The sequence below is a fragment of the Oenanthe melanoleuca genome, chromosome 18, assembly GCF_029582105.1.
Source record: "Oenanthe melanoleuca isolate GR-GAL-2019-014 chromosome 18, OMel1.0, whole genome shotgun sequence".
Classification (NCBI taxonomy): Eukaryota; Metazoa; Chordata; class Aves; order Passeriformes; family Muscicapidae; genus Oenanthe; species Oenanthe melanoleuca.
This window is the reverse complement of record NC_079351.1, coordinates 6,167,786-6,698,738: the sequence shown is the minus strand read 5'-3', so window position 1 is coordinate 6,698,738 and position 530,953 is coordinate 6,167,786. Positions and strand designations below refer to the sequence as shown.

The window sequence follows — 530,953 nt, the reverse complement described above, 5'->3', positions numbered from 1 at the left end:
TACACCTTCACCCCCAGGACACAAATGGTACAGAAAATGCTACAGAGAAGCCAAACAGGCTCTAGAAGCACCCACTGAGGTCTGGGCTCTGACCCTGACCAACTCACTCACAAAAGCTGGAAAAGGGAGCAAGGTACTGACAAAATCTCCTTCCCTTAATTTACTGTATAATTAATAAAAGATATTAAATAGGCAGCTCTCTGGGCTAGGATTGCATGGATATTGCTTAGAGGACCACTCAGTTTCCTGTTCCCTGCTGAGGAACAGGAAATGTTCCTGCTGAATGCACAGGCATCCAAGGATGCCTTAGCTCAGTCCAGGTGTTCTGCCTCAAGGTTCTGTGAATTCCCTGAGCCCCACTCACCTCCTCCTGGGCAATGACAGTCTGGCTGAAGAACCACTGGAGGTGCTCATTGGCAAAGTTGATGCAGAGCTGCTCCAAGCTGTTCACTCCCAGATCCTGCAAAGACAAAAGGATCATCCCTCCCAAGGCCCAGGGAGCTGGGGCTCCCTCTAATGCAGCACAGGCTGAGCTGTGCTGAGCTGCTGGTTCTGGCTGGTGTGAGTGAGCCCAGCCAGTTCAAACCAGCCTCAGTCTCTGGTTTGCAAGCTCTCAGCTCTCAGCCTGGCTTAGTGATGAGGCTGAACAGCCAGAGGTGAGACAAGCTGTGAAGGAGCATGAAGAAAAAACCATCCACTCTTGGATGCACAAATGTGCTCCATTGTTTTCAGCACTCACTGGGACACAGAGGTCCTAAGTAAAATACTCCAATGCCCTCACTGCCCAGACCATAGCAAAAGAACATTAAAAATAACCTCAAAGCCATGGATATCCACAATGCCCACAGCACAGTCAGACTCCCAGGGAGCCAACCACTCATTGATCCTCAGCAGCAGCCACTCAAAGAGCAGGTAGTACAGAGCCTTGGCAATGGAGTCCCTGAGTGGGAGAGGGGACAAGAAGCAGTTACTGCAAAGACAGCACCTCTGGGTGCATCTCACCCACCCAGACATCAGCAGGAGTCACCTGGCATCAATGGCTCCTTCCACAGACAGAGGGGTGAAGATCTGATCATAAGATGTAACCTGGATCCATGAAGAGACAGAATTTACTCTTATTGTCTCACAAAAACACAAAAAATTTTTTTAAATCCACAAGGAAGTCAATCCAGTTAATAAATTGGATTTTTTTCTATTTGGCTGAGAATTTACCCAGATATCAAAGGAAAAACTAAACCCAGAATTCTGCTGCTGGCCAAAATGATAAACCTGAAACCACTCCTGTCAGAAAAGAGTTCTGCCATCTTTACAGAGCTGCCCTGGGGGGTTCAGCCCATCCCAACCATTTCATTCCTGCTGTTACCTCCCAGATTTTGAGCCTCCTAGGCTGGGGCAGTGGGGCAGGACATGGTGTGCTGCAGGAGGAAGGAGGAGTCCCCAGGAAGGTACTCACAGTGACACGGTGGGTGACAGCTCTCTGCAGGAGCTCTGCTGACACACACAGCAGACTGGCCACAATCTGGATCTCAGTGGCACTGGCAATGGCTGCATGCTCAAAGGATTCTTTCTAAATAACAAAATGTTCTTTATTACACATTACTATGCATATATTACTGTCTGAGTTGCAACATACTATGGATAGGAGCAATGGATGGGGTACAGGGTCCCTCTTGTATTAATATTTTCAACAGCACCTGGTGAGAGCTGGTCACAGCCTGGGCAGAGCACCAGGTTCATTTTGGCTCCTTAAAAAGCCACTCAAGCTCTAAAGACCTTTGGTTGCCTCCCATCTTCTGTCCCTAGACCAATCTGGAGCCCAACACTGAAAGGACAAAAAGGTCTCCAAAGGATGTCATCCTCAGTCAGGAACCATGTCCTAGGTCCTCCCACACGGGACAACAGCAATATTCAGTATAAATATCCCATTCCCAAGCTGTTGGGTTACTGTACCTCATAGGAGGTAAAGCAGATGTTCCCCAGCTGCAGAACAGCAGCCAGCACAGCCCAGGTGGAGCTCAGCTGATCCTCTGAGAGGCTGATTCCCTCCAGAGCTTGCACCAGGACCAGAAAATCCTGACTGTCCTCCTTCCCCAGGACTTCACATGCTCTGCCCTGGGAGAAAAGGGACAGAAAATCGAGATCAGCCCCTTTAGCCTCAGGCTGGGGTTAAGCCACCATCAGGAATCTTCAGAGAGGTAATTCAGTGTTTTAAGGGCTGGAGGAATCTCAAGAGATGAAGGACACCACCAGTGGAAACTCAGCATTGGTGAGAGGCCAGTCTCTTCACTCTGGAGTTTTAGATTAGGATCTCTCTTATCCACACTTGCCAAGTTTCTGCTGGAATTCCAGCCCAGGCTCCCCAGGATGCCCCTGCTTGGGTGGGATTTGAGAGAAGTGGAGCCTGAGCGAACCCCCAAATAAATGATAGCAGGGTTTTCTCTCAGCCGGGGTCTGTGCACCCAGGGAGCCCCCGGGGCTACAGCCCCAGCCCAGAACGTGGGCTCAGCACTGCCCTGCTTCTCTTTGTCTCCGCAGGAGGACACTCCCAGTGACCCTAAAGGTGACAGGAATCCTGGGCCAGGGGGTTCTGCAGAACCTGTTTGTGTCCAAGGGCATTTCTTCACCAGAGTTCCCAGCTCTCAGCAGATTTTGGTGGGACCAGGATGAAGTCCAGGCAGCCCTTGGGCTTCTTGCCAAGATCCAAGAGAGATTTTGTCAATCTCTGCTAACTCTTTTGTACCTAATCTGATCTTTCCCCTTTCCTTCTCTGCAGCAGGCTGGGATATTCCTGTTAATTATCACCTTGAAGACTTTGTCTTACAATGCTTTGCCAGGAGCCATTAATCACCCATTAAGGGCTGGGCCCTTAATTGCCCTCCATCCCTGAGTCATTAATGGTCGCTGTTGTCCATTCCTGGCCTGGGGGTGAGGTGATTGCAATCACTACCGAGGATTCCTCCTGACAGCAGCTGCTGGAAGAATTTGAATTTGCCACCTGGGAAAGCTGACTCACACAGAAATAGGAGAAATCTCTTGCTATTTTTGTGACCTCCTTGATTATGAAAAGCAACATTTTAAAAATTCAAACAAAACAAAACTTACACCTCCCAAAATAGAGAAAAATAAAAAAACCAAAAAGAATGAAAAAAAGGTGTTCCAAGATCGTGACTTGATGTAAGTCTGACAAACAAATTCAACTTAAATAATTGCAATCAGCAGGATATTTCAGTGGTATAAATTCAGTGGTGTATTTCAGTGGTTTAAAATCTGCATATATTGACTCAGTCAATAAAGCAAGTCTTTTGCAGAAGACAGACAGAAATCCTCCCTGCTTTTTGCAGTCCCACAATAAATGGCAATTGCAAGGAAAGGCAAAGGGATTTTACACCACACGATGGAGCCATGAGTCTACTCGAGAACTCCATTAAAGTCTGTCCTTTCAGAGCAGAAGGGGCCTGAAAGGTGAGACAATGACCACAAAAGAGATGAAGATGTTGATTCTTAGATCATGTGTGAGAAGGAGCAGAGCTGACTTTAGCCCAGTCCTGAGAGTCCCTTGCAGGGGAGCAGAGATTTGGTGCCTCTGTAGCTAAACAGGGATGGCTGGGTCCTTCCCTGCCAGCTGCTGCAGAACACCCCAGCTCACTCACCTGGTTCAGGTAAAAGTAGGACTCAGCCTCCTGCAGGTACAGCTCCTCCTTCTGCTGCATGGGCAGCCCTGCCAGCAGCTGGTAAAACACGTGGTAATTCCTCTCACCCTGGGCCTGATGGGACACATGCATGGACCTGATCACATCCAGCTCCAAAATCCCTCAGAGCACACTCACAGAGCAGGACACACATTCTGGGGGCAGCAGGACAAAGCCAGAACCACTTATTGGAAAGATTTCCAGGGTTTCACTGACACCTGAAGAATATTCCATCTGAGAGAATATTTGCCCTAATATTTGACCATTAAGAAGAACTAATTGAGGGAAGATTCACCTTTCAGTAACCCCTAATAAATGGCTTAATTTAACCTGTTTGAGACAGAGAAACCTATTTTATTCAAATAAAAGCAGTGATCACCCTGTGCTACATGGAGGGGACATAGTTCTTGCTAGTAGAAGAAATGAAAAACAATTCTTACACTAATTCCCAGCCCTGTTATTAACAGTAAATTTAAGATTAAATGTGAATAAGGGAGAAGGGGAGCACTGGTCCTCACCTGAAACACCACACGAGATTTCTCCAGCAGGTACTGGGAGATGGATGTTCCCACCACGATGCCACTGAGCATGAGACAACAGATCCTGTCAGAAGCTGGGGACAGGTTATTTCCAGACTTGGGTCTCTGCAGGTAAGAATGATCTTGGGGCCATAATGTACATGAATTTCCAAAATATTTTGACAAAACTGTGAGTCTTGGAAGCCAAGCAAGCAGAGAATAAAGAGGAAAGTCCTAACGTGGGTAGGAATAAAGGTGAATTCTCTTAACACTCTGAAAAAACCATCAGAGCTCCATAAAGTGTCTGTACCTGAGCTGGGAGTGCAACTGAGGGTTTGAGAAGTGACCTAGAAGAGGAGCTGAATAACAATGGGACAAAGCTTCCTGCTTGTATGAAATTATTCAGGCTAGGGAGGCTGAAGGCCAGTTGTGAATAAATGCAGACAGACCTGACAGTGCAGAGTGAGTGAGCAAGAAAATGGCACATGGAACCCACTGCAGATAAATGGGGAGAGATGGGTACAGACCCAGGAAATGGCACATGGAACCCACTGCAGATAAATGGGGAGAGATGGGTACAGACCCAGGAAATGGAACATGGAACCCACTGCAGATAAATGTGAGGAGATGGGTACAGACCCAGAAAATGGCACATGGAACCCACTGCAGATAAATGGGGAGAGATGGGTACAGACCCAGAAAATGGAACATGGAACCCACTGCAGATAAATGGGGAGAGATGGGTACAGACCCAGCCTCACATATAACCTGACAGGCTCCAGCTTAACCACTGCTCCTGAGGACTGAGACCTGAGGGTTTTGATAGACAGCTCCATGCAAGAATCAGCTCAGAGCTTGGCAGCAGCCAGAAAAAATCCCCAAACAAACCAACCAAACCGAGAAAGAAAGGAGGCAGGCTCAAAACAGAAAGGTGCTTTTCACAGAACTGGTTAGACCTGTGGAACACTGAAGGCTGGTGCAGAGGCATCAAGTTTGTCTGAGCCCAAGAGGAAACTGGAAAAGCTCAGGAGACTGAGAGAAGCTCCTGAGCTGCTGCAAATGTTGAAGAGCTCAGATGTGCAAGGGAAAAGCACTGAGTGGGAAAAGCTCTGTGTGTATTTGGGCTGTTCTTGCCTCAGGCAGTGCTTGATACAGCAGGGTGTGATGGTCCTTGGTATAAACCAGTTCAGCCATTCTTATGTTCTTAATGTAACACTCATCTTGAGAACTAAAATATCTTACTTTTTGGAGGAAACTAAAAAAAAAGCAAAATAGGGGTGTAAAGTCACCCTCTTCCTGCCCTGATGGTAACAAGAGTGATGGGGAGGGGGGTTATTGTGTTATTGTGTCATTGTGTGAGCTCTCAGCACTGCTCCACCTGGTCCCAAACACCCCTTGGCAGCTGGAGGGACCCGAGGAGGTTCTGGACTCACTGTCTCAGGTGGACATTCAGCAGCTTTCCAAAACGGCTGGAGTTGTCATTGAGGATGGTTCTTGCATTTCCAAAACTCTCCAGGATGGGGAGGACATTGCAGGGCTGTAAAGAAAAGAGGCAGGGAACACTTAAGAAGCAATCACAAGTTTTTAACTCAAAAGGAGTTTATGTACCTGTCAGCTTGAAAAGATTAAAAAAAAAAAAAAAAAAGCCAGGACTTCACTGATATAATTCTCACATGAGTAAAAGATGTATTTTTAAATGTATCCTGGTATCATTGTCTCTAGCCAGTGGTGAGTTCCTCTGTGAGCCCTTAACCTTTGCTGCTACAATCTTTCACCTTCCTTCTGCTCTGTTTGCTCAGATTCATCTCCTAGACTCTGCTAAAAGCTCTCCACGGCAGCTGCCAGCTCTCTGTTCAAGCACACACAGCACTTTTCACAGCATCAGATCTCCCAGGTATTCAAACACAGAACGACAAACACACCAGCAGTCCTTGAGTGTTTCTGGGAGCCTCACCTTGGGCCACAGACCCTCCCAAGTCCAGCCAAAAACCATCAGCACGTGGCCTCTGTCCCTGTCTCAGGCTCCTTTCCCTGCCCAGCCCTCGGGGCTCCACTTGCCTGTTACCTGTCTGATCCTGTGGCTGTCAGATCCCTGGTACAGCATGGTCAGGTATTGCACAATGGCTTTGGCAGCTTCTGTTTTACCTGATCCACTGTGCCCACTGCAGGAGCAAGAGGTGAAGTTGGCATCAGAACAGAGGTACCTGATCAGAGGGGCTGTGCTGATTGACAGCTGAAGATTTATCACCATTGCTTGAAAATCCCATTGCCCAAATAGGATTCCACTGGGGAATATCAGACTCCTCCTCCCCCACTTCTCTGAATTGAAGTGAAACTAAATTCAAACTGTATTTGCACAGAGTGAAACAAAAATCCACCTTATCCAGATTCTCAAAGGCAGCCTTTGTGTAAGAGCCAGAAGGATCAACTTACAGGCAGTGAAATACAAAAGTATTTTCACATAAAGAAAATTCAAGGGCATGCAACAAAGCCCTTCAGTTCCTACCTGATGAGGACACACTGCTCCTGCCCTGATGACTGGGACAGCATGTAAGCCCTCTCTGCTATGGCAAAGATGTGTCTGCATGGACAGAAAGAAATCCTCATTACATGACCCCACATTTCATCCTCACAAAGATTCCTCATCAGGGATCTATGTTAGACATGAGCTAGTGTCTTGATTAATGAAACTTGATCCAAAAATCACAGAATGGTTTGGGTTGGAGGGTCCTTAGAGACCATCTCGTTCCTCTGCCATGGGCAGGGACAATTTCCACCAGACCTGGTTTTTCCAAGCCTGGCCTTGGACACTTCCAGGGATGAACTTCAGCTCTGTAGAAGGGTCAAGCAACTACAGCTTTGCCAAACTGTTCCCTTCCTGTGACACTCTCCCTGCTCTACCAGAAAACTGGAGGAAAGTTAAATACTTTCAGGAGCACAAACAGAACAGGGTTTAGGGAGTTATTTGAGAAAGAAAAACATACGGGGCGTTCTTGGAGAGAGTCCCCTGCTGGTACTCGGTAGCCACATCTTCAGAGTAGATACTGAGGTCTTTGAAAGGATTCACAGAAATCAAAATTTGCCCAATATAAGTCTAGAACAAAAATAAGAAAGGGGGAAAAGCTGGTGGCTTCTTAGAATTTTCTGAATGAGGAATGCAGCTGAATGCAGATATTAATACAAATGCACAAATTCCCTTTAAAGGAATGTTATTTATTCTGACTATACTGCAGCTTATAGAGGACACAGCTTTTCATGGTCATTTTCAAAGCTCTGTCATTAATAATTTGGGATAAGTGGTCTGTGATCATCTTCTCTGGCCACTATCTATTCTCCAAGCTCCACATAAAATTACAGGCACAGGTTTGAACACTTGAGCCAGTAAATGGAAAAGAGAACAATTAACCATCCACAACCAGATCTGGACCACAACACTGTGAAATGTTTGCAGAAACTCTGAAGTTTCTTCTCAAGATCCACAATTTTTAACTCAGAACTTCTCTGCTAAAATAGGAGATTCCTGCTAGGAGCAGCTGAGGCTAAAAAGGAGCCCAAGTATGTTCACACGTTGGTAACAAATGCCAAAATTACAGAGAAGCTCTGGAACTTTCAGATTTTACCCTAAATATTTCTTGCTACCTGATTTCTGAGCAAAAGCTGTGTGAGTTTTTATCATTGTTCCCAGTAATGAGTGAGACACTTGGTGCATTGTTAAAGCTTGATAGTATAATATAATAAATTATTTTCTCCTAAAGCTCGTTGTTCAGGGTGAACAAGTACTAAAGAAAACCAAACCAAACCAAACCAAACCAAACCAAACCAAATCAAACCAAACCAAACCAAATCAAACATCACTCTCCATACATAAATGAGATTGTTATGGAACCTCTTCTTCAGGCACAGCAGGACTGAGCTCTCAGAGACTTCCCTACAAACAGAGGAAAGGACTCATCAGCCACAAGCTTCACTAGCTTGTGTTAATATTAAATATTAACCTTTCTGCCCTCCCAAGGACCACAGAATATTTGGAGTAGGAAGGGACCCAGAGGGATCATGGAATCCAACTCTGAAGTGAATGTGGTGATGGTTTTGTGGGGAGCTGGAACTGAAACTCTTCACTGCCTTCATGTGATTCCAGCATCTCCAGGAATAAAACACCAGAGAATGGAGCATGAAAGGCCAGAACTCCCTCAGTGTGAGCACAGCTCCCTGCACAGCCTTTCCAGGGGTTTATCTCAGCAGGATGGCAGGAGGGGAGGATGTGTGAGCAGCAGTGTCAGGGGTTTATCTTTCAGCAGCAGCAGTGAACCAAGGCCTTAACAGCTCCTAAAGATGTGGCACCTGAATTTTCACAGCTGAAGGCACCAGGAGTCACTAAATCCACAGATGCCAGTGTGAGTAGGCAAAGAACACAGAAATGTGCTTCTCATCCTCAGGCTGTCCTTTCTTACCACTCACTTCACTCAACAAGAAACCTGTGTTAAATTCCCAATTCTGCCCTTCTGCTACATCACAGAAGCCATATCAGCCTCTAAACTTAATTTCTCCCACCCTTGAAGTGTTTTGGGGTTTTTTTAGAGCCCATTTCAGGACTGGGAGCCATTTAACAGGAGAGGCAGAGCTGCAGGGGTGCAGCTGTACAGCAGTCTGTTAACCAGGATGAGCTGCTGGCTCTGGGGTGAGACTGCAGAGGTTCCATGTCCCCTCTCTGTGCACCAAGCCTGGGGACACCCTTTTGTCAGTCAGGAGTTCCCTCTGCACCTCTGCTGCTCCCCAGTGGCTCAGTGTAGGTCCATAAATTAACTACTAAAATTGAGACTTTTACTTAGCTTTTCAGCACAGCATCAGTTACTCAGCTATGATATGCATCCAATTAATTCTATTTTCTCCCATGGAGGAAAAATTTTATTTTCTGCTATCTAGCTAAGGATCTATAATGTATTTTCTATTGTTACCCTTGCATGCAGGATAACAAGCAAGCCCCTGTGACCTGAATGAGCTGCAGACACTGAGGACACCTACTGCAGTCTGGTTAGATCCTCAACCTCCTCAGCTTCTGCACAGAGCTCTTCACACAGGTACACCTGAAATGCACAGACACATGACTGAAAATCAGGGAAGTTCAGCTCCACTCCAGGACTGGGGACAGCAGCTGTACCTGTTTCTGCATGAACTCCATCTCCAGCACATCATCAGCAACATCTTCTGCCTCCCAGGGGTCCCTGCAGACCCTGACCCCACTGCTGGCCAGCTGGGGGTCCTTGCAGGTGGCCCATTTGCTCAGGTTCTCCATGGTGGCCCGTGGCAGCAGCAGCTGGGAGCTCAGCCACGCTGCAGGGTCACATCCCAGCCCCTGCTGCTGGGACCAGTGCACACCAGGAGTGACCATGGACCCTGCAGCCTGGGGGACACCTGAGCCCTCCTTGGCATCTGCCTCACTGCAATAATCTGATGTAGGAGCTGGCTCCTCTTTTTGAGGTGGGAGGAAACCCTGCTCACTCTTTCTCTGGCTTGGATCCAGCAGAGATTTGGGGAGATCACATTGAAATCTGCAGCCCTGTTGCACAGGAGTGACAGATTTTCTGTCTGATGGAGATTTCTGTAGGGAATAAGCATTGCCAGAGCCCCTGGACAGGGAGTTCCTAGCCTTAACCAGGCTGTGCACTCTGGGGAGCACCACAGCAAACTTGGCATCAGTAGCACTGCTCTTCTCCTCTGAGCATGGAAAGGAGCTGGTTCCATGAAGAGGAGAATCACCAGGAGGCAGATCAATGTGTCCCACTTCCTCCACCATCTCAGGACCTTTCCCCTCCTCTAATGAAGCAGAAGATTCTTTGTCCCTCAGCTCAGCCCTCTCCAGCTGTCCAGGTCTGCCAGTCTGACCAACCCACCCAGCAGTGCTCAGAATCCGGATTGCCATTCTGCTTCTCAATCCCAAAGGTTTGCTGCTCCTCTTCTTCTTCCCAAATTTCTTCAAGAGCCATCTGGAGATGCCAATGGCACGTGCCACACTCAGCAGTCGAGCTTTCAGCCTTGCTTTCTTGGCAGGTTTTTGGCCAAGCCAGCTGGTGACTTTTCTAAAAGCAGAACGGGTGTGCAAGTGCTTGGATCCTCCCCCACTGAGCACAGGTTCTGTTTCAGAAGGTGCCTCTGCAACTGCTTCTTCTGCTTCCTCTTTCTTTGCCTTTATAGACTGGCCTGAACTCTGTTTAACTTTTCCAATAACTTTTCCAACTTTCTTGGTCTTTCCAAGGAGCTGTTTATCAGATGATTTTTTTGTAACCGTGGAGCAGCTTGATGTATTTAATCTTTTCTCTCCAAAACTTTGAGCTCTGTTGGGTTCTTTTTGTTTACTGGGCGTTTCTAGAGTCATGGGTTTTGAACAGATGCTTCCAACATTGTTCAGGCCTGAGCTGGTTCCCAAAGCCAGCTGGGCAGGGTTTGGTTTCTGGCTTGCTGATAGTTTGGTCTCAGCACTTTTATGTTGGTTTTCCAGACTGAGGGGGGTTTGGGATTGAGAACATTTCTTTGTAAGCACCAGTGCTGGCAGGTCCTGCCTGCTGCAGTCAGAACTGTCCCTCTGTCTGTGTCCAGCCTCCTCACCTTGTTCTGGGATCTCACTCTTCCCAGGTTTCTCCTTCAATGTGCTCTGCTGCTTGGAGAGGAACGAGCCATCTTCCAGCTCTCTGTCTTCATCTTCCTTCTCCTCCTGTCCATATTTGCTGAGGTGAACATGGAGTTTTGCTTTCACAGCAGTTGGGAGTGGTTCTGGTTTCTTTTCTTTTACTTCATCAGTGTTCTCTGCAGTGCTGCTCTCCCCACTGCTGTCAGAATTCACGTGTCCATCTTTTGACATATCTTTAACTCTGTCATTTTCTAGTACATTTTCCTTGTCTACTTCAATATTTTCCCTGTTCTTAACACTCTGAACTTGGAGTCCTGAAGTGCTTAGCTGATCATCTGCCTCACTGCTCCCAGCTGGAGCACATTCTGGTTCTCTCAGCATCTTGTCTGCCTTCCTCATCTCTGCCTCCAATCCTGCAAATTCAGTGCCTTCAGCCTCAGATTCAATTTTTCCACCTGTGGTCACCTGCTCCTTTTCAGGTTCCACAGATGCTTCCTTGATTTCATAAACCAGTTCCTTGTAGCCTTTTCCTTCACTCACAGGAGGATCTTTGAGCACAGTTTCTTTCCCACTGCTGCCACCTTCCTCAGAAGAGCTGCTCCTCTCCTCAGAAGAGCTGCTCCTCTCTGCACTGCAGGCAGAGCCCCCCACAGCCTCTGCACCTGTTTTGTGGCTTCCATGGCCTTCACTGCTGGAGTTAGAGCAGGAGTTTCCTGAGGTTTCCAGAATATTTTCTTCCTCACTTTCAGTGATGACAATCCTGGTAACATTTTCAACTTTCTTTTTCCTGGTCCTCTCACCTTTCCCCTGTGCTGTGCTGCCTTGGGGTTGAGAAGCTGATTTCTGCTCAGAAGCCTCCTTGAAGTCCTGATTCCCTCTGTGCCTTCCCCTGGGGTTCTGTGCCTTCTCTGCCAAGTTCTGTTTCTGAGAAGAACCTTCAGCACCTTGCTCTGTGATCACCTTTACAGCCCCCAGCTCAGTGCCTGCTTCACAAACACCAAATCTCCTCCCACACCTCTTTTTAAAATCCTGTTTCTTTCTGTTTGTGATGGTTTTTCCTTCCTTGTCACTGCTGTCCTCACTCTCCTGCCCTGATGTCATTTCCCATTGCTTACAGACCTTTCCTTTTTTCTCCTCCAACCTGGACACTCTGCTTTTTCTCCCCAGACCAGATTCACTTTTCTCATTTCTCCTGCAGGCTCTTTTTCTCCTGAATAACTTCTTGTGCTCATTTTCTTTGCTTTCCTGAGGCCTCCCCAGCCTCTGGATTTTTGAGGGCTCCTCTCCAAGGCTGTCCCCTTGTCCAGGCAGTGACTCCTTGTCCTTCACTTGTCCCCTGCTCTTACCCCTCCTCTGCTTCCCAGAGTGGATCTTGGAGTCTCCTGCAGAGTTTTTCTCACACTTGAACTCCTTCTCTTTTCCAGCCTTTTTCTGCCAGGTCTTGGATCTGGAAGGAGGCATTTCCTCAGTGCTCAGGAATATGTGAGGGCCTGTCTTGACTCACCTGGGAAAATAAACATTGTGCATTTTGCTGTGAAAGAAGCTACAAAGAGAAGCCAGATGTCCCTAATTTCTGCACTAATTTACCTCATTTCTAAAATAAATGTTTGCAGAGCCTTGCCTATTCAGTGCCAAACTGACTGCCCTGTTCCCTGTATAATTTCTGGCTTATTTTGTCACAAATAGAATATGATGAGCTGGAAGGGACCCATCAGGATCATCCAAGTCCAGCTCCTGGGCCTGCACAGGACAACCAAGAATCCCATAATTAGTCCATGTGTCCATGATTTTCTACAGCTGGCAAAGGTTTGAACACACTGTAGTTCAAACAGAATGTTTATTTAATTTCAGTCTCTCTTTCTCCAGTATCCTTTTTTGAGCAGAAGAAGAGAGGAACATATCTAGTGATCTGTGTGAAATAAATGTCAGAGACAAACACTATTCCAGGGTGTCACATCTGCACTCAACTGCCCCTGAGTGCACTGGCAGTGTGGGAAATGTTCAGCATCCCAGGGGTTAACCTGTTTATCTTCCATCTTTCCTCTAGTCACATGCATGGAATAAAGGGAGTAAAAGTGCCCAAAGGATTGGTCCTGATCTCTCAGGCTGATGCTAAATATCACTTCTATCCTTTCCAGACCCTTTATTTTATGGGCCAACCTCAGACATCCCCCTGGGGCCCTGTGAGTGAATGAAGTGCTGGTGGCAGAGCCTGGGTCTGGGTCCCAACACCAAACCCTGCAAGGAAAGGCTCCAAACCACAAAACAGCAAGAGCACAGCTGAAAGGAAATGATGGATCAGGGAAAGGAAAACTTGGAGGTGAGTGGATGTGGAGAATGGGACTAAGGGAAAAATCTTACAGCAAGGAAAGCCATCAGAATGCAGCTTTTTCCCAAAGGAAAAAGATAAAAAGGATCTTTTGGGGCTGTTTGGGACTATCTTGGAAATTACATTACCCAGAGATGAGCAGGGAATAAGCCAGTACATGGGACAGGGAAATTCCATTATATATTTTGTCCTCTCATCTCTTTCTCTGTTAAAGTCTTCTTTCTAGTTCTCCCTTTTCTTTCACTTTGTTTTTCAGCCAATTCTGTGGATTCTCCACAGGCAGAAGAGAAACTTCCAATCATCACAGATTTACAGATTCAGTAACAGAGGATGGAGCAGTCAAGATTTGGGTACTGATTCCTCCTAACTCCACCAGGCATTCCCTTATTTAAAGGCTGAAATTCAGTATCTGGAAGCCTCCAGACACTTGCTAGACTATTATGGGATGCTGGCAGTATATTTCACTGTCTGACACTCTGACCCTGCACCCCAGTGGCCGTGGGGGCAGTGTCTGTACACAGGCTACAAGCCCAGAAGAGTTTTGGCCAAGGTTTCCTGGAACTTCCATCCACAGGCATCTCCCTGTGAGCCCCAGGGAAGGGGATGGGGGAAAGGCACACAGTCAAGATTGCAATTCAGCAAGCTCTAAAAGCTTTAAACCTTTACAGCTGCTATAAAATCTGACAAGGAATGAGAATTTTTAGCACTTAGTACCTCAAGAAAAATGGAAATCCAGCCACTCTCCATAATATCTTATGACCTGATTGCAGACTGAAACCTGCCCAAGTTATTAAAATAAATTTTGAAAAAAAGCCATTAAAAAGTACATTCCAGTGCTGTGGGAGCAATTCTGTAAGACACCACTCAGTGTCTCACCCCAGTCACTCCAAGGAGGGCAGCAAAACCACATTTGAGATTTCCACAGCTCAGGAGGGATGATGCTCTAAGAAAAGCACATTTGGTGTGTGTAAAGGGGGTTTATTGCAAATGTTGGTTCCTTTGCTGTACCACCTATTTTGTGCTGTTCTGCAGCACAGAACAATCTGCAATGGGGAAAACCAGCATCTCCCTTTCCCCCAGCTGCCACTGAAACAAAAAGCTGCTGCCCTGAAAGCAGCTACACACAATTAAGGGTTCCCAAAAATGTGTCCTTAGGATTCCCTCTAAACTTGCTTTTTTTTTGTCCTGGTCTGGATCTGGCTCTGTTCAAACCCTCCTGGACCCTGTGCACAGTGCAGAGTTCATCTCTAAACCCCAATCCTCTCCCCTCCCTCCCTTTGAGCAGCACTGTCACATGTAGGTGTCTGGTCACCCCATTTCAGCCCCCCCTCCCCACTTAATACCCCAATACTCCTGGCCTAGATCTCTAAATCCTGCAACAAGACTTTTGTTACTGAGATTAATGGCAGCTGAATTAGACCCTAAATCCTCAGTACAGAATAGTTGTTAATATTCTGCCCTCCTGGGGGCTTAAAGTTGATTCAGCTTCTCTACAGTGCCAAATACAGAGGAAAATAATAAATAAAAGTCTGTTTTTATGTGCTGTCCCCAGATAGCCATGTGTCTGCTGAACTAAAGCCTTCCACAAAGCAAAAATGCTGAAATTTTTGGATGAGGAGGAAGGTCAGGGACACTGCCACATTTGTAGGGAGCTCAGACACAGGAGTTTGGTTTGACCCACAGTAAAAACAGGACCCCAGACTGAATCTGGGTTAGAAAGTGAAAAACTGGAGTTCACAGTTCTTCAGAGACAGGGTTTTAGAGCAGATTGATTTGTAACACCACTGTTATTACTGGGGCTGGGAAGATGAATCACTGCTTATATAAACAATTCCTTTGACATCAGACCTGCTCTGATTAACTGCCCTGGACCATCTGCCTGCTGGACACTCTGCAGCAGGTGAAAGATGCTGCTCACCAGTTTTTCAGCTCCCCTCACCACACCAACTTCACCTAAACCACTACAGGAAAAAGAACAATTCCATGGCATTCTCCCTTTTTGGATGAAATGAGAATAGCTCACATCAGAGAGAGGAGATCCTCAGTGCTGTCAGGAATCACAGCATGAACCTACAGATAAAAGGAAGAGCAGAAAGCTCACGCTGCTATTTTGAGCCCAAAAGGGAATTTTCTGTCTTCCCTGAGCACAGTGGATTCTCCCAACTCATACAGAGGAAAGTACAATCATTAATATTAAAGGGACCTGCCTGGAGCTTAATTCTTAAGTTTCTATTTTCATTCACTGTACAAACTGCTCAAACCCCTTCTTTTACCACTGTGCACAGTAATTTTTGTAACACACCTACACTGGTTCCAGCGTGCTGCCCCATACCTGGATCACAGGTCACATCCATGCAGTGGAACACATCCCCTCTCCCATGCCTTGTGTCCATGCAGCCCAGGGTCTGCTCCAGAGCTCCTGCAAGCCTGCCCAGCTGGGGAGTCCAACAGGGATTCTGGCTGGGCTGTGCCCCAAGGGCAGATAATTACAGTACATGGAAGGAAAGTGGCATCAATAATTCAAGCTTTCTCATGGTACCTTTTGACCTTTTCAACCAGCAATATCAGCAGCTGGCTTGCAGAGTTGGGGATAACAGAAGAGGTGGGGTTTCACCTAGGTCAGGGTCAGATGTGGTGTGATTAGGTGCAGCCCCAAAGAAAGACAGAAAGGGTCAATTCCAACACCAAAACACATCTGCTATAAGGCAAGAGGTTACCAGATAAGGCACAGTGAAAACTACCTAAAAAAAAAATAAAGCTTAAGCCAGTGAAAATAACTAAATCATAGGTCCCTTTCTTCTGCAGCCCTGGAGTTTTATTCCAGGGAGCCAAGCACGGGCAGCTCAGCCTCTGCTCTGTCCTTGCCTGTACCAAGCTTTCTGCTGAAACAGGAAAGCAGTTTCCAGCTTGGCACTGAAAATACAGCAAAACTAGCATCATCTTTTTGCCCTCATTATGCCTAAATCCAGCCCAAATCAAGCAGAATGACTAAATCTCTTTTCAAATAAAGTTGTCCTCCTCTTGCAGCCAGGCTGAGGTTACTCACAGCCAGTGCTTATGCCCATGAAACTCTGATTAATTCAGGGATGGTTTTGCCCTGCCTGGGTTGTTCTCAAGAAATCAGGTAGCAGAGCAGGCAGAAATGCTCAGTGTGAGCTGTATGTGCAGCCTCCCCAGGCTGCAAAGGGCAGCTCAGGGAGGGAGGATTTCACTACCCCAAGGATGTCCCTGGCTCTGTAAGGTTTCCTGCCCCCTCCCAAAAAACCTTTCCAGAGGAGCTGGAGATTAAACAAAATGAACTCAGCTTTGGCCAGCCACCAGAACAAGTGACCCAAACATGAAATAAGATTTTAGATGCTTTGCAGCATTAGTTTGAGTGGGACCTGTTTGTCCTCTTTCCAAGAGCCCCTGGCTGTTACATTCTGTCCCTTGAGGACTCCTCCATTAAGGAGCAAAGATAAAAACTGGGGGTTGAGCTGAGAGCTCGAGAAACATTTTACCTGAGCTTTCTGTCTCTGCATCCTCCCTTCTCTTATTTTACAAGAATGAGGTTGTACAGCAACAACGTAGTTAATTATTTCATCACATTCTGCTATTAACTGTCCACAAATAACTCTGTATCCCTCTGTGCAGAAAAGAGAAATCTCTCCTGTAAAGCCCAGAATGACTGATGGCATCTGGATCATTTATTCCTGATCAAAACTTGGAGAAAAGCCCTGGTCTCTTAGCTCTAAGCTTCTAATGTGTGTGTGTGGCAGGGAGGAGAAGCTGCTCTGAAAATTCAGCTCTCGAGGAGGAAATGGCTCAAACTCCATCAGCATCAGCTGGAGCCTCTTCAGGGAGCCTCTCCAGGCAGCACCAGAGCTGCTGCTCTGATTTCTGTGATGTGTCAGAAGTCAGGTGTTTGGGTTTCACCTGGGATGGCTGAGATGAAGCCACTGCTCACACTCCCTTCAGATCCTGCTCTGAGCTGCCTGAGATGGGCAGGGCTGAGCTGGGATGCAGGTGCTCCCTGCCCTGGCTGGCCCAGCACCTCTAACCTGAATTCTCTGCACAGGCTGAACACATTTGTTTGCCTTTTAAAGTGCTCCTGGCAAGATGCTGGCAGTTGGTTCGTGTCTCTTAAGGGAGAGGGAGATAAGCACCAGGAAAGATGAAACCCTTCCAGATTTCAGCTCCAGATCCCTGACTAGACTGGACAGTGGAGTTTCCTAAAGATTTCTTCATTTATGCAAAATACCAGGTCCCTTCAGCCAGAATTCAGGCACTATGATTTTACAAATTTATTAGAGAGTGATAAAACATCTGAATCATCTTTTCACTGCAAATTATTGTGTCAATTACATAAAATAAAAGCTTTTGATGCTATTGCACAAAAGAGACATGAAAAGGTAACTCCATTTAAAAAAAATACTAAATTACAAAAATCAAAGACTAGGAACTGGCTCTGATTTATCAGAGAAATTAATTACATGCTGCATAAATTCCCAGCCACCTTGTTTGTTTGGTAATAGCTCAGGTAAAGAGATTGGCCAAAGCTATTCTTAGGAACATTTGTTTTTAAGATTAAACTTGCTAAATTTATAAATAGGGTCTCCTTTTGCTTTGACTCCACAGCAAGTAGAATTGACAATCCAGTCAGGACCCTGAAGCCTATAAAACCTGTTAAAAATATATCTTTTTTTATGTATCTCCCCTCCTCTCCCCAATGCCCATTGCATGAATAAAAAATATCTGCACTCTTGCTTCTATATCATATGCTGCCTCATATTGATGGAAAATATTCTCCTTTAGCCTGTACCCCAGGCTACTGAGAGAGAATTCCTGACCCCTCATTCCTGAGCTCTCACTGGTTCAGACTGGTGAGTGTTTGCTGCCTTCTTCCAACTATTTTAAGACAAGCCAAAAGGTCTCCAAGGGCCTCTTCCCCAGCCATAACCCGAGGAAGCCAAATAAAATATTCATGATTGCAAGGAGAAACCAAAACAATTAAGTTACATAGGTTTGAAAACAGCCCCTTTAAATATTTCAGGAGCACTTTGTTGCCCAATTGTCTGCAGGGCTGGATGATCCTGTTTCACTGCAAGGCAGTGTCCTGTGGCCCCAGCCCAGGGCTCACACAGCCCCAGGCTCTGGGCAGGGATGGAGCTGATCTGGGGAGCTGAAGGACTCTGCCCTCTGCTAAATCACAGCTCAGACTTCTCCCTTCTAATCCCCTGAGTGACCTTTGTGTCCTAAAGGAGCAAGGCCAGGCAAGCCTATAATAAATTCAAGCCTGTACCAAATTCAAGCCTATATTAAATTCAATCCTATACCAAATTCAAGCCTGTACTAAATTCAAGCCTATACTAAATTCAATCCTATACCAAATTCAAGCCTATACCAAATTCAAGCCTATACCAAATTCAATCCTATACTAAATTCAAGCCTATATTAAATTCAAGCCTATATTAAATTAAATCCTATACAAATTCAAGTCTATACTAAATTCAATCCTATACCAAATTCAATCCTATACCAAATTCAAGCTTATACCAAATTCAATCCTATACTAAATTCAATCCTATACAAATTCAAGTCTATACTAAATTCAAGCCTATACCAAATTCAAGCCTGTACCAAATTCAAGCTTATACCAAATTCAATCCTATACTAAATTCAATCCTATACAAATTCAAGTCTATACCAAATTCAAGCCTATACCAAATTCAAGCCTGTACTAAATTCAGTCCTGGTTTGGTAACAGCAGGGAGCTCCTGGCAGAGCAGCAGCAGCAGCAGCAGCTCTGGCATGGGCAGCAGCCAGGAGCAGCCCTATGGGTCACCCCAGCCCTGCTGCTGTGTCCTGTGCTGCTCTGGGACTCAGGATGTGATGTTTGTATTTTTTTTACTGGGCACACCAGTAAAGGAGCCTGGGTGGCCTCAGAGGAGCTGCCCTTGCTCTCTTTCCCTGCTCCTGCATAGCTGGGAGCCACGGGTTTGATGGAGAATTCCTTTGAGTCACTGAAATCCCCTGGATTTAAACTGAGTTTTAACCCAATTATACATGAAAGCAAGAGGTTTTTAATGGTGGGGATGGGCTACAGCCCCCAGGGCAGTGCTCCCGTGGGAAATGAGGGCTCTGCAGAAAGCAGCTGAGCCCCCCAAGCACAAATCAAAGGCTCTGAGTGGAATGTCAGACTGTGCAGACTGAATTGATTACACCCAGGTAGTTGAAAATGCCCAGCAGATTGTAATGAGCTTGCAGAGATAAAGGCAGAAGGAATGGTGCAGCCAAGGGTGAGGCCTCATGTTACAGCCAAAGTGACTTTATGGGGCCACTCCTTCCTTCCTTCCAGTATTTTCTGTATTCCCCAGCTGCTTCCTTGGCACCAGTGCTGCTGGTCACCCCTCAGTGCAATTTGATTTTCCAGGTAAGGTGACCCAGTCTTGAGCTTCCTCCTAAATAATGGCCTGTTTGCCTGGAATTGCTCTTGCTGGTTATTCCCATATTCCAAATTACAAGGCATTAGTTAGTTAAAAATTAAATTTAAAAGCACAAATGTGCACCAAGAGAAGAAAGGGAGCAGTAACAAGAAACAGGAGTGCAGAACAGACCTTAGCCACAAAGCTGAAATTCTTTTCACCTGAAATTCTTTTCTTCCTGAACTCTGTGAGGGAATGAAGAGGAGGGCACAGGAAGGCCCACTGTACCTGGAGGAAACTTTGATTTTGAAACTTGGACAGAGGCTCTGCAAAAGCAAATTATCCTAGAGAGGAATAACAAATTTCATGAGATATTGAGCCACACATATTTTTTTATGCCTTGTGATATTGTCTTTACAGTTTTGAGGCACAGGCACTGTTATTATTCTTTGATACTGAAGATCTGAAACAACCTGGGAGTTGTTTGCTGAGCCAGGCATTTGAAGACACTCAAAGATTCTTCTCAAGGGGATTGCTTCCAAAACTTGACATTTATTTTACAGGATGACAAACATTTTCTCTCATTTAATATTAACTACCCTATAGCTTATTCTCTGCTCCACTGCAGATATTTAACTCCCTTAATTTTCTGTAGATAGATCCCTCCTGGTTTTATGGGATGTCTCACCTCTCCCTGTGCACAGGAGAGATCCTCACATAAATCTCTCTCACCAGATATCACTGTGACAAGGAAATGTTTTTAGAATTTGAGCCACTTCCATGCAGGACACATTCCAATGGGAAGCTCTTTCTGTGCATAAGCAGATCCAGAACAAACACATCAGTGAGGAGGTTCATCTGCAGAATCAAGCCTGGTCAGTCTTATGAAACAAAAAGTGACCACAGCTACTTTTTGTTCCTTCTTCTCAAACAAAATCTACCAGGTTAATGGTACCTGCATCCCATGTTATTAATTAATGAGGCACATGGAGCTCTGATACATTAATTCATGCCTATAAATTGAGTTACTGAGAAATGAGCATTTTTCTTGTGTCTAAAAATTACTAGTTGATGATCTCACTCTCAAAAAGGATTTTTTTAATGGTTAAAAAAAAACCTGTGAGGAACAGCTGAATGGGCCCAGAGAAGTGTCAGGAGGAATCTGCCTGTGCAACATCAGTTAACAGAGATGAATGGGAGCAGGAGTGGTTTCCATCCAATCCAAGGCTTTAAAAGGGCAAAGCACTTCAGACATGACATGATATTATTCCACTTGGAAATTCTCACACATCACTTACCACAGTTTCAGAACAGGGTGTTTTAAGGATGGGCCCTGGATGCTGCACAGCAGAAATCCCAGTGCCTGGACTGACACTGATCTAAGCAAAGGAGCCTCTAGGCAGAGAGGTTGTCACCTGCTCTGGAGCTCCAGTAAGTATAAAATTAAACCAGTCTTTTTCAAAGTTTAAATCCACAGTAAGTAACTATCACTTAATGCTTAAATTTTATTATTTTCAGAAACTGTGCCTCACAGATCTACCTTGACAGAACTGCATTTCCTTGAGATGGATTTTTTTCACATCCTCATTATTGTTAATTTACATTTAAACATCTTGCTGTAATGAAAGTACAGGCAAATATGACCAGGTCTGAACTGTGAGTAAATGTCACAGCACTGACAAGATCACAGGTAATCAAACTGATTAAGGACTGTGACACCTCCCTTGGTCACAGCCTGCATTTCATCTGCTCTTATCAGTGTCAGAATAAAGTCAGGAGGATGTATTTGTCTGCACAACAATCACACCCTTGAAAAACCTCTCTCCCAAATTCTGCTCCTGTGGCTAAATTGCAATTTGAATAAAGCTCCCCCAGGTATAGCTGAAGCCAACTTTGCCTCAATATTCTGCCTAAGAAATAACACAAAGCCTTCTCCTCCTCCTGCCATATTCTCTGCTTCCTTGGACTCTTACCCCACCAGGGCTTGAGCTGCAATATCTGACTTTTGGGATGTTCAGCAGCTCAGAGATGTCCTTGTGTTGTCAATTTGGGTTTTTTAGGAGCTCAGCCTGCTTTTCAAGGGCTCAGCACAGCAATCTGACACAGACAAGTTCCCTTTAAGGAAGGAGAGTGTGAGCAGAATCCAAGCTTCATTTTTTGAAGTCCCTGCCTTAAGCATTAGCAGAGGAGATTGGCTTTAAACAAATGAACAATATGCAGAGTCTGTAGGAATAAGCAATGCACAGACCCATCTGCCAGAGGAGCAGACAGCAGGAAGAGATCCTTGTCTTTGAAGGGCAAGAGTCAGGGACAGGCTGGGCTCTGCCCTTGCAGACACAGGTCCTTCCAGCCCCAGCTGACTCTGCCTGATGCTGTCAGCATGGGCTCAGGACCTTCCATCTTAAAGAGAGCTCCCTTGCCAAAAATATCCTTTAAAATATAACTTAGCTCTCTGCATGCAGAGCTGTGCCACAAAGAGCTGCAGAGATCAGTTTCTCCTCATTTAGCTGGGGAAGAGCCTCAAAGCTTTTATGTTTTCCTCCCTGCTGAAACAGGCCACAAGTGCAAGGAGCCTTTTAGCTCTCCTGTCTTGGCTGTGTTCCCAGCAAACTCATCCCTCCCATCCCCATGGATCAGCCAACATGCACAAAAGGCACAAGAGACAATGTGGAAATGACCAAACCACAGCTTCATTACAAGAAAATTTCACCTGGGAGAGGCCATTTCTACCTGAGCAACAGCTGGGACAAATTCACCAACATCAGGATGATCTCCAGGACCATCCTGCTGCTGGGACAGCCTTTTCACACAGGGATTAGCAGAACCCAGAAAGCTCATCAGACACCCTCATCATCATCATGTTGGAGAAAGAATCTGAGAGTGCATGGAATAACCCCAGTACTTGTGGCTGTGAGTGAAAGCATTGAGCTCCCTGTGACCAAGAGCTTGTGGTAGATATTGAAAGAATTTTCCCACCTGGTTTAGCCCTGGGAATCAGCTACAGCTGCAACATAACCTTGGTGCTTGCTTGAAAAAGTCTAACGTGGCTTAGCAAGGACTGCTCGGTTTTAGAAGCAAATTTCCACTGAAGTCTGTCTCATCTTCCAGCCACACCAATTCCTTCTCCAATGAAAGACATCCCAGTCCATGAGGCCACAGAGGCAGAGGTTTGGAGGCTGAATTCAGGACCACAGCCCAGGCATGAAATTGTTTGAGCTGTCATAGGCATAAACCATATTCTAAGAAACAGACCAATTAAGCTGTAAAAAAAAAATTCATTCTCTCACTAACCAGACAGGCCTCAGGCTTCATGACCAAGATGAAAAGTAATTTTCCTTCCAACATTATGTTCTTCTAATAGAACTGTGAGACAAATTTTGCAAATACTCAATTGCTAAACATCTGAGGAAAGCTTGTATTACTATTGAAAAATAAATATTAAAAAAAAAAATGCCCCAGGCCAAGCTTTTCTAGGAGCAGAGAATTTTGGCAGCAAACACACCACCCTATAAAAGAGCTCACATTACCAGAAAGCATTTGACCTAAAACTCAGGCCACTATAAAACAGCATCCCATATTAGGGACCCAATATGTGTACTCAGATGGGGAGAATTTGTTCTTTAGTTGTGATCCAAGACTGTCCCCTCTGCAGAGCAGCAGGTCTGGGGGGGTCAGGAACTCTGTGCCAGCATTGCTGGAAGGATTTTTTCAAGTCAGTGTTAACAACAACTCTGGTCCTGCAGCCAAGGGACACTTCCCAGTGCCAGAGCCCTGTGAGGCTGCACAAAGCAGAAGGGGGAAGCTCTGCCAAAACCTGCCTGGCAATAACCTTAATGAGGGCCAAGGAGCCCTCAGTGCTTCCAAGCATTAAAGCATTAGCTTTGGAGAGGGCCAGCAAACTTCTACCAGATCCCAGACAAGGAGTCCAAGTGAAAAGTAGAGTAGGCACAGAATTGGAGGGGTTTGGCAGCAGCTGAACCCTCTGATCAGAGGCAGGCCATTATTTTTAGTGTCAGCTGAGGGGCAGGCTCAGAGTAACCACAGGGCTCAGAAGGCAGTTCCTGAAAGGGAGAGATGAAGAGGGATTTTTCCCCCCCACCACATTCAAAAGCTGTTTACACTCATTCATTGAAGGCTCCACCCTTCATGATCATCTCATCCCATCACTGATTTTACTTGCTGCTGGTTTTCTGACAGCACAATAAATACACCCTGATTCTGTCACAAGCCTTTCCATCCCCTCCTGCTCAGCTCAGAACACAACTGAAAGCACAATTCAGGAGTTCCAGTCTTGCCCTCCTTTGTCCCTTTGCAATTTCTCCCGTATTTTAGGCATAGGAGCTCAAAAATAATTTTTAATGTCTCTGCCCACAAGTCAAGGATCCCATTTCAGTGAATCTAAGTTCTGAAGCTCTGCTAGAAAAAAAAAAATCTGTCATAACAGCACATATCCTAAACTATTCAATCCTATTTGTAGTCTGGATTGTGCTTTGAGGAAAATAAGAAGCCTGGATTAATTTTTTTTTTTTTTTTTTTTTTTTTGCTGTTGGTTTTGAAACTAAATGCACTTTAGGGTTTACAAAAAATGGTGGCATTTTTGTGACTGGCTCACTCTTCCAATGCACCTACCAGATTTTTCAAGTTATGTGGGTGAAAATAGGGAGAAGATAATAAATTGCTTCTTCCCTTTCTGAGTAGGACTGTCATATCCCAAACCTGCCAACAAATAAATACTCAGAAAAGGCTTTAGAATCAGTCAGTCCATCTGTGAGGAGCAGAAAGAAGCAGCTGGGTGCACCAGGATGATGCACATGCACAGGGTCACAGCAGCTCAGAAGCTGCTGATTAAACCATAATTTCCTGTAAATTTGCAGCATCAATGCCTGGCAGAAGAGGTGGAAACAGCAGGACACCTCCCTGCCAGCTTCAGTCCTGCAGCAAGAGACAAGGAAATAATGAAGCAAACAGAAATAAGGAAGTGAAAACTCCTTTGGAAATGGAAACTGAGAAGGAATGCTCTCTAAAACCTCATCAGCAATAAAATAAGTCTCAAAGGAGGTATTAATACTTTTAGAAGGAAGGGTGCCTGAAGCACCAGTTGAGCAACTCCACAAGCATTTTTTCCTGCAGAACAGAACGTGCCATCCTAGTGCTGTAGGCAAGGAAGGATGCTTGGGAAGATCAAGACAGAGCCTGAAACAAAAGGGCTCCAAGGAGAGGTTTCCAAAGTGTGCCAAGGACAGCAACTCAGCACCATCCCAGGAGGATTTAGTTCTTCCTCACTGTCACAGTGCTACAAACAAGATACAGTAGAGAAATTCCAGAATACTTTGTTCTTTTTCTTATCTGGGAAAAAGACTGGTGTGAGGGGATAAATGAAGGAAATTTTAAAGAGGAGCAAACTGCTCTCTGCAGTGTTTCACCAGCTTCAATTTCAAATCCGCTGGCAGACAGCACAGCAGCAGTGCCAGATCAATCCTGTCTGCCTTCAGTGTTATCACCCACGTTATTTCAGGACAAACCAGCAATGACCTTCCAGGAACCATCATCTGAACCATCCCCCATCCCATATGGATTGCAGGATGCTGACACAACCACTTTGCTTCTCCCACCCACCACCCTGCTTTGCCTCCAGGAGTGCTCTTTGCCCTCCTCAGCTCAGAGGGCAGCTCCACCTTCTCCCAGGGATCTGTGGGCAATATAAAAGAAGCTGCTGAAGGACAGAATAGATATGAGAAGAGACAAGGATCATAAAAGGGAATTCAGAGTTTTATTTCCAAAAAAAAAAAGAGCAATGTAGTGTTGAAACAAAAATCAAATTCAATTAGTTTTCCTCCGATTTGAATGGCTACAAAAATAGATTCTACCCAAATCCATAAAGCCAGTTAACAGTACCATAACAAACAAACCCCAAAATTACTCATTCAGATACCACATACAGCAGTCACAGGAATCTAGCATATATTACTTAATGTTTTTTTCTTAAAGTAAATTTCTAAATGTTTCCATTAAAACTGAAATACCCATAAGATTTTTTAAAAAAGTACAAAAAATAATTGTTGGAGGTAACAGTGTGCGTTTATTAAAATCCTGCACCAAGGCAGTAAAACATTTATAATTTAAAACCCAGCCCAGTAGAAAAGAGAAATGTGCAAACATTTGAATGTTAGATGTACTCAGAGGCTTGTGGTGCATCAGACCTGGCATCCACTGCTGTCCTAAAGCAAGGCAGGCTCCAGCAGGAGAGGTCTCCAAGAGGCACTAAGGGGAGGCAGAGCACAGCACAGCAGCTGCACTGCCCAGTCTGGCTGCTGGGAGCACTGCTGCCCTCTCCCCAGGGACGGTTTGCCCATCAGTAGTGTTATGGCACTCATCCAATGCCAGCAAGTCCTCGATGAGTTCTGGTCAATCTGCTGCAGGGGGGAAGAATGCAAAAGCCATTTGAAAAGGCAGGCATTGACAGCTAATGAGAGCTAATGAGGTGATACACTCAGATTGCTGCTGGGAGCTCTGGCTGCCTCAGCAGCTCACTTTGTGATAAGAGTCAGGAGCCTTCAAAGGATTTTTAGCTCTTCCTTTACCCCTGGTGTAGCACTAGTGTAAGGGGCTGAACAGTGCCCACACACCACTCAGCCAGCAGCTTCCCACCCTGAAAATTCAGGTCAGAGTTCTGCACAAAGCACTTAAATAAGCTGAAGCTTATAAAGAAATTTCATTCTACTTTCTGCTTCCAATCTCTTGAGCCTCACTCACCTCCTCCATTACTTAGTCCACGTCCTAACGGACTTCTTGCCGAATTTCTTTCTGCATAGCTCCTGCAATGACACAAGGAGAGATTCCTTATTGCAATGCAGTCTCATGCCAGCCACTCCCAGATGCCACAGAAGACCAGGATGAGGCAGTGTCCAGAGGAAGTGCACAGAGCAGAGCATGTCAGGCAGTCACTGATCCTTCCACACCAGCAGTTACCGACCCCACCAAGCTTCCTGCATCCGTTGCAGACAGGAGTCCTTTGCCTACACTTGGTAGCCCCTGACCACTGTAGGGAGATGAGCCAAAGCCCCGCAGCCGTGGTGGTAGCTCAGCTCTACTGTACAGACAGAACGGGAGCAGAGACACTGAACACATCCAAGGGACAGTGTCAAGCCAGGATTAAAACTCCAGAGTCCCATCCTTGACCAACTAAGCCCATGTGGCCTGCCCCTAGATCAGTATGGTTGACACAAATAGAAACCTGTATGCGAACACTCAGAGTCCTGCTCCTTGGGGCTGTGGGAATGTGATCTCTCCTGCTTTTCGGAGAGAAAGAGACAAAGCATTATTCATAAAATATGCCAAGGGACAGCAAGTGAAAGAGAACCTGCCTCATTATTGCCCTTTGGTAGCTTGTGGGATGCACATGTGACCAGATTCCAGCAGAAGGATCCCTGCCATCCAGTGGGCATCCCCTGCTGTCACCTCCAGCTGCCCTCCCCTGCCAGCCCCAGCCATCAGGAAGAGAAGTTGGTTGATACTCACCCTCTGCCTCCCTCCAGAGTACTCTGGATCTCCTTCAGCACTTCTGGAAAGCAGAGGGTTAAAGCAGTGAGCCAAACCAGTGGGGATCTGCTTTCAGGCAGCTGCCTGACCACATTCCACCTCCCCCTGAACAGCCTCCAGAACCTGCCTCCCCCACAGCTCAGAGGTCACTCCTTAGATCATCACTGCCTCTCCAACCAGGTTTTTACTGGGCAGGCTGGCACACAGGACTGAGGCAGTCATTTGCCAGAGGAAATGTTGCCAATCCCTGTGTACCAGAGCCCAAAAAGAACTGTCTGTTCCAGCTGTCATCTCACACAAGTCCTACTGGAAATAAAGATCCTTCTCTTATCTCAGCAGGGAATGCAGCTCTGCAGAACAACCCCTGCCCAAGGGCATGGCTATCTGTCCATGTCCCAGCATTTCCACCAGTAATTACAGATCCCTTGGAACTGGAATCCACAAAATTCCCAGCAGATTTCTTCTTTTCCCACCCAAAAAGGCACCTTCCCTCTCAGCACCAAGACTTCATCTCACTCACTTTCATCATTGAGTAAGGCATGTTCCATCAGCCTCCCAGACTTCCTTTCTAAAAAAAAGAGTAAGAAAGAAACCTCTTACCCAACAATATTTTCTCCTTTTCTTGAAATAAGTGCAGTTTTGGAGAAATGCACAATGGAACTGGATTTTCCCCCCACATTAAGTACTTTTTGGCTTTACTGAATATTTCACAACTAATCCTTAAAGTCACTCACACACTGTAAATGTTCTTTTCAGCAATACTAGTTTGGATAATAGAAGATCTAAGTAAGTTCAGACCTTTCCTCCAGGAAAAACTCTGTTCTAGCCTTTAAGGGAATCTTCCACATGCAACTTACTTTAGAGCTATCAACTAAACACAGTCCAGGCAGGTCACAATGTTTCCCTCACATCCCTCCTTATTTTTCCCTTTCTTAGGTAGAACATATCAACTGTAGCAACAGGAAAGACATTTGAAGGTTTGCACACAGCGTGCTACCCTCAGTACACTTATTTTTTTCACTTACCATCTTCTTCTCCACAGTCACCTGGACTCTTTCCTGATCCCCTAAAAAAGGAAAGGAGGCAGAAAAAACAATTACTGATGCTGAGGAACAGGGGTGCAGGGAATTCCTGTGTGCTCTTGGCAGCTACAGGAGGCTCTGGTGCACATCAACTAAATGGTTTGCTGAGTGTAGGAAGGGCTTCACCACATGCTGATGATGCAGAGTCTGCAGGCACCACAGAACACTTCTAAACTCTTGGAATAAAATTCCTGCAGGATGGATCTCTGTGCCAGATCTACTCTCACTCACTGATGTTCCAAGAGGAGAGGAGAAATGCTGGATTTCCCTTCAGAGAGCAACAGCTCAGCCCCAGCACTTGGGAACAAGCAAAGCAAGCCAGGGCTTGCCCTAAGTTTGGACTCCAGCTTAGGGATACCAGTTCCAAGCTTCCTGCTTTGTCCTACCACATGTACCCCAAGCAGGAAAACCATCAGGGGAAGGTTACATTTCCTGATCCATCCCACTATGGATGTTAACTTCAAAGGGGTTTTCCTTCCTCCCTACTCAGACAATCAGTGTGGAAGAGTGTTACAGACATCACCTGGATTTCCTTGCAGCATTCTCTGTGCCAGACTTGTTGTGCACGTGATTGTTGCTTGTCACTTCTGGCATGTCCACGATGCACCGGGGCTCCACCAACCATTTGGTGGAGAGGGAAAACCTCTCAAACTCCGAGGGTGAGATCAGATAGAAACCTAGAGGGGATGGGGAATTTATAAGGACAATTCTCAGGAAACAGTTTCCAGAACAAAAGGTGATCCTAAAAAAGAACAGATCTAGACACGAGATATGTTTAGCTTGCTTGTCCTTCTATCTAAGCAAGGAGGGACCATTGAGGAAGGTATGACCCCAGCTCCCCTCTGGTTAGCCTAGAGACTGTGCAATTTAAGGTTATGCTGAGACATCATTCTGTTGTCTTGTGCTGACACTTGGGAAAAACAGCACAGAAAGACACAAAAAATGAACTGGAAAGCAGTGATCCATCTTCAGCAGCCATAGGATGTTGGATCCCAGTTTTGCAGTGTGAGTGCTGAGACAAAGGCATGTACAGGAACCATTTCCCAGAGCCCACTGCTTAGAGAGCCATTCCCCCCACACCAGGCAAGAGCAGGGTGGAAGTTATCTAAGGGGCACATCCAAGCTGAAAACCACTATTCACTCTTGCATTCATCAACAGTAACGGAATAAACTCTCTCCTGCTTCTTCTAACTCATGTCTTGGTACCTGTTGGCAGCTGGTACAGCCCAGAAACACACAATGAACACATTTCTGAAATAGTCTCACATGTGTGCACAGCTAAAAAGCACTAAGCTGTTTCCCACTGTCTCAAAGACCCCAAGAGGGCTGCTGTGGGAGAAGCCCAGCTCACCTTGGCCGTATTTGGTGAAGACACAGGAGGCAATGCCACTCACATCCTCCTTGCGGATGCAGGGGTAGCGGATCTGCAGCTTGAGGAAGGGCAGGGAGATGATCTGGATGTCTCCCAGATTGGTCAGCACTGCCAGGTCGTTCTCACTGTAATCATCAGTCTTGCAGCTGCCAAAGTTGGCAACTGTCACCTTCCGTACCCTGCAGCCCTCCAGGGCTGTCAGCTTGAGCTTCAGCTTGGAGCTGACCTTGGGCAACGTGAAGACCTGTCACAGAAATGAGACACTGACACCTCCTGCACAGAGCCAGCAGCAGCTCCCCAGGACATCTGCTGCTCCCTGCCTGGATAATGTTTCCATTCACAGGGAATACACACACAGGTGTAACCAGAGCCATCCCTCTGCTCATGGCATGAGAATGAATCAGCCACAGGCAGTGTGAGAACTTCTTCCTGTTCTGACATCAGTTTAACCCTTCAGGCTGTAACCAGACTTCTACCCTATGTTTTCAAAACTCTTCCCTATTTGGCTACAAATTAATACAGGGTTTGAGTTAGAGTGCAAAACAAAAAACTTCTAAGCTACTTCACAAAAATACCTACAAATTCCTGCTTCTCCACTAAAGACAGAAAAGCTCTTACCCAAAAGAAGTCTTGTCCAAAGAGTATAATATAATATAGGCATAAAATTTCTATATTCAGCATGTGCAGCACTATTCTGAACACCCAGTTTGCCAGCACACACCTGATTTATGGACTCTGCCAAAGAGAAGTGCTGTCCCAGGGCTGCTCTTCAGCACTCCCAAGAGTTCTCTCCACTGAGCAGTGCCCACTGCTTTAGCAGATTTCATGCACAGTGCATAGGTACCTCCCTCCCCCAATAGGTGACACTCACCTTAAATTGCTCTTCAGATACCACCAGCAGCTGGTGGCTGCCTTGCATATCAGGACTCTTGGAAAGGTCATGTGCTACTTCTAGAGGTTCTGGGAGGGGAGTGCTGCGTCCATCCAACACAAGTATGCCCACAACAGGAGCCCTGTGCATCAGCTGAATCTCTTTGGCTAGACAGGCAAGATAAGGAGGAAAAACAAACAGAAAAAACAAACAGGAGTCTAGTCAGAAACACTGTTTGAAACTCATTCACATCCTCTCAGTGCTGGAGACCTATATAATGTGGTTATAGAAACACTGCCTAAAAAGATTGGTAGATGAAGGGCATTAGGGCATTCTGACTGGACTGATCTGTGTTACACACAAACCATTGTTACATCAACACAACAGGCCCAGCTGTCAGAACAAGGGACGTGCAGAGAGGGTTGATGGCAAACTTCAGTGACAGCTGACACAAATTCCCATTTCTGAAGGGAACAGGAAACGAGGCTGAGGCACACCAAGCAGTGCTGCAGCTCCAGTTCAGCTGCTGCAGTGAGCATTGCTTAGCTCAGACACTGCCACACTTGGCTCCAGTCACTGATAAGCAGCACTAATTGAGCGACCCTGCTTTCCTGGCCATAACTGCTGTGAGTGATGGCTCAGACCCAGCAGAACCCTGCTTTCACAGACACTTACCCTGCTCTGCCCTCACAGGCTCATCCATCCTCCTCTCAGCTGGAGGAACACGTAAACAGAAAGCATAGACTGTCCCCCCATTGGTGCCAGCCCACAGGGACGGGCAGTGCCGGGAGCCTGCAGTGACAAAAAAGCCCATGAGCAAGGCACCAAAGATGACACAACAGCTTTCCCTGGCTATACAAAACCTCCCTCTGTTTGCCCTCTAAATTTCTTTATACTAGGAGAGACCTCCCAGGCAAACTGCAAGTTCTTAACATTCTTTTCCCAATACATGTGCACCAGCAGCCCTTAGAAAGGGCACTGCACAAGAGCAAAGGCAAAAGTACCACCAGATGAACCACCACAATTGCTGTGTCCAGTTTTCACACACTTACACTACAGATGAGCAGAGTAAACTTCTGCATGCTATAAATTTGGGCTCTGATGCACAACTAGCCACCACCTTCACCAAAATTAAAAGGCTATGCTGGAGACAGGGGTGAACTTCAGAGCAAAGAGAGAAGGAAAAGTTTATACTGAAAAGTCAGATGCCAATCCAGAACATTTGAAAATCATATATAAAGACTTGATTCAAAGATGAATGGCCACTTGCCTTGGATTAGCCAGCAGCCCAGAATGGCTAAAGAACAATTCTACATGACAACATATGCTCTTGCTCTATATTGGTTTTTCAGCACAGCACTAAGTAGGACACAGGAGGTGCCAAATTCTCCTGGCAGTAAATCCTAACACACTCCTTGGCAGAAGAAGTAAAAACCCATTTGGAAGAAGAGAGGGATGCTTTTCCTACTCACTGTCTCTCAGGAAGGTATCAGCAAAATACAAGGTTCGCACAAAGCCGGTGAAGGAATCTTCTGCTGAGCGTGCTTCGATCTTGCGCTGGACCGGAGCCAGCTCCATCTCCTGCAACGCATCCTGGTCAAACTTGGCATTTGCTTCTTGCACCTGCACAGGTGAGAAGACACTCAGTCAGGGACAGACACAGCAGGGAGACAGAGGGAGCGTGGCAGCAACAGAAAGGCACAGCAGAATCACAGCAGTGACCTTGTCCTCTGAACTGATCACTGTTTTTCTCTAGCACAGCAGCATCAGAAACTGCCATTTTCCTCTCATACCAATAGCTGTTGATTTGATAGCAGGACTGAAACCACTACCTGCTCTAGGCAGGCTCCAAGCTGCCAACAGACAGACCCCAAAAAGGTGAAACCCTCACCTCTGAGGCATTCCCAGCAGCCCCTCGCCGCTTCCTGCTGGACACACGGCTTCTTCTGATCCGCCGGAACGACTGACGGAGCGACTTCTTCAAGGACTTCACCCGAGACAAGGGACCTTCTAAGGCCAGCTGGTCACTGGGATGCAGTGTGCACCTGGAACAAAGAGAAAGTAGCCACATGGTCACTTTCTACTGGGTGGCAATCACCCCCAAGAGTCCAACAGGATACACAAAAATGTTGGAAGATACGTATATATTCTGGAAGATCTTCAAGGGTGGAGAAAAAAGAAGTTCTTGCTACAGTGACAGCTGTTGAGAAATCACTTATCACACTTTGCTTTGTTAGTAATTCCAGGTCATCATTAACATAAGGATTACCACAGACCCCCTGGAAAGATGACACTTACTTGACAAAGACCAGTCGCTTCTGCTGATGGTCAAAAAGCCCAAAGCCATGACTGGTACCGAAGGCCACAAGCTTCCACTCTGAGTGCAGGGCCAAAGAGGTGACCACAGCTGGTGGCTGACACTGGACAAGGACAAATGGCTGAAAACCAGCTTCAAATCGAACAGGCCCATCTCGAGTTTTCAGCTTCTCGTGACCCTTCCATCGATAGCCCTCTTGGTCCTGCAGGAGATCTGCTTCAGCATGGTCCACCACGTGCTCTGCATCCTCATCATTCAGTTCCATCACCAGCACCTGAAAAGAAGAAAACAACTTTTGCTGTGCAGGCAGATCTCCAAGCTGCAGCCCTTCCCTACAGATGCTAAACTACAGCATCTCTCAGGACAGATAAATAACAGCAATAATGTCTAAAATACCAACTACAGAAAGCAGAAAATCCCAGAATGGTTTGGGTTGGAAGGCAAAGATCCTTAAAGACCACCTGCTTCTAATTCCTGCCATGCACAGGGAAACCTTTTCTAGCCAGAGCTCCATCCAACCTGGCCTTAAACACTTTCAGGGACAGGGCATCCACAACTTCTCCAGGCAACCTGTTACAGTGCCTCACCATGTTTACAGCAAAGTTCTTCCTATCTAATATCTAATCTAAACCCACTCTCTTTCAGACTGAAGTTACTCCCCTTGTTCTGTCACTCTAGGACACTGTAAGTAGTCTCTATCATATTTCTTGTAGGCTCTTGTCAGGTACCAGAAGGCTGAAATTAGGTGACCCCAAACCTTCCCTTCTCCAGGCTGAACAATCCCAATTCTTTCAGCCTTTCCTCACAGCAGAGTTGTTCCATCCCTCTAATCAACTTGGAGCCCTCCTCTGGACTCACTCCACCAGCTCCATGTCCTTCCTGTGCTGGATGCAGTGCTCCAGATGGGGCTTCACCAGAGCAGGGTCTCATCAAGCATTTCCACAAAACAGATCAATTTACCATGAGAGAAATGGTAAGAGCAGATCTCCAGATTACACTGAAACCTGCACTGAAAACAATATTTATGTTGATTGTTCATATTCCAATACCTGTCCTGCTGTACCAGCTACAGCCAAGTATCCACTGTATTTACACAGGTAGATCTTCTGGATCCCAAGTCTTGGATCATCACTGTAAGGATCAAAGGTACCAACCTAGGCAAGAGAACAGAGAGGGGCTGGTCTTTAACTGGGGCAGCAATCAGAACTCCCCAGGCTTTCAGGAAGTTTCTGCAGCAGCAGCTCTCTTACCTTTCGGAGGGGAGGCCATTCATCCTCCCCCAGGGTGTTCATGTTGTCATTGGGATCAGCATCTGTCAGGAACACTCTCACTGTGCTCAGCTTATAAAGGAGGTGCAAGCAGACACCAGAGGCATCCCAAAACCTCACTGTGCCATCCTCGTGCCTGGGGGGAAAGGAGACAGGAGCACACATCACACACAGCACACGGAGGGTAAAAGAGAAAAAGAGGGGAAAATACAGAACCAAAAAAACAAACCACAAAGAGAAAGGTTTTTGGCTTCTTGTGTATTTTTGTGGGTTTTTGTTTGTTTTAGGTTGTTGGGTTCTTTAATCCAGCTGTTCTTGGTGATCTGACACATTACTCTAATTTAAGATTATGCCAAAAAGACATGGAAAAAGCAAAAAACTTAGCATATGGAAGGAAAAACTCATCCAGACAAAAATACTGTTACTGCAAGGGAAGGGAAAAAAATTAAAAAAAAAAATAAAAATCAAGATTTACTCTTAGTTCTCTAGGTGAAAATTTGCAACAGTATTCCAATGCAAGGGTAGGAGCTTCTAACATGCTCCATCAAGAAGGAAACTCAGGAACAGCCCACTGAAACTCTCAAAAGTGCTTTGAAAAGAAAATGGTACATTTTTATGCAATGAGACTCTTGCTAGCTACTTCCACCCCTTAGCTAGATCTGTTCATGCTGATCAAAGCAGACAGGAGTCCAAGCTAACCTCTATTTTAAGATTCAGAGTGTAAGGTAGAGGGGAAAATGCTTCAAAACATGAAAGATTAAGCTCCACTTTCACACTGCTGCCTTTGAACCAGGCTGGATTAGTGCCTGCACTCCTACACACTTTGGAAGTAGGGGGAATGGATAACACAACAAAACTAAAAATCAGCCACTTTCTGGGTTATCTGTGGACACCATGACCTGTTTGCTCAGAAGCAGCAAAATAAATTGGCTTTACAAAGCCAGTAGCACTGCTTTGAGAAGCTGCACTGGAAAGCTGCAGTCTCTGCCCTGAAAAATAAGACTTCAACTCCACAGGAAAACCCCAGCCAGCTGAAAAGGGGAACTGGAACTGGAAAGGGCTCCCTGCTGGCTCTGAGGTCAGCACCCACCCTGTCAGCAGCAAGTCCCTCTGCGGAGGATCCGGAGCGATGTTGGTGCCACCATCAATCGGCCACGGCTACAACACAGAGAGAGCAGAGTGTGACTGCCTGGGCATGGAGTGGGAGAGAATATAAAGCCAGCAGGAGGGCAAGAACTCCAGTGCAAGTGGCAGTGAAACAGTCCATGCTGTCAGCTTTTGTTTGGATTAGATGTTCCCATTCTGACACCAACTGTGCATTTTAGAAGGCATTCTACACATTTCCCAAGAAGCTTCATGCTTATGCATGAGAACTTTGTTACCACCAACAGCTGGGAACACTCAGACTTCCCCTCCAGCCTGTCAAAGCTAAAAAAAAAAATCACATTTTAATTCCCCAGTGTAACTGTACTGGTGGTGCTTTAGGAAAAAGCCTATCTCGACCTTGTTAAGAGGCAGGACAGTGTCTGGTGGGGCTGAACTCTGCAGATCATCAGCAACACAGACCACCCACACCCTGGGCAGTCACACTGACCTAAACACACAGAAACATGGGGGGACAGATGGGGGGACACACAGGGGGACACAGCTGCCATACCATACTGGAGTAGTGAATGTTCTGCTTGCTCCCAGCGCTGATGATCCTCTCCCAGAGCTTCAGGGGGATGTTGGAGACGTGGTGAGAGCAGGTGATGGCTGAGCAGTGCAGGGAGGCCAGGTATGGGGGGTGCACTGCTGGCCAGCCTGCACTTTTCAAGTCTATGACCACGAGCTCTTCTTCTGCCAGTGCCACCAGGGCAGAGGGGTCATCAAATTCTGCACAAACAACATTCACTGAGGCTGACAAAGCTCACTGTCCAAGGTCAGTGCAAACAAGCTTCCTATTGTAAGGCTGCTTTGAAAACTGTCATCACACAACTCCACATCAACATTTTTGTTGGAAAAAATCTCAAATGCTTCTGTGTTAACTGGGCCTGAAGACACTCACAGATTTAATGCAAATTCGTTTTTCTTTATATCACTCCTGGGACTGTGACAGCGACTTTTAATATATTCCACTACAGAGTAAAAAATTTGTTAACCACAATGACTAAATAACACAAAGTTCATACTTACTACTGTAACAGCCAGAATTCCAAAGACTTTACCTGCAGCTAATTAACAGCACTGTGTGGAAAGACATGCATACCAGCAGTGACCCATTTAGTGCTGTGTTAGGACCACAGTCCATCCAGGCTAAGCTGCTTAAACATGCTAATGCCTTGGGTTCTGCAGAATGCTTCTCTGCTTGAACTGACAAGTATTTACAATTCAGCTCTTTTACTTTTCATTTTCTCTTCTTCTCATATGCTCTGACAAATCCTCCAGACTTTCCTTTTCAAGAAGTGTACATCATCTAATAATTCTTATGTTTATTAGGAACATCTCTAAAAGAAATATGTTAATGTAACTTGACTGGTGACATCTGACACAAACAAGGATTTTTATTTCTAGTTACAATGGAAGATCTTGAGTGAAAAAAAGTTTAGTCTACAAGGACATTATTGCAGCAAGGTTCCCAAGTCAGCCACAGCAGAAAACTGGTGGGGAAAATCAAGACCACAGACCAGTTCACAGCAGTGACAATTAACACAGCTACAGAAATCTGAGAGAATATAAAGCTGGATTGGGGTTGATAAAACAGTGAGCCATTAGCAAACCACCTAACTCAGCTTTTCTCTGACCTTCCCTCCTAAACTGTACTTTTACTTCCCTCCTTTGGTTGATTACCTGGTACACACTTGCAAGAAGGCACATACCAACACTGCTCACTCAGCAAAATTAAATTCAAGTAATTAGTACTTGGCATCACTAGTTTCACCTCTGACTAGGCCCAGCCACAACACATCACTAATTAGTTCAGTCTCTGCACAGAAAAAAATAAGTTTTCTATTCAGTTTTATTTTGCTTTTCTATGTATCATTTGCAGGTGCCCACAGGACTTCACAATAAAACAAATAATATTATCCCTGTACTGTAACAGCCCTGCAGTTTGCTGTTGCCAACATTAACCAAAAGTGCTCTGTTTTAACAATGTTTTTCCCTACAAAAACACACATCTGAGCTCATTTTTTACGATAAGAACCTATTTTAAGTTGCTGAAGTAGCAGGCACAGTAGAATTTGTCATTATTGCCATACACTCACCCACCTCATTTAAAAATATAAAACAAAACCAAAACACACCCCTCCAAAAAAAAAAAAAAAAAAAAACTTAAACAAAAACAACACTACCAACATAAAAAAACAAACCAGGAAGGGCTGGCCTTTTTAAAAACTGTTTCCACAGCATATTCAGAGTAGTGGAAAGTCACCAGCTACGACCATGCTGCACTGCATTAGCTCTGTGCTTATTAAATTAAGTGGCTTTGGTATACAATTAATACCTTGGTATTGCCATTGCAGGGAAGACTGCTTAAGGGCAAACAAGGCAAGCTAGGTAGATCCACTAAGCTTAGGCAATCAGCCACAAGGAAGCTTGTCAACCACAGAAACCTCATTTTATTGTAAAAAACTTCCTCATCTGAGTACAACAGTTTCAGTTTCCTGTAGCAGCCCCAGAACCCACTGGCAGTGGTGTTAATTCAATAACACTGGATAATTCAATTCTTGGGAAGTAGAAATATAAAGCCTGTTTGTTAAATTATTTCATCTTAAAGGATTTCTAACCATATGCAGAACCTGAACCAGGCCAACTCTGATCTAAAACAACCCTCAGATTTCTTTCATCTTTAAGACTTTTGCTCCATCATCCAGAATCTCCACTCTGATAATTCCACAGAAAGTAAAAGGGTCTCCTTTGCTAACACCAAAAGACATTGAACTTGAGGTATGAAACAGTACCTCCAGTTTATGAGCACTGGGAGCTTGAAGGTTTAGACCTGTAGGTTCTGCACACTTGGATGATGTTTATAGAGGCAGTGCTGTGCAGGGAAAATCAGTGACAGGCACACACAGGCACTTCTGCTCAGCTACACTGCATTTCTCTGCTCTCCTTTCAGTGACCTGGTAAGATCTAGGAAGAGAGGCAGGAGGGAATCCAAAAGCTGTTTCTTTCAGCCTCTTCTCCCAGGATATTCCTGCCCTGGGTCCATGCTCTGCTTCCCAGAACAGGCCAAAGGGATCCAACCTGCACTGACAGACTGATGTGCAGCTGTGACTGTCACCACCCTCCCTGGCAGGACACAGGACAAATTGGTTTGGAAACCAGTCTAGCAGGTACATCAGAGACTAGAAAGCCTGAGAAGATCCAGTAACAAGAGATTTACTTACAAGCTTCTAAACAATTTGCAATTTAGTCTGATCCAGCTTCCAACACTGCACATTTTTGGAGCTTGAAACAGCATTTTATATTCAGTTACTCCAAGTTAGCCAAAAGCAAGAACTACACCAGCACTAAACAACGAGTTCTTGGGGAAAACCCTTTACAGTTTCATAAAAAGGAAAAATGTACAGTTACTGAAGAAGTAAGGGGAAGAAAGCTCTACAACAGAAGCAAGAATCTGACAAGCTCTGCTCAATTCCAGGAATGAAAACTATTCAGTTTACACTCATGCTCACCAGCAATAAGGAAATTAAGTTCTTCATATACTGACCCTTGGTTCTATGTCACCCTTTGCTGATTTATTATCAAGAGCTCCAGACACAAATCCAGGTACTAATTAAAAGAAGCAGTGTCTCAGTGGGAGTAAATTCTGGTTTTAATTATTAGCCTCCTTTGAAGTGCTATTTCCAAACAACAATATTCAGATCCCCATTTCATGACCTGGTTATGCCCAATGTCCAGCTTAAACAGATATAAGCTTAAGAGATCTTCTCATTACCAGAGTAGCCTATTTTTCTGAGGAATGTATGGCATTTGTAACTAGCCCTTTATTTACATCAGTATTTTACATTTTACTTTTAAGTGGGAATCTTTTACTGGACTCAATCTAAAAGGTCTTTGCCAAATGAAATGATTCTGTGATTCTCTGCTGAAGTCTCAGAAACTCCCCAAACAACTGACCTCCTTATCACATTTCATATGCTATTTATACCAGGCAGATTCCCACACACGTACACAGCTACCCTAATTCCTCAGTAATGCCCTTCCACCACATACCTGCAGCAGGATCTGAACTGAAGATTATAAAGAAGTCAATGACTCTTGAGGTAAAGTCAAAGGCTGTCTGCTGGCTGCCGTGGATAACAGAGATACTGTGCCGGTCCCCATAGCTAGCCCGGGGCATTCCTCCTTGGAATATTATGTAAGGAAGCCTTAAGAGAAAGAAAGAGTTAAAGTGGTCTGTGCTGCAAGAGAGGAGCAATAAAAAATTTAAAGAAATGCCCAAGAAAGTTTGACAAGTTCTTATAATGTTACTCTAAAGGGTTCATATGGCATTGCACACTGCACCCTTCCAACAGGTGAATCGAAGGGATACACCACAAACTCACCCATTTTTTGTGGTCTGCCAGTAGATCTTGGAGATGGCCTTGCAAGGAAAAGGACCTGAGAAAACAGTTATTTGCTACAATTCAAGAAGTGCATCTTTACATCAGAACTTGCCGATTCTGCTTCAGCCAGGTCACCTCACCCTCCACCCCAAGGGGAACACCTAAATTAGTAGGAGCCAGCACCACCTCCCCAGACAAATCTTCTGGGACACACTGACCACAGAACTCTGCAGCAAAACACAGCTCAGGCTCAGGGGAAGTTCTAAACCATGCTGCTGAGGGCCACTCCCTCACTTCCAGGGAGTGAAGTGCTGCTGGAGGAGCTGATTAACTGGAAAGGATTGCTACAATCACAGCCATTCCTGACACTAATATAAAGTGATAGAGCTTTAGAAGCTCCTCTGCACTAGAAAGGTGACATCATCCCCATTTGATGGTTTCCAGCAAATCAGAAGCTTCATTTAATCACTGCTCAGGTTGACAAAAAATACACTCAGCTCACTATTAATTACACAGGATCCAAGCAACTCCTGCTGAACAGGACACCAGCTAAATAAAAAGCTGAATCACCAACACCCTTCTTCACAAGGGGCAATAATATGGTCAAAACTTGCTCTCCATGTTCAGGACAGACTTCAACAATGCAAAGGAGTTTCAAATCCAAGAGAAAAACTGGTGTGAAATCCCTTAGTAAAGGCTCACAAGCTGGTCAAGAGGCACCTCTGCATTTTGCCATTAAATACTAGGGAGAATTGAACTTGAATATCCTATACAAGCTCAGAATTATTTTGAGTTTGGACAATTAGGTAACAGTTAAATCTCACATACTGACCATAAGGCACAGTGTTTTCCAGAGGCTCTGACTGCCTGGTGTCACTGGATACTGGCCACTGGGTGTAACTTCCATCGTAGTGACAACTAATGAATTTACTGCCATCCCTCAGCCAGTAGAGGTTCTCCAGTTGCTGAAAGAAAGCCATACAAATGACTGCTCTCCAGAGAGCTGTTATCTCCCCAAAACAACCCATTCTTACTAAAAAAGCAGCTTTGTCAGGCTCTCCCTGCAACTGATTTGTCTTCAGAGTGTCAGTGAGAGCCTTCCTGCCCTGCTGAACTGACTCTGGACTGAATCAATACCTGGCTGCCCAGGAAATGCTGTGTTGCTTTGTTATTCTGCAGGTCCCAGAGGACAATCAAGCCCCTGCTGTATCCAATTAGGATCTGGTCAGGGTTCTTAGGATGCTCCTGAAGGGCTTCCACCAGTTCACAGGATCTCCTGTTGCAGTTATCTTCTGGTATCCTGCAGGAGCAGAAGAGAAAACCAAGAGAAGCTAATTCCAGGTACAATCTGAAAGGACTGTAATATGAGAAATTAAGCTACAAAGTTGAAACAGGTAATTGCAATCTTCCCACAAATCCTTCAAGCAGCAGAAATATCTTATGGGAGACATCACACCAGGTCTATCACATGGACATGGACCCAGACCTGTTTTCTTCAAGGTTTACAATGAATTCCAGGAATCTACAGACAGTTTGAACCATTCATCCTATTCTCTTACAGAATAAAGGTAAGATGGAAATGTCATAGGAGATGTGAAGTAGGAGTTTTCAGCAGCACTCAGCAGAGTGATAAAAACCCCATTTGAACAAAGCAGCATCAGATGTTCAGCCAGTGGTTGAAAAAATAAATGGATAATCACAGCTAAATAATTTTTTTTTTTTTTTTCAAAACTAAACACAAGGGCTAGGGCACAAAGTTTGCAGATTGCAAAGTGAACGTGCTGTACCTCCACAGTACAGGCTGGACCAGGACAGAAACTGTTACTTAACACACACCAGGACGAAAAGTTACTTTCAGAGAGTCAGGCAGATATGGACAATGCTTAACACAACAGCGAGGCCCCGGTAGATAATCTGGGGTGACACTTTAACAAAGGATGTGTCTGCTAATGGGATTCCAGCTCTTGTTTGCTCACTCACCGCTGCAGCACAGCCTCGGGGCTGATGGTCCTGCCCTCCAGCACCCGCAGGGACGGCAGCTCCACCGCGAAGATGCTGCCACTCTCTGTGCCAAGGTACAGCACCTCCCGTGAGGAATGTGGAAGCACAGCTGTGACCTGGGTGGCACTTGGTGGAGAGCTGGGGATGCAAACAGACTCTTGTTACTGAATTTGGGAGAGTTAACAACAGAACACAGACATTTATCAGCGTCATTTGTTTTGGAGGCATGATTTTATTTTTTTTTAAGAAGGAAAACATCAACTTGAAGACAAATCATGTCAGTAATTTGACAAGTGCATGGACAAAGAACCAGACACCTTTTTTACAGAACCCTCTCTAAATGTTCCTAAAAACAACTCACCAAAAAGTGGCAAGATCAAGTGAAACTAAAACCACAACAGCATTTCAAAATCTGACTTAAGGCACGGTTAAATTTACCAAACCTTAAGATTAATAATTCCCATACTCACAGCAGTGAATGCACAATATTTTAAAAGATGTCACACTGCTTGAGCACTTTTAAAAGCTGGTCTCCCATGGCCTAGCCAGCTCCTGGTTGGTTTCCATGGATGCCCTTTCAATGGATTCAGAGGAGTGGCAGGCTGTAAGAACTGGACAGGCTCTAGCTCAAACAACAGCAGAATTTTCTGGCTTGCTTCTCCCCAGAGCAGCTCCAAGCCCTGCCTGCCTCACCCAGGTGGCCCTTTGAGGGTGAAGCGATGCTCTTCCCGCAGCTCAGATGCTCCTCCCTGCTGCTTCAGGCTCCAGAGGTGCAAGCTGTTATCATCCAGCAGTGTCACCAGCTGGCACTGCAAAAATCACACAACTTGCTTTTTTCAGAATGCCAGTATTAAATATAACACAGTAAATTTAGCAGTAGAGTTGCTGCTGTTCATAATTCCCTGCTAAAACAGGACTGGGGAGCTGGTTCAGTTTTTCATGGCAGTGGACAAACACTGCAGCAATGGGATTTGGGGGGTGGAGGGAAACAAGAAGCAGCCTAGAGGCTCAAAACCCAGGCACAGGTTATCACTGAGGGGGATGGCAAGGATTCGGGCTCCTGAAGAAGCTCAGGCTGTGCTGTAAAGCCCAGCCATGCAGCTGCAGGCTGTTTCTCACCTCCTGCAGGCTCAGCACAGGTTTGCTGAACACACCCCAGAGCTTTGGGTGGGGCTGACACACTGCTACACCACACTCCTCACATTCTTCATGTCCAACCTCATTCTGGAGGGTTGTGTCAGAATCCTTTTATGAGCCCAGCCCTGCTGGCTGGATGTTCAAATTGAAGCATTTTACCTGCTGCAGCCACACCTGGTGCAACACTCCCCATGGGAGTTTCAGTTTATACCATTAGTTAAGCAAACAGACACCCAAAACTGCCTCAGGAATTAAATCCCTCCCATAAAGAGGCCACTTGTGCTACACTGGGGGCATCAGGCAACAAAGTCTGACAGTCTGACAGTCAAGGGAAAGTGGTTAGACAGCCACCAGACATTTGGAAAATTCTGCTTTCCTATTTTTAGAGTGTGGCAATAACTGCTCAGCAATCCCCAGGAGCAAGAATCAATACTCCCAAACACAAAGGCAACAAACTTAACAGCAGATGAGGTTAGCAGTGCTGCTCTGAGCTCCTGAAAATAATTAAATCAGCTCAGCAGCAACTCCTGTTCTAACTGCTGTGCAAAGACCACCCAGTGCTGATGAAAAAATAGGGGCTGCAAAAGGAAAAGGAAGTTCTTGCTCCTGCAGCAGATTGAACTATCCTGGCCTGATTGCCATTCCCAGGATGTTGCTGGAGATAAATGAGTAACAGTTATGAACAAAAAAGCTACTCTTTAGTTTAAAGCTTCTCTTTTAGTTTTACTGAACATCTCCACAGCAACAAGCACTGCTGAGAGCACAAAATACACTGGGATAAACATTCCCAACCAAGCAGCACTTGAATATACTTGGAAATAGCCCAGATCCCTGGAATAAAACCAACACCTGTTTAGGAGAGATCTACTTATGCCACAGAGGTACTGGGAATGCACTTACCTGATCAGGTATAAAGTGAATCTGCATTACAGTGTTGTTTTCTTCATGTAAACCCATGAACTCCACCCCAGGAGCACCATATCTGATGAGTTTGTTGAGGATCTACTGTATTTAAGGTGACCCACAGCTACAATTAATTGATAAGAAGCTTGCTAGCAAGCAAGACAAAAAGAGATTAGTTTGAAACCATGTTTTACTGTTGGTGAGCTGCAAAGAATCAATGCAAATCTTTTGATTTTACATGCTTGTAAAATTTGCAGACTGTTCACTGTGGAGAACAGGGAAGTTCACTTCTTCCTTCAGTATATGCAGAAGAGGTGCCTGGACCCTGTTTTTTTCTCAAGGATGTTCAGTGGTTTCCCAGACACTACAATCCTGCTTAACTAATTTGTAACCAGGAGACAGATGGCTACTGCCTGCATGTGGAGCCCAGCCTCTGAGCACAAACACCAGCAGTGAATGATTAAGCTGGCAGAGACAGCACCAACTTTTCCTTTCTGGGCTGGGTGACATGCCTGTTTTACAGCTCATCTAACTTGTCTCTGCCATGAGAATCATTTCACACACACAAAAAATCAGACTGGACGTCATCAGCTAAAAAAAAAATAAATTACCACCTTCAATGTTTAGGTCTTTAATTCCTGGATGGTAAAAAACTCAGGAAGTAGAAGGCATTTCTGACTTCAGCTTTAACCTTTGAAATAGAATTGCTTTAGGGAAAAAAAAAGAATAAAAAGGAACCCTGCCCCAAATATTTAAACAACCCTGGAATTTACAATGTGAAGGATTGCTAAACTTAGGCCAGATCTAGTCTGACCTTCTGCATAGCAAGAGCAGAGTCTTGTTTAATATCTGCATCAGCTCAGCTTCTGTTGGAGCTGCAGCTCAGCTCTTGGAAAGATAATCCTGCCCTGATCAGACCCAAATCACTCCAAACCCTGGCGAACTGTTTCAGTGCTCCAGCAAGCCTTGCTTCCAAATTCATCCTTAATTTAACTTTTGAAGTGTCTTCAAAGCTGCACTAATTGTGCTGAGGTTAGAGAACTCTCACCCAAGTGTGGAAAGGATACAATTTGATGGCTCCTGACCGTGTCCCAATGGCCATGAGACGGAGGAAGGGGCTGTAGCCCAGGGCACTGGGCTGGTGGGGAAATCCATGTTCCACAGTCTGGGGGAGAGAAGGAAAAATCATGATCAGCAGCTTGTTCCACGGGCATTGCTGGGCAGGGAGTCAACACAGCCTGGCACTCTGAAATACAGCATTTAATGGCACATTTTCTGCTGAAAGGTGTTCAAACCTTTCTGATTTGCTGAACCTCAGCCTAATGATGAATGTGTGCCAAGAATCCTGGACTCCACAGCCAGGATATCCAGAAGTGCAACAGAAATGAAAGAGAAGTATTCTGAAAACAGCAGCCTGAGCAGCTCCTGATGTTAAGATTATAAATAACTCTGCATAAGCACAGCTTAGCCAGTCAATACAACACATTCCATCACTCCACATCAGCTGCACTTCTGTAAACCAAGTGCTCAGCACAATTGCAAAGTCTGACACAAATACTGTGAGCTGTAAGATCAGCTTTATCTGACAAATTCCACACAGGTCAGCCTTCCTGACCTCTTTTTGTGACTGACATGAAGAAATGGTGCAAAGCAATGCAGAGCTATGAGTGAACATCAGTGCTCATCAAGGAAACAAAACAGATTTCCTGTGAGCACTCAGGAAAACTCATGTAACTCATATCCATTTCCCAGAGGGAACACTGGAATTTAATGAGAGCAGGAGCCTGCCAGGCCACCTCAGAGCAATTCAAAGGCTTTTGGGACTAAAAACATGTCACTGTCACAGGGAGCAGTGTTGCCTGGCCTTGGTGTCTTCCCTAAAGTACAATTAACAACTGCTCCAGGAGGGAGATTTGGAGTGTTTGCACACACCACACTGAGCAAGCCTGATGTATTTACACAGCAGGGAATAATATCCTGCCATGCTTACAGGATGCACCAAGCTGCCTGGAAAACAGCTCAGTGAGGTTTTCAGAAGTGCTAATGCACAGCTCTCACCCTGGTTTAGGCAAAACCAGTATGCACCAACACACAGCCAGGAAAGAGGGCTGGTGTGCACAGATTAATAGGGATGATTAAGAGGGATGCTTCCTGGAAAAAGCTGATCCTTACAGGCCCAACTTCTGGAAAATATCTTCTTCTAAGGCAAGCAATAGGAATCCATTACAGTCACTATTGGAAAAAAAAAATAGAAAAAGCAGAGAACTATGCATCTACAGCACTTGCACCTCACTCCCATCCTCATTTCCATCATGTCTGGAGCAAAGCTACCACATCACTTAAATTTTATGTTTTTTTCAGCCTAAAAGTAACACCTGGACTTTATTTCCTGCACAGTGATTTCCCAACTTAATCCCCTGCACGAGAATCAAATGGAGCTGGTTTCATTTCTGTGGTCAGGCCATAGCCTGAGGTGCCCCAGCTGTGCAGAGCACTTTAATGTCCTGCTCAAAGACACAGCACAGGAGGATCCAGCTGACTCCAGAGGCTGCCAGTTTGCTTTGGTTTTACCCATTTGATCACAATTCCTAAGCTGCAAGAAAACACCTCCCTCCTCTAAATACTGGGTAGCCCAGCCTGAGGTTCTCTTAAGGGAAGATGAGCCTCTTTAGAAGATAAAACAGAAAATATTGGAGCATTTCCCAATTTTCTGCTTGCCAACTTATTATGCTTGCTCATTAGGGCAAAAGAGTAGACAGTAATTTTTTTACCTTTTGTAGCTAGTAAGCCAAGATTAGTACTACAAGCTCCAAGACCACTGAGTTTACTTCCTTTTCTGATAACTTAACCTCCAGCCTTAGATATTCATATTCTAAGAAGGTAAATTAAGTGTTAGGTTTGCATTATTAAAAACAAATTTTGAGCAGTCAGTCTTTTTATTGTCACCCTTGAAGCTGCTGCTAACCAGCCTTTGCATAGATACACATATCAAACTTCCTGGAGAAGGCTGTATGAAATTAGGAATTCATCAATGGACTCAGAATTGAAACAGAGCAGTTTTCTAATCCAGCACAAGCAAAGAAGAATTTCTCTGCATTGTGATACTGAGGCAACACAGAAAAGCTTCCTAATTGTCAAAGTGGTGGGAGTATAAAGCTATGGTGCAAAATTCTGGGAAAAAGATCCAAGGTAACATTATCTTAACAACAAATCAGACATTTAAATGAATCAGGTGTAGCACAGGCAATAAACACCATTCCACTCTCACCCAAAACAAGGTGAGGAACTTGTTAGGGAGACACCAGTGTAACTCCCCTGATAGTTTTAGTTTCAACTTGTTCACAGTCACTGCACTGTCATGTTATCAGCACAACCAGGTGCAATTTTCAGTGACACATCAATTAGAAACTGTGATTATTCTAAGATTTCATCCAGCCCAGAAGATAAAGCTTTAGCCACAACTCTCAGAAAACCATGACTTGTACAATACTGCAGTGCCTGTAAGGAAGCTGTCAACACCAGCCTTAATACTGGCCTAATTATATCTTGGGTTTGATGTGTTAATTTGTAAACACATTAGACAAGTCAATAAAAGCTTTAATTTTCAAGTATAAGACCTATGAACTTCACAAGCAAGTGTGTATTATTCAGTAATAATAAGAGGAGGGTGATTTATTTTTCACTCCAGGTTTTCATTCAACCAAAAATTAGAAGCACCCCCCATTCCACAGATAAATTTGCAAAAGAAAAGTATTAGTAACAACCACAGTGTGCTGCACAGCTGCTCATGGAGAGCAGTAAATGTACCTTCTGGGAGCTCTGAATCTTCAACCAAGATGCCCATAAAATGCAAGATAATTCTCTCTTATATCATTTGTTTCCACAGCTGGACAATAAAGGCTTCAGGGTGACTTTTGGGCTGCATTTGACACCACCAGGGCCAGGCATTCACATTCACTGTCCTGATTACCCAGATCTGTTCCCTGCACTTATTTGCACCCAGTTGTTAAATCACATCAAGGCAGCTTTGGGCTGCTCTCCTTTCCTCCCCTTTCATCAGACAATCCTTTCACCTGCCCAGCAGGTAAACGCAGCAGGGGGGAGAGGGGGGCAGGAGCAGCAGAGGTGACAAAGGAGCCTTTCAGCAGAGCTGAAATAAGAAACTGCAGTGCCCACAATGTGCCCTCCTTCTCAAAAGGGCCTTTGTTTCTATGGGGAAAGGTAGGAGCTTTTTTCACTCTCCACAGATTTGTCAGACTCAAACAAGCCTGGTGTCAGCAGCACTGATAGAAATGCTCCATGTCAGTCATATTTACTGCAGGAAAAATGTGATCAAACTGAACAGTTGCTCCCAGCCCACACTAAAGCTGTGCTGATTAAATTCATCTCTGCCTTCCTCCTTCCACTTGTCTCTGCTTTCCTCTCAGATTGTTTTATGACAGAGCAGAGACAAACCCAACCACAGGCAATACAAGCCCTGTCCTTTGTTAACTCATCTCCTGAAGAAACAATGAAACCTGTATGTGCTAACTCCACTTTGCTTAGACACTAATTCAGATTTCAGGAAAGCTCTCCATCACACCCATCAGCAAAGGGGCAGGAAGGCTGGAAACAGGGGAAAAAACATGAAGCCACAAATTAAACACAATGCTCCCAGTTGGGTAACATTCAGCTGTAAGACAGGCTGGTTCACCTGTGTGTTACCCATCATCTAGTCTGACAATGCCAGCCTGAACATGTTTCTTCTGCAGGGCTTGGACTGAGCCAAAGGCATCCAAATACTACTTCCAAAAGCAGGATAAACTCAAAGTAGACTGCCAAGTCCACATACCTTATCCCTCATTCTATCCACTGAGCTAAAAACAGATTCTTGCAACAGGTACACACAAGCATGGGAAGTTCTTACTCATACAGAGAAACAGATATGCAAAGCTAAGTGACTAGCAGAATTTAGGAAGATGTTTTTTGAAACAAACACAACTTTGAAGAGAGTCTGAAGCACCAGTCCAGTCATCAATCAGTCCTTTAGAACCATCTGGACCACCTCTTATGCAAAACAGAAATGCAAGAGAGAAGCATTAAGAAGATCACAGCCTATTTATACCTGAGAGAGTAAACAAACAAACAAAAATCCACCACTACCAATTAAATACACTTTCTAAATTAAAGTCCATTCTAGACCAGTGTGGTCAAACACATTTCACTGCACTAACACTAAATCTGTGTGGCACCATGCATTTATACTCAACTCCAGTGTAAAATGAGGGCAGGAATCCCCAGCACCTTTAAGGTACAGACCTTGCCTTTAGTCATCACACACTGAAGAGGTGCAAATCCACCGTGCAATTTCTCTGATCAGCAACTTTACAGGCCCACAAAGTATTTCCCAAGCAGGTTCTTAACCAGAAGTCTTTCAAAGACCTCAAATAACAAGTGTTTAAAAAAAAAAAACAAAACCCAAACCTGCTTACCAGCACTAATGTGCTTGCTCTAACAGCACATTAGACCAGGACAGCCTTGGCACACAAAGCACTCTGATCCTTGGCTCCTTGAAGCCACAACGTTCAACAGCTCAGAATTAAGGTCTGACTTTCCCAGATTTTCTCAGTCTACCTAGCTGTGAGTAGATGTTTATTGGATGAAAGGGTAGAAGCTTTCAAATGACCCATTATCTCTGGAAATACTGGAATGGGAGACACAAGAAAAAAACTCCTCACTTTTATGGAAGAAAAAAGTGTAAAAGATTCTGGTATAATGCTCATTCCCTTCTGATTTTTATTAGAAAATAACAAGTTACTGTGGCTTAAAGGTGCAAATGCATTTTACAAGGCCTTTAATTACCAAGCTGTTAATGAGAGTAAACCATTAGGAAGTGTCCAGAGTAGTTGTCTCTCTAGAAAGAAGATGTCATATTTACCTTCAGGACTGAATCAAATGGAGTCACAAATCCTGATGTCAGCTTCTAATACATATAGAAGTTTCCCTCTGCTGTAAAAGCCAGCTCTTTCAACTCTGTTTTGCATTATCCAAATTAGTGTGTCTCTGACAAGTAAAGCTTAGCCAAACATAAGAGAAAGGCATATTCAAGGAAGGGCCATCCCTAAAATAACAAAGTTTTTCCAAGGTATATATAATTTTAAATGCTTATAAGCAACTCTGACCCATCCCTGGGACATCTTTTCTGAAGCTGACATTACATTCAGCCAGATGCAAACAACTCAAACCTGGTCTGCATTCACTGATTTTTCTACTGCATCTGCACTAGGATTTCCTGGTGGTAACAGGCAGAAAACAGACCCAAAGCACTCTTGAGTTCCTTTGTCTCCCCAATGGCAGGAAGGTATGCATGGAATTGGTGCTGCTTAGTACCAATTACATTAAATCATTTATCTCAAATATCCACAGTTCCACTTCAAGTATCCATCTACACCACAATTCTAATGAATCAAGGAGGTTATTTCCTAGGCTGATTTCATTTATCCATTACACTTTTCAGCAAAATTCCACTCAAACCTTGGAAACACAAAACCTAGAAATGTATTTCCCCAAAGAAAGGGTAAGTAGCCATTAGCCTAGCCATGATTTAATACTAAGCATTTTCAAAGATAAAAGCACTATGCTCCTGGCCAGAGCTCAAAAGAAAAATGCCCAGAGTGTTGGATAGATAGCACAGCCATTGCCATTTCTTCTTCACAGAGGGAAGGAAAAAACCTAGAAACAGATTCAGACTGAGATAATAGTAAATTCATTATTAATGGCCATTGTGCTGCCTAGGTGCTAGCACAGCCTTTTAAATGCACATTTAAAAGCAGGGGTGCACTTGTAAATCCAAAGCATATTTAGGGACAAAGAACTCTGGCTTCAGTTGCATCACAAGCTGTGGCTTATGTGTATCTTTAGAAAAATGTTTATTTTTCTAACAAGGACTACCTATAACAGAAACAGTCCCAGCACACAGCAGGACAAATGACCACTCAGAGGGTAAAAAAGCTGCTGTGAAGATCTTTTCTTTCAGCAAGTGGCACTCAACAGCATCACAATATCCTTCCTCTCAAAAAAGGACAGGCAGAGCTGAGAACATGCCCAGGAGCTTAAAGGAAACTACACAGGCACACTGGGGGAGAAAAGGACAACTGAAAAGAGAACAAACCAGCACCTCTCCTAAATTTAACTTTTCCACCCCCACTCAAGGAGTTTATCCCATCCTTCTGCAGGATGCAGTGGCTCAGACAGATCTGAAGTCTGAGGAAAGCCCCATACCTTGTTAAACTGGAAAAGGTCCCGTTTGAGCCTCTCCCGCACTGGATCGTGGCCGGGTCTTAAGAACCTTCTCATCTTCCTTGCTGTAGTATCTTGGCAACAAATATCCTAACAAAATAGAAAAGAAAAGCCTATATAAACAAAAGCAGCCTGAGCAGAAAGCAGGCAGAAGTAGGTTATTTGTTTTAGTTTAGCAGGTAACAAATCAGCCAGAGCAGACTGAGACAACATCACTATCGAGTGACTAAAACCTGATACCAGTCTAGCACAGCTCTCTGCTGCAGCACTTCACAATTCCATTTTCACATTGATAAAGCAAACCAGCACAGATAAAACAAGAGGATTATAAAAAGGGGTTTTGCACTTGGCCATTTTTCGATCCCTTGAGTTGACCTTATCCAAAGAAAAGGCAAAACTGCAGCATTTGCATAAACATTCAGACAAACCCAAACTAAAGGCCAACTCCCAGGCTCAGGCATTATTGACTAGCATCAGTTTTCACCCCAGGTAACCCTCCAGCTATTGAGCCAAAGAGAAAGAATCCCATTTTCAGGTCTCTCCATGGGCATGGCAGAAAGGGCGCTGTGCTGCCTGCAGGGGAGCTGCATTAATTATTAACTTGCTTTTGTAAAATATCAACTCCCTGCTCGAGGTGGGGGCAGGGGAAGGGAATTTCACACCTGCAATTCACCGAGCAGCTGAAACACAAAGCAGCAAGTCCCAATGCCTGGGCTCTCACAGCCACAGAAGGATCCAAACAGGACAAATCAGACCTGACTCAAACCAGCAATCACAGGGGGAATCCCCGGCTCCAGCTGCCTACTCTCACATCTCCCCTGTGCACAGGTACTCAGTGACAATAAAACCCTGCCAACCCAAAAGCAAAGGTTTGAATCCACATCCTGACAGCTCACCCTGCTGTTAGTGCTCCTGCCTGCCCATCTCTCACAGGCTGCAGCTCACAGACACTTCCCTCAGTATTTTAATTTGCTGGACAGGGAACAATTTGCCAGCTACTCTGTACATGTGCAGTGGGGGCCAAAACTTCTGAGGGGCAATGAAGGATCAGAATGGATATTACAGATGGTCAGAAGAGGTTCATATACACCTACAGCAAGGTGGAGAGCAAGGGGATGACAAGAAAGAGGGACCAGGAGCACCAAAGGAACTGTGAACAGAGGGCCTTGAACCCTTCAAACAGTGGGGCTGGAAGTAACTGAGGGGAGGAGCTTTCACACCTGTACAGATGGGAACAGCACAGCTGGAAACAGGGTGGCTGCTACTGTGCTCCTGCCAGCTACAATGGTCATGGATAACAACCCAAAGCAGCCACTCCTGAGGAGCCCGAGTTGTTTTTCAAAGAGTTCCAGCAAGGCCTTGCACCAGCTGTGAAGGTCCAAAAGAAGGAAATGGTGTGATAAACAGGATGCTCCACAGGCATATTTTGAGAACTCCCTTTAGAAACTCCCTGAGCTTGAACTCATACCTCTTTGTTGCACTACTGTCCTTTTACCTTTCCTGCTCACACTCCAACATCTCCAGGCACCTGTGCAGCACAGCCCTGAGCTCACAGGACCAGAGGATCACTTGAGGATCATTCACCTGAGTCACTCAGTCCCTAGAATTACTAGGATCTAGGTGACTGGAATATGCCACCTACGTGTGACATTCCAGTCACCCGGAATCACTGGCAGCACCAATCAACACAGAAAAACTGGCTCTGAGCTACAGATGTCTGGGTTTGTGGGCCACCAGCACATGCAGGGGTGAAGAATGTGCACAGAAACAAATGTATGAGGGCCTCAGAAAAGAGAGCAAGAATAAAAGTGTCCTTTACTTGGAAAGTAAATAATTCTCTAACGATTTAGCACCTTAACTGAAATTTCATAGTGTCAGATCTTCTTTGTCAGACATCCCTGAGAGAAGGACGTATTTTCAAAAAGCTACATTCACTTGAAGTTAGTTACAGAGCAGTGACAAGGTGCTGTGCAATGAAAGGAGAGCACATCACACCCATGTATAACACATAACTTGCCCTTAGCCAGACGAGGAAAGGAAAGTGCCAAGGAGACGCACCCTTTCCCACTGTCAATCAATATCCTGGACCTGCTAAACGAGGCAAACCCACAGAGAAACTCTACTAATTACCCTCCCCACTTCAGAACAAAAGACCTCAGCTGTGCCAGCAGAGGCAAACTCAGTGTCAGGAACCAAGAAGAGGGGGCTTGATTTAAGAGAGACACAACTTTACATTTAAAAACTTGCTAGAATGTTTCATCCTGAAATATTAATGGCATCCTGAAGCAGTCTGTTTGAGCCTGCTTATGCAAGAGCTCCAGCATTCACACTCCAGCCCACAACAACTTGTTGAACAGGCTAAGAAGTGCAGTAGTTCTGAACTGAGCAGTAACTCACCTGAAGAACCATCACCCTGAAGGGCTGAGAGGATCAGAGAAGGCAAGCTACAGAAGTTACCTCTCATAGACTGGTATCAGAGTTTTTTCTGACCAAAGAACCTTTGAGTGTCACAGTATGGCTGAGGATGAGAGGACAAGCAGTTTTGAGCAAAGGCAAAGAAGGAATAGCATCCACTGCAGCACAGGTTGTCCAAGCAGAGTTATTATCACAAGTTTACAAAGCTCTTATCAAAGAGAAGAATTTTGGTTTTAGTACAATAAGCAAGTATCTCTTCCAATTCTAGAAATAGATTCCACAATCTGTATAATCTTATCTTCCAGATGCACATTTACATTTTAGCAGGCCAGTTTCTCCCCCACACACCTTTGGAATCTTACATAAAACTCCAGCCCCATGTGCTCTGCAGTTGTCTGCCAGTCAGCATTTACAACCATCTGGTAACAGTTGTGGCTACCAGTAGCCAGAGAAGAATTCTCCAGTAGCCTCTGAAGCTATGCCAGGTCTGCATGTATCTAATGTTCTTATTTTCCAGGGAAACAATTCTTTAGGCTTACAAAGACAAGTCTTTTACCAGAAACTATGTGCAACATTCTCTTCTTTTAAGATGCATTGAGGGCAGCTGTTTAGAGGCAACAATAGCCCAAGGCTGAGCCAACCCAAGTTTTGCTGGTACTGTGGACATGGATACCTGACAGCAGAGCTCAGAGCCCTGAAAATCAAACTCCTGCTGCTTCCTTACCTGAATACTCAGCTAAATACAGTAATGTCCCCTTTTTCACCTCATTGGGTTAGGCCCAGACACAAAGCAAAATCTCCTCACAATTCATGCACAAGGCAATCCTGTTTCCAATCAGAGACTAAGGAGCAGTTTAACATCACAACCAGATTTCATTTTGTCTTCCTTGCTCAGCTCCATTCATTTCAGATGCTGTGAGAGGTGGCATGTGAACCCATATTCAATAGAAGGACAAATGCTCCTTCCCAAGAGCAGCATTAATTGTTCCTCACTGCTGAGTGTCACCAATGCAGAGCTCCACATTTTCCTGTGGCTTCCTTGCTTCTGCACACAGCAATGTATCTTGATGCCTGTGCACAGCTTGCTGAGACACTCTCCATCATTTTCTCCATCAGCTTGGCAAAGGCTGGCAGGGAACTACCCTGTGCAGAAATTTGTTGCAATTTTTCCTTATGTCCTCCCATGAGAGTGGAATTTCCAGCCAAAATGTTGTAAGTCCCAATCACACAAGTTAATCCAGTCTTGCAAGAAGAGGAAGCCCAGGTCAGAAGTTTTTACTACGTAGACAGCATTAAGTGTGGATGCAGACTCAAATGAACCCCACAACAAAAACATGCCCATAATGAGTTTATTTTGCTCACGTAGCAGAGTTGCAAGGGTACCATCTGTGTGCTTCCTTGGCAACCTTTACTCAACTTGAACAGGTTTTCAATGGGATACAGTCCAAGAGCTTTCTTTTCAAAATGCCAGCAAGTATCTCAAGAACTCTTAAATCCTGCCTTGATTTAGGTCTCCATCTCATTCCTTCCTCGGCACTCCTTCCTGCTTACAGGTCCTTTTAAAGGGCAAATTTCTACCTATGCAGCTGATAACACTTTATCAACCCTGCTAAAATAAAGGAGGCCTTATCAAGCAGCTTTGTTTGAGCTCCAGGCAGCTGGTGCTGCTATAACAAACCGTCACCACCATGGCCTTGCCTGAACCAGCTTCTCTCCTGCACCAGGAGTTTGCCTTGTTGCTGTTACAACACAGCCAGCAGCAAGAGAACAGAGGCTGGGTCAGCTGCACAGCAAAAAGCTCTTCCTTAGCACCAGTGATTTCACACTCACAGAACTGAGCTAAGTATCAGTTAAATACCAGATTTATCACATTTATCGATTACAGGTGCCATGACTCACTGTGAAAGGGCAAGTTTAAGAACAATTTTAGCTTGAAATCAATGAAACAAGCCTGAGCTATTCTTTAACTGTTCATCTCTACCACCCAGCTTGGCTGTGACACACTGTCGAGGCAGATACTCAAGAAGAAAGCACAAGCCAAGCAGAACAGCTAAAGCAAGGGAAGAAGCAATTGCACTACACAGAGAGAAGTGTAAGACACCACCTCCTTCTCCCAGGAGAAGGAAGATGCTCTAACATTAATCTCAGTTTAATGAGATCAGGCAGAGATCTTCCTTACACAACTGCTGAGCCACTGCTACTTGCAGTTTCACAAACAGGAAAGTGTTCAGGTGCACCTTGCATACAGTAGTCAGAGAGGAAAACCAAAAGATCCTCTCAAAAGAATTTATTTAAGTGAAATGAACAACTGAACAGACTGTGGCAACACTACACGCAGGTGGCTGCCTTCCCAAAACACAAACAATATTAAATAAACATCAGACATTGATTCTCCAAGAACTCTTTGAAAATAATGGAGAACTAATCACACAACTCTGGAAAGCTCATGTACTTCCAACAGCCTTGTGCTTGGAGTTACCAGGAACCGCCCACCTACAATGAATTTGGGAATTGTGCAAACCTTGTGTGTCATTATGACTCCTATTGTGTTCTCCTTGTCATGGGGGCATGACAACATGAAGTTTCAAAATGCTACAGCAGAACAAAGTCTTTGCACTGAACGGCATTATTGCCCATGATGCAAAACCCTTTGTAGGCTTTGCTCAGATGTGTGAATCAAACAGAAAAGTGGCTTGTAACTTTGGAGCAGCACTTTACACACAGTGGGTCAATGGAGCAAAACACAAAAGAATTTGCTTCATAAAGCAACACAAAGAGATCCAGCTATGAGAACTGGAGTTTCCATAAAATTTCTGCACAGAAACCAAACCAGTGCCCCCTTTGATATTTTAAAGAAAGATGATGGTACCTAACAGTATCACATTTATTGCCATGTAGTAACTGCAAGACAAATGTTGAAAACCTCCCTTGCTCTTTGACATTTCTCAAGCCTCTGTGTCAGCCAAGACACACCTCTTCAATAAGCAATTCCCAGGAATAATTATGTTACCATACCAGAAGGACACTGGAAGATAAAGGGCTCTCAACTGGTTTAACTCCTCCAGTACTTTTCTTTGGTCAGCTGTTATAGCAGAGGAAATGAGTTCAAAACCAAATCAGAGATGCTGTTCAGCACCATTCTATGAAGATGTCTGAAAACTCTTCTCCCTTTCCAACACCATGAACTGTATAGAGTCCCTTGACAGGCTACAAGCTGCACTGAGCAGGATTAGGGACTGCTCACTACCGGCACAGATCATCCTCATCTCTTCCATGGGCCAATCCATCCCTACAAGGAACGTGCCAGGGTGCACGGAGGAGCCTTGGGACGTGCTGGCACTTTGCATTCCACTTGCCAGAAGCACCAGCTTCCCGAATCAAAGCTAAGATCACCAGGCAGCTGCTCTGGGCACACAGCTTCAGCTGGGGCTTGGTGAAGCCAGATATTCCAGTTGACTGAAGTGCTCTCAGATGACTACAAAGAGCAGCATTCCCCATCAAGTAAGACATGACAACGGACAATTTTAACTTCTACCATCTCAGTGGAGCTGTGTCCCTTGTCCTGTCACTATTCCCACACCAGCTCAAGGCTTTGTGCCTTTCTGGCTGCAGAAACACAGACCCGGGAGTCTGATTCTACTGCTCTACACCACCAGTAACACTAAACACAAAGACACAAAGCTTTCTCCAACGCCAAGGTGAAGCCTCAGCTCCAGGAGAGGAGATACCTGCAAGAGCCTGTTTCATGACACAGCGAAGGGCAACCTGAGACAAAGGCTGAACACCTTGTTCACCGTTTGATTACACCTGTTTGCTGCCTGCTGGAAGTAACGTGTTCCTTCATCCAGCAAGCTCTCACAACTTTGGGGAGGGGAAAGAAAAACCAGTAATAGTGACAAGATGAACTTAATATGGGAATAGAGAAGAGAAAAAAAAAAAAAAAAAACAGAGAGAGAGAAAATTATAACAGACTATCCCGAGGGAGTCAGAGTCACTGCTGTTCTTGTCTTCTGCAAGACCCTCTGCGGGGCCGAGCCGCGGGCAGGGGCATCTCCAGCGCAGCACGGGGCGGGAGCTCCGCACGCCGGGAGCGCCCCGGGCAGGAAGTCCCGGAGCGGCCACAGCCGCGGCTCCCCGGGGAATCCCGGGATGCGGGACGGGCACCGCGCAGCGAGCCCGGGAACGGACACACGGCGAACCAAACCCCGGAGCCCCCAGCGCCGCGGCTGCGAGTGCCACGGGGGGACACGCCGGAGCCCCCGAGTGCGCCGGGCTTCAGGTGCGCGCAGCCCCGGCACGGGCACCTGCCGGCCCCGCCGCGCAGCCCAGCACGGGCAGGCATGGCGGGGCCACCCCGGCCAGCTCTGCCGGACCCCCGCCGGGCCCCTCCCGGGAGCCCCTCCCGCCTCCCCGCGCGGCCCCAGCGAGCGGCGCTCACCTGCGGGGGCTGGGGCCGGGCCGCCCCGGCCGCGCTCCGCTCCGCGCCCGCTCCCCTCAGCTGCGCGGCGGCGGCGGCCTCGCTCCGCGGGCACCTCCGGGCGGGGCGCGGCGGGGCGGGGCCTGCGCGGGACCGCCCCGGGGGCGGGGCCTCGCTATGCGAACGGCGCGTGTGGGCGGGGCATAGCATGCAAATAAGGCCGAGCCGCGGCTCCGCCTCCCGCTGAGCCGGCGCGCTCATGAATAATTCAGCAGCGAGCTCCCTGCAGCCAATCAGGGAGCGGCGCCGCGCGGCGCGGGGAGCGCGGGCAGCCGGCACCGGGAAAAGGCCGGGAAAGGCGGCCCGGGAATGGTGGCCGGGCTCCAGGGCCCTTCCTCCCGGCTCCAGCCCCGCGAGGCAGCTCCCAGCTTTCACAGCCTTGCTTGGGGAAATTGGCAGACTTTACAAAAAGTCGAAGCCTTCGCTGGAGAGAGAAACACAAGCCTCGCGTCACAGCCCCGCAGCAGCCAGCCCGTGTCCTGCTGCAGGGGACAGCACACGGACAAGGAAGCTGTGTTTATGTGGAGGGCAATGGCAGGAGAAGGTCTGTCCACTCTGCATTCATGTAAAAGCTTGAAATTACCTCTAAGGGTCCAGTAACAGTATTTCACCCACATTTCCAAAAGTGATGTTTTTCAATTAAACATTCAGCTCTCTCATCTTCTTGCAATACTCAGTGGAACTGCATCGCAGGCCAAAATGGAGCACTGGTATCAGCCTGGATCATGCTCCTGTTCTGGGGTGGGTAAAGGCACCATCAGATGTTACAGTGCTGAGCAAGGCAGCCACAGTTTCTCAATCTTCTCTGCAGTGGTTATTAAATTGTAATTGTCTTGTGCTGAATCAGGGAGTCTGCCCCAGTGAAACTCACTGGGTGGCTCTCATAGAGTTCATCAATACAATTCCACCTTAGCATAAGGAGATGAGACTGATCAAAATCAACAGGGTGAGTTTGACCTAATTCCAGGACAAACATGAGCCCTGTGGGTCAGGCTGGAGCTCTCCTGGCTGTGCCTGTTCTTAGAAACTCCCTTCCCACTGCCTTTAATCTGTAAAACAGTCTGGGAGAACGCCGAGGTCAGCTGCGGCTGCCAACCCCGGCTTTAAGAACTGTCAGAGCCAAAGCACTGCTGGAAGGAGGAAGAGGAAGGGGAGGGTGCGGGGAGGAGCCGTCAGACCCTCACCTCAGGAGAGCTCTGCCCACTTCCAGCATCTGATAACCGGGGCGTGTGTGTGAAACGGGAGCAGGCGCCGGCAGCAGAGCCCCGGCACCCTGGGCTACGATACCTCTGACCACGCAGGAGGAAGATGAAGGAGGAAGAGGTGTCGTGTGCCGACAGGAGCTGCACGCGGATGTAGGGCCAGCTCCAGGCTCTGAGTCACGCTGCCCTCCCCGGAACAGGGCAGTGGCTGCAGCCAAGCAGAGGCGTAGGAGCAGGGTTACCAGGGTTACACGGCCACAGGGCTCTGTGACCTTGAGCAGCCATTCACCAGCTGCTGCTGCTCGGGTCCCAGTAGCCTCCAGTCTCCCTCTGCATAACATTTCTAGGGGAATTAAGAACCACACCAAGGAGTTTGCACTACTGAAAAAGGTTGTTTTTTTTTTATTGCTTACCCTTCTACACATCTCCAAAAGAAATTTTAAAAATATCAAATAAAACACATCTAAACCAGTTGCTATTACAGCTCTGAAAACTTTGATATCAAACACAGCCATGCTTAGCTCACTTCCACCCACTGAGCAGACCTGCTGGCACCTGGCACTTTTGGCATAGAGGCTAAAGCAAATCTGCTACCGAGATATCCTGGTGGAGAGAAGATTGGGAGGCTCATGAGGAATTTGTAGCTTTTTTTCTTTACTCAGGGACCTCCCACATGCAAGAGAAATAACAAGGATCCACAGCCAGGAAAGAGGATGTTGGGCTGAAAGAGAGGGGCTACAGTTCAGCCCTGGTGAAACTGTCAGATGCAGTGTGCTGATAGCGGTGGTCACATTTTAGCATGGCTTAACACTGTGTGGGCAAAATGCATCTCAGCACAGCTGCTGCAGGAGGCCAAGCTCCCATCGGCAATGCTCTGGGGCTTTCTGTGACCTCTGGCTGATGAAATTGTGTTCAAGGCACAGTTTTCTGCTCTCAAGTGTCTGGAAACTTTCCTCCAGGTGACTGAGTTTATGGCTGTGCAGTTTTTCAGATCAGACTCTGATCTGATGCTCGTTGGCACAGCTGAATGACAAGAGGCTCAGGCCACCAGCACTGATCAGCTTATTCTGTCCCTGACTGACTTCAGTGGCACTCCAACCACTCCATTGGTGTAGCACAGTGGTTCTTTACATGTGACAAAAGGATCACCAGCAAAGTGTTTTCTAATGGTCCACAGTCAGCAAAAGATGACTCGGGAAAGGCAGGCTGGTGGTCTGTGAGGTGGAAAAGCTGGAGAGCCAGTGGCTTCAAGAACAAAGTAGTGTGTTCTTCAGCCCAGAAATGCCCAGCTAAGCCAAGCACACTTGTGTGCTGTAAATTACACATTATGACTGAGCCATCTGGGTGGATGAAGTCTGGCTGTGAACAGCCAATAAAGTGGTCAACTTCCCAAGGTTCCAATTATCACAGGCTCTGTTTTCTGTAATATTTCATTGACCAGGAAAACAACTCCTGAGTAAAGCTCTTCCCTTTATCCCATTTCTGCAAGTGACAGCAACTTCAGTGATTAACATCAACAGGAAGCTTGAACTCCTTCAGTGAATAGAAGGTGATTTCTCCATGATCCACCAGTGCAAAGACCAGAGGGACGTCCCCACTCAGATACGTCACCTGCTTCAAAGCCCGCAGGGATGGGATCTGCTCATCAAAGCTACAGAGAGAAAAAAACATCCTGTTTGTTCTCCAAGCAAGAGGAACACAGAGGCAAAGCTGTCCTGGCCAGCCATCACAACAGCTCCCTTTGGCCTGAGGAGCTGGTAGTGATCCTCCTCACCCATTTCAGTCAAGCAGGAGGCTGCCAGCCCTGAGAGTGAGATCCCAGCATGCTGGGAACTGCGAGGTGTTGAATCCTTTGCCAAAAACAGGGATAACTGCACATTGCTCCCTGCTGTGCCCATTAGATGCAGCTCACAAGGATATTGGCAAATGGCCAATTCACTGCAAACTTAATACTTTTGTTCTGGGAAGATCTTTAGGTTGCTGGGATCAACATTTGACCTGCTTTTCCCTCCTTTCAATTCTGCAGAGTCTGTTTGCTCATCAATGAAAATATTTATGCAACAAAGATCATCCTACTTGCTCATGACATACCTTGGTAAAACTGCATTACCACCTTCCTTGCTCTGTCTACTACAGCTGCAGAGAGCAGAGGGACAGTTTTAGTAAAGCAAAATGAGAAAAGGCAGAAACTGAACTTTGTACCTAGCTATGGAGTTTAAATATCAGGTTCTGGATCCAGCAAGAAAGGGGACACCGACCCTCTGTTCCTAATGATCTTAACGTTGCACTTGACAAAGATCAAAATACTGAACCCATGGCTCAGAGCCTGATCTGCACTGAGGATTCAGCTCCCGTAGCACCAGGCTCTACCTGAATTTCACAACATTGCATAAAATCTGTGGCTTCTTTCTCCTGACTCGCGGTAGTACTCAGACATGAGCAGCAACCAGATGACCAAATAGTGTGGGTTGAGTGCAAGGGGGGAGGGGAAGGGGGCAAACTGTCAGCCACAGCCTCCAACACAGGAGGAGGAACTGAAAGAAAAAAAAATAAATCCTGGGTAGGACCACCCTCAAGCGAGACACTCTGATGATCTGTAAAGCTCAGAAGATGCTGGGTCATTTACAGATCATTAGCACTTCGTTTCCACAACAACAACTGCAAAGTTTCAGAAACAGCACAAGACTCAAGGTACCTCCGAACACACATCCTGACATGGGGCTTCCCAGGGTTTGTCTTCTTAAACTTGGCCACAGCGTCTGCTTGATACACGTTGAAGTCTATCCTCATGGCCTCTGGGTCCTCCTGCAGCCTGCAGGGGAACACACCCACACAGGTATGGGATCGAAACACTGCAGGGTACAGGCACAGCAGAGAAAAGAGGGAGCAAAAACTCCCTTTAGTTTGGGTCTAGTTTTGATCAGTTTGGGTCCCTTGAAAGGCTTCACTCCTCAAAGGACTGACCTTGCAACTATCTTAATCATTTTCCAGGGCTTTCCTGTAGTCAGACCACAGCAAGATCTGGCTCATATCGACCCCATGCCCTCACAAGAAGCAGCACTAATAAGACAGGAGCAAAGCACTGCAGGGACTGCACACAAGAACCACACAGACTCTGAGGCAGGAGCAGAACTCAAAGTCCCAAAGCCAAGGTTTTGTAACCACTGAGGCAGGGATGGCAGCACATTCCAGGCATGAGGCACAGGTGAAATTCAATCAAACCTCTGGAGGAGATACCTGGCTGGGGTCCAGAGAGGGAAGGGAAAGAGAAGAACCCTGCTGTTTGAATCGGCCTGGAAAGCCCTGGCTCTGTTTCTGCAGGTCCTGGTACCTCATGGAAATGTCACCCCTCACTAGAGACGCAAGGGGGACATGGAATAGAGCACTGGATTCTCTTGGCACCCTGGATGTGAGGCAGTTCCCAAACTGCTGCTGGGGGCACCTCACAGACCGCACAAGCAGGGACAGTCACAAGACACTCCCCACTCCCCAACAGCTCCAAGCTGACTGGCTGGATACTAACCGGGAGGCTCCATCCAGGATGTGGGAGGGCTGCAACACACTGATCTGCTGGAGGAGCTCAGCTGGAGGGAGAAGCAACGGGAAAGGATCAGACCAGCAATTTTCCTCCCAGGGCACTCCAAGCACTCCACACCACCCACGAGCCTTCCTCCTCTGACAATGGCTGGCAGCTCCACAGTCACCACTGGCTACTTCAAAGACCTCAACTTCCTCATCTCCTCCCAGCACACAGCCCAGACACTCTGCAGTTGCTTTGGATCTTGCTGGCCCTGATTGCACACGCCTAACAACCCAGCAGGAAGGACTGCAGGACATGGGGAATGGATTAGAAGCCCTCCCAAGGCCCTGTTTATCCTGGCACTTGAGTGGGCTATAGAAAGATTCTCCTGCTCAAAGTACTGTCCCCAAAACTGATGTTCAGCTTCCCCATGCCATCCCCTCTGCTGCTGCATACCAAGTACTCTTTCTCAGAGCTGCTGGGGAGAGAAGGGTCCCTGTCAAGTTCCCAGAGGCACTACCTGGTGAGGTCACTTCTTCTGGCCGCAGCAGTGGTGTGACAGCTTGCTCCCAGAGGTGTGATGGTCGTTTCCAGACTCTCTGCTGTCTCCTCTGCTGCAGGAGGGCTTTGTACTCCTGCCAGTTGGAGCATTGCCTCACCTCCTGGTCAGCATTGACACTGCTCTTGTACCTGCTCTCCCTCTCCCGCTGCTTCCTCTCCTTCCGTGACAGCTTCTCCTGTTTCTGGTTGATCCGTGTGCACCAGGCAGCTGCATCCAGCTCCCTGCCCAGCACGTTCTCTGGCAGGAGCCTGTTGTCAGGGGAGGGCAGGTGTGTGCATGGCTGGTCTGAGGCCACGTTGGGAAACGTGATGGTGCTAAAATCCCAGCGGGGTGCCTGGGTGCCAGTGCTGCTCTCCTTCTGGTCTCCAGCCTGCCTGCTGGAGAAGCTCAGAGAGTCCTTTTGTTCTGTATCAAGAGGAACTGGCATTGACTCTCCCTCTGCACTGCCAGCATCTGATTCCTTTGGCTGTACTGACAAGGGCTTTTCATCCACAGGAATGGAGTCTCCATAGTCATCTCCATCTTTGCGGGAGGTCCCTTCAGCTTCTGGAAGGTCCTCATATACTTTATGTCTCTTCTCATGCAACCTGAAGACAAAAGAACAGTAAAAAATTCAGGGAGAGCATGTGGTAGAACTTTTTTTCCTTTAAATCCTGCCTGCTCCCTGCTAACAGGGAGAATGCAGTCTGCCAAGCCTGTGGAAGGACAGCAAAGGTGGCATGAACCCCCAGATAGATCTGCAAACCCTTCACAACAACCTCCTTGTTTGTGAGACAAATGAGAAAAGAAAAAAGCAGGCCAAAATTAAACTTCTGAGAAGTCCTGCACAAGGTTTGACTTCAACACCCAAGAGAATGCCAGCCTTGATTTGTATAGACAATTTCCCAACTTGCCATGCCAGGTCCACACCCCAGACACTGACCCAAACACCTCCATGCAAACACTATGGACTTCTGCCAAAGAGCACAGGCCAGACAGAAACCTGCCAGCACCTCTTATTGGTGTGAGATTCAGACCCTGATTCCAGAGAAGATGGGGCAGTTCTCAGACTCCCAGTTCATACAATTCCACAACTCCTCAGGCACTGATTTACTGTCAACAGAGACTCTCCAGCCTCATCCACCCCGTTTCTGAAAGGCTGACGCCACCTCCTGGGAACTGTCAGAATTATGAGCAAAATTACTCATTGTCAGTTTGTGGTGATGTTCTGGACATGTGCAAGCCCCAGGACGTGACTCTGCTCTCTGCTGTTGAGTCTTGGCAGGTAAGTTGGACTGAGGAGGTGGATAAATGCAAGATGTGCATTGTAGTAGCTGTGCTCCTGCTAAAAAAGAGTAGGAGGAGGCACCTGACATGTTCCTTTTGCACTGACCTCTCCACCTTTCTCTTGTGGCATCTCAGAACCACAGTTGGGAGTGCTGGGGGTAGTTTGCCCCTCTTAGCCCTGGCATGAAGCACACATGTAACAAAAGGGAACACTGCAAAGTGTTCTGGAAAAGTGCTGCACTGCTTGGGGACAGCCAAGAGCAACCGTGCCAAACAAGGTCAGTCCCAGCAGGAGGGCCTGGGGACACTGCAGCAAAGCAAAGCAAAGCAGCTGTTCCTGAGCCAGTGTGGCCTGAAGGGGATGGGAGAAGGCACTGGGCCACATCCTTACCGGGGGCTGGAACTTCTCCTCCTCTTGCGATGGTGTTTCCCAGAGCTCTTGCAGTGGCTTTCCAAGTTCAGCTGCCTCTCATAGGGAGACGGGACAGTGCTGCACGGAGAGACCAACACAGAGGCTGAGAGCAGGGTTAGGTAGTGGAACTACTTACTGCTCAGACCCCAGGATACAGCAACCAAAGGCACAGAAAATGCCCAAGTGGGACCAGGATGGCCCTCAGCTCATGCCCCATTTCATGTTCCAAATCACCTCCTCAGGAGGAGGGGCAAGGAACGGTAGAGTGCCACTTTTAGCCTTTAATCACTCAGGGACAAAGCCTCTTCTCTGCCATCCCCTGGGGCCAGGCAGTGGGTACAGAGAGTCTCAGGGTCTTCACTAAGGAGAAAGCAGCACAGGAAGGAAACGTTAGTTACCTGGGGTCGAATCTCAGTACAATATAACCCAGCTGCTTCAAGTGGCTGAACACCTTAGAGCAAAGGAAAGCAAGAAGGTTAAATGACAGCCCTAAACACAAACAATTTACTTCAGTTCCACTATGACTGAGTGAACACAGTGTGTGCTGTCAGAGAAAATGCCAGGGTTAGGACCCAAAGCAAAGGTGGGGAAACATCTGGAAGAAGGCGAGTGGGAACAACTGAGGATACCTTCCCTCCCCTTCCCTCCCAGATCATCCTACCCTGCTTCCAGCCACTGGAAGGGCTTGTGTGGCAGAGGCTGGGCTTTCTGCCTTCATCCTCCTGCAACAGCTGGAGGTCCCAACACACCTGGTAATGTGACAGGCTCACTGCCTCCTGGCACAACAGGGTCTCATAGGCTTCCTGGATTGACAGGGGCACATCTCTGTAAAAGAGCTGGACAGAGCCCTGCAGGGCAGAAGCTTGGTGTGAATCACTGGAACAAATCTATGCAAGCTCACACCAGTCCTTTCCCACTGGTCCTGACAGCTGGTCCCAGCAACCTCCCTGACATGATATCCATCTCTCCCCATGTGCCACCTGGACTTCTTACAGTCCTTGTCCCATACCAGTTCCCCCATACTCTGGTTTGATCAGCCAGGTAAGAAGTTCCCACCCACAGCTCTCAGCTCCTGCATCTCTTTAGCTGGGAGCAAAATGCTTAGCTGATAAAATAATCACTGATTGGAGACATAATTTAATTTTGATGATGTGAGTGATTTAGGACACAGTACAAGAAAAGCACTTATGACCAGCATAACTGAGAACTGGAGCAGAGGAATGAATGGAAGCTTCAGGTGGCATCAATTGGTGCCTCCTCAGAAGCATTTACTTCCTTTATAGAGATCCCATAGGTAACTTCTCTAGGGAACAGCATATGACCTCCAGGAGGCTGTTTTAGGCTACACCTCTTTTTCCTCCTTTTTGTTTTTTTAATGGTGTTTACTCATAAAGAAAAGAAAACCCTAGCAACCACACCTTTTCCATGACATAGGCTGAAAACATCTCACTGGTCTTTTCTGCTTTTGAGAGGATCTTGTACTCGCCATCTGACTAAACCATTTTATTGCCACCAATTTGTTTACAAACTATTTGTCAGAATGCCAGGAGTAAAAAAGCCCCACCTTTGCTGTCAGGATTTAAGGGATGGCATCAGATGCTCACAATCTGTTTGTTTTGCTGAGGGATATAAGTTCCCTTTAGATCAATGCACCAATTCTACTGATAACAGGCTTTGGTGGAGAGACAAGAAAAAACTAACCCTTTCTACAGCAAAGAAATCCAGCTGAGCCCTAAGCAGCATTTCTGCAAGCAGAGAAGCACTGAACACAACGTGGTCTCACTACTCTGTCTGCCACATTTAAATTTCTTTCTGCCATTTATACTGGGAAGAAATTCCAAGCAGCAACTCCAAAGATCTCTGCTTAAGCTGAATGAACTAGCCATAGATCCAACTAACACTCTGTTAGTGACACACTGCTGCTTGAGAGTACAAGGTGTGAGCCCACAGCCTGGTGACAAACAGGACACACTAAAAGAGACAATTCCTTGAGAACCAGATGTTCATCAGTTGCTACAGCTCCTCCAAGCAGTGAGGACCCAGTGCCCCACCCTACTTACACACTCCAGCAGGTACAGAGCCTCCTCAGGCAGCAGACACTGTTTGCCTCGTTCCGAGAACCCCATGGTGTGCCAGAACTTCCCCTGGAACAGGAGCACAAATCCCTGATGGGCTCTGGCTGTTCCCTGCTGACAGCCAGGCTCCCTCCCTTTGCAACGAGCAAATTAAGGGATCTGTGAGGCAGCAGGAGATGATGGCACTGAACACACTCTGTAGCACTCACCGCAGGGGACTTCAGCTCCACGATGCCCTGCTCTGGCTTCCACTCAGCTTTCACCAGATTCCTCCTGAGTAGGTTAAAGATTATTTGTTACTGCTAGTGTGACCTACAATCAGCTCCTGCTGTAGAAACAAAACAAGCTCAGGAAGGTGTCAAAACGCAGGAAATTTCCAGCTGGCACTTTTAGATTTTAGATCTTTAGAAAGACATCACCCTCTGGATCTAGCAGCACCAGTTTATCATCACCAAGCAGCTAAAAGTATCTTCAGCCAGCACCACAGAGACATGTCCATAGGCTTCAGCAACTTGCTGGAGATGCATGGCCTAGGCCAGGATATGTGGATATTGAGGAACTAACACAGGTTGCCCAGAGAAGCTGTGGCTGCCACGTTCCTAGAAGTGTTCAAGACCAGGTTGGACAGGGCTCTGAGCAACCTGGTCTAGGGGATAATGTCCTTTACTATGGCAGGTGATCTTTAAGGTCTCATCCAACCCAAACCATTCTGTCTTTCTGTATCATACAATTACTCAGCTGCTGCCAAGACACCCTCAAATCACTGTACCCCACCCACGGGGACTCACAGGGAAAAATTAATAGCTGCAGGCCAAGTAAAGGAGGTGTGTGTTGAGAAGTGGGTGTGAATGTCAAGTGATAAGCACCAAAGTCTGGCAGCATGGTTGAAACCATCAAAACTGATAAAGCAGGGACACTGACACCTGGTCAAATCTGCACAAGGCCACACAGGAGCATCAACAAGACACTGGCACTCAGAATAGGCCCAGGAAGGCAGTGGGTGCTACCTGCAAAGGCTACAGGATTATACATGCCCCTGTGAAAACTAAAAGTCCTGTGAGGGACTTTCTGAAGCCACAGGTGTGCTGCATGTCCCTGTGCTCCTGCAGGGACAGCCAGGCTGTATCACACTGGTGCGGCTCCACCCGGGCACTGAGTGCAGGTGGACTGTGCCGACCGACACTTCTGCTACCACCGGGACAGCCCCGCATCCCCGAGCTGCGCTCTGCCCGCCGGCATCACCCCATTCCCAGGGACGGACTCACGGCTCCGGGCGCTCCTCGCACAGCAGCCGCCACTGCTCCTCGCAGCAGCGCCGCAGCCTCTCGGCCTGCCGGGCCGAGCCGTCGGGAAGGAAATCCTTCTGCCCGCGGGGGCTCCGCGGGGCCTGGCGACCCTCCGGCTGCTCCGCCGTGCTGCGGGGCGACAGCGGGGCGGTGAGGGACGGGACAGCGGCCGACAGCCCCGGACTGCAGCGCCCACTCGGCCTCCCGGTGCCTTCCCGCTCCTCCCGGACTGCGGTACCCCTCCGGAGCCCCGTACCAAGGGTTGCTGCGATGCCTCCCCAGGGCCCGTACCGCGGGTCACCTCCCCGGCCCCCTCAGCGGTGCTTCCCGCCGGTGCCTCCTCTTCCCCGGTACCGCAGGTTCCGGCAGTGCCTCCCAGGTCCCCCATAGCGCAGCCTCCCGTAGGTTCCCCACGGCAGCCCCTCAGCCCCCTCACCGCGGGCTCCCTCGGTGCCTCCCCGTTTGTCCCCCCAGCCCCACCTGAGGCGGCGGGACCCGCCGGGCTCCATGGGCACGTGCCGGACCAGCGTCCTTCCGCCGCCGGGCACGAGCGCCGCCAACAGCGGCGGGCGCCGCCAGCGCGCCCCCTGGCGGCTCGGAGGACTGCAAGCGGCGGGAACCGGGGACCGGGACCGGGAACGGGAACGGGAACGGGAACGGGACAGGACAGGACCGGGGACGGGACATCCCTGACCGGGCACTGCGGAGGGACGGGACCGTGCACCGGGTTTCACCCGGGATCTGACCCAGATCAGTGCTCAGCTGCCCCCGCTTAACACCCGCCGCTCCCGCACCGCAGCCGGGATGGGGAGAAGGGAGGGTAAACGAATAATGGGTTGGAATAAAGGGCAAGAAGATCACGCACCCATAAATTACCGGGTAAAACAGGCAGGGTTGAAGAAGAAGAAAAAAACCCCAACCAACCAAAAAAAAAACAAAAAAAACCCCAAACAAATAAAAAGAAAAAAACAAACCCACAACAAAAAAAACTCCAAAAAACCAAGCCCAAACAAATTTAAAAAACAAGCTTATTTGTTGCTAATTAATATTAGTCCCAGGCTTGGATATCTGCTCTGTTCGGGTTTCTGGAAAGCAAGGCAGCACCAGGACCACCTGTCCCTCCCCTCTCTCCCCCAACCATGCTGCTCACAGGACCTCCCATCATGTTTTTCCCCCTCTCTCCTCACTGTATTTTGCTCTTTCTTAAATACATTTCCCCAAAAGAAAATATGCTCTTAAATAATAAATTCGTAGTAATTACGATATAAATAATTCTGAAGTTTTCATAAATTCTTAAAATCTGATAAATTCTTCAGTACGTTTCCCCAGCATCACTGGCAGGCTCAGCTGTGCCCTGCCATGGGGCTGTGGAACCATGTGGGACGTGCCAGGAGTGTCTGCAAGTGGCTGTGGATTGTCCCTCCAGTGCTGTCACTGTTTGTCCTGGCTCTGGCTGGTGCCTGGAGTGTGCAGTGATCCAGTGGGGCTGGAAAACGTGAAACCCCCTGCAGCACAAGCTCCCACCTCTGCCAGCACGGCTGGACTGGCTGCCAGGGAAGGCATGGACACATCTGATGGGGAAACGCACCAAAAGTTCAGGTTTCACCTCAAACCCGTCTCCTGTTGCTGTGGGATATCTCACAGGAGGCACTGAGCCTCAAGTAGGAAAAACACAGCTTTTCTCCCCACCAGAGTCCCTGGTTCCAGCTGTGGTTTCCCAATAAAATCCCTCTGACAAGATGCCAACATAGGGAGATAAATGTAAAAACCATTCCCTTCCATTTTCCACTGAAATTATTTAATTTTCGCTTCCTGCCTCATTATTTCCTCCTCCTCAATTGGGCTTTCACCTTGTGAGGGGGTCAAGTGATTTTGGCCAGCAGTGGGGGGACAAGAATCTGTGGATGGGGCAGGGGGCAGAAGGCTGTGCAGGGGCAGTGCTTTTTCACCCTGATTTCCAAAAAACACAGGTAGTTTAGAGACTGCTTGCACTGCCTGATTATCACATAATCCCAGAACTCTGCATCCTGTGGCTTTCAACTTTCGGGCTGTCACCCCTTTGTTTAGCTCAGCCTTCCCTTAAAATAGCTGTGTTTAAATTGCTCAGGGAAAAGCTCTGATCCAGAATTTGCTTTTGTCACCCACTGTGATTACAAGACCCAGAAATGTCAAGACTAATCTCAGTTCATGTTTCTTTTCAATGCTGGGATTTTGGCTGTCATGTCGGGGGGGTGTCCTGCTCCTCTCAGGGGCACCAGCAGAGCCCTGTTGGGATGGGACTCCTCTTCTCCCCCCACTGAATCCTCTTATCAGCCCTAATTCCCAGTGTCATCACTGGGTGTGGGTGGTCCTGGGGCTGCCCTTCCTATTCTCCACTTACAAATGGAGGGTGAGGTGGGGCTGGTTTTCCCTCTAGATGTGCTGGGTTTATGTTAGGATTTTTAACATTAGGTTTCTGTCCAGCTGCTTTGAAACTGTAGCTGTGGTGGGATTTTTAAAATGGGTTTCTTTTTGGGATCTTTTTACCTTTGTTCATGGTGAATGCATTTTGAGTGGAGCTTGACTGTCCTGGGTTCTCTTTGTGGACAGGGTTGTGAAAAGAAGCTAAAATAAAGCTGAACATTGGTGGAACCTGGCACTGTGAGTGAACGGTCTGCTCAGGGGAGCTGGATGTGGGACTGTGAGCCTGGAGGCTCCAGGGAGGAAGAGTGTGGGTGTGTGGCACAGGGAGCAGAGCAGGATCCAGCCCCTGCTGTCTGGCTGGCAGGAGAAGCCATGGAGGAAGCTGATGGTGGAGGCCAAAGCCGCTCCTGACTTCCCTGTGGGACACTGCCCTCATCCCAAGAGAGAAAGGGCTCAACTTGACTGGAGAGACACCACACAATAAACCAGAGCAGTGCACGTGGGCTCTTGGAGCAGGTGAGTGTGGTGCATTTGCCCACTTTGCTTTGGTGGGTTTGTTTATTTTTTGGTTTTTTGTTTTTTGGGGCTTTTTTTGTGATTGGGGAAAAATGTTTATAAAGTGTAAAAGACCATTAGGATTAAAAATGGGGGCTGGCTGCCTCTTCTGAAGAGGGCAGCCTGCTCCTAGTTCTCCCTCCTGCCCTGATGCTGCTCCAGGGGTGAGCAGAGCACAGCTGTGCTTGTGAGGATGGGTTTGAGCCCTTCCATCCTTTTCTGTTGTGCTCAAGTCGTGTTTGTGCAGTCCCTGTATTCACAAGTTCCTTGTGGTTAACTCCTGGATGAACTTGGCGCAAATAGACTCGGTGTTTTTGAAAAAACAGGAGAAGGTTTGGCCTTGGGATTGTTTTTCTAGTTTCATGTAGCACAGGCAGGTGGGAATTGCATGCTCTGTGCTGGAGCAGAGCAGCTCTGCCAGGTACAGCTACCTGCTTTAATCCTTGTGTTAACAACTCCTGCAGTTCCTGGCAGAGTGTTTGGAAATATTTTAGTAATTCTGCAAAAACCAGCTGTGCCTTGGACTTCACAAATGGTAACACTTGGAAAACAGTGTCTGAGATGGATAACATAGCCCATCTTCTTGCCTTCATTGCAACCCATGGAGTATCTTCTGATACCAGGAGGATTTGTGTGCAGATGCTCTGTGTGATTTGGGACAGAAAAGGATGTTACAAATGTTCAAGACCAAGTTGGATGGAGCTTTGAGCAGCCTGGTCTAGTGGAAGGTGCCCCTGCTCAAGGCAGGGGTCTGGAAAGGGATGAGCTTTAGGGTCCCAACCCAAACCATTCTGTGATTCTTTGAAACATCCTAAAACTGGCAAGTGCCAGTTGTGTGAGTTGCAATTCCTGTGGTGTTATCACAGTTGCTCTGAGCTATGCCCACTTCATGAATGCCCAACAAACCTGTAACCACAGCTTAGCTGTAGTTCAGCAATCAATTGTCTGATTTTTATTAATTATCTCCAAGTGGAAACATCTCAATTCTGAGTTTTCAGAGCATCATTTAGACAACTTAAACTTCTTACAGTAGACCATGAGAAGGGCTGGTTTGGCAGCCACTTCCAACTGGATTTGGCAGAGCTTGAACATACACTGAAGTATTTGGGTTTGGATGCAAAGCAGGTAATGGTGTCAGGTGTTACAGCTTGTCTGGGAGGTGTGGGATCTATTTTCTAGCCTCACCTGGGAGTCTTCTGGCAAATTCCTTCTTGCTGTAGGATGCCTGTGATCATTCCCACAGCCTGTTACAGCTGGGAGTTTGGGCAGGGCAATGGAAAGAGACTTTTGTCCAAACAGGAGATTACTGAGGAGGGTTTCTGGGCTAAACCTCTGTTGTCACCCATCAGGGCTGGGTTGGAAGACAGAAGGAGATTTTTAAGAAAAAAATCCAAACAAACATGTCATTGAGAACAGGCCTTTGGGGATTAAGCAGTTAATACCTCTCCATAACCACTATGTGCTCTGGTTTGCTGACATCTACCACTGCCTCCTGATGGCTGATAAATGAAAAGAGCTTAAATTTCACTCTGTCTTCTAAATTTGTGGCAGAAATTGCCTTTGTATGACTTTCCATAGTGCAGGACAATACTTGGGGCTCTGCTCAGAGGCAGGAAAACAGAGTTAGTATCATTATTCAGGGCTGTGGGACACAACCAGCTACTAGAAACCCCAGTACTGATCTGAATCTGGGCTGTAAATGCCACTGTGTGACTTTCTGAAGCTGCTGTCTGTCAGGCATCTAAGGATTTATTTGCAATCACTTACTGGAAACTGCACTTTGTTAATTACATGTGAGAACCAAGGAACCACAGACCGAGTCCGGCAAGATTGATTGAAATAGTCAGGAGCCTTTCTTACCTCAGTGATGGGCTGGGAGAAATGCTGAGTTATTTCAGTCTGGAGAGAATGGCTGAAGCTTTCTCATTTCCCCAATTGGCCTTGGCACCTGCTCGTGGTTCAGCTGGACAGACTGACACTGGGGTGCCTGCCTGGAGTCAATGAGCCTCACTGTGCAGAGTTTGAGGCTTCAGATTATGCTCCTTGCTCGAGTTTCATAACTTCTGCAATGTATTTGTGCTCATCAGCTAGTTGGAAATGTCTTCCCTGGCTTTGGTGTCTGGAGAAGCACTCAAAATCCTGCTGCCTCTTGCTGGGTATTCCATGAGAGAAAATGCCTGGCAGGGCAATGCCTTCAGGTCAGAGACAAGCCATGAGTCAGGACACCCAGGGTGCCTTTGGCTTGTGCTGGACACTGAGAGGGAGGAAATATTGTTTAAGGCAAGGAATTGGGAGATTAAGGATCTGCTCTGCAGTGTCTCATGAGCTTGTGAAGCTTCAGGCTATTCCTTACCTGTGCATGCCAGACTTTAAAGCAAATAGAATGAACAATTCATGCTGCCTGTGTGGCTGAGTCCATGAGCAGGATGAGATGTGGAGCAGCAGGTGACTGTGTGCTCAGAAAGGGTGAAGGGCTGTTCAGGGTCTGCACCAGCAGTCCCAGCACCACTGAGCTCTCCTCTGTGTGTGTGCTTCAAGGGTCTCTGCTTAGTTTATTTGGGATGCTGGTGTGTACCTCTCTGAGCTCTTGAGTTTAATTCAAGTGCTACAGCAAGAGTTTAGAATAATAATAGTATTTCAACAGCTCCAACTAACAAATCAGCCTTGTGAACACTGGGTGCCATCTGCAGCACGATGACAGGTTGAGACAGCTTCAGTCAGACACTACAGCAGGTTGATTTGTTCTTGGTCCACAAGGATGAAGAGGATATTGCTCACTTCCCTTTCTTATGGGAAGCAAACTGCCAGCAGAGTTACTGGATGGAGTGGGAAGGGATGAGTCTGCAGCTGCTGTGAAGCAGGCAGGGAAGTCAGGCTGGCTGTAATTATGCTTTGTGCCCTTTGAAAGCTGGGCCATGATAACACTTGTGGGGTGGCATGCCCTGCTCTGAGGAGGAAGGTGGGAGGAGGCTTCATGTGCTGATTGCTGACCCCTTTGTCTGATGCTTCTGCTCTTTCTGCACCAGCTTTCACTCTTCCATGCTGGGAGAAGGTTTGCCACTATATGACACTTGAAGCCCCCTGAATATCCTCTTTGGTGTCCCTCCCTCCTGGGTGTGTGGCTTAGGAGCCAAGCTGGGGTTGATATGATGCCCAGAAGGTTTTTGATCTCAAATGTCCCACTGCTTTTGGGATCCTGCAGAGTGCTCTGTCTTTGGGGCCACTAAACAGATGTTAAAGGCTCTGACCCCTGCCCAGGGCTGGCCTTCATTGACACTTCCCACCAAGTGCTGCTTCTTGCATTTGAAGCACAACTTTCAGAGCCTGCACCAAGGCAGTTTGGTAGCTGCAACTCCCTTTTGTTTTAAACTGATAACCAGAGAATTTTCTCTCAAATGTGTACGTAGTATTTTGTGTGATTGGATTCCATCTGGAATAAAAAGACCCAGGTTTGTAGAGGTGGTGCATTTCTGCACTGAAAGAATTGTGTAAATTGAAAACCACTCAGTGCCTGAGGGCTGTTATCTTTTTGCCAGTCACGTATGGGTCTGGGTGCAGATTGCAAAGGCAGTGTCTGCTTTTTGCTCTTCAACAAGGCTTTATGCTGAAGGATAGAGTCATTTTCACCTGACACAGCAAAGGTATTTTTTCAGTCCTCTAAAGCTCCGTTGGCAGCAGATGTGTTAGATGGAGCCCTTGGGGGAGGCATGGAGTCCAGTCTGTGTGTGCAGCAGCCCTGGGACATTTGGATGAAAATTGCATGTGGCAGCTCCTGCCACACCTGCAGGGACTGTCCCATAAATCTTTAACCAATAACCAAGCTGCTTTCCCCCTCTTCTCTCATAAATTTGTTGCTAAAAATTAAACTAATTAGAAAAACCTGCATACATGCTGGGCCTGTGCTTGCCTCAGAGAAGTTGGCAGAGCTCCTGGCTGTTTTGGGGAGTATTTTATCCTGGCAGCTGCTGCTCTTGGTCATCCTGGGGGCTCTGAGCTTCCCCAGAGCAGCTGGGTGCAAGGGCTGTGCCTCACTGCAAACCTCTGCCCACTTGAGCTGTGCTTCACATGTGGCTCCAGAGCAGCTCTCATTGCTGTGCAGCTAAATTAAAGTTTTTATTTAATTTATTTCAGTTGGGAGCACAGAGAACTGGTATCAGGAATCTCTGTGTCCATCTGTGGGGTTTTAAAAGGTGTGCTCAGGCTGAGCTTGGGGAACAGGCTGGGACGCAATCTTTGTATGTACTGCTCTAAATGACTTGGAAAAGTGATTGTGATTCCACTGAACAGCAAGATCCTTTCTCCTGAAAGCCTCATTTTCCTTTTTTCAGCCATTGCTGTAGTAGCTCTAGGGATGGATAGATTTAATCAAGAAGCTGTTCCAGCAGAAATGGCTGCACAGTGTCAACTCAAGCCAGGTATAACTTTATCCTAATGCAACTGGAGAGACTTTTATTTTTCCTTGGTGCACTCCTGAAAGGAGATGGAATTTATGCTCAAACACCCTGCCCTGCATGCAGGGGACAGCATGAGGATGGAGTTTAGCTGGAATTGGTCTGTGATGTGTGTGAGCAATGATCCCACCAGCCCAGCAGGATTTGGGGTGGGAACAGGCAAGGTTTGGCTACACCTACATCCAGAGGTAACCCTGCACACAGACACACAGAAACCTTCTGTTATCAGTGTGCAAGGCTGTAACAGGATGCCTGCCCTGGCTGGTAGTACCAGAGGGCAGCACTTCAGCATTTCTGGCCCAAAGCAGGAGAAAGTCTCCTTGTCTTTTGCTGCTGGGTGGGAAGGAGGATTGGTTTCAGGGTGGGAGGTGATCTGTCCCCACTTTGGGCCAGAAATGCTAAAGTGACTCCTACAACTTTGGTATCAGGGGTTTTTAAAAGGATACTGAAAGCTTGGAAGGCATGTGGAGGGAAATGCCTTGGAGGAAAGGAATGCAAGAACTCAATCTGCTTAGTCTTATCAAATGAAGGACTGGGTGACTTAATTACACTTAAGCACTTTTCCAGATAACAAAGAGCACTTTAATAGTGAAAAAAAGGCACAATGAGAGCTTGTCTGAAGGATAAAATCAGACCAATTGCCAACTAGAAATACTGTGCAATCTGGTAATGACTTCCACCCCAAAGGGGGAAATTCTGTCTCCTGGTGGGATGGCATGAATTGGCCAGACTTGTCTTGCATATGGACTAAACCAAGCACCTAATTTGGCTGAAAAAGACAATCATTGGAGTGGTCAGGTGGGAAGGAAGGAATGAGGATGGGATGGGGACAGTGGGCTGTTTTCAGCACTGTGAGGCTGCAGGGTCCAATTTCTGGGGTTTTGGACATCTGGCCAACATCTTTGTCCTGGCTGTGACACAGCAGCTGTGCAGGTAAGTGGGATGATGGTCCTGCCTTGGTCTCAGCATCCACAAACTGGTGTCCAGAGCATGTTCAGTGAGCCAGAGGCAGACCTGGTGTTCCCTGGTGCTGAGCTTGCTGGATGCAGCAGGGGAAAGCAGCCTGTGCTCATATGAGAGCAGAGAAATTTCTTCTGCTGGCTCTGCTTTTGCACTTTTAACACTGCTGTTTGCATTAGAAGGGCATTGTACCCAGATTATTCATGCCCTGCTAATAACTCCAGAGTGCTGTGTGCTGGATCTTGTTTTCAGTTGCACCCAGCACTTCAGCTAGGTTGAAGCCAAGGGAGCTGTGCTGACAGATCTGAGAAAAGTCAGAATTTGATATTAAATAAATCTGCATCCGTTTCCAAAGCCTGGCTATAGAACAGGAACAGCATGATCCCTGCTGCTGGCATAATTCCATTTAAATGATATATCTGCAGATGGAAAAGCTGGTGGTGGATCTGCCTAGTGGTGTAGAGAGAACTGCAGCACGAGGCTTAGAACACCTGGTAATAAAAGTTTTTGTCTTTTTTTTTATGGACTGGAGATGAAAGCTTTGTGGGTCAAGGAGCTCTCCTGCTGCAAGGAAGTACCAGAGATTCCAAGGAGGATACAGGAGTGTGGAAGAGTCACCCAAAGTGCTGCTCCCTCTGTGCTTGCCCAGATCTGAGCCCTGTGTGCAGGGCTGAAACAGGATGGTGCAGCACTGAGGGATGGAAAACCCCCAGGGCAGCATTGCTCCTGATGAGATCCATTTGCAAGAAAATGGAGTGCCTTTCTCTGGAAATTCCACCTGCAAATGCAGCCCTGGGGCTGAAGGCTGCTTGGTTCCTTCTCAGCTCTAGCAAGGCTCCAGGAATCTGATGGTGCCTTTGAGGAAGGATCCTTGTTTAATTAAGCTGTAGCTGTTGGGAGGCCAGTGAGTAATTTCCTTTGTTAGCTGCTGCCTTGCTTGGGGAATGGCTCACCTTGTAATTAATGAAACCTCTCCCTTCTTACCTGCATGGAAAACTGTCTGGAGACAAATGAAAGCCCAGACCCTTCCAGAGGTGCCCTTGCTGCTTAGGGACACCAAAGATGCAATTGTTTTTTGTGGGGAACAAACCATCAGCAGCAAAGTAACCAGCTCCCAGGCAAGCAGGTAAATAAACTGGATGTGTCAGCCCAAAGGTAAATAATCCCATGGGGAGAGCAGAGATGTCTCCAAGAGGTGTTGGAGGCCCAGGAGCAGGACTGCAGGACTGGGACCTCACACGGGATCAGCTCTGAATGTTGCTGGGTCCCAGTGCTGCTCCTAGAGTCCCCAACCTACTTGTGAAAACCTGTGCAAAACTGAAAATCAGAAGGTTCCCACCCACTGCAGGTGGTGTTAAAGAGCAAGAAACCTCACAGAGAGTCCCAGGGGAAGAGCCAAAGGCTGCAGTGCTGCAAGATGAGGCTGAAACTGCCCACAGCAGGGTGGGGAGCCAGGCTGGAGCCCTGGGCACTCTCTGGTCCCCAGGGTGACAGGGCTGGAGCTCCAGCTGTGCACCCTGATGTTGATAAGGATTAAGTGCTACAGGCACATTGACTTCGGGTGTGGAGAATGGAGAGCTCCTCTCTTTCATCACTAATAATTCTCCAACCTAATTTCTCTTTCTCCATACAAACCAACACGTTTCCCAGCAGCTGCCTGCTAAATCCCAAGCAGGTTTTGTAATTGGCCCCATTTCCCCGGAAGCTTTGCCACAGCAAAGCAGATTTTGTCATCTTTTCATTCCTCAGGAAAGTTTTCTTTCTCAGTGAAGAATGAACTTTTTTCATTCTACCTTCAGTCCTTCCAGGTGTGGTTATGGGGCTTTCTGGGGCTGTAGGAACAGTTTCTCTCTGCTCCCCCAACTGTATTGTTAAATTCTTGATAATGCAGATAATCAAGAATCATAAAAATGAATTTGAACTTCCCACATTTCCTCTTTGGTTTTTGTAGGTAGAGCTGCATTTGGGGTTCTTACTGGTTTGCTGAGATTCCTTTGGGTTAAGGAGAAATTTAAACCACTGGATGCTGCCAGGGGCTGCTATAGGGTTTTGGACAAATCCTGATTCTCTGGTGGAGAGACCATGTACAGCAAATCCTCTTCCAGGAGTGTCCAGTGCATCAGGGGCCTGCTGCTGCCAAAATGCTGCATTTGGGAGCTAAAGGGAAAGAATGTGATGGAAATCCTGCAGTTGTGGGCTGCAAGGGCTGAATGTTTGCCTTATATCATCCTGGAGAAGGATCCTGGTGATCCTGGTGTGCCTCTGACTGTGTTGTCAAAGGCAGCTGTGGCTCTGTGCTTCTCTGCCTGTAAGGTCTGTCTCAGGACAGGAATTTACTGGGAAGCAGTGGAGAGTCATGGACCTAACCCTATTTCAAATTTAGACAAGTGAGGCTTGCTGGGATGGGATGTAAATGGGGGCTGAGCCAGGAAACCATGCTGCTATTTCTTGTGCATGCCATGCAGGCAGGGGTACAGCCCTGGGGGGATCTCTCCCTTGCCTGGGGGTGCTGGGGCTCCTGGTTTTCCCTGGCAGCTCTCCATGGCTCAGAGACAGGGAACACAGTGCAGGTAAGAGCATCTCCTCCTGGGAGCTCACTCTGGGTGAATTGGCCAGATCAGCCCTTGTGTTGCTGAGCAACTCTGAGGGCAGCTGGCAGTGAAGGAGGGGGCTGTGAATTAGGGAAGGATCCACATCTGCTGCCTCTAATCAAGATCCTGGATGCAAGTGCAGCCTGGTTTGGCCACTTGTCTTCACTCCAGCCCTGGGTGAGTGCTCACAGTGCTGTAGTGCTCACAGATTCCATCCAATGCTTTGATCCTGGTAATAAATCCCAGATACTTTGGCAAATTGAGTCTCACCTGGGAGTCTGTGAGAGCTGTTAACACTGATGGGCTGAGGTGCTCTGCTGTCCCCCAGCTTCCTTCAGCTCTGCAGGATGGTGCCACCCCTCCTCAGCCCATTTTGGGATCATGTCCAAGGATATGATTTCCCTCCCTCTGCCTCTTGGGCTGCCTGTGCCAGCAGTGCTGTGCTGACAGGGAGTCCTTGGGCTGCCAAGGAAGTGTCCTGGGTGGGAGTGCTGGTGCTGTGGAGGGGGAGAGATCACCTGGACATCCCACAGGTGAGCCCTGAGGGTGACAAAGTGCTCTCCAAGGCTTGAGCCCTTCTACAGTGAAAAAATAACTTCTAAACTTGCCTTCTTTCTGGTTTCTCTTGTCTTAGGAAAGATAAGACATTTGGGCTTGCTATTCTAAAGCCATTTCTAGCCTTAGGTGCCTCACAGCTTTGGACTTTAATAATTAAGCTGAAAATCTGGTTCCTCTGAAGGGCGGTTCCCAAACAGAACCAAAGCCTGGCACTGCTGGGCAGTGAAACTCCCAAAAGCAAAGGGGAGTTTCCCCATGGGTTTGTGAGAATTACACAAACTCACCTGTTACTGCTCTGCCTCTATCAGAAAGGAGCCACCTGGGGCAGCCCCTGTGGTGGCAGGAGGCTGGTTCGGACCTTCCCTGGTGAGGGGAGCAGTGTCAGTGCTCCTGGAGAGCCCAGCTGCTCCCTGCCAGGGCTGGGACTCAGCTGGGGAATCTCCTGCTTGTGCACCCCAAGGTCCCAGGGACACCCTGGGATCAGCAGGGCAATGAGATCTGATCCAAAGGATGCAGCAGGGGAAGAGCTGTCAGAGGGGAATAGCTTGGCAGGACGGGGTGAGAAGAGATGCTCCTGAAATCAGGCTTATGGCAGGCAGAGAGCTTCATGTGCTGTGACCTTCTCCCTGTGGTTTGAGGGTCAGTCACCTGGAGACCTGTCCATGCTGATTCTCACGAGCAGGGGCTCTCCTGACCACTGGCTCATCTCCCAGATCTGCTGTCCCAGCACTGCCTGACAGAAATCCCAGCAGCTTCCACCATAATTTGCCAGTCCCTGAAAATCCTGCATTGGTTTTGCCTGTTGTTCCTGAAGGCTGATTTGAATGTTTTTAAGCATTTTGGCCTCTGGTTTTGTTGCCACCCACTCCCCTGACCTGCTTTGCACTGTGACTTTCTTCTGCTGGCTGCAGCCTGCAGTTCCCCAACATCAGTCTCCATTAGGTGACAGCTCTTTACCAACATTTACATGCTCAATGTACAATCAGGTAATTGCTGTGCAATTTCTCACCCGGGTGTTTTATCACAAGCTCAACCAGTCACAGGCTATAATAATTAATCTGCAAATTGAGCCTGCCTTTAAATTAAGCCATACATTACAGCAGCAGGATGGGTAAATGCCAGCTCTTTGGATTAAGAAGGCAGTGTCACTTCTCCCACCACAACAAACCATGGTGGCTTTCATGTGTCACATCATCCCCAAGCACTGGGAAGCCAAAGTAAAGATTAATCTTGGAGCACTGAGAGCAAAGGGTGAGTTCATTCAATTTGTTGGGAGCCATCAGCACCAGAAACCAACTTGCCATGTGAAGCAGAGCAGCTCTCATGCACCAGGCTAAAAACTAATCCTAATCCCAAACTTTGCCTCTAATCCCCTGATGCTGGACTTGACTTAAAATAGCTTGAGAATAAGGGGAAAAGAAGATTTAATTTTTCCTTGTTTTGCAGCTTCCACAGGGCTGCATCTCTGTGATCCAGCTGGGAGAGTCAATAGGTCTCAAATGAGCAATGCTTGGTGTGAATTCCTCAGTAAATACCAAAAGCCTTTTTGGTTTTCTGCATCTTTTAAGGCTTGGGGAGGAAGCTACTGTCACGTGGGTGAGTCCATCATTTAAAAAGGACAAAAGCTGCTGGGAACTGAGTGGTGTCAGCAGCTGGAAATTCAGAGTTTCTGTAAAAACAGCCCTTCCTATGCCATGTGCGGTTGATCTGAACTTTAGACCCTTCCTATCTTTCCTTTTGTTTGATTTCCCCTGAAGTGAATGCTTTCAGAGGAGATTGTGAATCCATCCACGTTTGAGCAGGGGGTCCCAGGGGTGTCTGAGGTGCTGAGCACTGGCCATGCTGGTTCTCCCCACTGTGGGTGTCCCCCCTTCTCCCACCCCTTCATCCATTCATTAATCCCTTTCATTCCCTGCTCGTTTGTTCGCATCCTCAGCAGCGTGGGGAGAAAATTGCAATCCTGAAAACAAGTAGGAATTCATCTTCTCTTCAGAAATAAAAGCTGTTCATTTCAGTACTTTGTTCTCTTTGAGGCTGGCTGTGTGCAGATGAGGCTGAGGTCTCCTGTAATGGAGTGGCAGGGACAGAGCAGGGACAGGTCCCTGTTCCCTTCGTGTCCGTCCCTGCGCCGCCCGCGCTCGAGGGATGAGATGGATTTTCCAGGGCAGATAGGTCAGTTTTAATGAGATGCCTCGGTGCTGCTCTGGCCTCCGGTGCACATGATTAAAGCAAAGAGATTTGCTGATTAGTTTTTCTGAAGGTATTGTGTAGCTCTGCCCTGATGTTTGTTCCAGCCTGTGCTCAGGGGAGTGCTGGGCTTTGGGTCCATGTGATTGCAAATGTGCCTGTCAGGACAATGACCCTTTTCTGGCTGTGTGTGAGCCCTGACAGCTCTGGAGGGGCCAGGATCCAAACCAAGGAGCTGCTTTCCCTCCTAGAGGCATGGGAGAGGCTTCTTGGGTTTCTGGGAGGAGATGGCAGTGGCATCCCTGTCTGCTGCCTCATTCCATCTGATCCCTTCTCTTGGACTTGTCCTTATGGAAATCACAAGCTCTGCCTGTAACGTTGCTGGAAGAGCAGATTTAATTCCAAACAACAGAGACACTGGAGTTCAGCTGGGCTGGGTCCCAGTGTGTGTCCATGGGTCAACAGGTTTTCCTGAGCCAGGTGAGCTGCTGTGACCTGGGCAAGGATGACTGTGAGCCCAAAGCTCCTGCTCTGTGGTGAGGACATGGCTCCCTGGGGTGCAAGGGACTCTGAGTCAGGCTCCTGGTGTGGTGGGACAAGGTTTGGGAAACTTGCTTTGTTGTCTGTGTGTGATTGGAGGCTGATTTTTTTTTTTTTTTTTCTGTACAGAAAGTGGAATTATTCTGTTGCAGGAATGGAATGGAATAAGTCCTCCCAGGCTGGATGTGAACAAGCTAGTTAGCTCTTTGCAGACCATTAAGTATCCTTAAAATAAAAGTTTCCCAATTTACAGAGATGTTGAGGTGCTCTGGAAGTGGTTGCTGCCTTCTGAAGTGCCTCAATTTAAAATGAGCAGACCCTTGAATGGCTTCTCCCTGTCTCATACAAGGAATTTCTTTTCCACCTTGAATAGGCTGTTTCCTGAAAGAAAAGCTCATGAGAGTAATGAACTCTGGAAGCTGCTTATCTGCCTTTTGAAATAAAAATGCTTTTGGCCTGGAAGCCAAATGATATCTTGCACTTAGTGAAAATAACTAAGACATACTCCATCTCACATGTCATCTGCTCACAAAACTGCTCTTGATCGACCGACAAAGCTGGAATTGTTTACTGTGTGACTGACAGGGTTTAGTTAGTATCAGTTTCTGGAGGGCAATGTAGTGAATTAAATCTTGCCAAGTGAGCCCAGGAGTCTTTGCTTTGGATGAGCCCATTTTCCCCCCATCCTGTCCAAGTGAAACAGTGCTGTGACTTCCCTAGGATGCAGCTTGCCTAATAGGATAATGGATCCTGTTACCCAGTGCTGGCAGTGCTTCACTGCCTTCATCCTCCAGTGTGCTTGGAAAACTGGATCATTTTGCCTGCCAGTCTGGGAACAGTTTGTCCACCACAGTGCCAGGGAGGGAACACCTCCAGAACTGTCCCACATCACTGGAGAGTCACCAGTCCGTGGTGACAGAGCCACTGTGACCCCCAGAGGGGTCCTGAGCCACTGCCTGCCTGCCCAGCTGCTGGGAACAGCACTTCTGGCTTTTTCCTTAGCCAAAACTTCTTGGGTTTGCTTTTTGCCACTTGAGCTCTCCCTAGGCAGAGGTGGGAATCTCCAGCTCGATGTGAATAGTTAAAATGAGCAGGAGAGCAGCCAGAGCAGGTTCCTGCTGGAGGATGCAGCACAAGGGCCTGGGCTGGCCTCAGCAGCAAAGGCATCCCCAAAGCTCTGCCAAAGCTCCCCCAAGCCTCACTGCTCTGCCTGATTCATCCCTCTGGACTCTGATCTTGCTCCTGCTCCTCAGCACTGCTTAAGGCAGCAGCTCTCACAGAATTCACAGAATCACCAGGTTGGAAGAGACCTTCAAGGTCATCGAGTCCAGCCCATGCCCTAACACCTCAACTAGCCCACGGCACCAAGTGCCACATCCAGGCTTTTTTTAAACACACCCAGGGGTAGTGACTCCACCAGCTCCTCTGCAGCCATGGCCAGTAAACCAGGGGAAAGGCCATTTCTTGTTTAGAAAACCCTGGCTGCACTAACAATAGCTCTGTCCCTGTGGGCCAGGGGTGGCTGGATGGAGGAGCTGGGGGCTGTGACCCTGCATCAATGCTGCTCCATGTGCTGGGTGGCTGCTGACTCACACCTGAGTCACGAGCTGCTGCCTGCAGGGAAGCGTTTCCCCCCATTTGGAGCGTGGGGAGAGGGCTGGATTGAATAATAATTTTAAATAAATTTTAAATTTAAATTATTTTAAATCATTTGGTTGTCCTTCCGCAGAGGTCTCAGCAGGTGCTGCTGAAAAATGTCCAATATCCTCCTTGTGTGGCTGCTCAGCCAGCTAGGGACTGGCCTGGGTTGGGTTCAGCATCTGCTAATTAACATTTAGCTTTAACCACTACACAAATGCAACTCTGTTGCCCAATCTTTAATGCAGGATGACCTGGTCTTGCTCAGCTGTGAACGACTTTCCAGTTTTGCAGCTCTTTAAGGATAAAGAACATGAAAGGTTGAGCTTTAATTGTGCCTTTAAGTGAATTTAAGTCTCTTGAAAAAGCTGCAGGTTGAAGTAGAGATTTGGGAGGATGAAGTGCCTTGCTGCAGGGACAGCTGGTTTGGCAGGCTGGGGCTTGGGGTGTCTACAGAGAGATCAGAGCTTGCTGCCTTCTTGCAAGGTAAAAATTGGGTGAGGAGGTACAGCTGGGAAGGGTCTTTATTTCAGCTGGAAGGCTGAAATAGCTGCTGGGGCATCTCCCTCCTCCAGTGGTCTCCAGCAGCACTGCCAGGCTGCTCTCCTCCCCTACTTTAACTCACAAGAGAAATTAATTTCTGGAGCTGTTGCTTGCTGTTTCTTCTGAGAAGTGGAGAAATGCTAATGGGAAAATACAACATTTCCCCTCACCTGTCCTCTTAATTTTGAGTTAAAATGCATTCAGGCTCATGGGAGAAAGAGCCTCTGCTGTGGTAGTCTGTCTTGGTGTTTAATTTAATGCAATTTCATGGCCTGTCTCAAAAGGTCTCATTAACAAGGTGGGTGTGAATTCTGTGTGAAGGCACTGGAGCAGCACTGCCTCCAGCAGCAGTGTGGCTGTGTGCTCCAGTCCTGCTCTGGCTGTCTGCTTTGATTTTTAGCTGCTGCTGCCTTGTTCTTCAGAGGCAGCTTCTCTCCCAAGGTGGAGGAAATTATATGAGATCCTGGGGAGAGATTTGTCATGGCCAGCACATACCCCACCAATGCTGAACCTGTTATGGCAGAGTCAAGTTGCCAGAGGGTTAAAATCCCTTCACACCAGCACCAGGAGTCCAGGAAAAGAGCCCAAAAGGACTGGTGGCTGTAGGGTCACAGGAGAGGGACCTCACAGGCACCCTCCAGGGATATGGAGAGCTGGGAACCTGCTGACATTTATCCTTGCAGCCCCTGGAAGGCTGATTTCCTGCCCTGTGGAGCAGGAAGGATGCTGCCTGTGTTACTGGGTTGTAGTTGGTGCCAAGGCTGCTGTTCCTGCATCCTTGGGGTTTGCAGCACTGCAAGCATTAACTGGAACAAGTCATGTATTGGTACTGTAATCATGCCCAAAATGCCAGGTCAGGGGATCCAGGGTGGGAATTGCTGTGTCTGACACACCAATAAGTTATAATCATCCTCTGGGCTCCCAGCCTTTGCTGTTCAGGAAAAGGAGAGGAGGGAAAAAACAAAGCTCGAGTGTCTGTATTAAAACCAGCAAATGTGCTTCTTGGGCAGGGTGGGGGCACTGGGGTGAGCTTGCACAGCCCTTCCCAGCCAGGGAAGAAGAGCTGAGTGTGTGGATGCTCAGAGGGTGTCACAGGCTGGGGAACACTTCAGCTGTGGGCTGGAGGTGTGAGAACCAGTGTGACCAAACCCCAGCATCTCACAGCTGTGTTTGGTAAATCCAACAAACAGCCCTTTGCTGCCCTGGCTCTGTGTGAACCCCAGCTTCTGAGAAGAGCTAAAAATTGATAGCAGCATCCAAAGGGAGCTCTGTTCTCTCCTGTAATGACTCAGTGGTGCAGCCATGGGCTCGCTGTGTGCTGCTCTGCCTGAAAGGATGGTTAATATGCTCTGTGCAGGCACTACTTGTTTGCATCCCTTACCCACTTTGTTATTGCTGTAACTGCACCCAGCTGCAAATTAATTGGGACTTCATTGTCCCAGAGCAAATTGCTTGCAGATGTATCATAAATTCAAAGACAGTGAACTAAACTGGGGTGGTGCTGGGTGTGCTCTACACCACTCTGCATCAGATTGACAGTGCTGGGAGAGAGAGGGAGGTGTGTGCCAGAGAAAAGTTATCCCAGCCCTGGGTGCCTCCAGCCTTGCTCAGGGAGCCTGAGAGGGAGCAAAAATAAGGAGAGGGTGGTGCTGGCTAAGCTTTGAGATGAGCAGCTCTTTGTGGAAGTATCTTGGTGTGGTTTGTTGTCTCTTTGTGCTGCAGTGGAGTCTGTGGTGCTGGATAAGCTCTGGGAGCTGGCACTGATCCCTGTAGGACCAAGGGTCTCACTGTGCCTGGGCTGGAAGTGCCTTGACCTGCACATACAGGCTGCTCCTGGAGCTGGTTTTGTCTTCACCCAGCACAAGCACAGCATGAGTGAAGTGTTCCCTCTTTTCACAGCACCGACCACAGCACATCAACCATCTCAAATTAATGATATGTTGAAAGCTCAAGGCTAAGGCAGCAGGAATTAATATCCTTGAGACCTGTCTAGTTCTGCCTCTTCTGACACCTCCTAATTTTCCATGTAAATTGGCTTATGGATCTCTGGCTCTAAGGCTGTGCTGTGTGCTGGGGGAGACTGGCATGTCTGCTAGGAAATTATCCAGAGAGATGGTAGGGCTGTAATTGTGGTGTAGCTATTCAGATCTGCCTCCCCTGTGTGGACACCCTCTCTGTGACTATCTGAATAATCACTGCATTTAGAGTAGTTTCACATGCATTTCAGGTTTGTTAAATACTCTGTGCCAGCGTGTGATGGCTCTGTGTGTGCACAGTTGTGCTCATAATAAAACATCATGTTTAATCCTTCTCTTATATTGACCCAACTGTGCATGAACAGCAGGAGCAGTTCTTACCTTCACACCTAGAATAATAAGCCCAGGCTTCAGCTTATCCAAGCAAAGTAAATAAACCTAGAATTTTGGAGGAAGTAAATAAAGGTGTGAACACAGCTGCAGGCAAATCCATTCAAAAGGTATTGATTTGTTCCATTCTGGATCTGTTACTGTACACCAGAAGAGGCTGAAATCTGTTTCTGACTTCACAGAAAATCAAATGTAGGAGTTGATTTTTTAAACTAATGTTGCAATAGGGGCAAAAAGCTGTACAAGTCATTTGTTCAGCGGAAATTCATTCAGCTTTCAAATTAAAAAAGGTTTATTGACTGGTGTGTTTTAAGTGCTGATGATTTGAGGACTGTATAGCACAAAGAGAACTTGTCTCTCCACACAAATATGTTAAATAAAAACAAGGCATGTTTTATATGGAGAGCCAGAGTCCCTTTGTGCTATGGGTGTGCAATTGGAAAATTCCCCCAATTTGCACACTGCAGTGCTGAAGATGGGAACCATAGAAACATCAATAATAATTCCCCAGAAGAAAAGGAAGCTTTGCTGAAATAATATCCCTGCTTGACCCTGAAATGGTTATGGAAACAAACCTGGGGGGAGCTGGAGGCACAGCCAGGTGTGCCAGCCCTCAGTGCACACTCAGGGGATGCAGATGTCCCTTTCAGCTTCAGCCCAAAAAAGGCTGGCAACTGCTTGTAGGTAGATGTGTATGAGGGTAGGGGCCTTTCCAGAGTCCAGAACAGAAAAGGAAGTGTTCATTCAGCTCAGGCACCCAATTTCTGCAATATCTCAGCAGAGATACTCGAAGCACCAGCTTCACTCTGACCAGTTAAAGTGATTTTTTTTTTGTCTGTCAGGGAGGAAATGAAAATGTGCAGAGCAGAAACTCCTAGAGGCTCAGGAAGGGTGTTCCATTCCTGTGCTAGATGGTTGTGTTTTTGTTGGGGTCACTTTGCTGTGTGGGGTGTTGTGGCAACAGCATGGCCAGGGAATGCCTGGGTGGAACCCCTGTGCCTGCTGGACTGGAGAATTACAGACAGCCAAAATCAACTGTCCTGACAGAGCCACTAACAAAGCAATCAGAGTGCAATAGACTTTGGTAAAACTTGCCTCTGGTTTTAAACAGCTCAATAATTCTATTCTCAGAGTTTGCTTGGAGGGCTTGGAATTGACTGTGAAGTTTTTTTAATTTTCTTCCCTAAGACAAAGTAGCAGGAGCTAACTTCTGGAGGTGGTATATTTAAAAAGAAGAAACCAAATCCATTTTTTCCTTCATGAAGAACAAGAAGATTGTTTCCCTTTGGCTGCCCTTCCCTCAGTGCTGAAATTGTCTGAGTGTCCAGTGCCCATTGCTCCTTCTGGAGCTCAGAACAATCCTCCCAAAGGTGCTGCTCACTTCTTTTGACTATTTCCCTATTTTCTCTATTTCCACTCTCAATAGGGATAAGCAGAGGGATGGAAACAGTTATCACTGATGAGAGTTTTTAAAAGTTCTTATTGACTTAATCCCTTAGGAGCTTTTCTCTTGGAGGTGCAGCTTCACCAGAAGCCAGGTCCCTCCCACAATAAAATTGAACTAGATTATGAAAGGAGCAGACTGTTCACATCAGGGCTCCCTGTCCTCCTTCCCCTCTGCTCATGAATTAAAACTTGAATTTCAACTTGCACAAAACAGTTTGGGGACTTAGCTCCCTCACACTTTTGTTTTTCTTAAAGGTCAACTCATTGCAAGCACCTAGGCTCTAACTAGGATTTCAGCTTGGACCTTCAAGGGCTCTGGACTCTTACATCTGTCATGTTATCAACACAGAAACTATTGGAGAAGAAAAAGAAAAGAGTAAAATGTCACCTCCCAGAGTGAGAACAAGTCCTTTGCTTTCATTCAGATCCAGATATTTTTCCTCAGCCAACTGCTGCCACTGAAGAAAGCACCAGAACATTTCCTGCCAGGCTGTGCCAGCCACAGCCCCCAGTCAGTCCTGGGGCTCAGGTCTAAGAACAAACACTGGCAGCTCAATGAGAAGGGGCTCATTTGCTGTAATTAATATTTAGCCTTTCTGCAGCATGGGAAACATTGATTGTTCTGTGAGAAATAAATCATGTGTCTTTCTTGGGAGGATTTTAATGAAACCTCCCCCCTCTTTTCCTGACACTCTCAGGACCCAGGGTAAAAGGAAAAAAAAGAAAACAACATTCCAGCATCTCCCCATCAACCCTGAATTGTGTAGTGGCCCAATCAGGCTAATTAATATGTCTCCTGTGTGCTGAGGGAGGCTTTACCCAGCAAATCCAGCCCACTGTTCATTATATTGCCACAGCACAGCTAATTACTCCTGGCTTCAGTGGGAAGAGGAGCAGCCCAGCTCTGTGTGCAGCTGGGAAAGGCTGTGCTGGGTACACCCAGGTCCTGCCTTTGCTCCTGCCAGTTCTGGTGCTCTGAAGGCAACAGGAAGAAGAGGCTGAGCTGAGTTATCTGTCAGGAGAACATCACAAAGGCCTAAACACACTTTATTTTATCTCCAAACTCACCCTCAACAGCAGTTCACCAGGAAACCTGCCTTGAACATGCTCTGGGACCAAACCAGCCCTGCCAAGGTGTGGGTACCTGTTCCAGATTGGGATGGCACCCTGCATGCAGTGGCAGCACTGCCCAGGCCACAGTGGCACAAGAAATGAGCCAGGGGCACAGGCAGCCTCAGACCCATTGGCCCCATGGAAATCCAGAGCCTCCTCTCACTCACCACTGCTTCCTTAATGACACAGGATTAGAGAAAAGCCAAGCCAAACAAGGTTTGAGTCATGCCAAAAGCTTCTTCTGGCTGCCTAAGAGTGGAGTTTGACATCTCAGGGCTCTGATTTCACCACCAAAATGAGCTGCTGAGAAGGAAAGCTGACATGTTGCTGTCCTCTAGTTCCTGATTCTAAAAATTTCAGATGTTTTACAAGTATTTATGACCAAAACCTCAGATGAGGGCTGGAGACAGGAGAATAATGAGGATCATTTCATTCTTCTAAAGTGTGGGCTGTTGTCTCAGATAAAATCCACAGTACTGCTGAGAAAAGCAACTGCTAGTAGAGGGAAGGAAACCAGGAGGGAGCAGTGGGTGGCTCAAGGAAAGACAAAGCCACCAGTGACACCAAAGCTGCTGAGGAGCTGCAGCACCAGGGAGCAGGCAGAGCAGCTGAGCTTGGCATGTCAAAGACAGCACACAACTCCATTCCTCTAACCTCCCCAAATCACCTCAGGGTCCTAATTCTTTAAAATATGCTTATTTCTAAAGCTGCAAAGCTCTCAGATACATCCCATGGGCTGGGGGAGATGGCCCAGCAGTGAGTGTTGCTCCAGATGAGAACAGGACAAGGTGACACAAGCTGACACACAGGATTGCTCACAGAAAACAGATTCCAGCAGCCAGGGAGGGGCTGGGGTACCTGGGTCTGCCAGCTGTGTTTTCCAGGAGTGTTTAATCCCTTCTTTAAAGAGGAATGGGAAAACTTCTGAGGAAATCAAGTTTTAAGCAAATTCCACAGTTCCTTCAGTCTGCTCCTTCCTCACCTTGATGATGAGCTGGAAAAGGGCTGTGTCACTCAAACTGGGTCTGACTGGTAAATCCTACCCAGGAGGGATCTGGGATAGCACTGACAGCAGCAAGGGGACAAGAGTTGGGACCTGGCTGTGTCATCTGGAAAAAGTTGGAGAGTTTTCATCAAATATCAGGGAGTGAGATATCTTTAAACAAGATCCATGACCAAGGGTGATGATACAGGCAGTGGGGAGGAAAACAGATGCAGGGAAGATTGAAGAGATCAGTCAGCACTGTTACTCTGTGCCAAAATGTGCATGAAAATGTTAGAATTTGGCTTTTTGTGTTCAAGCTGCCTGGGTGAAGGGGGTGGAGGATTGGAGCCTGGAGGGGGATGTGGGTGTGAGACATCATGCTCCAGGATGAGGCAGGAGTTTTCCTTGCTGTGGCTGCTGAGCAGAGCTCTGCTCTCTCCCCTGAAGTGTCTGCTGGAGAGGGAACAGCAGCCTGGTGTTTCCAAGTTGCTGTGCTTACAGCACCTGTGCAGGAAGATAATTGTAAGAGCTCCTCCAGACTTAGCAAAGGCAACTGAATAGTAATTGAACACCAGAATAATTAAAATGATGTCACTGACTCTCAAGCTGCCTAGTCTGTGAGTGGAAACCTGCAGGGGACACAAGAGCATAGGTTGAAGGGAAGGGCTGACTCATCTGTTAATTCAGTTTTAAGTGGAGGGAATAAGGTTTAAAGGCTTAAACAGGGACTCACTCCAGTTTTGGTTTAACTGATGCTTGGAAAAATCATTGTCCCAAATGCATTTCTGTGGATCCAGACCCTGCAGGCCCTATTGCAATGCAGTGCTGGATGATGATAGAGTTGGTACCTGGGGTAGGATCTGATCCCTGATGTGCTAAACCCCCTCACTGCTGTGGTGTCAGCTCAGCCCTGCTGTGAGGGGCAGAACCTGGCTCCCATTTCCAAAGGCCTGGCCCTGTGTGGCCCTGCCTTGGGCCTCCAGGGTTGTTTGTGCTGCTGTTGAGGGGAGGCTGAGGCTGGTGCAGAGCCTTGGCTTTGGAGGAGCAGAGGAGGGAGAGCTTCCTGCAAGGACTGGGCCAGGGAGCCTGGACCTGGCTGCAGCAGTGCTTGGAGATGGTGGGAGGTACTGAGTGACACCCTGGTGGCTTTGCTGATGTGCTTGTCCCCAGCACTCCTGGAGTGCCTCTGGAAGCCCCACTCTGTGCACCACCATTCTCAAGGGTGGCTCTGCAGTTGTTGAAGCCCAGCTCTACCCTTTGGGAGGAACCAGTGCTGCTGCTCTCCCTGAGCCAGACTGGGACTGCAGGAGTGGTGCTTTCCATAGCCCAGCTGGTAGAAAGGTGTGAGAGGAACAATTATTGTGTCCTATATGACCACAGGAGCTGTTTCCCGAAGGGGATATGGATAGTGACAGAGCTGGATCCTCTCCCATGCTGTTCTGCAATTGTGGTCTACATCTCTTAGCAGATTTTTTCCCCCAGTGGTGCAGTGAGTTCCCTGTTCAAATGCTGCCCTGTGGATGCAGATTCTGGAGCCTGGAGCTCTCCTGTGAGCTGGAGGAGCCTTTCACTGGCAGATGGGAGCTGTAGATGAGACATCCTCCCCCCTTTACTTCTCTCCTGTGGTTGTTTCCTTTCTGCTGCCCCTCCCCAGCCCCACAGTGGGGATGGGGCTGTGGAAAGGCTGTGGGGGTTTGGCTGTGCTGCTTTGCTGATGGGAGGTGAGCAGGGAAGGGCACTGCTGTGTGGTCCCTGCATCTGGCAGGAGGATTTAGGAGAAGCGAGTGGGCTGGGAACAAATCCGTACCTGCCACGTGGCTGCTCTCCCACCGGTGAGTCTGGTGAATGAGATGTGTTCAATTAGCAGCCCAGGAGGGCTGAGGAAACAGGATTAGTCAGGCTCTGGCTGTGTCTCAGGGGCCAGTGAGTCACCCCACCTTTCCCTCCTCCCCACCCTGCAGCCTCCATCGTGTGCTCCATCACGGCTGAAATCCTCTCCTGGGCAGGCTCAGCTGTGCAGAATTCAGGTGGAGAAGGGTCCAGGGGAGGGTGTCAGGGAAGGGCCCCATGGCAGAGCTGTGACTGGGGGGAGGCAGGAGTTTGCTTTTCTGGGAGGTGGAGATGGAACAGAGGTGACTGAAGGGTGAGCCAGGCACTGAGTCCTGCCACGAGCAGCCAAGGATCACTTTGGCACCAGCAGGGAACGGAAGAGTAAAAGTAACTGAGCCATCTGCCCTTTTGTGGGACTTTATCAAGAGCAGAGCTGTGACATGTGGCTTCACTTGCACCTCTGAGGACAATGAGGGGAAGAGGAGGGGCTGGAGAGTGAACCCATCTGTCACCCTGCTGTCTGACAAGGCAGCCCACAAAAACATGGGATGAGTGCTGGCAAAATGAGCAGAGGAAATTTGTCTCCTCAAGCATAGTAAGCTGTTCATCTGAAGAACCAGACTGAATAGTTTTTCTTTCACCCTTTGGTTTTGGGGGTGTTTTCTCCCTGGTTTTTCAGCTGGATTTCACTTTGATTTCTCTCAAGATAGAAAATGGGGTGTGTATGGGAAGCAGGACTGCTGGGAAATGAGCTGCCTTATCTCTGAGCCCTTCTCACAGCACCTCTGGGGCAGCCCTCAGCACTCTGAGCTCTCCATCCCTGCACAGTAGCTGTGCCCTTCCCTACTTTGCAATTCCCTCTATTCAGGCTCTGCCCTTGGTAACCAAGGCACTGAGACAGGAGATCACATAATAAATACAAAGAGCAGGGAGACAAAGAGGTGAAGTTGAACACAAACCAGAATGTCAATGGAACTCTCTGACTGAATAAAGCCAGCTCTGAAAAAGTTGGAAAAGGGACAGGATGTTTGGAGGAGGTCGAACCAAGGTGCACAGAGACTTTTAGCCCTGGAAGGCCTTTCCTTATCATCTAGGTAGGGTGACACCTCTGAAGGCATTTGATCAGTAGCTTTGCTCCTAAGGCTTTTGTTCATCTTGCCCCGTGCTTTGGGGTGATTTTGGGAAGCTGACAAGAGTTTTATGCTGGCTGTGTTTTTTGCTAGTTTGCTTCCTGCCTTTGCCTCTCTTCCCAGCCTCTCAATACATACACAGGGGTCCACATCCTTGTCTTCCCAAGGAGTATTTGTCACACTTTTATGGATGTATAGGGAAAGGGAAGGACCCAACAGCCAGTATTTAAACATTTGGACTAGGAAACATGAGGGAATGGAAATCATGAGCCTTTGCAGGGTGGTGGGAAGGGGCACATGCTTCTCCTGGGACATTGGCTAAATGGAAACCTTGTCCATGGTGTTGGGACCAGGCTCTCCAGTATGGCTTTCCACCTCACACCGATGAGATCTGCAGGACTTCAAGCTGGGAAGGTGCCCGTGTTGTGGTCAGTGTTGGACTGGTGTGCTGAGATCTGGGAAAGGTCTGCCCCATAAAACCCCAAGTGCTGCACTTGGTGCTGGGGTGGCCTCCCTTCTTGGTTAGCCACTTGCCCCTGTGGTTTTTAGCACATGGCTTGGCCACACGGGTCAGATCCACTCACTTCAGATGGGAACAGACTTGTTCAACCATAAACACCTTTACTGTGTAAGCAAGATAATATCTCCAACGTTCTGCTCTCCGGAGAGCCCTGATAACTCAGTCTGTTTTCACTTCTCATACTTTCCTTATGGCTGGCACTAGAGGAAGAAACACCCACCCAGTCATTACCACCTCCTTTCCCAGAAAATGTGCCAGTTCTTCCCTTCCCTGCCTAATGGGAGAAAGGTGACACAATAGCTTCCCTTGTCCCGAGGGCAAGTCTGGCTGGCACAGCACACATCCTCCTCGACCTTCGCTCCATCATCCGAGCCCTTCAGGGAGAGTACTGACCAAAGAGCAAAGCAGCTCCATGAAAAACAGCAGGTGAAAATTCCTGGCAGTTAAAACAGAGCAAAGACTTTCGAGCCATAAAGCTTGAACGTCCTGCAGGTGTCTGGCTTTGTCGGCTGGGGAAACGCAGGCGAAAAATCCACAAGACACTCTCAGCCTGGATGTGCTGGTTGTGACAGAGCCTGGAAGAAAATACAGAGAGACCCTGTCCTGAGGTTTGTTCAGTGACTCAGAAAGCAACATGCTGCATCTGATGGTGTCAAAGGTGCTGGTGCTGCACACCTGACTGCTTTGATGGCTGGAGGTGAGCGAATGGCTGGGTGCTCTCTACAGGGTGTAGTCTGAAGTGTTGGTTTAAATGTGCTTACAAGTGTGATGTGGGTGCTTTAGGACATCCTGTGCAGGTGATACACTTGTGCTTTGGAGCTGAGTAAAGGTGAAATTCTGTTCTGGGCATATCGTGGGTGGCTGGTGGCGTGAAACCATGAGTGTGGTATGACAAATTCCTTTGGACTGTTTGATGTTTTTAATTCTTTAAATTAAATCCATCTACAGTAACCAGTCCCTCGGTGTCTGACAAAGTGTTGAACAAAGCCTGCGTGGTCCCTGTGGAGCCCAGCACAGGCTGTTGGTGTAATCCCTGCTTTGAGCTGATCTTTGCTGTCTTTTTTCTGCTTTATAATGAGCAGAGTTACTTCCTAACCTCCGACTGTTAAAGCCGCATATGCAACACACAGACATTTAATTTTCCCTCTTTTAACTTTGTGTAAAGCATTTGTTATTTTTGAGGAAGCTGCATAAGCAACTCTGCTTCCCCTGAGCTGCTTTTTCACGGCTTCTCGCTCTGCAGATCTCTGCACATTGTGATTTTTAGTTCTGCTTAAAACCCTCTGCCAGGGGTTCCCCAATGGCCCTGCAGACTGTGAGGCACAAGAGCAGCATGAAGAACTAGCACTGTGAAAATCTGCTCATTGCCATGAAAAACCACAAAGCTGGCATTAGCAGCAGTAGTTTTGAAAATTCTTTGCAGTCCCTTGAAGCAGTGTGATTATTATGTGTCTGATTTTGCTTGAAATATTTCAGATTGGCATCAAAATGAGCCAGTTCTTGAAACGTTTTGGTTGCTAAACAATACAGCCCACTGGAGGCAGATAGGGCTGGACTGAAAGGCCAAGCAACAGGTCTGGGTGAGATTTCTGTCCCCAGGATCTCTGTGCTGTGTGCTTCTAGGATATCAGCACAGCCAGCAAACTCTGCAGATTACTTATTAAAAAAAGTAAATAGATGGCATTGTGGTTCAAGGTTCAAGTTCTGAATGAAGAAGCTCTATGTTGACAAGCTGCTTAGAAACCCTGGTCGGGCCAAGAGGTGAGGAAAGGTTGGGCAGTGTTGATAGAAGTTTTCCCCCTGGAAATCCTCTTTCTGACATTTTTCTCTATTCCACTGATCCTCTTTGGGGGCCCAGTGGTGGCGGAGTCTCCTCCTGTGCAGGATGAACAGCGGCAGCACATAGCATCTCACAGGCTGGGAGCAGTGCAGGAGCAGAGAAATGGGAAAGAGAGGCACCTGCACTTTGGAGGTGGAAGTTTGTAATGCACAGGCACCTCCAAGACCTGCCTGAAGCTGCTGCTCCTCCATCAGCTCACAGATCCAGAGCTTTCTGTGCTCTAGTGAACAGCCACCGTCACCGGCAGCGAGCGTGGGGAAAAGTCCTCCAGGAACTGAGTCTGCTGGGTGGATTCTGGCGCCAGCTTCAGGCACACGCTGGCCTCTGTCATGCTGTTGTTGTTGGCAGAGCTGCTGTTGCCACAGGGCTCCTTGGCAGGGCGAATGGCCACCAGGAACTGGCGCTTGAAGGTCTCGCTGAGGGCGATGTACAGAAAGGGGTTGAGGCAGCTGTTGGCATAGCCCAAGCTGATGGCAACGTTGTAGGCGTAGAAGAAGGCCACGGATGGGGTGTCGATGCCCAGGTGAACCAGCTGCAGGATGTAGAAGGGAGCCCAGCAGATGAAGAAGGCGGAGCAGATGGCCACTGCCATGCGGGTGACCTTCTTGGTGCGCACCCGGAGGCTCCTCTGGGGCAGCGGGACCACGGTGGTGGCCATGTGCTGCAGGATCTTGAAATAAACCACACAGATGATGAGCAGGGGCACGGCGAAGGCCAGCATGAACTGGTAGAGGGTGAACCAGTAGATGTCAGTCTCTGGGTTGGGCAGCAGCAGGGCACAGCGCACGGTGCCGTCCTCCAGGGGCATGAGGCCGGCGTACATCCACACGGGGATGATGGTGAGGAAGGACAGCAGCCACACCAGGCCCACGGCCAGGGCGGCCACGCACGGCGTGCGCACGGACGTGGATCTCAGCGGGTGCACCGTGGCCAGGTACCGGTCCAGCGTCATCACGGTGAGGATGTTGGTGCTGGTGATCTGGCTGTTTGTGTCCAGGGCCGTGATGATGGTGCACAGGGGAGCTCCAAAGTACCACGAGCCGTTGCCCAAGAGCTGGTGGATGAGGAAGGGCATGCCCAGGAGGAAGAGGAGGTCCACGATGGAGAGGTTGAAGATGAAAATGTCGGGCACGGTCTGTTTGCATCTCAGCTTCTTCTTCTTGACGATAGTGTAGATCACAATGAGGTTCCCCATGATGCCCAGGAAGCAGATGATGCTGAAGAGACTGGGCATTATCACATTGGTGTGTGGTACTGGCTTCTCTGGTACTGCCAAAACAAACCAAAGCAGTGAGTGCAACCCAGAGACAACCTCTTTACCACTTGGTGTGCTTGCCTTGTCCTGCCCTGACCCATCCCCATTAAAGACATAGATTGGGATGATTTTTAATACCTTTTCCAGCACCTGGAGAGGCTTAGCTGTGGATTTGGCACTTCCCTCTCTCAGTACCTGCAGCATGCCACCCAACCCTGGCTATGTGCAGGCATCTTTCCTCAGCTCTCCTGATGTGCTTCTGTCCTGCTCTGCAACTCCCCAGCCCTTTTTTGAGGGGCTAACCTCTGGCTGGCATTCACCAGCACCTGAGAGAGTTGAGAGTAACTTTTATTCCATGGAGTGAACTGTTTTTAGCTGTTTTTGAGGGGAGTGGGTGAGGCAGCTTGTGCTTCACACTTTGAAGAAGTAAAGCATTTCTGTGGGTGCCAAAATCTGGATAAAGTCAATGCTCAAGCTGCTGTCAGAAAGCTTCAGTTCATCTGTTGGGTAGTTTATCTATTGTATGGTATGAAACAGAATTCATTGACCATGCAAGGCTCATGCTTGTCTGTATTGTGAAATCTGGGACTGTCCCCTGGCAGTGTCCCTGTCCTCTTATCAAGGTTAGGCCAGAGAACATTCTCCTTTCTGCCTTCCTTCCCTGCCTCTCTCCCTTTCTCTAGTTTCTTGCCTACAAAGAAATCCAAGTGTGTGGCCAGACAAGGACTGGGAGTGTGTTTTAGAGAGGCCCTTCAACAGGGATTGTCCTAGGAGAAGAACAGCTTAAAACTGTTGTCTTTGAGTTCTGGATGTGAGTGGATTTCCAAGGCAAAATTCTTGCCTGATAACACAGAGCTTATCCACACCAATGCTTGACTCTTGCTCTTTGGGGTGGGACCCCAAATATAATCAAATTCACATTGACCTTGTGCCTCACCTGGGTGTAAAATCACATTTTGAAGCCACAAGCTCTTGGGCACAGGAGTTGGTGTTGAAGGCAGGGATGGTGATGTTCTCTGTTCTGCAGGGTTCCTGTGTGCTGAAGTCTAAAATAGCCCTTCTTAGCTGAGGCAAATCTCATTTCATCTCATTACTCCTCTCCTATGGGACCTGGTTGGTTTTTTTTCTAGGAAATGATTTTGTGTGAGTTATTTATGTGGCTGTTACAAGGACTGTGTGTGACAGCCCCTCAGTCTAGGCTGCCTTTCATTGAATCACAGATGATTCAATGTGCTGTTAATTGGAAATGCTTTCAGTCACTGAACTGTTCCATGTCCTTATCAGCAGGAGTGGGGAAGCCTCCTCCAAAAGAACCTAGGGAAATCTTGAAAAAGAGATTAAGTGAAATAACAGATACTTACAGGTGTAGTCTTTGCCAAAGCAGTGTCTGTCTGCTGAAGGGGTATTTGCTGACTTTGACCCTGGAATTCTTGAGCACAAACTTCTCCACATTTACTTTGGTGTGAAGGAAAAGTTTGACAGAATTGGCAAGATATCTGGGGCTACACTGCTGGCCTGTGGCTGCAAACGAGTGTGCCATATTTCACTGTTCTTAGAATTGGGCCATGATGATCTGCCACTGGCTCAGTCCTCCTGGCATTAGGAAGCAGCCAGCTTAGACATGAACAAATCCAAGGCCAATGCCAGAACCCAATAAAGCAGTTCCTGCACCATTTTATTGGGAAACCTCTCTGCAGGTGTTGGAGAGCAGCCAGTGAGGCACAGGAGAGCTAGCAGGGGCATGAAGGTGGAAGCCAGGCTTGGCTGATAAACCAAAAAAGCCTTGTCCAGACAATTTGTGGTGGTTTTAGTCCCTGTTCCTCCTGGTGACCCATTAATGCAAGGAAATGTCCCCTGTTATGTGATTTTTGGAAGGTAACCTACAGCCATCAGCACCCTCTTGGAACCTGACACTCTTGAGCATCCAGAGATATCTCAAGCCTCCTGAATGCTGGAAGATGAGTGGACTAGAAACTGGAAGATGATGATTCTGGTCCTGCTGTTCTGATTGTAGCTGTTATGAGATGTGATCTCCTTTCTTTTAACCACAAGCTTTATGAGTGTGGTGGGAAAGGATTGTGAGTGAAACATAAATTCCACATGGTTAGCTGGAAATTGGGACAAAATGTCCCTTTTCCTGCTGTATAATCAATATAGTGCTCATGGTGATTGCACCATTTGGAACGAGCTCAGCCAGCCTCAAAGCAGGATGTGTGCACACCCAAGGCTTTGTGTGAGAGGTGGTCTGTGCACTGCTGTAGCCTCTGTCCTGCTGATGGTGTCTGTACAAGCAGGACTTGCACGAATTATCAGCTGCACTAATTTGAAGCTGTAGTTCATGTGTGTTTTGTAGGCTGGAGTCAGAAGAGCACATCTGTCAAATTCTCAAAAGTTCTGTCTTTTCTAAAGTCTCTTTCATCTTGAGACATCATTGAATCTGAATTTTCAGTGCTGCTTTTGAGCATATCCAAGTGAATATATTTTGTATTTAAGCAGCTACTTCAGGCATTGATTTGCTCTTGATTTGTAGGTCTGTGGCTGCCCTGATAGATTTTTTTAAAAGTCCCAAGGGGGCTGCACTATGTGAACTGAATGAGGGCTGGGCTAATTTTTTTCTTTTTCTCTAAGGTGCTGTCGTTCTAAGCCATACCCTGATGTGTAAGATACTTCATTTTCACTGCATTTCAGGAGGAAGTACCTAAGGCACATTTTTGGTTTCTAAAGCACTGTGCTGATGCAGAGAGAGTCAAAGACCATGTATAAACCACCTTCTGTTGGAGAATTTCACGAACCTGAACCATTAAGAACTGTCTTGCCTGACCCTAACCTGTTGATCTGAAAACAGGGTTGTATGGAGAAAAAGGGAGAGTGGTGAGGATCTCTGCATCCCTCTCCAGCACTGTCTCATCTCTCTGTGCTTCCCTCCCTGTCTAGCCACACTGGTTCCTCCCTTCCCAGTGGCCAGGACAGGCCAAACCCAAAGAAGAGTCCTTGCCTAGTATTTTTAAGGCAAATAGAAAACAAATAAAATCTGAGCTAGCAACAGAGCTAATTTCTGGAGCTAGGAAGCAAATGAGCTGTGGCAAGAAGCAGAATAGCAGAAAACAGCGGAGAATTAATTACAAGTGAAGTGTCTCCGGTTAGAATTGAAGTTAAGAGGCGTCAGAGGGTTAAAGCAACAGTTTTCAGTCGGTAATTCGCTTCCTTAACATCCTTCAGCCGCACTGGGGCTGTGCCTATGACTCGGGGACCTGGCAGCCAACAGGTAGCGACTGGGGCCGGGCTGTGTTTGAGCGCTGTGCGGTGCACGGGAGGGTCGGGCTGTGTCTCAGAGCTGTGTCTCAGAGCTCTGCGGTGCCCGGGAGGGTCGGGCTGTGTCTCAGGGCTGTCTCTCAGCGCTGTGCCCGGCCCGGGACGGTCCCGCACCCCCGGGGCTCGGCCGGTCCCTCCGCCCGCCCGGCGCTGTCCGGCCGCGGGTGCTGAAGGCGGCGCAGCCCGGGCGGGGTCCGGGGGGTCCCTGGTAAAACCCCCATCATCCCCAAGCCCCCGTCATCCTCAACCCCCCATCACCCGCAGCCCCGCTGAGCCCCAGCCCCGCTCACCTGAGCCGTTCCGAGGCTCCGGCGCCGAGAAGTTGCGGGAAGAGTTGCCGGGGGCCATGGCAGCTGGTGCCGGGACCCGGCTCGGAGGAAGTCGGGCGAGTTCCCTGTGCGGCTCTGCGGTGGGACGGGCTGGGGTCCGGGATCAAGGAGCCCTGGCACAGGCGGCGAGCGGCGGCTGAGGCTCGGCTGCGCTGGGTTCTGCCGCCCCGCCGAGCCCGGAGCAGGTTCTGACATCAGGGAGCAGCTGACTCGGGCAGACACACGAGCATCGCCGGGAGGGAAGGGGCTGGGCAGAGCCCCTCACATCCCGTCCCGAGGGATGCTGCGATCCGCGCCCTCCCGGGCACGGCCAGCCTGCGCTCGCCAGCGGGAGTATCAGATTTTTGCTTTTTAAACAGCTCTGAACTGCCTTCAGTGTGTATTTTTCTCTTTACAGACACATGCACTTTTCATCCTCGAGTCATAGGCACAGCCCCAGTGGGGCTGAAGGATGTCAAGGAAGCGAATTACCGACTGAAAACTGTTGCTTTGACCTCTGATGCCTCTAACTTCAATTCTAACCGGAGACACTTCACTTGTAATTAATTCTCTGCTGTTTTCTGCTGTTCTGCTTCTTGCCACAGCTCATTTGTTTCCTAGCTCCAGAAATTAGCTCTGTTGCTAGCTCAGATTTTATTTGTTTTCTATGTGCCTTAAAAAATACTAGGCAAGGACTCCCTTGGGTTTTGAGAAGCTGTTTTACTCTTTTTCTTTGCCTTGCCAGAGCAGTAGCTTGTGCTTTTCCATGGCTTTGAGCTGATGGTTGTGTTGTGCTCCTGGCCACTGTTTATACATGAGATGGATTCCTCCATTAGGGTTTGATAAATCACATGTTACCAAGGCAAACAGATCGTTCTGTACCTCGGAGCACTTCCTGCATTGAAAAAAAAAATCACGATATTATGTCAGAAGCCTGTGAGAAATCTGGCAGCAACAGGCAAGGTTTTCTCTGTGGCAGAGCAGGGTGCAGGGGATTTGGTTTGCTTCATAAAAACTACATGTGTCTGTCTGGAAATCTCCCTTGTTTCTGTCTCTTTCTTTCTATAGTTGCAAAGGCTGGCATCAACTGCAGTAGACATTTTTTGGAGCTTCATGAGTCTGTAGGAATCAATCTGTGCTGGTGAAAGGAAGGCCCAGCACACACAGAGCAGCAATCCCAGCATGGGCTGTCAGCCAGATTTGGCAGCAGCATTTTCAGTACGGGCCATTTTTGTGTAACCCAAAGGAGTTCATCATTATTAGGTTGTCCTCTAGTGGATCAGAAGCAGACAGAAACCTGGTGCACCTTTTGCCCTGGTATTGAAGCTCTTAGAAATCAGAGACAGGCTGAGGTCACTTTGTCTGCTCTGCTGTAGTTTTTGTTGAGTCTCTGGAGTTGCCTCAGTCTATGATTTGCCTGAGAGTTTTTTTCCATAGCAGGTATCTGTGGTATCTAAGTTTTGAACATGTACAACTTGTGCAAAAGTGGTGTTTCTCAGTTAATATTTTCTTTAAAAACTCTTTCCTTCACATCTTGGGTGAATATTAGTGTTCATCCGTATGGGGTTACTGCTGCAAAGCAAGCAGTGGTTAGTATGTGGGTGTTGGAGTGTTGTGAACAGAGTGCCTTCAGATAATTTAGTTTTATCCAGGCTTGAAGTATGGATTAGGAGTATTTGCATGGGAAACTAATAGGCAGTTGCTATTCCAAACATTTTCCTTCCCTGGAGAGGAATGCGCTATCTTATACTTTTCAAAGAAAAAATCTGACATTTAAATATAGCAGTTGTTCCAAAGCACAACTTTAGTTTTACTTTGCAATCTCAACTATTGCTGTTCACTTAGAAAATCCTCACATGTGAGGAAGCTGTAATTCCTTCTCAGCTGTAGAGGCATAAAAACCCACAGCAGTTCTGTCCCTGACACACAAAGCCATGCTCAGCATCTGGTATCTGCCTCGCCACCATTTCTGTGTCACTGTTTTGTTACTGAGCTTTTTTATTCAGGCTTTGACAAGGTTTGTTTTCCCCTTTTTTTTGCTCTGTCAGCAATCTGGAAGCCCTTGCCCCAGGGAGGGGCTGGTTGTACAGAGTTCTGCCGAGTTGAAGGGGTAGAGAGAAGGGAGGGATGTTATCAACTGGTGATGCACAGCCTGTCTGTGCACAGAGCTGCAGGAGCAGCCACAGTAATCGGCTCATTATCTGCCTGAACACTTGAAGACAGCAGCTCACTGAAGGACTGGTTGTGTGAGTGTTCATCTGCTGGAAACTGCAGCAGGGATGAGCTCTCAGGGGACCTCGGGATGTAGCCGATGAGTTGTGCTAACCACTGCATGTAATTACAAGGAAGATTGAGGCACTAACCCCTTGAAAAACACCTCTTAAAAGAGAGATATAGTAATTAACGTTTAGGCAGGGAACCGCCATCTCGACAGCCTAATGATGTAGATAAAAGTGAGGAAATGGAGCTCAGCCCTTGAACATAAAAGAAATAAAAATTACTTCTTCCTACAAACTTGGCATCGCCACTAGACTTAGACCATCCTGTCTGCAACATCGCTGTAATGAAGAAAGATAGTTATCATCCAAAGCTGCTGCTAGGCAAATTCTGCAACCAGGGAATGAATCTGGCTGGTCTGACAGTGGTTTAACCCTGAAAGGCTCTTGCATTTCAGTAATGAGTTATATTTCCTGTGCCTGTCCCAGCTGGAGATCCTGACTTACGCAAGGCGAGTGGAACCGCAGCATCCCGTGGGGCAGAGAGCAGAGCCAGCTCCTGTTACTGTGCTACTGAAACCATTTCCCAGCTGGTTTCACCAAATAATTTCTCATTAAATGGAGACTTTCTCATTTGCTAAATATTTATTTAGCACCTGGCTGCTGCTCTGATTTGCACTCTGGAGAGAGGAGCCCTCGCTAAGAGCCAAATTGCAAGTCCTCCCCTTGAACTCACTGCTCTCCTTACTCACAAGTCCAGACTTACAGAATTTGCCTCTGCATTTTTATTGCCCAGCTCTTTGATTGTGATTACAATTATCAAGTAGCCTAATGGGTGAAGCTTTGTCCTTGTAGTGGCCTTAGGGATAGGGATGATCTGGCTCAGGATGTGTTAGACATGGTGCATGAGCCCTCCGTGCTGGCTGGGTGCTGGCTGTGTCTGATAGCTGCACACCAGTCTCCCTTCTTTCCAGGCCAGATTGATAAAGCAGTTTCCAAGTGCTGTTCCATTTTATCTCCTTTGATTCTGGAAAGTGGGTCTTTGCCACCTAATGCTTTTCTTCCCTGTAGATGAGAAGTGATAGCAAACTTAAATTATTTCCCTAAAGCCACATGCTGAGCTTGAGGTCAAAAATTGACAGCAATTCTCTCTACAGCCCTGGCTTAGGCAGCATTTTATCCATTTTCTTGTAATGTCTGTCTCAGCACTACTTTTGTATCAGCGGGATGTGTTCTGAACGTAATGATCTGATTATGAAATACAGAAAACTCAAATGTTTGGAGGAGTAAGTTTTGGTGGTGACTCAGGTGCTGCTGTCATTGATCCAGATGTGCACAGCTGTATGTATGGTCTGGCAGGCTGGAGAGAAGCTGATGTTGTGTTGGTGACTTGGTTCAGGTCGGTGCTGCTGTGTGACCCAGTTCTGCCCCGAGCTGGCATTAATGAACAAGGAGCCTGAGCCATGAGCAAACTCCTGATTTCCCAACTCCCAGGCTCTGCTTTCTCTTAGACATGAGCATCTCTAATGAAAGCAGCAGGTGAACTCCCTTTCTCAGCTGCTCAATAGCCACATGTGGCTTTACAGGAATTCTTCAGCTAAATGGTCATCTAAGCTCTTCTGTTATCTGTGCTGGGTTTCTAATTAATTAACACAAAGTGGGCATTTATCTGAAACCAGATGATGACCTCCTCTCTCCCTGCAGGTTCCTGCCCTTGAAAGGACAGGTCAGAGCTGCCTGGCTCATTCCAGTCCCACACTGCTAATTTGAGGTTTAAGCCCTCAGCCTTTGCCCATCCCACTGCTCTCAGTGAGCCAAAGGCCAGGGCAGCACCTTCTGTGGTTTTGTTTTCATTGCTAAAGGTTAGAGGATCCCAGAGACAAAGGCACAGCCAAAAATAACACAGGGCTAAGCAGGACTTGCCCTGAGAGAGGCTGGTGGGCTCCAGGGCTGGGTCAGCTGATGTGCTGAGGTCAGGGATGTGGATGTGTGCTTGGTGAAATGGGCACATCCCATGTCCTTGTTGGGAGATAAGAAGCTGCCACCACACCTTGATGTTGGACAGGAACAGCCAGGAGCCTCAGGGAGACAAATCCTGCCTCAGGGTATGTATTTGTTCTTAGTCACTGATTCCCTTTTATGTGAAGAAGCACAAGGAGAAGGCAGCTGTAACCTGAATTCCTTGTGAGTCTGAACTGGGGGGAAAGAAGTTTTGGCTTGGATCTGTGGATAACTGTTCATTGAGCTCAAGAGGAGACAGAGCAGGAGGATTGATGTGGAGGGTTGATAACCAACAATAGGTGTCTGCCCAACCCAAAATGAGTGCTGTGCCATCCTTCTTTTCAATGAGAATTAGGTTGTTGGTAAGATTGGAAATGGAAATTACATATCCAAGATAAAGCTAAAGGGAAAATCCTGAGAGGTTCAAGTCAGGGAAAGATAAACTCCATTTGGTGTCTGGAAAGAGCTGTCACATGAAATTGCAAATCCAAGTGTAAGGATTTATGACAGAGCTAATAAAAAAAATGGTGTTTTATAACCAGAGACAATCCTGCTGCCTAGTTCTGAGAAGGGGCAGGAAGGGGAAGAAAGCAGTAATAGTTGATTTTTCAAATCTACCTCAAGTCCAGTAAAACACTTGATACAGCATGTTACAGGAAATTTTTAGTTTGCAGAAGATGTGAACAAGCACAGAATCTGTAAAATTAATAAGGAATTAAATCCCAAGTGAGCCCAAAGCCTTGTCTCGAGGGGGCTGTTAGCAGGGGTATCATGGGATGGGAAACCCTCCTGACACAAAGCTGCAGGAAAAGCTCTGCTCACCTCAGCAGCTGGGTCACTGGAGCAGCCAGATGTTCCTTTGCTCTCCATTTTACCCCAGGGGAACCAACCATATGTTCCCTGTGCTGCTGCAGGGCATGGAGGCATCTGCTGGGGTTGGAGGCAGTGGCTCAGGGCACTGGAAGAGGTGGGAACCTTTTAAAATGATAATGAAAAAGTAAAATGATGCTCACTTGTGAAAACAATAATCAGCAAAGCGCTTTGCCTCTTGGGCTGTTAAACACTGAGAGCAGAGGCAGATGCTCCAGCAACAGCAGCCAGCATTTGTTATCAGCTGGGAGTTCATTAGTTGGAAAGATGGGAGAGGAGCAAGGTGTGGGTTCAGTATGAGCTCCCTGTTTAGCATGGCTCAGAAAAAGGTAAATGTGATTCTTGGGGGGACTTGCTGTGATATTTCCCTGGCAGGAGTTACTGTTGTTGTGTAAACTGGGTCTGAGGCTTCCTCTGGAAACCTGTGTGGATTCTTCATCTTTCATGTCCAGATCTGCACAGAAAGCTGAGCTGCAGAAACACTGAGTGAGTCAGAACAGAGTTAGGGCACAGGAGGTGACCAGGGTGATGCTGGGGATGAACAGCATTGTGCCACATCCAGTTCTGCAGATCAAACTCACAGAAAAAATGCTTTCTGCAATGGTGCCTTCTTTCAGAATCAGTGCAGGTTGCAGGAGAAGGGTTAAACAAGCAGAAGCTGGCCGTTTTGCTGGCTGCCTTAAAATATTTGGAGAGAGTTCATCTGGATAAAAATCAGCCCCAAATGTTATCTATGATTGACTCAGTTCCTGGAGGGTTTTATGGCAGTGGAAGATGCAGATACATCACTGTGATGCTTTCTAAATGTCCCAGTTTGCCACTGGGTGTCTTTCTCTCCTCTCTCCCTGATTTTTCCTGCTGTGTGAGAAAGGCTGTTGGTCTAGAAGGCAACAGAGATATTTCTCTTACCTCCTGCCCTGGGTTGTTACTCTATGCAAAAGGCCCTTTCCCACATCTTGAGCCACCATAGCCCATGGTTCAGTGCACTCAGGTTGTCTTTCCTCTAGCACCATGCACAATGCTAATGCCTGGAGTTTTTTCCTTTGATCCTTATTTTCTACACTGGGGTGACAGTCAGTGTCTTTGCAAAGCCATTTTAAATGTGCTAAGTTTTGTATAATACTATGTGTGTGTGTGTGTGTGACTCTGGGCTGCTGAGGTTGCAGGTGGGGTTGTCAGCAGACCAAGAAGCCAGACCTATCTCTAGGTCCAGGATTTATTCCCATCAGAAATCATAGTTAATTAAAGCCTTCTTCTGAAAGGAATTTCTTAGCCACACTAGAGGGATAACAAAGTGAAAGCCGTGTCCTTAATCCTGCCCTTTCATCTCCTAGAAATTCCTTCCTCTCCTGTCTCTTTCTCTCTGTCCTGATTGTTAAAAGAAATGAGAAATAATTTCCACTTGGAAAAAACCCAAGACAACAAAACTCCAGCCCAGCTGATCGCAGCAGAAGCCGAGGAGATGGAGCTGAAAGGAGGGAGCTGTTAATGAAGCATCAGCAGCGAGCCAGGGGCAGGAGCTGGAGCCCATCCAGATGGCACAGCTAATTCCCTGCATCCACTTCAGGAGCGTGTGCTCCCGGGAGCAGCTCAGCCCAGCGGCCGCTCTCCGCTGCACTGGTCAGCTGCAGCCTGGCCCCACCCCCAGGAAGGGATTTGCCTGGGTTGTTCCAAGCCTCCAGATCAACACCTGAATTCCCTCTATGGATGGGGAATGGCATCTTCCCTGATGACCCATCGAGGGAAAATGGAGCCCCAGACTTTGGTTTCCATGCATTCCTGCATGGATGCATCAGCACTCCAACTGCTGCTCTCCTTCCAGCATCCCTGTTAGCATGGCTGAGGAGGGCCAGGAGGAAGGAAGAGAGGGAGCAATGGGCATGGAGGGATCAATAGGAATGGAGAGCAGAGCTGGCAGCTGGGCAGCAGAGGTGCAGCAGCATGGCCCTGAAGGCAGAGTGTGCTGTGGCTGTGCCAGCACTGCCCCGGCTGCTCCCGACTCCCACAGCTTCCCTTCACCCACAGGCACCCCAGATATTGGGATATTGGGATATTGGGATATTGGGATATTGGGATATTGGGATATTGGGATATTTGGACATTTGGATATTGGGATATTCATGTTTCCTGGCCTGGCAGATAAGGCAGCCTCGCCATTAATCAGGAGGCCTGGAGAATGGGATCAGTGCAAGGCAGGCGTGCTGCAGAGTTAATCTCCTTTACTCCCCGATGATGGATGGAGCTCATTGCAGACATTAATCAAGTCTGTGAGTGTGCACCAGGCAAATGGATTAGACACTGTGCTGTTGGCAGAGGCACGTCCTGGGTCCCTGGGCAGTCCTGGAGGAAGCCTGGCATTGTGGCAGTGCCAGTCAGGCTGCAGCACAGCCATGGGGTGTGGGTGACAGAGATTGTAGCTGCCAGAGCTACAATTGCCTGGGTGTGTCCCCACTTCTGCTCTGCTGCTGCTGGCTGTGCCTCCCCAGGGGATCAGGGCTGGGAGCTGGGTTCTGGTCACAGCTGGATTGTGCTCATCTATGGAGCTGCTCTTCTGAACAGCCTGCAGAAGGTCCTGGGATGGTTTCAGGGACATTGGAACATCTCCAGTTATGCAGCCCCCAGATCTGCTTGATACCCAGAGGAGACCCAGCTACCTGCAAAGGGAGGCTCTGGTAGGAATGGAAAAGGAGCATCAGGCAGCAGAAGCCACCTGTGAAGCTCTGGAGACTGTGGGAAAGGGCTGTTCTGGATAACCAGGAATAGGATCCCCTGTCACATCCCAGCCCTGGCCATGGCTCTGCAGAATCCTTTGTGGAAGGCTCTTCTCTGGTGTGAGATCCTGTTCCAGCTCTGAACTGTGCTGCTTTGGACATCACGGATTGGAGGAGTGCTGTCTTGGAAGCAAAGCAAGATGTTTTCAGGCAACATGAGAAAAATGTTCTTCATCTGCTTTGTACTGGTGTTGGAAGGACCAGCAGTGAGAACAACCCCAAATCCTCATCTTCCAAAGGGAGAGAAGCTCAGGCCTGAGGAATCAGAGGGAAATGCCCTGGGAAGTTATGGACTATGCCACTGCACAAATGTCAGAGCCCAGGGAGCAGGATCTGGATTTCCAGCACCTGCTTCCCCCTCGGGAATGAGCAGCCCGGGGTATTCCCCGAGCCCGGCGCTGGAGCGGTGCCGGTGGCCCACGCTGCACGGCAGCTGGAGGATGCAACATCCACTGACAGCCAGCCAGCTGTGGTCTGCTGGTGATTAATGACACCTCCCTCCCCATGGGAGCCATTCAGCCTCCACACAGCTGGATGATAACAGAGCCAGAGCGAAATTCGGGTGTTTCCAGAGAATAAGGCCCGCATGCAGGGAGTGCAGTGCTGCAGTTGTGAGTTGGTTTATTCCCCCCACATCAATCCTGGAAGGGGGGTCCTTTTCTCCAGGTAAATATGCCTGACCTTCATTTCCAGGATGGATGCAAGTGGATGGGTGGGATCCAAGAGGTTTGTTAACAGGCATTTTCCTTCCCCCCTCTGCCTTAAGTGCAAAGCCCAACTGACATCAAAGCAACAGAAAGTCTAATCCCGTTTTGAATCAGTGCAAGCACATGCAGCGAATGTTAAACAGGGAATCCGGCTGCAAAAAAAGGGAGGATTATCTTTAATTTCCTGAGTGAGGGACTAAGCAAGGGAGACGGAGAAAAGAAAGGCACAAGACCAGAAAGAAGTGGCTGTCAGCACAGGGAGGCTGGAGGAGGAGGATGAAGAGGAAGGCAGGGTGAGGACAGTGCAAGCAGCAGCTCATGTGTGCCTGGAGAGGTGAGTCTGGACTGGCACGGGGAAGGAGCCCCACAGGGATTCAGGGGAAGGGACTGGGTTTGCTGTGCCAGGGCAGGGGCTGGTAGGGGCTGTAACTCCAAGCCAGGGCTGGGGAGTTGCTTTCCAAGGGAGCTCAGAGCTGGACTGTCCTGGAATGATGTAGCAAAGGGTTGGTTTACCTGATTACTTTTGTGGGGGAAACTATTTGTTGCAAAATATACTACCAGAGCAGAGCTTCCTAAACCTCCAAGCCCTGCTGCCTGTCTGAGAGACAACTCTGGGTGGGTTTCTGTGGCCCTTTGCCACCAGCAGGTCCCACCAGCTCTGCTAAGGGCAGTCACTGCTGCATTTCATACTCAGGCTGATGTTCAGCTTCACAGCGTGTGAGTTCATGGAGCTGTGTCTGTGCTCTGGCTGGGGTCTGGGATGTGTCCTGGCATTGAAGCCCTTCTGGTGGCAGTGGCCAGCTGCAGGCAGCAGCTGTGCTGTGGCATGACAGGAGATGTTGGGGACCAAACCAGCCCAAACCTTTCTGTGGTCTCTGGGAGGGAGCAGTGATCCTCCTCCTCCTCCTTGTGGGCAGTGCATCTCTCTCTTGATCAAGCCCCCTAATTCATCTTCTTGGACTGCTTCCAGGAGCAGCTACTGCCACGAGGGTGTGAAGAGGCAATGGAGTAAATACCTATGTAAGCACCTTTGTGTCCAGATCCTCCATCCTGCTCTCACTTTGCCCTTGACTGTGCTGCCAACAAGGTGGAGTGTTGGGCAGGGTGAGAAATGCTTGGCCTGGATGTAATGTGAGGGGAGATAGATGCCACTACAGGAAAGGCTCCATGGGGACAGGACGAGGCTTCTGAGGATCAGGAATGAGACTGGCAGTTGCTGGGCTGCTTAAGGACATGAGCCAAGCCCAGCAGTGGGGCACCCATCACCCCTCAGTGCTCAGGGAGCCAGGTGATGTGTGAATCGATGTCAGGAGCTGCAGGAAGGGCTCCTGTGGGTGGCTTTAAATCTGGGCAATAACCTGCTTTCTGCTGTGGCCTGATTCAGTGCAGGAGAGGCTCTTCCTCGCCCTGCTTCATCCTCAGCCTGCACTCTCCTCCCTGCAGGACAGATCCCATGGTCCAACACAGCCTCTGCCACAGCAGTGCTGCCCTTCTTCTGCCAGACATCAGCCCTGTGCTGACCCTGAACTGGGAGTGCTGCACACCCATCCAGGGAACAAACCCTGTCTCCATGGGCATCAAACTGCCTTTGCTGCCTTGTTTGCCTGAGCCTCCTCCTGCCCAGGTGTGAGATGCAGCCCTGGGATTGCAGCAAGGCCTTGGGTCAAGCAGGGCACACTTTAAAAGCCAGCAGTGAAAGAGAAGCCTGAGCCACAGCTGAAAGGGGAGAAGTGTATTTCCATCCAGCTGGCTCAGAACATATTTAAAATGTTTTGGGTGTCTGGAATGGGGCTTTGCAGACCTCCTGCTCACTCAGTGGATGAAATGGCCATGAACTTCCAAGTTTGGTTTTCGTGGGTGAGATTTGAGAGTGGGAGTTTTGCACTCCAAAATTTGGAGCCGTGTCTGTCACAGCCTCACCTGGAGCCAGCACTGGCCATGAAGCTGCTTGGATCCACTGTGTGTATTTCTTCTGCCAGTGTGGCTGCTCCATGCTGGTCAGCAAATACATTGCTTTGAGTGTTTTACCCCATCTCAAAATAATGTCAGAGTAGAGAGGAGGGGTTTGCACAGCTGCAGGGGCTGTGAGACAAGGCAGGATGAGCTGCAGCCACGCAAGACATGAGCTAACAAAAAAAAACCTGCTTTAAAATGTTGCATTGAATTTTAAAAAACGCAACAACCTCCTTCCCAATGCTTTACAAGGAAATGATCGCTGTAGCAGGGACCTCTAGATGGCAACATCGACCTGAGGAGCTGCAAAGCTCTGAGCAGCAGAACTGAGCAGCCTGACCTGGCTGGAGCCCCCAGGCCCCTCACCAAGGTGGGAACTCAAGTCAGCACTGCCTTGGGCACCTTTCTGCAGAGGCTGAGGGCAGAGCTGGCCACACAACTGTGCCTGCACCTTGAAACCCCCTGGGCTCTTAAACATCTCGTACTGGTGCAGAGAAGGGGGGGAATTGTTAAAGGACTTTCTCTGCAGGGCAAACTCAGTCGATGCTCTCAGGGGAATAAATGTCATGGGGGTCTGTCAGCTCTGCAGGGTGGACACGGTAGAAGCCACTGGCAGCTCTTTGTGCTGGTGTCACAGCCAGCTGTCCAACCTTCAAGAGTTGCTGGAAAACTGGGATTTGTGGTGGGAAATGGGGGCTGCCTGCTCCTTCCAGCTCCACTCCCTGCAGGCAGGGCCATGGAGGGAAGGGGCTGAGCTTTGGTGCAGTGTCAGGGCTGCCAGTATATGGTAAAATGTTTGAAGGCTGCACTAGAAACTGTTGATTTCTCAAATCCCTCCAGTGGCACCCGCCATTCAAAAGGCTTGTGTGACACCAGAAATGAAGTTTGAATCACCCAGCTTTAGTCACACAAGTGCAGCTGCAGCAGCACAACTTTGGCTGGGGATGTCAGGGTGCTGTGCCTTTACTGTGATGTAACAGCATGTGCTGCAGGTCGCTGGGGTGAAAAAGTCCTTCACCTGCCTGAAATGGGACACACATTTTGTACAAAGCAGGGCCTGGGCTCCTTTTTTGCAAAGTGGGTCTCAGGGAGCTGCAAAGCTTAATTAAGATCCTTAAAAAGACCAAAGGTGCCACATAAATTCAGGGGATTATTATAAATGTCACTGCGCTTTACAAGCTCTGGAAAAACTCAGAGGAGGAATAACAAGACCTTTCACTTCACAGCCCTTTCTAGCAGGGCTACTTAGAGCTTCGTGCTTCAGCACAGCAGCCATAAAATGTTGACATTTATAATTAGATGTGCATAATAATCTCTTCGTTCTGGAGCTGAAAAGACAGGGTGTGTCTGGAGACGTCAGTCCCTCTTCCTTGCCAAGGATCCCCCTCATTGGGGTTGCTCATGAAACCATCATTTGGTGAAATGTCTCGGGGCCTGGTTTGAAGAGGTGTAGGATCTTTGCCCCAGGGAGCTGTGGGCTGGCCATTTAGTGAATAAAACCAAAGCCTCCGTGTGTTTTTAATCTGATTAGTTGATGATAATCCAGTGGTATCATGCAACAAAAACTGTCCAGCATTATTAGGCAATCTCATTTTTAAAAGAACTGTGCTCGAGGGAGCACTTGCCTCTGTTGTTTCTGCTGAAGATTGGCAGAAATGGGTAATTTTCGGTGGTTCTAGTGCTTTGTGAGAGTAAGATTAATTTGGGGCTTGGACAGCTGGGGATCGGTGGATTTTGGTCCCCTGGGCGCCATCAGTGGCATTATGCAGCGCCTATGCCAAGGGGTCTGGGAGCAGAGGGGGCAAAGGGCTGATGGGGGAGGGCTGGGGGTGAGAGTGGGGGCTGGTTCCACCGTGGAGCCCACCCTGCTGCTCCTGAACGGGTGATGGGACCTCTCTCGAGGCTGCTCCTGCAGCACTGCACCGGTTCCGGATCAAGCACATCGGCTCGGAGCTGGACTGAGGAGGATGGAGGATTCCCAAGGGAGCCGGTCCAGAACCACTGGCTCGGTCCTGGATCGAGAATGGGGAACCTCCCACCAGCTCGGTGCCGAACCCCGCCGGTCCCGGAGCATCGGGTCTGTCCTGAAACCCGCCGGTCCCGGAGCATCGGGTCGGTCTCGTACCACGCCGGTCCTGGAGCATCGGGTCCGTCCCGAACTCCGCCGGTCTTGGAGGATCGGACCAGTCCCGAACCCCGCCGGTCGCGAAGCATCGGATCAGTCCCGAACCCCGCCGGTCCTGGAGCATCGGTCGGTCTCGACCACGCCGGTCCCGCTCCCCGCCGCCGGTACCGGACGGCGCTGCGCGCTCAGCCGGAGCCCCGTGGAAGCGAGCGGATGCCCGGGAACGCGGGGCAGCCCCGCCGGGGGCGGAGCGGTGCCGGTGCGGCGGGATGGGCGGCGCGGCCCCTGCCCCGCTCGACGCCGCATCACGGTGAGTGACAGCCGCCCCGGCCCGGCCCCGCCGCACAACCCGCCGGGCTTTTCCAATCAGGCCGGGCCGGGGAGGGATTTCCTGCCGGGACGGGGCCGGCCCGAGCGGGACTTTGCCGAGTGCCGCGCCGCCTGCTCGCCGGGATCCGCGGCTCCGCTCCGGTACCGGCGCCGCTCCCGCCCCGCGCGGCTCGGGAAGTTGCGGCCGGGCCGGGCTCGGCACTGCTCGGCGCGCCGCGCTCCGGAGCGGCTCCGCACGGCTCCGCTCCGGTGCGGTGCCGTCGGTTCGCCCCGGCGCGGTTCGGTTCGCCCCTGTGCGGCGGGCTGGGAGCGCCGCCAGGTGAGTGGGGCCGGCGGAGCAGCTCGCCCCGGGAGCCGCGTTCAGCCCGGCTCGGTGGGGGCACCGATCCCCCCGGAGGAAGGAGCCGCCCCGCCCGGGGGTCTCGGGGAGGCGGAGGCGCGGCTGTTCCCCCCTCGCTGCCCGCCCGGGGGAACCGAGCTGCCCCGCCGCCCCTCGGGAGCCGGCTGGGTGCTTTCAGCTCCTTTGCATCTTTCCTCCGCCACTTACGTAACTGGTTTAGGTTTGTTTGGGGGTTTTTTCCCCTCCTCTCCCTCCTTTTTTTCCCCCGGCGCTACCGTTGGCTGCGGGAATGTTTGGGATACTTTGGTTCTCCAGGTGGATTCCTGGGCTGGAGGCTCAGCTCTGCTCGTGTGGGAGGGATGTTTTGCTGTTGCTTTTCCAGCTTTGTGCGTTTCTCGAATTTTACCTTCGCTGCTCCTCTCTGGAGAAGCTGAGGAGGTCAGGTCGGCATTCGGAGCTCTCGGTCCCTCCTGCTGCCCGCTGAGCCCCGCGTGTTCGGGGCCGTTTTCCGAGTGAGGCCGGGCAGACTTTTCAAATACAAACTCGTCTCACCGCCTCACGCTCGGCTCTTGTGAGCGCTCCGGAGGAGCAGCACAGAGTTGGGTGCAGTGCACAGGGTTAAACGAAATAGTTCTGAAGACGGTGCGACACGGGAGGTTTCGGGAGGGGATTTGTTTGCAGCGAGAGGTTAGTCTGAGTCAAGTGGCTGAAACTTTGTTGTAAGGTAGATAAGCTTGCGTAGGTGCCCCAGGACGAGGGAGGTGACAGCTGACCCCGACGGGCACCAGCTTCAGTGCCGAGGGGGGTTCATCAGCTGAATGAGCTGTGGGTGTGGGAATCACACGGCCCCTTGTCCCAGAAGCTGAGCCAGTACCTGAGGATCATTTTGTCTGCCCTGTGGTGCTGGAACACAGGGACACCAGGAGGGGTCCGTGTTTATGGGCAGCTGCAGCTCCCAGCTGAGCAATGCTGTGCCATGGGATTCTCCTGGTTTTGCCCCCAGCCCAAAGGGACCTGTCACTGTTGCCTTGTGTCCCCTGTGATTTCCATGCTCCGAACAGTGACCTCGATTGCTCGGAGGAAGCGACACCCGCTGTTACATAAACCGTGGAGGGCGAGCGCTCTGGGAAGGGAGACTCCACTGAGCCATGGCCGGGGGAACCAGAGCTGGTTCTGATCCGTCCTGGATGGGCAGAGGGGAGGTTGTGGGGTGATCTGGCCATGGCCTTGCGGCTGGCACGGTGTGTGCTCCCTGCTTTCCTGCACGCACGCTCCTCCCCAGTGTTGGAGCAGTCTGCCAGATGCGTGGCCCTGAACTAGGAGGGATTTTCTTGCCACACAGTTTGGGCAGCCCGGGTGCAGTGTGGGAGCACAGGCTGGGACATGTGAACTGCTTCTGCAAGACCCCATGCCCTTTCCAGGGTACCCTGGCTGGCCAGGATATGGCCTTGATCCTGTTCTGAGCACAGCTGTCCTGCTGAATTACACCCAGCTCCTCACTGGGGCCAGAGAGAGCTCCTGAACTGGTGAAGAAGTGTCTTGGGTCTCAGGGCATTGAACATCCCGCGAAGTTTGAATGGTGAAGGTTTATCTTTGCACAGGAGGAGAAGAGTGTGAGGCAGGCTCGAGCAGACAAGACCTACTCCTGTGGGCTGCAGAGGGCTTTGGCTAAACCTTCCCAGCTCCATCCCTTGTGTGCTGCCACCGGGAAATGAGAGGGGGAGATGTCGTGTACCCCAAGCCCCGTGTGCTGCCTTTGGGGAGAACGTGGTGTGTGTGGCCCCAGGAGGGCAGGGGAAGAGCTGTGCCCCTGAGCACCCTCAGGAGGTTTTCTCCACAGGTTCTTCCCTCTTCATTTAACATAAGGATGAGCCAAGTCCTTCCAGGACTAAATATAGTCAAAGTATTCGTTCTTCGGCACGGATACAAGAGCTGTCGCGACGGAGCCGGGAGGTAAATGGCCTTTGGGGGCTGACTCTGCTCTTCCCTTCGCAGGTCCCGGCTGCCGTGGGGGGCTTGGCCGCGCGCGGGGCTCCCCAGCGTGCCTGCAGTGCTTCACCGAGAGGAATGCCGAAACCAAGGGGCTAATGAGCACCAGAGAGGGAGGATCTATAACTTCCAGATGGCAACGAGCCCGTAATCCCTTTGGGAAGAATTAGGGACTCGTCAGCGCAGCAGAGCCTGCTGAAGGGAGTGAAGCACGACACCTCTGGCTCCAGGAGTGCTGTGAGAGGCTGAGGGCATCCCAATGCTGCCAGTGCTGGACACCCTGCCCCGAGCTGCCTGGCTTTGCCTCTCAGAGCTCAGGTGCTGCTGGGAGCCTGTCCCTGAACACTGAAGTATTTTTTGTTTTAACTGATTGCATGTTCTCCAACCAAACCCCATCTGAGTCCTGCTCCTCCCGACGCAGAAAGGGACTTCTGCGCTTAACAGAAAGACTTCTTCCTTCTGGTTTTTATGCCCTGTGGGATTGTAAAGTGTCTTTCTTCCTGGATTTCATCTCTCATCAAAGTGTGTTCTGAGGAATTAGGGGCTTTTTCCCATGGCTTTATAAACCTTTGGGATCTGAGGGTTTCTACATTGCCGCTGCTCCCACCTGCCTGCGATGGGGCGCGAGCAGGAGCTGATCCAGGCCGTGAAGAACGGGGACATACCTGGCGTGCAGAAACTGGTGGCCAAGATCAAGGCGTCCAAGAGCAGTGAGTACCTGGGCAGAGAGCTGTGGGCTCCCTGTCCCTGGCAGGGCACTCCTGCCAGTCCCGGGGTGCAAGTCTCAGTGCTCTGACCCCCGGCACAGGAGCTGTGCTGTGGCTGGAGGCGGGAGTGCAGGCACAGCCCATGCGGATGAATGGCTGGGCTGTAAGCAATCCCACAGCTGAGCTGGGGTTCCCCTTGGGCTCAGGGCCAGGGGCCCTGCAGTGTGGGCCACTGAGCAGGGATGGGTGAAGGGAAGCAGCCGTGGCAGGGGGAAGTGAACCGCTTTGGGGGGGACGCTGCTACAAAGGGTCTTTAGCGGCTGCGCTCACTCCCAGCCGTATTTATCTTGTGAAAAATTATCATCCCAGCCAGTCGACTGGAACCAATCGTCAAGCCTTGAATTTCAGTCTGGTAATGTTTAACCCTTGAGCAGGGCTGTTTTCTTGCCTGTGCTCTCAGAAAGGTCAGCAGCAAGCAGAGCTTGTGAACAGAGGGCTTGGGGGTGTCCTCAAGGGCACCGGGGTCCTGCTGCACGGCGTCTGGACGAGATGGGGAGGGTGGAAAGATCAACGAGATCGTGGCCAGTGCCATGGAGCCCTTGTATAGAGCTGAGCTCCTGATCATTTCTCCTGACAGACCAAGAGAAGGAAACTGGGAAAAGTAAATAAAAGGGCTCTCGATGCCGTGTCTGGCTGGAGGAAGGTGCACCCTGGCTGCCCGGGCTGTTGGGAGTGTGGATACCCCTGCCAAGGCTGCTCATCGTGGGGGGTCTCACGGGGGTGTGTGGGAAAGCTGAAGGGGGATAAGCTGTCTGGAGGAGGGAGAGAGGAATCTCAGGCAGGAGAAGCTTTAAGGCTTCTTAGAAGCAGCTCAGAGCGGAGAGGCTGGTGCGAAGAAACCCGAGTTAGGCTGAGGATTGTAAACGTGAGGAGGGGATCGGCTCCCCTGGGTCATCTGCTGGAAAGCTTTGACTGTGGCCAGAACTTTGGAAATCTCAAATGCTGGGCTTTCAGAAGGGCTGGGAGCCACCTCCTCCCCAGAACAAGGGCATCTGGTGCCCCTTCCCTGGGTGAAGGTACTGGGTGCCATTGCCCCTGCTGCTCAGGGACAGGGTCGCTGGGCTGAACAAGAGCAGTCTGCCCATGTGGGTGGTTGAAGGACACCCCCAAGGCAATAAATAACGTGAGTGTTCTGCTGGCTGACACAGCCCCAATCCCCTGAGCTGGTGTCCCATGGCCAGGCAGTGTGTGCAGGCTGGGGTGCCCATGTCTCTCTTCTCCCTCACCCAGAGGGGTGAAGTCACACTTGTTTTCTCCAGTACCCTCCAGTAACTCTCTCCCAGTTCAATCCCGTCTGTTTTCTCTCTGGAGTCTTGCCCTCCCTGCAGCCTTGGAGCACCCACGTGAACATGTGTGTTTAACTCCCCTGCTGCAGCTGCACCAGCAGCTCCCTCAGCATATTTTCATTTTATTCCTTTTTAAGAAGGGGCCAAAAACCCTGACCCCTCCAAGGCCACTGCTGCAAGCCCTCAGTGGACCTCCTATGCTTGACTTGCTATGGGGCTTGCCTGGTCCTGGAGGCTCATCCCCTGGAGGGCACCACTGTTCCCCATCCCTTATGGTCCCCTCTCCCTCTTCTCACCAATGCCATGTGAGCCAAGCATTTGCTGCCTTTGCTGTTCATTAAAGCGCCTTTTCCATATGACAGGCTGAGATGCTGATTTTTACTTCATTTTTTTTTATCATACATTTTTTTAAATCCCTCTAAGAGTCCTTATGCTGTCTCAGTGGATTGGGAGCTCGATCGCTGTGATCAGCCCTCTGGGGCTCTCTGTGCCTAAAAAAGTCACCGCACGTAAGCAAAATCCAAGCGCCAGTCGTGGCAGCGGGAACTTCAGGGACACGTTGTTTAATATTCTCCGTGCGCAGCCTCCTCCCCGCGCAAGCGCCGCCGCGCAAGTGGGTCACAGCACCCCTCACTCCAAGCTGGTGGGGTGGGCAGGGACAGGATTTTTGGGGGCAGGAGCCAGGAGGGAAGGGGCAGGTGAGGGCAGTTGTCCTGCCTGCGGGAAGGGGATGTCGGCCGGCGCCGTGGTCACTCCTGCAGCCAGGGAGGAGGTTCTGGTCTGGGAGAGCCAGGCTGCTCCTGCCGGGCCCGAGGTTCCCTGGCAATGGAAACATCCCGCTTTTTATTTTCCTTCTCCCTCTCCCCGCCCCTCTGCCTCGGGAGCGCTGCAGAGTTTAATTGAAATTGTTAAACGACCCATCACGGCTTTGGCCTCTCTCCCCCACGATCAATCATGTCCCTGGGCTGCTGCCCTCGCCAACAATGCACCAGTTGGCCCGGCCAGGGCCAGCACTGTGGGCTTGGGGCTCCCAGGGGAGATGAGAGGCAGAGCTCCTCTGGCCAGGGATCTCCTGCAGCTGGACAGTGCCCGGCAAAGTTTGGGTGTCCCCATCCCTGAGTGCAGGATCAAGCCACAGGGGATGGGGGGATGCCAGGGCGATGCTGGGAGAGGGGGTGTCCCTGTGATAGCCGGGGTCTGGAGGAGCTGTGGAAGGTGATGGGAGCGGGATTCACTGTTTGCCTTCCTCAAGGGAGTGGTGAAGGTTTTTGTTTAGACCTATGCGAAGTGCAAAGAAAGGGCAGCAGCTGAGCAAACTGGTGTGAAACTCTCAAGGACAGGGAGCAAAGCCCTGCTGGGGTTCAGCTGCTGCCTTGAGGAGGTTCAGTCAGCCATTTGCCCCATTTCACCAGCTATGTTGGTGCTTTCCAGACCTTAGATATTAAGGACTGTGGTGGGCTCCTGGGACATGGCTGTGTTTGGGTCATGACCTAGCAAGGTGTTAAATGCCAGTAAAGCTTGCAGAGGGGTCTTGGCTTTATCTCCATGCCTGTGTTGGAGCCTCTCACTGCTGTGTCCTGGCAGCACAAAGCATGTTAAGGTTTTCTCAAGAGCTGTGCCAGCCCTCAGATGCTGCTGCCACCATCCAGCTTGGCAGAAGGACGATGCTGCTCTGCATTCTATGAGACTGTAGCAGGCAGATGTGGGATAACTCACTTCTTCTCTCCCCCTTGAATTTTTTCCTAATCCCAAGTAGCTGTATCAGCTTAAGCCTCAAAGTATGAGGATTAATAACTCTCCTGTGATTTGTTAGCATTTGCCACTGGTGCTCTGTGTCCTTGTCCTCCTCAGAAACATCCGCCCTCCTTTCATGACCTGCTGGGATTTCTGCTTTTCCCAACAGCAGCAGGTCTGTAGTTGTTTGGGGGAGAAGTTGCTCCTTTTCCCAATTTGGGAGTTATTTTGTAATGATGTTGGATGTGCCTTTGTGCCAGGCAGCAAGCTCAGTGTGGAAGAGAACCATCCTCCTCTTCGCTGCTGCTACCAGCGAGACTTGTCCCAAACCCTCGGGTACAGCAGGTGCTATTCCTGGTCTGGCTGCAGGGCAGAGCCTTGGGCAGGATCCTTATCGTGTCAGGCTCTGTTACACCCGATGGCTTTCCCTGCTGGCAGCGTGCAGGGGTGCCTGGGCACCTTTCCTGCTCCACGCCTGCCCCGGGCAGTGCAGGCGGCTGGACCCACCTCTGCCACCGAGCACAAGTGTGGCCCTGGCCACGTCCCTTATAACCCAAGTTTAGAGGATGAGTTCCAAAGCTTCCCTGGCTGTGTCCTCCCCTCCTCTCCCCGCACGCTGTAGGTCTGACGGGCTGGACCGGCTCCACAGCCGCGCTCCGGCTTGGAAAGGCTGTGGGCACGCCTGCGGAGAGACGCTGAGAAACTCTGCCGAAACGGGCAAAACTGCCTCTTCCTCCAGCCCGAGCCAGGAGCGGGGCGAGGCACCGTGCCCGGGGAGCCGGGCTGGCCCGGCCCCGTGCCGGGACCCCAGCACCCCACAGCGTGCCCAAACCTGCTCCTGAGCCAGCCTGCGCTGGGTGGGTGGTAGGAGCGGGAGAAAAGAGGCTTCAAAGGCTCCGGAGTGCGGCAGCCACGGGGCTGGATGGCGGTGGGGCTGCAGCTCCGTGGCAAGGTGGGGTCAATCCTTTCTTCCTCCTCCTGTGGCTCCTGACCTCCCTGGAAGGGGGGGTCTCCTCTGGTAGCCGGGTGTTTGCTGGGTGGGTTTTCCCGTCCACATCCTGGCGTTCCCACCTCTATTGCTGGGAAGGAAAAGCCCCGCACAGGCAGCGGAAGGAGTGAAGGGACAGTTGGTTTTCAAAGCTGGGCTCCAGCGGGTGTTGTGTTTGGAAAGGGGCCCGGCTGCCACCGGAGCGCCCGGAGCCAGGGAAGGAGTCGCTGTGCCGAGTGCGGGAGATAAGGCACGAGCAAACAGCGTCACACGGGAGATGGAGGAGCCTGTGCTGGGCATCGGCTGGCCCAGCCCCTGGCCCTCTGCACCCCATTTCCCTGTGTTCACAGCTCCACATCTCCCTCTGTCTCGGGTCTGAATTTCTGTCCCCAGCCTTTGGACAGGGCAACCTGTGGTCCCTGCTGTCAGCCTGGGCCACTGCAGCTGACTTTTTCTTGTCTTTGTAAAAGAGTGGCGGGAAAAAACCAGGATAATTCCGGGGAAGAGGATGGAGGGACTTCTGAGCCTGTTCCAGGCCATGCTGCCATCCTTTCAAGATGGCCAGACAGCACAGGGGTATCCCAGGGAATCTGGGATCTCTTGGAAATGTGGAGGTCCCTCAGGGCCATGGATGGAGCCAGGCTGGCAGCCATCCCCAATGTCATGGGCAGGAGGCTGAGGTTTGGGACAGGAGGGGAATTTTCATCCCTTGGGCATTTCCTGGTGACTCAGCCCAGACCAGGGGGCTCAGCTGCCCCTTCCCGAGGGCTGCAGACGCTGTTTTGGCTGTCTGACCCAGAAACAAGCGACACTGCAGATGAGGACAGCTTGAAGCCAGGCAGGGAGGGCAGCCCCGAGCCCTGGGACTCCATGTACCCAGCTGCCAGCAGCACACAGGTGCAGGAACCAGGACGGTGCTCCCCAGGGCTGCAGAGAAGGGGACGTGGCAAGGACACTGCCAGCACAGGCATTCCCTCCTCTGGCTTGGCTGGTTCCAGCAGGAAGCTGGTGGACCACGACAAGGACCAGCATCACTTCTGCCACCTCTCTGTCAGGATCTCAGTGCTGCAAAGAGGTTTTTCTGGGAAGGTGGGAGGTGAATTGTTGGATCCCAGTGGCGATGGATGGTGTGTAAGATGGTTTCCTGCTGGAAATGGATGCTTCCACCAGCGTTGCTCCGGCAAGAGTTAAAAGCGGGTTGGATGCCGTGCGTGTATGTGTGCATGCACGCGCCCTGCTTTGTTTTTAAAAGCGCCTCGGCTGTCCTGGATCCCCGCCAGACCCGGGGCCCGCCGCTGGCAAAAACTCCGGCAAAGGAGTATGAAAGGGGCAAGAAACTAAATAACAATAAACCACCTTTCTTTTTTTTTTTTTTTTCTGGCTGCTCTAGCAAGCAAGAGGGTGGGGAGGAGCTGTGAGCATTCCCGCTCCCCCTAAATCCCATCCCAGCTTTCCTAAAAAATCATGCCTGGGATGGAGAGGGAGGGATCTGTTTGAACCTTGAGGCTGTAATATCACCCAAGCCTTGCCGAGGTGTCCTGGTGAGTCACAGACCTGTCTGGAGATGCCCAAACTGCTTGGAAATGGCTCTGTCGGTATGATCTCTACCCTCCCAGGGAAGGGCTGGATACTCTGGCCCATCCCTCGCTCCTGCGGGATGCTGCCCGGGGTAGGAGCTGTTTGCACCCCCAGGGAGAAGGGCCGGAGCTGGAAGCGAGCAGGCTGTGATGGTGAGATAAGGCACAGGGAGAAGCTGCGTGAGCGAGGCGGGTCTGCGGCGCCCGCAGCATCCCAGGCCTGGTGCAACACGTCCGGCCGTGCTTCCGCCAGGCGCTGCCAGCGCCGCTCCCAGCCAAGGCTGCGCAGGGAGCACGTGGGCCCGGCACTGGTGCCATGCCCAGACCCCTGCCCGTCCTCCCCAGCAGCTGGGCCTGGCTCGGCCACCCCAGGTGGGCGGCTGTGCTGGGAGGGGTGAAAACTCCTGGGGTTTCGTAATGCTGGGCATGGCTGGTTGTGTAAGGGCCTGTCTGCTTGGGAGGGGGTTGGCAAGCATGGCAAGGGCATCTGGTGCCTGTCACCGAGGTGTCCCCAGCAGCAAGGTTGGCTCAGGCGCTGACACCCACTCTGCAGGTGCCTCTTTCCCCCGTGGAACATCTATCCCAGGGGCTGCCTGCCTCACTCCCCCTTGTGAGGCATTGCCTTGTTCCTTTGCCAGGACAGGCATGGAAAAGCCTGAAGGGGGTTTCCAGCTGGAGGTGAACTGGGTGCAAATAGCAGTATGGAGACTGGGACCCCACTGATCTTCCCCTTTCGTGGGTGTGCTGTCTCCCTGGGCAGGACACTCAGCTCACAGCCTCATCCCCTCAGGGACCTGGGATGTGTCCCCACCATGGCAAGGTCACATGAGAGCCACTTGCCTCAGTGGCCTCCAAAGGGGGCCAGAGTCCTCCCTGGTGGCTAATCATTGCCTACGCAGGGGACACGGGGACACAGTGAGTGTGGCCAGCAGTGTGGGGTCCAGCACAGCCATGGCCCAGATTGCTTTGGGCTGCAACCCAAAGAGGCTGCTCTGGTTAGTCTGAAGCAGCCCTGGTTTGGTTTGTGGGGCTGACACAGATGGGAAGGGCTTCATGAGCCCTCCTGGCTTCCCTGAACCAGTACCTGCTAATCCTGCTGGCTTAAAAAGAAGGGAGACACTCCTCCTTAGAGGGAAGGAGGCTCCTGCACAGAATGACGTGCTGCCTCTGACCATGCTCTGTGTCTCCATACCTCAAGAACTACTTAAGCACTGGGAGAGTCCTCAGTTTCCTCCTCAACAGTGTTGAGGCACAGGCAACTCCCTGTCTTGGAGCATCTGTCACACTGGTTATATTTAGCAGCACATGGATATCCTTGAGCTGCTTCTCTTTTCCTTTCACCCCAAACCTGGTGTAGGTGTCCAGCTCTGAGTCCCCAAAGTCATGGCTCTACTCTGTCCCACTGCAGCCTGCTCCAAATGCCTGTGGCTTTGTGGGACTGAATTCACAGCAGGTGAGTGCTCCTGGATGAACATCTCCTCCCAGGAGCAGTGCAGTGCCTCTTCTCAGCCCCAGTGGGGCACAGCCCAGACCCTGAGACAGGGACCAGCATGTGGCTATCAGCCCCCTACCCCCATGTGTTTGCAAAAACAGTACCTTGTTTTCCAGGAAGGGGCATGAGGCTTCCAGGGCTGGTTGGCTTTCCCAGTGCTTTCCCAGAAGGGTTGCCACTGATCAGAAATCTGTTCCCTGCCAGGCCTGGGGGGTGGAGCAACCCGCCATGGCCAGGGTGGGGGCACTGGATGCCCCAGGAGGGGTAGCACAGAGCAAGAAGTGGTGCCTTTTCCTACAGAAAGGAGCAGATGGAGGCAGAGGGTCCCATTTCTCCGTGTGCTGCCCCACTTTCTCCCCACAGCCCCGGGATGCTGCGGGGCAGCAGGTGGGGGTTCCAGGGCTCGCTCCCACGTCCTGCCTGCGCCAAGTCGGGCTTGCCGGGGCCGCTCCCGACACGCACCCGCCGCGCCGGGAAGGCGTAAACAGATCGGGTTGAAACAGATCAGCTTCCAGGCAGGGGTCCAGGCAGCGGGCAGGCCTTGGCTTGTGTCCCACTGCTCCGTCGGGATGGGGTGTGGGGAGCGCCCAGGCAGCGCTGGGATGGAGGGGCTGACCTGGCAGAGGGGTCCCTGCAGGCAGTGGAGTCCCTGCGGGAAGCTGGGCACGACATTGGTTTGAGAAGGAGCCAAAGATGTTGCCTCTGCCTCTGTAACCTCTGGTGCTGAGGTGGGCCTTTTCTTTGGGGAGTGGGAGGTGTTGATGTGCTGCCTCCAAACCCATTCCTGATCCCTTTATGGGGAGCTGCTGCTCAGAGTTCAGCCTATGGACAGGGGGTCCTCAGATCCAGCTCCTTCTTTTCTGCTGGAGTTGTATTGTGATGCCTTTGACCTTGCTGTAATTCAGCCCTTCTCCCTTCCAAGGTATATGGGGGGATGGGGCTGCTCCGTGTCGCCTTTGTCCCCAGCTGGTCCCCAGGCAGCTGCTGCCCGACCCTGGTGTCCGGGCTGGGCAATGGGAGGAACCTGCTGCACTCCCTGCCGGCCCTGGAGCAGCTGGGACAAGGGGAGGGGGTCAGGAATGCAGTGCCCAGAATAACTCAGCAGTCACCAAGGGCCCCAAAGGGATGGGAAGGTGGGTGTGGGGTCCTGGGGCAGGTTCCTGCTTCCAGGACAGGGTGATGCCTCTCCCCAGGACACAGACTGTCACCAGCTGCTAAGTGATTGTTGCTTCCCTGTGGGGACATGCAGGGTGGTACAGGACATCCTGGTCATGTAGCTGTCATATCCATCTCCTGTCCACTGCATATGAAACCCTGTTGTAGACCAGGATCCCAGGAAAATCCTTCACTGCCACAGCTGCATGAAAATATCCCAATCCAGCTGAGGCAGTGGGCAAGATTTTGGCAATGGCTTCTCCCACTTTGGCATTGTCCAGTCAGAAACCCAGGTAGGCAGTCTGATTCGTCTGGAAAAGACCACTCACTCTGGGCATGGATAAACCTTTCCCCATCTTGGGAGGGAAAGGAGAGAGTGGCAGTGGGACCACCTCTCTCAGGCTGCTTGTCCCAGGCTGGAGAGAGCTTGGGCTGTGCCTGCTGGGGATGGAACCATCCCTCTTCCATTGCCACTTGCCAGCAGCATGGAGCAGCCAGTCAGTTCTCATGTGTTTTGGTAGGTGACCTTTGCACAGAGAATGAAAACAGTGAGGTGTCCTGTGCCCCCTTACCATCACTGGAGAAGGGATTTGGAGAGGGATCCCTCCTGTCCATCAGGGCTTTGGAGCTGAGCAGTCACTGCTGGGTGAGATCTTTACACTCTTTCCCAATGCAGATGTCACAAATGGCTGCAGCACCATGGAATCTGCAGGAGCAGTCACCCATCCAGCATCCCTTGAGACTGGCAGGAACCAGAGGCCACGTTTTGACTCTGTCCTGGAGGAAAGGAGACGTTTTGCTGAAGCTGCTGAAATCCAGGCTGCAGCTCAGAGGGAGCCAGACAGTGCAAGCATCGCTTGCTGGAAGGAAGCTTTAAGAAGCTGAGCCTTTCAATTTGGCAAGGAGAATACAATCAGCAGCCCCCCAGAAGTGGAAATCCTTGGTTTTTAGGAAAACCCAGTCCCCAGGCAGCAGCTGCCATGTCTCTGCACAGCCCAGGCTGTGACTGTCCAGGGGACCCCGCCGGCACATCCCCGAGCGGGGCTGGCGGCAGCACCCGCTCGAGGGTCAGAGTTGAGGAAAGGCATCTGCAAGGTATTTTTAACTGTGACTCCCAACTCTGGCCGCCAGCAGCCAGCTGAGGTTAGTCCAGGCTGCTGACAGCTGATTGCCCACGGGCTGCTAGCGAGGGGGGGAGTTTGGAGTCAAATTCAGTTCCCAGCCGTGTGGCGGCCTCGGGAAGGAGTGGCAGCACTTGAACCATCGACCTTCTGGGTGACCTCGAGCGAACAGCTTCACCTCCCGCTGCCTCCCCTCCCATCCTGCGTGTGCCTTGCCCAGATTAGCGCAGCCAGGGTGGGGACAGCCACTCCGTCCGCCCTGGCAGCGCCTGCTCCAGGTGCACGGCAGCTTCCCTGGGGCCAAAGGAGGAGGATGTCACAGGATTTCCAGCCTCCGCATCGCTGTGTGCTTTGAGTACTGGCTCCACCGGCTGGAGCAGCTCCTGGGTGCCAAGTTGCCATGTGCAGGCACGGGGCTGGCACTGATGGCAACATGGTGCCATAGGGCTGTGGCAGCCCAGTCCTCCAGCCCCAGCCTTGCCCTGCTTCCCCCGGGAGCTGCATGGTTGCTGCAGCCTTCAAGCTACAATGTAGGGGCTGGATCCTCGTTTCACTCCCTTGAGCCCACAGGGTTTTTCTGGCCAATGCTCTAATTTTTATCTGGGGCTCATTGTTAGAACCATAAAATAAATAGGTACGTGCTGCTCTGGAGCGTCAAACCCCTCCAGGTGTAGGTGGGTTGCTGGGTTGCTGCGTCCCTGCCCGCCCTCCCTAATTAACTGTTGCTCAGCTAATCCAGACTTACTGACCTGCCCTAATCTTCCCATGCAAGGCCAGCTCTTAACTGCTGGCTCCTGTCACTCACCTCTCATGTCCCCTGTGAGCCTCTCTCATGTTCACAGCCCTGGTACCCTGGGAAGCAGCATCACCCCCCCATGCAGGGCTGCCAAGGTTGCATTCCTGACCAGCAGCTGCCTCTGTGCCCACACTCACACTGCTCCTCTCACCGTCCCCCAACATCCTGCTTCCCCTCTTTCTTCCTCCTATTGACCTGCTGCCGGTTGGATTATTTCTCCCCAGATGCTGCAATCCGCATTTTTCCCAGGTTAAATCTGCCTAGGTTTGTTCTCCTAATCCCTCTAAGTCCTTTTCGTGTTATTTCTGCCCTTGTCAATCTGTAGCACATCCACCACAGATTATTTTAATGCACCATTTGCTCGGTGTGGCATTAATGACAGCACTGAGAGTGTCTGCAGGTGCAGCCCCTTTGCCAGGGTCTCTGGGATAGCCCTTCTTGGCTTCCATGGAACGGTTGGACATGAGCTAAGGTGCATTGTTCATGCTGGAGCCAATGCTCTGCTGTGTCCCACAGCCCAGGGGTGGCCCTTGTCCCCACGGGGTGCCCGCTGCAGGTTCAGGCAGTGCTCACACTTGGCTGCTGGCCCCCACCGCTATCGGCCCATCTCTTCCCGCTCGGGAGGTGTCCTGTCCTTTCGGAAGGATGGGGGAAATGGAAAAGGCTCCACCTCTTCCCTGGGCAAATACAGCTCCTCTGAGTTCATATCCTGGAGAGTGGAATAGCCAGGTCCCAGCAGGGACGGTGACTTCACCTCCCGGTAACGCGTTTCCCTGGCCAGCTGGGAAAGGAGCCCTTGTATATCTCCGAAGGAGCTGCCTGCCTTCCCCCACCCAAAGCCTTTCCCAGCTGTTTCCATCCTGGATGGGGCTGGGGGATGCAGTTTTGGCTCTGTGGGGAAGGGGTGTTACCACTTTTCCTGGCCAGGGGAGCTGGGCTGGGCTGGGCTGGGCTGGGCTGCATCACTTTGGGGTAGGCAGCCACTGCAAACCCACAAATTATTGTCGAGAAGGGGAGCAAGCACCATTCATCTCACCCCAGCTGAAATACTTCTGGAGGCCTGAAACTCAGAGCAGTAGCATGTGTTTGGCTTTTGCAAGGGGTGAATCCAGCCCCAGAGGATTCCTGTGATGCTCTTTTTCCTGCTTGGCTTTTGTCCCCTCTGTCCCCTGTGGCCATCAAACCTTGGGGTCGAGAGCTGAGAGCTGCACCTTCTTCCCAGCTGTGTGGATGGAGACAAGGTTTCCGATTCTGCTTTTCCTTTCATTGTTCTGGGAGCCTTCACTTTGAACAAACTGCCTGTTTTTTCCTGCTTTGCTTGTGAGGGGAAGCAGCAGGGGGGAATTGGGGGTTTGGATGGGGGTCCTGGAGTGGCTGGGCTGGGGGTAAGTGATCAATGTCTGTGCTGTATGAGGATGGTGCCCAATGTCTCACCTTTTGCCAGCCTCTTAAAAAAACCTTAAAATTTTGATTTCCCCGGGGAAAAATATTCCCAGCCTTTACCAAAGAAGGAAAAAGGCTCCCAGTTGACTCCATTGTCCTGTTGCCCTATCCTTCTTTGCCTTTGGTGGGCCTCCAGCCTAGCCCAGGGTGGAAGGCAGATCAAGAGTACTCAAACTTCTCTGCCTTTGCCATCACCTGCCTTCACCATCATCCACCATTATATCTGAACATGTTGCAGGACAGTATTGCTTAAAGAAGGAGATGAGAAAGGAGGCCAAGCTGCCAGAAGAGACTCAGACATGCCATCAGCAGAGACGAGTTGGTGACAGGAACAGCTTGGGCTCTGTGTGGCTGTGAGCCTTAAGATTTGGGGCTCCAGCCAGGGGTAAATGGTGACTTGTGTTGAGTTTAGAAATAAGCATTAGGTGCAGCGATACTCACAGCACAGGGGTGCTGTATCCAGCCTCAGGATGCTGTGAGGAGCTGCCCAAAGCTCAGCTCCTGGAAGATTATTGCTCCTGCTGGGGTTATTCCAGGCTGCTGAAACTGGGAGCAGGGCTTGATGTGACAGCCATCCTGCAGCTTGTGCAGTGTCAGAGCAGGCAGGGCCCTGGTCTGGTCCAGGATTTTGTAGGTTTCCCAAGGGATGAAAATGCCAATTACTCTTGAGAAGTTGCCAGATATTGGTGTAGGGACAGTGAGGGGCTCCCAGCTGCTCTCGTGTCACTGCCATTTGCCTCTGCTGATGGGAATCCACATCCTTGATTGCAGCCTCCCCATCCCTGCCAGTTAACCCAGTGGTTGCCCCAATCACCAACCTCACAGTGCCTGGCTTGGCGAGGGGCCTGTTTGTCAGCGTTGGTGGGGAGCCCATCCTCAGTGATGCTGCAGAGCCTCAAACCCAGCACAGGCTCTTTGTGGGCAGGAAGGCACCCCTGGCATTTGGACACCTGTGGCATTTGGACAGCCATGGCATTTGGGAACAGGGATGGGTGCTCAGCCAGGTATCCCAGGCAGCAGCACCTTGGCAGCCAAATTCACCAACCATCACCATGGGGGAATTAGGGGAACCCCTGTTTTGGGAGCTGGGCACAGCACTGGGCTCAGAGTTTGGGGTGCAGTGGTGGCTGCAGTAGAGAGCTGGGGTCAGGAGCCCTTGGCTCTCACCCAGCCTCTGTTCTGAGCTGGCTGGGCAGCTTTGGTTGAGTTTCTTAACATCTCTGTGGCTGAACTCCTTCCCTATCAAGGTGGGTGAATCTTGTGAACCTATTGGGAAACTGCTGCAGAGGCAGCCGGTCTGCCGGGAGCTGCGCCGGGAGGAGCCGGGTGTGGATGGCCACAGCGGACGTGCCTGTGGACAGAGAGGCGACAGGGAAGGGTGATTCCTGCAGAAGAGGGATGGACATCACCTCCTTGGGTCTTGATTTTGGCCAAGACAGTGAGTCTGTCCTGAGCCCTGGCATGAGCTCACCAATATGCCAAGGCAGGGCCACCCCAAGCCATCACAGGGCAGGTTGGGTGAAGCTGCCACCTCCTGCCACCTCCAGCTCCAGAGGGTGCCACCACCATCAGAGACGGCTGGTGCTCTGTAGAATAGCAGCTGATTAGCTCCTCCAGCTAGTTTATTGGCTTAGTGGTGACGGTCCCCAGGTGGATTTCGTTTTCCCAAGAGGGTACGTGCATGTATTTGGTGTGTTCAGTGCACACTGAACTGGATGTTCAGGGATGCTCATGGTACAGGGGATACTCAGGGTTGATGTTGTGGCTGCAGCGCAGAGATATTCATGACACTGGGATGCTGCACAGGGAGGGTCATGGCACAGGGGTACTTGCAGCCAGCCGCGTGGGGATGTCATTTCCCAGGACAAAGGGATGGGATGAGAGGCTGTGACACAGGACCAGCAGAAAGCAGTGTTTTTCCAAGGAGGTGGATTTCCAGTTATGGATCTGTGTGTCATCCTTCACAGCAACAAAGCCTTGCAGTGGTGGAGCTTTGCTGTGGCTGCCCTGGATGGACAAAACCGGCGGGGCAGTCACAGAAAAAAAAAAAAAAAAAAGCTTTCTGGAGCCCGATTCCCGTGTGAGAGCCAGGGCAGGAGTCTCCAAAGGGCAGGACCACGGGATATTTGGGCATTTCCTTCCGCAGCCAAACCCAGGCGAGCACGTGTCGCCGCTTCCCGAGGAGCGCTCGGAGGGATGGCGTGGGTCTGCAGGAGCTGGCGGTGCAGCCCAGGGCTGTCCCCGCGGGCAGGAGCGCTCCCTCGGAGGGCAGGGGCTGACTCAGGGTGCCCGCTGTGCTGGCACAGGGGCGCTGGGCCGGGCGAGGGCACGCCTGGCTCCACGCAGCCGGCACAGCCGGCGCCAGGCGAGTGCCTCGGGGGGGTAAATACGGTTCGTGCCGGGCCGGCTGCCAGCGCGGCGGGTGAGGTGCCCGAGCCGGCCGGCCGCTCCCCGCGTACCCCCCGCACCCCACGGGGAGCCCAGCCCAGCCTGGCAGTGGACCCGCGGGGAAACTGAGGCACGGGCAGAGGGGCTGCTCGGGAATGCGCCGAGCGGGGCTGTGGAGATCCGAGGGCCGCAGCCGGGCCGTGCCAGGGATGAGGGTCCCGGCCCCTCTGGCGCTGGGCGGCCGCGCTGCCTTCGCCACGGCCGGCGGCCGGCCCGACATTTGTAAGCAATTTGCCGGAGCGTTCCGGAGGTGCTTCCCGCTGCCGCTTGGCAGCCAGACGCCGCACAGAAGCTCGCTGGCTCCCTCGAGGCCGCGCTCAGGCCCGGCCCTGCGCTCGGAGCCTCGTCCTGTGCCGGCGGCGCCGCGCAGCGCGGGCCGGGCCGGGCCGGGCCGGGCAGGCCCCTCGGTGGAGTTAACCCTTGGGATGCGCTCACCTGGGGTTTCCCTGGAAATAAATAAATAACCCCTTCAGGGTGTTTTGTATTTCAGCGCTGGGTCCGTGTTCTGGGTTCATTTTTTCGGATGTGAGTGTGCTCCTGGTGGGGAATGCAGCTCGTGGGTGAGGCCTGAGAGTGCCCCCACCCCAGTGCAAACCCAACGGGGTGATGATGTGGCTGGGAAGGGTCTGGCTGCACTATCCCAGTGCTGTGTCTGCATTAACCCTGCCCAGCTCTGCAGCCCCCTGGCCAAAGCTGAACAGGCCAGCCTGGGAGGGCTGTGGGTTTGGGAACAGCTTGGCCCAGCCTCTGCTGAGCTCCAGAGCATCTGTGTGGAAAAGGATGGGTAGCCTGGGCACCAACGGGGAGAGAAGGGGCTGAAGAAATGCAGCGAAAACCTGGGGAATTGGTCAAAAGGAGCACATGGGTGGAATGAGGAAGAGGGATGCAGGGAAATGTCCATCAGCTGCCTTCCTGTCACCAGTCCCTGGAGTTTGAGGCTGTGCAGCAGGATGGCACTGGTGGAGGGGTCCCAGCTGCCTGGCTGTGCTCTGCTTCCCCCCATCCCTCTCCTTTCCCATGCCTTTATGCTGGGTATCCAAACACTTTTCCACCCACACTTCGCCTTCCAGCCTTGCTGAAAACCGTCCAGCTCTCCAAGCAGTGATTGACCCAGCTGCAAACCAGGGATGAACTACTTCCTTTCTTGCCCAAGGTGGATCCAAGAATTTAGGAAGACCCCCCAAAGGGAATGCTGCTTCTGGCTCTGCTATTTGTGACCTGCTTCTTTCTCAGCCACCTGCACCATGTCCGTGTGGTCCTGCCCTGTGTCCTGACCTGGCTGGGCTGTTGGAGCAGGGAATGAATCTGAGGAATGTTGCTCAGGGAGATGTGGATGCTGACAGCTGTCTGGAAGCAGGCAGGGACACTCACCATGTCCTGGGACATCCCAGCCCTTCTTACTGGACCCCACTGGCCAGCTCAGTCCCCTCAAAAATGGGATTGGGGATGGGATTTTGGGGTGAACTCTCCTTCAAATTGTGAGCATTGTTCAACTCCAGGACCAGCCCCCAGGGGTTGTGGAATTTTTCTGCCTCCTTTGGAGGTGCTGGCACTCACCTGGCCATCTCCATCCAGCCCCTCTCTTTTCCCAGCATTGCACTCCTAGTGGTCATCACTGAGGGTCTGCCCCTTCTGCCCTGAGTAAGGACCTTTCTTCCTCCTCCCCTTTCCAACCCTTTCCCAGTGGCATTTTTCAGCTGCAGATGATGGGAGCAATCCCAGTGGTTACAGTTCTCCAGGACTCAGATCAGAAGTGGCCAATTTACAAGTGAAATGTTATTTTTTCCTGGCTGCTGAGCTAAAGGAAAGCGACTTGTCCTTGATGAAGACCCTGGGCTCTTGGGGCTGGGAGGGGAAAGTGGGAGCTCTGCTGAGTGATGGCTTTGGGAGCCAGTTCCTTTGGGAAGGGCTGTTGGATTGGTGGCTGAGGCTCAAAGACAAACAGTCCCTGGAAGAGGTAATTAGGGTGATCCTGTCCTGATCCCCTCAGCTGTGGTGAGGAGTCATGAGTCCTTCACCAGCAGCCACTCCAAGCCCATTTTGTGTTAATTAGGCTGTTTACAAAACAGTGTAAATTGCAGTAATGAACAGCCTGGTCCTTGGTTTCCTTTAATTATCCATTTGCATGATGAATGAGCCAGCCCCTCTTCAGCTCTTCTTTTCCAGCAGAGAGGTCACACAGCCCAGTATGGCTTTATATGGGATCTGCCATGCAAGGTGGGCAGAGATCTTGGGAGAGAGGGAGAAGAGAAGGGAATTGAGGAGGAGGAGAGGAAGGAAAAGGAGAGGGATCTTCAGCCCTGGAGATCTACCTGGCTGTGAGGAAGGGGGCTCCTTCCCCAGTACCCCACCACAGTAGAGTGGGGTTTGAGCAGCTGTTTCACCCCAGGCTCAGAGCATGGCACTCAGACTTTGATTTTCTGTAGGAAAAAGCACAGAAACCGTTCACAGCATTTAATCCTGCCTGGCTTGGTGATGTGGCTGCCTGGAAAGGCAGAGGAGGAGCAGTGGCATTTCTTGGCCCCCCCACATACCTTCCCCTTTCTGTCCCTTTTGACTTGGCCGATGAATTCCAGAGATGTTAATCCGCTCTCAACCCCTCAGTGTAGAATAAAATGTCCTCTCTGTGTGGGAGGAAAGAATCCATTCGAATTAATTGTGGGAAGGAGCAAGGGGCTGGGGGTGCACTGGGGGTGCATATGCTGAGGGTGGGCTGAGCATCCTCTGCTGCCCAGTGGTCCCCAAAGGGGAGGGAGGGATGGGCAGGGGGATAGGGATATCCAAGGTGGCACAATCCTTGGGTCCCTGAAGAGGAGGGAGGGCTGGGCAGGGGGATGGGGATATCCAAGGTAGCACAATCCTTGCATTCACAGCTAAAAGCTTCAGCCTCTGCCCTGGCCATAAAAATGCCAACCATGTGGTCTGTGGGCCAGGCCTCAGTGGCAGTGGTGGGCACAGGGGCAAAATGGCCCCACTCAGCAGTTTTGGGGTGTCAGTGCCTATAAAGGGGAGGGAAGCACTCGCTGTTCTGCCAAGCTGGGGTGGCAGGAGCTGCAGGGTCCGACCCATCCCGGGGGCACACATGGATGAGGGGCAGGAGAGATGAAGGGAGGAAAGTGCTAAGCTGGAGCTGGGTCAGCCCACCGAGGGTTTGTGGAGGTGAATTGAAGGCAGAGGAGAGCAGAGGAGAGACCCCCGGGATGGGCCAGGCGCTGTTCTGCGCGCTGGGAGGTGGGTGTGGGGTTCATCTGGGGTTCATCTGGGTGCCTGCAGGCTCTGCCTCCTGCCCTGATCTTCACCTCTTGTCTCTGCAGAGCTCCTGGGATCTGCCAAGCGCCTGAACGTGAACTACCAGGATGCAGATGGGTGAGTGCTGCTCTGGAGGGTGCTGGGTGCTGCTGCCAGCCTGGGGAGGGCTCCTCTCCCCTGTATCCAGTCAGTCCTGCAGCTCAGGGTATGGTACAGCTTTCCAGGGGAGCTGGAGAGCACATCAACATCCCAGAGCCAGGACAAGCCCTGCACAGGCAGAGCCACTGCCTGCCTGGATCTAAGCTGAGGGCTTTGCTCAGTCCCTGAAAATCCTTCATAAATCATAAATCAAGTGCCCCTCTGTAGGGTTGGGGTTGAACTGGGATGGCAGTGTGTCCAGCCAGTGCCCCGTGTCCCCCTGGTTGAAGCCCAGAGGAGCACCCGGGCAGCCTCAGCGCCTGCACGTGCTCGTGCCTCTGTTTAATATCCAAAAGCAAAATCCCATTGTTTTAGGGGGAGTTAGAGAAGGAAAATATGAGGTTGCCAAGTGACCACAGCATATTTGTGTAGTTCATCACTTCCAAAATCCAAGTACTTAATAAGCTGGGTACTGAGAGTTAAAGAAACCACAAAGGCCCATAAAATAAATAAGCACATTATTCTTATTGAATTAACTCTGACCTGTCAGTCATTAGCATTGTTTTTATGTGCTGTTGTTGTACCTAATTTCTCCATGTTTTCTTTTGGAGGACTCTGTAGGAAGAGGTGTCCATGATGAGTCCTAACAGGCCAGCGGGGGGTTGGGAACGTGCAGGATGGCTCTGTCTTAAAATAATACTGTACAGATGGAGCTTAATAGAAAAAGAATTTAATAATAGAAGCAATGATCTGATTCTGATAGGGCACAGGCTTTGTGCTTGGGCAGCTCCAGGAGGGCTGATGGTGGGAACTGGGCTGCCTGAGGGTCACGGGCAGGGTTTTGCTGGAGCACAGGAAGAGGATGATGGGGAAGTGAGACACAAGCACGGGGATGGCAGTGTATGTCCTGGGAGAGCCGTGGTGCTGGCGGTGTCCTTGAAATCACCTTGTTCAGGGCTTGGAGAGGATGGGTTGGGTGAGTGGGGTTTGGACACTGCAGAGCCCATGAGAGCTCCAGGCTGGTGCTGGCAGGAGCCCCCCCATGTCCCTTGGAGTGGCTCACGGGCTAATCCCCAGTGGCACAGGGACCCCTCCTTGGCCTTGGCCTTTCACGTGATGGCTCAGGGGAGTGCCAGGCAGACAGGCCCCTTTCACAGCCCCAGCACACTGGGCTCTTTCATTACCAGCGGCCTCCCACGCTCTGCCATGGGCTCCTGGCAGCCCTGCTGGCATGGGGAGGGGGCAGCTGGAAGAGGGGGCAGGAGTGGTCACGGGGCTGATGTGTTTGCCAGATGCTGTGAGCAGCATTGGGGCTGCCTGGCTGCTCCATGGAGAGGGGAGATGCATCTCTCTCCATCCTGGTTGTTTCCCCCAACACAGGGCATGGAGTGAGGGACTCGTCTCCCTGGGGTTTCCCAAGGTACACAGTGTGCCTGCATCCATCACTGAGCTCTGGGATACAGACAACTTGGAGGGATTTATCAGTGTTTTGCTGTGGGGAACCTGAGGCACTGGGAGTGGGGAATCAGGGAGGACATAGCCGTGAACAGCCAGTGACAATCCCAGCCCTCATCCCATGTCCCCATGGTGGGGGGGCTGTGGGGACAGCACAGCGGGGCTGAGCCTTTCCTTGGGGGCTGTGGGGACAGCACAGCGGGGCTGAGGGCCGGGCTGAGCCCTCCCTTGGGGCTGTGGGGACAGCACAGCGGGGCTGAGGGCCGGGCTGAGCCCTCCCTTGTGCCACAGGTTCTCAGCACTGCACCACGCAGCCCTGGGTGGCAGCCTGGACCTCATCTCGCTGCTGCTGGAGGCACAGGCCACTGTCGACATCAAGGACAGCAATGGTAAGGGGTGACCCGCAGGCACGGCCCCCGAGGCTGCCAGCTCAGCCCCCGAGGCTGCCGGGGGCCGTGTCCGGCCCTGCTGACCCCGCTGCCCACAGGGATGCGGCCCCTGCACTACGCGGCCTGGCAGGGCCGCCTGGAGCCCGTGCGGGTGCTGCTGCGCGCCGCCGCCTCCGTCAACATGGCCTCGCTGGACGGGCAGATCCCGCTGCACCTCTCAGCGCAGTACGGCCACTACGAGGTGGTAAGTGAGAGCCCAGAGCCGCCCTGGGGCTCTCTGGGGTGCTGGGAGGGGGCACACCCTGCCCTGCAGGGTGATGCTGAGCCCCTCACCGCGTTGCTCCCCTGCAGTCGGAGATGCTGCTCCAGCACCAGTCCAACCCGTGCCTCATCAACAAGGCGAAGAAAACCCCGCTGGACTTGGCCTGCGAGTTCGGGCGGCTGAAGGTGGGTGCTGTGGGCTCTGCTCTGCACCAAGGGCTTCTCCAGGGGCAGCTCTGGAGCCCACTGACTCTGGGAGCAAAGTGCAGGGTCTGGCCACAACTGCTCTCCCTCCACCACGAGACTCAGAGCCTGGCAGGCAGCACCTGCCTCCTCCCATGGCCAGACACAGCCAGATCTGAACCTGGGAGCTGTGGGTTTTGCCCCTGACCTCACAGCAGGGCAGTAATACACTGGGAGTGAAGCCAGGAATTGTTGTTCCTGGTTCTCCACAGCCTTCCCCCACCCACCCCAGCTTTGCTCACGGTTAAGCATGGATAGGCTGAGCTGGCTAATCCAGCAAGCTCTGAGCATCCAGCCCTGCTCCAAGTCCCCAGCGCAGTTCTTGGGGACAGGGCCACACCGTGCTCTGGGAGACCCTGGCCCAGCCAGCACCACTGGATTGGGCTGGAGCATGGCCAGCCAGACTGCTCTGTGCCCCACTGGGAGGGGATCAGGGGGATGTTTCCATTTTTGGAGTATCTATAATGTCTGCAGCTATAAACAGGGCAGTAAAAATAACTCTTCTGTGCCTCTGGGTTGCCCTGAGATGTTGAGAGTTGCTCTGGGCTGGAGAGACTAGGTTTTTAGGGCTTGGTCTGAAAAGCCCGATTATGGGAAGACTGTTTCTGGCTGTTGTGACCTTTTACAGAACCTCACGACAGGGTGGCCATGCCAAGCACTGTCCAGCTCCAGCCAAGCCTGGGGCTGTGGATGGAAGGGAGTGGCAGGATGGGCAGTGGTGGGCTGGCCCCAAGGATGATCTCTTCACTGGGAGGATGCAGGTGGGGGTACCTGCACCCCATTGCTTACCAGTGTCTCATGCAGGTGGCTCAGCTGCTGCTCAACAGCCATCTGTGTGTTGCCCTGCTGGAGGGACAATCCAAGGATGCCACTGACCCCAACTACACCACTCCTCTGCACTTGGCAGCCAAGAACGGGCACAAGGAGATCATCAGGTAACTCCCTCCTTTATGCTGGAGAAACCCATCACGGCTTCAGTCCCACTTCCTCCCAAACACACTTTCCTCCTGCGAGCTTCAGCCCCTTGTCCCCAAAGCAAGTGCAAGCTGTTGTCCCCTTCCCATCATAAAGCAGCCAAGTGCGTGGCCCTGATGTTCATGTCATGCTGTTCATGCCTCTTCCTCCTTCCCACCAGGCAGCTGCTGAAGGCCGGGATCGAGATCAACAAGCAGACAAAGACAGGCACAGCCCTTCATGAGGCCGCTCTCTATGGCAAAACAGAGGTGGTGCGGCTCCTGCTGGAGGTGAGCACAGGGGAACAGGGCTGAATGGGGAGACAGCCCCTGGGGGTCACCCAGCACCCTTCCCCCTCGGTCCCTTGCCTCCTTTGACTCTGGTGGCAGGGAGGGATCTGGCCTTGACCATGTTTCCTCCTGGGCAGGGTGGTGTTGATGTGAACATCAGGAACACCTACAACCAGACAGCGCTGGACATCGTCAACCAGTTCACCACCTCACACGCCAGCAAGGACATCAAGCAGCTGTTGAGAGGTGAGGTGGGGATGGCACTGAGAGGGGTTTTTTCCCCCTGAGACCTGCCTGGGCTCCCAGTGCTCCTCCTGAATCAGTGCCAGCATCTCAGTCCCCTCTCACATGTGCCCCCATCCTATATATGGGGCAGTGTCTGGGGATTGAGTTCCTTTCCACACTATTAATGTTTTCTTCTCTCCTCTCCTTGCTTTTGCTTTCTCCTTCTGCCCTCCCTGGACTCCTCTCTTTCCTCCCTATGCTCTGGTGCCTTCTTTCTTCCTCTGTCCCTTGCCTTCAGAGGCATCAGGAATCCTGAAGGTCCGAGCTTTGAAGGATTTTTGGAACCTCCACGACCCAACTGCTCTTAACGTCCGAGCAGGAGACGTTATCACGGTGAGGCTGCTCTCTGCTCTGCATCCCCCTGGCCCACCATGGCCCTGGGTACCAGCCCCATCCATCTTGTCCCATGGCAGGTCCTGGAGCAGCATCCCGATGGCCGATGGAAGGGGCACATCCACGACGCCCAGAAAGGCACCGACCGGGTCGGGTACTTCCCGCCCTCCATTGCTGAAGTCATCAGCAAGCGGACAGGTCAGTGGCCATCCTGGGCATGCTGGGGACAGTCCCCTGTGTGAAACCTTCCCACACTTCCCAGCACCTCCTGTCAGACAGGCCCTGCAGCTCTGGCTAGCTAGGGGGGAAGGGAAGGACTCAGGGGGTGTCACCATGGTTGGGACACTACCTTAGGGACTGTGGCTCAGCTCTACCCCCCATCCCTGCCTCCTGCATGAGCTCTGACCACGTGTGTTTTGTCTTTGAATGCAGGCATGGTTGTCCCCCGTGTGGCACCCGTGCAGCAGCGCCAGGGTCCCCCCGGGGCTCTCCCAGCCCCCCCTGGGGGGCTGCAGCACCTCCCCGACGAGTGTCCACACCCGGCAGCCCCGAGTGGCCCAGCGGCCTTTGGTCACCTCACCCTAACCCGGACGGCCCCAGGTCCTGACAGCTCAGGTCAGGGGAGCACCTGGGGAGGGAGAGGGGCTGGGGACCTTCCCCTGTTCCTGGCCCTGCCTGGCCAGGGGCACAGGGGGAGACTCTCCTTCCACCTCTCCATGGGGAAGCAGACAGATGAGAGGGTGCAGATGCACAAAAAGGGAGTTTTGGGGAGCCCTTAGAGCAGCCCATTCTCTCCCTGTATCTCAGCCCTCTGTGTGTCCTGTGCCAGCCCAGGTCACCCTGTCTGTGTTGTGCATGCTGGGAGGTGGGAGGGAACTGATGCACTGTCTGTGGCTGGAGGGATCCTGTGGGAGATCAGTGGCATCAGTGTGTTGGCACACAGGTCCGTGCTGGTGACCTCTGTGCCCTGTGTCACCCCCAATCCTGGGGAGCTGCTGACAGTCTCCCTACTCATCCTAAGCAGCAGGAGACAGGAACAGTGTGGGCAGTGAGGGCAGCATTGGCAGCATCCGCAGCGCCGGCAGCGGCCAGAGCACTGAGGGCACCAACGGCCAGAGCACCAGCATCCTCATCGAGAATGCCAGGGTAGGCACCAACCCCTGCTGCCTGTGCTGCTTCCCTGTGCTGGCTCAGGCTGGAGATGGAGCCCCATCCCCTTCCATGCCCCCTCCTAGCAAAGGAGGATCTGTTGGAGTTGAGTATCCTACACCAAACAGCTACTTGCAGCCGGGACTCAGCAGGGAGATGCTCCTGGGGCATCTCAGTTGTTCACCAAAACACAGCTGGCTTTTTTGAGTGGAGCTGGAGGCTGTGGTTGGCATCACACAGCACCTCCATCATATCCTGTGTCACCTGAGATGATAATAAAAGGCCCCAAGCCAAATCCTGCCCATATCTGTAGCTGGGGGCCAGCCTGTTGCTGGGTGAAGCTGTGACCAGCAGCCCAGCATGGGGACCCCCACTCTGCTCCTGGGGGTGTGATAAAGCTGGTGTCCAGAGATGGGTCCTTCCTTCTGTCTCTCAGCCTCTACCCTCCACTGGTGACAACATCCAGCAACACCTTTTGGGATCAGAGCCACACAATGGGACCTCCCCAGCAGGTGAGGACTGTCCCAACTCCATGGGGCCTTGGGGACAGCTGTCCCCACAGTCCTAGGAGCTGTTCATTGTTCATGTGCCCCTATGACAATTCTCCTTTCTCCTTTCTGCCAGGGCCACAGGGATTCCAGACCCCAGGCAGCTGCCCCCCTGGAGACAGGGTCTTCTCCCACCAGTTCTTACGTCCTGAGCAGCTCCTTGAGGGGAAGGTAACTGGAACAGCTGGGGAATGGTGTGCTGGGTGAGCTGGCCATGTTTGGGGCACTCAGCCCAGCTCTCACTGCACCAGGGACACAGGGATCTGGGTCTTCAGGACACAAGTGTGCCCAGGGAGATCCTGTCATCTTGCCTGGAGCAGTCAGGTTCTTCCAGCCCCTGCAGCCACCATCATGGGCTGTTCTATGTCCTGTCCTCTCCCCAGGATGCAGAAGCCATTTACAACTGGCTGCGTGAGTTCCAGCTGGAGTCGTACACTGTCAACTTCCTGAACGCTGGCTACGACGTCCCCACCATCAGCCGCATGACCCCGGAGGTGAGGCAGGTCCTTCCCCTCCAGAGCTGCCAGCAGTGGCTGCACACTGCCCCAAGCTCCCTGAGCACTGCTGAGCACAGCCCCACTCTGCTCCCCTAGGATCTGACAGCCATTGGCGTGACCAAACCAGGCCACAGGAAAAAGATCTCCACAGAAATCGGGCAGCTCAGCATCGCTGAGTGGCTGCCCAACTACATCCCGGTGAGTCCCTGGCACTGAGGCTTTAGTCACTTCCTTTCTTCAGGTCTTTTCTCAGAGCTCTCTGACCCCAGGATAGACACAGAGATCTGTAAGTAAATAGCTTTGACTGCTTTAAAGCAGTCAGAGATACCCTAAAAACACAGGGAGGGGATGCTGAAGGTGCTGCCCATTCCTTGATGCTCATGGCAGTGGCTCCATACTCTTTCCAGGCTGACCTGATGGACTGGCTTAGTGCCATTGGGTTGCCCCAATACCACAAAAAGCTGGTGAACAATGGCTATGATTCCATCACCATCGTGACAGACCTGACCTGGGAGGATCTGCAAGAGATTGGCATCAACAAGCTGGGTGAGTCTCTCCTGCCATGCTGGGGTGGCCCAGGGCAGCCAAGTTTCCCACCCAGGTCCCCATGCCCCATTCTCCCTCAGGCTGGGAGGTGCAGGCATGCCTTGAGCACCCAGAAAGGGCAGTTCCTGGCTGTCCCTAAGAACTCTCTTTGGCCAGCTGGAGCTGGGCCTAGCTAGGTAGATGCCAGCAGTAGTTTGTCTCCTCCCATAGGCAGGGTTTAGATAACCCTGAGGCCTTTGCTCCAGTGTGTGACATAACTACTACTCTTCTTGGCCTGGAAACAGGCCTTGAAGGCTGGAGCTGACCCAATGTCCCTTTCCTTCCTGCAGGCCACCAGAAGAAGATCATGTTGGCTGTCAAGAAGCTCAGAGACCTCCGCAAAAGCCTCAACCAAGCAGAAGCAACTCTGGCTAGACGCAAAGTCCCCGGTTCCCTGGACATTGTCACCATTGAGTCCCTGGAGAATGGGGAGTGCCAGTCCCCACACACACCCAAAATGACAACCTTCCAGGACAGTGAGCTCAGCTATGAGCTGCAGACAGCCATGTCCAACAGCTGCCACGACACGCTCGGCATCAAGAGCAGCCAGGGAATGTCACGGAGCCAGGAGAGCATCGGGGTGCGCTCGCGGGGCTCGGGGCACTCTCAGGACAACGTGCTGTCCCGGCGCCTCTCCAGCCCCTCGCAGGAGAGCCTGGGCAGCGGCGAGAGCAGCAGCAGCAGTGGCCAGTCCTGTGCCCCTCCCCGCAGCAAGGAGAGCCCGGCCAGCCTGCCCAGCCCCGAGCCCTATGGGAAACTCGTGTCCCCCGAGGGGCTGAACGGCTTTGCCAACGGCGCTGGGGGCAGCCCTCTCAAGGAGAGGAACCTGCCCGAAGGCACGGATCAGTACACACGGCCTGTGGCTCAGAAAGGAGCCGGGACGCCAGCAGTTACTCCCTGTACTCCTCCCCAGACTCCCTGCAAGGGAACAGCCCCCTACGTCTTCATGTACCCACACGTCTCCCTGAAATCCCCAACGGCCCCGTCTGTCCTGGGAGCAGAGCAGCCCAAGGCACACCCATACCCCTCTGTCTCCCCTGGACAGAAGAGCAGCCTGCAGACATCAGCCCAAAAGGGCTTCTCCTACCTGCACAGCCAGTGCAGCCCCACGGAGCCACCCAGCACAGCCCCCACGGCCGGGGAGCAGCACAACGGGGGCGAAGGCTTGAAGCACAAGAAGCGCTCGCACAGCCTGAACCGCTACGCGCTGTCGGATGGCGAGCACGAGGAGGAGGAGGGGGCCCCCAGCAGCACCCTGGGCTCCTACGCCACGCTGACACGGCGGCCGGGCCGCAGCCAGATGCCGCGGGCCTGCGCGCAGGCGGATGCCAAGGTGACCCGCAGCCAGTCCTTCGCCATCCGGGCCAAGCGCAAGGGCCCTCCGCCGCCGCCCCCCAAGCGCCTCAGCTCCGTGTCCAGCGCCCTCGCTGCTGAGGCGGACGGCGAGCAGCCCCCCAGCCCTGAGCGCCAGCCCACAGCCACTCAGGATGTGGCTGACGCAGGTGCCACCCCCAGTGATGCCGGCCGTGGCAGGACAGTGAAGAGCCTGGCGGCTGCGCTGGAGGGAACATCCCTGAGTCCGTCCAAGCCCCTCCTGGCCCCAAAACCGCTGCACCTGACTCAGGACTGTGTCCCCCGGGCAGATGTGGGTGGGGGGTCCCACAATGGCAGTGATGCCAGCAGTGCCACAGTCTCCGATGGCAGCAGGGACCCCTTTGAGAGCAGCAAGCCACGGAGGCGGACAGTGAGTGAGCCCAGCGCTCCTATGACAGAGGTGGCTGCACAGGGTGAGCAGGAGGATGCCTGCTCAGACACAGAGGAGGAGGCCAAGCCAGGGGTCTCCTCTTCATCGTCCCAGAACAGCTCCAGTGAGTGCATCCCCTTTGCAGAAGAAGGCAATTTAACCATCAAACAGCGGCCAAAGCCCAGCGGCCATTCCAAGGCCGAGGCAGCCGTGCCGGACACGGAGCCTGGTTCCCAGCCGGCAGAGCCCCAGGGCTCCTCTGGGAAGGAGCCGGCAGCCCCCGCTGTGCCCAAGGAGCCGCCCGTGCTGGAGTTCAACCTGACCGAGTCGGACACGGTGAAGCGCCGGCCGCGCTTCAGGGAGCGGGAGCCGCTGCAGGCGGTGCTGAAGGCGTTCAGCATGGCGGGGCAGGCGGAGCCGGGGGGCAGCCCCACACCCCAGTACGCACAGGCCCAGGCTGTGAGCATCGCAGGCCCCCCCGCCCCAGCACTGGCACCGCGGCCCGCGCTGGCTGGGGATGCCTTCGACGATGACAGCGTGGAGTTCAGGATTGCCGAGATAGAGAAAAGCATCTTGTCGCTGGAGAAAGGCATGAAGAAGGCCCCAAGCCCCACCAAAGCCCCCAGCCCCACAGAGCTGGTAGGCACGGCTGTAGTGAGGACACCCACGCCAGGTATGTCCGTCTCCAAGGTGGTGGTGGGGCTCCCTCCCGTGTTGGTGTGGGAGGTGAGGAGTTCCTGTGCCACCACCTACCATGAGTCCCCTCCCTTTGCAGATGTCCCTGCCAAGCACACCTCTGTGGCATCCACCAAGCTCGTCTTCTCTGGACCCAAGACCATCTACCAGCAGGTCCTGCAGCCCTCCCGCCACACCGTTGCTCCCTGGGCGGCCACCGAGGCGGTGCCGGATGTGATTGGGTCCCTGCCCAGTCCCAGCTCTCTGATGCTGGAAACGGGCAGCAAGATCTCAGCAAAGCCTTTGGCAGCTGCCCCAGGGGCCACCCTAGCCCAGCAGCGGCAGGAGCAGAGCAGCTCCAGCCTGGCTGCCACGCTGCAGGTGGCCGAGAAGAAGATCACTGTGGAGGAGGCAGAGAGGTGAGGAAGATGCTGGGCCCCTCGAGGTGGGGTTGGGAAGGTCCCAGGAAGGGCAGGAAAAGAGCTGTGTATGGGCACATCATGCCTGCACCACACAGCTCACACACGCTCAAGCCCAGCTCTGTGCTGAGCTCCTGCTGCTGGGTAAGGTCCAGCCTGGCCAAACCTTCCCCATCAGCACCTGCAGCCTTTGAGCAGTGCTTTGACTCTCTCCCTTTCCTCTCCAGCCACCCTGGGACCATGCACTCGGCCAAGAACATCTTGGAAGACATCAGCAACATGTTTGACGACCTGGCTGACCAGCTGGATGCAATGCTGGACTGAGGCTTGCTCCCTCCTTCCCCTCCCCGCGTCCGGCCGCTCCACCAGTGCCCCTGGTGATGGGGGAGAGCGGATCCGGCACCAGCGGTGCCTGCAGGTCTCTGCAGCCGCCTCCTCCCCACGCTCTGCACTGCGGCTGGGAACAAAGCTGCTCTCCCTGCCCACCCCTGGCTCCGTGTCACATCTGACAGCGTGGCCTTGGGCCGGTTTCCGAGGGGTCAGGCATTTCCCACCAGACTGGCAGCAGGAGGAGGGCCCAGAGGGGCTGCACATACAGCCCTGGAGGCCATGGAGAAGCCCTTGCTCCCTTGCACACAGCTGAGGAGCCTCCAAAGGGACTTTTCTCTTTCCCCACTGCATTGTCGAGTCCTGCCTCTTATTATTTATCCCCTGCCAACAATGTGTCACAGGAGAGACCTCCCCGGGCAGCCAGCACCGAGCTGGCGATTCACTGTGCAGCCACAGCCCTGGCCAGGCCCGACAGCAGCTCAAAGAAGACGGGGTTGTCGCAGTTTGGCAGCTTGCAGAGCGAGGAGGAACCTTTCTGCTTTATTTGCCGCTTTTCCAAACGCCTCAGCCTCGGGCAGCGTGAAATCCGAGTGGATGGAAATCCCTGCACAGACCCCTCGAGGTGGGGCTGGCCCAGCCTGCAGAGCAGGGGATGTTCTGCCACAGCCCTGCCGGACACGGGAGCCTTCCTGCCCCTTCCCAGAGCGATCAGGATGGTGATGGCAGTGCCAAAAACCTGGGAATTTGGGCCAGTCCGTCTGGATCATGCTGCTCAATGGAGTTTGCCCTCTGCCAACACTGTGCCTGTGCAAACCCCCACCCTGCTCCTTCCAGAGTACAGCAGCAGCAGCATGATTAACAGTTTTAAAATTTTTTTTCTCCCCTCCCTTATCCCTTTTTTTGGGAGAAAACATTCCCTTTTGGCAGTGCCCCTCCCTGTGGGGAGCTGCTGGCACAAACCCCGCCGTGAGCATTGTTCAACAGTAGCAGTTTGGGAGTGATCCTCGCTCACAGCTCTGCAGCCCGGCGGGGGAGCTGACCCCGGCTGCACCGGGAATTCGGCTGGGGAGCAGCTCCTGCCTGCTGGATGCAGCCACAGCCCCTGGCTGCAGTGAGAGCTCTCTGCATCCAGGCAGGAGTAGCGGCTGCATGGCTCCCAGACAGATTTCTCTCGCAGGATCTGCTCACTAGTGCATGGCTAAATATGTCCAAGAGCCCGGAACTTGGCTCGTGTTCGGCATGCCAAGCAAATGAAAGCATCGGAGCACCAGAAGGGAACCAAAGATTGTGCTGAAGTGCCATTTGCTACGAAAATTTCAAACAAAGGGAAAGAAAATTCTGCATATTTCCCTTTAAAAAAAAAAAATTAAAATCACCAATGCAAAACCAAACTGGAGGGAGAAGGTGGCTGAGAAGGCAGCTGTTTCCCAATCCTTTGGGAGTTTGCAGCTGGGTTGGATTGTTTGCAGCCCCTGTGCTGTTGCATAGGAAGGGGAGCAAAGCCCACCTGAACATTCCTGCAGGTCTCTGCTCCTGAGGGCAGCTATGCCGTGGGCTGGGCAGGCAAGAGGTGCCAGCCTCGTTTCTGGGCTGAAAAGCAAAGACAAAAAACCCTGAAAAAACCTAAAATCCCATCATTGTCCAGGACTTGAGGTCAGTGTGAGGAGGGTAAGGACACTTCTCCCCTGGCTCTGATTTCTGTCCCACACTGAGTGTATCCACTGCCTGTGTCTGAGTGCCACATCATGGACATGATGTTTTTAAATAGCTACAACCAGTGGCACTTTACAAAGAGGTTCAGAGAAACCTTTTAAAGCTGATTTTTACTCTCACAAGTCAACCTGGGACAAGCCCAGTTATTTTTTTTCATATGTTGATAAACTGTAAATGTTTTGTTTTTTTTTAAAGGCCAATGTATATATTTAAAATGTGATTTATTCTATATATTTACTAACCAGAACTGCAAGTCTTGGGTCAGGGATAAGAGGACATTGGGGTGGAGCTGCCGCTGTCTGAGCCACCTGAGGGCAGCAGAACGCTGCTCTCATTGTCAATAAGGGAACTAAACATTTGATTTTGCAGAAGAATGCCTATTTTTTGAGCTCTAGATCTCTATTTTGAAGCTACTGTATGGTGTGTAAGTTATGTACACTGCAACTGGGACTAACTGACCCCAGCTGCACCTGCTCCGTGCAGCTAGACAGTGAGGGGAAAAAATAGCCCATGTAATCACCAGACTGACAACAGATTTTAAACCATCTGCTCTGTTTGTGTTAATCATGTGTTTTGTTTTCCACTAACATCCATTAAGACTAAGTTCTATTAAACAGTGGGGCATATTTTACCCTTTTGATAGTTTTGCCTAGTTGTGTCCTTAGTATCAAATGGCATAAGCTTGTCTCCTGCTGCTTGAAGTCCATGGAGGATCAGCTTTATCCTGTTCCCTGTGCTCCAGGCTTCCTCAGATAATCTCCCCTGGTGAGTCCCAGTCACCTCCAGTGAGGTTAATGCTCAGTGTGAGTCTCAGCACCACAGCAGTGATGTGGTGACAGAGCTGTGTCCTGGTGTCCCAGTGCCCAGCCCTGCCCATGTGGCACCTCCACTCTCCCCATGTGCCAGGCAGAGCATTCCTCCCTCCTCCTGATCCTGCCTGGGAGTGTGGCCACTGTCACCCCAGTGCCTGATTTGCTCAGGACAAGCAGCCCAGGCCTCCTTATCCCCCCACTGCTCCCAGTGCCTCTCCCAGCTCACCCCAACTCTCACCCATGCAGAGGGATTCAAACTCTGCTGCGAGCCTCGACTGAAGCAGTGCCTGGGATCCAGGCAACCACCAGGGAACCAAACCTTCCCTGTAGGAAGAGGCTTTCAGAGATGGACAGATTTGCCCAAAGCTGAGCAGAACTGGAAAAAAGGCCAGAACTGGATCCCAGGAGCATGAAGCTCTCAGGCTGTGTCCCTACAACAGGAAATTCACACCCTGTGACTCCAGCAGCCACAGACATTTTTACTTTCTTTCTTTGCTGGGTGCAAACTCGTTCCCAACTCCTGGGTGTGTTAGCCAAGACTATCATTTATTGCCATTCTTATACTGGATGCTTGTGGGTCTGGGTTTGTTTCTTTTTTTTTTCTTTTTTATACAATTTACAAGTTTTAATACAAATGAAATATTTTTACATACATCCCAAAAAATTTAATATAAAATATACAGCATTTAAAAACATCTTGATGTAGGAAATTTCCTTCTGAAGCCGTGCACTCTGACCCTTAGACACTTCAGTGGCTGAGGGAAGGGTGGCACTGGCAAGACCATCCTAAAGGCTCCATTCATACACTTTAGCTCCCTGCAAGTCTAGCTGGGGAAGGAGGATGCAGGAAAATAAACATTTGTGATCACTCAGAGGAGGAAACCTTGAAGGTGCCTCCTCCAGAGGAAGGTGTGGCCAGCAGGAATCTCTGGACTCTGCTGCCTTTTAACACCTACAACAGTTCATGGCACAGGGCAAGAGCTGGGGTGTGGCTGGGGGGAAAGCTGGGACAGCAGTGAGCAGCTGAGCTGCCTCTGACTCCAGCTCAGCTTGGCCACAGAGTAGATCACACCCCACTTGTGATCCAACCCTGGCATCTGGAAGGAAAGCTGATTTCTCAGGGGCCAGGCGTGTCAGATCTGGAGCTGGCATTTAGTGAATTGAGGCTGAGAAAGGTGCAGCTTGTTCTCCCTGAGCCTTGCAGGTGCCAGGGGAGTGAGGGCACAGTCCAGCCTGGCTGGCAAAGGTGGGCAGACACTGCTGTGGTGCAGGGGAGAGCCCTGTGCTTCCCCAGGGAGCTGCTGGCTTCCTATTCTATAAATCCTGCCAGCATGGGATTTCCACATCCACCCCCACTGCAGGAGCTGGGTCCAGGGCTTGAACCCCCCCTGCTGCCCCCCTCCAGCATCCTCAGAGTGTTCAGGGTTGGCTGTACCCAGCTCTGCTCCTCTACCAGCCCCACAGCAGGGGGAGGGTATTGCTTAGAGACACTCAGCTGTGTCCATGCTCTCTGGTTATGCTGAAAAGTGAGGAAGACAAGGTGGAGCAGCAGGGCAGAGCTTGGGGATTCCAGAAAGCTCCCTGCCTGCCCAGGAAAGAGCAGCTGCCACTTGTTAATCTTGGGTACCAAAGAAGAAGTAACAGCCAAATATTGTAGTGTTAATGTTGGAACCAAAAACAGGTCCAGGATTTACCAGCTTTAGTCAGTGTTTAGAATTAGAGTCAACATCTCCATGAGCTGCAAATATTCTGGTAGCCAAGCCTGTGTGCTCCTCTGTGGCCCTTGGCTGTCAGCCCACAACAGGACCAGTGCTCCTAGTACAGAGGGGGTCTGGTCAGAGCTCAGGAGCTTGTGTGCTGCACTGGGGCAGGTCATGGTTTGCTGCAGCCTCCAGGGGAGAGTCCCCCCAGGCAAATGTAGAGACCTCCAGAAAAACACTGAGCAGATGTTGCCCAGGGAGGTTGTGGCTGCCTCATCCCTGGAATTGTTAAAGGTCAGGTTGGACAGGGCTTGGAGCACTCTGGGATAGAGGAAGGTGTCCCTGCCCATGGCAGGGGGTGGAACAAGATAAGCTTTAAGGCCCCTTCCAACCCAAACCATTCTGTGGTTGTATGTGAAGGCATTAGCACAGAGGGGAGAGACTTCCCAGCACTATCACAGACAGACATGATTGGGCAGGGTTCCCTGTGCCTTTGGGAGCAAGAACTGGATGCAGCACAACCCTGGGATTGGGAAAAGAGCCATTCACCAGCTCTGTATTAGTCACAACTGCAAGTTGCAGATATCCTGCCTGGAAAGACATCCCCTTCCTCTAGGGTGGGATAGTCAGGGCTCAGGCTTTATCTCTGTGGTTTTCTCAAGCAGGCACATCACTGAAGCAGAACAGCAGTTTGGATGACAAACAGGAGAACAGCTGTAAAACCTCTCTGGGGGGTGTTAAAGAAGATAAAAGCTGGTTCAACAGGGCTGCAGGAAGCTGAACCATGCTGGCTCCCTGCAAGAGAAGCTGCTCTCCCTCTGCACCAGACCAGAGGATCACAGGCAGCTTTTCCCAAAGCCATGTCTCATCCCTCTTCTGACACAGCCAGTACATGGCTGTGACAACAACACTAGAAGGCAGGGCTGGCCCAGCCCAGCTGTCCAGAGACCCTTTCCACTGTCCCCTCAGGAAATTGAGCTCCCAGCACTTTTGGGACTGCAGGAGGGATGGCTCCTTTGCCCCAGGACACAGGGCAGGCAGACAGGGAGGGCATGCACAGGCACACACACACGGAGAGCAGACAGAGATGGAAAACCAAAATGAGTTTCAATAGAGATCTCCTGCTTCAGCAGCCCTACTGGCCCCAGATTCTCCTGCCAGGCCCAGGAAACCCATCTGCTCACAAAGAGGGAAGGAGCCACTTCATTTTAGCATCACCATGATACTAACAAATACCTCCAGTAATAAATAAATAAAGGAAGAGCAGCCTGAACAGGCAGCAGAGCTGGCAGGTTCCTGTGAGGGCACCTGGCAGGCTGGGAAGGGGCTGCATACCTGTGGGGGGATCCCTGCCTGGGGCCCTGGGAAGGTGCAGATGTAGTTTTGCCAGGAGGTGTCTGGTTTGCTTTTGTGATGGAAAACTCCCTGGGCCTTTGCTGCAGCCACTCTCCCAGTGGCTGTTTGGCCCTGGCTCCAGGGAACTTGAGCTGGGTGCTTTTAAAATGGTGAATTCATCCCCAGCTTGGTTTCAAACTGCAACTTCTGCCTCTTTTGGTAACGGACACGGACCCTGGAGAAGAAAGAAGAGAGTCAGTAGGCAGAGGGGTGAAAGGTAAGGCTGCCCCACTGCCATTCCTGAGCTGCTAGCCCTAAGAAGCAGGGAAGCCCCTGGCCTGGGCCCTGTGGTAGTCTGGGAGGGGAATCAAATCCAGAGAGCATTCCATGGTCTCAGTGCTACCCCATCCAGCTAAATCCCATCTCCAGGGACACCAGACATGGCACAGAAAGGTCCAGAAACCCTTCACAGGAACTGAGATGGTGTCTCTATCCCCATTAGGGCTCCCTGTAATCCCTGCCTTTCCTCCCCAGCCCATTTCCTGAATCAATGTTCATTAGTGTTGACTCCCAGCTCTGGCTGCTCCCCGTGCTGGGAAGAACAGCCAGTCACTTTGCCTGCTACTCATTCTTGGCTTCAGCCACTTCCCGTGAAAACGAGTCCCACAGTCCAGGCTCTGTGTGAAGGCACATTTCCTCTGTGATTCAATGCCTCTCTGTCCTCATGGGACAAGATGGAGAGAACAGCCCTCCCCAGTTCCATGCTGGTGTTGCATAGACCTTGGCTGTCTCCCTTTGGTTTGAGATAAGGAAATTTTGTTCTCCCTTCCTGCTCCCAATCACTGCCCCTGCCCTTCTCTGACCCTCCTTCCTCCCCTGTGCTTCCTCCCTGGGAGGTGGAACGTGAGCCTGCACACAATAGCCAGGTGATTTACACAATGCAATCAGCTTTTCCTTTCTGTTCCCCACCCTCTTCCCTGGACATCATTATTTTTTGCAGCTCAAGGCCAGGCTGGAGGGAGGCTTCAGCCCTTTCTCCTCATCCTCCCTACAACCCCCATACCTGATTTCATGCAGCTTGACAATCTCATTGATGATAACCACAAGGACCAAGGAAAGAAAACCCAGGAGCCACGAGACTGGAGAGATGGAGACGTGGTTAAAGGTCAAAGAAGAGTTGAGATTTTCCCAGAGTTTCAGGTCCAGCACAGTCTGTGCCACTTGCCCCAGCACCCTAAGATGAAAAACAAACACAGCAAATCTCAGCAGATCTGACCTCCCAGGATTTGCAGATGAACCTGTTCAGGCCCAGATGAAACGCTCACAACAGAGACCCCTCACCAGTTCAGCAGTAGAGATCAATTGCCATGCACTTAATTCTCCAAACTGCTGCTGGAGTGGGCCTGGGGCCCTCCTTGCTGCAGCACCCTGGAACACCTCCCCAGGGCCTGGGGTACTCACACAACAGCCACAGTGAGCGTCCACCAGCGGTTGGAGAGGGGGCTCTTCTTCCACAGGGGCTTGGTGCGATGGACGTGGGTGATGGATATGAACACTGCAGGGAAAAGGGATTATTTAGCACCACACACAGATACAGCACTTCACAAGGTGCATCAACACCTGTTACTCCTAAGGGATGTGGGGTTCATGTCCCTGGAGCCAGCCTACCATTCAGGGTTCTTTCAGACCAGGCTGCTCACAGTAATTCCAAGTCCCTGGAATGCAGGTGGGGGCAGTGCAGTTGTTGTACTGCACACAGTTATTCTCTCGGAGCTTGGTTCACAGCCTGGCAGCTAAAACAGAGCAGGCAAAGGCCCAGGTCTGGGGAGTGGGACAGGGGTGGGTGTGGCCTTGCTCCAGGGCTGCAACAGAGGAAAGCTCCAGCCCAGACACAGATTTAGCCAGAGACCCAGGGCTGTCTGACCAGCATTTGCTCAGCTTTCACTTGGGCTCTTCCAAACAGCTGCCAGGCAAAGCACCCCTGTCTTGCCTCAGTGGTCTGAGGGACATACAAGTACTGCAACCCACTCTCTCCAAAGCTGGGGATCAAATCAGGAAGCATTTCTGTTGGACTGGACATGTGCACATCTCAGCACACAGTGCTCTGCCCAGCACCATGGGACATACGGGACAGGGAGCTGAGATCCTTCAGTGCTGTCAGGGAGCAGCTGGACCTGCTCTGCCAGGCAATGGGTGCAGGTGATGAGGATCAGCTCAGAGCTGGCTGCACACCCCTCCAGAGGGTTTAAAAAGGCTTCCAGCTCTCAAACAGTCACAGCTGCACCAGTGCCCTTTGTGGGAAGGCAGTGGGGATATAAACACTTCTGAAGCAGGGAATACTTTTGGAGAGCTACAGGTGCTGGTGCTAACTTCCAAGAAGGCAAAAGGGATTTGGCTCTTCTGGTGAGACAGCACTTCACCAGGCTGGTAGGAAGCAGAATCAGTTCTGAGGGTGTTGCTTTTAATCTGCCAGGGTAATGTTTAGTGAGACAGGGGGATTTATGCTTGTGCTGTGAGGCCACTGCAGAGTCTGCTTTTATCAGGGAGTTTGTACTCTGGCATAGGGGGCAAAGAAAGAGACAGAAGATGCAGTTTTCCCCCAGAGCAGGGAATGGGGCTTTGGGAACAGGGACTTACCTGTGTGTAAAACAATCAGTCCAGCTGTGAGCTTCTGGGCTACCAGGAGAGCATTGGAAAATGTCCCAAACCAGTCAGGAGCACCATAAGCATTGCTAGTGAATGAGAGGACACAGGAAAGTCAACAGTGGGCACTTAACTGTCTGACCTGCTTCCACCAGAGCCATGTCCTCCTTTAACAGCTGAGGGATCTGTGTGTGAGCTCAGGCTGTGCTGGTACCAGGAGGTGACAGTGGGCAATGATGTAGCTGTCAGGGCTACAGCCCTGGTGGGTCATGGAAGAGGCTGAAGCTTGTTAGAGGACTGGAATCAGTCCTCCTTGGAAAGGGCAGGAGCAGTAGGGATGTGTGTGGCCATTTCCTCACCTGTGCAGCATGATGGAGGAGCAGGCTGTGAGGTTGAGGCTGGTGGTGTTCACCCCTCTGCAGGACTCATGCAGGGTGAACCCGAAGCAGATGAGGCAGGAGCAGATGGTCAGGCTGAATTTCAGCAGGAAGCAGAGCAGGAAGTAGTGCTGAGTCTGTGAACAAGGGAAAGCAAGGAGGATGACATGGGCATGTCATTGGTATTCAACCTCCTCCCCATGGGCCATCAGAGAATCAGTGGCTGCAAAAGACAAGCTGTAGTACAGATGAGATGCTGCACTGAGGATCTGCCCTCTGGGCATGCTGGAATAGGGGATACCTTCCCTGGCTCATGCCATGGATCAATTTACTGAGCGAGCTAGGAAGGCACAGTGCTTCAGTTACACATCAACACTGGGATAAAACTGAAGAGAAAGATGTGAGGATAATTTAAATCTGAGGAGTGACCTACCTTCTTGGGAATGGAAGTCAAGTTTTTTCCTGTTGCCATGGTCATGATGGAGCTGTGGGGAGGCTTGCCCAGCAGCGAGATACTGGAGAAAGGTAAGTGAAGTGTCTCAGTAATGTGTTCATGCACCAGAGCTATTGTGCTTTTATCTAACATTTGAACCCAAATAACCTGCTCAGACTGCTTGGAGCACTGGCACTTATCTTTACATATGCCATAAAAGGTGTTATTCATTGCAGGTGCAGACAGAGACAGAAGTGACCTCCAGATATATGAGAGAGTTAAAAAACCACCTGTGGTACCGTGGCCTCCACCTGACACCCCAGAATTTCCATCACACAAGGCAGGGGTTAACACAGAAGCACACAAATGCTCCTGTCCCTGTTTCCAAGCACCTTGTCAAAGCAGGTGCTTGGAATAATCCTTGCAGCCTTCTCAGCATGCTGTGGGTGATGTCAGCTTGCTTTTAGCACAGACACGGTGAAGCTGAGGGAGTGGGAGCAGATTCCACCCTGACAGACTCACCTGAGCAGTGGGTAGCAGAAACAGGAGAGCCACACGATGTCTGTGGTACTGAGAATGGGAGGCAGCTGCACCAGGCAGGAGAGGAACTGGACAGAAACAACCCAGAGTGAAGAGCATGAACAGTGCTAGGACAGAGAGTTACCCAAAACACTGGGATGAGCTGGTAACTGGGCTGCTACTGCAGCTAAACACCCTCCCCAGGCAGCCAGGACTCACCTGAATGACAACCAAGGTCAGCTGGCACTGCAGCAGGAAGAGGAAACACTTTCGGATCCCATAGGTTGCATGCCTGGCCTGGAAGGAAGCACAAACCTCAGAGCCCTGCTGGGAGCAGCCACCAGCACACAGGGACAGAGCATGGGGGCTGCAGGGGAAGTGGGAGGGGAGAGGATCTGCACACAGGGAAAGCAAAAAGGGAAGGTCTCTTTCCTATATGGAGAGGTTCTAAAGGAAAGGCAGGATTTAGCCAAGGGGGTTGTTTAAACTCCTGGCTTTTCTGGGGTTATGCTTCTCCTTAATACTGCATTGTTATCTGGCCAGGGATCTCTGTAAGATTACACTTCATCCAAATGAACAATATTCATGTTCTGTTGCCACAAGTCACCATTTCTAAACCATTGGACCAGGAGGGCCAGGCAGGAAGATTCTCCCTCTCGTGCTTCCTGGACAAAGGCCAGGAGAGACAAGCAAAGCTCCTGCTGCAGCATTGAGGGTACCTCAAGCAGAGTCTCGTGGGAGCTCCTGGCTCTGCTCCCCACAGAGGGGAGAGGGGCTGTTGGCTCACCTGCTCTATGAGCCTGATGATGCTGGTGCTCTCCTCCTGGCGGAAGGACATGGAGCAGGGCAGGCTGTTGAGCTGCCCTGAGAGCTGCAGGGGGGTGAGCTCCTCAGAGCCATTGCTCAGGGTGGTGCTGGTGGCATAGCCAAAGGTCTCCCAGGAGCAGCGGGATGGGTACAGAGGGTCCAGGGCTATACTGCAAGGACAACACAAGGGGTGCTGGTGAAAGGCCTCATCCCAGAAAAGGAAACTGTCTCACTGCTGGGCCATGCTCTGTGTACCTTGCTCAGGTAGAGAAGCCTGAGATGTAACATGAATTTAGGATCAATCTCCCTAGACTTTCAGTTATTCACAGAGAAATAATGAACTTAATTGGGTTTGTGGCACCTAAATTGGCTGATCCACGGGGTACTTCCACTCTTTCACCCAATGGGAAGCATCTGTAGTGGCAATTGGGGCACAACAGTCCAGCATGCAAGAGAGCATCTTCCTTTCAGACATGGAAATACCTCTGTGTATCAAGGGCCTTAAACAGACACCCCCATCCAATCCCCCCAAATCTCCCTCTTGGAGACAAATACAGCTAAAAATGGACAGAGCAATTGTGAGCACCTCCCTGCACAGTCCACAGTGTGCTGTGACCCACAGCTGGGTACTTGCTAAGATGAGGGCAAAGGCAGCTGGAGGAGGGATAGATCCTGCCCCACCTGATATCACTCTGCAGGAAGAGGCAGCTGTTCCGCAGGTTGGCAGAGCTGCCCAGACAGCAGGTCACCTCCCCGTACTCCTGCATGATCTTGATCATCTCACACATGGCTGCAGAGGGACAGAAGGAGCAATGATGTCATTATGCACACACAAAAATGCAGTTTCAAACCCTTTCCAATCTGGGTAACAAACAGATCCTTTAAAACTGCCCCATCTGATACTCACCACTTGTGTACACTGAGATCCACAGTTAGCACACAATTAGATAGTTAATTAACTGCAGACCAGGTGCTCTATATACCTGCCACTGCAATTGGTTCACAGACCTATAACCCAGAGATTTGCATCTCCAGCACACCTCTTTCAGACCAGAGCTGTGGGTATAGCCTGGGTGCATAAAACAGCTTCAGGATCAAATGGTCTTGTTAGAAAACAGCAGAAATGAAATAAACCTAAATAATTCAAACTGAAAATAAATAGTGTTTCAAACGTGCTCAGTAGCACATCACTAGTGGTGCTGTAAGTCTAAATGAAGGGAGGGAATGTAACAAACCACTCCAAAAGCAGTGCCATGTTTAGCCATACTCAGAGCCAGACCCTGCTCCTGCACTCCCACCCACCATCACCTCTACCCCTTATCAATATGTTTATTGACATTCCTGGGGCCTCTAAGTCCAAGCTGCTCTTTGATCTGATTTTAGTTCTGTAGCTCCAGGCACAGTGCCCTGTGTATACATGGATTTTCTAGAATGCTCCTGGCAAAAAAGCCCAAGCCTCCCCTCTGCAGATGCCCTTGTAAACACCTTCACTAAATGCCTGGTGCACAAAGACCTGCAGCACAGTGAGGGGCTGGGTCAAGTGGGGAGCTGCCACTTCTGTCAGAGAGAGGAAATTTGGGCACTAAGTGTGAAGGCAGACTGCACTGTGACTGACATGCTGGAAACTGTGACCAGAAGTACTAAAATGGCAGATCATTATGATGCTCCACACTCACTGGAGATTTGGCAGGTATTTGCCAGTCGAGCACTCAGCCCCTTTCTTTAAGTAACAGCCTCAGAGAGAGAAAAATTTTGTCCTTTCTGTTTCCTGCAATCAAAAACCTTCTGCAAAGCAGCAGAAGGTGTTAACAGCAACTGCCAGGGGAAAATTCTTCTGGGAAGTGATTTCCAAGTTATATAAGAGTTGTTAGCAGAGATCAAAGTCTCCTGGTATACTGATAGCACTTATTTAATGAAAGGCAGTAGCATTTTGGATCTTTGCTTTTGTTTCTCTTGAGTGCAAATTGAAAGGAGTGGTTCTCAGCCCAATTCAGCAGTTGGGCAACAGCTGCACTAAAATTCAGTTAACACCTGGCTCCCCACAGGTAGCAACAGAAGGTAATTAATATCAATATGTCCTCCTGGATTTCTGGAATTTTCTTCATCCAGGTCCACACTTGGATGAGCCAGACCAAGGAGCTGGGGAAGGAATTCATGGTCAGGAGGAGGAAAGGCCACTTACTCTCTGGGGTGCAGTCTGTGAACAGGGGCACCAACAAAGGCACATTGTCAATGTTCTGCAGGTGAGGTCTCACCTGGTGGATCCCCCGGGGGAGTTTGGCCTGAAAAAGAGAAAGGACAGATTAAGCAGGGAGTGTGAGAGAGAGGCACTGCAGAGGGAACTGCTGAAATGAGAATGATGATTCCTACAATTATGCAACTTTAAGATCAGATACAAATTCATGTTCCTGCAGATAGAATTGGCTTTCCCAAGTTTTCTGATAAAGTTTTACACTGGCCTGCCAAGCTGCCTGTGCTTGTCCTCAGGGTTTGTAAGGTCAGTGAGACAAACCAATGCTTGAGGATTTCTAAGGACTTTTTGCCTGTGTGGAGAATCTAGCAGGACACATCTGCTGTCTTCCAGCAACTATTCCAGGATCTACTTCAATGGCAGCCACATCAATGGGCTTGCCATCAAAGGGCAAGAAGGGTTCTTGCCTTATAAAACCAGGCCTAAAAGACTTTCTTAATCTGTATCTCTGATATTCCTGTAATCTCTACTGAGCACATTTGAGGTCTTTTTGAAGCAGGAAGGGCTTGTCTCACTCTGACCATTGGGCAGCACCAGTCTGTGGCTCACAGCTGGAAGAGAGTGTCTCTCTTCTGTCTGCATGGAAAGTGAGGATGTTCCCACTCCCTGCCCAGCCCATGGGACCCAGAGGAACTGAGATGCAGCTCTCAAGGTCATCCCATGCTTGGTAACCTCCATTCCTAAACTCCAAAGCAAAGAGCTGTCCAGCAAAAGTCACTAAATGAGAGAATCACAAATTTCCCAGGCTCTAGATACCAAGCTGGAAGAGAGTGAGGAAAATCAGAGGTCCCACTGTAAACCAATCTCCTTTGAAGAGGAATTTCCTCTTGGAGCAATGAGGTGACACTCCTGACCATGACAACAGCAGAAGGTGCAGGGAAAGGGGCCCTCACCCTGTTGCAGTCCTCCAGGAAGCTGGGGATATCACTGTCTGTTGGCTGAAAGCTGATGAGATCTGAGTGCCCCTCCTCTTCCATCAGCAGAAGCCCCTCCACATCATCTCGAGAAACTGGAGCAGAGAGAAGCAGCATAAACAACAATCCCAACCTGCCTCTGCCACCCCTGTGCCACCCACTGGGACACACACGTGGCGCTGCAGAAGCCAGGAAACGTGAGGCCTGCTTTTCTGGGTTAGCAACACTCAGATCTCCCACTCAGTCATCTAAAATGCAGTATTTTTAGATGACTAATCTGTTCAGAGGTAGATATGTGAGCCTAGTCTCTGCTCTTTTGAGACATGATACTTTATCTGTTCTACTGTCCTTCTATGGGAAGAGAATAAAAAAATCCCAGCTGAAGTAAGAAAAAAAAGAGCAATGCACAGGCAAGGGACCTTCAGTGGCTTGACCAGGGCCCCAGCAAGAACCATAAGTACTCCTGAGCGTATAAATTCATGGCAGCTGGTGCACAGAAGGATGTCTGCTCCCAAAAGCTGGGTACTGGCTGGCTAGAAAGGCTATAAATGTAAAGTAATGTCACCTACACACACACCTGAGACCCATCCACTTTTGTGCTCAAAGCTCTGTCAGATCAAGTGTCTGGTGTGGACACAGGAACTTATGAATAAACCACCCAGGAAATACAAGGCATTCAGAGTGGCCAAGGCCAAGTTCTCACCCTGGTGGAGGTCATCATGCAGGGAGCCAGCATGGCTGGGGCTGGAGGGGGGGATCTCTGAGCCAGGCACGTCACCATTGGGTGTTAAGGATATGTGGCAATTCCAGCCAGTCTCCAGACCCATTTTCTCAGCAAATACCTGTGGGTGAGCAGACAAGGGTTTTAGAATGGCTGCCCAGGCCAGAACACTGCAGACTGACGCCATACTGGAGCACAGGTACCTTCTGGACTCATTAGTGGGCTGAATCAGATTAACCTTAGATTGCATTGGAGCTAAACTCCCCAGTCAGACAACCAGGGGCCAGGCAAGGTCAGGGGGGTCAGCAAACACAGCTTACCTTGCTTTTGAGCTCATCTTCCAGGGAGAAGTAGACAAAGCGAATGCAGGCATTGACCAATCCATCAATGAGGCGGACAATGTCAAGGCGGGCCTGATACTGAGATGAGACCATTCCCATGAAGATCTGTCCACTCAGAGCCTGGATACAATCTTCCTTCTCCATCACTTCCCCAATCCCTTCTTCAGGCATGCAAACAACACGCAAGCACATTGAGACACCAGGGGCCACATCAGACAGAGGGCACAAGGAGGGGAGGCCACCAAGGTGACACCCAAGGACACGGTGTCCAGACAGAGAAATGTGCAGCAACACAAACACAGGAGGAAATATGAAGAGACATCCATTTGTCAAAGCATACCCAGTCACAGAAGTGGTTTCAGGACATCCCCACACAGGAGACCAAGAACACAAGTGGGAAACAGCAAGCATGGAAAGGAAAAAGATAAAACAGAAGGCAGGGATCAGTCACGTGGAATTTGGATAGAAAGGTCAAGGATGTGTGCTTCATAATGTTCACATGTGCATTTTAAACACATCCTACTGTGCCTAAACAACTTGGTGAGTCTAGCTGAGGCACAGTGGCACCAGAGCACGAGGGGCTGATGCAAAGGAACTGAATCATGTTCCCTGCAAACACTTCCAAAAAGCCTGCAAAGGCTCTTTGACAGGGTTCCTTCACCATCACCACATCAGCCTGTGGTGACTGGAGGCTGGATGCAGCATGAAGAACAAAAGAATAAAACACTTCACACAGTTGCAAGGTTTGCCACAGGTGGGACTCAAAAGTGTTTTGAAAACAGTCACAACTGCTCCTAGCTATTGGAAACTCCACTAGTCACATTTTACAGAATGGGAGACCAAGGCAGAAGGAGGTTAAAACTGGTTTTCCAAAAGAGCCTCCTGGATTTATATAATGGTATGTGCTTCTTTCTCAGTTTCCTTTGCTGTTCTGAAGGACATGTACAGTTCATCTAGTGGGAACCAGTTCCTTCAGTACAGCAACAAAATTTATCAAGGAGTAACAGCTGCACAGCACTATACATTTCAATCCTTTGAAAAGCCCACCACATGTGATTTCCCTAAAATCAGATAAAAAGCAAACCAAGTACTGAAATACCCACAAGTCTTGACTCTCTGTAGCCTGCTTTAGAAACACTTCCCACAAGGAGAAGAATTTTTCTGTAACCTTTAATAACTTAACTAGAAATCCCCCTACCAGCTGCCACATCATTACTTCCTCTGAAAACGCATCTACTCCTGAAACTCTTCCTTCCAAATTTCCACCTGCTACTGTGAATACCAGTGTTCTTACAGTTCTCCCTGGGCCAGCAGCAGCCCTGGCTGCAGGCAGGACTGCAGCCACACGTACCATCTGAGCTCCAGCTGTTCCTCCTGCTGCTCTGTTTGATGGGAGTGGTCCCGGGCAGGTCGCAGCATGTGAAGATCGCGCTCTGCCCTGGCACCTGCACCAGCTCGATGCACTTGCCATTGAGCTGGGAGGACAAGGCACAGTGCATGGGCTTGTAAGCAAAGGCAGAGCAGTATCCTGACAGGCAGGCTCGCTGGTAGAAATCCAGCACCTTCTTCCTACGTGGAAAAGAGAAAAAAAACAGGCAAAGTTAGCAAAAATGCACCTCATTTCTGACGATACAGAAATGCTGCAGTTTCATGTATTTGGAAAAACGTCTTCCATAAAAAGTGGTTAGAAAGTCTGAAAAAGACTTGCAGGCACTGCAGGGCCACAAGAACACATATTCCAACAGGGCAGTGGTGAATGTTTTTGTTTGCTCATCACATTGATTGGTATGAACACAGAGCTCTTCAAATACACTTATTATTATAATACGCTTATATGGCTGCCAGATGACTCCAAGGAAGTTCATTGCATGACAGCAGAAGCTTAATTCATCAGACATAATTTATCTGTAGGGAGATAAACACCAAAGAGGGAACTGACAACTCTGACAACAGGATCTATTGCAGAGATAGGAGCAAACTTTTCTCCAATTCCCTTTCAGAGTCTGGTTTCCAGGAGCTGTATTTAGTCAATATTCAGTCACTGAAACAAGGTAAAGTTCCTTCTCTAAGCTGAACTCACAGAGGTAACAAATTAGACTATAAATCAGATTTTTAATTTGCTTGTAACATGATCAATATTCCAAAAAGGATCAGTGGCAGTTTTTTCACACCTGAGGATAAGCAGATTTAGAACGATGTGAAAAGTCAGTGAAACTAAACATTATTTGTCTGCTGTACCAACAGGAACAGCAATTCAGCCTGTAGATGAAAATACAGCACACACTGTCAGCTTAACAAGCTTTTTAAGAAAAGAATTTTAACAGAGTCACCAGGTTCCCTCTGCATTTTATCTGCAGCTCCTGAATTCCCCAAATAAGAAAGCTGCCCACCTGTCAGAGCCAGAGAGGGGGTAGATATCAGTACCATCCCAAAAGTCAGTGCAGGCCTCAAGGATGATGTCCGCTGTCCCATGAGAAAACATCTGCTCAGTGCCTGAAGTGTAGGAGAACAATGAGTCAGCATCACATACACAGCTCCCAGGAAGGGGATATCACATCAACTGCTCCCTTATTTGTTAAAACATAAGTGTTACCACAAATGCTTTGATGCTGAAAGTCTTCAGTCTCCATCAAGAAACTGTTCAGGATTGATGATGCACCTGCAACTGCCCTTTGTATAATTGTGGGTTCAAACAAGGCTGTGATAAAATGTGAGCCCTTCCTATTCTCCCCTAACCCTGTGTCATAATCCTGCTCCTATAAAGGTGGGATAATATCTTGCTCCTGCATCCCACAGAGCAGAAGAAGAGAAATTCCTTTGTGCCTCTTATCATGAAAGTACAAGCAGCAATGATGAGCCTTTGGGGATCAAAGTCTGCCTGCACTGCAAAGTGCATTCATTTTCAGGCCAGACGTGGAACTCAAGGGTAAGAGCTATTCTTGAATACTTTCCATTCAAGTAGCAGAATGTGACAGAAAACAGCCTGTTTCACATTTTCACCCTGAACATGTGTTAAATCAGGATGGGTCAAAAGTTCAACATAAGAGACTCTAAAACATAACTCATGTTGTCTTTAGGTAAGAACTGAACATCAACAGACACTACAGCACGTCCTGTTTTCCTTTCTCCCCCTATTTTGGTTTTTAATATAGACTCAAAATCTCTTATTCCCTCTCATGGTCAGAGGTGTTAAAAAGTTTTTGTCAGAGGTGTGTGACGTCCCTGATGCAGGGCCCCAGGCACAGGACACAAGTTCAGGGATGTGGGGCTGCCTCCCCTCCTGCTCTCTCTCATTTGTATCGACTCATTAACATTTCCTGCAGAGTCTCCCTTCCCTTCTCCAGCTGCTCTGTGACTTTGCCCCCAACAGCTTCAAAGCTGAGCTAATGAAAAAAAAACCCCACAACAGCAAAACACCAAAAAACCCACTGCCAAGTAAAATGAGCCCAAAGGCTTCTCACAGGCATTGTTGCTGACTGCTAATGCTCACACTGGTGGTGAAATCCAGAGCCAAGAATATCCCCTCAACACAAACCAGGCAGGGACCTTCAGAAACACCAGAGGATTTTCCAAAACATAGCAGCTCTCTGCTTTTGCTATAAATAGTCATCACAAGCCAAGTTTTCAGCATAACAAACCCCCAAGATGAATAAGAGTTGTGTGTGAAAGAAGGAGCCTGTCTCAGGGACACAAAGGAGCACTTGTGCAGAGCTCTGGGTAATTTTATTGTATAAACACCTAATCCTTCCCACCTTGCTCCTAAGGTCAGATAGTCCTTGCTTGGAAAGAGGGAACAGGAGATGTTTATCCATGCAAAACCTACGTCCTGGACACAGAGCAAGAGCTTGCAATGACCACATGCACAGATGTACCCATGTTCCTGCCTGACAGCAACTGCAATCCATTTCCCATTCATTCCCACCAGAGTCCCACACCACAGCCCTGCTAAGGGGAAAGTGGCAGTGACTGCAGACAATATAAACTGCAAGGAGCTCACTGAGCTGTCCTTGCCAGTAAAATGAGCTCAGTCCTTTCCCTTCCCAAATCATGAACTCTCAGGCCAGGATTTTTCTGGCAAAAGGGGGAAAAAACAAATGAATAGGGCAGGGGGTATGAGCAGCCATTCATGGCTGCTGGGACTCATTGGAAAGAACCAAACTGCTCCAGCTGAGCCAACGAGACAGATCAAAGGGAATGGATGGAGCAGTGCAGCTCCAGCAAAGTGAGGCAGAGATGGTTTTACTCTGTGGAAGACAACACTGAGCTCCTCATTTCCATGTGGTTACTATGGATCTGGGATCAACACTGCCAGATGGTGAGACATGTATTTCAATGGAATAGTAAGGGAACATACAGATAAGCTGCCTCCTATTTCTGCTGCAGCTGTAGAATTTATGTATCTTGCTTTGACTGCAGCATGTCATGGGAGTGGGTGGATTCAAAGATTTATTCACAAATAATGTGTGGAGAGAGGTAAATTATGATCATCTGGTCTGAATTCTGCATAAAAGAGCCCATTTGACTTCACCCACTGCACAATCCAGTGTTTCTGGTCTAAAATGGCAGTATTTTAGAAAATTTCAAGGGACAAGACTATTGTGTGAGAGGTGTTCCAATGGTTAACTAAACCCAAATGGCAAAATTCCTCTTAGAATTTACTCTAGACAGCCTAATCCAGGTCACACCTATTCGTCTGAGCTCCAGGCTCTAACCTAAACCGTTTAAAAATGAGGATAAGGAGTTGAAATGAGGCAACATTAAAGGTTTTTTTCTCTACACTAAAAATCTCAGCATCAAAATAATTCCTACTTACAAAGGCAAGACAGCAGCAATCAGAACAAATGAAAAAGCTCCTTCCCAGATTAAGATAAAAATTTAAGAAGTGAGTGAGAGAAGACAGTAACCTGGTAAAACTCTGGCCAGCACAATGATCATATTTCAGATTCAATATTGAACATATGTCAACTCTAGAGAGCCAAGTTCAGTCAATTTAAGAAATTACAAAGAGACTTAGAGCTCTGACAGGCAAGCTGTTAAATCTTTCTGAGGTGCTTTAAGACCTCAACCAGCTGTACATCCTTTCCATCCTAGCCCATTCCTATGACAGTAGGAAGGAGGAGAAAGAGTGGAGAAGTCTGCATGGCTTCAGGTTTATATCCATGGTCACTGTGAGTTTGCATAGGAGTTTTGTGATTTCTTATTAGCATGCAGTATAGGAGTGTGTAATGTAATACACTAGACAACTCACAAATGTACTGGTTTATGGTTTATCAGAATGATGAGCATTATTAACTAAAGTCCAGAGTGATATTCAACCCTGTGCAGTATTAGTTTCACTACCATCATGAAGTCTATTACAAGCTCAATAAACCCATACCATGCTCTACACTGCCATTTGTTCCCAGAAAACAGGTCTGCTATGTGCTAAGATAGTTTTTAAAAATTATTTATGATTCTGGAGTGAGTCAAGGCCCCTCATTACAACACAGATGATCACTGAAGTTTGTCAAACAAATCTGCACTGGCCATGGGTAGAGGGGGCATCACCCCATGGGTACTCCAGGCTCTTCCAGCCTGACATTTTCTGGACTCTCTGAGGAAAAGCTCACCCTGTGCCAAATGCATGCCCAGAGAAAGAGGCAGCCTTACTGGTAGTGGTGTCCTTCACAAACAGGTTAATCATGTGGCTCAGGGGGGGTCTCCTCTTGGTGATGGATGAAAGCTTCCCCAGGATGGTTTCCTTAACCATCTCATCACTTGGCAAGCGGTACAAAGCCAAATAGTTCTCCTGCTTGAAAAGATCTTTAGCACCTGGTGTGAAACCTGAAACATGAACAAGGAGGAAAATCAGTCTCTAATCAATGCAGAAGAAAAGTCCCTTCTCCTGCTTCTGTGCCACCCACTTTGCCTGTGCTCATTCTGACACCTCCCCAGCAATTGGTAGGTAAGCTGTGCTTACTGTGCATCTATGTAAATATGTAAACATGGCTCAAGATCTAGGATGAATAACACTCAAAAGGATTAGATTAGTAATTAGTGTCCATGCTGTTGTTCACTGATGAGAGTAACTGTGACATCACAGGACAGGCAGTGAACTGAGTTCAAGTTCCAAGGTTTTAATCCTAGTGTTACCTGCAACCTCTTACCCCTATGCCTCCATTTTCCATCTGTAAAATGAGCTGAGGTACATAATTTATCCCCAAATTCCCTCTAAAGCCCTACTGTAAAGACAGGCCAGATATCTGCTCATTAGCAGGTCGTCTTTGTCTCCTGATGAGACTGGCAGACTCACACCAGAAGAATATGAAGCCTAGCCAGGGCTGGCTGGCACTATCCTTGATGACATTTGTTCCTTGGATAGCACTGACAATGTCAGAACTTGCCAAAAGCCATCTCTTTAATAAACTCTTTTGGCAAGCAAACAACAGAGTCAGCTCTGCATTTCCACCTCTTCAGCAAATACGACTGGGGAAATATTCTCGTGCTCTCTAAGGATTAAGTGTCTATTGACAGCTCTGATTTCTCCATGTCTGCTCATCCAGTTCCTCCTCACCTATCAGCCTGGCAAGCTCACAGAGGCCCCAGGGCACGTGGACAGGCAGCACAGCACTGTGGGTCTCCTGCAGGGCGATGTTGCAGAGGTGGTCGGAGAAGCGGCACAGCCGCTCGGTCACGCTGGCGTTGCACAGGTTGAGCAGCACGTTCAGGCCCAGAGGCTTGAGGGAATTCAGGTGCATGTGCCAGTTGGAGTCATCAAACTGGATGCAGGAGGGGTTCTGCTGGTCTTGGGACAGGCTGAGCATCTCCAGGTGGTAGTCACACACAAAGTCTTCAGCCTCACAAGCCAACACCTCGCTGTCCCCAACAACCTGGTCCAACAGAGAGAAACTGTATTTGATTACAATGAATACAGCTTGAGCCTAGAACCCTGCAGGGAATTCCCAGCTCAATTCCCCAGCAGTGGGGACTCTATGGGTTTGAGTTTGTGTTACAGCCCCACAAAAGCCTACTTGTGTGCCCCTCCAGTAAGTCCTACCTGAGTGTGTTCCTCCTCTCCACCCTCTGTGTCCTTGCTAAAGCTCACGTTGGATCCAGAGGGATGTTTGCTCCTGCTGTTTGGCTTTCGGTGGGCAGAGGCTTCAGGAGCCTTTGGAGCATCACCAGACCAGTTGTTCCTCTCCTGTTCATTGGCCATGTGCACTGTGTCTGCCAGTGGGCCAGACAGCAAAGCATCTCTTTCATGGGGCTGTGGGAGACCAACAGAGCAAGGGTGGTGATTCAGGGGCTGAACACAAGACACTGCTGATTCACCTGCTGCTTCAGGACTCCTGCAGAAAAGGATCCTCGCTTGCTTCTTCATCTTTAAGCAAAGAATTATGGCAGAGGACTTGCCTCAAGGTCCCTCTATAATACCACACTGCGTGTCAGTCAAACTATGATTGCAGCCAGCACACTGCACTATGGACTGAGGATCACTCACCTCATCTTCCATCTCAGGATGGCAGAAGGACCGTGTGGAGAGCTCGTCAGTCAGGTCTTCGTGGCTGTCATGAGGTGGTTCCACCTTCCCACTGAAGAACAGAACAGTCTCTGGGCTGGGGTTTGGCCAGGAAAGAATCCCCTGCTTGTCTACACAGCAGAGCACCTAGAACAGCCCACAACACCCCCAAGAAAGTAAAAGCTTAGTGAAAACATCTCAGTGTTCGTGCATAGTTATAAATATCATGACTTTAATAAAGACATGGGATGATAGACAAGCCTCTCCTTCATCAACTTTCTCTCTTAAGAAACTGCACCTAATAACACTCAAAAAAAATCCATTAATTCCTTGCTCTAACAAGATTGATGGGCTGTTTAACACCAATTTTACTTCAGAATATTACAAAAATAGGCATGAAGGAAAGAAGGGATCTGCTCAATCTATTTCACCAGTTAATACCATACCAGGACCCAAACCAGCTGGTTCTTGCACAGGAATCAAGAGGGTAAATTGACCAGAACCAGAGCTGGAAAATACAGACATTCTGTCAGATGTCACAGAATATCTCAAACCATTGTTTTAGCCTGTAAATGTGCTTGGACACGACAAGATAGCTATAAACTCTTCTACAAAGACAGGTGCCTGAAGGGCAGCAGAGTGAACTGATTGCAGTCTATGCTCAGGGAAGGATGATATGAATGATGCAAATGAAGCATCCTCACAGGGCCCCTAATTCTGACAACCCAGCAATACTCACAGTGACAGATCCCAGACTGTGGAGCAAGCTGGAAGTGAAGCTCAGAGTTGGGGATTTGCCTTTTAAAACACAGAGGAAGTGGCTCCAGATGCAGCGTATCATTTCCTGAGGAGGGAAGCAGAGGACATCAGCCAGTTAGAGACTCATCCAGTGAGAGATGAAGGGAGAGAAGGAAAAAAGGGAGTATGACATTACCTGCTTTCACCTTCCACACAGGGATACACTGTAAGATAGACATCAGTCTCTGTGGGAACCTGTTACCTGATACAGTGCTGGTGTTCTCCAGGGAAAAGCATTTCTTCCCCTTTCCACTGATTGCTAACAGTCAGTCTGATTGTTGAATTGAGAATTCACTGAAACTACCTCTTGTCTACCCAAAAACACAGAAATGAATTTTGGAGTTCATTTTGAGTGGGTCAGTTGTCACCTCTTGGTATTTTTATCCTGAAGTAACTCAAGCCCTTGGATTGAGAGGTTTGAGGTCTTTGGTTTCCTACCACCATGCTGCACATCAGGGGTCCCTGTGGGGAGGTCACTTGCCCAAGGTTACTTACTGAGGTAATGATAAAATCAGAAACAAAGCCAAAGTGCCCTGACTACTTCATCCTCACAAAGGAATTGTAATGGAACAGAAAGAAGGGGATATTTTGCAAAATTAAAATGTCCAGTTGGAACCCTTCATTTTTCCATACAAACATGTTTCAGAGGGAGTCTGGATAGCAGCAATCAATCCAAGCACCAGAGCTGTGTGTTTTCCTCTGGCAATCCTAAAGCCAGCAAAACCAGGATTGAATTACTTTGTTATTTTACTTGTTTTAAGCAGTTGTTCTGGAATATTGTGACTGCAGAGTACTTCCCCCTAAGCTCCTCAAATCATGTTCCCTGGATCCTAATGGTTACTACAGTAGTAAGCTCAAATGCAAAACAATCCAGAGCTGTCACCAAGTAAAAAAAGCTTTTTTCTAAACCAGTTTCTTTTAAGCAAAAATGTTACAAAAGGAAAGAAACAGATCTTCTTAACAAGGTAGGTCAGCTAAAATCAATCCCATTCAACATCTGAAAAACATCTCAGCAAAATGATGAACTGGCACAGAAAGGCAACAAAATATTCAGCAAAGGAAACACCATGTGCATTCCTCTGAGTGACCAGGAGCAAGGAGACAGGAATTGATTCTTAACATACCTAGGGATCTTTAATCATTCCTGGAGTCCATCTGCCTCCTTACAGAAAGGGGAATCTTAACACCAGATTAGACAGAGAAGTATCTTTCCTCTACCAACCTGTTTAATCTGGATGATGCAATTTATAGAGTGGCCAGAGCAGTTCCTTCCCCAGAAAAAGAGCTCCTGAATGTTTCATTGCCCCAGCTTTGGAAGCACCAGTAATGTGCTTAAGCCTGGTAAGAAGCCTATGGAGCAGGATCAGACTTTTTAAAAGCCTGAACATCCCTTGGTCCCCTCTGCAGTTTGGTCTGGGTGCTGACTACCATTCCCTTTGGGTTTTAGTTTTGGCTTGAACAAGGTTTTTCTGGTACAAGCAAAATACTTCCCTTCTTTCAGACACACACCATACAAAGTTTATTTTACTTGTGGAACAGGACTTAGAAGAGGTACTGTCTCCAGGATAGAAAATGTTGATTTCAAACCATTTGCAATATTCAGAAAAGCACAAGTAGTCTCAGTATCGAGGTCACCTCCATGTCTGGTCAGCACAGCAGTATTTACATGGGGAGGCAGAGGGAAGACATGCAACCTGCATGCACAGCAAATTAAAGCAACAAATGAGTGACAATGGACAACTGACACAAGTAAAAAGGGTCTAGCAACAAGCAGATCAGAGAGGAAGGGAAAGGATATCATGAAGTTCTGCAGTGAAGATGGAGGAAAACAATTCATAATAATAGTACCTGAGAAGATACCATCTCTGTGTAGCTGCTGAGAGTGTCCTCTGAAAACTTAGCAAGCTGCAGCAAGAGAAGAGACCAGTTACTATAATTGTGCTCAGAAATGTGCCATGAGGAACATCCTTCCCTCAGGATGTGCCTTCAGGGAGGAGAAGGCAGGAGTCCTGCTCCGTGGGAATCGCTGTACCAAGGCAGACCGATAACTCATCAAAGCAATTAAGTCTTTAATGGACTCTGGTTTTATCTGCTTGTGAAGCACAGGCAAAGTGCTTGGTGCTGTACATCACAGAGGAACACACAGTCATTACCTAAATGTCTACAGAGAAAATAATAGCAATTAGACCCAGAGAAGGCTCCTTTCTGGGTGGTTATTTTTAGTCAGAAAGAGACAGGATTGAATGATCTGATTTTAACTTATATGGGTCAGTTACAGGAAGGGAACTGGAAGCGGGGCTGGAAAAGCAGGTGCCTGGAACACAATGGACACAGAGGAATGAGGTGATATGAATGGGATGTGGATAGGAAATGAAAAGAAATTATAGCAGGGCACCACCACAGTGCTCTGGGAACCACACTGAGAAATTCACTAACTCAGAATTTTTGCATCCAGTACAAAGGTATTCCACACCAGATGTAATTTTGAAAAAGTTTAAATTTAGGTCTATTCACAACCATAAGTGAACATGGCAATTACATTTATATGTAAATAGAGCTATAGTCCAAATAATGCATATATCTGGCACTTGAAAAAGGATCAGTTTATAAATGCTGAAAAAAGCCAAGAGAAATCTGTCAGAAATCATTTAAACTGAGAACTATGAAGGATAATTAAGAACTGGTGAAGAAAATTTTGTTACAATTTTAAAAAGCAACAATCCCATAGTAAAAATAAGAGACCAGTTTTGAGTAAAAGTGAAAATAGAAATAAGAATAAACATAAAAAATACAGAAAAATATACCACGAGGTAATTAAAACCACTCCACTGCTTGTTAAAGACAGTGAAATTGCAAATGAACATTGTAGGCAAGGCAGACGTGTTAAATAAATATTGCTATTCCTTATTCAATGATACAATCATACCATATGATAACTATGAAATATTTTCCATTCCAACACCAGCTACTGAAAGTAAATATGTTAAATTAGCAGGCCTGGACAATGACTGTAACTGCTGATTTTGCACAAGGCTTGAACTATGGATTAAGTCCCAGTTCAATGGAAGTGGTGCCAATGCCCAAAAAGGGAAGGAGAACCATCCAAGTTACCACAGGACCCCAGACAGACTTTGATTTCAGACAGAATAAAAGAGCAGCTAATATGAGACCCAATTTAAAAAAAAAAGAAGTGGAATAATACAATCAGTGCCAAACACCACAACTGAGCAGCAAATCCCCTCAAACTATTGTGTTATTTTTTTTACAAAATTACAAATTTGACTGATAAAAGCACTGTTTTTGACATAGGCTATTTGGTAATTTGTAAATGCTTGACTAGTTTGCTAATGAAAATTCCTAAGTAATAAGGCCCATGTCAAATATATTAGAAATAGACTATCTCTAAGTGGAACAGAAACAGAAATTATTTGCAATAAAGTGTCACTAGCTCAAGCAGGGACAAATCTCAGTATTTTGTTAAATAGCCTGAGAGAAAACTAAAAACAACACATTACTGATAGAGACTGTAAAGGATACAAAGTTTAGGGCAGGGTGCAATGTAAAGAGGAGAGACCACTGTCACAGAACCATACAGATTGCTTGGGCAATAGGCAAAAACATGTATCCCAACAGGCACAAAACTAAGGCTGTGTTTAGGTGCAAAAATGAAGGCTGGATTATAGGATGAGGGTTCTCAGAAAGCAGTAACTGCAGCTGAACAAAGCCTGGCCTTTTAAAGCAGTGGCTGAAAGATCTAATGGGATCCTTTGTTGTACAAACAAGGGAACTCAGAGCAGAAAGTCCAAATCATTCTGAAATTTATCAGAAGTACTGCTGTTACTGGAATATTTTGTGGGGTTTGAGATTCATAACTCTATAATGATCCTGAAGCAGTGGAGAAAGCTAAGAGGGGCCAAGAGAAAGATTAGAGGTTTGGAAAATATGTTTATAGTGCCTCAAGGTGCTTGAACTGTTTACTTAACCAGACATGGTAAAAAGGAATGTGAGTAGTTACAACAGAGCAGAATTTTGATTGACGTGCTCTTTGCTCTTAAATCTAGGAGACAAAAGATGTAAATTTTCCAAGGGCTGGAAATCAGATACTGCAGAAATTCCCACTAACACAGAATGTCCATTTTTAGCAGTGAAGGTAAATAATTCCTATCAAAGGCAGTACAAATATTTTCAAACCAACAGCAAATTCCTTTACAAAAGGAATGTTGCTGCAGTCCAACTGTAGTAATGAAATCTGAGGCATGGGCTTGTTTAGGGGGGCACTGGTTTTTGTCCTTTCTACCAGTCACAAGGGTCACCTCTGGCCTTGAAAAATTGGGAATCAAACAGCTTGAACATGATAGGAAGGGGAAGAAGGTGGAGAAGTGGCCAAGTTGCCACCAAGTAGGCCAAGTGATTGGAGAGGAGAAAGGTCTTACCTGCTAACATTTTGAACAAAGGAGAGAGAAGGAAGGAGAGAAATAGAGAGGCCAAGTGACTGCCCTGGTCAGAGTGACTAAGGCAGATCACAGCTGCAGCAGCAAGGATGGAGGATCATGTCTGAGATGCCACAGAAAGAGTTGGCTGGACAGACAGAGTTGCCTGGACAAGAAAAAGAAGACAGGAAAGAAAAAAAGGCAGGTGCAAGTATGAGTGACAGGGCAAATGGGAACATTGAGAATGATGAAGCAAGGAAACCAAGGAGCTCCTGCTTTTCCCAGCTGAATGGTGAATTGTGAAGGGCAAGAGGGAGATTTCAAAAGTACAAACCAAGTGATGCTGAGAATGGGTAGGAAAGGTAAAGTGGCAAAAACACTGAGAAGAGATTCTAAAGGTACAAATGCTACTAAGGGATGTAACATGTCCTTCCTCCCAGGACATGAGCAGCTTAGTTGTGTTCAGCTAGAGAGAAAAGAATAGAAAACACAGACCCAGGGCCACAGAGGCCAAGGAAGGACAAGAAGGAGAGAGAAACTCTGTCCAAGTAACAGAAATCAGCACAGAAGACAAACAGAGCAGAGTGCATCTCACCAGCACTGCCACCAGGACAAAAGAACCAATGTGTAAAAGCACATCCAGCTCAGGATCACATCCCATCAGACCACCAAACTCCACTCCCCAAACCAGCACAACCACCAGAAGCTGCTCTTACTCCCTGACCTACTCAGAGGCCATGCCTGCAAACAAAGCCCCAGAGCCTCAGGAAAGGATTGCTCAGCCCACAGGGCATTGCAGAGGATATGATGTTTGTTGTTCCTTCTCATTCCTTCCTACACATTGGCAAGTTACAGCCACTACAGGGCATATATCTCCATGTTGACCCCTCTGACAAATTGTATGTATCTGACAGAAAGCACATGCCTTGAAGAGTTTTATGGAATCACCAGAGCTTCCTATCACCTTGGGAAATCTGTAGAGATGTTGAAAAAATTAAAGCATCTTTCAGGGAGAGGGCACAGCTGAGACAACCAATGATCCAACAAGGTTTTGTGTGGACACATCTGCTGAATTAAGTGTGCTCACTTCACATAGCCTTTTCATCTCCTGCCCTTGTCTCTGCAGTGGTTTGATATGGAGAGAAACCTACCAGTGAGGAGGATGAGGCCTTGCTCATCTGGGCCAACACTCTGGCTTCTCCAAAGGCAGTAGCAAGAATCCATAGGACAGGAAAGAGCAATGGAAGGATGGGTAAGACACCATTAACCTGAAAAAAACAACCTGTGATCACCAGCAAGCACAGAGACAACAAGTCAGAACCTCTCATATGACATCTTTTCCACCACAGTGAGAGGATAAGGATAAAAGGCCAGGGCAAGAAGGAAGGGAACTGGGAGCAGTGCCAAACAGTGCACACCTTAGGGGTGTTTCATGAAGGAGATAATGAATCAATCACACCAACTTGCAGCTGTTTTTCCTGCTGAATTTGGCATAAACTCTAATGAGTTTAAAGACAAAGGATACCATAGATAAATAGATATAGGTAAACACATACATGGCAAATGAGAGAGCAAAACATTTAAAGTTAAGTCTGCAAGGAATGGCCAGGGAAGTTCTGTTGTCCTCCTCCACTGAATGCCCCTGGATCCAGCATGTTTCCAGAGCCAGGAAGCACAGGATGCTGTCAGAGCATCAATTAAGTCACTGAGGGAGGGAATTCATCTCAGTGGTGCTCTGGGGAGGAGGTGTAGAGAAGCTCAGTGCCCTCCTTTACCTGCAGCTGAAGAAGAGTGTACTGCCAGGAGGCAATTCCAGGAGCATGGAAAATGAAGCGTACGGCATTGGTGATCAGGAATCCAGCCTGCAATTCAGAGATGACACTGTCACCTAACCACTGGCACTTGCAGGGAAGGTGTTTTCAGTGCCTTGTAACATTCTCAGCCCTGGGGTAAGTATGAAAAATATATTTTTGATCTGCTGCTGCAGTTCCTCCCTCCACTCTCATGGTTACGTGGCTCAGCATCTCTGAACTGCCCAGGGTAAACACAGAGTCAGCTGCATGAGAGAGCCTGGCCACAACTTCCTGTTGATGGCTGCAGATTCTTCAGATTTGTTGACAAAACATGGCTATTCTCTAGGACAAAGGCTTGGAATGAGACCTACCAGCACAACAGGGACAGCATATTTCAGCATCACTGACTGCACAGTGAACCTCTCATTATCCAGGGCTGTCACAGGCCGTGACAGAGCCATTTCCAGGCACCACCTAAAAAAACAGAAAACAGCTTGAAATTTCAGCAACCAAGATTCTAAATCTTCACTTTCCTTGGATATAAGCCTCCTAGCAGACCTGATTAGAACACTGTGCTCAGACTGTGCTATGGGGGAGGGCTGTCAATAGAGAAGCCAACACCTACAATAAGAGTGTGGCACCTGCAAGTAAATTTGCATTGTTGCCAAGCAAACTCCTCAGGTCTCCTCACCTGCTCAGCAGGAAGGCAGCACTGTGCCCTGCACTTAACCCACCTGACATTATCAATTATTGGGGTCTTCAACACACGGAAGAGACGATAGAGCTGAGGATTCTGAGGTCCCTTCTTCACTTCTCCCCTTGGGGAGGGTGGGGGTGAGAAAGGTGGGAATAGATCTCCAGGCTCCAGAACTATGTGCTCATCATCCTAGAAGAAAGGTCAGAGAGCCCAAAGGTTTGTGTTCAAGCACATCTGGTTATTTCATGAGAATTGGCATTTGGAGTGAAAGTTACAATTAAAACCACCAAAGGTAAATTTCAAGCTTTAAACTTTTCCCAACCTTCTTCAAATAGTAAAATCTTTGTATAGATCTTGTAAGTGAGTAGTTAATTTACTTCTACATCAGGTATTTTATATTACCTTGTTCTATAATAAATCAGTAGTAAGGAGAAGGTCAAAGCAGACAAACTTTATTTCTGCACATAAAAAGCAGGATAAAGGATGAGGTTTGTATGTCATATTATCCTACTGGATAGATTCACTCCACTTATATTTAGCAACACATTACATTCTCCCCTTGACCTGAGAAAGGAGGAGATATGGTGCTTTTGTATAACATTAGTATCTCCTGTCCACTGGGTTTGGGAGCTCATAGAGAAGATGCAGTCTGGCTAACTATGCACCATCCTTGACTGAACTGGAATTTCAAGCTATTTTCAAGGTCAGGAGAAACCAAACACTCCAATAATCTGTACTCTGGGAATTAGAATATTAGCAAGAAAATCCTGTGAAATATATTGTTACAGGCCAGGGAAATTAGACAAACAAGTTACCTTAATCCCTCTCAGAGAAGCAAATGACTCCTGGCCTGGCCTTAAAGCAACAACATCTCCTTCTACCAAGAGGCTCACGGGCAGGTTGACAAGATGCCCATCCCTGTAGGCCCAGTGAAGGGACCAGGATGGGGCATAAGGCATGTGCAGGTCAGGGTACATGGAGTCTGGCCATTTCACCTCTTTGCCAAGTGTATCTGAAAGCACAAAGTGGGAAAGAATGAAGTGGTAGCAATTCTGGATTTATATCTTGTAGTGGTTATAAGTCACTCAATGCTAAGCTCAGCCCACTCCTATGATCTTTTATCATCTCCCTCTTCCTCCTTGATGGCTTTTCCCTTCTCTCTCCACCCAGTACTAACAACTAAGCAGTCATTTAAAAACCTGTACAACAGAAAATCTAAAGGCTGTCCTTAAAACTGCCCACTGAAATGAACTGCCCCCCCAGGTCCCAAAGCCCCTGCTGCTCATGCACAGCAATTTATTCCCTTCTGCTCCGTGTCGTGGTACAACCCCACGTGTTCTCTCCTCATCATCTGCTGCAAGGCAGATATTTTTATAAGGATATGAGGATTTGAATTACTCCAAAGCACAGCCATAACAGACACCCACCTGCTAACACACAGCTTGGAAGCACATGGCCACATGACAGCTCAAAATAACTATTTTACAGGACAGGCATGAGGAGAACACACTTCCCACAGCCTGTTTCTGTGCAACACAGGGGAAGGTCAGCAAGCTTAATCAGGAATGCATGTGGTCAGGTCTGGGGAAAGATTCAATGGGAGGAAAACACAAGTAAAAACAGGACAGATGAAGGAGACCTCACCGTTTATCTTATCAACAATGGTCTGAAGCCTCCTCTCCACCTCTCTGCACTTCAGCCTCTCTTGACGCCCAATCATGAGAAGATCCAAGAGGAGCAGGAGGAAAAGTGCCAGTGCATTGACTATCTCAGCACCTTGGCTTCACACAGCAAAACAGGAGGAAGCAGAATGCAGATGAGGTTTGAGTAAACGAGTAGAATACACTGCCAGACACCCACGGAGATAAACATACAACTGCCTGGTTGTTTATTCCCACATCTCACAGATTTATGGCTCAAAAAGAAACACATGATCACACTTCTTCTTTAGGATAATGACACTAGAGAGGTCTGAAAAGACCCATCTCAATTAAAAAATACTTTACAAATATGGTCAAGGCATGTATAGCACATTATCTTCTCCCATGAGCTACTAATTTCTCCAGTTTCAAAACATTTCCTATGACAATGCCTTAGGAGTTTTAAAGATCTAGGAATGCTGTAGAAAAAAACCCCTCAGTCTCTCCACAGGACACTCTTTGGGTGTATTAGAAGTAGAATTAATTTGGCTGAAGTTCTATTAAAAGGGCTCATAGGAGATTACCAGTGTGAGTATGCTGATATCTAGATACCTAGACAGAATGAGGGACAACACTTAGTCAATCACACCCAGTACTAAGATGATATAAAAGCAGCACCTTGCCTCAGTTAAGCAGCACAGGTGCTTTGCTCACCTCCCCTGTGGCTGGCTCCCATAGCAGCACAGCAGCAGCAGCACAGCCAGCAGCATCAGAGATGCACCAGGCCAGTGGAAGCAGGAGCAGCGGTTACCATGGTACAGGAAACTGCTCCTCCACACCTCCTGCAAAGGGAGAGCAGCACACAGTCAGCACTCATGGAATACAGAGCCAGACATTTGGGAAAGCAGAATGAGAAAGGGTGAAGACAGCAGCTGGTGCTCCAGGAAGAACAGAACTTTGTAAAACCCCTGAACATCACACAGAGCATCCCAGATCCATTGTGTGGCTCCTTCAGCACCAATGGATACTCAGCTGGTGAGTCTGGGTGAACACTCTCTGCTTTTCTCTTGGTTGGAAAAATGAAAAGGCTTCTGTGCCAGGCTGTCCCATTGTTACTGACCAGTCAAAAACACTTTTAAGCACTGTGCATAAACACTGGCACTTTATATTCAACACACATGCCAGGAAAACACAGTGGACAAGGGGAGCCTGTTGAGCTTCACAGCTCTTTATCTCCACCTGAGATGGACCCTCTAAGCTCACTGCCCTCAGTGACTCTTGAAGTCCTGAGATCCTTCACAGGGCAAGAGGCATCTTCCCACTGAGCTCTGGCATCCAGGAGAGAAGTGCTGGCCAAAACTCACCCTCGGCTAGATTCCTTGCTTTGTTCCCAAGGACTTTAGCACTTCTACAGTTGGATACTCTGGGAGGGAATGCAGCCAACTTCTGTTTATCCCTCATCTTTACTTTGAGAAGGGGAAACCAAGTGCCCAACTCGTGCTGTTTGGTGCCTCACCTTCCATGAGGTCCCTTTTTTCCGCTCCTTCTGATGCCCCTCCAGCAGTGCTGACAATTGGTCTCTCAGGATCGTGAGGGCTTTCTTTGTGGTAAGGCCCAAACTTGAGGTCATCTCATCCTGAGGTGCCAGAAAAATAAACTGGTTAGTGCTTCCCTATTTTCCTTTTAAGCTTTTTCCTGGTGGCTGACAGAGCATGTGACTGTGAATGCCCTGCACTCACCAGCACCAGTCTGATTCTCCATTTCCCTGAAATCATCTTTCCTCCTGTGAACTTTAGACTGCTGGCTGGAATTAGAGCACTTAGATAGTATCAGGTAAACAAACTGGTCCTGACTGTGCTGATAAATACTTTATCAAAGCACAATACCAAGTCATTTCTGTGAAACAAGATCTAATCAGTAGAGGCTGAGGACAATACAAACAGAGGTTACACAGGCTTGAACTGATATCAGCTTCAAGAGACAAGAGGACACAGCTATGGTAGAATTTTAATGATACAGTATGAATTTTGCTAACAATAGTAAAAACTATGTAGTAGAATATCTGCAATTCGAAACAAGAGCAGTCCAATTTCCACAACTGCTTGCTACAGATTTTTGTTTATGAGTCCTGCTTCTGTGACTACTTTGATGCAGAAGCTCCCAGATTTAAATGCTAAGTTGTGGAACAGTTCAGGACCAAACATGACCCTGATAATTCCTCCTTTTACAAGAGTAAACACTGCAGTTTTAAGTGCTGAACTGCAAGGGAGACATCTGGATTTGCAGGAAGCACAGAGTTCACAGCAGCACTCCCTCAGTGCTCAGCAAAGGGGCAGCAGTCCCAAAGGACACATCCCAGGAGGGTGCCAGATGGAAAACACTGCCATAAGGTGCTGGTAACAAAGTGGGGTAAACACTTGCATTTCTGGGCCAGAAGCATGAGCACTTTCTATCAAATCACAGGTTGCAGTGAGGCACCAGATCACTGACAGCTAATCAACAGGGAAGAGCAGTCCATGAGAGGGCTACAGCAGGGAACTGCTAAATCAAAGTTCTCATGGGCATTTCATGTTTTAATGCAAACACATTGAGCATGTACAGCACACAGGATATCCTGCATGTTGGAAATGCTCACATATGTCATACTGTGCCCAGAGTACAGAACCATTGAACACAAACAGGCAGGAAGTTTGTCCCTCCTGTCCCCACCAGTGTGACACAGCCCAGAGCTCAGTCAGGAGCTGCAGCTCTTCCTGCTCTTGCAGCTCTTCCCAGCCCAGCCAAATCCACTGTGGTCTCAAACTGCAGCAGTTCTGCTCCTCAGGAGCTGCTTGCACACAGCCAGCTCTGCAAGTGCAGCTTGGCTCTCATCTGTTCTTCCTGTTCCTTAACTGCATGGTTTCATGATGAACATTTACTGGAAACTAATCTTGGACTTCAGACTAATTTACATTGATGGTCCAATCCAAAACTGTAATGCAGTGTTGAGGAACAAAACATAAATTCTCTTTCAAATATCATCTACTATACATACACACACACTCTCCCCTCCTATCAGGGACAATGTGCAACAGCAAATTCTGTCCAAGCAGAGTCCAGCAATGCTGCTTTAGCTGCACTTTTACAGAACTAAAAATAATCCTGCTGCAGTTTTCATTCTCTGTGTCAGTTTTAGGAATAGAGGAAGCAGTTCTGTGTTGTTCTTGGAAGCAGCCCAGGTAACATCAGCATAGGAGTGTCTCAAAGACTCCCAGAGGAGAAGATGGCAGTGGAGCTGGCACCAGCCATGCTGCTGCACCACACAGTGCTGCAAACAAGAGTGTCTGAGAGCAACACTGAGCAAGGGACAATCAGGGCTCTCTCTTGTCTGACTGCTGCCTGTCTGGGGCAGCAAGGCACCCACAGAAAAAAAACAACATGAGGAAAGCAGACAGATAAATAAAACAGAATGAAAGGCAACAAAAATAATAGGGACTTGAACTGAAAAGCAAACTCTGCTTAGACAGCAAGCTCATTCCAATGGATACATCAGGAGCTACAGAAGAAATGAGAGGAAAGCTGCACTTAATGCCAATATCTACTACAGTCACACAGTGCCTGGAAAGAGAAACTGCCACAGCTCAGCAGGCAGTGAGCACAAAAAGGCAGCAAATCCAGAGATAATAGAAAAAGGTTCCTGAAACACTTGCACACCTGCTCCAGACTTTACACAGGAGTCACCAGTTTGGCACAGAGTCAGACAAGATAAGGGCAGCCACAAAGGAACGTGGCTGTAGCAGGTGACAAAGGACAAATGCAGTGTGGCAGGGCTGGGGAAGAGGAAGGGCAGGAAGGGCAGGGATTGTTAAACACCCATCCTGACACTTAGAACATGGAGTATTTGGCAAAGGAGGCAGAGCCAATCTGGTAAACACTGTAACAGTGTGAGTGAGGGCTGCTGGGGGCTCTCAGGTAACCTGCTGTGGGTGAAGGGAAAGAGCCTGGGACCCAAATGAAAGGGACAGAAGAGCCACCCTGAGCTCCTGGCAAGGGGCAGCTCCAGGTTTACGCAACAAAAGCTGCCCTGCTAAGTCATCAACTGCTAATGAGGCATTTTTCAAATGCCCTTAAGTAAACCTTTGGCAAACCCAGGCTCTGAAGCTGTCCCAGAGGGATCTTTCCAGCCTTTCATCAGCTGCAAGTGCTCTTCCTGCCACAAAGCAGGGTGAAGAAGCCATTCACAGGAGGTGTCAGTTCATTAATAAAAAACCTCAACATTCACATCTTTGCTTTAGAAAGTTACAAAGAGAAAGCCGCTAATTTTCTGGTCCAAACAGAAACAGCAAGACACCTTCCCACCCAGCTGTCTCAGCACAGGGCTTCCTCTGAAGAACAACAAAGAAAGAGTAGACAGTGAATTCCAGGTTACAGTGAAAGCAAACCCCTGATGGGTACCAGGAGGCATTTTAAAAAGCTGTAAGTCCCTTTTGTCTGTGCCTAAAGGCAAAAAGTCCTAAGGACAAAATGAGCAGTTGCTTCCTCCTTCACCCTGGAGAGCACAGGAGGCTCTAAGTGCACTTAGGGCTCCTCTGAGCTGACCCCTGCCCTGGCCATCCCAGCCTCAGTGTGAGAGGCATGGCCTTAGCCAGGTAAAATGGGGATGATTGCATCCTGCTGCTTTGGGATGGTATCAGGCCTCTAAAGAGTTGTGATCTATGGGATGGCTGTTAGGGGAAAAACAGTGCAGGACATTTCCTTTGTGCATGTGATTTTATTTTCTAGAGGCAATGAATGTGCTGAGGTGAGGACTGCATGGGAACGTGAAAAGATGTGTGAGTTTCTCCACTGGTAGTAAATATTCTGCATGTTAAATTAGTGCTTAGCTTGCCTAGGGAAAGGGAACCTGAGATAGATCTTGCAAATGTCCAGGATTAGGAGCTGGTTTGGTTCTTCAGGAAGGAAACAAGAAGCAGCTCAGAGGCAGGAGATGAGGAGCCACAGAATCTATAAACTTTTCTTTGCCTTGTCCTTTCTATAGTTGACAGGGATAAATAAGTTGTCAAATACCCAGGAGCTTGTTTAAATCCATAGCTTTGCCTGGCTCATGGCAAATAGCTTCTCTTTGCCTTCCTCAGGGGTTGCAGGAGCAACAGAGCTGATAGGTAGGAAAAGTGTGGTTATTTTCTGATTTTTCCTCCTACAACATGAAGTTGTTCCCGAGCAACACCACCTACCCATGTCTGCTTCCTGCAGCCCACCTTCATCCTCACACAAATTCACCACTGAGCTCTCTTCCTAAAATTCACATTTTGCTCTTTTACACATAGAACTGTTTAAAATCACCTTAAAAGTTTATCAGCCATCTCACACTCTCTGCTACCTGATGAAAATGAAAGACAGAGGTCTTGCAGCTTCTTTCCAGAGGAACAAAGAAGTAGAGCCCAGAATGAAATACTAGTATATTTAAGTCCTCTTATATTTTCTCACAGCCACTACACATCCATAGTAGCATATTTGTTTGTTGTACCAGTAAATGTTGATATAATACGTGCCAGATATTTTTAATACAGGAACACAAACATATTCCTAGCTTTCCAGAGCAAAGTGGGTTGAATCATCCTCCATCCTCTGTGGATTCAGACTCCTGCAGAATAAGGAATTCTCACCAAGACTGCTGCACACTTGAGTGTAAATGCCTTTACAAAGACTGTTTAAATAAAGAAATGAACAGAATACAAAATATTTGCTGCAAGTTTCAATTCTCATAGACTGCAGATCCACCCCTCTGATTCAGACTGGTGGAAAACCCTGCAAGGCAGCTGTCAGACTCTCTCTCTCTTTCCAGGCTGCACTCACTAGGCTCCTTTTGTAACACCTCTACACAATTTCTTTTCAGATCTGAACAGCTGGAGGTGGGAAACTGGGCAGCAGAATGTTCTTACTTTTCCTGAGAGCTATTTTGCATTCCTTAGCAGAAAAATAAGACAGTTTTAATTTAACAATGACACTTTGCAGGCGATTAATCTACTTCAGGGATTACACCTCCTGAAATGTAAGCATTATTCACAGGTTCAAAAATACATGATAAGGAGTAGCTCCACCAAATATATTTGCATTTATTACTGTAAGTTGGATTCTTATATAGGATAAGTCACAATATGGCACAAAGTGGGGGTTTTGGGTCTGATTAGAGAGGATGACAGATATCAAACACATGACAGCATACAATTTCTTGGGGTAGCATTTCATACAGCAGCCTAGTGCTAGAGAGGGATTTATTCTTGCTCTAAAGCAAATCACCCATCAGGATGCTGCAGCTCCTGTACACCTGCAGCTGCTGATTTAGTGCTCAGACTGCCTGAAATGGCTCATCCCTGCTACAGAGTGACACAGGAACCAGCAGTGCAAATCCATCAGCCAGTCTGGGCAGAAACTTCCCTTTATTATCCAATCCTTGGTTGCACTCTTGCTTTCTGTCTTTCTTGGTGTTCTCCTGCCTACTTTTCCTAAGATATCAGATCCCTGAGCCCAAGCAAGAATATTTCTCTAGTGACCTAGGCTACATCAATCATCCCCCTGACACATTCCTACTCCATGTGATGAATTTTTGACTGTCAGGACTTTTGACTTTGACTGTCAGGACAGCTGGATTCTCTAATTCCTTCTGCCACTGGTTTCTGTATGACACTGGGAAAATTGGATACTCCTCTGTGCCTTAGTTTCTCATTCTGTGATGGGGCTATCAACTCCCCACCAACTGCTGTAATTGTAAAGATTATAACATTCACCAGCCCACCTGAACACTACTGGGAAGCTCAGGAAAAAGAAATGCACAATTCAGGCAGCTCCACCAAGCAGACCATGGCTCTGCGGGAACCACTGCCTTTAAACCTGGACATGCTGGGAAAAGCACCAGAAGGCATGAGGAACACAGCTATTAAACTTGGTTTGAATGCACCTTGGCAGGCTCAGCTTAGCTGTTGGTGGTCTCAAATCAAGTGAAACAAGCAGAGCCTTCAGCACAGCACTGCCCAAGTTAATGGACAGAGCAATAGGCAGCAACTGTCTCCTCCCCATGCAGCCCAGGATGAAAGGCAGCCCAAACCTCCCACTGTCCCTGCACAAAAGAACCCCCCAGCTGGGTAACTGGGTGCCTGCAGAGGCTCCAGGGGGGATGCTTTGAAGCTCACTAGCAGATTCTTCCTGCAAAAAGACAGAGCTGCAGGAGCACAGAGCTCTGAGATGTGGCCAAAGCAGCACTCACCAGCCTGAATCACTGCTGCACTTTGCTGTGCACAGGGTCCATTTTAATCCATGCAACAACATCCACGTCTTATCTCTCCATAAAGCACAGAGTAAAGATGCCAATAGGCACAATCAACCTTTCTACACAGTTAATACAAAGCCCAGCACTGCTTCTCCCCAGCAGCAAAGAGACAGCTCCCCAGGAAACAGCCCAGTTTGAACTGCACATTCCTCAGTCTGTCCCTTCAGACCTGTTTGGAGCAGCACACTCCCAACCACAGTTACCTGTCCCACCAGGCTGCTGGCAGGATGAGACAGGGTTTATGCAGCACTTTGAAGCACTACACAATTATTAAGCTTTAATTACTGTAATTTAGCCAGTTGCATTACTTCTCCAAGTTCAGAGAGCAGTTAGGGGTCTGCATTTATCCTGGCTTCAACATGCAGCAGTGCTTTATGCCAGTGCAGAGCTCCCTCCAGGGAATGCTAATCCCCTCCCAGAAGCCAGCAATGCTCAGAAATCCACACAACTTCAGTTCATCTTTCATCCCCTTGATAGTTTCCTTCCTATCCCTGCTTCTTTAGCTGAACACTTTGGGGATTAAACGGTGACCCAGTCTGGCAGGTGCACTGCCGGACAGATCCCACAGGGATGAGGAGGTTCAACAGCTACAGAAGCAACAGACAAATTTAAGCCATGAGGCAGAAGGGCAGCAAAGCAGGAGTCAGCAGCTAAAATCCTGTATGGATCTTCCTATTGGTCTTGGGGTTAAAACTGCAGTTTAAAACAGTTTCTTTTCCCATCACCACCAAAAACAAGCTATTCCCTAGCTAAAATCATCACTCTCTGTTTCATGTCCTGCCATAACCTCCTTCCCCCAAAACCTCAAAGCTCTTCATGCCCCATCACATCAGGCAGGATGCAGACTGGGGAGGGAGACAGGGAAAGCCATTTTGAAATTAAATGTTAAGGGAGAGGAACTTACTTTGCGACATTTGCCTTGGTGGGGGATCCAGAGATCAGCCTGCTTGAAGAGCATCTGGGCTAAATTCCTGCACCAGCTTCCCCAGCAACTTGCACTGCTGCTGCTGCTCTCCAAAAATGAGAGAGCAAAGAGGGAGAGGGAGCAAGACTGTGCAGAGCCCAGCGCTGCAGAGAATGAGGCAGAAGCAGCAGAGTGAAGCACCAGTGTGCTGATTAATTCAGCCTGTTCCAGTCACGCTGCAGATCCAGCAAGGAGGCGGCAGATGGGGGTGGGGGATGAGGGAGGATGAGGGACAGAAAGAGGGGGAGAAAAAAGCAGAGAGGGAAGAAAGTTTGCCCAGGATAGCACCAGATGTCTGTGAGAATGGTTCATTCATCATATGGAGCCGACACAGAGAGGATCCCTGGGCTTACTGCCTGCAGAGCTGCATATGCATGCACAGGAAGGAATGATGCTGACAGACAGGGGTCTGTGCAAAAGCAGATGGCAAATCAGGTAGGACAAAGTGCTATAAAATGTACTACAGGGGAAAGAAGACCTGAGTGGGCATGGAAAAAAAAACTAAATTGAGATCAAGAGACCCTGAAATACTAATTGGCCCACAGATGACTCCACAGCTTTGGATTCAAGCTCAATTCAAAAACAAAAGTATTTGCTATTTAAACAAGTTGAGATGGTTACAGGTCCCATCTGAAGTGTTCTCTCCCTCTTCTCTTGTTGATAAAAAATGCCCCAAAAGCCCCTCTCAGCATCCCATATTCATCCTGAGCCACACAATCTGCAAAAGGTGCACATAAATTCACCACAGCCATGCCTGGGGCTCCACATTTACTTGGGCATGGCATACACAAGGCAAAGGATAAGTGTAGACTGGGAAGGGCTGGATAGAGCAACAACAAGGGGATAAAAAGTTGAAGAAGGAAAGATCCTTCTCTCTCATTCTCATCTTTTGCAGGAATGTTTCCTTCTCACTGTTGGAGGGATGTACCTTCATAAGTGAGTTTTTATTTAGCTCCTACTTCAGTGCTGTCCTAATTCTGTCTGGGGCTTCCTAGTTCTACAGAGCAATCACTAAAACAACTGCTTTCATTTCAAACAGAAAGGGATAAAGAAGTGGCCCAGCCAAGCACCACCTCACTAGCTTGCCAAGGATTACAACTGGCTGGTACCAAACAGGACAGGCACTGCCAAGGCTTCCAGTCCCAGCACACTGTGCAGCTCTGAAGACCATGTACAGGTGTCAGGACCCACCTACCCTGCCTGGACAAGCCCTTCCTTTCCTTTCCTGAGGTTCAAATGCCTCATTAGGCACAGCCCATGTTCTGTGTCTTAAACCAGAAGGGCAGAGATTAAGTGGCCTCAATATTCACAATAAACCAAACACAGAATCTGGTTATCACCTGTGTGTTGGCACAGAGTTACACATGGGTGTGTAATTTCACAAATCTCCCACAGCCAAAGCTGAAGGGAAGCAGACACTTTGTATTAATTTAATGTAACTTCAGGAGAAAGCAGAAGAGAGAGAGGCAAAACATCCTTTATCCTTCTGCAGGGCATTTTGTTTCCTAGACAACAATTTTATACTGCAGAAAACAAGAAAATGTACTAATGGCACAATTTTTCTTTCCTGCCTGCTAAGGAACTACTCATCTACTCCTTTAAACACAAAAATAAAAAGGAGAGAAAAAAGAAAACATCAACAACAAGACTGGCTAAGAGTGGATAAACCCTCACACATCATACTTCTAAGACCCCCTTTTTATTACAGTGTTTGCTGACCTGTTTCACATGGCTTTGTACCTTTTGGAGACTCAAATGAAAGTGAATAAAACAATTTACTTGTGCAATACCAGGAACAATCCTTGTGCTTCATGCAGTTAGAGGTCTCAATCTCAAAACCTCCAGCTTTGGTCATGGACACAAATGGAATTGGATCAAAATGCCTCTTCTTGTTTACCCCACTGCTGAGAGACCTTGCTTTAAAGTGTTTTGTGTAGGGCAGTAATTTGTACAATATAGCCTCCTTCTGATATCAACTGGTATCAGAAATTGCATCTGGAGATGCATTTGTGCATTAAATAATAGAATGAAAGAGCAGAAGACAGAAGATCTGAAGTTAAAACTGGGGCTTGAAATAGAAGGCTGAGTATAAAGGCAGGGACTGACTTACACAAAACCTGCAGCATAAATGAGACGCCTGTGGAAAAAGGATCAGCTTGTGAAAAAGCCCTTGGAAGAAGAGCAGGGAATAAAAACAGAGACACAGCCACTGGCAGGATGAGAAGTGGCAAAGGACTTGGGCTACTTTTCAGTCCAAAGGTAGGACTGCAGCTCCTGTTAGGCAGCCTGGAACAAGGAGCAGCAGTGCTGGAGCCCAGCACAGGCTCCCTGAACACGTTTCCAGGCTCTGGCCAGGAGGCACAGTGCTGTATCCAGGCTGCAGCAATTACACTGGGACAATACAGCTCAGTTGTTATGGGGAACTGTGGAATGGATGATGTCAATAATTTTTATTAGTTGTGTGGCTGCAAATCCAGCCTCTGTCTAATGCAACTCAAACTCAGGAGCCTCCCACTGTCCTGTGGCAATCAGTGCTGCTCTCTCAGTATGTGCTGACTGGTCTTGGAGCAGAGATTCTGGCACCTTTCACAAGGATTGAATTCACTTCAGAAATACACAGAAAATTAAAAAGTCAGAGGAGGAGGAGAAAGAACAAGATATCAGCACATTTAATTTAAGAAGGTTTTGGCTCTGCTCCTAAAATACTCTCTGCCTTTCTCTGTGGTGTCTGGCTTCTGGCAAAAACTGGAAGGCAGCCTGCATTACACCTGACAAATTGTCATCCCCAGCCATTCCTGACAAGGCAACTTATTAGCCAAGTGGAGCCAGAGGACAAGTCTCTCATCTGAGTGACAGATGTCTGTGCTGCAGCAGTGCTCTGAGCACATCTCCTGCTCCAGGAGTGCTAACTCTCCATCACACACATACATTGAAGAGATTGCTTTCAACCAGATTTGTGATGTTTCCACACGGGTTCATTTTATTTTTAGCCTTTTAAAATAAACCTAGCACATTGAATTTACTGCTGAGGTTACAAAGCAAGTTAATTTGTTCCCTTATCAGTGTGTATGTGTCCAAGTTCTTCACTTCGGGAAGGAAGATGGATTCCACCTTAAATGGGGTGGAACCAGGAGCTGCAGCATTAAAAAAAAAAAAAAAAAAAAAAAAAAAAAAAAAAAAGAGTAAACTCCTTAGCACTAAATAATAATTACAGAATGGTTTGGATTGAAAGGAACTTTAAAGATCATCTAGTTCCAGGCCCCCTGCTTGGGGCTGCTAACAAGAATAAAATCCTGGTCTTTCCTCAGAATCCAAACAAAATAAGTTGTAAAATGCAGCTTTATGTATCTGTGGGGTTTTTTAATTCCTATTTAAAAGATTGTGGTGATCTCTTGCCTTCATTTTTAATTCCCACGCAGAAAGGAAGGAGGAAAAATTTCAGGAAGTCAGGAGAGGAGATTAGGACTTGAGAACACCATGATTCCCCCTGTAACTTCCTTGTCAGGACACTTTCCTAATAAGCCTTTTAAAGGTCTATTACAATACTGACCATGCTGCTGCATGTCCAGCAATTTGATATGATCTTCCTGCACTGTGGAGAATGTCATATGAGAAAGGTGAGCCAAAGATAGTGACCTACAGTGAAAATGTCCTGCTATGCCCTGCTCCCTTTGGTGCTCTCAGATCCTACACAGAATACACCACTCCACACAGTGGTAATTGCATCATCTCTTAAAATGATCAATACCAGATTAGCCCATGATGTTATTAACGAGAGAACAAGTAGATAATTGTCCTCATTGGAATGTTAACTCCATGGTAATAAAGCAATTTGATATAAAACAACATGGGTCAAACATGTCCTCTGAGCACTCCAGAACCAAGAGGTTGGGCAGGAGTGAGCCCAGGCTTCCTGGTCTAGCACAGCTCAGAACAGAAACCCAGCAAAGCAGCAGCTGAGTAGGCAAGTGCCACAGCCAGTGTGAAAAACTGACCTTTAAAAGTCACTTACACTGCTATGTATCTCTTAGCCTAGGTGAGTCCCTAACAGGTACTTTGCACTAATCAACAAAACCACTGCTCACTGCTGCAAACAAAGCAGCAAGGAAAGGGTGCATGGAGAAAACAGAGACAGCCAACAGACAAAAGCTCACGGTGTGGTGGGGAAAGGGACACCAGAGAGAAAAGCAGAGAGTGTTCTCTTACCAAAGCTGGCTGAGACCCCAAGTTACCATCAGCAAAACTGGACTCAGAGGATTTCATTGCCCTGGTTTATTTAGAAACTCTTTACACAAATTCAGCCTTTCAAGTAAAGCTGAGTTGAGTGTCCATGGGAATGGAGCCCCAGCTTAGAGCTCAAAAGAGAGGCACTGCAGGTGTGACAGAGAATTCCCCACCTGTACTGTTCCCCTGCACTGCCTCAGTGCCACCCTGCAAAGGATTGCCCTGCTGACACAGGGATGTAAAGGTGACAAAACTCTCAGCTTCAATACTAATCATGGATTATACCACTGCATAATAATGCCACCTGGTGAATCTTGACCCAAATATAAACACTTTAAAACGACTCAAGACTTAAGTTGAGGGTGATTGATATCAGCAAACCTACCTGACACTTCTCCTTGAGGTCCATGGCTGTGCAGTTCTGTAAGCATGTCCAGTAAAAGGGGGCTGCTCCTCAGGGGAGAATGTCTCCTAGGTAGAGAAGAGCTTGGCTACATTTACCACATCACCATCTGTAGAAACAGAAGGGGAAGCAATCAAGTCTCCCACATTGTTTCCTTTAGGATAAGAAAGTGATGAAATTCACAAAATTCAAATTATAGGATTGGTCTTTAAAAGAAAGAGACTGGGGAGATAAAAGTCCTTCTAATAATGCATCAACCCACCCTGTAACTCAGAAGTCATCTTAACTCTCCCCAAAATCTGGCATCCACAGATGATTTAAGTTCCCTGCAGTGCAGAGTAAGAGTATGATAGCAGTCCTGACAGGCTTTTGGGCAAGCCTCCAAAAACAGGCTGACAAAGCCTGGATTCCACCAGGTGCTGGAGCAAGCTGTCACCCAGAGCTATTTGTCTTGTTACCCTTATCTACCAGAGCTTTGTCCAGCTAATCTCTAATGGAGGCAGCAATAATGATTCTTCCCTTTGCTGAACATCACATCCAACCTTTGACAAGGTGTGCTGCTGGGCTGAGCATGGATCTGATCACCAGTAAGTAGGTCAGAACTCCTCAAAACATTTCCAGATGACCATGGATCTAGGCCTTTTCTCTTTTCAGCAAAAGTGGGACTCTAACAGAATTGAGGTAGGAAGCAGCTCTGGAACTCACATCCTTCTTCCAGCTCACCCTCCTCTACTTCCCATAGCACAAATTTGTTCTCCTTACACAAAATGTATTTTATGGTTGAAACAAAGGATCTGTGTACATTGCTCCAGAGGACTCTCTTACATATAAACACAACATGATACTATAAGATTATGCTGTGATTGTTTTGGGGAAGTCTTTTCTGTTGGTTAATAATTCCTGGTTCCATTTTCTAGTATCACACAGAAGCTCAGGGCTTGGACATATCCTCCTCCTAAATCCAAATAAACAAGGAAGCAGCTAGATATGCAAATCAATCCAAACCACCCACACACCTCCTAGATACAACAGGACTGGCCTTTGTCACCTGGGATTTACTGCCTTGGTTTATACAACACTGCCTTCTTCAAAGAGGGATTCTGGAGATCCCATCCTTGTGGCAGTCACCTACAGCATGGATCTGATAATGCTGCATAATTTCAAGGAAAACAAAAGGCATCCAAAAGCTTACTCAGAATGCCACTCTGTCCCACTCTGTAGTTAGATTTCAGTATTTCCTCTTCTGCAGGTAATCCTGCACCTACATTACAGAGCAGAAGGAGCAGGTATTCAACATCCAGAGTGCTGGTTATCAGAGAGCTGCCCTCAGAACCACAACCAGCACCTTCAAGTGCCATTTTCTGGATGCCAGGCTGGTTGGAATGAGCCACCAGTCTGGACTCTGCCCTACTTTTCTATTCTGTGACCCTTTCAATGTGCACACAATGAGGAAATAAAGTTATTTTCAGTCACTTCATATCCCTGCCAGGCCAATTAGCAACTGCAAAGAGAAGATCAGACAAAGTTACTGGTGTGAAGCAGACAAAAAGCTCCCAGCAAAGGGCTGGGAGTGGGAAGGAGGAAAAAGTACTTTCGTGTGTTTACACACAGGAGTTTAGAGCCTCAGTATTTTGCCTTTAATTTGAGAGTGACTTCTATATAAGGGAAGGTAAGACAAGATTATTTTAAGGAGAAAATGGTCACTAACAATAAAAGAACTAAGAAAAAGCCATGATCCTTCTTTTTAGTTGCCTCCAAGATAAGACTTATTGGTTGATCCACTGAAAGGCTTATGTACCATGCTCTCACTTGTTCAAACAAAACTAAGAGCCTGAATTTCTCTCTAGATGTGGATTTCAAAAGCATCCAGCAGGGGTGGGTGGTTATGGCTAGAGGGCAGAGGGCTGAGTTGGGCAGGATTTCTGCACTGCCCTCAGTGACATTCTGGTTCTGGCAGCGAACTGAAATGTGATCCTGAATGCAAAACACGCCATTCCCTAAAGTTCACAGCACATCATCTGCATGCTCAGAACACCACCCTGGAGTCTTTCAGTGCTAGGAAGCAGGAAACACACCAAGGGTGTTAAAAATACAAAGGATTGGTTGGAAAGAGTGAATATTCCTGTTTAGAGAAATTCAAAAGCTATTACAATAGACAACATAACAAAAGCTTGTGAAAATAATCAGTGGTGCACAAAACACTGCCTCATCATCCTACATGTTGAGGGCTTCTCCAAAATTTGAACACACTGACCAGCCCAGATGCAGTTTAGTTTTTGTCACATCCCTAATTTAAGGTACCAGCAGTGGTAGACCCCAGAAATTTCACACAGAGAAAGAAAGAAAGAAGGCAAGTCTTTCCTGTGCCAATCTGGATTCACAGAACAAGGAGAATGTTTAGTTTTCTAACTTTTAAAAAGGCTTTTAATATAGAACCAAAAATTCTAAACACAGCTAATCCCAGACAGGTTAGAATATCTTAGTATTGGGGTAACTGAAGCCAATAGCAAAGACAAGCTAGGATGAGAAACCAACCTTCCTCAATTTCTGCACCTGGACTGGCACTGGAACCATAGATGTGATTTGTGTGCTTTCTTTTAATGTAGAATCTATCAAAATAAAACTGCAATAATTTTATCATTCCAACACCTCACATGCATTACAGAGATCTTAAAACACTCAGGAAATAGCTTCACACACTGAGGCTGTAGCAATTTAATAAATTCTGGAGGCAGCCTGCAAATCTGCAGAGTTGCACATCCATTCACTCCCAACCCTGCAAGGTCCTTGTGTGCTCCCCTCCCAGATTCCTGTGTTTCAGGGTCTCCTGCAATTCCCACCTCCATCCCTGCCCTGATGCAGGGACTATCCACACTCAGGACCCATCCTAGTTTTGTGCACTGCTATTCCACACTGCAATATCTGCTTCCTTCTGTCCTCCCTGTTCTTATCTCTGTTCTGTCTGCCCAGGCAATTAGTCACGTCGACATGTTACACTCTGCAGGACAGAAATGAAGTGGGACTGCTTTGCTGGGACATGTTGGAGGGTGTCAAATACTCAGGGCAGACAACCAGAGATGCCTGCAGCTGTGGCTGCTCTAATCAGACACCACATGCTCCCAGTGCAGCCAGTTTACCCCTTCCACTTTCCCAGCACACTCCATTCTCCTCAGGATTTTCAAGCCTAGAGCAGTTTGTGAAACTTGGGAATGGATGGATGTGGTGTTCAAGTGTCATCATGTTGCATTCAGCCTGAAAAATATTTCCAAATAGTTGGGCAAGAGTGAAACCAGGATAGGGTTCACCAAATAATCCAATGCTAAGAGCAAGCCAACTGTCTGGAAGCCCTGTATGCCAAACCCAGGCAATGGTTATCCCACAGCTGTGAGGATATGTCTGCAACCCACCTTAGAATATCTCTATTTACACAACTGAGTTCTGTGCCTGGGTTGCCATGTGTGTCTGACATACTTTTTTAATTGGAAAACAAATCCACATCCCTTCCACATCTTGTTTCAGTTTGGATGTGCCCTGAGCAAAGAGCAAGTCTCGTAGCTCAATCTGAGTATCAACAAGTGTTTGAAACATCCCTCTGGACAACAGAACTCTGCAAGATCCATTCACCCTTTTCTTCACCAGATCATCTCTTGAATAACAATGCCTTATGCAGCCAGTGTATTTATATAGGTAAAAATACCATGGCTCAGATTTCCCTTTGAAATCCAAGGATTTCAGATCACTTAACCATCAGTATGAGATAGCAGTGTTGAATTTCAATAAAAAACTATACAGTATTACCTAACAAACTTATAAAACAACTAGCAAAAAGGAAGACCAGGTAATTATAGAACCTATAGACAGTTGGAAAGAGAAATGTGTTTCTGAAGCTGCTGTCTTTAGGGAGAAAAGTAAATCAATCTAATGATACTATTTTCCCTAAAGTGTTCAATCACTAATGCTTTCATGCTATTTACTGAAAATTCCCAACACAGATTAGTCTATGAAAAATGATGGGGAGTGTGAACATTTCTTGCTGCCAAAAGTGAATTCCTCAAGAACAGAAGCCTGATCTGTCACCGAGAATAGAAACACGGGGGAACAGATAATAACCAAAAAAAGCAGCTGCCTTGGAGAAAATGGCTTTGATTTGAACTGATTGTTTTGATATCAGCAGAACCATATGGTCTTCTTACTCATGAGGAGCTGATGTCTGCCTGATAATTTGCAACATGGACACATTTGCTGATATATGGCCTTCCAAAGGTGCATTAAGTGATACTGTCAACTGCTTTGAGACTCACTGAGAGCATGGAATAATTACAGCAAGGGAGCTGGCAGCCACACTTCTTGGCTTCAGTACCTGCCTGTGAAAAAAGACTTGTCAGAATTTGGGCCAGCTAAACATTCTCTGCCTCAATAACCCCAGATTGTAGATAGGAAAATGCATATCTGCTTCAGAGGGAGACTGTGAAGTCAATTTATTAGTATCTGGAAAGTGAGATCCTCTGAAATAGTGCTGTCCATGTGCTAAGTATTATCAACCCAGCAGCAGTCAAATATCTAATTTGAGCCTGGCTGTGAAGAATCAGGAGCTGATTTCACACAGTCTCTGCTTCCCTTCCTAAATTACAGGAATCACAAACAGGATTAAACTTGAAACGAACTTATTGTCATCCATTGACAATTCTTGGAGGTGAAATTACTTTTTGTTTAAACCTTACCTGCTGAGAGTTTTCCACTAAAAAATATCTGACTCTTTCCTACTTTCAGGACTTGCACATTGGACTGTTTCAAAAGAGAGTCACTGCTCAAAATGAAACCTGAGCAGCAAAGAGGAAGAAGGGGAGTAGGGAATTGCTTTGGCACACTTGTAAGAGTCAGACCTGTGGTTTACTTATGAGACTAAGATTGATAAAGCAAGATGTTCCACAAGTGAAAGAATACTTCTATTTTTGTTTAAATTTCATTTTGGTGAGCTGTGAAGCAATTATTGAAAGAAATATGATCAAAATAATTATAAAGCTAGTTTAGTCTACTTTACTGTTTTCATAGGGGCTGATACTGTTTCAAATTATTGTATCTGAAAAGTATTTGCTGCGTTCATTTTTCCTTACTTTGTTAAAAAGAAAAAAAGAGTGTTTGGGAATTAAAGGATTGCTTTAATTTTCTGCTTCAGGTAGTGCCTGCCACAAAAAGACACAGCATGTAAAGAGTATGGATCAAAGTGAAAAATGCAACAAAAGGCACAATTCTGAAAGGTGGAAGAGCCTTTCCAGCTTCTGCAGAGAGACAAGACGTCTTGAACAGAAATTTTTACAGCAAATCTATGGAAGAATTCCCTGCAAAAGTGACAGCTGTCATTCATCATCATTATATTGGTTATTATGGTAACCAGGATTGTATAACTACCTCCATTTAAAAATAAATAATACTGAAAAGTTAAAAAAAATACAGAAAGAAAATGGCTCAAAACAAAATTTAAAAATCTTGTGCTGTATTTATAGAGCCTTTTAACAAATCAATTTTTGCCAATATACATTGACTCAGAAACAAAAGTGCAGCTTTTCCTCTTAATTCTAGATTATAAACAAAGGTTTTGCATTTATAGTTGATAGGAAATCTAGGTTAAAAAACATTCTCACACCAGTCTTTGCCATTTGGAGATATTTGATAAACACTGTGCCAATGGGAAGGTGTTCTCTGGGACGTCCCCAGAGCAGACTCAGCACCTGAAGGCCATTCAAACACCCATTCCAGCACAGCACAGCCCTCACCTGGCACAGGCAGTTCACAGATTGTGTATTTTGCTGTTCTCACAAGCCTCATGAAAGTTTTATGACAGACACATGTAGGATGAGCCGTGTCTAGAAACAGGGCAGTGAGCTGCCTCACTACTGTGAAAGGATAACAGGAGCTCTCTGCAGCTCCTGAAGAATCTCCCTCCAGAGATTCTCACTCAAGAGCATTTCAGAGATGCAAAGTGCACTATTTAGTGTTCAAACACATACATTGTCACAGATGTGAACCCAACCAACCCAAAGCAAACCCTGCTCCCATACGTTTAAGAACAATGCTGCCCAAGCAGGTCACTGTCTTGGGCCAACCCAACCCAAGGATTTGCCTTTTGGCCAATACCCCACGGCCCCTGGCTACTTCTCCTGGCCAGTCCCTGCCAGCCACAGGGGGATATCAACCCTCCCAAGCCACACCTTCTCAGGGTTGTGTCTCTGGCTGGAGAAGGTTTTCTTGATGCCTTAGGTTTTAGCTTTTATTTTTTCATATTCTGTGCTGCCCAGGTTATGTAGCTCTGAGCTTCATATTAAGTGTTAGCATCTTCTCTTCACAGGGTAGGCAAACAAAACAATCCTTTTCCAGCTTGAGACCAAGGACAACCCTTACAAGCTTCAGGCCCAAAAAGCATAAACAACAGGGAACTGAAGAGAGCAAACAAGGAGGATGGGACTTCATGACCTGAGGCTGTAATTGGACAATTGATCCCAATTTGCAAATGGACCAAAACTCATAAAGGTGTAAAACTCGTGACCAGGATCCATCCTGGGTGAAGCCCTAACCAGGCTCTTGTACTGTCCAAGGTGTATCCTTTAAAGGCCTTTCAATAAATACCCACTTTATTCTTTTAGCTCAGTCTAGTCTCTGTTCCAGATCAGCCTCTCTAGGCATCACTCTGAGTGTCTGCAGTGGCTTCCAGCACCTAATTTGGGTAGGGCTCTGACAGATCAAGATGCAAACAGAGCTGTAATGAGAAGATTAGAGGACAAAGGTTTGCTTTCTTGCTTCCACCTGCAGCACCAATGTTGATTTGCTAGAAGCACTAATATCTTAATCCTCTCATCAGACAAAAAATGTTGGCAAGGTGTTTGTTTAAAAGGTCATGGTTAAGAAGAGTATTATGGAAATTTTTTTCAAGAAGCTTGAGTAAAAGATAGGAAATATAAACCACTTCTCTAAAGAACAAAACATATCTTGCACAAAACCAGCACCATGTAGCTATTTCTATGTATGCCTATATTAGGCAGGCTTCTTGGAAAATAAATTTAGTTTGCTTGCTAGGGTATTCAAATTTTACTAGATCTGAGCAAGCCCTGTAGATTAATGCAGTACAGCAGCTGTTGAGTAACTGTTTACATAGAAACCTGCATTTCCAAGTAATTTAAGTGTTCAATGTGCTACTATTCCATTGTGTGAGCTGTCTGTTCAACTAGGAAGTTTATTCTACAATTGCTGGGGGAAAGGATAGGATTTTTAAGCAGTTCTTAGTAGCTTCCTTGCCTGAGAAAGCATGAAAATATCTATGCCTTGGTAGCTGCCTCAGGAAGATGGACAGGTGCTTATGGTCTCTGCTACTGTCTCAGTAACTTTTAAGACTAGCAAGCCTAACTTAAGGAAACTCTTCTATGGCACAAGATTTCCTGTGAAAACTCAGTGTTAAATGTGTAACTAAAACACTTTCCATTCCTGCCTATGGGTTTTCCCTTCCTCTCCATCTTCTGGGTAGATTGTATCATCTAAGACAAACTTCTCGTGCTTTACGTAATGGCATTTTTAAAGGGGATTTGTTTTCCTTATCAGTAACAGCCTCTGTTATCCTGACAGGGGAAAGCTCCCAAAGGGACAAATAGAAAGGATTGTATGGATCACAACTTTTGAAAATAGAACAGATGGACATCTGGGACAAAACAACGCGTGCCACGAACTTCTGCTGATCAAAACACTGCGATGAAGGGGGTACAGGAGTGAAGCAATATGAAAGAACCGGCAGAGGGAAAGCTGCTATCCCGATTGGAAGGACTCTGGAAAACCTCCTAAAGGCCAGAGTTTGGGACCAGACACTAAACCTTTACGCGGAGTACGAAACTTCAGCTACTCCAAGTGCACCCACGGCTGATGGGCACCCCCTGGACGGCTCCGAGCCCGAGGGATGCTCCGAGCCCAGGGGATTCTCCGAGCCCGGTGAGCCCCCCGGGGATGCTCCGGGGGATGCTCCGAGCCCGGGGGATGCTCCGAGCCCGGGGATGCTCCGGGGGATGCTCCGAGCCCGGGGGATGCTCCGAGCCCGGAGGATGCTCCGTAGCGCTGCGAGCCGGAGCCCGTCCCGCAGCTGCGGGAGAAGCCCCGCCGGTGCTGAGCTGCCAACATGTGTTTGGTCTGCCTTTCGTGTGTCCTTTTCTAATTTCCTCTCCCTCCTGAGCCGCTGGCTAACGCTCCGGCGAACTGCGGGTAATGGGGCCGCAGAGCTGCGGGACCGTGGCGGACTCTGCCTCGGGCCTCCCCCTCTTGTGGCGGGCAGCCCCCAGCCGAGGTAGGCACCCACGGCCGCGCTCCCCGGCGGGCCCCAGCCCGGCCCTGCCCCGCCGCCCGGCCCGTACTCACCCGCCGCGCCGGGCGCTGCCGGCGGGCCCACTCGCCCGCCGCGCCGCAGGGGCCGCCATCTCGGTCACTGGCAGGCGGGACGCCCGGCGCCGGGGGCCCGCGGGGGCGCTTCGGGGCCGCCGCAAGAAGCCGCTCTCTGGTTGGTGCGAGCCCGCGCGGCCGCCCGCACGCCGCGCGCTGATTGGCTGGGCCGGGTGGCGCGCGAAGCCAGGCGCCCGCCCTGGCGGCGGCTCCGGGCCGGCCGTGAGGGGAGGCTGAGGGGAAGGCGGCAGCGCTGAGGGGGCGGTGGCGATGAGAGGGCGGCGGGCGGAGCGGATACCCAGGGCAAGGGTCACCCCAAGTCTGCTGGGGAGACGTCGTGGGAACGGTGGTGAGGGGCAGTGGAGTGACTGTGGGGCGAAGGGAACGCAGGAGGGCATGGAGCCTCGGACCGCTCTCGGGCCATCTCCATGCCCTCATCGATAACAGGCCGTGGTGGGTACCTCAGGGAAGGGGGAGACAAAGAAGGTGAGTCCCTTTTACGGGGCTCTGCCTCTGCAGGAGGAGGTGACACCTGCAAGAGGAGGGTGACACCTGCAGATCTCCCTCTGAAAAGCCATTTTTGCCGTAGAAAACCAGCAGACGGGCAGTCTCAGGAGCCATGAGGTGAAGGCAGACGCAGGGTGCCAGGTGCACAGGAAACCGTGGCAGAGATGAGCACACAAACCTACTCAGCCTGGTAATCTTAACATGAAATCAAAACCTCTGCAGAATCTGGAAAGGAAATCAGAGGTGTGAGACAGTGATGCCGCAATCCTGTGCCTCTGCCTGCAGACATTTGGGGCTTGACTTCTGAATTTATAGTAAATTGGGTAAATTGAGAATATGTATGTTTGTCCGTTTTAACTCCTTTCCTATTCCTGTAATTCGTTGCAGAGCTTGTATTAATTACCCTAAGTTGCGATGTGGCAGTTCCCATGTGCGATATTTTGTTACAAAACCCATCTTTATTAGTTTGCTAAACTACAAATGTCAACACCTGGTTCAGTTGTTTGAAATTTTGTACAAGGAGCTTAAGCTCTGCATTGGTTTCCCTGCAGATGCAGTGTAAGACAAGAATGTAGCATTTTGGGAGCTTTCTCCAGACTCTTTTGAAACAATTTACTTTGACAGTGTCTGGATACACACAGTGCAGGATTCTAAAGGTGGGATTTCAGTTCTTTTAAATACAATTTAAATTTTAGTGAGGAGAATCAAGGCCACAGAATTCCTGGATTTTCCGATCTTGTTACTCCGAAGAGTTCCCTAGAATCAGTTAACAAAAACCCCCACAACACCTGAGTGACGCTGGGAGTGGGTTTGGTGACTTAGAAGGAAACAAAATGGCAGATCTGGAGAATTGATGGTATCATTTAGAGATGATACAAGGAAGGGAAAGGAGATAAATGTCCTACTTCAATTGCAGTAACACAAGGTCATGAGTTGTGCTTAGTGCTGCACAAGCTCATTAGTTCCTGTTTAGATTGTTTTACCCCAATAAAATCTACTTAATTAGTTGAAGGTTTTAAGTAAAAGGTCAGAGTAAAGGTACATCCTGAACAGAGATCTGGATCTGGGTTATTTTGCCTCTGACAAGGATTCCCTGTGGGTCTTAAACAAGCCCCTAATAAACCCTGTTTTCACTCATAAGTACACTGTGTATAGAATTTCTGTCAACGAAATTTTCACTTACAGGGGCTGGCAGGCTGGACCTTTAACCTGTTGGTGCTTTTACTTCCTCCTTGGTAAACCTGATCTAACTGCTCACCTCAGGGACTTCATGCTTGCAAAGTGCTGAGAATAAATGAAAAACATCAAAATGCATTATTACAAAGGAGGTTGGAGAAGCAGAAACACCCTTGAATTGGCCAGTGTTGCTACAGATTCAGAAATAGGACAGGCATCCAGAGAGCACTTTTCCCATGTGTTTTAGGATTGGGTGACAAAGGGAAACATGAGACAAATGCTCTGAAGCACTCAAGAGGCTCTAAGCTGGTGTGATTTTTTGAACCTAAGAACTTTGCTGTAAAGACCTGGTCTTCAGGAGAGTGTTCAAGTCATCATCCTCTATTTTTTAATATTGCAGAATTGTGAATGAATGGTAAACAAGGTAAGTTAGTTCTGGATGTTTATAGCAATGTAATATTTTGGTATGGAGAAAACCACAGATCAATCATTTTTCCTGCAAATTAAGAACACTTCCCATACTTGCTTCTAAATAGCTATCAAAACTATTCCTTGAGTGCTTTTCTTCTCCACATCCTCATACACACTCCAACAGAAACCTGTGTGGGTAGCCTGCAAAAGCTTCATTTCATGCTCCCCATGTCTCAGCACAGGGATTTGCTGGCTCCTCCTGGGGCCACAACATATGGGCAGAGGCAGGGCTCAGTTTGCTGTGAGCCCCCGCCTGGAACAGCTTGTGGAGCCTGGCAGATCCACGGGAACTCTCTGACCTCCCTGCCTGTGCCTTTCAGTGAGTCCTCACCAGGGTGGCAGCTGCGGGTAGAGCAGACATGAGAATTTCAGTAGAACCACTTTAAAGCAGGTATTGTATGCAAAAAAACCCCCAAAGCTTTCTTTGCTTTTTTTTTTTTTTTTTTTTTTTTTTTTTTAGTTAAGCTCTGACAAAATGTTGAAGTTGCATTGTAATCAGTATTTGACAAATAGTTTCTGAACAGTAGTGCAAAATAATTTAAATATAATTGAATCAATGAGAAAATTTTATATTGTTTAGAACAGGTAGTTGCTGCTTGTCTTATCCCCCCCCCCCCTTTGCATATTTCATGACAGATGCTAAGAAATTACTATAATTATAATGTATGTAGTGGAAAAAGGAATTGAAAGGGGAAGATTGATACAAAGGCTGTCTGAATCTTAAAAACTAAAAGGAGTAGTTGAGTTGACCACCACCTTTAACAAAGCTGAAGGGAAGATACTATTTCATTTTAGCTCAATTACATTACTTCCCAGCTCCTGTGTATTGCTTAATAAATAAGGGACTTGCATGTAATTCAATGTCTAATTATAAAAAATGAGATATTTCTCAAAAGAGAGAGATTCTGCCTTTTCATAAGAAGCAGCATCTGCTTTGTTTTTCTCCAAACTGAGAGGTAATTGAACAGACAATTCCAGGCTGTCCTGAAAATGACAGATGACTGGATTGGGAGTAGGAAGAAAGCAGAAGTCCTTTTGTACTGAAGAAAGGGGGATGGCACATTATAGCTGGATCTGGTTCTCTTTTACAGATCTCTTTCAGAGCTTAAGCAGCTCTGGGTGACCCCAGCCAACTGATTCTATTGTTTAATTTCTTAGTATCAGTGGCAGCTATTGCAGGTCCAGGTGGAACAGCCTTTCCTACACAATCAGTTTTGTAAATCTTGTCATTTCTTCTCTGTGACCATAGAAACACAGGTGCTATGGAAAGGAATCTGCTTGAGTGTAAGACTCATGGGTGGTTTTAGTTTGGACCTTTTTTCTGCTAGTTTTGAGCCTAAGTTTTTTTGTCTTATGGTCTATAAAAGTCAGAACAGACCCTGTTTGTCTCACAAACTGCTTCAGAAGTGCTCTTGGGGTACTGTAATGAGTAAAACTGTGAAGCTGTTCTTGCAGATCAGCTGTTCTGTCTGGGTCACAAGCATCAACACTTATTGATTGCACTTGGGCAGATTAACAGAGACAGACCATTGTGATAACAGGGTTCAGGGTGTTTGTGAAGTCAGAGAATTAGGAGGGTTCCAGCTGGCTCAGAAGTTAAAAACTACCAATTCTGTTCCTAATGCTGCTGAACGCTGGTGTTCATTTATTGTATGGCTTTGGGCAAGCCTCTATGCCTCTGTTTCCCCTGTTTGCAGAATATGGATATCTATATATTTATACATGTACACATCTATTATCTGTTATCATACATCTATCCCTTTGGTATTGTTGCCTTTAGCACTAAACTAAAGCTGCAAATCAAAATGAGACCAACTCACCAATAAACAGCAAGGTAGTTACCAAATTAATTCATTATCCTGTTCTCTAAAGAGCAGACACAGAAAACACATTTGGACAGGGTTTTTTCCTTGGCTTTGCTGTCTGATTCCCTAATTAGTCCTGTCTCACAGTGTTCCATATATGGGCATGTGGGGAAATCCTATAGACCAGAAACCTAAATCTTGAAATAAGGTTTTAGAGAAACTCTAGTAATAGCAGTTAAGTCTTGTAGACTCTCCTCCTTGTGTCCATTTATATGAGCTGACAAAGAAAGTGAATTTGTTGCCCGTTCTATGTGTATGTGGTACCTGCAGTTTTGTTCCAGTCTGTGGTCTGACTTTAGACTAGAACCTCAATGTTAGGTTTTCTGAAGGTAATCAGTATCTGAAGGTAATCTGAGCAGGTCATATTTGCTTTTTGTTTGCATCACGCATGTTCGAAGCAACTTTGTTCCAAAACAGACCCAAATATGTAGTAAATGGAATAGTTTTGGATTTTATGGCTAATGTCCCTGGTTTGATTATCACACTGAGGCTAACATGGGTTGATATGGGAAGAAAAAGGCAAAAATGTAACATTAATGCAATAAATCTCAACAGCCCCATTCCCAGCATTCCCCATTCCCTCCATGCTGTGCCTGCATTCCTGTCATTCCCTCTGTGCCACACCCAGTGTATCCCTGCACATCTCAGACAGAGGTGTATATCCAGGCAGTCCCCCCACAGCTGTCAGAACAGACTTGTGGCAATAAATTTTCAGCTTGGAAGAAAATTGATCGGGCTCTGTCTACATCTATTGCATATTCCCTGTGGCAGAATGTCTGATTTTCCATGGGAGCAAGCTTTGTGTCCTGCTTCATACACCAGGCTGCTTAGATACAACCTACACACAAACTGCAGCAGTACAATGCAGAATCACAGTGAAATTTGGAGCATCTTCAGATGTGCTGAGCCAGTCAGGGGTTTGCTTTTAAAAAAAACCACTACAATTCTTTGAGAGCAGGAAATGCGTCAGAGGAAGAAAGGTGCATATTATAAATGATTTCATTACAATTAGTGTTCCAGATGCCTTTAAAAAAAAAAAAAAACATTGCAGCAAACACAAAGTTCCTTAAATTGTCAATAGTGTATTGTAGTCCATGATGATGACAGATCCTCATGTCTGAGAAGAACAGACTTAGGAACATGGTATTAATATGACTATTCCAAGCAGTAATTTTAAACCTTCAGTGGCTGCTTGACCCATTTTAACAAATATTCCTCTGATCTATTGATAGCAAAACCCATACATTTATTTCCCTAGACTGCTCTGAGAAGTTTAAAAAGAAATGTCAGACATGAGGATTTTTCTCACCTTCTTGAAATACTCAGAGCTAATCTTGGATTATATTTCATCATCATCAACTGTCATAGAAAATTCAAGCTATTCCTAGACTGCAAAAAAAAAAAAAAAATTGAAATTGAACCCTTAGCAAAACAATGTATCTGTTGCCTTTTTCACCCTTGCTCACAGCAATGTCAGGATTTTGGCTTTTGCTGTAGCAAAGCCGCACAGTATTGCACAATAAGTTGTGTGTTTCTATGAAGTATTAACTTGTTTGCAAGCTGAGGGAACATTCTGCATGGATTGGTTTGCAAGCAAGCACATCTCAGCAACTCCTCAATCAGGAGTATCTTTTTGTAATGCCCTAATCTCTGCTATTTCTGAAATTTGTTGCTTGTTTGATTTTCTAGGACTGCCCTTTTACAGTCAGGCAGCTGCAACCTCATAAAGTAGCTGTCATTCAACTGGCAGCTGTTGGCCATAGCTGGCTTTTCAAGTCCAGCTAAAAGTAGCTCCTATAACTTCTCTGAGATGTTATTTAACTTACAGAAAGTTACTACAAACTTCTGAATCCCCATCTTGAGGGCATACATGAAACCAGAGATTTTGTAGGGCTGTTCTAGGAGCAAGTACTGGGGACATGAGGGGTCTTGGAATCTAGCTCTAATTTCATCAATCTTGGTGTCACTTCTAAATGAATCATTTCTGCATTCTCAGAAAGAATGTCTGAAACATTTGCAACATCTCAACTCCTAAAGCTCCTTTTCTCCACCCTTTCCAATGTTTTGAATGAAGTATGGGAAGAACTCACATCTTTCCCCCCTACCCAAATCTGGGAATAAGTTAAAACCCCTGAAAGACAATGTTGCTAGGATGAGAAAATGAACTTGCCAAGGGTTTAAAGCACAAATTTAATCCAATTTTTGTCAAGTTGCCACTTAAGCATTTATAATGAGAATGTTAGCAGACAATGCTTGCAGAACACGATTTGTAAGCTGGACTGTCTGAGGCTGTGGTAAATATCCTGATGGTACTCTGGTCTTGGTATGGATGTAACCATAACCCCCTGGCAGAGTCCAGCTGGGGAGAGCAACCAGTATCATGGTTTATTTTATAAAAAAGGGTTTAATTGGAGGCTGAAAATGTGCATCTCTGTCATAAAACAAAATACCAGTTATCTGTGCCTAAATTGTAGACTTTGGTCATAATAATCCTAAACTTACATGAGCCCAGCTGTGAGCTCTGCAGGTAATGGATGTCTGGACACTTGTGGTTGTGCTTTGACTGCTTACTTCCAGTCTTGGTCTTTTTGGAAGTGGGGGAATGGGGAGGGATAAAAGTAACCCTGTAGTAACTATCCTTTCAGGGGGTGGGAGTACAGTCCTAGAAAGCCTCTTGTTCAGAAACAATCTTTCCTTTCTAAAGCCAGAGGTAAGTTTTTTATTTATGCCTTTATCAAAGGATTGAGGCCTGATGTTTACCTGAGCAACTGTTGTACTGTATAATTAAGAGTATTTTAAACTAAAACAATGTCAGGAAGGTTATCCATGCAAACCCTAACATTAGTTGCCTGTGCAATCTGAATTTTTGCCTCTGTGGATGCTGTAATTGCCACATGATTAAACTATTTGTTACTACAGCATGGGTGCTTTAATCACTGCTCAGGAGAGATGCAGTTGTCAAGTGATGGATCACCAGGTGTGTTCTTTGCTCTGAGCTTGGTGAGCAGCTCTGCACCCCTTGGTGTCTGCTCAAACACTGCCTGGACAAGCTGGGGTGTGCCTCTGGTAGTCAGAGAACTTCTAAATCAATTCCTCCCTGCTGGCTCCATGGTCTGGTAGATGGCCCTGTCTTACAGCCAAGTGGAGACACTGAAAAATTAGGCAAGTATTTTGCACAAAACCAGAGTGGTTTTTCCTCCAGAAAACAGTACTCAGGGTCTCCTCCCCGGTGTGTGAATAGAGCCTCGATAGCAGAATCACGAATCAATTTGGTTGGAAAAGACCTCGGAGACCAACGAGGCCAAGCTGTGATCAAACACCACGATGTCAACCAGACCGTGGCACTGAGTGCCACATTCAGTCTTTCCTTAAACACCTGAAGGAACGGTGCTTCCACCACCTCCTGGGCAGCCTGTTGCAGTGGTTAATAAACATTTCGGTGGGAAATGTCTTCCTGATGCACAACCAGAACCTCCCCTGGCGCTCTTGTCCTATGGCTAGATGCCTGGAAGAGCCCAACCCCCGCCGGGCTACACCCTCCTTTCAGGTACATGGCCCGGCCCGGGCTGCTGCGCTGCTCGAACGGGGCCTGTCACCGCCGCTCCGCGCTCGCTCCTGCACGAACCCGCGCTCCCCGGGGGCGCCCGGGACAGGGGCAGGGCAGGTCGGGCCGCACTGCGCATGCGCGGGGCGTGTCCGCGCCCCCGACAGGTCAGGGAGCGCGCAGGCGCCGCTCCCGCGGAGGGGCTGACAGGGCGGCTCTCGCGAGAGTTGCTGCGGGATCGGCGGCGCGGCGGGCGGGGGGCCGGGCCGGGGCCGGAGCGGCGGCTGAGGCGGCGCTGGAGCGGCGGCCGGGCCGGGCCGCGCGGGGCCGGGCAGGCGGCGGGAACGCCCAGCGCTGTGCGGTGAGTCCGGCCGTGTGGAGGGCCGCCGAGCCCCCTCAGCCGCCGCCCACCGCGGACCGTGCCGGGGCGGGGAGCGGGGAGGGCACACGCTGAGCCCCCGGTGCCGCGGCCTGCGCCCCGCCGTGCTCCGCGCTCCCCGCTGCGCTCCGCCTCGGCCCCGTGTCCCGCCGGGCCCCGGCCTGCCCGGGCCGCCGGGTGTGGAGGGGATATAGGCTCTGGTGGAGGGCGGGGGTGTGATTGAAATAAGCTCGGGGCTCTAGAGGCGTCATCTGCTCGGCGAGATTCCCGGCTCACGTACCAGGAACACCGGGCGGGGGTCGCTTTCCTCTCTGCCCTACAGCTGGGGAGTGCACACTGGCCGTGGTTCTTGGGGCTTATCTTTTGTATTCCCCAAAAGCAGTTCTATGACTTAAGGCCGCTTCCAAAGGTTAAAAGGCTGCGAGTACCCTGTAGGCAGGATAACATCCCTGCCGCACTGTCTTCAAACACCTTTGGGGTCCTGCTTCAAACGGGAGTTTCTGTGATAGAGAAGGACGTTTTTCTCTTGGCCTGTTCGTTCTCTTCTGAACTTCCTGCTTGAGAACCAGTGCTGGTTTTGTGGGATAAGGTTTGACTTGCCAATATAGTTTCAAATAATCTGTAGAAGACAAGGATGCAGCCTTGTTAACTCCCACAACATCTGACTCAGACCTCCTCTTTTATAACCTACAGTGAAAACTATTCTGTAGCAGTTAGTAACTGCAAGAGCAATTCACAGATACAGTGTTTAGGGAAGTTAATTCTTTGTTTCAAAAATTATCAAATGTCTGGAGTCAAGGGACAAAATCTGAAGGACCACAGATGGTTAATCAATCTTCAAACACGGTGTTCTTTGTATTCCATTTCTGTGCAAACTTTGGATATTGAGAATTTGTGCCACAAAAAGACCTTTCAGTTGTTATCGCTCTTAGGTAGGTTGTCATGCAGTATTTTGAATATTTCATAATACAGCTAAGCTTGTAACATTTAAAGCAGTTTTAGACAGTTTTAGAAAAAAAAAGAACTGCCAGTAAATAAATTCTGGCAGAGGTGAAGTTTTCTGTTACCTGATAAAATGTTTTGATCTGATAAGTGTTATCTCTGCTTTGTGCAGTAGCTTAGTTTTGTAAGTGATTGTCTGGTGCTGAAGGAAGTTGAATCACTTTAAGGTGGTAGATCAGGGGGATCATTTGTGATCCTGAATTTTCTGGGGTTTATATTTTGATAGTATAATTTATACTATACTTTGTTCCTTTATTATGTTATACTTCCTTATTTGGCTAATTTGAGTTAGTGTTCTGCTCTTATAATTACTTTCTATTGTTTTGTCTAGAGCCTGACACTTGCATTTCTGCATGTCTTCCAGATGATGTATGCACACATTTTTCTTCCTACCACCCTCAGTAATGTTTTGTCCTAAAGCAGCTGATGAAGTTTAGGATCTGATTCTTTCCAAAATCTCCCACTGAATCTCTCTCGCCTCTCTTTGGCTTTTCTAAACTGTCTGTTGTTCTGTTATTCCTGCTTGTATCACTTTCCAGAAGAGCAGTAAAACAGTAAAAAGAGAACAATGAGAAAGCTCTCTTTTGTTTAAACACCATGCTGTTTTTAGGAGTAATGTAAAAAGCCCACCTTTGCCTGTGTGCTTTTTGAAATACCTGTTGAAGTGAACATGAGAATTGTTTCCTGTTGGCCACAACAGGGAGATTTGTATTTATAATTACTTTTATTCCATCCTGAGCTGCAGCACTACTGCTAATGAGCATTTACTGTTGGCTGCATCTGCTGCCTTTTCTTCCTCTCACCCCTCCCAGCATTTTTAAGAGCAAAGGAAGTCTTACCCCAAGTCACAGTAAGGTGAGAAACATTGGTATTTTGTGAAGTCTTAGTCATTTCTCTGTCAAGATCATCTGATAATTTTTGTAACATGCAATCATTGTGTTCATATATTGACTGTTATTCATTCATACCAGTCTTACTCCATTTGCAGTCTGTGCACTGTGTTCACTGCAGTAACAAGTCCTGTTGCACTGCTCTCTGCCTGATGCAGATACAACTGTGCTTTTTTGCCCCTCATGCAGTTGGTTTGTTCATATTTTAATAACAACATGGCTGAATGTAAGAACTAATTTAATAAGGAAGCATTTGCTATTCATAATCTTAAGAGACTTTAGGGAATTATGCCTTGACTTTACCTTTCCTGACATTTGCTGCGTGAGTATCTTGATTTAATATTTTGAAAGCTTTTTCCTGTTTCATATGTAACTTTTGTGCCTAAACTTCAGCTACACTTTTTTCTAAAGTCGGGAAGGTTAAAGTTTTGTTCTACACTGCAGCTGCTGCTAACATTGTTACCTGGAAACATCACTCCTTTGTATGTTGACAGTATATCTGATGGTGATAGTAATACTAATGCATGTTTAAAGAGTATTGCATGATGAATCTCTTTCATCTGGAATTGTGCTGGAAAATTTCCCGACATTGTGCTGTTATTAAGCTCAGGGAAATGCCAGTATAGTTCTTGGAAATGCTGCATCAGTTTCTCTAAGAAAGTTGTGTATTAACACCTTCAGTTGAAAACAGTAATTCTTAACTGGTAATGCAGCATGAGTAGCAATATTTGTGTGCCCCCAAAAAAGGAATATTTATAAGTAGTTTCTTTCTTTAAATGTGTCTCAAGCTTTGTGTGTACTTTAAGGTGTGCAACTTGGTGTTATGTTCTTAGGTTTTGAACTTGGGAGTTTTCAAGCCACGCTCTCTTGGCTGAAGGTGTTTGTCTTCACCTATGTGATGGTGGTGTTAGAAACACGCAAAGATTGCTGCAAGTAGTATTTGAGAAGTACTAGAAATACATTTTTTTTACCATGAAAGATACAGGACAGGTAGAGAACAAGCGTTGAGCAGATTGCATTTTCCATTGCTTCATACAGTGTCATTCATGTTGCCCTTTAATAGTGCTATAATAGCAGAAAATTATCAGTACCATCAGTTGACAAACCCCAAGAGCCAGGTTGGAACGGTGAGGAGGCAGTGAACACAACACAGTAGAAGCAGCAAAGAGAAAATACTTCTGGTGAAGGGAAGTAATTGTTGCTGTTTGGATGGGTGTGCTGGTATGATGTGGAAGACTCACATCAGAAAGGTTTTTCATCGGCCTTGAGACTAAAATCAAAAATGTAGTTATGATGATCCACTTTATGGATTTTATTATGTGTGTCGGTCGAAGCTTGGATCCAGTAATTTATTTCCATCAGTCATGACACCACGAGGACATTGTTCTGTTGGAATCTTTGTGACAGGTGATTCTTTTCAGTCTTGCTGTCATTTCAGTAGTGCTGTGTAGGAGGACCAAAGAAATCCCAAAGATCTGTCCATGTGGGGACCCTGCTAAACTGGTCTTTTTTTGATCAAGACAAATCCTGTAAATACCTCCTCTCATTCTGCTAGATTCCTGTGATACAGTCTCAGTTCTGGTGTTTACCTCGAGCTTCATTGTTCTCTGCAGGGAGCTGAAGCTTGGGCAAACCAGGGGCTCATGGAATATAAGCATCTTAATTGCTGAACTGTATTTTTATAAGGCAGGTTTTTCTCTGAAATAAGAAATTGCTGTTGCCATCTGCTGCCTTTGCATGCAGCAGGGCTCTTTCTGGGCCACAACCATAGAGCCTGAATTAGCAGGTGCGTGGGTTCACCAGTGTTTGTCACATCTCTTCTGTCTTGAATTGTCATTGACAAGTGCCAGCTCTCTCTTAGCTCTTCAAGGGGATATTCATGGTGGGTTTTAACTTACAGACTGTCTTACTTGTGTTTTGGTGTATTTTTTTCAATTATTTAGCTTCTCTGCTATCAAGTGTAGTTGGAGTTATAGTGAATCATTCCTATTCAAACCTGAGAGCAGGATTTAAGCCTTTTCATTTGTTTCAGTGTGTATATATGACTTCCCAGGTTTGATTCAATGTCTTCTCTAGCCTGTAAGAGATACAAACTTGTCGATTTTTACAATGAATTACAAAGATTTTTTAACATGTTCTATTGCTCAAAACACTTTTCAATTTCAGGATGGTTGCTTTTACTTAGAGTCAGCCCAAACTTTTGTTTCTGTGTCATGTTATTTGAGGATACTTGCTGATAGGCTTTCCATTCCAAAAACCCAGAAGCACTCTCTGCTTTGTCTACCTTGTATTTAAATCCACATGAGCTGTGTGAATGGGCAGAACCCAAACCATCGGTGCGGGCATTTCCAGACGGGTCTTTCTCAGGGCAGCCGGTGGGGCGCGGAGCGGTCCCGTGGTGCCGAGCCCGGGGCTCGGCTGGTCACGTCCTCCCCCCGTTCCATCGCTGTAATTACCGGTGCGAGGAGCGGGAGAGACTCCCGGGAGAGGCGGGAGCGGGGAGGGCCCGCCCGGCAGGGCCGCGCCGCGGGCAGCGGGGCGCTACGAGCCCCGGGGCGAGGGCCGGCAGTGGCTCCCGGCGGGCCGGTGTCGGTGCCGCTCCCGCAGCCCCGGGGCCAGGGCCGGCAGTGGCTCCCGGCGGGCCGGTGTCGGTGCCGCTCCCGCAGCCCCGGGGCCAGGGCCGGCAGTGGCTCCCGGCGGGCCGGTGCTGGTGCCGCTCCCGCAGCCCCGGGGCGAGGGCCGGCAGTGGCTCCCGGCGGGCCGGTGCTGGTGCCGCTCCCGCCCCCGGCAGCCCCGCGGCTGTCATTGGCCGCGGCACGCGTCACTCGGGCGAGCCGGGCCCGGGCGAGCGGCTGCGGGAGGAAGCGGCGGCCGAGCCGCGCCGCGCGGAGGGAGCGGCGCTGGGCGCGGCCCCGGCCATCGATCCGTGCCACTTCCCCTAATGGCCCGTCTCTTCCTCCTCCTCCCCCTCCCCTAGGGCGGATCGTCCCCCGGCCTCCCTGTATGTGAGAGACGGGGCCGGCGCCTCGCACGGAGCCGGGAGCCGCCGCCGCGGGAGGAGCGGAGGCTTCAGGGAGCGCTTCCTGCCCACCGCCCGCACCGCCGGGCGCGGCAGCCCCAGCATGGAAGCCATCGCCAAGTACGACTTCAAAGCCACCGCGGACGACGAGCTGAGCTTCAAACGGGGCGATATCCTTAAGGTAAGTGGAGGGCTCGGGCTCGGGAGTTGTCTCTTTTCACCCCTGGGCTGTTCAGTTTCTCTCTGAGTCTCTTCCTGTCCGTCTGACCTGACCCTCATTTGGGTCCCTAGAGAATGCCATCTTCTTTAAATATGGAGCGTCAAGATCTTCTAAATCCCAGTCACACCTCTCTGAGAGCAGGAGAGGCTGTTTTGTTTCAATATTAAGCATGCATACCAAAGTCTCCCAATTCTCTATTCTGAGATTGAAATATTTGAAAACTTAGTCATAAACACGGCAGCAAATAAGCAGAAGTGCAAGAGAAAGGGGAATTCAGTGTATAGATTATGAGAGGAAGCCCCATAAAGTAATCAAGATCAATTTGGTATTCCTTTTCTTTGCCTCCTGCCAAGGATTCTAATATCAAAGAACAGTCATTTGATTATTTCTCAGTAGATAATCTTTTAGCATCAGGCTGTCAAATATCGAAGCTGAGTTTTATCTTCACTCCTGATGAACTGCAGTGATAAGCTTGTGGCTGAATATATAATGGATCTGTGCAGATGTAAGTGAATGTTGGAGTGCATAAGAGGAATTTTGGTCTATGGTTCTTTCAATATATCAAAGGCTTTTTAGGTTTCATCTTGGCTATATTACAGGAATTTGAGAAAACAGTTGAGTTTCTACAACTGTAATAAAACTGGACACACAGAACAAGCCCAAAATTTTATTTTGAGGAGGAGTAAAATGCAAAAATCCTTAGTGATTTGACCTCTGTGAAATGTAGCTCAGAGCTTTGTTGCTTCCAAGTAATAAGAGCCATATTGTAAAGCAAAATGCTTTAATGAAATTCATTCACGTAGTCACTGTTTCTCCATAAAGGTGAGCTTTACCTTCCTAGTGTGATATATTTGGTGTTAAGGTACTTTTAAACTGCTTTTTTTTATAAAATGCTTAGAGTAGAAACAGTTTGGAGGGTGCTTTTCCTGCAGATGTAAGGCTGTAACTGTGTGTGTGCTGACAAATCAAGTCCAGCAGACCTCACTGGGATTACTCATCTGCTCAACATTTTTGCCAGGGAAGGGCTTGATTTTAACTACATTTTAAAATAAGCTGGAAAAATAACCTTTATGTGTAAACCTTACATGTGTCTTTTATAACTGATATTTCAGTTGTGGAAAAGTGTGAAGCAGTAAACAGATAAAGGTTGCTAAAGCATATAATGCTTTGAGATTTTAACTTAAAAAATGACTCCATCTATGTATATCTTACACATCCCTGATGACTCATAATTGGCCTGAAAACTCCTGTTAAACCTTTACACCTCAGTGCCAATCTGTGTGTAAATTACCAGGATATTTCCTAGGGCTATTTTTGAATGTTTCAGACTGTCACCTTTAGCGATAACTTTGACTTGTTTATTTTTGTTTTGTTTTTTTTTAACCTGACCTGTATTCTTCTATTTTGGGTTACTACTAGCTGCCCTCAACTTTTCTAGTGTATTTGAAGTAGAGTATAGCTGAAGTCAGCTTGTAGAAAATGTTGAATAGGAAGGAAAAATGAAGTGTAATGAAATATAGTTTATTGTAAAGTGTATTCTCAGCTATTTTCATTTAGTTTGGGGTAAAAGTTTGCTTAAGTACATGAAGAAATATAATAAAATTTTCATTTGCTTAAAAATATGTTCTTCTCTAAGAAGTAAAGGAAGAACACGGTTTTTTAGTGCTTTTAAAGTTTAGTCTGTTGAAAGTCTTGCATCTGTGCACAGTGGCTGATAGTAAGATGTTCTTGAGTCCTGTCTACTTGATGTCATCCCATAGATAAAAATTTTGTCACAAAAATAGAAACATATGTATGCTGTTATACTGCATTAAAATTACACTTTTCCTAGAATACAAAGAAGGATTTTCCTACTTAACCCAAAACCTAGGCTGAGCATTTCCTCAAAGCATTTATGAACAGTTGTTCAGTCTGTATTTCCTTTCTTTTCCGCTCATATTCATGTGAAAATGCTCACAAATTTTACATGTTTACCTCATTGATGTATAAAGTGAGCCATAGAAATGGTAAATTGCTCAAGATTATCCTTAAAGTCAGTGTAAGCATCAGGAGTTTCAGGAGTCCTTAAGCACAGAATTGACTGAGTTCTGTGCAGTGTGATGAGATTGACTGTGTAAAGCTGGTGAATATCAGACAAATAAATCCAAACTAGTTAGAAGTGTTCCAGTTTACCCAAACTGACAAACTTCTGTGGCACTTAGTTACTTTCAAAAATCTGTTTCTCTTCAAATGTGTTTGAGGTTGTAGAAATTAATTTCCACTGAAAATACCAGATCTGTTGTTAGAGCTTTGACTGAGAAATCTTAGGGTATCGCAGTCATGTGCCCTGTGTGATGTCTCTCATTAACCAGGTCAAGCCTCCTGTCCTCAAAGGAGTTGGGAAGAGGAATAAACTTGCAACGTGTTGAATGCACCTTCATGTGTAGTGAAACCTTTTAACTGTGAGACACCTGTGGTGATGCACTCCAGAGAGCCACATCAGCCATGTGGCCATTTGAGGATGGCAGAGGATTGATTTGTAGCAAAATGTGTCATACAAGGCTAGAACAAAATCTCTAACAGTTTAATTCCCATTCCTTGCAAATCCATGTTTCACCCTGTGAGGAGAGAAGGCAGAGATGCCCAGTCTGGCTGCTGTGACCTCAGCAGATAACTTGCCTATGATGTCATGTGCCATTACTGCTGCCTACCCACTGATTCAGAACCTGATTGAATAGCACTTGAACTGGAGCCATTAAGCTGGTTGTTAGTAATCTTGTGGCTGGTTTCCAAAAGTGAGTGAAGATAGTTGACCTTTGTCTTGCAATTGTAAAACAGCTGAGTGAAGAGGAAAAGTGCTTGGCTTTTTTTCTTTTTCTTTTTCTTTTTCTTTTTCTTTTTTTTTTTTTTTTTGGTGGGCACTAGGTGGTAAAAGCTGCTTCTATGGTTTCTGTAACCCAGGCAGTTCAGTGAGTCCCCTGCCCTTCTGTCCAATGGCTCTGTAGCAGTGTGTGGTACTGCCTCTCAGGAGATGATCACTGATAGGTTTCTCTAAACTTCACATACTCTAAACACTACTTGCTGAGCCTTTTTCAAAGAAAGGCAAGATTGCTGCTTCCTTCTGTGTCTCTGAGAGTGCTGCAGCTCTCTAGCTTTGTGCATTTCCTGTTGCTTCACAGGAACTTGTTGGTGACTGGGGTCCTACTGGGAGGGATGAAGGTGGCCTGTCCTGTTACTTAAAAAAGCAAAGGAAGTTGAGGGATTCCTACTTGAAATCTTGATTTACTGTTTTCTCACTTTGAACAGTTGACAGTTGTCCTGATGTCTTTACAGTCTTCACCTTTTATTTTTTTCTGTATATATTGAAGTTGGGAGGAGTTAAATTCAGACTCTGTATTTGTTATTCAGAACTATTGGCCTTCATGCTAAGTGGCAAATACCCAGATCTAAAGTGTACTAATACTTGCTGATGGTTTGGCAGGAACCAGGGGGAGAAAAGAGAAGAAAAATCACAGTTCTTTGTCATCTCATTGTGATTTCTTTTCTCTACTCCTCTTAAATCTAATCAGAAGTGTAAAGTTAATGCCATGGTGCTCTAAGAACTGTTTCTGTATGATTAATACAGGAGCACTAAACATATTAATTAATATCTTAAGTGTTAGAATTGTTCTGTTTTTAACTTGAAATTACTCTGTTTCCTCTTTCTCTAGCTATTGGAGCATAGCTAGAAAATGTTCTTCTGAAGAAGCAAGTTCCTGTTCCCAGTAGATGTCAGCATAATTAATTAATGAGTGCTTAGATACTATTCTTATTATTCAAATTGTTCAGGTGGTAGAAGGCCACCTGAAGGTAGATGGCCTTTTAAGTAGAAGGCCATCGTCTTGAATTTTGAGATTTTCCCTTTTGTGTGATACACAAACCAAGTTCCTTATGAGCTAAAAGAAGGATTTCCTTGATAGGATTTTGATCACTTCACAGTTTTGTTAAGCAAAGTCAAGATTATTTTTCCCATTCTGATACACTTGACAGTCGCCGCTGGTTCTGTCCACATGAGTGTTTGTCACCACACTTATTTTCTTTGTCAGTCCTTAAAAGGATTGAGTGTTTGCTAACACTTGATGCTGAGGTGGCATTTTCAGTTCCTGCATGAAAACCATTTTTCTGTCAGGATAGAGTGGAACAGTTTCAAATAGAGGCAGAATGATGATAAATGAGGGGAGCACTGTCTCCCTTCTGCTCTTTCCCCTCTCTCATCTGTGACTTCACCTGCATTGGCTGTTATGTCATGGTGTCTGTCCTACAGAACAGAAATTCATGGCTTGCTGAAGAGAAGTACCAGTATTTTACCTGGTTTGAGTAAACTCTCTTCCCATTCATCCTTCTTTACACACTCCTCCATCATTTCCCATTTGTTGTAATGGGATGGACTGAGTGTAGTCTTGATGATTTTAATGTGTGCAAAACAATTTTCTGAATTAACAATTCTGCCAGATTGCAAGCACTATGTGTTTTCTAGTGAAATAGGTCAAATATTAGAATAGGTTGCCCAGAAAAGTTGTGGAATCCCTATCCTTGGAGATATCCAGACAAGTCCCTGAGCACTCTAATCTAATTAGAACTGCTTTGAGCAGGAGGGTGGATTGAGTGACCCTTCCAAGCTCCATTATTCTGTGACTTACCTGTGAGTGGCAGCTCTGCTCTGTGTGATGGTTGATTTGTAGAGGAGTGCTTAGGTCATGTTCCCTGGCTGGTGGCCTTGAAGAAGGATGATAATTGCCATCAATATGTGATCAATATTGCAGTCTAAGATGATGAAACTGTCAGAACATTACAGAGACATAAAACCAAGTACAATTATCTGAAATGTAGTTGATCTGGCAGCTGGAAATCTGTGTCACAAAGAGATGCTGCTATAAGGGGCTGCATTCTTCTGATCTGCCAAAATGTTCAAGGCCTGGTTTGAGTGCAAACTTCTCAAATATTTTTCCTCTTATGTATAAAAGTAATCTGAAGGTGGGTTATGTTCCATTAGACAATTTCTGTAGGCATCAGGGTGAAGTGTGTGGGAAGGACATAATTAATCTTAACAAAGTGTGTGTTCTGTATTTGTAAAAGAGCTTAGGCCAAGACTGTGTTGCTGAAGGTATCTCTATGCAGGAAGCATAGGTATGGATGGAGTATTCCAGTCTGAAGGTGTAAAGGGGTCTTTGCAAGCAAGGACTAAACACATTCCACCTTAAATATGGCATCTTTCTTTTTATTTAGAAGATTTTTGTGATGATTATTTAAACTTGCCCCTGAAAGTAGAGAAGGATGAGTTCTGTGAGGTGCCTGAAGGCTGCAGGAGTTCTGTATGTTGAACAAGCACTGGCTATAGCTACTGGTCAGCTCAGCTGATTTTGTGACACTCTCTTAGCATGTGTTGCATTCTGTGATAACCAGGGAGATGGTGCTAATTTGAAGCTCAGCAGCCTTTGCCAGTTTAATGGAAGAGCTGTTACAGCCTCTCTGCAAGGTCCAGCTTGTGATATGCAAGGCATGACAGACAAGTGTTAGCACAGGCATAGCAGCAAATCACATTTTGGCTTGATAAATTATTTATCTGCTTTGTTCAACCTGCTTGTCAGACTGCAACCAACCTGATGAGCTTTTGTTTTTATTCACTGGCAGCACAAAAATGCTGCCTCCCTTCTTTGGTCAGGTAACGTTTCTGTTGTATTAACTATTGTGATTAGGGATTGTCTGAGAATTTCAGATCAATAACATCTGTTATTCTTGGACATCCTGGGTGTTAATGAACTAACTTTGATTTAATTTATTGCTTTAAATTAATATGGTGAAAGCTTTATTGCAGTTTGAGGGGAGAAAAGAAGGATTATGATTTTTAGTGGCATGTATTAAGGTTTGGGAGTGTATTCATGGATTTCCAGTTTGTGTTCAGAGCCCTGCTAATTGCTGGAGGAGGGATGCTGTTTGTAGTGATATTCAGACTTTCCTGATTTCTCTCAACTATTAATGAGGATCCAACTAAGCAAGGGAAGATAAGAAATCCAGTTTTTGTGTGTAGAGCTCAGCCAAACAAGGAATAAGCTATATAACCCCTTCATAAAATCCCTTGTGCTTTAAAATTGCCAGGGGCCACATACCATAAATCAAATACTAAAGCCTGAACTTCAGGTAAAAAAAGTGCTGGGCTAAACTAATCCTGTTTTATGAAAATGTAAGAAAATGAGGCATTACTGCCCTATCAACACTGGAGCAAATAAACCTTGTAATCTCAAATTGAGCAAAAAGGGGCTTTAATTTACTAAACTTGATTAATTTTACAGTAGGAATGTAAACTAGAAGAACTACTAAAGATAATGTTCAACATTTTCACAGCTGCTGTGAGGCTGAAGTGTTGTATTGTAAGCTATTATACTGAAGATGGCAGATTTCCATACTTGTTTTTTATCCCTGAATTACAACCTTTGCTAAATTTTTAATAATTCTATTTTTATGCATTTTAAAAGGTTGGAAGCATCAAAGCTAATTTTAGAACCATAACAACAAACAGCTTCAAAAATCCAACCAACACATCTACACACACATCCTCCACCTCTCCCAAAAAAGTACATTTAAAGCCATTCACATCACAAAGAATTCAGACAGGACCTAGTGGAGATGAGTTTTGTCTTACAGCCTTAGAAAGGGAGCATTTGTGTAGTTATGTGTTTCACTGGGGCACTCATGAAAAGAGGCACCAGGTTTTTATGTTTTGCTTGCTTCATTTAGCATTTTGCTAGGAAAGCTGCCTTTGATCTCTATCATTTCCAGTTTTCTCTGAAAATTGTGCTAGATTTAAAATGCAAGTGAGTAGGTGACTTGTGTGTGTTCTGCATTTCAAGGCAGATCAGGAGGCTGATATTGCAGCAGTTTGATACAGAGTTCTTATCTGCAGCTTTATTCCCCCAGCTGTTCTTGCTCTTTCATTTCCTTTGCTGGTCCTGCAGTGGCAGTTAAGTTATCTCCCAGGCTGGGCAAGCACCAGTGACTGGAATAATTAATATACACTTGGAAAGAAATATGGTTTTTGGATGCTTTGGCTGTTGGGAAGGAAAACAGGATAGGAGAATACTTTCTATGACTTTGGGGGTGGGTTGGGTTTGTTTTCATTTTCTACATTGGGAAATGCTGGATAAAGTTGTTTCCCTCAAACAGCCAAATCTTTTTAGACAGACTAGCAGCATTGTCCATTTCAATCTGTCAGGCCTGGGGCTTGTCTTTGTTTGTCACTTTGAGGCTCCTGCCCTGTTGCTGAGTATTTAAAGCACTGTGTGAGTGGCACATGCCTTCAGCTTTGAAGACATCTTGTAACACCTCCTAGGAGTAGGTGTTCAAATGGAACAGAAAATGTTGAGAAGCAGAATGTCTGTGGTGGAGCCTGAACTTGTTCCCATGGCTTGTATGCATGATTGGTGCCACCATCTGACAACTCAAGTGAGAATTGGTTTAACAAACTTAAGAATGTGTTTTTTCATGATGACATGTGCTAAACACACAGGGTTTACAGCTGAGTTCTTATGGAGCAAAAAGTGAACTGACAGTCTCCAAAACTGCTCATGAAAATTATTTTTAGGGTATTTATTATATTCCTGAATCCCAGATGCTACTCTACAATACTTCCTGATTAGTTACTAGATGCATCTGAAATTTGCATTTTAAATAGTTGTGTTCATAATTTTCCTCAGCCTGTGTGTCTCTCTTTAAGAAAAGAATTGTGTTTTTTCTATAGATACTGACTATAAGCCCATTTTAAAAATGTTTTAAATGTCTTGAAGAGCTTAAGAGGCTTTTTATCCCCTTCAGGAATGACTGCTCACTTGAATTTCTGTACCTGATCTTGGATTCTTTTGTCTCCAACTGTTTGAGGTTGTGAAAAGCAAATACTTCTGGTACTGGGGACTCCTGAAGTCTGGTGGGTTTTGACCCTGTGGTGGCAGATCAGAACAGTGACTGGAATAAGGCAAAAGCCAGGAACAGCTATTTCTGTCTAGGAAGTAGATTGTCAGCCTCTGTAGAGTAATTAATTTAGAATGGTGATGTTCAAATGTTACTGCCCTTTATAAATAAAATATAAGAAGAGAATACTTGACAGAGTAGAATGATTCTGTTTGTACCTGCAGGATTTACTGGTTTGCATGAGTTCGTGTCAGTCTGCACGCTCTGTTGGGAGCTGCCTGTTGGCTCCACTGCAGCTGGACCTCATGCAGAGAGAGCAGAAAGCCTTTTTTTTCTCTCCAGCTGAGCTGTAATTATACAGTTAGTCTCTAAAACCTCTTATTTAAATAATTTGTCTCTGGAATTCATGCTTTCTCCATGGAGCCAACCTACTTCTTGCTCTAACTTGTACTAAAACTCTACAGGTTTACGTGGGGGGGTGGGGGGGAAGTGCTGCTGTTATGCAAAATTGTTTCCCTTGGGAGGAAAGGGGGGAATTCTTCATGAGTTATGTATGAGCCAGCAGGTTCCACTAATCATAGCAGCTCTGCTAGTGCTGAAGGCTTGTAGTGTGAGCTAGTCAGCCCTCTGGTTTGTGAGAAATGGGCACAAAATTTTAAATTCTTGTAACTCTTGCTGAGCTTGAGTAGGTTTTGCCATAAGTCCTGATGTACAGTCAAATTTGAAGTATTCTTTTGTTACCTGCACTTCTTTAGCATAAATACGAAAATGACACTTTAACCATTTGATCTAGTTTTTACTTACTGCGGTTAACAATAGATTATGGTCTGCTTGGAAGGAGCTATGCTTTGATAAATCCACTAAGACCAGTTATTTTAGAGTAGGTAGGATTTTAAGCTGCAGAAGTGTCTACCTTTTGTGAGTACCTCTGGAAAATCTGCCACTTTTGCTCAAGAGGTATTTTCCTGAGCTCCTGTGCACTTCAGGTCTTGTGCTCTAATCTTTACTACTTCTGGGGACACAACTAATCAAGGAAATTCATGGGAGGGGGAAGGGAAGCAAGGGTTTAAAATGCATCCTACAGCTGCAAAAGAAGGGAAGAACCAAATGCAAGGAGGAAGATGAGGAGAAAGTGGCAGCCAAGAACAGTGAACACTTTTAAAGATGAAATTTGGCATTTAAAATGTTCTTTTTCCCAACCTTGCCTTTGAACAATGCTTGAATTTTGGTAATGTGAACACCAGCTTGGCAGATTTGCCTTGTCCTGGCTGTATTAGGGGAACCTGTTGTGCATATATTTCACAGCTAAATTTTGTTTCTGTAATGTTCTAAATGTCCTCAAAGACCACTTGGACTAGATGTGTCCTTAATCCTGGAAGTGCTCAAGCAGGGCTGGCAGTTCAGCTCCCTGCTGATTACTGGAATGGAGGAAGCAGAAGTTGCTTCTACTTCCTCCTTGCCTTCACTTCTGTCCCTATTTCTTAAAATACATTTTGCACCAGTGCCTCTGCCCTACCTCTCCTGAAACTATATAGTTTGTCAAAAATTGTGTGGATTTGTCTGTTTTGACTGCTTGTGCCAGGGTGTTTGAACTTCTTTCCAGCATCAAGCTGTCTTGACACTTGCATTCACTTTACTAAGAGATACATTCCTCATTTTTCTTCCCTGAAAATTGCCTGTAAGGTTAAGAGTGTCACTTGCTCTCTGCCAGGATGGGCAGCTGAAGACTCTTGTGATTCACCCTAAAATCATTGAGTTTCCTAGGTTGGAAAAGATCCCTTAGATCATCATGTCCAACCTTCCTACCTAGCAAAATTCAGATTGAGGCCAACAACTGTCTCTGCAGGGTCACAAAAAATGAAGATAACCAAAGTGATTACAGTTGACCCACATTTCCTGATTTCCACCCTTCCCATTACAGCTGTTGTGTCTGGAAATCTCACAAGCTGTTACCTTTACTCTCTTTAGAGACTAATAAGGAAGGGCACAACTAAAAAGGCTTCCAGCATTTCTCTAAACTTTGAGCTTTCTTTCCTTTGAAAACTTCGTGTGTCAGTCCACCTGTCTCTGTTTGGATTACAAACACCTGCGTGATGTCGCAGTAAGATTAGAAGCACTGTTGATTCTGTTTGCATGATAAGTAATAAATTCCCCTAAAGCTTGTTTGTTGAGAAGAAAACATTATTTTTAACTTTCCAAAAAGGCTAAAGTTACTAAACATAGGGCAGTATGTTGATAAAAGAGCTGCTCTGCAGGCTGGTCAGCTACTGAAAACAATTAATGGGTGACTCAGGTGTGCTGCAGGTTGAAATTCTGTAGAAGTGGCTGAACTACCCCAAGGGTATTTTTCTGAACCCTTAGGGGCTCCCTAGTTTAAAGTCCTCACAAAGAGAATACTGTTACGCAATCTTCTAAGTTTACATTGACTCCTATCTGCATTTAGCTGTTCTTGGTCAGAATTGCAGACAAAACTGAGAAGTCTGGTCATACTTAATCAAAATCTTCTAAAAGCATCTATTTGCCCCCACTCATGGTTCCCAAAATTCCCTCTTTACTAACTGGGAGGGAGAGGCCATCATCCAAATGGGTGAAAATTAACTCTCCTGTCCTAATGGCAGGGATCAAGTAACACTCCTGGGGTGTGCTTGGGTTTGCCAAGGTTTTTCAGCCCCCACAGAAGATTTGAGCTCATTTCACATGGCCCTTGTACTGTACTGCCAGCTATCTGTATTAGTCACCTTTCTCCCACTCACTGCTGGTTGCCACAGATAATACTCATTTTATTGTACCTTTATAATGGATTATGTATTATGATTTAAACTTTCTTTGATGGAAGTAAATTCTGCTCTTCACAGTGTTCTGGGAACTGTTCCCATCTGAAGTGAATTACACAATTTTCATAATTAAAAGAAATAGAAAATTCTTTACACATAAATTTTTAATCTGTTCTTCTCACTACTCTGAATATTTGCCATTCTAGACTGGGCTGTATGGACCCCACTAGTGCTGACTGTGTTGGTCAGATATTTAGCCCCGGACATCATCTTCCTCTTAGTGTAAGGTGTTGGCTTCCTTCAGTCAGGCTGGAGTGACTCACTCAGCTGGAGGCTGTGCCTCAATATTGGTGGCCACACCTTCTGTGCATTTTCTAAACTCATTTTGAATCCATCTTTACAGCATGAAATCTTCACAATGTAAACGTGTATTAAGTGGAATAAAGTCACTTGCTTCATTTGAAGCATGATATGTAGGAGTTTTACTAATTTTCTCTTTTCTTCTCTCACCCTCCCCTTGCAAGAGACAATAGGAAAACAGCTCCCCTGTACTTCTCATGGGAAGAATTGATTTGCAAATGTCTTCTTGTCTTTGTTGCTTTTTTTTTGAGAAGGAAGTAGGGAGAGTCTGATCTCTTATAGTCCAAAACCCATTCCATACTTTGTTTTATCTAGGTTCATTTTGCAACTTCTTTTAATTCATTTTAACCAATCTCAGAAAATGCTCAATGTAAGTACTCAAAGAACGAAGGGGCTGATACAAATTTAGTGTCAGAATACTTGTTTTGTTCTTAAGAGAAACAGGTAATGTTTCTAGTTTAGTTTCAATTTGCTGCCCCCTTGATTGTGGTATAATTGCTGAGGAGTAATAGTTGAAAACCCTAAGCTTCATACATTTACAATTCTTTGGGGTTTTTGGGTTGTGTTTTTCCTCACACGTGTTATTTTGCATATTGTATTTAATCTGACATTTATCACTTGGTCTTTTAGAATTAAAAGTTGTCAGTGTAACTGATGAATTTTAGTTTGAGTACATTTCCTTACTCTCTTGATGAGCTTTGTCACTTCTCCCCTCTGTTAGTTTCTTGGATGGCTGCTGAAGCTGCAGCAAGTCCTGAGATCCTGTGGCACAGCCTGCTGCAGACACTGACCCTTTGATTTCCTTTTTAACCACCAAGGGAGGGATTCTTGTGTTGTTAATGAGCACATTCGTGGGGACGAGTAGCCAAAAGTTGAGTCGTTGGATTTTTAAATGAAACAGCTCCAATAAAGCCTGGAAAAGCCTTTTGACTATTTCCAGTTTATCACAATGAGTAATTCAGCTGTCCTGTATATGAAGTAATATTTTTGTTCTCTTCTGCCACTGATTAAGTGAAGGTCTGAGGTGAAGATTGCTTTTTGCTTTTATAGCTTTGCCAGAAGAGCCCAGCCTCCAAACAGCTGCCTGTCAAGAGTCAACTTAATTGGATATTTTCTGTACTTCCAGGGAGGTTTTATGACTGTGGCCTGGCAATATTGCTGCAAAGCAGCTGGGACCAACTAGCATCTGTCATCTCATATGTACTTTAAAATCTTTAGATAAGGCCTGGTCCTGGTTGGTGAGTACATCCCTGAGCTGGCTTTCACATACTGAGATCTTCCCAGAACTCCACTGTTGGGAATCTTTTTGGATGCATTCACACTAATGCATGGTCTGAAAATCCCATTTTGTTGTGTAGGAATGATTGACCCCTTGTCAGGACCCTGGGGGGAGTTTTTTGTGACCAAGGCATTGATCTCCTGATTGGAATCTCCCAGTAAGGGAGAGTTTTAATGCTGTAGCTTTTATTGTGACTTACAATGGAGATACTGTGCTGCTATAATGTACTTTGTAGCTTAAAATTAGTCTGTGGTCAAATAAGACACCCTGGGGTGTCAGTGACCTGCATTGTGATATCCCTTCCAGGTTATTACAATGGAGCCATAATGAGTCCTGTTCTTGTTCTAATTTGTTCTTGACCTGGAACAGTTCTTCTAATTTGAGACACTAATTAGGAGATGGTTTTATTTATCTGTTTTCTTTTCCATGAAGAATTTTGTGCCTCAGCTGTCTTGACTTTAAGATTTTCTAGGAAGTTACTGCTTTTAGCATTTCATATCTGCATTTCTGCATTATTCATATAAGGAGACTCTTGGATTATTTTTCCCCACAAGCCAAGGGAGCAACAATAGACTTTTATTGTCAATACAGCTGGTGTTTCTAATAGTATATTTTTAAAAAGGCACCTTTTATCACTTTCATATCTTCTGTTCGTCTGAGATAATGTAAGTAGTGTCTCTTTAAATTAAAAAAACTTATTCCTATATTAGGATACTCTTTTTTTTCCTGATCCTGAGTAACTGTGGACAACTGTTTCATAGCCTAATCCATGGGATAGTGAGCTACAAGAGACTAGTATAGGCTCAGTCTGTTAAGGATACAAAGTTCTACTCTAACTTTGTGTGAGTAAATGGCATTTAAATATTTTCCTTTTATGGAGAGAATGGGACATGAACAAATGCTATTTTATTAGTTCTGAAGTGAAAGAGGAACTTTACTACACAAGGGGTTTTTTTTAAGCATCACTGTGTTGCCCCCTCTTTTTTTTTTTTTTTTTTTCTCATTTTCCCCTCTCCCCTCCCTTCCAGTGTGTAATTCAGCAGTCTCCTTTCAGTAAACCCCCACAGCTGTGATTTTGGACTTTTTCTGAGGTAGAATGAAAGTTAAATTTGCTTTGGAGTTCTTGGCCGTGAACTTTCCGGTTGAAGTCAGAGTAGGAGCAGTATTTTGGCCTGAGTGGGTGTCACAGACCATCAGCAGCCATGGCTGTGTGGTCCTTGCTGTACAGTGTCATCTTCCCTCCTCCTTTCCCAAAGAGGTGTCTTTCCACTTTTTGCCATTCACAGTGACTCCTGGCACATCTTTTTGGGCTTAGACAAAGGCCATTTAGTTCTGATAGCTTTTGTTGTTTGAAGGAATGATCCTTATCCTTTACCATCTCATTCCAGGTCTGTGGTTCTGGTGGCCTTTTCTCTCCATCAGGAGTTATCTCAAAGCATGTTCTTTTTTCAGTCTCCTGAGGAGTATTTTTACAGGCTCTGGTGGGAGGGTGTTTTTCTTTTCTCTTTGAAAAAAGGCTAAGCTTTCCTGTTTGGCCAGAAATTGTTGAGTTTTTATGGTTAAATTGAGGCCACTGTGACTCCAGAAATTGTTATTCCAGATTTATGAGTACAGAATTGAGGGTGTTTCATTCTGGATCCTATTGGTTCTCCACTAATTGAACCTTCATTTAATGATGAGTTTGAAGAAGAAAGAAAAATATATTAATGTTGGAATGAATCATAACTTTTTGACTCAAGCCTGTTGTGACCCAAAAATAGGCTAAACTTAAATGTCATTAAAAGATTTTTGGGATATAATAGTTCATTATCCTGTAGCAGCCTGAAAACAATCACATGTTTCTTCTGAAAGTTGTCATGGATTGAAGAACATTGGTACTCCAGCCCTGCTCTGTTTTTAGAGAATTTGGTGTGTTTGCCCTATTGAGGTTTGCATATGCTGAAGTCACTGGAAAAGCACTGAGGAAGCTTTGTGCCAGGGAGGCTGGAATATTGGCACTCGTGTAAAAGATGGGATTGATAAGTGGATTGCCCAAGTCTTCCTCATAAAATTACTCAAGATACAATGTTAAGGATATTGACATACAAGTTGTATGTCTCATGATCAAAGACCTATGGAAACCTGGAAAAGAGATGAAGGATTTATAGCTGAAAGCAGTTGTTAGGGAAACTCTGGATTTGGAGAGATTACTGAGCATAACCAGTTGGTGCAGTTTGGTTCTACTGGCTTTTAAAACTGTTAGAATAATTGCTCAGAACAACCTGTTAAGCAAAGTTGTGATTAAATATATTTTCAGAAAGGTTATTTAACTGCAAAATCCATTTAATTAAACCCATTTTTACTGTATGTTTTTTAATATATATTTTATTTAATGTGTTTGCCGTGGTGACTGGTTTTTTTTTTTGTTTTTTTTTTTTGACATTAAGGTTTGCTTCTTGCATGCCCAGAAGTTTGAATTCCACTGTTAATCATGGCTTTGGTGAACAAAGATCTTTCAGTACATTTGTTATTTGAAATCTTTTTCTCTTAGTAGTACCTGGCCAAGTGGAAATGAGCAGAGTTGCATCTCTTAACAGCCTCCAGAGGTGGCTTGAATAGCATGTAAGAATGGGTTGTTTGAACTGTCATTTAACTTTGGGTTATTAGTGCAGCAGTAGCATAATCCTGGTTGGGTGGTTGTTGTTGTTGTTGTTTTTAAGTGAACCAGGTTCTTTGTTTTTTTTGTTGGGTGTCTTTTGAAGTGTTACTGATGACCTGCACCCATCCATTGAAACACGGCGTGCAAGAAACAGCAATGTGCCTTCTCAAGCCTTTAAAAACAAATCCCATAAAAATCTTTTTGCATTAAATGGCCTCTTTGTTATCCTTTCTTTCTCCCCTTTTCCGTGTTACACAAGCAGGGAAATCACTGGTGTTAATGTAATGTTGTACAGGAAAGGTTCATCTCTTCTCTCCTCGTTTGGTGAGGTTGGAGACATCCTGTTAAATGTTTGTGAGTTTGGTGTTCTAGAGCCAGTGGTGCAAAGTGCCCCCAGTGTGGTCTGATCTGTCACAATCAGGCTTGCAGGCTTTTGGGGTGCTTTGCATTGTGCAAATGGGGCAGGGATGAGTCAGATGATGTTGAACATTTGGATCAGAAACCATTTGCAAGTGTCTTCCTCTTGTGTGTGCATGTCCCACCAGCAGCAAGGAAGTGGGAACAGCTTTGCAGTTACAGGAAAATGAAGAGAGTTCCCTTTTCTATTAAATATTCTTACTCTGAAGATCAGCCAGACTAAATACCTGTCCCTTTCCTCTTCAATTCAAGATGTTGCTAGACATAAGTCAGTAAAAACATTAAATAAACTTAATCAAAAATGTACTGATTAAAACAGTCTCTCTGCAAGTGACAAATCTCTGGTAAGTATCATTGCACTTCCTGAGTGGTAAATTAGTGGTTTAAATCCCTTAAAAGGTGTTTTTTATATTGTAGAAAACTGAACTCTTATGTCACACTGAGCCAAAATGTTGGCTCTATGCACTGAAATTGCCTTGATTTGTACAGGGAAAATAAACTTCATTAATTTCTCTTTACTTTAGTCAAGGCTTCTTTATAAGTGAATTTCTGATCTGGTTATGAAAGTGTCTTGTTTTAAGCAAGGGTTTGATTACATGCAGTGTAAGATTCTGATAGCAAAAATTCATTTCTGCCAGGAGGGTAAAATTACACTATTGGTGCTGCTGTTCTTTTTGTGGGGATGGGATTGTTGGTGCAGCCCTGCAGAACTGATGGGATCAGGTCTCCCCTTCTGGCTTTCCCCAGGGAGCCATCCCAAAATAAAATGGGTGATAAGTGCTTCTGGCAGATGTCCACGTCTTCCTCACAAAACAGTTAAATTTAACATTTTAAATGGATAGATAAGAGGTGGGGCAGCAAGTTCTACATATGTACAAACAGAGCTGAGGCAATAAAGAGCTTTTTGTGAAGACAACCAAATTCCTACTTGTGTCTGTGTCTGTATAATACCATACAAAATCACAAGGGCTGTGAGAGTGTGAACAAGCTTTTTGTGGGCTGAATTAAGACATGTTGTAAAATCACTGGCCAAGAGCAGATGCATGGGAACGGTGCTCTGAGACTTACAGAGTAATTGGTCTGAACCGGCAGGTGAACCTGCTCAGTAAGAGATTGGATCTTGTGGCACTTTTTTTTTTCCCCTTTCTCAGGTCTTTGTATAACTCTTAAAGTGCTGCTAAATCCTCACATTGAATCTCGAAGGTGTCATGTTGCAGGATCTGATTTAAAGGGACTGAGGTTTTACTGTCCTGCAACATAGAGCTGGTTTTTTTTTTAGGAAAAAGTTAGGAGCTATTAGCTGTTTTAAATACAATTTTCCATTTATCTTACAGCCATCAGTCTGTTTTTAATTCTTTGGATGGTTTCTTGCTTAACTGTTTCCCTTAACAGTATTACTTAATCCTAAGGCATCATCCTGAGCCTATTTAGTGCTAAAATCCAGGATGCTTTTCTTTTTTTTTTTTTTTTTTTTTTTCTTTTAATCTTTTTTTCCTTAAGTTTCCCTATTGTTGATTCTTGGCCACCTTCCACCGAGGTAAGAGGACAGTAGCCACCATAACCACTCTCTTGTATTTTTGAGGCTATTTCTTACCTCCCCTCTCCCCCCTGCCAAAAAGAAGAATTAAGGGATGGTTCCATGCTGCATCTCTTTAATACTCTGTTTTAAAGGGAGGTTAAAACTGTGCCTTCCTGTGACTGCTTTCTGTCAGACTGGTCACAGATGCAAATTGCTACGTGTTTATGCACCCCATAGGAAAAATCAATGAGCAGCCTCTGGTCATGTGCAGTTTTAAGATCTTTTGTTTTTCAAATGGTTTGCTCTTTATTCCCTGCATTCCCAGCTAAAAAATCTGGATATTGATACTGGCTGCAGTCTCAGTAGATTAATCTTTAATATTCTGCAATATATTAAAATTACACTGATGTATTACAGTTTATGTGGTATAGATTTAGAGATGTCTGATTCTCCCTTCCAGTACGTTATGTTAGAATTGGTTAAATGGGTACAAATCTAGCAAAATATTGACTTACAGCAATGGTGAACCTTGCAAAGCTGGAAATTCTAGGAAATTGGCCTCCTGTTATCTCTGATTTCATGCTTTTTCCATCTGTCTCAAAATGAAGAGATTAGGGCTGATCTTAGCTATGTGTGTGAGGCAGATTATGGTAATCTTATTATTCTGATCTCATTACACTTAATCTCTAGATTTGAAAATGTCCTGGCTTTAACCCTTTCTTCAACAGCTACAAAAATGTAGTGAAAAAATGTGTTTGAGGTGTGTTCTACAAACCTCAGATTAGATGGTTTTTTATCCTGAAATAGTAAAGCACTCAAAGACACTGCTACTTGGAGTCGTACACTATGGTGGTGGTTTGTTGTTTCAGAGGGTTTTTTGGTTGGGTTTGTTGTTTTTTGTTTGGTTTTTTTTTTTTTTTTGGTTAGGGTTTTTTTGTCTTAACAGACAGTCTAAAATGATGGGTAAATCAACTCTTGAGTTACAAAGGATGCAATTCATATATGATGATGAATTAGTTGTGGATATTACAGTTCAGAAGATTGGGAAATTCTTAGTTCCTGATAGGTCAGAACTATTTTATTTACTAGCTTTTCTGAAATGAAATGGGATTTTCCGGAGCTTTGTCTCAGTCTTTGACACACAAAAATATAAAACTTCATGGAGTGTCTCCTCATCTTCTTACACAAACACAGAAGTTAATGCAAAATGCTGGAAAATATGTAGCTGGGTAGTTAAAATGCAGAAGGGACAACTCCAGTGGAGCACAGAATTTCCTGGTTTTTCCTTATCTACATCTTCACTCCAGTTACTGGCAAGTCATTTCAGTTTTAACTGACTGTAAAGGGTTAACTGTAGTTTGTGACAGAGAAGACTTCTGCACTGGGCTAACATGTTATACTGAACAAACATTGTCAGGTGGACTTGGAAGATTCCAAGAGCTCTTTGTCTGTAACCTGGGGAGGAAGCTCTGTCCTCTCTACTCTGTTTTGGGCATCAATTATGAAAACAAGTGGTATTGCTTCTTCAGGCCTGGAAATGAAAAGGAAGCAAAAAGGACAGTTGCTGGTGGGAGTTGAAAATGTGATTCTTTGTCTTTAAAAGATTGGTATTTTATTGTGCCTCCTGTTTGAACAGATTCATAGGATAATTGAGATTTTATTGTACTACACTGATGGAGTTCTAGATTAGATAGTGTAGGGAATTCTTTTAAAAGCATTTGGATACTGCTCTGAGTATTTTGCTGGTCATCTTTGAACATGGAGTGTATTGCCAGTTCCCATTCTAAAACTATATTTGGAGAAGGGGGAAAAGATGTGATAGTGCTCTGAAGCTGGATAGGAAGAAGCAAGTTCCTTCTGCTCCTGTGTTTGGTCTGTCATTTTTATAGGTCATCTAAACAGTGCCTTTCTGTACAGTGGTGGTTATTGTTACACCTGCTTTTGGGAGAATCTGCAATGCTGGAACATCACTGAAGTTGCTGCCTGGAACTCCCAACTCCTTGGAGTGTCTCACTCTGATCAGGACTTGCTGTTTTGTGCAGTACAGGCACCACTTTAGCTTCTCCTCTAGTTGTAATTCCTGTGCTCTGTGGAAACAGAATTCACCCAAGTAACCAAGCTTCACTGGGACTTAGTAATTTAGAAGTAAGTTGGAAAAAATTGAGTCCTTGAAAATGATGTTTGATTTTTTTCTTCCATTCTGTCCTATCCTAATTCCTCTAACACTTGGGCCAGCACAGCATGGGAGTGGAGAGTAAGAGGTGAGAATGAATGGCTGGAAGGAAGAAAATACAGGGAGAAGCTGACCTGAGCTCTTTCACAAACTCTGCTTGTGGAGTTGTCTTGGGGACACGCCCGAGCTTTACGGACAGGACACCCTGTGCTCAGTGTCACTGTCGTGGTACCACAGGCATTTGTAGAGTTCCACTGTGAACTGGACAAGGGTTTGGTGGGATTTGGGTTTGGGTTTTTTTGTTTTGCCTCGCTTTTTTGTACTTGTGTGGGAGTTTAATTTCTAAGGTAAGGTTGTCTTTGATTTGATATAAAGTAGTTGTGCTGGGTGCACTCCCATGCAAGTTGGCTCAGCCACCCCAAGCTGACCTGGATGGCAGTCTCCATTCCTGCCCTGGGGCTGTGCATTTAGTTAAGTCTCATGATGGCAAAGCGGCCCTTTCTTTTTGTAACTTGAGTTATTTTTCTTGCAGTTCTCAAGAACTCTTCAAACACTTGCCTTACCAAAAATGCTACTTCTATTGTGCATTCACACTGGGTGGTGATGGTTGTTTTGCTTTAAGTGCTGAGTTGCTGGCAATGTTTTAATATATTTTTAGATAACAGTGAAGTATTTGTTTTTTCAAATGAGAGGTAGGAAATTGCAAAGAATAAAGAATTGCATGAGTTGGCTCAGTGATAGCAAGCCTGTTCCATTTGGGGTAGTGGAGGAGGAAGGGGGAATAGATGGTGAGGTAAGAGCTCTTGCTGTGACACACTCCTGGTAAGGACTTCAGTGAGGAGCTGTCAAGGGTGGAAGGAAAAATAAAGATGTTGATAATTCGTTGACTTTGACATTTGATAGGAATCATATCTCCTCTGTTGTAGGGGGAGGATAATTCAAATTAACACAGTGAGCTGTTCCTGTGGCAAACACAAAGCTTTTCTTCTTTTCTCTCCTGAACTTGGTTCTTGGCAAAGCAGAGCCTAGATTGCAGTCCCTTTGAGGCAGGGGTTGGCTCTGTAAACAAGATCCATAAGACTCCTGCACAAAATTCTAGCAGGCAGAGTTGTTGGAGCCCTGGATTGATGAGGTGGTGCAAGGCAGCTGCAGTAAGCCTGGATTAATTTGTGGTGTAAGGCAGCTGCAGTAAGCCTTGCATCTGAACGCCTCATATAGCCCTGAGATTGGATGATGATTTTTCATAACACAGTAGAAAAGTAATGAGGCTTTCTAGATTACTTTAAATACTATTTTCTGCTCTAACTATCACTAGTTATTCTTTTCCATTTTGTTGTGAAGTCTGCTTAATAAAAATCTTTGTCCTTCCATCTCACAAGCATTTATATCATTTTATTCTCCATCAATAAGCCTGGGAAGTTTTATGGCCAAAGCTAAATTCTGCTTTTCCAGAGGTGCAGGTGCAACTGCTGTTGCCATCCTAAAAACAACTGGAAAATGTATTTTTATAAATTTAGTTATATATTTATTATCTTGAAATATATTATATTGAAACATATGTATTTTATAGGTATGTATTTAAAGAGGCTTCTTTGCACAGACTGATAGTAGTTTGTGGAAGGGTTTTCAGCTGTCTTGGCACTGTTGCTTTGCAGCACTTTGCTCAGAAAATTGTGTGTGGTCCTTTTTAAAAGTAATTTTCATTTTTCATCTCAAAATGAGATTTTAACACCCTTTATTTCACTCTTCTTGGTAGGATGGGGATTGAAATGCATGGATGGGGGGAGGTCAGGATGTATTTTGAAACTGGGGAAAATGCAGTTCAAATAGATGGTGATAATACTATTCTTAGATCACTGAAGCTGTAAAACCTTTTTGGTGCTAAGAGGAAATGGCAACTTGAGCTTCATTGGCCAGTGATGAGCCTTTGCAGCTGGGGCCTGACCTGGGGGCTGGTGACATTTGGGGCATCTGTCTTAGGGTAGTGGAACATGGGCTTTCCCTTCTTCTGTACTTTCAAATGCAAATTGCAGAGTATGCCCTGGGGACAGGCAGAAAACTCCACGTGGGTCTTAGGTGTGAAAAAAATTAATAAATACTGATTGTCAAATTCTGATTGTTCAGTTGCTGCAGAGAGGTTATTGCAGTTAGCAATCACTTGCTGTTCCACATCCAAAAGTTGTGAGGTTTGTACACGGGTATTAACATGTAATTTCCAACACCATAAAGCCCTGCTTTCTCCTGTGTGCAGTTTTGCAATGTGTGGTGGGAGGGAAGGGATGACTTTTGCTCTGCACCTGGGTGAGGTAACCTGTGAAGAATTAAACTTGTCAGAAGGACCAGCAGCTGTCAACTGTTGACAGTTCAGAGCACAAAAAGAGACTTGATGTATGAGCCCACCAGCATTTCTTGTGTGTCCCTGAACTTCAGAGCTGTTTCATGTGTGAAGTCTTGAGTTTTTTCTGTCTATGCTCAGAAATCTTTAGATGTGGCTTGCCAGGATCCATTAGCTTGACCTGGCTGGCTGACATGAAGGTATGGCTGACCTGACTCTCCTTTCCATCTTTATCCATTAAAGGTCCCAGCTTGTATACAGTTTGACAAAAACAGTCTTAACACTTGTGCAAATAAGCCTGTCATCAGGGAACACAAATATATCTAGGTCTCAGCTGAGTCACTCACTCCTGCTTCCCCAACTCCTTTCCTCCCACTTTCAGTCAGTGAGTTCTGAATTTTTGTTGCCCCAGAGCAGGACTACCCACGTGCTCCTTCTTGAACTCTTGTCCCTTCCTTCCCCTAATCTGCTGTGTTTAAATCTCTGAGCAAGTGGAACTGTTCTTGTGTGTGAACGTTTTGAGGTGGGTTGCTGCAAGAATTTTGAAGAAGCCTTTTGTGTCCTTTGAAACTGGAACCAAGACTGTTTCCTTCATGGCAGTGCCCACCCCAGCAGTCCTGCCCTATTCCTTTCCTTCCCATCTACTCTGATTCACTCCCAGAGCTGTGCCCTGCACTTACTGTGGAGCCAACCAGGCAGGTGGGAAATTCAGCACCTCCCTAAACTTTTCTGCACATCAGTTCTTCAGTGTGGGGAACTAAACAAGTGCCTGTTCCCACTTTGGAGAGCACAAATGGAAGGATGCAGCCATGGCAAAAACCAACTCACAGAGCTGCTGCTAAACTTGGAGCCGCCCCAAACTGAGAGTGTAGCCTCTGAGTTTGTAGCTGGGTAGGAATTCCTGCTCAGAAGTATGAATTCCCAAGTAAGGTTGTTAATTCCAAGGTCAAGATGTGTGCAGTGTCAGTATTAACAGTTTGATTGCTGGCTGTGTTGAGAGATGACTGCAGTTATCTTTATTCCTGAATAAAGTCTTAAAACAACTAGATTTTGGCTTGTAGCTTTGTGTTTAGTAGATTAAGTTTTTGTGCCTTTTGAGGCATGACTTAACTGTGGATTTTGGAGACCATCAATAAGAGATTCACAAAAGGTCAGTAGTATCAGAATAACCACAGTATTGCATAGTTTTTTCAAATACATTTCCCAATGTCCTATCGGGTGTAATTAACCTAGAAACTATCCTGTAGAATTCTTTCTGACTAAGAAATTGTAAAATTTACAATGCTATAATATATTAAGCAATCAATATTAAATAAGAATATATGCTAATAGAATCCTAAAGCTTTTAAATTTTAAAACCAGATGAAATATAGTTAAGGTTTTTTATTGCTCTGTTAACTTGTCTGCAGAGTAAAATGAATGTGTACTGAGTACTGTAATAAAACAGTTTAAACAAAACCATGCATGTAGAGAAAAAAAAACCTTAAAGGTTGTCTGTCCTGTAAATGTATGCCAATTGTGCTGAAAGCCTTTTTTTTTTTTTTTTTTTTTTTTTTTTGTTCTTTTCCTCTCTCTTACATTGCTGTTGTTAATAGCAGAAATCTGCCTAGTTTGATCTCTGGAAACATGTTGGACCCTTTGCTTGTATGTTTGCCTTTTCACTGGAAAAAACAGCAGCTGCAGCTCAAGTTAATTTGCTTCCTTTAGACACAAAACCTCAAAGTTGGTACTTTGAAGTCATGTAAGTTTTTTTTAAGGCCTTTATGGGGTTGTACCTTTTCTTGGTGTTTTAAAATGCAGCATATAATGTTTCTAATTGTACTTGCCGCAGAAATGTAGTTGGGCTTTGGACAACCTTTACTTTTTTTTTCCTTCATTTTTGCTTTATAGAAGGCAGTGTTGGTATGTGGCTTGCTCCTCACCAGATTGGTGATCAGTGCAAGGCAAATACATTTTCTCTTTAAACTTCTTTCAGGTTTTCTAAATACGTCATGTTGTTAGTTCCTCAGACTTTCCAGTGATAACCCATCCTGGATTATCAATCCTGGTTGTCATAGAATCATAGAATATCCTGAGTTGGAAGGGGCCCACAAGGTTCATCAAGTCCAGCTCCTGATCCTGCATGGGACAAGAATCATGGGAGGTCCCTGAGGGCTTCTTGAGCTGTGTCCACTGTCATTGTCAGTCTGTCTTACAAGCAGAGTGACCTCATTTAGGTGACACCTCCTGTCATGATGGTTTGGAGAAATGTGAAAACAGGAAGATGTTCAACAACAATCAATGAAGTATCAGAGCTGTAGGCAGAAATAATCAACTGCACCAATGCAGGACAGAGAATAGATCACTTGGTATCAGTTCCTCTAAAAATACCCCAAACATTACAGTGGAAAATTGGTTGAAATCAGAAGTGATGTCACCTCCTATTGAGCTGTACAGACAGGGCTGTAATACCTGCTCACCATCCAAAGTAATTCTTCCACTTGCTGCATGTAAGGCTGTAGCTTTACTCTGTAGATTGATGTCCACATGGCCGCTGCAAAACTGCCCTTTGGTCACATATCCTAAATTTCTGATCAAAGATTAAGTCCAGGTTGTCCCACTAATACTCATCATTTCTCCCACCCAGCTTTTCCAGCACTGGGATTGAGGTGCCTTATGTAGTGTGGTATTTTTACAGGATGCCAAGTATTCATAATTAGTTTATCTCCCTTAACATCCTTTTGGACTTTGCCTGCTCTTACTTGTGTACATCACAGCCCCTCTATCGTGTACAAGCATTAGAATGGTTGTAATGGAGAATGTCCTACATGAAGCAGTTGCTGGATGTCACTCCACAAATAACGATTCCTATCTGGTTAAAAGTAATAGGTAAGCTCTTGAGTTTGTGTGCTAGGGGAAGCAGTAAGTAAGAGTGAAAGTTCTGGAGTGGAGTGTTGGGTTTGGTGGTTTCTTGGGCAGTGAAGTGTAGCAGAGGTAATGATACACACCCTCCATTTAGAACAGAAAGGACGACTGTCATAATTTGAGCATTTTTTCTCTTTCATTCTTGCTGGAGGAATTTTGAGAATTTTATATCTGTAGAGGTATGGGGTACAAAGCATGAGGTGATCAAGGGCTGGTTGTTAGTGGTGCACTATCCTGTTCTTCATGCAAATCTTCCCTTGTCCTCTAGTGAATGTTTTGGTCCTTGAGTGAGTTCAAAGGCACATGTGAGAGAGCCAGCCAGGAGGCCCTGCCTCTGCTGTATAATCAGGGGCATTGTCCCTGTCCCTGGGACAGGTATCTGCTTCCTCCTGAGGTGGTGAGAAGTACATTCTCCAGCGGTGCATTTTAGTGGGGGAGAGCAGGACAAAGTAGGACACATGCAAATAGAAGTAGCAACTGCTGGGTATTCAAGTAAAATTGTTACACAAAGCAGGTTAGGGATGGATTTTGCAAGCTGTGAATGTCTGAGCTATGGGCTGTCTGGTGTGTGTATTTCCCAGGGTATTTTCAGTTTTACTGTAGTGACTAGCTTCATTCGTATTGTAAAGCTCTAAAAGGACAAGCAGTGCTATGAGTGCTTGTTCTTCATTACCTTTTTCACTTTTTGTTTGAGATACACTATCAAATCCTGGCTTACAAGGAAGCCAGCACAATGTGAGAAGTGCAGAAAGTGATGTATAATTCTGATACACTTTGCAAACTGCCACAAACCCACTGCTGATATTTCTGCTGTTTCTCTGTTAAGCTCAAAACTGATTCTGAAACACTCTCATTGGAATGTTTGATAGCTCTTTTTTATTATTTTCTGCTGGTGACTTTCTACTGTCATCCCTCAGAACTTATGCCAAGAACTCTTACAAAATCCTCACAATTTCATTAAAGGACTGAAAGGTTGTAGTTGGTTGTACTTGGATAAGTAGTCTAGAGCATGTGATAACAGATTTTTTTTTTTCTGCTTGGTGTCCATGTTGCTAAACTTGAAGTTGCTGCTTGAAACAGCCCTTGTAAGATGGCCTGGAATTTACAGCATTGGTGTTAGCAGCAGGTATAGGAATAGAAACCAGGAGACCTTACTCTGACCAGTAGGTAAAAAGACTTCTTTCAAAATTTTTCTTCTCAAAATTGAGGGTTTATTTTGGGTGTTTAAGGCAGTGTGTGCTCTGTTCCTTATGTAGACATGTGCATATATGCACTTGGGTTGTTTTAGGGTCTGGTTTTGGATTTTGAACCTTTCCCAGATAGAGCAGGTTTGTACTCAGAATTCAAGGTTGTTTTCTTTCCTCAGGGAAAAAAAGAGGGAAAATGTGTGGAGCTCTCCAGGCTTCAGCACATGACCTCTTCTTCAGTTTGTGCTTCACCAATGGTGGTTTTGCTGGGACCCTGTTTAATCCTAAATTAAGCAATGCTAAATAAAACCTCAGTAAATAACTGATTCACAAGCAAATGCCCATCCCTATTAGTACCTGAGAGGATTAATCCACACTGCACAACAGAAAACTGACCAAATGCTGTGCTCTTCAGGGCTTCCAAATTTGGTCTGGATTGGGTTTGAGATTAAGGAAGGATGTTTTGTCTTCTGTTTCCGTGATAACATCCTGAGCACTCCAGCTTGTTATAAAAGGTGGCTTGTCCTGGTCTTTAGTCACTGTAAACTAACCCTTGGTCTGTTGGGGAAAAACAACACTCCCCTTCCTCTTTTTAAGAAACTGCTCTTGTGAATCCCTGAGCATTCTGCTCTCTGCATATTTGGGCTGTGAGAAACGACGGTCACTTTTAAAACTTAAAATGTTTATTAGACTTTAACAAATACAGCAGAATGATTGAATAAGGAAAGAGAACCCAGCACTTGGGAGCATATGACTTTCTGCAAAGTGGCTGCTCCCCCTTTTATACCTCTAGGGGTTGCATTTGACAACCCTGGCCTTCCCAAAGTGTGCCAGTTAACTCTTCTTTGCTGTCCCATGGTAGGGACTATTTTCTCACATCTTGGTTGGAGGTCAGGTGTTGCCATGCTGTGCCTCCTCCAAAATGCTCCAGCTACCAACAAAAACAATAAAAGTGGACAATGGGGAGAGCAAATCACAATAACTATACAGCAATAAAACTTCTTTGAACATACACATAATATTCATCTCTTAATTGTGGGAACCAACCATTGTATTACCCATCTCTAACAGGGCCAAGTTGTGGAGCTTAAGCTGTGCTAACAAGCTTTTTACTGGTTTGCACTCCATTTTGATCAGGCACTGGAATGAGACCATGCATTCCTTGCAGCATCAAACGTTCAAGTAGTCCTTACATTATCAAGTTTGTCAGAATTAGTGTTCATTTAAGTACCATAAAAGTTGCTGAACATAAAATGAATCTCACTTCTGAGAGCCCCTGCTGTTTTGGAAACACTTGGGGGTCTTTGAGATGTGGAAAGCCTAATTGGAATGTGAGCTGTAGCTACTTCAAACTCTGTAAAGCTATTTTTATTTGAGTTGTAAAATCACTAATACTGATTTTTTTGCTTCAGGCTGCCATGCTTTCTGTTAGGGAGATTTTCCATCAATCTCTTTGAAAATAGGCTATTTGTGGTATCTACAGCTTAACCTTTTTACAGGTGGTAATAGTGGTAGGATTAATGTGAAGGGAATTCTGTAGTCACTGGGGCTGATATTTCTCTATTCACCACAAGAGCAAAGGCAGAACTCGCACATTTCTTACATTTTACCTCCATGTGTTTGTGCTAGTGAAAGCTTCCTACACAGAAGGAATGCAAGATCTGTGTCAATGTTTCTTGAACTTTATTGACTCCTTCCAGGATCTCCATTAAACATTTTGGAGCTCACTGCAGTATATTTTAATATACAGGGGTTTTTTCTTCCCATCTTTATGGCGTGTGACCCAAAAAAGGTGAGCCATAGGGAAAGAGAATTGTTGTCTAGATTGTTTCTTTTATTTCTTTTTCCTATTATCCTTAATAAATAACTCTTCACAACTGAAGACTTTTGCCAGAGGGGACGTGGTAGAATCAGACTGGCAAGGCCTAGGAGGCAGAGTGAGTCTCTGCTGAGTTCTGTCCTTGTGGCTAGACTTGACTGTCTCACATAAAGTTGTCTCAAGTATTCTTGTGTTACCAACAAAAAAATATAAAATGTGGTTTTGTGAGAGATCAAATGCTAATTCCTTGCTCCAGTCCTCTCTTTGGAGTCTTCCCTGTTACAACAGATTTTACTGTGCTTGCCAGCCACTGCAACTCTGGATTTCTTGGTGACTTTAGTTAGTTCTCCTATGGATTTCAGTTTTGCATGGTGTAATATTACATGGAATTGTAGTAACAACTTGTCTTTATGTAATGCAGTTAAAAATAACATCATTTCCTGTAATCTTACCCAGCTGCTTCTCCCTATCAACCCTTTCAGAAGTTTAAGGTAATTCTGAATTTATCTGTAAATATGGCACAAATCTGTTTATATGGCACAAACCTCCAGTGGTGAATAGTTTTGTGCAGCATATATGGAGGGCAATATTATTTAGGGTTTGGAAAGAGAAGCTTAGATCCTGGAGTGGCCTTGACCTGTGACTTTATTGTTGGCTTGTTGTCTCAATTTTGTCATATATTTTACTTTGGAGGAGTTTCCAAGTTCCTTCAAGATGAATGGAAATAACTTAGACATAAATTCTTCACAAAGAAACTAAAGACAGCAGTTGGTAACCCAGACACCAGCCTTCTGCTTTGAAAAGCTTCAAAATTTCCTCTTTTAGACTGCTTCCAGCTGCATGGCTGCTGTGGTAAAAGGCTGTGGGTGTGCATGTGCAAAGTCCCTGTGTGTTGGAGCAGCATCATTTCAGATAAGGCTTCTGACAAAAGCACCACTGAGGTGTGGGGAAAAAAAGACCCCTGGATTTTATTGTGGTGGGGAGACAGACTTTCCGAATTACTTTCTTTTGAGTTTGTGTTTTGTGCTCTTCTTGTGCCTTTAAAAAGCTGTGGGTGGAAGAAGTGTTTCTATAGTGATAATGGGAACTGGGGAGAGTGAGGATGAAAACCTGTATCCATAACACATTACTGCATTATAGTGCAATCTACATCCATTATTTAAGTATTATATTATAATGCTTGGTAGTTGAGTGCAATTTAAGGAACAATCTTTCTCTAGCTGTTTTTGTAATATTTGCTCAGTAGTTGTTAAGCATTTCCACAGCTTTTTGTATCTACCTAGAGAACAAGTATGCATAGTCTTAAAGGATGTCCAAATGTGGTACTGTAGGTTTTGATCTGAAAAATGTGGATATTTTGCATTTCCTATGTGTTATCATGATAAATTGAATTTAAGGAAAAGACTAAAATATCTCAGCAGTTATATGTTCTTGATTTACCCTAATTGTCCAAATGTATCTTTTTGTATTGAAAGTTTGCAGTTAAACCTAACTGTACTGTGTGTGATGAGTAAATCAAGAAAAGAAAAACTGATTTGGCCTGGTTAGAGTCACAATGTCATTTTGATGGGCAGATTTCCCCAGGTTTCCTTAAGATGCCATTCCTGCCTCACAGCCACCTTGGTGACACCCAGCCAGAGGAAGGAGGATTCATTTGTTCAACCTGAGGATGAGACAGGAGCTGCAGGTGACCAGGCCATATCTTGGGTTGTCTTTGCAAGATCCTGAAGAGATGAATTTGAATATCCTGTGGTGCCATTTACAATAAATTTGCAGATGTGAGAAATGACACCTCACTTTTAAAAATTTTAAGAGGTTTATTGACCCTCACCAAGGGACTGAATAAGGAAAAAGAGACAGTGCTGGATGCTTAGCTGCAGCCAGAAGCACACTGCTCACACCCATAACAACCCTTATATATTGATAAGCCAGCTCTCCCCACACTTGTGCAGATGTCACTGTTCTGAGCCAGCTCCTCCTTCATCCCTCCTCTTGGAGTCTGTGCTTTGTGCTTCAACCCTCCCCATGGTCAGAGAGCAGAAAAGGAACTATTTTTCTCTGAATTGAAAACCCATCTGCTTTAAAACCGTCTCTGAGGGTGAGAATCATGCTCGCAGGGGCTGTTCCATCCTGGGACAAGTAATTTCCAGGCTTAGAAATTCAGTTGCAGAATTCCTCTCTTTAAAACATTTGTTCGCTTAATAAATTTTAATTCCTGCCCTAGTTTGAGTGTCATGAGTGCTTTCCTTGGATTCTTCAGACTTTGGGAATGTTTTTAACATACTGCATTGTTTTCTTTGTGGCATTGTCAGTGTGACTTTTTGGAGGAGAAAAACTTCATTGGCAAAAACAGGTGCTACTGCAGCAGTTGTGTTACTTTCTGTTTCAGTTACCACAGCAAGAGACCCAAAACTTTGGAGTTCAGGAAATAGAGGAGCTTCAGCCAAAACTCAGAGCCCTCTCTGAATACATATTTTGGGGTTTGTCTCTCCAAAACCATAGCATGCTGATTAATTTGGCTAAATTCACAGCACATAATAGTCAAGGCATTATTTAGTTTCATGTTTGCTTATGGGTGTCAGCTTGAGAGCTGAGCCACATCTGCTTGTTATGTTCCAGTTTAGTGCCTGTGTTTTCATGCAAGTGATTTGGTTTTGAGAGGTTTGAGACTGGTGTGCTTAGAAATATTCACTAGGTATGGAATTGAACATGGCTGGGGATGGTTGCTGTGTGTGAGCTGTTCTTGCTGGGACTTGGGAGCTGCCTTGCCGGGCAACTCTTGTGCATTTCCATGGGAACAGATGGGCTTTTGTTGATAAGAGCTGGGAAACTGCTGGACAAAGTTGAGCCACTCTTGCTGTAAAACAGGGCTGACTGCAGGCTGAGGACATCACATGGCAGCACGGCTGGAAATGGAGGGGATAAAAATACCCTTCCTCCTTCCTCCTCTCAGGCACACGTGTCCCAGTGTGAAGAGTCACTCTGGCATGGACCTGACTGGATCCCAGTCCATGGCATTGGGATGCTTTAGGTTTTGATCTACCCAAAGAGCAGCAGTTCTGAACAGTTGATCTAAAAAAGTGTTTCAGATCTTTTGAAGACCTTGAAGGCTGTCCAGTTTGGAGCAGCGAATCTTTAAAGTTTCATTTTGTTACTTAATTTATCTGTGTTTCATTTTGTACTTGGCAAATGATTCAAAGCAAAATCTGGTGATTCATGTGGTACTTAGATTAAATTTTGTAGCTTTGATAAGTCTGGTAAATCTTACTGTATTTCAGTTAAGAATCATTCTTTTTCTTAGAGGCATAGCGCTGTGTTTTAATACCCAGATGATAAATTTTAATATGATTTATTATCTGGAAGTCACTTGGAGGTATAGAATAGATGGATTTACTGGGTGCTTTTCATAACATGCTTTGTGGTAAAATGGTTTAATTACTTAAAGTCAGTTCTTTCATTTCAGTGGATTTATGATTTAAAATAACAGAGCAGTGTCAGATGTAAACATCAAAGACAGATACATCAATGAACAAAATTCCTATGTCTGTTTCTGACTTACTTTTTAGTTATATTTTAGCAACTTTAGTTACTAAAGGGTATTGATGGTATAGTTGTTTTTTTTTTTGAAAGCTGAAATTTTACACGACTGTTCTGCAGTTTTCATGACAATAGCTCCATTACTTCATAAGAACTACCAGAATTGCAGCCTTGTGCACGTGACTGCAAAGTTGTCCTGAATTTAAGGCACTTCAGTACAAGTCAGTTTTGCTTGGCTAAGCATTGGGAGCAGCTCCAGGGATGTCTGACACTGTCAGAATAAATGATTTTGTAGATCTGTGTTGTGGAGATGACTCCTGCTGAAATGACACTGGAACGTGAAGCTTTGGAAAGAAAACAGTGTGTTCTGTTCTCTCTGGAAGAGCCAGAAAGGGGAACCCAGGAGTGTTTCCAGGGTGAGTGTGTGTGAGAGCTCTCCATCCCCAACACAGGGCAGGGATCCCTGGCTGCCTGCCAGGGTGTGAATGGAGCTGTGACAGCTCGTTAAAATGATCCTAGAAAGGACAACGGGCTGCGAAGATAAAGTCAGCCTGGGTGTGAGGCAGGAGGAGGTCTTGGGAGCAAACAAAGCCGCTGAGGAGGGAGCTGTGGAGGGCTCATCACTACAGCAGAAGTCCCCTGAACACATTGGATGTGCAGATACTTAGGCAGTTACCTTATCCTGCCTTTAATCAGCTATTTTTTACTCTGGTCACAAAGCTTTAATGCATCCCTCAGCACTGCTCCCTCGCTGGCATTTGGCTTCAGGCCAGGCATTAATGAGTACCCCAAGCCCGATGTGATTTGGCTCCTCCAGATCTATTAGCATATCTTCAGAGCAAGATAAAACTCATTAAAGTAATTTACATTTGGGCATTAGAATTTCTGATTATTTTTAATACCTACTGCCAAAGCCCCAAAACTGTGGCACTGTCCTTCAGGTGAAACTTCAGTTTACCCATTCTTTCTGAGAAAAGAACAGACTGACAGATCCCTTAACTGCTCTCTGATGGTGATGAAATGAGCCTGTAGCACCTGAGCTTATCAAAGCTCGTGGGGGATATCTCTGATAAAGGAATGCACATCATTGTGTAAGATTTGGTTTATTAAAATATGTTGTGTTTGAGTTGTGTTCTATTGTGCAGGACTCTAGTGAAGGCAGCTTAGTTGCAGAACAGCCTCAAATTACTGATTCTTGGAAGCTGTGTGCTGAAATCTTTACATGACTGAGTCACAGGTCTGCATTTCAGCTCATACCCTCCCTGGTCTCTGTGCAATTCACTTTTTTACACCCCTGTTCTTGATCTCTGTCATCCCTGTTCAGTATCCCAGAACTCCTGCTGGTGTCTCTCCCTGTATTTCATGCTGAGGAGGAATCAGTCCCTGCCCAGGTCACTGGGCTCCAAGGCAGTCCAGCAGACATCAGCTGATCCAGGGCAGCTCTCCATGTGTGAGCTCTTACCTCAGAGCCTGTCACAGAGCCACGCTTGAACTGCTCGTGACCTGTGCTCAGATTATCCCAGTTAAATGACTGAACTCTGCTGTGCACGCTGGAGCAGTGCTTGTAAATAAATGCATGGAAGCCCAAAGCAGTAACTGCTCAAAAGACAGTTTGAATGTTTCATCCACGTGTAACTACTTGGGATCTTTTAAGTGTTAAAGTGTCTTCAGCTGAAAATATCCTGAAATGGGCCGTGAAGATGGATGTCTTTGCTCACCCGAGTTCTATAGATGTGGCCCTGCTGCTGTGCTAGTTCCCCAGTGGAAGTGCTGGCACCCAGGGAATGTACAATACATCCCATCAGCCTCTTCCCGTGGGAGTTAAGGAACATCCAAGTAACTATTGCCAACTGTAGTTCGCTGAGGAGCATCACATTTTGCTCTCTTTCCTTTGCCACATTTAAGTTTTCAGTAGGTTTATTGAGGTTTTTCTCTGTCACAGGTAGCAGCAGTCAGGCAGATTTAGAGTGTTGGTGTGTCACATTTTTGAAAGGCAGCAAGCACCGATCTTTAGAGTTTAATTCTCTGAAGCACTCCTGTCAACTGTAAGAATAGGACATGCACTTAAAAATTCTTGTCTGCTTTTAATTTCCTCTCACCACCCTTGAAATAAAGAAACATAATGACATAGTAAAAGAGTTAGTTTGAGGGTTTGGTGGATATCTTCACCATAACTCTGTGTGTGTAGTATGTAATCTCTGGATCTGCATTCATGTTTCTTTCTCTTTGTATTTCCTCATCTTCCTGCATTCAGGCAATGCTAATCATGTGGCACTTTTGTGACTTGAGGCTTTTTTATTTTTTTAACTCGGATCTAGCTTTTTGTTGGATCCTCCTGAGAAAACTGAGAAGAAATAAAGTGCTCGAGGAAAAGTGGTGTTGTGGTGTTTAATCTTAAAGGGAAGGGGGCAGGTTCTCTGAGGTGTTTACTTCAACACAAAATCATCTTGAGGAGAGGTAGTTTCAAACAAGCATGATTTTACTTACAGAATATAATACAATATTGGAGGGACCCCTTTCAGTCAGTGCACCAGGCTTGCCTATAGCTCTGTACCAGTTGACAGAAATTCAGTGAAAAATGAAGCATCAAAGTTCTTAGAGCAAGCATGCCTTGAAATACCAAATTGTGCTTTTTAAAACTACCTTTTCATGTGGCTCCTCTCTTGTGACTCCTGATCTTTCATTCATGTTTAAAATTATAGCAAGAAAAGTATCCCCTTAAAAGATAAAAAGAAGGAACTTTGTTCATCTACATTTGCTGTTTGAATGTGTTTAGTTTTATTAATGTAAAAACTTCTCAACACAAATGTGAAGAATAACCTGGTACCTTCATCAGTCTTGTTGATATCTTGACTGTATCTCAGACTTAATTTTTGTTTGCTTGCTTTCTTCAGGTTTTGAATGAAGAATGTGATCAGAATTGGTACAAGGCAGAACTCAATGGAAAAGATGGCTTCATTCCCAAGAACTACATAGAAATGAAACCCCATCCGTAAGTAGAGCTTTTGGATAGGCTCCCTTGGTTTTACTCTGGGCATCCTCACAAACAGAAGGATGGTCTTCTGCTAAAATTTTACCAGATCTACTCAAATGGATGGCTGGTGAGTTGTGTGTCTCTGGCTGTAGTTCACAGTAGCTGCATAGCAGAATGTTTTGGGAGGTGTTTTTAGGGTCAGACAGAGCAACCTTGGGGTTAACAGCCATAGACCAGCAGAAAACCCTTTAGTAGAGAGTTCTCACTACCATTGCCCCAGGAAGAATGTCAGTATTCTTGTGATGATTCTCAATTTTACTTACTGATAGCTAAGAGTAAAAATCATGCTCTGCAAAAGGTGAAGGGTATTTGGGGCTGAACTTGTAGTATGTCTGTCACATCCTGAGTATAGAATCACAGAACTGTTAAGATTGAACAGGACTTGTAATTTGTAACCTTCCTCACAAAACGGGCTGACCTCAAAGTGCTGTTACACAAGTATTGTTGCCTTGCACTGCTGCTCCAGAGAGCTGTGTTTGAGTAACTACTTTGAACCTTTCCCCCTAGGTGCAATGGAGCCAGCATATAAAAACTGTAGCATTTCATGACTGGGTATTTTCTTTGTGTCAGTTCATGTGTTTCTGCTGTCTTCTGCTAAACTTTTTGCCAACCTTTGAGATCCTGCAATATCTGAACAAGAACAGCAAGCTCTGGGTAACAGATTCAAAGGAAGGTTTAGGAGGGAGAGGCAGAACCTGTAATCAGGAGTTTTACAAGGAGCTATAGCATTTCATTTGCTCACAAAAACTGATGATTTATGTAAGTGTTGACTGTCATTATATAATGAAGATATTGCAGTTAAATGCAATCAAGAATTATTTTTCTAAGAGCCCTTTTGAAATAGCAGAAGGAAGCTTCTGAGGGCCTGGCCACAAGAAGGAAGAAGAGGTGTCCTACTTTAGAGCAGCCAAGTGGGAAGTGAAGCAAGGACACACAAGAAAATTCTGAAATTGTTTAAGCCTTGTTTTCTGTAGTAACATGTCTGGTTTACCCTAATTGTATCACTCCACTGGGGATCATAAATCCACATTGCAATTTCTCTCACATTGATTTGATGCTTGTACCTTCTCGTGACAATTTTCCAGGCATTTGAGTTATCCTGCAGTGATGTCTCCTCTGATGATCAGTTTATTCTGTGATCCTCTATGGTATTTTGTTTTAGAGGAATAGAGCTGTCAGTTTTTCACTTTTTTGTATGAAAAGGGAATGAGCAATATTTGAGCCTGCAAGTGGGCGAATTTGGTAGTGGTTTTTGAGCATAGTTAATTTGATCTTATCTGAAGATGTTTTAAACTACTGATGGCATCTGGATGGAGGCAGTGCCATGTGTCAGCAATGCTGGGAGTCTTAACTACTGCATTTTAACAACTCTGGGAAATTATGCAAAAGTTTTTATAACATAATGTTGGCTTAGCTGTAGTGCAGAGCTCTCTAGTCATACAGGTCTTACAAAAAGCAAACTGCAGGCAGCTGAGCAGTGAGAATGTTCCTTTACTCACACTATCATCAAATAGTTTTCAAGAGGTTTTGGAAAGAAAGCAACTGAATATGGATTTAAATCCTGTCTTAGGATCCAAGACTTAAATCTTCCAACTGCACAGCTGGTATTAAACACCATGTTGCTTGTATTTTTGTATTTTGATTTGTATTTTGCAAATCTTTCAGATCACTTTGTTACTATCAGCAAATGAAGCTGAAAGGAAAATGTGATGCCTCTCAGTGACCAGACTTAACTGGGGATTAACCTGAAGGGTTAAATTTAATTGCCACCTCAATTAACAAAGCAAAGACTGAGCAGAACTAGGCAGGACAGAGAAGAGCTACGGGAAGCTCTGGGCAGGGAGGTGCACAGCAGCACCTTGCCCTTGAAGGGGGCAGGGAAGACTTTGCTGTTTATGAAACACACCATGGATCTGATCCAGGCTATCTCAGGTCTTTGTGTTTGTTATCAGCTTGTCCTGGGGATATTGCTGAAGTCTCACTTTGCAGTATTGTAATTTGGAGGAACTTGGCCAAGTGAAATGATTGTGAGAAGTGAAGCCGAGGGAATTGCCAAAGTGCCGATTGAGGGGAGGCTGGAAGCGAGGGGAGCCTGTGCTGTACAATCAGTGCAGCTCCCTCTGGCTGTGCAGCATCAGCAGGAATGCCTGCATTTGGTTCTGCTGTGCTGACAGGATGAGTTTCACCTGCATTACAGAGCTTTTGGAGTCAAGGCTTACCAGGCTTAGCCCTTCAGAAGAAAAATTGTGGGAATGTCATTGTCACTTTGCCTAATTCTCCACAAGTGGTTTTTGACATGCTTTGATGTTTGTTAATTTTTTCAGACATTCTGTAGCAAAGATATGTGCACAACACTTCTGCTGCTTTACAACAGTGTTCTTAAGTAGACAGTATCCTGCAAAATAACTTCGTTTCATCTCTGGGGTTTTCTTTTAATTTAGTTGAGGCTCTTTTACTCTGGCTAATGTGGTAGTAAAGCTATAAAACTGCAAGGAAGCTCAAATATTGTCAAAGATTTTTAGTCTTTCTATTTGAAGTGCCTTAGAAGCAGCTGGCAGAAAACTTATGTAGTTTGGCATTGTCACTTTGGAGATGTTATTTCTTTTAAAAGAATAGTACACTTCTACTTTGTAGTGATTCAGTAGAATTTAGGGGGAAAACAGGTAAACTGTTGAGACTTCAGGAAGGATTCTGTTAAGCTCTTTCAGGCTTTCCTTCTTACTTTATAGAAAAGGGTCAAGTTGTTTTTTGTTTGTGTTTAAGATGAGACTTTTTTATGTGAGTAATTGAGAATTATTTGTGAACTAAACAGGATTAAGGCACTTTGTAAACAAGAAATATGGTGAGATATCTAAAAATCATAATATAAAGCTTGCTTCAAGCAGCATTTAGCAGAGAGAAAACTCAGTACTTGTCTTTCTGACAGTAGTGCTAAGAGCCCAGGAAATTAAATACTGCCTTTGAATTCGGAAGGAATTTCACTTACTGGTTTCTCTTGGTTGGTTTTTATGGGCAGTAGAGTGCAGTGAGAGGCAGGTGGGTCTCCTGTGGCGGTCTGCCACCACTTTACCTCAGATACCAAGAAGCAGCACAGGTGCTAAGCCATCCAGAATTTACAAAGTGCCATGATCACTGGAAATAGGGTGGTTGAGGGAGGAGGCTTTTCCTTTTCATTCCAGGGGATAAAAAGTACACAATGAGAGTTTCAAGCAAGTGAAGTGTGTTTGGTAACCAAGTGATCAGTCCTTCCTCAGTTCTAGAGGTAATTTCCCCTTAGAGAGAAAGATCTGGTGACTTTTTGACGTCACGAGAGCTCCAGCTTCTCTTAAGAATGACTGTTTCAGGAAGGATTCTGCAACTCCTGCCTTGTTGCTGCAGCAAAACCTTCACTGCAGACAGTGGGCTGTGTGAGTGGAGCTCTTGTTATGAAATGCTTTCCTCTAAGGTCAGTCATCTGCATGGGTGTGGGTGTGATAAGTGCTGCTGTCCTGTGTGATCTGTTCCTCAGAACTGAAAGCTCTGCTTTTTAGTTGTGAAGATGCTTCTGCTTTTCTCATGCCATGTGACCTACCACTTATCCCTTCTTTGCCTTTAATCTTGGATTAGTCTGGAATGTAAATATAAATGGGGGCAAGGATCCCATGACCAGGCTGTTGGTCAGTGCTGATGATCTGGTGGCCTGAGGTAGGTTCAGCCTTGGTGTCATGGTCAGCCTGTGGCTGGTGAGAGTTTTGGATGTGGTTTGCATGAGGCAGCTACTTCATGTGACTCCTCCTGTGAAAGCTGCTGGATTGTCCTGCCTGTGGGAGAAAGCAAGAAAAGAGGCTCCTGAAACAAGTGTCATCAGCATCTTTCCTGGAACAGAATCCATGCCTAGCTCAGCACTCCTCTGCAATGGAGCAGAGAGACCTTGAAGGAGCTTTCCTCACTTGGTCTGTGTGTAGCTGCAGTCCTGGCACCTGCCTCAGCTTTCTGACAGATGATACTTGTCTTGGACCACAGGAGTCTGGTAGAGCTCAGAGATTGGGCTCTGGGCTGCAGGAGCAAACAGCTGCTAGATGAAGATATTGATTCTCTTTACTAAAGTAATGTCTTACCACCTGATCTGAAAGAAACAAGAAATTGATTTAGATACAAAATGCACTTTCCAAGTGTGCAGTATGGGGCAGTGCATAGAAAAAGTCTTGTTTCCAGGACTGTGGTGTTTCTTGCTCTTCCATGATTGGATTAAAATTCTTAACTTTTCCTATTGTTTTCTTTTCCTCCCCACACAGGTGGTTTTTTGGAAAGATTCCCCGAGCGAAGGCTGAAGAAATGTTGGGCAAACAGAGACATGATGGTGCCTTCCTCATCAGGGAGAGTGAGAGTGCTCCTGGGGACTTCTCCCTCTCAGTCAAGTAAGTCATGCCCAGGAGCAATTATGTGCTAATCAGCCTTCTGCTGCTCCTTTGGACTGTTGAGTAAAGGGCAGGTGATTGTCAACACTGGAGCAGAAATAATCTCCCAGATGCCCTAGAGCATTCCTGTTCTTCTGGTGACGTTTGTTCCCTCTCTAATAGAACAATCTTTGCTCTGGTTTGCAGTGAGCCCACAGGACTGACCTGGTGGCACGTGGCTCACAGAGGCCCAGGCACTGTCTGATGGCTTCTTTGTGGATCACATTCCTCCCTCTTACAGCCACAAAGCACCCAGTGTGAACAACCTCCCATCCTCCTTCATTCCTCCTCTGCAGTGCAAGTTATTACTGTATCTTCCCTCTGTGTAGTGCATTTGCAAGTATGATTTGGTGATATTCCCATTGACTAGCACTGGGACATGGAGCTGTGAAACCAGAGGTCCATTTGAACTCACACAAGTATATTCCACATGGGTTAGGAAGAAATTCTTCTCTGTGAGGGTGGTGAGGCCATGACACCAAAGAAGATGTGCCTGCCCCATCCCTGGAAGTGTTAAATGCCAGGTTGAACAGAGCTTGGAGCAGCCTGGTCTAGTGGAAGGTATCCCTGCCCGTGGGAGGAGGGTTGGAATGATGTGGTCCTTAAGTGGTTCCCAATACAAGGAATTCTGTGATTCTCTGATCTGAAGTCACTCAAATAGAGGGATTAGAAACTTGAGAACATCTGTGAAGTAATTTAATGCATGATGAGAGGGAATCTGTCCTCAGCAGTTGATTTTGGCTTTTTTTGGTTTTTTAATTATTTTCTATAATCTTCTCCTTTTCTACCATAAATAAACAAGATTTTCTTTAGAATCCTTACAATATTTTTTATTATTCATGCACAATTCCAGCTGGCTCTGTTTTCTGTGGCTGTCAATGATTCTGTCTCAACAACATTTGTTTCTTTTTCTTTGGTCATCTTTGGTCTGTAACCAAATTTTTGTCCTTCTGTGCAGCAGCACTGAGTCATGCCAGCAAACTGGATTAAAGCCACTGATTTTAGAGATGTTTATATTTCTGTCTTGGGTAGAGTCATCTGGGCTGGAACATTAGATATGAATGGAAGCTTCAATTGCAGAAAGTGCATTCCTTTAAGAAACAAAAAGTTACAATGGCATAGCTGGGCCTGCCTGTTCAGCCTGGTGTTGCCACCTGGTGGTAATGTCTCAGTTGGGTGGCTTTTCCTGTGTGTATAATTTAGGAAAGTCTTTTTCCTAAACAATGATCTATAGGATTTGAAATGCTGAGAAGCTCACAGGTTGAGGAAGGCAGAGCAGAGGCAGCACCCAGGAGTCGTTTCAAGGCAGTGTCTGCTTTCCCCACTGATTGACAGGAGCCATGCGTGCCAAGGGGGAGCAGTTGTCTTCTGTTTTCAGTGGTTTAGGCTGAAGTGAAAATACCAATGTTCATCTGGAAAATCTCAGGGACCTCTCCAGAATTCCTCTTTATTCTGATTAACTCATTGGAAATGTAGTTTAAACTGAATGCCATCATTTGTTGGGAAAAAATTATTAGCACAGAATTAAAGTGGCTGGTTTATGTATGCAGCATCACCTTTGAACACTTTGGGGGTTGAGGGGTTTTTTTCTGTTACATTTTGTTTGAGGGGTTTTTTTAAAGACCTGAAAGGTCTTTTTGTTTTATAAGAGAGCCCTTTGCACAAGTCCATTCTGGTTGCCAAAGGAGCCTCCCTGTGACAGCGTTTTCCCAGGAATTTGCCTGTAATGGGACTGCTGCTTATGCATTGCTTTGTTGCACGTACCCAGTGGTGCTGTGGAAGGAGGGACTGGGTGTGTGAGAAGCAGAGAACCATGGCTAGAGTAGCACAGACTGAAAATGGCTCAAGTCAGTTGTGAAACTGCTGGGTGTGAAGAGCTAAACCGAAGTGCTTGTGCTGTTTGATTGGCAGTCCTATATTTGGGGATGTGAAGTGGAAAGCACCAGTGTGCTGCTGTGTTACTGTGACCTTGCACAGTCCCTGGCATTTGTCCTTGGGATTCTGCACCAGCTTCAGCAACACAGGTGACAGCATATGTACCATACATCAGAAAGTACCTGTGATGCCAGCTGTGGGATTGCATCTATGTCATCAATGTCATTGACAGTTTTCACTGTGCCCTGAAGGACCTTTTTGTTCCAAGCTCTGTGCTGATGATCCCAAAAGGAGTTCTCATGGCTAATGATGTGCTCTTTCATGTTCTTCATTCTTTCCACACAGGTTTGGAAATGATGTGCAGCACTTCAAGGTGCTTAGAGATGGGGCTGGCAAGTATTTCCTTTGGGTGGTGAAGTTCAATTCTTTGAACGAGCTGGTAGATTATCACAGATCCACATCTGTCTCCAGGAACCAGCAAATATTTCTCCGAGACATTGAGCAGGTGCCACAGGTAAGAGAAGTTTCCCTGCAGAAGTGCCCTGGTCAGGCTGTTGCAATCACAGTATGAAGTGGGATTGCATTTTAGAGTAAGAAAGAAGCTTACTAATTTTTTTTTTACCAGTGGAAGTGTACCTTTAGATCACGCAGTCAAAATTTTACTGGTAAATCAGCTGCATTCTATTATTGTTGCTGCTTGAGTGTTTGACTTGTAATGTTTATGGATTCTGTTGCAGAATGATAATCTGATTGCTGTGAATTAAAAATGGATTTGCTCCTGTTACAGGGCACAGTAAGAAAGGATGGGGAAGTGTAGCCTTTAGTGAGGCTTTGATGCTGGGCTTTCTGAAGAGGTGGTTACAGCATATGGAGCATCTCTGGTTTGGATCTAGCCAGTGTGAAGAGAATCCAAAAACTGTAGTGAAGTGCCAGCAGAGCAGCGTGTATATATTCAACTCTTTATTTTGTTCCTTTCCCAGGTCAATCAGAATATTACTCTGTTACAGAGTATTTCATGTAACTGCATGTTTTGTCAGTTCTGAGTAAATCCTTTTGCTTCCTTGTACAGCATTCTGGTTCTAGCCTGAAGATCAGGGGGGTGGAATTTGTGCAGCCGTCCAGGTGCCACAAGCAACTTTGTCACAGTTTGTCTGCACTTAACCCTTGGCTCTGCACTGCCAGGTCAGGGATAAACAGGGTGAGAAAACAGCTGGCTGAAAATGAGGACAAGCATGAAGAGACCTTCCTGGCTTCACAATTTTAGGACTGCAAATGTATTTTAAATGACCAGTTAGCTTTTCTATCAGAAAGCAAGACTTGCAAACCAGGGAAAATGTTCTGTGACAGAAGAGTTAAGAAAAATGTGTAAAATATAAACATCCAGTTTTTAGGGGAAGCTTTGTGTAGATCAATAATATTTGTGCTGTCAATTATGAAAACAGGACAACTAAACAGTAATATTATTATTGCAATAGAACACAGATTTACAATAGGCCACAAAGAGTGAAAAATACTAGAAAAACATCAGAATCATCTGCTCTATTTCAGCTCTTTCACAGAAACTTGACTTTTCCTGAGATATTCTATAGCCTGTCTGTTGCTGTTCTAGCACTTTGTTGCAGCTGTTGGGAGCTGGCTTGCAGGGAAAGGGAGCAGCCCAAATGTTTATTGTTAATCTGTGGTGTAAGACAGCTCCTGCCCAGGAGCAGGTGCCTGCAGTGCTGTGGGTGATTCTCACTGTGTGTATGTTTCTCCTTCCCCTTTCAGCAACCAACATACGTTCAGGCCCTGTTTGATTTTGATCCTCAAGAGGAAGGAGAGCTGGGCTTCCATCGTGGAGACTTTATCCAAGTCCTTGACAATTCTGACCCCAACTGGTGGAAGGGAGCGTGCCGTGGACAGACGGGCATGTTCCCACGCAACTACGTGACCCCAGTGAACCGGAACATCTAGAGATAAATATTAGAGATTATTTAAGGAAACCAGAGAAACAGTAAATACACATACAGAGCCTAACTGCAGCCAGTGACCTAAAAATCACACGGCGGTAAAACCGGAGTCACCTTTCACCGTGAGGTGATCCTCCTTCCCTCAGTACGGAACTTCAGGGGCGGGGGGGAAGAGTTCAACTTACACACCAAAACTTATCTTAAAGGAAAAAAAAAAATGGAAAATAGAAAAAGGAGAGAGAGAGAAAAAAAAAGTGAAATTACAAATTTCCTCAGCTGCTCCTGGGTTATCCCCTTTTATTCACTCTTGTTGCAAATGAGTGTTTTAAGGTCACTTAAGGTCTCACCACCACAACTCTTCTTGTTTCCCCCTCCTTCTCTGTCCATCAGTGCATGAAGTTTTAATGCCATATAAAGTCCTAGCCGTGCAGTTAAAGGAAAAGGGAGAAACTCTGCTGGTATTTTCTCTCTCTGCAAACGGTCTTCATTTGACGTGAAGGGACATGAGAGAAGAACCAAATCCACAGTCCTGCCTTTAAAAAAAAACAAAAATCATCAGTTTCTGCTTTTGCCTTCAACATTCAGCATTTCTTGCCTGGGAAAGATGAGGTGTTAATCTAATTTTATTGTCTCTTCTCCTTTGGCACTTTCTTCTGAAGCTCAGCAGCTTCCAAAACAGAGGAAGGGAGAAGAGTTGTGTGGCTTTTTGTTCTATTTTTTACTTTTGAGTCACAGAGCTGCTTTGAGAAACTCCAACGTACAACTGAAGTCTATTAATGCTGTGCTGACAGCTTTTTTGTTTTTTCTTAAAGGTGTACGGTTGAGCACATTCTGTAATTTTTTCCATAGTGCCTTCCCCTTATTTTCTTTTTTATTATTTTTTAAGTTAAAAGGACAGTCCAGAGCTTTTCAGAGGGTTTTTTTTTTTTCTGCCTATGTGTAAATAAATACTTTGGGGGAAGGGGGCAAAGGAGGGTGGTTTCATCAATGGACACTTGAGAAAAATCTACAAACAGAGATGGAGCTTTAATCTTCAGATTTGTCTTACTGTTCAACTTCCCTTATTCCAAGGAAAATAAAATCAAGGTATTCAAGTGGCAACTTAGGCTGCTCAGAGGTGGAGAGCTGCAACCAAGAGCCTCAAAAGAAGTAAGAGAAAGGGGAAAATTATGATGAGGAAGAATATTTTGGGGAGGGAGGGTTAAGGGGGGAATTTGAGAAATAATAGCCCTGAGATGTCCTACAAAATGTACATTCCTTTGGTGGAAAACTTCATAATGCAGAGAAACCTCAAGAAATAGTGCTTGAAAAAAACTTTACGCTCTTAGTGAATGTTTCTACGTGATGCATGTGATCAGCCTGTCTCCTCGGCCTGGATAGGCAGTATTTGCAGTCATGTTGCTCTTGAGAAGTGGAGTTGGCATCCCTGTTCTCCAGTCTCTCCTCCCTCCTCAGGTCAGTGTTCCTGTTGAAGTAGCTCCCCGCCCGCTCCTGTTCACAGCAGGCTGTGTGTGACTGTTCTCCCCACCCTGCACCCTCGGGGCATTTCTGGTGGCCCTTTGCTCCTCACCAGAGCAGTGTGACATTAAATTGGACAGAAGGAAAGCAATCAGCCCGCAGCGCTCTCTGTGCCAATCTTCAGTTGCGTTGTTTTTCCTGTGGTGGCCGTTTGGCTGGATCCCTTCACCCCACCAACATCCCAACCTGTAGCGGAGATCTCCTCCCACCCTGCCTCAGCACCGGCAATCTTTTGTTGGAGGGTGCCTTTTTTGTAGTGTTACAAAAAGTTTTACTCCTGAGATGGACTCTGCCTTACACTTTGATTTTCCAGCAAATGAAAGAGAGAGCTACCCTGTAGAGTATTACTTTTTCCCCCTCTCCTTGCTAGCTGTCACTCACTTTCTTCCCACTTTGTAAAGTGATTGGAAAAGAATCTATGGCATTCTACACCTGGACCATTTGATTGTTTCCTTATTTTGGAATTGGTGTATATCATGCAGCCTTGCAGACATATGTCTTGTGTGTGTATATATATTAAAAAAAATTTCCGTGTTTAAATAAAAAAAAGGCCTATGTACTTAATCCTTTAACTCTGCAGCAGCATTTGGTAGATAGTAATTAACTGTGAATAATAAATATACATTGAATTCTTCACTTGAGCATCTGTCTGTTATTTCAGTTAACTGACCAAGCTATGACTGAGCTTGTAGTTCAGACACATCTAAGCCTTGTGCTAAAAGGGGAGGTGGGTGTTGGGCTGGTGTAAGCACAACAACCAGGCTCAGGCTGTTGTGGCTTTGGCTCTGCTCCAGCAGGGCCCTGCAGATTTTCATTTCTGTTAGCTAAAGAAGAATGGTTCTGTTGGGTTAACAGGGTGTGTGGGCAGCTCTCTGCAGCTTCTCCCCAGCCTTTGCTAATGGTCAGAAAGTACCTGAGAGTGTGACTCTTGTAGTGCATTTTAACATACAATAGGAAAAGGCCTACATGGGAGTTTTGAGTAATTTTTAAACATTTGCTCTTAGTTGTTATGTTTAAATACTGATGATGTCAAGGTGGAAATGTCTGGATATTCCTATGATTAGTTCTTTATTTTTCTTTTTTTTGTGCCAGAAGTCAGTATGGAAAATTCATGGTGAACTGCTTAGCTTGTTGTATAATGCTGTAGCAGAATATGTTGCTCGAAGTGGTGTTTTACTGTACCTTGGTTTCCTTAGAGAATCTTGCTTCCCCTGTGCTTTATCGAGACAAGAAAAGGTTTGTTGGTCTGTGGTTGTGTAAGGTGGAGGTGGGAGCAGTGCTGAGGTCAGCGTGTGCTGTGTGCTGACCTTCCCTCCTCACAGCTCGTGGGACCAGAGAAGGGCAGCAGAGCTGGGGAAGAGTCTGGATCACAAGTGTGATGAGTGTGGCTGAGGGAGCTGGGCTTGTTTAACCTGGAGAAGGGAAGGTCTGGAGTGACCTTTTTGCTCTCTACAACTCCCTGATAAGAGAATGCAGTCAGGTGGGAGTCAGGCTCTTCTCCAGGTAAAAAGTGACAGGGTATGATCTTAAGCTGCACCAGGGGAGCCGGGTTGGACATCAGCAAGAATTTCTTCATGGAAAGGGTGATTAGACATTGGAACGGGCGGCCCTGGTAGTTGTCACTGTCCCTGGGTGTGTCTAAGGAAGGGCTGGATGCGGCACTCAGTGCCATGGTGTGGCTGATGAGGTGGTGTTGGCTCACAGGTTGGATTTAAGGTCTCAGGTGAGCCCCTGGTTCTGTGAGCGCGCCATCCCATTCGTGTTGCCCACGTGGGCGCCGTTCCCGGGACTACATCTCCCAGCGGCCCCCGCGGCGCGCAGGCGCAGTGCGGAGCCGGCGGGGCGGGTGAGGCGGCCCGGCGGGAGTGGGGCCAGGGCCGGACGCTCCCGGGCGCACCGGGCTCCGCTCGGCCTGCCCGCTGGTGGCTGCCGCGGGCGGGGCCGGGAGCTGCGGGGCAGAGGGTCTGTGTGTCCCGTGGGGTGAGGAGGCAGTGTGGGATAAGGAGGTGCTGTGGGCCTTGGCGTGAGGGGGCTGTGGAGTTGGGGCTCGGTGTGGGGGCTCGCTGTCCCTGTGCCCTGCCCAGGCTGGGGCAGGCATGGTGGGTTACGACCCCGAAGCCAAGTGCGTGTCCGCGGCGGAAGCGGCTGCGGCAGGATCCGCGTCTGGCTTGGTCACTCGAGTCCTTGTCAGTCCCCTGGATGTCCTCAAGATCCGCTTTCAGGTACCTCACTCGCGGCGTGCCCGGGGCGGGGATGGCAGAACCTGTGAGGGAGCAGAGCTGAGCCTGTCCTGGGCGAGCAGGTCACCTGTGCAGCCACAGAGCACAAAATCCGCTCGTCAGCCCTCACGTTGTGTACAGGTTATGCAAGGAAGTGGGGCTATCTTGTGTCCACCGCTTCTATTTATACAACTTAACTTGTGTGGGAATGGGATCTTGTGTTTCTCAGAGTTCGTTCTCTTTCTGGTTTTGTGAATGACTTCCACTGTGTGACTGAATTTCACCATCATTCCTCCTGCTTATCTTTGTGTTCATGCATGTTTTTATTCTTTTAGAGCCCTTCATAAATAACATCCTAGTCAGATCTGAATGTAGTTCTGTGGGAAGACAGAATGTCATCCCTTAGCATTGCCTAGCTGACAGGGTTGTGAATTCCTGAAGTGGACATTTGAACCAGTGTTGAAGGGTGAAATTGAAAATACTTTCTTCCATTTCCTCCAGCTCCAGATCGAGCAGCTCTCCTCCAGAAACCCCACGGCCAAGTACCACGGCATCCTGCAGGCTGTGCAGCGCATCTTCCGGGAGGAGGGCTTGGCAGCCTTCTGGAAGGGCCATGTGCCTGCTCAGTTCCTGTCCGTCGGCTTCGGAGCTGTTCAGGTGAAGGGAGCAGGCGTGACCCAGGCACACTGTGTGTGCACAGGACACTGCTCTGCCCCCTCAGACTGTGTTCAGGAGTGGGAAGGTTGTGTAGCTGTATAAAGCTGTGTATAATTCCTAATATTCCTGAGCTTGCTGCAAAGACTGGAACACAGTGATAGCAAACTGAGCTCTGTCTGTATCTGGTGTCATAGATATGCCCTCTCTACTCCTGACACTTGGCTTAGCTGTTCATACCCCAAGCCTGGGCAGATTTTTGCTTCAAGTCATGCTGTCACCCTCAGGGCTTGTTAGGAAGAAATCAATGAAGCTGATGTGGGTATTTTACACAGCATTGTTATGTTTAATTTTTAAACATTAATAACAGCTTTAGGAGCAGTGGCTGAAAGAGTAAAGGACAGCATATCTGTGACATAGCAAACACTCTTCTGGATCCACAGAACATTGAAATGAGTTTTTCACGTTTCTGAATGCAAGAATTAGCAGAAGTGTGGAGCACCAGAGTAGCCCAAGCATTTCCCAGGCTGCTTAGTGATTTTTACATGTGGCAAGCTGGGGAGGGCTTTTGGAGGACGTAGAAGGCGGTACAAGGGGGGAGGGGTGGAGCTGTTGGTGAAACGAGAGAGAGGAGTGGGACACCTGTGTGGGTCATAAAGATCAGCTTCCTGCTCTTTTTTCTGTGCAAGTTCATGGCGTTCGAGAGCCTGACAGAGCTGGTGCACAACGTCACCTCCTTCAACGCCCGGCACTCCTTCGTGCACCTGGTGTGCGGGGGCCTGGCTGCCTGCACGGCCACGGTGGCGGTCCAGCCCGTGGACACGCTGCGCACCCGCTTTGCTGCCCAGGGGGAGCCAAAGGTGAGGCTTGGCGTTCTGTGTTGTCCTCCATAGCAGTAGCAATATTTCACAGGCCTGAAGATGCAGGAGGTTTGAAAGCACGTACAGCATTGTGGGTTAGAATGAAGGAGCAGGTGCTGTTACTGCCAGTGTTTGCACTGTTGCCAGATTACCCTTCGTGCTGTTGACACAGCTTTCCTAATTGTGTTTTGTTGCTTCTGATCCTAACAGGTGATGCAGAAAGGAGAAACTGTCCTTAACAGGATAACTCAATTTTTGCTTTGGCTGTTGGGTTTTTATAGAACCCACTCCCCAGGCTGTTGAACATTGCATTTTTTAAACTTTCCACATGCAGAGAGTCCTGTTTAAATAATGATCGGGATGATGCTTCAAACCAGTTACCTTTAACCTGTGCTTCATGTTCGTATTTACACAAGAATTGGTCACTGTGCTAACTAGGTCTGTAGTAATGGGATAGATTTGTATCAGAGCCATTTCTGTATATAGTCTGCAGTAGAATTACAGTATATATTATATGAATTGTGTTGCAAGAGTTAAGAACTATTAAAAGAAAAATAATCATGTCTGATGCAGGTGGTCTCAGGACTCAGCTCCATGCCTTATTTCTTTTAAGTCACAAGGGCTTATCATAGAACACTGTGAGGGTGTAGAAAATCACCTTACTCATCACTTTGTGCTGAAGACAGTCAGTTGTATTTTGGGCAGTGGGAAATTCTTATATTCTTTACTGAGAAATTACCTGACCTTTAGTTTGCTGTTTCTAAGTTCACTGGAAAGTCACTCAGCATCTTCCTTATTATGCAGATCTACCCCAACCTTCGCCATGCAGTGGTGACAATGTACCAGACAGAGGGGCCTCAGACTTTCTACAGAGGTTTGACCCCCACACTCGTTGCTATCTTCCCATATGCTGGTCTCCAGTTCTTCTTCTACAACATCCTGCAGCAGTTTTCCAAATGGGTGATTCCAGCTGAGGCAAAGAGTGCAGGTAGGAACTTGGGACAATGTCAGGAGATAAAGAGGATGAATGCTGGTTTGGGTGACTGATGTTTGCTCTGTGATCCTTTCACATTTTTTGATGCAACATCTGAAAAGTATCTCAGTTTCCCCCCTCTCATTTTTACCCCTGCATGGAAATGCCAGATTAAGTACAGCAGAGTTCACAAACAGCTCCCATTGTGGAATAACCATGGTGGAAGTGGGTGAATGGGAAAGTGAAGTGTCACAGGCCAGGGTGCTCTTTCTTTAACAGTGTGACATTACTGATACTGAGGGAAGACCTTGCTGCCATAATCTTTCTGTTTCATTAGTGTTGTGGGGACAGGACTCTTGGATTTCCTTAGTAAATCTGCCTGCAGATTCCAGCTGTTAGAGAAGAGGATTCATTTACTCTAATTTAAAGCTTCCAGTGTCTTGATTTGATGTTTTTATTTTGATTTCTAGCTCCATTGTAAGAGAACCTCATCCTGATGCAACCTGCTAGATACTTGAGCCTCCTTGAGCAAGAGGCAGCAGCATGACTTTGTTCCTCAATGGAATGTCTTCAGCAGAGGAACTACACTTTTCAATATCATGTCTGCATATTTAATTTTAGGTGGCAGAGGCTAATGGTGGTTTAGTGCTGGGAGCTCATGTTTATCAGCAAAAAGTCTAATACAGAACTCATTTCCCACAAGCCTCTGAAGTCATCAGGCAGTGTCAGCTTGTGACATTCCAATCCAGAATACATCAGCCTGAGCAGTCAGGAGTGCAAGATTTCCAGGCTTTTACTGGTGGGGGGAGGCATGAAAACTTCCATCCACTGGCAACAAGGTGTCTTGTGACTGGGGATTGGAGTTTTTTGAGCAGAGCAAAACCATAAGTCAGTGTAACAGACCAAGAGGAGCTGGTCCTCTGATTCAACAGAAATTGCAAGCCTGAAAAAGTACAGCTTGAGATTCTTTGGCCAACTATTGCAGAAGAGGTGATGTAACTTCAAAACACTTTTTTGGCCTTACTTCTTGTGAAAACTGATTTTTAACTTACCTCTTATGATCTTCAGTCAGAATTCCCTGATAATCCTCTTTTTTTTCTCCCCACTATCCTTTTCCATTTCTGCATCTCAGCCAGCATTAAAGACCTTCTCTGTGGCAGCTGTGCTGGAGTTGTCAGCAAAAGCCTCACGTACCCTTTGGACGTGGTCAAAAAGCGACTGCAAGTGGGTGGCTTTGAGCACGCCCGGGCAGCCTTTGGGCAGGTGAGAAATGCTGCAAGTGCTGGATTTTCCCAAGTGTGGAGCTAGTCCAGTGCACTGGAGTGCAGTGACAATCCACCAGTGGTACCTGTTGAGTTCACATCCGGGTTGGGAGCTCCTAGTGAGCACTGGTCTCATTTAATAATGTGCACTTATACATGAACATTCTGGGTTTATTTTATGATAGGTCTCAGGAGGGGACCTGTTGGCTGTCCAAGCTCTGGCTTGTCATCCCTCTCCATCAACTGTGTCTTGGAGCTGGGGATGAGTCAGACAGGCAAAGGGGTTGTGAATTACTTTACTTTTCTAGTTGCAGTTTGGTTTTTCTAATTCAGAACCAAATTACTAGCAGAGGATGACACTAGCTCTGTGCTGGCATCACCTGGCTGTCAGGCTCCTCTTCTGCAATTAATGTTTTGACACAAGAAATAGGTCCCAAGTGTTCAACATGTGTTTTATGTATGAGAATAGCCTGAAATTCAAAACTAATTAAACACTCTGGTGTTCTTTAGCACCATTGTTACCACCTTGAAATACACTTGAAGACAAATACAGATCTTTCAAAGAATTTTCTTTTTTTCTCTGTGAAATGTTGAAAATTTCTCTTTTCCTTAAAATTCTTTGGATCTGAGAAGGAAAGCAGGTTGTACTCTAGAAAATTTTGGAATAGGATTTTGTTGTCTCAGCCCATTGCATTGGATGCTTTTCCTCTTGCAGTGAGATACAGAATTTGTTCTTAGCATTGATGTGTCACAAGATTTTAAAACTGCGCAGTGTAACATGACAACGTGCAGACAGCTAATTTGGAAACTTCTAAGTGCTATAGCTGTGCTGTCTTTCTGTCAGAAAACTCCTTCTTAGACGGTGAAGGGGATAGAAAATAGCAGCTGCACAATCTGAAATAATGTCTTCACATACCTGTGCCATAAATTTAAAGTCCTGCTGTTGTTGCATGCAGAGGTTTTACAGCCATTCAGTGAATGATGTGCATAAACCATTGCTGATGCTAAATGTCTACATTTCCTCTATCCTGCTCTCTCTAAACTGTCTCTGAAACTTTCAGTTATAATATTATCCAGAAAAACATCTCCAGGCTGCACGTTAAGATAATGTTTCTGTGGTATAGTTTGAGGATCTTTGTGGTTTTTTCCAGTTGTCCTGAAGTTTTCTTGTTGAACCTTGTTGCCATTTTTCTCCCAGGTACGGACGTATGGGGGTTTCCTGGACTGCATGAGGCAGATCATGCGAGAGGAGGGCCCAGGTGGGTTCTTCAAGGGTCTCTCTCCTAGCTTGCTGAAGGCTGCTTTCTCCTCTGGTCTCATCTTCTTTTGGTATGAACTGTTCTGTGGCCTCCTCTGTGCCCTGAAGAGCCCTGAGAGCACGAAGAGGAAGGAAGGCTGAAGGGGATGTGTGTGGCTGCCTGCTGTTCTCCTCAGGAGGGGAGACTGATGGTCCTGCTCTGTCAGGAGCATGCTGGAAACCTCAGAGCTCCCAGAGCTCCCCCAGCCTGTGGGGACTTGCCTCCTGGGACCAAGCAGAAGGAGAAGGTGACTGCAGTTCTGCTGGAGACACTGAACTGCTCAGCTGGAAACTGTTCAACAGAGCACTTTTCTTCTGTCTCCTCTCATATCAGTGCACATTTAGTGGTGAGAGGGGGAACCAACAGACCACTTCCTTAGCAATTCCTGTGCTCTGGAAAGGCACCCAGTAAAATGGGTGAATCCCTGAGCTCGCCCTGGGTCCCAGAGAGGGGATTCTGGCCCAGCCTAGTGTTGCTTAACCAACCAAACACCACTTCCTAGCACTGCATCTGCACAGTTCTATTCTCTTGCTCTGTGCCTGCTGTTTGCACCAGATTCTTGTCTCGGTGTGGCACAGGTCACTCTGTCCTGCTGCTGTGAATCAGTTAAAGCCACATTAGTGCACAGACCCTCAGTTTTCTTTTCCTTTGCTGCCAGCTGCTGCTTCTTGGTCACCACTTGCTGGCTGAGCATTCTCTGTCATCTTAAACACAGCATCTTTGATCATGCTGGACCAGTTCTTCCTTTAACTCCAGTGAGCTTGACTGTATGCTGAATTCCCATTTCTCTTCCTGGGTGTCTCAGGGATTGTGCCTCACTCACACTTTTTACAAGCAAATCTGCCTATTAAGAGCCCCATTCTGAAGGGATTCAATGCACAAACCCAACTTTTACTTCAGGGTTCTTTGCTTCAAAGCAGTGAGTAAACAAATGCTGTATAGAGTTAAGTAATAATTATTCTAAGTTGGAATAATGAAGGGAAAGTCCTGTGGAAACTAGTAATTTTTTAATCATTATTTATTTAATAGCACCTTTGAATGTGTCTAAGAAGTATTTCTGTAGTGGCCTCAAAATATTTCAGTCCTGCATTGGTGCTAGCAGATGAAAATGTTTTGACAAGATTTGTTGAAGTGAAAGGAAGGAACATGGAATGGGAATTGTTTGGCTGAGCGTGATGTTTCACATGGGTGATTGAATTAGAGATGGAAAAGTGTTTTTCTGGAGTTTCAGAGGTTTTATGAGTGGTTAAAAAAACCAACAAAACAGTCTACCAGCAGCTCTGATTTACATAATGGTGGAAAAGAGAAAAATTACTTTATTCCTCCTTTTTTATTTGTTTTTTGAAGCCTAGCAGGGTGTGGCTGGACTGTGTGGAAGGCAGAGTTCCCAGCCCTGCCTACAAAAGCATGTTAGTCATCTGCAAGGAGTGGATAAGGCAGAGCATTGCAGTTATTTGGGGGATGGTTTGATGGTTCTTAACACAGAGCTTTTCCCAGCTTTTTTGCAGTATTCAGAGTGTTAATCCCAAATGGTCTGGCCAAATTCCAGCGTGACCAATTCCATTCCATTGACGCAATTTCTCCTGGCAATTTTGAGCATATCAGCATTGCTCACTTATCCTGAGCTATTGTGAGAGGCTGTTTTTAAAAAACAGCTGTTTCACTGGTGGCTGAGGTATCTGGAGAAATTCCTTGCAAGCCCAGGCTGAATAACTTTGTGTCTGCTATGTGTTTGAGATCTTGGAGTACAAAGTGGCCTGCAGGTGACTGAGCTGAGTAAAATTAAATTCATTGAGTAGTGTCAGTGTCAGGCAGGAGTCCAATATGTGAGTCTTAAAGAGGGAGAGAGAGCTGCATATACTCTAAAAATGGCCATTTTGTTTAGAGCAGAAAATGCAGGAAATGTGGAGTTTCTCCAAGTGTCTCAATCCTATTGGCATTTTCCTGTGTTATTTAGGCGCTTCTGAGATTTCTCAAAATCTTAACAATGTTTAGCCTTTGTTTATTGTTCACCTGTTGTTCTTGGAAAGATATCATAAGGAGTAATGAACTCACTCAGCCTCATGACAGACATCCTTCTGAGGGAGAGAAATGTCCCTTTTCAAATCAGACACAAACATGTTGGCTTTGTTACTGCCTTTTGTTGCTGGTGAGATGAATGCTGTCATGGTTAGCAGGACAGGGCAGAGCAGAAAATGTTCGCTGCTGACCTAGGCTTCCTTAGGAAATGGGGACTCATCCATCCTGTCTAAACATTGCAAGACTTGTTTTCCATTTGTTGTCAAAGAGCTGCTGTTAAACCGCACAAAACAGGGGGAAACTGGGAACTCAGCAGCAGGAAAAGAACAGGAAGATCTATGCTCTGTTAAAATGGTGTTCCTCGAGGGTGCTGTGGAGCTTGGGGTGATGCTGGCATGGGCAGCTGGGCTGCTCCAGAGAGAGGGCAGCACTGGAGAGTATGGAGCAGCTTTTCCTCTCTGGAGTTGTTTTTTCCTCCACTCTGCATTAACTGAGCTTGCCTCCACCCAACAGGTGGCAAAGCCAGAGTTTAAGTTGTGCCTGTCTGGCCTAGGCTGTGGAAGAGACACTCCCTGGTCAGGGGCCTTTGGGCTGTGAGTCCAAATGTTACAGGCCCATAAAGGCATCTGGGCTTCCAATGAGAGGGAGAAAGATGTGACAACCTCAACAATATTAGGAGCTGCATCCAACAATCACTTCTTCACCTCTGATCAGCAGCATCTGTCCCTCATAGCTTTCTCGTGCACTTTGCTGGGGAAAGCAGTGTAAGAGGAATGTTGATTTCTCCGTGGGACTGAGGCTGAATGAAGCACTAGGAGGACAGGTTTTGTTTCTCATGCTGCTCTGGCAAAACATGTGCTGTTAGGAGCTAAATCTCTTAGAATTAGAAGAGCAGGAGATGGGAGAGATATGTGGTCACCTTGTTCTCCCAGGTGCTGGGACGGATTTGCTCTTGGAAGCTGCACACTCCCGTTCAGTGTGAAGTGACTCAATGTGGCAAATGCCTTGCTGTGAGACTTGGCCGATTTTGGCCATTGGGATTTCTTTCCAAGTTAATCCTCTCACCAGGGATTTGCCTGCAGTTCACCTCACAAGCTGCTCGGCAGCTGTGTTTGTTTTCTTCTAGTGCCTTTTACCATGAGAACATCCAAAAGCTCCTTAGCAGGCAGAAGAGCATTGGTGAGGAGTTGTGCTGTGGTTGTTTGCAGCTCCACCAGAGCACTGAGCCAGCCTGGGATGCACAGGATCTGCTGCTCCCTGCAGTGCTGGCTGGCTCCGTGAGCTCCTAGGACAGTCCAACTCTCAGGATGCTCATGCAGAGCTGCACAGCATCATTTTTGACAAGAAATGAATGTTTTACAGTTGGACTGGAGTAGATTATATTTATTTGGATTTAAGTTTCTCTTGTGATGTAGAAACTGTAACTGTGGCATTTTGCTGTGTTGCCTGAGTGGATCTTTTGCAGCTGCTTTTTCCTTAAAGCATCCGAGCACAACACACACAGTGTGTGCCTACCTTTAAGACAAGGTACATTAAATATTTTGTTATGCAGTGTCTGGATGCAGTTGGTTTATTCCTTTCCTCTCTGGCCTATACTGGACCCTGCAGAGGACATTGTGGCCTTCCTGCTGCCCGACTGGGAGAATAATCAGGGCCCAGAGAATGGGGCAACAGAAGCCATTTGGGCTTCCCATTGCTGGCTTGTGGGTGCTCCTCAGCCATAGGCAGAACTGTACCCTCTACGTTGGGTATTGCTGTTGAGAACTGCACCAAAAGGATCAGCCAAGGGGGATTTTTGCAGCCCAGTCCCACTGCTGTGTCCTAGAGGGGCTGTGGTAGCCAGTCCTGAGCCTCACACCGTCGTTGGATGAGTTCAGCCTTTGTATCCAGTCAGGCCCTACAAAAAATGTTCCCAAACTGTTCGTTCTGTGCTCCCTCAGCCATTTCCTGCTTTCAGCACCCTGGATGCTCTGCGGTGAAGGCTTCACCCCCTGCGGGATCTTCCTTTATGAAATGGTTGAGATTTGAGAGGAAAAACGTTTAGTGTGTTATACCATACTCAGCTCTCGTTGCAGTGCGTCGTTCAGCGCATCTCCCCTTTCCTGACTTTTTTCCTACTCATTTTTTAATACCATTCGGCTGCAGCCTGCCCTGGCCGGGAGGGACGGGCGGAATTCACGCCGCTACCGGCCGCAGAGCGCCGGGACAGCCCCGCGGGGGACGGGGGCAGAGGGGATGGGCTGCCCGCGACCCACCGGCGGGGCGAGTCGGGAAAGCCCGGGACGGTGTCTGGGGGTGCAGCCTGGGGAAGCCCGGGAATTTCCGGAGAGCAGCCGGCCGTACCTGGGGAAGCCCGGGAATTTCCCGAGAGCAGCCGGCCGTACCCGGGCTCAGCCCGCCGTGCCCCGGCGCTCGCAGGCGGTGGCGCTGCCGCCGCTCCAGCCGCTCTCCCGCCCGGCCCGGCCCGGCCCTCCCCCGGCTCGGGCGAGGAAATGACCTAAGAGGAAACCTGGGCCGTGCCGGGAGGGCGCGGGGCTCGGGACGTGCCGGCGATGTCCCGGCGACCGGAGGACACAGCGGGGGCGACCGGCAGGTCGGTGGGGCTGCGCCCGGCTCCCCCTGCCCTGCCCGGGGCAGTGCGGGGACTGCTTTCCTCAGGATCCACCTCTTCCTCCGTCCGGGTGGCCCTAGGGCTTGTGGCAGCCGCGGGGCTGGAGCGAGGGAGGCAGCGGCGAGGGTTCCTGGGGGCTCTGGTGCTCCGGCTGCCCCGGGCAAGAGGCGTCTCGGCGCTGGGGGTTCCACTGGAGGCTCGGCGGGGATGGGATGGGGGTTCCAGGGGCTGGTAGAGCCCCTGGAGCAGACTCTGTGGCGTGGCAGAGCAGACTCTATGCTCTTCTCCCTCTCCTTGTAGTGGGCAGGACTTGTCCAGCCCATACTACCAGGTGTGACCCCGTAGGTCACAGGTGCCCTGGCAGCTGAGCTGGTGGGTCACCGGCAGATTGAGGGTGCTGACCCCAACCGTGTCAGCCCCCGGGACGGCTCGTCTAGTAGGGGCCAGTGGCAGAGGAGCAGTCGGTGCCACAGGTGCCCCATGTCACCCACTGCTACCAGCCCTTCCGATAAGGTGGTGCCGGCAGAAGGGTCTCTAGTGCAGGCGAGACCTGTCTGTCTCGGTGTTCACACGCTGTGGTTTGCTCTGGGCAGGGTTATTTGGCACAGCACTTCAAAGCAGCCGTGGCCGTGGCAGGGAGCCGTGCAGCGGGAGCTCCGGGAGCGGCGGCGGCTCAGACGCTGCCAGACGGGCTCGGGCGCTTCCCGCCGCGCTCCGTGAGGCGCTGTGCTCCCACCGGGCTCCTGTCTCAGGGTAGGTGAGAGCTTTGGCTGCGAGAGCAGCGTCGGCAGGTGGTCACTCCCACAGGGCTGCTCTCTGCTCTGAGTTACTGCTGTGCTGTATGTGAGGGGAATGCCCACGGTACCTGCCCCATGCCCCTAAACGCTCTTGGGCTTTGATCTGAATAGGGACCTGTTTGCAGAGAGGGGTGAGTAATGGCCGAAGAATTTCGACGAGCTGGCAAAACTCATTTGGCCGATTGCCTTCTCCTGTTTGTGCTGTCGATCTGGCCAGCCCTGCATTTCTAACCAGCAGATACTTTGTGTGTCAAAGCAAGCTCTTCCTCTCTGTGCTGTGCGTACCCTCTTGCTGTCTTTGCTGTATCGTGAAGCAGAAGAAAATCAATCTAGAGACTAGTTAGGAGCACTGCTGGTGCTGCAGAGCAGTGCTTGACTGCAGAGGGATGAGAGAGATGGGAGCTGTTGCTGTGGGGATTTGGCTGCTGAGTTGCTGTGTCATGCTGGGAGCTGAGGAAGCCTGGCTCTGGTGCAGGAGAGGTGCTCTGATGAGTGTGTGTTGGATGCTTTTGTACTGGCTTTGATTCTTCCCAGATTTTTGTATGAAAGCTGCTGAATTGGTGTTTAAAAGGCTCAAGGGAGCAGTATGTGCCTTCCTGTGACAGCCACATCTATTTTGGGTCTGCTTTGCCTGTAAAATGTTTCTCTTATCAGAGAAATATAAAGGCTCTGAAGATAAAGTTCTATCATCAGCTGGTAGGAGACAAGAATTTAAAAGATGTGGGAATGAGGATTTGCATACATCTAGGGGTGGAGTTGCTGCCCTAATAAAGAGGAGTTTCCTTGGAGTGGGGAGCTGTCAGGAAACAGCCTATGCTTCAACACTACCTGGCATCTGCCAAATGCCAAATGGGTGAAGGTTTGCTTCTGTCCAAGTAAACTCTGTGTGCTCCTTCCCAGGGACTGTCACTAGCTCATCCACTGCGCTGACTGTTGCCCTTGGAGGAAACCAGCCATGGGGGAAACAGGCAAAGAAGAGTACAAAATACAGTCCTTTGACTCCGAGACTCAGAAGCTGCTGAAAACAGCCCTCAAAGGTCAGCAAGTTTTTATGAACTCCTCTGCCACACATGATTTCTGCACCATTTGACTTGTACTGGGCCCTGTACAGACCTTGGTTGCTTTCCCAGTGCCTCAAAGAATCAGGGGCCAAAGAGGGATGGGTCCTGACAGTCTTCCTCTTCTCTGCAGACCCCAGTAATGTGGACCTGGAGAAAGTGGCCAATATTATAGTGGACCAGTCCCTCAAAGACTCTGTGTTCAGCAAGGAGGCTGGGCGCATCTGCTACACCATCATCCAGGTGAGAGGTTGTGTCTGGACAGTGAAATGCCTGGGCTGCTGTGTGGCTTGTCCCTGGGCTAGGCCAGGAAGGGCTTTGCTCTGCTCCCTTGCCCATCTCTCCTCTCTTGCCCATCTCTCCTCTCTTGCCACTTGCCCCATGCAGTGGCAGCATCCAGAAGAGCATTGGGACAGCACAGGCAGCGAGTTGCAGCTTTTCTGCCTCTGGGAATCACAGGGTATCTGTGTGCTGCTGCATCCCCCTGCCCCTCTGGACCCGTTTCATCCCTCCATCCTGTCCTGTTTTGTGGGATTACAGGCAGAGAGCAAACAAGTTGGCCAGAGCATCTTCCGGAGGAGCCTGCTGAACCGGCTGCAGCAGGAATACAAGGACAGGGAGGAGCTGCGCACCCGCTCCCTCCAGGCCTGGATCTGCTACGTCACCTTCATCTGCAACATCTTTGACTACCTGAGGGTGAGGAGCTGGAGCAACTGGCTGCTGATGCCTGGAATGCCAGGAGGGCCTGGGCATCCCAGGATACTAGAGCAAGGGTGTTGGGTGGGTGTTGTACAGAGCCCCAGGGCCATGGGGGCCAGAGCTGGTTCTTAGCACAAGGATGCTGACAAGGCTGGTGCTACCTACGGGCTTGGAAAGGCAGAGCAAGTCTTCAGGAATAGTCACAAAGTCTCAGCTTCTTCATTTTGTACCTGGTGCTTGAAATGCCCTGATTTGCCTGTTCCCAGATATCCCAGATTGGACTGGCTTAGTTGCTGTGGGGCTTGCTGATGGAGTTTGGCTTCAGGCCTTTGTGCAGTGTATGAACTTTGAATTCCTGCTTGGAGTAGATGTAAAAATGATGCAAGAGCAGAACTGCAGGTAGGAAATACACTGTTGGAACAAGTGTATTTCCCATGACTACCTTACATTTAAAAATAGATGTTTTTTACATCATTTGTTCAGCTCCTCTGGTTCCTGGAAACTCAAATGTCTGATCTCTGATGTAAATCCCTCTAACACAGCACAACTAAATACAGCTCACTTGTCCTTTCGAGAGCAGCAACTATTTAAAACGGCTGCAGACTCCCTTCTGGCCCCAGGCTGACTCTGCTCTCCTTGCAGGTGAACAACATGCCCATGATGGCTCTGGTGAACCCTGTGTACGACTGCCTGTTCCGGCTGGCGCAGCCCGACAGCCTGCAGAAGGAGGAGGAGGTGAGTGCAGGGAGAGCTGCTGATGTGCCTGTTGTCCTGCCAAGGACCTGTAGAAAGCACAGCCCGGGGGGTGCAGAGGAGCCTCCATTGCTTTGTGCTCAGCCATCTGCTCTTCCTTCTGAAGGTGGACTGCTTGGTCCTGCAGCTCCACCGCATCGGGGAGCAGCTGGAGAAGATGAATTCTCAGCGGATGGATGAGCTCTTCTCCCTCCTCCGAGATGGTTTCCTTCTGCAGGAGGGGCTCAGCTCCCTGTCCCAGCTCCTGCTGCTGGAGATCATCGAGTTCCGGGCTGCTGAATGGAAGATGACGGACGCTGCCCAGAAATATTATTACAGTGAAGTGACAGATTAACCTCCCGTGGCAGAGGAGTCCCCAGCACCTTCACCAGCAAGCTTTGTACCAAGTTGCAATTTTTCACACTAATTTTCTAGCACTTCCTGTAAATAGGATTTATACTGGCTAGAGCCTCTCTGCACCTACTGTGAGATGCAGCTGGTGCTGGTCTGACTTTGGAGGTTCAGAGTGGTGGGAAGGGCACACTTGACCCAGCAAATTCTCCCACTGATTTTGTCTCAATATTGGGCTGCTGCCAGCAAAGGGCTCGGGAGGCTTCTAGCTAACACCAGCATTTTCTATGAGTGTTAAGGAAAGCACAGTTTAGGCTGAGAACATTTTGCTTCACCCCAAAGCCAGCAGAGCTGTGGGAGGCAGCAGGGAAATCTCCCAGCTCAGGCTGTACCTGTTTCTCTGGGACAGGTCACAGAACACACCATGGCCTCACAAACAGCTCAACCAAGTGCTTTTTTTCCCAGACTGCTTCCAGCATGCTGGCTGCACCTGCATGCACACAGCCTCTCCCACAGCCAGGAATACCTGCCACGGGGCAGTCTGCAACAGGAGAGGTCCCTGAGCACATGTAGGAATGGGTTTTATAGGTTTTATACAATAACTGCCACTTTTTTTTTAGAATTTTGCAAGTTTCAGGTATATTTCTTATAAGAACAGGAGAGGAAGAAAGGAAACAAAATAGTCTATTGAAGGATTTTTTCCTAATAAAAGTTTTCCACTAACATGTGCCCTGCTTTCTCCCTGCACAGCTGCTGAGTGCTGAGCAAGACTGAAGGGTTGCTCCTGACTGAAGTCCTAAGGCTGTGATAACTCAGTGTCTCCTCCAGTCTAGGGCCTCAGGGCTTTACACAAACAGGGTAGTTGGAGCAACAGAGACAAAGGTCTGGAATCAGGGAAACCTTTCTCAGAAAACTGGTTTTATTTTGCCAACATGCCCATCAAATCTGTGCAGACCATGTTGCTGATGACCAAAACAAAAAAAATCAAAAAGAGCCTTTTATTGCCTGTTGTACCAATCCCTGTGGGAAAGAATCCAGCTCTGCTCTTAGCTCTGCAGCCAAAAACATTGCTGATTTGAGGAGCAGAGAGACTTTCAGATCCCCAGGAAACAGGTAAGTGAAAGATGGTTTTGTTTAGCGTTGCTGAAAGAAAAACATCTAAGGCTTGTCTTCACAAGGAAGTGATTATGAAATAACTGGAGCAGCCCTGCTGGGGCTGGTAACTCAGATTCCCCCTTCCCCCATCCAAACAAGCACAAAGAAAAACAACCTTGTGGGGATGTGTGAGCTTTCCCTAGGTTAGACCAGAAGCTGCCTGCAAGGGATATTGCACCCTCCCCTGTGCCAGGCTGGCAGCCCCGGGGCTCTGCTCTCCAGGCTGTGGCAGCTGTCCCACGCAGGGTCCCTACCACCAGCGGAAGTGGGCGTACGCCCGGTTGGCCTCTGCCATCTTGTGCAGGATGTGCTTCCTCTTGATGACAGGCCCCTCGTTGTTGAAGGCCAGGAGCAGCTCCTGGGAGAGCTTTTCTGGCATCATTGTCCGGCGGTGCTTGTTGTCCCTGCACTCTGTGATCAGCCACTTCATGGCCAGGAAGCGCTTCCGATTGTCCGTCAGCGGGACGGGCACCTGGGAAGGGTTAAACCGTGGCAGCCATCAGAACCTGCTCCTCCCCAGCAGCCACACAGCACCAGCTGGCACCTGCACGTGTTCACTGTGCTGCTCTCTGCAGCCAGACCCACTCCTGACAGCTGAGCCCTGCCAGATCTGCTCTGTCCTTAGGAACTGGCACTGCTACCCAAATGGAAATTCTGGCCTGTTCGGGAGGTGGGTCCAGGCTGGTTTGAGTTAGCAGAGACGGGAGATGATCACCCCCTCTCTGCACTCAATAGAGAGAAGTCACAGAATCAGAACATGGTTTGGATTGGAAGGGACCTTAATCTCATTCTAAATGCCTCCACATCTCATCTCTCCTTCAGGCCCCAAGGCTTGCAGAGCCTGAACTCAGAGACAGATGTGTCTTAAATATCCCACTGGATTCAGGTGATCCATTTTGCCACGCTGACCTGCCCCAAGGGTTTGGGACCTCTCCCCAAGCAACATGGTGCACTGGAAAGGATGGGACTGGTAGTCCAAGGACTACCAATTCTTTTGCTGCTGACCTCTGTCTCTTTGGAAAATGCTGAGTATTTCTCCTCACATCTAGTCAGAGAATCAGAGACTGCTGCTGTTTAATGGCTGGACTTGATTAATCATAGAAGTCTTTTCTGACCTTAGTGATTCTGTGACAGGGGAAGCACAATACTCAGAGGTGAGGATCCTGATTTTCGACAGCTTCTAGTTGCTGTTTTATTCCAGATTGCAAAGTGGCCCTTTCCAGAGAGAGGGGATCTTGAGCTGATGGGGTGGAAACCAGTTCATCTGCCTCCCTAGCTAATTATCTCCCAACCCCCCCTTTCACCTGGTAGGTTTTGCCTCCTTTGGTGATGTTGCTAAGCCCGATGATGGGCTGGCAGTTCTTGAGAGCCTGGTGGAAAATTACGTAGGGGTTGCATTCAATTGTCTCCTTCTCATTTTCTGGAGCTTTGTGGTACTTCTCCAGCTGCTTCCTTTTAATGTTCTCCAGAGTCTTGGAAGAAAGGCAAGAAAGGAGACATATAGAGCAGATGGATTCTCCCACTCCATAAGTTACATCACTTTTACAGGCACCCCATTTTCATCTGAGCAACTGGTCTTCCAGACCCAGAGGGAAAATACCCATTGGGAATTCTTTAACTCAAATTTTACTTCACTCTCTTCCAGCTCTTCAGTCTATTTTATCAGTCATTGCATTTTGGGTGAGAGGGATCAGCAGCACAAATGTGGGCCAGAAGCCAGGGAAGGGCAGAGACAAAGTGGAGCCAGGAATAGGGATCTGTGCACTGAGGATCCTCCCCTGCAAAGCCTGGACTGCAGAGCCCAAAGCCCCGGGGTTCTTCTGTAACAAGGAATCAGCAGTTAGTTGGGAACATTTGGGCAAAATGTATTCCCATTTCAAGGGATTTCAAGTGCGGAACAGACCAAGTGGGACCACCAATTAATACCAATTGCTGTGGGTCAGAGCAGGCTCAAAGCTATTTGATGGAGGTGACACATCTGTGGGACTTCAAGGGCAAGTTATGCAGAAGGTAAGGCATGACAGCTGCAAAGATGATATTTAGAGAAAATTATGCTTTTTGTGTTTATGCAGTACAAAAGGACACAGGGATACTGAAGGATGGAAAGAGAGGGGTATCCATGAAGCTGCTGTCACCTGCTGGTCTGTGAGCTAATGAGGCTGGGGCAATGTACATTTTATCAAACAAGTTATGGTATGGAATCATGCTACGAGCAATATGTGGCAGGACCACAGAGATGGACTACCCAAGTTCTGGTAATTCCCAATTTCAGTGGGTTTGACATCCCAGACTTCCGTTTCGTCTAGTTTTAACATAACAGTGAGAAGAAACCTGAGTTCTTACCTGAGACATCAGGCTTCTGGCTAGCACTTTATTTCCACTCTTCATCATCATATTGGTGAATTTACTGTAAAAAGGTCAGATAGAATATGATATGAATTCTGATTTTATCACCTACAGAAATAAGCCCCCCACCCCCATTCCTCTGTGTTGTTCCCATGGTTAAATCTCTAATCACTGCAGGACAATGGACATGATGATGGGAAAAGATTAACACAGAATATAGGGATTGTGCTGTAACAACAATGTGCAGCCAGCAGGTGAAGGGAGAGGAGGGCAGCACAGCTCTCAGGCATTTTTGGAGAGGAAGAGCTGCTTCTTTCTCTGACCTGATCATAGGGTCACTGAACACAGAACTGGAGAGAGTGGGAGGAGCAGCTTTGATTGGGCGAACAGTCTTAAGCTCCATTAGTTCCCTTTCCTCCTCAGTCAGCTCCTCTAAAGGTTTCTGATACGATTCCTTTTTCACTTCTGGCTCCAGGTAGCTGGGGTTGTAGCGGCTCCATCTCACCGGCATTATCCTGCAAGGAACAAGAGAAGCGGGGCTGTAACCCAGTGCACGTGCTGTGTCGCGACAGGGATGCAGACAGATGTGGGCAGATGTGAACAGAACGACATGCTAGATGTGAGAAGCATCGCGTGGTAGCGGGCGAGCAGCTCAGTGAGGGATTCTGTCCCATTTGTCACTGTTCCTATGGCCAGGCATCGGAAGCGGCTGTGCAGGGGGCGGTGGAGCCACCATCCCTGGAGCTGTTCAAGGAGTCTGCACCTGGGTGATGAGTTTTAGGGATTAGAGCGGCAGTGTTGCGTGCAGTCGGACTGGACGGCCTGAAAGGTCCAACCCGGACAGTTCTATGTGTGTATGAGCCTGGCAGGAACAGGCGGCCTGTCTGTCCGTGTGCCCCCGCTGCGGCGCACGCCCTCCCCGCGCTCCCGGCGAGCCACCCCCGGGTCTCCCCCGCGCCTCCCGTGTTCCCCGGTGGGGAGAATTCTCCGGGGAGCCCCCCGGCCCCTCTCCCCGCTCACCGAGGCAGCCAGGCCCGCAGCCTCCGGCCCAGCCCCGCCGCACTGGGCGCCGCCATCTTCCGTGCGCGCGCGGCCGCGAGGGGCGGGGCCGGGCCGGCTGGGGGCGGGACCAGCGCCCGTCCCGCCCCCCTCGCGCGGCTCTCGCGCGGGCGGGGCGGGGCCCCGGCTCGCTCCGGCAACATGGCGGAGGCTGAGGGGGAGAGCCTGGAGTCGTGGCTGAGTGAGTACCGCGGGCGTGGGGGCACCGCCCGGCCCCCTCCCACCTCCGGCCCCGCTGCCCCCCGGCCCCTCAGCCCCTTCCCAGCGCCTCCCTGCGGCCTCCGCTCGCCCGCTCCCGCCACACCCTCAGCCGTCCCGGAGAGGCCGGGGGGTGACAGCGCCTTGGGGATGGGTTGGCACAGCCTCCCGGGCGCGGGGGAGTTTCAGCAGTGCTGTGCCGGGGAAGAGCCGGGGCCGCCGCTGCCGGCTCAGCTCCGTGAGGGGCGCGGCAGCGGCCGGGGCCGGTACCGGCCTCGTGAGGGAGATGTGGGCAACGGGCGGGTCTGCGGCTCGCCCTGCTCCGCACCTGCGAGGCTGCTGCTTTTTCTTGTCCGTAAAGGGTCGTGGTTCGTGTCTGTCCCTCCCATCTGTTCCCTTGCCGGGGTTGTGGCCCGCCGAGTGTACAGCCTGAGTGCTGTTCGTGAGGTTCAGAATTGGGGTTTCCATGTATGTGTTACACAGCTGTGATTTTCAAGTAGACAAATCCTGCTTTATGCCTGGCTGCAGTTTCAGGGTAGTTGTGGGCATCCATTCTGTACATGCTGGAATATATCAAAACCCTTTGTCAGAATAAGGTACCTTAAAGGTTAGAGGGGACAAACCCCAGTTTTTTGTTGATGCCCAGCCCCTGCTGAGTTTCCCCTGCCTGTGTATCTGTCCATGCTGCACATGTCATTGGGCTCCGGCCGTACAGAACACAGGGATGTGATTCCTGAATGAACTAGTCATAACTGTAATTGCTTTTCTTATATTCCACACACAGGAGCTCTTGCTGCTGTCCCTGGGAGGCCATGCTGCACATCATAGCCTGTTGCCTAGATTTTTTTTTTTTTTTTCTTTTTTAATAGTTATTTGTTTGATTATGGCAGCAAGTGAAGTTCCAAGTAGTCAGGCACTGGGCAAACAGCAGAAGATGGTCATTACCCCAAATACCTGAGTGGAAAACCTGTTACCCTTGGAGCTATCCTTCCATAAATACGACTAGATCATTCTCCTTCTTTCTTGATATTTTTATATAAAATTCAAACATGTACATGTTGTCATAATCTGTTATACGAGTTACTGGCTGAAAGATGTTTTCAGCTCTTCTCATTTTAGCTCAATCCCTTCTGACCCCTCAGCGTTTTTGCTCCTCCTCTGAACTCCTACAATTTGTCAATATCTTTTGTTGTAGCCAGTGAGACACAAGAAGGAACACCCACATCCCTTCCTTGCAGTCTTTCTCTGAGGAGAGCTGACTCACCCAGTTCAGTCTGTGTGTGAAAATATCTCTAGTAGGAAGGATATATTGGATTGTACAGCCTGGAATGCTTCCTGACTGCTTGTTTTGTGGTGATATTTTTTAATTGAGGAAGTTAAGGGAGAGGTGATGTGTCCTTGGCCAAGGGGTTAAAGGGAAGAGTTGCAAAGGCCTTACTCACTGTGAGAAGCATTGCAGCGAGCCTGATTGCAGTGGGCACACATTTTTCAAGGCTTGAGTGCTGCTCTCTGGTTTCGGAGGATGCTTTTGTGCCAGGTCACTGCTACAGTGATCGCTGCTGGTGTGGCTGGATCGCCCCTCCCATCACAGGGAGCGGGGAGCCTTCCCTGTCCGGGAATTGCCGCCAGAGAGGTGAGGTCGGGCAGGCAGAGCTGCTGCAGCTCCCGCCTTTCATCTGCCCTCCCGAGGGTTTTTTTCTGTAATCATGACAAAGCCGTGGTTAATGCCAGCCTTGGGGATGTGCCATGCTGTGCCCTTCCTAAGGGAATGGCTCAGCAGCACAGCCAACTTCCCAGCCACGGGAAGATGAAGAATTTCTTAGTGAAAATGTTTTGTGTTTTTTTTTTTTTTTCCCTGTGGTGGTGTGCAGCCTTCTGCTGCCCTGCCTCTGGCATCAGGTGGACTCACAGACCCATGAAGTAACATCATCCTCGTGTCCTGCTCTGCAGCAGGATCTGCGCCTCAGCCTGGGATGATCTGGCATCTGCATGTCCTGCCTCATTCCAGGCAGCTGGGATGAGAGAAGGTGATCCTTCCTGTCCCCTCCTGCCTGGCAGGCTCTGCTCCTGCTCTGAGCTGAAACAGAAGAAGGTTAGGAGATAATGTCAATTGTACAAACGCTACTGGAGCTGCTTTTTCTGCTGCATCCAAAAGGAAGCTTCTTGTACCCCACTCATGTCAGGCTAAGACAGTATTCCACTGTGGAACAGATGCAAATGGGTAAAATATAATTGTCTTAATTTCCTTTTTCGTTCGTTTGTCTGGCTCAGCATTCTTTTCTGCCCAGGACTGTGGAATCTGACTGTTAGACTGGTCATGCCTGGGCTGGGAATCAGAGGCTAAGCCTGGCCTGGGGAAACTCTTTGTTGGGGTGGCTTTTAGCTCATTTCAGTAGAGAAGTGAACCCAGGAGAACAGGAGCATTCATTCCCAGCCAGTTAATGGTCTGTGGTTCTCTTCATTCCAGCTGCTCTGTGGTTCTCTGCGTTCCAGCATCGTTTATGTCCAGAGAAAACAAACACCTTTGTTTCATATCTGACTATTAATCTGAATATTGACTCATTAGCATTTCAGTCTGGCAGAGCACCTGAGGGCTGAGTGGCTCTGATGGGGTGGATGTGATGCAGCTTTGTTTCTCCTGAGCACATTAAAAAAAGCTGAAAACTGAGGCAGAAGTGGTGGCAGGACTGGGGTAGTGCCCAGACTTCAGTCCGGAGATTGCTAGTTTAGATTCATGTGGTTGCCAGTGTGAAATGGGATTTTCAGGAGGGAACCAGGTGGACAAGTGTCTCTGGAAGCAAATAACTGGTACCAAATGGACCTTGGTTGGCAGTTTCAACAGAAAAGCCAAGGACTTGATATTCCAGAGCAACTTTTCATCCTGGAGTGAATACTTTCACATAAGGGTTGAAGCATATTTATAAAGCAGCACAGACGAGCTCCTTGCCCACATTTTATTCTTTACAAAAATAGAGAGGATTTTAAGTCACAACTTGATAGACATGACACAGCTTCCTGTAGGGCTGGAAAGGTGAAATGAGGTGATTCTACTTCTCTGGGATGCTGAGTTCATGTGGCAGTGCTGAGACTGGGAACAGTTATCCATACACCCTGTTGTGTTGTGTCATGCAAACACATCAATCTCCAGAGCCAGGGCAGGACTTGTGATCAGGCTCATTAATTTTTATGAACCAAGATTTCATATGGAGGTTTTATGCATGTTGGAACTAAGGAGTTTCTTCAGGTGGAACAGCACTTCCCTTTGGCAATCATTCTCTCCTTCTGAGACTTCACTGTCTTCATGTCAGAGCTTTTGCAGAAAAATCTTAGATATCTGAGAACATGAAATAATCCAGTGTCATTGCAAAAAGTTTTTGGAGATATTTGGAGCATAAAAGCTTTAAACATGGAAGTCTTGGTTACATTTTCCTGTTTGTACCACGTCATTTTCCTAATTTCAGGATGTGCAGCCAACAGAGTCCAGTTGGTTGTGTCCCCTTATCTTTTTGTCCTCCTCCTGAATTTATTCAGTAAATTCCCTTAATTCCAGCCAGGAACTGAGTGTTTTTCTTGTGGGCCTGCCAAGCACAAGAGATGCTTTGGAGGCCCAAACTACCACAGTGCTGTTTGACCTGAATGAAGAGGCCTTAGATTGTTGTAAGTCCATGGTTTCATGAGGCTTCCAAGGTGTTCATCAGTTGGAAATGTGGTGATAAGATTTAGGTGCCAGGAGCAACTGTTCCAAACAGTTGTTTGGCTCTGCAGAAGTTGTCTTTTAAACTGAGTTTCTCTTGAATCTCTTGAGTTTAAAACCAGCTGTAGCTCAGTGAGTTCTACAGGATGTTACCTTGCAGTTATTCCTCCCTGGCTGCTGTCTTCTGCTTATCTGGGGTCCCGTGAAGGTCAGCAGGGGCACAGACATTGAACATGTGGAATATTTTACCATGCAATCCACGGAAAAATTTACTTGCTTTACAAGTATCATTCAGTGAGGAAGAAAACCTGAGCAAACCTTGCAGGATGGGCACAGCAGGTGCACTAGGAAAGGGAGAGTTTGGAGTAGATGCCTGACAGCTGTTTAGCTGTCTCTGGAAGAGTAAAAGGATATATTTTAATGATGATAAAATATGGCACTTGGTAATGCAGCATGTGTTTGTTTTGTTATGCTTCCCTCTGAGATGAAAGTACAGGGATGTGTGCTAAGATTTTTCCTGCCCTTCATCCCCTGCTCTATACTGTCTGACTAAGCAATATTTAATTTCCATTATATTAAAATTTTTAGGAATGTTTCTTAAATGCCAGTTCTTAGATATATAGGGACAGGTACAGAGCATTGTTTCTTCCCTTATAAGAAAGAAAAACCCTAATATCTGGTCATCTTGGCTGGAAAATTAGGTTAAAGTAGGAATCTGATCTGTCCATTCTGCATCAGGGTTAAGTAAAATCCATGGAGAAGATGCATTCATAACGAAAGAGATGCTGAAGCCTCACTACTCTGCAATCAGTACAGTCAGTGAGGTCCTGCTGCTTAAGGGAGGATCCTTCAGGAGACTGAAATAGCCCTGTCAGTAAAGCATTCATCATTTGGCTTCAGCTTGTAGGATTTGAGTTCCTGATCAAGTGCAGGCTGTAGTGTTTAGTACTTGCAAGAAGAACTCAATATATAATAATAAATTTTAGTTCATACATCCCAGGAGAGATGTTAAGGCATCAGTCAAATCAGTTGGCACTCCAAAAGCAAGTGCTAATGCTAAATGACTGATATTAAACATCTGATGTTCCAGCTCTTGCTTCTGCAAAATTCCTAGGGAATACATAAATTATTTCATATGTAGAAAGTGTGAGGGTTTAACCTTTAAAGAGTTTAATGTTAGAACCAAATAGAAAGAGACAACATTTAAGGCAGAGGAAACTGTGAGCTGAAATATTTTATCCTGTGCTCTCATTTAGGATATGGGAATAGCTTGTCTCTAAATACTGGAGATTTGGCACCTGTTTCCTTTGGAAAGCAGTGGGTCTTACTGGGTGTTTGGATGTCTCAGCTTGGACACACCCTTTTCTCTGAACACACATACCACATGTGAACTTCTTTCTCCTATTTTAGAGCTGGCAATGGATGTCAGATGCTTTTCTCTAGGAAATGTGTGACCTTTTATACTGTTTCTTCTCTTGATTGGTAATATGTTCTCTTTCCCTTGCCAAAGATAAAGCCACCAACCCATCCAACAGGCAAGAAGACTGGGAATATATAATTGGATTCTGTGACCAGATCAACAAGGAACTTGAAGGGTGGGTGTCCCAAACTACTCTAGACTTAATGAATTACATTCACAATTTAAAGTGTGAAGTTCTATTGTCAAACATTTATATTTTCTTTTATATATACTGATATCACAAAGAAGAGCTGTTTACAAAAGAGAGAAGATGCTGCCTCTCCTGTGAAAGGCAGCATGGCTAATCCAGACTGAGCACTGGGAAACTGGGAATTCTGAATCTGCTTCTGATTTCAAGTTCTGCAGCTCCAGGGTTCTCATCTGGCCAAAATTATTCCATTTGCCAGTCTGTAAAATGGGGTTATCTCTGATAGTGCTGGTAGGGCTTCACATCTTTAAAATCTTTACTTGCAAGATACTTTGTTTAAAATTTGTGAAAGTGTGAAAATCCTCTGTGGTGTTTACCTGCTCTGTTCCAGGCCGCAGATAGCTGTGAGACTCCTGGCTCATAAAATCCAGTCACCACAGGAATGGGAGGCAGTCCAAGCCCTGACAGTAGGTAGTCCTTACCCCTCCTCTTAAATCCAGGCATGTATTCTATTGCTGCATCACCTGGGTGCAGTAGAGGGGGCCCAGGGTGTGTCCATGGGGTCATCTGGGGGCTGAGTGTCCTCACCCCTGGGAGGAGGTGGGAGGGAGCACAGTTTCATCCCTAAAGTGTCTGGAAACAACTGAGTTAATTTGAGCTGCTTTCCTTTGTTCTCTTCAGACAAGATTTGTGTTTGTTGTTGAGGTCAAGTACTGAGATAACACAGATACACCTGACTGAGGCTGGGACACCAGCCTGCCTTGATGTGTCATCCCTAAAGATGGGAGATTGATGCATGGGGCAGGAATATTTGTCTCACTGACAGGGGTCCTTCACCTCCCCTGTAAGCAGAACACACACTGCTTTTGTAGGGTTTTGGTGTTGCTTTCAGCCCCTGTTTCTGTTCCTTGAATGCAGGTGCTGGAAGCTTGTATGAAGAACTGTGGGAGAAGATTTCATAATGAAGTTGGGAAGTTTCGCTTTTTAAATGAGTTAATAAAAGTTGTGTCTCCAAAGGTTAGTCCCTGAGTCTTTCAGCTGCAGCTGCTTTTTTTTGACCTCTGTAAGCTACAGGCAGCATCCAAAATATTTGCAGTGTTCTGTTTGGCTCATTGCACTTATTAGTCTATATTCAAGAGCATTTGTTAGCTAAGCTCTTGTTGTTTGGGGTTTTTTTATGCCTTACTAAATTTTTCAGGAAGCTGTACTAATTTGCCATCACTTTGCAGTTTCTGGGTTGTTCTAATCCTTCAGGTACCTTAAGGGCTTCTAGAATTTGGGCTCGGTTGTTTTAAAAAGCAAAATTCCAGTGATGGTGAAAGAGAAATGTGATGCAGAGGTTAAAACAAGAGGTTTTAGAACACACCATGGAGTTCTAGTCCTCATTCTGCTTACTGGTTGTGTAAAGAGTGCCAGACTAAGTCCCTCAACATTCATGATGAGTTTAATGTGCTGAGAATCTTCCCTATGGTGTGATTGATGCAGCAATGCATTCCCAGATTCCCTCCCATAAGACAGAGGAGGGGGTGGTTCTCTGTATTGCTGTAATTTTTAAAATAGCAAAATCCTGGAGCCAGCAGAATAGCTGCTTTTTCTTTTGCTGAAGATAATCACAAAGCTTCTCTTCACTGTTATTTCAAATCTATTAAAGGAGCAATTTTTTCCTCCTAATGAGATGTACCTTAGATCATCTTGGAACTTAGATCATACACCTTTGAATGTATTTCACTGAAGTTCCAGAGAGCTTTATTTTTAAAAAGAAATTAAGAACATGAAGAATTTGGATCTTTTTTCCCACACTTAGTACCTGGGAGACCGAGTCTCAGAGAAAGTGAAGTCCAAAGTCATTGAATTGCTGTATAGCTGGACTGTGGCATTGCCAGAGGAATCCAAAATCAAGGATGCCTACTATATGCTGAAGAGACAAGGTAGGGAGTCAGCTGCTCACTCATGCATTCTCTCCAGCCTGGGCTTTGAGCAAGAGTGTCACAAAATATACAGCTTCTAATTAAATGGGGTCAAAGCAAGCTCTGAGGGGAGATAGAACAAGAGAGAAATTCTCTGGAAAGCTTTTCATTATGTATAAATGCCTTGGGCAGGGTTGGGTTTGCTCTGGTAATTAAATTAGTGAAATACCTTGCAAATACTTTTGTTTTGGTTTGAAGGGCCCTTTTTAAGTTGGTTTTTTTTTTGTGGTGGAAGTAGTTATTAGATGATTTGAACAAGTCCAATTTAAAGCGAAATAAGAGCTTCCAAGTAGCGTTTTGTGTTCTTTTAACTAAATGGCTTTGCAGCTGTTCCTTTAGTTCAGCTGACACACATTTCTTGTGTAGGCACAATAAAAAAAATGCAGTAGCTTCACAAGAAAAATAGATTCCATGAAAGCTCTGGAAACCATCCTGTCCTATTAGGACACACAGACTGCAAGTCATAACTGTCCCTTGCAGCACTGTGGATGGATAAACTAAAGGCTGAATGGGGCTGAAAAGGGTTCCTCCCCTTCAGAGGGAGAGTTTTAGCTCATGTTGTGGGGTTGGGAGAGCATCCAGGTAGAAGTCAGCTCAGGGATTTGGATGTATTGCTCTCTGGAACAGCGTGGCAGTGTCAGGGGCAGGTGTGTGTTGGCTTTGGCAGCAGCCTGGCAGTACCTGTGTGCCATGCCTGGTGTGTGTGTGGTGACCCATGGGGTTCCCTCTCTGCTTTCAGGGATTGTCATGTTTGACCCCGTGATTCCTGCAGACAGAACACTGATCCCTTCCCCACCACCTCGTCCCAAGAACCCAGTGTTTGATGATGAGGAGAAATCCAAGGTACAGTGAAGACTCGTGTCAAAATCACGAATGAAAAGTAACTACTCAGTGCACATTTAGAATAAGGAAGCAAAGTATAGTAATGTGGTTTTTATTTGGGATGGGGGGGTGGATAGTCTGTACTTTAGCAGGGTTCACTGCCTTGTCCACCTCCTTAACCCAAAGTTGCAGTTAAGACCTTGTCTGTGTTACTGTTATGGGGTTCCTGCTGTTAAAGTGCTATCCTGCTGAAGTACTGGGTAGCAGAGAATGTTTCACACACAGGAGGAAAAATGTATGGGAGTAATGACTATCTAGTTCCAAAAGTCTCTGAGATTTCACAGAATATGTCCTAAGTAAAAGGAGGAATGCAGCAACTCACACAGATAATAAACTGTAAATGACTTCTGTTGAAGTCCCTGCGACTATGGAAGCTGTGTAAGCTTTGTAATACTGGGCTTTTCCCTTTTCCCCTGAATTGTTCATATAGATTCCTTTCCCCTTGCACAAGGTTCTTTATCTTCTTTCTGACTATCATCTTCTTGTCTTTCAGCTTCTAGCCAAGCTGCTGAAAAGCAAAAACCCAGATGATTTACAAGAGGCCAACAAACTTATAAAATCTATGGTAAAAGAGGTAAGAAATTCCTGTAGGATTGGTTCAGGTCAGCAGTCTGCCTTCCAGGTTTTAAGCAATTTGACTTCAAATGGTGGAGAGCTTAGGATTTAGTCTTTAGCTTGTACCTAGGAGATGTTTGTGTCACAGAAATGGCTACAGTTGGTGTCTCTGGTGGGGGATGGGGCAGGAACTGAATGTTCCTTGTTGTAAATAACCACATTCCCATCATTCAAAGTGGGATTTCACATCAAGGTTTGGTGGTAGCATTGTAGTACCACTCCTGGATGTTAAAGACTGAGTCACTGGGCTGGGTCTTCTCACAAACAAGTTCATGGAAATACCTTCCTGTTTATAGAGCTGTGCTGCATCCACCCATGGCAGTCATTCCAAACTTTGGAGTCCAGGAGATTACTCACTGGGATTCTGGCAAATAAAAGGATACCTACTGGGCTTTAGTGGTTGTATAGGTTACCAAGATATTTAATTCAAGCTCCTCTTGTCCCCAGGGCAGGCTCTCCTACATCTTTAGTTGGAATCTCCAGTCAGAGATGGGTAGACATTTTCCACTAGTGTGTGCTTGTTGTTCCTAGTAAATGTTTTGCTTCAAACACATCTCATTTGTTAAATAGCATCAAGTGAACAAAAAAAAATCTTCTGAAAAGGTCAGAAAGGACTTTCTGAAAACTTTTTTAGTGGTGTAATTATACATTGAAGTATATTTAATGAGACTTATTGGAAATGTGGAATTGCCTGTAATTTCAGAATGGTGGTGAAAGACAATAAAATAAACAAAGCTTTACATGAACAAAGAAGGGTTTTGTTTGCTTTTTTCTAGCTTAACCTTAAATAGCCATTACTTGACACGTTTGCAGATACCTGTGGTTGTGTTACTGTGAACTTTTAGAAGGAAACTCACCCTTTCTGTCTGTGCTTTTCACCCTGAAGGATGAGGCTCGGATCCAGAAGGTGACAAAGCGCATGCACACGCTGGAGGAGGTGAACAACAATGTGAAGCTGCTGAATGAGATGCTAGTTCATTACAGCAAAGAGGACTCATCAGAGGCTGACAGGGAGCTCATGAAGGTGGGTTTGAGCTGCTCCTTCTTCCCAACAGTCCTGGGGTTAGTCCTTTCTTACAGACTTGAGAATTACAAACACTGCAGTAAAATGGAGAGCAGGATGAGATACAGGAGTTGTTTATTGCTGCAAACAGCAGGCAACAAAATATCCATGTATTTAGTGCCTTTCACCAAAATGGTGGGGGAGTAGCTCAGTTTCATGTATGCTTGAAGTGAGGTACAGCTGTTCTCCAAAGGTGCAGCATGGCAGAACCAAGAAACTGCAGTTTGTAATTCTCGATCCTATAAGGACCCACGGATTGCAGGTCATTGCAGATTGCTCCTGTCCCTTGCAGCTCTGTGGATGAGTAAACTAAAGGCTGACTGGGGCAGAAAATGGTCCCCTCCCCTTCAGAGGAAGAGTTTTAGCTTGTGTTACTAGGTTAGGAGAACATCAGCAAAGTGAAAATTGAAACAACCACCAGGATTGACTTGGTAGAGCCTTTAAGAATTGCACATTATTTTATTTAAAAAAATGAAACCCACTTCTTTTTAATGACAGCATCTTTAAACAGTGGTAAGATGCTTAAGAAACTTGTTTGTTTCTGTGAACCATTTTGTTATTGCCACCTTTCTGCTGTGTGGTTGCAGACTAGTAGTTGCAGCACAATTGAAACCTAACTGCTGAAGCATGATTCTGCTCTTCCTCAAGCTTTTAGGGATTACTGTATGAGGAAGGAGCATCTCTTTTGGACTAGAACTTGGCTATAATGCTGATGTGAGGAAGGACTGAGAGATGTGTTGGGAATGCAGGTTGTGTTATGCCAGGCTCATGTACTGCTGCTCAGCATTGTGAGCTGGGCACAGAGGGCCATTCTGGCTGTGTAGTCCCAGTGGCACAGTGACACTTGTCTGTTCTGGGGGTCATCCTGTGCTGACTGGTGCTGCTGGCAGTGGCTCCTGGCTGGTGAAACCCTTTGTCCTCATCTGTCTTCCAGGAGCTCTACGAAAGGTGTGAAACCAAAAGACGGACACTGTTCAAGCTGGCCAGTGAGACAGAGGATAATGACAGCAGTTTGGGTAAACTGAGCTACACTTGTCCTTTTTAAATTGCTTTTGTGCTCCTTGCCTTTGTGAGGGTTCAGCTGAAAAGTCCTCTCCTCACTGTGGGATCCTGTTGCTTTTTTAAAGGACAATCCTTCCCTCTTTGTGCTTATCATTTCTGTTCAGGCAAGGACTGGACAGTAAAGTTGGTAGTTCAGGAGGATGGGAGCAGTAATGGGGGACAGGTGCTGCTTTGGGAGGGGAAGGGAGTTGCTGTGGGGAACAACCTTGGGCTGATTTTTTTTTTTTTTTGTTACTGCAATGTGTATGGATCTAGAAAAGGTCAGGTATTGCTTATAGAAATGTGGCACGGGCAGAGTGATGGAGCTCATAGCCAAATATTCATGATTTTTCTTGCTGATTATTTAGCTGATAACTGAGCACTCTGTCAGCATTAGTGGGAACAAAGTGACAAAGCCTTGGAGGTAATTTTTTTCTCTCTTGTAGGGGATATTCTGCAGGCCAGTGACAATTTATCACGTGTGATAAATTCCTATAAAAAAATAATAGAAGGGCAAGTGATCAATGGTGAAGTGGACCTCCCTGTAGTGGAAGGTGAGTTTCTGGGAAGCCAATTATATAATTTTTGACTCCTGTAATTCTAAGTCTTTTGAACAATGTGTCCTGTTTTGTTAAAGTAGCATTTGATGGTTCTTGTGGCTATCAGTTTGTGAATCGGAGGGGAGCAAGAGGCTGTGGATAAACAATTCTGGACAGGAGCAGCAGTGCTGCAGCTTTGCATTCTCCATTGCTCAGTCCATATTGTTGAAAACTTTGATGACATCAAAGGCTTGATGACTGCATGTGGGCAGTTTGTGTGGCTGGAATTTCTCATTTATTTTCCTCCCCTCATTTGTCCTTTTCGTGTAAGAAGAAGATAACTTTGTCAAAAACACAAGAGCTGAAGAGTAGGAGCTGGACCAGGGGTCCTTTTCCTGGTTTTCCACTTGTGAATTCAGGCCAGTTGCCCACTTCCCACTTCAGCTTCACCACTGAATACTCTGGATAGGAGTGTGATAGATTTACCCTTTCAGACTCAAACGTTTTTGCTGCTGCCTGGCAGCATCTTACTGAGACAAGACTGTTCTAAATATGAGAATTGAGGTATGAATTTCCTTCAGCTCTCTGGTAGCCTCTGTTTATCATAGTGCTGTAGGATCTCCCAAAGCTTCATTTGATTTCAAAAGATTTTGAAGAGATCCTGAATTGTGAAGCACTGAGGAAAAACAGTGGTTGTAGCAGATTTATTTTCATGTGGAAATTCTTTAAGTATCTGGGTTGATTTACATAGTCCAGACAGCAAATATCCTTTCTCTTTTACAAAGAGCCATAAACCATGCTCAGATGAGGATCTAAACCACCTCTCTGCTAATTTCTTCTGCACACTCAGTTTGCTCTGAGCCTTTTGCCTTCTTTCCTAGTAGTGCTCTTCTCTTGTCTGCTGCAGGGAGTAACTCCACCAATAATCTCAACACCCTCATTGATCTTGCTGGACTGGATGTCAGCAGCACCCCACCAGCTGTGATGCCACCCAGCAGCCTGGCAGCAGCCCCCAGCACAGCCCCTGGCCCAGCTGAGATCCCCATCCTCCCTCCTCCTCCCCAGACGTTGGCGCCGCTGCGCAGCAGCTCCTCCAGCCAGGTGGAAACAGCACCCACCCAGCAGGGCAGCACAACCAACTCCCTGTCCTTGCTGGATGAGGAGCTCCTGTGCTTGGGTAAGATGCTGAGGGGCCTGCAAAAGGGCTGCTCAATCCATCCTAACAAAGGCTGCTTCTGTGTTCTCCATGTTCCTGGATTGCAGGGAACACTCCCTTGCATCATATTGAATGTTAGACCTGGTCAGTGAGTCAGCATTAATATCTGTTTTCAGAGCTGACTGCAAGAAAGTAACTGTTCAGTGCAGTTGCAGTCTGATCTCTGGGGCTGTTGGGACATAATGTGTGTACAAACTGAAGTTTGGGACAGATGAAGGCCTGATTGTGGGGTTGTGCTGAAGAGAAGGTGCCTCAGAGGGGCTGTGGCATAGGAGCCTGCACGATGCCTGTCTGTGGAGCCCAGATGTGAACAGAAGGCAGTGCTGATCAGGATGGGTTAGAAGAGCTGTGTGCAGGGCATGGCTGTTGGCTGCTGGTGCTGTCAGTCTCTTCCTCATCATAGACTTGCAGTCCATCTCAGTGTTTCAACAGATTCTTGGGCTCTGGAAGAGCTGAATCAAGTTTTAGTGGTACTGAAACACCAACCAAGGAATGACACTGAACTAATTTTCTCCTCCTGTTGTTTTCCCTCCAGGCCTGAATGACCCAGCCCCTGCAGCAGGGAAAGAGACCTCTGAAAACAACCAGTGGAGCATGTTTGAGGTACAAAGGAGGAGTCTCAGGGAAGGGGAGGGAGGGAGAGATTGTCATTGTGGGAGGTCTCAGGACACACTGTCACCTCGGAGAATCATGTGATCACACACATAGGCAAAGGGGCTGAGCCCTAAAATCTGGGACAGCTGAGTTTAAACAGAGTAGGTGTCCCTGAACCTGGCTTTCTCAGTGTCCCATCTGTCCCCATGATGTTAGTCCTTGCTTTGCTTAAATTACAGATCAGATGTAGCCCTGGTTTAGGCTGCAGAGTTTGCTGTCACCCAGCACCTGTTTTTGTGGTAAATCTCTGTCCCTGTGTAACAGAGCAGTGCCTTCTATGCATCAGGGCCAGCAGTGAGTTTAGAGCATCTGCCTGTCCTCTCTTTCAGAATGAGCAGTTGGACCTGGATTTCTTTAATCCGAAGATGGTGACTGTTGCTTGCAACCCTGCAGGGAACCCTCTTCTCCATCACACATCACAGACCACATGTGGGACATCAACCACGCTGCCTTCTGCTTTTCCAGCCTCCCAGACTGCTGCCAGCATCCCAGCACCAAACTCAGCACCATTTGTATTTCCTGCTGTACCAGCTGCCCCTGCAGGGCCTCCTAAGACTATTCCAGCTTCTTCTGGGTACTTCAGCTCATCTGTGGGGAGCAACATGTCACACAAGATGGATGCATTGGGACAACTCCTTGAAGAAGCCAAAGGGTAACCAAAAGTCCTGACTTTGCTTTGGCTCTGCAGTTAGAAAGCTGAGCTCATGCAGTGCCGGGTTCTGAGGGTGACTTTCAACTCTGGTTTGGTAGAAATGTGGAATTGGTATTTTTCTTCTCAGAGGTTTCAGTTTAACAAACTAATACGAGTTTCCACCTCTGGGAGAGAAAGGCAGGCAGAGCACACAGATGTATTGTTGCCTGATCTAAAGTTGTGGTGTGAAGGGGAACAAGCTGTTGGGGTACAGAAGCCTTGTTTCCTTCCTGACTTAGAGAAGTGACCCCATCCAACCACTACCCCTGTCCTTGTAGTTCTCCTCATGGCAGACCAAGCAGAGTCACAGACTCCAGCCTGACTCCAGGCTACTGCTTTGTCTTTGTGATGTACTGGTATCTCCAGGTACTGGTGAAATTCCTGCTTCACTTCCAGCTCCATTTACCACTTTTCTGTCTCTTTTGCAGGAGTGCCACCCAAGGCATGGTGACTCCTTCAGTGTTCCCTGGGGTTACTTTGCCAAGCACTGTCACCCCTGCTCCATTAGCAGCACCTGCAGGGCAGCCAGCCACTACCTCTGGAGCCCCTCCAGCTCCCTTCCCAAGCAGCTGCACTGCTGGGTCAGGAAGTCCTCTCTTCCAGCCAGCATCATTCCAGCAGCAAGGCAGTCCCATGAAAGCACCTGAAATTTCTTTGGCCAATGTCCATGTTCCCTTGGAATCCATTAAACCCAGTAAGTATTTCAGGTTTCTAAGGCTCCTTGGCAAAGTTCGTGGAATAGAAAGAAGGGATGAGCAGCTCCAGCCAAACATCCCAATGTGCCTCAGACCATGTGCTGTAGCATGAGCCTGGATCCTCTCCCTTCTCTCCCTGTGGCAGGCAGTGCCCTGCCCGTGACAGCCTACGACAAGAACGGCTTCCGCATCCTGCTGCACTTTGCCAGGGAGTGCCCGCCGGGCCGCTCGGACGTGCTGGTCGTGGTGGTGTCCATGCTGAACACGGCTCCTCTGCCCGTGAGGAACATCGTGCTGCAGGCAGCTGTGCCCAAGGTAGGGACAGCAGGGGAGAGACTGCATCCAGGGACTTGGCACAGCCTGCTCTGACCTGTCCATAGGCTATGCTCTGCCCCTTTCCAGAACACAAAGGTTCTTGTCAGAGGCAGAAAGTGCTGAACAGGATAAATCAAGATCTGCCTGTTCATGTTGTGTTTTGCAAGCTGGGCTGGCTCTTGTTCCCTCATCCTCACTTGTGGGTTGATTCTCTTCCTGTTGTCCCCTCAGCCTGTGCATGCATCTTCTGTTGTCCCCAAGGCAGGACATCATCCCTAAGGTTCTGCTTTCTATTTCACTTGCAGTCCATGAAAGTGAAGCTACAGCCACCCTCTGGCACTGAGCTGTCTCCGTTCAATCCCATCCAGCCGCCAGCTGCCATCACCCAAGTCATGCTTCTGGCAAATCCTTCAAAGGTGAGAGGGACAGTGGGATTTATCCTGCGCTCTTCAGACACATTTGGTATCAGCTGAACTCTGTGGAGGGGTGGGACCAAACATGAGAGCAGCTATAGCTGTTGGTTCCTAGAAGTTTGGACTTGATGATCTTGGGGGTCTTTTCCAACCTTTATTATCTGTGATTCTAATGTGCTTTCCAGAAGTGTTTACTATGGAATGTTGGTGCTTCAGGCTTAGAGGGGGCTCTTCCCAACAGTCTTTGGCAGGGAGAGGTATGAGAAGGAGCAGTACACTTCTTCCAGCAAAAGGGCAAGGATCATGTCATGCTCAGCTTTAAAAGGTAGCAAAGCTGCATCAGACTGTCCTGTGCACTGAACGTGCCTGGCTTTGCTCATAATTAGATCAATGCTAAATTAACTGGTGCTGTAGCAGTACTTTTGATGAACCAGCAGACAAATGTCAGATCATGTCTGTTCCATCATTGTCTGGGGAAGTACCTGTGACCAGGGACACACTGGGGTTGACACTTTCCTTTCTGCTGATGATACTGGGAGCATCTGAGAAGCTGCTTTTCCTTGCTGTAGTCACTCATTAAATCAGCCAGTTCTGAAGGCCCAAAGTTGAAGGACTTTCTAATTGGCAAATTTAGATGTTTATACTTGAGAATTACAACAAAAGTGCCCTTCAAGTATCAGCTGAAAGCTCTGAGAGAAGAGGATGAATGTCAGAGGGGTTTAGTGGGTGTTTAAAAAACTTTGTGGGTACATGAAGGTGCTCTCATTGAAGGGTTGCTTCCATGTTTACTGTATTGCAAGGCATTTTTCAGAGCAGGAACTATTTTACTTTCCTCCACATGATGAGGAATTTAATTTTTGGAATTTTTCCAGCAGCAGGCTTTAGGCTCTGGAGAGCAGCTGGCTACGTCTGTGCTTACAGGTTATTTATGCTTTTCTCGTTCTGCTCTATGCTAAGCTGTAAAAGTTTTTTGGTATAAAAAGTGTAATGTGAATAAGTCAGGTTTGTAAATAGCTGAACTCAATGAACTTAATCTGAGCCCTCCTGCCGCTGCTCTGTACAACAGAAGTCTTGTGCTCTCTGTAGAGCTGTAACAGTGAAGTGTTTTGTTCAGGGCTGTTGACCTGGGACTGTTCTCACATTGCTTTTGGGTTTTGTCTTTCCTGCAGGAGAAGGTGAGGCTGAGGTACAGGCTGACCTTCACCCTGGGAGATCAGCCCAGCACAGAAGTGGGCGAAGTGGATCAGTTTCCCCCAGTAGAGCAGTGGGGGAATCTATGACCTTAGGACACTGCCAGAGACTCTGACAGGACCAGGGCAGGATCCCACAGGACTGGAATGGATGTGCCGTGGGGAGGGACACACATGCTATCCACTGGTGATGTTCAGCTTTGTTTACATGTCCTGACCACTCTGCTTGTAGCTTTAGTCCAGAATGTTGTGCCCCGCATTTGAAGGGGCCCTGGAACACTTACGCCAAGCATGAACTGAGAGGCAGCCAGTGAGAGGCAGTGCTGGCTGCTCCTACCTTGACCTCTGGGTGAATCTGGTTCTATCTTCCACTCTATTAAACTTGAAGTTATTGTATTTTGAGGGAAGACCTGTCAGCAGAAGGGGTTTAGTTGGCTTTTCCTGCACTGCTGTCCAGAGATCCCGACAGGCTGTGGGGTGATGATGCCGCGAGCTCAGCGCAGAGCCCTGACAGAGCCCTCCCTGGGACTGGGACTCCTTGTGCCACATGGGCCGTGAGCATGCTGAGCAATAATGCTGCTCCATGAGGGAATGCTTCCTTTTTTACACTGAAATAGCACTTAGCTCCCTTCCCCCTCTCCTGCTTCATTCCCAAGGGCCCGTGTAAGCAGCTCCTCGCTCCATGTGTGCCATACTGCTGTATCTTTACTTGTTATATTTATTTTACACTGCTGGCTGCCACCCTGGGGCATCCGTTTGGGGCAGCTGGGGCTGAGTTTTGTCTGCAAATGGTTACACTGGTTATTTTTTTTGGCCTTCATTGCATTCCATATTGTGGGGAAAAGAGGATATGCATAGTGAGGAGGAAAGAGGGCTGGAGGATATTGGTCAGTATTAGAGGACAGCACCTGGAGCACAGAGCTGTCTTTACAATCACTAGTTAAGGCCAGTGACTGAATCCAGGGATAAGGAGAGATGCCTCTCATGTCCCCTCATGTAGGCAGTGTTACTGGTATAGTCAAATACTGTTATATTACTGAGTACAATGACCTACAAGATGTAAATAATAGAGCTGTAAGCTTTTACAACAGAACAAACAGGCAGAGAAAGGAAGAGGCTCCCCCGGGCTGTGATGGGGCATGTGCTGGGTTAATGTCCCATTTTCTTTGTTCCCTGTATTAAGTGGCAAAGTGCAATTGTCCCCACAAAAGGGGAAGCAGTTTTGCTGGACATCAGTGTTAGCAGAAGAGTTGATCCCTTAGCTTCAGCCTCCCAGAAATAAGGTTTAAATCACCAAAACCTGGTTCCAGCAGCCCCTTCCTTCTCAGTTTTCAGTTTCAAGCAGTGCCTCAGTGAGCTCTGAGACAGACTGTTGTAAATTAATGAGAGTTTTTAGCATCCACTGACACAAGCACAGAGAGGTGCTTGCTCAGTCCTTGGACACTCAGCTCTGCATTTCCAGCAGGGCTGTCAAGCAACAGCTCTTCTCAAACGTGGAGTGGGAGCAGCACAGAGAAAAGCAGTACACATAGGCTCCTGCCTCATGTAGGAAAACTCCACAGGAGAACATGATGCTGGAATTAATGGTGGCTATAAAACCATCACTGCAAACACAGCTTGCAGTTACGCATAGTTGAATTTTCTTTACTGTGCTGCAGAGTAAAAATCCCTAGAGATGAAAAACAGGGGATTCACAAGCCAGAGGCCCTCCTCAGAGGCAGCAGGCAGCTGCAGGAGCCCCTGAAGGTGGAATTCAAGCTTTTCCTGGTCCTGTGGAGAGCTCAGCTTTGTCAGCTCCCTGATGTAGAAGGCAGGGGAGAGGGATGGATTGTTTGGATCCTAAAGAAAGCTGTTTTAAATTGATGGACTGGGAGACAAGGGACAAGGAGAGAATTTCTGCCTCATACATGTTCTTGCCAGCACTTTAGACACAGTAGGCATGGGGGCAGTGCCTGGGGGGTGTGTCCTGAGGAGCAGGATCACCACCTCCCTGCACATGGATCTCACTGTGACTTGGAGGAAGGCAGGAAAGCACAGGTGCTTTCTGTGAACAGCAGCAGCCACCTGGACATGCACCAGTCCTGCTGCTTTGGAAATTAAACTATGAATGTTCCTTGTCTGTAGGGTGAGGTTCCTGCTTCATCCCCAGCAATCCTACCTGTACATACATCTTCAATGCATTTGTGCTGCTGCATGTTGAATAAATCATTTTCCCTATCTGGCTCTGTGCTGGCCCTTTCCTCGTGACAGTGCTGCTTCTGGAAATCCTCAAACTCAAACTATCAACTCAAGACCTTACTAAGCAAAAGTAGAGAGGATGCTGTTTCTTAAACCCTACTGATTTATTTCAGTTCTGGGTGTTAGAGGCAAAGAGAACATAAAAAATCTAAAGATAAGCTGTAATGAGGCTTGCTTCACCAGGGGGAGCTGCCATGCCAAGCTGGAACAAGCAGCCAAAACATTTGGATGCAGCTCCTTCATAGAAGGTAAAAAAAAAAGCCTATGTAAAGTTCTTCTTGGAAAACAAAAACAAATGACCAAGCAATCTGCAAAACAAAACATTTATTCTTAGAAAAAGTCAGTTTATGTACAGCAAGCCCCAGAGGAACACCCTGCAGTCTTCAAGACCCTTCCACGGTGCCTTCTTTGACAATGACTCGTGCAAGATTCCGTGCAAGAGCAAGCCTCAGCATTTCCACTTTGGTTGTCTCAACATCATCATCCTGGAAGGGAGCAGAGACTGGGTTAGGGGACTGCACACAGCGGGGAGGTTTGGAAAGTAAAGATGCAGGTCAGTGAGAGGTATTTATCTCACATTTACATGGACCTCCTGAGAAGAGCAAAAGCTGCATTTCCTACTTAATAGCTCAACCCAAGGCAGCAGTGCCAAGCCTTTTCATTCCCTGGATGCTGCAGGGCTTTGCATGTGCAGCCAATGGTTCCATGTTCTGTGCCTGGAATGCTCAGAGCCAGAGCTGCTGGATGGCAACATCTCAGCTCTTCACTGCCCCTGTAAGGTGCAATTATTTTTCTTGGAAAAGCACCACAGTTCAGTGCAAACCATCAGAACATGAGGAGTAGGAGCACTCCTGCACTGGGTTTGTGAATACTTCAGTCTCTTGTTGATGTTTCATTTGACTGCCCTGAAGCCACTGTGCCGGTCTCTGGGACTTGGGCTCTCCCTCTCTTATGCCCTTACTAGGAATATAAATGCAGTTTCCCTTTCTGACCACTCCTGTGGCCCCCCTCAATCATTATCCAGTTATCCTCAGAACTGGGGCTACCTGGAATTTCTGCTTATCTGGATTCCCTGCTGTCAGATCTTCCAGGCATCGCATCAACTCGTAAGTCTGCTCTGCTGAAAATATGACCTGTGGAAATCCAAGTATTTACTGAATAAGATCAAATGTAAAGACATCACCAGCTAAGAAGATAATGCAGTTGAAAGAAAGAGATTGCTGTTATACTCCCACAGATCCATTCTGACCCCTGAAATCACAGGATCCAAGGATAATTCAGGCTGGATGTGACTTTGGGAGGTCTCTAGTGCCACCTCCTGCACCAAGCAGAGTCAGCTGTGAAGTCAGAGTGGCTGCTCTGGGTCTGTAATTGCTGAATTGTCCTTGATGGATCTTAAAGGAAAAACTGTGCTTAGAAGGAGGCACTGGAACAATCTTTGAGCCAACTACCCAAAGGAGCTGGATGCAGTGTGTGCTAAAATTACCAGTGCAGATGAATTCCACTGCTGTTGTAACAGCAGGGAAATAAGGTGAGAGTCAATTTATCCCTTACTGGGTCCCTGGGTGTTCCCACTGCTGGGACACTTGGAATTGCCATGGACAGGTCCTGGCAGGAGCAGGAAGGGGGGTTCACCACCTTGAGTTCCCTTGTCAGGAAAAAAGAAGAGGCCCCCTGGGGGGCTGTGTGGTGTGAGCAGGACCTAACCTCCTTCTGCTCCAGCAGCGGGAGCGCGTCGGTGAGCAGCGTCATCCAGAAGGAGCAGGGGGCGATGTGCGCCGTCATCAGCGTCAGCAGCAGCCGCGCCGCCTCCGCAAAGCGCTTCTCCCCGTACAGCCGGTGGAACTCCCGGTACTTCCCTGCCATGGGGGGGAACGAGCCATCAGGGGCTGCTGGGCTCTGGGAGAGCCCTCTGCTCCAACAAAGCCCTGGCAGAAACACCCCCAGCCCAAATGAGCCCAAAGCAGCCCTGTCTGGGGGAATCTGCTGCAGGAAGGAAGGTGATAACAGAGCCTCCCTGAAAGGGCAGCCAAACCCTGCTGCTGTTCAGGGTGAGCTTCAGGGTTTGCATCAGCTTGGTCAGTGGCTGCTGCTGCTTCATGCTGAGTGTCTGCAGGAGAGCAATGCCCCAGTGGCTTAGAGAGCAGAGAGAATATCCTTTTTGAGGTCACAGAGTAGGAGGAGGTCTGAAAGGCTGCACCATCTTCCTTGGTTGTTTAAATGGAAACTGGAATCTCTGTTAATAGGGAGAGTTCTGCATTTGCTAAGAATCAGTAAGATCAACATCCAGCATGTATCCACTAAACTAAAACAATACTGGAACTTAATTATTTCCATTCAGATTAACCTTGACTAATGCCTGAGGTCAAGGCATGGGGAAGTTGTCTAGCATGTTCCAAAAACTCCAGGGGAAAAAAAAGGCAGAAATATTTTCAGGCCTTTCAGGATTGTTTAGAAAGAGCAGAAAGGGAAATGGTTTCTCTGGGGATGACAGTTACCAGATGATGCTGGGCATGCAGAGCTGAGGGATTACCAATTTGATAAATCATGTTAAGGATCTAGACCTAACTTACAACAAGCTTTAATGAAGAAAATTCAGTTCCAGTTTTGCAAGCTGGACCAAGTGGAAACAGATAAAATTCATGCTCACCCTTCCTGTAAGGGTGGCATCAGATAGAGGGGAGTTGGTCCAATGCTGACAGCTATTCCAAATTCCTATCAGATTCTGGCCCCGATATTGAGATTCCTAACTCACATCATCAGAGAAATAATTTCCTGTTTTGGTCCATGAATCAAAGGCCACAGAGCAGCTGCAGGCAGAGGGGCAGGTTACCACAGCCTGCCTTATGCCAGGCAGGAGAAGGAAGCTGTGGCACCTGAAGGAAATGAGCTGGAGGCCCTCACTGTCTCTTGGCACAAGTGTTCAGTGAGAGGGCAGAGAGGGCTCTTGTTCCAGTGAGCTTGACTGGCACACTGAACCCATACACTGGAGACTTTGGAGAACTTGGCAGAATTATAACAAGGTCAACATAACTTAAACTAGTGGATTACTGTTCCAATGAACCCCCCAAGGTAGCATTTGTTAGTATTTCAGAGCCTCTCAAGGCAGTGATACAGTCTGGAATAAGAAGGAAGGAGAAGATAAGAGTGTCCTGCTCAGAGCAGAGCAGGAACCTGGTGTGAGGGCAATGGTAAAGGCCAGCTCTGGTACAAGCTGCATCCCAAACCACATTCACCATTTGCTTTCCCCTCAACACTAAACCAGGAGGTAGCCAGATGGAAGAAAGCATAAACCCAAGTAATTCCATGGAGTTCTCCACAACAGACCAGTATGGACACTGCAGGCAGCTCTCACCAAGGAACGTGAGCCGGTCACTGAGCAGCATGGACGGGCCCAGATTGTCAATGAGGTCCAGGTCAGAGAAACACCCCCTTTCACAATAGTCCTTAAGGAATCTGGGGAGAAAGTGGAACACAAGGAAAGCTTAGAGGAAGGACATCATCCACATCCATTCTGTACCTCCCAGAAATCCCTTCCCAGAAAACTTGACTGTAGGCTGAGTTCCATCTCAATCAACCTCCCCAAGGGTTTCAGACGTTGTCAAACATTCCCTGGAAGTGGCCAAGGAACTGGTGTAATCTACATTTAACAGACACTTCATTGATTCTTCTGCATTCAGTGGTAGTTGAGATCTACTTTTTAAAAGAAATAAGTGAAAGAAGGCAGGAAGCTGAGGCTGGTGGATACCTAAATAACACTCAGATCGTAACAAAAGCTCTGCTTTTCTGTTGTGTAAAAAAGTTGATAAGCAGTAGGAACAAAAACAATGCTAAAAGCTTTTCATCTGTTTTGTCACAGCATCCATTATGCTGCTTTCTGCAGAGCTGCTTCCTGTGATTTTTTTTTTCATACTTTGGTTGAAGGAAATGTAATGATTCCCACTCCCTCAAATAACAAACAAACAAAAAAAAAAAACCCCAAATCTCAGCCTAGCAATCTTTTACCACTCCTTTTTCCAGTGTTGAAGACAGAGTGTTGTCTGGCCACCTACCCAGAGAGTAATTTCAAAATTATACTCTTAACTATGCAGAGACTGGTCTCTCCCTATTTCCAATTAGCAAAACCCACACAACATGGATTGTTAGAGATTACAAAGCATAAAGAGTTGCCAGAGCTTTTGCTGAAGCCTGAGCCAAGTGTCACTATTGTCCTCACCTTGTTATCAACTTTCCCACTCTAGAAAAGGTCAGGAATTTTGAGTGGTTCATACAAAGCTGAAGACACAATAAAACCACTCCTTGATGAAAACTTTCAGTAGAAACAGTGAGATTTTTAGTAGAAATGGTGGCTTAAGTAACTCCCACACACTTGTTTGGAGGTTGTGAGGCGAACTTGATTATAAATAATCAGCTGAATAAAGCACAGGCAGGGATTGTCCTCCACCCAAATCAGCCCCTTAGGTCACTGTCTGGCCCATCAAACATCTCTGTCCCAGCAAGTGAAGGGCAGAGAACAGAAGTTGTTAAAAGAAATGTTTACCAAGCAAGGTCTAAGGGAGTTGGACTCTCAGATAAAGCCAATCTGTTTTGTCTCTAGCTGTCAGGAAGGAAAACAACATAGAGAAGGCACAGCTGGGGTACTGCAGAGGAAAACACCCGAAGGTGTTTTTTGTTTCAGAAGGTGCCTAGCCTCACTGCTGCAGTGGGAGCTTTCCTGGCCCTTGACACAGCAGCCACTTCCCCAGTCCCCCCAGGCTGGGAGCTGCTGGCTCAGCTCACCGGTCCGAGATGAGCGTGGCGAAGGCGGCGTCCTTGGCTCGGATGCTCCAGGACAGGGCCGAGCCCAGGCGGTTGTTGCGCAGAGCCTTCATGGCCATGATCTTACAGATGCTGCGCACTGGGGAACGGGGCAAAGAGGGGAACAGTGAGTGCCAGTAGGTTCAGCTGGAGCACTGCAAAACAGAGAGACTCAAAATGCACTACCTTGTTCCTGCATCTGCCTCTGCTCACAGATCCTCAGCACCTTCAGGGCCTTCTGCTCGGTGCTGAGCGGGATGCGCTCGATGTGCAGCTCCAGGTACACCCGGCCGTACTCCGGGCAGTGGTCAAAGTAATCCACCCCCAGCTGCCACAGGCTGAGAGAGAGGAGAAATCACCACCTTTCCAACCCTAGAAATCTTCAGTGAGCACAACAGTATAGCCCCAAGGAGAATCCGAGCTTGCATTAATAACTGTTTGCTCTGATTAACTTTGTATGGTCCTGAAATGGCTTTTCCTTCTTCCCATGCCAGTTCCCTGTACCACAGCTTTGGAATGTGTGCAGCTCATGCAAGACACTTCTTCAGTGCAAGACACTCTGCACAGTGGCAGGAGTGGCTGTGCCCAGGTCATGAGGTGTGAAGGGCTCTAACAGACAGCTTTTGTCTCCATTCAGGAAGGGAAATGTGCCAATCTTGTACAATCTCTTAAGGACACTTCTGCTGAAATTCTAACAGTGGCTGCTCTAAGTTTTGCCCTTTTACTTCATGAACATGCAGTTATTTGTTTTGGCTGCCTCAGTCTAAGTCTGTCCTATGAGTAATAAAACAGAAGTTGGTACCTGTGATGGGAGAAGAGTCCCGAGGCATACTCCAGCAGGAGGAATTCACGCATATTTGAACCAAAACTGGGGGAAAGAGAGCAATAATCCAGATATTATTATTTGCATCTCATTGGAAAAATCTGGTAACTTTATTTCACAAGTACTGTCAATTTCTGCAGCATGTTTTCTTTTTTTTTTTTTTTTTCCCTGTGGGATATCTTAATCAGATTTATTCAAATAATGCAAATAAATACTTACTAGAGATTGTGAGACTGCAGGAGTTTGCAGTGATCCAACAGGTCAGTCAGATGAGCCACAAACCACCAGTTGCTCAGGACAATGCTGTGTTTGAAGCAAAAGAAAAAGCTAAGCCTAACAGTACCAAGGACTGTGTCAGGTTTTCCACACGCATTTTTTACCAATACACAGCTCTGTTACAATCCAAGGTCTGGCTGCAATGTCCCAAACCTAATGGAATGCTTTTAATTGCTGCCAGCTTCATGGATTTTTGCTAAATTATTTAAAAGGATGATCAGGGCTCTGTACCCATACCCCGCTCCCCAAGTACACAGAAGCAATATTGTAGAACTAGAGAATCAAAAACCTTAAAACTCAACCTGCACTCCTTGATTACTTGATGGATCTCAAATTCAAAGGCTGCCATTAAAATCATGTCTAGTGGTTCAGGGCTGTTCTCTCCACCCAGGAACAGGTCCATACTAGACTGTGGAATGAGATGACAAGACATGATAAATGCAGAAGCAAAACATTTGTTTGGATGTAGCAGTTATTTTATGGGAAATAACAGGTCATAGAGGCAGAACACATTAACAAAATGGAATTTTCCTCATTTTAGCATAAGGGAACTCTGAAAACAATTTGCAAGAAGACTGGCAATGTTATTGCACTGAAAAGTAGGTCTTCAATAATTATTTGTCAACTTTATCACTCTCCCAGTCCTTTTAGAAACACCAGACAACATCTTACAGGCATGTCATTGCTGTAAGACTTTTCCCAAAGTTTTTCTTTCAGTGTAGTAACCCTTGTGTTCTTGAAACAGTGGAGAATATTTGAATAATTGGATTTCCTGCCTGTGCATAGAAGCGCAGCTCCATCGGCTTCACCGTTGGGTGGGAGTACAGGAGCCGGGTGACCAGGAAGTGATACCACGTGGTCATCAGCTCCTTCTTCTCCAAAATGGCATCCTCATCTCCCAGCAGGATCTAGTGGGACAAAAACACAGCAGGAATGCTGCAGACTCAGCAATGGACACAGCTGCACTCCAGCTCTCCAGAGGCGTTACTCCTGCTCTGCAAAGGTGAGGATTTATTCAAAATTACATAACAAAGATCCTTCTCACAGCCCAATTTCTAAATCACCTTAGGGCTTTGGACAGGAAGAGAAACCCATCTGCCCAGGCTGGCAAACCATCAACAGAGGACAGGAGACTTTAAAGTTACTTATGGCTACACTGGGCTCCTGAAATCCACAAGGATGGATTCAATACTTTAGTCTAAAGTTTCCTTTGTTCCCAGCAAAAACACACCTTACAGATGGATTCCATGTGGGGATTAGAAGCAAAAGTTCCATCCTGTAGATACCTCTGGCATTCCTCGTGCCAGTGCTGCCACTTCAGCTCCAGCTCTGTCAGTGTCTGGGTGTTGCCAATCTGAACAGAGGAAATAAAGGAAACACCAAGTCAAATCACACCTGGCTCTTGTGCCAAACTCATGGTCACTCTTGATAAAAAGCTAAACATGAGGCTGTGCCTGTCATCTTTTTATGCTGACTTGCCACCTAACAGACTTTTATCTGAATTATTTGATCTTTGGACAATTCAAGAACACAAATATTGTTACTGTAAAGGAGTAAGACTGAGATGTTCTGAAGGGGAACAAACTGTTACAGGGGACACAACTGGGTGGCTTTTCCCAACAAACTGCATGAAAAAACACTTGTACATACACTGGGCACAGGCATCTTCTTCATCAACTCATCCAAGATTTTGTACATGTTCATGGATGTGGGGTTGGCACTGGCTTCCTTGGAGAGCAGGTGCCGCGCTTCGTCCATCCGGCCTTGGAGCACAAAGATATCCACCTGCAAAAACCATGAGCTCCATCAGCCCCATGCTGGGCAAGATTCTGGAATACCCAGAAAAGGGATCAGAGGGGCATTTAAACCTGTGATTCAGGCAAGGGATGTGGAGTTAAAATATTTAAACTGTAGGCACTACTAATTCAAGTAAGAGTGTAAGAGTCATAAAGGATGAGCAGTCAATGAGAATAGCTTCATCCTAAAGCCTGCACAGGCAGACGGGGATGAGGAAGGAAAGCACAGACATGAATTCCTTTCGTTTAAGAATCTTCCAGGTGGTGATACTCACCACATTCCAGAAGAGCTTGTGTTTGGATGGACTCTCACTGCTCAGGACTTCCCTGACCATGCTGTCCACGTCACACACGTGGAGCCGCACCCAGTCCAGGAGGCGCAGCAGCAGAGGCCCAGCTGTGCAGACACATTTCCCTCTGTCAGTTCCCATGTGCTGGTTCCCAAACTGCTCTCACACATTTTCTAACAGTTGGACATCACTAGATGAGATTTACTGACTGGATTTCTACCTGCCACCCCCAGATTACAGAGTTCCTTAAGCAGAGAGGCCCTGTGAGCACCCAATCTCTGACAGGATTTCCTGTGGCAACACAATCCAATAGAAAACCCAAACTTGAAGAAATAAAAAGTGAGTGATCCAGATTATAAATCTTGCAATGCCAAGAGACAAATAGAATATTTCTGTTTCTTTTAGCATAATTTCATTATTACTAACTGAATATAAGGAAGAAATTTGGCACTAGGTGATTAATTTAGATTACTTAATCTGTAATTTGTGAATCTCTCCTGAATTCTGCGACTGTGTAAATAGCACACTTGTTTGCATAACATCATTTCCTTCAAAAATTATTTCCTACTTTAAAATGCCAATGTAAACAGACTAACTTCAAAAATGGCAACCTGAAGTTAGAGAAGTTGTATCAGAGCTGTATAAATGTCTGCTGGCATCAACACATTTGATGCTTAAAGACATGTTTAAGCTTATAAAAAAACAGATTGGCAATAACTTTTGATATCCCTCCTCTTCATAACCTTTCTGACAAAGAAACAATTTAAATCAGAGTGAGGAAGAAAAGCAGAAGGCAAATTGAGTAGCTTCAATATAAAGAAGGCAATTAACTGAAGCAGAAGGGGTATTAAAAAGCTTATTGACACTCTGCGTATCTCTAAAACATTGTGAATATGATACACATTTTAAACAAATAAATATGCAAAGAAGAAACCCTTCAGTCTTTACACCAGGATAGTTCACAGCTCACCTGTAGCTGCTTCAACAAACAGAATCTCACACAGGTTCCAGATCAGCTCCATTGCAGAGAGAATGGAAACCTGAAGGAAAGCGGGGCCAAATTTCAGAGCTAGTCATTATTCCAGTTTTTTAACCACACAAAGGTATCTGCTGTCCAAAGCAATCAGCTCTTACAGAGAAATATAATTCTGACATTTCAGAGATAAAAATTAAAAGACACAGGCCACAATTTTACACTTTTTTTTGGTCAGCGAACACTGACACTGTGCAATGAAATGTAGCAATAATCTGATGCCAGTGAGCAATCTAACTGATCTTATTTTCAGCCTTCCTGCACTTTTAAAACTCAGTGCAAACACTGAAGAAAGAATAGCCAATGAAGCAACATCTCTGCACCTGGTAGGACACAAATGGTGTGAGCCCTCTGCTCTTCCCAGAACACTCCCATGGATCTGACAGCTCACTGTGAACACCCACAGGTTGCTAGGAGGCTGAGATGTAGCTGACTGGAATCAGAGTTTGAGAGATGAAACACCACACAGCCAGTCTGAAACTTTTCTTGCCAGCTTTGGGATGACAAGAAAACATCACATCTAAAACAGCAAATATGTTTATGACATGGCAGTGAATTGAGGTGTTGGGCATCTTTACTGTTTTAGAAGTACAAGAATTAACTATTTATTTCCATTTATTCTTAGTCATGAACTGCATCTCATATATAAGGCAGAGTTAAATGTGAAGTGCCTCATGCCCCAGTGGTGGCCTGGTGAATTCACCAGCCAGTAATCGATGCTCAACCTGACAGGACTGCAGATTACCTGAGTGCTGTACTGGCCTTGCAGGACAGGATCCCGGGTCGAAACTGAAGGGAAAAACAAGGAAAGTCAAAGAGCAACATATTTACCTTTGACAGTCGCTTCTGAGCTTTGATAGCTTTCCCAATATCTGCCACATGAGATATGAAACAGCTGCAAGTCCCCAGAAAATCAGTTACAATACGGTGGGAAAAATCAGACCCTGACCAGATTTACAAAACAACTTGGAAATCTCCAGCATGGAAATAGTCTTGGTAATTACTGAAACCAACACATGCTATTGTACAGTAGTTGCAATAAGTTACCATTACAATTCTACTTTCATAATTGCAACTGGTGTTTCCTTTTCCTACAGTCAGAGAATAAACAAACAAACTTACCAGCTGCCTCGTGCATGTCCTCCATGCAGGCTCTTATCACTGACCGGTAGTTTTTACTCACTTGAACCAATCTGCCAAACACAAAATTAATTTGGTTGGAAGGAGCTGTTGGAGTTTTAGTGTTATGCCCTCTAAAGCCTTGCAAGTTTCTCGGCAGCAGCAACGCCCAGTACCTGGGTGCATCCTGCTGGAATCTGTGAGACTGTGCCACACTGTACCAGAGTGGTTATTGGAAGGATCTGAGCCTTCATTTGTAAAATCCCCCCCAAATGGTCATTCTGTCGGCCCTGCAGCCCATTCCAGTGCTGGTAAAAGCAGCCTGGCCAGCGGCATTGCCCCGCCGGAGAGGTTTCGTTGGCTCCCGGCTGCACAAGGGCCAGCGGGTGCCTCCCACGCTCCCCATCCACTCACTGCGCCTTCCGCGACTTCCCCGCCAGCTCCTCCTCGCTCCGCTGCAGCCCCATGAAAATCCCGTGCGACTCGTTGAAGAGTTTCCGCAGGGTCTGGATGTAAATGTCCTGATCCCGGCGGACCACGAAGACCTGGGAGGAGCTGGGCGCTCCATGCCCGGTACCTGCAACAGAGCCCGTCAGCGCCGGGAAGCAGCGCCCGCCGCGGCCCCACCGCAGAGCCGGGACGGGCACGAGACCGGGCAGCACCGGCAGCGGGACCCACCTGCGCGGTCGAACAGGGTCTCGCACACCAGCACCTCCGCGGGGCCCCAGGCGAAGCAGAGCTGCCGGGCCGACGGGTCCGCGCCCGGCACCACCTGTGAGGGGACGGTGTCGGTCAGCGGCGCCCCGGCCCCGCACCGCCCGCGGTCCCGCACCCCCGGCCTTGCCCCGCCCGCCCATCCCGCACCACGAGCGGCGGCTCCGTGTCCGGCTCGTCCATGGCGGCGCCGCGCTGCTCCCGCTCCCGCTCCCGCTCCCGCCCGCCGGAGCTCCGCAGGCCCCCGGGCTGCCCGCGCTGCCGCCTGCGCGCCCCGCGCCCCGCGCCCGGCCCGGCCGCTGCTGCCCCGGCGGAGCCGCCGCCCGCGCACGGAAGGGACACGGCGGGACCGCGGCTCCCCGCCGCCCGGGACAGGCACCGCCGCCCGGCCCGGAAGCGCCGCCGCTCCCGAGGCCCCGGCGGGGCGGGACAGGCGCCGCTCCGCCCTGCCCGAGCCGCCGGCCTGAGGCCTTGCGGGCGGGGGTGCCCCGGGCGGGCCGTGCGGACGGACGGACGGGCGGACGGATGGACGGCACCCCATCGCAATCTGCCTCATTTTCCTGTCAGCACAGATTCAGTGCTGGGTGGGAGCATTGCTGGCCCCGGGTGTGAAGTGCAGTGATGTAGCTGGTCAGTCAGCGTTCACAGATTTATCGAGTTGGTCAGGTTGGAAGCACCACAGACTCGGGTCCAAGCTCCCTGCTCTGCTCCAGCAGGCTCATCCCAGAGCACACAGCACTGGTTTGTGCCAGACAGTTCCGGAATATCCCCAGTGAGGGACCCCACACCCTGTCTGGTCTCTGTTCGAGTGCACAGTCACTCGCACAGTGTTGTTTTCATGCTCGCTTCATTGACTGATTGCTGTGTAACAACCAGTGTCCCCTATTTCTTTATGCACGTCAAACTCGTGCAGGTAGAGAAGCCTCTGGGATGTTGAAGGTGACGCTCTGGAGCTCCTGGGCATTGATAAAGCTGATGAATTGAATTTTGTGCTCTGACTTCAGTGAGTTGCCTGCAGGTTGGGGAAGGAATGTACTGAAGGAGGATGGCAGCAGGAAGAGCTGCCACTGTGCCTGACTCACTCACTCCCTCAGGGTCCAAGAGGAGGTCGGTGTCCCCTGGACTTTGGGCAGAGGCAGCTCCTGAGGCTGCTGGAGGCTCAGCATCTCTCTGTGAACGCTGGGAGCTCACCTACCCTGGCATTCAACTCAATAACCTGGGCTGATCAAACACTAACAGTACCCTGCTCCTCTCCCTCCATTCTGCTTTCCTCCCCACTTCTGTGTACTCCTCACTTTTTGCCTGTGCTAACCAATAACCGAGTTCTTCAACAATACACTTTTTAAGACAAGTATTAGCACTGCTGCTTTGTTGGTCTCACAGCTGGAATCCTCTTAGGCTGGTGCCTTTCCAGGACCCTCATTAAAATTAACTTTTCAAGATAACGTAAATCATTTGCTGTCCTCATATGACAAATGCTGCAACACTCCATGGCTAAATTGCCCATTTTTACTTATCAGCTGCTGCATCCATCATTTCCAATAAAAATAAAACCAGCAATTATCTCTGGGAAGAGCATGTCATGTAACCAGTCATGCTGAGAAAAGGAAGTGGTGTCTGTTCAGGTCAGAAGGAATGAATTTTTGCAGGTAGCACAAATTAAATACTGAGAAAGCTGCCTGAGAAACTGAAGACTCATCAATTTTAAACCCCTCACCATTTATCATGGGTAAGGGTCTGTGTTTTATTATTTGAGGATGATGTATTTGAATCTCTGCTGTACAAATTCACCTGTTGTATTACACAATGGTCCTGCTCTGTGCTGCAGACTTCTGAGGATGTTAGTGAGCATCCTAGATCCAAAATACCATTCCACACATTACTAAAAGCTCTAGATGCAAATCAAAATCAGACGTCTCAAAACCCAGGAGTACGAGCCCTCCTGCCACTTTTCTCAAGGCTAAGGTGCTGCTTTTTTAACTGCAGCAGTTTCTTGTGAGTGGAAGAATATATTTAGAATATCCATGTAACACTGTGTAGGGATCCTAGCATGTGAGAGGTGGATCTAGGAGTGGGACAGTGTCCTCTGCTGCTCCCAGGTCCATCTGTGTAAAGAGACACTGAAAGTTGGAACTCTTTGATCTTCTCCTGCTGTCTCTTGGCACACAGCATCCACTTTGCTCACTCCCTAAAAGTGTCAGTGGCTTTTCATATCCGCAGCATCTGTTGTTCTTAAATGGATGATTCCTGCAAAAATCATCTTGGGAAAGGTGAGTTTTATATGAAATCTTGATATTTTTTAGTCCTCTTGAACACTGGCTGGAGCTCTGCTCATATCTAGAAGGGAAACCTTCCTGCTCACCTCTCAAGGAGGCTTCTCTGCCTCTCCATTCCATATAATTGACCAGAACTGGGAATTTCCATGTCAGTGTGGAACTTCATATTGCTCAGAAAGGCTTTGGAGTATGGGCTGTGGGTCCAGCATGGACAGCAAAGAGAATCTGTGCTTTACAGTCCAGAGAAAAAGGAAAAAAAAACAGCCCAAAGGTCTGATGAGGATAGGAGTTACTATCTTGTGAAATAGGAGGTTTGGAAGCTATTTAGGGAACAGAGGGAATGATCACCATCATGAACAGGGAAGGCACAGCACAGGCAGGGCTGTAGGCAAAAGGTATTTTCTATTCCCAGGGCTAAGCCAGAATTAATGAAGAGCAAAGCCTAAGTAAAGCACTCAGACCTGCAGAATCTGAGCCAGTAACCCATCACACTCGTTTACACCTCCAAATTATTGTTTGCTTTTGGTTCTTACCTTGGACTAAGTGCAAAATAACACCCAGTTCTACAGGGGCTGGAGTTGGTTTTGTAGGCTAATGCTTGCTGATGTGCAGGAGCACATATCCTCTGCCTGTAGCTGCTTTGGTGTCAAAAAACTTAATGTTTTAAAATCCCAGCATGAAAGGCATATATATGGATTGCCTATGTTCCCTGCCCTCTTCATCAGAGGGTGGAGAATTAAGCCAAAGAGCTCTGCAAAATCTAGATTTCTTCCTTATAAAACTGCAGTACAAGAATGAAACAAAGCATGGAAATATTTTAAGAAACAACACGTGGAATTTTTTTCTCACAGAGATGGAATTTCTCAGGAATTCTCACTGTGACGCTTCCCCATTCACTTCCCCTCAGCTTGGTGCATTGAAGAGGAGGAGCTGAGAGGGACAAAAAGCTTTGCTTTGCTCCCCTCTCCTGCAGCCTGGACCCTGCAGGAGTGTGGCTTTTGTAGTTCCCAGTGTGGCTTCTCCCCCGCCGCTCGCTCCCAGTGCTGCTGTCTGGCCAGTTCCTTTGCAGGTTTTAGCACTGATTATTGTCAGCTCCAGTTTCTCAGAGTTTCCTCTGTTGCTATGTAAAAAAGAAAAGCCACACAGAAATGAGGTTTGTAGAAACCTGCTCTGTGATTTGGGATCTCTGTGATTGGTGGTGAGACCAGTGCTGGTGCAGCTGAAGCCATTTTCAGCCTTTCTGAGCACGTCTAACTCCCATATGTTCTCATAAATTCTGGAGTATTTTTCCTGTCTTTTTTAGCACATTTGTTCTATTTGTGATTCTGCCTTAACGTGTGTCTCACTTGATGCCATCCCTGCCTTCAGTTCTTTCATGCCATGCTCAGGCCTTGGCCAGTTTCATCCCACTCCCCAAAAAAATCCTCCTCCTGGGCCCACAGCACAGGGATCTTCAAAGAGGGAAGAGGAAGAAGTGACAAGAATAAAATAAAACAGGACCATCAATGCAATGATGCTCTTCCTCATACTTCTCTGTGAAGTTGCATCATCTCTAAAAATAGAACTTAAGGTCCATTGGGAATCATCATCTTTTGTACTGTGAAGTACCCCATGGGTTTAGAGCTTTGCTTTAAAAAGCCATGGATGAGATGGAAGGGTGGGATTAAGGTGCTTTCCTTGTTCTCACTTGTAGCTCTACTCCTTAGTGGTAATTATGGACTTGAGACGGTCCAAGCCAAGTTGTCCACTGCTATTCAGAGCTCAAATGAAAGGAGAAGGGAGATCATAGGAGCCAGAGGCATCACACATGAAGGGGATTTTGGGTAGAAGCACATGGTCTTCCCCAGCCAGGGTGCTTCTCACCTCCCAGTACCTTATACAAATAGAAAATAATAGCATGAGTAATTAAACACAGAGAAAACAGGCAGGATCAACTGATTGAGCTTCTGATGATAAATCTAGTATATTGACACAGGTAGGAGTGTAAAGCAGAGCTCAAATGAGGATCTGTTTGAGTTGCAGTCACAATTTGAAACAGCATCTGTTGCCTTCTTGGGTCAAACTGAACACTTCAGTGGCTGGGATTTTTTCAGAACTGACTCATTAGACTCTTCAGGAGGATTAAAATACTAAAACTAAAAGATTATATGAAATTTCAGGCTGAATTTTGGACTACAAGGGATGGTAAAGGCTTCACTGCTCATGTTTTGTGGAAGCTCAAGGGGCTGTCTGGGCCATCCTCCTGCCTCAGGCAGGGCCATGGCTGTGCCATTTCCTCAAACGGGGACTCGGATAAAGGTTTGGCTTCAGTTTCCTCTGCCCAGTGGGTGTTACTCTTCTGCAGTTTCCAGAAAATTGCAGTAGAAATCAAATCTGTGCTCAGAAGGAGGGAGCTGGAATGTGAAGTAATGTGACAAAGGCAGAGGAGAGAGACCAGAACTGATAGTGAAGAGCAAGTCTGCAGCTGTGCCCTTAAGCGAAGCTTCTCTTCAGTCAATATTTCACTACTCGAGCAGTTTATTCTGGACAAGGAGCATCTCTGAAATGGTGCAGAAAGTTTTGTCCTGCCAGGAGCAGGGGGTGTGTGACCACACAGCCACCTTGGTGTCAGGGCCCAGTGTTCCCACACAGAGCAGCAGCAGCCTGGAGTGATGCCCTCCTGGAAAATCCATCCCTGGGGGTCCACAGGGATAATTTTTGTGCTGTTTCTTTTCCTCATACATGATGTAGAAAAGCATTTGACAAATGATGGTGGCAAGTGTAATGCAGATAAAAAAAGGCACAGGAACTGTTTTGTGTGAACCTGTGAAATCTCTTGAGTTATTGAGAATTTTCTCCTCCCTTCCATTGGAATGAACTTTAAGAAACCACATCACTGGTGGTATATCCTCTGATTAATTTATGTAGTGTAATTGTTGGGGTGCTGCAGGTGCTCAGCTCCCTCACAGACATGACACCTCTCTCAGGACAGCTCCCCCTTTACAGGGACAGCTCAGGGTTTTGGGGAGGCTGCCACACCATCAGTGTCCTCACAGCACAGCAAGGGGCACAGCCAGGAGGGAGAGATTGCGTGAGGCAGAGACGAGGGAGATCAGTGGAGGTCGGAAAAGGCCTCTGATATCAGCGAGTTCAACCTGTGCCCCAACAGCACCGTGTCAACCAGAGCATGGCACTGAGAGCCACGTCCAGCCTTCCCCTGAACGCCTCCAGGGACAGGGACTCCATCACCGCCTGGGCTGCCTGCGCGATGGGGCTGGGGGCGGGCACGGGAAGGTGCGTGGGCAAAGAGCACCATGGGGGGCACTGAGGGGGCTGGGGCAGGCAGCCCAGCGGCTTTGAGGAGATTTGAGGAGATAGAAGATTTGAGGCGGCCAAGGATGCTGGGGATGGCCAGGGAAAGTTGTGTCGGGGCAGGGCGCGGTGCGAGGAGCGGCGCGGGGCGCTGAGGGCGGCCCGGCGGCCATTTTGCGAAGGACAATGCCTGCCGCGCGGGGCGGGGCGGGGGCGCGCGCACGCAGCGCGCGGGCAGCGCAGCCGCGGCCGCGCGCGCGCCCCTCCCCTCGGCTGCCGCCGCCGCCGCGTTATGTAACGGCCGCGGGGCGCGCGCGCGCGCTCTCCGCCCCCCTTCCCCCTCCCTCCCGCCTCGCCCCCCCGCCCGGCCCTGGCTCCGCCCCCTCCCCGCGCGCCGGGGCCCAATGGGCGGCGGGAACGCGCCCGGGGGGGGAGGGGAGAGCGCGCCGGGTGCGCGCACGCACGGGGCAAGGCGCGGCCCCGCGGCTGTGCGTGCGCGCTCCCGCCCCCCCCCGCCTTCCCCTCTCTCTGTGTCCCTCTCTCTCCCTCTCTCCGCCGCGCTCGGCCGGCTCTGCCCCCCCTTTGTGCGCGCTCCGAGCCGCCCCCGCATCGCCGACTCGCCATGGCCGACGAGAAGCCCAAGGTGAGGCCGGCGCCCTCCGCAGCTCCCGCCGCCGCGCTCGGCCCCTCAGGCGGCGGCCCCGGCCCGCAGCCCCCGCGCCGCCTTTGCGCGCCATTTTCCTGCGCGGGTGGGGGGGGCTGAGGCCGCGGCTCCCGGGCGGGCGGGGGATCCCCGGGGAGAGGGGGAGCGAACCCGGGCTGCCTTCCCGCCCTCCGCGGGGAGAGAGGCAGGTCTGGAGGCGGTTGTTGCTGCCTTCCTCCTCCTCCTCCTCCGCGGCCGCAGCATCCCCGCCGGCCGCCTCGGCAGCCGCTGCCCTCACAGTCCCCGCACAGCTCCGGCCCCTTTGTGCCGCCTCGGGGCCGGGGGGGCCGCGGGGGCTCCGCTCCACACGGCAGGAATTAACAGAGATAACCGCCGGGGGGTTGGTTTTGGTTTTTTTTTTTTTTTTTACCTTTTTTTTTTTTTTTTTTTTTTTTTTTTTTTAATTAATTGTTTCCCCTTACCCCTCCTTCCTTTTTTTTTTTTTTTTTTTTTTTATTTTATTTTTTTTTTCCTTCCTTCCCTCCCCCACACGTTTTTCAAACCGAGTTGGAAGTGGCGGAGGGCGCGGGGCCGCGCGCGGGCTGACACATGGCGGGACCCGGCTCCCAGAAAAGAGGGAAAACAAAAAACAAAGCTGGAACGGGGGTGCTGGAGACCCCCGGAGCGGGACAGCCCCGCTCCCCGCCCCTCTGTCCCCAGGCCCGGCCACAACACGAGGGACCGAGCTGCAAGTTGATCCTCCGAAGTTTTTCACTCCGGGAGGGTTGGGCTGCCTGATGCGGAGTTTTTTTAAACGTTTTCTGAAGGAAAAGACTTGGGCCGCTTCAGGTTTTATCACGGTTTCGATATAGCTCTGTAAAGTACCTGGAAAGTTTTTTTTAATAAGAACGTGAAACGGTAGGAAAAAGTTTGAGGTGCAATGAGAAAGAGCCTTACTGCTGGTTGGGATCACAGTTATAATACAAATCAGCCATAAGAGATGATGGTTATAACATAGGTAACTTAATTCCTTGAACATTGAAGTTGCATATTGTTGTGCTTTTGATAAAAAGAACTTATTTTTTTTAATAAATCCGCTTTGAACTCCTGGTCTGGTAATTTTCATTGCTAAATTTCCAGTCTGCAGAATGACAGCTAATATCAGGTTTTTTTTTGTATGTGGCTTTTTTCTTTTGAATTTTCAACTGAAAAGTGCTGACCTTTATTCCCTAATTCAAGGTTTCAAGTCAGTAAACAGTTTTAATATCTTTATTTCCTCCTTCTTAATAACCTGTTGCACTTTGGTAAAATGCTAACTTCTTGTTTCATACCTTTTTTAAAAAGTGTTGGTTATTATTTTTTTTTCTTTTATTTCCTCCACAGGAAGGAGTGAAGACTGAAAACAATGACCACATTAATCTGAAGGTGGCAGGGCAAGATGGGTCTGTGGTGCAGTTTAAGATTAAGAGGCACACACCACTTAGTAAACTAATGAAAGCCTATTGTGAACGACAGGTATGATCTCAGGAGAACAGTTTTTGGGGGAGAGCTGCTCTCCACAGGGAGAGAAGACAGTTAAAGTCTTAAAACTTAAGTAGATATGCAAAATGATAGAGATTGAACAGAAACTAATAGTGCTGTGGGAAGTTTATTGTCTTTGGGGTCTGTTACGGGGTGGACTGAGAGGGTTGTTACAGGAAATGGGTGAAATAAAGATCAGTTGTCATCTATGAAATCTGCATTTATATGTGGAGGTAACTGCTGCTCTTGTGCTCAGAAATATGAAAAGGGTGGGTTTGGGATGAACTTAGGGGAGAGGGAGCAAAGTGATAATAAGGGATTTTTATAACCCTGAGTAACTTCTTGGACTGGTCATTGACTATTGATTTATTAGCTTAATTGTGCTGAGATGAGGAGATACCTAGAGAAGGAGCTTGTACATTTTATGATGAGCTTTGTTTTTTCTCTTGTGGCCTGGTTGACAGATGAATCTTCTGAGAGACAAACACATCCCATGTAGTTGCTGATGTGGTGGCAGCTGCAGCCAGTGTGTGAGGTTGCAGGCAGCTATTGCAAGTTTTCAAAACACCTGTTTGAGTAGAGCTATGGAACTCTTCCTTCTGAAGCTCATAATTAGGGAAATTTTATCACTGTTATCCACGATATTTTTAGTGGCTGTCTGCCTTTAGAAAGTACTACCTCTACAAAAGTGTTCAGAATTTGTGCATTTTTAAATTTTTAAAACAAATATTCAGGGATACTATTGCATACAGTAAAGTCAGCATAAGATATTGGTGCAGCTGTTTCATCAGTAGGAAGAAAGCCCTGTGATTCACATAAAAAGTGGTAAAACCTCTTCAGTTTATCCTGTGCCACAACAGAATAAGAGTAAAGGACAGGAAAAATTAGCTCTTGCTAACATGTAAACGTGTTCTTGTGTGAGCGTTCTGTGGAGAAATTAGTGAATGTTGAAAGCTGTGGGTTTGTTTTTCCTGCCTCAGTCATACAAGCCCTTGTTATATTTTGTAAATCACTTGTGTTTCTTTTTCCAGTGATAGAGTGCAGTTATATCTGCCTTTCAGGGAATTTTAGGATTGGTTATTTGTCTATAAAGTCCTGGCATATAAAATTTTAAAAGTATCATTCTGAGTTTGAAACAAGTAACATTCAAAATTGTCTTATTGGCTAAATGTTTACTCTGCTTAAAGAAAAACAAAACCAAAGCTAGAAAAAAAAAACCCAGGCATCAATTGAAGGAAAAAAATCAGTAAATCTTGAGAATGGAAGACATTTTTTTCTGATCTCAGTTTTAAGCTAGTAAATATCCAATGAATATTTTTGTGGATGTAGATTTGTCTTTAGGTGCTTACTTATGAAATTTTGCTTAAAAACATTTGTTCTGCATGTGTCTAGAGGTTAGATTTTATTAATAGATTTACCTAACTGTGTACACCCCAACTTAAATCCTTAAACTGTGGAATTTAAATTTAATTTTGGAGAGGTGGTAGAGAACTTAGCAACTATAAAGGATGATAATCGTGTTGTGTGTAGTAGATCTAAAATGGAAGTAACTAAACTTGAGTGATCTGTTGAGAAGATCAAGACTATTTGTGATTATTTGAAGTGGTGAAAAAATCATCCATGGACCATACTTCATGTTTTGTGAACACTAAGCTCACCAAAGGACAGTTTTTCAGTGTGTTTTCAGCTAACATTTGTTTAGCTCATAAAGTTGTCACGAACCTGGAAAAAACCAACACTCTGGGAATAGGAAATACATGGTTTTAGATGCACAATGTCAGAGAAAAAGGCTCAAACCAAGAGTTGCTGTGCAGAAATGTGTTGCTGCCATGAGACTGAGACACACACTTTCCTTAGACCAGCTGAAGTTCTGAGTGAACACTGCAGTGTCTTGGTCATGCCTGAGAAGGCATTTTGCTGTGAGCCGTAAAGTTAATAAAAAAAAGTTTACTCACATTTATTAAAATATTTTTCCTGACAAATCTGCTCTTCAGAAATAATTACTACATTGTTTTCTGTTGTGTGTGACATCTGCTCTTGCCAGGCTGAATGGAGGCTTCTCTTCTGACTCTGAGATGCCAAAGCACGACCCTGCAATCCATTGGGTTGGCTTCAAAACCAGATTGGGCTATTTAGATATTCTGGATAGAATGGATAGAACTGGAAAGGAAGTTTGTATCCTCAAATGTCACTGCCCTGCCTTTGCAGAATGTGGGGTGCTGTAAAATACCGTGGAAAACTCAGGTTTTGGAGCTGATGTTATCAGTAGGAGAGGTTGTTTGTTATTCCCATTTTGCTGTCTGTTGGCTCAGGTGAGGATGAGAGATATTCTTCTAGGGATGGAAGAGGTCAGCAAGATGAATGTTGTGTGGTAAAAATCCAAAACTCTTATTTTATCCAAAATACTGGCTAATTTCTGGAAGTAAAAAATTCTTTTATTTTTTTCTATCTGTGCATGGAAAAGCTTTTGATACACTAATTTTTTTTTAATAGGAATTGGAGGTCAATAAGTTCCCATTTCTTACTCCTTGCTTCTGCAGGCTAGTTTTGTTGTTGCATTTCTGGAAGAAATATTTTAGAATACCTTTGTTTTTGGAGAAGATCAAAAAGGAGTGTTGAGTGTCACTGTTGGACATTTGTTATCTAAAGTGTTGCACCTAGTTTTTAAGTGAGTTACTCAGAAGCACAACAAACCTGCTGGCCTTTGGGATGCAGCAGAAATGACTTTATTTTAACAGTCAGTGGGGGCACTGTTGCTTCTTTTAAGTTGTTGAACACAATGCAGTGTTTAATACAAAACAGATTGCAGTGATTTGGAGTGAAATGCCTAAAAGTCAGGGTATGAGGGAAGAACAGAACCTCTAGTGGCTTTTAATGATGGTGCTGCAATTCAGTGACAAGTTCAAGAGTAAACTACTGAGTACTTTTACATCAGATTTATTTCCCTTCGTGTTGCTTCTCTTTGTCCAGGGGTTGTCGATGAGGCAAATCAGATTCCGGTTCGATGGGCAGCCAATTAATGAAACAGACACACCTGCACAGGTAAACAGCACAAGCAAGGCTAAAGAACTGCTTGAAATTTGTTGTAGGAGTTGATGCTTCTGTGTCCTGTCAAATATTTCTGTAAATGTGTATATTAGTGATAGCACTGGATCTCTTTTGCCATTATTTCACTGTATCTAGTTTAGGAGAATTAGAAATGGACTCAGGATTTTATTTAGTGTTTTGAATAATAAATCTGTATCATTGTAATAATAAAACAAAAAAATTAAGTACAATGTATAGATGGTGAGTCCTGTAAAACTTCTGTTTTATTGATTCATGGCTCTAAAATCAGGATGGTAAGTTAAGAATTGAGTTTTTCTTGAAGCAATGGCTTTGTTTTTTATATAAAAACTTGGCAGGATGTTATCAGAGAGAACCTGTTTGCAAGCTTACATTTGTAATACAAAAGTAATTTTTTGTTGTTTGTAATCTGAAACTGTTTCAGCAGCATTGAGTTAATGAATATGATGAAGTTTGGGTTGTCTGTAAGGGTTTGAATGAAGGCCATTCCAAGAACAGAATGGTTCACTGTGGCTCTGGAGCATTTTTCTGTCCTGTTCCATGGAGCTGTATTTAATCAGCCTGACTAAGTGATAGTTTTATCTGCTGTTCAGAACCACTTGTAATGAAATAATGGACTTTAGTTTTTAGTTCTGAATTTTTCAAGCTGTTGCTTCAAATATTGTGCCTCTTGTGACCCCAATCTATGCAACGTCTTAATTTGCAATACTGATAATTGAGGCAACAGGATGATTTTTCTTCCCATTCATGTTTTGCTGAAGCTCAGGATCAGTCTGTTTATAGCTGTGGTAAATGGCATAGACCAGTTTGGTTTCCTGAGCAGCAGCTGAGTCTGTTTAGAAATACAATTTGCATTAGTTACAGCAGCTCCTTTAGTTTTGGTACAGATTTTGTCAGTAGGTGCCATTAACATCCCAGGAATATCAACTATAAAAATTAGGGTGAAAGAAGAGAGCTGTATGAATGAAGTATTGTTCTTCACTGGTAATTGTTACATGGTTACAAGCAAAGTGTTTTAGTTTTTTGGTACTTGCTGATCCTTGGTTTTACTGCCTGGTTGGGAAGAGGCCTTAGTTCCAGTCTGCTTCCCCAGTGCTGTAGCCATTTGAGCAGCAGCAGCCAGCTGGAATTGTGGCAATGTTCTAAGGTAAACTGAGGGAGTAAATAGGAGAACAAAGGTACAATGGCAAAGCAGGCAACAGAAAACAAATATTATAAATCTGTTTCTTAGGAGTCACACAGTGTACCCTGAAGTTGGTACTAGAATTCACTCTAGGTCAACAGTTATCACTTGGCATTTTTTTCTGTGCCGTTTCTTTGCTTTTGAGTTAGTGAGGTTTCATTACATGTACAAAGGGGTGGTGGTGGAGGGGAGTGGGGCTTCTCTGCTTGAGTTGCATAAAAAGTAAACATCAAGTCAGGAACTGTAAGAGCAACCCAGGCTGCTGTAGAGATGTAAGAAGAATTGAAATACCTTTTTTCTTTTTTCTGTTGTAGTTGGAAATGGAGGATGAAGATACAATTGATGTGTTCCAGCAGCAAACAGGAGGAGTTTACTAAAACAAACACACAAAAAAAAATCTGCTACTTTCCTCTCCAGAACTGTGCTCCCACTGGCAACACTTCACAATTAGAAAAATGAGACTTGGTTCAGCCACATCCTGACTACTGCAGTATAGTTTTCTCTCTTCTCTCTGAATTTTTTTCTTATTCCTTTTATTGTACATAAAGTAACTGGTGATGTGCACAGACATAATGCATTTTTTTTTTTGACTAAATGGCCAATGGTATGTTTTGATCAACATTTAATGGAGATGGGGTGGGAAAACAAACTGGTTCTGTGAAAATGCCCCTCTCTCCGTTAGTGGCATGCTCCTTCTACTTTTACAGAATCACAGAATAAGCCGAGTTATCTTTATATTCCAGTAAGTTATTTTGCTCTCACTGTTCAAAAACAAAAACCTTGCATACCTTGTTTGATTGGATAATTTCAATGTTTTTCTTTTATCATTGTAAAACCAAGGGCAATTTTATAACTTTTTTGTACGTAGCTGTTACATGTAGAGCAATCTCTGTCTAAGTAGGGGTAAATTACTCTTTAAAAAAAAAAAAGGAAAAAAAAATCCTAGATAGTTTTCCCTTCAAGTAAAACGTCTTGTTGTTTAAATAAACTTCTTGTTTAAAATAACCAGTTTTCTTTCTTTTTCTATGGAGTAATAGTACTCAGCACCTGTATTTCTTTCTCTGCAGCACTTTATGCTTCTCAAATCTCAGCTTTCTCTTTGGTAAGTAAGCATAATCCCACTTATCTAGGCAGAAGACTGTTGGAAAAGGAAAGGCTTCATTGAGACCTGTCAGTCAGCAGTTGAACTGGAAATGGAAGCCAGTTTTCTCTTATTTTGATTTTTTTTTTTTTTTTTTTTTTTTTTTTTTTTTTTTTTTTGTGAATGTTCTGCTAAGCCAAAACTGTTTGATTAGGCAAACTGCAAAATACTGAACTATTTAGTAATGCCTTTGGGTTGAGCTCTTTTTGTCAGTCTTTAATAGAAGCATCAATATTGTTGTTGCAGTAGTTATATTTGAGACTCTGTATTTGAATGCTTATTGATGTAAACATTAAGTTAAAGAGAGCAAATAATTTCATTAACCGTTCAGTTTACCATGGCATCAAATGGGAGCTGCTTGGAAATATAAAGCAAAAATAAAAAATTGAGTTCTGTTTTTGGGTGTATTTAGCTATGGTGGTGGAGATTCCAAGCTCTGCTTTACCCTACTCTGCTGTTCTGTTTGGAGGAGGGAAAGAGGCTGGAAGTACTGAAGGGAGATGCAGTTATGGTGTTTTTCACAAGTTTTTTCCACAGTTACTGAGTTCTTAGGGACCTTTTTGGGGGAGGTTTAGAGGTTGGAGTGCAATCCATGGATGTTCATGGAAGATTATATACCTGTCAAACCCACAGTGTTATCTGATGTCCTAGGAATGTTCCAATATTTTGGTGTTTGCAGTAAGTGAATGCTTTTTTAGGTATAAATTTCTTAGAAGATGCCACTCTGGTGGTGGTTTTTCTAACAGTTAATTCAAGGAGTGATTATTATATGTGGGGCCTGTGCCTGCTTGAGCTGAAAGTTTTGTGGCAGAATGATGGGTGTGTGCATTTAGCTGATGAGTTGTGATCCATTTGTATTCTGTCAGGAATAACACATTTGATGCTACATTAGTTGCATCTAATGGAGATACAGGGAAAATTAACATCTGTTTTTGCAGTTGCCTTTGACTTTGTAGCTGAAGAATGTAATCTACTGTGTACCTCTGTTTTAATTCAAGGAAATGCTGCTGCTAAGCAGATTACTTCTGATTCTGGGATGCATCTTGTAGACTTTTGTGGTGTTTTGCGGGATTGAAATTCCTTCTTGTGAACAAATGTTTACATGTCCAAACTCTAAAAAGCCTAGAAAAATCTACTTTGAAGAAAAAAAGAAGGTGGTGGAGGAATATATTTCAACGTCTTTCCTAGGTTCTACATGGAATACATTACTCTTTGGTTTTAGAATCTCTGACTTTTAAGCTGGCCTAACTTCTGATATCAGTGTATAAAATTCTTTCAACTTGATGTCATGCCAAGACTTTTCCCAGGAGAAAGCTGTCTTTATCTTGTTTGGCCAAAAAAGGTGTTTGGACTTGCTTTAGTTTCTGAAGAAAGGGTGAGGTCTCCTTAAATACAATTTGTTTTCAGCTCAACTTAAGATCATGAAGCTTAAAGCTCCCTGTTGTATCTTGCCTTGTACTTTTTATTTCCTGAGGCAACAGAAGTCAAGTGTCAGGTACTGAAGAGCTTTTAAAAACAATGTCTTCATTTCCTGAGTTAAGCGAGTGTTGCTTCATCTGTCATGAACTTCAGTGCAGCATTCACCTACATTCCTCTGTTTTTCACATCTTTTTGCTGTTACCTGGGCTTGCTCGTGTTCCTGAAATGATTCCTCTAACAATGCTGAATGGTGTTATCTTAGGTGGTGTCTGCAGCCAAAAACTGTTAGTCTTTTCTGAGATAATTTCTTGTTTTTTAATCTAACCACAAAAACATCTTAACTTCAGTGACTTAGTTCCTCGAGAGCCTCAAATGTTGAATTTCCATTAGTGTAGCAAACTAAAGTGGGCTAATTTCTGATTCTTATATATAACACATTTGTGTAACAGTAATCCAGAAATACAGTCCTTTTTAAAAAAAGAAAAAGAGGATTCTTCCTGCGTGATCTTGCAAATACTCTGTGTCAGAACTTGTTTTTCTCTGTACTGCTCCTCTGGTGCTACAGATTTATTTACCTGTGGATTCCTGATTGCTGGAACCCTCAGTGGTTTTACTGTGGCTCTCTCTTTTAAGGAAGCTGCTGCTGGGGGTGATGATTTGGAAGTGGTATGGAGTACAGGGATGTGGACAATTTGAATCATCTTATTAGGAGTTCACTTTGCTGCTTGGCTTGGTTTGTGGCAGTTCCCAGGTTTACACTGGTAGCCACATGGACTTCTGGAAGTCCACATGTGGAGGATAAAGGAAACCTGGGCAAAGAGGTCTTGTCAGGCTAGTTGGGAGGTAAGTTCTTCATGTTTAATTAAGCAGCTGGGATCTTTCAAGAGCCTGGGAAAATTGCCCACAATTTTCAAATAATGTGTTCTAAAGTGATTGCCATCCAATTTAGTTATTATTTCTCCCGTGGTTTTTAAATGAAAAAGGATGGAGTAAGTGAGTTCTGGTGGATGGTTGTACCCTGCCTTCAGCCTGTGCTGGGGTTTTAGTCCCTCAAATGAGTTATGGATGTGACCAGTTATTTAAAAATAGGTAACCAAAATTGTTTCAGGTTCCTTAAGTAAGGCATTTTTATTCATGGACAGGGGAGATAATGACAGATTGAAATCAGGGCTGTTTTGGGTAGCTGACACCTGAAAATCAATGTTTATCTGCACAGTGGGGATCACACCCACTCAGGGGGCTCCTGTGGGGGTCAGTGGTAACTGGCCTGAGGTGCTGATTCAGAAGGGGTACAGAAGTGCAAGGCTGCTCTGACATGGAATCTTCCAAGCTGCCAGGACTGTAAGGAAATACTCCATGTGGTAACATGAGAGATTCTTGTACTGGCGAATGGAGGTGTTCTTAACAGAAGAAAAATCCCTAAAGTAACACTGATACAATTGCTGCTTCAAGATAACTACAATATCAGAACAGAGACAGCATTTCTACAAGGGTTACGGTCAAAGTGAGATGGTTTTGCAGCAGGAATTTTCTTCTTTTCTACCTTCACTTCATTGCTTCCGAGTCAGTGTAATGTAAGTGCTGTCATTTGCCTGGTGGATGCTGGTTCTATTGTGTCTCTTACTGCAACATTAATGAAAAGGCATAATGTGACTGGCTCAGAGAGAGGAGACTTCCTAAGCTTCAGCCAGCTAGAAATAACTGAATTTCTAAGGAATAGCAATTTGTTTTCAAAGCTAAAGATGAAAAGATGCCTCCTTGGTCATCATGTGAACAATACATCCAAGTATTTTTCTTAGAATTTTAGGTAGTGGCCTCTTCTCAGAACATGTGTGTCAGCTGCTGTGATGGACTCTCGTGGAGTATTAATTTAAAAGCATTTAAGTAACTTGGATTATTATTAATTATATTATCAGCGTAATTAATGTATTTAATTCTTTGGTTTATTGAGGTTTGCTCATTTTGCCTGTTACGAGTTTCCAGACAATGTGTGCTGATAGGGAATAATCATTCCTTTAGTTTATCTTGGTTTTTAGTATTTGGTGGCAGAAGGAATTGGTGGTACAGCACTTCTCCTGGGTGATAAGGATGTAGGAGTGTGGGAATAAATGGAATTTTGATCCCTGTTCTCAGTTTTGGATTGACCTCCAGGTTGTTTAATTGCAGGGGTTTCCTGATTTCTTCCCAAGCAGCATGGTATGGTGATCTTAGCATTCAGGTGCTGGGAGCCCTACTCAGTGTTTATGGAATGGTTGAAGTCCCTTTAAGGAAGAATTTTCCCTTATCCCAGAAGGATTTCAGTTTACGTGGGAGGGGTAGTGGTTGGTGCTGTGAAAGGAGTGGCTGGGTGTCAGCAGAGATCCCAGAAGGGAAGGTCAGCAGGTGCTGGAGAAGGACAAGGGATGTGTGTGAGTCAGTGAGGAGCTGCAGTGGGAATGGGGAAGCTCTTCTGTAGGAAGAGCTGTAGGTTTAAATGATCCAATATGAGGATGACTTTGGAGTACTGGGGAAAGATTAAGGTTGTGAAAGCCCAACTAGCAAATAGAGTTTCTTCCTTGGAAAGGAATATGCTTCAGGGAACATGAATGCAAAGGATACCCTTTGTGGTGAATTTTCTGCTGGTTTTGGTGGCTTAGATCTCGCCCAGCATCCAGTCCATGGATCCCATTAGAAGCACATCTGAAGCCCTGCAAGGGCTCTTGAAGGATCACTTCAAGAAAACTTCACTGTTTTAAGAAAACTGAAACAAAACTGGGACACTGACTTTCCTTTCCAGGCATCTCTGCCTTTTCCCAGTAAGGAGGAACACTGGAGTCCACGACCAGGCTTGGTGGTGTTGGATGCTCAGGCAAGAACAGCAGCATGAGTTGGTCACTTTGCTTTTTCAGAGCTACATCTCTGCAGCTCTGAGAGGAGTCTGTGGTACAATTCCCCTTCCCAAACAGTGACAGGCTGTTGGGAACTTTTCCTGAAGATGTAGAGAGGTAGCAGAGCAACTTTACTAACTCTTGAAACAACAGCATCAGCTCTGTGGGACAAACCATTGGATCTGTAGGATACCACTGAACCTCACTCCAGATAAAAATCTGACAGCAGCAAATCCAGCTGGTGGCAAGGATTGTTAGCTGGCATTTTATCTTCAGCTGTGAATGAAACAGGGCAAGAGAAGACTGATGCAAACCCTCTTTTTTTTTGTGCCTTGTGCTTGGAATAAAGAAGGGATGCTCTCTGTGACAGCCATAAGTAGCAGAGACTGGAATGAAGAAACCCTTGTTCACAGAAGGATGACCAAGCTGAGGCTTTTCCCAAACCAATGGTATCTCTCCTTGCCTAACCCTTGCATTTCCTGGGGTCTTGTTCAGACTTCCACATGCATTGTGCATTCCTTGCTGGTGGAGTTTCAACAACAGGTGGAATTGTTTGGTGTCTGAGTTTTCCAGACAGCTGCTGAGAATTGTTTTGGTCAAATGTCATCATCCTGAGATGGATTGTCAGCCACTTTCTGTAGCCATCTTCATAAACCCCTTCATCTTGTAATGGATGAATAATCAGAAAAGCAGCTTTTATTTAAGGGCCACCCTGCAGCCAGGCCTGTGAGAGATCAGTGGGGCCTCTTGGAAACACTTAAGGTTTAGAATTCTAAAGCTTCGTGTGAAAATTGGCTTTGTCATAGGGAACGGGTTTTTCTTCATCTTGACTTTAAGAAGTGGCTCTCTGTGTGTCTCAGGGATACAAATTAAAGAGTGAAATCCTGTGGGTTTGAATAAGAAGCATTTAGATGACAAAATACTTCTGCAAGTTCCTGAGAGAGCAGATGTTTACCTGTGTGCAGATGGGTATCATTTGACTTCCTAATGCCCAAGCCTAAGGGATAATAGAATTAAAAACACTATGTCATATTACTTAAAATTTCTCTTTAATCTACCTCTAAAACAATGTGGTGCAACAGAGAATTCCCTGGGGATCTAAATAGTGGTTGGAGCTTTTTTTAAAAAAATAATCTTTTAAAATGGATTGTAGATTAGTAAAAATACTGGTCATGTTTGTTTATATTTAACAGCTCTCTTTCATTATCTGAGTTAATATTAAGGCTGGTGTTTAATTCAGATGCTGGACAACTCGTGTTGTGCATAGAGGGATGTAACACAAACCTTGTGTTCTCCAGACCAAAAAGAAATACTTTTCTCTAGAAAATGTTTTGGGGGTATTAACTGCTGTCATTAGTGGAAACTGGGAGGTGTGGCTGGAAAAGATGGGTTTTCTTTCCCCTTTCTCCCTCCTTTATGCAAGTGCTAATGGAAATAATATTGCTGACACATAGGTTTTGGAGTAAAAATTGTGATCAGGGAGGCATCTGTGTCTGTGGAAGTTGCAGGGAGGCCCCCAGTCACCAAATCACAGGTGGATGTGACAGAAGGGTCAGCAGCCAAAATTTGGTGATTTGAAATCTGTCCTGAGTTTTGTGCTGGTGCTGGGGGCAGATGCACAACCCAAAATGTGCAGCCTTGTGTTTTTGACAGCCAGGTGAGCAGCATTGCTGGGCCTTGTACTCCAGCTACACTAGCCGTGCTAGAACTCAATTTTCACGCAAAAATCCAAAATAATACACTAATATTGCACATTATTTTATTCTGCCACGATTTTTGAGGTGTTGGCATACCCCACCAGGCCTGGGGCCCTGCAGGCCCTTGGCTGTGTGTTACCCTAGTCGGATCCAACCTCCAAAGCCACACCAGCCTTGTGCCAGCACCTCCCGCACCGCGGTGGCCTCGGTGCGGTTCATCCTGTGCCTTGGAGCTGCTCCATGACACCCCTGAGGCACCTGCAGGGCTCGCCCGGGCCTGGCACGGCAATGAGTGAGTGGGCCGGGCCTTGCGCGGCCAAGGGGGTGCCAGGGGTGGGTTTGGTGGCGCGATGGCCGCTTCGGTGGTGTGTCTTGGGCGGTGTCTGGGGACAGGAGTCATCCGGGGATGGCCGAGCCAGCGGTGGGGCAGCAGGGCATCCCTCACACCCCGGCCCCTCCCGGAGCCCCTCAGCGGGGCCGCGCCGCGGGGACTTTTGTCTGGCCTTAGGTGCGGCTGAGCCAATCACGGCTAGCCGACGGTGAGTGACAGCCGTCCCGCCAATCAGCAACAAGGAGTGCCATGCCCATAGCCAATCAGCGCAGAGCAGACGTAGTGCTTCACCAATGGGCTCTCAGCGGAGAGGCAAGGCGCCCCGGAATAGACAGGGAGGCGGGGCAGAGGGGAGAGTGGCAGGGCGCTGCCTACTAGGAGCTCGCCACTGCGTTTGAACCGCCCAATGAGGAGGTCGCAGGTGGGAAGGACTTGCGGTGCGTATAAAAGGCGCAGCGGCGCGGGCGGCGGCCGCAGTTGTCACCGGTGGCGGCGGGAGTGGTCGTGAGGAGCTGCTCTCTCACCGGGACTGACACTGTACAGGGTCCCTACTTTGGTCCGGCCTTTCCGCCATGACCACCACGGCCACGTTCCAGGGCATGGACCCCAATGGCAGGAACAGCTCCAGGTCTGCGGGGGGCTCGAGGGCCGCAGGGACCCAGAGGGCGATGGGTCTGGGGGTCCCGGGGAAGGCATGTCCGGAGCAGCTGCGGAGCGGTGCTAGGGCGCGGTGCCGGGCCGGGGGCTCGGCCGGGCCAGGGCTGTGGGGATGCGGTTCCTCCCGGCCTCTCCCGGGCGGGTTGGCCTGAGGCGGGGGCGGCCGCGCCCACGCGGATGGGCTGTGGGGGCATCCCGGGGCCGCGCCGTGCCCGGGGGAGGGCGGTGCGGGAGCCGCCGAGACCCGCCCGGGCCGCTCGGTGCGGCCCCGCCGCCGCCGCCGCCGAACAAAGAAGGGAGGTGACTCCCCGCCTCGCCGCGCAGCCACGGCGCGGGGGCGGGGGGCACCGCGCCCCTCCGCCCGCCTGCCTTCCCCCATCGCCGCGGCCCCGCGCCCCTCGGCCCCGGGAGCCGCCGCGGGCTGGGTGGGGCCGGGCGGGCTCCATTGTCTGCGCTGCCGGCCCCCCTGCCCGCCCCGCTCCGCTCTGCCCGGGGGGGCCCGTTCGCTGCCGCTGCTCGGGGCCGGGGTCTCCCCTTCCCCGGGCCCGGGTGCGACCCCAGGGCTCGAAGGGGCGGGGGGAAGCGGAGCCTGTCTGGAAACAAAGAAAACTTGGCAGGTTGGTCTGGAGGAGATGCACAGCGCTAGGTCGGGCACCCGCGATCTCGGGAGTCACAGCTGGAGAGGATCGCGTTTTCCACGCTCTCGTGGCTTTTATTCCTGTAAGGTTTTGTCCTGACAAAACGGATGCTTCCTGTTCCCTTTTGGCTTTTCAGGGTGTATTTTAAAGCGAAAAAAAAAAAAAATCCTTACAAACCTTGTTTCCGAACCTTTTACCAGAGCTCTTCCTGGAGCTGTGGGTGGATTGTCAGTGGACATCACTGGGTATCAGGTGGAATTTTAACAGCATTTCATTGCTTGAAGTGTTAAACGTGGCTTTCATAAAGCAGGTTACAGCATTTCGAGGCTGTGAGAGGCTTCTAATAAAATCTGTCAGCCTTTACCTGAGGTTGGTAAAAGGGATTATTCCTTTTTAACAATTCGAGTGGGGGATACTTTCCCCCCATCCTTCACTTGCCTCTTCTGTTAATGTCATTAAGTCTGTCAGTGGAAACTGTTGTGCCCTTAAGAGAGTAGTAGTTTCACTGCTTTGGTAAAAAAAGGGGATCTAAGGCTTGGAACAATCCTTGCTTTGAACAGACTGCTCTTCAGATTAGTAACTGCAACAGCTATAACTACAAAAATAAACCTTCTAAATGTTTCCTCAGAGAAGAAAAGGTAAGGAGTGATTCAAGGCCATTACACGACATCTTGATTCAGAAAGGAGACAAAACAAGTCAATAAAACATTCTCTCCAGTCTGCTGGGATCCTCCCATTAGCAGCTGAGCATTAGTAATTCTTAGAAAAATAATTTTGTTACAAAAAGTATTTTTTTTTTGTTATGTAACAGTAAATATCCTTGTCACACACCTTTAGGAATTTCTCTTGCCTTGGGGTGTTTGAGCTCTGTAGGCTGGAGAGGTGTTTTTTGTGTTGCAGCTGGAATGTAACAGGCACAAATTCTCCCAAGATGTGAACTGTGCAATTGGACATGCTTTGTGTTGAATTCCCAGGTTTGGAGCATTAAGAAGCTGGGTGCTGTTTCCTGTTCTAACCATCCTTAGTTTGTCCTGATTTTCATTTTGGAGAACTGGAGGTCTTGAAAGCCCAAGAAGCCCCAGGTTCTCTTGGTGTCTTCACATCTGTCTGGGAGTTTTGAAAGTTCTCACACACAGTTTTGTTCTCCTGGCTTTTGTCTGGTTTCTCCAGCTAACCTAAGAGCTCCTGCTTATGAAAGCAAGATAAGGAGGAGTTTATGTTTCAATATTTATTTTGCTGCAGCTGTTCATTTTGGTTGGGTTCTGCAGGTTGGAAAGCAGACTGCAATCAAGCTCTTGAAGTACTGAGCAGGCTCCTTTTGTGTCTGAGAGCAGATTGTTAGATTTAGGTTACATATCTAGAGCTTTGTACACGTGTCACTCCTAATAATAGTCAACTCCAAGCTGTTTAATTTCATCTTTTACTTCTAGACCTGCAGCATGCTGCAGACTTGAGGGTTTTTTCCTGAGGAAACAAATTTAAATAAAGGCTGCAGCCCCCGGCCATCAGTGGTGCAACCACTGGTTCAAACTTCAGTCTTTGCTGTGCAGCCAGTTTGAAGATTAATATCCTTCCCAGGGTGCTCTTTAAAAAGCTGGAATTTTACATGCCCACATAGTTATTTTTACTTTTTTGTTTGGCTCAGACTGGTGGGAGCAGCCCTTGGTCTGATACTGGATGGAACAAGGGCATGAGCAGGGCGTGAGAGTGTTTTATTTTTGTAAGTGCCACTGAAGAGCAGTGAGACAGTGCCAGGATGAAATTCTGGCAGGAGCTTACCTGGATAGTTGGAGTGATGTGCTGGGAGTGCAGCTGGGGGCTGGCACAGGGTGTGAAATAAAGCTGCCTCTCTCCACAGAGTGCTGCGTCCTCCCGGCGGCGGCTCCAACTTCTCCCTGGGCTTTGATGAGCCCCAAGAGCAGCCTGTGAGGAGGAACAAAATGGCATCCAGCATCTTTGGAACTCCTGAGGAAAACCCACCCTCCTGGGCTAAAGCATCAGGTAAGGCTGTAGTGCTTTGTTTCCACATCTGCTGGCCAGCATTGGTTTATTTTGTTCATTTGAGTCAGCCTGATGCTGCTGGTGGCTGGTGTGGAAACCTGAGTTCCCTACCTGCTTGGTACTTTGGGGTTATAAACAATGTCTGCTTGCAGAGAATTGTTTGTTTCTCATTAATTTCTTCCAGAGGGGTTTATTTTATGCAAGTGATGGGCATGTTGCAGGCAGAGAATTGTATTTTGGATGCAATTTCTCCAGGTCACACAAGTGAACTTGTGCCTTGCTGATTGGAGTAGCAATGATTGCTCTTGATTATTCAGAGGAAGTTTAGCCTCGTGTTCTCACACTGGGTTTTAGCTTCCCTTTCTGCAGAGCACTGCCAGTATGGGTGGCCTTGGGACCCCAAACTCCATCTGCTTAAATGACACCCTCACTGCATGGGGTGCTGCTGTAAGACAATAATTTGTGAGTTATTATCTAAAGGACTTTTTAGAAAGGTAAAGCTGTAATTTCAAAGAAAAACCTCTCCCAAAGTATCCAAACCTGTGACTATTTATGATCTGCTTTTACATTAAGTTTATCTTTCAACCTGATTAGAATCAATCTTTGTTTTTAGGGGCTAAGCCAGGTGAAACCAGAGACAGCTGTGAATCCTCTGGACCACAAAGAACAAACTCAACTGAGGCAAACTGTGGAGACTTTGTAGATCCCAAGGTCAGTACTTGACTACAAAGAACCTGATAATGGACAATTCACACTCTGTGTGGGATTGATTTATCACGGATGTTCACACAGTTGGAAGTATTGTAGGATTTGAATCCTTTCTCTCAAATTTATTTTATCCTGGAGGTTCCTCTTTCCATCTGATACAGTATGCTGAGGAAGGAAGGGCTGGATTTTTCACAAGGACCACTTTGTAGAGCTCTTAACCCATCTCATTGCTGAAACAGTAATGAAGTGATGTGAAATCTAATTTCAGCTCTGTGTGTGATTGTGGGTTTAAACATCTCACAAACAATAGTTACTACAGCAGACTGTGTGAGTCTGACAAAGAGCTTGGTTTCACATCCCAGCAAATTCTTACCTCAGTAATATCAATGCTTTTTTGTTTTAATAATACCATTGGGTATGTTATTTTCTATATAAACTCTACCTAGTAGCAATATGGAGCATGGTTGGTAGTGTTAATGAAAGGTGTTGAGTAAAATTTGCTAGATATGTAATTACATTTAATGGGAAGAACAGGGTTCTTTTGAAACACAATAAATTCAATAAAAAATGTAAGTAAAATTAACTTAGATCCATAGTAATGTTGAATAGCCTATATTTGCATGAGCAAAGTGGAAAAAAGAAATCTTCAAATCTGAATTAAAATTCTCCAGCCTTAGATTTTCTGAAAAGAACTGGGTAGGTAAATAATTATCTCAAACTTTGTAGCAGACACCTTTTATCTTAGGTTTTATTTTTGTTATTGGCATCAAGCACCACAACCCATTTCTGTTATTAATTGCAGCTTTAAGTCACAAAACTGTTCTTTGTTACAAAAAAATGTCTTGTTTCAATTTAGCAAATATAAGTAAGTTTATTTTCTGTGGTATATTTTTCAGCTATAAATTTAACATTTAGTCTAATTCTTTCTACTAAATTGTTTTAAATACTGTGGTTCTCAGCTTTGCAAACAGATTCTTCCCTTGTGGAACACTTGACTTTCATGCAGTAATTCAGCTGCAAACAGCCTGAGACTTAAGGAGATACATTTGTGTCAGTTTCTGTGCTTTTTTTAATCCCAATTTCTGCAGTTTCACTGTGTAATTAGCAATGTTAAATCTATGAAAGTTGATAAACCTGATGCCATTGAGGAGCCTTGGCTGCTGCTGGAAGACATCCTATCTTTGTGCCAAACTGCAGCCTGAGAACAGATTCAGCATGTAAAGAATGTTTAACTGTTTATGTAGTGAAGGAAACTTCATCAGGAAGAAAAAAAAGCTGATCTGTGTATCACAAATGAGGTTAAATATACCCTGGACAGAACAAATGGTCTTGGTCTTGCCAGCAGATAAATGCAAAGAGTTGCTCAGTAGAAAGCAGAGGATACTCAACTCTTGCTTGTTGCTGTCAGTGTAATTTTTTTTTGCCCTTCCTGCTGGGCTGTGGGAGTATTGTGGATTCTGTCAGTGCTGCTTGATGTGGGATGCTCTGTACAATCAAGTGTTCCTACCCACCTCTGTCCTTCACTGTGGGAATAACAAATGTGCCACATGTCATCAGGATTACTCCAATGTTTCAACTTTTACAAGTATGTTAGGCACATAAAGAACTGGTTAAATTATAAGTCAATCTTGTAAGAAACGGTGCTTACAAACCCATGATTTCAGTCTGCAGAATTATGAGTGCAGAAGCCACTGTTCCACTCTTGGTTCTGTCCCTCAGAGGCTGTTGCTGCTCTGAAAATGCCTCCCTGAGCCTGTGGCTCAGAATGTGGTGCCACACAGAGCAGTGTGCCCAGTCACCATGGTCACACTGTGGAGGAGTATCCACTCCGTGGAATAGGAAAATGCTTTTTGAAACACAAGATGTAACATGTTCCTCTCTCTTTTCTAGGGAGGAGATGTTGGTGGTGACATTTTTGGTGAGTAACTTCCTTGGGCCCCTCTAGTAAATACCTGTTGCAGGTGGCTTTGCAGTAGAAGAGGATGTAGGATCTATAAATGGTCATTTATGAGGAGAGAGGCAGCCTGGGGTTGTTCCTGGAACCCATCAAATCAGCACTGTGACCAACTGCTTCAGTGGAGTGTGGGCATGGAGGGAAATGGTGCAGTGCTGTTGCTCATCAGGGTAAGAAGGAGAACAGTCCTACTGGTTTGTTTTGCCAGCAGCTGTAAGATTTGTCTAAGTACTAGAAGGTAAGGTGGATACTCTTGCCAAGAGTTCAGTAATTGAAAGGCCATGCTGCTGTTAGAGTTGCTTATAATTAAATAGGACAGTCAACATAATTGATTTTAGTTTTAGCAGTTTCCTTCTTTCCCATTGTATTCTCATATAGCAAACTCCACGTTCACAGAAAGAATCAAACCCAGCTACTGCTTCTGCAAGTGTCTGCCTTAACCAGCTCTTGACTTCCTCTTGGTTTTTAAGTGCTGATTCTTGCCAAGGAAGTTGATCTGCATACTGCAAATCTCCTGTAAACAAGCATTTCCCCTTCAATTGCTTTTTCTAGCTCTGAGGCTGGAAATGTCTCCTTTGCAAGATTCACTTCAGTAATGTCTGACTTCCTGATGACAGGAATGTGTGAGTTGACTGCTGCTTTCCAAGTGCTACTTTCAACACCTAGGAGTGGTGGGACATCCCAGAGGCCATTAGCACCTCCATGTCCTGGAAGGACTTTTGCTGGGAGGGGGAAGAGCTTTTCCTGGACATTTCCACCACCTCTGAGTGGGATCTGTGCTCAAAATAAGTGTTGGCTCTCTAGCAGGCTGTTTCTAATTTAACTATACAGGCTCTAGGATTTCTTTCCCATGTCTGTCTGATCTTAATTAGCACTGTAGGCATCTAGTGTTTATGCCTTGAGTAGGAGGATGTGGTTTGCTAATACAAGAAAACTGCTCTAAGGGCTCTGCTGCTTTTCCTGGTGCTTGTTTAAACCAGCTCCCCACAGGGCAGAGGAGATCCCACTAACAGCAGGGAGGTGAGAAAGGCTGAGATGCCAGGAAGCAGAAATAGGGCTGCCTGGGATCAGGACAGCTGGCTGGAATTGGCAGTGCAGAGTGGTGTCCCTGACTTTTTAAAAAAGTTCACATTTTCACAGATGTTGTGTTCGTCCTTTGTTTCTGGCAAGTGACAGTGAAGGAAGTTCCTGTCAAGGGTCAAGTGAATCTATGCTGGGAGGTGGTTAAAAAACAAGTGTTATGGAAAGTAACTGGAATTGTTTCCTGTAGTGGCCATGACTTAAAATTAAATTTTTGAAGGTGGCCAAGATGAAATAAAAATGGCAGGCAAAGGTTTGAATGTTAAACTTCCACTGATGGTACTTAGGAAGGAATAGAAATTAATGTCTCCTGGAAATGGTGTCTGTGGCAGATACCTGAACATCCTGATGGATTGTTAAATGAATTCCTACCATTGATTGCTTTGGGTGTTGTAGCTCAGTGGAGCCCAGCTTTGCTGATCTGGCTGTCAATCCTCCCATGGATTTTCCTGCCAGGGGAGGGCAAGCCTGGGCTGCTGAACATCCCACTGGCACATCTGTGACTTTGTACTGGCCTTGTAGGGCTGTCTCTGGGGTTTGGAAAGAAACAATGCACACACTTCCACAAGCTGTCTGCTGACAGGTTCACAGCCAAATTCTTAACATGTTTCATTAAAACATTAAAAAAATTTCTTCTTTTGAACGTGGAAATTACTTTCTGCATGTAACTGATTATAAAACCCCAAGTATGTGTTAGGTGGGATGTGTGTATATATTAATCAAGCCTATCTAGGGTAAAAAACTCCATTTCTTTAGCAGCATGGCTCTTGTTTCCTCTTTGGGAGCTGTAGTTCCTTTCTGGGCATCGGAGTTCCCAGTAGCTTGCAGTGCACTCAGCAGGGAGCTGTTTCAGGGATTAGACCCTTTTTGAGAAGGATCCTGTTAGTTTTACCACTTCACTCATCAGGTTGGCAAACTTACCTTGATTATGTGGGAAGTGCCAACATGTATCAGCTACACAAAGAGCTACAGAAACCTCCCCCAAAGCTTCCTGTGCTGGTAATTCTTGTTTCTTTTGTGATTCAGGGGCAGTGTGAGCTGAATGAATGTGAGCAGCTAAGGAGAATTAGATAGTTCCTGATTGAGTGTCAGCAGTGCCTGACTGTACATGACCCACAGGAAGGTGGAGCCTGGATCCTGCACAGAGCTGGGACTGTCCCCAGTCAGGGACATTCAGCACTTGCTGAGTCAGCAGACACTGGGACACAGCAGCTACAGGAGCTTCAGGCTTAAAATGTGGTGTTAACTGTTTGTTTCAGCTGTGTTGGGTTAATGAGCAGAGAATCTGTAGTGGAGATGATTCCTAATTTTATAGGGACTGTGCTCAGATGCTGGAGTTCTTTGAGATTATTGTAAGCATGGATATAATGGAGGTTCAGTGGATACAAGTGGGGTTTTGGTGTTTCTGAGAACATTTTGCATTGAAAAAAAATAAACTGAGTTGACACAGGATGTGAGGAAATCTGCTGCTAGGGGTAGGAAGAATAGGAAGCAAAGGGTAGGACTTAGTAATTACCTTTCAGGTTGGAAAAATGAGCTATGGGATGTGGGGCTGAAGGTGGTTTTATTCAGTGCCTTTGTCTGTGACCTGGAAAAGGTAATGAACAGTGAAGTCTCCAATTTTGTTGGTGATATTACGTCTTTCAAGAAGTCAAATTGTGCTGATGGTGGGAAAATCTCACTGCCAGAAGGACTCAGCTAAATGAGGCAGGTGGGTATAAAGGCAGGATAATCCCTGTGTAGGCAAGTGTAAAGTAATGAATCTGTGGGGGGAAAAAACCCCAAAAACTCGACCATGCCAGCCTTGTGTTCAGCTCTGTGCTGTGGTGCTCCCATGATCTGCCTGAAGTCCTTCCCTTTGAAATTCTTTGAGGTGTTTGGAGGTGCCAGCAAAATACTGAATGTCATCAGGGAGAGGATGGAAAATTACATCATTTTTTCTGTAAACAATGGTCATAACCCCATATCTTGAACTGTGCACAGTCCTTGACACGTGAAGGGCAGGGGGTTGTAGTGGAGGTGAAGGTGAAAGGGGTGCAGACTGGAATAGTTGTGCCTGTTCAGTTTGAAGAGAAGGCTGGGGGAGGGAATTTGATCAAGATCTGCTAAATCACGAGTGCAGCAGTTCTCCCAACCCAGAATTAGTGATCATGAGAGGAAGCAAGGGATCTGTTGAAACAGGTGAGGTTCATCTTCACCCCCAATATAGGGGCTGCTTGGTGCTGATTTGGGCCTTTGGCTGAGAGCTGGTCATGCTGGTCTGTAAAAATGTGATGCTGGTGCACTTGCTGTACTCAGCTGTCAACAATGCAGATACATCAGTTGTTTGCTCCAGTATCTAAAGTGCTTCCTGTGAAGATTTCCTTCTGTGCCCTGTCTTCACTTGTGGTTGCTCAGAAGGATTTAAAATAAAATAAACCATCACATGCTTTCCAGGGAGTGTACAATCAGAGCCTCCCCATGCATGGCTGTTCCTGGTGTGTCCTGTGTGAAGCCTCAGAAGTGTGTCAGATCCTTTTCCCTCCAGTTAGGAAATTTGGGATGCAGTTTGAGCTCTTGCTGGTGCTGCTGTGGCTCCCAGCACCTGCTCAGACCTGGGTGACAATGCCAGAGTCACAATACTGCTGATTATACAGAGAAGATTTAAGCCTTAAGCTGCTTGTCATTAAAAAAAAAAGAATTTGTGGTGTCACCTAATGTGAATGTGGCTCTTGAGACTGAGCTGTAAGGCCTTAGATTTCATCTGAGAAACACTTCTGAGAGCTGAGTCTGCCCTGCCAGTGGGTGACAGCATTGCAGTGTGTCTGTACCCCTGGACAAAACTGCCAGGAGCTGAGCTTCCATCTGAGCCAGCCCAACATCTGGCTCTCATCATCCACATCAAACACTTTAAAAGCTTCTTTTCTTCTAGAAAACACTGAGGCTGATGTAGAAGCTGCCCCAGGTCAGAGTGAAGAAAAGTCCCTGCCTGCTGCACCTGTTCCTAGCCCAGTAGCACCAGCACCTGCACCCTCCAGGAGAAATCCACCCGGTGGCAAGTCCAGCCTAGTGCTCGGTTAAACCTTTCCCTCCCTGACTGTTTTGAACTCGTGTCTGTTTTCTTTCCCCCATGCTTGTGATCTGCACAACTTGAGCCTGACTGTACATCTCAAATTTCTTTCATTAAAAAGAAGCACTTTATGTACTCCATCTTTTTTTGAAATTAAAGGTTTTTTTCCACTTCTGTCCTGTGTTTCCCCCAGATCTACTGGAAGTGACATGAGTGTTTTCTAGTGATAGACTTGAGGGAAAGCTTTATGAAGTATTGTAATGTAATTCAAAGGAGAGTAGCTTGGTTCTAAGTGTGCTTAGAGGGTTTTTGTACTGAGATTTTTTTTTAGAACCCCTTAGCTTTACAAGGGTCTAGAATCCTGGTTAACCAGGCCAGCAAACAATCAGCAAGAGCAGTCCCTTCCTCCACATGTGGGATTTAGGGATCTAAAAGGCTTCATTTGACTGCATGTGGTAAATGCCTTGAGCCCTGGTGTGCCATATAAATCATTAAGTGGTTAATGTACACCATGCTGCCTTTAAAAACAAAATAAATCTTGATACTGGACTACTATGACACAGAGTCTGTGCCAAATAGAGGGCTGATGACCACAGCCACCTGGCCTAGTGCTGGGAAGGGGCTGATTCAGATGTTATTCAGCAAAGGTGGAGTGGATTGTATAAATAAGAATTACAGGGCATTTTTTTTTACAAGTGACTCAATGCTGTGCATGATCATGCTGGTGCTTGACCATGAGGTGAAAATCTCATCCTTTAAAGTGTGTGTTGTAATTTCACTAAGCTGGATTGTTGCTTAAAAGTAAATAATATAGAAATTTTGAAGCAGTGTTTCCTGTGTGGGTTTTATTTCACGGGTTTGGTTTTGCTTTGTTCTCAGTTGTCTTCCCCTGCTCAAACAGAGGAGAGTTCTTACACCTGGCTTGAGGTCACTACCATGTGCATCTTTCCCTGAAGAGAGAATCTGACTTACTTCTTCATTTTTGTCTTCTAGATCAGAAGACAAAAAACTCTGGAATACAGCTTGATATATATATAATCTGTTTTATCTTACATACTGGTTTTTCTCAAGAAAACAGAAAAGTTTTATTTTCCTCAATCAAAAGTAAAAAAAAAAAAAAAAAAAAAAGGAGGACCCTAAAAAGGGAGGAGGTGGAATTGAGACCAAACCATGAAGTTGTCTGCTGTCCTGGAAGGGCTGTGCTGCCCAATAACGATAGCAGAGGATCTGTGTGGAGCTGTTGTGCCTGCTGGTGCCTTTTCCACCCTTCTGGAAGAACCGGTGCCTGAAAGCACCCTGGGGGGCTGAACCCATGGAACTGCATTTGTTCTGAGGTTGTTCCTCCTTTCCTCCATCGCGGGGAGTGGGAATTCCTGTAGCTGCTGAGCACCATGTGTAGAGAGCATGGGGAATAACCCGTAAATTAATATTTCCTTTGCAAGCCCCATGCCCAGGGGAACCTGTGGATGCTCCTCGCTGGCTGCTGAGGCTGCGGTGTGATTCCTCCTCCTCGGGGCGGGGACCTGGCACCGGCGAGGGGCGGCTTGTGTGGCTTGTGTTCTATCGCTGCCGGAGCCCAGCCCAGCTTGTGTGCTCAAGCTTCTGTGGCTTGTGCAGTGTTGCTGCCGGAGCCCAGCCCCGCTCCCTGCGCTCCGCCCCATGTGCGTATTCATGATTAATGAATATACATCAGCGTGTGCCGAGCAGGGAGCGCTGCGCCCGCGTGTGCCGGGACCGGGACCGGGACAGGGATGGGGAGCGGGGCCGCGCCGCTGCGGGTGCTGCTGGACATGGACGGGGTCCTGGCCGATTTCGAGGGCGCGGTGCTGCGCGGGTTCCGCGCCCGCTTCCCGCGGGAGCCGCGCGTGGAGCTGGCGGAGCGCCGCGGGTTCTCGGTGCGGGAGCAGTACCGCAGCCTGCGGCCGGACCTGGCGGTGAGTGAGCGCCGCACGCCCTGCCCGCCGCCTCTGCAAAGATCAGGGCTTTAAAAAAAACTGGTATTGCCTGCAGGGTTTTTATCCGTGTATAGATGGGATTCGTGAGTATAAATAAGTGACCGTCTTGGGTTGCAATACAGGATGTAACCAAAAATGTGTATTCTGTCACCATCTGTTGGAGCCGGGTGGGGCAGTGGCCCTTATCTCCGTAGCACATATTATCTGCTATAATAGGCCATCTTTCAAATCAGGTGGGGCAGTCATCTTTATCTTTTCCACAGCCCATCCTCCCTCCAAGAAGATATCATCTGCTAGTAAACCAGTAAATCCCACTGTATGACTGACTAAATTACATCATCCTATTAAGAAATGCTCCAGCCAGGGGGAAGTGTATAAATAAGTGACTTATAAATAAGTGACTTATTTACTCACTTAAACGTGAATATTAAGTGCCTTAAATAAGTCATGTTTATTTACGTAAGATAATACCCAAATTCATGCCTACTCACTATATTTACAGGTTACAGTTCCAGGAACTTCTGACCGTCAATAGTCATCGATCAGAGCTCTGGCAGCTTGGAAATGCTGACTGGATTCATACTCCTGTCAGCCAGAGTAAGGAGCTTGTACTTCTCTGTAGGACAGAAGGGAAATGAAATTGTCATTTCTTAGCAGCAAAAGACCCCAGGTTTAGTACATGATCTTAAAATGAGCAGTAAACTTCTCAGGGAAAGAGTCCAGCACAGCCTGGATCAGCATCTGTTCCATTTCCTTACAGGGTCCTCGACTCTGGTGGTGACCAGAAGGAAAGATGAAGTCTGGATTTACAGTATTTGTAATTTTGCCTTGCAAGCCTCTCTGCTACTCATTCAGCTAACAGCAAACATTAAAAATGGCAGCAGTTTGCCTGGAGTCTCCTCCAGCTTTCTCCTGGTGTTCCTGATCTCTCACCTGCCGTGCACTGGGTTTGTCAGGGTATGCAGAGGGAATATGGGTAGAGGATTTCATTCTGTACAAACCCAGATAGAACACAGGTAGTTCTTGTCCTGCTGTGGAGTTCTGTGAGTGTGTACAGAGTGCTCAGGGAGCTCTGGGTAAGTTATTATTCTGCTGCAAAGCAAGAGCAAGAACATGAGTAGGTAAAGAAGAAGACGATTCAGTGAATGGTTTGATGGCAGAATTCCCACACAAAGATCCCTCTGTAAAGGCCTGGTTATCCTCCTGGAAGAAGTCACTGATTACCAGTACACAAATTAAGGCTGCATGAAACAGAAATACTGTGAATCCAGACTTTACCCTTCTGGTCACTACAGGACAGACGAGGACTCTCTAAGGAAACTGCTGATCTGGGCAGTGCTGAACACTTTTTCTGAGAAGTTCCATTGCTTCTTTTAAGATCTGTACTGGGCCTGGAGGTTTTTTACTGCTAAGAAATGACAATTTGTATTCATTTCACTTCTGTTCCAAAGTGAGGTAAAGGCTTCTACATCAGAGTAAGGGGCAGGAGTGCTGGATCCAGTCAGCATTTCCACAGGCTCCAAACTGCCAGAGTTCTGATCAATGACTATCGGTGGTCAAAAGTTCCTGGAACCAGAAGCCTGTAAACACAGTCAGTAGACATAAATTTGGCTGTTACATTGCATAAACAAACGTGATTTTTTGTTTAAATGAGTGTTCCTTAAACAAATCCCATGGGCAAAAAAAAACAAACCAAACAACAAAACAAAAAGCAAAAACATGTTGCAGGTAATTCAAGGGGTCATGACTTTTTTGTTTTTCTTTTTTTGGAAGGCCTACAGTCTGATCTCTCAGAAAATTGCCCTTTGTTCTATTTCTGGAATCCTCATTCCCTAATTTGGTTGATGCTCATCCTGTTCCTCCCCAGACCTTAGGTGTGGCAATGGAATAACCAGATAACTGGTTTGGATCCCACGCACACCAGCAGTGGCAGAAAGCTCTTATCTTGCTGTTCTAGCCTGACTTCCTAAGGAAATTAGCTGTATGGAGCTGGGCTGTGTGTCTGTCTCCTTCAGTAATCTCTGGAGCTTTGGGCTGGTTTAGGTATGTTTGGCAGAACAATAAAGCCATAGTTTTAAAGATTTGAGGCTCCTTTGGGTTTTATGTAAATGCCATACATTAGTTTAAAAACAGAGCCCTCGTTTGTTCTGCTATGGCTCTATAGAGTGTCTGTGGGACAGGAGAATCCCTGTGGAAAGTCTCTCCTTGGCTCCAGCTGCAGGGAAAGCTTTGGCAGGAGCCAGCAGCTCTCCCAGGGCAGTTTGTGGGGCCATGTGTCAATGCAAGGACACTGAGCCTGCAGTTTGTCAGTGCTGAAAGGAGGGGGTCAGCTGGACACGAGGGTCACTGGACACCAGAGGGTCACTGGACACCAGGCTCTTTGTGGCAGGTGTTGGCTATGCCTGCCCATGAACTTCCAGGGTGTGGGATATTCCTGTGACAGGGCCTGGGAAGTGCTGAGGTGGTGATTTATGCATTTACCACTTCCTGAGTGGTGTTCATGCTTAGTTGGTGCTCAGCAGCTGCCCCTTGAAACTTGAGCCGTTTTTGTTTCTGTTTTGATTGCAAGTTGATCATTAATTTCACACTGTAAATCCATTTTATTTAGAAGGACTTCTAATCCATTTTATCTTTTTGAAGATCTTTTCACTGCACTTGCTTACCTGCCCTCCTGTGTGTGTGGCCATTTTGTTGGTGGGGATTTATCCCCATGTTTCCTGGCCCCAAGCAGTTGCAAGAAAAGGATTCAACATCCCCACCAGTGGTAAAAACTTCTAGAGTTATTTTTAAGTCCTACAAATGGGAAAGCATAGGGACAGATGTAGTCCCTCCAGTTTTGTATCCAAATGGTTATCTTAAGTTAGAAGGAAACGTTCAGCATTGGTGGCATGAAAATGAGGAAAGAAAATGGTTTTACTTTCTTTTTCTAGTCACTTTTTTTATGAGAGGAAATGGCTTTTGGTTCCAAGAGTCATCAAATCAAATTTCTTTCTCCAACAAAGCCAGACTTTTTTTGATGTGGTGGAAACTTGCCAGTTTCTGGTGTCTTGCTGTAGGATAAAAGAGCTTTCAGACATGAGTCCCAAGTTTGTAATTCAATCTCCTTGGGAAGAGCTCCAGGGAATTGTTGCTGGGATCAGGGAGGCTTTGCATGGAAAACAGAGATCCAGGCAGATCTGATTGCTGTGTCTGAACCTAGACAGGCTCCTTAACCTCTCCTGATCTGCATGTGAAACCAGGCATGCTTCCAACTTGCTGCCTGTTGATTTATGAGCATTTGTAGGTGCTGATAACTGAGTGAGTTTCAGGATCTGGGAGCCTGGTTTAATGCTGAGACTTCCTCACAGCTGCTTAATTGAAATGAGTTTTTGTTGATGTTCCACTGGTGGTATAGAGCAAGGAGACCTTCAGCTGGACTCTAAAGAGCTGGACCCTTCTAAGCAAAGGTTGCAGTCTGCCTTTGAAGAATACTAAACAAGAATTAAGTTTTCCAAACTCTTGAGTGGCATGGGAATGTATGACTTTAATGCTTGTGGAAAAATGCTGCTTTGACACCTCTGAAGTTCACTATGTGACCCCAAGGAAGTTAAGATTTGTGTGTCTCAGGGTAATGAGATACTGGAAGCTTAATCTCACTGTCTGAAGGTGAAACTTGGGCCTGGAAGGGGCCTCAGTCCTTGGTGCTGCTGTGGGTTCTTTGCCATTATGGGATGTGGGATGAGGAAGGGGAAAACCCATCAGCTGTGTCCTGCTGAGAAATACTCATTTAACACAGGCCACTGGATAGTCACCAGGGAGCAGTTCTTAAAATTAACTAACCAGAGCTGGATTCAAACCAGTAAGTTTCCTAATAATAAAAGGTGTGAAAATGTCTTACAGTAAATCAAGAAAAAAAAGGACTGGAAGGACAGTCCTACCTGAAAATTGCCCTGAAAATATTGCTCTTCCTTTCAGAGATTAAAGTTGCCACTGTATTCTATCATATTAAATACCTTTGTGTCCCATTTTTGGCTACATTAGCCTGGAATAATCCTCCAGTAATCTTGTTTCTTTCCTATTTACACTCACTTAAAAATAATTCTACCTTTAGAGCTAACCTCCTTCACCACTTGACTATCATTAACTTCCTCTCTGGTCCATGTGGCATCCCACCTGCCTGTATGGAAGGTGGATTTACACCGAGAGCAGGTGCAGACAGAAAAGGGATAAAGCCCTTAATTGCAGAGCTCAGCCCAGTGCTGAGCCAGGTGAGAGGAACTGAGTCCCACAGCACCCTCAAACCCAGCCCAGATGGGGCTCATGGGGTGCACAGGTCACCTCACAGTGCCAGAGGTTCTTGGGCAGGCACAGGGATCAGCCCTGAACTTCCTGCTGCAATCTCAGACTTTGCACCAGCTGGGGAACAGCTCCATCCAGGAGCTCCTTCAACAACATTTTAAGTGGGTGATTGACAGTCAAAAAGCAGCAGAGACATGGAGCTTTCCCAGTGCTCCCGTGCTCATCCTCCCTCTTGCTGAAGGGATTCCCTGGTGTGGCTGTGCTGGGCTGGCCATGGGCACGGTCACTGTCTGAAGGGAAAGGGGCTGATGGCAGTGCTGTGTCTGCCCACAATTCCTGAGCCCTCAGCTAATCTCAGCCAAATGTGACACAGGAGGAGCCTCCAGCTCATTCCTTTGGTTTTCACTGGAGCCAGTGAGAGGATCCTGCTGGGAAGGGCTGGGGTGGGAGCTCTGCCTCCCTCAGCCCCTGACACTCCCGTGGGTCAGGGCTGGTTGTGGGAGCAAGGCCAGGCCAGGGCAGCTCATGAGCCACCACAAAGTGACTTCTCCTTTTGTGTGCCCAAGCTGGACCTTTCCCAGAACCCAAAGGTGAGAAATGTCATAATTCACTTCTGTGGGGAAGCAGCAGGCTGTTCACAGGGGGTGACTGGAGAGTGCTGTGGCAGCACAGCCACTGCTCATCGTGCTCTGTCTCCTGCAGGACAAGGTAGCCAGTGTCTATGAGTCACCTGGCTTCTTCCTCGACTTGGATCCCATTCCAGGAGCCCTGGAAGCTGCGCAGGAGATGCTCCACATGCAGGAGTAAGGGCACTTTGCACCCTGCTACTCTTTTCCAGGATCTAACACACTTTCCCCTGGCTGCTAACAAAGGCTGTTTCTTTTCAGCACTGAAGTCTTCATTTGCACGAGCCCTCTGCGGAAATACGAGCACTGCATCGTGGAAAAGGTAGGAGAGAATTGTTTTTATTTGGTTTAATTCTGCTTTTGGAAGTCCTTGCTGTTCCATACTACCTGTCCTTTCTAAAGACAGCAGCTGCTCCAGCTGCTGGGCTTCCCTCAATCCCTGTCTGAGGGATAGCTTCCCACACACAGAGCAGTAACTCAGGACAGGGAATCTCCAAGTGCCACATGATGCCAGAATTACTGAGGACCACATGAGCCCTGGGTTCTTGGAACTGGGACCAGCTGTGTCAGCAGGTGACAGCAAAGGAACTGTTGTGGTACAGCCCACAGGGATGGGGGATTCCCAGGGGATTCCACTCTGGAGAGCCACCAACCAACAAAACCTCCTTCAGTCTAAATCTGGAACCTGAGATGTCCCAGAAGATGTCAGTGCTGTGTTGAGGAGGCTGTGGTGTTGGGATAAATCCTTTTTGCCTGTGGCATGGGCACAATGGAAGGGGGACTTGGGTCACTGGAATGACTGAGATGGGTACAACCCATGTGTTCTGGGCAAGCAGCCAGTGCTCCTCATAAACTCAACAGTTGGGCACAGCCAGAGCAGTGCTGAGTGAAGGCAAAACAGGTTTAATCAGCATCCTGGGCTGCAGCCAGTCTACATGTGGGGATTCCCAGACACAGGTAAGGTTTACAGGGGAAGAAATTACCCTTAGGCCGGTGTGACATGAGTGATGAGCAAACTGAGAGCACAGCAGCATTTCTCCTGTTCCTTGTCTCTGCAGTATAAGTGGGTTGAGAAACACTTGGGACCCGAGTTTGTGGAGAGGATTATTCTGACCCGAGACAAGACCGTGGTGGCTGCTGACCTGCTGTTTGATGACAAGGACACCATCCAAGGTCTGAACAGCATTTCCACGGCTGGCTGCTGGCTGGGAGCCACCCCCCAGCTATTGCAGCTTTCCCCCTTCCCGCAGGCGCAGAGCCGAAGCCGAGCTGGGAGCACATCCTGTTCACCTGCTGCCACAACCGGCACGTGCAGCTGCCGGCCCCGCGCCGGCGCCTGCGCTCCTGGGCCGACGACTGGAAGGGCATCCTGGAGAGCAAGCGCAGGAAATAGCGCAGGAAGGGAATGCTGTGCCCTTCCCACTGCCAGGGCACCAGCCCAGCCCCTGCCGTGCCCAGCACCGTCACTGCAGGGATCAGCCACAGTGAGAAATGAGCTGCCCCTGTCAGACACAGCGCTCTGGAAGATTGCTCTACACTCAGTAATCTCTGTAGTGTTTTGGATGTTTGCTGTTGGAGAAGAGAAACTATAAACTACAAACAGCTGTGGTTGGAGTTTTGTGTGTGTTTAACCTTACTCCTGTTTAGTTTGTGCTGTCTGGGGGGCAGAGGGGAGAGAAAAAGAGGAAGAAGGCTCTCAAATGTGAGCAGATCCAGTGTGGGTGTCTGTCAGGAAGCACTGTAAACAGTAAAACCTTTTAAATTTTACGTATTTAGCCACCCTGGGTTGTTGGGCTTTCTCTTGCATCATGGCTGATAATGAAAAGAGACTGGCTGGCTTTGATTTCTTGGCCCATGTGCTTGAGTTAGAGTGGGCAAAGGCTGCAAGTGCTGGAGAAAAATATTCGTGAGCTCACACAGAACTGATTACACAAGCATTTAAGTTAATATTTTATTAACAGAAGCTTTACAAGACAGTTGTTCTCACGAGCCAGACTGCCCTGAGCCCCTCTCTTTTTTTTTAATTCGCCTTTCTCATCAGTGGTAATGAAAGACAAACCTACCACTTCTTCATTTATAGGGTAGCTACAGCCTGCCCTATGCAATGATTCTCTAGCTGGCTGCCTCTGCCATGATTAGAGGATGGCATAACTAGTGCCACAGGGATGAAGAGATTGTGAACTGCCAGGGCAGGGAAACTCCTTTTTCTGCAGGAGGAATAAGTTTCTGTGGCATTTCAGTGACTTGACACTTAGCATCACTTGTCACAGACACTGAAGGGGAGAGGTGCAGCACAACTAGCTAGGAACTGGAGTGGATCTAATTCTGCCCAATAACCCAAGCAGAACACCCCTCATTGCTGGGAAGGGTTATTTGTGCAAGCTGGTGCTGAGCTCCACTTGGCAAAGCACTTTCCAATGCGCAGCCATGACCCGCTTTATTTTAAATATTTGCAGGCTTATCTGTTGGCCCAGCTGCCATGTTAGTGCTGTTCCATCCTGTTTAACTAAACACCAGCACTGGTGGCACCAACTCCCCTCTTTAACGCTGCTCTTGACCTGCTGAGCAGAAAGCCAGAAGAGTTTCCCCTCTCCACAGCCCTGCTCAGTCCTTGGGCAGAGGGATCCCCACGGCCGTGTGCTTGCTGAGGTTCCTGGCCTCCTCCAGCTGGGGAGCAGTGCAGTAATCCTGCAGGAAGATGGATGCCAGGTTGCTGAGGCGCCGGTTGGCCGAGAGCGAGAAGCGCAGCATGCACTCCACCACGGGCAGCGCCGTGGTCTGCGCGCGCGACCGCGGCGTCGTCAGGAACATCAGCGCGCTCACCGCCGACACCACGGTCTCCTCGTTGGAGCTGGACAGGCAGTTGATGATGGGCTCCACCCCGTTGGCCTCCAGGATGTACTCTTTGTTCGTTTTATCCAAGCACAGGTTGCAAAGACCACCTGGAAAAGTAACAGCAGAGTGTCTGAGGTGATGCAAATTCACCGCTCATCCTGTTTCTAACATCCACACCTACATCTACATGGATGGAAAATTCTTAACGGTTCCCTAGGCCATTTTTTTTGATTCTTTCCAACGATTTACCACCAGCACACTCCTCCTCTTGCACGTCATTAGAGGGCACTGTTACTGCTGTACACAACTGCTTCCACAGAATGATTCCAGGAATGCTCACTCATCCCTAATGGAAGACACTAGCCAGCAGCTTATTGCAGGTGCTACAGAAAAGCCAGAGAACAGAGGCAACAGAGTTAGTGGCCAAGAATGTTTGAAACTTGAAACTTTGAGATGCAGCCACAAACTTTAAAAATCAAATCTGTTTAGTATCATCTCACAGAACCACTCACTGCATCAGGCCCTTCAGCTAATGCTCAGACTATGAAAAAGTGTGGTAAGGCAGCTCCTCAAAAGATTTATTAAAAAATGTCCAGTAAATATTCTAGAAGACTAGTTGCCAATAGCAGAATGGTTACATGGACCTGTACCTGGCAAAATCTATGTATTAATGACTGCTTCTCTACGGGATAAATTTCAGTAAAAAGTCAATAAGGAAGTGTTTAGGAAAAAAAAAAAACAAACTCAAATCCTTTCCAGGTAGTGTCTCGGTTAAGGTCTGTAAGGACATGGAGGGTCATGCCTGCCTCTGACTTCTCTCCCATTCTGCACTAAACGAGGCTTTATCAGCAGAGTGTCTGTTTGTTTTTGGAGCCCTGGGTGAATTTGGGGCGGATTCCCGAGCAAACCGGTGTCCCCCGGCCGGGTGACAGCCGAGCCCTTACCCATGGCAAACTCCACCAGGTTCTCGTTGTCCTCGGTGAGCATATCGAGGAACAGGTCCAGCACCTGGAGCTGCCGGAGGTACTCGTAGTTGCTGGGATCGTAGGCGAAGTTGGCCAGGTTGGCCAGCACCTGCTCCTTGGCCTCTGCAAGGGAAAAGGGTCGGGGGCGTGAGGAAATGCCGGACACGGAGAGGGCGAGCGAGCGGCGGCGTTTGTTACCTGTGCTGTCCGTCATCTGGAACTCGGTGACAAGCGCCTGCAGGTACTCCAGCCGACCCAGTTCCATCGCGGGACACCGCACCGGGCTGCCTGTTCCCCCGGGCAGCGTCGGCTCTGAGGCCGGGTGTACCGAGGAACAGGGAGGAAGCGGCCGCCCCGGCTCGGCGGAACAAGCCCGCCCGCCGCCATTTTGTGGGCGGGCGAGGGCGGCACCGTCTCCCCTCAGGCGGGGCGGGAGCGGCCGCCATTTTGTGGGCGGGGGGCAGATCCGCTCCTCTCCGGAGGAGGGGGGGGTCTGCTCCTCATCTCTTTCTTTCTAAATATATTTTATATGATTATATATATTTTTATGGAAATATATAAAAATATATAAAATATATAAAAATTAATGAGCCTGTGTCTAGGTATTTGACTGTCTCATTATATGGCAAAGCCTTGCTGTTTAAATGCTTTATTCTGCAAAGCAACTGACCTTTCCCCACTGATTACTTACTTAAAGAATTTTCACCTCTGTTTATATTCTGCTGTTCCATCCCAACGCTGCTGTTGTTGTGGTAGCTGCTCCTGGATCAGTTCCAGTTTAAAGAACGGGATTTAAAGTCAGGAAGCTGAGGGAGAACAGGTAGAAATAAGGCACAATACATGCACGGTGAGGTAAATTATCTGGGAAAAAAATGAAACAAAGCCAAAGAATGAATTAAAAAAGCAGCAGGTGATTCCACCTTGGTTGTACAATGGTTTGGGCAGGGAGTGGAGCAATTCCCGTGTCTTGAACTAAGCTCAGTGAAACCACCGCAATTTTACGTGCTGCAAGAGGGTTCAATTGTGGTTCATGTCATGTAAATATACAAGGTAAAGGTTAATAAAGATCATAAACTGTAGGAGTGGACTCTGCAGAAATTTGTACTGCTTTTATTGAAGCAATTACATGCATGGCTGTTCTTCTGTGGATAAGGCAAGGAACAGGCCATGAGAACACATTGTCTTTTGTGCTATCTCAAATACAATTGATTTTCATATCAAGCAAATTAGTCATGGACTAATCCACATGGCACCAGTGACAAGAGTGGTGGGCTGATAACCCACACAGCTGGGGGCACTAAAATATCTGCCCATGACCACATTAAATGGAAGGATGAGCAAAGAAGCTTCACTGAATGCAGTAATGATAAATATTTTAACATTGTAATGGTGTGGGAAGATGCAGACATGAAAGGGAAGATATTTATTTCTACCAGGTATAAAAGTTCAATCCAGGCTAAGTGCTAGCAGCTTCAGCTCTTAGCATGATTATCAACTGAATGTTTATGTATATGTCTAAATATATATATGCATTTTTATCTGCATATTTGGGGATATCTATCATACAAACTATGTCTATATTAGAATGTTTTGCTACTGTAGTATGAAATCTCATGTGTGCCTTTGTAAGTGGTAAGTGTTGATACACTTTAAAGCCTCATCTGTCATTAAATAGAAGGTGAATGAGTAATGTGGGAAAGCAGGAGCAGAGAAAGCAAACACAGGGAGCTAGTCCATACAAACAGAGCACTGCTGAAATTGACTAATAAGGGGGGAAACTGTGATTAAAAAGGAAAAATACAATTACTTCTGTTTATAAGAACTGCATTTACCCAGCCAATATTGGCTGTATAGTTTAATGGTCTGAGTGCTCCAAGCACTTTGCCAGAGCAGCTCCCAGAGCAGGAGCTGGTCTGGCCGGGGTAGTCACAGCTCCAGGGGTTGTTCTGGTGACTTCCATAGCACACCAAAGCCAGAATTCAGGAAATTGTAATTTCTATTTTCTTATAGCTACACAATTTCTTTTCTTGTAGCTATTGGCCATGTCTGCAAACAGCAAGCCAAGCTCATAAATTAAGTGATTTTGCACCTCAGAGGTGTCTTAGTGTGTAAGATTGCTGTAACCTTTATTTGGGACTTGTTGCTATTAAATACAAATAGTTAATATTAATATTAGTATTACTCTTTCCCAGGTACCACCCTGGCAGGGAATCTTAGGCTTTTACAGATCATGGTCTTGCAATATTTCAGTGTGAATTTCCCAGTGAATGTTTCATTTCAGTGAGGAAAGGTGCTTCTTGCCAAAATGCTTGTCTTGCAGTGGTCAGAATATCTTCAGTGATAAAGGAAGCAGAGGAGGGGCAAGAGGGGACATGGGGAGCAAGGAACATTTGATTCTAGTCAGTTTTTGTGGCTGTGCTGTTTCTCTGAGATTTGTAACCTGGCTGAGTTATTAGTGTTTGTCCCAAATTAAAGGCAGGGTTATTTTACTGTCTGCACATGTTAGAGAAACTGCTTCAGTGGAGCTGCAGTTGCCTTGTGTAAAGGGCTTAAACTAATGAGGAGAACTTTTCTTGGCTTCTTTTCCTTCTGGTCCCCAAGATTCCTGAGGACTGAGTGTTGCACCTGTAGGATCCCTCTGAGGGAGAATATTTATTATTCTGTAGCATGCTCATGTCCCTCCTGTTATCCTTTGCCAAGCTCCTGCTCAAGGCAGCTTGGATTTCAGGTTGGAAACACACATGAGAGAGGAGACCCATGGAAACAAGGGGAGGGGGGTTGCTTTCTCTATTATGGGAACTCAGACATCCACCTGTGGAAACAGCACAAAAAGTTACTTCTTGTCTGCTCAGGATTTGCTTCAAACCTGTGGGCTGTGGATTACTTTTAAAGGGTCTGTGGAAAGTAACCAGGATAGGCAACCCTGTTTTCAGGCTTGAGTTTATTAGAAAGGTTTCAGTCAGCAAGTTAAGAAATGTCAAAATAACAAGTTTGTGATTTGGTTGGGTTTTTTCCCAGAAATCTCTCTTTGTGCCTGCAAATAAGTCCCAGTGAACCGTGATGAGTCTGGGAGTATCAAAAAGCACTTCTGAAAAGCACTCTCCCTGCCTTCCATCCTAAATTATCTTGCACTGCTGTGCACAATCAAGAAATGATCAAAACAGGTATCTTTGCCTTGGTGTAGGAGGAGCTGATCTCTATGTCAGCTTCAGCTGGTGAAGATTTTTTGGTTTTTCCCTGTACATTTCCTTTTTTATGAAGCAGCCAGGGCAAAAGCTTTACAGGTGGATCAATTGGCTCCATGCAGGAGGTGCCTTCCATTGCTCCTTCACCCAACCTTTTTTTCCTGTGAGAAATTTGGTGGATGGTAGCTTACACTGTATCTTGCCTCTTTTGCCCAGGACATTTGTAGCAGTGAGAGGATCTGAGGCCACATAATCTCATATTTCCTTAAGAAAACAGAAAGGGAATGTAGAAAGGCAAACAGAATTTACAATTTAAGAATGACACACAGAGAAAATGGCAATCTGATCAGCTGCTTAGCTGTTTATTTGCAATAGCTAGGAGAGATTTGGCACTTAATCCCTTTTTATTGCTTTTTTGTGAGAGAGAAAACCCCCTCATTTTCCTAGGAATGTACAGCAATCTGTTTTGGTAAGCTGAGAAGCACCAGTCCCTGTTTACTTCATAGTTATGGACCATGTAAGCATTACATAAGTTAATAGACACATGTGCTGAGAGATTAGATATGTGTACCTCTCACTAGTCATTTTATTTAATTATAGATTTGATGAGGAAATGCAAATCCTCCTGGGTCTGTAATCCCAGGGAGAAGATACTGAGCTGTGGGAGTGGGAACTCTTCTGAAAGGCTGATGCTCCTTCTGTGCAAAAGCCACCTGTGAAGCCATCATAGTCTCTGAAGACCTTGCAGTCAGTTTTCCAGTGGTTTCATCCAGAGTGGTTTTTTTTTTTATTGGTTTATTTGTTTTATCTCTGGAGCTCTAATGAAAGCTGTGGGTTTGTCACTAGGAATCCGATAGGACAGTTCTCCAGATAAGCACTGCAGCTGGGTTTGATATAACAGTTCTTAGACAGGCACTGGAGTTCCATTGAAAGCTTCTTCCATTGCTTCTTCCATTTCACTCCCATTTTGTGCTTCCATCTTTTTGATTGTTCTAATGTGTTGGGTTATCTTTATCTGTGTGCTTCATGAGCTGTTATCCACACGTGTTGGATCAGGGATGATACAGAAAATGTCCAGTTTGTGTCTTGAGCTGCTGCTGAGGCTGCTGCAGCCATTGCCTGAGCAGTGACAAGTCTAAATCCTGGGAATGTGTCAGAGAAAACCACTTACAGTCAAAGCTGTATGGACAGAAAAACACTAGCTTTTCTCAGTATGCTTTCCCCACAGATTTCCTACATAAGTTCTGCTTGTGCTTATAAGAAATATAAGTTATGTTTGTACAAAGTTCTTTAGAATGAGAATGCTGGTGTAATTAGGTTCAAAAGTCTAAGACTAAAGAGCTGAACTGATCTCCACAAAGAGGAACTACAGTTGCTTTGAATTTTTCCCTATAAAAGGATGCATATACTTATTCTTAGATCTGATATCACCCTTCCTGCCCCAAGTGGGTTCCAGTTAACACTGAAGTGTGTTTACATGAGCCATGAACCCTCTTTTATGATACATTCAACAGCACTTGAGATATCAGTAGTTATACAAAGCTGATACTCCAAGGCTTGGTGGGTTGTTGTGGGGGGTTTTTTTGAGGCTCTGGAGTTGAATTTTGAGGCTTTGAAATTGTCCTTGGCATGAAGAATTCCTGTATATGCTTCATAGGAGAAAATAGTCGATCTCACTGGAAACTTGTCTGAGCTCTACAAACCATGTAGCTGCTTTTGTAAAATATTTAGAGATGTGGAAAATAATAACACACTTCCTGTGGAAAGTGTTCGTCTTGCCACCCCCAATATGGGAAGCAAACAGGAAGCCTGTGCACCAAAATTGCATATTCAGATGAAGCAACAATACTTCTTTGTGAAGAACTACCCATTAATATATGTTATCCAGCACTTCCAACTGGAATGTGCTTGTGAAATTCCAGTGACTTCTAAAAGTTGGTGACTTAACCCAGTTGAACTGTCTCAGCTTTTGTCTCCCAGCACTGGGTCCCATGGCTGTTATCCCATGGTTTGCTTTAGGAGAGCTCGGATCTCTTTGTGCTTCGTTTCCTTGGCTGGGTTCTGGGCTGGACCTGTGGTCTGGATCACTGTCTTGGAGTCTGACAAGGCCCTATGGAGTGGAAGTGCCAAAGGAAGATGACAGTTGTGGAAAGCAGACTGTTCTTTTCTCATCTGTCATCAGTGCTGAGCCATGTATTGCTTTGTGCAGACCACTTGTTGCTCTTTTTCCCCTTTTATTTTCATATGCTCGTGATGTACTGAATTACTGGAGGAAGTTGACTTTCAGCTTTTGGTCCTGTTGATGTTTCACTGTATTGATATCTGGAGGGATTGTCCAAACATGCTTTGGAAGCCTCTCTCAATTTGTTTTTTTTTTCCAGAGCACAGAAGCTGAGCCCCATAAATAATGCAGCAGATATCATGAAGAAGCTGGAATTGTAGAAGACGTAGTGGAAATCACTGGTTATGTCTACCAGGAAACCTGAAATAGAAGTCATAGCTTAGCCAAAGAGAAAAGGCACACTAAAGGCATACAATTACTTGAATGTTAAACCTGAATCATTCAGCAAACTGCTCTATACAAAAGAAGCTTTCTTATATGAGTTCTCTCCTCCTCTCTGGATTCTAGTGGTTTATTTGTTTTTTATTTGTAGTCACAAGTCAAGTGATACTTCTGTAGAAAGTATTTCTCAATACACAAAGAAATCAGGAAAGAAAGGAAATTGTAATTTTTCCCCAACCTGCTGCTTTATTTTGTTTGCTCAGCAGAGGACCCTTGTGCCACTGCCACTCAGTGGCTTTTGGAGAGTGACCCTATTACATCCTAGGGCAGAAAACAGAACAACTAGATAGAGAAATAGGTCAGAAATTTACATAGTAAGTTCTCTAAACTGACCATTTGTCTCTAATCCTGTGTAATGAGGGATAAGGAAATTCACAGCACAGCAAGATTATGACTAACATTACGTGACCTCAATATAAACAATTTAGAAATCTGAGATATCAAGGGAGTAATTTAACACTAATATTAGAGATGGAAAAGTGATACTTAGGCCAAATACATGATGCCTTCCATAGGCTGCTTAACAATGTGGAAATACTGGAATAATGTTTGCTTGTATTTTTCAGTCAGGATTGGTGATGTTTCTTTCCATAGTGTACTTTTCTGTAGCAGATTTTAGGATTACCAATGGGAGCTGCTTTTACTGCGCTTTGCTTTGCCCATCTGCTGCTCCTGTCAGAAATGATCAAGAAAGGATCTTTTTTGCTCTTTGAGAAAAGTGACTGACACACTAATGCCAGGGAGTGCCATGAAATACACTGCATGTTGCCATCACAATATTGAACCAGACATAATTTTCCTGCTGAGTAGCCACAGTTCATTGTCTGGAGAAGAGAACTAAAGCCTGAACTGAGGCTGACATACTCAGGTTGACATTTGTTGTTTGTTAATCTTTTGAATTTACTGCTGTGCTGCAGGAGCAGGTGTGTCTTGGACAGGTCACTAAGTGGCATTTGGAGTGGACTGTGAATAATTTATTGGACTGAGAGTAATAACTAGCTCCTTTCTTGTCTCCAGAGAAAAATTAATACGCTCCAGAACCTGGAAAGAAGATTTAACAAAAGCTTTTACTATGGGGCTTTCGAATAATGTAGGCCTGGTGGTAGCTTTGAACACAAATAATTTGTTTAATAGGATGTTCAAATTCCTTGAGATTTCATGGATAAAATAATGCAATCTGGCAAAATGGTGACAAAGTTCATAGCAATTCCTGTCAGTTTCTTGCCACTGGAAAAAAGCAGTCATTGCTACCATACATATCAGATCACTTACCAAGTGAGTCATTTTTTTCAGTGTGCTCTTGATGCAGCTGCAGAAATTACTTTCCAGCTGTCACAGGAGACTGATGATTCATTTCTGACCCTACCTTTTATATTGCTTCCTTTGCATAACTCATCTATACCATAGGTCAGGAAACTCCTTGATTCGTCTCCTTGATGCTGCCAAACACTTGTCACCAGTATCCAAACCACCACCTTTCCCCCAGCCAGCTCTCAGAGCCTCTCTCACCTGTGAGCGGGGGCCCGATGAGGAGGGTGATGCTCTCTAGGATGGTGAAGAGCCCTAGAGCGCTGGAGAACCTGTCCATCTCCACCACATCCATCAGCACCTGGAAGGTGAGCGCCCCGACACCGCTCATGGCTATGCTGAGGATGACACAGTAGAGGATGAGCACGCTGAACTGGGCTGAAATGACACAGATGAAGTTGCTGAGCCCGCAGAGCAGCGCGGCCAGGCTGAACAAGTAGATGCGCCTCCCTGAGAAGACTCTGTGTCCTGAGAGCAGCCCCGTGACAGGGCGGATGAAGATGTTGATGAGTCCAATGATGGAGATGAGGAGTGCTGCCTTGTGCTCCTCCACCCCGTTGTGGATGGCGTAAGGCACAAGGTAGACATGGGGTAAGGCAAACCCCATCATCATCCAGGTCACTCCAATAGTGTAAATCTGGTAACCTTTGTTTTGACAGAAGATGTCAAAAGCCAGGTACTTCTGCAGCATCTGGGAGCATTTTGTCCTTGTGGTGTGCTGCTGGAGTGTGGGGTGGTGAGGAGATTCTCCATTGGACAGCTGTGCCTCTTCTGCTTTGCTCCCTGGCTCCTCTTCAGGCTTGGCAGATTCTAGAAGTGACTCTGATGCCAGCTGAATGGGTCTCATGATGGCTCCACAAACACAGCAGTTCAGTAGTATTCCTCCAAAGATGAGGAAGGTGTTTCTCCAGCCCATCTTGTCCAGCAAGTATTGAGACAGCAGCGGCCACAGTGTGAAACCAAGGGAGACACCAGTGGAGGCCACGGCATTGGCCAGTGTTCGCCACCGTACAAAGTAGTAGCCCAGCGTAGTCACTCCTGCCTGGAAGCTGAAACATGATCCCAGACCTAAAGAGAGAATAAATAATCCTTTTGTTGTTGTCTTAAAGGGTGAAAAGAGCCCAGATTCAGGGTGTACCCACAGATTACTTCACCTGCCACTGAAGCATTTTCTGACCTGCCAGGCCACACAGCCCCCAGGGATTGATTAGTACTCAGAAACCCCACACCAGGGATGAAGAAGGATGTGTGTGAATTAAACTATTTGTGTTCTTTGGTATAGTAAATATACTGATATATGGACATTTTTCTGGGACACATTGCAATTCCTGGAGTTGTTATGGAATTGTTCATTAAAAACTTGGGTTTTATATCACATGCAACAAGCAGTGCTGCTTTCCTGATGCTTTCATCAGGGCTCAGGGAATTGCTTGTTTTTCTCACTATGCAGTGGACACTGCTTAACTTGTAAAATCCAGCAGGATTGGTTCCAGAATAAGGAATTAATTTTTCTGTGTTATTAACAACCAAGAGTTGAACATCAGTTACATAGGAGAAATATTTGGAAAGGAAAAGTTCCCATCTGTTACTTCTGTTCAAAACCAACAGGGTCTTTTTTAGAAAAAGATATCTCCATTCTTCCCCAGTTTGGGAGTGGTAAAATACAAGCCCAGGGAACCTGGGAAGGACATTATCCCAACACATTATGTTCCAAGATTGGAAAAACAACAAAAAACCCTCCCTTCTTGAAAGACAAAAATCTGAGAAGCTACTAAAAAGAACAGACATCCTTTTCCTTCATTTTACCCTCTGGAGACCTGTAGCTTTTTCCAGAGAGAAGCAGTTCCCAGGGAGCTTGAGTGGGTGAGGTGTATGCTAAAGGGGTGTGGAGGCCAAGTCTAGTGGCTGTAGGATTTCTGCTGTGCTGGGAGGCTGATGAGTTCTCCTGTTTCACAGATGAGTGGAAAAATGACTGCCTAGTCAGGGCTCTCCCATTTCCCATCTCCAGCCCAGCAGCTGAGTTTCCCTGCTCTCCAGTACGTACCAGTGATGAGGCCAGCTGTGAGGTACAGCTGGCTGATGGACTGGCAGAAGGAGCTGGACACCATTCCCAGCCCGCTGAGCAGCCCGCCCAGCATCACCACAAACCTGCAGCCAAAGCGCTTCACCAGGATGCTGCAGAGGGGCCCTGGAAGTAGAGCATGAAAAGGGAAGCTGTTAGGGAGGAAAGAAGTACTTTGTACCTGCTGGATTGCTGCAATTATCAAATGATGTAGCTAGAGACCCTGAGGGTTGTCCCAGCAGGGTAATGTGCATGGGGGAGACAGGAAGAGAAAATATATTCCATGATCCTCCCAAGTGCTTGGCCAGCTTGTTGGCTGAGGGGAAGTCTGTGATCTGCTGGGATTTTGACATCAAGGAGGGTGTGATGGATTTTCATTAAAACCATTGGAAATGGACTTCTGGTGAATGTTATGAGATTATGATAAATTACTTGTTTGTTAATGACATTTAATATCCATCATTTTTGGGCAGGGAAAGATTAGTTCACACCTGCAGCCCACCAGTGGGAATGCTTCTCTCTGCATGCTCTGGCAGAAGAGGATCTGAAGACAGAGTTTGTTTTCCTGTTCCCTCGAGGATCCTCAAGGTTTTCCAGGTTTTATTAACTTTTTTCCCAATTCTGAACATTTATGGCTATAGAAGCAAATGCAAAATGACTTAAGCTGCAGAATTAGGAGTCAGCCGGTGTAGGGAATAAAACCTGTGGCATTTTTTGATTTTGTGATCTAAATCAACGTCTGGTTTGAAATAAAATCCACACAATCAAGTGAACAGTGGAACATTATAAAAATTAGGAGTGCAGCTGTCTGTATTTTGATCTGCTTGGGAGATTTTTGCCTCATACTTTACTGGCCTTTGAAAAAGTGTCTAGCAAATATGACTGGATTATTTTTCCTCCTGCTGAAGACATTAAGGATTAACTAGCTGTTTAACTAGCCCAAGAAGGCATAAATTGAACACTGCTTAGCTCTAAAAACCATAAGGGTTTTTCGTGATTAGTTCCTGGTTACTTGTTGTCTGGGTTTCAAATGCTATTTCTCACTTGCCTGGGGCTTTTGTGCTTTCTTTTGCAAGAATAATATCAACAAAAGCTCTGCATTTGTATGAGTTAGTGCAGAGTGTTCCGTGTACGTGGATATCTAGGAGCAGGAACCTGCAAGGGCCTGAAATCCTCTTTTGGAGACAGATGTAGGACCCTGAGGTCTCTCAAATGATCTTATAACAAAATAATCGTTAATGGCTTTTACCTAGGAACGTAGCACCGATAATGGGATATGTTTGGCCAAGTTATGAGCTATTGTTTGCCCTGTGCCCTTCCCCATTTCCTTCCATAGCTCTCCTGCATGGAACCTTCTCCCAGCACGGGCTGCTCTGAGAACAGGCTGCCCATTTCCCTACCTCTTCCAGTTTTTGCAACTAATAATTTTTTCCCTCCTTCAATTCCTCTGAATTAAAAAGAATAAAGATGAAGAAAAGAGAGTGGCACCTCTAAGAGATACTGTGATAACAGAACACAATTTTGGGAAAGATTTAAGTGCTGAAATGATGCATGTAACCAGAGAACCTGAATCAAGTAAAGCCTGGCCCCCTCCAAAGGAGGTCAGAAGTTGCAGCAAAAACTATATGTGCTTGGCCTGAGAGGGAGGCTTTGATCTCTGTTTATTTTGTTGTTTTCTCCTGGTTTTTGTTACTGCTGCCTTGTGCTACTGGGGGCCACGAACAAGCCCTGCTGTGCTGTAACACCCTCTAGACTACTCCTGCCATAGGAGACATAACTGGCAAAGTACAACTCTGGCTGTGCCCTGACAAATTCTATTGTTAATATCAACACAAGGCTATGCTTTCCTTATCTAATTTATAACTTTTGGATCTATGTATTGGCTGTCTCTGTATTACCTTCTACTGTGGTTCTAGTCTCCTACACAACTACTTCATTAAAGATGACAGGATAATTGACATTCCTGTGGATACTGCCAGAGTTATCCTTCCTGGACATTCTGGGACCATGCTGCTTCTGAGACCATTTCCCAAAGCCAGCAGGTCCAAGTTAGATCCTTCCCACTAATCACAGAAGGATCACAGGGACTGGAAAGCAGGATGGGGAATGCCCAACAGCTTCTAAACTCCAAGCCCTGAGGATACTGCTCTATTTCTGCTGACTCTCAGTGGTGATTCCTCCCGATGTCACTTCCCTCAACATCTCTTTCTTTCATCTTTTTCTATCTGCACCTTGATATTCTGGACCTGGCTGTTTCTGCTAACTCTCAATTCCACGCACAGGACAGACTGAACCTGCCATAGCCTTCGCATCAGCAGGACTCAGGGCTCTGGGGTTGTTTTTTTCCTTTATAATGTAGTATCAGCTTTCACCAGCATTGCAAGCGAGCAGGAATGGACTCAGGGAGAAGCTCAGATACACGGGCAACACTGAGAACTTTCCATCTGTTGCCTGGTAGGGTTCGGGTTGTGCAGGATTTGTATGGGTCACAAAGCACAGACCACTCATTGGGAAGTCCTTGAGCTGCTGGGGATTTGCTTTTCTCCTTGCAAAAAACAATCCCCACATCTGTGTGTGGAATCTGGGACCACTGCCCTGTGCTGCTCCCATATTTTATTTTGAGGGGGAAACCAATGATTTCCTCCACTATCCACTGAGCACAAGGCTCCTTCACCCCTGCAGCCAGAGCCTGACCCACATTCTGCACTGATCCAGCCCTGCTCATGTCCACCCCAATGCCAGAGTAGGTGTGCACTCCATGCCACTGACCAAGGAGCTGCTTCTAAGGCTTTGCCTCAGCTGGCAGCTCTGAGGAGCTCAGCTTTTGGCATCCTTCAGCCACAAAGAACACAGCTGTCATGTGGCACTTGGAAGGAGATGTGCTCTTGTGGACAAGATGAACTAAGAAAGCACCAGAGCTCCAGCACTATGTGCTGGCTTATTCAAAGAGCTTCTTTGAGAAATAACTATGTTCTTGCTGATCTGGAAAAACTGGGCTGAGAAAGGGATTTGCCTTCTTTGACCAAAGGTCTTGGCTTACTCTGAGAGTGACGAAAGGGAGCATGAAATCTGTGGACATTTAGGTTTGGACTGTGGGATCCAAGTGGCTTGGACATGCTGTGTATTGCCAAACAGCCACTCTACTTGGACCTCCCAGTCCCTTCCACCCCCTGCCTTAATGAAATGCTGAAAGCATCCTCATTACATCCCCCCAGCAGCAGCACAAGAGCAGGAGGTGAAGGAGGCCATTCCCTGCAATCACTCACCCCCTCCATGCAGCACGGCCACCATGATGGATGGGAACCACGATGTCTGGCTGTTGCTGGCCTGGAACTCGTGCTGGAGGTCCGTGAAGAAGACACCAATGCAGCAGGGGAAGCCCAGCGTTAGCCCCTGCAGCACCACTGCAGCCAGCAGCACCATCCATGCCCAGCCCTGGTCCTGGGGCTTGGCAGCGCCGCGTCCTGCTGCTTCTCCTTGGGGCATGATAGCTCCGTTCTGCTCCGAGCCAGCCTGCTGGGGAAGGGAGTGCAGCTACCATGCAACCCTCAGCCCAGCAAACAGGCCTTCAGGGAACAGCTGATGGTGTTCCTGAGGCTCAGAGCACTGCTGTGTCCCACACCTTTCCCAGCTGACACTCTTGACTTTTTGCTCTGCATTTCTTCCAGCACCTCCCTTCCTTTTCACTGCAGGATCCTGGCACCAGATTGCTTAAGAAACCACTGCCTTCTCCTTTTATATTTCACAAGACTGTGACCACAGCCAGGTAGAGGACAGGACCACACCTCCTCTGAGGTAGGAATTGGCTTTACCTAGTTCCGCCCTTATTTTCCCTTTCACCTGCTTTCATCATATGGAGTCCCCTTGCTGGCAATTGTTAAGGTCACTCAGTCCCCATGCCAAGGAGGAAAAAGTGCAAATGCCAGGTAAAATAGAAACCTATTAAGGTTGCGTGTCACAGCAGAGCTCAGTGTGAACCTTTCAGGAAAACTACACCTTCCTACACAGTGCTAGTGCTAGTGGTGAAAAAACATTTTAAAAGCCATTAATTAATACTAGAATCCAGTGATGGGAGATAGGCTTTTGCTTTACCTTTCTCGACCTAGAGCTGCTTCTGAGAGATCCCAGTTTGGATTTCTCTGAGACTGACAGCATGGAACGTATAGCAATAGCATTCCCCATCCTCTCCACATGAATAAACATGCATAAAATAATAATCTCTGGCAGCTGGATGAGCTCAGAAAGAATGCCCATAAGGTCACTACACAGTGCAATATTTACTTAGCATTCAAATAGTGTTTTTTCCCCTAAAACAACAGCTGCATTTAGGTTTTGTGTGCAGCTTTAGAGATGAATAAGAGTTTGATTATTTCAAATATGCCATGGTGGCAGAAAGTTAGTTTCGTACCTCAGGCTGAGACCAGGGTTTGTCAGGCGGAGGGCGGCGCCGCGTGGCTGCGGCTCATCCCCTGTGCGCGCAGCTCGTGGCCCATGCTCAGACCCTTCTGCTTCAGGAGCCACTACAGCCTTTCATGAAGTCTTTTGCAATATTAACCTAGGCATCATTTCTGTAAACAGGGCTCTTATGCTGGCTGGCTCACAGCCAGAAAACGAAGAAAAAAAAAAAAAGGCTGGGAGCAGAGGGGGCCCGTGGGAAGGGGCTCTGAGATGCAAATCACGGTGGTGGTGCTCAGCACACTTTAATCTTTTGTCCACTTTAGCTGGGCGCAGATAATGCAACTAATTCAAGGGCTTGTCTCTGTGGTGTGAATTAGCTGGATGACAGCCTAAAACCTCTCCCCGGCAACAGCAAACCTGCAAAAAAAGGCAGAAGCACAGCTCTTCTCTGTTCCCAGCTGCCCTGTTCAACTTTTGTGTTTGTCCAGCAGATTCCTGGCTCCCCTCACATCTCCCTGGGTGAGGGGAGGACTCTCCAGTTGGGCTTGTCCACCTTGTGCCCCTGGCTGCAGGACACCTGTTCCCCTGGGCAGCCCGACCTGCACAGTCTCTGAAGGACCTGGGGATGTGCTGCCAGGAGCCACACGACCTCCTCTCTGCCTCCTCGCTGCCTCCTGCCTGCACAAAGGTAAAGGAACAAGTTTTTTCCAGCTCTGGCTTTGTCGGCTGTGCCACACCGAGCATCAGCAGCGCCACAAGCCCTTGGATTAACCCTTCCAAGGTATCCAGATAGGATGGACAGTGTGAAATACAGGGCTGCTGTGTGTTGTCCTGCTCCTAAGGGCTTGGTGCTTTCAGGCAACCTGCCCTTGGTGTAGAGCAGTGAACGTGACAGGGACACCTGCGAAACACAGGCAGATTTTCACACGCATGTGATCATCCCACATTGGTAGGGTTGGGAATAAGGTTGGAGTTCACAGTGATAGCCACACCTGGGTGCCTCCTGCAAACAGTGTGCTTTTGTTGGGAGGTGAACAGTGCAAAGGTGCTTCTCTCTACCAGCCTGTGGAGCACCTGAGGACATATCAGTGCCCTGGATAGGACATAGGGAGCAACTGCTTGTTTCAGTCTTTCTCTCCAGCAACTCTCTGTCAGCCACTGTCTGCTGATAAGCTAATCCTCTCCTGTTCATGTCTGAATGTTGTTTCTTCTTCCAGTGATCCCCAAGACATCAGCATTCAAACCTTGGATTTATTTCCCTAGCTGTTGTGGAGCAGCCCTGGTAGCTGTTGTTCATGGCAGCAGACCAGGAGTGCTCACACAGTGACTCTCCCTTCTTCTGTGCCTCAGTTTCCTTCAGCTCTGATGTGGGACAAACAGCTGCTGGCATGAGGGCTCCTGGCTGCTCCCTGCAAGGACAGAGAGCCCTTTATGCCAAAAGACACAGGGCCCTGGGGCATTTATGTAGCTCACCTCAAAGAAAGAGGTTTATATTTGACAAACTCAGGTTTATGTTATGCAAATAATGATATTTATAGTCTTCAGTAAGAGTTTGTAGCTGGTGGTAGCTCTGCAGGGAGATGAGCAGCCCACTTCTCTGGAGCCACTGAGAAGGGGGACTTGGCCACAGGGTCCAGGAGAGAAGTGAGGAGTGTGGCTGGGGGGATCAGAACCACTGCCCAAAGCAATGGGTCTTGGAGGGGTGTCCAGAGACTGGACAATGCCTGCACCTTGACAGCAGGAATGGCAATGAAGAAGAAAGTTTCTCGCACCTTCCTGCCATCGAGCTCAGCCCTGGCATGCACTGGACACTTAGTTTAGAATGTGTGAAATAAGCTGCATTTACAGAAGCAAGATGTTTACTATAAACTGAGCAGGGTGATAAACTGCTTTTTGGGATCACTCAGTGTCTGTTGAGGGTAGGAAAGCCAAGCACTTTTCTTGATAAATACCTTTATAAGTGTCTTTTAAAGTACCTTTTCATCCTGAGACCATGGCCTTCTTTGCCATCCTCTGCCATGTAGCCTATACTACATCCCAGCTGACTTTTCCAAGGTCATCCAGTCAGAGAATCCAGATTTAGCTCTGATTAAAGCATCAGCCCAAGTGGGGCAGCCTGGCCCAGCACTCTGGGCTTGTCTCTGCTGGATGCCACTTGTCAGCAGTTGGTTGCAGCCCTCAGGGGACAGGCTGTGCCTGGGGCATGGTGGAGGTGGCTGCAAGTCCCCAGCTCTCTCCCTGTCCCTGCCAGCATGTTACAGCTATGTAAACCAGCCCCTGTGCTCAGGACCCTCAGCAGCAGCTTTGGGGCTTAAAATCATGGTTTAGTGGTGACCTTGGCAGTGCTGAGTTAACAGTTGGACTCAATAATCCTAAAGGTATTTTCCAGCTTTTGGTTGGAAATGGTTCTGTGATTCTTTGTGGCTGGAAACCAAAGTGGAAACGCCTCAGAACTTGCAAATCACACTTGAGAAAGACCAGTTGAATTTGTTCCAGAGATCCAGATTAGCAAGTCCTCTGGCAGATCGATTCTCGCAGAGGAAGTGTGGAGGCTTGTTTTTTTTTTTTGTTTTTTTTTTTTTTTTTTTTTTTTTTTTTTTTTTTTTTGTCTAAAGCAAGGGAAATGAAGTGACATTTCAGCTGTGGGATTGCAGAGCTCTTTGTGGCAGGGAGCTGTTCCTGTCCCAGGTTCAGTCACAAATGAAACTCTTACTCTGATCCATCCCTGGAACACAGACAGACCCAAGGTCTCAGAGCACCTGAAAACAGGTTCCTGAGGCTGGGACAGGATCTGAACAACCCTGACAAAACCCCTTCAGACCAGCTCAGCTAGTACTGAGAGAATGGTGCTGTGCCAAGGATGGGGGAAGTGCTGGTTTATCCCGACTTTCCCAAGCAGTTCCCATAGCATCACTCCCACATCCTCCCCCTGCAAAAGGGATCAGGGTCCTAACTGCACTAATTGGTCTTAATTAGCCCAACCAGCCTCATCTGTGTCCTCCTCCCACACCCCCTCATCCTGTTTGTTCCCCAGCTGCATTTAACTCCAGATCCTTGCATGGATTGCTTTTTGCTCAGTTTCAGCACTGCTTTCTGCTCTCCTGGATTGACTTTGGGTCTGCCTGGCTGCTTTGTGCTCATTAATTACTGATAATGTGGGTATAAGATCAGGTGAGAAATCCCCCTCTTGGGACTAGGTTTAATGGCCAGTAGCCAGCTCTGGGATAACACAGCTTAGCCTGGAAATGGGAAATGGGAGCTGAGGAGGCAGCTGGCACCAGAGCATGCACTGACAGCTCCCATTGGCCTGCAGGAATTCAGCAAGATGTGGCTTGTCCCTGCTCTTTATCCTGGTGGTAGATCTCTGGCTGGTGGGTGACTGCAGCTGGTTTGTGGGTGTGCTGGCCCTTGCCCTCCTGACTGCCACCATCCCCTCTGGTCCCTGGCTGTCCCAGAGCCTGTGCTTTGTGTACAAGGTGTGGTGCCAAGGGCAACATTCCCTGAGGCAATGGGGATCTGGAGATGAGTCTGAGGAAGACATTGCATAGTCTCATGCTGAAGGTGGCTTTGGAAGGGCTCTGGCTCGTGCTCTGACCTGCAACACTGCCCTGGGAGTGGACAGAGAGAGGGACCAGTGGTGGCATGGAGTATCTGAACAGGTCCTTGAATGAAGGTCCTTGCTAGGAACCTGGCTGAGGTCACTGAGGATATCTGGAAGCTGCTGGTACTTTGCTTCCAGCAATTGCCTGCATTTGGGAAGATGAAGAGGGGGGATGTTCCTGGGAAAATGAGGCTTTTCAAGAAATGAAGTTACCTTGTCATTAGCTGTAGGATGTAGGATGTAGCAGTAGGTGAGGATGTGACAGAGGAAGGGAGAAATAGGATGTGATGCAGCTGTGGGTACAGTCTATCCCTGCTGCAGGACATCTCTTTCACAGATTGACATTTTGATCCTGAGCAGTGGCTGAAGGTTCCCTCTAACAAACTTCTAATTATCAATAAAATTGGCTTTTATTAATAAGGAATAAGGGACTCAGTGGGAGTAGGATCAAGAGAAGTATTTCCTTGTGGCTAACTGCTGGATCTGTGGAGCAGGTGGAGGAGATTGTGGGGGTTGAAGGTGTTAAGCCAGAAATTTCGGAGCATGGTTTTTAGGGAGCCAGCTGGTTTTTGGACTCCAGCTATCCAGCTTTGGCTCTTTAGCTCTCAGCAGATGCTCTGCCATCCCAGCCAGGCCCTGCTCAGGTCTCCTGTCCAAGGAAGATGTCCTGCTCTGAGGAACATACAGATGATGCTTGAGGTCACAACAGGGTAGGAGAGAAGATCCAACAGTTTAGTGCTGACACTGAGGCTCTTCCTGCCCATATCCAGATGGATCACTATGTTCAGTTGTGTGATTTCTGGAAAAGGAAAAGCAGGAGCTCTTTGTACCAGTGGAAAGTGCAGGTCCCTGTGTACCTTAGGATCATATTGTGGGGGGGGCAGGTATGGAAACAGCAAAACTTTACCTTAAGCCTTTGTTTCATGGGCAAATCCCCTTTGGTTTGGCAATATGACCCTTTCCTTCTTACATGTTTCTTTGTATTAAAATTTTAGATAAAAACACACTGGAACACTAAGTTGAGGATGACCATTTATTAGGTATTTTCTATCAGTTTAGGTCTGCCTGCTTTTCCAAGACATCTTGAACTTGGTGCCCAGGTTAAAGACCTGTCTGCTTGCTTGGTTGTCCAAGTGGTTTTCCTCATTTTTAGACACTGTCATTTGAATTCATGGAGATCACTGGTGCATGTTTTCCTGGCTGTGCTAAAGGACCTGCTGCCCAGATGGCTCTGAGATCAGGGATATTCTTGGTGACACAGAGACCTGTGGCGTTCTCAGCTCATGGTGAAACTTGAGGACTCTGTCTACTTCAAACTGCTGGTGGACTTGGGTCAGACTCCCATCTGCAGAAGTCTGGGAAACACCTAGGAGGGATGGAGACCTCTAATAGGAAATATTACCAGAAAATCAATTATCTTTTGAGATAAACCTTTGCTCATCTGTTACACCACAGTCTGAAGGTAATTACATTGGAGTAACCAATGTGTTTCTCCAGTCTGCAAAGGAAGAGAGTTTATGGTAGTTATCTACCCAGGTGAAAGTTAAACCGTCAATAACTGCCTCAAAACCAGATCTAGGTGGAAGGACGTGGCCAAAGTCCTTGTTTCCCAAACAAGTTAGCAAGCTGAGTTGAAAATATCTGCAGGCTTCCTGTCTGCAGACAGATCTGGCTTGATTACTTTGTTCCGGGTGAGGGTGGGTGGGTAAGTGACGAGCTGACCTTCGTCTGTGTGGGAGAGCCTGAGGCAGAGACAGAAGCGTGTGCAGGGGCTGTGCAAGATGCACTAATGGCTGTGGCAGGACCTCTGCACTGCTGCATTTCACCCTCCCACGTGTGCAGAGGGGAAATGCAGCCTCAGTTTCCACTGCTTTTGCTGGAGCCCCCAGGCCAAGCAGTGGCCTGTGCTGGTGTCAAACCCTGGTTTGGGGATGTGTCAGCCCATCCCTGCTCTGTGGCTTTGAGGTCCTGTGGCAGTGAGGATGGAGATGGACAGCCTTCAGACTACCACAGGGGAACAGCCACTTGTAATCAAGAATAGGATTAACTCAATCCAAGACTTCCCCTTCTTCACTTGTGTCCTTGCTGTTCCTTTTCCCTGTGTTGGGCCTGAATTGCCAATGTCATCCAGCTTCTGGCAGCACCAAATCTGAAACAGCCAGACCCTTCCTCCATGTGGTCCAGTGTTGAGTAGGGGTTTAGCAAATGACAGCTGACAAAAAAAAAAAATCCTCTTCCTGTTTTAGCTACTCACATTTAGTGGTTGTATTAATATTCTACTTGCTTGTGGTTATCAGTGGAAGTGGTTACGATAAATGTGGAATTTAAAATTATTTTATAGACGACTTAGAAACAAGCTTCAGTTGTACCTTTATCCCTGAAAGCAGCCTAGGAACACTCCAGAATCTCCTCAGATTCTCCTTTTGACAATTGATTGTTAGAAATTAATTGAAACCACATGCAAGTGCCCAATTGTCACAGTTTTGAAGGCAAGCACACAACTGAACTCACAAGTTCATGCAGCAAGAGCCCGAGTCTGGTGATGGGCACCCATTTTATAGGGGCTTCCAAATTCCCACTGGAACATCTGATTGGTCGGGGCCTTAGCCCCGCCCAGCTCAGTGACCAATCAGATGCCTGCATTTGGGATGAATGGGATTGGCTGGGGTCCCTGTTGGAGTTCCAATCTAACCCGTAATTACCTCACCCGGGACTCATTTATTTCTATTCTCTAACGAACCAGGCTGGTCCAGGTGAGGTCTATTATGGCCAATCTGTCTGGGAGCTTACAGACCAGCTCTGGCTGTCACACCCAAGGTGTCACACACCTTTCTTCCCCCATAATGCATTATTTGTGTGGTGCAGGCAAAGCAGCAGGCTGCCCTTCAAACTTTTCAAACGCATCTCAGAATATTTATTGGGGGAAAAAAAAAATAAATCACAGCTGCTCAACTGTTATTCAAACACATTTAATAAACAAAGAGAAACAGTAGCAAAGGGCACTGACACGTGACAAACTGTACAAAACCTCCGGGTAGGAGCCCACAGCCTGGCTGCTCCGGCCCCTGCCCCGCAGCCAACCAGGCCCCCTTCGCCTCAGCCCACTCAGTCACCCCTGAGAAAAATCAGTTTTTAAAAATGTGCAGAAACAAAGACACTTCAAGAGGTTATTTCCAGTCTTGCCATAATGGAACAATTTAGGCCACTGGGAAAGTTTTTTAAAAAAACCAAAATGTCATACGCTCCATTCCCAGGATTAATGCTTTAAAGTGAACCTTCCCAAGAGGCACAAGCACTCTTGGACAGCCAGTAGATCTACCCCTGCTCTCCTACTCTACTCACCACATGCTACAATTTTTTAGAGTGAATGGGACAAATTTCATCCTAATTCAGACCTAATTTTGATATAGTGTGACTGAGTGAAAGGCAATGGAAGGAAAAGCCCTGTTTGAGCATAGAAGGGATGCAACTGGTGCATAATGCTGAGACCAGCCCTGTCTCAGGGTAAAGGTGACCTAGAACAGTCAGGAAAGAAGAAATCCTTCACTGGGAATGTACCTGCTTTGGATGGACTTCATGCCTGGTCCTACATATCACCCAAAAACTTGAGCATCCAGAACCAATGATTGGTTTTCTACCATAAACTTGTTCTGCTGAATTTCAAAGGACTGTGCAATGGAACCCAAAGAGTCCATGGTCCCCTGGCACTTTCTCACTGCCAAAAGCAGCATGAAAGGGAAAACCAAGAGGCAACTCTGATCTTTCTTGTGCTCATCAGTTAAACAGCTGTGCCATTCACCTGCTAATGGTCACTTTTAGGCCCTCTGTGGCTCAGAGGGGACAGCAATAGCATCACTGCATCAGGCAACCCTCCTTGCCTCCAGTGGGCTTTACCACCTGCTGCATTTTTGGTGACACAAAAAAGCCAGGGAAGTGTTTGTTATTCTTATCTACTTGAGCTCTGAGTCTACTTGAGTCTCCCTCTGCAGCCAGTGTTGCTTGGATCTCCATGGTTTAACAAGGTGCTCAGCTGGCATCAGTCTGACAAATACAGCCTGACCAGTTCCTGTTGCCTTTAGTTTGGTATTTCTTGACCAGTTCCCCAAACTCCCTCCTCTGAGGAAGGGGAATAAGACAAATGAGAGTGTTAAAGGGCTTTTCAGGCTGCTAACTTGCATACATATGCTTCTTGATTTCTTAGCTGTGAGCACAGACAGTGGCTGAGGCTACAGGATAAGGACAGAGGAGGGAGATCTGTACACATCACAGTGTTGTTCAGGCCCAGCCAAGGTGTGTAGTCCAATCACACCAACACCAGCTCACCACGTTATAAACAGGGCAGATGGAGGGAAGCAGAGCTGTGTTTTTCAGTGTGGTGGAAAGCCAGTTGTGATTCAACAGCCTGTCACTGACACAATGTGAATTCAAAGACATTTGGCACAGTCTGTTGTTACCAGGACTAATCTAGCACAATTAACCAGTCTGTCTTGAGAAGAGGCAAAGGCTCCACTGGAGGAGGTGCACTGGCAGAGCAGGATGGAGGACAGGCAAGAGGATGTGCAGAAGGACTGGAGAGAGGCAGAGCACAGCAGTGCCACCCACTCAGTGTCTTTGCTGCACATCTTGGTCGCTGAACTGGTAGGACCCTCTCAGCAACAAGTGATTAAGATGGGTAACCTGCCTAATTCTGTGTCAGAACTTTCAGGAGAACATGGGTAGCTGAAGCCCTCTGGAAAGGAACCCAACCCCTCAGTCCAGGTGAGGAATTTTCTGGTAGCTTATTGAGAAACATCTGCTCTGAGCTTGTCAATGTCTGAATTCCAGCATCTCTGAAGCTTTGCTGTAATGTCAGTTTGGGACTTGACTGAAAATGACCCAAGTGCCAGGACACTTGGGCTACAAAGAACAAAGCCAGGATGAAAGGGGAAAAACATGCAGCAAATTCCTATGAAATTCCATTTACCAGACTAGGAGGGACATGCCCTTGGTTAGGGGTGGCACAGGATAACAGAGGGGAACCAGTAACTGCAGTTTGGCTAAGATTAGAATTCAAGAGAGGCACAAACGAACATTTTGCACATCCATCCAAGGCATTCCAAAAAAAAAAAAGGAAAGAAAAGTCACAAAAGTTGACACATCACTTTGGACAAAAACATTACAATAGTTTGGCAACTTTTCACCAAATCCCCCCACCCCAGTTCTGTGATGTCCCTCTGTAATTTGAGGTGATCTCTTAAAGGTGGGGGCTGCAGGTAAATCACTGCGTGTAAATAGGGGATCTCCTCTCAAAGGATCTCATGGGGTCAGACAAACCTACCTGCTTGGTACAGTACAAAAGAAATTCTGCCTGAAGCCTTCCCTGGTGAGAGGGAAGGAGACAGAGCCCACACTGCTGGAGACAAACAAGGCAAAGCTGAACTTGGCAGCAGCAAGTCCCTAAACCTTGTGACTTTGCACCAGGCTAAGATATGGCCATGGCAGGGTACTGGAGGGGAAGATGTCACCATTCTTGCTCTGTGGAGAAGTGTAAAGGACAGGACTATCACTCTATCACTATTTTGGGTGAACACAGGCCTCTTTGTTTATGCATGCAAACTAATGGGCTTTGGAAAATACCAGGAGCCCATGTGTAATAGTGTTACCAGTGAGACCTATGTCAGATGGACACACAACTCCCCTCCCCTCAGATCTAAACTCAGCTCTTAGGAACTGAACAAGGAACAAATACAAAGCAAGGATGGAAAAATTTGTGTGGGTTTTTTAGAAATGGTTGTTTTGTTCCTACTTTTAAAGCCCTGTTCTTCAGATTTGGGGAAGAAGTGGGGAGCACTGCAAGGTCCCTGCACTTTTCTGGTGACAGACCTGGGTGCAAGAAATGGCACAGCTCAAATATAGACCTTCCCACCCACAGCAGCCTGTGAAAGGTGGGATTGATTACAAGGGCCTGAGGACCTGAGCAACCTTCACAAAGGCTCTGACTGGGAATCCGGCCCAGCCATTGTCGGAAAAATTCAATACAGCGCTGGCCAAGTAAATAAAACAAATACTTGTGGAAAGGACTATCCAGCTGGAAGAGTCTTTTCCTTCCTCGGTTTCCAGGGTAAGAGAAAAGCCTTTGGTTATGACCAGAATTATTTGCCATTGGCAGGACAGGCTTGGCTTTGCTTTGCATTAGCTTGGTTATTGTACAAGGGCTGGGTTGCTCTGCCCAGCTGGACTGCCCTGTGACATCCGGGAGTGTGATGGAGTGGACACTTGAGTTACATCCGGGATCCTCGCTCCTGAAGAATCTGAAACAGATGAGACCTTCTATGAAAACCTCAGACAAGTTCAAATGCAAAAGTTCCTGTTCAGAGTCCTTGTTTTTTGCAGAGAAAGGAAACATGTGAGAGAAGCTTGCAGGCTTTTATGCCACCACAATAACTGATATGCTGGTTAAGGGTGAACCAGCCCCTCCTCTCTAGAAATCCTGCTCAGCTGCTTGCCAGGAGATAAAGATGTTGCCTTTGTTTCTATTCTGGGGGTAAAAAAGAAAAGTGGATTCATAGAATGGCTTGGTTTGAAAGGGACCTTAAAGCTTATCTTGTTTGACTCCTCTGCCATGGGCAAGGACACCTCACACTAGACCAGGCTGCTCAGAGCCCCATCCAAACTGGCCTTGAACACTTCCAGGGATAGGGAGGATTGAAAAAGAACAAAAATCTTGTTTCTCCCTGCAACATCCTTCAACCACAAAACCTGACTAATCTCAAAGGTCCTTGCTACTCTGTTTTCCCTCTTCAAGTTACTCTTTCCTTCAGAATTTGGGTATTAATTTGAAATATACAAAGAGCCTTAGATCTTGTCCTATTGTAAATAATGAAATCTTCCAAGAGGGGATGATAGAAAAGGCAATGGGAAAGTTGATCCACAGAACTACTGCTGCAGCTTGGTGCAGGAAAGATTTTTCTTTCAAGGGGAATTGAAATTGATACATCTCAGCAGGTGCCTTACCTTGGCCTTCTCACTTGGCTCCTTGACAATGCCATTGGTAGAATTGTTGAGCTCCCTGGACACAACACAGAGGAATTCTGCCTGGTCTTCATTTCCATAGTTATAGGAAGATCCAATGCTAATCAGCTGTGCAAGAGGATACAGACAAGGTAACTATCAATAAGTTGATTTTATTCCTACAGTTGCTGTGAGATGGGACTGTCCCAGGAGATCTGTCCTGGACAAAGTTTCCCCTGTAGCCTCCTGTGTGTGTGTACAAGGCAGGGATACATCCGAGCTCCACAGCCCTCTAGTGGCACCTGGAGCCTCGGGAAGGAATTCCAGCTTGAAACTAATGCTGAACACAGCACAACACTGCCCTGTTTCTGAGGGTGGAAAAAGGGAAAACAGATTATGCAATATATAATATCCAGTTCACTCAGATGTGGGCAGGCATTGCAAACTGCCTGGTCCTTGCTGAACTCAGCTCTCAACCTGCCTTGTGACTGATGTGGAAACGGGAAATCTTTACCCCAGGCAGATGTTGGATTAACTGGGGACATGTGGCAAACAGACACTGTCCTTTATGTGGATGCTGCCAAGATGGAGTCTGGTATCTGTGTAAACGGGATTATATTCTATTACTGTTGTGTTGAGGGGTCTGGACTCAATCCAAGAAATACCATCTGTCTCATTCATCATTATTACATTAAAAGGACATCCTGGAGTGCAGAGCTAATTTGTCATTTACAACTCAGTTCTGCTTTCCAGAAAAGCAATCCAAGTCATCTGAAGAAAGCATTGTGATTCTTACCAACTGTGTGTATCCAGGAAACTTTATTGTGCAGTGTAAACCTTTGCTTCCATGTCCTAATAGATTTTAGAAGAGCCAGCTCCATATTTATAGATTATAGATTTGAAAAGGAAGATCAGGAAAGATCTAAGGGTGCAGGTTCCCATGGAAGGCACTGCCTGTAGCCTCAAGGTTTTGGGTGTAGATGAGGTTGTGTGAAAGGCAGATTCTGTAAAATGTTGGACAGCAAAACCTGGGTGCTGGAGAACTGCATTTCCATGGAGCAGTGAGTGGTTCTTGACCACAAGATTTCACTGTTTCCTCACAGGGGCAGGGTTTTGGCCACCTCTCCACTCTGAGATAGTTTTCAGGCGTTACAGAACAGATCCATAGGAACAACTGATGGGAAGTGCAGTTCCTAATCCTCTGCTTCATTTCACGTCAGCACATTTCCCACAGCATCCACTTGTACTGAAGTTGGACTAAATGGGATACTGCTGTAATCTACAGAGCCTGTTCTGTATTTTCTTAATATAATATAAGACACAGGTCAGCTGCCTCTAGTTCTGCCTCCTCAGAAATAAGAGAACTGTGCTTGATTACAGAAACCAAACCTGGAACTAATGCCATATGCAACACCCAGCCCTGGAACCAGCTGCACTGCAAAGACATCTGAGAGAAGTTCTCATGTCACTCAGTGCCTCTTTAGCAAATGCAGCAGTCGTGGCTTTGAGGTTCCAAGAAATTTGTGCTGTGGTTTTTTATGACTCTGGTAATTTTCCTGGATAGAACTGTTATACTGTGGCCTGGTGTATATGATGAAATGCAGGGGAAGGGAAGAACCGCTCTGGGATTTCACAAGGAGACAAGAAGACCTGAGAGAAAATGAGATCTCTCTGGCAGCTTGAATGACTTCTGCTCTCCCCTGTCAGTAAATAGACACAAGAGGATTGCTGTTCAGGTCAGGCTGCTTATCCAGAAGAGCAGAGCAGTGTAAAGTGCAACTCAACAGGCAACTCTGCTTATTCCATATCCAGTTTTCAAAGGAATTCTGCCATTTTTTGGTAATGGTACCTGTTCAAATTTCCATCCGTCGGACATGGTGGACACCATCTGTGTGAGCTCTTCCTCTTGGCACTGCAGCACTCTGTACACGTGTTTCACGGGTCCCTGGAGCAGAGAACAATTGTTGTAGTTTAGTAATTGCTTTGCTTATATCACTCTAGAAAATTAATAAGCCATTCCTGCTCTTGTCTTAGGAAATCAGAGCCACACAGGCTTTCTAAAGGCTTTTTAATCCCACTGATTCCAAAACAGAACCATATGCCTGGCACTCTTCTCTTAAAAGCTTTCTAGGTGTCTAAGCTACAGTGAAAGCAAAACTTCTTTAGCTTTCAAAGCCATTTGCTGCTTTTTGAAAACGTTTCTGAAATTGAATCTACTGGGTGTGCTGGTATCAGCTAAGCATCAGCAGGAAAAATGTCACAGAGAGACAAAGGGAAGAAATGGTTTAGAGAAGGAAGAGTTTGAGCTGTTCTTTATCAAAGCAGTATGTTTTGCTTTATAATCACCCTTTTTGCTCCTGGCCCCTCTCCTGTGAGTGTCCCTTGCCTTTCCCTACAGTGCTGGGATGGTTCTGTGCATTATAAAGCCACACTGGAGACTCTCTCCTAGCCACGCCCTGCATCCACCTAAGAGCATTTATTCCTGTTAGTGCTGAACCAAAGAAGTGCTACTGCAAGGGCCTGCAGCCATGCTTGTCCTGCTGTGCCCCAGAAGTGACTCCACAACCCAGAGGTGCATTACTTGAGAGGTTCTGTTCTCGTTGTCCCGTATCCGCTCCTTCACCAGCCGCACGAGGGATGCGATGTTGTAAAACTCAGCCTCTTCCAGCACCCCTGAGGAGGAACCCAGAGCACAAATTCTGGCACTTTGCACAGGGTAGAATGAAGATGATTCTGTCACAAGGATGCAACACCTGCTTCTGACTCCAAATCTTGCCCAAATGTCAGAGTCCCAAATGTGCCACCCACCTCCTACTCCCAGGCTAGGAGAAAACGCCCGACTAGCTGTCACCTCCTTTATCCTTAAGGAAGATTATTCCCCTTTCCCTGGGATTATCAGAAATCTCATGTCTATTGTACAATGTCTATTTCTTCACCCAGCCCCATCAAGGGAAAGCCCTCAGAGCTGCCTGTTTGGGGAGAACCATGGTCTGTGAGGGGCAGATGGGCTGTACCAGACCTTGGGCTCAGCAGAACAGCGACAGGGTGTGCTGAGCTGCAGCCTCTGCTTCCAGGAAGACACAGAATCTGATGACTTAATCCCCACTAATGAGCAATTAACAGTACTAACAGCACTCCTGGGAAACTTGCTCACACCATTCTTTGGTGAGGGCTCCTGGATGTGCTATCAAACAGCACTTCCAGCCTTTCCTGGTGTTTTGCTCTTACCTTCCTCTGCAAGCTCCTTGTTTATGATGAGCTTCCCGTGCCGGAGGTAGTTCAGTATGGGACCAAAGTACGTGGGGTCTCTGTCAATGAGATAGGCCCCTGTCTCATCCTGACAACAAAACAGGGACAGCTCAGTGGTGCCAGAAAAAATAATTTCAATCTGACACAATAAACTGAACAATTTCTCTTTGAGAACCTGGACTCATTTGCCTGTGGGAGGTGTGCAAATGATGCTACATTTAAACCATTTATATTTTTCAGTATCTGATCTACGAACCTTGCAGCCCAGCAATGCCTTAAATGAAGCACTTGTACTCACAGTTTATGGACCTGGAGAAAAAAGCTGGGTTTAGGAGGGTTTTTTCACTACAGTAAGAACCAAAACCTGGCAGCTGTGTTCTGGCTAAGCCTGTTCTCCAGACTCGTTTAATTAGGAGGGAGGCTCTGGAGAAAAATGGGATCTCCAGTTCTAGCTAACAGCACCTCACAGCCAAAAGAGTTCTCCATTTCCAACTTTTTCCCCTTTCCAACTGCAAACACACATTGCAATGCTCCAGCCATATGTCCAGCAATACAACTACTGGCATAAAATAACCAACAACTCACAGTCAAAAGCATCTCTTGAGCAGCTCTGAAGCACTGACAAGCCCTCTGCGAACTCTCACATCCCTCTTTTAATGAATTTAAAGCATTGTTTCTCCTACCAATCTAAAGCAATAAGAAACTGTGCAAACCCATTCTGAAATACCTCCTCTCCTCACTGATGCTGCTGTCTGATATTTCGATCACAACCAGGATTTATCTTGTGATTAAACTCTGAATGGAGCAGCAACAGACTTGGCTAATTCTGGCTGACCCACTCACAACATATTTACAACACCTTATGCAGCTCATCCTATGGAAAATCTGCAATTGCAAGAACAGTAGTTTGCAAAATCCTTACAAATAAACTGCAGTGACTTCAAAACTGTCCAGCCATGATCTTTTGAGAGTGAAGTGAAATATGTTAAAAACCAGAAACAACAACAAACATGCTCAGTGTGAGAAATGGCAACATTCCTGTTTCTAGGAGTTTCCTTCCCTGCTGTTACTACTGTGGGAAGGTGGGTTCTCCTTGAGCGGAGTCCATGGCGCGGGGAGAGATCAGAACCGGTGGCATCTGGGAGGACAGAGCCAAGTCCCGTTCTCGGGGATGCCACCCCCTCCCTGCCCGTGGGACACGAGGGACAAGCCGATGATGTGTCAGAGTGAGGAGCCCCAGAGCCGGGGCAGATCGGCCAGGAGGCTCGGGGACAGGGGCAGCCCGGGGCGTTCCCCGCCCATGGGACAAGTCTCGGCGACACCCGGGTGACACCGGTGCCGTGGCGGCTCAGGGAGGGGCTGTCCCGGTGTGGGGGGGTCCCGGCACCGCCGCGGCCTCACCTTGTCGGAGCCGAGCTCGGGCCCCTCCTGGCAGCAGAGCCGGCACAGGAAGGACTTGGGCTCCCGGCACAGCGTCTGCCGGGTGCTCACAAAGTACGTGCCGCCCACGTTCAGTCGCACCCACTTGGAGGCGGCGGCGGGCGGGGACAGCGCCCCGGCGGAGCCCGCCGCCGCTCCGGCCGCGCGGGGGCTGGGCGGCCCCGGTGCCCCCCCGGGGCCCGGGCTGGGCGTGCGGCCCCTCGGCGGCCCCTCGGCCATGGCGGAGCCTCAGCGCCCGCCCGCCGCCATCGCCGCCCGCGCCGCTTCCGGCCCGCGCCGCTTCCGGGGATGATGGCTTCCGGTGAGGCCGCGTTCTGATTGGGCGATGGGCGCCGAGGGGGCGGTACTTCCGGCGGCGGGGACTGCGGTGTCGGTCAGTGAAGGTGAGAGCGGGGCTGGGAACGGGGGGCGGGAGGGGCTGCGGGAAAGGGGTCCCGGGGACGGGGAGCGGGATCCGGAATCCCGAGGCTGGGGGACAGGACAGGCTGGGGACGTCCTCGGTGTTGGGAGTCTGGTGGGAGAGGACGGGGGCCAGCGTGAGGTCGCGGCGGGGCTCAGGAGCGCCCCTCGTGTCCCGATCCCCAGTGTCCACATTCTCTCTGTGTCCCGATCCCCAGTGTCCACATTCTCTCCGTGTCCCGATCCCCAGTGTCCACATTCTCTCCGTGTCCCGATCCCCAGTGTCCACATTCTCTCCGTGTCCCGATCCCCAGTGTCCACATTCTCCTCGTGTCCCGATCCCCAGTGTCCACATTCTCCTCGTGTCCCCATCCCCAGTGTCCACATTCTCCTCGTGCTCCGATCCCCCAGTGTCCCCGTCCTGTTCCGTGACCCGACCCCTTCCACGCCCCGTCCCCCGTGTCCCGTATCGCGCCCCCTCGGTGCCGCGTTCCCACCGGAGCCGCCCTCCCAGCCCCGCTCCCCGCTGTGACCCACCGCTGTCTCCCGGGCCAGGCGGCGCCATGGCGGGACGCAGAGCTGCCCTGAAGGCCGTGGACTGGGCGGCCTTCGCCGAGCGAGTGCCCCCGAACCAGCGAGCCATGTTCAACGCGCTGAAGACCCGCAACGATGCGCTGACGGCCCGGTGAGTGCCCGCCCCGCTCCGCTCCGCGGGGCGCTCAGCCCTCCCCAGCCGCCCAGCTGGGAGTGCTGCTGCCTGTCGCTGCCTGTGGTCCCGCACCAGTGGCCTCGCAGGTATTAAAGCAGGTCACCTTGAGGCGGCTGGCGGCTTTTTTTGGCAAATCACCTTTAGTTAATCTTCCCCAGAGTAAAGCTGTAGCTGCAGTTCTGTGAACGCGCTTTGCTTTGGCACAAGTTTGTCGCTGTTTAGTGCTCTACAAATTCATGTGTGGTTCCCAAATCCTTTAGCATCCTCTGCCTGATACAAGTGCTGGCTGTCACAGGGAATGTTGCTGATTGCTTCTGGTTCAGTGTTGTGAAACAGCCTCATCCTTCCTTAAGGGCTGCACCCAGAGGGGCTGAATGAAGCAGGCTGAGCTCTGCTTGTCTGTGCAGAGGAGCCTGTTCCAAGGACAGAAGGATTTACAGAAATGGCTTGTTTCAAACCTGAGAACACCTAAACTAAGCATGGCAGGCTGTGCTGACATTCAGGTTGCTGCTCATGTCTGCTGTGCTTCATCCCTTCAGGTTGGCTGCGCTGCCGGAGAAGCCACCGACCATTGACTGGGCTTTCTACAAAGCTAATGTTGCCAAAGCTGGAATGGTGGATGAGTTCCAGAAGAAGGTCAGTCTCCTTGCCAATACCCAGTCTCCTGGGTATTGCTCTTTGGAGTTTAATTGGGGCATTGAGAGGAAAACACCAGGATTAGCGGAGAAGGTTGGTTGTGCCACTATGAAAATTTGCCTCCCAAGACTGGAGGCACCCACTGAGCTCAGATGGGTCTGGGAGCTTTGTGCTGGGGGAAATAACTGTATAGGGTGGGTCTGTGGTGTGGGACCTTCAGCTTCCTTACAGTGCTGTGAGGAATGGGTGGTGAGTAGGACAGAGGAGATGGCTGGAAACTCCAGGGTGAGCAAGTGCTGCTTGGGAGGGACAGGGGACAGCTGCACTGATCACTTTTAGCTCATTAACTTACATGGTTGTGAGCAAATCCCAGGAAGAAAGGAGGGAATGCTCCCCTGCTGCCAGGGAAGATGACCTCGATGTGAAGGATTGTTTCAGTCAAACAAACCTTATAAAAATATGTTCTTTCAATGTACAGTTTAGTGCACTAAAGGTTCCTGAGCCAGTGGATACACAAACTGCCAAGATTGATGCCCAGGAGAAGGAAGCTGTAAGTGAACCATTCCCTACCACTGAGGCTGTCCCTGTCTTCTGTGGGGATGGGAAGGGGTGAGAGGGAGGTGATGTTCTGGATGTGCTCCTGCATGGGCAGGGCAGCCTGAGCCAGGGCACAGCTCAGCCCTTCACATGTACCCCTGGCTTTCTGAGCAAGGGGATCCCTGCACAGGGAAGGGTTTGGCTGTTGGGGATCTGCTGGAGATTCCATCAGTTACCCAGTGTAACAATGATGGATTTTAATGCCAGCTGAAGGCATGGTGAGGTGTGTGTGCAGGTTCCCTCTGGATCAGTGTCTCTCATAACCACACTCCCCACGTGCTCTGCTCTCCCCAGGCCAAGAGCACTGCTGAGTACATCCAGGCTTCCAAAGCCCGCATCGCCGAGTATGAGCAGCAGGTGAGCTGGACTTTGCTTAGGGAATATTCTCTGGACCCCACCCTGCACACCCCTTGCTCTCCTGGGTGTGCTTTGCTCCTTCCTGCTGACCTTGACTTGTGATGTGTCTGTCCCTGCTTCCACAGCTCCAGAAGCTCAAGAGCATGATTCCCTTTGAACAGATGACAATTGAAGACTTGAGTGATGCCTTCCCTGAAAGCAAACTGAACAAGGAGAAATATCCATACTGGCCCCACAAGCCAATTGGTGATCTGTAAAGTGGGAGCAGTTTAATGACTGTCAGACTCAGTGATCTTATAAATAAAGAGCTTTCTCTCTCTGTGGCTTAGATGTGAGACATAAGTTCTGAGTAACACGGAGCAATGCTGTAACTCATAAACACTCAGTTTTTTCTGGATTTTGTGTTTACTACCCATGAGCTTGCTTTGATAGCAGGGACCAAGCTCCCCGTCCTGCTGATCAAACTGAGCCTTGTGTAATGCAAATAAACCTCCTGTCATTCTCTGTAACCATGAGGTGCAGGGAATGGAGTTCCTTGCAGGCAGACACTTGCTCAGAAGTTGAAGGTATGGAGCCCTTTGAGATTCTGGAGTGTATTTGGCAGTGATTTGTGTGTGTCTGGAATGTCTCAGGACTTCTACAGGCACAGGTCTGGGACTGTTTTCTAGGCTGATTGTGATTGTTTAGGAGAAGCCAATTGCAAAAGGAGTTGAAGGAGTGTGTTGAGATGCACATAAAAAAGTTACTCTTTTAGTTATTTTTAAGAACACTTAATCCTGGTGCTCCTTTTCTCTTTGCTCTGGATTTCTGGATGTTGCTGATCTCACTGGAACTCACAGAAACAATAGTGAAGACTTGTGTTGTTTTATTTAATAATATGAGATGGAATTCTTAAACACCTTCAAGATGGAAACTCCTCTAAGAGAAGGCAATCAACCCCTTTTCCTCTTTGTCATGTTTGAGGTCAGAATTACTGATAGGTAGAATGAAGATGTTATCCCCAGATTTTACAACTATTTTATTCAAATAGCTTAGTAGCCCACAGAATACTTAAAGAACATCTGTAGTTCTATTGAACCAGAGTACAAAGCACTACGCATGCAGATCTCAGGTCCTGTGACATTCAATTTTAATTTAATTTTATTTTATTCAGGCAACTGAACTGCAGCTCTGAATTGAGCATGAGCAAATTACAGCAGGGGGGTCAGAAGCAAGACAGTGGAGAACAACTGAGCTGGCACTGGGCAGAGCTGATCTTCAGCTGCTCCATTTTACAGAAATCACAGTAAAAAAGAACAGGGACAGGAAGAGGTGGCTGTAGAGAAGCACCTTCTCCAGAACTGGCAGAAATGGGTCTAGCTCCTGCAGCTGCCAGAGGTGCTTGGTTGGCTGCCCTTGTCCCTGGGCCTTCTTGGGAAGGTGCAGCAGTTGGGGACCCCCCTTGGCCAGGTTGCCTGGGGGTCTCTTGGGCAGCTCCTGTGGGTCTGCAGGGAGCAAAGGGCAGTGTCAGCACAGCAGGGTCAGCATGGCTCACACTGCCTGGGCACTAGAAACCCACCCTGGCTCCAACAAACGTGCAGGAAAATGTCCCAAACCTTCTCTGTGCAAGGTGTTATGGGTTGTTTTACCTTGCTGGAAGCCTCTGAGGACCTTGTCCAAGCGCAGGGATTTGCGCTGCTGGTACAGCAGGAAGAAGGTGTCTAACACAGCCATGATCATGAGCAGGAAGGTGCCCAGGAAAAACACCACTGCAGAACAACAGGAAAACACAGAAAGCTGGATAATTGGCATTTTCTTGCATTCCATTGCCTGGTGGGAAACAGGGAAAGTCTAACTCAGCAAGCTAATCAAGCTTAGCTGTTCATTACTTCAGTGATCATGAACGTGTCTCTAAACACCCAAAGACCTTCCTTAGGGCTGACACCTGGGTGAAATCCAGGGTTTATTCGATAAAGGTGGGTACCTATTATGGGTGGTTTGTTGGAGGAAGTTGGGAGGCTGTTGTTGAGAATCACAGCCAGCATGGAGCTGCCAAGGATGATGGCAATCTGGAAGTTGATTTTCTCCTCAAGAGAGCTGGGTCCAAACAACACAGCCATGTCCAGCAAGTACAGGGCACATGTTGGGAGGATCAGGTTCAGAATATAGAGGGTGGGTCGTCTCTCCATGGAAATCTGTTGAGGAAGATGAGCAGGAGGTGATTCAGTGTGTTGGCAAAGGCTGGTCCCCTAATGTAAACAATAATCTTGTTTTATAACTGGGATTTTTGGTGCCAAATCAGTGCAATATAATATGGAAGTACTGCCATACCAGATAGGTGACCACAGAAAAATGTTTGTCATCCAGAATTTCTGTGTATTCAATGACGCTCAGGTTGGTGAACTTCCATTCTCCATCAGTTAGAAAGAAACTCTGGCTGTCTTTCATGATCTCAGCTGGTGTCCGTCTCGTCTTCATGACAAAGTCTGTTACTGCTTGGGCAGGAGGCAGAGGAGGGAGGGAAGTTGAAGAATTTAGGAATTTATTAGAGGTCAGTTATTCCTCTCCCTTTCCCACCCAACTGAGGGTGCATGCAGACAGAGTGGGGAAGGTTTCATGCACTGCTGGGGTTTCTCAGCCCATGAGGGAGAAATTAAAAAGGTCTCTCTGAAAAGAGGCTTGGCTGTACCTCTGGGAATATGGATCAGAGGGGAAACATCTGGTGAATTAGGGCAGTTGTCCTTTGTAGATGGGACCAGGAAGATTTTGCATCACCTCTGCTTATATTTCAGCCTTTCCTGTTGGGATGAATTCTAACTGCAGTTTGAATCCCTGAAACTGTCTTTTAATGGTTGGATTTGATTTCCTCCCATGTTCATGGCTTTCAAGTGTGTTTAAAGACCAGTCCTGCAAAATTCTATGTGAAAATGTAACAGTTTTGCAGGAAGCCTCCTGGTCTTGTGTCTCTTGTAGAAACCAATGCTGGGATGGGCTTGCCACAGAATATCCAGATTGTTCCAGAGATGTTGCTGGGAAATGTGCCAGGACAGAATGGCATCATTTTAACTCGTTTTCCCTGGTCTCATATGACCTCAACCCCACTGAGAGCATGTGGTGCTGCTCAGGAGCCCAGGAGTTACCAGGGCCCACCTCATCTAGTCTTCCTCCAAATGCAGCCCAGAGGGGTAAAGCTCAGCCTGCAGCTGTACCTGGGTAGAGGAATGAAGCTATGCTCAAGTTGCAGGTCTGGGTGTCGAAGGGGAACTTGAGGATTATCAGGCTGCACGTCAGGGTGACCTGGAAGGGCCGGGTGGAGTTGAAGCTGCCGTTGTGGGTGAGGACCATGTAATTCAGCTCTGGGTCTTGCCCATTCACTCTGCAGGGAACAGACAGGGAGAGGAACTGAGTCTGAGATGCTGCCTGTGCCTTAGGCCCATAAAACCAGGCTGTGAACACCCTGCTTGTGGGGCTCTGAGTCATCACCCAGCCATGGGATGCAGCAGCAGGAGAGGAAACCAGGGCTGGGAGAAGGGCTCAGGAGCCCTTTGGGACCAAGTTTTGCTGTAGTTCCATGCCTCCTGAGCACCTCCTGCCTCTCTGCCCTCACCAGGGAAGGGGCTCATTCCTGGCTCTGCTTCCCACTCCTTTCTCCCTCTGGAGAGCTGGTGGAGGTGCCCACCCCTCTCTCAGACCCTCAGTGCTCTGCCCTGTATCTTTCCACACACTACCAAAGGTCACTTTATTCCAGTGCTGGTTTCTGCTGCTTCCTCAGCTTTAGCTACAGCCCAGATGGGATATTTCAGGAGCTGTTACAGTATTACAGAGCCACTAAGTGCTTTGTATAAACTGTGGTCACCATTAATCTAAATTAGGAGGCTCATGGTTACAGAGAGCTCAAGGGAACAACTTTCAGCCATCTGAGTTTATCCCTTTCCTATACTATAACCAACAGTTTGCATCCATTGTATTTCTGTTAAGCCAGTGAATAAAAATGAAAGCGGAACCTACCGCTCTAAGATGAAGATGGGGGGCGACCAATACGTATCCATGGGCAGAATAATTTCAGAAATGTTACAGAAATCCAGTGGGTCCCAGGTTGCAAAAGGGTTCTGCCACTCCTGAGGGAAGAAATTGCAGGAGAGGGATGAGCTCTGGGCTGGGCTCCAGACTCTGTGTTGGGCATCAGGTGAGAAATGTTCTTGAGGGACCTACCAGGTTCAGGACGAAGTAAAAACTGACTGTCTGGAGCTTTTCCACCTGGAGAAACAAAGATATTTAGCTGATTTTCTTAGATGTATCCAATGCAGAAGCTCTTCCCTGAGCACAGACTGCAGTAACTGGGCTTGGGAGGAGAGCTCGTAGCTCTTGATCCTACAGCTGAAGATGGGAGCACACAGTCCAATGGTTAGGAAAAACAAGAGATTATTGTTAACTTTTCCATGGCAGTGTCCTGCAAATGCCCTGCCCAGTTCAGGCACTCTGCAGGGTCTTTGGAGCCTCCTACAAAGCAGGCTGCTCGTCTGGATGTGAGTGCTGGAAGAAGTTGGAGAAAATACTCCAGGTCTTCCAAAGGTGCTTTCCAACAGCAGGAAGCTGAACTGGAAGGGGCTGATTCTCACCCCTGCAGACTTGCTGTCAGAAGACTCAAACCCTGACCTAGTAATAGTCCCCTTTCCTGTTGTAAAGACTCATTTTGGTCCTTACCACAGAGAGAATTGCCACCAGCATGAAATCCAGCGTCACTTCCACAGGCTCCAGATTTATCTTTGGCAGAATGTACGTGTGCAGCTTGTTGTGAGAGGAGATGTTCAGGTAGTCAACAATGTCATAGTAGGTGCAGAGGTACTTTGGAGCAGCCCCTGCTGGAAAGAGAATTCCACTTGAAACACAAAAACATCAAGGCAAGACCTCAACCTGTGAGAGATGCATCAAAAGAGAAAGGGTGTAAAGCTATGGATGTGAGAAACGTCGTTAACACACAAAAATCCCTTCTCACACAGATGAGAACAGAATTCCTCAAAGGTTATCTATCCCCCCTTGCACTTACCTGTCCCAAGAGAAAAGGTGAGGATGGCTACAAAAACTCCCTGCATCATCTCCTGCTTCCAAATAAGGAGGAGAATGGTACTGTGTGTCTTATGAACCGGACCAGGACACGTCATTTGTTATGTGGAAGTTGATTTGATATTTATTAATGAGGGATGGATTTTTGTAAACAGATATTTTATCTGTTGGAAGAGAGAATTTGCTAATGGTTTGATGCACTCAGCTGGCTCTTGGGAGTTGCCTTTAGTTGTGGTGAAGGAAAAATAAGGTCATTAAAAAAAATCCAACAATTTGAAGGAGAGGAAAAGAAAGAGCCCATCTCCACAAAGAAAAGGCGAAGAGACAGAGCTACTCAGTAGCAAATTTAGTCTCGTTTATAGGGCTGAGAGTTTGTTGCAACCCCACTGAAATGGCTCAGGAATTAGTGTCTGTGTGGCTGAGGGCTGTGGGGGAGGCTGCTCTCCTTTGAGCCCTGTCAGACCACACCACGTCCTCATTTCCCACCGAGCCTTCCATGCACCCATGGATTTTCTGGTTCTGCCTCCTTGCTGATCTCCCATACTCCTCACAGTTAAGATGAAAGGCTCAGAGACTTCTGGGTTTTTATCTGTCTGTATTTTTCTCTGCTGCCCTCCTCTCCATCTCTGCTTTTTTTTTTTTTCCCTGCTGTCATCCCAGTGATCCTTGTGGGTCCCACCCAGCCCAGGATATTCCATGATTCCGTGATTCCAAGAACGGCTCCAGGGAAGCAATTGCAGTCAGCAAGTCCCACACTGGATTCCCCCTCCGGCAGCAGTATTCCCCATGGCAGCGGATGGTCCCTCCCCAGCCGTGTCCCCTGCCACCACCCTGTCCCCCAGGAATTCCCTGGACTGCCGTGTCCCCCCTGGCCCCCGTGTCCCCCACAGACACCCTGTCCTTCACAGACCCCCGTGTCCCTCACAGACCCCCGTGTCCCTCTGGCTCCCCATGTATCTCACAGACTCCCGTGTCTCCTCTGGGTCCCCATGTCCCCCTCAGACCCCCGTGTCCCCCTCAGACCTCCGTGTCCCCCTCAGATCTTCATGCGCCCCGTGTCCCCCTAGCCCCCCGTGTCTCCCGGTGTCCCCCTAGCCCCCCGTGTCCCCCGGTGTCCCCCTAGCCCCCCCGTGTCCCCCGGTGTCCCCCGCCGCTGCCGGGGCTCCAGAGTTGCCCGTGAGGGGCGCGGGGGCGATGCCGGCGGTTGCCACCATCACTGAGGGGGCTTCCGTAAAGCGACCGCGTGGCCTAATGGATAAGGCGTCTGACTTCGGATCAGAAGATTGAGGGTTCGAGTCCCTTCGTGGTCGGCCTTTTTTCCCCCCTGCCCCACACTTTTAAATCACCTTTTCCCGTCTCTCCCATCGCATCTCTGCCCCGCCGGGAGCGAAGGGAGAGCGCGAGCCCAGCTCTGCTCGCGGCGGCCCCGCCGCAGCCCCGGTGTGGCCCCGGGCCGCCCCCTCAGCGGGGTCGGGGCCGTTCCCGCGGGCCGGGGCGCGCGCCCTGCGCAGCCCCAGTGGCCTAATGGATAAGGCACTGGCCTCCTAAGCCAGGGATTGTGGGTTCGAGTCCCATCTGGGGTGAGTGCTCCGTTTTTGCCTCTGCCCAGCCGTGTTTCCTCGCTCTTTCTCCCCGTTTCAGTGGGCCGGGCCCCCTCCTCCTGCCTCTGCTGGTTATGGCTGCTCGGTGGGAAGACATTCCCCGTGCGGGTGGGAGATGCCAGGTGAGGAGGTTGATGCGCCGGGAGAGCCCAGAGGTGTGGATAGAGCAGTGCCCTGTCTGAACACAGCGCTGGACACGGAGCCTGGCGTGGGGAAAGGCCAAAGAGGGAGGTCATGGTGGTCCGTGACGTGTTTTGGGACAGTGAGGTCCCCGTGGCAGCTCCAGGCTCTCTCCGTGTGCAAAGAGCCGCTGTGGATGCGATGATGTGACTGCTCCTGGCCAGTGGTCCCTGCTCAGATTTCATGGAGAAGGGAAACAACGAGGAGCAGCTGCAGACTGCCCCAGGTTTGGGCGGATGTTTTGCCCAGCAAGTTGTGTGGTCCCAGAGCTCAGGTGAGGCTGTGATCGAGGGAATAACAACCAGCTTTGCTTTGGGACCTGTAGATGAGAGGAGAGGTGTTAATGAAAGGCTGATTTCTGGAGGGGTATTAGTGAAAGGACGGCTCTGGGTAGGTCATGAATATCCTTCAAGGTGTCCCAGAAGGTGCCAAAGTAGAGCATTTGCAGTTATTGTTTGGTTACCTTTGTCTGGGCAGAGCTGGGCTTTTCTTGAATTTCAGCTGCATTTTCCCCTCCTTCCAGGCGCTCCCTGTATTATCAGCTGCACCTGAGCCCCAAAAAGAAGCCCATTGATGCTGGTTCATGTCCACCTTGCATGGGGGACCTCTCCAGAGCAGGAGATGGGATGGTCGGGAAGCTTTCCTCCATCAGAAACCACTCTCCGTGAGGGGCTGGTCAATGGGGTCACAGAGTTCAGCTGTGCTTCCCTGGGGCCAAAGTCCTCCCCGTAAGTGCTTTTGGGATAACGCCCTCTCAGATTCGTTACATTGAGAAGCTGCCTGGAGGGTCTCTTCCTGCAGAGCTAATGGATTTTAAAGGTAGCTGTGGTCAGGGTAATGCTGCACCAGTAAACACAAAGTGAAGTTTCTTCTTAAGTAGTTTTTTTCTCTTAGGTGTGGGAGGCTGTGCTGACTGGAAAACAATGAACCTGCCCAAGCCCTGGGCACTATATACCTTCCTGTGGTGGGCTTTGGGAAACATTATTTGGGATTTGATGAGAAACAGAGGTTTTAAGGAGAGCAGCTGCAGCAGGTGGAGAACAAATCAGGAGGTTAATGAGGCCCGTGGTGTTTTTCCAGCAGTGTTACAGCGTTCTGCTGCAGCGGTGCCTGTCACTGGTGACGCTGTGACCGTCACACCTACACTCACCTAGTGGCACACGGTGTCCCGGGGAGGGTTCTTCATCACCAGGGCTGGGTCGGGACACGAGCCACCCTTGCAGGAGGGATGGAGAGCGGGGATGGCCTGGGGTGGATGTGGGGGTACCCGGGGGGCGCCGGGGAGCCCCCGCTGTGTGACACGGCCGGGGGAGACCCGTGTGGGAGACCACGTGGCCTAATGGATAAGGCGTCTGACTTCGGATCAGAAGATTGAGGGTTCGAGTCCCTTCGTGGTTGTTTTAAAGCCATGTAGAGATACTCGGGGCATTCAATTGCCTCTCGAGGGGAGATGAGAGTTCCAGCTCGTTGAGGGTGGGATTTTGGCCCGGAGGTCCGGTCCCTGACAATGAGGGGCAATTCACGTCCGTCGGTGGGGCAGCGCTCGGAGCAGGGAGAGGAGCCGATCTCTGGGAAAACGAAAGAGCCGAGATTTTGCCTACTGCCGGGTGAGTTACAGTGCGGGATCACGGTTCATCTTGCGGCATTTCGGTGGGGAATACGAGCTCACTGCTCTGCTGGACCCAGCTGCAGTAGGGAATATGTTGGAGGTTTTGATACCCCAAGAGGGACTCGAACTCCCAAACTAGAACTCGAACACGTGCACCTTCGCTTTCGGGACCAGTGACTTTGTCCACTCGGCCACCGCGGCGGCAGCTCTCCCCCGGCCGGGCCCCCCGCGCTGCCTCCGCGGGGCGCGGACCGAGCGCTCGGTTCCGGGGGTGGTTCGGGGCTTCACCGCACCCCGAACCGGCACCGCCGGCTCCCGGTGGGGCGGAGGGGCTGCGCGGGGATCTCCATTCTCCCCACACACACATCCTCACCTCGCGTTGGCGTTTGTGAGCCGAGGTGCGGGAGCTGGAGGGGCGGGGGAGCGGCGGCTCGCCGTTCAGACCGGGGTGGTCCCGGAAGGACGGGCCGGGATCCCCCGAACCCATCTATAGCGCTGCACTCCCGTCTGGCCAGCAGAGAGTTAAGTGAGGCGCCTAGAGAGCTCCAGTGCGTGGCCCCAGTGGCCTAATGGATAAGGCACTGGCCTCCTAAGCCAGGGATTGTGGGTTCGAGTCCCATCTGGGGTGACTCTTTTCCCGCGGCGGGTCCGCGATCGCTCCGCTCCGTTCGCTGCGGCGGGAGGCGCGGTTCGGTTCGGTTCGTCCCTTCCCGCTGTCCTCGCTCTCCTTCTCGCACCTCCGGGCACGAGTCGCACATTTTTCATCGTGTTAAACCAGGCGCAAACTCGGAATCTGCTTTTTAATCCCTGAAATTCCCACTCCTCCGCGCCCCGGTGTCGCCTGCTCGCCGAGGGCTTTACTTGAAGCAAAGTTTTACAAATCTAAGGAGCCCCGAGCAGCGAGGTCTGCTGGGATGGGAGGCTCGGCTGAGGCTGCTGCAGTCCTGGATGGCCTGGTTGTGAACGCTCAGTGTCACAAAACATCAGAGGGAGCGACATCCCCTCGTTTGTAGAGGCCAAAGTTTGTAGAGGCCAAGCTGTACCTGTGAGAGGGGACCCTCCCGTGCCAGGGAAAAAGGGGATTCACCATCCCTGGAAGTGTTCAAAACGCGTGTGGATGTGTGTTATAAGTACATATTATACTATTGGCTTTTTGCAAATATTAAAATGGATACTATATGTATAATGCTGAAAAGCTTTGCTGTATGAATAGTTCTGCTATTAACAAAACTTAGAAATACTAGTGTGATAAATACATATTTTTTTCAGACTATAAAATGGTAATGTAAAAAGCTTTTTTTTCATGTAACTAGCTCAGAGAAAGGTAAAGAAACAAACAAAAAAGATAATCAGGAAATTCTTTACACTCTTGGATTATCGGTGACACCAGAACCCCAGGGAAAGAATTTATTGATCCTCCATTATCAGGGAGTACTGACATGTTGATTTACAGGTTGGGGGGGATGATTTTGAACAATGCATTTAAAGAAGTGTTTTCTGAGTTAGTGCATGCTCTTGGCTAAAGGCTAAGTACCTGCCTGTACGACCTTTTGCTTTATTGTTTGGCTCTTTTTGTCTTTTATTAAACCTTTTAAAATTTACCAGGAAAGTGAAACTTGTTTTTCACAATGTGGCATTTGGGAACATGGTTTGATGGTGAACATGGCAGTGCTGGGTTGGACTTGATAAATCTTAGACGTCTTTTCCAACCTGAATCTTTCAGTGTTTTATTGCAGAAGAGCTTTAGCTGAGGGAAAATGTGAAATGAGGTGCATGCTCCTGGTGCCGAGCAGGAGTGCAGAGGCCAGGGCAGGGTTTTCTGGGATGTGCTCCTGCATGCCCCCAACAATCCATTTTGGGATCTGGGCTTTTAATGCTGTTTTTGCAGATGCAAACATTGTGTCAGGGGAGAGCTCCCCTTCCAAAGGGGATGAAGCAGAGCTCTGATACCCCCATGTGCCCCAAATAAATCCCAGGGATGACTTCCCTCTCTTATTTGAGGTTTTTCTAAAACAGAACCATCTCTCCCACCTGGGTGGGACTCAAACCCACAATCCCTGACTTAGAAGACCACTGCCTTATCCACTAGGGTCCCTGCCAGACATAAAAAAAAAGAAAAAGATGATTTTGCTTTCTTTGAGCCTCCCAATAATCCCACTTGGCAGTGGTGAAACACATCACACCACAGAGCTTCATTCTCCTTAAACAGGATCCACTGATGAGCTTGGAGGACTCATCCAAAGGATTTTGGTGTCCCACTTCAAAGGCCAGAAGCCTCCTGCACTTACAGGTTGGGTTCTGTCTCCTAGTGCTGAGATTTCTGCCAAAATCCTGATGTGGCTTTAGCTTATAAGCAAATGATGTGCTTTGTTGGGTTAGATAAAAATCAACGAAAGGAATAAAGCTGAAGGGAATTAGAAGGAAAGAAACAGTGGATACTCTAAGGGATGGACTTGATGACCCATGAGGTCTTTTCCAAACTTAATGCTTTAAGATTCTATTTTCTATTGAGATATGTTGTTGAGACTGCTGTTACTCTTCCCTTTCTTTCCCCAAAAATCTACTGTAGCTTTGTGCTCAGCAGAAGAGGGTGCTCTGATGGAGCACAGGCTGCTTGAAGAACACAAAGAACATTAAGAAAAAAGAGTGGCTGACAAGAATTTTTCGTTCCTCTCAAATGAGAACAATAATTATTCTGAAAAATGACTGACAGGCCATCACAGTGTACCATTGGCTACAAAAGATGTTAAATACTTTTATTTACACTTTTAGGCTATTTTTATTCAATACAGCTCATGAGTTTAGCATCATTTACAGCTGTAAACACCACTTCTTTAGGAAGATGGAATGCCAAGGGCTTGGATCTCTGCTGTTCTCAGTCAAAATCTGCCTTCCTGCTCTGTTTTATAGCTGAGTGTATTTTTTTCTGTCGTAGCCGTTCACGGTTCATTCTTTCCACCCTAAAACAAAATCAAAAGATCCCTCAGTGTACAAAGAAAACATTTAAATATTCAAGTTTTGAAATCTGATGAACCAACAAATATACTCAGAGAGAAAAAAAATCAGTCCCTGTTCTGGTGATATTACCCAGCAAAGCAGTTAAAATCTAATGGATCGGTGATATTCCTTAAAAAAGGGAATTGAAAGGAGCATGAACAAAATTGTTTTAAAATGCTGTAAACTAAATTGTGTAACGTGATAGCCTGAGCCCAAATAAAGACCATTTTAATGAAGATACCTCTCTATGAGTTGCTGTGTTGTCTCCTTAGACACCACCTTGGGTTTCTCAATCGCCTCCGTGACCATGGTCCGGATTTTTTCCAGGCAAATCGCCAGATTCCTCATCTGGTAGCGACTCTCCTCCGAGGTCACAATCAGCTCACCAGCCCTGTTTATCTTATTCCTGTGCTGAAGGGATGGGAAAACGTGATGTGACCAATGAAACCTCATTGGAGCTGTCATGTTCTGACAGAAACCCTGATTGGAAGGGGAGGGTTGGTACCATCAGAGCCATTTTCTGTCTCACAGCTTCGGGAATCCAGTTGGCTGATGCCAGGTGGAATCGAACCTCTGCCTTGGAATTCACTGGGAGGAAAAACAGGGTCTTTGTTTCCATGTCACACCCTGCCTTCCTCAGATTTATGAGATAATTCAGCCTGATCTCTGCTGGCTTTCAACATGGGATGAGTCCATGAATTTCCTGAAAGGTCACAATTATTTTCCCACTGTATCATTACACACCACTCTACTCTGTCGTGGTATTTGCCTTTCTAGACACTACAGAATTTATTGCCAGCCACTGCCTATGTAATTTTTAATGGCAGAACAGGCAGTATTTTAAGTTTATTTGAATTAAGCTGAGAATTTATTGCAGAGTGAACTTTCAGAATCCACTTGGCTCTGTTATATTTGATCTATAGATAGAGGTGCCTTGTGGCACCTGTAGCAGCAATGATCCCTCTAAGTCTGTAAATCTCAAAGTTTGATTTGTTCCTAGAGGCATCAAACGTTTCACCACTGGTCTCCAGCACTATGAAGACACAGAAGTTGTGTTAAAATGCAGGGTGATGACAATGAAAAATAGGTGTCCACTGTTTAAGTGTTTAAATTCAAGTTCCCAATATTTTGCCACATGGTGCAGAAAAAAACCCGAAAATTGTGGTTTTTCCAAGGGAGAAGCTGTTGCTCACCTTTATTAACGTTCTGCCCGCCGGGGCCGCTGCTCCGGCTGTAGGACACGGTCAGGCGAGCTGCAAGAGAAGAAGGGGCTGAGGCGGGAGAGCCGAGCTCGGAGCAGGGCTCGGTGCCCGCGGGCGCTGCCCGGCTCCGGCACGGCTGTGCTTGGCGGGGGGGCTCACTCACCCATGGGGATGTCGAGGGCGGGCGGCTGCGGCTCCTCCTGGAAGAGACATCGGGGCGGTGTCGGGGGGTCCCGGGGGTTTGGGGGGTCCCGGGGATCCCGCCAGACCCGGGGACACGGGCTCGGAGTGGCCCCGCCCACCCGCGCAGGCTCCGCCCACCGCACAGATAACCACGCCCACACAGCGAACACCATTAAATAAAACCCGCCCACCCGCTGTCAATCAACCAAACCCCGCCCAGACGCCGTCTTCCTCTTCCCCCCCACCCCTCTGACCGCGGTGCGGCTGGCAGTTCCGTCCTGCCGCGGAGGGTACAGCTTGTCCAGGCTGTGGGAGCTCCGGTATTCGGTGTCGGCGGCGGCCCGCTGCGAGAAGCGGGCGCACAGAAGCGCCAGCGCCGGGCGCGGCCGGCACAGGCCCCGCACCGTGTGCGCCGCCATGTTGGCCACTTCGGTGCGCGCCCGCCAGGCGTCCCCGCGGAAACAGCGGCGGCGCGCCGCGTTCCGGGGCGGGGCTGGGTGGAGGGAGTAAAGGGGCGATTTAGAGGAATAAGAGAGAGATAAATGGCTCTTGTGGGGCTGTGGGGATGGATCTTGAGCGTGTCACGTCCGTGCTGGGGGTCTGTGGGGCGGGGAGGTGTATGTGGCTGTGGGGGCGCACGGGGCCTGTGGGGCCGCGGGGGATGAGGGAGGCCAGGGCTGGTTATGGTGTCTGTGCGCCCCAGGCCTGCTGCTGGCCAGTATTGAAAATGAAAATACATCCAGCTCTTTTAGTGTATCGTCTAGTTTTTGCACCTGGACTGCTTCAATTTTCACATTTTTATCCTCTCAAGAGTGCTAAAGAGTTACATACAAATATACCATATATATATATATACACACACAATTATTTGAAAGCTGATATAGCAGCAGTGGATGTGGGATGCAGGGGAGTGCGGCAGTCGTGGAAATCCTTCAGCTTTTACTCTTGTTGGAGCTGTCAGGCTGGCTTGACAAGAGGGTGTGTGTTCCAGAGGGGCAGGGATTGCTGTTCCTGGCAGCAGGAAAATGCACAGGCAGGGATGGGCTGTCATTTGCTCTGGTGTTTTGACAGGAGCTGACAATCTCTTATTTCAAACTGTGGATGAAGCCAAAATGGGTGTTCAGAAACCAGTACAGACTGTGTGAATGATCTGAGCTGAGTCCCACCCAGATAATCCATTTAAAGTCAGGGAACTCAGTCCTTGGAAAGAAGCAAGTCCTGATCATGGATGGTTCTCTGCCCTGGCTGCACCTGAGCAGCTCAGTGCCACAAAGGGCTCCTCACTTGGCTTTAATCGAATTTCTGAGTCCTGTAGTTCTGCTCCACTACCCTTGTCCAAACTCAACTGAAAATAAAATGCTTTAAGGAAAAAACTCAGAGCTGTCAGAAGCAAGCCATGCCATCTGGTGACCTTAATTTCTAACAGGGAACAGGTAAATATTTGTGATTTGTAGCCAGAGGGATGGGAAAAATACTCAAGGCAGGATGACTCATTTAGCAGCTGTTGTCAAACGTGTCTGGTGGTTATTGTGCAAGAGCACCCTCCAAGGACAGTGCCACAGAGGGGCTGGGAAAGGAGCTGGAAGGTCACACAGGTGAAACCAGACCAGTCTAAATGGACAGTTGTCTGATTTTGCTTCATTCCCATGCTGTGCGGGTCCACAGAGCCTTGGTAAAAAGCTGAGTGATCTCTGCTTGGATGGTTGGAAACTGCTCTCCCTGTCAGGCAGGGCTTGGGATGGCAAGGTCTGATTTTGATGTGAGCCAAGAGAGCCAAACCTTTGGCATTGCAGCTGGAGAAATGAACTGCTTTGTCACTGGTCCTGGCTGAAGAAGCCACCTCAACCCTTTGGTGGTCACTGGTGAGCAAATGCTGTCAAGAGCCATCCCTGAAACCTGGGAAAGGCTGAGGAGTCCAAGGATCTGGTCACTCCTTGTGTGAGTGAGGGTACAGTCAGTTAATGGAGGAGCAAGGTCCCTTGGGGGAAGGCCCTTTGAGAGGCCTTCCAGAAGGTCTCAGTTGCTGTAAGAGAGGGAAGATGCTGAATCCTTCCTGTGGGAGCTTGAGCTCTGTAAATCCCTTGGATTTTTACTTCAAGTGGCCTCTCACTGTTTATAAAAACAGGTGCCCTTCTGAAGGGTTATTCCAGATGGTGCTACAGTGAGAAGCCAGGCCAGATCTGATGGAACTGCACATGTCTAAATGCCAGCTTTCAAATTCAGCATGAAACCAGATAGTTGACAAGCTGTGCCCTTATTGATCTTAATGCTGTGAGCTGAGTAGGGTCACTGATTTTGCCAAATTCTGAAATTAAGAATTATTTCCTGTGACTTTTCCTCATCCATTTTAATTGCATGCAGCAATTTTCCTTTCTGTCATGAACCATGGGGGTGTGCTGTTAAGTAGCTGCTGCTCTCTGTTACACCAGTTTCCCTGGCAGAGTGGTTGCTCAGCACTCTCTTGTTCCCTCTCAGTGGAATTGTGTAGCTTTCCTTGGGGCTCCAAAAGCAATTGGAAAAGTTTAGATCAAAGGTGGCACAAAAGGCTAGAAGATGCTTATTTTCTCCTCCTCTGATCACTGAAAGCCTCACTTAAGGCAGGAATCAAGTGACTCTGACTCACACAGTCAATCAAGATGTGTATATGGCCACTAATATTTTTGGATGCAGAAGAAAATTGCTCTCAGCACTTTGCTGAACGTGCCACTGATACACGGCAGCTGTGCCTTTGTCAAGCCAAGTACTAATATCATGTTACTTACATCAGTCATTTTTGGATTTGTGGTTTGCAAAAAAGGCCAAAAGAAAAATAGGATTTGAATTGGGAGTTAGAAATTGTGTGGTTTTACAGAGACTTCTGAGCTGACAAAAGAGGGGTTTTATTGCATGGCAGTGTTGGCAGTCCAAGTGCACAAAAATGTGTGTTATATAAATAATGCAGCAGAGTAGTTCAGCATATTCTCTTTCCTTTCTGCAAGGGTGCCTGAAGCACTTTCTCGACCCAAATTGTACATGAAAATCAAAGAATTAACTCTTGTGCTCTTCTTAAAAGTAAAAAGAACTGTAAGAGCTGTGAAAAAATTGGTGTTTCTTTGTATTTGAGAGGCGAATAGAGCATTTTAAAAGATATTTAATGTGTTGTGCACTGAACTGTGATGCTGATCCACATGGGATTGTTTAAAACAGAAAGTGAGGGTGACTCCTTTCCCCCACCTTTGCAGCATCAACTGACTGCAGGGCAAACACTGCCTGGCTTAAACCAACACTGCTACAAGTGCCAAGTCATGGGTGGTGAATGCTCCCAGGAAATCAACAACACTTCTCTTGCTGTTGTTCATTTTTATTTATTTTATTTTATTAGACAACTGCTTTCCATTATAAATAAATAAGGCATGAAGGTTCTCCATACTGATACAGAGCTGGTAGCCATAGTCGTGCATGCGGCTCCTGATGTGTCTGGGGCCGTGGGGCACTGGAAATGCAGAGTGTGGAAGAGCAGAGCCATTGGTGGTTTTGAGGAGGAAACCTCTGGAGCAGGAGTGGTTTGAGCATCACACTCCTGCCAACTTACCTCTGTGGTACTTAGCTTAACAAAACAGGGCATTTTGGGGGGTTTTCTGCATTAATTCCATGGGGAGTGAAAGAAAGGTTGCTCCTTGTAGCATCAAAGCCCTGGACATGGGGGGTAATTCCATTTGAACAGTCTTCCCCTTCCAAAGCCACATTCACATTTCTTTATTTCAATGTTGCAAAGGTTCCAGCTGTTGACCCAAGATTTTGGGATGTAAGCTGGTGAAAAGAAAATCCAGATGCAGCTGATGGTTGCTCCAGGTGAGTACAGAGCAGGTTGCTTACACTGAACTGCTGGGTTTTGTGTCTCAATGCTCAGGGTGTTGCCTAAGCTGTAATGAGCTGCTGCTTCTCTGCCTAAAACACGTCTGACTGTACAAGGTCATCATCTAGTTCGTGGAAATTGGAAACTGGTGATTCCTGAGACTGCAGCAGCCTTTTGGCTGCATATTTGCATGTCTGTGGAAGCCAAAGTGAGATTTCAGTGCTGGAAAGGGAACTGGAACATGAGAGGCGACAGTGTCTCAGCCAAGAAAGATTATTTTCAGCAGGAAGCTGAAATCTGTCCTGGTGGCTGGGGAGATGTTTGGAGCAGGAGTGAGGGGTGATGTGTGATCCATGCTACTGCCAGGGCCAGGCTCCTGACCTGGGAGATGCTGCATCCCCTGCCTTGTGTGCCTGGCAGTCAGTTTTGTGAGCCCATGCAAGCTGTTTTTAAGGGATTTGCGACGATGGACAATGACCTCTTGAAGAGCACAGCACAGAGAGCTGGTACCAGACCATGAGATGAAAATGTGTCTCTGATATTGTAATAGCACTTCTTGTCTCGCTGTGGGAAAGCCCTGGGCACTGAGTTCCTACCAGGCATGGTGCTTCACCTGGGGTGAAGTACCAGGGCAGACTTAAAGCGAGTAAATCCCATATGCCTGCAAGGTCTGGAGAGTGTGGACTGAAACACTGAGCGATGCTGATGGAGATGGAACAATCAGTTTTATGTTTCTCTTCAAGTTTTTCCAGTTGCAACGAGCTTGCATTGTAAAGAGCTGAAAAACCTGACTGATTAGAGAATGGCTTAAGTAGCAAGACCATACCGTCCTCTGGGGAAGGCAGAGATAGAAGTCTCTTGGGTTCAGGTGTAGGTTCTCAGCCATAAAACCTAACTGGAGGATTGGGCTGCTGTGCTGGGGCAGCTCCTAAAGTTCTGATGGCTTTTTGTTTTACTTTGAGATGCTGTATTCCAGCTGTAGCAGGACGCTGGAGGACATCCAGGCTTTTGCTTGCAGATAATTGGGCTGTAGGACAAGCTGGAAAAGGGTGAAGGGGGAGATTGGTTTCTTTTCTTTCATGGTGGAGTTTACATTGCTGTTGTGATGTCTGGCAGTGGCAGTAACTCATGCAGAGATCTGTCATGTGGTTTCTGAAATCCTCTAACTACAATGTACAATTGTCCCAACGGGTTGTCCAGAGCTTAAAAAAGTGAGTTGGGTCCCTGTGACATTCTCTTGCTTGCAGACCTCTCGAACCTTCAAAGCAGAGGGGCCACGTGGCGTTTCCTGGGGCTCAAAAGAAGATGTGGCATTGCAATTGCACGTGGGAGCTGCGGAGAGCCAGGACTCATTTGCTGCTCTTGTTTTTCACCTTTGTGGCGTTGATGTCCGCTTTTGTTTTCTGGATGCGGGAGAAGATCTCCTTAAACAGAGCCTTGTACTCAGGCTGGCTCTGCTCCAGCCGCTTGTCCACGGCCTCCACGTGTTTGCTGATGGTCTTTTCCATGGTTTTCCGCTCTTCCAGCTCGTGGCCCTCTCCTCGGAAGTCCCTGAAGGAGCTGTCGCGGGAGATGGGCCGGGAGGTCTGGACGCCCGTGTGGCGCACGCTGTCCTTGTGCTGCCGGCACTTGCTGAGCAGCTCCTCGTACTTCTCCAGCAGGGCGTGGTACTGCTCGTCCACCTCGCGCAGGATGGACATGCCCCGCTTGCGCACGTTGTTGGCGTGCAGGGTGTAGTTGCCCTCGTGCCGGCTCACGGCGTCCTTGGCCACGATGGCGTTCAGCGCCGTGTCGCTGCAGCTTTTCCGCACGGGGTGGTTCGGGGAGGGGCTCATGGATGTCCCGTGGCTCTTCCCTCCCTCCTCCTCGGACAGGTCGATGTAATCCGCTTCTGGGGCGTTGTTCAGCGGCTCGAGGAGGGCTTCGGACAGGTTGTCCTCTCTGCTGAGCAGGTACTTCTTGACTTGCTTCATCTGCTGCAGCTCCAGGAGCTCTGCCTCCAGCTCCTTGATGCGCAGTTTGCAGTTCTCCATCTCGCACACCCGCTGCTCCAGGTCCGAGTACTCCTGGATAACCGAGGTGTACTCGCGCTCCACCCTCTCCTTCCGCTGCTTCTCCTGGTTCACCTGGGACCGCAGCGAGTTCACCATGGCTTGGAGACGCTCGTTCTCCCTCTCCAGCGGCTTCTGGTTGAATTCTGTGGAAGAGCTGTGGACCTGGAACGCGTCCTCATACCTGAAAGAGGAGAGAGATGCATGAGAGAGTCTGACCAAGAAGTACCCCCATGAGGGATTTGTGCTTTATTGTTATGTAAGTAGCAATATATGTAAGTAACAATTCACTGATGTCCAAAAAGGACATGAGCTCATGGAGTGAGATGTGCCTTCTCCATGTGCCAGGAGACTACAGCATGTGGCTCTTCTGGACACAGAGACAAATCTCTGTCCCACACAACGTGCAGTTTTACTGGACAGCAGTAATAAAAGACAGGAAGGAAATGAGATCCTACAAGGTAAAAGACACATCTGGTTAACAGACAAGCCACCAGCATAGCAGTGAAGCAAGAATGGGTGTTCAAGTGCTATCAGTCTGAGCTGAAAATAGGTGGCTTTGTGTTTTTTTCCTGCTAGAGTTCATCAGCTGCTTCTGCACCGTGGAGCTCACAACTACATATGGCAACAATCCCAGACCCACCCAACCAAAACCCTGAAGCACATGTGCTGCTGTCTGTGCAGCCCTGTGCCTGGGAGCTGCTCTGGAGGGAGTGAGGACAGGTTTTACATGGCAAGGCAGACAGAGATTTTTGATAGAGGTGCCCCTTTTTCATTGCCTGGGAAGTGATAACAAGCACTTCCCCCTTCCCTTCAGGAATTTGGGCTTTCCTCCTCAGTGAAGCACCCATGGCATCCTGTTTGTTTAGAACAGACTGGAAAAGTGCAAGCTCCATGGCTTCCCCTGGGAGGCATGGCTGTGGTGGGGGGTATTGAACAAATTTCAAGGCCTGAAGGGCAGCTTGACCTTCAGAGCCAACAGTGGGGCTGCAAGGTCCTGTGGTAGGGGGAGAGAGTGGGATTGGGGGACTGGGGGGAAAAGAACCACAGAGACATTAAGTGGATTTTGCTGGGGGTCAGATTATGGCCTGATTAACTTCCCCATTGATGCTGCAGTGAAAATGTCTTTGGTTTGTATCCTCTGGCAGAGGATGCTTTCAGTAACAAAGTTTATTGATTGCTTATCTATTTAAAGAACCCTCTTTTGTGGACAAAGCTGAGCAAGAAATGCCCTCATGAGGTCAGTGAATTAACACAGTAGCAGGTTTTGAGGAGGATTAAGGGTGCAGTAGTGCTGAAGGTGTTTGTACAGCACTTGGCAGCACGTGGTGTGTCCGGGTGTGTGACTGGTGATCCTGGGGAGTGCTGGAGTCACACAGCACAAAATGCACCATCCCAACTGGTTTTGGTGAGCTGTGGTGGAAGGCAGCTGGAAAGGGAAAACAAGCTGTGCAGGTTTGGGAAGGGAAGTATCACTGAGCTGGGATGATGAAGGCTCTGCTTTGCCAACACCACCTCAGGCAGGTGGGTTGGTGAGAGAACATCCCCCCTTCAGCTCCAGCTGTGGCTTCAGGCTCTGATGCCCAGCCTCTGTGTCTGAGGGGTTTCTGTGCACCCAGAGGGGCTCACCCATGGCCTCCCCTGTTTGTGGGGAGCAGTTTGGAGGGGTTGCCAAAGCCAAGGCTCTGTACCTGGGGCTGGAGCACAGCTCCTTAAGGCAGGGGAAGGTGTGGATGGTTCGGCGCCGCTCCCTCTTCTCCCTCCGGATGCGGAGCTGCTCCAAGCTCCTCATCTCCTCCACCTGCTTCTGCAGCTCCTCCACCTGATTCTGCAGCCCCTCGATTGTTTCTGTCAAGCTGCAGAGAGAGGAGGGAGCACAGGTGAAGAGCCAGGCACTACAGGTTCCTAAAAAGCGTTTTTTTCCTATAGAAAAATCCAGACTAGGGATTATGGCAGCACTTGTTTTTTGTTGGTCTTTCTCTGTGTGGTCACTCTTGAATGGGGTTGGTTATAAAAAAGGGACAAGGGGATTGATTTGAGTCTTTCTGTCCTCAGATCAGTTGGCTGAAAGAGTCACCTCTATGCACTATCCTGGAATATCTCTGCACTTAAAACAAGCATCTATTCCTCTTTTCTTTTTTTATCTTGTAAAGAAACAGACTGGCCAGAGATTTTTGTTCTGTTTGCAGATAGTTTGTAAAACACTCTGCTCAGAAATTCCTTCTCTACACAGTTGTTTGCAAATGATGCTGCATTACAAGGACATGGCTTAGGCTGTTGTTTCTAGGGATGACCTTGATCATGGGCTTATCTTAGGAAAGAAATATTATTGATAAACTGGTGTTTCAGCACTAGCCAGGGTTTCATGAGTTGCTGGATCTGTGCCTGGTGTTTTTTCAGGGCTGTGTACTGGGGATCTCCCTGATAGGATTATGTGCCTTTTCTCAAAGGAAACACATCTGAGGAGAGGTTTCTGTGCCTCTCTCCAGGTAGCTTCAGACACTCCTTTATCCAGCCCTCATCCCAGGGATGTCTGTGCTGTGGCTGACCCTGTTCACCAGCATTACTGCAACACACTTTTGTTCTAAACAGCTGCCAAAGTGGGCTGATACAAAAGAGAATGGCTCAAAGAGCAATGACAGGCTGCACTTTGGGGCAGGGGAAAGGTGAGCTGAAGGCTTTTGGATCTTGAAGATCCAGGGGAGGCTGTACCACTGGATCTTCTGTTGGGAAGTCTTGCTTTCCAGCACAAGCTTCTGGTTAGCCAGCTCCAGGTCCCGTGCTGTCAGGTCCAGCTGCTCGTAGACTTTTGCGTGCTGTTCGTTCATCTGCCGCAGCATCTCCAGTTGCTTGGTCAGGTACTGCCAGGAAAAGGGAAGCATGAGCACTCCATGTCCAAAAAACCAGTTTTTTCACAAGCAGAAATTCCTACAGCCTTTCCTTCCCCTGACAATGTGTTCTGTGGCTCTGTCTGGGTGAAGTCTCTTCCACAGATGAAATATTCATCCCCCTGACCACTGTAAATATTTTTGTGTCTAAAATACGATTGAGCTTCCCCTGCCCTCTGTGAAGGGCACTAACCTCTCTCTCTCTATTCAGCTGCTTTATTATTCCCAGTACCAAAGAAAGTTGATACCCCTGGGACTGAAAGTTGACTGAAATTGGCCAGTTGGTTACTGGATCCTCTGACAGATCAATTGCAGAAGCTGTGTTTCATTGGGAGTTCAGGCTAAAACTCTGAGTCTGTGAAATATGAAGAGACCTGTGGTTTCTGTGGATTTGCACACCCTTTTCTGTAAGTCTGCCATTGCAAAATCTTATTCTCAGAAGACTAGGAGAGGGGCATCTACTCAGATGCTCACTCTCAGTGGGCCCAGATTCCAGATCCTATGATGGATGTGCTTCTGACAGGCTGCTGGAGGGGGGATGGCTAAATCCATCCACTAGTTCCCTCAAACATCAGCTGTCTGATCCCTGCAGCATCATGTGCTGCTCTTGTGAACTGGCAGCCTTCCTCTGCCCTGTGTCCTTTTAAATCAAGGGGTGTCCAATCTTTTTAAACTCATAGATCCCTAGAAGGTTTCCAGTGGATGAAAACCCTCCCAGGCACAGCAGGTTTAAGCCTCTGAGATCAGTTCTGTGAGCTCTTAGAAATACTGCCCTGACCCCACAGTATCCTTGAAATGGGGGTTTAGATTGGAGCTCTTGGAGAAAGGGCTATTTTATGCCTCTAACAAAGGGGGCTGTGTTATGGGGGTGCTGAGGGGCCAGCTGGGAACAAACACAATTCTGAGTCTCTGGGATCAAGGGAAAGCTGCAGCAGAGCAAAGAGACATGAGTGTGAAGGGTGATGGATGTGCAGGGGAAAGCCAAACGTGACCCAGATTCAGCCTGGTGCCAAAATCTGGTGCCAAAATCTGGTGTGCACATCTGGGCAGGGAATGAGGATGTGAGAATAGGGAAAATGCCAATTAATGGGGGAATGAGACCCTCCCCAGGGCTGGGATGAGCTTTAATCCATCAGCAGACTTTAAAACAGACTTTAAAACTCAAACAGACTTTAATCCATCCTGCTTCAGGCACTTACAGAAGATACTTCAGCTCCCATGCCCCACAGCACATCCCTGCCTTGCTGGCTCTGGTGGAAGTGCCCCTTTCCCACCTTCACCCTCAGGTGACAGCGGTGCCCAAGCAGCCCCTGTCCCCACCCCTGTCCCGACTGTGTCCCTACCTCAATCTCCTGCACTTGCTCCTCGTTGGTGGCATACATCTGCTGCAGGGAGTCCTCCAGCTCTTTGTTTCTCTCCAGCAGTGTCTTCCCCAGCTCTGCAGCCAACTGCAAGTCTGAAAAGCAGAGGGACAAAGCTGCTGCACTTCGCACAGCTCCAGGTCTGGGTGTGGTGGGATCTCTCCCTGCCACAAGAAATGACCCCACACCAAGCACAGCAGGACATTTTTCATGGCACTGGTTTTACTGGCACGTTTTGATGTGGGTGCACGTTCACAGAATATACAGGATCTGGCCTCTTGTCTTGCTGGGCTGCAGGAACAAGGGGAGGCTGAGCTCAGACTGCAGCTCCTCCATGCAATGACAATTTGGTGCTCTGCTGGCTGCAAAACCCTCCTGCACTCCCCTGCACACTGTAACCAGGGTCAGCCCAGGATCTGGGCTGTGGCAGGTGCTCAGCACCTCCATCCCCTATTGCTGAGAAGGGCTCAGCACCTGTCAGAATGGAGCAAAAGGTTGGTAAAGCCCTGCAGGGCTTTGGGGATGCTCTCTAAATTACATTATTATCTCTAACGAAGGGAGTGCCTTGCCTTCCCTGTCAGCCTCCATCCATCACCCCCTAATAGACTGACAGGAGTAATAAAACCCTGCCTGGCCCGAGGGGGCTGGAGGCACCTTCCAGATGTGCTGCCCTGGCAGTGCTGCAGTGGCCAAATCCAAGGCTCTTTCCTTGGGGCAGCTCCAGGGAAAGGAGAAACCACTTTGTGTTCACTCTCAGCCACCTCGAAACACACTTAGGGAGCTACTAAAATAGTTTGACTTCAGGAAATATGCAAAAAGTAGATGTTGACAGTGTGGTCAGTTTAAAATGCTGTTTTTGCTGCTGGGAAAAGAAAAAGTCTCTAGGCCCTGTGAATCCTGTGTTGGCCAAAGCTTGAGCACACAGGGGATGCTGTTTGTGAGGCTGAGACAGCACAGCTGGCTCTGACAACAGCCCTTAGCTTTCACACAGGAATTGGTTCTTAAAACCTGACTATGAACAGGTGTTCAGTATTCTTGGGGCTTCTAGAGGTAACAGCTCAGGATGGCAGAGTGAAAATCTGACCTTAATCCTTCCAAAAGGTAAGGAAATGGGTCCTGGTGTGTGTTGTTGCTCTTTCTTCCCCTGGTGTGGTTATCATGGAGCTGTAGGTAATTAAGGAGTGACAATCCTGCAAGGTGTGAGGGGACCTGAGTCTCCTGCCCTGGCATTTTCTTAGCCTGTTGTAATGCTCCCCTCTAGTCTGCATCTAATGATGTGTTTTGCAAAGGCTCTGCCAGGGCTGAGAGTAGCTATAATTTTCTCCAGAGGTTCGTTTGGCCATGCAGTTGATTGGGAAAGAGGGATACTTGGTCACTGAGATAATAAGATGGGGAACCAGGACTCCTGGGATGTATTCTGAGCCTGGGAAACTCCTGACCTCTCACACATCACAAAATGAGGCTTGTGCTAACCTTGGACACGAGTGCTTGCCAGGGGGCGAGCTGTAGTGCTGTCAGTGCCTGGGAGGGAGGGATGGATGGATGGATGGATGGATGGATGGATAATGCTGTGCTGTGGGGTGTGCTGATATGTTACTAGTTTGTGTGTTGCCCATGTTTCTTTCTGCTGGCTCCCCAGATGTGGTGCTGCCAACAGCTGCTCAGTATGTCCTCGAATCTCCCCTTTCCATGGGAATGTGCTCTCCAGCTGTGCCCTGCATTGCAGGGTGTTATTTTTAAAAGGGCTATGACCTTTTAAATTATAATCCTCTTCATTGCACAGGGACCCAGCCCAAGAGCTGCAGTTGCAGCTCTCCCTGTGATCAAGTTATTGACACATTTCCCCGTGGACAGACTTCCTCCACCTATTTGTTTTTTTCCAAGCACCAAATTTCCCTAGTTTATAAAGTGCCCTTGGGAGACCTGAGTGTTTGCTACACCAGCTGGGGCTGGGGAAACAGCCAGATGCCAGCAGTGATGAAGGATAATTTGTGCCTTTAAGCTGCTTGGGGCTGTGTTTAATGTCAGCACCACCTTGCCAGAGCCAGTGTTGTTGCTGGAGAGTGGCACCTTGGAAATCACATCCCTGGCAGCAAGCAGGGCCCCGATGTGGAGGTGTGGATGAGAGGGCTCCGTGCTGTGCTCCAGGTAATGAGTCAAGTGTGTCCCCATCCCTGTGGATTACACTAGTGCTCTCCCACCATATGGCATCCAATTTAATCAGCTGGGGTTGAGTTAAGTGGATTAGGCAGTGCAAGATCCTGCATTGTAATTTAAAGGGCTCTGTCAGCAATAATTTAATGGGGGAAATGGGCAGTGTTTGGGGACGAGTGGGAAAGAGGAAAGAATGGGGCTGGGCTCTGAGGAGGAAATTGAGTCTTTGTTTCCATTTTGAGCATAAGGGCCTGGGAGACTCCGGGCTTGAAGGACATGGGGGAATTGGTTCTTTTAGTGTCTTTTAACTGCCTCAGCCATTGTCACACACACTCCCTCACTCTCTGCCCGCCAGCCAAAGCATCCTTGGTAATCCTGTCTCATCCACCCCCTTGTGCCCGAGTTCTTCCCCACCTGTCCCTCCTCCCGGCTTGTGGGAGGGAGGGGATGCTGTGGAAGTGCTTTAATGTCATCTTTAGACCAGATCCCTCTTGAGCTTTGTACTAATTGTGGCTCTGCATGGGCTGAGGGAACACACAGCTCCTCTCCACAGAGACCTTGGAAACCCGAGGCTAAATGTGAAATTTCACCAAGTTATTTGGGGGAAAAAAAGAACTGTTTAGGAATTCAGGAATCCTTTCTACATAGTACTATGGTTTAACCTATAGTTTTTCATATTCCTCTTTGCTTCTCCACTGTCAGATCAGCCAGGCAGTGCTGAAGGACTTGCCCTAATTTAGCAGATATGCTGGTGCCTCCCTTCCCCCTCCCCTCTGGATGCAGGAGGAGAAATGAAGTGCTGTGTGTCCGCTGGATGTGCCCCATCCCTCCACATCCTGCCTGTGCTGAATGCACCACTGTGAAATGGCCAATGCTCAACTTCAAAAATGGGATCTTGATGCTGCCAAATCCTATCAGGAGAGAACTGTGGATGGAAACTGTCCCGGGCAGCACCAGCCTGTCACCCTCTGGCTCCCTGCACTGCAGGCACTGACGTGACCCTTCTAATTAACAGCAGCCAAGGAGACGTGCTGTGTCCCCAAACAAAGGGCTGTGCCTCTGGGAGGGAGGGAGGGATGGAGGCTGCATTTCTCTGAAAGCTTCCATGGGAAAACCTCTGAGCAAGGAGGGTGGGGATGAGAAGGGATACCACATGGTGGGAAGGGAGTGAGAGCTGAATCCAAGCAGTGCTCGGTACAGGGGAGCAGGGCTGGGCAGAACATCAAGAAGGCACATCCCTGGAGCTGCAGGGATCAGCAGCAGCAGCAGCCCAGTAATAATTCCACTACCTCTGAGCCACTGAGGAAATTTGAAGAAACCCCATCCTGATCCAAAAGCTGTAACAGGTTGCCTTTGCTGGAAAGAGGCTGAGGGACAAACTGTGGGGTGTTCCCTCATGGCACATCCTGTGGCAGTGTTACAGGCAGATGTTACCTGCCTGAGGCTGCAGCAGAGCTGGGTGCTTCCCCAGCCTTGTACAAGGCTCAAAGAGGACTTGGAGCTGTGTCTGCCTTCCCAGTGCTGGCCTGCATCTGTTTGAGCAGAGCACTCTGCCACAGCCCTCTGGAGGGGTTTCTTCCCTCCAGCATCTCCTGGTTGTGACTTTGGGAGAGCATAAGTCTGGTGCCAGGCAGGTTTTGGCTGCTCTTGGCACGATGATGATCTGGTAGCTGTTCAGATGCTGCTCATAAATGCAGCTTTCTGAGGAATCCACCATCTGGTGCAGCTGCTTTGGACTTCCCCCTGTCAACTCTCTTGCAGCAAGGATTCTCACATTTAGGCTGTGAGAGAACACACTGGGGATGATGCACTTGGCTCCTCACCTTTAATAAAGCAGTCCTGTCCCTGTCCTGCAAAGCCAGCAGCTTGCAGGGGGCACAGAAGTCCTTTGCTGTGTGGCACAGATGAGCAAGGGTTTATGGTTTTGCAGCTGAGCATGTACACAGGAATTACTTGTGGCCCCTTCCTAAGTGTGGGGCTGTGGAAAGGGCTGCTCCTGTCCTGTGCTGCCTCTGCTGAAGAGCAGGCAGAAGTGTGGGAAGGTCTCTGGAGGAAGCTCAGGGTGCTTGTGAGCTGATGGATGGGGTACATTGAGAGTTAAGAACTGATGTTTAATGCTGTTGACGTTTAATTTAATGGCATTTGCTGTCTGCTCCATTACACATGGGTACTTAAAGTCAAGGGTGGGTGCAATTATGCCTTTCAAAGTCTAAATGAATGATGCTATGCTGGTTTACCCTGGGGTAGGGAATACTTGCTACTCATTTATTTTCCTTCATAGTTGCAAGGGATTGTGCTGTCTGGGTATTTTACAGAGAAGATCAGCTTCTGTATATCACTTACTGCTGCTCCATGGTAGGTGATAGAGGCAATCTCTGTACTTGGCCTGTATAAGGCATTGCAATGGAACTTGCTAGGGTGCAGGGAAGGAAATGCCATCTGGCAACATCTCAAAAACAACCTGAAAAAGCCCTTCCAACATGCCCATTCCACAGAAGATAGTGTTTCCCAAGGCCAGCCAGAGCTTCCAGAGTCAGTCACCAGTGTTGCTGCTGAGACGTGGATTCCCCATCGCTTTTACACTGGCATAACTCAAACATTGCTGCTCAGTTCAGCTTTGCACTTGGTGTTCTGTGTGTTTTTTGGGAAGGTCTGCTATTTTGGTTTAGTGGGGTGTTCCACAAAGGCAGAGCTTGCTTTTAAAACAGCCCCAATGAAGCAGATGGGGAAAAGCCTCTGTTAGGGCTGGGTGAGAGCAAACAGGGTGCCTAAGTCCCTGGCAGCACAGCTGCCTCCTCCTCTTGCTTCTCCTCCTTTCAAACTGTGGCTCTTGCTGGGCTGAGCTGATGTTGGTCACACTGGCATTTTTGTTACCCTAATGAGATTTTCTGGATTTCCTGCTTGGTTTTTTTCCTTCCTTTTCTTTCTCTTGTGTAATCTGTTACGTGCTCCTGTGCTGCATTTTGCTGTGCAAGCGACCCTGGTGGGAGGGGCTCAGGTGGTGGCAGGGGGGTGTTTGGCAGGGGGTCAAGGCAAGCCCAGTGCACTGAGAACAGCTTTCTTCAGCCCTCTGGGCATAAGGAGTGGAAATCCCTGACAAGGGGCTCAGGGACACACTCTGTGTACTGTGCTGTGCTGCAGTGAAGCCCTCCAGCTCTATCAGCCCCTGCTGCTCCCTTCCTTGCCTTCTGTATTTTTCAGTTCTATTTGATATTTCCTCTATCAGGTCTCTTTTATTCTTCTTAGATGCTCACCAGACTTTTAAAATTTAATTTATGCCTTTTCTTTCTTCTCTCTTATTATCCTTCACCCCAAATTCTCCCATGTATATTAATGCTTGAGACCCAGGATGGTCACCTCTGCTTATGAGCTGTGTCTCTACAAACACACACAGAACAGTTCCATCCTTGTGCCCACAGCAATTGCTGTGCCTTTTACCAAGTTGTTAAAGCATGAGAAGACAGAGGATGTTATTAGACCATGGCTGAGGCTCCATCTGCATCTTTTCCTGCTGTTCTCTTATCTAAACTGCCTCAGTGCCTGTGTTTGCCTTATAGGCTAAAATGCTTTGTAAGAGTTTGGTGACTGGTGGCTGCGAGGCTCTGATAGTGCACCTGGATCAGAATGTCCTAAATAAATATATACAAGTGGGGCTATTGAAGAGAAGGAGTGAGGAAAGAGGAGGGAGAAAGGCAGCCAGAGCTTTCCTGTGTGCGCTACTCCCCCGGGCAGCAAATCTCCTACTAATTAATTATGTTGGGTTGCAGAAAACCGTGAATAAAGGCTCATACTCTTTTTAAAGCTAAAGACACAGGCATGTGGATGGCTGCCATGTGGCAGAACTCCTTTCCCCTGTGTGTTTTGGGGGCAGGAGGTTGTAAGTGACCCAGGATGGGCAAGGAGGAAGAGCACCAGGGTGCTCAGCACAGTGCTGTGCACGTGCAGAGCCCCAAGCAAAGGTGCCCTGTGAAGGACAGGTCACTGTGCTCACGTGGCAGGGGATGGTGCCCACAGCACTGGGCTGCCACAACTGTGTCAGTTCTCCTGCCCTGTTCCTGCTCACACAACATATTCCCCTGCTCTGAGCCATTTCCAGCCACCTCAGATGCCCTTGCTCCTCTCTTGCTGGGGGGAGGCAGGTGGGACACTGATACTGAGTGACTTGGACACTGGGGGAGCAACAGTTCCAGCACAACTGTCACTGTGCAGCTGTGGCAGCCCCCAAGACCCCTGCCAGCACTGCCACTGCTGGTTACTTCTGTCTGCTACCTCTCATGTCCAGAGGCATATAGGTGCAGAGACCTTTCTTGCACGTGTTACAGCTAAATGCAGAAACAGCCTGACCCTCTGCAGCAATGCCAAAAACTTGCCCACCTCTTCTCCAGCAACCCTTTTTGTTGACTTTGAAGAAAAGTGTATTATCTTGCAGGGTGCTGCCCCTTCCCATCTGGTGCTGGGGAGTTTAGGAAGCCCTGTTCCTCCAGGTGCCCATCTCACAGCCCAGCTGCCTTGTGCCTGGCTACTGGACATGCTGCCCATGTGGGAAGAGATCCTGACCTCAGATGAGTGATCTGTGCAGCTGCACAGGAAGAGCACAGGGCTGTAACCTTCCAGTCTGAGTTTGCAGGGAAAGGGAGTGATGAAATACTTGATGTACTCTCAAATAATTGGTGTTATGTCCACCACTAGTCTTGAGCAGGATGCAGAGCAATACTTCTTTTGGGGTCCCAACACCAAAACCAGTGTCCCTGACACAGTTCTGCTGCAAAGACTAATGCTTGTGGGGTTTGCTGTGCTTCTCCTTGCTTTGCCTCCTCCAGCAGATACCAGTGCTTGGCCACCACCTCCCAGTTCAGGTGCCTTCCCAGGACTCAACACTTCCTTGTGCACCAAGAAAACTTGGAAGATGACATGATCATCTCCCTGCTACAAATGTTGGCACTGCAGATGCATATTTGGAAGAGGCCAGCATGGACCTGGATATTACAGACTAGAGTCTGAATTCTTCAGGGAGAAGGTAAATTAACTGAGCAGGGCCAGGACAGCTGCACAACACATGGAATAGACAACAGTGACTTCCCAAAAAGCTGCAGAGGAACAGTTGCTTTTTGGAGAGATGTTTGTTAACTGTTTGTTAAATACACGTGGAAAAAAACAACCCATCTGTAACATAAAATCCCATTGAAATTCCCAGCTGTGCAAAAAGCAGCAATTGTGTAACATCTGGTCTCCTTCCTTTGGGGTGTTTCATTTGGAGATATTTTCCTAAATTCTTGGGCCACGTACCTGTTTTTGGGCAGATTAAGTACAAACTTTGAATGTGTATTTGGAGTGAGCACACAGATCTGTTGGAGAATTTAGCACTGTGCTGCTCTGGGAAAGCCTTTTGGGAGAGGAGAGAGTGTGTGAGTGTGGGAGTGAGCGAACAGTGCATTATCCTGAGTGCTGGCACTGCTTTCAGCAGGAGCAGGATGGGACCCTGGTGCTGTCACTGCTCCAAGGGGTTCCTGCCTGTCACACTGAGTCAGGGCACCCACCCTGTCACCAGCCAGCACTGGCTAGCACGGAGCAAAGAAAGAGGATTGGAAAATGCTGGGGTGGAGGAACAGGCTCCATGTGCAGGGTGTTAGTGGCCAGTGCCTTGGATCCCAGTCCCTCAGGCTCAGAGCTGCTGGGAGAAAACGTCCTTGAGGATTCAGACCATAAATCCTTTGTGCATACCCTTGCCAAGGAGAATTGCCACTGTTAACTGATAGTTTCAGGATAGGAAATATGAAAAACGCTGATTTGTTTGCTTTTGTTTTTTTCAGGTTGTTTTTTTTTTTTTGTTTCCCTTTTCCCTTTCCAGCAGTTCCTCTAATTCTCCTCCCTCCCACAGCTGGAACTATGTGTCTGAGCTCAGCAGATGTGGAGAGGAGCTTGTGGTCTCTCACTGAAAGTTGCTCTGTGGGGCTTTCTTGTGCCCCTTTTTCTTGCTGCCTCATGTAACAGGGGAATTTTCACCCTAGGAAAATACATCTATATATATTCTTTTTTCCCCCCCATATTTGGAGCCTCTCATCACTTCCTTAGACTAACCTGTCATCTTATTTCCTTGTCTCCTGTGACTTTTCTAGTCCCTCTTGTCATTCCTAAGCAGCTCAGCAATTAGTCACTGAAAACTTTCCACTTCCATAAGCTACCTGCTGTACGGTACTGCTAAATAAATAAGTGGCTCAGCCACTACTGCAGGCAAAGCTCTGTCCTTCTGGCTTGCCTCTGGGGAGGGAGGGAGGGTGGGTAGATAACTGCTGTGCTCCTGGAGGACAGGCAAGGTGTGTGCCTTGTCCCTGCACTGCTGGGATAACTGCCTCATGAGGGGCAGAATATGGAGTTTCACCAGCTCCCCTGTGCAGTGAATGCTTTGGGATCCAATGCCAGGATCTGGTCACTGGAGCACTGGTGACCCTGTGTCTTTACAGATGAGCTGGCAGTGGTGCAAGCTCAGCACCTTGTGTCATTTTCCTTCTTAGTGCTCAAGCAGTCAGATGCTTGGCAAGAGGAGGAGGAATTAAAAGAGATCCTTAAATCTGGAGACCTTTAGAGGTTACAGCTGTAACATCCTAAGCCTGCATTGCAGATGGTTTGGCTCAAACGTTTCTATGGCTGCCCAGAAGGACAGTTGGTCTCACAGTGGCAATGAGGTGATGTGCTGGTTCTTGCACTCCCTCTGGCCCTGCTGCCTATCTCAGAGCAGTGAGAGGCTGCTTACTGACATGGGAGGAATCATCCCACACTTACAGAATCCTAGAATACACTGAGTAGGAAGGGACCCATCAGGATCATCAGGTCCAACTCCTGGCCCCATGCAGGACACACAGATCACCCCACGTGCTTTAAGCTATGGCTAGGACCAGGGATCAGAAGGGTGGCTTTGAGAGGCCTCCTCTTGGGCTGCACTCTGCTCAGAGACCTGAATGCTGGCAGGGGGATAGGGAGGCTGGGAAGATCAGGGAATGCAGTGGGATGACTGCAAGGAGGATTTATCTTGTGAGATTGCTGCGGGGGAGATGAAGGCTGGAAGTGGCTGGCAGAGCTGCTGGGTGTATTTGGATCCAGATGCAACTGAGTTGGCACACCAAACACAAGCAGCCCTCCCAAACACAAATGCTCCTGATGAACAGGAAAGGTGCCCCCACTCATCTGCAGCTCAGGCTCTCTAATTTTAGCTCATTCATTCTCTTGGGGTCTGGCTCCACGTAGGCTCTGTGCGCAGGGTGTGATGCAACTATAGCCACATCATCAGTTCTCAACAGCTGGAAAAGGCTCACCAGAATTTTATTATGGTTTTGACACTTAGAAGCACAGATTCCCTGGCCCATGGCAGGTGGCTGGACAAAAGCAGCATTGATATCTCTTCAGGCTTGCAAAGCAATAAGCTAAGTCATGGTATGAGGGAATTGCAGCTCCATTTTTACCACTTTCCTCAAATCAGAAAGCCTTCCCAGAAGCAACATCATTGCAAAGGAAACCTCACAGGACACCACTGCTGTTACCAAGTCATTGCTGGGGGTCCTGGCTGGGATTTGAATCTCTGCTTCCATGTGCTAAGGCATCTTGGTACAATGCCTTGAGCCACAGAGTGTTACAGTGTGCAGGAAACAGGTAACAGCGTCTGAAAGGCACTGGCTTAATCTGTACAAGGCTGGAAGGGCCTTGAGGCTGGGGATCATATCTTGCTGCTTCCAAAGCATGTGGTGGATGTACCCAGTTGCTGTGGACACTTCAGGGGAAAGAAAGATTGATTGGGATTTATTATTATTTTGAAGAAAAACAGTTACTTTGGCAAGGTGAAGCTCATGGAGGATGATGTAGAAAGTAACAGGTGCCTGGTGTGGAGCTGGAGCATGATTTCCACTCCGGTGCTAAAATGGTTAATTAACATAATTATCACAGAGCTCCCAGTTAAGCCATCTGTTGCTTAGCAAACAGTTTTGGATGTAAATGTAATAAATATTTGATGATGCTGTGAAATGACGATAAAGACCCAGCAACCAACTGGTTCACAGAAGAACCTTCTCTGCTCTCCTAGCTTGGATTGTTCCATGTTTCTCCCACCCCTTGCTCCTAAGGAATGGTCTTTAAGCCTCTGCTTTTGTCCTCTGCCCTGCTGGTGCTGCTGCCAGGCGTGGGTTTCTGTTCGACCCTGGGCTCTTGGCATGCCAATCCTCTTAGTAACGCCTCTAATCGTGCCATGCTGGATGTACTGTGCTGTGCTTCCACCCCCCATTCCCAAATCAACAGCTCCATGGCTGTGCCGCCACCAAAGACCTCTGGGTGTCATGCAAAGGCACAGTGTATGTGGACAAAGTCTAGCACTGTCCTCTGTGATGCTTTGTGCATCATGCAAATTAATTACGGTTGTAATTACCCCGTAGGACCTTTCCATTTGGCTGATTCCAGTTAAAGCCTTCCCGCATCTCTCCTTGAGTTTGTGCAAATCTGAGCAGCCCCTATTCATACACAGGAGGCTGCAAACCCACAGCTGGGCTTTGTTTTGGGTTTGTGTTTTCCTCCAGTTCTGTATGTGCTCAAAAGTGGAGCCCGTAGCCTGCATCAATCCATCACTGGGAGACAGTCATTCTGTTTCTAGGCTGCTGGGACAGAACTGGGAATCTGGCCTGCAGTGGGAAGGTGCTTTTATTGTTGTGAGCCAGTACAGTGCCAGTGCTGACTCATGAACCTCACACCAGGGACAGAGTTAGACTGAAAATCAATTGGTCCCACGTTGTTCAACACTTCCTATATTCATCCCTAGTTCTGCTGTTCCTCAGCCTGTGTCCCACCCCTGGATCAGTGCCCAGGCCCCTTGTGAGCCATGGGAAGACGTCACCCAGAAATGTGAATTTCTGAGCATTCAAAGGCTCCACTGTTTATCCAGCTGATAGCTTCATCTCTGTGCTCTTGGCTTTGTTTGAGTGTTGTGTTTCAAAGAACAGGGCCCAGTATCCCACTACTTCCTGTCAATTGAGAAATTGGGATTAAAGCCCAGCTGTGACAACCCTTGGGGGACTGGTTATCATTCCTTGCTGGGCCCCTGTCCTGCAGCTGAAGTTGTATAAACTTCATGACATAATGTACTGGAGCGATGGTGGGCTGAGGCACTGCAGCTGGACTGCACACCCCTGCTGACAGCCAGCTGGGAAAAGCAAATATAAAACTGTACCTATAGCACAATATGCCAGAGGGGAACTGTGTTTGGGTAGGAATGATTTTTTGCTATGCATTGGCAAATCAATTCCGTTCATTCCTGGGCCACTGGCCTGATATGGGACTTCTTCCAGTTATTTACTTACTGCGTGTTGACTGAAAATATTAAGATAAGAAAAATAAAATTTAAAATAGCCCCAAATACAGACACCAACTGTCCAGCCTTAGTGCAAACATTCCATTGAACTAGGTATAGCTGCTTCAAAGCAAACTATGAATGAACGTTTATCTTCTAACAAGGCTTCTTTTGCTGCTTGAAACTTGGCCTTGATTTTTTTTCCTCTCCTCTCATATTTCTTCTGGTTTTATGGCTGATTGGAAAAATCTCCAGAAGTAATTAGGCGACTAAGAAGCTCAAGATCCCTTTGGATTTGGGCTTGGACAGCAAAAGCTTTTGAGAGAGACTTTCAGCATCCTTATCAATACATTATTTCCCATGTATTAATTTCTAACTAATGTGTCAGGTAACTCTACCTTGGACTACTCTCTGAAATAAAAGCAGTGTCATAACTACCCCTGTTGAATTCTGCCTGCAGCAAGTTTTTTTGGGAACCAGCTTCCTTGAAGATTTAACGCAACAAATTATTTACTGCCCTGGTGCTCAGGACAGCTCTGGGCTCCCTGCCTCTATCCATCGGCTTTAAACTTTCCTCGGCCAGGACAGCGGTTTGGAGCAGCGGACCCGCTGCAGGATGAGGCAGTGGCTTTGCCAAGCAAATAGCAGTCCACAGAGAAGGTATCCCACCCTCCCTGCTCGTTCTCTTGCCCGCGCATCCCCGGCAGCTTGCGGCGTGCCCCCATCCTTACCCTGCTCCAGGTCCTGCTGGTCGTACCAGGGCTCCTCTTCCTCGCTCTGAAACTCATCCATCCTGTCGGCGCTCAGCATTTAGCACCAGCGGCCCGGGGAGACGCGCAGCATCCGCCGAAGGGGGGCCCGGAGCCTCCGCAGCGCGGAGCGGGATGGATGCGGGGATGCGGGCAGGGATGCGGGCGGGGATGCGGCCTCGGTGCCCCGGCCGGGCCGGCAAGGAGGAGGTGGCACGACGTGGCAGCCGGTGCCTGGCGGCTGCCCCGGCTCTGCGTGCCCGGAGGGGCGGCTTCCTCCTGCCTGCAAGGCCGGGGGCGGCTCCGGAGCCGGGGATGCAGCGGGGACGTGGCGGCCGGGGCGGGGGGGCACGGCTCGCACGGGGCTGGGGGATGCACAAAGGAAGGAAGAGGGCCCGGCGCAGCCAGGCAGATCCTCGCTCCGCAGCTCGGTGGGGACCTCTAGCATGGAAATGCTGCAAAGAAAACCGGCGAGAGGGAAGGGGGAGGCGAGGCGAGACCGGCCTCCTTCGCCTCCTTCTTCTCCGCCTCCTTCTCTCCGCCCAGCGCTGCTCGGGGCTGCGGGCAGCGCAGCGCCCGGTGCGGGGTGCGGCTCGCCCGGGCTGCCGGCAACGGGACAAGGGGAGCTGTCCCGCTGTCCCCTGCTCTGTCCCTCCCGGCCGGGAGCTCTGCCAGGGGCAGGGCTTGCGGCTGGAATGCCGTGTCCTGGCCTTGCCGTGGTCTTCGCGGTGACTTGGGGCAATCGTCGGGATCTCTCGGTGGTTTCAGTGCCTTCTCTGCCTTGCTGGATTTGTGTGGGTTGTTCTTCAAGAAGATAATCCATCCCCCATTAGCTGGGGCTGCAAAAGGGGACACCCCATACAAACAGCCCCACAGCATTTCCTCAGTGTGGTGTCTTCCTCCAACCCTATGTTGTTTTACACTGATGGGAAATCAGTGACTGATGCGGGTTCCTTTTTCATTTTTCTTATCTTTGTGAAGGATGGAGTGAGCTTAAAATTCAGGGACATCAGGATTTATGGAGTTCTGATGAGGAAATATGTCTGTTACATATATGTAAATTCAGAAAAAGTCTTGGGATTTTGGTGTTTTCCACCTTAATGGAATACGGGTTAGAGATGGTGGTCTTTCTCCTAGCTGGAGTTTGGGAATTTATTTGTGCTTGTCAGCCCTGAAATCTATCAGAGATTCTAAGATCCAAATCAACTTCTGTGACAGTAACAGTGGGTTTAGATAATGGTGTTTTTTTGTTGGTGGCGGTGAGGGTTTTTTTTGTTTTGTTTTTTTTTTCCTTCTGTGTGGTGGAACTCCACGGATTTATATTTGATCACATTACCTTGCAGTGGTGCCTACAGAAAAGGCAATATAAAGTGTCTACGCAAGAGCAGCAGACTGTGCATCCAAAAAAGATGGGATTTGTGTCAGAAAACTCTATCCAATCCAGCAGTGACAGGCAGCCGGGAGCCCCTGGATGATTAAAGCAAGGGCTAGTACTCAGCTCTTGTGTACAGCACCAGAGGAGGGGGATAAAGATGGGAATAAGAGAGGAATTACAGGCTATTCCTCTCCCCTTTTCTCCTCATAGACCTCTGCATCACATATACACATTCTGAAAATTCTGTGACTACCTGGAAAGTCATCTGCCTTGATACAGTCACAGACCAGAATCAAGGAGTCTCTTAACCTGGCATTTTTTGCTGGAATAACTCAGCAAAAATAATCGAGCACTTCTGGTATATCTGGGAGAAAGCCATCTCTAGGTCATAGATCTTTTTCTAAGCAATTTTAATATGGAAATGGGAAAATCTTAACTTTCTCATGCCTGTTGAAGAGTCATGTGGACAATGCCCTTAATGATATGCTTCAACTTTTGGTGAGCCCTGAAGTGGTAGGCTAGTTGGACTAGAGCTCTCATATTATTTGTGAGGAAAAATTGCTTTTCAAATGTGTTCTGCTCCTAAAAATAAAGTCTTATAATTTATCTGTATATTGTAGCCATATTGAGCACTTTGATGCAAAGCCCCAGGCTGTTTGGCAGCAAAAGCCAGATGACATGTAGATTTCGTGAAAACATTTTTTCCTGTAGGTTTTACCAGAATGTCTCAGATCTGATATGTCACTCAGTCGAATCAAACCTCACTGTATCGGTTATATGCCAGCAAATGAGAATTCCCACAGTCTGCCCCAGCTGGAGAGACAGCACACTGCTTTCTTTGCAGGATGATTGGAATTACCTCACTTCCTCTGAAGAAAGGAGGTTTGCAGAGCTGAGTCTGTGAAATGTAACTCAGGGACACCAAAAAGACCTGCTTGCAGTTCACAGAGCTGCTTGGAGCAGAAAGCCGCGACGATGGCTTCAAAGACAACACTGAATGCCCTCAAACATCTGCTTTGGGGTGTTCAGTGAGTGCCAAATCCTGAATTCCCGGCATCCAGGGTTATAAAACATACTCTCCTTGTGTGTGGGTGGAATTTCATTAGGGTTAATGGGCCACCGCATGCAATGAGCTTCTCATGAGGTGCTGTGTTCCAAGCGTGCCTGTTCCTGGCTCCTTTCAACCAGGGCTAGGACAGACCGGAGCTGGCTCTTGTCCTGCACCTGCCATCCTGCTTGCACCTCTGGAGCATCTGGGCTTGGGACCAGGCTCTGACAGTGGCCGGTGATGGCTCGACAGAGCTGTCACTGGAAAAGGAGCTCCAGGGGACAAAGGCTGCGGGCAGAGGGATGGGAAAAGGGGCAAGAAAAGGAGAGAAGCGGTGACATGGGAGCAACTTGATGCAGGGATAAGGCAAAGGATGGAGCAGAAGAGAAGGCGGAGGGAGCTAAGGAGGAGATAGCGAGGAAGGAGAAATGAGAAAATGAGAAATGAGAAAAGCCGTGCTCTGCCATGAGTGGAGATGAGGCAGGGGCTGTGGGGACCACGGGGACCACGGCCCTGGCAGGCAAAGTGTGGGAGGAAAGGGAAGGTAATGGATGGAAGGGACTGCGAGGAGGAGGGCAAGAAGGAAAGGGTGAGGTGGCGGAGGGATGACAGGCAGAGGTGGGAAAAGAGGCGGCGGGGCGGGATGTAGGGATGGAGAGAGAGCTGGCGGAGGAGGAGCCGCGGGCGGAGGGAGGGGAGGGAGGGAGGGATGCGGACGGAGGGTGGGGAGGGCCGGGAGCGGCGAGCCCCGGTTTGACAGGAGGAGGGAGGCAGGCAGCGGGATCCGCCGGCGCGGGGACGGGCATGGCGTCAGCGGCGGCCCGAGGAGCGGCGGCGTGAGGGGACAGCCCTGCCCGGCCCTGCCCGCCGCCGGGCCGCACCATGGGCAGCGCCGACTCCAAGCTCAACTTCAGGAAGGCGGTGATCCATCTCACCACCAAGACACAGGTGAGGGCCGCCATCTCGGGCGGGGGGCGAGGGGGCCCGCGCCATGTCGGGAACCGCCGCCCTGAGGGGCGCCTCGCCCCCGGCCCTGCCCAGGCACCGCCGGCCCTGCCCAGGCACCGCCGGCGCTCCCGTGCGGTCCCCGAGCGGGTCCCTGCCTGTGGCGCCGGGGCTGGAGCTGCTGCGGACTCGCGGTGCCGGGGCTGCAGTCACGGCCGGCCCTGGCCGGGCTCTCCCGCCGAGGCCGTGCCCGGAGGCCGGGGGCTGGTGGGGCTCAGGGCAGGCTGTGCCCGTCACCGTGTCACCGGTGCTTGGAGGGGCACCGGCCGGGCCCTGTCACCGCCTCTGGTGACATCTTGTGCCTTGCTGAACAGCGTCTTGTGCTTACAGAGCAGACGCTGCTGTCATAAGGGATCTCCACAGCTCCTAATATATTCAGCTTGCGGGTTTACATCACACGGTTTGCCACTGCTCCCTTCACTGTATCCTTTCCCCCACCCCCAGTGGCTGGAGAACCTTGCTCTGTTTTTAGGTAGTAGCTGGTGGAAAGGGCTGGTGGGCAGCTGTGCTGTTTGCAGCAGAGGTTTCTATCTGTGACCTGTGAAATGAAGCTTTATTTCTGCAGGCTGAGGTGGAGAAGGAGTTAAGTGAAAGTGAGGGCTGTGTGAAGGGAGGGTCGCTGTTTAGAGGTCTAACATATGTTGTGCCTGTCCTGGGAGCTTGCTTAATTTTTGCTTTAAGTGGAGTGCCCAGCCGTAGCAGTACACTGGCAGAAAATTAGTAGCCTGTCCTTCTGTCTGAGGAGCAGAGGGATTTTGCTCTATTGAGAAGTCACATCTCTGGTTCTTCTGAGCTACAATGGAGAACAGCTGTTACGATCCACCTTTAGAAGTGAGGTAATAACAGCTGCTAAGAAAACGTGGGGGCGATGGCAGAAAGTTAATGATGCGGAATGAATGCACAGGAAAAGGGTTAGGATGCAAAAGGGTAAAGGGTGGTAGGAGAAAATCTGAAAACTCGAGAGATACATGGTACTACTGGGAATTGAATTATAGATGAGTAATGCTGTGGAAGAGCCTGGAAAAAACATGTTTGTACTTTCTAAAGCAGTATCACATTTATATGCGTTGCTAAAAAATGGCTTTTGTGAATATATTCTTAAAAACTACTAGTTGTGGATGTAGGTAAAGAGAAAAGTAGGTGAACTAATGTTTTTAAGGGATTCTTCCAAAGTCTCTTCTGCATGCTGAACAGTTCAGGGTATCCTCAGCATTGGGCTGTCCTTTCTTCATGGGGAAATGTGCTTATAAAGTGAGACTGGGGGCAATAAATCAGGCCTACAGGGCTCTGCCTAGTCTGCTGGTCACAAAGAAAATCCTGTATGAGGCAATCCCTTGGATCAGCAGCCCAGGCGAGAGCACTCCCCTCCCCTCCCCTGGTTTATCGACCTGTGTAAGAGAAGGAGGTTCTCTGGGGCCCGGAATAAAAAGGAAGGAGCAAAAGCTTCATTCTTGGCTGGATTCATTTCACGTCTCTGTGATCTAGGTGAGACTGACTGCATGTGGAAAAGGGTGGGGAGTTGGCGCTCCCATATTTACATTCTGTAGAAGGGCACCAGTGTTTCTTTGTGCAGAATGCGTGACTGGGCTCTCCTGGAGCCTTCTGATCTCTTACCAGCAGTAAAACCTCCTGGTCCATGACATCCTGGATCCAAAACCAGGCTGTGATAATAGACAGAGCCAAATCCTTCCAGGCTATTGGCTCTCAACATGCTTTGCTTCCTCAGCAGCCTGTCTCCTGTTTTGCAGCCTTCTCCTCTGACATTAGGGAGCTGGGCAAAGAGATTTTCATTAAATCATCCGTAATGGGAAACTCTGAGCTCAGAATGCACCGTGAGGTGTTCCTAAGGCTCTGGTGGGAAGAAGTGGTTGAGCAGAAGTCACTGTTCTCTCATTGTTGAAGGTTTAGAGTTGGCACAGAAGTTAATTTTTTCTTAAAAACAAGTTTTTATAATCTCCAGGCTTTTATTAATTAAAAAACAAGTGTTCCCATGTAAGCATTTTAAAAAAATTAAATCTGTAAGGAAGAAAACACTTGAATGCTTACAGCACACGTGGAGCCCAGAACTTGAAAGCGGAACCAAGTCTGGACACAAATGGAATTGACTTAATTGATTTTTTAGCTGCCAAAGAGAAGCTCTAAAGGTGTAAGAGTATTAAAAAAGAAAAATCACTTCAAAATTATTTCAGTGATTAAAAAGCGCAATATTACCAGAAGGAGGAAATTAACTTGTGCCACAGATGTATATTTATAGTCACACATGGAGAAATGGTCTTTAGGATTTTTATATGGCATGTATATATTACATTACACTGCACACATTCTACTGGTAGGGCCCATCCCTTTGATAATGAAACAGATGTGCTTCGTAATAAAGAATGTGTGAGCCCTCCCAAATTGCCCATAAAAGTGCTGCCTATTTAACAGATGAAGGGAAACATGGATTGTGAATATGACAGTTCATCAAGGCTGGTCAACTGCAGGGAACTGGTCTGGGAGCTTTAACTGCTGGGGAACCACCTTTTCTTTTCCCAATCAGTTGGGGTTCCTGCCAGCAATCAGCCAGAAGATAAGAAATTTTGATCTTGTGTACCAGCTTGTTAGATTTTAATGAGAACTGTGCTCTGCTTTTAAAGAGACAAGGAAGAATCAAATGCTAAGGGACAAGCCCCAGTCCTTTCCTTTTCCCTGGTGTGGAAATCCAGGAGTACAATGGGCTGTTAACTTGAGTCTGATAAAAGCACATCTTGTGCTTGGGGAAAGGTTGGTCCCTGGCAGACCATTTCTTAGAGTGTTCAAGCTTGACTCAGCTGTCCAAGAGTCTCAGGTTGATCAAAAGCAAAATTGTCTTAAAAGCAAAGCTGTAACTAACACTTCATACAGCTGACTTTTGTCCTGGGCTTTCCCTGCCAGACTTCTACAAATCCCATTTTCCAGTTTGCTTTGCAAGACTGTCTCTGCTGTGAGAGCATAGAACTGGTGGTAGATTTGAAGTCTTTCATTGATTCTGCACTGCTGACTGCAAAGATCCTGTAAAAAAAAAAAAAAATTACTGTTCTGAAGCCTGTGTAGAGGTGCTGTCTTTGGCAGGAGGGATAAAATCTTACTAGTTGTTTATATTTTGAATAAGTCATTCCATAGGCTTTCCTTTTGCACAGTGGCTCACAAACAGGTGTTACAAAGGTGTGTGAATTGCCTCAAACTAATCCCTGGACCTGCAGGGTTATCTGATCTAAAGCTCAACCAGGTGCTGCTTGAAATGGTTGTTACAAACCACAGTTCTGCCACTTTTAGGGTAGAAACATATGCTGTAACATATCACCTGAGCCTTTTCTCAGGGAGAGGGACTTGCTCTGCTGTTGAGCCCTAGAAAAAGGAGAGCTCCTGCTCCAAAGGATTGCTGCCTTGGCTGTGGGGTGCTTAGTTGGAGTGCTGGCAAGAAGCAAAAAGAGCTGAGCAAAGCTAGTGGCTTCTTGTTGCTTGGTTCTCTGATGATGGTCTGCAGCAACCTTAGAATTAGTTTTAAGACTGTCATTCCATTGGGTCCTATTGGAGGAATTGTTAGGAATGGATGTTTGATTTAAGTGCAGAGAGCTCTTGGTTGGAAGGAGGTACAAACATGCACACACACACACACTGCTGAAGTTTGTGAGGAATTGTCTAAAAGAGAAAGTGAAGGTGGTGCTGGTGTCAGAGTGAGGACAGTAACAAATAGGGGAGACTGTGCCTTGGGAGCTTTTCCTGTTTTTAGGATATGGTCAGGCCCTCTTTGTTTTCCTGTTTCCTGTGAGGTATCCTGTTTGGGGATTGCTTGCTCAGGCTGTGATTCTCTGCTCAGAACTGGCATGAGGCTTGCAAACTGAATGCCTTCCTTTCCTAACTCTTGCAGCGTGTGTGGTGTGCTTCAAAGAACCTAAAACACATTTACAACTAGTAGAAAACTAAGAATGGAGGTGTCCAGGGTGACTGGTTTTACCTTTGTTTGGCCAGTGTGCAGGTGGGAGGTCTTTACTGAAGGCAAAAGTCTCCCTTCCTTGCCCATTCTGTCACATCACCTTGGATCTGCCCACAATGTCCTCAGCAACACTGCTTTACAGTTACCTCACCTCTTTGGTGTGGAGCTTGGTTTGGGCATCACAGTTTCTCTCTGCCAGTCAGCTCTGTACCTTCAGCAGCCTCTGCCATGAGATGTGTGTGAGTCAGGAAATTCCTTTTGCTCTCCAAATGTGTCAATTGTGTTTCTAGAGTAGAGTCAAGCTACTGATCACCCAATTCTTACCCTCATTGCTCTGCTGGTGCAGAGCTGGTTGTCTTCACTGTGCTGGAGGAACATTAGGCTCTTTCTTACCTGTGCTGAGGATTCAGCTTCTTGTGAGCTCTCTGGCTGAAGCACTGTCAATGCTGGGGGTGCTCTGGGATTTGTGACTGCAGCGTGTGCTGTACCAACACTTGTACTTAAATCTTGACATTTCCAGATGAAGATGTCCCTGGCTGATGAACAAGGCTGATCTAGGTCTCTGTTATTTCTCTCCTCTGTGAGGCTGGATACAGTCTTTTGGGTGAGCTCAGCTGAGGAAATGGATATTTAGATCCCCAGAGATGCTGCATGCAGAATACAATTGTCTTAAAAACAGCCAGTAATGTTCTATCAGGGAGATGACTATTATGTGGATTGAGTAGCTTCATGATGCCAGGCTGGTAATTAAAAACAGGGGGGCAGTGGGGATGTGGGTGACTCAGTACTGAGTCCATGTCCCAGGATTGTACATGGGAAACCATCTGTTGATGAAGAGCTGATTTGCTGCTATTAAAAATGTGAGGTACCAGTGTTTTAGTGTAATCTGGTTACCAAGATGGCAGCTGACATGAACACTGCTGTACATCCAACGTTGCAGCTCAGGGAATCACCCCTGTGCTTCCCTGCTCCAAGGAACTGCAGTCAGAGTTCTCATGTTGTGCTGCCATCTGTAAAACAGCGGCTGTGTTCAACTGCTTAGGAGGCCTCAGGCTAGTGGGAGGTAAAGGGATCCATGTCTACTGGAGGGAAATGGTTTTCTGATTCCCCTCCAGATGAGAGTGAAGGCATTATTTATGCATGATGCCCAATTAGCAGCAATTGCTGCTTGCTGTTGTCAGTGGGAGTGGCTGTGGCAGGCAGCCAGGATGTACATGTGGCAGTTCTACATGAAGTTGTGTTGTGTGGTTTGAAATGGGATGTAGGATTTGTAGGGTATTTCCTGCATTATATAGATGAGATTTCCAAATACTTGGCTCTTTTTGAGGAGTACAATTAGAGATGAGATGTGCAAAATAGCTTTCCTTCCATTTAAGTGTTTCATGTCCAGGTTACAAAGAGCTCAGCTCCTTCACATGCTCAGCTGAAAGTCAGATTGTGAATATTGGATTGCATTGTTCCTACATATCCCCTCTGAGGAGCTGTGGTCTTGAACCATTTGGAAAAGGTTCCTCTTCCCTTGGAAAGAATTTTGGTGGGATCTTGCTTTAGGGTCCAGGTGAAAAAAATTAGGTTTTCAACACTAGAGCTAAGTTTAATAAGATGTCTGAACACACACGGGCTTTTTTCTGGTTTTGTTTTAAAGACTGGGGAGTCGCTTGGGCTGGTTCACTGCATGACTGGCAGGACTAGGACCAGCAGCACTGAAGCATTAAGGCAAAGAGCTGCAGGGCAATAACCTGCTATACCAGTCTGGGATAGTTGGCCCCTCTCACTTTCTGGCCTTTGGCGGTGGTGGCACGTCACACACCTGTGGGCTGTGGCTGTTAGTTCAGGAGGTGACAGCAAACGGGGCAGTGCAGCACTTCTCTGCCAGAGCTGTGAATGACCTGTTCTCCCAGAAGCGGCATCTGAGCCGCATTTAGACACAGCATAGAGCTGGGTAAATGTTCTGCCTTCTACAGCAGATCTGGGAGTGGGCAGGAGTTGGTTAAATTAAACACACAGTTGTATTTTTACCCCTTTCATATCTGACATGCAAGACTCACCCAACAGTGCTGATTATTGCCCTCAGCCAGCGCTGCTGTTTGCTTTGGAGCTGGTGCTGGTCACGGGCAGGAGGCTCCTCCTCGCCCCAAGCCAAGGGCTGCAGGTGCTCAGGTGAGCAGCTCTTCTCACCTGCCAAGCATGCCCACAGCATGCCTGGTGAAACTCCTGGGAAAGCTCCCATTTTCCTCTTCTGATTGAAATAATGGATCCATCTCTTTCACACTGCTTGCCATAAACAGGCATGTATTTATCCCACCCCTGTAGCTGGACCCCTGGGTGGGATGAGCACTCCCAGCTGTGTTTGGGCAGTGCCTATTTCTTGGCAAGTATTAGCAGAAAATGTGGTGGAAAGAGGTGTGTTCCCAGGGCTGGATTGGGGGCTAGGCTTTTGAGACCACAGGTTTGAGATGGATTGTTTTCTTCCATCTCCTCTTTGAATGGCACACTTAGTGCTTTTTAAGAACAAAGCCTTGGCAGCAACCGGCTGCACTGAGTCCAGTTCTCTATAAATATTTGATTCAGAAAGATCAATTGTGTTTTATCTGTAAGTGCTTTGAGGTGGGTCTGTCAGTTTTGTGGGCCTGTTTGTGCCTGGATGAGATGTTCCTGATTGCTTCCTTGAGACTTTGGTTACCACAGAAGTAATTCCAATGCACACTTAGGGCTTCCTTGACTTGCTCTGAAGGTGGCAGTCTGCACAAGGACTGCCTGGCCCATATGCAGTGGTAAAGATCTTGGGTTACTTGCAGCACTTGCAGACAAACACAAAGCTTCCTGTAAGTCTGAAGGGATGTTCAGTTTGGGAGATAAATCATCCAAAGTTCTGGGAACAGAGGCTGACCTATAAAACCAGTGCTAGTATGTTTTATTGAACCTGTTCTTGCCTCATCCCATCCCCAAGCCAGGCATAATTGCTGATGATTGGATCTTATGGAATGGTAGTTCTACATCTATAACCACATTTGTCTCTTCACAGCCTGTGGAAGCCACGGATGATGCCTTTTGGGACCAGTTCTGGGCAGACACAGCCACTTCAGTGCAGGATGTCTTTGCCCTTGTACCAGCTGCAGAAATCCGAGCAGTGAGAGAAGAATCACCTTCAAATTTGGCCACTTTGTGTTACAAGGTGAGTTTGGTGCTGTTTTATTCCTTGAAGCTATGCTAGCAGGGATCCCTGGATCAACAGCATTGTGGTTTCCAAGGGATAACAGGTACCTTGTACCACACAATGTGCTTGCTTGTCCCTGTTTCCTCCTGAGGGTAATTCTCAAGCCTTCCTCTCACAGGTAAGCACAGACCATAGCTGGCATTTGATGAGTTTGGAGCCTTTTTCCTCTTGTCCCCTTCCTGTGTTCCACTCTGTCCTCTTGGGTCTTGCCTGCTCTATAAACTGTTTCTTGCTCAGGGGACATTGTAGCAAGGTGCATATTTGTGGTGAGGCTGAAACATCCCGTTCCTTGTCTGCACCTAATTGTACTGGTATGGCTTCAAGCTGAGAGATCCCAGAGGGATGTGCAGACTGTCACTGCACAAATGCCTAGATAAAGTTCAAGGAATATCTTAAGACTTTTCTTCCTTTTGCTGTGATAACAGAACATTGCTGAGGCTGCTTCTGCTGTTATCATGTCCTTGTTTGGAGCACAGGGACATTGAACACCATTTCCTACCCTGCCAGGTTTAGCAAATTGTCAAACTGGTGAGCAACAGCCTGAGACTTACTCTGCCTGGGAAAGTGCAGGTGTTAACAATGCTCCTGGTTTGAGCCATGCCAAAAGTAGCTTTGAATTTGTAGTTGGAAACATTTGGAATGGCATTTTTCCAGTTTTAAATATTACATATTGCCATCCTGTTTTTCTTTCCTCCTCTACAATATGTGAATGAGACTTTCTGAATCATAGTGAAGGTACCTCTGACTATGAACATGAGGAAAACTGCAATGTTTTTTTCCCTGGTATTGACTTCTGGCAGTGAGCAGTTTGGGAATTGAGAAGGGCTTAAAAGATCTGTAACCCCTTGACTCTGTGTCTTCTTTTTCCAAAATCAAGACTAAAATATGGTCTCTTCTAACTACTGGAAACAGGTGTGTTGGGAGGCCTTTTGACTGCAGGACTATTTATCCATGAGCCATAGATCTTGGGATATTTGGATAAAACTCAAACTGGCAAAACCACTACACTGTGTCATGGGAGCCCACAAGACTCCAGCAGTGCTTTTGCCAGTCTGAGGGCCCTGAGCTGTGCCATGTGCAATATTCCACTGGACTTAACAATGCTATGTGTTTGTGGAGAAATGTCATTTACAGCCATGGTTGGAGATTCAGTCTGTACAGTCATAAGTGTGCCTGAAAGAATTGTTAAGCTCAGTTAGTGTGTGACAGGCTGGGACAAACAGCACTTAAATACCCATTAATGCAGTGACGCAGTCTGGCAGAGTCAGTGACCCAGGCAGTCTGCCATGAAAATAAGCAGGGGCACATGACCTCATGAATTAAAAAGCAGCAAGGTGAATCCTTGTTAAATGTTTTGGCTTTCATTTCCCCTCTGTTTCCCCTTGGGATCAAGGAGTAAGAGCAAGTGGGTGCAGCCGTGGAGGGAAGAGACTGCTTTTTTCTATCTGGGGGTAAAACCTCCTGTCACTGCCTCCTGTAGCTGTGGTTGCTGCCTGGTGGGACCCACATCTATTCTGAAAAGCCCAGTGACCCTCCATTGGCAGTTGCAGCAGACACTGGGTGGGCTGCAGAGTCTCAGCCCAGGAGTTCTTTCCAGAGCTGTTCCAGAGTCCTGTTCACAGGGGCAATAGGGAAACCTGGGCTACAACCCTCTTCTGCAGCAGGACCTTGACAGATGCTGCTGGAGGCTGTATCCCTGTGCTTAACACAGGCAGCAGCTTAGCTCCCACCTCCTGAGTCAGGAGAGGTCCCTGCTGTAATCACACAGGTAGAGCTGTCAGACTGTGTGTTTGTGTGTGATCATCCCCTACCAGTGCCTCACACAGTGCAGCACAGTGCTGCTGCCTTGGTCCTTCCTGCCTGCATCTCGGGTACTTGCTGCAGCTGATTAATCTCATCTGCCCTTTTCGGTGTGTGGTGCCATGGAGCAGTGCTGGAGGAGCCTTCTGGTGCTTTGGCTGTCTGTCTCACGTGGCACCACACGTGTGCTGCATGGATTAGCCCTGGCATTTGAGGTCTCTTGCAGTGGAACAGCAGAAATTCAAGAAGGTCTGTTTAAAATCAGTAACCCTGTTTTTTACAGTGTTTCAAACAGCAGCACTGCCATTAAACTGAGAGAAAATGGACTCCCAAGAACTGCTTATAGGTCTGTGTGAGGGTATCACTAGCAGGACAGACCTGCCTAGCTCTTGCCAACTTGTGCCCAGGCTAATGCTGCCTTCCTTGGTTTTGTTTCCTTCAGGCTGTGGAGAAGCTGGTGCAAGGAGCAGAGAGTGGCTGCCACACAGAGAAGGAGAGACAAATTGTCTTGAACTGCTGTCGGCTCCTGACCCGTATCCTGCCTTACATCTTCGAGGACCCAGACTGGAGAGGTTTCTTCTGGTCAACTGTCCCTGGGGCTGGCCGAGGAGGGGTCTGTCTCTTGTCAGTCTTCTTTCTGGAGGGTGATGGGAGGCTGCAGTGAGGAGACACTATGTGTATTTGGGTGCAGCTTTATTCCAGTTATTTCTATGTGGTCAGAAGTTGAGTAGCACTTCCTAAATTCTTTCCCTTCCTTTGGTTCTTGCTGCATCTTCTGAATGTTTCACTTGTGTGTAGCTGTAGGAGAGCACTGATACGTGAGTAAGGGCTTCTCCAGTACAACTGGAGGTAGGAGTCTTACTGAATATGAGAGCTGTACTGAAGGCCGTATGACTTTCTTAGACTGAAATGTCCTTGTTCCATTAATTACAGTTGATTTAAGTTTCAAATCAAAATGCAACAGGGTATTGTTTGCACTGATTTTACAATGTCACATTTAAAGTGAGGAGTGCCAGAGAAGCTCTTGGCATCATGACTCAATACCCTGCTTATGAGCTGAATGATAGAGTTTTAGCCAGGGGCCTAACCTGGAAGATGAAGTCCACAACTGAGCAAGAGTGGTTAAAGAGTGGTTCAGTGTATGGCTCTGTCAATGACATGTATAGCCCTGGGTAGTATCTCAGCCTCCCCACATTTCTGTGTCTGGAGAACAAGCACAATAGTGCTCTTCTGCATTTCTCAGAGGAACAGAGTGAAAGTGCTTTAGGATCTTCTGCAAATAGGAGGAATAGCAGCACTGAGAGCACAGCTGAGTTGTACCAGGAGTATGTATTTACTTGCTTGCTCCCTCCTGCTCTGTGTTTATAGAGCCCTCTCCTATGAGTTTCTTATCTGCAGGTCAGTGTGGCTGTACTGAAGAATGTTGTTCTCCTAAGTGCAGTGCAGTGTCTTTGAGAACAGTTGGGAAGGGTTGGCAGTGGTTGGTGCAGTATAAACTGGCAGCTCTTGCTGTCTCTGCCTGTCATCTCTAATCTGCTTTGCCTGAGGGCACGTCAAAAGGAAGTTCTGGGTGGTGAAAAGGGAAGTCTTTGCTAGTCCTGCTTTGTGATTTGTGTGGTTGGGAGGTTGGTGGTTGTCCATCCTTTCATCCCTGCAGGGGCCAGGGAGTGCTGGAGAGGCTTAACAATGGAGGAACTTGTTTCGGGAAGGAACATGCAGGGGTGACTGGTGCTCTGATCCAGCCAGGCTGCTGTTACTCCTGTTTTTCCACTTTGTTCAGCACCTAGAAGAGAGTTTCTCAGCCTCAGAGTCGTGGGGTCACCCCAGGGTGATACAGCCCAGTCCACTTTTGCTGTGTTGGAGAACCCTCTTGAGTGTGGGTATAGCTGTTGCAGCTCAGTCATTTAACCACGTGCATTTAACCTGTAAGGCTGAGATAACAAATACAGCCCTGAGATCTTAGGGAAGCTGGGATCACATTTAATTTGGGGTCACAGCTTTGCTGTCTGGTGGTGGATTTCTTTCTGGGAATGATGATGTTATGCCTGGATTCTTAATAAATATCTCTGTGATTATCCTTTACCTGCTTCATGATGGAGTGATGGATGGCATCCCTGGAGCCATGGCTCCTCCCTCCTCTGTGGCAGTCTGTATTGTGTTGAGATCTACTGGTTTGTTGTGTGTCACTGTGGTGACACTGTGGATGTGGTGGTACCTGCAGCCTGCAGGGACATTTTTTCTGGCAGTCGAGATCTTAGCAAAGAAAAGAAATCCCCTTGGACCCTAATGGTTGTCATTTCACTTCTGACTGTGAGCACAAGTCGAAGCATCTTCGCTGGCTCCATCCATCCTCTCTGTGCCTGTTCTTACATCCGGGCTCTGTTTGTGGTATCCTCCCTGCTGTCACCAAGACAGATTCAGAGCCACACAGACCATTACGTCCATAGCTTCATGCTATGATTGAAGAGCTGTGTCTTGTGCTCAGGCTGACAGAGGCCTGGCTGAGGTAGATAAGCTCCTGCCATTCCTGCTCTCTGCTTTCCCTCGAGCACCCGTGTGTGATGGGAAGGCCTCCCAAGCAGGATGCTCTTTGACAGGCAGGATCTGCTGAGGTTTCCCGTGGCAACGGCTGCAGAGGAGTAGCCATGCATGCTTGGAGAGATTTCTTTGAATGTTGGAGATGGCACAATCCTCTCTGCTGTCATGCTTGCTCTGCTGTGGCAGGCTGGGGCAGCCCTTTGCCTCTGATGCACATAGTCTCACCCTGTTCTGTCACCTCCAGTTCTGGGCAGCCCGTGCAGAAAGAACTTTCAGGAATTCTATACCTTAATGCTGCTGGTTGGCTTCTGCCTATTGCTGTTTCTGTGCACCATCCAAATCACCTTCCTTCATGAATGTAAAACCTTCTTCTGTGTCAATGAATCTCTTTCCTTTTGTCCTTAAGAAGCCAGCCCACGTGGCAAGGTGTACCCAGTGCTACTGTTCTTTTTCCCTGGCATTTCCAGGCCTTTGTCTGCTCAGTTTGCCGTCATTAAAGAGCTTGTTCCTGATTAGTCATTGCCATACGGAGAGAAATTTCTTTCCTGTACTGTCTGGATTTTTGTTCCTTTGTTCCTTTTGTTCCCTCTTGTTCCTGTGTAATGTCTTGCCTCCCTGTGTGTTTTTGGGGAATGTATCTTCTTGTGCTGTACCATACTGGTGTTAGTGTGTGCTCTTTGCTCACCCTGAAATGACAGTGCTCTTCTGTTTGTCACTTCAGGGAGATGAAGATGATGAGAATGCCCGGCCACTGGCTGAGTCGTTGCTCCTGGCTGTCACAGATCTGCTCTTTTGTCCTGACTTCACTGTGCAGAGCCACAGGAGGAGCATGGTGGTGAGTTGAAAGATGAATCATGAGATTATCTGCATAGAGGTAAATTACCTGCATGGTGGGGGGGACCCTGGGAAACCCCAGCAGCTTCCTGCAAACCTGCAGACAGGAAAATACAGATTTGCTGAGCTTGAGCCCGCAGTGAGTAATATTGATCATCCTTTTGGGTTCATAGTATGGTGTTTGTGCTTTCTAGAACAGATGTTCTGGGGATGAATCTCAAATGGAGTGGCTGGCAGCTACCCCCACACTATAGCTCACCCCTCAGGAAAAGGTGGTTGTGCTGGCAAACAATTGCTCTTCTGTTGTTGCCAGCAGAGCAGAGACCTTTAGCACCTTGTTCCTTTCTCTGGCAGTTTAGTGCAGCCCGGGGCAGGAAGCAGCTGTTTGTCTGCTCAGGTGTGCTGTGATGTGAATGAGTAGATGGCCTCTGTTGTGTCTTTCCACCTCTTCTCCCTCTTTGTATCATGACAGCAAAGACATTGAAGTATATTCTGGTCCTTGTGGTGACTGTCTGTACTTCAGAGAAGTTTCCTGAAGCAGGGATCTCCTACCAGGTGTGCTAAGAACAGAGAACAGCTTGTGGTGCATCTCCCTCCTTCTTTTTCCTTGCCAGTGACTCTTGTGTTTTCTGTAGGTTCAGTCTGTAAACCAAAAAACAGCACTCCTTTTTGAGATAGATCTGACACAAACTAAAAATGAACATGCTAAACCATGGTGTGTTTGAGGGCTGCAAAATTCCTTGACAAATCTGAGTACTGAATTGATTGCTTGGGGTTTCTGAATAATAGAAAGAGAGTTGAAATCTGTCACCTGGGGCTGAAGAGGCAAGGCTGGATCAGAGCTACCTGTGTGCTATGAGTAAGTGTGCTGAAACAGATGGACTTGTTGTCCGGTGCTGTCACCTGGGATGGATTGCACAAGTCAGGGTGACAATGGGTTTTCCTGGAAGAGCCTCCCCCACCACTTGTACCTGTGATTTTTTCCCTTGGCAGCAGCCAGACTGGTTTTTCAGGGTTCAGGGCAACTGGAATTAGACACTGAGATTGTGAATGATTTATGTTCCTTGCTGCTGGCTGCCTGTCTGCTGCCTGCAGCCTCTCTAGTCTTTGCTGAGCTGATTTCTCCTCTCTGGCCTTGGTCTGACTGCAGCCTAAGAGCAGAGAGATGGGTACCAGCACCTCATGTTCATGTTCAGCAGTGTATGGCCCCAAACATACAGGTTGTGGTGGATGTTGGCTGAAGTACCACTGCATAAAGAGGAAGAACTGTGAGACAATGGGCAAAAGAGACACAGGACGGACCCATATTCCCACTGAAGTCAGTCCTAAAGTTATGGCTGGAAATCTGGGCTTCCTCCATCATGGAGGATACTTGTACGTCTGTGTTTTATCCCTTGCTTGCAAAGGCTGAGCTCTTTGAAGGTATCAGCACCTGGGAGAGAGCTTCTGTACAGTTCTACTGGCTGGATGCTTCTCTGCTGTTCTTTTTTGTAGAGAGAGGGGCTGAACTGCCTTGGATATGCCACCATTGCTGCCAATTCTGTTCCTGCATTCTGTAATTCAGCCTCTTATTTCTCCCACAGGACACAGCAGAAGATATCCACTCCATTGACAGCTGTGAGTACATCTGGGAGGCAGGAGTGGGCTTTGCTCATTCTCCACAACCCAACTACATCCATGACTTGAATAGGTAAGAGCTTCTCCCAAGGCAGAATGGAAAGAAACTGGGCTCAGGAGAGGGAGATGTGTGGGAGATGAGCTGTCATTGCCTCTTTGAGTATCCATGATTCCCAAGGAGCTTTCTCCTTGCTCCTTTCCAAGGTAACAGGACTGGCAACATCAATAAAAACCAGCAGACATTTTGAATTGCTTTTCCTAGTGTAAGATGGGAGTTGGACTGTCTGCAGCAACTGGGTAAACACTGCTGTTCTAGAAATGCCAAGGAGCTCTGTACTGGATTTCATTTTTGTAAGGCAGCAATTCTGCTCAGCTTTGTGCCAGTAACAAAAGTATGGCTTAGGAAGTTAAATGGGCTTAGCTCTCTCTCAGAAGGGTTTTCTAGACAGGACTGAGCCTTCCTTACGTGTTGTTGTGGTGATTGTGCCTCCTGTGCCCGGTCCTTGCTCCTGAATGGCTCCAGGCCTTTACTTCTCCTTCCAGGACAGAGCTGCTGAAGCTGCTGCTGACCTGTTTCTCTGAGGCCATGTACCTGCCTCCCTCCTCAGACAGCAGCAACACCAACCCCTGGGTACAGTTTTTCTGCTCTACAGAGAACAGGTGAGGGTAAAGGGTGGGAGCCTGGGTGCCAGGGGGAGAAATACCTTCAAATCTGTTCCATGGAGTGTTTTGGTAATGGGAAACTATAGGAGTTGTTACCTCCAACATCCAGGGGCTGTTCTTTTACTTTGTCCCTGCCTCATGTCCACCCCATTAGTATTTCTGCTTAGTGAGAAATGTTCCTGAGCAGCAAAAGGAGAATCTGAGCACGGTGCCCACTGAAGTTTGCTGCAGGACTGATCCTTGCCCTGTGGGAAATGGCAGGTCCCGTTCCCTGCTGTAGACCCTGCTCCCGTGGGAAGGGGGTTTGGTGTTGGTGGCTGATGAATGCTGCCCTCTAGTGACATTGTACCTCTGGGACTTCCAGCTCCTCAGGTGACACTCATCCTAAGGGAGTACAAACCTGGCTGGAGGCTGAAAACATAGTTTTGTCTTTCCAGAGGCTGGAGAGCTTTGAGGTTCTTTCCCGTTTTCACATTTTGCACAAGATTCCTCTGGGAGCCCATGTAGGTTTTTTCCCCTCCCCTCTGAGCTGTAGTGCAGGAACCCAGCTGGGAGCTGGAGTGGTGGCTCTTGGGTCTGGGCTGCTCAGTCATGGCCTGCTTTCACAGGTTAGAGAGGATGATTGGGTTTTTTCATGGCCCCAGACTCCTGTGGAGAGATATGCCCATCCCTCTCCAAGGCAGTGCCTTTTGTTTCCTGCTGCTGCTTTCTGAGAGTGTTTTCTCCTCCTCAGACATGCACTCCCACTCTTCACCTCTCTCCTGAACGTTGTCTGTGCCTACGACCCCGTGGGTTATGGGATTCCTTACAATCACCTGCTTTTCTCTGACTACCGTGAGCCGCTAGTGGAGGAGGCAGCCCAGGTGCTGATTGTCACCCTGGACTATGACAGCTCCACCAGTTCAAGTCCCACTGTGGATGGCACAACCACTGGCACAGCCATGGATGATGTGGATGTGAGTGATACTGGAATCTGTGTTTGCTGCTCTCCTGAACTCACTGGGGTCCTCTCACACCAGCTTGTATTGAATGTTGAGCTGTAGGACTCAGCAATGCTACTCCCCTCACAGTCTGCTCTCTCTTTCCAATCCTGCTTCAGTCCTGTAGTCACTAAAGACCCATACATCACCAAAATACCAAATTTGGTCACTGACTTGAATCAGGAGCATGTAAGTGAAAAGCCCCTGACTTTACTATTCCATGCAGTGTGCTCTCTCTTTGCATTTAAAGCTGGATCATCCAGAGCAGAAAACTGAAGTGAGAGACCTTGGTGGTTATGCTTCAACTTCCTGAATACCTTATTGCCAGTAAGCATTTCCCTCCTTTTCTTTGAACACAGCCTCCTGGACCAGACAATCTGTTTGTGAATTACCTCTCAAGGATACATCGGGAGGAGGTAACACGTTCCCATCCTGCACTGTTCCCTGTCTGATTTCATGCTGGTTGTGTTAGCCCTGGGCCCACCACAGTCTCTTTCCTGATCTGTTGGCAGGATTTCCAGTTCATCCTGAAAGGAGTGGCTCGCTTGTTATCAAACCCACTGGTCCAGACCTACCTGCCAAACTCTGCAAAGAAGATACAATTCCATCAGGAACTCCTTGTCCTCTTCTGGAAACTCTGTGACTTCAACAAGGTGTGGATCTGCTTCTTGCTGAGCTTCACCCCAGCTTGGATGTTGTGGCTCTGGCTGGATCAAGCCAGAGGTGAAGGGCTGTGGTGGGTAGTTGGCAGTGGCTCAGGGGTGCAGTGCTCATCAGCCCCACTGATGCAGGAGCTGGGGGTCTGGCTGTGGGGACAGCCTGGGAGAGGGGCTGCAGCTCCTGAAGGTCTGTGCTGGAAGCAGGTTCTGCAGCAGGTGTTATAATAATTGTACAAATAACACTGGAGTTATGAGGTAGTGCATACACCAGCCTTTCTAATGTTCTTGAGAGACTGATTAGCTTGAGACTGCCTGTCCTGAGTCCTGTGGATGGTGCAGAGTATATGCTTATGATTGTCTGAAATCCTCACCTTTCTTCCAGAAATTCCTCTTCTTTGTGCTGAAGAGCAGTGATGTTCTGGACATTCTTGTCCCAATCTTGTATTTTCTCAATGATGCCAGAGCAGACCAGTGTAAGTTGGCTGTTTTCAGTATTTGGAACGTTTTGTGCTTGACAGTTGAGCTAGAATGTTTTTGAGATGTTTCCTCCCTATCACTTGACAGCATCTTGAGTGCATGTTCCTGACCTACAGACACGGAGTGGAGTTGTCCAGTTAATTGGGTTTTAATGTCTGTAAAAGTCTAGAAGCAGGACACAATCTATCCTGCAATATAGGGAAGGGGAGATCCTTCCTTAGTACGTGTTAACATTTTGAGTCCTTGTGTTGAAAATTACTTCTCTAATCCAGTGAGGAGGGAAAAATGAGCAGTCTGCTCTTGCCATGGGGGTAAATCAGGCACAACTCCATCATTGTGTAGTCGAGAGTAGTAGTCACATCTTCCCTACTATGATGATGGGTTTACATTATGAACATAATGAAGAAAAGCATCCAAGACTTAACAGATAAGACTTAACACAGATGTGCTTGGGAAGGACACTGGTGCTGGCAATGGAGGGAGCTCTGTGTGGGATGTCCCGTATCAGGATGGTTTAGTCTGTGCAGTTTTTTATCAGTCCCACAGTGTTTTTCCTCTCTCCTCACTGCCTCTCACAGAATTCCACTGGCCTCACTGTGACATGTTTTTCTGTTGTTTTTTTTCTCTCCTTGCAGCACGAGTGGGCTTGATGCACATTGGGGTCTTTATCCTGCTGCTCCTCAGTGGGGAGCGTAACTTTGGGGTGCGACTGAACAAGCCGTATTCTGTACGAGTGCCTATGGACATCCCTGTCTTCACAGGGACACATGCAGATCTGCTCATCATAGTGAGTACAGCTCCAGCGCTTCTTGAACCCTCCTAGCTCCACAAATAATTGTCCTCCTTCAATACACTTGCCCTCCCTAGACTGGAAGCCCACTGAATAGCTAGGAAGTGTATGGGATGCACACTGTTAACCTGAGGTGATGTGTCTGGCAGGGTGCATGTGCATGAGGTGCAATTCCATCTGCATGGTATGATGCCAAAGAACAGAACTCCTCATGGTGCTGCACTGCTGTCATGAGGGGATGGGTGCATACCCTCTACTAGACATGATTGTTGGTAGGGAAGGTAGGAGACCTGACTCTAACCCAGGCAGCCAGAGGTCTATGGAACAAATCTGTCAGTGGGGACAACAGTGACACCAAGCTCTGCACTACAGCTTTAGATTGCTGCAGGTTTCATTGACTTTTCAATCTGCCCACAACACTGCCTATGAGCAGCTTCCCTTCTGTCATGTTCTCATTTGCCAGAGAAGAATCTCTCAGCAGCTTCTGATAAATCTCCAAGAGGAGATCCGTATTAAAAGGAGTAGGAAGAAACCTGCCCATCATAACTGCTCTTGATGCTATGTGTTCTGCTCTTGCATTCCATTAATCTCAGATCATCTCTTTGTTTTAATTATGCTTAGGACTTACCTACAGACATGCCAGCTAAAGGTGGGAAGGCCAAGATTGCAAATGTCTGAACTGGTTACAAGGCACTTGAATCTTTCCATGTCTGAGGATATAGTTAAAAATAGGACAAACACTTGAGTTAGAAGTTTACACTAAAATAAAATGTAAAATGATTAGTTCTGTGGCATTTCAAGCAGCTATCAAGGGTCAGTCAAAGTCTGTTGGAGGTGGAGGTGTCTCTTACTTCCTGGCAGTTTAGTTTTGTTCCAGGCTGCCTGAACATTGTGGAACAGCTTACAGTCAGTTTCTGTTTGCAGTGTTATAGGGCCCTAATCACGTTCCCAAAGGATTCCTTGTAAATGAAAGCTTGTACTCCTCGAGTGTGAGTCTGCAGTGAGAGCAGCCTTCCCCACCTGTGTAATTGTGTGTGCAGGGCCCTGCCTAGGAAGGAATGGTGTCAGCAGGCGATTAGTGTGGGGGTGGCACTGGTTTTGGTTGAGAGGGTGCTTTCAGTAAGGTGCTGCCTTGCTCAAGAGCTCCTTCCTTCCACAGGTCTTTCACAAGATCATCACCAGCGGGCACCAGCGTCTGCAGCCCCTCTTCGACTGCCTGCTCACGATCGTTGTAAATGGTGAGTGCTGTGGGGGAGAAACCACAGCCCACAGTGCTCTCACTCCCCTCTCCCTGTGCCCCTACCTGTGTTCCCTAACACTGGCCAGTGCCTGCTGCTGGAAACTCATCCCTTCCAGCCTGTGCTGGAGGGGCCAGTGCAGATATCTGCCTGCATGGTCAGATGGGGCAGAGGGAGGGACAGCAGGGTCCCAGAGCTCTCTTGGGGTGGCAACAGGACATTTGCCAGCAGGCCTGGTGAGGGTTGTTAGCAGTTCTGTCCCTTTCCAGCAGGGAGTGCCACCTCCTCATGGTGGCTGTGCTTCCCTTCGACTTAGTGAGTGCCCGGATGGCTCCAGTGGTGAAGCTTTTCAGGAGGCCCAGCAGAGGTGCAGTTATTAGTGTTAGACTAAACAAAACCCTCTAAAAGCAGCAATGCCTCCTTCTACTAGGCAATATCTCTATTTCATTGCTTTGTATTTGGAAATGTTTTTGTGGAACTGTTTGGCTCAGCTATTCCATGAGGCTTTCTCAGAAGTGCAAGGGTGGGAAGGCCATAAAAGCAACATTTTTAGTGGTGTATTTTTGAGAATAAATACATCTTGGTTCTTTCTCTAGTTTTAATTTGTTTGCCTTCCACAGTGTCTCCATACCTGAAGTCTCTCTCCATGGTGGCTGCTAACAAGTTACTGCATCTCTTGGAGGCTTTTTCCACCACCTGGTTCCTATTCTCTGCTGTACAGAACCACCATCTTGTTTTCTTCTTGCTGGAAGTTTTCAACAACATCATTCAGTACCAGTTTGATGGTAACAGACTGCTTTATTCAGTGGGTTTGCACTAGTTTAGTCTAAGGGAATGTCAGATGGAAGTTCAGAGAGAGTCCAAGGAGATGAGAGGAGGTGAGAAGTGTAGGAATCAGCTACATAGGACTGAGAAGTTTGGTTAGTAGATAATCAGCATTGGGTCCTGGCAACTTCAGGTTAGAGCAAAATGAGATAGCAGCTAATTATCAGTGTAACCTCAGTCCTCCTGCAGAAGGTGAGATGCACAGAGAGGAAAAGAAAGATAAAGTGAGTGTGTTAACATGTAAGTTGTGTCTGGCTGAAAGCTGCTGTGAAACTGCCCATGTTGCTCAGCAATGTAGATAATGGGACAAAACAACTTTCAAGTACCTCTCATTTCTGTTTTGGTAGGTCTCTGGGGGCTGAAGACCAAACCACCTCATCCAGAGAAAGTTCTGATATTTGCTACTTTCCAAGAAATGCCTTATGCTTTCCCTCTTAATAACATGACAATCTTTTCCATAATTAATAATAAAGTAAGGTCCCTAAACCTGGGCAAAATGTAGTGTTTTGCTTTAAACTTGCAAATCAAGAATTGCCATTCTACTTCCTTGATGGAAATCTTGCATGTGGCAATTGCCAAATCCAAAACCGGATTCCCACCTTTGTGGGTGTAATTCATGTTTTATATTTGTGTTTAGAGGGTGGTTTCATTCTGTTCTGTGCTGTCTTGCAGGCAGTAAGAATTCTGGCCTTTTGGCTTTGCTATTTCAAGCCTGTGTCTCCTCAAATTAAATACCCTGATGTGTTTTGTGAGTTTTTTTGAAGATTGAAAAATGTTGAAGCTGGGCTAGTAACCTTTTTTTTCAAAATAGATGCTAATACATGGTTTAAACCGTGCTTTTTCCTCTCAGCTGTTTGAGTATCCCTCATCAAGCCATTTCTTGTCAGCTTTCCAGCCTAGGAAGGATTTCACTGAGTTTTCTGTACTGCTTTGTAACAGATAAGAGGATATTGAGCTCTGCTCTTTCTTCCCTGTGCCACTGCCTTTGTGGGTCAGAGCAGTCAGGCTTTGTGTACCCAGCGAGCTGTGCTGGGTTGGTAGAGCTCTTTGAGCCTTACTTCTCTGCTGTAATTCCAGGGAACTCCAATCTGGTGTATGCTGTTATCCGCAAGCGGAATGTGTTTCACCAGCTGGCCAACCTGCCCACGGACTCCCAGTCCATCCAGAAGGGGCTGCAGCGCAAGAAGAAAAGCCCTGAGCCCATTTCTCGCACCAACTCCCAGGACGGGGTCTCCATGGAAGGGTCACGTCCTGCTGCTCCTGCTGAGCCAGGGACGCTGAAGACCAGTCTGGTGGCTACTCCAGGTGAGCTTTAGTTTACCTTTGGGACTGGAGAGAGGTTTGTTTTCTCTGGAATATGGTGTGGACTCACCCATTCACTGGGTGTGGAGAGATTAAGGGTTTACATTTGTGAATAACTTAACTGCCTTGCAGTCTGAGTTTCTGATCAGTTGGCTCAAGCTGATCACAAACAAGCTGCTTTGAGTTTCTGTCCTCTCAGACTTAGTGTCCACATGACCATTTGTCCTAATCTTGACCTGTTGCCTTAGGTTAACTCTATCCATGTGAACCTGTGTTCCTCCTCCTCAGGGAGCATTTTCATAGAGAAAAACTCCTTTGGGGTTGTGAAATCAAAGTTAATCTTGCTTCTCTTGTTGAAAGGGGAGCTTTTCCAGTATCAGCAGAGACACAGGATGTCTGAAGAGAAGAACGCTCTGCTTTTGAACATTTTTAATTAGTTTGTGGTTTTGAGCTTTCCTCTTTTGAACACAGGGATTGACAAGCTCACAGAGAAGTCCCAGGTGTCAGAGGATGGGACCATGCGTTCACTGGAGCCTGAGGCTTCCCAGTTGTCACCAGAGGGAAGCCCACCTGCAGCCCTGAGTGATGGGGAACCCTGGAGTGGGGTAAGGCCAGACACTGGTGTGCAGGGAAGGTCTAGGTATGAAGTGAACAGAAATGAGGGGTTAGAAGAGATCTCTTGGCCCATTGAAGAAGGGCATCACACTAAAGGCTGTGTGCGCACATGCAGAGTGCTGGGACACAACGTGGTTCAAAAGGGCTGATGCATCATCTTGGGTGTTTCATGTTTGTGCTGTGACAGAAGAGCTGGGGCACTTGAGTGAGCTTTCTCCATCATGAAGACTATGACAGAGCAGCAGAACTGCCAGAGGATGTTCATGAAACCTCCTGATCCTGATGTTTTCAACTCAGATTCTTACTGCTGCTTCTTTTTCATCTCCCTTGGGATTGAGAGCTCTACCAGAATCTTTTAGCTACCTCATGCTGTGAAAAATGTGTCCCCATGAAGCCTGGGCTGAGATGCGGCCCTCAGAATGGCTTTGAATAAATTGGAATGTACAGAATTCCAAAATACCCTAAGACCAATTTTACTTACCCTTGCTGGCCTTGCCTGGTACCAGGTGAAGGCCTGTGGCCAGCAAGATATCTTAAGCACACAGTTAATTATGTTGTCATTAAATAAGATCTTGACTGAGAACTTTGGAAGGTTTTCTTCTTCCAGCAGCCCATGAAACATGATCATGGGTCTTTCTATCTGTGTCCAGCAGCTGGCTTGAGCTGCCCCAGCTGAAAAAGCACAGCACAGCTCTACCCCAAACTGCCTGTTTCTGGTTGTGAACGTGATGAGTGAATGAGTCTGTGCATGTGGAGGTGAAGGATGGCTGTTGGAAGAAAGTGCTGTGCCCATTTGTTTTGTAGAAAAGTCAGCTCTAGGCTGTATCAGTGAATGGTCAGGGAGCATTGCTAAAGGAAGCCTCTCTGGTAGAGGGTTTTAGGGGGTTATTTCCTTTCCTCCTTCCCACCATGATTATTTAGTTTTTAGATAAGAGTTGCTGGGAACCTGCCCTTGGAAAAATGCTCTTTAAGATAGTCCAGAATGGACACAAAAAATCCCAGATACTCAGTAGAGAGAAGTTGAAAAATCTGTGGCCTTTAGCTATTTAATCTCTGTGCCAAAAGAAAGAAGCATGCCTGAACAGTCTCTTGTCAGTCCTGTTTTAACTCTGCCACTGTAGATTATTCCAGTAGAGTGTCAACAGTGGTGGCTGGAGCTGTGACCTTCCACTGGCTCCTCCAACTTCATCAGATGTTGTCACTCTCTGGTCAGAGCCCATGGGTTTGGTGAATGAAGGTTGAGTGGGTTTGACATGTTCTAGGGACAGGCTGAGCTGTCTTTTCCAGTAGTGGTCTAAAAAATCTGGGGAGAATATCAGCAGAAAATGGATTGTATTTCTTACTTATATGTGTGGTTTGCATTTGTTTTAATTTGTTAAGAATAATGTTTATTGATAGGAGGCATCACATTCCCGGCGGGATCGAAGGCGTCTCTCTAGTGCATCCTCCAGTGGACAGTGGACTCCAACTCCTGATTGGGTAAGGGCATCTGGACAGAGAGAAAAATAATGAGAGAGAATTGTGGCAGAAATGCCTCACTCCCTGCCATCAGAGGGTCTCCTAGAGCAGCATTTCCTCACAGGCACTTGAGGTCAAAGCTCCAGAACTTTACTGACATTTGCAAAGAAATACTTTATTTACCTGTTTCAAACCAATGCCCCACTGGTCTCATTGAGTGCCTCATAATTCTAGTGCTCCAGGATTTATTGTATTGTTTCTGTGCACTCAGTTCACCCACCAGCTTTGTAATTATTGTAAACTTTGTTTGTTCCAGAGATTCTGGAGACAGCTGTAAAAACCTGCTAACACAGCACACTGATTTGCCTGCTGTTTTCCTACAGGTGATGTCCTGGAAATCAAAGCTTCCCCTGCAGACAATCATGCGGCTCTTACAGGTGCTGGTCCCTCAGGTGGAGAAGATCTGCATTGACAAGTAAGGAGATTTTTGGAGAGGAAGGGCTGTGTGGTGTTTAATGAGGTTAACAGAATTTGAATTTGGAGTGCCCCTGAGGAAAACCTTGTAAAGTTTAATTGAATGCATCTTTGGCTCAGCAGAGCTGTTACTTTCCTTGCCAGACGTGTTGTTTGTCTGATCCCTTCTCCATTCTGTTTACAGAGGAGAGGGGGTGTGTTTTCCTTGGCCACAGCTCAGTGTCTGTATTTGTTTATGCCGATCCTTCTGCTGCAGCAGTTTTGGAGGTGTCTGTGGGACATACTAAGGGTGCCTGGTCTGTGTCTTGGCAGGGGTCTCACGGATGAGTCGGAGATCCTCAAGTTCCTGCAGCATGGCACCTTGGTGGGGCTGCTGCCAGTGCCTCACCCCATCCTCATCCGCAAGTACCAGGCAAATTCGGGCACTGCCATGTGGTTCCGCACCTACATGTGGGGAGTTATTTATTTGAGGTAAACCAGCTGAGTGCAGCCTGGCTTGGTCTTTTCCAGACTTTTGGGAGGCCTACAGAGAGAATTGCATGCACTAGGTTATCTCATATTTACAGAATAGAAAGATGTTGTTCCCTTAGAAGAGACTGGGGTGAATCAGCTGCTCCAAAACTTTGAGTGGGTGACATGAAGGGGGCTGTTTTGTGAGTGCTGCTTGTTTAGGAACTGGCAGCAGCAGGGAATAGAAAAGCTGCCCAGAGGGTCTGGTGCAGAGATTTTATGCAAAGCTCTGGCTTTGTGGGATGTTGTAGATACTGTCATCCCTGTAATGTGCAGTGTCTCTCAACCAGTGATTTCCTTTTATGCAAAGCTGAAGGCATGCTGTGCAGCCAGCTCCTGTAATCGTGGCTGTGAGATTTGTATTCTATGTAATTGGCCAGAGGGAGTAAAGTGGCTCTTGTCTTTCTCTCTCAGGAATGTGGATCCCCCAATCTGGTATGACACAGATGTTAAGCTGTTTGAGATTCAACGGGTCTGAAGAGAGCGCTTACCTCTACTGAGGGAAATACACTGGATCTAAGGACTGCGGCTTTCTGCTTCATCACAGCTACTCCTGCATTTCACATCCAGCTGAGAGACCAAAAGGACAATCATTTCATTTACCTCCCTGTCATTTAAAGCTTTAATCGGGACCTGCTTGGGTATCCCTCCCCCCAGCTCACTTCTCTTCCCTCACCCTTCACCACGAACCTTGAGTTAAGGATACCTAAGGGATTGTCCATTACTGTGGTTGCACTAGAAATCAGACTGTTCTTAGCTCCTCTGTTACTTTTTTGCTTCTGGATGTGGTTTGGAAACCAATCTGACCCTGTCCTTGTCCTGGTCAGAGCCAGCATTTGACTGAAAAAGACTAGCTGTAAATTGGGTGCAAAGGGAGAAGCTGCTATTCCTGCAGGAGACAGGGTTTGGAAACTGCAGTTACTTCCATGTAGCTCTATAAAGTTTCTGGGCATCCCTTCTGGCTGCAGGTGTCTCCCTGGTATCTCAGTTACATATAGGGAAGTCTTTCCCACCTAAATGAAAGGAGAAGATGTTGAAGGAAAACTTTGTGTTTTGGTTCTGAATCTCTCTAGTCCTTTCCTGGAAAGGTGCTTGAGAAGTTTTTCCTTGGCTTCCAGGTCCAGCAGTCTGTCCTTCATGGTGAGCTGTTGCAAAAGAGCCTGTCTTACCTTTGAAAGCCCTGTTTAATCCATGTGAGCACACAGGGAGGAAGGGACTGTCTCAGTGAGAGCAAGAAGAGACCTGACTGTTAAACTCTTTGAAGTCTTCTCCTACTGGCTGAAAGGACACTGTCACCTGGGTTTGAAAGGAACCCCATATCCTTCCATCTTTGCCCAGCAGGCTGATGCAATGCAGGGAGCAGAAGGGTCTTTTGCACACTACTGTTAAGGCAAGGGTTTGAGGGATGCACTCAGGGAAGTTGTAGGAGGAATTTGGAAGTTGTAGGAGGAAAAGCATCTCCATGTCAGTAGGAAGTGGAGAGTGCTGAGGCAAAGTTTAATTTTTTAGGGCATTTTGCTTATTAACCAAGTTGTTGGATCTTGAATGTATTGGGTCCCAAGCACGTGTGAATTTTGGGAAGCCAGAATGGGAAGTGATGGGAGATCTGCTGTTGCTGGCTTGGTTCAGTATCATGAGGTTACACATTGATGAGTGGAAACACCCTAGGGTTTGAGTCAAATTTTATATTCTGCTGGGAGGGGCTGCTGTATTAGACCCACGTGGTCTTTAGACAATGAAATGTGAGGAGTCTTGTCGTGGACTGAGACCTTTCCATCAAAGCATAGTCCTTGGTGCTCTTTTACTCAAGCTCTTGGGAGGATTGCTGGCCATGAGCTGTTTGCTACAGGTTAGACCCAGTGGCATCACTGCATGGAAACAGGTCTGTCACATTAAATACAGGGACAGTGTGAGACACTGTGAATTTTAACCCTGGACTAAGCTTGGCAGCTGCAGTGGTAACAGCATGATCTCCCACAGAGCTGCTCCAGTGTGCTGCTGGCTCCCACTGGCCTGTAGTCAGGTGGTTTCCTCCTCTGGGCACTGAAGGAGGATGGAGTCCCAGGCCAGTAGAAAGTGAAATAAAATCGGAATGGTTTCCTGAAGGATAAGAAATATGTGAAATAGAGAAAGGTTATTCCCCCACCTGTGTTCCATCTCCAACCCAGCACTATTCCCATCCTGACCCCACCTCTGCTCAGGTGTAAACAGGGTGAGGGCTCTGTTTCACTTGGAGAATCTCATGTGTAAGAATGTGATTAGTTGGGGCCAGACTCTGATTGTATGGCACTCACACCTCACAGCTGGAACGGGACCTCTCGTGTCCCACGTGCTTTGCCTCTTCCCTCCCATGGATCTGCTGGTTCTCATGATCTCTTCCGTCCTCTCTTTTCTGCTTTGTTTCTTTGTGAATTCCTCTGGAAGCCTTTTTGTTTGTTTCTTGGTGTTTGGAGTCTGATCCTTGTTCTGTGGAAATCAACTTGCACTGTAAACTCTTTGCTTACTTATGGAGAGAAAGATAAAGATTAACTGAAACATGCACTTGGTATTTCTTTTTTTTTTTTTTCCTTCCCCAGAGAGAGGTTGATAATCTTGTTTGTCTTATGTTGAGGTGATTTGTGCCACTAGGGGACCATGCTTCCTCTGCAGTGGTATTTTTTTTTTTATAATCAGAAATGAAGATTTGACTCTGGGAAGTGAGCCTGAATTGTGTGGGTTTGGCTATTTCTATCACAGATCAAACATGATCCAGTCTCCTGAGTTAGTGAACCATGTGCTAAAACCTTTGTGCAATTGAGACCTGTAAAACAGGCACCCTGGCCCTGCGGGTTGTTAGGAAATGACATGGAGGGCCTTGACTGTTTATCTGATCTGTGGTGGCAGTAGGTGAGAGTTGGAGCTGGTGGGCTTCATTCCTGTCCATGCTGATCATGCCTTCAGTCATGTATTCAGTGTTCATTCCAAAGTCACCTGCTCTGTGAAAGCTCAGTAACTTAAACCAGTTTTATCCATTAAACTGGGTAAAATGCAGGTCATGGTTTGTCCATGAAGAGCAATCTGTCTTTGTCCCCAGGCTGTCAATCACTAGGAGGAAGGTTTGAGGTCAGACCTTAGCATGTATGTCCTGTGGATCCCATGGTACAAACACTGACATGAGAATAATAATTAACTTTATTGCAGCCTAATTTATCCAGCTGTTATTTCTCATGACATATTTCTGTTGACATGGGCCCAAATACAAACATTTATTGGGCAAAGTTCATGCTCATGCAGTCAGTCTCTCTTAGAGTTTTACAGAAAGGTGCTATCACTGACTGAATGCTGAATCCTCACTGTTACTGTCTTGGGAGAGTTTGCTTTACGAGGGAATGCCAAAAAAAACCTCATAAATAGGCTCTAATTCTAAACCCACACTGATCCTGGGATTGATTTACAGAGGAGCAGAGGCAATAATTAGAATGCCTTTTGTGCCATGCTTGGGCAAGGGTCATGACAGATTTTGATTGATTATAGAGCAGACCTGCTCTTAAATCTCACAGAATCCCAGAATGGTTTGGGTTAGAAGAGACCATAAAGCTCATCTGCCATGGGCAGGAAGTTTTTCCTCTATGCCAGTGCTCAGAGCCCCATACAACCTCTGAATGCAAGAGGGATTTGAGTGAGTTGACTTTGAGCCCATTGAGTACAGAGCAGAGCCAGAGATTTCACAAGACACACATGAAAATTCAATCTCTTTATTTCCATTCATCTGTCTCTGGATATGGGACCCACAGTCACAAGCCCCTTGCTCTCTCACATGCTTTCAAAGCAGACATCTCTATGGAACACATCCTGATGGGTCTGATCAGGCAGCTCACTGCAGCCGCCTTCCTTTGTGCATGGTGACCTCAAGAAAGGTTTGTGGGTGTGCAAGGCAGCAGCAAGGCCCAAAGTGTTGGTGTGGGGAGAGATTCACAGTGGATGTGGCAGTGGCTTGCTCCTGAACTAGCCCTGTGTGCAATGATGGGACCTTGGCTAGTCCACACCACTGATAACATCCATCTGTGATGAGTAAAGATCACCCACAGTGCTTCCCTAGTGAATCCCACTTGAGACTCTGGGAGTGCCTGTAGGAAGAAGTAGTGTTTATTCTCAGCAAGGCAAGCTTTTATTTTTTGATTGCTTTTGATTTTCTGTATTGGTGCAGGGCAGTCTTCGTTGCTTTTGCTGGAGGCTGCCCTTGCATTCTTTTATCTGGAAAATCTCAATAGGAGTCAGTAAATTCCCCCATACTGCCAAACAGCATCCACTGGCAGACTGCTGACTGCATGCAAGATTCCTGAGAGCAGTGAGAGTTTGTTTATGGGCTTTGAGTCTATTCTTTATGGTGGAAGAGGATAATATGAAAGAACCTTTTCTGAAATTCATGGTGATGTTGTACAAGGACAAGTCCAAGCAGAAGCTGGAGGGAAAAAAAGCTTCTACGTACATATCTGCTGCTTACTGCATCTTTGTTCAGCATCACTGATTGTCCCCAGCCCCTGGGGTGGGGGCCCAGCTTGGCTCAGGCTGTCACATAGATCTCCAGGAGTCCCCCGACCGAGTGCATGCGGTAAAACACACCCAAGGGGAGCCCGAAGTTCACGATCACAAACCAGGTGGAGTAGCCGTAAAATGACCTTTCCATTCCGTTCTCAAAGATGGGGTGAGCCCCAAATGTGGGCATGACCCACAGCTGGGGAGATGTGAGGGAAAGAAACACAAGTCAGAGGATGATAAAATGCCCTCTACCTGCACCCTAATCTCAGCACTGGCTCAAGTGGCTGTAGGAATATTTTGGGAGCATCACAGTCGTCTCCTTGCCAGGGAGGAGAAGGAAAACCCCACAGTTATGCTATTAACTCCTTGCTGTAATTAAAATCCTGTTGAATCCCTGGAAACCTAATGACAGTCCCATTCTGCCCCAGCCTGCTTCATCTTTCTACAGGGTTTCACTATTTCCCTGGGCAATGTGTTTCCACTCAATTAAGGCTGCAGCATTCATTCAAGATCCCAGACCACAGTGTATTTTATTGGGTGAGTTTCAGGCCTGGAGACTCATGTTTACAGAGACTTAGTGCTGCAGGCTCACATTTTCTTTCACATTTCTCATGAAACACCTTTTATGAGCCTAATGGGTTTTTTCCAGAGGCTAAAATCTTGCCAAGTAAGGATTTATTAGCTGTCTCTTCCCTGCACCCGTGAAACCCTATAATACTTGACTCTAAGGGTAAAAGAGAGACTTTCCAATTATGAGGGTGGGGTATTAACAGCAAAACTGGTCTTGACTTGCCTCACCAGTAGGTTGAAAAGTGGTGGGCAAAGGTTTTTTTGTCTGGAATATAAGAGAAAGACCAAGAGATCATGTCTATGTCACAGGACAGAGCTGTGGCTAAGCTAGAGCTGTGACAGAGCAGAGAGGACAATACTTACTATGATGTTGCACAGAACCAAGAAGAATGAGATCTCCCTCAACACTCTTCTCTTCCAGCTCAGGTTAGAGTAGGTATGGATGTAGGACAGGGAAGCTTTCCGGATCTCCTGCCCCAGCTCCAGCACGCTCACTCGTCTCTGGCCGTAGGCTTCACCATTCTGCTCCTCTTTAGTGTCTTCCTCCTTGCCTGGTGTCTGGCTGTGCCCCTGTTTGCTGCTCAGCGTGGTCTCCTCTTCCCCAGGCAGCTCTGCAGCCACTGTGTGCTGCCCAGAGTCTCCAGCATGTTTGGCCTCAGTTTCTGTTCCAACGCGCCGCCGGTGGAGCCCGTCGATGACAAAAACATTTTGGGTGATGTTCTGAAAGATGATGAGGACAGAGTAGGAGAGGGCGAGGCTGTTCAGCAGGTCCCTGGGGTCAGTGGCCACCAGGGCCACAATGGAGAAGTAGGACATGCCGATTTGGCCAAGGGCTGCTCCCATCAGCAGCACCACGTCCAGGCTGCGGGTTGGGTTCTTGAGCGTGTCCAGCTCCTTCTTCTCCAAGGCGTGGACGATTGTCCCGATCACGGCGCCCACGCTCATCACGGGCAGGAGCACAATGTAGTAGGAATAATAGATCACAAAGACCTGGCGGCTGGGGACCAGGCTGGTGGCCTGGATCTGGTACATCATGAAGACACAGGCCCCGATGATTACAGCACTGGTGCCCAGCAGTGGCCCAAAGACCACGCCCTGGAGCTTGAATTTGGGCTTGGTGTGCGGGATGTGGTGGTGGCTGATGCGTCTCCCCACGTTCTTCCACATGACGTAGAGCACGGAGCAGCAGACCAGGCAGTACTCGGTGTTGAAGGGGTAGAGCAGGATGTAGCCCTTCTGGAAGACTTTGCAGATGGTCATGTTTGGGCATGTGCACAAGGTAGTGTCGTTGCCTGGAGCATGAGAAGAGGAAGGTGGCAATTAGGAGGGAGATGGCCTGGATGCCACGGCTGTCTTTGGGAGTTTCTTGTGTGTAGGCACAACATGTGTGTCTGTGCCTCAGAAACAGGGATCAGCTGGAAATTATATAGCTACTGCTCAGAACTAAAGGATATGAGGACTCAGAATAACAGTTTAGCTAATGTCTCTTCCTACCTATAATCAACACTATTGGTGCTGGACAAGAGACTCCTCTTCTTTCACAACAAAGCCTTCTCTATTTCTACCCCTGCAATATTAGATTCCCATTTATTTCTTTATATTCTCAGAAAGAAGGTCACTGCAATTACACGAGCCTCTTCTAGTCTGGCAATCTTGTGCTTGCAGTTAATAGGAAAAAGTGAGCAAAAATACTAATTTATGGTGGCTTTTCCTTTCCTCAGTTTCAGGGTTTCATAGCAGATCCCCTCCCTCCAGGTGAAGATCTTTTCCCCTTCCTTAAGACAATCACCAATAATAGGGAAGTTGTAGCATTTGGGGGAACAGGAGATATCTGAACCACTGAGACCCAGAGGCTCTCCAGAGAAGTGGAGCAGCACCAAGCCTGACAGAGTTCACACAGTGTTTGGACAATACTCTGGGGCACAAGGTGGAATACTTGGGGATGGTCTTGTACAGGGCCAAGAACTGGATTTGTGGGTCCCTTGCAGCTCAGTATATTCTGTGATTCTGTGAAATGTGGTTTCCTAGCAGTCAGGTGTGTCAGGCTGACAGCAGTGGGGGTGTGAGAGGTTGCCTTGCCTGCGAACCGCCGCTCCACCTCGCGCAGCTGAGACTCGATCTCGATGTGCAGGGTGTCGTTGGTCACGGCCAGCAGCCACAGAAGGAGGTTGGTGGCTATGGTCAGCATCAGCCCACACCTGGGAGGAGACACAGGACTTGTACAGTGTTTGGAGATGGTTCATGGCCAGGGTCCTTCCCCTCTCGCCGGCCCATGCACAGATCTGAGCACACGTGGGGTGTGTGTGACCACTCTGAGGCCCGTGGGGTGTGGCTTTGCACAAACATAGCTGAGCACATTCCCATTTGCCATTTCCAAAGCAGCTGGACAGGCAGTGCCTGGTGAAACTGGCCAGACATCTCCCAGAGATAGGAATGGGGAGACCACCCTCCCCCATCTCCAGTCTGGGAGCTGGTCCCTGAGACAGGCAGCAGGAAGATGTTTGGGAGGAAGGAAAAGCTTTGCAGCACTCCAAGGCACAAAGGAAAACTGAAAGGAGCTGGTGAGCCCAGGTCAGTGGAGGGAGGATGGGTCTGAAAAACTCAGTTTGGTTCTTGTGTGACCCAAAATATAAGGTCTGTATAGAACCAGATGAACAATTCTAGCAGGAATCACAATGGACATCACAGGCAGAAAGGAAAAGTTCCTTTAGAGCAGTAGAGGCATTTTTTATCCTAATTTTTTACCTGGTGAAATTGTGCTGGACTTGAATGCAGTCCTTAGAGTGATGCCACAGAAAGTAAGCCTGCAAGTGGAGAACAGTAACAGTGTGAGCAGGGTGAAGCTGGCAGCTGGCTGCACACAGGGTGCAAAGGGACAGGTAGGCAAGGAGGTACAGGCCCAAGCAGGAGCAAACCTGCCTCTGTGCAAGGCTGCAGGAACATGTGTGCACCTGCAGCCCTGTGCTGAGGCAGGTGCTGGCATCCCTGGGTAAGGGCAGCATTTATGTGTGACTGCACTGAAAGCACTTCCTGGAGCTCTGTGTTCCTCTGTCCTGTTCATGTGGGTATTTGCTGCTGAGGTGGGAATGAGTTTACTTTTCAAATATGGCTTTGGGTCTGTAAAGAAGAGGGCTGGTGTAGAATAACGTGGTGAAAATGGTGCAAGATATCTTTGTGTGCAAAGGATTTTGTTGGGCGGATGCATTGGCAAATACAATGAGGGGCTGAGCCTCAGACTGGTGCAAAGGAATCTCTGGCAAAACCCGAAATTTCCTCTTCTCTTACTTTGCTTCAAAGCAAATTCATCTGGACCCTATGCTATGTCAGGTATTTCTGGAGTGATTTTTGCATCTTTCTCCCGTCTCTCAATGTGGCACATGGGGAGTGCAGGGAGCATTTGAAGTGGTGTGTGATGCTTTAATGCTTCCAATGCTCAGGAGAACCCCATGTTCATTCACTTTCCCACATACCCCAGCTTCCCCCAACCCTGGGGCTCCCAGGAATGGGACAGAGAGGATAAACAAGCTTCCAGAAAGGTTATGTGCAGTACCTGGGTGCAAATAAAGAGGATTCCAATGCTGGGGAACACAATTTCCACCCTGGATTTGCAGTGGACGAGGATTGTGCTGTAGCCAATCTGAAACACATTCAGGAGGATGCTGCAACTGCCAAACAGCAGCACTGACCCTGGACAAACAGCAAAGGACCAGTAAATAAACACAGATGTGTCTGTGGAGCATCTGAGCTTGGCTGGGGACAGGAGGCCTTGTGCTTCTTGGTTTGTGTGGAGCTGTCAGTCTTTCTCCTGGAATTCTCATTATTTTAGGAGAAGAGGACAAAGGACAGACTTATTCCTGGACCTGATTGTGTGCTTTGATTGGTTAAAGGTGTTAGGAAAATGCAAGGTATTTTCTTGTGCTTGGATACAAGGTGGGGATGGGGTTTTTTGGCTTTTCTGTACAATCTTATGATGATGGGGCTAAGTTAATGGTGGGTGATGCTTTCTGCCTTGTGGAGGAAACCTGAGATGACCAGAGGTCTGTATCTCCATCTGCAGAAGTTGGGACCCTTTGGTTGTTTCTCCCTATTGCCTTGGACATGTCTCTGCAGCTTTAGGTACTCAAGTACCTTGCAGCTTCCTTCACTTGCTTCTCTATGCTCTTAGTTAACAAGACAGTGCCTAATTAAAAATTCCATGATAAAGCAGAGGCAGGGCTGCTGGGAGAAGGGTAATTTCTCAAAGTGGGGCAAATACTGAAGGGAAAATCCCTCAGGGAAGCCTGGGTGTCACTGGGATGTGATTCAATGGGTAAGAATCCTTCCCTGGCAACAAGGCTGTGGTGATGTTAAACAAGGATGATGGTGACATAGGGCCACTGGTGCTCTTGGAGGATAAACACAGTGATTCTCCTCTCACTTTTCAAAGTGCTTCTGCCTAAAACCTTTCCTATGGTGCTCAGCTGCTGTCCTGGAGAAGGGTTATGCCTGGATTTCTCTTTGTGAAGGAACCAGAGAGCAAAGTTTGACTGGAGGCTGAAGGGAGTTTCAGCCTTTCCTGTCTGCTGTGGCTCCACTCTGTGGCACCCACTGCTCCCATCAGCCTGACAGGGGCTGGGAGATTCCCAATGCCCTAACTGCACATCCTATGGCTTCTAGCTCTTCTAGCGACAGGGGGAGAATATCTTTGCCTCCCAAGTCTTTGGAAGGAGGCATGAGAGATTAAATAAAAGCAGAATTTACCCCTGATCCAAATGGCTCCGGCGTGGGAGTCGCGGTAGAGCACGGCGTGCGGCTGCCGGCTGGTGCCCAGCAGGTAGTAAATAATCCAGAACAGGCACAGCACCTTGAGGATGGAGAGCAGGATCCAGACGTCTGCCAGAGTGATGGCCACCTTGTTGAAGATCATGCTGCTGATGAAGGCACTGCCCAGGAACACCACGTTCATGGCCAGCAGCCCCGAGAAGAGCCGCCCAGCCTTCTGCGCCTGCCGGTCGCGCTGCTGCAGCGAGGAGCAGTGACGGTACAGCCACAGCTTCTCATAGTGCACCTGGGAGCTGTCTGCTGGGGCTGATGCTGACTTGCTCTTGCAGTGATGGCAGGGCCTGCAGTCTTTCTTGTCAGACATGGCTCATCTGCCTGGTTGTGTGAAGGCCACCTGTGTGGTGACCTCCCTCCCTTGATTTGCAGCTGCTTCTGAAAGCTGTATGAAGGGGAAAAGGAGATTGTTTTTCAGCCCAGGTTAGGCATTAAAAATTTCCCAGTGGACAGAGCCACTGCAGGACACTGGGGAAAAGCTCTTCTGTCCAGAGACACTGGCATTAAAGTGGGTGTTTGATGTCTCTGCCCTGCCCCACCAGTGAAATCATTCTCACCCTCACCTTTCACACCTTTTCCAGCCCTGGGTTCAGGTTTTCTCTTTTACCTTTGTTGCTGTAAGGATTAAGTGGAAATGAAGAGCAAGCTTAGACCTGCTCTGAAATTCAGAGCTGTTTGATTTTAAGTTGGTGGGTCCAATCTCTTCATTTTGTTTTTGGGCTCTTGAGAGTTACAGGCTCCTTGAATGGTTACACAAATTGTGGCAGAGTTGGAGAGAATAAACAAAGGGTCTGTAAAATTTGGAATAAGCTGCTGGGAGAAGATCCAAACTCCCACCCAGGTGGGCTGAGACTGGGAAACAATTAGTACCTGATTTTCTTTATTTTTCCTCTTGTAGCACAAGGCTGTGAGGACACTGGCACAGAGGAGCTGGAGGGATTGGGGGTTTGCCCAGGTAGACATTCAGTCTGGGAGATTTTCCATCCATCTTTTGATAAAATCTTGGTAGGACTACATTGGTCTTGAGAGGGAAATCTTGCTCACATAAAGAAATCAGGCAAGATCAGCCCCTCTATAGATTTGGTACATGTAAAGATGCTTTCATTCCAGGGCATGGCTCTGGTTGTAGTGAAGGGTGGCTGGAGTGAATAAAAAGCCTTCTGAGATGTGTTTGAGAGTGGGGGGAACCTTAGGCATTCTGTGATAGGTAGTCTTGGGGAGAAATTGTTTGAGAAGGGATTGAAATTTAGTGTTTCCCTTTTCTTCTGCATGTGCACAGAGGTTCTCTGTCTGCCCTTGCCCCTGGGACTCTGAGGTGAGCTGATCCCCTGGGTTTTGTGGCTGGCAGCAAAGACTCAGCATTTCTCTCTAAGCTGGTGAGTTTAGAGGGTCCATTAGGAGAGGATGGACCTTTCCACAGAAGGAGATGAACCAGGATGTCCCAGGATGAACCCCCAAGCCCTGAGTTCCTTGGCACTTCTCTTGTGGAGATTGATCCTAAAATCCTCCCCATTTTTCTCTAAAATTCTCCTAACTTGGTAGCAGAGGGGCAAGCTCCCTGCTCTCTTCTAGGGCCATAACTCCTCTGCTCCAAAGGGAGCTTAGAGGCCATAAAATCAGCAGGAAGCCCACTCAGGCTGCACCAGGAGGTGCCCAAGTGCCCAGACAGGGCTGCACACAGAGGGGACCCCAAGCCCTTACCCCGTAGCTGTGCTGGGGGAGCAGCCAAACCCAGCCTTACCTGCCTGCAGGAGCTGGCACAGCCTTGGGTGCAGCTGGTCCCAACCCCGTGGCTGCAATGCCACCGGGCTGCACGGGAGATCCGAGGTGCAGACAGGAGCCACCAGGGCTGCTCCTCACTAAATGCAGCCTCTGCTCCCACCCCATTGATTTATTTTCTTTCCACCTTGTTTACTTTGTGTCTATTATTGTCATTACATTAATTACTCAGTGGGAAGCTCTCAGCTCTGCCACAGGCAGCCAATGGGGAGCAGCTCTTTTATGCACCTGCTGGGTTGCCTCACACCAACGGGCTTGGTGCAGGATGTGCCAACTGGTAAAACCACAAACGGGGGTGACTAATTTGTGCCATGGCTCAGGCAGGTGTAGAGCTAATCTCCTGGCACAGGCTTGTGCTGGGAGTGCTTACCTACACTGCCTTGGCCAAAATTCACTTGAATTCCCCACTCCCTTGTTTTTAGGTAGATCCTAAGATTTTTTTTTTCTCATATGTACAATTTCTTCTTGCTTTTATTAAAAAAAAAAAAAATCATAAATCTTACTCAAAAGGTAAAGCTCACAGTCCATCCCTGCACTGGTGCAGGAGTGACACCAGTTTGATGCCTTTTGGGCAGAAAAGTGCTGCTTTTGAGGGTGATAACTAGAACCTACTAATGCTGACTTCAGAGTGAGACCCACATGTTCCAACCCCACAGTCTTGGCCATGTGTGGTCAGGGATGCTTTAAGTCCAAGCTGTGCTGTTCTTGATCCCTCTCCTTTTGCAGGGCAAACTGATCCTGGCTTGGGACTCTGTGGTGAGCTGATGCCTCAGGTTTTGTGGCTGGCAGGAGGGATTCAGCATTTCTGAGCTGGTGAGTTTAGTGTCCATCAGGAAAGGATGGACCTCTCCTTGGAAGGAGAAGACTTATTTGTGTGTCCTGGGATGAACCTCCAAGCCCTGAGGTCCTTACAGCTGGCAAATACATGAGCTGGGAGTTCAGAGCCACAAAATAATTCCCAAGAAACTGATTAGGGGTAGGAGTGGTTGGGGGAAGCACAGGTTATCGTGTGTGGGGATGTGACGAAAGGGATGGAAAACAAGGCTGAAAGGGGCCCATTCCTCCTGGGTGAGACACACACACCTGTGTGCTGCTGCAGCCACGGTTTGGTGTCTGCCAGCAGCAGGGTCATGTTTGATGTCTGACCAACCCCTTGCACTGCTGTGGTGGAACCCAGGTGCTCCAGTCTGGGCAGGTGCCCATGAATACCCATGGCTGGATTTGTTCTGCCTTCCCCCAAAGCATCAGCCTGCTTGGATGTCCTTGCTCCTTGCTTTCATGTTTTCACATCCCCTGAAGCAATTGAGTTCTTTCAGGGGCCTGGCTCTTCTCCAGACTCTGTTCCCGAGGTCAGCAGGGAACTGGGACACCCCAGGAGCCATTTGGTGGCCTCCTTGTTGGCCAAAGCCAAGGATTTCTGTGCAAGGCATTAACAAACCTGCTTCTTTTCAGTGCTATGATCCTAAATTTGGGTGGCCATACAGAAGTGGGAAATGGAGGCAATGAGTCCAAATGTATCCTAAAGTTTTGCTGAAATTGGAGGTTTTTCCTTCAAAGATGGGTCTGAAATAAACTGCTGATGCCTGCTGTGCTTCAGTAGTTTTGTCAATGGGACTGGGTATCCCTCCTAGCCTGACTTGCCCTGTCTTGGCTTTGGAGCTGAAATTGAACCCAGAGGAGTTTTGAAGCCCTGGGAGATGGGTTAATCCTTATTTGGTCTTTGATTTGAAGAAGAGCAGCTGTTTTACTGGAATGTATTGACACCAGTTTAACTAGGTCATTAAGCAAGCAAGCGTGCAGGAAAGGAGAGGTGAGCCCGGCTCGGTGGATCGATGACAGAAGTGCTGCCCGGGAGAAGCTGCCTTCAGCCAGAGGCTGGGGCCGGGCTGCGGAGCGCTCGGAGCGATGTTTGCCCCTCTGCTATCAGCAGAGCGCTATTAACGGCGCTGCGCTATCGGCGATAGCAGCCCGGCTCGCCCGCCGCTCCGCAAACAGCCCGGCAGGAAGGAGCTCCGTGCCCAGGGCTGTGTTTGCCCAAGGGCCACCTGAGGAACGCGGGGCTCTCACATCTCCCCCGCCCTTCCTTCGGCCCCGATAGCTCGGTGCTGGCGTCTCCTGAGACTGCCGGGGTGCTGCGAAGAGCAGCTCCAGCCCCCTGTGCTGCCCTGCCCTGCCCCTCTGATGGGCTCTGCGAGGATGGCTGCCTCCACTGGAGCGTGTCTTGTTATAAATGAGAAACAGCATCTCTGTATTTAGCAAAATTTATATGGGTTTATTTTATATAAACACAGCAAGCAGCGCGCTGGGGAAAACGTGAGGGATCACTGCCCAGTCCACACTTCCACCGAACTTGGTTTGCAGCTCCCTTTTTATAGGATGGTTTTCCTTGGAGTAATCAATAATTGTTATTGTTTTGCTGTAGTAATTCTGCCAGGTAAGCAGTGGTGATCAAAGAAACTTCCAAACTTCGTGGAACAGCTCTTCGGACAATTAGTCATGTAACCATCTGGTCTTGGTGGATAAAAACCAGGAGAGGTAGGAAGCCTGTTCTTTAGCAGGTAGTGTGTGATTGATCAAACAAAGGCAGGAAATCTGATTCTGCAGAATCTGTTGGGCTCTGTGAAAGCCTTGTTTTGCAAGCTGTCAGTAGATACAACCTGTTTAGAAAACATAAGATTTAAAATGAAATTATTTAATAATATATTTTCCTTTCTTTAGTGTCATGCTTCATTTCAGACCTAAGTATTCTGGTTTATACAAACCCCAATACTTTTATGATTAACACGAATCTTTTATCAATTATCACAGTCTCCATCTTTCTGCTGGCTCTTGGTACAGGTCCTTTTGTCCTCCTGCCAGCACTGAGCTCCTCCTTGCTTCTAAGGACCTCTGGGAAATGTCTCCTGTGCCACAGCTGCTGACTTGGTGCTCAGCACACTGCTGGAGCTGATCCTGCTCCCAGGGACCTTGTGCTGCAATCCCATCCCTCATCCCCAGCCTTGTGACCTTCTCAATCCATCCACTTTCCATCTACTGCACTGACAGATGATAATTAACTTGGATTCCTCCTGTCCTCGACACACCTCACAGCTAATCACCCAGATAAATGGTGGTTTGTTTCAGGTTTTTTTTCCCTAATAAAACAAATCTCACCCTCCAATAGCAGATGATTAAGAAGCAGAGGAGAGGATGCAAAACACAGGTGGGGGGGGATGATGCCTCAGGCCTGACCCTGACTGTGGCTTTCCCTGCTCTTTTCTGAGCAATGATTTCTCATCTCCTGCTCTTCATCTCTGCCCTCTCTTGCTGCTCTCCCTTGCTGCCCCCGTGTCCCTCAGGCCAGGGTCTGAATTGAGACCTTTTCCACACTCACACAGTGTCTCAAGTCCTGGGACTGGAGCTCCTGAGCTCAGCCAGTGCTGAGCTCTCAACCCTGCAAACCCCTGGGGAGTGATTTTTATTTGTGGGGCTCAGAGTTCCACCAAACTCTGCAGCACAGCAGGTGCTCAAATCCCTGGGAGGCCAAGGTGGATTTGATCCCAAAGTGGGTGGATCTGGGTGCCCCTGGCAGGACCTGGAGCACCCCAGGGCAGCCCTTTGCTTCCCTGCAGCTCTTCATTTGCAGTGCCTGCATTTAAACAGTCACCCTGAGGCACATCTCTGTCCTGGCTCCCCATCCCTTAATGGGGATGGATCTCTGCTCCATCTGGCAGGAGCAGCCAGCAAGATGCTGCTGGATGGCCTTGGGGCCCAGCCTTGTTCTCTGCTCACCCAGCTCCTGTGCCTCAGCTTCCCTCCTTCCAGGCACAGAAGATGGAGCTACCAACAGTGCTTTTCTGCAGGGATCTGACACAGGGATGTGTGCACAAAGGGCCAAGGGTGATCCCTGTGTGTAACTTGGCTACTCTGTGTTTGTGGTGTCCTCCCCTCCCAGCAAACCCTCCATCTAGGAGATGCATCCCCTTTAACTGGGCTGTGAGGAGCTGTGTCCCAGCTCTGGGGAAAGGGGCATGGTGGAGCAGCCAGCAGCACTCAGCTGCATCATCACCTGCCAGAGGAAATCCAGGGAAAGGCATGGATCTGTGCACTTAGGATGTGGCAGTGCCTGCTCCAGGGGTGTGCCAGGGTTTGGTGACACACCTGGGAGGCTGGATGTGCCAAGGAGCTGCCCAGGAACATTTGGATGGTTCTCCATCAGCCTTGGAGCACACCCCTTTGCACAGGAACTGACCATGAGCTGATACCTTCTAGTACCCTTGAGCACACAAGAGGGTTTACAGTGGAGTTTTCTTAGCCTTTGGATTTTTAGGCTTTTTTTTTTTTTAGGCTTTGCATTTGTGCTCACTTGCCCTCTGGCCATATATATATACCCCCATATTTAGATACTCTTTTTTTGGTGTGTAGCTGGTGCTCACTAGCTCTTTCCCAATCTACTGCTTCTCCCAAGATATGTGGTTGTGGCTGGAGGGCAGAAGAACAATTCAGCCCTTGTTTGGGAGACCCTGTCATCCCTGTGCTTGCAGCCTGGAGACACCTCAGGATCCTTTGGAGCCTCTGCCATCCCCAGAATGTTTTGGTTTATCCCAACAGGACTGTGGTTGGATGTTGTGTTCCAGCTGAACCACCACCCTAGAGTGGTTGATTTGGGATTATTGCCTGTATCAGAGCTGCTTGAGATGCTGGGGGGTTCTCCTGACACCCATCCTGGATCCTTTTGGCCCTAGAAGTGCCCCTACAGCAGCTGACCAGAAGAAAAGAGCAGTTCAAAGTGTGTCCTGCCTGACCCAGTGCCCCCATTCCTGGGAACCTGGGAGCAGGAACCATCAAGAGCACGTAGGAGGAAACCCCTGGGAACAGATTGAGTGATTAGAAGTGTTTTCTGCCCCTGTGTGTGCTCAGCAGCTTGGGCTCAAACAATGTGTGAAGCTGGAAGCAGGACTGACGTCTGCACTGCTTGCGTCTCTTTTCTGACTTAATTTCAGCTGTGGGAGCCACAGAATAATGAGGCTTTTGTTTTAGGAAAGGTAAGGTTTCTAGAGAAAGATTTTATCTTTACCAGATCAATGGCAAAAATAGAACCAAGCCTTTGCAGGGTCAGTTGGGCTTGGAAAGACTCCCAGGCTGGTGAGGGGAAGGACTGACCCAAGGGGAGATGCTGGGTCAGTGCTGGATCCCCTCTGAGGGCAGGGGAAATTGCAGCTTCCCCCTTGCTCTACCCAGCTCACAGAAAGGCTGCTGGCAGGGGGAACACTGGTGTCAGACCAGCCAGAGCCACTGGTCCCTGCTGGCTTGGGGATCTGGGCTTGGAGGGGAAGGTGGCTGCAAACACGTTGGCCTGGGCTGTGGGGTGGAAAATTGCATCACTCCATTTCAAGTACCACGATTTCCATTTATTATTGTTCCTTTGTCAGATGCATACACGTCCGTAGGGAAAGGCTGGATGGTGTCTGCCCCCTCTGCAGTGTTTTCTATTGGAGCGATAAACCCTGATGGAACAATAAAGCCTTTATTAGAGCAGTTAAACCCTGACTTCTCAGGATGCAAACAGAGCTCAGCTGTGCCTGTTTGACATGCACCCTCCTCTCCTGGCAGGGAGGGCTTCCTGAGGCTCTGCTTGGATGCTGGGTACAGCAGATGGGCCCATTTCCACCTCCTGCAGCCCAGGACTCCTGCTCTGAAAGCCCCCTCAGTCATTCAGTGGTTCATGGAGAGCTGCAGGCACCCAGAAACCTGAGTCAGGGCTCCAGGGTCTGGGTGCAGGGCTGTGCTCTAAGCCTCAAAGCACTCACAGCTTGAGGGTGCAGCACCAGCATCCCTTCAGGGTGCTGGAGATCAAACTGGCCATGGCATTGCATTGATTTCTGTGTCACAGGGTCCCTTCAGGAGTTCAGTTACAGTGAAAATCAATAAATAACTTGGCATACAAAAATGTTCATATATTAAAAAAAATCATTATGTATTTTAAAAAAAGGAAAAAGAAAAAAAAGAAAAAAGAAAAATCTCTTTATTATCCCCCAGACTGTATTGCCCACATCATCTTTATGATTCTTGAGCCCTGATTCAGGAAAGCTGGGAAAAAAGTGTGCTAAAGCAATCCCATATCAGGGCCAGCCTAGGAGCACATGCACAGCTCTTCTCTTTGGGAAGAGGAGGCTGCAGTGGAGCTTCCCTGGAGAGGAAGGAGGGGCTGGCACAGGGAAGGGTTGAGAGGGCCCATGCACATAGGCAATACAGAGAGGAAAGATTCAAACGTTTCCCAAAGCCTTTGGTGGTCACCAGTTTGTTTTTCACATCTCTGCAGGGGAGTGATTTCCGACTGGCCATACCAGGAGGTGAAGTGGTTTCACTTTCTGTCCTTCTAGACCTGTGTCAGCCCCTTGCACTCTCCAGTTCTGTGTGTGCAGGGAGGCTCTGAGTGCCCAAGGGTGCTGAGAACACTCTGGAGAGTCCATCAGTGGACTGGAGTCCATGGAGTGAACAGGCTTTACAAGGAAGGTGAGTCTCTGCATGAACCAAGGGTAATCTCCACGATCCCCCTAGGTATCTTCCTTTTTTTTTTAATCAGTTCTCTTTTAAGCTTTAAGAACTTCAAACACACACAGGCACATCCATACACAAGTAGCAAAAATAAAATCTGGACTATGTTTGGATGATCTTCACTGACAGTTCATAGATGCCCCAGCACTGCAAGGGGACACAATTCAGGCAGTGCTGGAGACCCCTGGGAACATCTGAGCAGCTTCCCAGCCCTGGGGCAGGAAGGAGTGGATTGCTTGAGGAGGGTCTCATCTTCCTAGCAAGGAAAGTCCTTAGGACATGATGTAGACCTCCAGCAGACTGGCCACAGCGTGCATCCGGTAGAAGATCCCAAAGGGCAGGCAAATGTCCACGATGGCCGGCCACATGGAATCACCATAGAAGTTCAGTTCTGTGTCATTGTCAAACTGGGGCCGGGCACCGAAGGCTGGCATGATCCAGAGCTGTGGGGGGGAGCAGGAGAACAGTGAGAAAGGTGTGTGGTACATCAGGCACCTGCAGCCACAGCTGCCCAGGAAAGGAGCAACCTCTCCATGGGTTTCGAGAGGAGATGTGCTGCCATTTCTCAAGAAAACCCAGACTTCACCCCAGATATTTGTCACTTTACATCCTTTTTTCAGGGTGTGAAGGGAATGTAATTTATTAGTTTTTATAAGCTATCCCACACATCCACTAACACACAATAACAATACTGAAACTGATTATTCTCTTGCACCCACCTCTTGTGTCTGATATTCTAGTGAGAAGTGACAGGTCTATTGATGTAGCCTGAAATGTCCTAACTTCAGGGCAGTTGCTGGGGTTTTTTAGGGGACAAGGGAATCAGAATTCTACATTTATAAATATATCTAATGTACTTTCTGTGCAGCAGAAAAAGGATTGTTTTTCCACAGGCCACACCCTTTCCCTCGTGCTCGTAGCACCTCTCTTCCCCCACAAACTCCTCTCCCCGCGTGTACTCACTATGATATTGCTGAGCAGCAGGAACATGGAGATCTCCCTCAAGAACTTCCTCCTCCAGTTCATCTTCCTGGGGGCAGTGAGGGAGCTGGCCAGCTCCGAGCCGTGCGCGGCCGCCGTGGTGCCGCCGGTGTCGGGCACGCGCAGGGACACGGCGCTGATGTTGACGAAGGTGAGCCCGTAGAGATCCTTCTGGTGGCCCTGGTGCTTGCAGTCCTCCCTGGGGGGCTGCCGGTGCAGCCCCTCGATGATGAAGACGTTCTGGAAGGTGTGCTGGGCGATCATCAGCAGGGCGTAGGTGAGGTTGAGCGCGCTGATGCTGTCCCTCGGCGTGCTGGCCACGATGGCCACTATGGAGTAGTAGGAAATGGCATATTGGCCCAGGGCTGCCCCCATCAGCAGGGCCACGTCCAGGGTCCTGGTGGGGTTCTTGTGCCGGTCCATGTCCCTCTTGTCGAACCGGTAGATGACGGAGCCGCCGATGCAGACGAGGGACATCAGGCTCAGACAAACTATGTTGAAGATGTAGTACATGGTGAGTGCTTGGCTCTTCTTGCTGGATTCAGTGCTGGAATTTACCTGCACCTCATACAGGATGAGGACTCCCAAGCCGCTCACGAGGATGATGAGGCCCAACATGATGCCCACAAAGAAGGTCCTTCGGAAGAGCCTGAACTTCAGGCGCTGGATGTGGTGGGACTGGTGGTCTATGAAGCGTCCAACGTTCTTCCACATGACATAGACCATGGCAGAGGCGAAGAGGCTGTACTCAATGTTGAAGGGGTACAGCCAAAAGTAGCCATTTTTGAAGATCTGGCAGATTTGGCTGTTGCAATTGCATTCTTCAACCGAGCTGCTTCTCATTCCCACTGAAACAAGACAAAACCAGACAGGTGCCCTGGTATTAACACAAGGAGCCAACACTTCACTCTGAAGAACTGTTTGGGGTCAGTGAAAATCGAGACAAAGAACAAAACAATATGTGACCACTTTGAAAACAAGGACACTTCACCCTCATCTTTCTTGTGCCCAGGTTCTTTCTTAAAAAAGTTAACTGTCAGGTTAAACCTTTCTTTTTCCTTCCCTTCTTCAATCCCATCCCTTTTGTACAGTCTTCCACCTCTCTGACTCCTCTCTGACAGAGGTTAGGGAAGGAACCTCCAGGCTTGGCTTTTAACAAACCAGCCCTGACAAAGGTACCTCCAGCTCTGAACACACCTTCTGAAAAGGGATATAATCTGACTTGCTGGGAAACCATTACTACCTGGTGGGATCTCTCTCTGAACCAGATGGCTTTGCAAAGAGGCAGATTACCTTTCAGGAGCCACCTGAAGATTTCCTCTGTCATGTTTTTCTTCAGCTTTGAATGTGCCTTGTGGACAGACTCGTCTGTCACTGCTGACATCCACACTGCCAGGTTTGTAGTCAGCGTTAGCATCAAGCCACACCTGCAGGAGGAGAAGGCTTGTGACATTAAAGCAGTGGCTCTAGGCCCTGTTTCTCCCATCCATGGCTTAGGTGTGCTCAGAGGGGCTGTGGCATCTGTCTGAAGTGGTGTGAGGACTCCAGTGGCCCCAGTTAGAAATCTTGATCCTTTCTTAGCTGCCCTCACTCTCTTCCTATTTTTGTCCATGCTCATGAGAATTATCAAGGCTTGGTTCCCATTGTTGCTTTTGAAAAAACTTCTCAATAGTGAATAAATTAATAGAATTGGTCTCCAGTAGATCCAGTCTTGCAAAAGTGGACAAGATCTTATTTTAGGCTGAGGCTTGCCCACTGCATAGTTTTCTTCCCAGAAGAAAAAGTCAACTATGAATCATTATTTAATGATAATTATTTATTTAATACTATCTGCTTTGAGTAATGCTTGAATTCTTGAATGGAATCCCAACCCTGATAGATCCACAGGTCATTAGCCAGCTACTTGAGCTGGGAACCAAGTTTAGCTGGAGATTGAGCAGGTTTAGTTTTGGACAACATTAAGGGATTTTCCCCTGGTTACATCTTAGCTGTGTGAGAGTGTACAGAGTGCTTGTGGGGACCCAGTGCTGGGCCAGGGGGATTCAAGGAGCAGCAGTGCTCACCTGGTAACATTCAGGTGCACATGGATGCAGTCTTTGGCAGAGACCCACAGGAAATATGTCTGCAGGGAAAAGAAAAGAAGTTGTTATTTCCAGCAAAACAAGACAGCAAAGCACATCCCTCTGAAGGGGGGATCGCTCTGCAGAGCAGAGAGCAAGCTGGAGCCCCTTTTGCTTGGGTCCATCTGGGCTCAGCCCTCTGCTGGACGCTCTTTCCTTGCTCCCACTGCCACTGCTCTGCCCATGGCCACTCCTTGTCCTGTCTGAATTGTCCCTCTCTGGTCTCTTCCCTCCTTGGCATTGTCCCAGAGCAGGGACTGTGTGTGCAAGGTAGCCTCTGCCTTGACTGTCCTTCTCCTCTTCTGTTCTTCGTGGGAAAGGAGGCCTGGCTGGCTGGGGGCTGCTCAGAGTTTGTGACAAAAGTGTCATGGGCTGGTAACAAGTTTAAATCACTGCCTCAGAGTGAGCTGAGTTGCCATAAGTGGGAGCTGTCGTGGCTGGAGGGAGAAGATGTGGGCTGGGTGGGGGCTGAGTTAAGCCCCTGCATTTGCTGTGGGGACAGTTGAACAAAATCAAAGAGACCAGAGCTCCTGCCACTGTCTGTGTCTCTCTACTGCTCTCCAAGACAGAGCACAACCATCTCACCTGGACAATCACAAATATTGCCTGCACAATGGGGTAGATGATTTTGATTGCAGACAGGCAGCTGTAGAAGCTTGAGTAGTATCCTATTTTGAAGACATCCATGACAAGGCTGAAAATGGCAAATAGGATCAGGCCTCCTGTTGGGGAACAAAATTATCTGTGGTTGGATAGATGTGTGCACACATGGGCTAATGCAGATGGATGAGAGGAAGAAGAGGAAATGTCAGGAAGAGGCTTTGCTTCTACTGCTGTTTTTCTTCTCCCAACACCCAAATTATCTTGGCAGCAACAAAATCATGCAGTAATTTTGGAAGTGACTTTCAATCAGCCCGGTATGCTGGGGCTAACAGCTCTTGCAAAAGCAGCAGGAGAGATCCAAAGGATGGATTCAGGGACAGCTGGCAGTGAACCCAGCGCAGGGACCAGGAGCTGACCTGCAGCCATGCCCCAGCCCAGCAGCAGGACGAGGCTGTGCCCAGATCTTTGCTGCTTCCCTGGCAATAACCGGTGCTGCCAGGGCCTGCCCTCCCTGCAGCCCCAGCCCAGCCCTACCTCTCAGCCAGATGGGCCCGGCGTGCGAGTCCTTGCCCAGGACGGCGCCCGGGCAGCGCGAGGTGCCGGCCAGGTAGAAGATGATCCAGATGATGACAACCAGCATCATGACAGTCAGCAGGAAGAAGACGTCGTAGTCGTGCACGGCGATCTTCTCGAAGGCCCCGCTGCTGACCAGCGTGCAGGCCAGCAGGGCCAGGTGCACGGCCAGCAGGATGGAGAACATGCGGCCGCCCTTCTTCCACACCTCCTTGGAGGCAGGAGTGCAGGGGGGCTGGTGGCTGAAAGGTGCAGTCTGGCTGGAAGCCAGGCTGGCTTTGTCGTCCTTGTGCCCGCAGCCCATGCTGCAGGGCGGGTGTCCAGGCTCGCTGTCCTTCTGCCCGGGCTCCTCGGTCATGGTGCAGCCACGGCTCTGCTGAGGGTCAGTGCTGCTGGGAGGAGAGCCCCATGAGAGACAGCAGCACTTGGGACAGCCCAGGACTGGGCCAGAGCAGCACACGTGATGAGGAGGACAGGATAGATCACAGGAACAGGGAAGGCTGGGACAGGGAGTGCAAGAAGAGGGATGAGCTCATTTTCTAACTTTCCTTTCCTGGTTCCCTGAAGGCTTTTTTTGACTTAAGATGCTCTTGCTCAGGGAGGTCCCAGGTCAGTTTAATGAAGCACATCTAATAGGTCACACAACATTTATATGTTTATTGACGTAAGATTTGGAAAAGCACCAAAAAGCACTTGCAGGATCAAATATCCTGGGGCAAACAGCCAGTGTGGTTTAAATTCTAAATGTCAGACACTAAACATTCCGAGAAATTGTTGTACTTCCTTACTGAAGAGCAGGCCACCAAAAGGTAAGAAACCCCTGGGAATCTTTGGACCATCACATCCCAATTTGCATCAGTTCCTGCAGGAAGGGTGTGAACTACCGGAGCTGTCACTGCCTCTAAAGCCCTTTGCCTGTGCCAAGTTTGGCATTTCATTGATTCTCAGTGAAAAGCTTGAAACAAAGTGAATTAACCATCCAAACAAAGCCATTCCACCGACCTGTTTTGCTGCCTGGAATCCAAACCTCTGCTCCTGCCAGGCTGAGAAGTTTCCCTGTTGCTGCAGCTTGGTCAGTTGAAGAATTTACACCTGTTGGGACTTCTCTGTAATTTATACCATGTCTGGAGCTGACAGCAGGGCTTCATGGGCTTCTCAGAGAAACTCATGTGATCCATTTTGTGCAATAGCTGATTTTGGGGAAGCTGGAAAGAGATGAGGAGATAAGAGTTATTTATCTAGCACGAGGATGAGTTGACAACACTGCTAAGCATGGCATGGACTGCTCGGCCACAGGGTCATGGTCACCACAGAGCAAGGCCACTCCACCAAACCCATCTCCCCACATGCATGAGGTCTCTTCCCTTGAGAGGTGATGGTTTAGGTATTGAACACATCTTTGGTGATGATTTTGTGCTTGGCTTTCTGCTTACTGGAGCACATTAAACATTGTGCCCCACCCTGTGATATTCAAATCAGTCCACTCCATGCCTCGAAGGTTCTTGAGGAAAAGGAAGAAATTTGCATTTATACCTGTTCAGTGCCACAGGTAACTCAATCCTTTCCCACCCATGGTGTCATCAACGAGGAAGGTTTAGCACTAGAAAAGGGCAGGATTTAGGGGCCGGAATTTGTTCTCCTTTGCTGACGCACTGCCTTTGCTTTTTCAGGGTGAGATCACCTTTCTCTGGACCTCAGGACCTTAACTCCTCTCCTTCCAAGGAGTAACCATGTCACAAACTACAGGACAGATATTTGAACGTTTGTCTGGTAAGGGGACAGTTTCTGCTCAAGGTCCCTTTCACCCAGCTGTGTTTTGTGGGGGAGCTATAGGAGTCCCACGGCAGTTCTGGGTGGATGGGGACAAGTTCTATTCCTTGAAATGCCTCTTTGGGAGATGTCTCTGCTGCTTTCCCCCTTCAGGGCAAGCACAGAGCTGGGGCCATTTGCTGTGAGTTTTCTCTGTCCCATTCCTGCCCGCTTGTGTCCTTCTTGCTGCACTGCAGGTACAGCACCAAATTTGTGTGGGATGGGGAAGGAGAGCTCAGAATCTGCTCTCCAGCCCAGGGAGAGCCCCGTGTGTCCCTCCTGTGCTGCCACCAGCAGGCTGCCACCAGCTGCACCAGCTCTGCTCTGCCTGGCCTCTGCTGAGCCACAGCCATTCCTTCCGGGGTGAGTGCTTGAGCTTTTCTCACTCTGCAGCCTTTCCCAGGGGAAGCCCAGGCCTCCCAGAAGTAAATCCGAGCTGATATAGATGTTTTGCAGAGGCCAGAGGTTCAGAGGCCCCTCGGGCTAAACGTGCTGGTTTACCCTGCCTCTTTTGTCCTTACCAGCCAGCAACAGAGGAAAGAGTGTTTACTGCCTCGGGCAATGCTCCCAGTCCCCCCTGGCAGCCAAGAAATTTAATTAATAACAATACAAGAATCATTAAGTAACGTCAGTAATGAATTGCAGACATTACTGTGCTGCTTTTCACCTGCAGTGGCTACTACATCCCATTAGGACTTGCCCAGGGAGGCTGAGCAGGTGCAAAGGAACCTGTTGAGGTGAGCAAAGCCCGCAGGGAGCAGCCCTTGGCTCTGATGCAGCCAGGACACTGACGCTGTGTCACTCACCCAGGGATTAATCACTGCAGCTTGCGTGGGTGCACCTGGCACTGCTTTAGGGCCACCCTCCTATCTTGGGGCATTTTTTTTTTTTCCCTTACAAAAATAAGCTGTGTTTCTCACTGTTTTGGTTCCTCTCTGCTCATTGCCTTCCAAGCCCTCCTGATGCTGTCTTACATAATTTTCCCACTCTCCTCCCATTTCCTATCCATCTGATGGCTCTGCTTTCACCCTCTCCAAACCCTGTGCCTGTCCCAGGCCGTGGTCACACACACAGAGTCCAGCCCTGGAGATCTCCATTCCCAGTTAGGACATTACAGGTAAAACGAACAAGAGAGTAGCAGGAAATCCCTCCTCCATGTCAGCATGTGCCAGGGGATGCAATCCACCGATTCACCCTTGGGTGTAATGCACTGGGGCAGCTTCGTGCTTCGGCCAGCATCCAGGCTTGGCTCCAGCTTTCCGACAGCAGAGGGTGCCCGGGAACCGGGAATGCCGTGCTGGAGACACCGCCTGGGGCTGTCCAGATCCCCAGGGTCCCACCCCGCCGGGAATTCTGTCAGCACAAAAGACACCAGAACACTGCAGCCCCTGCACACCGGTGTTACACACAGGGTTAGGGGTTTTAGTCTCCAGAGAGGGGAAAGAGGTGAGGAAGGGAATGTTTCCAGCCCTTGCGAGTTTCTTTGCTTTATCACATTCCCGTTCTGCAGTTTGTTGTGCAGTTCCTTGGAAAGCAGAATTCTGTGGGTAGAGGCAGAATGGGGGCGATAGGGATGGTGACTGAGTCTAGTGACACTACGGAGAGATAAAATAAATATATAAATAAAGTTTGATTTTTTTATTTTTTAGTGAGGAAAAGCTGAGCTGTGAACACCCCCGCTATCACTTTGAAATCAGTCCCCAAACTGCCCTCATCCAACTCTGCACAGAGTGGGTTCTCTCTCCAGGTCCCAGCTCTGACAGGGCTGAGCAGAGGCCGTGCGGCATGTGCTGCACTGACCCACTGCTCCTGCTTCGGCTGCCCTTTGCTTGGGGCAGGAACAGGGCAGGACACAACCCAGCAGCCTTCCTGACAGCCTGCTCTGCTCTGGGAACTCTTAAACTTGCTGCCGCGTGCCCCGTGCTGAGCCCAACAGAGCGACGCTGCTTAATTGGAGCTTTTACTGCGGCGGGGCCGGAGGATGCTTAGGACCCAGGGGATGCGCTGTGGAGCCCGGCTGGCTGGGCTGGGAGCCGCTCCTGCCTCCAGCCAGCGCTTCTCAGGTGTCCTGTGCGCGGAGCTGTGCCTGGCGAGCGGGGCCCTGGGCGCTGGCCCTGCCGCACCGCCCGGGCACCCATGCGCTGGCCCGGGCACCGTGCGCACCATGAATGACCAGTACCACCGAGCCGCCCGCGACGGCTACCTGGACCTGCTCAAGGAGGCCACCAAGAAGGACCTGAACTCGCCCGATGAGGATGGCATGACCCCGACCCTATGGGCCGCCTACCACGGCAACCTGGACGCCCTGCGGCTCATCGTCAGCAGAGGGTGAGTGCTGCCCGCGGTGCGGACAGAGCAGCTGGGACCCCCTTCCCTGCTCCCGGTCTGTGTGCCCCACAAAGTCATGGCTCCTGTCCATAAGACATCATTTTTTGTCCATAAGGCCCCTACTCCTGTCCTCCCTGCTCTTACTTTTCTTCACTTGTGGTGCTTTGAGTATAATCCAACGCTCCTGATAAGTGCTCTGTGTTTTCCCAGTTCCTCTGACCCCTTAAGTGCTCCTGTCCCCATCCCTGGATAGGGATGAGTTCCCCTTTCCAAGTGCTTTGTGGTCTTTTACAGGTCCTGTAAAGATAAACACATTGTGTTGCTGACATGAAAAAAGTCCTTTTAAGTGGGAGGTAAATAACTGCTCCCTCTGTCCTAAGAATGCTCACAGAGGGACATGTGCAGTGCCAGCTGGCAGAGGGTGGCACTTGTCTGTTCTGCCCAAAGCAAGGTCTCAGTATGTGGCCCCTGGGCAGCTTGCTGTACACTTGGAGCCTTGGAAATTCAGTTTTTCCAAGAGCAGATTTAAGCCCAGTCTCCTCCACAGCGCCTGCTCCATACTGGTCTGTCTTTCTGTACCTCACCCTGGGCTGCCAAATCTTAAGAGTTTCTGTCTCCCTAAATGTGGATGTGATGGGGAGGTGGGAGTGGGACTTGTCAGACTGGAGGGATTTACACCTTGCTGGGGAACCACACAAGGGCTGTGCTACAGCACGACCTGCCATTCCTCACTCCCTCTGTGACTCTCCCATTCTTACCAACCCCCCAAGGACACATCCCAGTGCTTCCTTCTGCTCCAGTAGCTCTTCTGAGCACTTCATCCAAAGCCATCCAAGCTGGACTGGCTTCTGCCTTGTGTTGAGAGATTGGTGGTACTTATTTTGATTTCTGTCTTTCTAATATTGAGGAATGGTAGTGAGGTCAGCAGCCTGGATGGACATCACACCTCCTTGAGAGGGCTTGGTGGCACTGTCACCTCCCATGCAGGGATTTTTCTTCCACCCTGGGCTGTATTAGCAGCTCTTATACCTGACCAGCCATATCTCCACTGCACCTGGTCCTGGGCTCTTGCCATCTCCTGATACTCTGGTCTGCTTGTGCAAAAAATTCAGGCAGTACCTCAGCTGTGCTCACAGGCAGAGCTCCTCCATCCATTGTTGTCCTTTCATTGTAAATCATTTCCTTTCAGATCCTGAACTGAAGGCTGTGTACAGAGTGGCTTTGAGAAGTCCTTGCACACCTGATGCAATAGGAATCTGTTCAGGAAAAGATTATTTTTGAGTCTGGAAAGGAAAGAGCAACACAGTGCTCCCTCTGAGTGGAGCATCCTGAGTGGTCCTGGGCTGAGAGCCCTGTAATGCTTCCCTGGGTGGGGCTCTGTGACCCCCTGTGTACCTCCCAGGAAAGACTGTGCCCAGCAAAACCTGCCCAGAGCTCCTGTCAGGACAAGAATTGATAGCCAGGGCCAGAGAGACGTGGGAGGAATGCCCAGGGCATGAGACCCTGAGGTTAAAAATGGTTTCAGAGACTCTTTGTGGCCAAAAAGTCAATCTGGAAGGCCCAAGCTGTGGATGAATGCCTCTCCAGAAAGGCAAAGCCTTTTGGATTAACTTTATGATCTCTTTATATCACTGTATGACCTCATACTGCTCCTCTCCATCACAGGGCACCCTGCAGCACCACTGCCTGCCCTGCCAACCCCCCTCCAGCCAGCAGTTTCTGCCTCTCCACAAAGCCCAAGGGCTGCTTTTATAAACTCACATTGGATTAAAAGGTCCTTGTAGGCTCAAATCGTGTTTGAGTGCAGCTTGGCTGCTGTTTAATTAACAACCTAATATACATTTGTTCCTGACAAGGAAAATAGCCTGGCAAAAGCCCAGTGCCCTTTACATGATGGATGGTGGAGCAAGGTGTGTGGCTGTGGGACTGCAGGATGTGTTTGCATTTGTGCATTCATCTCCATGTGTCAGATCTTTGCCCAGGGCCACAGAGAGACCAGCAAAGTGCTTGGCATGGAGGCAGGCACACCCCTGCTCCTTGGAGCTGGCTTTGGGTCTGTGAGAGGCAGGAAAGCCCCAGCCTGGGCACCAGGGTGCCAGAGAGGTGGAATTGTGCAAAACCCAGCAGAGCCTGAGGCAGACCCTGTCATTCTCTGCCAGTGCCCAGGATGATGTGCCACAGTGTTTAAGCCTTGTTCAGAGATGAAACTTAATGCTGTGCTAAAAATGGTACTATTACACCTACACTATAACCACTGTGAGGCAAGAGAGAGGATCCATGACAATCCCAAAATGTCAGGGATTTGCTCTCTGGCCTCTGATGCCAAAATATTCCTCCTTTGGTTGAGAGAGCCCTGCACTATGAGACAGGGGAGTGTGAGACCATGGCATGGAGCAGGGTCTGGGGGAATGGAGGCTTTGGGGCTGCTGAGCCTCCATCTGGGTTGCATGGGGCTGTCAAAGCACAGAGGGTGATGGGGGGTCCTGGGGCAGCAAGAAGACCCAAAATCTCCTTGCTAGTGCTGGGCAGTGGCACCAGTGCCCAAACAAGCCAGGACATTGAGTGCTAGGGCCAGGCTGTTATGAAATGCCCTGGTGAGGGTGGCCAGAGGAGCCCTGAGAAAGCAGGGCTGTGGGAAGGGGCTCCTGGGGGCCAAAATCATGGCTCTAATGGCCATGTCAGGCTGATGGACACATCTAGGCTCTGCCATCAGTGAAGGAGCCTCATCCATGTGTTGAGCAGATTGTGGTGTAGAGCTGAAACAAGGAGGGGAAAAGAAATCCTTTGGTAGATTCTGGAGGGAAGCTTGTTGCCCCAAGCCACAAGGAAGGGGTAAGGAAGGAGGCTTTGTGCCTCTGTGCCCCCTTTGCAATGGACAGAGAAAGGGTTTGGGATGGAGGGATCAGCAGTAGCTCATCCCTCTTGTCTGCCACACAAAAAGCCTTTTTCTTCCTGCTGGCTGGGCTCCAGTGAGGAAAACAAACAAACTCAATTAACATGACGGCTGGGAAGAGGCTGGCGAGCTGGCATTTAGCACTGCAGCTTTTCAGACTCAGTAATTCCTCAGTGGGGCTCGTTAGGCACTGCTCTGGCAGTGGTGGGCACCAGTCCAGCCCCAGTTATAGGCAGGTCTGGGGGCCTTGCCTGGGATCAGCCAGAACTGCCTTGGAGTGGACAGCAGAAGTGAGAATGTGCCTGCAGGTTTGTCACTCAGCAGAGCTGGTCCTCATCTTCCCTTCCTACACAAACAGGGGGCACAGATACTTTGGATGCCAGTGACAGGGAGGACAAGTGGCTCAGCCGTGGTTTGGGGGTGACAACAGCTCCTGACATCAGCCAGGCTGCTCCAGGGCATCACAGCAGCCCAGCTGGGCAGGGCTGCAGGGGAGGTTGCAGCACAGGCATGTGAAGGTGATGTGCATCCTCTGCAGGGCTGGAGGCCACGTGGGAGCCGGGGCAGCCTGGCTGTGCTGGTGGGAACTTCCCTGGGTGACAACCTGCCTGGAAGGTGAAGGAGCAGGGTGGGGCACTGCTGCAGCTTCCTGGCTTCGGGCACCTGAGCTGTCTGCTGGCAGCGAGGGTGAGCCCTGGGCAGGCGAGGTGCTGAACCAGGAGACGTGGCCCCAGGCACTGCCCCAGCACCACAGTCACCTGGCACAGCAACTGCCAGCCCAGCTTTCTGCTGGGACAAGGGCAGAGAGCCCTGGCATGACCTCTGCAGCATCTCTCATGGATTTTTGGGGATTTGAACCTGGGGGACAGCTGAATCCTTGGGCTACCACCACCTGGGGAAAACTCACTATACAGGACCCAAAGCTCTGCTCTGGGCCAAAAACCTCATCTTTTCTGCTCTTTTCTAGGATTGACTATGCTGAAAGTATTGAGGATTGCTCCTCAAGCCATAAATTGTTTTTTTTCACTCTCCCTCTATCCAAAACCATTTTACGAGGATTGCTCCTCAAGCCGTAAATTATTTTTTTTCATTCTTCCTCTATCCCAAATCATTTTATCCCCAACCAGTTGGATCCTGGTCTGAGGGCCTGATTCCCCACACACACCCATGGGCCAAGGGTGAGCCAGCCCTTTGCTATCAGAGGAACTCCATACATGCAGCCAGGGAAGAGCATATGTAAGTGCCACTGGATTCCCCAGCTAATTGGGATCCCACGGGAAAAGCAGAGGGGAAAAACCAGCAGGAAGGGAGTGAGCATGCATGTCATGGTGCAAACACAGTGACTCAAGAGATGCACATGTCCACCTAAGGGGCCCAATTAACAGTGTTTTAATAATGATTATTACAGGAGTTGACTAAGTGCTCAAAAACGCTTTGAAGCTGAGAAGTGCTGCACTTTACACCTGTTATTAAAATACGTTCCCACTTAGTGGACCCTGCAGTCAGCATCTCCTCATGTGCAGCACCCCGGAGGTGAAGTTTTGCTCAGACACCTGCCAGAGGGAGGGCCTCATGTTTATTATCTGAGTTGAATCAAACATCTCTACTTTGCAAGTCACCGTTCTTTCCTTCTGATGCATTTTTAGCGCCTGCGGCAGACGTTTGTAGGGCACAGGGCCTGAGATATCTAATTTTGCTCTAATACTTATTTCTAGACAGTGGAAATGACCAGGGAAAGCTGGTGTTGATGTTCTTTCCCCCCACTCTCTGAGGAAAGCAGACCTTCACATATGAAACCCCCAAGAGCTCCCTGGCTTTGCCCTCTGCCCCCTGAACCAGGCAGACCTGAGAATAGGCTCCAAAAGGAACTTGATGGATTGAGCATCCACACACTTGGTTTAGGGAGCAGGACTGTTCCCACTGCTCACTCACTGTGCACATCATGAGTCCACACCACTGGGACCCTCGAGGTGTCCTGGCTCACCTGCCCACACCTGCCAGGCACGCAAACACCTTTTCAGACACACAAACCAAACCAGCACCTTCACACACTGGAGTGTCTCCACCAGCACCAGCAGCTCCATGTGGAACAGGTTCACTGGCTCTTTAAATCCAGCTCTATCAATAATTTATTCCTCTCTTGCAATTCATCAAATATTTATCCTCCCCATGCATTTCCCAGCCTGGACATGTCACTACGAGGGGAGAGGCAAGGGCTGGGGAGTTACTGCTCCTGGAAACTCAGCATTGTCAGAGTACTATCAGATCCCTTCTCTCCTTTTCCTGCCTTCATGGCTCCTCAAGCCTATGATCTCCTGCCTTCCCCCTCCTCATCACCCATCTCTGAAACCTTTTTCTCCTTCTATGAGAGATGTCAAAGGCTCTGGCTCAGAAGTCCTGAAGGGCTTGTGGGTTTTTTTGGCCTTATGGAGTTTCAAACCTTTTGATTAACTTGCTGAATTTGCCAATGAGCTCAAGGTTGTACTTGCTGTGTTTCTGTAAATTTAGTGAAAACATGTTTATGATGGAATTGCTGTTTATGCTCCCACAAAAAAAGCTGAGTGCACCTCATAGCAGCTTTCAGGGACTGAAGTTAGGAAGTTCATGCTCTGGGTGCAAATAATCTCCAGCTTAACATCTGGACAGGCTTTATAGCTTCTTTAAAGCCTGAGGATTGCAAACTTGGCATTACACTGACTGGGCAGTTCCTCTGTGTCTCTGCTGCTGTGTTCCAAGCAGGCAGTGGGTTCCTGTGTGGGGATGAACGTGCTAAATGAGGCTATTTCTGGGGTTTGTGCATTGGCACAAAGTGATGAAGGTGCAAAGCAGCAGGGCAAAGAAGTCTCTCTGCTCCTATGATCTCCTGCTCTTTCCTTGGAGTAGTTTTCACTCTGAAGTCAGACAAGCCATAGCTCAGAGCACATGGGATTTGAGAGAGGGTGCTGGGCTCTGCTGCTCCCAGCTCTTGCCAACACAGACCCTTAAGCAGCAAGGAGTTAAATAACCCTTGCTGAAGGTCTCAAGTGTGCATTTAAGGAGCTGGACCTGATGATCCTTGATGGGTCACTTTCAGCTCTCTATATTTTATGATTTGCTTTCTGTACTCCTGGCGTCACCATGGATTGGAGCTGAGGTCTGCGTGGAGGAGGAGCAGTGCTGGGTTCCTCTGGAGCTCTCTGAAAGGGTGGTGTGGGAACAGGCAGGAGCTGTGCTGAGCCAGAGCCCTGCCAGAGCCCTGCTGCCCACGAGGAGCTGCTCCTGAGGGTGGTGGAGCTGCCCAGCCTTAATAAAAGCTTTGCCATGCCCATGTGCACGGAGGGAGAGTGCCCTGTTGACAGATACTGCTGCTGGCTGCATATCATTAGCACGCAGCTCGGGAGAGGGATGGTGCCAGCAGGGGTGTGAACTCTCTCGTTTCACCTGAGCACAAATACAGAGGAATGTCAGCAGGACAGACTCCCCTTGGATCCCAGGTTTGTGTTTGTCCTGGCACGGGAGGCAGGAGATGAGGACAAGTTGTTTTGTCTGCCAGCAGCTTGCTGGGGCAGGGGCTGGCGTGGTGCGAATGGAGATGCTACTGGCAGTGTCCAGCTCTTGAGGAGTGCAGAAACCTAATCTCCACTTTCTCTGAAACTGGATTCTCAGGATGTGCTAATACCAATGTGCTTCCAGCTGTGCTATCAAGACCAAGTACGGTACAGCAAAATCCCCCACAAAACCCCAATGCCGAAGGCAATGTCACCAAAATCACTCTTATTCTCTCCTGCCAACATTCCCCTTTGTGCTGCAGATCTCCCCAGGTGCCAAGGGACAGGTGGGTGGGAAGGTACAGCAGCTGGGGGCTTTCAGAACCATTGCTGAGGATGGATGTTTCATGGTGTCCAAGGTGTCCAACCCAGGATGTGGCATACAGAGAGGCATTTTGGCATGCCCCACCACAGAGTCTGAATAAAGCCAAGATCTGAAGACAGGATCTGGCTAGAATTTAATGGGATATTTGAGATTTGAAATTTTATCACAAGCTTAAGGTCTGAGCTGGAATCAGACCTGTTTCTCAGTTCTGGGCTATTCAGAACCTGCTTGCCTTTCTCCAGAAGCTGGTTTGATGTGGGAACATATTTTTCTTGAGACCTAAATTCAAGTCACATTGTCACAGACCTGCATGTGGGGCACGTGACTCCATGTCAGTAGTATACCCCTCCAGAAGACCCTTTTAAAATTAAGTTGCACCAGAGGTACATACCTTGATATTTCAATGAGTCAACATTTCATAGGGCTGATTTGCCCCTGCACAGCTGGGAATGTCTCAGTGGAGTCTGCCATCAATCCCTGCATGCTAACCAGTTGTTTTTCTTGCTGCCTAGGGGCGACCCAGACAAATGTGACATCTGGGGGAATACCCCCCTCCACCTGGCAGCAGCCAACGGCCACCTGAACTGCCTCTCCTTCCTCATCTCCTTTGGGGCCAACATCTGGTGCCTGGACAATGACTACCACACCCCGCTGGACATGGCAGCCATGAAGGGGCACATGGAGTGCGTGCGCTACCTGGACTCCATCGCTGCCAAGCAGAGCAGCCTCAACCCCAAGCTGGTGAGCAAACTGAAGGACAAGGCCTTCCGGGACGCGGAGCGCAGGATTAAGGACTGCGTGAAGCTGCAGAAGAAGCACCACGAAAGGATGGAGAAACGGTACAGAAAGGAGATGTCAGATAATTCGGACACCATGAGCTTTTCCAGCTATTCAAGCAGCACCTTAAGTAAGAAGTTCCAGCACATGTCTATGGTGACTTCCCTGCCATACTCACAAGCCACCATCCACGGCACAGCCAAGGGAAAGACCAAAATACAGAAGAAATTAGAGAAGAAGAAGCAGGTGGACGGGACATTCAAGATCTACGAGGACGGGAGGAAAAGCGTGCGGTCTCTGTCTGGCCTGCAGCTGGGCAGCGACGTCATGTTCGTGAAGCAGGGCACCTACGCCAGCCCCAAGGAGTGGACTCGCCGCAATATCCGAGACATGTTCCTCACGGATGAAGACACCGTCTCCCGTGCCATAAGCGACCCGGGTTTGCACCTGGACTCGGCCCACTCCGAGGTCAGCACCGACTCGGGACACGAGTCCCTGTTCAACCGGCCCGGGCTGGGCACCATGGTGTTCCGGCGCAACTACGTCAGCAGCGGGCTCTTCGGGATGGGCCGGGAGGACGGGGCCGCGCCGGGCGAGGACGGCGCCGACGGCGTGGGTGTCCGGCTGCGGAGCCGCCTGCAGCGCTCGCCAAGTCTCAACGACAGCATTGGCAGTGCCAACAGCCTGCAGGAGAGGAACGAGGAGGAGCTGCCCTGGGACGAGCTGGAGCTGGGCTTGGACGATGACGATGAACCGGACACCAGCCCCTTGGAAACTTTTCTGGCTTCTCTGCACATGTTTGAGTTCATCTCCATCCTGAAGAAGGAAAAGATTGACTTGGAGGCCCTCATGCTGTGTTCAGACAATGACCTGAAGAGCATCAATATCCCGTTGGGCCCCAGGAAAAAGATTGTGGATGCCATCCAGAGGAGACGACAAACGCTGGAGAAGCCAGATGTCATTGTAGACACTGAACTGTAAGTAGGAGACGGGGTCTGAGAGGTTAAACTCTTCAGCAGGTGGAGATGTGGATAATGTAAGGTCTTGTTTTCAACCTGCTTTGGAAGAGTAGGAGTCCAGGTAACCTCAGCACTTCTGTGTGTGGGCAAATTCCTGCTCGTATGGAAAGGATGAGAGTTTGGAGAGGTGGCAATAGCATTAGTTCATTACTCAACAACCTTAATGTAACTGGGCAGGACGTGAAGCCCTGGTTTTGTTTCATAACCCATTTGAATGCAGACTGTGTTGTGGTCTGATGCTACTCAGTCCATGTAACAGATTTTCAACCACGTTTAGGCTTGTCTTGACTCTTCACCTTTCTGAAGACATTAGGAAATCAACCGCAATTCCCGGTGGTAGCAGAATGATGGCAGTGCCCAGTGATATTGGGAATCCTTCCACAAATGCTTGAGATCTTACTCAGGCCTCTGGAGATTGCATATCTGGGTTGGAGTTGTTGCTGTTTTTTGATGTTTCCAGGGTTTGGCTGGTAGGGTTAAAGGACTGTGTACCTGTCAGAGAGGTGAAGGGAAGGCCACATGCACTGACACCCCAATTAACTGTGTTGTTTGGGCTCCCCAGCCTTCAGATACCTGTGTGCTGCTTTTACAGCCTTTCAGTACAGCTTGTTCTTGGATCCTCAGGGTGCTGATAGATTTTTCTCTTTTCCTTTGCAGATAGCAGCAGCATTTTTTATTTTTAATTTTTTAAAAAAATGCTTGAGAAACAAACCCAGTTCTAAGTTGCCAGAAAACACAAGCCAGAGACTCCTTTCCTGGGGCAGCTGAAAGCTACAGCCATCCCCACCAGTCCCACAGGACTGCTCCCTCGCTCTGCTCCCTGTCTTGTGATGCTCTCCAGGCAATTCCTGGCACAGAGGGACAACAGCTGAGATTGGACCAGGCAGCTCCAACCTGCCAACCTTCAAGAGACTGTGGTCTTCCACTTGCTGGAGGAAGGAGGGAGCTGCACAGATGGCTGGGATGCTGCTGTCACAGGCTGTGAGACCACACCAAGCCATGAACAGAAGGAGATAATGTGATATTTTCAAAAGGACCCAAAATAAATAATTACAATCCATTCTTCCCTGAGCAAGTGGTTGTTTTGGGGTTTGGGCTTGAGGAGCAGAGGGTTTGGGAATTCTGCTCTGTCTCCTGGTTCTCATCCGGTGAGAAGCATCATCTTGTCTGGTGCTGTGTTTTTAGAAGGGAGTTCTGATGGCTGTGGTCTCAGTTTGAGATGTGCCAGCCCTGACTTTGGCCATCAGGTGCCCAACAAGTCTGTGAGTCTGTGAATCCAGTCTGTGCTGTCTTGAGGGCAAAATCCAGAATGAAAATGATGCTTTGAACTTGTTGGTAGTTGTCTTCCAGTGGTCAAAATGGTTGTTTCACACTCAGTGTTTCTGTCCCATCTCTCCAGGGCACTGAGCTGTGTCAGCAGTTTGTGTGCAAAGGACCTTGTCTCTCAAATCCAGCAATTTCCCAGGACTGAGCACAGCACAAGGCTGCAGCCCAGAGCCTCTTCTGAGCATCCCTGATGCATCAGTGCTCAAAGCACAGCTCTGATCTGCAGTGTCAGGTGTTTCCACACTGACCAGTGCATTCCAAGCCCCACTGTGCCATTTTACATGTGATCTATGAATGCCTCCTGGGTTGCAGACATTACTTGCATTGCTTACCCACTTTATCTCAGTCATGAAAATGATAAGAAATTACCTGTGTGTGCTCATCCCAGGCCAGGCTGGGATTTGGACCACATTTAGAGCCTTTGGAGCTGCAGAGGCTGTGGTTATGCTGGTTGGAAAATGGGGATTTGTTTGGTGTGAAACAGCTGTGCTGCTCCCTGCCTGTGCTTGCCCTGGGTGTGTGGGTGTAGGGGAGGAAAATTACTCCTTGCAAGTTAGAAATACTCAGGTGTTTCTCTGCCCTGCTGCTCCCCGAGTGGCTGAATCCCCACCAGGAGAGTGTGGGGTCACTGCACACAGAGATGCTCTGGCATCCCCTAAACACCATCACTGCACTGAGGGTCTGGAATCTTTCCGCACGAATGTAAACTGATTTAGTTTTTTAAAGCATTTTAAAAGACCTAACAGTGCATTTATATTTGAGATTACAAGTTCTATGTAACTCTTGGCTCAGTGTGCAGGCAAAAGGGTGAGGATCAGATGTGCTGAGTCAGTGAGTTTTCCAAGAAGGCTGCACTACCCCGGCCCCAGCTCTGTTTCCTTTGGTCCCTTTCCAAACCCGGGGCTGGTGTCCCAGGGACAGCGGTGGCTTGGCTGATGTCACAGCTCCCTCTGCTGGGACTGGGTCTGGGACAGCAGGGTAGGACCCACAGCCCACTGGGACCCACTGCTGCCAGCAGGACTTGCACCCCCAGGAGAGTTCCAGGTGAGTCTGTGATCACTGAATTCACCCTCTTCCTCATGCACATGGGAACCTCATCCAAGCCCTCTGCCCCTGGCAGAGCACCAGCTGCCCACCATGACCCAGTCCCAGCCCCAATTTCCCCAGGATGGATTGTGCCTTTGGGTCTGTGCTGGGTGCAGGAGGGGAGTGATTTGCCATGGCTCACTCCAGTGCAATGGGAAAGAGTTAATCCCAGCAGATGACAAAGAGAAGTGGATATATTGACTTGGTACCCACTGGAGACTTTAGCAGGCCAGGCACTGGGATGTGGAGGGTATTTCAGAGCTCTGGGCACCTGGGGTGTGCACATTCCCTAACATCTGCTGTTTTTCTCAGGAGCACCTAAGAAGTTGCTGATGTTGAGCTGATGCTGACAGAGATCCTTTCTCCCAGCTTGTCTTTCCTTCAAAGAGCCAGTGAAAGGTTTGGTGACTTGACAGTGCCCAGATGCCATGGGATGTGTCCCTGCATAGCTAAGACCAAGCCCAGAAATGCCACTTGGGATCACCAAGCCCAGAAATCAACGTGGTCACCTCCATGATGCAGGGAGAGACCAAAACTGAGCAGTGTGGCAGAGCCCAAGAGATGGGCTCTGTGGGATGAGGAGGGTGGTCTGTGGACATAGAGTGGCTGTCACTGGCACCAAAAGCCCCAGAACAAACACCTGCATTTGGATCTTATGCGTGTTCTTTGTCTTGAGGTTTGGTCCATGGCTTCCAACCAGGCTTGTCCTACAAAGTGTGGGGCCACAGCCCTTGCAGGACACAGCATCCAAAGCCCTGGCCAAAGAGATGCTTCCTGCATCCCAACCCCCTGTCCAGCTGGGTTCCTGCATCCCACAGGGCTCATGATGGAGCATGAGGTGGGAAGGGAACGTGGCAGTCCCCAGGTTCTCAGAGCTCAGCTTGCCCTGTGGTGCTCTGCCCATCACAGCTTCCACGGGGAAACCTCACGGTGCTCATTACACTCCACGACCGAGAACAACAAGCTCCTTTTGGAGAGGGCGCTTGTGAAAGCAGGGTGGAGGCCAGGGCTGGCACACCCTGGAGAACACCCTTAAATACCCTCCCAAACAGAAACCCAGGCAGGCAGCAGGTTTCCCCGACCCACTGCTGCCAACGAGCAAACACTGTCCCCTGTCCCTGCCAGTGGCACCAGAGCAGTCAGACACAGGGCAGGTCCTGCAGTGGGTGGCAGCATGTCCCCAGCAGGGAACCAGTGATCCTGGGGATGGTTGTGCTGTAACACCCCAAGCCACAAACCCCAAACTGCCCTGTGCCTGCATTAAATGGGGCTTCCCAGCAAAACCAGTCCCCTGGGTTTAGCTTGGACATGTTTCCTTGTCCCTGACGGTGTAGGAGGTGGTGTGTAGGGAGTGGAGAAAGGCCATGGCATGGACACTCCATCCTTGAGCTGGACAGCCTCAGCTCCTCTGCTGAAGGAGCATTGCTCACAAAAGTGATGCTGATTCCTAGGTCCTGCCTTTATCCCAGGCAGCTGCTGCAAGGAGGGATGTATTGGCATCCATTAGCTCGCCAGTGGTCCAGACCACAGTCTGGAGTGGGGAGAGAGCAGGGGAGTTTTTTGGGGTGACTGAGGCCATATGGTGGTGGCATTGGAGATGTGGGTTTGCAGGCACCATTGCAGCATGTCTGCTGCCCTTGGATAGCACATGGGCTCAGCCTTGCCATGTGGGACTGAGAAAGGACACCAATCACAGGACACCAGGTAGGACCACAGGACACCAGATAGGTCCTACAGGCAGAGAGGACCGGGGGAAGGCATTTTCCTTGGGCTGGAGCATCTTGTCCTCAGCCCTGCCTGGTGCTCCTCTCCCCCAGGCTCACCTGGAGTTGGTGACAGCCACAGTGCCCACACCAGAGAGTGACTCTGGGGTCCAGGACCTGCCAGGCCAGCATGGACCATTTCACCCCACTTGCTTAACTATTTCCTGCCCATCCCACCAGGGATTCACTTCCTGGCCCAGCAGCTGAGTAATGCATGGCTGCAGGAAGGTGCATGGCCAGGATGGAGGCAAGGGGCAAAGGGATTGTTGCAGAGCACCCCCAGCATGCTCTGGCTTTGCTGTGCCTTGCATGGTGCCCCCTGGCAGCCCAGCACAGGGATGGATGTGGCACAATGAACAAACACTGCTCACTGAGCAGGCAGGCACAGCCCCAGCACCACAGCATCCCCTGCATGAACAAAGGGTCAGCTCAGCAGGGACACACAGGTGCCAGGGTGATGGATCAGCTCAGCAGGGACACAGGGGTCCAGGGGTGATGGATCAGCTCAGCAGGGACACGGGGGTCCCAGGGGTGATGGCAGGTGGGAAACCCTCAGTAGCTGGGACAATACCAACAGTGGCTCCTCAGCAGTGCAGGTAGCTGTGACCATGCTGTGCCTGGGGCAAACACCTGCACTGCAGGATTGATGCTCTGGATAGCCTATAAACCTGCCCTGGACACTTTGTGGGAGAAAGCTGGAGGGCAAAGGCACTGAGGGGGCCATGGGACCCTTGGCTGGTGTGGGGCCAGGCCAATGACTGTCACTATATGTCCTGTGGCACTGGGGATCCCTGCTCTCAGAGCCTGAGCTCCAGAGTGGCTCTGAGGGCTGTGGTGATCCCAGCTTTCATCATTATCTCTCACTTTCTTGGAGTGACAGAGACAACCTTCCTGCTGCTCCTGATCTAAGCTTTAACCTTTCAGACTGTACTTGACAACAACTATATCTTCCTGTTGCATGACACCAAGATGTAACACATCAGCACTCTACACAGCCAGCTGAGCCACCCAGCCCAGAAAGTCCTGGTGGGACCAGGAGCAGCCATTTCCAAAGGAGACACCTGGGTGAAGGCTGGGCCACTCAGCTCCTCACGGAACTGCACTGGTTGGAGCATCAAGAGCAGGGCTGCCAGGGTGGCATCCAGCCCAGAAACCACCCAAACCCAGACAGTAAGCAAGCATGGATGGATTTCCCATTTCATCTCTGTTGAGGCTGCAGCCACTGCTCTTGGCCAGAGGTAACAGCTGCTCTGGTCCAAGGACGGGCTCTGCCCTCGCAGGAGGCGCCAGTGACAGATCTGTCTGCCACAACATCCCTTTGTTCCCATCCATTATCTCCACCTCAGGAAACAGCAACACTGGGCAGGCATGACCATGTCGAAGCAGAGCCTGGGACCCTCACCCACACTTACCCCCCAGGACACTGCCCTGGGCTCTCTGACTGTGTTTTGGAAATGCACCCATGGCTGGACCTCACACGTGCCCATCCCTGGAGTGCAGTGCTGTCAGCCGTGGTGACCACCACACAGGAATGCACAGGGATTCCAGAATGCCAAAAGGCCTGAACAGGACAGAAGGCACATTCTGGAAGCCAGCCTGGTGCTGCCTTTTCTGTCTGCGATGATAACCCCACAGCCCAGCCCTTCTCCATAGTCACAAACAGCCCCTGAGCGTGGCACTGTGGCCCGGCTGACCCGGGATGGCCGCAGGTCACAGCACCGGATCCAGACGGGGATGTCACCCCAAACCCTCCCACATCCCACACCAGCACCCCTCATTTCAGCACCTCGACCCCACGAGTGTTTCGGAGCAGACTTCCCAGGGCAGGGGGATCCCTTGAGCTCCCGAAGGCTGAGCAGCACGGCCGCCCCTCGGGGAGGGATGGGGAGCTGCACAGGGCATCCCTGGCCCCACCGGAGCAGCGAGCCCGGCTCCCGGCCCCGCGCAATAACCGAGCTAACGAGAGCCGCTGTCAACAAGTCCGCAGCTCCCCAGCCGGCTGCAGGGATCCGGGAGGAGAAACCTGTTCCACTGACCTTGCTCCATCACCGCCTTCCTGGCTGCGGCGGGGCGTGCGGGGCTGCGGCGGGGGCTCGGCGCCCCTCAGGGGCACGGCGAGGATGAGGAGGATGAGGATGAGGAGGAGCGGGGCTGCGGGCGCATCGCTGGCGGGACGCTCGGCGCAGCAGGACGAGCCCGGCTCCGTCGGTGCCGAACCTCGCTCCTCGCCCGCCTCGCTCCACCCCTCGCCGCTAATAAAGCCTCCGCCGGTCCCTCCTTTGCCACTGACTCACGAGCTGACCCAGCCCAATCCCCGAAGTGCCCCGCACTTCCATTTTCTGACCTACAAAGCCAAGCTCATCCCCACCGCTCTCCTGCCCCTTTACATAAGGGCACCCTTATGGGGCATCCAAACCGAGCCCTGCGGCGCTGGGACACTCTCGAGGGCTGCCCGAGGGGTGACAGTGGCTGCTCGACGGCAGCGTCACCCGTGCCCAGGGCTGTGGACCCCGCTGTGGTTCCGTGGGTGCTGCACAGCCCTCGAGGGCACTCACTGACAGCATCTCCCCAGGGGCTTTGCTCGCCCTTCAGGGGCTGGCAAGGGCAGGTGAGCAGCAGATGCTGCTCTCGGCATGGTGTCCTGCCTGCTTTAGTGCCAGGCAATGCCTTCACCCTGCAGCCCTGGTGCTTTGGCACCCCTCCAGTACCCCGAAACCTGAACAGTCAGATTTGGAAATCCCCAGAGATGGCTGGGGAGGTGGAGGCTTTATGGGCACCCGTCAGAGCGTGATGGGATGTGCTGGACTCATCTCCACTGCCGGTCAGGGAGCAGCTCTGGCCACATCCTGCCCCTTCTCCTCTCCTCTCACCTGGGGAAAAGCAGGTGCTATTTTTTTTTTTTTTTTTTTAAATCCCAGTTGCTTTCACAAACGTGACAAGTGCTGCTCTGTGTGAAGCAGGACTGTGCCCCAAAAGGTCCTGAGGTGGAGGATGAGCCTCCTTGGGTCACAGTGGGGATCAGGTGACAGCACCTGCGAGCATCCCCGCAAGAAAGCTGCAGGGTGGAGGACCCCCAGGGCACTCAGAAGATGCAGGGATCCCCAGGGAGTGAGACCTTTGTGTCCCAGGAGTGGATGCAGTGACAGGCAATATCCCAGGATGGGCTGGGACAGGAGCTGGCTCAGCCTGACGTAAGAGGTTATACAATGCAGTGCAGGCAGGGTGCTGGGAGCAGCACTGGCATGTCTGTGAGCAGAGCCCTGCTCTGGCTCCAGGATAACACCCACAGGAATACGGACAGCGCTGCCCTGTGCTGGGCATCCCACACAAAAACCCAGGGGGGCAGTGAGGGCTCCCTGACCCTCCCCAGGAGGCATTTTGGAGGTGCCAAGATAGCAGCATGGCTCCTCCCTGCTGGCAGCAGGTGAGAGATCAGCCCCCGGTATTCGAGGCAGGCTGAAGGTGTTGCTCACCTGGCCCGGGGCTGCTCCGCTCCGCCGGGCAGAGATGCCACGTGCTCAAACCTCCTTTCCCAAGGGAGGATCAGCCAATGCCTCCTGGGTGGATTTCCATGCCAAAGAGGATGGGCAGGTCCCCAGCCCTCCCCAGGCATCCTGCAGACACCAGGGGCTGGAGGAGGTGACATGGAATGAGTGTCTTCTTCTCTGAAAGGTGCCACAGGCTCGCTTCCTCACCAGATGCCAAGGACTGTGCCAGCAGGATAAGGCTGTGATGGGACTGAAGGCCAAAAGAATTACCTTTTTACACTCTTCCCAAAATTATTATGTGTGTAAAGAAGGGGTGGGAGCTGGCAGCTCTGACTCTCTATCCTCAAATGTCCTCCCCACCCTGGATCCCCACCAGCCCTGCCACCAGCAGAGCCTTCCCAAGGGACTGATGACAATCTGCCCTGCACTTCCATGGGACACTCACAATGTCACTGTGGACTTGTCTTTTGGAAAGGTAATTTTGTTACCCAGAGGACATTTTACTATGGGAAAGGGAAACTACTGCTAGGGGAAAGGGGAGAGCTTATAGGGATATTTTTCTATGTCTCACAGCAGGTTTTCTCCCACTCTGCAGCAGATGGAGTGCATTCCTAGGTGACAAGCTGTCCTGTGGGATTGGGAAAAGCCATCCATCCCTGTGCAGGCTGAACCTGAGATTTCCCATGAGCTTCAAGGAGGCTGCTTTCACCTCTTTTCCCAACAAAACGTGAGGCTTAGTCACGTTCCTGAGGGCATCACCTTTGCCACATGCCAGCAGGAAACATCCTTCTTGGAAGCAGGCTCAGGCTGGGCAGCAGGGCTATTCCCAGAAGTGCCTCTGGCCTCTCTTGGTAAATTCTGCTATCAGCTCCCTGCCTGGTTCCCGCTGACCGTGGCCCAGCTAGGGATGTGGCCGCAAGATGCCTTCTGTGTTTTCAGCAGATCCAGCTGCCCTTGGCTCTCCTGGGCTGGTGGCACCTCGTGAGCCCTGTGGGTGTTTTGGAGGAACCCTCTGGGCTGTGCCAAGGGCCCCATGACGCTCACGGTGCCACTGCGGGCGCTGCAGGAGGCCAGCCTTATCTCACCTCGTGCCAAGCTTGGCTCATTGTTGATTGTTCTCTTCCCAGTCAGGAAGGGAGGTAAAAACAAACTCTAGTTTTTCTGCAGAACTGCTCTCTGAGTCTCCATTCCTGATGCATCACTGTCCAGCTCTGACACTCCTGGGGCAGCAAGGAGGCACGTGGCCATCCAATGGACCAGAGGAGCCCTTGCAGGATGAAGCAGTGGCTTTAGGGCTCAGCTCTTGGTCATTTTTCACCCAGCCTCATCCCTATAGTCCTGCTCTCCTCCAGCCCAGCAACTCCCAGAACCAGAGGATGGAAAATCCTGGAAATCTGGTGAGGATGCTGAAGATGTCTCGGAGGCCCTCTGGGCTGGCAGGGCAGCCAGCTCCACCTGCCCCACAACAGCTTCTACACCCACAGTTTAGCCCTAACCTGGTTTCTATTCTAAGCCCTATTTTTTTTTTTTTTTTTTTTTTTCATGGGCCTCCTCCCTCTTTTACCGTGTCCCACTTTGCCCTCCTGTCAGTGAGCTCTGGCTGCTGCTGACCCTGATCCCAGCAGGACCTGGCTGAAGTCAGTAATAAAATGTACCAGTGAGGTGAGGTTGCTTAGGTCAGGGTGGCTCCTGCTTCCCCAGGCTGGGATTAAGGAGCAGTACATTGGATTTACTTGCAATGGCTTATGGAGGGAGGGGAAAAGCAGGAGGAATGGGGCCAGGGAGACTTTTCTTTCATGGGAAAACCAGTTGGAGGAGTAACATTTTTCCTGGTGCTTGTGTTTTCTTAGTGGGCTGCAAAAATGCTGTTTTTAAGGCACTGGGGATGTAAGGCAGCTTCTTCACCCAGTGCTGCTGGCAGGCTGGGTTTGAAGCCCTGTGCCAGCCAGAGTTAACCCACGGCCTCCTCAGGGCTCCTCCAGATATTCCCTTGGTCGACTGGGATTCAGAGCACAGCTTCTCCAAAGGTATCATTAGAAGAATCGTGTTTTTCTGAGCTAACTGGTTGTATGGGTCTGGCTGTGCTGATGAAATAGCTGCCAGGCAGTATGTGAGTTATCCCTCTGGATGGCAGGGAGCTTTGGGCACTTGCTTGGAAGAAGAAATAAAACCTGCCCTGGGTGAGTGCCTGTGCACTTGTGGGCCGCCTGTGCCCACTGGGAAGGATGTACTGGACAAAGGGGACACACTGGGTGCTGGTTGGATGTGTCCCTAGGCCTGGCAGGAAGATGGAGCTGAGACAGACCCTCTTCTTATCCCCTCAGCTCTACTATAATCTCTCCGCAGCAGCCAAAAGTGGGAAAATAAATTACAGCCACGCGAGATTGGCGAGGTGGGGGTGCGTTCTTGGAATCCAGCTGGATTTGGGCAGCCCTTTGGCTCCCAACCAACTTTCCAGCCCGAAGGAGTGACGCAGCACATTGGATTGCCAGCCAGGCTGGGTGGCTCGCTCCCTTCCAGCTCTGCCTCCCGGGCACAGCCGGTTACATCATGGCCCTGGCTGCCCTCGCCTACCCTGCGGCTGAAGCAGCGTGGGATTGAGCACCTGCCTGGGCACCGTGGTACCTAATTGCTGTTTGCACCCAGGGTGGCACCAGCTTGCTGTGCCAGGGAAAAGCAAGGATGTCTGCCCACAAGAATGCAGTGCCCATCTCAGATGCAGGGGCTGCATTGTGCAGTCTCTCCTCTTGCCAATTGAAGAGGTACTTGGGCTTCTTAATGAGCAGGGAGCTTTGGGTCTTGCAGGAATTCCTGGTTTCCATGAATTTAAGGTATCCCGATACTACAAAGAAAGGAGCAGAGTAAAGACACAGGTACTGGCCAGTATCCACCTTAGCTCTGGTTTCTTAAACCAGGCAAGTGCAACAACCCCAGCAGAGCCTGTTCAAAAATTTTTGGGGGAGAGACAAAGAGACACTCAGCCTTGAGGCCTGCACTGCCTCCCAGGCCCTTTCCCTTCTGGCATGTGAAGCCAGCAGTGGAAGCTGGCAGGGAGAACTGTCCCCCAAAAGCAGCCATGGGTAGTGACACTCAGCCACCCTGGCAAACCGTCCTTGCTCAGTCACAGGTCAGCCCAAGGGGGCAGTTGCTGGCTAATGCCATCCTGGGGTCCACATCCTCCTTCCTTCCACACACTGAGGTTGGAAATGTCCCTCTTTCCTCGAGAGGGCAGAGGATGGAGCCTGGAGTTACACTGCCTGCACCGAGTGGCAAAAATGTTGTGTGGGCGTTGGATAGGGAGCTGCTGGCCCGGGTGCCTGCCTGTGGGGATATGTGTGTGGCTCTGGTTGGGGACCAGAAGGGCACTTGGGAGCTGGGAAGGCTGGGGTTGGGTAGTGCCATGCTTACAAGGAGAAACATATTTAATTTTTGAGGACTGGAAGTGTAGAGTTGTGTCCAGAAACATCATTCCAATCGCTGCCTGCTGACTGGAACTGGAGCCATGGCTGGTTCCCTCCTCACGCTGATCCTCGCCAGGACAGGACCCCACAAAACTTCAGCATTACAGAAGAGCTGCCAGGCTGGCAGGAGAGAAGATCAAGCACCCCTTGGTGGCACTTGGTGCCAGGCTGAGCTTGATGGCGGCGCAGAAGGACAGAGCCCACGGCATCTGCACCGCACTCCTGCGTTGGGTAACACCTGGCCAGGCAGTGACGCCAGGGACACAGGGGTGGGGGCAAGCAGTTTCGGTCGGGGCAAGAGCAGAGGCATCCAAACCAGTGATTACCTTGGCCCTGAGCTGCTAAGTGGAGGAAGTCTGTGATTAGTTGACACCTCCAGCCAGGCTTTGGATTTGAAGCTTGGCTGGAGCAGGGGTGGATGACAAGTGCTTTATTCACTGCTGATATATAAAACTGAAAACACAGCCTGGGTACAGTATCAGGATATGCTGGTGGTGGATACGCAGCAAGTCCCCAGGAGCTCTGGGGGTGCTCATGGGGAAAGGGGGCTTTTGGTGCTGTGGCTTTGTACCTTGGGCTGGGATGTCCAACAGCTCAGGGCAGGGCTTTGTGTTGGGTTTGGTTTCCATGAGCTTTGAATAAATCTCCCTTCACCAGCCACTGCTGTGAGTCTCACAAAACCTTGGGAAGTAAAGAAATTACACCTGATGCTTATCCCTGGGCTTTGGGATTCTTGTGTTTGCAGGCTACTAGAAAGGGAAGAGAGGAGGTGGCTGTGTTTGGAGCCATGACATAGCTGATATCAGGCATGTGTCTAACTCCACACAGGGAAGAATCTCCCACTCTGTCAGGCCATCCCAAGGGTCTGTCCCCACCCTGCAAGTGCAGAGATATTTGTGGTCTATTCCTGCAGCACAGCAGCACTCTGGCCTAACCAGGACCGGGAGGACCATTGTCCCAACCCTGCAGCCAAGAGGGTTCAGGCTCTGCAATGCCATGTAGTCCCTAAAGCTTGAAGAGTGAGGACTGGTTGATATCTCCATACCTGGCTGCTGCTGGCAGGTAAATCACACCTGCTCTCACGTTGGGGTGAACATCACTGAGGCTTGGCAGAGCAATTCCCCACCTACCATCCCTCCAGCACCCACCTTGGGGTCAAATGGATGAGAAAAACACAGCAGCAATGGAAAGGATGGTGTGAATGACACAGAGTGCGTGGTACCTCCACTCCCTTTCTGTCTGGACAACGGCCTTGGTGGCGTTTTGCCATTCAGCCACTTCCATGTGGAGGTGCCGGGGCAGTGCAGGGCAGCACTGGACCAACACAGAGCCTGGATAAGACTGACACAGAGCCTGGATAAGACCAATACAGAGGCTGGATAAGACCCACACAGAGGCTGGATAAGACCAGGCATTGTCCCAGTGCCTCCCCCGCAGGCAGTGCATGACCCAGGGCTCTGCCCGCCCCGTCTCGCCGCCGCCCGGCCGGTGCCGCGCAAACAGCCCGGCCAGATTAGCCAGCACCTGGACACAGCTTCTTCCCGGAGCTCTGAGCCCGAGCGGGAAGTGCTCTGTGGCCTTAAGTGGCCATTTGGGCCCTGCAAACAGTCAGATAACCCGAAAAAGGTGTTTGTTTAAGGTTAAAAGCATGACCTTGCCAAGTTTTGCAGGGCTGGGAGGATGTGGACTAAAAAACGGCCCTTGATAGATCTGGCATCTCACCCCCCCTGCCAGCCCCGTCCCAGCCTGGCACCACAGGAGCTCTCAGAGAGCTGAGGCTGCACCCAAGGTCTCAGTCCCTAAGAGGGAACCCATGGGATGGGGCTCAGTGGCAATATCCCCCCAGTATCCATGGTTTTGGTCCTTGGAAGGGGATTTTGCATGGTGAGGGCTTGATGGGTGGATGCTCTGGCATCCACTGAGAGCTTGTTGCCCTGACGTGGAGCAGGCTGGGTGTCACCTTTTGGAAATCCACAAGCTCAGGGTTAAGAATCTTCTGGGAGCCCACCAGACCAGGGCTAAGCATCCCCTGGGAGCCCACCAGACTAGGGCTAAGCATGCCTTGTGAGCCACCAAACCAGGACTAAGCATCCCTTGGGAGTTCACCAGCTCAATTTCCTGGACTTTTGGCCAAACTACAGCCCAAGCAGGCACTGCACAGAGCTATGACTCCCTCTGGTGCCTGCCCCATGGGTCCTGAGCTTGTCCTTCTCTCTTTCCTCATCCCACAGGGAGGGAAGGTTTGGGGTGCCCCCCTGGCCTTGGGGCAGCCCCAGGGTGGATGGGTGAGTGGGGACCAGAGCTGATTTCATACCTTGGCAGCAGCTTGGGAGCTGCTCAGCTGTGGAACTCAGGATGTGCCAGGGCCCGAATTTGGAGGAAGGAGCTGCTTTCAGGGTGATGGAGGCAGAGCTCTGCCTGCAGATGGAGCTCCTCACTCGGCCGCTGGGCTGGAGTTGAAAGGGTTGGAGTGAGATGATGAATCCAGAGAATTTCTCCTTTTTGAAGAACCCACAGTTCTGCCAGACCCCAAAGGACAAAGAGAGGTGATGCTTAAACTCTCCTTGCTGGACAGGAGATGGATGTAATTAATCCCTGATTAAATTAATTACCCAAAAGTGCTTGGGTCTGAAAGAGATGGGAGGAAGTGCTGCCCAAACCCAGGTACTATAAATGCAGATTTATTACAAATGCAGATTTATAAAAGCAGATTTAGCCATGCCAGGGGAAGGGGAGGTGGTGGTTTTGGGGTGCCCCACTGCCAGCTCCTGCAGCCTGAGCCTTCCTCTCCTAGGGAGGAGGAGAAGGGTGTGCAAGGTATGGAGGGAAAGGCTGCTGCCCCCTCACCACAACCCTGGGATGCAAATAAGGCAGCTTCTCCATACTCCTGGATTTGGGCTGGAAACTGCACTTCTGGGGCTGCAGCAGGTGCTGTACCCCGAGCTGGTGGGACCCTGGGAGTGCAAGGCAGCCCTTGCAGCTGCTGATCCTGGTAGCCTGACATGTGAATCCTTCTGCCAGGCTCAAATGACCCTTTTTCCCCATGGGAGGAGCTTGCTGGGAGCCAGATTTGGTTTTTCTAGGGGCTGGGCTCAGTTCTGGGGTGGAGTGGGTCAGATGAGGACAGAGGTGGGGTGTGATTCTCGAGAAGGCAGATGTCTGGGGAGGAGGTGGGGGCTGCCTGTGGGACCCTGCTGGTGCCCAGGGCAGCAGACAGCCACAGGGTCAGCAGCTGCTGGCCAGAGCTCGCTGCTTCAGGGATTATGTTGATCCCCTCCAGCTGCCCTGCTGTGTGCTGAAGGATTTCTGAGTCTTACACATGTTTTCCCTGCTAAATTGGAGGTGTTTGTGTCCACAGTGCAAGGGCCAGGTCAGCATTTGCTTTGATCCCTAAGATCTCAGCTGGGTCAGGGCAATTGTGTGACTTGGCTTGTGTGTGGTGGGAAATCAGATGTAATTTGAGGTTTAAAAGTATCTTTTGGAATGGAGCTCTGTAAGGCAGATTTAGAGCTACAATCCTGAACCTGCTGACTGTCCTTATGGCTTTGCAGACTCTTCTTACAGTTTCTGGTCTATTGTCAGCATTGTGACTCCCATTTTGTCTGTACCTCTTTTGAGTTCAGCACTTTTCCTCAGAAACCAAAATTTATCCTCTCCCATGTAGTTTTCAATCCATTATTTGTTCTCTTCTCCCAGGTGGTCTCTGGTCCTAGAGGCAGCACAGAACTGAGTGATGCTAGGCACCTGCCTCTCCCTGTGCCAGCTGCAGTGGGATCCTCATGGATCATGTCCATCTTGGATGTGTGGCTGATCCCCACCCCCTCCTCCTCCTCAGCAGCCCCCACATAACCAGTTCTGCCCAGCTGTGCAATGGCAGCTCCAGCACAGCTCATCCTTGCCCCTGCCAAGTGGCACCCTCAGAGCAGGGCTGTCACCTTGCTGCCTCTGCCTTGTGGTGACATCTGAGGTGTGACAATGAAGGTAAGTGTCCCTCAGGAGCAGCCCCACCCGATGTGCCTTTGGGTCTGACACCTCCTGCCCTGGCCTGGCAGCACCCGGGTTGCTCTCCCAGCTGTGGGCAGGTGGCAAAGGCCATTCCAAAGCCAGAATGAGTCACTGGCTGGGCTTCACACACCACAGTGCATCCTCAGTGCCCCTGGCTCTGGGAATGGTCTTTCCTAATGCACACTCTTACAGTGGAAATGAAACCTCAGCAGGTCTCTGATGCACTCTCAACTCTGCCCCTTTTGCAGTAGCTAGGATTTTTTATTTATTTTTTTTTTTTTCCAGAGGATGTTGACAATTCCCTGGGGCCTGGTGGAACTTGGGTGTGCAACTTTGCTTCCTTGCAAATCGCAGAGTGATGTGATATTACTGGAGGTGCTGAGCCCATCCCAGTTTGGGGTTGTGATATCCTAGTGATGAGTATAGCAAACCAGCCTTGTTTGTTGCAAATCCATAGGGATTTGATGGATGTCAATGTTCATTAAGGTTTTGGTGGATCAGTTGAGCTGATTTGAGGTTTGGCAAGGAGAAATAACAAAGCAAGAGGAAATCCTGTACCGCAGCAAGGAACAATGTGATTTTAGCTTTCCTTCATAAAGATGTAGGGCTCTGAAGGTCTTGGTCTGTGCAAGGGCATACCCAAAGCTTTTGGATGCCAGTGTCTGGGTGATGAGTCAGGAGGCAGTGATGGAAAATGGGGGAAATTAATACAGAATCAGGTCAGAAGAGAGAGAAGAAGGTCAGAAGAGAAGAGAGGCCCTGCGGGGGTCAGAGCTGGGTGCCAGAGCTGCGAGGGACAGATTTGGGTGCCTGGTCCCAGGCAGAGCCGGGGCGGCTCCGCGGCAGCAGCAGTTTGGGCAGGCAGCCCCTCCTTCCTGCAGCCTGCTCCTCGCAGTGGAAAAAGCTGCATTTCCCCCAAAAACAGCTCCCTCGTGGGTCAGGCAACGTTTGCTCCCTAGCCCTGGCAAAAGCGAAACCCTATCGCTGTCCTCAGCGCTCCGCTTGCGTTTCTCAGGGCTGTTCCTGCCGCTTGGCTCCTTCCCTCCAACATTTCCATCGCCCCTCTCCAGCTTTTTCCCACCGCTTCCCTCCCGTGCCGCTGTCGCTCCCCTGTGCCCTCGCCCAGCGTCCTCCCCGCGGCTGCTCCCCTAAATGGGCCACGAGGGCGGATTATTGCCGTCGCTCATCTGCATTCGCCCTCCTCCCGGCGCTGCCCGCTCCTCCCTTCCCTTCCCTTCCCCGCTCGCAGCCGCAGCGATCGCGGCCACGGGGATGGCGAGCACCGGCCCGGGGCTGCCGTGAGTAGGGCGGTGGTGGCCGTGCTGTCCCTGTGCTGGCGGCTGGGGGACCCTCCGCTCTCCGCCGGCCGCGTCCTCCTCGGGTTGTTTGTTTTTTTTCCGTCGCTGTCCTTCCCGTGTCCTTCGCGGCAGCGCTGGTCGGGGTGCTGGGGCTGATTCTGGGGGTGACAGCTCTGCTCAGCGAGGAGATGGCGCTGGAGGATGGGGACACGGTGAGGCCGAGGGGACAGCAGGTCAACGGTGAGGTCAGCGGTGTCCCCCCGCCCCGGGGCGCGACAGCACCTGGTGGCAGCAGGACAGACATGGTGGCAGAGGGCTGGGAGCCAGCGCCGTGTGACGGGGATGTGACCGCCCGGGCAGCCCCACGGCGAGCAGGGCAGCCCGAGGAAGCCTTGATGAGCGAGCTTTCGGAGCTGGTGCAGAAGGTGGTGAAGAGCAGCAGCTGGTGGGAACGGCACGGCGTGGACATCAGCATCCTTGCCTGCAGCTTCCTCCTGCTCCCGGCAGGTAACCTGTCCCAGCCCCCCAAAACCATGTCCCCAGGGGTCCGCCTGCCTCCTCATGACTGCTTTGTGCTGGGAGCTTGTTGGCACCTCTTGAGGTTGTGACAAAGCCACATAACTCCTTCACTGTATGGCTTGGTGCACTCTGACCCACAGCAGGTGACAGTGACACCCAGGGTACAGCTGTGTCTGGGGTACAGCCTGGGCTGAGGGGATGGTGCCCAGCAGATATACACAGGCAGGACAGTGGGTGATGTGTCCCACCATGGGACAGGGAAACCATGGTGGTTTTGGTGGCAATGGCTCTGGCTGTGGTGGGTGCAGGGAAAACAGCTGAGCGTGGGTCTCTGGTGGCATGGCTGGAAATCTGGGACCTTCTCTTGCTGTTGAACTCCTGGGGATTCTGAAATACTGGCAGAGGAATGACACCAGTGGAATCCCACATCCCAGAACTGTGGGGTGGGATCAGGTGCCTGCAGCACTCGTTGCCATCGAGGCTGGAAGTGGCCAAATCCTCAGCACAAGGGTGAGTGTCGCTGGTCCAGTCACAAGGACGATGAGGAGGCAAACTCTGACTTCCATGGTTTAAATACCTGTAAGTGCAGCTGAAGAACAGGTTTAGGGCAGTGGCTGGCGTGTTTGGGTGTAGCAACACCTCCAGCCTGGCTCAGAGGGCTGCAGGACGTGTGCATGGCCGTGCTCCTGCCCCACTGGTTTCTCCACAGGGTTCCTGTGCCTGCGGTCAGCCCAGGCCATCCCTTTCCTGGCAGGTGTCCTCATCCTTGGCGTGGTGCATCATACCCTGAGTGTCAAGGGCAGCCACCTGGCCAGCCACAATGCCCTGACTGAGTCCAAGTCCTGGGGCAAAGTGTGGGCTGTCTTCTTCATTGAGGTGAGTGGGGAAGCCCCCAGAATCAGCTCCTTGCAGTGGTGGGGAATGTTTGGAATGGTGGGAAAGGTTTTGAGTGCTTAGCTCTTAGAAGTCCATTTCCAGGCTGGTTTGGGGTCTGTGGGGTGCAGAGCATCTCCCCATGGTGCTTTGTTGTGGTTCCAGAGCATCTCCCCGGGTTCCTCCCACACAAGCCCAAGCCAAGCAGTGCCCAACCCTGGCACCACAACTTCTCTCTCTTCCCTCCCAGCTCTGCTCAGCGTTCACAGTCGAGCAGGGCACCTACAACCATGTGAAGATCCACCATGGCTACACCAACGTCATTGGCCTGGGGGACTCCAGCACGTGGAAGGTTCCTTTCCTGAACCGCTACGTTTACATGTTCATCGCACCCCTTGCAGTGCCCGTCCTGACCCCGCTGGTTGCACTTGGTATGTGTCCCAGGAGCCTTGGGACAGGCTGCTGGGTGTGGGAAGCTTGTGACTGCCCATGTCTCACCCCACCCAAGGGTTCTGATTTGTCTGGAGGCATCACATTAACTATGCCAGCCCCAGTGGGACACTGGGCTGCAGGAAAAGCAGGAGATGCTGCCTGGTCCCTGGGGACCACATCTGCTGCATCTACATTCTGCTGATGCTGAGAAACGCTTCACTTTTTCCTGTGCTGGATGTTGAAACCTCTGGCAAAAGCCATCATGAGCCTGAAGCATGCCAAATCCATTCTTTAACTCAGATCTGTGGCCATAGTGGAGTTCAGTGTCACACATGGGTCTATGGTTGATCAGAGCATTGTTCAGGGTATTTGGCCATGTGTGGGTTGGAGGTTTGGGGGGCTGCAGGGGCCAGGGAGATAATACCAGAAAACAATCAGGAAGGAGAGCCCAGAAAGCAGTAAGAGGCTGGGGAAGCAAAGCCCTTCAGGCTGCATGGTCCAGCTCTGGCCAGTGCCAAATGCATGGACAATGACTTTGCAAATTGTAAGAAATGAAGGTACATCTGAATCCCCTGAGTGATGATGCACAGCTGGATCTGCTGCTCTGAGCAGGCTCTCACACCCACACCCCAGCAGTTCTATAGGGTTTGGGCCAACCTGGAGGATGGGCAAAATGAGTTCATGGGCTGGGCTGGCCTGTGGGGCTGTTGGCACGCTGGTCAGCCTGACTGCTGGAGCAGCAGTGGTGGAAGGGACACCAACACCTCTCCCATGCACTGCCTCCTCTTCCTTGTGCAGGCTTATTGAGGAACGTGGAGTGGAAAGCAGCTCTCCGGACCCTGTGCTGCATCTGTCTGGGGTTTTACTGCCATTACTGGCTCCTGCTCCACATCTCGGGCTTCCAGTCACCGTGGTCTGCCCTGCTCTGCATGCTGCTCACCCGCTCCCTCCTGGCCCATCCCTACATCCATGTCAACATATTCCAGGTAGAGACCTGAACCTTCAAGGTATCCCAGCAGTTCTGGAGTCAGGTTTAGCCACCACCCAGAGCTGGTGACAAAGCCCTGATGCTGCTGGCTGGAGCCTGTGTCACCTTAAGGCGAGTGGGTTCAGCTGTCACCTCCCTTGTGCTGATGTTGTCACCAGGAGGATCAGGCTGGTGGTGATGGGTGGAAAGTGGAAATGTCAGAGCAGATGAGTGCACAGTGTGAGGATGGTGTCCTCTGCAGTGGCTGGCAGGACTGGGAGGGCTGATGTGTGCTTCAGGTGGTGTTACAGGCCCTGGGGTGGGGAGAGGCTGGGGGCTCTGAGTGTGAATGTGTTGGAGGAACAGAGCCTGGGAGCTCCTTGGTGGCTCCATGGACAGACACAAGATGGAGTGACTTTAGGGACAAACCCAGCTCTGGGGCTGGCAGAGAGACCCCAAAACCTGGCTCTTCATGCCCACACACAGGCAGAGATGCTGTTGGCTCTGCAGGAAGGGACAGGGGAGGTGACAGGTGCCACAGGGTGCCCACCCTGCCTCTCCTGCAGCACATTGGGCTCCCCATGTTCGCCGCCGACCGCAAACCCAAGCGGATCCACCTGATGAGCCTGGGCGTCCTCAACCTGCCCCGCAACGCCCTCCTCGACTGGTCCTTCGGCCACTCGCTCATCAGCTGCCACGTGGAGCACCACCTCTTCCCCAGCCTCTCTGACAACATGTGCCTGAAGGTGAGATCACCCTCAGGTGGCTGGGAGGTGACACGGGGACGAGACATGCATCTGCCCACCCCACTGCCAGACTTGTCTTGCTGCTCCTTCCCATGCTGAAACCACTCACTGCTTTGCAACAGCCCCTAACCCATCTCCTGCCATCCCATTCCTGTTTCTTCTGGGTTTCTGCTCCCTGCTCCTTCTCCTGGTCCCAGTTCCAGCCTGCAGCAGCCCAGGATCCTCCCAGTTATTCCATTGGGAAAGCATCCCCAGCATTACACAGTTCAGTTTTTGGTTTCAGACGTTTTCAGACAACATCCTGGCAAACCTCCTATCACTTTGGTCATGCCCTTACTTGCTGCTCTGAGGTGCAGGGTTCATTCAAAATATGGGCTCTGAGCACTGCCCTGGCTGTGGGGATCCCAAGGCAGGTTCATACTCTGCCCTTCAGCACAGGATCACCACTCATGCTTCGTGCTGTGCCCCTGTTTTCAGTGGTCTTTCCTTGAGCTCACCCAGGACCCAACCCCCCCAAAGAGGTGGTGCAGGGAAGGAGGTAATTAAGTCTGTGGCAACCTCCCAGTCCCATCACTGAGCTGGCTGTGTGGGCATGTGGGAATGACTGTGGGTGTGAACAATGAGCATTCGTGGCTGGCTCTCATTAGAAGCCTCATTAGGGCATCTCTCCTAATTTGGAGCCCTACAAAGGCATTTTGCCAGGGTGAACTCCCTGTGATGCTGCAATTGGAAGCCACCTTCCTCTTAATACTCACAGCAAAGACACTATAGCTGGTGCTGCCAGCCCAGCTTTGGGTGTGTGGGATGGGTTTTCTGGGCATGTTTCAGGCATCTTGTACAAACACCAGGCATCCTGCACAGCTGTGATGTTACCTTTGCCTTTGCAGATCAAACCCATTGTCTCCCAGTACCTGAAGCAGAAGAAGCTGCCCTACAACGAGGACACCTACAGCTCCAGGCTCTGGCTCTTCCTCCAGAGATACGAGGAGCTGATGGTCCATGCTCCCCCCATAACAGAGCTGGTGGGCATCCAGTGAGGACCTCGAGGGGCTGTTTCCCACAGGGACATTCAGAGGGATGGTTTTAGCAGCACCAACACCTCCATTAAGTCACAGAAACATCCCTCCCTGAAGTCTTGCTTTTGGCTGGAAAATGGTGCACAGTGCCACTGCAGGGGGAGAACCAGCTGGTGCAACACCAGGGGCAGAAAAATCAGGGTCCCCCCACAGTTACTCCCAAGCTTAGTTTTTTCCACTCTGCTTTCACACATGGGGAGAGGAAACTCCCCCATCCATGGGGGGATGCAGCACCACATCCGGGACATCCCGAACTGAGAAGCACCAGGATCTGTAGGATGGAGCTGCAGCTGTGTGGCTGGGGTGTCAGGGAAGGGGTGCAGGGTGGGGAGGGGGTTGTGTCACTGCTGTTTGTGCTTTGCCTAACTTTGGGCTTAATCAGACCCTTCTAGGAACAAAGATTTGGCAAATTCAGCCTTAACACTTTGGGGTGGATTTCCTTTATCACTGGGTTTTGCTGCTGGAGGAAGTTTTACTGGTACCCTTTGGTGCCCAGGGTAGGAGTGGGGGAAAGACTGTGTGTTGGGGTGCCAGACCTGCTCATTGCTATGGTGAGAATCTATCAAGGGAATCATCTGCCTGAGGCAGGCAGGTGTCCAGGGCTTGGGAGACTTTCCCTGCTTGGGAGGGTGAACTCTGCCCCCTGTGCTGCTGGGCTGGGGTGCTCATGTGGCCAGTCCAAGCCCCTCTGGGAAGCTGTGTCTGGCTTTGCAGGGTGCTCTGCTGTCCCACTTGCAGGATTGATGACAAAGTTCACCCCAGTGTCATGGCGGGGAGCTGGCAGCAGAAAGGGCAGGTGGCCAGACTGAGACCAGGGTGGTTTTGCTCTGAGCCCGGGGTTTTGCTGCCTGATTTGAGTTGTCCTCCCATCTGGGCTGGACCCCTGCAGTCCCACACTGTGGATTTATAAGGCTTCACAGGTAAATGTGTCCCAAGGCACAGGGATGCTCTGCCCTGGTCCTGGCCCGTGGCAGCAGGCAATCCATGGTGATTTACTCTGCTTCTCCTCAACCAAGTCCATCCTCAGATGCACCAGAGAAATGTCCCTGGGATTGAGGCTGGGGCTGGGATGGCCATGGCATCCCTGTGCAGATGATCCAGACTCAGATGAGTGGTCCTGGATCCATCCAGTGTGATCCCTTTGGCATCAGAAATGTTGAATTATTGAATTATCCTGGGCTGGGGCCCAGGGGCTGCTGATGCACTGCTCTGGTGGCATTGCCACCTCTATCCAGGCCCATGTGGGTCATCGACCCAGGACATTGTGAAACACCCAAAGGGCAAATTCCCATTCTCTGGGCAGGGGTTAGGCTGGGTCTGTAGGTAGGGGAGCAGCTGGAGGGGTGTGGCCAGAGCAAATAGCCTGAATACTCTGGGGGGTTAAAGACCCTCCCCAGAACTGTGCTCTACCCCCCACAATTAATCTCTCAATTGAGCATCAGAAATAAATTAAATATGACAAATTATTTGCATTTCCAGCTCCAGTGAGGGGGTGAGGGAGCATTAGAGGTGCTTTTGGTTCAGACAGGCTAAACAACCTCACGTGTTCCTGTTTGTGGGCACAAAATGCTCTTTTGCCCTCTCCTGTTGTAAAGAGATCAGCCCCAAAATTATCCTGAGCATTGGTCAGAGCAACGTGCCTTTTCCCAGCTGGATTTTATGGATGTTGTTTAAAGCAATGCCATCTGAAGGGAAGTGTTTGCAGGTCCCTCAGCCAGTGGGAGATGGCCTGTGATTTGGGAAATAGATGGATTATTCCCTGCCAGAACTGGTGGATACAGAAGTTAATGGGGGAAAGGGAGAATTCTGGGAACAAAAGGAGGATTCTGACTCCTGTGCTTGGAACTCTCCAAATTTAAACCAACTGCTTTTGTGGGTGACCTCTATGCTGATATTTGGAGCCTTCTGCCTTGCCTCTCTGGGCAGGGGCTCAATAATTGCTGTGCTGACCTGGGGATGAGGATTTGGAGCCGTCTGAATTCCTGGTCCTCACCAGGAGGAGATGAAGGAGCTGCTGCAGGAGGAGGCACAGAGCCAGCTGCCATTCTCAGCGTGCTTCGCAGAAAGCCATCAGCTCATTTCCAAGACCAGGAGAAAAAGTGTGTGGGTTTTATGATCCATATTACAACCAGCTCCTTGACTGTGAATTCCTCATGGTCTTAATTGCATTTTAAAAGCCCCGTCGAGCACTCGCCTGCGTGCTCTGGCATCTGGCCAACTTTTAAATGTCTGCCGGGCCTGCTGAGGTGATTTTTCTGGCTGGTGTGTTGTGCAGGGGCTGAACCAAGATGGGATGTGGTGGTGTGAGGACCAGCATTTGAAATGCGCTGAGTGATGGGGATGAAGGAGGAAATAAAGCAAAGACCATGGGGACGCAGGGGCAGGTTCTGTCAGCGTCATTTATCTATTCTCTCTGCGTTAATGTTTTACCGTTTATCGAAGGATGCTGGGGGTTTCTCCTGCCAAGAGCAGGATCGCTGTGCAGCGCGTGGTTAAAAAAAGCTTCGCTTTCCCCGGTACACCTCGGCAGCTGGTCGCTTTTCAGGCGATAAAGGAGAGCAGGCAATTAGCAGCGATGATGAGCGCGCCGGGGACCGCGGCCGTCTGACCATAGAGAGCGGCGGCGCGAAGGGCCGCCAGCCGGCTCTTCCTGCCCCGCCTCTCTATGGTATGGCTCCACTTCCGGTCAGCCGCGGTCAGAAATGGCGAGCTGCCATTGGCTGTCGGAGCGGGGGCGGGGCCAGGCGGGGGCGAGAGGCGGAGCTATGCTAAACAGCGCGCTTTCCCGCCTCGCGATTGGCCGGCGATGAGGAGGGGCGGGACCGGGCCGGTGAGGGGCGGGGCCAGGCCGGTGAGGGGCGGCAGCGGAACCGGGCCCGGGGAGCACGTGCCCGCGGGGACAGGGACGGGACCGGGAGGACCGAACCGGGGAGCGGCGGCCGTGGGGCTGCGCGAACCGCGCCCGCAGGCCCGTGCTGCACCCCTGCGCTGTGAGAGGCGCGGCGCCCCCGGTGCGCGGGGCCGGGGTCTCGGTTCCGGCGCTCTGGAGCAGTTGACACCCCGCCGCTGTCCCTGACCTGAGGCGCTCCCGCCTCCCCGGTGCGGTACATAAAGCTCGGCCCCGCTCCGCTGCCCTGCGGCCATGGCCGGCGCGGGGGGCCGAGCCCCGCTGGGTGGGTGCCGGGCTCGGGAGGGGCTGTGCCGCCCTGGCGGGTGGCAGCTCGGGTGGCCTCACGCCCTGCTGTCGCTCTCCCCGCAGGTCTGCGGCGCTGGCTGTCCTCGCCTGCGCCCGCGCCTCGGGTCTGCGTGGTGGGCAGCGGCCCCGCCGGCTTCTACACGGCTCAGCACATCCTCAAGGTACCGGCATGGGATCTGGCCGCGGGGGAGGGCTGGAACCTGTCCCTGCCTGGCTCTCAGCAGGTTCTGGGGTGGTTTAGTGGGCTCCTGGCCCTGCTCCAGCCAGGTCGGTGTTGTTGGGGCCCCACAAGCTCTTCCTGAGCCTCTTTGGTTGGGGTAGGTGCCGCTGCCTTCGTCCCTGCCCTGCCCCTGGGCCGTCCATTCAGGACTTCGGTTTGTTGCTGCGAGTTCATCCCAACTGATTTTTCTAGAATCAAATAATCAGCAGGAATCTGCCTCACTCAAAGCTGTTGTCACCTAGCAGGAATGACATTAACTGTGTGTTAAAAGTGGATGTGTGGGATCTGCTCTCCTCTCTCCTTGTTACCCAACAGAATTAAGATGCATGGATGATGCTTTACCTTGTGTCTGCAAATTTCAGTGCTCTGGGCAGTCAGGTCTGTTGGGAAATGAGACCTGAACACAGAACTGGGCTGCTAGCACCCTCCAAAGATACAGCAGCTTAACCCCATCATTAAACCATGCTGTGTTGTCTCTGGAATGTGTTGGAAAATAGCTGTTACTAAGCCTCAGGGACGAATTTCAGGGCTGCTTAATCTTGGGAAGAGGCTGACTCAAAATACAAGATAACAGAAGCCTTGCAGCCAAACATCTGTCTAGGGCTCTGACCCTGAGGTGACTCAGGACATGGGCATCTCTGGGGCCTGGGAGATGTCTGGCAGGTCCCCCAGCACCCAGGGTGCTGCACTGGCTGCTTCCCAGCTGGCATGGGGGCTCTCTGATCAGCCCCCCGGGTATTGGATACCCACCAGGTTAGTGTGAAAAAGGAGCTCAGGACTGGGTAAGTAGATGAGCCCCACAAGATGGAGTTGGTGGTGGTTGGGGTCACTCTATGCTACATCTTGTGGTCTGAGCTGGCAGTAACAGGTGCAGCATCATCCTGCTCATGGAAAAGTCTGGAAGAGGCTGTTTCTGGCTTGCTGCAGCCCATCCTCCTGCCCTGTATTTCCCCTGCTGCAGATGAGTGTTGCTAGGCTCCTGTCACCTTTTTGTCCTCATCCTGACTGTGATTTTCTTGTCCCACAGCACCATGGTGGGGCCCTGGTGGACATCTACGAGAAGCTGCCCGTTCCCTTCGGGCTCGTCCGTTTTGGAGTGGCCCCAGACCACCCTGAGGTGAAGGTTGGTGCTGGCTCCCTGCCCTTGTCTGTGTGGTTGTGGTGACAGTGGTGGGTGCAGCTGGGGTGGTTGCTGTCCTTCCTGGTGCCTCAGGCTCTCTGTGACATGGAGGTGTCAGACCAGAGAGATCCAGATCTCCTCCTTGTCCCTGCTAAGGCCACAGATGGGTGACATGGGATAACCTGGCATTAGGGCTCTGCACAGCAGGCCAGAACCAGGGACTTGTGATGGGAAGTGCTGCTCCTGGTGCTGGTCAGCCTGGCCTAGAGCAAGGCCAAGGAGCACAGATGGGTTTCTTTGTTCCTGGGCACTTTTTGCCAGCAAGATCTCACCTGCTCATTGCTGCTGCCATTTGCCCCTCAATCAGTATCCAATCTGGGGACACACAGATTTCCTCAGGGAGGCCATGGAACTTGGGCTCTCCTGGGCAAGGAAAAGTTAAACCAAAGATTTCCCAGCCATTTTCCTGTGCCTGGCAGTGAGCTGTGCCCAGGAGTATCTGCTATATCTGAGCTGGAGTGCAGGTGGTTGGAAGTGTAGGACACAGAAAATCCAGACACAGCAATATGTTGCAATGATTTCCTCTAATCCCTGGAGATCTTAAGACCAAAATGCCTGGATCCCTTTGTATGAGAGGGTAGGAATGGACATAGTGCAGACACTGCCCCAGCTTCTTATGGTGGTGCCTGTCCTGTCCCCACACTGAGTCTATCTCAAGCTGCAGGGGAGTGGTGGTTTTGCTTTGTGGCCCTGATCACTCAGAAGAAAAAAGGTCTGGATGCCATCCTGCTCTGCATCCTCTCTCAAGGAAATGGCTTCCAGGAAGGGTTGAGATGAGATGCTGGCAGAGGAGGCCAGGTGGGCTGCAAACCTCACTTTTGGGAAGGAGTTTTCCCCTGCAGGGTGTTTTATTCTGAGGGATTGAATGTACTGGAACGGTCCTGTCCTCCCCAGGTGGGTGCAAAATATGGATTTTCCTTTCGCAAAGGGTGGTGGAGAGAGTGCCAAGTTACAGCTGTGCTTATCTCCCTGTGAGTTATCTCTGGCTGTCAGGAGATAAGAGTCTCAGAATAACTTGACTGGGATGAGGCAGTGAAGCATGTCAAGGCTGGAGGGGACAGGCCCAGGGATCTGTCAGCAGCAGGCCTTGGCCCTGGCTGTGGGATGTAACTCCAGGTCTGTGATCTCTGCAGAACGTGATCAACACCTTCACACAGACAGCACAGTCAGAGCGCTGCGCCTACTACGGGAATGTCACCGTGGGAAGGGATGTGACAGTGCCAGAGCTGCAGCGGGCGTACCACGCCGTGGTGCTGGTGGGTACCCACAGCCTCAGAGCCCCAGGAGTCCTAGGAAAGGTCTGCAGGGTTATTCTCTGCTGGGATCTTGGAAAGAGTGTTTGGGTGAGGTGTTTCTGGGTGCCTCATTACCATGGGAAACTCTTCCCAGCCTTGGGACAGCTCAGGTGCTCCAAGGCGTGTCCAAAACCCTTGCAGGGGGTGTGTGCTGGAGCTTGGCATCATGTGCAGGTCTCTGAAACCTCTCCCTGTGCTGGCCAGTGCTTATTTTAGCCTGCCATGGATTTGTCCTTGCTGCTCAGTCCTCAGCTTGTCATGCTCTGCCTTGGACCAAGGACGTCAAATTTGGCTCTGGAGCCCAAGATAATGAGGCAGATGAAGCCCCTGTGCTTGGGCTGTGTTTAGCCTTTCCACTGAATATCTCAGCCCTTGGGAGGGGATATCACAGCCATGCAGTGACTCTGGTAGCAGCTGGAAGGGGACATTTGTGTTTTGGTGTCACCCCTGGTGACATCTCTGACTGTGTCTGCTCCCTCCTCAGAGTTATGGTGCTGAAGACAACCGGGTCCTGGGGATCCCAGGGGAGAACCTTGCTGGTGTTTACTCAGCCCGAGCCTTCGTGGGCTGGTACAACGGGCTGCCCGAGAACCAGGGTGTGAGTACAGCCTGTGCTTCCCTGCCTTCCCTCTCTGTGCTTCCCTGCCCTTCCTCCTGTCCTTCTTCCCATCCCAATGCAGGCATTCAGCTCCAGATTAAGTCCTGAAAGGCCTGCAATTGGAAAAGATTAGCAGGAGACATGTTAAATCCTTCTTAGATGGTTGAAATGTGAACAATTTGCACATCAGTAAGGGTGGATTAGCTGTCTCTGCACATTAGCAGCACATTTTGGTAAGGCCAGATAGGAACCTGTAGGGGTGATGCTCTGCTTCCTGAGGAGACTTTTTGATCAAAACAGCTCCTGCTCCCAGGAGAGCAGGAAAGGTAGAAAGAGGGATCATCTGGGGTGCCTGGAGCAGCTGTGTCTGCTTGGGGAGGAGGCTGATGTGGAGTTTCCCAATCTGCATCACCTCTTTTTGGGGCAAAGCAGGGTGGAAGGGAATTTGGATGGTAGGAGCAGGTAAAGGGCTGGACATTGTGGAGGCCGTGGGGATTCAGTCACAGCTGGGTCTCTTTCCACAGCTAAAGCCTGACCTGAGCTGTGAGACAGCACTGATTCTGGGTCATGGCAACGTGGCACTGGACATTGCCCGGATCCTGCTGTCCCCTCTGCAGCTCCTCAGGGTGAGTGAGGTGCTCTGCACCATGAGGGCAGCTCAGGCCCCAAACTCCCTCCCTGCTGGGTGGCTGCTGGCTCAGACATCTCAGACAAAACCTCAGACTCCTCTGTCTTTAGGATCTTTCCCCAGGGAAGGCTGTGGCTGTGACTTGGGTGATGCTGCAGAGCCCTCTGGATTTCTCTGCTGGCATCCCTTGCTTTCCTATGAGAAGCAAAAGAAGAGCACTTTCCCTCTTCTGCCACCAAACCAGAAACTTCTATTGGGGTTTATCTTTTCCTACTGGAGATAAGGGCAGCAGCTGGTTTCAGCTGGTGGCACTGGGCAGACTGGTGGGCTTCATCCCTACAGACAGCTGGGAGCTGCTGTGCACCAGCTGCCCCAGATGTTGGCAGCAAATGCTTTCCCTCTGGGAGAAATGCCATGAGGTTTGTTACAGCTGTGCAACAACTTCCTGTCTTAATATCTAAATTAAATTTTAAAAAACCCCAAACTTGGAGGCATTGCCAACCAGTGACTAAAGCCAGCTGGGAGCAATGCTGCAAAAGACATGGCACTGGTATGAGTGCCAGGGTAGGCAGATAGTTCCCTGATTGGAGCATTGGTCTGGAATGGTTTATCCTGGCTACCTTGTGTCTCTTGCATCATGTTTTCTCTGGGGAAGATCTTGCAGTCTAGATAAACACATGTGAATGAAACAGAGCACAGGATTTCTGTGAGGTGCCAACCAGGGCGAGGCCTGGCTGTGCTTGTGCTTGTGCTGGAGCTGCCTGGGACAGGCAGGTGGTGATTTGAGCTGTGGTTTGCAACAGGTTTCCTCCAGAGCCTATAGATCCTGAGCTGGGAAGTCCCCCAACAGCATCTGCAGGCATGGAGCTCACTGGGAGGCTCTGCTGTGTTAGCCCCAAGGTGAACCTGCTGGGTGGATCCCCCGAGGCAGTCACGGGCTGTTGGCTCGTTACTCTGGTGCATTATGGTCTCGGGAAGAACATTCAGTGATGAGGGACCAGCTGTTCAAACAGCTCTGTGCAAAGGGAGATGACTTGTTTCCCATCCTCACCCGGGCTCTCTGCATGCACAGCCAGCTTTTCTGCTGATTTTTCACCTTCAGAGGCTGTGCCTTCCCCAGCTCCCTCCAGACCTGCCCTCGTCCCACTCTCTGTCTCTGTTTTGCAGAAGACAGACATCACTGACAGCTCCCTGGCAGCTCTTGCTTGCAGCAAGGTGAAGCGTGTCTGGCTGGTTGGGAGGAGGGGACCTCTCCAAGTCGCTTTCACCATCAAGGTGAGGCTGGAGGTGCTACTGTTTCCCACAGTTGAGCCCCAAACTGCCCGTCCCTGGTGGGGAGAGGTGGTTTGGGGGTGAGGGTGGATCTCAGCATCCCCCTTCCTGCACCCATTTCCTGGATCCTAGGGGTCTGGAGCTGTCCTCTCTCTGCTGGAGGTAACATTCTCCTGCCCACAATTCCCAGGAGCTGCGGGAGATGATAAACCTGCCTGGTGCCAGAGCTGTCCTGGACCCTGCTGACTTCACAGGCCTCGAAAGTGCTGTCAAAGGTGAGGGAAGTGTGCCCTGCTCCTCCAGACAGGGACTCACCTTGGCAGGTGAGCAACCAGGAGTGATCTGCAGGTGCCCAGAGTGTACATCAGAGAAACTCTCGTCCTGTACTTAATGCCTGGCTCATGAAGGCTCAGTTACCATGGTATGTCACGTCCTCAGAGTGCCAGGAGGCACCAAGATAAAGGAACATTGTGTATCTCTGTTTGTGCAGCCACTCAGTGCTTACACTCAGTGATGAGGGCAGTAGACTCAGGAGGGCTGAGAAAACCTTGCAGGGGAGATCCCAAGGCTGTTGATTTAAGAGCTTCCTTTAGACCTAAAAAGAAAACACTGAGTTCAAGGGTGTCCAGAGACTTGCTCTTCTCCACGGGCTGCTGCCTCCAAGCACCAGCAAGACAGGAAATTGCAGACTTTGATTTGTGTGTCCCACTGCCTCAAGCCTCGGGAGGTTCCCTGGTCACTTTGACTTGCAGTTTGTCATCTCAAAGGCGCTGGGCTCCCACTGACATGACAGACTCACATACTGACACTGCCCTGACATGGCCTTGGCCCAGTGCTGTGTCCCAAGGGGCTTTTGCTGATACCTGTTGTGAAGATTTCTCTTTTTTCCTAGATGCTCCCAGGCCCAGGAAGCGACTGACTGAGCTGATGATGAAAACAGCCCTGGAGAAGCCAGTGGGGGTGCAGGCAGGGGCAGCAGCCCCCCGGGAGTGGGGGCTGAAGTTCCAGCGCAGCCCCCAGGCAGTGCTGCCCAGTGCTGACGGGAGGAGGGCGAGGGGCGTCCGCATGGCGCTGACCCGCCTGGAGGTACCGGGGGCTGCTAGCCCTGGGGGGCTGGGGTGGAGCAGGAATCTCTCCAAAGGCAGCTCTGTGTTCCCTGTCTGGCTAAAGTGGCCTGTGGCAGGCTCTTAGGGAATCTGGTACCAAAAGAGCTTCTGGTACCAGAGTTTTTCCAAAGGGAGCTCTTTCCCTGCTGCTGCTGCAGAATGGCCTTTAGCCAATACCCAGGGGTCAAAGATGCCAAAGGAGACTGGAGGGGGCTGCTGCTCTGCAGTGGTCACTGTGGCGGTCAGCAGCCTTTTCCTACTCTCTCAGGGCTCGGGTGACTCTGCCAAAGCCGTTCCCACTGGAGATGTGGAGGAGCTGGAGTGTGGGCTGGTGCTCAGCAGCATTGGCTACCGGAGCCTGCCACTGGACCCAGCTGTGCCCTTCGACAGCCAGCGCGGGGTCATCCCCAACAGCTCGGGCAGAGTGGAGGGTGTGCCAGGTCTGTGTGCACAGCGATTTGCAGGGGACATGCTGAGCACAGCTGGTGGCTTGGGGGCTTCGGGGTGGGAAGTTCATTCACCAAGGGCATATTGCATGCTTTGCAGAGTGGAAACTGAGGAAGTGAGCTGCCTCTGTCAGGGGTTAAGAGCTGGCCAGTCTCCATCTCTTTTTAGGGTTGTTTGGTTTAGCACAGGGGTTTTGCTGCATCCTGCTACTGAAGTGACACAACCCATGCAGCTGCTTAGTGCTGATCTGTAGGTACACAAATTCCTGCCACAGTACTGTCTAAGGAGTCTGTTCACACCACCAAGGTGGGAAACAGGGCAAGGACTTGCAGCCAGAAGTGTCCAAGGCCACGTGCTGACCCAAGCCTGGCTGTTCCATGTGCTCCTGCAGGTCTGTACTGCAGCGGGTGGGTGAAGAGAGGACCCACAGGCGTGATCATCACCACCATGAACGACAGCTTTGACACTGCCCAGTCCGTGCTGGAGGATCTCCAGGGGGGTGTGCTGGATGTATCCCCCTCCAGAGAAGGCTTTGGGCTCGTGGAGAGCATCCTGCGCAGCCGAGGTCAGTGTGAGGGTTCAACACAGCCAAACTCCTCCTGGATCTGTGAGGGAGCAGAGGCTGAACCATGGGAATGGATTTTTCTGCTGTTTCGATGTTCCAAAGCCCAGGGAGAACAGGACTTGAATTCTCTCAAATATCTGTGTCATTGCTAAGGTTAATGACCACTTTCTGGGAAGGGCCATTAAAAGTAGCACAGACCTTGGGTAAAATGTCACTGTCAGCTGCCGAGACAGTGAGCTATGGCTCTTGAGTGGTTTTCCTAGTAATCCTTCCAAGCAAATTAGGGGAAAGATTAAAATGCCCAGGAGAGTAATTTGCTGTAGCTGTATTTAAAGACATTCAATTAAAGTGTGTGTGTGTGTTTTGCCTCTTAAACTGTCTGAGGTTTAACGGTGAACTGGAAGCATTTTGTCCCCTGAGGTGGTTTGTGCTCGCTGTTGTTACGGTTTGCAAAGGTCTGACTGATCTGAGCCGACTGGAACCTGCCACCCCTCTCCTTGTGGCTTTAGAAATGATTTCTCCTTTGCGAGGCTGAGCTCTGACACCGTGTCGGAAAAGGGCAGCTTGCTGCCACATCAGGGCCCTGCCAATGGAGAGGTGAGGCTGAACTTGTTCTTACTTGGTTAAGTTCTCTGTCCTGTCTCTCACCATCACCCCAGGGGTCCGTCCTGTTTCCTTCTCGGACTGGCAGAAGATTGATGCTGCTGAGGTGGCGAGAGGCAAAGCTGCTGGCAAACCCCGGGAGAAGATCGTGGATCCTGAAGAGATGCTGCAGATCATCGGTCACTGAGGCAGCAGTGGTGGGAAACTGGCACTGCCCCATCCTGGGGCAACACCAGTGGGTCACGAGCAGAGCCTGGGAGTGCAGGGCTTGTGTCTGGGGCTGGTGGTGGCTCTGGAGGGGTGTGTGACTCTCTGATAACAATGAACTCTGGGTTCCCAAAGTCTCAAGACCTCAGGCTGCTGGCTGGCCCCACATCCCTGCAGCCAGCTGCCATTCCTGGGGGTGATTCTTGTCTGTCTGAAGCATTAGTGAATCATGCAGTGCAGGTAAGGGGAGATGTGTGTGCATCTGGGGGACTCCTGACCAGCCACTTTACCACAGCAAGTCACATGGAGAAGCTTCCCTGTGCCTTCCTGCCTCCCCTTTTAGCCACAAGCCAGATGGGTTTGTTGCCTTGTCATTCATGGCAGAGCAGGCATCTTTTAATGATTGTTGTTTTTTAAATAAACCCTTCCAGGGAAGCCAAAATGGACCTGCAGCTTGAGTCTGGCTTCTTTGTCTGCCACTGCCTTAACCTCAGAGCAGCCCCCAAAGTGCTGTGACTCCTGTGATGTCCAAGGCAAGGCAGCTCTGGGTGCTCTTGTGAGCTCTACACAAGCAGCAAAGGTCATTAATTTGCCTTCTGCTTCCCCCAGTTAAATCCCAGCAGAGCCTGGGTTCTGTTTTATGGGGTAGATTGGGATAACAAGCATGTAATTGCCTCATTCAGGATCGTGAGGGATCCTGCGTCCATGGGCACCTGCCAGTGCTGACTGGTGCAAGCAGTGCCTTGAGCTCTTTCCCTCCTTTCACTGGTGGGGTTATATTTTTTTGCCTGTGTGTTTTGAAGCCTATTAAATGCTTCTCTTAGCCCAGATTGCCTACGGTGACGGTGTCAGGTTTTAAGCCAGATTACAAACCGTGAGCTGTAATCTCCTCTTTATCCATGGTGCAGGGGCAGCATCAGCAGGGCCCCTTCCCTGGCTGTCCCCCATCCCCCTTGCTCTTCCCTGCCAGAGCACTGCAGGATTGCAACCCCTCCTCCCCAGCCTGTGGAAATGGTGACAGTGGCAGTGGCTCTGTGATGGAGGCAGAGGGGAAATCGAGCTAGGGCAGCCTCCACCTCGGCCCAGCCCTCTCTCACAGCAGAGGACTTGCCCACAGGGCACTGTTCTCCCACCTCATGTCTGTCTTGACTCAAGGAAGGGAGATCTCTGACTTCTCCTGATTTTTCCGTTTTTCTCTCCCATCCTTTTCTATTTAAATCTCATTTGAAAGCTCATTAAGAAACTCAGGAAATGTGATAATGGGAACTCGTACTCAAACGAGCAATAAAGCTTTTGTGGAACAGCTGTTTGTGTGATGTGGCTCTCCTTACGTCTCACGACTGATGCAGTCCTGATGCTGAACTCTCGAGCAGGAGATTACATCAGTGCTGGGTTCCGAGGTGAATCAGAGCTTTGGGAAGGGGGGTGTGGAGGTGAGCGGGACTGCACCTACCATGGGGAGCAGCAGTTCAGGTTGGCAGCCTAGCCAGGAATGTGATGGCAAAGGGGTTGTGGCTGCATCAAATCTGAAGATTTTGGGAAGAGAGGAGACGGATCCTCCCCAGGATTTTCTTCCACATCGCCTTGACTGTTGATGCCAGGGTGCTTTTGTAGCTGTGTTAAAGGCCACTGTGCTCATGCTGAGCCTGGCACGCTCCTGTTCCCAGGCTGAGGATGCTTCGGGGTGATTTCTGGGCTGTGCTAACAGATTAACAGGAGTGTCTGTCCTTGCTGAGCTCAGTGACTTTGCTCAACCCTGACCTTGGCCAGGGCCCTGGGGTTAATCCTGGTCTGTGGGAAAACCATGGATGGTGAAGGTCAGTGAAGGGCAGGGGCAGGGGACCGAATCTCATGGGCAGGAGGATGGTTACAATCATGTAAATTCTTGTTCAACACTTCCAGCTCCCTTCCCTCTGCTGCCTACCCAGCCAAGCCCTAGCCCCGTGTCCGGGTTCCTCCTGCCTCCCCCTCGCTGTCCCTGCCCTCCATCCTCCCCGGGGCAGCGGACTCACCCAGCCCGGGAAGGTCGGTCCCTGTCCCCGCCGCCGTGTCGTTAGGTGGCGCTGGGAGCCCGCACCGGGGAGCGGCGGGGCCGGCGGGGATGGGAGTGACGGGGTATAGATGGGGGGTGACCGGGAGGGGATGGGGGGACACCGGGCACGGGTGGGGGGAGACCGGGCATAGATGGGGGGTGGGGGGACACCGGGCGGGATGGAGGATGACAGGGCGGGGATTGGGGGGGTGACCGGGCATAGATGGGGGGTGACCGGGTGGGGATGGAGGGTGACCGGGCACGGATGGGGGGTGACCTGGCGGGGATGAAGGGTGAACTGGGCGGGATGGAGGATGACAGGGCGGGGATTGGGGAGTGACCGGGCACGGATGGGGGATGACCGGGCACCCCGGGGTCCCTGCGCTCCTGCTGCCCGCCGGGGCTCTGGATGTGCATCCTCGCAGGCTCCCGCTCGCATTTGGGTTCTGCTTATAGGCACGAATAACCTTTGTGTGTCCCCAGTGCGGAGGTGAGAGAGGGCAGCCTGGCTGGGCAGCCATCCCCTCGCCATCCTCTCCCCTGAGCTGCCACAGGAGCAGCTCCAAGGCCATCTTCAGACGCAGGTGAGGAGCTGGGAAGGCAGTGCTGTGAGTGACACCCGTCTGCTGTTGGAAAGAGGCCTGAAACACTGAAAGTCGTCGCTGCCAGCTCTGCATGTGGAATGCCCTGCTTGGATGAGTTATGGCTCAGCTTAGCTTTAATGAGGCTGCACAAAGCTGCTGGAGGTCAGCATGTGGTGAGCGATGGCCTGGACAGCGGCCGGACACGGCTCCCTGCTCTCCTTGCTGTCTCTGTGAGCTGCTGTGCCAGGCAGCTGGGCTGGCTGTGGGGCCGAGCACGTCACACTCTGGGGTGGTGGCATGGTTCCATTCGGGTCTTTGCATCTTCCTCTTGCTGCTTTGCACTGCCGTGCCTCAGTTTCCCTGCCTGAAGTCTGTCCAGGCAAGCTCTTGGGGCTCGTGGCTTTTGCCTTGGAGTAGCAGGTCTGGCACATCCCAGAAGCTCCTGTTGATGCTTCATTTTCCAATCACTCCCAGAAGACAAGTGCAGATCTCTCACTGGCTTTGCTGTTGACTGCCTGCTGAAGTTGGCCTTTCCCAATTAGCATTTAGAGCCCACAAAGCAGGAGGTTTCCTGCGCTCTGGAGTAAGAGAGAAACCAGCTTGGGTTGGATCTCTGGCCTGGCACTGAGGAGCTGTGTCACTGTTTAAAAGCCAGCTTATGCGACCAGAGTAATGTTTGAGAAGGCTTTTCCCCAGCGTGGCTCACAGACGATCTCCCAGCCCGAGCCCGGCGCTGGCTGGCGCAGAGGCGGGCCGGGCTCTCCGCCGCCCCTCGCTCATGAGTCACCGAGCTGCGGGCGGGCCCGGGAGCAGATGGCTCCCGAGAGCGCTGACTTCAGAGCCCTGGCCGAGCCCAGCTCCGGCCCTGCCCCAGCCCACCCTCACCTGCTCTCCCGGGCACCTCCCTCATGTGCTCTTCCCTCCAGATCCATCCCCCGGGCAGGGATGGAGAGCACCGAGCTCTGGAGTCATTGGAGCGGGATACCAGCCCCACTGTGCTCAGAAGACATTTCACTCATGGGACAACATCATCCCTTCTCCTAGAGGACCCCAAGCACGTCCTTGACTCCAGAGCCACCACAGGCTCGTGTTTTCCATACCCAGTCTTACAGATCCAGCCCTGCCAGGGCTCTGCACTTGCCAAAGTCTTGCTCCTGCTTGAAGGGTTATGCAGGGTCAGATAGTGGTGCTGCAGGTCCAGATGCTTTCCCTCTGCTTGGGATAGATTACTTTGGAAATTGGGACTGCATGAGCCCATTTCCCAAGGTCAAGAGAGAAGCAGAGGTGTAGGAGATGCAAACTCCAAGCAGCTGTTTCCAGGAGTTATTTAGGGATACAACAGCAGCAAATAAAGTTGTTGGCTGGTGATGGCTGGTTACACCCCAGAAAGAAATTATTTCCTTCCTTCCTGGGAAATTTCCATTTCCAGCAGCTTTGTCTGCCTCATTCCCAACCTCTGGGGCAGCCCTGCAGGCATACACCACCCCAGGGGGAAGAATTATCCCTGCAGGGATAAAACCATCCCCGTTTATTTTTGCTCTCTTAATTACTGTGAGGGTAGGACGTGGTGGCAGGGGAGCAGAGCTGTGTCAGATTGGAGCACAGATCCATGCCAGGCATGCACCATGCACAGCACCATCCCCGTTCTGTCCCACCTTTCTCCTTGCTCCACTCCCTGTCTTGATTGCTTTTATGGCTGCTGGATCCAAGACACCGGCCAGAACTGTGTGATTAGTGAAGCCCTGAATTTTCTAGGGGATGGAGCAGACAGGGGAGGTGGGGAAGGAGGGTGGCTCTGCCAGCTCAAGGTGGCACAGGGTGGAGGAATGTGATCTACACCTATGTTTACAGGACAGGGACAGGACTAGGAGCACCTGGGCTCAGACCTTCTTAATTTCGAGCCAGACTTCTTGGGAAGGGAAGGTTGGCAGCCAACAGGAAGGATTGGGATGGATGCAGGACTGGGATGAGTACAAGGCAGGGAATGGGTGTAGGTCCATGGCCAAATCTCATGTGTCACCTGCAAGACTCAGCTCTGGCAGAAAGACCTGTGGGTATCTGATGTCAGATGCCATTAGTGGGATGCAGATGCCTGTGGGGACAGCCCAAGAGGGCTGTGTCACCCAGATGCCACCCTACCTTTCCAGGGACAGCTCTGGCTTCGTGCTGGTAGTGCACAGATGAAGGTCCTCTCCTTCTCCAAGTCCTGGTCTAGGATGGGTTAGAAACCTTACACTGATTTTCTCTAGGAACAGAGGCTGATGCAAGGTTTGCCTTGCAGATCTAGAGATACCAAAGCCTCAGTGTGCTGCTCTCCTGGCTGGGGGTGGGTGCTTTGATTAGGGTCTGGGGTTCAGGTTTATGCTGCAGGTGGAGCCTCCCAGGGGCTCTGCAAGGCTGGAGTTCTGGGGGAACCAGATAGAGGGAACTAGGGCAGGGTTTGTGGCTTTACCCCAGTTTATGATGTGAGATACCACTGGGGTTGCAGTGGGCTCTGAGGAGTCTGCATGGAGCCCAGGGCACTTCTCTGACTGGTGTTGGCCTGGATGGGCCAGTGCAAACCTGGACAAACATCAGGGTCCCAACACGACTCTTCCACATTCCCCTTGCTCCCCTGGCCTGGCTGCCAGAGAGCTCTTCCCTGCAGGAGGTGGCTGCACACCAGGAGCTGTCAGAGCACCATTCCTTGCATTTATCAACCTGCTTACAGAGCCTCCTGCAAGAGGAGATGCCAGGGAAAGGTAACGAGGCGATGGAGAAGCTGGCTGAGCTCCCTTTCTCTGTGCCGTGGTTAAGGGAGCAGGTTGGATTTGGGAACTCACTGCCTTTTCCCAAAGAAAAGTGTTGGTTGGGGGTTTTGTTTTTTAAGACACTGAAGGACTTTGCCAGGAAAACTGCAGAACTGCAGCTGGGCTCTCAGGGCAGTTGCTCACTGTGAGCCACTGGACCCAATGGAGAGCAGATGTGGCTGGGGGGCCTGGCATGAGTGTCACCACCAGCCCTTGTCCTCCACTGCTGGTCCCCACTGCAGACACCTTCCAGGTGTGCCCAGTTGTGCACCAGACTTGTTTCTGTCTCATGTGTGGGGATTGGGCTGTGATGGGGATTAAATGTCCCATGGGATGGGGATGCTGGGGGCTCATGGATGTGGTGGTGGAGCTGGGTATTGGTCCCAGGCATGGGGTTGCTGTCACTCCCCTCAATCCACCTGGAAGCTCTGCTGGGATATATTTGTGAGCCAAGACCCTCTGAGGGATCCAGCCCAGGAAGCAGCCAGTCCTGGGAGAGATAAATGAAGGCCCTGAGCTGCAGGAGGAGTAACAAAGGCATGGGAACAGCTCAGTGATTCTATGCCAGCCCCAAAGAACCAGATCCCTGGAAAGCTGGTCCCACAGGCCCTGTCACACTGGATCATGAAGGCAGCAAAGGGTTAAATGCAGCCACTGTCTTCTGCAATGTTAAACCCAAGATGGGCCCTTTTGTCGACCTGGGAGAAGAATTTGAGGTATTGAGGACCTGTTGCCAACCCTTAAATGTCTCTTTGGGCAAGACAGTGGACAGTGCTGCCAGCATCAGGCAGAGGTGGGCAGGCTGAGGCTGGGGGAGCCATGGCCAGCATGTACCCAGGACAGGAGAGATCCTGCATCCCCCATTGCCCTGAGCCCTCACACTGCAGCAGCCTCAGACACTGGGCTGAGCTCTCCTGCAGAGAGACTGGGTGCTGCTTTACCCAGATTAAAATGTAGCCCTAGATGCATTTTCTTCTTTCCTCAATTTTTTTTGGCACCCGCAAGGGCACCCACAACACCTGGGCAGAAGGTGGCCAGGCTGTCTCAGGCACCAGGGATGGTGTGTGGAGGTCCTGCATCTGGCTAAGCACAGGCAGAAGGTTTTTAGGGAAGTTAAAACCTCTCTGGGAACGGCCTCTCCAAGCCCAGCAGCCACAAGGATGCTGTTGCAGGTGGCTGCAGTGCCAGCCTGGGTGGCAGACACCCAACAACCCATTTGGGTGGCCGTGTCCCCGAGCCAGGCATTGTCCCCGGGGATGGCAGGAGGGCAGTGCTGGGCACGGGCGCTGCTGGCACCCGGCTCCCTCGGAGAGGGCAGCTGCTCTGGGGTGCTGCCCAGTGTTTTGGTGGCTCTGAGCCGGGACATCGAGAGATTTGGGATCTGCCCCCCACAGTGAGTTGGGCTCTAACCCCTGCCAGGTCCTGCCAGAGCAGTGGTTCCTTTGCCCACAGCCACGGGCTCGTTTTGGGGCAGAGTGGGCACCGCCCAGGGACAAGGGAGCCCCAGGAGAGCTCCTGTCTGTCTCCCCCCTTCCTTTGCTGTATCTCTCCCCTTTTCTACCCCCCTCCCCCTTCCCCCCCGTCTCCCAGTCTGGCTCGCTCTAAACCAGTGCTGCGGGATCAGCTGATGCTTTAATACTGGCCCTGGCGACAGCTGGAGGATGCTGCTGCCTGCGGGGGCTTTGCTCAGAGTCACCCCCCTCCCTGTGACCGATGGGGACCCTGGCGCTGTCCTGCACCGGCCGGGGGGCACCGAGGTGGGCAGCTGGCCAGTGTCCACCAGTTCAGTCTGCAAAGGGATGGAAGATACCGGCGGGAGGGAATGAGTCCAGCCGCATTCCTCCAGCCCTCACCGGGACTAGGGACGGACACTGCCCAGAGAGGGAGTCTGTGCCATTTTGCCATGGGTTTTCCCTGCTGGAGATGGAGGAGAGGGGCTGGAGGAAGGAGGGAAGGAAAGGAGGGGGTCTTGCCCCCTTGTCTCTCCGGCCGCGGTGCCAGGAGAGGCGGGCCGGTTTCGGGAGGAAGGGCTGCCTGTCCCCCGTCCCCCCCCGCTTCCACCGGGGCTGGCGGCCAGCCCCGAAGTTGCGGCGAGGCGGGAGGACACACGTCCTGTCCTTCCACCGCCCCCGGGCTCCCCCCAGCCTCCATCCCCGCATCCCTCCCCCGCGCTCCTCCCGGCCGTCCCGCCCGGGCAGCCCCGCCGCTCCCGGGCCGGGGGGACATGGATACCGGGGCTCGGAGGTCGCCGAGACACCTGCTGCCACCGGGCCCCCCCCCGTGCACACCCGCTCCGCTCCCGCTCCCTCCTTCCCCCGCTGCCGTCCCTGCCTCCAGCCGCCGCTGCAGAGCCGCCGCCGCCGCCGCCGCCAAGGACGAGCCGGGACCGACGGCGGCCGCCGGAGCCCTCCGCCAGCCGCGGCGGGGCCCGACCCTGCCCCGGGGGGCTGCCCCGCAGCGCCAGCAGCTTTGCAACAGCCCAGCCCCCGGTGGGACGAGCCCCGCCGGCGCCGCGGGGCATGTAGGCACCGAGCAGCAGCGCTCCCGTAAGTACCGGGCGGGCCGGGGGCAACCGGGGCCCGACGGGCTCCGCTGCCGCCCTGCCACCGCCGCCAGCAACTTTTGGGGATGAGGAGGTTGTTTTTTTTTGTTTTTTTCTGGCGTGGCGGTTTTCCCTGCCCCCTGAGCGTCCCCAGAGCTGCTGCTCCCCATCCCGGGCAGGGGACGGGAATGAGCCGTGATCCCGGGCGCTGCTCTGGGGGTGCTGGGGGGAGAGGGAGGCAGGAAAAACTGAGGAGACCTCCCTGGGTGCCACCAGCCCTGTGTCCCCCGCCGCCACCTTGCGTAACCCAGCTGCAGGCAGGACACTTGGCGTTTATTTTTGGTTAATCCATATTCGACCTTTTTAAGCTGCGTTTGGGTGCGTGCGTGTGTGGGGCCCTGAGCATCGGCCCGGCCCGCAGCCCCCGGCCCGCAACTGTTGCTGTCGGAGGCGCGGGCGAGGAAGGGGAGGGTGAGGAGGAAGAGAAGGGTGATGCCGGGCGGTGGCGGATGAAGGTTGAAAGGAGACGGTGCTTGCCGGGGGCTGCCAGCGCTTCTCCCTCCCGAGTCATCCCCCCTGCGTGGGGACAGACATGGGGATGAGTTTTGTTTGAGGAGGTTTTGCTGCTTTTTTTCCCTTCTGAGGGGCTTCATCGAGGTCTCCTTGCTCCACAGGGGTGTCCCCATCGGGGAAATGACAAGGCTGGCACATTCTGATGCCCTCCTGTGTGCCCCCTGTCCTCCCCACACGGCTCCCACCGGGTCTGGCTTTGCTCTGTCCTTTCCGTCCATCAGCAGCAGTTCCTCATCCCCTGGCGCAGGCTGCGTTTTCCCTCTGATTTCAGCCTCAGAGGCTTTTTTGGTGGGGATAAGGTTTCTCTTTCCTGAATGATATTTTGCATTTTTGAATTTTATTTCTCCCGTTCCTGAGGTCAAAATATCTGCATGAACTCTCCCTCTCTTGGAGCAGGGGAAGGAGCTAGGGCAAAAAATGAGGTTTAAAATGAGGAGCAAACTTTCCATATTGCATTAAAATTACATTTCAGGGTCTGGTGAGAGGTAAGGGTTTTGTTGGTGCCTTTAGCACGAGGTTTCTATGGCTGTGGTGCACCAGGGGAAGTTGTGCCTAGGAAGGCTGTTAACCTGCTCAAAAGTACCCCAAAGCAACAGAAAACAAGTGCCCAAACCACCAAGCAGCTTTGTGGTGTCCTCTGGTCCTTGGGGAGGCTGCCAGGAGGTGGCATTGCCTTGCCCAGGCTCCTGGCCATGGCCACCTTCCTCCTGATCCTGACTGGCCACTGGCCTTTCACTCGGCTGGAAAACCTCCCTTTTGGGAAAGTCTTTTCCCAAGGGACCAATTCTGCAGTGCTTCCTGCAAGGGGTTGGAAAATGTGGATTTTCTTTGAAGTTGTCAGGGTCTTTGCTGTGTTGTGCTGAGCCCAAGAGCAGCCCCAGCTCTGGCAGTAGCTCTGGGATGGTTTCTCCTCAGCCTCCACCACTTTCCTGCTATCTGTCATCCCCTCAAAAAAACCCAAATTGTCCTGCACCCCTCTAGCTCAGTATGAGAAACAGTGGGCTGGAAACACATGGTGTTAGCTGGGCTGGAGGAGCTGGTTCCCCTTTTCCTCCCAAATTCAGCCATTTTGGAGCAGCCTTGTCTCCAACCTGCACAAGGAGCCCTTGCCAGCCATAGGATCTCTGGCCTTAACCCCTCCACCCTCTTCCATGTCCACCAAAAGCTGTGGTGAGCCAGCCTGACTCTGCGTGGTGGCACTGGAATCCTGGAAAGGATGGAAATTCATTGCCCTGGTTGTCTCAGCAGTGGCTGGGCGATGGGATGAGCCCATGCCCACCTCCCCTCTGCTGCTGCTATTTGTGCTCTGGCTGCGAGGGGTGGGGATATTTTCCACCTGCGGCTTGGTCCATGAGAAACCAGATTGCTCAGCCCTGTCCCCAGTCCCAGCCAGGAGCAGGGAGTGACAGCTTGGCATGGCCAGGGACACCACTGGTCTGTGCCTGGATTACTCGGTACTGGAAGAGGTTCCTGAGCTTGGGCAGGAGCTGGGTTGAGGAAGAGGAGGGTAAGGGCCTGGAGTAGGTGAGGTGCCAGGGCTAGCACGAGCAAACCCCATCAATCACCACAAGGGCCCAGAGTATATTTAAATGTCCTTGAGGAGGGCTCAGACGGGCAGTGCTGCTGGCAGGGCGGTTCTGTTTGTTTTGGGTGGCGTGCTGCTCCCCTTCCTCTCTGCTCGGGTAGCTGATGCCGGATTCCCGATGAATTATTTATCACAGGACTAAAAATACTTGGGAATTTGCAGTGAGGAGCAGGCAGTGCAGGCTGCCCTGCCACTGAGCTGGCCGTGCCGGAGCATGGGACGCTGCCAGCATGGCATGACTCACCTGCTGCCCTCTCTGGCCAAGGGGCCCTGGCTGCGGCCATTGGTGTGGCGTTGTGGCTCCTGCAGCTCCACCAGCTGTGATGTGGAGTGGGGTGGGGGATGCAGGCAGGCAGGGTGAACCCCCTGGGTGATGGTGGGTGCTGGGAGTGGATGATTCCCTGTGAAACTCACCTGGTTGAGAGAGATGCTGCCCAGTGAGCATCAGTGCCTGGACAGGTGCCCGAGACTTCCCGGTAGCCGTGGGTACAGGAGAGCAGTGTGTGTTTTGTGTTCCCTGTCTCTCTGGAGGTGACAGCCCCAGTGCTCCAATCTGCACCAAGCAGCTCTTGCAGGGTGCCCAGCCTGGCAGCTGTTGGGTTTATATCCTGCAGTTTCAGCCCAACACGCAGCGTTTCGCTGAAGCAGTGTCCGTCACTGCGGCATGGAGCAGTGCTGGGGTGCAGGTCACTGGGGCAGCCCAGACCCCAAAACCAGCTGGGACTCGGTGAAAGGAGCATCTGGCTGTGCTGGAGACACGTTAAGCAACAGCAGCTTTTAATTGCAAGTGATGTTTCTTAGCACCAGCTGGCACCTTGCTGCATGAAGCAACACTGGTGTGTGGCTGGTGCCACTGTGGAGGGCTGCTTGTCCCCCTCCCTGCTGCCCAGCTTGGCATGAGGGTGACAGCCCTGGGGAAATGTGGCTCAGAGGGGCTTGGATATCCCTGGCCACGGGTTGGTTTGCTGGTGGTCTCTGAGAGGTGAACTCCAGCACAAGGGTGCATCACTGTGGGCAGGGATGTGTCCCCCTTCAGGGGACTGTCACCCCAACTGCTGCAGCTTGAGCACCCACTGGCAGTGGGGAGCTGGGTTCCTGGCAGGGAGGATGTGCCCAAACAGCCCCTGAGAGCCTGGATTTGGGGTGCAGAGACACAGTGTGAAGGGTGTCCCATCTGGGTGGGCACTGCCAGCAGGGGGGACACACTGCGGGTAAAGAGAAGAGGAAGGAGAGCCGAAGGATGCTGTGGAAAACTTGGAGGGAAAACTTGGAGATACAGACCCAATAGGTGCATTGTTTGGGATTTTGTGGCAGAGAAGGGGCTGAGGTAGGTGATGGGCTGGAGACAGGCAGCAGGACAGGCTGGGGACCAGCTACTCCAGTGACTGTGATTTACAAAATCCCAACAAGCAGGGTGCAGACCTGGACCATCCCTCAAGGGCAAAGATTTTGAATATTGAAGGTGGCTGTCTGCTGCAGAGAGAGGCACCAAGGAGCTGCCAGCCCCTCCTGGCACCTCTTGCAGCTGTCCCTGTCCCTGACTGAAGGGATTGCATGGACCAGTGTAGCAGTGGTGGGTTTTGGATGGGATGGGAGGGCAGTGGGAGGGAGATGGTGATGGGGAGATGAGGACAGGGTGGTGGTGGGAAGCAGGACTGGCTGTGAAGAGTCAGTGGTTGGTAAGACTGGAGACAAGTGACACAGCACCGAGGGGTGCAGTGGGTGGTGAGCACTGTGGTCATTCCTTCACCAGTGCCCAGGGGATGGGGGTCCCCTCGTTCCCGGGGTCAACCCTCAGTGGTGACGCCCCAGGGCAGTGGGGAGGGCTGGGGGAGCGGGCTCAGGGTGCTGAGGTGCGGCTGGATGCGAGGGGCTGTGTGCTGTGCTGGCAGGGACACGCTGGTGGACATGGGCAGAGCGCCGGCACACACTCTGCTACTGTGGATGGTGCTGGGCTGCTCGGCTGCCTTCACGGACATCCTGCTGCCGGGCCCTGAGGAGCCAGTGGTCAACGTGGCCGTGGTGTTCGGGGGCACGTCCTACCCCCTGCACATCCGCTCCCGCCTGAGCCCCCAGAGCTTCCTGGACATGCCCCTGGAGATCCACCCCATCACTGTTGTCGTCAACAACACCAACCCCAGCACCCTCCTCACCCAGATCTGCGACATCCTCGCCAGCCACAAGATCCACGGCATCGTCTTTGAGGACAACGTGGGCACGGAGGCCGTGGCCCAGATCCTTGACTTCATCTCCTCCCAGACACAGGTCCCCATCATCAGCATCAGTGGCGGGTCTGCAGTGGTCCTGACCCCAAAGGTGAGGAGCTCACTTGGTGTTTCCAGGGGGGATGAGAGAAATGAGGAACTGTTAGAGCAGGGCTGGAGGGCAGGGGAAATTCTGGGCTGCAGCCTTTGGATCAGTGGCTGTGGCAGTGTGGGGTGGTGGGACATGGTGGGGACTTCAAGGAGGGGCCCCATTAATGGGATGTGGGAAAAGACCTCAACACCCTGTGGAAAGGCCTTCCCTGGTGTGCTGCTTCCTGTGGCCGCCACGGGATCCTGGGTTGGTGGCACTGGGGCAGTGGCAGGGTTATCACAACCTTATCTTCCTCCTCTGCCCTGGAATGGCCAGGTGGGTGGCATGAAGAAGCCCTGCTCAGCTGTGGTGATGATCTCAGGTGCACCACGGCTGACACAGGATTTCTGTCTTTGCTCCTTGCTGCCATCAGACACTGTCAGTCACTGTCACCTGCCTGCTGGGAACTGCTGGTGGCAGGGAGAGCTGGAGCCAGGCTGGAGGGTCCTGGGGGTGGAGATTTGGGTTATCCCCTCATAGCAGCTCATCCCACCCTGCTGGCCTGGGTGCTGCAGGGATTTCAGTGCTTGCTCTTTCCTGTGACTGGGAACAGATTTTGTGGTTTTCTTGCCTAGTTTGAGGTCCAATCCTCCTGGATTGCATCCTCACAGCCCTGCCTGTACCCACCTTGAGCACCTCGAGCTCATTGTGGGTGAGTGGAAGTGGGTGCAGTGGGCTCTGGTTGGTGCAGTGGACTCAGGTGTGTGTAGAGGGCTCAGATGGAGCCCGGAGCAATGGAAAATATCCCTGGCTTTGCTGTCCGGGTGATTTTCTGCAGCTTTCTCCAGGGCTTGGGTATTTCAGGGTCAGTGAAGGGATTTGTCTTCTCCTTCCTGTCTGGGATTCTCTGGGGCTCACCCCAGACTACTTCTCTGGAGGTGAAGGGGGTCTGGGTGGCAAAACCCTGCTGCCTGCACGTGACCTTCGGCAACTGCCATTCGCTGAATCATTTAAGACAGAATCAGACCAATTAAGGCTTGCTAATGAGAGGCCAGATGGCCGGGGAGGTGGAGCAGGAGGGAAGGAGCCACACAGGCTCTGGCTGCAGGTAGTGAGATGAAGCAGGGATGGGATTTGTGCTCCTGGCAGAGCTCTTGCCCACCTCTTTCTCCTGGTTTAAGGAGAATCTGATATCTCCTTTGGAGGACAGAGGAATTTTTGGTCAATATGCTAAGAAATGGATGTGAAGCTGCAGGAGTTGACCCTTTGCATGGGGTGAAGTTCTTTGGAGGAGGGTTAGTCTGATTTTGGGTGTCTCCAGCCCATGGACTGCACCAGTTCGTGGCAATCTTGAACTTTTCATGATGGCAAATTCAATCAGGCTTGCATGGGTGCAAGAGCCCTGGATCATGATGCCAGAGCAGCCCCTGACCCCTCTCCTCCCTCAGGAGCCCGGATCAGCTTTCCTGCAGTTGGGTGTCTCCATCGAGCAGCAAATCCAGGTGATCTTCAAGGTGCTGGAGGAATACGACTGGGGCTCCTTCGCTGTCATCACCAGCCTCTACCCAGGCTACAACATCTTCCTGGATGTCATCCGCTCCTTCACGGACGCCAGCTACTTCGGCTGGGAGCTGCAGGAGGTGCTCACCTTCGAGATGAGCCAGGAGCAGGGCAGCTCCAGGACGCAGCGGCTCCTGCGCCAGATCGATGCCCAGGTCCTCATCGTGTACTGCTCCCGGGAGGAGGCCGAGTATCTCTTCTCCATGGCGGAGCAAGCCGGGCTGGTGGGGCCAGGATACATCTGGATCGTGCCCAGCATGACCGTGGGCAACATGGAGGTGCCACCCTTCTCCTTCCCCGTGGGCCTCATCAGCGTGGTGACGGAGAGCTGGAAGCTGAGCCTGCGGCAGAAGGTGCGGGACGGCGTGGCCATCATTGCCATGGGGGCAGCCAGCTTCTTCCGCGCCCATGGCTACCTCCCAGAGGTGGGGAGGGACTGCTGGGCCCCCGCCAGGGCCACCACCACCAACACGAGCTTCTACCGGTGAGCACGGGGACCCCTGGGGTGGGGAATGGGAGGAGAGGGGAAAGGGGAGGGAAGGGCAGGGGAGAGAGGGATGGAGCTGGTGAGCAGCAGGGATGATGCTCACTGAGGGCTGCAGCTGATAGCCTGTGCCTCTTGGCTGGGATTCTCCTAGGGCATCTCCCCAGAGATCTCCCAGCATCTCCCTTGCCTTTTCCTATGTTTCTTGGCAACTCAGGACCCCTGAGGGTCTATCATAGCTCTGTGGCAGTCTGTGCATCCTCAGCCCTGCAGTGGGCCAGCATCCTTGGTGCCTCTGTGCTGGAAGAGCTTTCTCCAGCTCCCCTCTGCCCCTTGCATGGGAGGTAAAGCTGGTCCCCAGCTCTTAGCCCCACATGGGACCTGTGGCAGCCTGGCTGAAGGTGGAGGAGGAGGAGAAGCAGGAGAAGGAGAAGGAGAAAGAAGGAGAAGGAGGGCTGTACAGTGCAGGGCTGCACAGCCAGGGGCTTACAGGCTTTGTGTCCCACCAGGCACCTCCTCAATGTGACGTGGGAGCACAAGGACTTCTCCTTCAATGAAGGTGGCTACCTGATCAGGCCCACCATGGTGGTGATCACACTCAACCAGCACCGGCTCTGGGAGATGGTAGGACCCCCAGGCCCCCTGGGATGAGCACACTGCAGGGTGGCTGGGCAGGGTGAGGCTGGGGCCATGCACAGGCTGGGATCCCACCCTGGGGTGGGTTGTACCATACAAAACCCAAAAGTACGATGGCTGGTCCCAGAAATACCCATGGTGCCATGGTGGGGATGTGCAGCAAAGATGAGCACCCAAGCTCTGCCAAGAGTTGTCTGTTTTCCAAATTTTCCTTTGCAATTCTGCTGATAAGTTAAAAAAAAGTCAGAAATGCAGATGCCCTCTGAAGAACAGCAGCCAAACACTTAGACCTGAAACAAGATGCATGGAGTGTTTTTTGGTAGTTTGAAAGTATTTTGGGTAAAGTTTGGCCAGGTTTGTGCTCACCTGAGTGTGAAGCTTGGGGCTCAGGAGGAAACACCCCGCCCCATGGTCCAGGGATGCGTGGGGAAAGGGATGCTGAGATGGAGCTCACTAGGAACAAGCCCCAAAGGTGGGAGGATGGCTATGGAACCACGTGTGACCCACAGAGCCCAGCGCTGGGGTGACCGTGCGCTCTCCCCTGGGGCAGGTGGGCAAGTGGGAGAAAGGCATCATCCACATGAAGTACCCGGTGTGGCCCCGCTACGGCTCCTTCATGCAGCCCGTGGTGGACAACCGGCACCTGACAGTGGCCACCCTGGAGGAGAGACCCTTTGTGATCGTGGAGAACACGGACCCCAGCACGGGGGTGTGCGTGCGCAACACCGTGCCCTGCCGCAAGCAGACCAACTCCTCCCACAGGTGAGCAGGGGCTGGGGCTCCGAGCTCTGGCCACCACTCCCTTGGCACGTGCTGGCCAGGGTGCTCAGAGCATCTCTGTTTGGTCCAACCTGTGGATGATGCAACTGTCCCTGAGAAGGGCCCCTGGGGTCTCACACCGTGAGACAGTGAAACCTTTCATGAGAAATGTTCCCCCCCTCTACTGAAACCCTTGTTATTATTTAGGATTTCTATTGGTCTTTACTAAATGATTGGTCTTTTCTCACCTAGAATCTCAAAGTAATTGGATAGTTCTCAACTTGTAATTTTACTGGTTAGAATCTCCATCCCCCTAAACCCTATGAAAACCCCTTGCTCTGCTATGTATCTGAATTTTGCTGGTAGAACCCTTTGAAGAAATAAAGCTACCTTCAGAACTTCTACAGCAGTTCCCAAGATCTCATTCCTGGCTAGCTGAGAAGCTGAATTCTGCCTCGGGGGCTCCTGGAGCTACCCAGACCCCGTAGCAGCCCGAAGCTAGAACTATCTTAGCCCAGGCAGATACACAACCCATCTTTCCTGGTGTGTTTCCAGTGGTAATGGCCTTGTGGACCCCTACACCAAGCTGTGCTGCAAAGGTTTCTGCATCGACATCCTGAAGAAGCTGGCCAAGACGGTGAAGTTCTCCTACGACCTCTACCTGGTGACCAATGGCAAACATGGCAAGATTGTCCGTGGGGTCTGGAACGGCATGATTGGTGAGGTAGGGATGGGCATGGCTCAGCCCCCTGCTTTGGCATTCCCTGGAGAGCACCACTCACCCCTGACCTGGGGCTTTCCTCCTGAGGATGGGATTTGTGGTGGGCAGGCGACAGCTTGGCATGAGCTCCAAGTGTTGAGACCAACACTTACAACCCCACAGCAGGTTGTGTCTGCCACTGCTCACTTAGGAAGCTGATTTTGTTTTTCTTAAAAAGAAAGCAGAAATTAAGGCTGGAAATGGAGATCCCTCTGCTTGTCCCCCTGCCCATCCCAAGCCCACCTGCCCCTTTTCCAGGTGTACTACAAGCGTGCAGACATGGCCATCGGCTCCCTCACCATCAACGAGGAGCGGTCTGAGATCGTGGATTTCTCCGTGCCCTTTGTGGAGACGGGCATCAGTGTCATGGTGGCCCGGAGCAACGGCACCGTGTCCCCCTCCGCCTTCCTGGGTGAGCCCTGCGCCCCCCTGGCTTTCTGCAGGTTCATCCCATGCTTCCTGCAAATGCAAGTTGGAAATATTGTTCAGTTTTAATAACTTTCAAGGAAAAAAGCCTAAGTCATAAGGGAAGGAGATTGTGCTATTGGCTTTGGGGCTTCTTCCTTCCCTGCCTGAATAATCCTTTTATTATGGAGATGGAAGCTGGAGACTGAGGCTGGGCTCAGTGGTTTTCTCCTCTTCATTTTTTGTGTGGAGGATGGAGGATGGGGACGTGGGGGGATTTGCCAGCTTGGAGCTCTGCTTTGGGGACACATCTCTGACACCATCACCAGAGGCAGTGGTTAAGCCAAGTGTAGGAAACCACCAGCGCTAAAAGTTTTATTTAATGAGCTTTACACCAGTAAAGCTGCAGCCTGGGAAGGGGAGGAGACTGGCCAAGGTCATCAGGAAATTCAGCTTGGGCAGGGCTCTCAGCTCTTGGCAAGGGCACAGCAGCAGTGTCCCAGCTCAGCTGGCGCTGGGCTCTCGTGTGGGGAGGGTGCAGGTGGGTGCTGGGATGCCATGGAAGGTGGGACCATCAACTGGGCACATCCTCCTCATCCCATCCCTCCACACCACGGAGCCCAAACTCCCACAGCAGCAGGGTCACCTTCACCAGCCCCAGGGACAGACAGAGCAGCCTGCCCTGGTTTGGCAGGGCCAGGGTCTGCTGTCCCCATGTCCCTGCGTGTCCTGGCTCTGTGCTAATGAGCCACATCCCCGTCAGGGGAGGCCTCTCCTCCCTGACAGCAAAGGACGCGCTGACAAATGGAGCTCGGCGGCTGCGTGGCGACGGCTCAGATGCATCCCCAGTGCTCCTGCTGCTCCATCCCACATCATCTGGGGCAGGCAGGGGCTCATGGCCTGTCCCCACTCATGGGGGGCTCTCCCCAGGGCTGAGCAGGGCTGGGGGGCTGGTTCTGTGCCTGATGCAGGCACATTCCTGTGGCCAGAACCATCATGGGGGACAATCTGTGATCCCATGGGAAACCCTCCTGCGGTGACCCTGGAGATGGGCTGCGTTTTGTAAACATCTTCCTGTTGGTGAGAACCTGATTTGGTCTAGACAGGGGAGCATGGCTGCATCCTCAAGCTCTGCAGCAACCCTCTTTCCCTCCTGATTCCCAGTGCAGCTGTTTGGCCATGGTGCTGCCAACCTCTCCCAGGAGGGGCAATATGCAGGATGAGCCCCATCCATCCAGGAGGGCTCCTGGCAGTCCTCAGAGGACCAGGGGATGTTCTTGGAGGCTCACAAAGTTCTACTTGCTTTGCAGAGCCTTACAGCCCAGCCGTGTGGGTCATGATGTTTGTCATGTGCCTCACTGTGGTGGCCATCACCGTCTTCGTGTTCGAGTATTTCAGCCCCGTTGGCTACAACCAGAACCTCACCAGTGGCAAGAGTGAGTTGGGGAGGTGGGAGCTGGGAGGGGGGACACCCCCTGGCTGGGCTGACAGCCCTCCCCTCTGTTCCCTGTCCCTGCAGGGCCGGGGGGTCCCTCCTTCACCATCGGCAAGTCCATCTGGCTGCTGTGGGCTCTGGTCTTCAACAACTCAGTCCCCATCGAGAACCCCAAGGGCACCACCAGCAAGATCATGGTGCTCATCTGGGCCTTCTTCGCCGTCATCTTCCTCGCCAGCTACACGGCCAACCTGGCTGCCTTCATGATCCAGGAGCAGTACATTGACACTGTGTCGGGGCTGAGTGACAGGAAGGTGGGGCTGATCATTGTGGGAACCCTAAAAAAAAAACCTTTTTGAAGTTACTGGCAGTGAAGTGTGTGGAGCTACACATCACTGCCAGTTAGCTGGGCGTGAGTGCATGAGTAGAAGGCTGGCTGTGGGGAGGGGACATGCTGGGGACACGCTGGGCAGTGTGTGATGCCACCCCCTGGGGCTCCCCATTGCAGTTCCAGAGGCCACAGGAGCAGTACCCACCGTTCCGCTTCGGCACTGTCCCCAACGGCAGCACCGAGAGGAACATCCGCAGCAACTACCCCGACATGCACACCCACATGGTGAAGTACAACCAGCGCACTGTGGAGGACGCCCTCACCAGCCTAAAAATGGGGTATGGCTCCCTGAGATGGGGTATGGTGCTCAGAGCTCCTCCAGATGGCATACAGCACCCCCAAATAACTATGGCTCCCTGAAATGGGGTACAGGACCTCCCAGATGGAGAAGGGATTTCTCAACTAGGGTACAACCCCCCAGAAGTTGGATGTGAGTCCCTCAGGCTGGATACAGCTCTCCCAGGCAGGGTATGGCTCTGTGCATTTTCCCTGCGTGAAGTACAGGACCCCCAAGGGCACAACCTGCTGCAGAGGGGGTACAGCTTCATACAGCTCCCCTCAAAAGGGATGCAGCTCACCCCAGTATCCAAAGTTGGATAATTCCCCTCTAAGTGTGGTTACAGCACTCCAGGATGGGCCAGGGACCCCAAGAGCACATAGAACCCCCTCCAGATGGGCTGAAGGGATAGAGCTCCCCAGATAGGCACAGCCCTCCCCCAAAAACGAGCTTTCAGACCCCCCCTCACCCTTCCTCCTGTTGGTGGGCAGGAAGCTGGATGCCTTCATCTACGACGCGGCGGTGCTGAACTACATGGCGGGCAAGGACGAGGGCTGCAAGCTGGTGACCATCGGCAGCGGGAAGGTGTTTGCCACCACGGGCTACGGCATCGCCCTGCAGAAGGACTCGCGCTGGAAGCGGGCCATTGACCTGGCCCTGCTCCAGTTCCTGGGAGATGGTGGGTGCTGCGTGAGCTCCTCCTTAGCCCTGCTCCATCCTCACCCCACTGCCTGCAGATTAACCCAGGGCACAGGGCTCTGGTCCTCAAACTCTGTGCGGCCTTCACAGCTGACATCCTCATGGCAGGATGGCAGTGAGGGACTTCATCAGCTGCTTTCAGGGCATATGAAATCCTCTCGATGTTGTGGGTGTCATTCTCTCTAGGGTTGTAAAATCCTGGAGATGGCTGTGCACAACATTTGAGGGTCATGAGGAGAAGCCTGGGATGAGGACAGTAAGCATGGCTGCCTGGCACATGGGTGGGGACAGAGTCATGAGAAGGCTCTGCAGAGGGACAAGTGGCTGGTGGGATGCTCAGGCCAATGGCAGCAGCAAGCACTAGGTGATTCCAGCTCCAGGGGCTCAGGGGTCTCTTTATCTATCCTCCTCCACCCACAGTAGGGTGGGAAGGGACAGGGATGTGCTTGGGAAAATGATTCCCAGGGGTGGATTTTCACCTCCTGCACTGTGTTGTCCCAGGTGACACCCAGAAGCTGGAGACAGTTTGGCTGTCAGGGATCTGCCAGAATGAGAAGAATGAGGTGATGAGCAGCAAGCTGGACATCGACAACATGGCTGGGGTTTTCTACATGCTGCTGGTGGCCATGGGGCTGAGCCTGCTGGTCTTCGCCTGGGAGCACCTCATCTACTGGAAGCTGCGTCATTCCGTCCCCAAGTCCCACAAGCTTGACTTCCTCCTGGCCATCAGCAGGGTGAGGGATGCTGACAGGGGATTCCAAGGGGCCAAAATGTGTGTGAACACGGTGTCACAGGGGTGGACACGGCTTGGTGGGCATTGGCCTTTGACCTGCATGGGAAGGACTGGAGATGTTGATGTGAGATCTTGGTGACAAAAGCCAGCTTTTGGGGAAAGGGCTCAGTCCTGGGAATGACCCCACATTCTTATTATCATCCCTGGGGAAAAGGGTAATAGAGGATGATGTCACCCACGCAGACAAGTGCTGGGCATGCTGGGGAGAGGGCGTCAGTGCTCTGAAGCTACCTCAGCCTCAGCAGCATGAATTCAGCTCAGCAGGGTGGTGTCAGGGAGGCAGGACCCCACTGACCTTGCTGACAATGAGGGGGGCCCATTTCTCCCCACAGGGCATCTACAGCTGCTTCAATGGGGTGCAGACCCTGTCGAGCCCCGGGCGGGCACCCAGACCCGATGTCACTGCCAGCTCAGCCCAGGCCAATGTGCTGAAAATGCTGCAGGCGGCCAAAGAGATGGTGCAGACTGCCAGCGTGGGCGGCTCGCTGGAGCAGGCCACCCGCACCATCGAGGACTGGAGCAACCACAGCGAGCGCCTCCAGACCACCTTCTCGCTGAGGACACCCCAGCTCGTGGTGCAGAACAGCACCGGCGCACACCGGGGGCCCCCCTCCAGCCCGCACCCCGCCGAGAGGCTGGGGAGAGCCTACGCTGCCAAGGGTGCTCCCCTGGGGCTGCCGCTGCCCCAGCCCATCCCTGTGGACCCCCGTCTGCTCGGGGAGGAGAACTGGAGAGGGGAAAACGAGCACCCCCGCCTGACTCACCCCCTGAAGTTTCGGGGTGGCTGTGTAGGGGATGAAGCCCTCACAAATTTCCCCCACCTCCTGGTGAAGACTTCTCCAGGAGGGGATTATGGGGAGCAGATGCTGGTGGGGAATCATATCGGGGCTCCCCTCCCGCCCCCCACATCCCCCAGGGACCTCCCGCCACCGGACATCTACAGGGAGCACAAGCGGCCGTCGGGACGGGGGGAGCGGCTGCAGAACACGCCGCTGCTGCAGAGGGACGGCCCGCACGGGGGCTCGGGGACTCTGCCCCGGCTGCTCTCGGCAGCGGAGAAGAAGCGGGAGCTGGGCAGCGCCTTCCTGCCTCCATCCTGCTCTCGCGGAGCCTTCCCCAGAGTCACCAGGACTTGCAGAGCCAGGGCCGAGCCGGCGCGGCCGGAGGCGGCGGCGATGGAGCGGGAGAAGCTGAGCCGGTGGGCGAGCTCGGCCCGGCTGCCCGGGGAGCGCGGCGACAAGCGGCGTGCTGCGGGGCTGCGGCGCTGCGGGGCCGCTCGCCCGCCCGCCCGCTCCGACGTGCCCGACCTGTTCCCCGAAGCCGAGCCCGGGCACGGCTGCGGCTCCCGCTGCCCACAGGCCGCTGGCCGGCTGCCACCGCACTCGCCCGTGACCCGGCTGCCGTCCTACCGGGAGGCTTGCCGGCAAAACCCCCGTGCCACCGCCACCGTGCCGGCGTGCGCTCCCCACGCCTGCATGAACTCCTACGCCAACCTGCCCCTCTACGCCAGACCCCTGTGGCGGGGGTCCCCGCCGCCCCGGGAGCGCCCCGGGCCGCACCGCTGCGAGCGGGGCTCCGGGCGCTGGGACTGCGCCTGCAGAGACTGCGGGAGGCGCGGGGAGCCGGCCGTGCTGCGGGCGGACAGGAGGGACCCGCCGCCGGCCCGCGGGCTGGCGAGTCCCTGCGCCGGCGGGTCCTGGCGGCGGGTCTCCAGCCTGGAGTCGGAGGTGTGATGGGGGGACAGGGGAGTGTCCGCACCCCTCTGCCTGCCCTCTGCCCGGGTGTCCCCACGGGCCAGCCAGCGGCTCCCGGCCGGGCTCCGGCCCGCCGGGCTCCTGCTCCGCCGGCAGCGGGATGCTCCAAGCGGCTCGGCGGGTCCCGGTGCGCTCTTTGGGGGAGTCACAGGGAGCCTGGCAAGGGCTGGTACATGCTGGGTTGGGTTCTCCCTTCCGGCGGGGCTGGTATCGGGGACGCCAAACGCACCGCCGCCGTTTCGCCGTCACGTTTTGATTTCATTCAAAGGACTCGAAACGCCATTTCCAGGTCATTAAAAAGACATTTTCAGCTGCCTGGGGACCCTTCTTCCATCGTCCGGGGCTGCCCTTGGCATCATGGATTCCCATGAATATTCATGGTCCTGTGCACCCCATCCCCGTCCGTGTCCCGTTACCGCTAAGCCGCGGCACAGGCTCGTTCCACCGGCAAAAGAAAGCTGGAAAAGGAAAATGGCAACGGCTCCGAGGGTTTAATTAGGAGCCGTCAGCCTGTGCTGGAGCCGGGGTTCATGCCCCCTGCTCAGGCTTTGGGGTGTTGGGCACTGCTGGCCCTGGGCTCGGCTCAGTGAGCGATGCTGTCACGGCTGCAAAGCGCAGCCCAGAAGGGATCTCCAGCTCGGCACAGCAGCCCCAGGAAGGTGCGCCGTGGGGAATGAGAAAGGGAAAAATTCCTCCCACCTTCCCAGGCTGATGGAGCCATAAATCAGGTGTGATAGATGAGCCGGGTTTAATTCTTCTCTTCATGCACGTCTGACACAGCCCTTTCCCTGCCGGGCTGGGGCGCGAACAGAGGCGGCCGCGACTCACAGCAGCCCCAGGCAGGGGACAGGGGCTTTGGGAAATGGCCATTGAGGCTCGGGCGGTTCCAGCCCCACCCCAGAGCAGCCACCAGGACTACAGAGCTGCGCCTGGCAGGCTGTCCCAGGGAGATGCCAACCCTCAGCCCCTCTTCTCAGCTGCTTTGGCATCGCCTTCCTCCATGAGCGTCTCCCCGGGAAGTTGCTCTAGAGTTCCTTATTTAATTTTTTTTTTTTTTTCTCTATTAAAACACAGTTGTTGGGGGTTGCTGGCAGCCAGCGAGCAGCCGGGGCCGGTAACAGCGAGGGGACGATGGCAGGGACATCCCAGCCCTGCCCCAGGGACGGCTGCAAAACCCCGAGGAGGTCCAGAAGGACCCGGCCACGCGTGGTCCAGGCTCAAAAGCATTGGCAAATCTGGCTGTCCATCCATCTGTCCATCAATGCATCCACCCATCTGTCTGGGGTTAAATCCAGCCAGTCCCCCCATCCCCCAGCCTGGCTGCCATCACACACTGGTGCCGGCGCTTTAATTCCCTTCACTTATTTATCATCGCAATTGTCTCTTAATGGCTTTGGCAGCCCCTCCAAGCCTCCTGGCGAGGGTGGGAGGTGCTGGTGTATAAATAAAAGTCATAAATAAATAAATCTGATTGAAGAGGAGGGTATGAATCCAGGCTGCCACAGGTGATGGCACCCATTCACCCGGGGCAGCTCTTCCAGCAGTCACCCAGATGCTCCCTGGAGTGCCAGGCTGGTCCCCCAGAAGCTTCACCGTGGCCTTAGGAACCTTCCCTCAAATTGTGGCTCTCTGGCTTGAGGAAGTCAGCACACACAGCTGCAGTCAAACCTCAGCTGAGGTTGGGACTGTGACAGCAAAGGGGAGCAGAAAAAGAAAAAAAAAGTACTAAAAATCCCCAACCCACGTTTTAAATTAATTAGTGATGTCCCTGGTGACTCAGCAGAGGCCAAATGGAGCTGCTTCATGTTTTATAGAAGGGCTTTGCTGCAGGAGGCTGAGGACAGCAAGGGACATGCAAATGGGGTGCTCCCAGGAGAGGTGGCCCAGGGTTGGGTGTCAGCACCCAGTGTAAGGCCAGGGCTATTCTGGGAGCCTCATGTGAATGCCCAGGTCCCTGCAAATGGTGGCATTTGCATAATCATCTTTACAAGCCCATTGGGATGAAAAAGCAGGTTTTCTCCCATTCCTGGTGCCAGGCACTGGGCACTGGTGGGAAAGGAGATGTTTGGGGCATGACCAGTCCAGTGCAGGGGGATCTGTGACTCTCAAGGACCAAGGAAGAACTGAGCTGCTTCTGCAGCATTTTCCTGCTCATGGGTACAGCAGGGACAAACCTTCAGGGAAGCAGCAGTCTGGAAGCACCCTCTGGCTAGGCTTTTCAAAGAAGGGCTGGGTAATTTAGTTTTTAACAGACGCTGAGGGATATTATTTCTTTTTGGTGAAATTGTCTAATCAATCACTTTTTAATTCAGCCTGCTCTGGCACCCGGGACACCTCAGGAGGCTGTGGGCTGCTATGCAGAGAGAAATAAGGCTGGATCACTGCTGGGCACCCTCCTCTGAGGCTCAGCCCCACTGCAGGGGGCAGGCAGTGTCCCCCCAAACCCACCCCTGCCTCTGCCAGCTATGACCTCTCCATAGCAGGTCCTATTTTCACTGCCCCATTGCTTAGCATTGTAAGACCCATTCTGATGAGGAGAGGGGGAACAAAGCAGACCAGCACAGATCAGCCTCTGGGAAGGGGTTTCAATGGCAAGGACATGCTGGTGCTGCTTTGGGGAGATGGTGACTCAGGTTAGAGTAGGGGGAACTGATTAAATCACAAACCAGTGACACATACAGGGCCAAGAAGGTGCTGGGTACAGCTGCCATGCCTGTGCCCAAGGATGCCTGAGGGAGCAGCAGGTGTACTCACCTCCTGCTTCCTGCCTCCTGCCAAGGCAAAGCCATGGCACAAAACCTTCCCCAGCTGAGACTCTGCAGCAGGTGCCCTTCCCTGAGCCACTGACAGCTCCTGGGCTCCCCAGATCCACCCAGGGGAAAGGCTTCAAACAGCTGAATCCCCTCAGGGACATGCAGCTCCTTGATGGTGGTGAAGCTTTGCCTAAAGCTTCTTCTCAAGTTCAAAGTTTTTCTTTCCCTGGCCATTGCTCTTCCAAGTGCTGCAATAGAGTGACTTCCTCCCTGATTGCCAGTTTGGCCTCAGATTTACAGCCCAAGCCCCAGAATCTGCTGCTGCTTGTGAGGTCCTTCGAGAGAATAACAGCAGAAAGTGTTTATTTCCATCATAAAGATCT

General features: G+C 48.8%; 29 protein-coding genes, 1 long non-coding RNA gene and 4 other non-coding genes across 54 annotated transcripts; 19 read left to right on the top strand and 15 right to left on the bottom strand.

The window, feature by feature from the left end:
- Positions 1-25,316: 25,316 nt before the first annotated feature.
- LLGL2 (LLGL scribble cell polarity complex component 2) lies at positions 25,317-57,829 on the bottom strand. 2 transcript variants are annotated; one of them, XM_056506151.1, is made up of 26 exons: positions 57,718-57,829; positions 50,847-50,954; positions 44,654-44,751; positions 43,584-43,665; positions 42,240-42,355; positions 41,526-41,684; positions 40,683-40,845; positions 40,378-40,510; positions 39,546-39,600; positions 39,214-39,368; positions 35,672-35,889; positions 35,105-35,172; positions 33,997-34,150; positions 33,796-33,900; positions 32,728-33,020; positions 32,321-32,474; positions 31,902-32,052; positions 31,105-31,221; positions 30,430-30,596; positions 29,538-29,802; positions 28,710-28,863; positions 28,130-28,170; positions 27,625-27,672; positions 27,084-27,126; positions 26,319-26,380; positions 25,317-25,978 (listed from the first exon to the last, which is right to left on the bottom strand). In XM_056506151.1, exons 2-26 carry the CDS (start codon positions 50,919-50,921, stop codon positions 25,971-25,973), a joined length of 3,084 nt encoding a protein of 1,027 aa, XP_056362126.1. In that variant the 5' UTR covers positions 50,922-50,954; positions 57,718-57,829; the 3' UTR covers positions 25,317-25,970. The 2 variants fall into 2 exon arrangements, with proteins under 2 accessions (XP_056362126.1, XP_056362127.1); XM_056506152.1 differs by having other exon boundaries at positions 31,902-32,010; positions 57,718-57,828.
- A 1,526-nt stretch (positions 57,830-59,355) lies between these two features.
- On the bottom strand, positions 59,356-68,467 carry TSEN54 (tRNA splicing endonuclease subunit 54). The gene is given in 12 exon segments (XM_056506153.1): positions 59,356-60,609; positions 61,050-61,094; positions 61,654-61,770; positions 62,482-62,542; positions 62,999-63,627; positions 64,698-64,796; positions 65,117-65,169; positions 65,468-65,566; positions 66,779-66,862; positions 67,003-67,066; positions 68,059-68,320; positions 68,323-68,467. Coding segments are annotated over 12 exon segments (1,809 nt in total). The 3' UTR covers positions 59,356-60,458.
- Positions 68,468-94,220: 25,753 nt separating this feature from the next.
- LOC130260598 (melanin-concentrating hormone receptor 1-like) lies at positions 94,221-100,809 on the bottom strand. Its single transcript, XM_056506154.1, has 2 exons — positions 100,593-100,809; positions 94,221-97,004 (listed from the first exon to the last, which is right to left on the bottom strand). The coding sequence occupies exons 1-2, from the start codon at positions 100,648-100,650 to the stop codon at positions 95,956-95,958; spliced, it is 1,107 nt and encodes a 368-aa protein (XP_056362129.1). The 5' UTR covers positions 100,651-100,809; the 3' UTR covers positions 94,221-95,955.
- Positions 94,282-146,618, top strand: CASKIN2 (CASK interacting protein 2). 8 transcript variants are annotated; one of them, XM_056506144.1, is made up of 21 exons: positions 113,653-113,902; positions 115,919-116,622; positions 134,034-134,085; positions 135,853-135,950; positions 136,049-136,194; positions 136,302-136,397; positions 137,259-137,389; positions 137,590-137,698; positions 137,836-137,944; positions 138,231-138,316; positions 138,397-138,514; positions 138,749-138,931; positions 139,341-139,462; positions 139,902-139,977; positions 140,090-140,184; positions 140,397-140,507; positions 140,607-140,708; positions 140,918-141,056; positions 141,386-143,512; positions 143,615-143,933; positions 144,161-146,618. In XM_056506144.1, exons 2-21 carry the CDS (start codon positions 116,529-116,531, stop codon positions 144,255-144,257), a joined length of 4,410 nt encoding a protein of 1,469 aa, XP_056362119.1. In that variant the 5' UTR covers positions 113,653-113,902; positions 115,919-116,528; the 3' UTR covers positions 144,258-146,618. The 8 variants fall into 8 exon arrangements, with proteins under 8 accessions (XP_056362117.1, XP_056362119.1, XP_056362120.1 ...); XM_056506145.1 differs by having other exon boundaries at positions 138,222-138,316; positions 138,749-138,916; XM_056506143.1 differs by having other exon boundaries at positions 138,222-138,316.
- A 695-nt stretch (positions 146,619-147,313) lies between these two features.
- TMEM94 (transmembrane protein 94) lies at positions 147,314-197,093 on the bottom strand. 3 transcript variants are annotated; one of them, XM_056506148.1, is made up of 32 exons: positions 196,974-197,093; positions 188,565-188,691; positions 177,202-177,321; positions 176,400-176,527; positions 175,690-175,826; positions 174,861-175,057; positions 174,083-174,234; positions 173,720-173,822; positions 173,331-173,417; positions 172,707-172,823; positions 168,974-169,030; positions 167,067-167,171; positions 166,310-166,474; positions 165,866-166,075; positions 165,383-165,698; positions 164,479-164,652; positions 161,220-161,322; positions 160,181-160,398; positions 158,809-158,990; positions 158,471-158,609; positions 157,747-157,862; positions 156,785-156,884; positions 155,284-155,392; positions 154,583-154,772; positions 154,015-154,092; positions 153,799-153,884; positions 153,277-153,358; positions 152,826-152,980; positions 152,461-152,555; positions 151,285-151,378; positions 150,887-151,057; positions 147,314-150,058 (listed from the first exon to the last, which is right to left on the bottom strand). In XM_056506148.1, exons 2-32 carry the CDS (start codon positions 188,586-188,588, stop codon positions 149,986-149,988), a joined length of 4,083 nt encoding a protein of 1,360 aa, XP_056362123.1. In that variant the 5' UTR covers positions 188,589-188,691; positions 196,974-197,093; the 3' UTR covers positions 147,314-149,985. The 3 variants fall into 3 exon arrangements, with proteins under 3 accessions (XP_056362123.1, XP_056362124.1, XP_056362125.1); XM_056506149.1 differs by having other exon boundaries at positions 158,809-158,987; XM_056506150.1 differs by lacking the exon at positions 168,974-169,030.
- Positions 197,094-197,303: 210 nt separating this feature from the next.
- Positions 197,304-197,836, top strand: LOC130260593 (uncharacterized). The gene is made up of 2 exons (XR_008841816.1): positions 197,304-197,447; positions 197,584-197,836. It is a non-coding gene; the product is annotated as an uncharacterized LOC130260593 (long non-coding RNA).
- Positions 197,837-204,808: 6,972 nt separating this feature from the next.
- GRB2 (growth factor receptor bound protein 2) lies at positions 204,809-254,377 on the top strand. The gene is made up of 6 exons (XM_056506138.1): positions 204,809-204,918; positions 209,806-210,028; positions 243,824-243,921; positions 248,238-248,360; positions 250,620-250,788; positions 252,042-254,377. Exons 2-6 carry the CDS (start codon positions 209,951-209,953, stop codon positions 252,225-252,227), a joined length of 654 nt encoding a protein of 217 aa, XP_056362113.1. The 5' UTR covers positions 204,809-204,918; positions 209,806-209,950; the 3' UTR covers positions 252,228-254,377.
- On the bottom strand, positions 209,192-209,952 carry LOC130260680 (nematocyst expressed protein 3-like). Its single transcript, XM_056506293.1, has 2 exons — positions 209,861-209,952; positions 209,192-209,801 (listed from the first exon to the last, which is right to left on the bottom strand). The coding sequence occupies exons 1-2, from the start codon at positions 209,950-209,952 to the stop codon at positions 209,192-209,194; spliced, it is 702 nt and encodes a 233-aa protein (XP_056362268.1).
- A 1,225-nt stretch (positions 254,378-255,602) lies between the features above and the next one.
- On the top strand, positions 255,603-264,619 carry SLC25A19 (solute carrier family 25 member 19). Of its 3 annotated transcripts, XM_056506274.1 has the most exons (7): positions 255,609-255,963; positions 256,462-256,617; positions 257,304-257,474; positions 258,279-258,462; positions 259,580-259,710; positions 260,908-260,968; positions 264,153-264,617. In XM_056506274.1, exons 1-7 carry the CDS (start codon positions 255,838-255,840, stop codon positions 264,305-264,307), a joined length of 984 nt encoding a protein of 327 aa, XP_056362249.1. In that variant the 5' UTR covers positions 255,609-255,837; the 3' UTR covers positions 264,308-264,617. The 3 variants fall into 3 exon arrangements, with proteins under 3 accessions (XP_056362250.1, XP_056362249.1, XP_056362251.1); XM_056506275.1 differs by lacking the exon at positions 264,153-264,617 and having other exon boundaries at positions 255,603-255,963; positions 260,908-262,006; XM_056506276.1 differs by lacking the exon at positions 259,580-259,710 and having other exon boundaries at positions 264,153-264,619.
- An 865-nt stretch (positions 264,620-265,484) lies between these two features.
- Positions 265,485-270,267, top strand: MIF4GD (MIF4G domain containing). 2 transcript variants are annotated; one of them, XM_056506272.1, is made up of 6 exons: positions 265,485-265,619; positions 267,335-267,471; positions 267,626-267,735; positions 268,033-268,188; positions 268,834-268,926; positions 269,051-270,267. In XM_056506272.1, exons 2-6 carry the CDS (start codon positions 267,390-267,392, stop codon positions 269,276-269,278), a joined length of 669 nt encoding a protein of 222 aa, XP_056362247.1. In that variant the 5' UTR covers positions 265,485-265,619; positions 267,335-267,389; the 3' UTR covers positions 269,279-270,267. The 2 variants fall into 2 exon arrangements, with proteins under 2 accessions (XP_056362247.1, XP_056362248.1); XM_056506273.1 differs by lacking the exon at positions 265,485-265,619 and adding an exon at positions 266,236-266,390.
- Positions 270,172-273,977, bottom strand: MRPS7 (mitochondrial ribosomal protein S7). Its single transcript, XM_056506270.1, has 5 exons — positions 273,796-273,977; positions 273,099-273,290; positions 272,773-272,836; positions 271,734-271,901; positions 270,172-270,901 (listed from the first exon to the last, which is right to left on the bottom strand). The coding sequence occupies exons 1-5, from the start codon at positions 273,975-273,977 to the stop codon at positions 270,680-270,682; spliced, it is 828 nt and encodes a 275-aa protein (XP_056362245.1). The 3' UTR covers positions 270,172-270,679.
- On the top strand, positions 273,935-292,836 carry GGA3 (golgi associated, gamma adaptin ear containing, ARF binding protein 3). The gene is made up of 17 exons (XM_056506268.1): positions 273,935-274,015; positions 279,237-279,321; positions 279,725-279,800; positions 280,252-280,350; positions 281,138-281,261; positions 282,040-282,143; positions 282,676-282,756; positions 283,684-283,821; positions 284,795-284,876; positions 285,348-285,455; positions 286,348-286,617; positions 287,192-287,259; positions 287,640-287,962; positions 288,430-288,695; positions 288,842-289,011; positions 289,317-289,427; positions 290,594-292,836. The coding sequence occupies exons 1-17, from the start codon at positions 273,976-273,978 to the stop codon at positions 290,702-290,704; spliced, it is 2,256 nt and encodes a 751-aa protein (XP_056362243.1). The 5' UTR covers positions 273,935-273,975; the 3' UTR covers positions 290,705-292,836.
- A 325-nt stretch (positions 292,837-293,161) lies between these two features.
- Positions 293,162-304,037, bottom strand: NUP85 (nucleoporin 85). Its single transcript, XM_056506269.1, has 19 exons — positions 303,851-304,037; positions 303,665-303,758; positions 303,401-303,563; positions 302,990-303,060; positions 302,613-302,656; positions 301,805-301,874; positions 300,820-300,941; positions 300,399-300,533; positions 299,980-300,102; positions 299,525-299,656; positions 299,051-299,157; positions 298,692-298,775; positions 298,452-298,517; positions 297,836-297,987; positions 297,632-297,749; positions 296,208-296,308; positions 294,560-294,711; positions 293,899-293,985; positions 293,162-293,337 (listed from the first exon to the last, which is right to left on the bottom strand). The coding sequence occupies exons 1-19, from the start codon at positions 303,881-303,883 to the stop codon at positions 293,236-293,238; spliced, it is 1,956 nt and encodes a 651-aa protein (XP_056362244.1). The 5' UTR covers positions 303,884-304,037; the 3' UTR covers positions 293,162-293,235.
- Positions 304,038-309,678: 5,641 nt separating this feature from the next.
- On the top strand, positions 309,679-316,685 carry SUMO2 (small ubiquitin like modifier 2). Its single transcript, XM_056506035.1, has 4 exons — positions 309,679-309,910; positions 311,294-311,425; positions 314,402-314,473; positions 315,995-316,685. Exons 1-4 carry the CDS (start codon positions 309,890-309,892, stop codon positions 316,055-316,057), a joined length of 288 nt encoding a protein of 95 aa, XP_056362010.1. The 5' UTR covers positions 309,679-309,889; the 3' UTR covers positions 316,058-316,685.
- Positions 316,686-323,464: 6,779 nt separating this feature from the next.
- JPT1 (Jupiter microtubule associated homolog 1) lies at positions 323,465-334,046 on the top strand. Its single transcript, XM_056505669.1, has 5 exons — positions 323,465-323,763; positions 326,289-326,431; positions 327,045-327,142; positions 329,030-329,057; positions 333,085-334,046. The coding sequence occupies exons 1-5, from the start codon at positions 323,708-323,710 to the stop codon at positions 333,231-333,233; spliced, it is 474 nt and encodes a 157-aa protein (XP_056361644.1). The 5' UTR covers positions 323,465-323,707; the 3' UTR covers positions 333,234-334,046.
- Positions 334,047-334,893: 847 nt separating this feature from the next.
- NT5C (5', 3'-nucleotidase, cytosolic) lies at positions 334,894-341,695 on the top strand. Its single transcript, XM_056505667.1, has 5 exons — positions 334,894-335,156; positions 340,158-340,258; positions 340,343-340,403; positions 341,140-341,254; positions 341,332-341,695. The coding sequence occupies exons 1-5, from the start codon at positions 334,974-334,976 to the stop codon at positions 341,472-341,474; spliced, it is 603 nt and encodes a 200-aa protein (XP_056361642.1). The 5' UTR covers positions 334,894-334,973; the 3' UTR covers positions 341,475-341,695.
- Positions 341,696-342,010: 315 nt separating this feature from the next.
- ARMC7 (armadillo repeat containing 7) lies at positions 342,011-344,390 on the bottom strand. Its single transcript, XM_056505668.1, has 3 exons — positions 344,080-344,390; positions 343,861-344,004; positions 342,011-343,023 (listed from the first exon to the last, which is right to left on the bottom strand). Exons 1-3 carry the CDS (start codon positions 344,144-344,146, stop codon positions 342,686-342,688), a joined length of 549 nt encoding a protein of 182 aa, XP_056361643.1. The 5' UTR covers positions 344,147-344,390; the 3' UTR covers positions 342,011-342,685.
- Positions 344,391-347,407: 3,017 nt separating this feature from the next.
- Positions 347,408-356,725, bottom strand: SLC16A5 (solute carrier family 16 member 5). The gene is made up of 4 exons (XM_056506183.1): positions 356,266-356,725; positions 352,982-353,125; positions 351,139-352,005; positions 347,408-349,548 (listed from the first exon to the last, which is right to left on the bottom strand). Exons 1-4 carry the CDS (start codon positions 356,483-356,485, stop codon positions 349,307-349,309), a joined length of 1,473 nt encoding a protein of 490 aa, XP_056362158.1. The 5' UTR covers positions 356,486-356,725; the 3' UTR covers positions 347,408-349,306.
- Positions 356,726-363,951: 7,226 nt separating this feature from the next.
- Positions 363,952-372,958, bottom strand: KCTD2 (potassium channel tetramerization domain containing 2). Its single transcript, XM_056505630.1, has 6 exons — positions 372,639-372,958; positions 371,217-371,325; positions 370,570-370,661; positions 369,838-369,933; positions 367,992-368,117; positions 363,952-367,288 (listed from the first exon to the last, which is right to left on the bottom strand). The coding sequence occupies exons 1-6, from the start codon at positions 372,894-372,896 to the stop codon at positions 367,259-367,261; spliced, it is 711 nt and encodes a 236-aa protein (XP_056361605.1). The 5' UTR covers positions 372,897-372,958; the 3' UTR covers positions 363,952-367,258.
- Positions 372,959-372,973: 15 nt separating this feature from the next.
- On the top strand, positions 372,974-375,705 carry ATP5PD (ATP synthase peripheral stalk subunit d). Its single transcript, XM_056505631.1, has 6 exons — positions 372,974-373,060; positions 373,632-373,761; positions 374,325-374,421; positions 374,900-374,971; positions 375,313-375,375; positions 375,501-375,705. The coding sequence occupies exons 1-6, from the start codon at positions 373,003-373,005 to the stop codon at positions 375,630-375,632; spliced, it is 552 nt and encodes a 183-aa protein (XP_056361606.1). The 5' UTR covers positions 372,974-373,002; the 3' UTR covers positions 375,633-375,705.
- A 519-nt stretch (positions 375,706-376,224) lies between these two features.
- LOC130260347 (5-hydroxytryptamine receptor 3A-like) lies at positions 376,225-381,905 on the bottom strand. Of its 5 annotated transcripts, none has more exons than XM_056505624.1 (9): positions 381,765-381,905; positions 380,059-380,213; positions 379,567-379,611; positions 379,363-379,472; positions 378,564-378,730; positions 377,686-377,849; positions 377,339-377,549; positions 377,004-377,184; positions 376,225-376,859 (listed from the first exon to the last, which is right to left on the bottom strand). In XM_056505624.1, exons 1-9 carry the CDS (start codon positions 381,781-381,783, stop codon positions 376,580-376,582), a joined length of 1,332 nt encoding a protein of 443 aa, XP_056361599.1. In that variant the 5' UTR covers positions 381,784-381,905; the 3' UTR covers positions 376,225-376,579. The 5 variants fall into 5 exon arrangements, with proteins under 5 accessions (XP_056361599.1, XP_056361601.1, XP_056361603.1 ...); XM_056505626.1 differs by having other exon boundaries at positions 376,385-376,859; positions 377,004-377,123; positions 377,686-377,846; positions 380,059-380,216; XM_056505628.1 differs by having other exon boundaries at positions 376,489-376,859; positions 377,004-377,123; positions 377,686-377,846; positions 381,765-381,896.
- On the top strand, positions 381,656-381,728 carry TRNAR-UCG (transfer RNA arginine (anticodon UCG)). The gene has a single exon. It is a non-coding gene; the product is annotated as a tRNA-Arg (tRNA).
- A 23-nt stretch (positions 381,906-381,928) lies between the features above and the next one.
- TRNAR-CCU (transfer RNA arginine (anticodon CCU)) lies at positions 381,929-382,001 on the top strand. The gene has a single exon. It is a non-coding gene; the product is annotated as a tRNA-Arg (tRNA).
- Positions 382,002-383,524: 1,523 nt separating this feature from the next.
- TRNAR-UCG (transfer RNA arginine (anticodon UCG)) lies at positions 383,525-383,597 on the top strand. Its single transcript has one exon. It is a non-coding gene; the product is annotated as a tRNA-Arg (tRNA).
- A 766-nt stretch (positions 383,598-384,363) lies between these two features.
- Positions 384,364-384,436, top strand: TRNAR-CCU (transfer RNA arginine (anticodon CCU)). The gene has a single exon. It is a non-coding gene; the product is annotated as a tRNA-Arg (tRNA).
- A 2,097-nt stretch (positions 384,437-386,533) lies between these two features.
- Positions 386,534-388,647, bottom strand: MRPL58 (mitochondrial ribosomal protein L58). Its single transcript, XM_056506159.1, has 6 exons — positions 388,445-388,647; positions 388,171-388,207; positions 387,999-388,058; positions 387,311-387,393; positions 387,047-387,216; positions 386,534-386,768 (listed from the first exon to the last, which is right to left on the bottom strand). Exons 1-6 carry the CDS (start codon positions 388,607-388,609, stop codon positions 386,684-386,686), a joined length of 600 nt encoding a protein of 199 aa, XP_056362134.1. The 5' UTR covers positions 388,610-388,647; the 3' UTR covers positions 386,534-386,683.
- Positions 388,648-391,518: 2,871 nt separating this feature from the next.
- CDR2L (cerebellar degeneration related protein 2 like) lies at positions 391,519-411,022 on the bottom strand. The gene is made up of 5 exons (XM_056506170.1): positions 410,536-411,022; positions 398,308-398,420; positions 396,789-396,937; positions 395,768-395,932; positions 391,519-394,260 (listed from the first exon to the last, which is right to left on the bottom strand). Exons 1-5 carry the CDS (start codon positions 410,612-410,614, stop codon positions 393,375-393,377), a joined length of 1,392 nt encoding a protein of 463 aa, XP_056362145.1. The 5' UTR covers positions 410,615-411,022; the 3' UTR covers positions 391,519-393,374.
- Positions 411,023-413,713: 2,691 nt separating this feature from the next.
- HID1 (HID1 domain containing) lies at positions 413,714-440,472 on the top strand. The gene is made up of 19 exons (XM_056506087.1): positions 413,714-413,924; positions 420,962-421,111; positions 423,396-423,566; positions 426,213-426,326; positions 427,909-428,015; positions 428,486-428,602; positions 429,339-429,561; positions 429,945-430,001; positions 430,098-430,238; positions 430,627-430,717; positions 431,357-431,508; positions 432,671-432,749; positions 433,370-433,534; positions 434,652-434,879; positions 435,348-435,481; positions 436,890-436,970; positions 437,333-437,424; positions 437,736-437,894; positions 438,348-440,472. The coding sequence occupies exons 1-19, from the start codon at positions 413,859-413,861 to the stop codon at positions 438,409-438,411; spliced, it is 2,391 nt and encodes a 796-aa protein (XP_056362062.1). The 5' UTR covers positions 413,714-413,858; the 3' UTR covers positions 438,412-440,472.
- Positions 440,473-441,476: 1,004 nt separating this feature from the next.
- On the bottom strand, positions 441,477-448,162 carry OTOP3 (otopetrin 3). Its single transcript, XM_056505999.1, has 6 exons — positions 447,762-448,162; positions 446,572-446,708; positions 445,767-445,825; positions 445,101-445,219; positions 443,385-444,313; positions 441,477-442,647 (listed from the first exon to the last, which is right to left on the bottom strand). Exons 1-6 carry the CDS (start codon positions 448,144-448,146, stop codon positions 442,477-442,479), a joined length of 1,800 nt encoding a protein of 599 aa, XP_056361974.1. The 5' UTR covers positions 448,147-448,162; the 3' UTR covers positions 441,477-442,476.
- A 7,439-nt stretch (positions 448,163-455,601) lies between these two features.
- OTOP2 (otopetrin 2) lies at positions 455,602-461,657 on the bottom strand. Of its 2 annotated transcripts, none has more exons than XM_056506169.1 (7): positions 461,432-461,657; positions 460,391-460,929; positions 459,839-459,975; positions 459,197-459,255; positions 458,427-458,560; positions 457,116-457,981; positions 455,602-456,595 (listed from the first exon to the last, which is right to left on the bottom strand). In XM_056506169.1, exons 2-7 carry the CDS (start codon positions 460,785-460,787, stop codon positions 456,425-456,427), a joined length of 1,764 nt encoding a protein of 587 aa, XP_056362144.1. In that variant the 5' UTR covers positions 460,788-460,929; positions 461,432-461,657; the 3' UTR covers positions 455,602-456,424. The 2 variants fall into 2 exon arrangements, with proteins under 2 accessions (XP_056362144.1, XP_056362143.1); XM_056506168.1 differs by having other exon boundaries at positions 460,391-460,818.
- A 144-nt stretch (positions 461,658-461,801) lies between these two features.
- Positions 461,802-474,166, top strand: USH1G (USH1 protein network component sans). 3 transcript variants are annotated; one of them, XM_056506167.1, is made up of 5 exons: positions 461,802-461,978; positions 462,100-462,601; positions 463,888-464,566; positions 471,824-473,065; positions 473,765-474,166. In XM_056506167.1, exons 3-5 carry the CDS (start codon positions 464,220-464,222, stop codon positions 473,766-473,768), a joined length of 1,593 nt encoding a protein of 530 aa, XP_056362142.1. In that variant the 5' UTR covers positions 461,802-461,978; positions 462,100-462,601; positions 463,888-464,219; the 3' UTR covers positions 473,769-474,166. The 3 variants fall into 3 exon arrangements, with proteins under 3 accessions (XP_056362142.1, XP_056362140.1, XP_056362141.1); XM_056506165.1 differs by lacking the exon at positions 461,802-461,978 and having other exon boundaries at positions 462,444-462,975; XM_056506166.1 differs by lacking the exons at positions 461,802-461,978; positions 473,765-474,166 and having other exon boundaries at positions 462,444-462,975; positions 471,824-473,069.
- Positions 474,167-489,390: 15,224 nt separating this feature from the next.
- FADS6 (fatty acid desaturase 6) lies at positions 489,391-494,568 on the top strand. Its single transcript, XM_056506097.1, has 6 exons — positions 489,391-490,041; positions 490,763-490,929; positions 491,177-491,357; positions 492,157-492,344; positions 492,892-493,071; positions 493,959-494,568. Exons 1-6 carry the CDS (start codon positions 489,723-489,725, stop codon positions 494,106-494,108), a joined length of 1,185 nt encoding a protein of 394 aa, XP_056362072.1. The 5' UTR covers positions 489,391-489,722; the 3' UTR covers positions 494,109-494,568.
- Positions 494,569-497,008: 2,440 nt separating this feature from the next.
- FDXR (ferredoxin reductase) lies at positions 497,009-506,767 on the top strand. The gene is made up of 12 exons (XM_056506096.1): positions 497,009-497,320; positions 497,407-497,504; positions 498,591-498,686; positions 499,877-499,999; positions 500,523-500,636; positions 501,161-501,262; positions 502,432-502,539; positions 502,727-502,811; positions 503,429-503,622; positions 503,911-504,082; positions 504,481-504,654; positions 505,314-506,767. Exons 1-12 carry the CDS (start codon positions 497,290-497,292, stop codon positions 505,442-505,444), a joined length of 1,428 nt encoding a protein of 475 aa, XP_056362071.1. The 5' UTR covers positions 497,009-497,289; the 3' UTR covers positions 505,445-506,767.
- A 10,710-nt stretch (positions 506,768-517,477) lies between these two features.
- On the top strand, positions 517,478-527,796 carry GRIN2C (glutamate ionotropic receptor NMDA type subunit 2C). The gene is made up of 12 exons (XM_056506063.1): positions 517,478-517,885; positions 519,313-519,908; positions 520,418-520,532; positions 521,095-521,306; positions 521,826-522,027; positions 522,322-522,475; positions 523,779-523,904; positions 523,988-524,217; positions 524,412-524,572; positions 525,063-525,250; positions 525,772-526,004; positions 526,396-527,796. Exons 1-12 carry the CDS (start codon positions 517,478-517,480, stop codon positions 527,794-527,796), a joined length of 4,026 nt encoding a protein of 1,341 aa, XP_056362038.1.
- Positions 527,797-530,953: the final 3,157 nt, after the last annotated feature.

Coding starts and splice junctions, on each gene's coding strand:
- LOC130260680 (XM_056506293.1), bottom strand. CDS start 209,952: ATGCTGGGGCTGCCGCGCCCGGCGGTGCGGGCGGTGGGCAGGAAGCGC. Junction 209,802..209,860: donor CGGCGGCGGCTCCCGGCTCC/GTGCGAGGCGCC, acceptor GATCCGCCCTAG/GGGAGGGGGAGGAGGAGGAA.
- TMEM94 (XM_056506148.1), bottom strand. CDS start 188,588: ATGGACCTCAAGGAGAAGTGTCAG. Junction 166,475..167,066: donor ACAGTCTGGGATCTGTCACT/GTGAGTATTGCT, acceptor GGGCTGTTCTAG/GTGCTCTGCTGTGTAGACAA. Junction 156,885..157,746: donor TCCTGGAGGACTGCAACAGG/GTGAGGGCCCCT, acceptor TCTCTTTTTCAG/GCCAAACTCCCCCGGGGGAT.
- USH1G (XM_056506167.1), top strand. CDS start 464,220: ATGCTTAGGACCCAGGGGATGCGCTGTGGAGCCCGGCTGGCTGGGCTG. Junction 464,567..471,823: donor CGGCTCATCGTCAGCAGAGG/GTGAGTGCTGCC, acceptor CTTGCTGCCTAG/GGGCGACCCAGACAAATGTG.
- KCTD2 (XM_056505630.1), bottom strand. CDS start 372,896: ATGGCCGAGGGGCCGCCGAGGGGCCGCACGCCCAGCCCGGGCCCCGGG. Junction 371,326..372,638: donor CCGAGCTCGGCTCCGACAAG/GTGAGGCCGCGG, acceptor TTTTGTTGTCAG/GATGAGACAGGGGCCTATCT. Junction 368,118..369,837: donor ACGGATGGAAATTTGAACAG/GTACCATTACCA, acceptor CCTCTTGCACAG/CTGATTAGCATTGGATCTTC.
- JPT1 (XM_056505669.1), top strand. CDS start 323,708: ATGACCACCACGGCCACGTTCCAGGGCATGGACCCCAATGGCAGGAAC. Junction 323,764..326,288: donor AATGGCAGGAACAGCTCCAG/GTCTGCGGGGGG, acceptor CTCTCTCCACAG/AGTGCTGCGTCCTCCCGGCG. Junction 326,432..327,044: donor CTCCTGGGCTAAAGCATCAG/GTAAGGCTGTAG, acceptor CTTTGTTTTTAG/GGGCTAAGCCAGGTGAAACC.
- MRPS7 (XM_056506270.1), bottom strand. CDS start 273,977: ATGTTGCCGGAGCGAGCCGGGGCCCCGCCCCGCCCGCGCGAGAGCCGC. Junction 271,902..272,772: donor CCAGAAGCCTGATGTCTCAG/GTAAGAACTCAG, acceptor CTTTCTTCCAAG/ACTCTGGAGAACATTAAAAG. Junction 270,902..271,733: donor AAGGAGGCAAAACCTACCAG/GTGAAAGGGGGG, acceptor AACCCTTCCCAG/GTGCCCGTCCCGCTGACGGA.
- NUP85 (XM_056506269.1), bottom strand. CDS start 303,883: ATGGACGAGCCGGACACGGAGCCGCCGCTCGTG. Junction 299,657..299,979: donor ACATGGAATCCATCTGTAAG/GTGTGTTTTTGC, acceptor TTGTCCCACTAG/ATCCTGCTGGGAGATGAGGA. Junction 297,750..297,835: donor GAGGCAGATGCAGGAACAAG/GTAGTGCATTTT, acceptor CCCGTTCCCCAG/TGCGCAGCATCTGTAAGATC.
- SLC25A19 (XM_056506274.1), top strand. CDS start 255,838: ATGGTGGGTTACGACCCCGAAGCCAAGTGCGTGTCCGCGGCGGAAGCG. Junction 257,475..258,278: donor CTGCCCAGGGGGAGCCAAAG/GTGAGGCTTGGC, acceptor CTTATTATGCAG/ATCTACCCCAACCTTCGCCA. Junction 258,463..259,579: donor AGCTGAGGCAAAGAGTGCAG/GTAGGAACTTGG, acceptor TCTGCATCTCAG/CCAGCATTAAAGACCTTCTC.
- SLC16A5 (XM_056506183.1), bottom strand. CDS start 356,485: ATGCCCCAAGGAGAAGCAGCAGGACGCGGCGCTGCCAAGCCCCAGGAC. Junction 352,006..352,981: donor CACAGCTGGCCTCATCACTG/GTACGTACTGGA, acceptor TTCTCTCTTTAG/GTCTGGGATCATGTTTCAGC. Junction 349,549..351,138: donor CATCGGGCCCCCGCTCACAG/GTGAGAGAGGCT, acceptor CTTCTATTTCAG/GTTTCCTGGTAGACATAACC.
- GRB2 (XM_056506138.1), top strand. CDS start 209,951: ATGGAAGCCATCGCCAAGTACGACTTCAAAGCCACCGCGGACGACGAG. Junction 243,922..248,237: donor ATAGAAATGAAACCCCATCC/GTAAGTAGAGCT, acceptor CTCCCCACACAG/GTGGTTTTTTGGAAAGATTC. Junction 250,789..252,041: donor ACATTGAGCAGGTGCCACAG/GTAAGAGAAGTT, acceptor TTCCCCTTTCAG/CAACCAACATACGTTCAGGC.
- MIF4GD (XM_056506272.1), top strand. CDS start 267,390: ATGGGGGAAACAGGCAAAGAAGAGTACAAAATACAGTCCTTTGACTCC. Junction 267,472..267,625: donor GCTGAAAACAGCCCTCAAAG/GTCAGCAAGTTT, acceptor TCTTCTCTGCAG/ACCCCAGTAATGTGGACCTG. Junction 267,736..268,032: donor TCTGCTACACCATCATCCAG/GTGAGAGGTTGT, acceptor GTGGGATTACAG/GCAGAGAGCAAACAAGTTGG.
- LOC130260598 (XM_056506154.1), bottom strand. CDS start 100,650: ATGGCCCCCGGCAACTCTTCCCGCAACTTCTCGGCGCCGGAGCCTCGG. Junction 97,005..100,592: donor GGAGCCTCGGAACGGCTCAG/GTGAGCGGGGCT, acceptor TTGTTTTGGCAG/TACCAGAGAAGCCAGTACCA.
- OTOP2 (XM_056506169.1), bottom strand. CDS start 460,787: ATGACCGAGGAGCCCGGGCAGAAGGACAGCGAGCCTGGACACCCGCCC. Junction 458,561..459,196: donor GTGCACCTGAATGTTACCAG/GTGAGCACTGCT, acceptor CTCCTCCTGCAG/GTGTGGCTTGATGCTAACGC. Junction 456,596..457,115: donor TGCTGCTCAGCAATATCATA/GTGAGTACACGC, acceptor TCCCCCCCACAG/CTCTGGATCATGCCAGCCTT.
- OTOP3 (XM_056505999.1), bottom strand. CDS start 448,146: ATGTCTGACAAGAAAGACTGCAGGCCCTGCCATCACTGCAAGAGCAAG. Junction 445,826..446,571: donor TCCTCTTTATTTGCACCCAG/GTACTGCACATA, acceptor CTCCACTTGCAG/GCTTACTTTCTGTGGCATCA. Junction 442,648..443,384: donor TGGTTCTGTGCAACATCATA/GTAAGTATTGTC, acceptor ACATCTCCCCAG/CTGTGGGTCATGCCCACATT.
- CDR2L (XM_056506170.1), bottom strand. CDS start 410,614: ATGCTGAGCGCCGACAGGATGGATGAGTTTCAGAGCGAGGAAGAGGAG. Junction 398,421..410,535: donor CCAGCAGGACCTGGAGCAGG/GTAAGGATGGGG, acceptor TCTGCTTTTCAG/ACTTGCAGTTGGCTGCAGAG. Junction 395,933..396,788: donor TCCCAACAGAAGATCCAGTG/GTACAGCCTCCC, acceptor CTCTCTCTGCAG/CTTGACAGAAACAATCGAGG.
- MRPL58 (XM_056506159.1), bottom strand. CDS start 388,609: ATGGCGGCGCACACGGTGCGGGGCCTGTGCCGGCCGCGCCCGGCGCTG. Junction 388,208..388,444: donor GAACTGCCAGCCGCACCGCG/GTCAGAGGGGTG, acceptor TGTCTCTTCCAG/GAGGAGCCGCAGCCGCCCGC. Junction 388,059..388,170: donor CGCCCTCGACATCCCCATGG/GTGAGTGAGCCC, acceptor CTTCTCTTGCAG/CTCGCCTGACCGTGTCCTAC.
- GGA3 (XM_056506268.1), top strand. CDS start 273,976: ATGGCGGAGGCTGAGGGGGAGAGCCTGGAGTCGTGGCTGA. Junction 280,351..281,137: donor TAAAAGTTGTGTCTCCAAAG/GTTAGTCCCTGA, acceptor TCCCACACTTAG/TACCTGGGAGACCGAGTCTC. Junction 284,877..285,347: donor GGATAATGACAGCAGTTTGG/GTAAACTGAGCT, acceptor TCTCTCTTGTAG/GGGATATTCTGCAGGCCAGT.
- LOC130260347 (XM_056505624.1), bottom strand. Junction 379,612..380,058: donor TGGTGGCAATTCTCTCTGTG/GTAAGGACCAAA, acceptor TTGTTTCTCCAG/GTGGAAAAGCTCCAGACAGT. Junction 377,550..377,685: donor TTTCTGTGGTCACCTATCTG/GTATGGCAGTAC, acceptor CTTCCTCAACAG/ATTTCCATGGAGAGACGACC.
- FDXR (XM_056506096.1), top strand. CDS start 497,290: ATGGCCGGCGCGGGGGGCCGAGCCCCGCTGG. Junction 502,540..502,726: donor AAGTCGCTTTCACCATCAAG/GTGAGGCTGGAG, acceptor CACAATTCCCAG/GAGCTGCGGGAGATGATAAA. Junction 504,655..505,313: donor GAGCATCCTGCGCAGCCGAG/GTCAGTGTGAGG, acceptor CCATCACCCCAG/GGGTCCGTCCTGTTTCCTTC.
- LLGL2 (XM_056506151.1), bottom strand. CDS start 50,921: ATGAGAAGGTTCTTAAGACCCGGCCACGATCCAGTGCGGGAGAGGCTC. Junction 33,021..33,795: donor TAGCTGGTACAGCAGGACAG/GTATTGGAATAT, acceptor TCTTCTTTTCAG/GTGCTGGTGATGGAACTGAA. Junction 30,597..31,104: donor GCCTGTGAGGGCAGAGCAGG/GTAAGTGTCTGT, acceptor TTGCCTGTCTAG/CCAAAGAGATTCAGCTGATG.
- ARMC7 (XM_056505668.1), bottom strand. CDS start 344,146: ATGGAACTGGGTCGGCTGGAGTACCTGCAGGCGCTTGTCACCGAGTTC. Junction 344,005..344,079: donor CCAGATGACGGACAGCACAG/GTAACAAACGCC, acceptor TTTCCCTTGCAG/AGGCCAAGGAGCAGGTGCTG. Junction 343,024..343,860: donor CCTGGTGGAGTTTGCCATGG/GTAAGGGCTCGG, acceptor TTACTTTTCCAG/GTGGTCTTTGCAACCTGTGC.
- NT5C (XM_056505667.1), top strand. CDS start 334,974: ATGGGGAGCGGGGCCGCGCCGCTGCGGGTGCTGCTGGACATGGACGGG. Junction 340,259..340,342: donor GAGATGCTCCACATGCAGGA/GTAAGGGCACTT, acceptor GTTTCTTTTCAG/CACTGAAGTCTTCATTTGCA. Junction 341,255..341,331: donor TGACAAGGACACCATCCAAG/GTCTGAACAGCA, acceptor CCCTTCCCGCAG/GCGCAGAGCCGAAGCCGAGC.
- SUMO2 (XM_056506035.1), top strand. CDS start 309,890: ATGGCCGACGAGAAGCCCAAG. Junction 309,911..311,293: donor TGGCCGACGAGAAGCCCAAG/GTGAGGCCGGCG, acceptor TTTCCTCCACAG/GAAGGAGTGAAGACTGAAAA. Junction 311,426..314,401: donor AAGCCTATTGTGAACGACAG/GTATGATCTCAG, acceptor CTCTTTGTCCAG/GGGTTGTCGATGAGGCAAAT.
- GRIN2C (XM_056506063.1), top strand. CDS start 517,478: ATGGGCAGAGCGCCGGCACACACTCTGCTACTGTGGATGGTGCTGGGC. Junction 522,028..522,321: donor GGAACGGCATGATTGGTGAG/GTAGGGATGGGC, acceptor CCCCTTTTCCAG/GTGTACTACAAGCGTGCAGA. Junction 524,573..525,062: donor CTCACCAGCCTAAAAATGGG/GTATGGCTCCCT, acceptor GTTGGTGGGCAG/GAAGCTGGATGCCTTCATCT.
- FADS6 (XM_056506097.1), top strand. CDS start 489,723: ATGGCGCTGGAGGATGGGGACACGGTGAGGCCGAGGGGACAGCAGGTC. Junction 490,930..491,176: donor GGGCTGTCTTCTTCATTGAG/GTGAGTGGGGAA, acceptor CTTCCCTCCCAG/CTCTGCTCAGCGTTCACAGT. Junction 492,345..492,891: donor TCCATGTCAACATATTCCAG/GTAGAGACCTGA, acceptor CCTCTCCTGCAG/CACATTGGGCTCCCCATGTT.
- ATP5PD (XM_056505631.1), top strand. CDS start 373,003: ATGGGCGCCGAGGGGGCGGTACTTCCGGCGGCGGGGACTGCGGTGTCG. Junction 373,762..374,324: donor AACGATGCGCTGACGGCCCG/GTGAGTGCCCGC, acceptor TCATCCCTTCAG/GTTGGCTGCGCTGCCGGAGA. Junction 374,972..375,312: donor ATGCCCAGGAGAAGGAAGCT/GTAAGTGAACCA, acceptor TGCTCTCCCCAG/GCCAAGAGCACTGCTGAGTA.
- CASKIN2 (XM_056506142.1), top strand. CDS start 116,529: ATGGGGCGCGAGCAGGAGCTGATCCAGGCCGTGAAGAACGGGGACATA. Junction 135,951..136,048: donor CGACATCAAGGACAGCAATG/GTAAGGGGTGAC, acceptor CGCTGCCCACAG/GGATGCGGCCCCTGCACTAC. Junction 136,398..137,258: donor GCGAGTTCGGGCGGCTGAAG/GTGGGTGCTGTG, acceptor TGTCTCATGCAG/GTGGCTCAGCTGCTGCTCAA.
- HID1 (XM_056506087.1), top strand. CDS start 413,859: ATGGGCAGCGCCGACTCCAAGCTCAACTTCAGGAAGGCGGTGATCCAT. Junction 413,925..420,961: donor ATCTCACCACCAAGACACAG/GTGAGGGCCGCC, acceptor GTCTCTTCACAG/CCTGTGGAAGCCACGGATGA. Junction 429,562..429,944: donor CAGCCATGGATGATGTGGAT/GTGAGTGATACT, acceptor CTTTGAACACAG/CCTCCTGGACCAGACAATCT.